The sequence below is a fragment of the Oryzias latipes genome, chromosome 20, assembly GCF_002234675.1.
Source record: "Oryzias latipes chromosome 20, ASM223467v1".
Classification (NCBI taxonomy): domain Eukaryota; kingdom Metazoa; phylum Chordata; class Actinopteri; order Beloniformes; family Adrianichthyidae; genus Oryzias; species Oryzias latipes.
Window position 1 is genome coordinate 14,307,056 of NC_019878.2, and position 543,344 is coordinate 14,850,399.

General features: G+C 38.8%; 9 protein-coding genes and 1 long non-coding RNA gene across 20 annotated transcripts; 5 read left to right on the top strand and 5 right to left on the bottom strand.

Annotated features, from left to right (window-relative positions):
• The first annotated feature begins 17,745 nt into the window (after positions 1-17,745).
• Positions 17,746-18,110, top strand: LOC105357282. Its single transcript, XR_911281.2, has 2 exons — positions 17,746-17,786; positions 17,875-18,110. It is a non-coding gene; the product is annotated as an uncharacterized LOC105357282 (long non-coding RNA).
• Positions 18,111-26,546: 8,436 nt separating this feature from the next.
• Positions 26,547-391,356, top strand: cntnap2 (contactin associated protein like 2). Of its 4 annotated transcripts, none has more exons than XM_020712697.1 (27): positions 26,547-26,767; positions 148,533-148,643; positions 164,381-164,574; positions 187,993-188,140; positions 193,094-193,146; positions 193,269-193,419; positions 193,841-194,025; positions 197,082-197,225; positions 199,549-199,813; positions 219,125-219,274; positions 229,106-229,268; positions 233,838-233,944; positions 238,571-238,690; positions 239,637-239,752; positions 241,618-241,702; positions 329,499-329,655; positions 332,758-332,885; positions 343,917-344,087; positions 351,100-351,318; positions 353,596-353,625; positions 355,593-355,829; positions 358,834-359,067; positions 360,322-360,455; positions 372,474-372,567; positions 383,296-383,574; positions 388,940-389,011; positions 389,218-391,356. In XM_020712697.1, the coding sequence occupies exons 1-27, from the start codon at positions 26,668-26,670 to the stop codon at positions 389,415-389,417; spliced, it is 4,047 nt and encodes a 1,348-aa protein (XP_020568356.1). In that variant the 5' UTR covers positions 26,547-26,667; the 3' UTR covers positions 389,418-391,356. The 4 variants fall into 4 exon arrangements, with proteins under 4 accessions (XP_020568356.1, XP_011487139.1, XP_020568354.1 ...); XM_011488837.3 differs by having other exon boundaries at positions 199,552-199,813; XM_020712695.2 differs by lacking the exon at positions 353,596-353,625.
• A 680-nt stretch (positions 391,357-392,036) lies between these two features.
• LOC101166755 (lipocalin) lies at positions 392,037-393,544 on the bottom strand. Its single transcript, XM_004080993.2, has 6 exons — positions 393,223-393,544; positions 392,959-393,098; positions 392,781-392,860; positions 392,582-392,695; positions 392,400-392,501; positions 392,037-392,319 (listed from the first exon to the last, which is right to left on the bottom strand). Exons 1-6 carry the CDS (start codon positions 393,316-393,318, stop codon positions 392,300-392,302), a joined length of 552 nt encoding a protein of 183 aa, XP_004081041.1. The 5' UTR covers positions 393,319-393,544; the 3' UTR covers positions 392,037-392,299.
• An 804-nt stretch (positions 393,545-394,348) lies between these two features.
• On the bottom strand, positions 394,349-399,324 carry c8g (complement C8 gamma chain). Of its 2 annotated transcripts, XM_004080994.4 has the most exons (7): positions 398,975-399,324; positions 397,020-397,165; positions 396,631-396,701; positions 396,448-396,555; positions 396,245-396,349; positions 396,114-396,149; positions 394,349-394,481 (listed from the first exon to the last, which is right to left on the bottom strand). In XM_004080994.4, the coding sequence occupies exons 1-7, from the start codon at positions 399,152-399,154 to the stop codon at positions 394,462-394,464; spliced, it is 666 nt and encodes a 221-aa protein (XP_004081042.1). In that variant the 5' UTR covers positions 399,155-399,324; the 3' UTR covers positions 394,349-394,461. The 2 variants fall into 2 exon arrangements, with proteins under 2 accessions (XP_004081042.1, XP_011487141.1); XM_011488839.3 differs by having other exon boundaries at positions 396,448-396,701; positions 398,975-399,307.
• Positions 399,325-399,372: 48 nt separating this feature from the next.
• Positions 399,373-401,979, bottom strand: msrb2 (methionine sulfoxide reductase B2). Its single transcript, XM_004080995.4, has 5 exons — positions 401,744-401,979; positions 401,366-401,463; positions 400,389-400,465; positions 400,150-400,297; positions 399,373-400,071 (listed from the first exon to the last, which is right to left on the bottom strand). The coding sequence occupies exons 1-5, from the start codon at positions 401,856-401,858 to the stop codon at positions 399,940-399,942; spliced, it is 570 nt and encodes a 189-aa protein (XP_004081043.1). The 5' UTR covers positions 401,859-401,979; the 3' UTR covers positions 399,373-399,939.
• A 7,885-nt stretch (positions 401,980-409,864) lies between these two features.
• Positions 409,865-434,068, top strand: pip4k2a (phosphatidylinositol-5-phosphate 4-kinase type 2 alpha). Of its 3 annotated transcripts, none has more exons than XM_020712688.2 (11): positions 409,865-410,891; positions 420,529-420,626; positions 420,757-420,853; positions 422,400-422,552; positions 422,796-422,942; positions 423,156-423,194; positions 426,450-426,563; positions 429,820-429,933; positions 430,022-430,262; positions 430,477-430,580; positions 430,718-434,068. In XM_020712688.2, the coding sequence occupies exons 1-11, from the start codon at positions 410,751-410,753 to the stop codon at positions 430,796-430,798; spliced, it is 1,329 nt and encodes a 442-aa protein (XP_020568347.1). In that variant the 5' UTR covers positions 409,865-410,750; the 3' UTR covers positions 430,799-434,068. The 3 variants fall into 3 exon arrangements, with proteins under 3 accessions (XP_020568347.1, XP_020568346.1, XP_004081045.1); XM_020712687.2 differs by having other exon boundaries at positions 409,866-410,891; positions 426,447-426,563; XM_004080997.4 differs by lacking the exon at positions 426,450-426,563 and having other exon boundaries at positions 409,867-410,891.
• Positions 434,069-443,247: 9,179 nt separating this feature from the next.
• Positions 443,248-449,498, top strand: spag6 (sperm associated antigen 6). Its single transcript, XM_011488840.2, has 11 exons — positions 443,248-443,638; positions 443,722-443,817; positions 443,891-444,057; positions 445,404-445,587; positions 445,712-445,917; positions 446,681-446,854; positions 446,969-447,121; positions 447,196-447,387; positions 447,459-447,575; positions 447,654-447,799; positions 449,297-449,498. Exons 1-11 carry the CDS (start codon positions 443,614-443,616, stop codon positions 449,358-449,360), a joined length of 1,524 nt encoding a protein of 507 aa, XP_011487142.1. The 5' UTR covers positions 443,248-443,613; the 3' UTR covers positions 449,361-449,498.
• Positions 449,499-454,303: 4,805 nt separating this feature from the next.
• LOC101164762 (polycomb complex protein BMI-1-A) lies at positions 454,304-464,743 on the bottom strand. Its single transcript, XM_023950433.1, has 18 exons — positions 464,524-464,743; positions 463,755-463,866; positions 463,351-463,414; positions 463,245-463,279; positions 462,729-462,789; positions 462,597-462,653; positions 462,457-462,510; positions 462,101-462,158; positions 460,701-460,814; positions 458,281-458,415; positions 458,098-458,194; positions 457,745-457,800; positions 457,305-457,352; positions 457,109-457,217; positions 456,716-456,758; positions 456,346-456,444; positions 456,132-456,212; positions 454,304-455,481 (listed from the first exon to the last, which is right to left on the bottom strand). The coding sequence occupies exons 1-18, from the start codon at positions 464,660-464,662 to the stop codon at positions 455,128-455,130; spliced, it is 1,716 nt and encodes a 571-aa protein (XP_023806201.1). The 5' UTR covers positions 464,663-464,743; the 3' UTR covers positions 454,304-455,127.
• Positions 464,744-483,332: 18,589 nt separating this feature from the next.
• Positions 483,333-524,757, bottom strand: mllt10 (MLLT10, histone lysine methyltransferase DOT1L cofactor). 5 transcript variants are annotated; one of them, XM_023949922.1, is made up of 21 exons: positions 524,368-524,757; positions 512,614-512,693; positions 511,709-511,763; positions 509,456-509,565; positions 509,224-509,327; positions 508,923-509,016; positions 504,929-505,018; positions 500,112-500,210; positions 499,580-499,916; positions 498,667-498,882; positions 498,079-498,558; positions 493,409-493,566; positions 490,463-490,580; positions 488,433-488,505; positions 487,244-487,437; positions 486,648-486,797; positions 486,518-486,573; positions 486,110-486,411; positions 485,893-485,916; positions 485,648-485,738; positions 483,333-485,491 (listed from the first exon to the last, which is right to left on the bottom strand). In XM_023949922.1, exons 1-21 carry the CDS (start codon positions 524,528-524,530, stop codon positions 485,207-485,209), a joined length of 3,279 nt encoding a protein of 1,092 aa, XP_023805690.1. In that variant the 5' UTR covers positions 524,531-524,757; the 3' UTR covers positions 483,333-485,206. The 5 variants fall into 5 exon arrangements, with proteins under 5 accessions (XP_023805690.1, XP_023805689.1, XP_023805693.1 ...); XM_023949921.1 differs by having other exon boundaries at positions 509,224-509,342; XM_023949925.1 differs by lacking the exon at positions 504,929-505,018.
• Positions 524,758-531,171: 6,414 nt separating this feature from the next.
• skida1 (SKI/DACH domain containing 1) lies at positions 531,172-537,437 on the top strand. Its single transcript, XM_023950335.1, has one exon. It carries the CDS (start codon positions 532,706-532,708, stop codon positions 535,079-535,081), a length of 2,376 nt encoding a protein of 791 aa, XP_023806103.1. The 5' UTR covers positions 531,172-532,705; the 3' UTR covers positions 535,082-537,437.
• Positions 537,438-543,344: the final 5,907 nt, after the last annotated feature.

Sequence of the window (543,344 nt, forward strand, 5' to 3'; positions counted from 1 at the left end):
GCACACAATGTCTTTAGAAGGGCAGTACTGCTTATGAAATATGTGCGCAAACTTTAAAAGCAATATTGAGGAGACAAAGATGTGTGGGTGTCTATGTGCTTGCTGGGGGAGGTTACAAGAAGAAGCAAGAGCAAGATAAGGGATTTTAAACTTGATGACTGCCGCAGCACAAGGGCAAAGGGGTAGGTGTCCATATTTAGAGGTAGCCATCAGCCAGCCAATCACCTTGGATTAGGAGGCGTCACAGTCATTCAGCCTCTGCTGAGGAGCAAAATCCCTCAACAAATTGTGCATGCGTGCACACATGCACACCCAGACTTGCTCCCCCACACTGTGATTAGTTTAGAGAAAAGACAAACTGAAGAAAAGCAACAGAAAGCTTCAGATTTGCTCCCTTAAACCCAAGTTATAAGTCTGTTTTTGGACTTTGCAGGGGGACTTGTAAAGATGAGGGGAATGAGAAATGAGAAAAAAGCAGCTAAGGGGAGAAAATAAATCAAGCATGAGCGAATCCTGGATAATGTTGAATCAGTCTATGTAGTCTGGGTGTGTGTGGTTAAGGTGAAAAACATGCATTTACTAGAGGCAACCACAGAATTTGTAGCTCGGATAATGGCTTTTGAGGCTAATGCCAATTATGGCAAGATAAGCCATGAACTAATTAAAAATGTTGATAGCAGTGTGTCAGAATTAACAAATGTACCAGAAAAAACTTCAGAGATATAACTAAAAAAACGTATTTCCGTTTTTCTGTTCCATTACAAAGAATAAACCAGAATAAAATGTGCTTAAAGCCAAACAAACCCACTACCATCGGTTCATTTTAATGTTTAAATTTACAGATGTAGGAGTCCCTCTCATTTATTATTCTGTCAAAGACCTAATACTATGAATTTTCTACCACTTTGCTTTATCATGTAAGAGACAAGTGTGACCAAAGGATGGCCTCAATCAGGTCTGATGACCAACTAATTCCATTTTGATTAGGCATGTCTTAGTGCTTCCGCCACACCTGCTTGGACACGCACCACCAACCCGCCCCAACGCAGGAAGCAAAGCGTTCCATCATTTACGAAAAGCCCAATAACCAAAGTGACCTGGCAACAGATTCCCAAAACATTCCATCAGTCAGCAGAGCATGTGCAGAAGATCGTTTTATGATACACTCATTAGTTAAACGGAGATGGGATTGGAGGAGTTTGAGGTCACCTGGGCTCTTGAGATGATAAAAGATGTAGGTAATGTGATCAGTCATTAGAATTTAATAGGTAGCAGCTCAGATGAAACCTGTTTTATTAAAAATTTTGCAAAAGACTTAAGTGAACAGAACGAGTCCACTGTTCAATTCAAAGTCGTGAGAGAAAAAGTATCTGAACTGAAATTTTCCCCTAGTAAAAATCTATAAAAATTATTGACCCTATTATTTAACTCTTTATAACAATTTGTATCATATTTGATACAGGCATTTCTAAGACCCCTATCTCATTAGCATGATTCAAACTTTTTTTTAAAACCCATTCTATGTTCTCTTGGTCCATGTTTTCTGGCCTGTAGGTCATCATCACTGCACTAGGCAGTAGAAGTGCTTTTTCTGCTCATTTCAAAATGGCTGCCACCATGAAACCCCTAAAATGCTTTTGGCTGGAAATTTTGTGGACAAAATAACTCATCTATTGTTATTTATTCTTTTCAGTGACTACTGCTGTATTAAAAAAAAGGAAAATATGTTGATAATTACCTTGTTTCAATACACTTACACCATATAAAAATTATTGGGTAAATAAGGGGGATTTTTCCCTAAAGACATAAAAATATTTTTACATTTTAAACTAGCATTATTGTGAGCAAAATCTGACCAAATCACCCAACTGATCATAATTGATGCTATTTATATTTAATGAAAAAAAAAACATTTTTTTGTGTGGAATTCATCAAAGGTTTTGAAACAAACATCTTAATTCCAAAAAACATATTTATTGTATTCTGCGTTTACAGAAAAAAAGTGATACATATCAGCATAAGATGGTGAGGACAGTAATTGATCAAAGCTTGATTTTCAATATCTAGTTGAAGAGCATGTTATGAATATAAAGAGATAAAGCTGATGAATCTTTTTCTTCCAGAACCTGACTGAGTATGACGCCAGTGTCCTTGTAGTCTTTAGAAATACGTGCATCGTCTCACAGACATTTTAAAGATCTTTTTCTCACCCACCTACTGGTTTTTCTTCTCCTGGCAGAGGAGGCTTGTTTTGTCACTGTTGCACCTTTTTGTTGCAAAGTGCACATCCTTTCTTAACAGTGAAACTAGCACACGTGAAAAAGTTACTGTATATCAAAGGAGTCTACTTCATTGAGTTGTGCAGTTTTGCACGTCACCCCTTACTTTTTTCATGATAATTTGATGACTTTAAACACTTGAATGATTCAAAGTCCGCATGTGGAAGTGACTGCACATCTGTCTCAGAAATGATTAAATACGTTTACTCACATGAGACGTGTTGTCACAGCAGCCACAGCTGAAACGAGTGTTTGATCAGTTACACTGACATCTGAGCGGATAAAGACGTGCTTATTGTAAAGTAAGACCACAAAATATACATTGCTGGTATATTTTATAAAAACAAACTGACAAGATTTTTTATCTTAACTTGACTTGAACATGCTATTCTATGGAAAACAAAAAATGAACGCACTGAATGCAGGTTCTTGAACGTTCATCATATACCAGGTATCCACTGTACGTACCTTTTAGTCTCAGAACTTATCCATGAGTTTGCTTGTAGCATGTTTACAATGACGTTGATGACACTAACCCCACCCCCTTTTTGCACAGCTTTCATTAAAATTTTAACATAAAGTTTTCAACATGTTTTTGGTTTTAAAATTTTGGGTTTAAAACGAGCATAACAAGAGCTATGACACATAATTGTGATTCCCCTTTCTAGAAATCCTTTGGACATTTTTTAATAGCTTTTGACTTTGTTGCTTTGTGTCATACGTTTTTTTTGTCTTTACACATTTGTCCTTTGTTATAAAACAAAAAACGTTGTGCAGTAAAAAATTGATAAAATTTTCAATTTTTTTAACAATTTCAGGTTTATAGTGGAATTAATGTATTATATAATGAAAGATTTCTTTTAAAAAGGGGAAGCTGGGCTTGTACTAAAAAGAGGTATTTCTACCAGTGCCACAAAACTGCTATGACGATAGTCTAACAGAGAAAACTGTAAAATAGGAAAAAAGCTTCAAAAATGTGGTTAAAGAATTTTGTTGGATTAAGAAAGTACTGCTGAAACCACAGCCAAATACTGAAGTGAAAAAAACATAAAAACGAGAAATGAGCTATGAAGTAAAATGCGTTTCTTTCATTGACTAATCTGGGGGTGAAGAGGTCAGAAGAAATTTCTAACACAATTCTAAGCAGAAAATCAGTATTTCAAAATTGCTCTGTTCTATTCTCCACTCTTTTTATTCCCACTTAGCCTTGTTTTGGGTCACAGACCTTGCAGGGCAGAGGCAATGGTACACCCTGAACATTTCGCCAGTCTATCATAGGACCACACACCCACTCATACTCACTCCTAGGGGATAATTTATAGCCACTAATCAACTTATGAAGCATGATTTTGGGAGAACGGCGGAGTGCCTGGAGAAAACTCATGCCTGCGCAGAGGGGAACACAAAAACTTCACACAGAAAGGATTCAGCTGGGATTTGAAGCAGGCTCTTCTTACCACCACACTACTCTGCAGCCTGTTGTTCATTTCTTATTAAATGTTGCTTGCCCACATTTTCAAGCTCTCAAAGCTCAAAGCTGAAATTTTTCATTTTTCTAATTCATACTTAGTCTGAATCCGAATTCTTCCTCTACCCCCTACGGCTTCTCCCTAGTCCCTACATTTAGCCTTCCAAACAGAGGGCTAACTGTTATGGAGAGTAGGAGAAAGGAGAGTTATAGAAAAATAGTGGGTGTGTCCGAATTCTTTCATTTCTTACTACATACAGTAGTGCACTATGTAGTGTGTTCGCCATTTTGTAGCGCTGTCCGAATCTACAATTCCAAAATCCAGTGCCCTAGAAATTTCCAAGTAGTCTTTGTGAAAAACCAGTGTGGATCGATGCTCACCAGATTGGTGATATAGCCCACAATACATTGCATTATAACAATTTTTGTGGGAAAAAAATGTATATACATGTATTTTGTGGGCGGCAGTGGCTCTGGCGGTTGAGCGGGTCGTCCAATGATCGAAGGGTCACCGGTTCGATCCCCACTCACCCCAGCCAACTGTCGTTGTGTCCTTGGGCAAGACACTTCACCCTCCTTGCCTCCAGTGTGACTCCACTGGTGTGTGAATGTGTATGAATGATACCGGTGATGGTCAGAGGGGACGTAGGCGCAAACTGGCAGCCACGCCTCTGTCAGTCTGCCCCAGGGCAGCTGTGGCCACATCAGTAGCTACCATCACCAAGAATGAATGAGGAGTAAATGAATAATGGACACAATGTAAGCGCTTTGAGTGACTTGAAAAGCGCAGATAAATCCAATCCATTATTATTAGTATTATTTTTTTTTAATAAACCTCCAACGTTTTCCTCATCAGAACACAGTGGCTTGATGAATAATAATTGTTTCAGTTTGTGAATTCTTGACGTCATTTTATTGGTTTAAAAAAAATCAGGTAGTGAGCATGGTGTCCAAAATCCAGGGCACTACACAGTCCTGCACTATATAGTATTTTAGTGGTTAGGGATTAGGGTGGGATTTCAGACACAGCTACTGTCCTCTGATTTGGACATCACTCCCACTCGAAGTCATCAATAGTCGATGGTCAACCACATGAGCGAGTATCCAGCACTCGGGAACAGCTTTAGTTTTAGAACTTTAAAAATTTGTGCTAAAACAAATTCATCACCCACATTTACATGTAAACTTCTGTGCTTCAGAGCACACCCATGTGAAGAAAAGCATTTCTTTCTCCTGGTTTCCCATAAAAACATTTATACATATATATATATATATATATATATATATATATATATATATATATATATATATATATATATATATATATATATATATATATACATATACATATATATATACATATACATATACATCTTTTGGACACCCCTTTCCCTCCAAATGTCCCTACAATTGGAGGGATAGGGATACGGATAAGCCGGAGGGCTAGGGGAAGAATTCAGATTCGGCCCAGGTCTACAACTTCCCTCCTTTTTAAATATATAATTATCTCTTTTGGTATACATTAACATTTAACAAAACTGTTTTTTTCCTGTTTTTTTTTTTCCAGGCTATTTAGTGGTTTATGAAATGCAAATGATGAGACATATATATCTACTCATGGCAGCAGATGGTAGTGAAAATGATGCATGCAAATTCCTATCATTTAGATCCATAAAGCAAAAGCATTCACAGCTTTAGAAATCTCGTCTTTATTCTCATTTCTGCCTTTGTTAGTCATAGAATCACACATATTTTTTTGTTTTCACAACCCCAGGTGAAATATTAACCCTTGAGACAGTAGGTTTGATTATTGATCCATGATTTAATGAAATGTTGTCGTCTTTAAATCCTAATACTGCTGGTTATTATGGTAAAAACAAAGCACTGTTTATTGTTAATGTTTTTACTCTAGTTGTTCTGTACAGAGCCTGTGAATGTGAGACAGGTTAATTCAAACTGAAAGACACTTAATGATGGAGTGGGTGAAGGGTGGGAGGAGGTCTACAAATGAATAGCAAACTTTGGAACTGAAAAGATAAGGTTCTGATCTCTATCAGTCCCATTACTCTATGCTCAGCCTTTCTCTTCCCATCCTCACTTCTTTTCTTTCCTTTCACTGATTCCTTTAGGCTCATTTAGTTAATTAAGGGCATGAAATGTTTCAGAAACCAATTATGCTTTGACATCATTAAAAGAAAAGAAAAAACATTCCTTGTAAGTGCAGATTGCAGCTGACTCTTGACTGCCAAGAAAAAGAACGCTTGTCTGACCTGCTGAAAGAAGAATTTGATTTCAGATTTAGCAGGATAGTGTAGCTGTCTTTTAACTGAGGCAGTAGGAAACCTTGACTGTTTCAGACACTGAAAATGCCAAGAGTTCAAATGATTTTAGTTTCAAATGCCTGTTTTCCTTTGCTTTACGAGGAAAAATTAAAAGCAACGACAGTTATGTTTTTCTATTGCACGTCTGTCGTTTTTTCCCTCCTGTTTGTTATTCCCCCTCACCTTTGATGCACAAGCAAAGACATCGGATGTCGGGGGAAGGCAGGGATGACTAAGGGATTTTACTCATCTGATAAACATTCTGCATAATTTTAGAAGGATTTGTACAACATGCATAGTGATTTGTATTGCATTGTTATTTATAAAGCGAGAACAGCAAGGAGAGTTTCATAGAAGTCCCCACTTCTGAGATTTATTTTGAGAGTATGCAAATAATTCCCGCAAGGTTTGACACGAAGGTCGTGAATTAGCATAAGTCAATTTTACTGTGCTTGGTATTGTTGCAGGATTCTGCTTCTCAGTACAGTACAGAGACAGACATTGAATAAAGACGAGGGCTGCAGGTGAAGGGTTTTTTTTCTGACAGAAATAAAGAATTCAATATGATTTGTGATCAATACGATTCAAGGTATGTGCCTTTTCGAAGTCTTGTTCTCTTCAACATTTAAAACATCCCCAAATAAACAAAACGAAATCCCATTGGAGGACAACAATATACCAAAGAATGTTATATCTATTTTTTTTTTTTTTTTTTTTTTTTTTTTTTTTTACCTTGTCCTGTCCAACAGCTGGGCAAACAGATGAGAGCTGAGGGCCTCTTGTGTTGGACATATTTTACTTTAACAAGAGGGGTTATTAATCTTCAGACAAACCAAAGGTATGTCTGAATAAACCCCTTTTGTAATTGAGGCCAAACTTTATTAATTTCAAACATGTTTGAAGATCTTTGGTGTTGGACCGGACGGAAAAGGAAAGAGGGGAAGAAGAGAGAGGGACGTTAGAAAGAGGGGGGGAAGGAGGGTGATAGTAGGAGGGGAAGGGGGATAAGACCATGAAGCAGCATAGAGCAACAAGTTTACTGGTTGTTAATCACCATGGTAAGGCTCAAATGCAGTACAAAAAGGGCGGAGCCTGTCCACACACACACCCAAGTGTCAAACACACCTGCTAGTTGCAAAAATGTCCATCTGTCGACATGTACACAAAACAGATAGTGCTCACACGCATACTTATGCCTTAAAACCAACTAGTGTGAAACATTTCAGTCATTCAGTCACGCAAACCGCCAGTGCAAAGGTGAGCCAACACCCGTGCTCAGGTGAGTGCTCATGTTCTTCTAATATGGATGGTGGAATGTGTAAAGAAGGAAGGAGAGCGCCCAGCCATCCCCACCCCAAGACCCCCACCGCAGCAGCAGCGGCAGCCGGAATCCCCCCCACGCCACACGGAAACCGGCAGGGAACAACCGCCGCCCGGGCGACCAAGCCCGCCACCCAGGCCAGGGCCAGCAGGACCGCCGCAAGGCCCCCCAGAGCCAGAGAGCAGGGAGGCACAGAGGGAAAGAGAGGGCCGCCCCAGCCCAACCAGGAGAACAGCCCCCCCGCCGCGCCGGGAGAGCCCAACGCAGGGCCCCACCGGAGAGGGACGCCCACAGCCCCAGATGAGCACCCCACCACCACCCAGGAGTTCCGGGCATCCCCCCGCCCCAACCCCAGGTACGAGCCAGGACCCCCCAAGGGAGACCCGCCCCGCACTCCAGGCAGCCATCCGCCCGGCCCACGGTTGGTCCAGGGAGGAGCAAGGCAGGGGCCCGCCGCCCCCGCCCAGGAGGGGGGAACCCCGGGGAAAAAAGAGGGCCCACAAGGGGTGTTGTAAATATGGCCCGACCAGGCTCGGCCACAGTTGGAAGTTAGGCGGGGCCCAGCGCTCAGGAGCAAGGACCAGAACCCACCCCCCAGGGACACCAACACCCCCGGCTCAGATGTAATGTGAACCCCCCCACCGCGCGGAGAGAGCACCGCCGGGCCCAGGAAGCCGGCACCCCGGGGACACGGCCGCCGCTGCAAAGGGGCCCGTACCCCCCACCAGGGAAGAGGCAGGGGACAGATGGTCCTAGGTCCCACCTTCCTTGCAAAATGTGTGTGCGTATATGTGTGTTTAAGAGGGTGTGTGTGTGCATGTGTGTGTGTTTATGTTGGGATGTATATATTGAGGGGGGAGGGGTGTGTGTACTAAGGGGGGTGCAGTTAAAATTGGCGGGTAGGGCACTAAGGGGACATCTCCTGATTACTCACAGTGATGTCCCCTCACCCTCCCCACCAAGGGGCCCTAAATGTCTAAGGTGCGGTTAAAATTGGCGGGTAGGGTGCTAGGAGGACATCTGCTGCTTGCTGGCAGTGATGTCCAAGCACCCCCCCTACCAAGGGCCCTACATGTCTAAGGTGCAAATAAAACCGAAAGAGGGGGGGGACCACTCCATACGGCAACCATAGGAGGGGGGGCCACTGCCTAGTAAACCCCCCCCCCCAAGGCTCATCGCAGGCTAATCCCCCCACCCCCTCACCCTATTATGAGGTTATATGAGGAAGGGGGTAAGTTGGGGACAGCTGGTAGACTGTCCCCCGGTGGTCAAACAGCTGTCCCCCGCCCCCCCCCCCAGCAAGGGGGCCAGGCCCACCCAGCCCAGGGGCCCCACCCCCGGAGGCGCCGACACCCCAGGCCCAGCACCACCCACCCCACACAGAGGGAGAGGAGCCAGAAAGCGCCGGCCCCCCCCGGAGCAAGCCCAGGCCCCCACCCCCAAACGCCGGCCCTAGAAGAGCTCTGGTCAGGCCTCGACGGGACCGAGGCAGCCAACCGGCCGGGGAAACCGCCGATGGCCTCAGCGGAGACCCCGACCTGTCAACCCCCCCTGCCCCGTACCAATAGTGCCCCCCCCCCCTCCCCCAGAATGCCCCCCCACAGGACAGGGCCGACAAGACCCCCCACCCCACCCCACCCCAGACCCCGCAGCCGAAGCGGATGACACCCAGAGCGCCCGGGGGCCCCAAGAGGGTTGTCCCGTCCCGCCCCAGAGCCAGGGAAGGGCTGATCCCAGCCCCAGGCGTAGATGGGAAGCCCATCCAGTGCCGCTGGGCCCCCCCCCCCGAGCAGCGCCCCCCGCCAACCCCCCCAGCACAGGCAAAGGGACCACCCCCCCAAGCCAAGCCAGAACATCCCCCCCCCCCCCCCCCACGCACCCCCACACCCAAGCCCAGAGGACCACGCAGCGCCCCAGCCCGCCCCACCCCGGCGCCGGACCCGACCCCCCGACCAACGGAGCCCCCACCACCCCCCGCCAGGCACCGGAGGCCCCGGCCCCCACCCCAGCCCACGGCAGAAGGGCAAGGAGCAGCGACGACCAGGCCCCCCCATCCCCTAAGTCATGGAGTCAGCTATGGGAGACCAGAGAGACCGAATTCTTTCAAAGTTACTTGAACCTTGGGCTGACATTTTTTCCAAGCTGATCTGATCAAGCAGCAGATTTCTGTGTTGACTTATATTTATATTTTTCTTGCTTTTCCAATTTGTTAAAATAGTTTTTTTAGCAATGCAAAGAGTTATGAAAATGATAGAGCCTAATCCTCCTTCTACATCGATGGCACTCATGTCACCAAGCACACAAAGTGACGGTGAAGCTGTGATTGAAACCTTAAGCCAGAATGATAAATCGGCACATACCTGCTGCCAGAGAGCCTGGACAGGAGTGCAGAACCACAGTGCATGCATGTAATTGTCGGGTAGATTACTGTCACAGTGCTGACAAATGTCTGAGTTGCTGAGACCCATCTTGAACATCCTCTGTCCAGTGTAGTAAATTCTGTGAAGGGTTTTAAAATGGATTAGCTGCAGATTTGGACTTTTTGTCAGTTTAAAGGTGTTTAGACAAAGTTCTGACCAAAAGCTTTCATCTGTGCTGATGCTCAAATCCGCATCCCATTTTGTTGTCGGAAGTGAAATGTTATTATCTAAATTACATAAAAGTTTGTATATTTTGGAGAGAGTTTTATTCATTGAGAAATTGATCAGAGTGGTAACTACATCTGGTAGCTTTAAATCGTTGTCTCTGTATTTAAATTTTTTAGTAATACTTGATTTAAGTTGCTGATATTCCAAGAAGTTATTTATTCCATGTTTGTCTTGAAGTTCCTGGGGAGTTATGAATCTTCTATCAATAATTACGTGCTCTAGTTGTTTTATGCCCCCTGCTTGCCAAGCTGGGAAGTGGATAATTTTTTTGTTTATGAGGATGTCTGGGTTGTTCCAGATGGGTGTCATTTTGCACGGTTGAATTGATGATTTTGATATTTTGAGAAATTCCCACCAGGCTGTTAAAGTGGCGTTTATATTAATAGTTTTGAAACAATCCTGTTTTTTAACTGTTTGGCTAATAAATGGAAGATCTGACAGGTTGATCTTTCCACATAACGCCTGTTCCAAGTCTAACCATGAGTTGGTTTCTGGATTATTTTTTAACCATTTTAAGATGTATTGTAATCTATTTGCAAGAAAGTATTTGTGGAAATTAGGTAATTCTAATCCTCCACAGCTTTTTGCAGATTTTAAAGTTTTTAGACTAATTCTTGCAGGTTTATTGTTCCATAAAAAGCTTGATATGGATGAGTCTAATGTTTTGAACCATTTTAGTGGCGGTTGTGTGGGAATCATTGAAAAGAGATAATTAACTTTGGGTAAGATTTTCATTTTTACCGTGGCTACCTTGCCCATAAGGGACAGAGGCAGGTTGGTCCAGCGTGTTAGATCGTCCTGTATGTTTTTCAGTAATGGGGTGTAGTTTAGCTGCACCAGTTCTGATAGTTTGGGGGAAAAATTGATACCTAGATATTTGATATTTCCTGATTTAACTGGTATTGTGAGTCTTTGCTCCGCATTATTGTTCAGTGGTAATAAAACAGACTTATTCCAATTAATGGAATAGTCTGATATAGAGGAGAATTCATTAATGATTGTTGCCGTTTCATTTACAGAATGTAAATTACTTAAAAACAGTAATATGTCATCTGCATAGAGACTAATTTTATGATGGCTGTGTTTAGTTTTGATTCCTTTAATGCTTTCATTCTGTCTTATTGCTGCAGCTAAAGGCTCAATGAATATAGCAAAAAGAGAAGGAGAGAGTGGGCAGCCCTGTCTGGTTCCTCTTCCGAGAAAAAACCTGTTTGAAGTCTGTTTATTAGTTCTAACTGATGCATTGGGGTTGTGATATAATATTTTGATCCATTTGATGAATGCTTCTCCAAAACCAAACTTATGGAGGGCGGCAATAAGGAACTTCCAGTTTACTCTGTCAAAAGCTTTTTCAGCATCCAGTGATAGTATGGACATTTCCTGGTTGTTAATGGTGGCAAAGTCTATTATATTAACTAGTCTACGGACATTATCATCCGAGTGTCTGCCTTTGATGAATCCAGTCTGGTCGAAGTCAATTATGTGAGGAGTGATTTTTTCTATTCTCTGTGCTAGTGCTTTGCAGATAATTTTTACGTCTGCATTGATTAGAGAAATAGGGCGGTAGCTTGAAGGACTATTGGGATCTTTGTCTGGTTTTAGAAGAAGAATTATGTTGGCTGAGTTCATGTTAGGTGGCATTGATTGGCTTTCATTGATAGATGTGACCGTTTCATAAAACGTTGGTGCCAGCTGTTCCCAGAATTCTTTATAAAACTCAGCAGGAAAGCCGTCAGGCCCTGGTGCTTTACCATTAGGCATAAGTAACAGAGCTTCATGAAGTTCAGACAACGAGAACGGAGAGTCTAAGTTTGTTATTTGATCCTCATTTAACCTGGGTAGGTTTACATTATTAAGAAATGAGTCAATACTTTGCTCTGACGGATTGATCTGTGGTGTGTACAAGTTTTTATAAAAGTTTTCAAATGCGTTATTAATTTTGACCGGGTCATGAGTGATATTTCCTGTTTGGTCCGTAATAGAGGTGATTGATGATTTTTCTCTATTAATTTTAAGCTGATTAGCCAGAAATTTGCCAGATTTATTAGAGTTTTCAAATCTTTCAAGTCGTAGCCTTTGTATTTGAAATTGTGTTTGTTTATTAATGATGTCATTTAACTGCAGCTTTAAATTTTTCAGATCTCCCAGAATGTGTTCCTGTGCAGAAGCAGCATAAGCAGTCTCCAGGGTTTGGATTTTATTTTCTAATTCTAATAAATCTGCTTTCTCTTTGCGTTTTTTGTGCGTTGAATAAGAAATGATTTTCCCTCTCATGACTGCCTTTGCCGTTTCCCACAGAATGCACGGTGAGATGTCTGGTGTATTGTTGAATTCTAGGAAGGTTGCCCATTCTTTTTTAAAGAATTCAAGAAATTCCTGGTCTTTTAACAGAGACGTATTAAACCTCCAGGTCGTACATGAGGGTGTGGATTTTTCCCTGGAAATATTTACAGAGACTGGTGCATGATCACTGATAATAATCGGATGAATGTTGGAACTTTTAATTTCTTTTAAAAGAGAGTTACTGATTAATAAATAGTCTAAACGGGAGTGTGAATAGTGAACTGGAGAAAAAAAGGTGAACCCTTTAGTGTTTGGATGACATGAGCGCCACGCGTCGCAGAGACCCAGATCATTCATGTACTGCTTTAGAATACTTGCAGACCTCCATGTGCGCTGGGCTGCTGCTGTGCTGAGTCTGTCAAGTTCAGGGTCCAGAACCAGATTGACGTCTCCTCCTATAATGATTGTGGAGTCAGAGTGAACTGAGAGTGAGGTGAAGAATCTGTGAAAGAAGGAAGAGTCGTCAACATTTGGACCATAGATGCTGGCTATGCAATAGTCCTTATTCTGAATGGATATATTAATAATTACAAATCTACCTTCTGGGTCAGTAACTGTATCCTTATGAGTAAATGTAACATTTTTATTAATCAAAACAGCAACTCCTCTTTGCTTGGAGTTATAACTAGAAGAATATATGACTGGAAATTTTGAGCTGCACAGGAGGTCCTGAGATTGTGTACATAAATGGGTCTCCTGCAGTAGAGCTATATCTGCTTTAAGATCATCCAGGTGAGATAACACTTTCAATCTCTTTGGCCCAGAGCCAAGCCCACGCACATTCCAGCTAACAATGTTAAGACTGTTCATAACTGTTCTGACCAAGAGAATGTAAGGCTAAATAGAGTGTGTGCCGGTCCATGTGCGCGTGCCCGCTGATCGATGAAGAAACACTGTGCGTTTGTGTGCGTGCGCGTTTCCTGACTGTGTGAGCTGCATGTTGCATGTGTCCTATGTGGGCTTATGTGAGGTGTTTGCGGGATGTCCGCGAGTGTGTGCTGGTTCGCGTGTGCTTGCCCGTGTGCGCGCTTGTCTGCGCGCGCGTGCCCTTCCGTGCATAAATAGAAACCAACTTACCGGGGGACGTGTTACCTTTGGATAATTTACATATGAGGAGGGGGGGAGAGAGGGGAAACTAAAAAGAAGAAAGAGGTAAAGAAAAACAGAAAGAAACAAACATAACAGGAAAAACAACAGAAACATGAGAGGGGAGAAAACTTAAACTGCTTCAGCGAGATGGAGGTGTGGATGATTGATGAGCCGGTTTCATTCATTCAACACGTTTAGCCGCTGTTTTTTCGGATGTCAGATCTTCAGCAAAGCCAGGGGGTGATCTCCGGGTCTCGGAAGAGCCTTCCATCTACAAAGAGTTTATCCACAGAAACCACGGCTCTAGACCCATTGGCAAGGTGTTTTTTCCTCAGAGGAAAAAGGATCTTTCGGCGCCGCAGGATCTCAACCGGAAACTGGTCATTGACACTAAAATGTGTCCCCCTCAGTTCCCGGCCGCGACCCTTCACCATCTCCTTTTGCTTGTAGTTGTTGTTGTTATATATAATGTTATATCTATTTTAAGTAAAAATACCCTTACAAGACCACTTAAGATGAAAGCTTTTGGAGCCAATTCTCATATTTTATTCAAATTCACTTTGATACATTTTCTTCCTGGAAAAGTAAAGAAATAGTTACTGCTAAGTAATCGTACTACACAATGTACACAAAATGTGTACACATCTAAATAATCGGTTGAATAAACATTTACACTATACTTGCACAAAAAAAGTCAATGGTATTTATTCTGCATGAAGCTTAAGTGGAGCAAACCACAGTAGAGGCACTTAAGCACACTTACCTTCAATTAGTGTGTAGTGTAAATCTTCGCTGTTGCCTCACAGTGTGAACTTCCTTTGCAACCACACTCAGACACACACACACACACACCTCACACGTGGTGACGGTGCTGAGAAGGCACGAGCCTGCATAGCCTAACATGGACAAATGCATAAACAAAAGAACAACATTCTGAATTCATGAAGTAATTTAACTTTTTTTGCTGTTGTTATTTACAAATACAAACTATAAAAGGTGTCTTTAGCAGACCAAATATCTTCTAAATAGTATTTGTTTCATTAGACTCCAAGTAGATCTGACAAAATTCTTCAAATTACTACAGGATCTAGATTACTGAGAGCCCTTAATTTTTATTTTCTGCTACTAGGTTTCTTAAATTGGTTTTAAATCATTTTTTGGGCTGATTTACTTTTTTTTTTGCAGAGGAATATCAGTGCCACTGAATATCTGCGATTTGGGAGAAAAAAGATTTATTGCTGCACCTTAAAGGCCTGACCCAACTGTCCAAATGGAAATGAAATAAAAAGAGGCAATGTGTGCTATGAATATACTGAACAACTGATTCTACCATATATTTGGTCCCACATAAAGCTGCTCTTTGACAGATCATCGTAAAGTAATTAAAAGTTATAGGTGGTTTACTTGTAAGCAAACATTCTTAGTTCTTTGTCTAAACTTCACTTAGTTTTTATCACATTGTGTATTCACGCCACACATTTTTTGTCACATACAAGTGATTTATTATCAAGCTTTGCTAATAACAAATAGCTATCAGTCCTCCCTTTGTTCCTGGTGGTTTGGATTAGCCTGACATTTGTAGCGATAAATAAATATGTGGGTTCCCAGTGAGGCTAATTGAGTGTGTGGATGACTAACCCATTAAGATGTTTTAATTATTTCAAAAGCTTATTATTTAGCCCTTTATACCTTTTGCCATTTAGATGGGCAAAGGTAATTTACCTGGAAATTTTAAAGTGACAACACAAGCAGACAATATCATAAGACATCTCAAAGCCAACATTCGAATATGACATTTCTTTTTATATATTTCACTCTATTATTTTCAAAAATAGTGAACAAAACACTTTACGAGAAGCCTTTGTATATTTATTTAACATACTAAAAATTTGAATTGTCTTAAGCATGCAGGTATGAAAAACCGAAAGAATAAGTGATGCCTGTAAGGGAAAAACAACTGCAACAGCCAGAGCAAAGACATAGAAGAGCAGCTGATGACTGACCATCTCATTTCTCAAACTTTGTGTTCCCCCTGTTGTAGTTGGACAAGCCAGGTCTCGATGGAAACAGTCCATTGGCATTTATTGATGTTTTCAGTGCAGGTGGGAGCAACAGAAGGAAAGCAGAAGTGTCTATCCACCTCTGAAGTACACTCTGCATGTTCAGTCAGCCAAAGACATCAAACTTTATCGAACTGTGCTGTATCATTCAGCAGCATTACAGTACTAAAAATAAACCCCAAACAACTAGAAAGCTTTTCGAGCTGAGGAGATAAAATGCCAGCGGCTGGCCAAACTGATGCTAAACCTGTTTCTGTCAAACTGAAGCATCCCAAAAAACATAGACCTGTGAAAATAATTATGAAAAGCAATGTCAGTTAGATACTAAAAAAAAAATTTCATTTATTATTGGATTTGCACTTACATATAATTATATATTCCACTTTACACATATCCTATTCTTCTTACAAGAAAAAAATAATGTACTTTAATGTCTCGTAGCAATATTTTCAGCATGCAAATCATAATTCCAAATTTCATATTTCATATTCTTCCAAATTTCATATATATTTCATATTCTTTCAAAGTAGCAGTTTAGACTTCAGAGGCTGAATGTCATGGTGCCTCTGTCGGCTCCTCCCCCTCCCCTCTCTGCTTGGCCACTGATTCATCCCAGCTGCGCCCACTCAACTCATCACCCTGCCAGACCTACTTAAGGAGCTCCTGGATCATCATTCATCGCCAGTTCGTTACCCCTGATGGTGTTAGTCTGGTCCTCTCATAGTTCTTGCTATGTTCCTCATGCTCCCGCCTTATGTACGTTTGCCTTGTCTCCAGGAACCTCATTCTCACGAGTGGACGTCTGAATCCATGATTACCCCAAGCAGAACTTCACCTGAAGTTGCCTACCTCTTCTCGGAGTTTCATCCAGCTGAGGAACGCTTCACGAGCCGTTGCCGAACCTCCAGCCACGTTACGAGCCGTTGCCGAACCAGGCACGCCCCAAGCCATCGCCGAACATCCAGCCTCGCCGCTCTCCTGCCGCAATATCAAACCAACCTCATTGGAGCAATAAAACAACATACTTACTTTCACTCACCTCCTGTCTTCCTTCTGGGTTCCAGCTTCTGGATCTGTCTAGCCTAGCTAGCCATGACACTGAATGAACATTGCATGGTTTCAAATTTGGTGCGTTTTTCTTAATTAAATGCACTATTAATGATTTGAAAACTACTTTCATTTTCAAAAAGAATATTGAAAGAACCTTTTAATATTGATTTCAATGAAAGAAAGTAATACATGCTATCGTCTTGTGACTTGAGAATATGATGATAAAAAGAAGCAATAGCTAATAGAGATTTTTGGGCTCAGTGCATTCTGGAATCTGGAATCAAATGAAAAAACAAAGAAAATTACATGCATCAAGCTACCCTCTTATTTCAAGGCCCTTGAAGAAAAAGCAATAATAATTAATTTATGATGCAGTCTCTCCATTCCATCTTGTGCTCTCTTTCTATCTTCTTCTGTCTTACCTTCTTTTGTTTTCATTTTTAGTGCTCCTCTGTTGTCTTCTGCCATTTCTTATTGGATATTTTTTGAATCACCCTCTGTTTCAAGTCATGTCAAATTTTGTTCAGATTGTTTCACTCCTTAAAAAAGCATTGCATAACCTTTGCTCTCAGAAGTTATCAATATTCTTTTATACAAGCCCATTATATAGTATGAAAAGAATTGCATACTAAAAATGCAAAACTGATTTTTGATTATCTAATCCTGAAATGTTTCATTAATATTAAGCCAAAGCTCTGACAAAAGTTGTAAGATTAATTTTTTTTCACAATATTCCAGAGTTAAAAGTCCTTCATATAATTCACTCTGTCGGATAAATTGGCTTACTATTTGTCGTTATAATTTTTGTAGTGTTTTTACAAAAAAATATATCAGTGAAATGAAAATGAAGCAAAAATATGTGCAGACAATCAAGTAGTTGCTGTCTCCAGCTAGGACTACAACTTTTGCAAGAAGATGATGTGCATTCTAGCACTGTCTGCTTTTGATTGGATAATATTAAGAATATGCCTTAGAAACACCCAAACTGGATTATAAATCTGTTTTGGGACACGTGTAAAGGATATCCAGAACAATATCTTATCCAGATCGCGAGCTCGATGATATGGTTCCTCTGTCAGACTCCTCCCCCTCTCCTCTCCGCTTGGCTGCTGATTCTCCCCACCTGCGACCACTTACCTCGTCATCTCATCCGCCTTCATAAGGAGCCACAGGATCATCAGTCTTCGCCAGTCCGTTGCCCCTGATGGTGCATAGTTGGTCCTCAAGTCAAGCTATTGTCTGTTTCGTTACGTCAAGTCTATGACTAAAAACTGTCTCTCTCTACTCACCTCCAGGAATCCAGTACCACGAGTGGTCGCCAGAATCAGTTTCCAGCCGGTCTCGCCAATCTGTCCTCTCCTGCGGACCCACCACGAGCCTCTGCCTCTTCAAGTATCCCATCCTCCACCAACATCTGCCTACGGAGAAATCCACCAGTGACGCCGCTAACTTCTGCCTCTAGTTTGGAACCGACATCCAGTCCTGCTCACGCTCTGTTTCCTGCTCCACGTATTAAACCTCTTACCTGCCACGCTTGCCTCCCGCTGTGTTTCTTCTGGGTTTCAGCATCTGGGTTCGAAAAGTGTTCTGTAGCCATGACACTCGATTCAGAAAACATGTAATAAATGTGTAGAAAAACATAATATTGTAACATATGTGTCAATTTAAAAAGATGGATATCTTTTTTTTTTTTTTTTTAAATGCTTGTAAATGTTGATATGTAAGTATCCTTAACTTTGAATATGTATGTGCATAATCATTAACAACAACAAAAATTGAGACAAATTACGAAAAAAAAATCTAATCTTGCTATATTTACTCACCACTTTTCATAAAATTTTGACCAAGAAAAATTCGTAGTCAGCGAAGCATCCTAAAGCAGTGAACTCTGTAAAATTTCAGGGGGGCATGTAAGAGTGACTCTGTGATGGACAGGCAAAGATGTAGCTTTTGATCGATGACAGCTGTTTGCTAAATGGCAATGCAAAGAACAAAACAGGCAAAGATTAATTATGTTATTTTGATGTTATTTTTTGCAGTTTTGGTAGTAAATTATACAACATAAACAGCATGAGTCTGTAAAAATTTAAATATGATAATATTTTTGCAGTGAGATCTTTAAGATTTCCAAAACCTTCTTTTTATCATCTCTCTGGCATAATTTTGTTTTTCCCTTTTGCTTCAGGAACCTTGTGATTTAAACATAGAGGGAATTAAAGTTATTCTTAATGCACCTTAAAGTGAAGATTTAGTCTTCTCACTGACATTAGTCTTCCTTAAACCTTTGAAAATAAAAGACACTGATTTATATTTATGTTATTGTTAGTATTGGAGTCAATTAAAGAGTTGTTGTTTTTAAGCAATTAAAACCAGAACAAAGAAAAAAAAAATTAAATATGAAATAATTTATTACTTTTAAAAGACGTTCACGTGGCTTCCTTACAAAATAAAAGACACCCTATGTCCCATAAGCCTAGTTTTCACTGAGCGGCACGGTACACTCTGGTATGTTGAGCGTTTCCATAATAAAATTGACCCATTAAACCATAGAATCATATCATTTTTGGGCCCCCCATTGGTTTTAGGTCCACAGAAACATGGAACGGACCGGTTAGGGCGGAACTCTTGAAATTTGATGATTGGCTGAAGGCGATTTCGAGAAACTAAAGCGCCAAAAAAGCGGATTTAATCCTCGTTCCCGCCCGAATATTCTCTCAAACAACATTTGATTCTTTGTATATATAAGGTACCAAAAGCCAAGCAGAAAAAAATGAGTTGCTGGATGACCTCCATTGTTGCTGGATGACCTCCATTGATGCTTCCAACTTTGAGTGGAAATGCTCACCTGAATAGCCTGGACCATTCGGAACCAAACCAGACAGTACTGCTCAGTGGAAAAGTGGCTGTAGGGTCATCTCAATGGAGCAAATGCAGTAGTGTAACATCAGCAGTGATTGAAAAACAAAAAGCAAAAGAAATGTTGGAGCACATCAGTAAAAAAATGTAAATCTAGCTAATCAAAATCAAATCAGAGCTAATTGGGGGACACTTAATGTATTTTTCATAGCATAAGGCACAAGAACAATCCTTGAATTTAAAAAAAAACATTGACAATCTGCCTTTTTTTTAGTTGTGCTTTCTGACTTCCAATTGGTTCTCTTTGATACACGGTGCTAAAAAATCAGTCAAAAAAATGTTAGTCTGAATTGTGATTTGCAGTCTTTCAACTGTTTGTGAATAAGTTGAATAAGGTTTGGGTTGGTTTACTTTTTTTAACTCTACGACTTTATTACTTTTTACTTTGCTGTTACTTTTTGGCTTTCTTTATCAGAGAGCCATGATGAAGGAGGGAAAGAGCCTTGTGGCTTCAGAGCTGCGGGTTGCAGACCCCTAGATTAGAAGAACGTTTGCATCATTTTTCCAACCCTCATATCCTCTGCCTTTCGGATTACTAACCAGTTGTAAAGGCTTTTGTTTTAGGGTTTTATTCTAAAACAAGATGGATTTGTGTTTTGTTGTTTTAAAATCATAATCTGTACATAATCTGTTGAATTTCCTTGCTTTTCAGAAAAGTTTCAAACACCAGTTTGAGACTTCTAGGCACAGCAGACATTTTTTCATGCTATTTGTGAGAGATGAAGGCAGCTTTTAGCAGATAACAGCAGTGAAGCAGCCATGCCAGCCATCCTGTCTGAAAGTCTATCCCATCTTCTAAATACTTTGCTGTAAAAAATAACTGTCCGTGAAAGATTCATTACCGCTGCAATCAACCTTTTTGTTCAAAATCTACCATCAGTCATCACGGCTGTTTTTTTTTTTTGTTTTTTTTTACAACCAGAATGATGTGTTGTAAATTACCATGCATGACACTGACAAGACCATTTTCAGTCCTTGTGGAGAAAGAAGACTGTCACACAGCAAAAAGCAAGATGAAGAGGGTGGATAAAGCAATCAACAGAAAGAAGAGGGAGGGAAAAGGAAGAGCAATAGAAACAGCCACCAAAGAAGTGCAAAAAAAATGCAAAAAATTCTTTGGTATACCAGGAGAAAATCACCCTTCAGAGTGTGGCAGGATAACTGCGCTCATTTTTCCCCCAAACCAACAAGTTCACCACTCTTGTTCAGACTGGCAGCTTCTTAGACACCCAGAAAATGACTTATTTTGACTTCAATGATACTGTGACTTTTCATTTGCTCCACCAGGCGGAAATCATTAGTTATCAGCGAAGCATCCTGCAGCAGTGAAATCTTTAAAATTTCAGATCATTTTACTCATACATTTCTGATAAGTGGTTAGTGTTCTGAAGATCCTGGATTTTCTTTACATGGTTCCACATGTTTGTAATCACAGGAATCCAAAAAAAATCTCTAAGATTTTGCCAGACTTTTTTTTTTTAATCAAAGGCCATCAACATATCCCCATGGCATTTTCCCCCATTATCTATAAATATGTCCTGTCTTGGAATGTGTGTACTCCGCTAAAAAATAGGCTTTTCACAATTGTATTTTTTTTTTCTACTTGTCCTGTCCAACAGCTAGGCAGGCAGATGAGAGCTGAGGGCCTCTTGTGTTGGACATATTTTACTTTAACAAGAGGGGTTATTAATCTTCAGACAAACCAAAGGTATGTCTGAATAAACCCCTTTTGTAATTGAGGCATAACTTTATTCATTTCAACCATGTTTGAAAATCTTTGGTGTTGGACCGGACGGAAAAGGAAAGAAGGGAAGAAGAGAGAGGGATGTTAGAGAGGGGGGGTTGATATTGAGAGGGGGGGGGGGGGGGGTAAGACCATGAAGCAGCATAGAGCAGACAGGTTTACTGGTTGTTTATCATTACGGTACGGTTCAAATGTAGTACAAAAAGGGCGGGGCCTGTTTGCACACACTTAAATGTTATCAACACACTTTTCACAATTGTTGAAGTGTCAAGTTTCTAATTTTACTAACTGCTAAAAAAGAAAAAAAAATAGTACCCAACTGATCCAATTCTATTTCCAGAAACAATAGAAACCTGTGAAATTAAACGAGTAAAAGATTCATCAGACTCTTTGAGACCACAGGAAACTCTGCATTACTCTTATGTTATGTCGTAGTACTGAATTTTCCTAATTTATTAAGAGAAAGTGCTGTGTGTGGAAGAGAATGTTGAAATTGATGCAACATTGTAAAGGTTTTTCTGTTAGAATTAGTTTGTTTTGGCCCCTATAAGTAAGACATACTGCACACAGGGAGACGGTTAGGTGGACAACACTAAATGAGGTGTGTCTGTCACTCTAATACAACTGCCTTCCTATCCTAAAATCTGTGAAGTGAAACACTGTGCATACAACATCAACTGACTTTTTCCAGAATATCCCTGACTTTTTGCGAGTAGTCCATGTTTATTCGTGTCCAACTGTCCAAAAGAATTGTTAAGAAATGTCTCTCTTTGAGAAAGAAATGAAGTCAAATGGAAATGATTGGCAATCAAAAAACATTTAGGGATTCAGAAAAATAGTCTGTTAGGTGTAAATGTGAGTGGTTGTTTGTTTTTGTCTCACCCTGTGATGAACTGGCAATATGTCCAGGGTGTATCTCACCTTCAGCAGCTGAGTGGATCTCATCAACTCTGTGACCCTGAACAGGAATAAGTGGATCTAGAAAATGAATGGATATAATTTAGGTTTGGGTTTAACTGAGCTAGGTCTCCATTGAACCATGTTAGCAGACTAACTGAATTATACTCACTGATCAGGTCATTCCATCAATGGATTTTTAATTTAATTAAATAATAATAATAATGCAATAATTTAGTGGCTATGATATGCTTTCTTTTCAGACATGCAGCATTTAACCGTAAAGGCTTGAAGACCCACTCCAATGAAAAATCATTGGTGTTTTTAACAAGTTCTTGTAGCATTTTTCTCATAATGGAGGACATTTATAAAAGAATATTAGATTAAAACTGTGTTTCTGAGTATTTCTGTATTCAAATCATGATGGATCAGGAGCAGATAAAACCTGCCGCTTATAAAAACATCTCATTTATGACACAGTAACTGATATGGGTGGGCCAAAGTCTCCCTGTTCTGCTCCATTCTGATGCATCTGCTTGAAGACAAATAGATCCATATACGTCTTTGTTTTCCTCGTCGGAGCTAGCATTTGGTTGACTGGATGGCACCAAATATTACTTGCGCTGTATGTTGTTTGCCAATGTTATCTTGGGGTTGTGAGCTAGCAGGAGAGAGTCTAAACAAAGGGATGATGGGATGTCAGCAGAGGATTACTTCCTTGTCAGCAGTCAGAGGCAAATTTCTGATTAACTCCTGCCGTACTCTTCAAAATATCTCTCACTAAAACGACACATATTTTTTGGTTTTGGCTGAAAACATTGTAATCAAAAGACCACTGCAAACAATTTTACAATAAATCAAAATAAAGTTGGAGTGCGACTTTAAATAATAATTGGGATGCGCTGCACTGTACTATGGACAAAAGCTCAACTCTCACAATCAGACAATCAGAACTAGGTCTTGACAAAACATTAGTACATATCTGGTGTATATGGGTTACATATTGATGCATAAGCCCAGTGAAACTTTGGGCTGCATCCTTTAAATTATGTTTTCTTCATTGTATTCATACTTAGTGTTTAGGTTAGATTTTTTTTCTTGTATCAGGTCACACCAGGTTTAGGTTTTCAGTCATTCACAGTTGTGTCTATTTTAGTCAATTATCTTTTTTACGAGTCTTTTTGATTTTCAATTTGTTTTCCTCAGATCACCTTTTTTAACGCCATTCTGGCTTCCATACAGTGACATAACTAAACAGTTTAGTTTAGTTATGTCGGAGTGCATTTTTCTTACGGATAGGGAGCATCTGTTTACTGTTTAGTCAGGTCATGCTTCATGTTAAGTTGCTTTTGTCACGTTTATTTGTTGGGTGATTGCGTCTCTGCTACTGACTATGTTCCTGGTTTTGGGTTCTTCACATCACCTTTTCCTGACGGTTCGGCACAGTGATGGGAGTGGGATCCTCATCAATGGAAACATAATCCTATTAAAACACCTTCATGTTAACAAATTTGTTTTGTGCTTTATGTAATATGCAATGTAAATTCTAACATCTGTTCACATGTACAAATATCTGCAGTTTGACTCATACCAGAGGAGACACAGTAAATTGTGTTTATAGCATGGATTAAGGTAAGCGCTGTTATGGTAATGAAGGTTAATTGCTTCAAGTGGTTATTCATGGGATTATTAGTCATCAAACACACTCAATCATTCTTCAGTGATGCAGACTTTAAAAAATATTGAGCAAAACAAAATATGTTGGTACATTTTGTGCCAAAATTTCAAGGACTGAGTAGTTTATAATACTGTTTTTCACAATACCTTTTAAGTTGGAGGCAAAAGAGTAGCAACTAAATCACAGAGAAAACTGCAAAAGAGAAACAAAATAGTTTAGTTGTGACAGTTTGAATTGTGCTTCTTGTTGCATTTTGTTTTTTTTCCGGTGCGGAGTATTTTGTAGATTAACATGTGGATCTTTTGGAACACTACTATTAGGAAAAAAAATCCTCAAAATATTAACTAAACCATGGCAGAAAGTCGCTAATATTGAAGCAGTTTCAGTTTTAGGTTTCATTGCAGTGGAAGACTGATAATTTTGAACGTAAAAAATACAAAATAAATGTCAAAATAAGATCTAATAAACCAAATAATTTGTACACAATGCTTAAAATTAGTTTTGGATCTAACTTAAAGGTTATGGTTTTGTTACAGGGGGCCCCAGTCCCTATAGCCCAGCTAAAATACAGGGTTGTGTCAGGAGGGGCATCCGGCGTAAAACTCTCTGTCAAATCAAGTGTGCAGATCACTGAAAGCTAAGTTGTTGTGATGACCCATTATGGGATGTGCCAACATCTTGATTTATTGATTAATTACAAATACATTGACAGACTAAGCTGAGATTAGTTTTAGCTATAGCCTACATTAAGTAGTGGTTATTAGATTTTCTACTTAGATGGTTAAAACTAAGGAGCACATTTGTAACTCTGGTTGTTGCTACTTGGCCTCAGGCATCCATTTAAACCACTGCAGAGTTTTCACATTGAATCCAAATGCGTCCCCAGAGGCTTTGAGATACACAGACTGTTGCTGGAGGCCTTTTATCCATACTCTTTGGGTCATCTCTAAACTTAAAGTTAAACCTTTCTGATGGATTCTAGGTTTGTCTGCGAGGATCCTTGGGAAGACACCAAAAGTATCAAAATCTACATTTTTTCAATTGTAATTTTATTTTGATGTTCAATTTCCATAGAGACTTGTACAAGTATTTCTTTTTTGAAACTCTTCTGCCCATATCTGATTGTTTTGGTCACACATGAATGATAAAGGTGTGTTTTGTGTAGTATTTTCTCTTTATGCCTGTTTTACTAGCTTGATGTTATGACATAAAAAAAACCCACTGAAAACTGGTTGTGCGGTTCTTGCTTAAGCTTACATACTGGTGTTGTTGCTTATAGATTGTGGTTTTATATGGGTGGCTGTGCTAATTGCAACCTTAAAGATGTTTTTTCTTGAAATTTTTGGTGTGATGTGTGACAGGATTGGATTTAGGGGACATGGTAATAATTTGTTTGAAATAATTACCGGTAAGTAAGAGTTGCCCTTGCAACTACGCATCCTTAGTTTTAGTAGTGTGAAGCTAACCAATACAGTACTCCTATTGTTACTGTACAAGTTTAACCCTTTAACTGCCTGCTTAAGGAAACAAAGCTTGTTTTGAAATAAACATTGATGTATACACATTCATTATCCAACGAATGCATTACCCAATAGATTTTTTTTCTTCTAATTTCTTATTTTGTTGAAATTCTGAGTTTTTCTTTATTCAAATTGTGGTTCAAGGGCAGACAAAAAGTGGTGTAGGTAAAAGCTTGTAGTTTTAACGTAGAAGCTACAATCTGCAGACCACAAGCTCCTTGTTCTGCTTTATTCCGATGAGTCCACTTCCAGACAAATAGATTCATGCACATCTTTGTTTTCCTCATCCCAGCTGGCATCTGTCACAAAACTGTACATCTGGATAGCACCAATATTGCTCGCCATTTTTGTTGCAGCGATAATGTTAGGTTGGGGTTGTGAGGCGGTGTAAGCTAACAGGGGAGCGCATAAAAAGATGGGTGACAGGAAGTGGGAGTGGTCTTACTCAGCGCCATTAGTCCCACCCACAAAATGACACAGAATTTTTTATTTTGCCCAAAGATTGTATACTCATAACTAAAAGACTTCTGGTAATGCTTTAAAAAAGATCACAATATGAACAGAGTATGACTTTAACATGTGGATTATATAAAAACCAAATTAAAAAATCGTTCATCATTGTAGTATTGATCTCAAGGAGACAATCCTTTATTTACATGCTCTTAAAAAGCTGGAGATTTCACCTGCAAACCATAAACATTTGACAATTCTTATTTACAGAGAAATGTCCATCTCAGTAAGCAGACTTTAGCATCTCAGAGAAACTGTGGCATGGAAAGTTCAGTGTATTTTTGTCACGGCTTAAGATGAGAAATAAAGAGCAGAGGTTGAGTATAGTACCACACATCCTCGTGGAAAAAAGGGGGCAGTGTCTGGCTGTGAGAGCGGAAACGTTCTGAGAGAGACCCACAGTGTGAGAAGTTCAGCACCATGGACAGGGCATCGGTGCTGGACAGCGGAAAACAATAGAACTTGACTCGTGTAAAGGGAACGCTGCCGTTCTAGTGTCTTTCAGGTGGAAACTCTGTTTTCCTTTATTCCTCATGTTTTGCCTTTTGTCATGTTGTTAAATCAGAGAGCGCAGTAGGGATAACTGCTTCCCGTTTGAAGCGCTGGTTATCCTGTTTTGCGGCGCAATCCTTACATCATCGAGTGGCAGAGGAGGCAGGCAGGCATTGAGGGCGGGAGGGAGGGAGGGAGCTGAAGAGTGAGAGTACTTGCACCGGGCTCCTCTCCCTCAGTCCTCAACTGCTTTGCGAGGCTGACGGACCTCACCGGCGTGATCGCCCCGCAGCTCAGCGCTCCAGCCCTCGCTCCCGCAGCAGCCGCGAAGATGCGCCACCGCCGTCCTGCCAAAAACCTAATGCTGCTGTGCTCCACGCTCTGGATTTTTTGCCATGTCAGCGGTGCGCGTGGAGCTTTATCAACAACCCGTAAGTTTTTTTTTTTTTTTCTGAACTCGTGCTCGGTGGTGATCGGATGAGACTTTGATGCGTGGGCAGCGTCAGAGTCTGTTTACCTGCTGCGGTGCTGGAGACAGCGTGCTCCGAGTGATGGGGAGAAGGGTTACCCTCTCAGTTGATGCGGTCCCGTGGAAAATCTGACCCAGTGATTTAGTGCAGAGATGTAATGACTGCGGGGGGTTGAGAATACATTAAGGCTGCATTAGTTGTTGGCACGGAGAGATGTGTCTGTGCACAACTTCAGTCCTCTTGCAAAAGTCCGTTATAAGAAGAACCCCTCCTTTTGGCCAACATATCTTTAACTTATCAGTCTGAATGGATTTGGGAGGATTATATTCATAAAAGAATATGCAATTCATGCTTTTTTGCACTTTTATCTAATTTTACTGTTTTTGTTGAGTAATTTTGGATTCCCGCTGAAGGGATGCTTTTTCTAAGATGCTGATGTTTTCTTTTTCAAAACTTGTTCAGAGGAAAAAAATACTTTATAGTTAATTAACTGTTCATGTGTAGAGGTCAGTTTCCAAACAGTGCAGTTTCTTCTCAAGATATATCATATCTGAAAATCTAATTATTTCAACATATATATCAACTAAAGCCATGTTCCCTTGTTAAGAGGATGCTGCTGTTTGAGAATGAGTTTCTGACGGTGGAGTATAAGACGCTTTTTCTGGTGATCTCCAGGGTTTTCTCCAGTCCTGCATGGATGTGTCTGGCTTGTGCATCATTTATCATTCTATCTGACAGGGGATGACACAGACTCTGATGCGCGTGCACATCCATACACAATTCAGCCTTGATTTTATTTCAGTTGAGTTGCAGGAGTTTTTCTTGTCTTAACAATAATAATGACTTTGCAGGGAATGAGGGACACTCATTTGTAAAACTAATTCTCAGATTCTCGCTTTTAAAGCATCCAACTTTTATTACATTTCCATCTGATCAGTGGTGAAAATAAACTTTAGTAAAAATCCAGCAGGTATAGAATTGTTAATTCTCGAAAAAAGAAATGTGCAATCAATGTGGGATTTTGAACCTGAAAATGAAAAAGAAAGAAAAGACACATTTGCATTTTGGTCAATGAAACAGAAAAAATGCAGGAACCCAAAAAAGGTTTAGTCATCGATTTCAGAACAGAGGAGGTGAAAGTAGTTCACCTAAAAGTCTTATTGAGAAAGAAAAAGGGTATTAGGACTTTCTTTTTGGTAACTGCACGTCTTTCATTTTGTATTCCTTTTTGCTGCCATGGTTTTATCATATATGATTTAATACATGATATTTCCTTTATTTTCTAAATATAAAAATACTTCAATTTTATCATTGCATGTGTGCATTTATTATGTTGCATTTTGACAATTGGAGAAAAAGACTTCTTTTTTTATTATGCATTAGTTTACATATTTTTCCATGTTCATTTAAAAGTCACGATCAGTAATCCAGGGATTTTCTTTTTTATTAAACGTTTGTCCTGCAGAATTGTTCATCTTTACTCTAAGTAAAGTCCAGTCTGGTCAGATCAAGTCAGTATAAATTATGCAGCTACACAGAGATAATATGGGGTAGAGATGCAAACATTTGACAGACAGGGAGGAGAGCCTTCTGGAGGCCAGAGGAGGATATTCAAGCTTTATGAAATGAGAAACAAATGACCAAAAGGGGAGTATAAGTTGAAGAAGGTCTGGCAAAAAAGGAGCTTTAGTAAAATCAGAGGAAGGGGATGAAAATGAGGCTGCAAACAGATTACTGAAATGCAATCATTTTTATCTGCAATATCACGCAGAGTATATGCTGATTATAACCATTTTACCTGAGACAAAAACTAACCTGGAAGGAAGACAAATGATGTGATCAGAGGGAATTAGTTCAGGTGGAAAAGACTGTTCAGATGGGTGCTTTCTTTTTTAACGATTAGGAGAAACGAGAGCCTTCTGTTGGATTCCCTTGAGAAAAGAATATGTGGTAGAGCAGGGCCTGCAACCTAAGGATTTTTATTCCCCTATAGTGGCTCTTCGGCTGATGAAAAATAAAATGATAATGGCCCTAACTTTTAAAAATTACTTAGTATTGATTTAATTTAGATCTGTTTGGTTTATACATTTATGGCTGAGGTACGGTGGCCCTGAAGTGCAAATCAAGTCAACCAATCACTCAAAGCAAAAACATAATACAGATCAGAACGGCAATTCAAAAAGCTAAACAAATAAAATTAAAAAATATTACATTTTAGAAACCAAAACAAAATTCGGTAACACTTTATATTAAGATTCCTTAACAAGCTCTGTTAACACATTAACAAGCATTATAAATGAATTTATAGGGTGTTAGTAAGACATTTATTAGTACAATAAGTCTAATAAGGTTTATTAAATTACTTGGTTAACACATTTACAAGCATTATTATTAGGATGTTTTCAAGATGCTAATGATGCATTTACTGATATTATAAGTGCTTAACAAATGTGTCAGTGTTAATAAGCTTAATAAGATTTATTAACAACCTTTGTTAACAAATTAAGAAGTATTATTATTGTTTGGGGTTCTAGTAAGATATTTATTAGCATTATAGATGTCTTGCAAATATCTGAAAGTGTTAATAAGACATATTAACATCTAAAGTCAGACCATTGTCTTCTAAATCCATATTACTAAACTGCTTATAAGCTTTACAAATGTATTAATTAACTTTGTTAATAGTTTATTAATTGTTTTGCAGCACCTCATCTAAAGTGTGGACGTTTTTTACCACAAACAACCACAGAGCATAAAGATTGTAAAAAGAACTTTATGACATTAAAACAGACTAAACATACACAAATCCCTCTGTAAAAGATATATAATAATTTAATTCAGACAAATAATTTTTTTTAAAAAACATATATACTGGTGTTGGATGACTCTAGCATCATAGCTAATAAGGATAAAGTATTAGCATCTATCCTGAGTGAAACATTCATTGCAAATCCCATCACCAGGAGAAAATTCTCTGCATTCAATGCCAACTGCATTCAACCACTGTTGCCTTGCTTCAAAGTCCACTAGAAAGTAAGTTGCACAAGCCAGTCATTTTTGAAGAACGAAGACAATAAACCTACAGGAGCCATGCTAAAGCTAACACGCTAACGACCGACCGGTACAGAATCAAAGATGGGCGGGGCTTTTTTCGTCACCTGCGTGAAAGCAAAGTCTAAGAGGCCATTCAATTGGCTGAAAGCGAGCATGCCTGTTTTGCTGATGAGTTTGATTGACAGATTCATTAGCCAATGGTGACATTGGTTAACCTGCCCATCTTTGATTCATAGATGGGCAGGTTAGCGTGTTAGCTTTAGCATGGCTCCTGTACGTTTATTGTCTTCGTTCTTCAAAAATGACTGGCTTGTGCAACTTACTTTCTAGTGGACTTTGAAGCAAGGCAACAGTGGTTGAATGCAGTTGGCATTGAATGCAGAGAATTGTCTGCTGGTGATGGGATTTGCAATGAATGTTTCACTCAGGATAGATGCTAATACTTTATCCTTATTAGCTATGATGCTAGAGTCATCCAACACCAGTATATATGTTTTAAAAAAAAATATTTGTCTGAATTAAATTATTATATATCTTTTACAGAACGATTTGTGTATGTTTAGTCTGTTTTAATGTCATAAAGTTCTTTTTACAATCTTTATGCTCTGTGGTTGTTTGTGCTAAAATACGTCCACACTTTAGATGAGGTGCTGCAAAACAATTAATAAACTATTAACAAAGTTAATTAATACATTTGTAAAGCTTATAAGTAGTTTAGTAATATGGATTTAGAAGACAATGGTCTGACTGTAGATGTTAATAAATCTTATTAACACTTTCAGATATTTGCAAGACATCTATAATGCTAATAAATATCTTACTAGCATCTGACACATTAATAAAGCCTATTAATTTGTTAAGTTAGTTAATAAAACTTATTAAACTTATGAACACTTCGGCTTGTGTCAGGCATCTATAATGCTAATAAATATCTTACTAGAACCCCAAACAATAATAATACTTCTTAATTTGTTAACAAAGGTTGTTAATTAAGCTTATTAACACTGACACATTTGTTATGCACCTATAATATCAATAAATGCATCATTAGCATCTTGAAAACATCCTAATAATAATGCTTGTAAATGTGTTAACTAAGTAATTTATTAACCTTATTAGACTTATTGTACTAATAAATGTCTTACTAACACCCTATAAATTCATTTATAATGCTTGTTAATGTGTTAACAAAGCTTGTTAAGGAATCTTAATATAAAGTGTTACCACAAAATTCCAAAAAAATTAAAAGAAATAAACATGAAACCTTTGGAAAAACAAAAGTAATTTCCAGAAATAAAAATGAAATCTTACAAAATGAGACAAAAGAAGAAACAGTAAAATAAATACAGTTTTTTACACCCCTGGTGACGTCACACTAAACCAACAGGCCTGCATGCTTTACCATTCCTCCAGAATGCACAGATTCTAAATACTCTCAAAATTTTTGTAAAAGGTTCGATCTTCTCTGCATGCGTATTTTATGAGTTTGCAAGTTCATATTTTATGCTGCACAACAATGTTTATTAGCTATACTGAAAAGAGTTTAGAAAATCATTTTGAAGGAAAAAAACATGTCAGCCCACTGAAGTAGACCTCAGAAAAGACTGTGAAAAGTAAAAAAAAAACAATTTTACATGTAAATTTATTACCTTTTCTCTGTATATTTCTGTTTTATTCATGCCAAAGAAATAGTATCTATACATTTTGGGTTTAAAAGAAATATAAATGCATAGCAATATAAAACAAATTCAAAGTATTGAAAAGACTTTGCACACTTTGATCTGTGCAACTTTTGGTTGCAGACCCCTTGAATATGGTGCAAATAGGGCAATCAAGAGGGTTTCCTGTTTATTCTTCATAATGTGTTCTAGTAAAATAGAAATTTCTCTGTTTTCTTGTTGGATCTGCAAGTTATGATTAGTCCCTTTTTTATTTAACATATCATTTAGTGCTTTTCCCTACATTTATCACATATACAGCCAACATTTTGTACATGTCTTTGTGTTCTTTTGGTCACCAGTACTTCATTTTTAACCAACTGCTGAACAAAAATACCAACAGTTTTTTTTTTATGTGGCCTTTCGAAGACCAAAGTTTTAGAAATGATTCAAGTGTAAAGTGATTGTGGAAATTCTGCAAGTGTTCCTTGTAAAGTCTTACATACATTGATTTGAAAATTGCGACTCTGTCAGCACCACTCAAACATTTCTAAAGTCAATGTTTAGTTGTTTGCGACTTTATACCACTTTTCTAAGAAATGCTAAATACCATTATTACACATTCAGAGAATACCTAAGGTACTTTTGATATTCATATTTTTTTTAATCAAAAGAAAAATATTTTCAAAAGTTTTTTTCGAGTTAAATGGACTTCTCTGATCTGTGGGCACAAAGACAGGAGCTTCTTCTCTTTACATGAGAGTCGTAAAAAGGTTCCTTGAAAATAATCTTGAGGATTACGCAAACCTTATAAGCACATCACTAATGAATAGAGGGTTGTGCTTGTCCTTGGAGTTTAGCCGGGCTGTCTTTTCAATTCACAAAACTAATTTTGGGTTTCGTTGGGATATGGTGTCAAGGCAAAAGTTTCATCTCCACTTGCTGTGATTCTTAATTTTTCAGATTTTTATGATCACAATGATTCACATGGTAGAGGAATATTTTCTTAGGCCTCCAAAATTCTGAATTGCTATGCTTGAAAACTGCAGTGGACACTGATATTTATCATGCTGGTTTTTATCAATACTGTTTCTTCCATTCTTTGTGTTTATGTATAAAGGAAATGATAGTTCCATATGTTAATTACACTGTCACGTAATAATATGAATGAGAGTCGGTTTGATACAGAATGAGATTAGTGAGCTTTCATCCTGTGATGCCTGCCAGGGCACTTGAAATAAACATCATTAAAAAAAGCCTCAAGCCTTGATTTTCTGCAAGATCTGTTCTTTCAGGGCTAAATTTTATAAGAATTAGTAACATTCTTGCAGTAAAGACAAACTTTGGTTAAACCACACCACAGAGAAATATCCAGTATGCCCTCACAATCTCTTCCCATAACCTTGCGTCTCTCCTATTCTACCAACAAATCATATTTGTTATATAATCAGTTGCTGATTAAAAAATTTAATTAAATTTGTAATTTTGTAAACACATTTACTGTTGCACAGGTAAACCTATTACCGTTCTTGTGCGCTTCTCAGATATGTCCCATTAGGGGGTGATGATAATGATTGGATTAAGACGGGAGGATGCTGACTGGCTGGCAGATACGAGGTGCTCCATATTTGGCGTGTTACTATGTTTTGACTGCTTGTGTGCATGTAATTGTGTTCACACCACACTAAGATGAGGGAATCAGAGCTAGGTCTACATTTTTTTAATTTTACAAAACCTTTTCTCTGCCCTCTTATTTTTGTTGTTGCTTTTTTTCAATTTTTAAAAAGAAAATAATATTTTCTTTACTCTGTAGTCTCATCTCAAAAATACAATAAAAAATAGGTTTTGCCAAACCTTAACCTCCGCGATGATTTATCTCTCCTCGCTGCTTTCCCCTCTCAGTTTCTCTCATCATTTCTATCCCCATGTATTTCTAATTATGTGGATCCTCACTCGGCTCTGCTCCCTTCTGCAGTTTTATCATCTGTTCCAAACCATTTTTTCCTCTCTGTGTCTGTCTTAGTTTATTTTTTATTCTTTATCTCTGTTCACATCCTGGCTCTTTCAACTCCTGATTAAAAATGTGCATGATTAAAAATAAAGTTAGTTGTGAATTTTGGGGACTAATTTGATGCATCTGTGGGTGTGTTTCTGTCCAGACTACAGACGACATGGTAGTGATAAAACACACAAAGAAACCCGTAATAATGAAGCTGCAGATTCGCCTCTCAAATGTCATCTTAATCTCAGATGCTTGTAGGCTGCATTTGTTATCTGGCGTGCCTCTTTCATGTCATGTTATCAGCATCATCTTACATTATATAAAAGTTCATGCTATCGCAGAAGACTTGTTTTTGTCGTTTTTTAAGCCTTTAGAAATCGGCATTGGACTTTAAATCACATAACTGCAGAGAAAAGTCCATGACAGTCAGCAATGCTGTATTGATCTTTCCCCACAAAGGTGCACTTTAGAGAATGGAGTACTGCTTCTCTTGAATCATAGTGGCATTAACTCTATGCTGGTGTCCAATCTCAGACTGGCAAAACAATCCCAGACTGGAAGATACTCACAGCCATGCTATATTGTGAGTGTGCTACTCTCCATCAGTGGTCCACGATCCTTTTTGAGGCCACGGACTGGTTTAATGACAGCCTGTATGAAGATGAAGTGGGGGTCTGGTATTTTTTTTGTACTCCTAGTTTCCCTTATTTTTATGTGTAAAGTTGATCTTCTGTAAAATGTCTGCAGCTGGTTTAAACTTTATTTGTAAACTAGATTTTGTGTTGGAACAGTTAAAATGTAATGAAGATTTTCCCTTAGCCCAGCTAAAAACTTTTAAGGTGCACGTGCATTCATCATTTGAGCAACTGTATTAGCAACATCCTTATAACATTAGACAGCCGGTTGCTGAATTTTATACATTATTAGTATGATGTGTAACAGTCACAATAATCCATATTTGGAGTACATTCTCCTGGTTTTTTGGTCTGTTAAATGCAGCTCTCTTTTATTTTGAAGTCATTGCCTTTTCTGTTCCTCACTGGATCTTTTCTGTAAAAAAAAACTTTCTAAATATGTTTGTTTTTGTTAATTTTGTTAGCTTGGAGGTTTTAATTTAACGGTCAGTGCAGCCGCTTCAAGAAAGTAGCGGATGTTTTTTGGACATGGGACTAAGTGACTTTACTTGAGTCAAGAATGAGTCCGTTCTGATGGAAAAATTTCAGTAGTTTTCCAAAATAGTGCCTTCAAAATTATAAAAAAGATTAAATAGAAATGAAAAAATGTAGGTCAACTTTTTTTGCCATTACCTACTGTCCCAGGGACTGCTGGGGACCCCTGCTCTATGTTATTTCTACATCTTCTCACCTGCTTCCTTTTTCTGACATGAATCTAAAGACATTTTAATTATTTATTTTTGTCACATTTTCAGATGGGTTATATCATCTGGTAATAGTGCTTTCAGATATGCATGTGTCTTTATCCTAAAATATTAAATCAATTTGTATTTTTGTTTGAAGTATCAAACTTGATGTTGCAGCTGGATGCCTCATGTAGGGCTGGTGCATGGGAAACCAGGGTTTGTATCCCAGGGTGTGCAATGAACTTCATCCAGTGTGGGTGCTTAAGTAAAACCCTTCATACTACTGCTTAACTATGTAGCCACAGAGGGGGCCAAGTCTGGGTCTCCATGTGTTGTCCCCCAGCCCAGAATAAAACAGAGTTGTGTCAGAAAGTCATTCGGCATAAAAAACTCTACTAAACCAGCTGTGCAAATCAGTGAAAGCTGATTTGCTGTGGGGATGTGCCAAAAGGTGAAGACCAAGCTTGATGTTGGTCTGACAATCTGTACTTCGATGCTTGTGCTGATCAGTCTGCTTCAAAGGTCTTTCTTAAAAGGGAAAACCCACCTTTGGGCGTATCACTCTTCCTCCACGAGAGCAAGGCCACGTTGATTCAAATGTGTACTGGCGAGCCATAGCATGATTCTCTTAATGATGTCTGCAGCATACCTTGTTCACGTGCTCCTTTATACTTGGAGGCGAACCCTATGTCCCTTGTACCCGGACTGGCTCTGCCTTCCTCAGGCTCTCATAGACACACTTATAGCCCAGGGCACTGCGTGTTGCTGAACTCGGCTCCATAAATTGAGAGGCAAACTGACATTGGTCAGAGCTGGACATTAATTGCATAATACTCCATTTGAGGCCCCAAATGTGCACTTCCATGCTTAATACTATGTGACATTGTTAGGGAAAGTGTGTGAACGGGTGAATGGAGAATGAGTCAAAGTTATTCCAGTGGAATGTGTTCTCGTTAGAACCTGTCAGATTCTGTCCAACTCAGTGGACGGAGGGCTCTGACTTGGCTGGCAAGATGGAGAGAAGTTGGGAGAAGGACAAAAAAGGGGGTGGGGGGTATACATCAGGAAAGCTACAAGAATGAGGAGAGACACCTCAAGTGTAGATAGTTATAGAGTGAAAATTTTCTCTGGCACCTTGTCATTTGCTATTATGGTGTTATTAACATCCATCGCTCAGCTGAAGTGCAGGCATTGCATTAGTGGTCTATTTTCTTTGAATGAACCAGACTCTCAGAACTGAAGTGATATATTTCGTGTTTAAACATTATGTGAATATATTTTTTTGGTGTTGCATTTTGTTCATCCTTCAGTTTTTGTCTTGTATTCCCCAAGGCACCAAACTGTAAACTCATAATGTCAAGGGTATGCCGAGAAAGATAACATAAAAGTAGAATCAAATAAAGAAAAGAAACACCGCTTAAATAAAAAAAAAAAAAGAACTGCTAATAAAACAAAGTGAAGCCATGCAAAATCAGTAAATAGTTCTCTGACTGGAGGCAAAACTTTACTGAGCTGTAAAAAGATAACTTTGCTAAGCCTGATGAAATCTCAGGAGCTCAACCTCTGCTGCAAGATTTGGTTTCAAAATCCACTGGGAGTTTCTGAACCTTAATAGTTAACCATGCACAGGATTTTGCACACTGGAGTGACTTTTTAACCTTTAAAACTTTGGATCTCACTAAAGCTTTCAGATCTACAAACATGGTGAAAATAGGTCTCATTCCATGATTCCCTGAAATCCATCTCTACAAAGGTTATACTGTTCTTGTATTTGACTGAGTTGAACTCAGATTTGACTAACGTTAAAGTTTAATAGTTCATTGACAAATTGTTTAAATCATTTTTATTATTTTCATTTTTCAGATTACAAACCAAAAATTAATAAACAGAGAATGAACTGTCTATTTTCGTTTATATTAAGTTGTGGGCGGGACTGTTGGCGCGGAGTAAGACCACCCACACTTCCCATCACCCAAGTCTTTGGACAAGGAAAACCTTATTTACTAAATATGTAATTAAAATGGCTTTACATTGATGAAACAAATAAAATGTATTGTTTGTTCTCTTCACATTCAGGATATCCACCTGTTCAGGTGCTAAAAGCTCTGTGCGTTGTGGTGGAGTTTGTCCAATCAAGTTCTGACAGGTTCAGTGAAATCTACCTGAGCCCTCCAAAAGCCGCAAAGCAAGCTTTCATGTGCTACAATCCAGCAGAAGCAGGTGTTATGACCAATCAGATCTCGTGTCCACGCAGCTAGAAAGGATCAGTGGTGTGTTAGTTAGATGTTGTTACTGCTCTGCAAGAAAGTGAGGTTTCATTTTCAAGTTGTGTGTTGTACATTGAGCTAAAATGTAACTTAAGACTGTTGTGTTGTAGTGGTATGTGCATTTATAATGTAACATGTGCTTGTGCATTGATTTTTCAGCTATAGTGATATGTTTAGGATATTGTTGGGCATATTCATGGATGTAGGATGAATGTGTCAATGCAAATACACCTCCACTGGTTTATCATGTACACCTCTTGTTATACTAAACTGGCAGATATCTGCATGCATGGCTAATTCTGTGGTTCTGTACTACAAAAAATAAAATAAAACATTGATTTAACCATGCAGGAGATTTCTGTATCTCCTAACGTTTCAGTAAACTCCTCATGTTTCTGTTAGTGACTGACTGATATAAGGGCTACATTGGTTTCAAACTTTGATTACTTATAAAGACTCACTCTCATAAAAAATGTGTTCTTTTGACAATTCCTCATGACTGAGGACATATGTAAAGAAAATTAAGCCTAAAATTTCATTTCTGTGAATTTTTTTATTCAAGTTGTTGTGAATCAAGAGCAGACAAAAACATGCAGCTTAAAAAAACACACAAACTTTTCAGTATTGAAGAGTCAACTAGTTTACATCAAATGAAAGGAAGATGTCTTTTTGAGAACACGGGGGACCGTAATGGTGTGCTGCTGATGCATTGCTTTTCAAATTGCCCTTTATTCATACATTTATTATTCAGTAATGCTACATTACATTGGGAGAACTGAGGTTTAATGAGTATTGAAGTTAATTACATTTACTAATTAGATTTTGCTCTTACAAAAACAAACTGCACAGAGTTGGAAAAAGTGACGTTATATGGTCGCTTTTTCAGGATAAACTGGGTTTTCAGCTGAAAGTTTAACTGATTGCTCTCCCTCTTTTGGTTTAACCTATATTCAGTTAACCCTTTGGTCAGCAAATGCCTGATGGGTAATGAATCCGGGGATTACACATAAAAATCCACAACCCAACATCTGTTCCGCTGTCTAACTTGTGGTCATACTGTCGCACGCACCAGTACTTGACTGGCTTTCATTTGCAATGTCTGCCACTCTTGCAGGACAGACAAACTGTGAGATGTGTTAATAATCGTTTGCATGTTCAATAAACTGTTGTGACGTTTAAAACCTAGGTCGCATACACAAAAATGCCAACGTGTGGCAAAGACATTGCTAAATTTTCAGCAAAATCAGAGGCAGCAGTTGCAGTTTTACAAACCATACCGTGGTTGTGAAGGTTTTAAGTAAAGGTATAAATTAAACACAGATCAAATGATTTTTTGACATTAGTCCTTGGCCGCCCGGCACTTTTGGAGGTCGCGCGGTGGCAGTCCAGTGACAGGTGGGTGGCAGGAAGGCAGCAGCACAATAGTTGACTGATAAGAGGTTCTCCAAGTTCCCCAAAATCATTTGATGATCGGCCGATTTCAGACTGTACCCTCCATTCATTCCCCTGCCCATGTGCTGCCGTCACACCGCCACCGTCCCATTGTTAGATTGTATGATAGTAGCGCGGGCACTCACCAAGGGCTGTTGAAATGGGCCCGGGTTTTAGCGATGACCAGACGTCAATCTGGTCATCCCGGCCCCCATGGGTCCTACTAAATCCTGTTGTGGTTGGACCGCTTGCACTTTTGATTTGGGCACTGGGGCTTGGCCCTTGCTGGGTTTCTTGGAGGCATGTTGTCTAAAAATTATAATGTGTGCCGCTTTTATATAACCATTCACACATTGTCCAATCAGAGCAGCTGCCACCCCCCTGTGGCCGCCCAATTTCGTAATGACGTCATCTCCGCCAGACGGAGGCCATCTACGTGTATGACCATGGTAATGATTAAAAAAAAATCTGCAGATGCCTCCCCAACGCGTGGTAGCAGTTGTATATGCGACTGTGGCATTAAGAGTACCTTTTTGTTTTGTGCACCATGTTTGAAATCCTCTCAGCACCATTTTAAGAAAAGGACATTTTACTGCGCCCAAGACAAATGTTGTTATTACTCACAGTCTTTGCATTCAATTTGTTTTTTAAGCCAGTTGGATAACCCATTTACAGGCCAAGATTAGGGGAATTAATCTTGGGGCTACATCCATTGAACCCACGCTCCTACTTTTTGCCTTTTTAAGAATAAGTAGAACATCTTACAAAGAGAATGGTAATATAGCCAGCTACAACTACAAAGTATTATGTCCATTTGTAGATGTGTGCAAAACAAAAAGTTATTTTCTGAAAGCACATGTGGAAGTCTGGAACATGTGCATCTCCCAAATGGTCAGGGTGAGTCTCACTGCTGTTGCGCTTGTCTTTATCTGACAAATAAAGAAGAGAGACAAAACAACAAGAGGAAAAATGTAATTTGGAAACCCAACAGGAGTTGTCTCCCTTGTTTAATGAGAACAGTATTCAGTTTAAGTCCCACCAGTCCCTCCGGCAGATGAAACTGAGTAGGAGATGGATTTTTCTGAGTGTGTGAACGTGTGACTGACTAAAAATTGCAGTAATTGGCATGACAGGCTTGGTCTCTTGCAGAGTTTTAAAACAGTTTTCCACAAATACTGAAAATCTCTTTTATTCTTTTTTTTTTTGCATTTGTTGACGTGATGCATGATTTTTTAAGTTCTGCTGATTTGATTTAAAGTTTTGCAGTTGGGATTTCCTCTTTAAACAGACATAAAATAGTGAACTATGTTGTATCGGGTCTCAGGTGAGACTTTTATCACCTGAGACCGGATTTAACCCATTTTTCGATGTTTGCTTTTCTGTTTTGTGCTTAGTTTTTGTGCAGATGAAATGATCAGAACGGGTACAAAGTTTAGGCCACAAAGTGTCTTTCTTATTCCTATCTCACATGGTCCACGAACTCCATCTGAGTAATGGCTCAGACGAACGGTGCATATGCAAGCAGCTCATTCATGGATGCTGCAGCCTGCTGTCACTGACTGAACATAACAGAAACCATGAGGTGCACCAGCTGCGGTTCAGCAAGACTACTCCCTCCAGGTGCAATATTGACAACAGTTTGTCCCAAAGACACCATATTTGTTGCTTGGAGATGAGAGGGTTTGGCGCAGCCTGAAAAGCTGCTAAATTTAATGCTTGGTTAGCAACAGTGAGATGAACTGAAGCATGAAATACACAGATATAATTGAGAGCAACGCCAGACACATCAACATAAATTGTATTTATTTTGACATTAATTTAAAACTAATCCCCAAATTCCTTAAATTGAAAACCTGCCCAAAAGTAAATTTTAGAGCAGCTGAATCTTCACGCTCTGTCCTAATAGTCTGCTCTGTAGAACACATGACTTGGCCTTCAAACATGATGTTGAGTGTATGAAACAGTCTCTATAGATGACAAACTGCCAATGTGCGAGTCAATGTGAATATTTAATCATATAGGAGAGAAGCTGTGAGGCTTTTTTGGTCAGAATTTTAGGAAATAAATGTGTCTTTAGATAATGGAGAGCATTAAAAGTAAAAAAAAAAAAAAAGTTCAGTATAAAGTAACCTTGAACCTTCATCGGGATCAAGGTGCCATTATGCTCTGAACTGAAATTCCATCTGTTTATTGAACAGAATGTCTCACAAAATATATTTGCTTTAGGTTCAAATTCAAATAAAATGTACTGATCTCAATGTCTTTTGGAAAACTTTATAAAAATGCATGGTAAATTAATTAGTATTAATTGTTAATATCTAGTTTGTCTTAAAGCAAAACTCAAATTGTAAATCCGGGGTGGACAAACTACAGTAGCCCGTTAAGCTATGCTGGCCCACCAAACTTGAATAAATTAGATTATTATTATATCTTTACTAATGTTTTATTTTCTCCTCTAATTCTGTTGTCTCCCTATATATGGTGCACTATAAAGACATTGATCTTTGTTTGGTGCAGAAAATTACTCTGCATCGATGTGGTGTTTTCTGACATCGTGTGTGCTTTCTGAGCAGGACCCTCATTTTTAAATCATTCCAACACCACACGAACACAGCGGTTCGTTTCCAGCAATTTCCCCCCCCCTGGTGACACAATTGACACTAAAATGACAACAAACGTCACACTTTCGACATGAAAACTCCATAAACTACTATCAGAATTTACTGTTTTAAAATAAATGTAATTATTTTCAATCCAAATTAAAGCATGTTTAATACGCACTTCATGTTATTTCTTTCTCTTGTGAGGAGGATTAGCTAAACACTCAACCCATTTGCACCTGGTCCGGCAATCCTGTCAAATTTTAAAACCCTTTATGGCCCAGAAACGTTTGTCCACCCATGGTATAAAGTATCATACTTTATATTTTTTTAACTGATTTAAAATTAATTTTCTCATGACGGGATTCAAAGGAATTTCTAGATCACAGGTCTGGACTTCTTCTTTAACTTTCTTAAGGCCCTGGCTCTGATGCTGCTGCATGAACTAACGACGCATGCTAAAATGTTCATAATATGACTCCAACAAAATGTGCACCATTTTGCTGCAAGCACTGTGAATTCAAATCTTTTTAAATCAAGTCTTTTCACGCATCTTTGGAAAAATTCACAGTGTACACCTTTTAACATCTTTCAATTTCTGGCTCAGGATGGAAATACGCCCATTAAGCTGACTACAGCTACAGCTACAGCTTACAAAGACTGACACAATATTTCCCAAGGACCAGGGTAAGTAAAGTGGAAATCCTGAATAACTCGGCTATACAAATTTTCACCACCGACTCCAGTCAGACTTGGACTTGCACCGTTGATCTGACTGAAATGGGTCAAGCAAAGGGCAAACGGAGGAGTTATGGAGTTCTGAAAAGAAATTGATAAACAAAATCTCCCAGCATAATTTGGAGAGAATTTCAGTCGGAAAAGACCATTTTTCTTCGGGACATAATGTGTACACAGATGAGACTGAGTAGAATTACATTTATTTTTCTGTCTCCACCTGCCTTGTCACAGTCTATTGATACTCTTCAGGAATCATTCCCATTAATCCTGACCTTTGGGCTGAACGTGAAAAGACTAATTAATAAATGCTGTGTGAGAATATTGACAATGAGCTTAGCTGAGAATGAATGAAATTTCCACGAGGACAAAGGCTTCAGGTCAGCCATTGAATGAGCGTCCTCAACCCTTTAACAACTTACTTGATTAATTTGGATTTTTTAATCCAGAAATATCCCAACAACTGCTTATACAAAATATCCCATTGGCATTCAGAGAGGTGCTTTGGAACTGACAGCTCTGAGGGACATTTTGTGAGTTTTACAACAAATTTAATAAACACACATCCTTCCTTGGGGCATCTCTGCATTGACATGACATAATGACGCCTAACGTGTAGAGGCATGGCACATGGCTGATAACAGATCAGTTTCATCTCTAATCTGTGTTTTGGATGAGCAGAGATGCTGCCTTAGAAAGTGACAGACAGAAAAAAAACACAGCTGGGCAGACATGAAACTTCAAATCTTTATCTACTCAGTCAACATGGTCATGTTTCAGCAGGATGAGCAACGAAAGCAGTGTTTAAGAACTCTGGTTCCATCAAGTGTACATGTCGGAAGGACGATGGATTAACCGAGATTTAAATGTCTCCTGTGTGCTTATGCATGTTTTTCTGCCTTGCTTTTATTTACTGTCATTTAAGCCTCTTTAATCCAAATTCTGCTTTCCATAAGTCTGTCTATCTTGAGTGAGTTGATACCAGGCCAGGATTTAGCCAGCCCCACAATGGATTGCAGGTATATTATCAGTGAGGACCATTGACTCTATAATAAATTACTGGACAAATCGTGTGTGATTTCACCCATAGAAAATGCCTTGCTTGAGGTTCCAACCAAATTCAATCAATTCAGTCACCATTTCTCCGCGATATGTCCTTTGCCATGTTGGAACCAGATATCCTCAGTAAGCTGTGATTGGCTTTTTCTACATTTCTATGGCAACCACTCTCTCCAATCATGGATGGATGGATGGATGGCTGGATGGATGGATCTGATTGGGTAGTTTATCAATAGATAACTTGCGATAGAGCAAAAATATCATGGAAAAAAAAATTGGATTAGCAAAAACCATGTTTATAAAAGGTAGTAAAATAATAGCCGTGTTTTTCCTCTATAGAAATCTATGGGATTTTGACTTTTCAAGACCAGCGGGTGGAACACAAGGGCGGAGGGTTTGTTCACAGTCCAGTTCTTATTTTACTGCGAATGGTGGGGACATGACTGTGCGTGCTGAAAGTTTGGAGGGGACATATCCTTCTAAGCACCTAAAATGCATATCCATCTAATCAGTTCACCGATCCATATTTTTGTTTTATAAGTTTTATGTTGAATGCTCTTCCTGACACTACCCTCTGCATTTACCAGGCTAGGGATAGGCACAGGCAGGACACTGGTTTGTGCCCTGTTGAGCCTGCTATCACCTTTTCTTTTTCTTTTTATATCTCTCTATTTATCCATCTGTCTGTCCATCCATCCTTATGTTTTTTTTAATTTACATACATTTTTTTGTTTTTTTTGTACTCTTTTTATTTTATTTTCATTTTTGGCTCATGCCTGTATCTCGGCTTGGTTGATCCCCCGCTGCTTTCCTATAACATCTCTGGAAGTCGGTCTGGAAAACTGAGACCTGGCTGCTGTCACTTTCAACATGTTTCAAGCCAAAACACAATAACAAACAGATATGAAAAACAGTGGGAGGTTTGTCTCACAAATGATCATCTGATCAAAGGGATCTGACAGACTTGATCAAGAAATACAGGCTCCATCAGGCCACATGGGACTCCTCACAGTTTCATCTCACCGTTTAGCTCTAGCAATCTTTGGATCAGTTTTCATCTGCATCTGAACCAATTAATGAGACATCTTTTAATTTATGTATTTATTTATTTATTTATTTGCCCTGTGACAGACTCGCACACAAGTGGTCAGGATAGGTTCTGGCAGTACCGTGACCCCCAAAGGAATAAAATGGTAGAAAATTAATGAATGAATTTATTTATTTTTGTTTCACAGCTTCTCCTGTCCACCTTGAGATGATTTGAATTTCTATGTCATACAGCAGATTTTAGTGTGGAAGAAACATTTTGTGTTTGTGTTGAAGTTCAGCCAATAACATGTACAAGCCTTGTACAACTGTCACTCTCATATGGATACAAGTCATAAAAAAAATGATCAGAGAAACGGTCCACATCACAATGACTGAAGTGCATCATTTTGACAGATTGACGAAGCTCTCAGAGTTACGGATCAGTTGTCAAGAACTTAAGAAACACAAAGAAACATTCATGCGCCATGCATGTGCACTTTCAGGGGGAAGGGGGGGGGGGGGGTATTTTACATACGAAAACCAATGCTATTTGGGATTTCTTGAAAGATACAGTTCAAAGTGCTGTTCTAAAAGCTCAGCCTGTGGTGTAATCTCTGCAAAGACTAATTGTCTTTATTAAATACTTTATATTTTGTCACCAGCTGGCATTCCAGAATAGCACAAATAAATTGTTTTTCTTTCTTTATTATTTTTTTAGGTCATTTTGTTAACAAAGCAATTTTATTTAATTTGATATAATTTATTAAACGAGAACAATTTGAAAATAATCTTGATTAACACAGCTTTCAGCAGGTTTCTCCTCTGAAAAACACAAAATCCAGACATACATCATACATAACAAGAAAAAAGACATAAAACCTTTTTTTTATCATTGCATAGATTTTGGATTGTTTTGTTCAGTTTTGCCTATACAACTTTTTCATGTGAAATCTCTCTTGCAAACAGTGCTTGATGATGTGGAGCAAGGTTGTTCCTCAGAGGTGCAAGGATGGTTTTAAAGCTGAAGGCATTATTTTGTTATACTGAAGAGCAGAATTCAATCAATTTGTTGTATACAATTGTTGTTTGCAGATGATTTACAGATCTAGCTAAGTGGTATAAATTCATAAGCATGTTTGATTTTTACATTGAGTGCAGATACGCCAGTATCTCTTGTCCTTGTTACCATATGCACTATGCAAACTTAAACAGTAAAGAGCATGGCCACATAATAGCCTAATAATACAACAATTAGTTGATCCAAAACTTGGTATCAAACTGCACAAAAGCCATTTTGTACTTTAACTTAATAGGGCCTATTAAAAGATATTATTAGGAATCAAACAAAGTTTCCACTTCATGTTTGTTTAAAAAAACATTAAACACCCCAAGGACAGGAGTGGTGGCAGAACATTTTTTAGAAGGGGGGGGGGGGGGGGGGGGGGGCAGAGACTTTGAAAAGGGTGGCAAATGAGAACATGTGATTTTGGTTTATTGTTAATTTCAAACTTCCATTTTAACTCTTACTTTTGCAATGTTTTAAGAAGCTTGTATTGATGATGTATAATCATTTTCAATATTGATACTAATATTGGCGTAAAATTTGGGGGCAAGTGAGGGGCCAAAGCTTTTTGCTGGAAGGGGGGATGCCCACATGACAATGACTATGTTACATTCATGGAAGGGGGCGAAATGACACAAGGTGTCATTAAGTTTACATTGTTTTAGACGCATAAAGATGAATCCTGTCAAACACAGCGGTTTTACTTATTTGAAACCTATCTGAGGAAATAATAACCTAAGAATAAATTACCAAAGATGACTACTTCACCAACCTGGTAAAGCTTTTTCGAAGCTCCAGTTGTTGTAAGAGAACAATATTTTTATTTTTATATTCATTTTTGCAGGCAAAATTAATGCCAAGATGCATTTCTGCCCTAATGTAAAGAAAATATCAGTAATGACCAAAGCCATTTTTTTCCTTATCTTATTGTGGAAGATATGGTCTAATAATTATATTATATGCCGTGTGCAAGTAAATATTTTGGATGAAAGTATATACTCCAGGATTTAAATTAGATCAGGAGTTTCCATGGTATTGATTTAAGGTTTAAAAAAATAGTAGTAAAAGAGAGAAGAGAAAATAAGGGCACCAGGAAAGTTGTGTCAAGTCAGCAGACTGAGTCAGCTTTTTAAGAAGCTGACAGAACACACTGTACCTGTAATGGGATCCAAAGTCATTAACAACTCACATGTTAAGGTTGGTGGTACCTGGTGCTGTGAAAGTGAGCTGATGCAGGGTTATGGGGGTCTATGGGTAATGGTAAGTTAAAGTAATTTCATCACTTCTGGGGATAATTCTGGATGTAAAAATGAGTGTGGACACAAATCACAGACTTGTTTCTTTGAATATTGTTTTGAAAACTAAAATTATAATAATAATAAACTTGCTATTTGAGCTGACAGCACTGCTGCGTATGTGCAAGAATGAAAGCAAGACAACTGGTTGCAACAAGTAAACAAAAATGCTAAAGTGGCCCTAATGGACAGGAACAACTGAAAATAAGATTGAGGTATTTCTGAAAAGTCAAACATCATCAAGTTGGGATGTACTGCTTTAAGGCTACGTTCACACCGTAGGCTGAAACGACTCAATTCCGATTTTTTTTGCCCCTATGCGACCTGTATCTGATCTTTTCATGACAGTCTGAATGACACAGATCCGATCTTTTCAGATGCAACCCAGGCCACTTGGGTATGTGGTCCTGAATCCGATACGTATCCGATCTTTTGAAATGCGACCGCCGTCTGACCAGCCAGGCCACATGAATCCGACCCGTGTGTCATTGATACGCTACAAAAGTCATCATTCTGCGTTGAAGTAGGCGTGACGAGAACATAAACATCAACCATGACGGACAATGCCGCTGAGACCAGTCAGTGGAAGGGAAGCGAGGTCACCGATTGGATTCATATTTGGGGTGACAGCTCTATTCGGGCCACACTCAAGGGCTCTTATCGCAACCGGGCGGTTTTTGAAAACATTTCCAGCGAAATGGCCGAGCGTGGTGTTGAACCTTTCCCCGCGATGACTTTTTTCCCCTTTCCGACCGTGGTCAGAAGCGCAGCGGACCCAAGGCGGATCCTCCTTTGAGGGTTCACTTCCCCGTTCGGACCCTCAGATTCTCCAGAGCCAGTTAATAAAGAGTCAATTATAGCATTTATTCTGGGGGTAGCCTTCTTTTACTACCGTTCTCCTTCCTCCCTAACACACAACATGAACATGAATGCGCCCTCATTCCCTACCTCGCTGCATGCGCTCTCTCCTACACACACACACGCGCGTGTGGCCCCAGCACATAAACATCCCCATTCCACAACAGTGAGTACAGACGATCCTGGCTCCAGTGCCTTCTTAAAATGAGAAGATTGTTATTGTGCTGGCTCCATTGTGAAAATAAATGTAATAATGCAAAAAGAGCTCCGCTGTTGACAACACTGTTGTTGACATCCATTGTTAACGTTAGCTACTTTCGCAAACAACGAGTGACGTTGTTCACCGTTGAGTACTCTTCTACGCATGCGGGTCACTTCTGGGTCATTTTACCTTCACACAGGAGATCACAAAAGTTTGCATTTAATTGGAAATGTGAACGGCCTTGGAATTGAGCATTAAGCCCTGCAGTGTGAATGTAGCCTAATTTACAAGATGTAAGCACCTCTTTTGTTGAAAAATTTGGCATTAGAAATAGGGGATATACATTGCCCTTAACCAACCAACATCCATCCATCCATCCATCCATCCATCCATCCATCCATCCATCCATCCATCCATCCATCCAATACAAAATAGATCAAAAGAAACAATAAAACACAAACACAAAATGGAAGGAAATTCTGTAGCAAATACTTTTTTAAATATTCTTTTCTAACAAATTCAAACAAACGATTTTGTGTAGTGCATAAATTCAACTGAATAGGGAAAGAAGCTTAACTGAATGCACACAGCGTGTGAGGTCAACGTTATGCAAAGTGCGTTTGAGAAAATGGAGAATAGAAGTGGTCCAGCAGACACCAGCATAAGCAGACATTCTGCTGTAGATTGCACTTCTCCACACAGCTAATTAGAACTGATAGTTCTTTTTCTTCTTCTTTGTACTATCATTCACCTACAATGTTACACTCCTGCCAAACATGTCATTCAGCATTCCTTCTATACGAAACATTCCTTCAAGGTTTTATTTGTCAACGTTAAAAAATATTTATTTGGTATAAATCTGTTGTCACACTAATGTTTAAGACCATTTTGTGGTCATCAGCCCCTTTTTGGCACTAGTTACACATTTAAAAAGATAAGTAACAGATTTTGTTTTATCCATTGATTTTTTTTCTTTTAAATCAACAGAATCACTGTGATCCTTAATTTGTGCTGCATTTATGAAAAAAAATCAATCCTATTCCTTTAAATTGACCTTGATTTCGCTTGTTCCCCATCTCTTAGAAGCTTTTTTTTGTTTTCCAATATTTTTCCACCCACTGCAGACACTAAAACCAACTTCACTCCAGATGCACACAAAGCCCACCTCCCTAAAGACAAACTGTATAGTTACTCCATCAAGTACAGAGACATCTGCTGCAGGTTCACTCAGAGCATTTGACAGCAGAAGAAAGCAGGCGAGGAGATGAAAAACAATGAGACCAAGACTATCTATAGCTGCTCTATACAGACAGTCATGACAACCTCCAGCAGAAAAAAAGAAAAAAAAATACATGTGTTAATCCATCCATCCATCCATGCAGGTTTGACCAAAAACTGCTTTTTTTAGTATGTTTTAGGATTAATCTAACTGAGACAAGATCCTTAAAAAAATTAAAGACCTACTTCAAGGAAAATCTTTTTTTTGGCATTTTTCCTCATAATGTGAGTATTTTTATTCAAATCATTGTGCATCAATTGAATCAGGAGCAGACAAAAAATGGCAGCTGATAAAGCTTGAAGTTGTTAAGTAGAAAATACAATGGGCCATACAATCCATATAGGTCTTCATTTTCCTCGTCTGAGCTGGCATCTGGCTCTAAACTGTACAGCTGGATAGCTCCAATATTACTCGTCATTTTTGTTGCACCGGTAATGTTAGGGTTGTAGTTGTGAGGGGCTGTAAGCTAGCAGGAGAGAGTGTAAACAAAGGAATGTCGTAAAATGAGGTCAGGCTCACTCTGCGCCAGCAGTTCCTCCCACATCATAGACACGAATTTCAAATGAACCACCGCTGCTCTGCAGAAACTATGTGCTAGAAAACAGCACAGATTTTTTCAATTTTTGGCTGAAAATAGCATAGTCATAAATAAAAGACCATTGAAAATACTTTTCAAATAGATTAAAATATTATCAGAGTGGAACTGTAACCCTTGTGCTATCCTAGGCACTTTACCATTGGGAGTTGGGTCATCTAGACCCACCAGACAGTGCTCTGAACCTTTTTTCTTTAATGATTTGTGAACCTCACTGGTGTCCATGGATTACATGAAATCTTTCCACCTTTATCCACCTTTGTCATGGTAGGGAGAACACGTCAATGTAAGGGTGGGGTCATCTACGATAGCACAAGGGTTAAGAACAGTATAGTCCTTTTTGTAAAACAATAATCTCCCTTTCAAGTTATGCATCTAACATGTTTGAAAGCATATTAGATGAAACCGATCATTAGTTCTGCTAGTGCCTCCCTGTTTAATCAGATAATTCTGGTCATGAATGATGCACTTAGCTGGTTGTTGGGTATATTGGAATATGGATTATTGCTCAAAAGTCAAGCACTTGCATGCATGTTCTTTGGTAATAATTGGGCAGAAAAAAGCCAACAGAACTAATCAGACCACAGAAACGTCTGTCAAGTGTTCATGTCCCGCCTCTCATTTATCTTCTGCTGGTCAATAGTTCTTCTCTGTGTGTAAAACTCCTTCAGGTCACATTTGCAGAAGTCGACCATCTAGAGGGAAAATGCCTTACACCCAGTGCTTTGGGAGTTTATTGATTATGAAGGTTTCCAATAGCCTTGCCATTTAAAGCTGTAAATTGATTCAGTGAATTTAGCACTAAAAGAGTAAATGATTTGGGGTTTTCTTGACAACCTTTACAAACTAAACCGTTAAACCATCTCACTGACTGCATGTAATCTGTCCAGGTAAAATAATTTTTTTTGTGATTCTGTCAGTTTTTTAATGTTTTCTACTTATTTTTTACCCAGCAATGATATAAGATCTGTCTCTAGAAGTCAATCATTGTAATTAAAGCAACAGGAACACAAGTACAAGTTTTAATTTTTTTAGCATTTCCTATTGGTCCTTTGTGAGAAATCTTTAAAATAGTTCATTTTTGCAATAATAAAAAAAAAGAAATAAATATATGTGAAAAAAGAAGTTTAATGAAAAACTACATCAAGGATGAAAATAACTCTTTAACAAAGTTGTATCTCCTGTTTTGATCGAAAGTTATGGGGAAACTAAAGAGGGAAAACTGAAAGGTTATAATGACAAAAAGGATCAATAGAAAATCATTTTCCCAAAGGGATACGCTGCAGATGATAAAAGAACTGTCTGGCTAAAAGAATTACAATGTTGTTTTTGCTGGTTTTGATGGTACCTACATTTTGTTTTTCATCTTATAAAACGAGCAGAATTTTACAAATTTCACAAGCAGCTTTATCTTTAGATTTTTGCTTCTTAAAGAAAAACTTTTCACACAACTTTACTAACATGTTTTTATTTGGTAAAAGTAGAGGGATCTTTGTTCTATTGAAAGAAAAAAATCATCAACAGTTTCAGCTCTGGGGACTTTTCTGTTTTTAAACCCAAAGCTCTTCAGAAAGTCCAGCTCATTAAACCACCTGCGAAAAGAAGAAAGAGCAGAAATGTTTATGTGCCGTTGGGCTTTAAGGGATTCATATATATTTACCTGTAGACATCAGAGTTTGGCTTTTTTTTCCACTTAGGAATATTTTGTATGGGCTTTTAATGTCCGTTATGTGCCCATTTGTATTAATGCATTAATAAGTTATTAACTACTTTTCATGTAAAGTCACAGAGGCATTTTAAATGATGAATCTGGAAAACTACATGGGGAAGGAATTGCCATTTATTATTACAATAATAATTTTGGAGATCGAATCATTCCTGGATGGACTAATATTTGGGATTTTAGTTGCATAACTTTATCTTTTTTTTGATGGAAGAGTTTCTTCCATCATTTCCACATCAGCTAGTAGTTCATATTGCTGTAGGACTGGTGAAGTGTTTATTTGGATGATGGATGGAAACACATGGTGAGTCCAGCTGGCTTATCAGTAGTGTGTAGAGCTACAGATCTACTTTTAATGCTAAACCGGCTGGAGCACTAAAAACCTTCCAAGTTCATAACATTGGCAGAAAGTTCCAGACTCCTTCATGATTGAAAGCGACCGCGTTCAGTGTGCAGCATCAGAAATACTGCAAGAGACTGAATTATTCAGGAAGCAGACTCATTTCTGATGTAAATGTAATTTACAGACATATATTTCAATTGTATATTCCCAATTACAAGCAAAAGGAAAGCCAAGATGTTTAAGTTTAAATTCCCACTGAGAAACTTTCACAGACCAAAACAAAAACAATGGATTATTCAGGGTTGTAAAATCACATCATTGCTTCACGACTACAGCTCCTGCTGCTGTACAACATGTGCCCATCTATGTAACCTATTGGTTGTCATTTTCATTTGTCTTCTCCCATAAATCATTTTTGATGTTTGCAGGTTCTTTTAAATTCTGCTATTTCCTGATGTCTTGTCCTGTCTTCTTAAATCAACTCTAATTGTTTTTTGCTCTCTCCCGTCACTCTTGTCAGAACTGTAAGTCCAAAATTCTCCACCGAACTTCAAATGTGTCTGCATCTGTGCATGCATAACGGCTTAGAAAACACTAGGCTTAAACACTCTGGTCTGTGTGTTTTCTCTTGGTTTCTTGTTCTCCGAAAAGCGGACATTCTGCAACAATACTATAAGTTCTCCTTCTCGTGTAATCTTGCTTCTCAAAGTGAGTAAAGTGACAGCCACCCATTTATTATTGATGTTTATGTATCAATGCTGTAATTCCCAGTTTAAAACCGAACTGTACTTTGCACCATTAATTGAATCATAGGAAAAGTGAATCGTTACATCCCAACTGCATACATTTGCATATGATACACTATAAGTGTCAAATACATGTGTTGTGCTAAATGTATTTGATTTATTATTGTTTAATTACATCACACCAGGCATAACAAAAGCTTGGGATGCAAGCTTGGTTTGGTTTGGTTCAATGGTGTTACACACGATTTGGTTTTAAAGCTGAGGATGCATTCCTAGTAAAAGCCAACAGATTTTTTTTCCATTGCTACTTGCTAACAAATTAATAAACAGATTTTTCTGAATGATTAATTCTTTGTTGTTATTTTGTAATACACACATCATGCTTTGAGCCAAAACAAAACTGTGACCCAAAAATCAAGTTTTGAACCAAATCATGGGGAAAGTGAATCGTTCCATCCCTAAGAGATATATAATTTTTTTTTTTTTTTTTACACTCAGAGTGCCACATTTAATCTTAAGCGAAGTGTTGCATTGGCACTTAGACTGTCAGACCAAGGTTGATGTGTGTGTTAGTGTGTGTGTTTTAGTGTATGTGTGTGTTACTATGATGATTTCATGAGAGTAAGACAGAGTGAGCCCTGATTGAAGCTTGGAGAAACATTAAGCCAAAGCTTTCTTTTTCTCTGTCTCCGTCTCCACCGCTCTCTTTGGCATTCTGTCACTCACTGGCTGCCTCATCTGTCTCATCACTTAGATGCTGTCTCTGTATCTTTCCTTCTCTTATCTGGCTCTTTTATCTATCTCCTCTTGAAGCTCACAATATCAGTCTCTTCCACGCTCATCTTCCAGCTGGAAAAGCGCTCATTTGATATCTGTGTTGGTTTTGTCTTGATAATTACTAAGAAAAATCACAAATTACTGATAATATAAATCTCCAAGGGAGGCTGTTTATGCAGGTGAAAGATATCCTTTATACAATCTGTATAAAGTATGACTAAAGTAAGTTTAACATTTCAATATAAAATAAAAACATTATTCTATATAATAGTTGCTATTTCATTTAGATTTCTGGTTGAAGAGTGTTAAAGTAATATTAAAATATTCTTAAAAAAATAGTTGTCTGTAATTATTGGATGTGAAGGCTTTTCAGTTGTAAAGGTTATTTTTCTTATTATGCTAATTAAAAAATTCCCTTTTGAATTGGTGACAAAATGAGCATGCTAGTAGTGAAAGTGAGCTGTGAAGGAAAAGAAAAACGCCTCTTAAGCATAAGTAAAATGTTTGTAGATAAAAACTGCATAAATCTACTGGAGCAATCAACATACTTTTGTCACTACTGTAATCTTTTTTCTCTTAAAAAGAAAAAGGTGGATATTGCTACCGACTTTTTCCTAGTTTGTACATCCTGGCACATTAAAATATGTTGTGAATTCAGTGGCTTTATTGATCTGTTAAGGTTACAAGTAAACATTCAGCTGATAAACTTTAGACAACCTTCATGTAATCATCTGCACCTCGAAGATAACATTTAGAATTCCTTCACTGAATTTGAACAGAGCACTTCTGTTGAATGTCAGCCATGCTGACACAAACTGTCACTGACAATACTTGACAACTTATCTTACATTTTCTTCCCTTTAAAAATGATAACTGAGATTTATAAAACTTACATTTTTTAAGATGAGAAAATGTAAAACCTATTTAAATCATCAGAAAAACGACAACAACAAGGTTTTTGTAACATTGGTGCCAATATTTGTTGATTTTCAAGGGTTTTTCTTCTTTAAGACGAGTCCCACTGCAATCATCTTTTGATCTACTGTAAACGCTTTCCCAGTGGTCTTTTATTTATGATTGTGCCGCTCATAGTCAAAATGAAAAAATTAAACAAAAAAAGTGGGAAATTCTTTTGGACATAGACTCCATAGTAGTTCATTCATCATTTATCTGAGCTACGCAACCACGCCCACCCTTCCCCTTCCCATTGCTAAGAACTCAAAGCAGAGAGCTTGTGTCCCTCCCAGCGTAATTTCTATGGCACAAATGCTTTTTTTGGACCTTTATTTTCTTAATGTATGTCCTTCATCATCAGAAAAATGCCACAAGAACACATTCAAAACACCAAAAACACCATTTTCATCAGAGTGTTTCTTTAAATCCTTTCTGGAAATGCATTTCTGTCCAACAATGTGCCTTCTAGGATTGCTGCATTTGGCTGAATCAAAGCAGACATCCAATACTATTAACTGAATAATTAAAAATAATCAGTGAACATTGATGACAGGTAGTGACTTTCATTTGATTTGGAGCACATTTACATTTAAAGTCCCTTGTGCCCTTTGTTTTGCTCTTGACATCCCGAAAGAGTCTGACCTTGATTTCATTTAGTCACAAAGTGCTGAACTGGTCTGACTCCTAAAGATGGTTATTTGTTAGCTATGATTTTTTTTTCCCCCCCTAGTTCTATTTGCACATTGTGAGCATTTATATATTTTTTTAAGCAGGGCTTGAAACGGTTCTGCTTTTCAGAATGTTTCTTTGAAAGCATTTTGTTGATTCACAGCAACATGCAGAAAAGATGAAAATGCAATACTTAATAGCTAAATCTTTCCTGTAAGTAACTGATGGAATAATAATGACAGAGAGGCTTCACTATGGAGCTGCTTTAAAGTCGTCTGTCCAAACACTTTTGAGTCTCTGTGTGAGTGCTTGTAATTAAAGAGCTGTCTTTAGAAATGTCCCTCAACTTGGAGGTAAATGTCTCAAATGAATGCTGTCTTTTTGTTTCAATTTAATATAACTATAGTTAAAAAAGTAAATAAATAAAATAAGTGCATGCTTGCGTTTTGCTCATTATCCCTATATATTCATATCATATTTGATTTATTGTTTTTCATTTTTTTTAATTATTACTTGCTATATTAATTGCTGATTGTGATTTCTTTATAACACAGTTATACCAATGTTAAAAAATGTGTAGATCAAATTCAAGACCAGTCGGTAGATAAGATGCTTTTTACCGGAACGCTTATGACAATATGTTTTACAACTTAAACTAACATTGTTGTGAAGACAAACTAACCAAATGACCCAACAAAGAGTAACTGATATGTCTCACAATAATTTTTTTTTTGTGAACTTTATTAAGGGTTTAGAAAACATCTTAATTCCAAAACACTGAATTTTCTTTTAATTCTTTGATGTAGTGGGCTTTACAGGGTTAACCACAGTCTAAGTTATCAAATACAATTATTCATTTTTCTTCAACCAAATTTATAATCAAAACCTTAAAATGTTCTTGAAATAATTTGTTTTTGTACATTTTTCCAAGCAAACATTTGAATTTGAGCTCTTGAACACTTTTTGCCCTGCTGTCCTCTCTTGTGTTGCTTGTTGGTCTGAGAGCTGACGTCCACAGAGAGTTCAAGTCCTTTTGAACTTCGCTGCAGGAAACCAACAAGTCTCAAAACCCGCCTAGGAGACAGGGCGAACAGCTGTAACCCCACTTCAAAAATGGCTCCAAATCTTTTTTTCTCTGAGAACATTTTGTGCACCTGTTTTTGTTTGTGTATTGTTTATGTGCGCCTGTCCTTTCCATACTGTTGGAATATTGCTTTGTGGCTAATGGACAGGGTGCTTGACAAGGGAGTCCTTTTCTGAGCCCCTGCTGTAGTCACTCCAAGCTAAATGGACTCCTGTTGTTAACAGGTTTCCAGTGTTGCTGTGAGGCTCACGAAGCAGGGGTCAGCCAAAGAGCGCTTTTACTTTTACTTTCCTGTTGTGGCTTAGTCTTCCTTCCTTTGCAAACTCTAAAATTATTCATCTTTCCTCTATTTGTATCATTTCTGCCTTTCTTTCTTTTGTGTTTTAATTTTCTTAATTGAGCTCTTTCAGACATGGAGATTTTTTTATTTTATTTTATTTTAATTTTTTTGTAAGATTCTATGGTTTCTATGGTGAAACCCAGTAGTCATCCTCATCCTGACCCACTGAATGATGGGATTAAGCCCATCATCTGCATTCTGTCTGGATTTAAGTCCTCTCGCTCAAATATGCACAGACACACACTCAAACACACAGGGCCAGCTGTCGTCTCCCTCCCCCACAAGAGAATTTGCAGTCACATTATTAAAATGGGTAAGATGGGTTCACCTGTTAAAACTACTTCACAGGAATACTGTTTTGATTGTTTTATGTTTTTAATGGTTCACAGATTTGTATCAATCAGTAAACAACATGCATTTTATTCACTGATATTAAAATAACAGCATGTTTTATTATTCACAGCTCAAAAGAACCAACTCCAATGGAAATTATGTTTTGAACATGTTCTTGTGGCATTTACAGACATATACCAAGAAAATAATTATTTCGGAGTTTCTCTTTATTCAAATCACACATAATCAGGAGCAGACGAAAAAAAACCGTAGGAAAAAGCTTGTAGATATGACGTAAAAGCTACAATTGACTAATTGAAAAGTAAAAAAAAAAAAATTAAGTGAATTTTTTGGTTACACTTGAAAAACAGTCAACTCATGATTAAAGAACAAAGTAAAACGGCACACAAGACCTTGTGTTTATTTTTTTATATTTTTTATTTATCTATTTCAGATTTTAGTTTACAATGTTCCACTGCTCAGCAAGAATTAGAACCATCAAGGTTTTCGTGTTAAGGCTGGAGGTCAGGGGATGTGCGGTGGTGAATAAATGCACACATGCAGAGTGTGCATGAAAACGTGGAGAAGAGGTTTTGGGAAATCCAAGTTAGAAGCACACAAAGACTGAGCAAAGAAATTGTGGGGTCTTTTGTGTGAAGAAGAAAATGTGAAGGAGAAGCTGAAGGTGAAGCAAGAACAAAGGAATCTATGTGAAAATAAAGAAGGATCACCTGGCAATGATTTCTTGCCTTTATGCACAAATTAACAATCATGTTTCACTCTATTTTTGAATGTCTTTGCATTGGCAAATTAAATAGCATTAGCTGCTTTCATAGAACTGTTATTTGGTAATTCTGCAAAGAGGCACCTCTTTTTTGCCCGCTTTTCCCTGAGGGTTGACCCGGGAGCATTAAGGTTAACCGGTGGGAAAACCTTAGGCAGCTGAGACATGAACAGGAATTTGTTGAGAACCTGCAGCCTTCAATCTGTTATGATAGAAAGAGCTGACAGGCTTTATAACTGCAGTCCTGACAATAAACTTGCTTTATGCTGGGATTCAACACCTGACTGTTCCATACATGTGTTACATTTGTGATCATGTGGAGCAGAAGGAACACACACAAGGATAATTGTAATTACAAAAGTTTCCTTGGGTTATTACTTCAACTGAGGTTTTGGGTTACCGTATTTCTTTGGGATATACTTTTGGGTTAGGAGCAATACTTACTTTTTGGGGTTAAAGTGGTTTCATATTAACCTTAATTTGTGGGTTTTTTTCCAGAAAGGTCCCCCCAATTATTTAAAAAATAAAATAAAATAAACTTCGTTTTTGAACCTGTGTTAAATACAACCCAATTTAGGTCAGTTTTAACTATGGAGTTTTTAATGTGTATAGCTCCCAGTTAGAAAATATTATTCCTCCAAAACTTTAATTAGTCAACAGTTAGTGGCATCTTTTTTTTCTGTTCTTTAGTAATTCTCTGTCCCCTTTGTGTATTACTGTCTGTTGTAATCTTATGCTGTGTTATCTTTTACATTTTTGTCTTCAACGTGTTTGATTTTAAAATGTATTTTTAGCTCTCTTTTTATTGTAAAGCACTTTGGCACCCTGATAGCGTTGTAATATGGACATGACATTTAAAATGTATATGTACATTTTTTTCCAAAAAAGTAGCATTTTCTGTGCACAAATGAGCATTTCGTGCGCACAAATTAATTAATCGTAATTAAATGCTGACTTGTGTACACAAGATATTAATTTGTACACACAATATGCTAAATGGTGCACACAAAATCTTAATTTGAGAAAACAATTACCGTAATTTCCGGACTACAAGCCGCTACTTTTTTCCTGCGCTTCCAGCCCTGCCGCTTATTCATTGACGCATCTAATTTATGGATTTAATTAGCGGCCGCCATGTACGTACTTTCGGACTCAGTGAATAGTTTGAATTCTCTATCTAACACCAAGCACAAGGCATTTATTTTCAACACACCTCTAAGCAGCCAAACAGCATGGACTTGACTTCAGGTCTTAGACACTTCAGTCATGGTTCAACAAAATGAAACACGCATCCCAGAATCCTTTGGTGCCATTAGACCCAACGTGCACCAGATCGCCGTTACAATATGATGAAGCTTTCAAGTTAAAAGCAATCGTTAAAAGCAGCGTAAATAAGTCCACCGTCACCAACGGGTTTGGAAAAGCCGGTCAGCTGCGTGATGGAGAGAACAGCGCATGGAGTGAATTTACACTCCATTTACGGTTTCTAAGGAAACCGTAAAAGCGGAATTTTGCTTTGAAAAGCTCACAGCCTCCGTGTGAGCTGGAGACATCTTCTCCTGCTGATTGATCTGCGGGACCGATGGCAGTCTGAAGGCTCCCACACGTAACAACGCACCCGCCCCTCATACACAAAACGTACAGTAATAAGTCCGATTGCTTTGCACAGAAACGATTTGCTCCATCCACCGGCGCAACGGGGACTAAGTGCTCCTCCTTGAAGCCGCCCTGGCCAGAACTGTCGGAGTAGATAGGAAGGGGAGACAAGGAGCGCGCGGGGCGGGAGCGGAGCGCAGAGGCTTCTGAATTCTGACGCACGCGCCGCACTGAGGCAAGCGTATCACGCTGAGGCGCGCGCTTTTCAGTCGCCGCTGCTGTATTTTACCGGTGTGTTTTTTAACCAGCCCTGTTACTCCCATAACGCTGCCGCGACACAAGCGGAAGGAGAGCTTTACCCGTTCACCCCTCCATGCACTGCTGATATTTGCTCATTCTTAAACACGTACAACAGAATGGCGAGCCGGGCATTGGCCCCGCCTTTAGCCCCTAAGACTCATGGGAAATGTGGAATCGCGGATGTAAATTTCCTCATCATAACTGAGGGATGTAATGTTGATTATATGGTTACTGTTTGTAATTTTATGTATGATACCTAGATTGTCAATAAGTAAAAAAAAAATGAAATAAAAACACCATAACTGAGGAACTTGTGAACAGAATAAAGATCCATGCTGTTTGACAAATGTCGATACACTCAAATACATGAGCCAGAGGCAAAGCTGGCACCACCCACAATGTGCTAATGAATTGCACTCACTCTGGAATGCTGGCCGTGATCTGTCAGGATGACAATATCGCCTAACACATGCGCGGCTTGTACTCTGACGCGGCTTGTGTATGTATAAAACTAATTAAACACGTGAAAATGGGTGGGTGCGGCTTGTGATCGGGTGCGCTTTGTAGTCCGGAATTTACGGTAATTAAAATTTTTTAAAGGTCATTTGCAGGGCTCCGTACCATATAAACATTTATTCACTTTAATTCTTTACAAAAAATACAAAAAAACTAAAGTTAAAATAGAGATTATAAGTTGGTTTAACCGTATATATGGTATAATTGTCATATATTATTAATTAAATGTTTAACCTTTATTTTTGTGAATTTTTTATTTAGTAGCAAATGTTTCTCAAATATAGACTACCTACGTAAAACAAACAAAAAAAATGTGTTTTAACATATAGTAAGTATATGAACAGAAGATATAAGACATTATTGCATGCAGGGTACGCCACTGCGGTATCACGCGAGCAGTTGACCCAGCATTACAAACACCCCTCATTCCCCCTCTGGAGGTAGTTCAGAGACAGAAACAAATATTTCCCTGTTGCAGATCAGGCCGTTTTACACAGCACGGCACTATGAAGATGCATCAGTAGGCAAGCTGTGTGAAAGCACCTGCTATTTTCTTGAGAAACATTCTTGAAACTATTTTTCTTTTGGTTTTATTTATTAGTTTTATTAGTATAGTAGACTATTCTTTTGAAGCATAATTAGAATATCCATTATGTGAAAGCCCTTAAGAATCTTTTCATTGACACAGTTGGTTCCTGTCGGTGAGAGCTAAACCTGGCTAGTTGACCCATTTTAGAAACAAATTAGATCAGAACGTCATTATCAGGAACATATATATAATTTGTAGGATGTAGAATCCAAAAGCACAACAGTGATGTAGGGCTGCCAGCAGTTGAGGGTAGCCTTCCTTTGAATGCTCATATGTTTGACAGCTCAGAGGAAATATTCCTGATGTTCCATATCAAAGGGGGGGCTGATATACATGCTGTTTGCTAACAAAATTCTGCTGGCAAGAGAGGAAAAAAGCAACAGCAATAAAAGAAGACTAGAGTTGAAAATGAGGCACTTTGCTTCCTTTCCTTTCCTTGGAAGAACAGATTTTTTATGCCAAAAGCTTTAGAAACTATAATTGGTATCATTTATTCAAAAGTTCAGCGTTTCTGAAATCAGTTCATATCTTACTGGGCTTCAAAGCATTCTGAACAATAACTTGCAATACTTTAATTTTTCATTATAGTAGTAATAATTATATCATTTACTAGAAAAAACTTTGTAAATGAATATGCTTCAGTCAAAGGATAAATACTCCAGTTATAACTCAAGCTGAAATGCCTTTTGGTGATGATTAATAATTGATATTTAGATTTTATAAAAGAATAACATGGAGTCCCATTTCTTATTTTGTGGGCTGTGTTATGCATTTTGTTGTAATTTAACAATACAAGAAAGAAAGAAAAAAGACTTTCAATAAAAGCTGCACTTTTTTTCTCTCTACTTATTTGTTTTGCTCTCAGTAGCTCATTTGAAGTCAATAAAACGGTTTAATCATTAAACATCAGGCAAAAACAAGAATCAAATTTATATCCCCTACATTATAGATCCTAAAAAACTGGGTAGTGGATTGTCTGTGTAATAAGGCAAAAAGGTTCAGTTTTAGTGATGGACAGTAACACTTTTCCTCACTTACCCCTTTGACCATCTTAAAGGATTCCCACTCATTTTCACCCCCCACTCTGAAGCTGCCCCCCTTTCTGGACCTTCATCTCTTGAGCCACCCACAGACTGGGTGTAGTCCCCCAGCAGGTCCACACTCATCTGGACAAGATTAGTGACCTCTCCCTTCACACTCAGTGTGGTTCCAGACTCTTTTATTTATTTATTTTTTTGGATGTGTGTATGCAGTGTTTCCCAAATGTTATTTGACCCAAGCCTGTGCTCACTACACTTAAGTAACTTTCTTTTCAAAGAAACATGCTTGTCAAATCACAAGTTTATCCCAAAGCAGTATTGCTGCCTAAGTACTGAATCCATTTAATTTGACTTGCAGATCAAATTTGCAATGTTGTTGCTCTAATTGGTAGGTTGGTGGATGAGATAAAACTCACTTAACTTAGTTTAACCCAATTTGGCATTTTAAGCACATTGTTGTATTCCTTTCATTAGCATTCCTTTCTGACCACTTCAGTAACATTTTGGTGTGTCAAGAGTGACATGGGACAAGGTTCATCATGCAAAACGCATTTTCTTAATATAAGAAATCGTGTAAGTAAGCCATCACAAAAAGAAAGCGCACTGTTATGGAAGGTAAATAGCACTCCAGGATATAAAGCCGTTTTTTAAATGGAAAAATGACTGTTGCTTTAAAGTAAAAATTAAAACTTTGCACTGTACATTTGGTTTGTGGTATTCAGGAGTTTATGATGGTATTTGTTATGCTGATCTTTCGTTTTTGCAAATACACACGTGCCCCAGTCACTCAATATCTCCATGCTCTGTTTAGTCTGCAAAGTTATGACTTAAATTCAAACTTAACATGAATCCTTTGCATTTTGTGCAGTTACATCAGAGAAAAAACCAAAAGGTTAAATAGATTGCACTGTCATACAGCTAAATATGCAGTAAATGCTTTGTTAAATCCTTCATTTGTTTTGGCCACTGCTAAAGTTTTCAGGTTATAAAAATCCCATAAATAGTTCAGCAAACTTTATTCAAAGATGTAGCTGTTGCACTTTATTTATTTATTTGCAATGGGTAGTGAGTGTAAGCTGACTAATATTTACTATGTATCGTTTTTTTCTTTTTTTTTTCTTCTCATTTTCAAACATGGAGCAGGTTGCAGAGAAAAGCACCAGAGTTACTGGAGGACTGTTCATTAAATGGGACCTTTTATTCTACATTGTCAGCAAGGACACTTCATTTTCTATTTTTTTTCTCTCTGTTTGCTCTCATGTATAATTGTTTATAGATGAAGAGTTGACTAGATTGCACCTCATTGATTTTCCACTTTCTGTGTTATATAATTTGTTCTTTTTAACTTGCTGGTAATATTCTAATGAAGTTGGGGCAGCAATCCACAAACTGTTATGCACTCTATGAATGGCCATAAAAAAAGAAAAATCTAAAATAGTGTCTTGAAAATCAGCCAGTGGGATTTTTAAGCCATCAGTATCTGCAGTCAACTGGACAAAATAGATCAGGGCACCTGAAAAAAACTATTTAGACCATCATGCTTTATGCATATCCTGCTGCTGTGACACAGGCAACTGTGAGGAATTTGCATGTTCAGATCTTCAAGTCAGGGTGGCAGCAAACGTTCATGAAGGTTCTTATATTTAAAAAATGACCTATTAACAAGTGCTGCAAGGAGGCAAAGGGATCAGGGCAGGAAGAGTGAGAGGGAAAGCGGAAAAAAAGGATAGGTGCAGAGGTATAAATCATTGTAGTACAAGGTGTCAGATGAAGGACAAAAACATCTCTGCAGTCCCCAGGAGGCACAAACTGAAGAAGCCTGATGGGAGGAATCCAAGGGAGGAGAAGGCTGGAGAAGCTGTGCTTCACAAAAAAGGTGTTAAAAGCTTCATATTTTCCACATTTTGCTCTACAAAATGACAGGATAGTAAAGAACTATAATCAACAGCTGCCTATAGAACTGCAAACAAGAATGTCACTTATTCATTCAAATGTTAACTTGTCTGGTTATGAAGTGACCACAAACAATCACGATCACTAAGGAACAACTGGAAATAGTTTAAATGTGTCGCATGTCAGTCTCTATAATTAAGACCTTTTTAGAAAACAGGTTTCTCAACTGACCACATCAGCTCACCGTCATACAACTTTAATCTAACAGTAAAAGAAAAGGTAAAACTCAAATATGAAAAATGCATATACCTTACCGACCCCTAAGAATCCATATTGTTGTAAAGTTGTAAGAACCTCGCACAATGTCATGAAACGTCATGAAACAAAAGGAAGCCGTTTGTAACAATATTAACAAACAAAATGCAGGAGATATCAATAAAAAAAAAAAAGTATGCATGCTTGTGACAAGTCAAACTTCATTTCTAAGTCTACAAAATCACTGCAACTGTTGAACCACTTCCAGCTTTTGTTTACCACATGTTCTGCACTATGGGCACATATCTTTTCAGAGAACGACACTGCACCTTATAATCTGGAGCAATAATGCAATCCTGGTTGTGTTTAGTATTGTCAAAGCAATTATGTCAGTCTGTTTTTTTAATGAGTTGCAAAAAAGGTTGGGTGAATATGCTAACACAGCTAACGTGTAGTAGTGTTGAACTGTGTTGGGTTGGGTAGTCTAGTCACAGTAATGTTTCTTTGTGTTGCAAATGACGTCAGGAGTTACAGGTACTGTGAAGACGCCAACGCTTCTAACGTGGCTAACGTGGAGTGTTGACGACAACGTCTAGACTCACTGTAATTGTAACAATTGTGTCTTGAGTGGGACAACTCCACCAAATTCATTGTATGCATCATTTTGTCAACTCTAGAACCTGAATGGTTTGTCCGATGGGACTTGAACTCACCTCGTTGCATGCGGCGATGAGCATGTACACAGACCGCTGTGGGCCGTGACCAAGGAAAAACAAAGTGGACTGTTTTAATTTGGTGTCAAACAGACTCAATGACACCCAATCAACACTGGAACACGACGCTAACAGGAAACGTGACCCAATTGCATGACTGACTAACAGACTAACCTCCAACTCTTGTCTCGCCTAATAGTTCGGTCCACCTTATCTTCTTTCTTTTTCGGCTTTTCCCATCAGGGGTTGCCACAGCGAACAAGTCGCATGGTAAATTTGGCAATGTTTTTACGCCGGATGCCCTTCCTGACGCAACCTTCTCAAAGCAACCGGGCTTGGGACCGGCACAGAAGTAGAGAAGGGAACAGGGAGCAGCCCGAATTCGAACCCTGGTTTCACAGACGGAAACCAGCACCTTATATATGACATAATTTTTAAAACAGACCATTTATTGAGATTGCACCTTATCATCCGGCGCGCCCTAAAGTGTTGAAAGCTTTTTTGCTTGGTTTCATCCCATTGCTTTATCTCTTACCACCTCTTTCTTGCACTGTCTCTCACTTCCCCTCCATTTCTGCTCAAAGCCACAAGGCCTGAGTCAGCAGTCCCTGCTCCTTCTGAGTGTGTCTGATGTTGCTGAATGTCTGACAAGACGTGAATCGTATTGGTCAAAAAGATTCCTTGAGTTATCATGTGTATGATGATGTTGGACAGATCATTTGTGAATCTGTCTGTTTTTGTTTATTGCTGCAACTGAAGTGTTAGAGTGCAGAGGCTTGTTTGTTAATGTGTGAATTTTCCATTAGACTAGTGTGGAAGATTTTAGCCGGTGTCAGACGCTTTAGCCAAACCAACAGAAAACATTAAAGCTGCAAACAGTGTGAAATGGTCACCATCTTTACTGCCTACTAGTAGATACATTTTTTGTGTCACAATAATTTGACCCTTTATTCAACTCATGTTCACATTTGCTAAAGTTGGATTATTACATGGCCAGTTTACATAACATTATTGATGTCAGTGTCAGATGGGCTATCACTGTGTGGTTTTGTATTACTCAAACACAGTTGTGAGTCACAAGCTTGTGTTTTGTAACCAGAGTGGTATCTTGGTGTAGTAGTTTCTTCTCAAAAAACAAGTTTTGCAAATGTTAATTTGATCTTTTTTGCACCAAATTTGCAGACAAAGTATGCCGTAATGTTGTTGCTACCCAAAGGTAATTTAATTGTGTTGATATATATTTTTCTATCCTTTCGTTTTTATTTTCTGCACATAGTTTTTTTAAAATGTCTGCATATTCAATTATTGACTAGAGTTTGAATCGACTACAATGGGAACATCATGTAATGGGTATAGTCAATAGTTAAGTAGCTTGGAGGTGTTTATAGATGAACCTTGGCTCCTGAAAGCAGAAATGCTTTTGCTCAAAAGTTGGAATATATTAATTCTTTCTTCAATTCTAGTTAAAATGCCAAAGCAGAGAGTGTACCAAATTATATATTTAACTCATTAATTGTATTGTGTATGTTTAATTTCCTCTATTAATTTTAATTTAAACAATATTTTCTAAACACAAATGCATGAGGGCAGAAAGTGACTCATTTGCATGCATCTTTTCTTAAGTGACTTTCTTATACAAAAGGAAGTTTCTGGGGACTTTTCCCCAAATTATTTTTGAAAACCTGTAACACTGGCTCTTTAAAGCAGATTATAAGAGGACTTTTTTTTTAGCACATTGTTCTTAAACATACTATTTTTATTAATTTTGATCTAAACATTAGTTACTCCCAAGAAAAGGAAATTGTCATAATAATATTGCTAAACTCTTTTTTAGTCACTAAATGAAAGCTTAAACTCCTGTCTTTTGAAGTGGAGTTTAGGATAAGGGAAATATTTTTAAATATGCAAATCTCAATAGAATATAGTATCATCAAAAGGGGTTACTTTTTCCATTTAAGTGAAATTCTATGATTTGATTAGTCTATCATATTTCAATGACTTATTTTAATTTGACCACCACAATTTTCAGTTAATAAAAAGATTAGAATATTGTAATAGAAAAAAAAAGAATTGTTTTAGTGTTTTAGTGTGATTCTAATCAGACTATTAATTGAAAACACCTGTAGAGGTTAACCTAACCTGACCATGAGTGCTTTTATTTATTCACAAAGCAGGTCCAATGTTAGGTTTACCCAACAATTAGTTGTTTGAAAACTCATTTCATTTGACTAAATAGTTGTAGAAAACTGTGAAGAGATAATTGTGAGACACAAGACCCAACTCCTGGCAATGCAAGAGATTCGAAGATCACCATGAAGCAACAAACAGTTGACATCTTTTGTGGCAACTATCCACGCAAAAGAAGTCCTGAACAAATATGGAAAGTAAGAGATGTTTTAATTTTTTAATCACTGTTTTTTAGGTTTTTGGTATATCTATATTGAGGATAAGACCAGTCTTTCATAACAAATATAGCATAAATGTTCGATCTGCATTTGACCTAATGCTAAAACACATTGCTTCATTGACCAGAACTTAATGAACTTTGAGCATCGATTAGATCAAATTTAGTTTAAATGAAACTAAACTACTATCTTCTTTTAGCTTTTTTTTGTTTTTGTTGAAGCTTAATTTGTTCTAACTCCCTGTTCTGTGTTTATTAAGTGCAAACAAATCTTTAATACTTGGTGTTGGTTCTTAGTTTTGGTCAAAAAATGTTACACACTAAAATGATCCAATGAGCATTCATGCAGATGCTTACATGATAGTCTAGTGAGCTGCTATTTTAATTTTAGCAGAAATCAGAAAGTCATTTTGATAAAAAACCTTGCTGCTTCTCGTGCGATACACCCCTTTTTTGAAAAATTGTTTTTGACGCCTTTCAGAGTTTGTGTGATGATGACAAACTGTTGAGGAAAATTAAAGAACCGTAAGAGATGGAGAGCTGAATCCAAAGGATTTTGTTCTACAGGATAAACATAGTTGTCTTTGCTGGCTGTGGTTTCAGTCCCACGTTCCCAGATATATTTCCTGCTGTTTTTGTTTTTTAACTTTGCTCTATATTTTAGATATTTTATCTTAGTACTTTTTTATAATTATTTTTAGTGGGTATTTGTTCCAGCTTCCCAAAAATATTTGAAGATATATTTTTGAGCATGAACAGTGTTTCATTGGATTCTTTTGATTGTTTGTGTTCAAGTAAATGTCAACCACTCAAGAAACAACTGCTGAGCTAAATGCTAATGGACAAAAGTGTCTGGCATATCTTTCATAACAGCACACAGCATGAAGAGATGTGCTCATAAATATAGTGTAATCTCATGCTTTTAAAGATCATGACAAAAGAAAACGAGTTTCTGTCTTTTTGATTTTTTTTTTTTTTGTTTCGAAAACTTTTTTAGAACTGTGCATTCAGTGCCCTTTTTTTAAATCTTTGTGAGCATGTATGAAAAATCTTCCTGGGAGATCTGGACATACATGATGAGATAACACGCTTTGTGGCTTCACTTGCAGCAAGAGTGAATCATCGTTGTTGTTAATCTGAAACTGCCGTATTTGATACACTCTGGGGCACACGCTCGCCGTCAATGAATGGTCTATTTTCTAGATTGTACAAGAACGTCTGGCTGGACAAAAGGTTTGAAGGCTGGATAAAACTTAGAGACTGCCTTTACGAAGCCTTTAATATAGGTGAACGGTTGCTGTAGGACACAACAACGCCAGTTGCAGCAGCAGGAAAAAGAAAATTTTGCCTTGATGCTGTTTCCTCTTCATTAATCCGGTCACACCGCACACTTCCAACACCTCTTGTATTTGCTCGCACCTCCAACCCCCCATCCGCACTCAACCAATCAAATTCATCTCTCATACAGTGCACCAATCTAAACACAGAACACAACAGAATCACATAACATGGAACACATTAACAACTTAAACAATGCTGGTTGCTACAGTATCATATATATATGGCACCCAACTATAAGGTGCACTTAGCGAGACAAAAAGGGTCAGAGAATAGGTACGTAAATCACTTAGGCTCTATTAACAGCGTTAACGGTAAATCTAGAACTTGTTTGTAACTGGCTACACAGTAGCCATATTGACGTATTTACTTTAACTTCCAACTGCATTTGCAACACTTTAAAGAAACAGATTGATACTTATGCCATAATCTAGGTAAATACTCGATTCTGATTGGCTGCTGGGTGTGGACTCAAAAGTGGTTATCCACAGTGATAACAAACACCTAAAAAGAAGTTCAGGTTACATAGCTTAAATGTTCAAAAGAAGCAACACAGTGTGCGTTAATTTCTGAAAATGCACACTCCGTCGGCCATTGTTTCTTATGTAACTATTACTAGGCTTAATCCCAACCTTGTTAGAAACACGCAAAAAAAATCGTACACTTTAGCCGCGTTAACATTCTTTACAATAACACTACTACTTGTTTGGAACTCGTTTACAAAACAGATTTGATATTTTGACTGAACGTCGTGTTCCTCTTAAAATCACTTCGACACCAGTAACTAATATGAATTATCATAAGGAACTCAAAATAACAAAACTCACTGTTGCTTAAAAAAAATGAATACTGTTAAGTTTGGCTTAAAGTGTGGAAAATACTTTACCTTGGCAGTTGTCTAAAAATAGCTATTGCTTTGCATTTAGATTATGTTGGAAGTGTAACTAACTTTGAAATGCTTTCATTTTTAAATTCAACACTAAATTCAATAACTTTTTTTGTTAAACCTTTAGTAGTTCTTGGAATATATTTTAAATCAGGTCTGTACATGGTCAATTACATACTCAGTGCACTGAAGTGGTGAGGCAGAAAAGTGTAGTGAGCAGCTACCACGAGCAGTTTAGTATAAGCTCTGATGATAGTGCAGTACAGGGAGGAATGAGCACTCTGGGTCTTGTGGGAGGTTGAGCAAAGGGATGAAGCTGAGCTTTGTTTAGGGGTTTAGTGGCAGATCAGTTTAAAGTGTAGAAGGGAAAAGGGAGAGAAGAAGTTAGAAAAAAAAAAGAGCAAGCATTGAAAGCAGTGATGAAGGTTTACGTAGAAGTGAAGGAGCTTTTTGATGGTCTACTGAGCGACAAAAAGGTTACATCTCCTGGCCTTGAGAGGACGATGAAGAGCTAAAAACAAAGAAAGCACTACTGATGTTCAGTGTGGCTGAAGAGTGCTCTTTTGGTTCAGGAAGTGCCTCTGAAGTTCAAATGTGTTTCCACTTGGGTGAAGTTAGACTGCAAACGTATGATTTGAAGTTTTTCGATTTATTCTTACATCCTTCATAATGTTGGATGTTTTAAAGATCAGTTACATTAAGAAGTAGAAAAAGATTGTCAGGTAAAAATATTTATGCAAATATGGCTATACCATGTTTGTTAAAGCTTTACTCAAATTAAAATCTGCTTTAAGTTTGCCACATTCTGGTAGTTTTTTTATTTATTTTGTAAAAATGTTATCAGTTATTTAAACGTTTTTATGTTGTTAATTTTAGATCCTGTTTTTTTCTAATACTTTTCTAATACTTATACTATATCTATGAACTACCATCATCATAGTTGCATAGTCAGCTTAGTCAAACTACTAAATCATTTTTCTTCAATTGAGCTATTAGGCTGGCTGCTACTTGCACAGCATGGCTTCAGAAATTGGGTAAATTAATTGATGCTGTCACTTACAGAAAGTGGTATGGCTTAATTTGGATGTATGTAAGCATGATAGGGGAAGAAACGCATCAGTTAGTGATAGAAGATTTAGTGCACATTTGTTGAGAAATGATTGTTCATTAATCAAATTCTACAGAGCTACTAATATTTAGTCTAAGGTTCAGTAAATTAGTATTTATTAAAAAATGACTTATTTATAGCATTATTTGATATAATTTGAGCTTATTCCTTTAGTTATTGAATATTTATAATATTAGTGAACACTATTGAGTTTGTAATGAAACTTTATTGGGACTTTTTGTGTGCTGTCACTGGGATGGGCCACAGAAAATATTCAGTTGTTCATCACATTGGAGACAAAAAAACCTTTCACTCTACGGTAAGCATATGTCAATTTTTTTTTTAGAAAGTAAAAAAAAAGCAAAAATAGAAAAATTTAATATTTGAAGCAAAAACAAAAACCTACTTGATTAAATGTATAGTGCCAGCTAATTTGGCTTACCACAACATTGTTTGTCAGGTAATATAGGTATGTTTATAAAATGAGCCATATATATAAAAGCTCATTTTAAACAAATGTGTAAGAGAAGCAAACTAAATCACAGAACTCTAATGTTTGTTTTATACCTTTGTTCTAAAAAAAAAACTGTAAATTTTTTTCTAAAAATGTTTAGCCTAAGTTTGCCTAAATTATTTAGTGATTTGTAGACAATAGACACAAAAAAGAATATATAATTATTATAACTATTTTTGACAGTTCTAATCTTGGCAATATAATATTCAGTTTTGATTATTTGTAAACTTCATGTACGTCTTTCAACTGTGCCTGTATGTTTAATTGCATCACGTTCAATATTCAAAAAGTCAGTCTGCGGCAGCCACAGGAGTCTGGATCAAACTAAGCAAGTATAAACATTGTCTGAAGAGCTGACAAATATTTGAACAGATTAACACAAACCCTCTTGCTTTCACCTATGCTTTCGTTTCCTTTCATATCTTTAAGCGCAAAAATAGCAGAGACACAGTGGCTTTACAAAATGCGATTGTGATCAACGGCTAATGAAGGCCCTCTTGCTTGAATGTCACAAATTAGCTTCAGTTCAGACATCAAAATGAGACTAATGATGAAACTCAAATTTTCATTTAACACTCAAAATGGATTTTTAAAAAGCCTTTAAGCACCAAAGCTGCTGTTTTTTTTAACATCTAAATTATGAAACGGCAGGTGAATGCATTCATAATAAGAACCACATTCATGATTTTTTTTGTTTCGTCTCAGGTAATCACTCATGAATTATAGCATTTGTCAACAAAAAAAGGAACCCTTTTTGCTCCGCTTGTAAAATCCCGTTAAGCCCACTACATCAAAGTATTGACCAAAGAAAATTAATTTTTCTTGCAGTTAAGATGTTTTTAAAACCTTTAATAAATCCACAAAAAGTGTTTGCAATATCATTTTACATCAGATATAAATACGGTGTAACTAAGCTATAAATATTTAATTATCAACATATTTTGGATCATGCTAATGATATTGGGGGTCTCAGAAATGTGTGTATTGAATGTGATATGACTTCTAATCAAGTTTTGAAATAACTGCTATCCAGTAAACCGTTTGCACAGTTTTATGTTAGCTGAAGGCCAGTAAAATTACTCATTAGTCTGTTTTGCAGCATTCCTCTTTGGCGAGTGTGCTCCAGTTTGACTGACAGTCCATGCAGCCTTGTAGTTTGGATGTCAAAGTAAGGCTACCTCTGTCATGAGCATGCATCTGTGAGAGGTAGAGTGGGAAGTCCCACAGGAACCCATCACTTCCATCTCTGCTTTCAGCCTCCAGCAAAACATGTGAAAACACGCTTAAAGTGAAAAGCAAACCACACACAAACAATGCTTAAAATACATAAAACGAAATGCACTCTTCTACCTAAACCTCAAAGACACATTGCGTAAACACATTGCGCCACAAGGTGTCTTCAGAAATAATAAAGTTGAGATTTTTTATCTCATTAAGTTCTTCATTTTTTTTTTTTTTGCCAAGACAGCCTTTTGTAGATAACATGTAAACCTCCGCCAAAACATTTTGAGAATTTCATAAATTACTCTGCTGCTTTGTTACCTGTATGTTTTTTGTTTTTTTTTTAATGTGCAACAACAGTCTGTCAGTAGACACACTGCTATGCAGTCTGTGCCATGTACCTTGGCCAAATTTGTGTCTACCTCACAAAAGATTTATGTGTATACAGAGTTGGCTGTCAAACTCAAACCTGTGTTTGGAATTTCAATCAACTTTGACCTGACAGTCTTTGCCATGGCACTGACTTTCACTGCGCCGGTGGAAGACTTGGAAACAAAACAATTAGTTTGTGTGTCTCTGTGTGTGTCTGTCAATATTTAGAGGGCTTTCAAATGGGCCTTATCTCCACCTCAGAGTCAGACTGTGTGTAGATAACGGAGATTTATCTATTTATTCATGAAGATTTGTCATCAAATGGACCATCTGAGGGGACATGTACTGCAGGATTTGGCTTTTTGTGGATGTCTGTGCATTCTCTCCTGTTTGTGCTTGTCAGCCATATAGTCCACTATTCTGTGTGATAGTGTTCCCCCAGAGGGTTTGTTTCTGCTGCTCTATTGGCTTGCACAGCTGAATGTTGGCAGTTTGTCATTTAAAATAACCATACTGCACATTTAGCTGAACAACCATCACATCCAAACCAGATTATTATTGATGCCCACAGATGTGGCAAAACCTAAAAAAAAGCTGATATTGTGTATCACCGAACAGATTTAGTCTGACTATTTTCCCTCATTGAAAGTTAGATTTGCCCATGATTAGATTTTTTCTCAGCGCTTAACCACAAAGCACTTATTACGTGTGAACAGCATGATATTCCATCACTTTTTGTGCTTGGCCGCGCGTAAATACATGCGTATAACATCAGCCATAAAAAAAAAAACCAACAGACTGTTTCAACTAAAACTAACTCCCAACCTTGCTAGTAACACGTACTACAACAAAAATAAATGAATAAAAAGACAGTCCAGCACTGCTCCATGTTAGCCGCGTTAATGAATTTACAGCAACATCCAACCAAGCATTTTGACAGAGCGCCGCAAAACTCTCACAATTGCTTCAACATCAGTAAGCAGAACCAGAAATAATCCATGTATAAGGTGCTTCAGATTTTAAGGCCAACTGTCATGTTGAAAAGAAAAAAAAAGAAGACTTTTAAGTGTGCCTTATTGTGGCGAAATCTCTGTAGGTGTGATGCCTCCACTCTGAATCATGCATCTGACTTTTGAGCATTGGAAGGGGAATTGGAGCATAAATAGAATAGAAAGACGTTAAAGAGATTGTCTTTGTAGGATGTAAAGGATTGTAACTGCTTAGCTACACCATAGGCAAAAATAGTCCAGAGGGCATGCATGTCAAATTACTTTGAAAGTATGCTTATTCTCTTTTTTTTTAAAGCAATGTCATATTCTGCTTTATTTATATTTCTGTTATGAGAATCTTAATTTCTTTTCTTAAGAATATTTAAAGGTAAAATAAATGAAAAGGTTGTTGGTAGTTTGGTCTGAACGCTTTTGTAAAATAATCTACATTGCAGGATCATAAGAATTTAAATAGTTCATTTACTCAAATTAGAAAATAATGTCAGTGTTTTGAATATCATCTAATACATACCACATCTTTAAAAAAGACCTTCATGTTGTCCTATTGAGAATAAAAGTCCTCGCAACTGTAAAGTGTCAAAATGCCACATGCACAAACAAGTAAACAAGCAGAGCAGAGCAAGCACAAACTTTATGATTCTGCACACATAAAATGGATTTATATATTGAGTTATGATACCCTTGTGTTTCATCCGATCCTTGGCAATTTCAAATCTTATTCCCAGCAGTACTGAAAAGCACAAATTCAGATTTATTATTTCCCCTGATCGCAGTGCTACAAACCCCTCTTTTACTTTGTTACATCCACATTTTATGGGCTGTCATGACTGGAACTTATTTAGGCATAAATTCAGCTCGGAAATAATTATATTTTTTCACTACAATAGTCTGGCGACAATAGACCTTTTAACCCCCCTTTTGCCCTGGTCTTTTTAACATTTGTTCTGTCTCTTTTTTAACAGTTCACCTCTTAGCTTTGGTGCAGTTGGCAGTTGCTCAAAATGACATATCTAATAATTTATGGTAAAAAAAAGGTAGGGCAAAAAAATAAAACTAACTGCCCTACGTCTTTCAAACTTTTCTTGCACTGTTTTTCATTCTTTTAATTTTGCTTTATTAAGCTAGTTCTGGTCTTTATGAAGGATATTATAAAATAGGTCAAAACCAAAGGATTTTGATAAACACATTTTTTAAGATAAGAGAAAAGAACTAATTAATGAAATTTTAAAGATCTAGATACATTCAGTGAAACTACTAAGGATTTGTTTGCAAAGCTCCAGCACAGATATTTAGTTTAATTAGATGGGGATATGCCAGAGGCTGCACAACAAAAAAACAATGACTTTGAACAAAACCATGTTGGGGGGGGGGGGGGGGGGGGTAGTAGGAGTCAGTTTCCTTCTTTATCTTAAAATTGGGTAAAAAAAGTCTCTTGATCATACAAAACCAAAAAAAAAAAAAAAACATTTTTAAAGAAAGTAATACCATGTCTGTTTGCAGAAGATAATTTAATCAGCCCCACCCTTACCCCTTCACTCCCGTCATGAGTCAAATTTAGGTTCAGCTGGATGCGAGCAGCCATCGCCTCAAAATACCTCTCCGAGGTGCAGAACAAACACATCTGGCTTGGTTACAAATATTTTTCTTTGCTAGAAAGGCAAACATTTATTTTTTTCTGGTGCTCAAATTCTTTCAAACAATAATTCCATTTTCTTCTTCAATTCTGTTAACAACGTTATTTTATGTTTTTGAACACCTTTCATGTATTTTCTTTTATGCATTTCAATTTTTACACCACTCACAAACTAATAGCTTGCCATTGCTTTTTATTATAAGTGTATAAAACTGCTAATTGCATCATGATTTTAATGTTTGAAACCTGTTGTGCTGTTATTGATTAAATAAAATGATAGCCTGGGCCACTGCACTTCCTTCTGTTATTATCTTATTATCTAAGAACTTATTTTGCAATGTTGACAACAGCTCTTTGAACTACAGATTCTGTTTTGTATGAGGTTAGATTTGTTGTCTGTACCTAAAAAGATTTTGCACTAGTAATGATAGATTTGTGTATTGGTACAAATGTTTCGTTTTTGAAAAAAAGAAAGTGTCGTTCTGTGAAAAGATTTTTGCCAGAAAAAAACTGTCCATCTGTAAAAAGGTTTTGTTTCTGGAGTAAGAAAATTGTGGGTCTGGACAATTAAAAAATTCCCTCAAAAGAGCTTTTTGTGCACACAAGATATTAATTTGTGTTTACACAATATGAATTTGGGCTCACAATATACTAATGAGTGTGCATAGTTTAGCATTTCATGAGCAAAATTTAGCATTTTTGTGCACAAGTTACCATATTGCAAGCACAAAATATTTGTATTTTGTCTGCACAAATGAGCATTTTGTGCTCACAAAATGCTATTTTTGCTCACTAAATGCTAACTAGAGGGAACAATTTACTATTCTTTTATTCAATGTCATGTCCAGGGCTCCGTAGTAAAAATAGCGTGTGTCTGTAAAAAGGTCTTGTACTTGTACTTGTAAAAAATAAAATGTCAGTCCTCAAAAAAATGTTGTGCCTGTAATAAGAAATTTGTGCTTTTTTGAAAAACAAAAAGTGTTTCATATAGAAATATCGTCTGTCCGTAAAAATGCTTTGTCCGTGTGTAAAACATCACATGCACATATGAGCACACCAGTTGATCTACAAAGACAAAACCCAAGTTACAAGTACAATTCTTTTTCTTCTCAATAAATCAACCAATCAGCAGCCTTTTACAATCACCATTCGGTGCGCAGCTTGGACTACCCAATCCAAGTATGTGTCTCTAGAGTTGCAAAACATTTTTTCAGACACACAAATCACTTATAACAAGTATAAAACTTTTTTACAGAGAGACAACACTTTTTCAACAAATCTAATCTCATGCCTCTGCTTCTACTCACACACAATAGATACATGTGAGTGATTGTTTGGGTGCATGAGGTTGTGGAGAATTTTTTTATTTTTATTTTTTTTACTGTCCCCCTGAGAAAGCAAACCTATAATGCAAACTACTGAACAATGGAGACATGCTTTAAAGCTGCTGTGAGTACTTTGGGGTTAAAGCTGTGCCTGTAGAGCTAAACTGTGGTGGATTACTGTTAAGGTTAGACTCATGGAAATCGATATTTAGTAACGAAAGCGTGCTTGTTTGGGGGTGTGTTGATTGCCACTTCTCCTCATTAAAGGTGAACCGAGGCAAAGCCCGGATGTTTTTGGAGTTGTAATTGATGACTGGAGCTCAGTGGGATCCAAGGTTTAATTCCTGAGTGTTAACGAACGATAAATCACCTGTCATACGCACACGCTCACACAAACACTCTTCAAAGGATACATAAATCAAAGACTAAGGGCCTGCCACTGCCTGCTTTACCACAATGACAATATCACACCACCTCTTCTCCCTCCCCCTGTTTTTCTTTCTCAATGTTTCTTTCAGTTCTCCTTAATCCCCATCTACTTGTACCAGCAGCGGTGACACTGTTTGGGCACACATCTCAAAGCTCGTCCCCTCAGTTTAGTCCCACATTGACTGCAATTACAATATCACAGCGCAGCTCAACTCTCCCCCACTCTGACTTTCTGTCCTCCTCTCAATCCCTTTCAAGCCTACCCTGAACAACAGATGGTCATCTCATCCCACAGATATAGTGGGATAGAAGGAAAACTGATGGGGGTGGAAAGAGTGAAAGTGGAACAACCCGCTAAATGTGTGAAATGGATGAAAGCAGATAAGTGAGTTCAAACGTCAAACTTTCCTTGACTTTATAAGAAAACTGGACGGAGTGACCCCTCCCCCCTCACATTCCAAACAGGAAGTACCCGCTGGCTCCAAGAAGCCAAAATCCCATAGACTTCTATTGAGAATAAACAGTTATTACTCAATCAAAATCACCGTTCTGGCTCTGCTACATGTTCTTTATTTTTTTCATTTCATTTATTCAAGTAATGAACTGGCCAATCAGATAGCTTAATGTTGGCCCGCACGTCAAGTATGCAAAATATTTGGTTGACAGATTCACCCAAGCTCACTTTTAGTTGAAGGGGTGTGGACTTCCAACAAGCTCACTTGTAACTGGTGACAGAAGTTGCCATAGAAACATTGACTCGCATAGGTGGTTTGGCAGAAATTCATGTACTCCAGACACAACCCTGTCTTTTATTTGGGCTGGGGACTGGCAGAGAGGGGACAGAGACTTGTAGCCACCCATTGTGGCTACATAGTTAGGCAGTAGCGCGAAGGGTCTTGCCCAATTAAGGACCCACATTGGATAAACACTAATTTATGGTGTGCCAGTTGGTTTCATTAAATATTGACAACTGAACTGACTTAATTTGGTTAGAATCAGAAGTAAGCCATTGTCTATATGTGACATCACACTTGCTCGGTACAGTTTTCCTATACAATCAATGGTTTCCACCCACCAAACCCCATCAGAACCTACAAAAAAATAAATAAAAGGCAAAAACAAACAAACAAAAACACAAATGCATGGATCCTTCCTCCTGACGGCACCGGGTCAAATCTTTTTTCAGGGCCTCATTCACATGAGTTGCTAATAAGAGATTTATAATGGACTCCGGAAGGAAGGAGGGCGACTTGAGTGATACATCGAGAAGAGGGGTATAAGACGAGTCAGAGGCGTGGTGGCAGACAGTAGCACGTAGTGTAGGAGGAGATGGGGGTGACATAAGGTGAATTACAGCAGCACTGGAGAGGGGAAACCAGGCCAAGCTTCTGTCAGTCTTGATTTTACTGCCTAGCAGGATTTCTGACCCCACATCCTTCTCCTTCCTTTGGCTGCCCACCATCTCCCGTTAAAATGATATTCATGGCCTATTGTGGTCACTACATAATTGAGCCACTAGCTCTGGTGCAGAGATGAGAGGGGAGGAATGAGGGTAGCAGAAAAGGGCAGGGAAAAGATAACGTGAGGTAGCGGTTGCCCATTACTGAAGCAGCACAAAACAGAAGAGGGGACACGCATACCCATGCACGCACCCCCCCATTCCATGTTTGCATATTTTTAGCGTTTTTTGCATTTTGTTGCCAAAGGGAGATAACACTAACCTTTGTTATGGGTTCATTTTTTTTGTCACAAGCGGGGTATTAGTGGAACAGTATGGAAGAACAACCCAGTCATTAATTCCAAAAGGTTTTAGAATATGTGGGAAAAAGGAAGCCTGGATTCAAGGTTGCAAAGATTAGAGGCAGTGGTAAATTAGAAGCTAAGCGTAATGCTCATGGGTGAATGCATGACTCCACATCACTCTGCGTAGCTATCTAGTCTGTGTGCCTCATTATAAAAGAGGTAATACTCTGAATAGGAAGCAAAAACTTCAGCTCAGCAAGAAACCTTCAAATCTGTATATTAGATGGAAAAGAGCATACAGTCATGTGATGAAAAGTTTTATGGTTTCAGCTTGAGAATTTATAAAATATTGGCTGCTTTTTTTTAACTTGCAGAAAAACAGTCACATTTTTGCCATGATTTATTCCAACTTGTGATGTATTTCTGATATATTTACACCAGGCACGTGATGCATTCAAGAATGTGCTGAAGGCGTGTTCATAAAAATGCTGTTAGCATGTGGAGTTCACAGTAGACTGTCGCTATTTGATACTAGCGGATGGTGCAAAATGCCGACACGGTGCAAATCTCATGAATTTCGCTCCAGAGTTTTTCTTTCAAAGCTCTATGTGAAAGACTTAGTGTCATAGAATTCTGGCTGTGCACAGACTGCAATTATTGTCTTTTTTATGATTGATTTATACAAAGGGTTGGCACTTCCATGAATTAAAAGGGCGCTGCCCAAACGTCACTACCAAATCAGAGTCCCTGATTCTGGTTCCTGGTTCTACCTTTCAACAGGGGATCGATGGCTACGCGTTTTATGTAGAGCCCAAAAACTGACCTAAAACGCAAGAGTTTTGAACACAGTTGCCCCAAATGTGCATTTACATGCATTTAGATTAATCTTCCATTGGATGTGGTCACTTGATTGAGCATTGCGGAGGTGTTAATCAGTGACGTGCGGTCAAAGTGAGGCACAGCCTCACTTGTCATGATCGTGATAAAATAGAAAAAGGTAAATTAAGGAAATATTATTTTCCACAGATCTGTGTTAAAGACACATTTTCAGTCAACTCAACATGTTTTCCACAGTTTCTGAGGTTAAAATGGCCAAATTTGAGTGTTGCGCAATCACAGACGGAGCGGAAACTCCGGGTGAGGCTCTGAAGCGCTGTGCCTCATGTCTGACGGCAGGGCTCAATGTTAACAGAGACATGCGGTGGTAGCCCTGCTGTAGGTCATTTTCACAGACAACATTTGATAACACTGATTAAAGCTCCAGAATTTGAAGTTGAAAAAATACCAGAAATAGTTACTGAGGGTCAAATATGTGCTGAACACATCTTCATACTTTAATTTCTTTACAGTACATATGAATAATTTATACACAGGAAGAGTGTTCTATCTGTCTATAAAAGAAATAGTCTCTGGAGGACAAATATTTTCTTGTTTATATCTTATAAGCTGTTAGCTGCTGTTGGACAAATGGTGAAATATCTAGTTCTTTCATTGTAAATCTGACTCCAGAGGTGCCAATGCCTCACCAGCCATCAACTTCACCGCACGTCACTGGTGTGAATGCAGCATCTAGCACCACCGTTGTTTGTCAAATGATCACAAAATTGTCCTCCCTTAATGAGAGAGTGCATTGTTTCAAGCTACATCCATGCCATGAATCCAAACTCTGACTTTGATCTTTTAAAAGCACTAGTAAAGAATTGGAGTTACATTAAAAAATTACTTTTGATAAGCAGATGACCTCTCTTGTCAACACACATTTTTATTTGGTTTGCCTTTTTTATGTTTTACTTAACTTCAATAAAGCTGGTAATATTTTTACCAGCTCAAGATCCACTCTTCCTCCTCTTTTTTCAATGGCTGACAGAAATGTTTCAATTTTGATTTTGAATCATACATTTTTTTTTAAAGATACATTCCTGGTCTTTCCACAAATGAGCATTTAATGAAGCAAGCGTTTCACTTACTGTAACTCCATCAGACCACAGGGATGCTTTGGAAAAACAGCCAGTGGACATGCCCAGATCCAGATGCAAATGTTTCTGAGTTTTGCTGTTGTTGGTTGGGGACTGAGTACATGAAACCCCCATTGAGCAGTCATCCACTCATGAAATTTGGTTTTTATCATGTTTTTTATGGCTTTTAACTTTCATTTGTAGTAGAAATATCTAATTTATTTCCGCTCCTGAGTTTTGTGTTTTAAGTTCCACATGTTGTTAATGTCCTCCTGCTGCTTTGCTAGTTCTTTGTTTTTCTCCTCCTTTGAGTGCAATGCAGTATGAAGTAATGATTGATTCATTATACATTTTTGGATTAATTACATTGATTTAATGGAATTTATTGTATTCTCAATTACATATTCCTTAATTTGTTGTATCATTATTGAATTATGCATTGCTTTCTTTTTACATGCCATTATGCTAAAAATACTCAAATGCATTAGTATTTCCAGACTTCCTGGCTGTCAGAATGAAGCCTGTAATAAAGTACATTGAGCTGGCATTTCCTTTCAATTAAGAGAATAGCAAGAGTTTTCCACAATTGATACATATTGACATTTTATCCCATAAGATCCCAGACACGTTTTTTCTTAAAAATAAAATGAATATTTGACAATAAACCAAGTGGACCACAGAATCCATTTGTGATATTCTTCTGTTAGACTGATGTCACCATGGGTTCCTATGGGTTAAATTTGTTGAGTCATGTTTTGGTAGATGTTCAGCTTAAGAATAAAATCCATTTCAAAAATGTTACAGTCACTTCAGGAAATCTATATTTACAGATTTTGCTGACAGCAGTGTTATGTTAAAACATAATTGTTTATGAACTCTACTGGAAACGTCATTCTAACTGCTCCTGTCCACAATGGTTCAGATCTGAAGACAATTGATTTAACTACAGCTGTTGTCAGTTTGGAAGTTGCTGCAGTCTGGATGCCTTTGAAGCTAAATCTATAGAGACTAATTACATGAAGCTGAGATTGGTTATTGACATTTCACTGCACCTAATGATATTTGAAAAAAATTGTTACTGTGTTTGTGTTTGATGAATCAGAGGATCTACATTTTCTTTTTGCTTTCATTTATAAGGCAAACACTTTTTTCAGGAAAATACGTTTACAGTTTACAGAAATGCTGGAGGTTTTTTTTATCCATCCTTTGAGATGGACAGTTTTCAAGTGAAACAGGCAAGGTTTAATTTGCTGCTTGGGTACCCAAACTCAGAGACTCTGCTTACCACCTAAGTTGCAAACCCAACACACCCACAGCGGCACATACACATGCATACTACTTTACATACATTATCAGCACTTTGGGATATCATTCAAAGTGGCAGTTGAGTCCCACTGCCACTCAGATGAATGCATTTGTGCATTTGTTTTATTATCACATTTTGGCACACTTCATTTTAAGGAAGTAAGCACACAAAAATTAGGAATGAGTGGCAATAAAATACACAAAAATAGAAAAGAATAGAGGACACAGCACCAGAGAATATTTTTGGTTTCACTATTGTCTTAACCCATGTACTGTAAAATATCTAGAATCAAATTTTAGAAGCAAACTTTATTTACATCTTGACAATATTTTCTAATGAAAACAACTAATTTGAGTTAATAATAATAATAATACATTTTATTTTATTTTATTTTAGTACAAAGTATGTAAAAACATAAATGTACAACAATAAAATTCCAGAACACAAAATAAGTTAACAGTTAAAAACAGCAATTTAAATATTATGAGCTAAAAGAATGACGGAAAATGTGAGTATTGAGGTGTTTGGAAAACTGAGAGAGTGAGTCCATATTTTGTAGATGAGAGGGGAGGTGGAGGGAGATTTAAATGAGCAATGATCATTTCCTTGAGTAAAACTTTGACTGATGTCTCTCAATTATGTTTTTTCTCCATAATTCTATCTTTTACTTAATAACAGACGCAAACATTTGAAGAAATAAAATTGTACTATTTCTTCTTATTAGTTTGATAAAATATGAGGTCTGAAAGTCCCACACCAGTCATCTTTTTATCTTTTGTTTTTTAAAGTGTTCCCACTGGTCTTTTAATTAAGATTGCGCCATTTTTAGCCAGAAGAACCTGTGTCATTTTAGAACATAGTATCTCCATAGCGGCAGTAGTTCATTGGAAATTCGCCTATGAGTTGTGGGCGGGACTGTTGCCACAGAGTAAACCCATCCCCTTTGCGTCACCGATCTGTTCACACTCCCGCTAGCTCACAGCTCCTCTCAACCCCAAGGTATTAATAATTATAATAATAATTGATTGGATTTATCTGCGCTTTTCCAGATGCTCAAAGCACTTACAATCTGTATCCATCATTCATTCACACTTGGTGATGGTAAGCTTCTGATGTAGCCACAGCTGCCCTGCAGCAGACTGACAGAGGCGTGGCTTCCAGTACCATCTCTGGGATACTGGAGGCAGGGAGGGTGAAGTGTCTTGCCCAAGGACATAACATCAGTTAGCTGGAGGGAGTGGGGATCGAGCCGCCGATTCCTTCGATCAATGGCCGACCATCTGAGCCACAGGGGTGCAAGAAAAATGGCGAGCAACATTGGGGCTATCCTGTCACAGTTTGTACCCAAATGCCAGCTTGGATGAGGAAAAATAAATGTATTTATTAATCTGTTTACAAGTGGATGCATCAGAATGGAGCAGTGCAGGGAGCTGTTGTGTTTTCTAAATAACAGAAAAACTCTTTTTCCAACAGAGTTTCTTTTCTGTGCTCCAGACTTGCAACAATTTGAAGGAAGAAATACTCATTTAAAGACAATTACATTCAAAATTGTATATCTATGTCCTTCACCATGAGAAAAAAAATCCACAAGAACATGTTAAAAACATGACTGTCATTGGAGTAGGTCTTTAACTAGTTTGGCGTTCATTAAATTATTTAATTTTTTTTAATTTTAATAATCAGATCGACACAAATTTTCCAGTTTACCGTCTGATTCGTCAGTTTTGTGTAAACAGTTTTAGTGTTGTTGAACACACAGCTCTCATGCTTTTAATTCCAGCTGTTAAGTCTCTATGGTGACTCAATTAAATCTGCTGCAGCTGATAATACTCCTTTGAGCAGCTGCTGAGACTCGGTTATGCACATGACTGTGGATGGTTCCGATCCCTGCAGCATTCAAAACATTTTTGATACCATCACCACAGAGAGGTCTTTGGTTGCTCTCACAAGGTTTCTTCTCATCCCCTTCTGTGATACTTTTCTCCCATAATTAAATTCAAACCTCCCATATCCACCCTCATCGATTTGACTTCCTCTTGTACACATTTCCCTATCCTTCCCACAGTGGCTCTGGGTGGTGGTCAGCATTTGAAAACAGCGCACTGTCAGCACAGAGGCAGTTGCTGTGACGCCCGGTTAGAATTCACACTGCAGTAGTCTGGATAAGCAGCAAAGATCAACATCTCAGACAGTTTTAGTATGCGGGTTTGCTGTTAAGCTTCTTAACCCAGGCATGGGAGTATGCTGCCATAGAATGCCAATGTAGCTTAGGCCATTTTAATGATTTAAACATCTGCAAAACCACACAGAAGGTTAATATTATCTGCGAGCGACTTTCCCTCTGCAGGACTGCTGGGGGGGAAAAAATCTTATTTGGAGCATTGTTATAGCATGGACAATGCATTATTTAAATTCACAAGGAAAGTTTTTTTTCTGGTTTGCTATGGAGAACTAAAGCATGTTCAAAGAAAATTTTAAATTCTTTAATAAATTTGGAAATTTCCCCGTCTTTATATTTGGTCATTTATTCTCATGCATTAACAATGTGTTGTGTAAATGGCACAGGGTCACAATTCCAAAGCTGGGAAAGAAAACATTTGAGGTCTAGAAGAAGAAAAAAAATGAGAGTACAGGTGATTTGTGTGTCTGAGCACACTAAGCTCCTTCAGGGCCAGAAAGGCAAAGTTGAAGGGCTAATTGCAGACAGAACATAATTGGTTTATGGGAGAGAACAGATGCTAAGACTGAAACTCAGAGATAAAGAAATATTCTGTGAAGATAAAAGGGGGAGACTTAGACATGAGATGACAAGATTCAGATGGACAGATGGGAAAGTTGAGTAAGAGATACAGAGAAAGGCTTAGCGATTGAGAGAAAAAGATAGAGAGAGGGTTATGAGTTTAAGAGAAAGTCTACTTTAAGGGGAAACTTAGACTGCTAAATAGAAGAGGTCACTTCAAAAACACAAAACTGTGCACAGTACCCTGTAGTTTTTCAGGAAATATGTATATTATTCGTTTTTTATTATTCTTTGTGTTTTATTATTTTTTTCTTACATGATTCACAATTATTCATTATCCAGGATTCCTACTGTGTTTGAGGGCACAGGGGCTTCATTGCCACAAGACAATGGGGATTCTTGGCATCCCTTTGCAGGGGGCTTGCATCATGTCTCGCTTCTTGTAACCTGGGTTCTTTGCTGCATCCAACTCACAGCAGGGATGAAGCACTGATGAAGACATCCTGAACTTAAAGGTGCTTGAACATTGAACAGGAAACTGCATTTAATGAATGCAGCATAGACTTTCAAAACTTGGAAAATTAATTGGAAAATTCAATTTTGTGACTTCAAGTTTTTCACAGCTTTATCTCCTAAGGAAAAAAAATGTATTCATTTAAATGAACAAATTCTGAGAAGTGACAACTCCCAATTTTGAAGAAAAAAAAAACGTATTCCAGTTTTCGCATTTTTTTTAAATAATAAAACTAATCATTGGTGTATTTTTAGATCTCTACAGCCTCTGTATCAAATTAATACCAGCTCCGTTAATCAAACTTAGATGATGCCAAAATATTAATGACAAAAGCTTGCTGCAGTGAAAACAACAACAACAAATTTAAAAGCTTTATGTTGCGAGACATAGAATGCTTAAGGCATAAATATAATTAGTGTGTTCAGTCAAGCCTGTATGTGTCCTTAAACCTTAACACTTTAGATTAATATCATTCACAAAGTTATGTGGGCCCAAAAAGACAAAAAAAAAAAAAGACACACATTTTCACCAAATGTTGCCATCTTCAAACCTTGTCTGTATCTAAACAAAAAAAATGTATTGTTTCATTTTAGTTTAATTTAATTTAGCTTATCTATTCACACTTAATAATATAATTGTAACAAAGAACATTCATACAAAAGAAAATATTTGATTGATACCCATTTAGACGTCTGTATACATTTGCACCTAAAAAACAAAGGAAAATCTCAAGGAGTCAAGTAAGTGACATGTAAGATGGGCCAATATACCAAAAATATGCATTTGGTTCAATATGAGAAGTGAAACGTTCTCTGATTAAGAGGGACAATCAATGACATATACACAACTTTACAAATATTTTGGAATCAAATTGATGTTTGTACCTAGAAATCAACATTATTTCAGATGTTTTTTATTGCATGCTGTTGAGGTTCCATGCAATCACCAAATATATTCAAGAGCTTTGCAGCAGAAAATAAAGAGAACTGAAACTCAGTTTCCCAAATGGAAAATGAAATGATAAGCCCTGCCTGGCATTGTGGGAATGAAATTGATCTTCATTTACGAAAGGTAATGATTAAAATGATTTCTCAATTCGAAATATTCAAAATTTTTCAGTTGAATAGGTTTGAGACACGGCATGACTATGTTGCTATAAAGGCTTTTTGTAGGAGTATTTTCTGTTGGGAAATGTTCTTCAGTGTTACAATGGAAAATGTACAAATAAAAGTAACTTAAGGGTAAACAACGTTTTTATTCTTTCTATTATTCCCATGGTTTTAGTGAATTTATTCCAGTTTGCAACAATTTTACCCCTCCAAAGAAGTGTGACGTCAGTTCTAGTTACTGTAGTTAGAAATACAATTTGCAAGAAAAGAAAAACAAAGACAAAAACTATAAAATAAATAAATAAAGTAGAACTAAAATAACAGGCAAAAAACAAACAACTTAAGGATGGATGGATGGACTGATGGACAAATTGACAAACATGCAGTATAAACTATTGTCCTGCTTGTGCCTGTCCCAAGCCGGGTACATGCAGAATGAAGTGAGGGGAAGAGCATTCAATTTAAAACTTAAAAGACACATCAGTCAGATCAAAGGAGAAAAATCTATACATAGATAAATGTACTGATATGACGATAGCCAGCGTGGTTTTTTGAGCATTTTAGGGGTTGGAAGGGTTATGACACCCAAACTCTCAGCCGATCCAGATTTGCCCCCCACCCCCTGGTTTTCTACCTGGACCCTGGGCTGGTTAAATCCGGACCTGGCTTTTCTTAATGTTTCAGTGGAAAAAGAAAATATCCAAAAACAAATATGACTGTTTTACCCCTTGAACTTCTCTTTTTGATCTCACTTTCGAACAAGATTTGGAAGGCTTTGCAGTGAGGCCAGTGTAAGCTACAAAAAGTGCGGAAACAAGTTCAAGAGAAAACAGTGGAGCAGCCATTCCGATAAACCTTCCAAATTTTTTCTCCCCTTTAAAGCATTTGAAGTTAACTTCCACACCCACAGCATCAAGAGAATTTAATCAATCTCCTAAGTTTCTCCCAAGAGCAAAGAGGTCAAGATGAGAGAGGGATCTTAGGTGGACAAAGGGCTGAAATAAGGATTGGAAACTGTATGTGGGATGCATAACAGCAATCTAAAGGAAGTTCACTACATCTAAGCAGAGAGGGCAAGGGAGGCATGGGAGTCTTTTGAAGTCTTAGTCGCAGCAGTAATTTGCCAGCAATTCAAACCATTAGGCCCTTTCCCTATCATATCCGACACAAAAGAACATGGCCCCTTCAAATTACAATGCAATACTTTCATCCCAACTGTTCCTGCATTAATGTTGTTCTCTTACTAATGAAGGGGAATTTCAATCATGACCAAGGCCATTAATCCAACAAAGTAGGGTTGAAAGCCTGCGTCTCAGGAGTACACTGATGTAAATACACATTCTCACTAACTTAGCAAGTACACAGACACACTTGATCTTAACCACACTTTTCAAGTGCACTCTTAGAAATATACATTTCAGTTTTTAAGCCACAGTCATGCACAACAAAGTAGCATATTCTGCTTGGATAGAGTAAATTTGGCAAATTATGAGAGATTTTAGCTCACATGTTATTGAATCTTGTGGTGGTACTAGTCAAAATATTTGTCATCATAGCATGTTTAAGACAAATCTAACAATAAACAAGTCTTCCTTAACTTTTCCACTCTTATTATGTAAATGGTAAATTGTCCATAAGTTCATAATGTTATAAATTCTTATATACAAAAGCTGACACATGACTGGATGAACTGTGACAACTTAAACCCCCCTCCCTGTCAATGTTGCGTTACTAGAAATGATAGAATTAATATGCAAGGGGTCAAAAATAAGTGAATCTAACAGTTGTATTATTATTGTTTTTATGCCATTTAGAAATGTTGCTTTTGTTATTTTCGCAATGGCTAAAAAAGCTTATATTGATGATGTTTTTTTTAAATCTTTGTCAATAATCATACTGATATTGACTCAAAAATTAAAGGGGGCAAATAGGGGGCAAAGCTTTTTGTTGCCCCCCTGGGTCCCCATAGCTCCGCCCCTGATGTGGTGACTTTTTATTTAGCAAAATATCAACAAAACATCATCATTTCAAACCGCACCTCATAAAAATAAGTAGACATGGGTGACTCATGGAGGAAAATAGTGCATTGTGGGTATCTTTTTACAGTAATGTGTCAGAAGTAAGAACTTAAAAATGGACCATTGTTTTCTGAAATGTGGTTTACTTTTGGAGTGCATTGAGCATCTGCAGCTCTCTCTGTTGTTAAAATGAAGGCAAAAGATGTCCTCTTTCGCACAAACAGGCTTGTCTGAACAGTCATTAGGTCTAGCAACTTCAATATTTGAAAGTTTTGAGTCATTCATTTTAATTAAACCAGCTCAGCCACAACAAGAGACATTCCATGTCACTGAGCAACTTGGACAGAAAAAACTTGTGTTTTCTTCGGGGATATTAAGGGACTATCAATTTCCCTGCTGTCAGTCAGAAAATAGTGTCTTCAGTGTCAGTCTATTCACAATACATTTAACTCCCAACTCTGCTTGCAACACGTTAGCATGGTTCTGCAACACAATTCTCATTTCCCTCATTTTTCTGCCTCTTGCTAAAGGTTTTTTATTTTCTTTATGTGCAAGGTCACTCTATGGGCAATCCTTCTAAGACTTAATAAAATCCAACAATTCCCCTAGTAGACTGCAGTACTTAAATGTCGATGGGAAGAGTTTGCATGCATGTGGGTTAGATGGATACAATCTGAGTATATGTCCAAATAAGTAACACATTGAAAGGACAAACACACTTTGTGTAAAGTGAACTGAACCTTGACTCATTTGCCAATTTTCTGACCATCTCCCTATCTGTCTTTCTTTTTGTCTCTTTCTGTGTTTTGCTCCTTTAGCCTTGTGGGCGTGCATATATAATGTGTAGTCTGGATGGCCTACAGCAATTGTAGATGCAAAGTGAAAGGCAGAAAAACAGAGTTTCTACATCATCCGTCTTGGCTGAATCACTGTTTCATTATTTCTGGCTCTTGTTTGCAATAATTTGGTGACATACAAACAGATGTGAGAAGACGAGAAAGAAAGGGACAGATGTGAAGAGACGTGAACACAGGAAATCGAGTGAATCAGGTAACAGAGAAAGCCAAAGAAAGATTATAAAGCAGAATGGCAGAAAAAAATTGCAGTTCAAAGGATGATGTTGAACAGAGAGACTACAAAGAGTGAATGATTGCAGTAAACTGATCTTGTCATATCTGCTTTAGCAAAAGGGAAACTGATATCTATGTGAGGGAGGCAGATAGATGAAATACGGTGAATATTAAACAGGTTGCAGGACTTTCTTGTGTGTTTTCTTTTTTAAAGATTTTTTGTTGTTGTTTGTTTTGCTTTTTTAATGGGGTATGCTCAATTTACACTCTCTTGTAATGTAAGGAAAGAGGATGGTTTGTGCAGCAGTTGCTCTGTGCATGCATGTTTTGTCTGCAATGAGGCTTGCAACAAGAGAAAACTGCTCAGAAAAACAATTTATTTAAGCTAAAATCATTCTGAAATAAGGAAAGCAATTTACTATTTAAACAAAAACGTAGTTTTTAAATATACAGGAATGCAGTTTGCTTTTTGGCAGGTCTTAAATCTTGTAAAGTTAGTTCTGTTGTCGCCTAGAATCCATAGAAATGTCCCTTGTTCTATTACGTAAAAGACTGACCACACTCTTGACCTGTATGGATCAGAGTGAGATAGGAACATCTCACACCAAACTAGTCTCAATTTACAATCAATTCCTCTGTTCAACACACAGCTGGGGATCAATGCCAGTATGCCGACAGAACGTCCTTTTGCATGGATACTGTCCTTCCTGCTGCTTTGTTTTGCTAAATCTCTATCCTTGTTTGTCTAGTGACTCTGTCACTTGTATTGATATTCTCCGCCCATAAATGTGCGTTTTTATTACTTTTTCAAGAGAAAAATCTTTTGTTTCCTTTTTCTTGGGCTACAATTACCCAAAAAGGTTGTATCTTACTGTTCCAGAGGGCGTGATTGGCAAAAGACAATAGTCGTGAGATGTTGTTATATGTGTATAGAAAATATTTAATTTAAGTAAAACCACTAGGGGACTTTTTTTTTTCTAAAAAAGGAGAACATTCATCCAATGAAGCAACACAGGATTCAAGACAAGTAAAACAGAGAAGTGACTTGGCATTGGTCAGCGTGTCATCACATCACAAATAATGTTTCGTTTTAAGAGAGTGTTTTTAAGATTTCTGCTTTACCAAGCCAATCCGACAACAAGTAAAAGCAACAAGCTCATTTCAGAACATTCTTGAAGCGGTAAACTCAGATTAATGTAAGAGGATCTCAAATTACTTAAAGGTTAGAAAAATAAAATGAAAAACAACAGAACAAAACATAAGCAAAAATGTAGAATACTAGTGCTGCCTCTATAGCAAAAGCAAACCCTGCTTCCCTCTCCTTCATGACTCACATACAATACATCATTTGACCCCATTTTAAGTTGCTCCAATAACTAAAAGAAATCCTTATTAATGGGTTAATGGATGGAGGGATAACAAAGTGGGAGTAAATGATCACTTGGATCCCTGTTTCGGCTGGCATGGAGCTGCATACTCATTTTTTGTGTCTGCAAAAACCTGGAAATGAGAAACCGGCATGATGTGACCTGAACTTTAAACAAGATGGCAAAATTTCTAAAACGAATGTTTTAGAGTTTTACTATATGAGAATGAGATACTGTTTAACTGTAATTCACTGTAATTAATAAAAGCCAGCAGAGGGGGACCTAACCAGGAATCATTGAAATAAATTAGCAATTATTTACAAAAACAAAAAAGAGTATTTGAAAATTACCACTTTAGTGACACATTGTACAGCAAGCATATATTCAATGTATTCTGTTACGATCTTAAAACAACATTATTTTGAAGTGTTATGAACTATTATCATAGCTCGGAGAGAAATAAGAAGTAAGAGTAAAAACATTAAAATCTTGGAAGGAGAAAAAAATGGATCAAGCATTTCAGTCAAAACCTGTAGGAAAAGGTAGGCTACACTGAAAGGCTGTTTAATTAACTGTCAACTTTAGTCACAGTCATCTTGTGAACGCCTCCTCTTTCATGTAGAATGATAGACGGAAGTCATGAGTATGAACCTCAGTCGCTCTGCTCTGCTCTGCATGACATTCATTCAAACTGTTTAAAATGTTTCTAAATAGTAACAGAAAAGCCGGGATTGCAGAAAGATTTTAATTTGGATTTTAATTTGAAGGGTCAGGTGGAACACAATAAGATATTTTATTGATTGATAATCACAAATGCTTATATAGGTAAAGTGATGAAGAGGAAACCAAACAATATTCGTCTCTGGATTTGAAGCCATTTAGCAGCAAATTCCAAGAAGCGAAGCAGTGATCCAAGTCATGGGTTCATAAATGACAATTCATCACAAAATAAAAGTGCTATATTTTCATCTATTTATAATTTGATTAAAAACACAGCTGGCAGAAGCCATGTGTCCCCAGATGAGCCCTCTTTTGTTTTTTACAGATGTGTTTAAGGAAACATGACAACTTTCAGCACTTCCAAACAACTGCTATGCTTGTAGAATGGTGCCAAGTATTCCCACTTCATAAAAGCATTTTAAACAACCAATATCACACTTTCATATTCACTTCTCCAACACACCATTTCACCCGGCTGTCAGCAGAATCTGGAAGCAAACAAAAGAACAGAAGCGCTGCTGTTGCACAGCCAGTAGTCTGCATTATTTAGAGAGGAACAGAAGAAATATTTGATTACTTACCTCCATTTTGAGACCTCCTTCAAATAAGTTGTGAAGTAACATTAAAGTAAACAGAATTCCACAGTCTTTACAGATGCAACAACAATTAACACTGCGAGTAGTAATATGGAGATTTTAAAAAGGATTTAGAGATGGGAAAGTTGGTCCCATTTTTGTAAATATTTTCAATCTTTTCACACTCAGACAAGTATAATGTTCTGTTTTAATTAACTTATTAAATAATTAATTAATAAAACATTTTTGTTCACAATTCACTGTAATAACCTAAAAAAAAATTTGGGGAAGAAATATTAATGTTAATTTCCCATTAAAACATGGAAATTTGAGCCACTTTTTGGTTTTAAATGTAGGGAATCACGTGATCAGAAATGTATTGTATTCTCGTTAATGCGATCGGCACTATGTATTTAAAGCTAAATATTTCAAATAATTTCAAATAAATGTCCTAGTAGAAGTCTGCATGTCATGAATGGATCACATTTTATAGCTGTAAACGCTGCAAAATATGGCACTAACTGGTTTGTCTTAACGTAAACAACAACCTACAAAGGCATTTAAAAATATACCTTTTTTTTCTTTTTAACGAGAATTAAACAGAGAGAAGACAGGTGCCAATGGAGCATCTACAAAGTGCAATCTGTCAAAAACTGAAACTAATTCATGGTTACATTGATATGAGCTAGTCATGAGTTTCCATCCTCATATTCATGTCACAAAAACAATTTTGGAAGAAAGCCATTGTTTTAAAAATTTTACGCATTTTTAATAGAATCAGATCTGATCAAAAAAGCACTGAAGATACGAAAACCATTACTGCCTATTTTTACTAGTAAATAGTTACGGTAACTAATTTTTCAAGTTGATAGTTGCACTATTTTAATTGATTGTTCAAGCTACTTCACAGAAGTGCTCTTTTAAATGATTAAATAAGGTGAATAGAATAACAAAAAGGGGATCTGTTTATTTTATTTGTTCTTAGTTTTTTTTTTAAATGTGTAAAAATTTCTGGATCAGTCCAGTATTGGCAGATACTCAAATTCAAATGACTTGGAACTGGATTGGGGCCAAACAAACCTGATTGGGACATCCCAGTTAAAAGTACAGAATAGCTGCTGGAAACAGTGAAACGCAATGTTCCCTGTGTGTTACACCTGTCTTATAAAGACGAAAGCCTGAAACATAAAGATGTGGTTTGCTTGTAATAAGAAACATAAACTGAAGTAAAAAAGCATTCCTTTAAATAAATTGATTGAAAGAAAACTGAAAGAAGGAGGCAGACTTTATTGCTCGAGTGTAGTTTCACGTCATTCCTTTAGTCATTTCACATTTGACTGTGGCGGTCTAAGCCTTCATTTGCATTGATTGATTTTTTCCACTCAAATCGAGTGCGGTCACCGGATTAGATTTAGCTGCCATTACACGAAGCCCCCAGTGTTACTGCATTCCCATTATCCCGTTGCTTTCATGCACGCAAACCTGTGTGCATGCATGTGAAGAAAACTCACACGCAGCATTTGCTTCTGGACTACGTGATCAAAGTGCCTTTGATCAAACTGTGCCCACAAACCACCGCTGTCACTCCAAAATGTGAACTGTTGCCCCGAATCATGCCCTAACCCTCACACAAACACATGCACAGTTGTTAATATGCATGCAAAGCTCCTATCTCTTTCTGTTTAACTAGTGCACACAAGCACTCATTCAGACTCCTAGCTGGTGCATCATTTCCAGCTTCAAACACCGGCGGTGTGACATTTTCTTCAGAGCTCCACTGTACATAACACAGCTTTCTTTCCCATGTGAGTTTCACATCTTCAGAAGTGAAAACCAGCTTTCTTTTCTTCCCAAACTCCAAACTTGGGTCTCTTGCTCCCTCTCTCATTACCGGCTCCCCCTCTGGACTGCCTGGGGTCTTTTTCTACACTGTTGCAGTGTGTATGCATGCAAATATGTGTGGTGCGCAAATATGCCAGCTTGCCACAACACCTAGAGCATGTGCACATCATCATATTCAGGAGCATGTGCTGCATGGCTGCGTTGCAACAAGCCACTTATACTCTGGGAAGAAAATCTCCCGCTGTGTTTTTTCACAAGGACAAATGAAGCTTACCTTTATTAAGTTCATTACTTATGCTGTTAGCACAGCAGCTCCTTTGCTCCATGAACATTGCAGCTTGATTTGTGGACCCAGGTGAATTTGTGTAGATCATGACTATGCATACAGTTGACATGTCTCCCTCTTTGCCCTTTTGTCTTTATTCTGATGGATGTTGGCTTTAAAGATGGACGCAAGAGACTAAAGATGTCCTTTTGATGCAGGGTAGCAGTAGCAGGTTTGAAGTTGTATGATCATAGTTTTAGAGGAAAGGAATCAAAGCCTCTGATTCTTTCAGATAACCGAATGTGTGTTAAGTTTTGATGTTGACGATCAATAGTCTCACCACCTGCAAAAAGTACCGTACAGATTATTAGAATCTGATGCAATAAGAAAAAAACATATTTAGAAGTGATTTAAAATAAAGCCTAGATGCCTTATGCGAAATAAAAACGTTGTAGATAGACTTTAAAAAAGCAATAAAGTGTATAGAATGCAAGCATTTATGACAAACCGATAATATGTTTAGGGGTGTCAAATGATTTAGGTAATTGTGATTATTACAGACAAATTAGTGCATTTTTTATCACCTTAATCTAATTTTTTATTTATTACTATTGTCTTTACATGCATAAACGTTTAATTTAAACTCAGATGGAAACGTGTCTTGCATCGCTCTCGTCAGTCGCTGCTGTGACATCATCAGTGTGTTGTTTCCGGTTCTTCACAGAATTAATCCAAAACAAAGCCTTAGCACCACAGGTATTGTCTATTATGTAAAGAATACAGCCCAATGAGGTGTTTATTAGCATAAATGAATGGGTTACGGAGAGGGCTGATCGTGTCGGACGGTAAACTGTGGAATAAAGGATGTCAGGATATCTGTTATGGTATTAATAAGAAAGTTGTGGTAAATATTTTTTGGATGGCTTAAAAGTGCCCCCACTATTTTTTGTTTTTGATGTGGTTAATTAAGCCCTCTTCACACTGAGTGTATGGTCCAGTCCGGTATTTTGAGCAATTATAAATCGAACCGTACCATTTTTGGACTCTCTTTGGTTGCAGGTCCATAGAAAAATGGACAGACTCTGCCTCATTGCTCAGTGGAAACAAGGCTTTAGAACACTTATTTCCTGCACAATTGTTTGAGATAGAAAATAGTACCTATTAGTGGTGTAAAGGTAAAGGTTAGAAGTCTATTATAATAGGAAAACTGCATAAAGCCACTTTTTTATTGTATTTTGCGTCCCAAATGTGAATGAAAATGCCTCAAAATGAGGTCTACTTACAGCAAATATTTGGTTAGATTCATAATAGATTAATTACAGAGAACTATTATGTGTATATGCGTGCTTATGTATGTGTTTGTGTTGGTTAAATACTTAAGATGTATCATAGTTTGTATTTTCTTTGTTTTCATTTGTTTGTTCTTAACTCTACTTTGTCACCCTTTTTGTCATTGTTGTTGTTTAATCTAAAAGGAGAAACCCCTCAAAAACGAGATGTGGCATCTCAAGGGACTAATCCTCACACTGCTTATTAAATATTTAAATAAATAATCACAGGTCATGTTTAATATATCGCACACAAACAAAAGTAATCGCACGACAGCACTAATTATATTAACCCTCTGTAGTTAGATGCAAATGAAGGTGCTTGAGATTACGATGTACATCAGACACAGCCGTATGCTATGGATTTGTTCTTTTACTGACATTGTAGAAATGAATTCAGAGGGTAAATGAGCAGGTGATCGGGTTACCAGAGTCCATGGTGGAAATCATTAAGCCTTTCCTTCACACACTCCTACTGGAAGTGAGACAGGCTGTGTCACATCATGGGGCAGACTCAAGACGTGTAATGTGGGTGACTTTGCTCAGCATGTTGGAGAAATCTGGCCCTGGCACCAGAAAGTGAAAGCTTCAACCCGAGGATAAACTGATATATTTCCCTGAGGATCTACACTATATATACAAACTTTTTGTATGCTTCATTCTAACACAATTACTGTTTGGAACAATCCTTGTGGTAAAAATAGATTTCTGTATCAAACTGCTTGATATTATTAAATCTTCATCAATCCATCTGAAACCTGAACTAAATACAAACCGAGTGGCCAAATGGGCTGCGCAGCAGAGTGGTGATTAGCCTGTCATCTCACAGCATCCATTTTACAAACTTGAGTGGTTTCAACACGAAATATGCAGGTGGTGCATATATACATCTATATTTTTCTGGTTTATCTTTTAAACCCACCTTGACCTCACTAAGGTCACGTAGTGTGCTTTCTTTGGATGATGGCAGGGCAAACCTTGGACAGTTTGTTTGTCCATCACAAGCTCTCTCCCACACTTCCCAGTCCAAAGAAATTGCCCTTGAGAGGTGAGTGTGCGTGGTTTCTTGTCCCTGTGATGAACTGGGGACTTATCCAGAGCGTACTTTGTCTTTCATCTCATGACATCTTGGGTCAACCCCAGCAGACCCCCGTGGCTTTGAAAAAGATGAAGTAGTCAGTGGGTTTAACCAATTAAAACAACAAGCAAACAAACTCAGAAGCACTCATTTATTACTGCTGCATCTTTTTGACTGTGGAACAACACTTTGATGCGTTGTTTGCTGAAAAAAACCCTCAATGTGTAGTTCTTACAGAGTTTTAGTGCTCTCCCTTTCCTTCATGCTGTTTCTCGAGTCTTCTACAGCACTATATATTTTTCCTGATTGTTCAAAAAGGACAATCGCTACAGGCAGTGATGTGCTTTCACCTGGGATTTAGGATTTAGATGACTGACAAGCTATGCTGACAAATACGCATTTTCTTTTACAGTATTTCTTTAGAATATCACAGTTTATCTTTCACTATTTTGCAGTTCTTTTCTTTGAATACTTTTTTTTAACTTTTTGTTTTACATGTTGCACTGCGTCCTGATTAACTGTTGACCTTGTCAATCCGTCTTCTCCGTGACGCGCCTTCTGTACACTATGCATTCGACTTTCTAAATCTACATACACTGTAAATATATAATTGCATGCAGATCTTTGTTTTCATTCTTTAATACTCAATCTTATTTTTCTAAAGTTAACTAGGGAGTTTAAACAAGAGACAAGGAAAATGAAGACGTACACGGATCTATTTTTCTGCAAGTGGATGCATAGGAATGGAGTGGAGTAGGGAGCTTGTTGGTTCACCAACTGCAGCACCTACTTATTATGTCTGCCCCTGCTTCACAATGTTTTGAATAAAGAAATATTCAGAAATGCAATTTTAAGCTTCATTTTCCATCATCAGAAAAATGCCACAAGAACTTTTTTAAAACACAATATTTTATCAAGTGGGTCTAGAAGGAGTCGCGTCACTGTTAGGACCAGAAAAAATTTATTTGGTCTTCAAGATTATAAGAAATTCAGTGTTGTGTTTTTTCATACATTTCTTTGTGACAGACGAGATTAGTTTGGATCATTAATTTTGGATAAGAGTTCCTGCTAATAGTAAGACTTTTTTGATCCATGCGGACCCTCTGGCTGGACATCCCCTCTTAGATGGTATCGCACTTTTCAAATGGGTCCCTCACATATCGATGACATTTCCACCGCAGACGACTGGAATTTCCAAAGCGACACAACCCATCTATTGCTCTTTTATTTTCACCCTCTTATCTTCTTTTCTTGCATTCACTACACTTTTTTCTTTTCCCACCCTTGCCCTTTTCTCAGCTTTTGCTCTGGGCTACTTCCTGTTATCAGTCTCTCCAGCATCTTTTTTGTCCGTCTTTTCTCTCCTCCCACTATTTGCCTTTTGCTTTTTTCTTGCTATTACCACTCATCTTTAACATTTATGTCTCACTTAATAGATTTATTTCTCCTTGGAGCTTTGTCTCGTCTACAAAGGTTTCTGTGTTTTTTATTTTTTGTTTTTGTGTGTTTTCTGAGCTGATCTCCTTCTTTCTATCACTGGTTCTTTGCTATGATCCATTTTTGTTTTTGTTTTTTAAATCTTTTTCAATTTCTCTATTGACTGTCTATTTTATTCTTTTTCTTTGTTTTCCCCTCGGCAACTCTGCTTTGTTTAGTATCCAGCAGACAAGGCTGGTGACATGGGTGAGCGGGAGCATATTTAAAATGTCACTGGCAAAGTGACAAAAGGTCATATGGAAAATAAGAGACTCCCGGCTCAGTTTGGTCTGACTGCTAAACAGCCTTATGTGGCCTTTTGTGGGTTCCTGTTTTTTGAACTCATTAGAACATTTTCTTGTTTAAACCACCACGATAGGAGCAGCAGTCATTATGCAGACGAAGGCCTGGTCCTAATGAGGCAGAACATAGGTTCTAGGGTCTTTGTTGGGGTCAAGGCTAATATGTCAATAGAGATTAAGTTAAGGTTAGGGTTTGGCTTCGGTTGTACGAAATGACTTCAGGTCAGCACAGTGTCCTAATGAGGGTCTGCATCACACATCGGTATGCATGTCTGCAACCCCCAAGGACTATGGAAATCCTTTTATGAAAGATAAAACATACTTGAAATGCAGGGTTCTGTCTGTCTGCATTTGTGCTACTTGCGCAAGAACCCAGAAAAACATGTCCGGCTTACAGTTCTGTTATTGTACATACATGGGGTGTTTTCACGCTCCACGTGCCAAACATGTAGCCATTGAATGCACGTTTTGTGTTAAATCATTTGAACTTTGACTGGTTCAATTAGTTTAAAGTCAAATCCAAGTCTCTGACCAGTTAGGGACTTGGATTTGACAGTGACATATGGTTGGCATCCCTTTTTAATTCAAGGAAGTGCCAACCGTTTGAAAATTGATCATAGAGGAGAAATCAATAATTGCGTTTTGTGTCAGGCTGGAATTCTATGACACAAAATCTTTCATACGTCGGAACAGAGATGTGAAAGAAAAAGCCTGGAGCTAGATCTGTGAGTTTTACTCTGCCTTGACATTTTGCACCAAAGCCTCTTCCAACTGTAGTTGGTGTACATGCGATTTAGTCAACGGTAGAAAAATAGAGGAACGCCTTCACTGCTTGTCCAGTGTGAACACCAAGGGCTTAAATGCAAACTTTATAAGCCACGTGTAGCTCATTCTTGGAGGTGACATGCCAGGTGTGTAGTTATCTTAAACAAGCAGAAAAAGGAATATTCCAAGCCTGTTATGCAAAAAATATATATCTAAAATAGGAGATGATAGAGGATAGAAAGATAAGAACTCAAGGAATTAAGAAAATACAGTAATTCAGCTTGCAGTAAACTGGGAGTTAGTTTACATATTGATTTCTTTTGAATTTGGAAAGTTGTGTTTGTCACTTTTCATCTTCCTTAGTTGCTTATTTTTTTCTTGCTCCTTGCAGGTAGGAAAGAGGAATGTCTGGAGTGACTCATTTCATATTTTTCTCCCATTTTTTCAAAGCACTTTATGCAGCAATTAAAGCTGTCATTTGGTAGTATTTTCTTTTCTCACCGGCACTTGATGTTCTGCATCTTCTGTCTCATTTGCAGTATGAGGGGAAGATGCTCCTCTGTCTTGTCTGCCTTTATCTGCAGGCCTAACCTTCTCTTTATCACTCTGAATGAAGTGCTACAATAATCCATCTCTAGGGGACAGGGACCGATCTATAATGCATGTGAGCACTCTGTGTGTGGCCTTTGATGGTGAATGCTTTCCATTGACTCTCCAAGCTAGGCACTGTCAGCACCATCCTGTTTTCCTCCTTCCCCTTCTTTCTTCCTGTTTTTACCCTTGTCATTCAATTAATATTTATCACCTGTTCAAAACAAGTAAAGGCTTTTAAACAGCAAGGTGTTTGCAAATGATAAGTAGACATGTGGATACATAAATGAACAAGTAGAATGATATAAAGATTGGCAGATGGATAGCCAGCTATAAGTGGTTGCTGTTGATAGATGGATGGATGGATGGATAGATGGACACATGAATGAATGGTTGCACTTTAGGGACCATAGATGTCTGTTTATGGACAGACATGGAAAAAGAGGAATGTCAGCAGTGTGTCAGCGACTTTGATGAGTTGACAGCAAAGCTGACACAGCATTGGGAACAAGAGACCCCACTCATGCGCGTCTTTACCCCCTTGTTCGCTCTCGTCCCATCCAACTACCTTCACTAACTGTATACCCTCTGTCAAACGGAACTTCTGTTTCCAAGGACACAGACTAAAGAAAGACAGTCAGTATCTTTAAGAAACTACAGGACACACAACACTCACTGCAGTTCTAAAAATGCCATCCTGAATGACCCTTTGATTTAAAGTGGTCACATTTCTTTACATGACAAGAAATTCTGGGATATAACAAATATAAAACTTTATAAGAAAAGTATTTTTAAGCTCAAAAACAGAGTGACGTGCATTTTTATCTAAGAAGCACTGCGTTTGCACCTTGACGCCATTTATTAATTTATGTGGATGCAGCTTTTTTTTCTCTACTGGTCATCTATGTTCAAAAAATAACTTTTAACAATAACGTAATAATAAGAAGTCAAACAAATCTGTTATCTTTGTGGTTGTCATTGTAAATTACAATCATATTAAAATTGCACAGTTTAAAGTCAAAAACTCAATTTGGATCAAATTGGATCTACATTTCCTTACATACACTTTTTACATCAGGAGTTTTTCCAGAGTTTGGAGAATTTCAAATTAGAAAAATAATCAATTGGATTAAAAGATTAGCTAGATTAGCTCTATTTTTGTTCGAGATAAATAATTTTAATTAAAATCATGGACTCAGATTATCTTACATTTTGAAGTATAAACTTGGTTTCAGGTTCTGCATCAGTCTCACCCATGACTGTTTCTGTTTTGTAAGTGAACATGTTTCGTCCTAAATTTACCGCATTGAAAGACTGAATTATGAATGCTTACTGCAAAATGCTGTTTCTCTAATTGGTCCCAAAGAAAGAAATGGCAGTGCTCCTCTGTTTGATCCCTGAATCAGTTGTGAGTTTTTCTACATTGGTGGGTCAATCGCTGTGACAAAGTACATGCTTTGATATTTCTTCCACTTCTACAGATCAGAGGAGGCTTCATTGCCTTTTTGTACAGATAGCAATCCACACCGGCCGCCGGATAGCACAGCTGATCTGTCACTTACTGTTTTAAGGGGCAAAGCTTTAGCATTTTCTTACTGAAAGACAAGTTCCAGGAGAAACTGACCCTTCTGCCCTTCCATCTCTAAAGCATTTTGCCAAATATCTCAGTTTCTGCAAGACTCCTTAAAACCTGAGGGCATACTAGATAGTCTTGGAAGGAAAAAAAAAACTGGACATATCCAGAGAAAATTCCCCATCCTCCATAAATAGGGTCTAAAAATATTTAGTGCTGAAAAATTCAGTGAAGAGCAAAAGAAGTGTCTGAATAAATTAGGAACCAAGCGCTCAATCTTCAATTATGTCAGGGCCCAACAATTTGATTCCATAATTAGCTGTTAAAAACTCAATTTTTTTAGATCAAAGAACAATAACCACCTAATATTTATTTGCTTTATTTCAATGTTAGGATAAATGATGCACATTGTTTTAAACAACAGTATGAGCTAAAAAATAAAGTCCCATTGAAATTATTTTAATCTGTATTTAGACTGGACACATTTATTCATAAAGATGGACAAATTTTCAGTCTGAATACATCCAAGCAGAAACCTGGTCATGTGTGTCTTTGATCATTCATTTACATGTGTGTGTTTCGGGGGTGTGACAACATACTGTGCATGTGTGACTGAGAGGAATCTGTTACTTTTCTTTTCATCAGGAAGTCAATTAGATTGCGGCTTATTTCCATGGTAACACAATGCTCTGCAGAAGTCTCAAGAATTTTACAATGAAAGAAATCAATGTTGCAACTTTAAGAAATGTAGACAAAAAAAGCTATTGGGAATTACACATCTCTTTTTACAACTTACTTATTTTGCCAAAGTAAGCAACAACCATAGCTTAATGGAGCACAATATATGGAAGCGATTATGTAGCATAAATAAAAAGCAAAGTCAAAACCAGAAATGCTTTTTCATTTTCAAAATGAAGCTGCATTTTTTGACTCAAAAATATAATGAAAAAGCAATACTTCAAAATGCTTTTTCATTTCCTTCCTCAACACAGCTTATTCTGTCACTTAATTAAAATTAAAATGAAAATGGTATTTGACATTTCATTTTCAAGACGTTCCATGGTAAATGTGTAGCATAATTAATTTAGAAATGTCTAATTTGACCATTAAAATGGATTAATAGAAATGCTTTTTAATTTTCAAAATGAAGCTGCATTTTTTGACTCAAAATTAAAAAGAAAAAGCAATATTTCAAAATGCTTTTTCATTTTATACTTCAACACAGCTTATTCTGTCACTTAATTAAAATGATAAATAAAATGGTATTTGACATTTCATTTTCAAAAAGGTCCCTGGTAAATGTGTACCAAAATTCATTTAGAAATGTCTCATTTGACAATTAAAATGGATTAACAGAAATGCTTTTTAATTTTCAAAATGTAGCTGCATTTTTTGACTCAAAATTAAAAAGAAAAAGCAATATTTCAAAATGCTTTTTCATTTTATACTTAAAACCGCTTATTCTGTGTCATAATTAAAATGAAAATGCAAAGAGGGGATTGCATTTGCATTTTAACATCCACCCCGCACAAGTTGTCACAATATTCAATTCGAAAAAGCATTAGCAGAGGGGAGGCGGGGCGATGACGTCACTGCTTTCTCTGTGTGTCTGGCTGCTGACTGACGCACACACGCGCACCAAGAGCAGACTGTTAGCGGCAGAGACGAGGGTTTTGTGATGGTTGTGAACTTCTGATGAGTTTCCACAGCTTCTCAGGACTACATAGCTGCATGTCCGCCTTCTGCGGTCCTCCTCCTGACGCACCGCGGACAAGCTTTGTTCTGCGGACCGCCAGCTGCCTTCGCACAGCGGAGCGCGAAGCTCCCGATGATCGCTAAAGGCGGAAATGCTGCTGCGATCTGAGAAACCATCATAAGAATTTGTGTTTCCAGTGGTGTCCAGAACAAAATAAAGACTGATGTAATTCACAGATATTTACACCTTGATCTGCAGCTTCGCGGTGAATTTGCTGTTTGATGACAGCTGGAGCTCCATCAACAGATAGCAGATTTCTCGATGCTAAACGTTGCCGGTTGGACCAAAAACACTCACTCAGCGCGAAGCTGCAGGAGAGTATCTTCATAATGTGCTTTTATTACAGTAATGCTAATATTTTACGGCCTGCTCCGCTCGATTATATGTTTTTAAATCCGTGCTGTCAGACGACGCTAAAGTTGGCTTACGATTCACAGCTTCTGATTATCGAGGGAGCTGAAGGAACATTCTGCTGCATTTTTCACATTAAGATCACCTAAAACCGGGTCCTGTTCAAAAACCACTGGACCTGGCCTGCTCAAACCTAGATTCCTGGATCTTAATAAATCAAACAGCAAATTCACCGCAAAGCTGCAGATCAAGGTGTAAATATCTGTGAATTACATCAGTCTTTATTTTGTTCTGGACACCACTGGAAACACAAATTCATATGATGGTTTCTCAGATCGCAGCAGCATTTCCGCCTTCAGCGATCATCGGGAGCTTCGCGCTCCGCTGTGCGAAGGCAGCTGGCGGTCCGAAGAAAAAAGCTTGTCCGCGGTGCGTCGGGAGGAGGACCGCAGAAGGCGGACATGCAGTTACTTAGTCCTGAGAAGCTGTGGAAACTCATCAGAAGTTCACAACCATCACAAAACCCTCGTCTCTGCTGCTAACACAGTCTGCTCTTGGTGCGCGTGTGTGCGTCAGTCAGCAGCCGGACACACAGAAAAAGCAGTGACGTCATCGCCCCGCCTCCCCTCTGCTAATGCTTTTTCTAAATGAATATTGTGACAACTTGTGCGGGGTGGATGTTAAAATGCAAATGCAATCCCCTCTTTGCATTTTCGTTTGAATTATGACACAGAATGAGCGGTTTCAAGTATAAAATGAAAAAGCATTTTGAAATATTGCTTTTTCTTTTTAATTTTGAGTCAAAAAATGCAGCTACATTTTGAAAATTAAAAAGCATTTCTATTAATCCATTTTAATGGTCAAATTAGACATTTCTAAATTAATTATGCTACACATTTACCAGAGAACTGTTTGAAAATGAAATGTCAAATACCATTTTCATTTTAATTTTAATTAAGTGACAGAATAAGCTGTGTTGAGGAAGGAAATGAAAAAGCATTTTGGTGGATTGCTTTTTCATTATATTTTTGAGTCAAAAAATGCAGCTTCATTTTGAAAATGAAAAAGCATTTCTGGTTTTGACTTTGCTTTTTATTTATGCTACATAATCGCTTCCATAACAATATACCCAATCCCAACATTCAGTCATAATCAAAACCAATTCATTCACAATTCAATAAGTAAAGGGTTAATTCTAAATATTCAACGATAACATCAAGCATCTGCATTCCAATGAAATTATCTTTTTAACTTTTGAGGAGATCAAGCACTTCTATTTAAATGCACTGTGCTGCTTTTCATTAAGTGATAGTGGCGCACATTTAAAAGCCTTTTCCCCACCTTGCTGTGCATTTTTAGAACCGTTACTGAGATAAAATTCTGTGAGGCAAGGCTGCATTTTTTATTTTATTTTTTTTATTTTATTTTTTATTGTGCATTTTAAAGTACAAGATGGAAGAACAGCTTGTTTGGCTGAAAGAAAAACAAATATGACAGTGGAGTTACAGTTTGTGCTCCAAAAGGTCTTCTTTGCCTATTTGGGTGCTCCCTTCACGGCGAAACATCACCTCCATTTAACCCGATCTTCCTTACTCCCACGGACTACCCTCATGTCCTCCTTCACTTCATTGATGAACTGCTTTGATCTTCCTCATGGCATTCTTTCACCAACATAACCACTGTCCCTTCTTTGAATGTGTCCCAAACTGCTTCCCTGCTTTATCTCCGCAACATCAAACATGAGCTACTCCTCTGATGGTTTCACTCCTGATCTGATCTTATCTATCAAATAAGACCTTAACATCTTCAGCTCTGCTGCCTGTCTCTAAAACAACAACACATTCTGTTCATAGTTTTATCTCAAATGCCCTTTTCTGACACAACCCTCTGCATTAATCAGGACTTGGGACTGGCACACAAAAACCATGTTGATTGTACTCGTTTGTGGTTTGCATTACTAGGAGGTCTTTCTGACACAAAAAGAAAGGAAACAGAATGAAGTTGACGGTTTTACATTAGAAATAATAAACAGAATCCGAAGTCTGCGATATTTTGCGAAAATGCACTCAAAGCACGTCACCATCTCCCAGCACAGACATAAAGGTAAAATTCACTAGTCTCTGTTCAGCTTCTGCTGAAGACTCTGCGTACATCTGCAAAAAAAACAAACCTGGTTTGATCCTTGATTTTTAATCTGTTGTCCAAAAAAATTAAAAAAAAATATACAAGGAAGTCATAGCTGCTGTTACTTTGCTGCAACAGGAGATTTCTGAACCAGAATGAACAATTAGCTGTGTGTTGTTATCTGACAGATGTTTTTTTTTTTACTAAAATTGCTGGTTAAAGTTATAAGGAACTAAGAAATAGGCTCCTGATTAAAAGAGCAATCTCAACTTTTAAATTCTGGAAGAAAAAAAAAAGTAAAGAAAAAAAAGGCATTGTAAGTTAGACGATAAAACCAACTGTTAACTTAAAACGTTGGTCTCCAAGTCATCATTAGAGCCTGCAGATTCTTAAATATTTACATTTTGAGGGCTTAAAACCATCTAATGAGAGACTATAAAGAGTTAACATGGTTAATCTGTAGTGCTTCAGAGTCTACATTGATTTCAAATGTGTTTAAACAGTTTAAGACCATTTTAAAAAAATGATCAAAGAACAAATTGTGTTGCGGAGGACAAATGTCTCTTTCCAATAGAGGAATCATTGTTTCCCAAAGTTTTGAGGGTGTATTTTATTAATTTTAGAAACGCACAGATGCATTTTAAATTAATTGTTTTTTACTCTCCATACCCTGAGTGTAGCAAATTTGTTAGTCATTTAAAAATATCTAAATTACTTTTCATCCAAAAATTCTTTCTTTGTTTTTCGGGAAGATGTCGATAAGGCATTTAATTTGTTTTATTTTCATTTGAAAAGCTGTCTTACATAATATTTCTTTTATAATGCATGATGAAAAGTTTGTTTTTGGTAAATTGAATGTGCAATATTTTGTTCTAAATTGTGTTTCTTTTTTCTTTCTTTGCATGCTTCCTTAATGGCAAACCTCTAACTGCAATCACAGGTAAGTTTGCGTTCTTTTGAATCTGATGTATGTGTGCAGGTGTTTCTGGAGTGATCATTTATGGTTTGAATTGCTGTGACTGTAATATGAAGATGTGCCTTTGTAAATGAAAGCACTGTAATGAATTTGTAACAACAAGGTTTTTATCTTTGGACAAGCATTCCGTCCTTGATTGTGTTGCTTGGCTTATATTAGGACGGTATGAATTCAGCTTCTTTACAAACACATAATCAATCTTGACTAAATGGCATGGGTCTACCTTGCTTCTGAGATGAGCAATTGATTTCAAATTAACCTGTTAGTTTCCTATACTTTCTTTATGAACTTAAATGTGAGCTTACATATTCTCCCCATCTATATCTCACGGTTCTGCTAAGCTACATATCTATTGTCAACAAGGGATTAATCACCACTGGATGACCATGTATTCCGTGCACATCACACAACTAATACTAAAGCAGACAAAACCAAAAGAACCAATACATAAAACATAACAACACGCATACTTGGAGGTCTGCGTGTAAACATGGGCCTCTTTAGAGTATTCATAATGCAAACTTTTAACCATGACATGCACTTTGTGTCTTGCATAACTGTCTGGTGTTGAGTGTGAAGCTGCCCTCCACCTGAACCTCCATCGTGAATCTGGCAGCAGAGTGCTGCAGCTAATGGAGGCATTCCTTAATTTCAATTTAGTAAAATAATCTGCTGTAACGGCAATTTGCTAAGTGTCCAAACTCATAAAAGGTTTATGAAAGACTGCATAAAATACTTTTAATTGATAGTTCCATTATACTTCAGAGACGCATACTGTATCTGGGTTAATGAAGACAGCAAGCTTTGTCTTTTTCCTTTTTTCTTTTTGCTACTTTGGCCACCTTAAACACACGCGTGTACATTTGCATAGATGTGTGAGAATGTTTGAGGCTTTGGCAGTCCTGTTGTTCTTCAGTACTAGAGACCATGAAGTACTATGGTGATGGTACTTACAGCACGAACTGCATTGTAGAGGCAGCTGAACCTGAAGTAGCTACAGAAGAGCACACCATGTATGAAAGATAGTATTTCTGTATGAACAATTTACAAGTGACAAGGTTGTGCATACCTGGTTATTCAAAATTACAAGGCAGGTGAGTCGAAACTTTAAGAAACGTCTTCCACAACTGAAGAACAAAACAGATTTTAGCTTTTCAACTGGTCCGTTTTTCCCACCTAACTCTGTGACCATCACCTGTTTAAAGTACTGTTTCTCCATCACTCAGTCCTCTTATCATCCACTGCCAACACTCTCTTTCACAGATGCCTCTCAAAATATATTGAAACAAGGTTCATCTTTCAAGTGGCTGACTAAAAGTTATTGAACTTTTTTCTACTGCAATTTAAGCCTATTCTGTTGTTAGAGGAGTACCTGCATTTCAATTTTGTACTACCATGTTTAAATCCCACTCTGATCATCTTTGATCTATTTTAAAAGCGTTCCCAGTGGTCTTTTAATTTTAATTATGCCATTTTTAGATTAAATGAAAAACCTCTGTGTTTTTCTATGACATAGTTTCTGCGGTACATTAGAAATTTGCCTCTGAGATGTGAGTGAGACTATTGGTGCGGAGCAAGCCCGTCCCCATTTCCCATCAGCTATCTGTTTACCCACTGTCCAGCTAGCTTACTGCCCTCCATACCCTCATCCTAGTTTTACCGGTGTGACAAAAAAAAAACAGGCAATACTGGAGCTATCCAGCCGTACAGTTATGAGTCAGGTGACGGCTCACACGAGGAAAACAAAGACTTATACAGATCTATTTGTCTGCAAATTGATGCAGCTGAATGGAGCAGAAAAGGGAGCTTGTGGCCAGCTGATAGTATTTATGACATAAATACTTATCATCCACTGATGATAAGTATTTATGACATCACGATTATAACTGTTTACAAAGAAATTTTGTCTGCTCCAGATACACAAATACTTGAATGAAGAAATTCTGAGAAATGTTACTCTTAATTTTATCATGAGAATCATCATTTTACCACATCATTTATTATTTTATCATGAGAAACATGCCACAAGAACATGTAAAAAAAAAGCGCAAAAACATGATTCAGAGTGTTTCTTTAAAAAGAATAAAACTCCCACTTTTGTGGAGAAAAAGCATAATGGTAATCAATAAGTACAAAAATGATAGTATAAACTTACAAACGACTTTGTAATTAATATAGAAGTATTGACAACCAAAGTAATTTATTAGTAAGGTAATTTGGATAAAGCTTAAAGCCTAATAGCTGAAGAGTTAATCCTGTGCCAGCGTTTTCTCAGCAAGTGAGTTGTGTACTTGTTAAAAAAGACGTAAATACAAATTTCTGTTTATTTTAATTCTTTTATACTTAATATTCTTTAGTAAGACTTTTTTTAGTGGATTTTGGCAACAGTTTGCCTTAAAATGGTTTGTTGCTAATTATTTGTCTCCATCCAGGAGATGTTTAATTTTTTATTCCCCTCCCATTTTACCTAGGTTTCTAGTTTATTTAAACAAGGGGAAAATTGGAAAAAATAAATATTCCCTCACTGGATACAAAAGACGAAATATTGTGCCTGCTTTATTTATTTTTTTCATTCTTGGCTTGAAAGGAAAAAAAAAAATCATTCCTTGTCTACAGTGGCCTTCACCAGGCAAGCTGCAACAGTTACGAGCCAAGAATTTAATCCTTGAGAAATGTGCATATTGATATAATGTGGCTCTAAAATTGTGGCCTCTTTTCTGCTTTTTGTCTCGTTTGCACAATATATTGCAAGTCATTTCTAAACAGGTACGAATCTAAATCCAAGAACTATATTTTTTTTTGTGAAGCCCTTTTCACACGTGTATACATTCCCTGCTACTTTGCCCAGCTCAGTCAAGAGCTGAATTAAAACAACCACAAAATTTGTTCTTAAGAAGAGATGCTTATAAAGATTTTCCTCCAACCCACAACTGGGAAAATGGAAGCTAAAAGACTTCAGCCTCTTCAGACTTTTAAGGTGAGAAGGAAAAGTTGTCTCTAAAACTGGTCTTTTCTAACTATAATGACGAACATGAATCCACCATTTGAGCAACTTCATTAGCAGAATCTGTGTAGCATTAGATGGCCCTGTGCTGAATGCATTACTATTATGATATGTGGTACAATTGTCACAATAAATCCATATTTGGAGTAAAGACTCTGTTAAATGCAGATTTATTTTATTTGGAAGTCTTCTGTTTCCTCACTGGTTCTTTTTAGCAAAAAAACGAAGAAAAAAAAAACTGACTGAACAGTCAAAAAAGACTGGACATAAGCAGCAGGGATGGCTTTACAAAGCAAAACCAGGCATCACATGTATCCATTCTAGATTAATTTGTTTCTATTCAATCTATTGGGCTTTGCAGTTGCATTTGGAATTGCTTATCATTCAATATTTCTGTATTGTCTGCATTGATGCAACTGGTCATGTATCTGTAAACATTTCTAGGACAATCGAATGCTAATTCTTATGTCCGGTTTACAGACTTTCAAAGGTTGTTTTTGTTATGGCATAGCCAGCCGTACAACTTGCAGCCAAGTACAGGTTTATGTCAATCAAGATTGACCCTCAGGTCCAGAAGACTAATTTGAAGTATGCAAATTCTTAAAAATAGTTGTAAATAATGTTTTCCTGTTTCCCAAATGAAAAATAAAGTCTGCTGATCCAAATGAGAAAACATAAGGATGATATGGAAAGTTTGACTTGTGAAAGCAAGTGTGAGCAGTGTGGGCATAATGAATGTCATGGCATTTCTCGCAGCTTTCATGCATTCTTACATTTCAAGCCAGCAACATATATACTCCAAAAAATGTTTTTTGTTAAGACCTCAAAATCCCCCCACCCATCCATCATCTGGGTTTTAGATCACAGGGGGCGTTTGTCGTTCACTTGTACATATACACTTGCTAAGATTTGGGGACACTTTATTTTTCCAAAATGACTATTGCTAAAACACTAAAAACATAGACACACTGAGAAAAGACATGTACGGACGCAGCACTGATCCAGCTGTATTCATCATCACCTTCTTCATACAAACAAATTGACAAAATAAGATAAAAAACAGACTAAAGACAAAAAAAAGTGATCAAACTAAATAGATTGACTTGTTTTTTTTAAATAAAATTTATAATTTATATGACTCCTTTTCCTTCACCTGTTCTGTAGATTAACCTATGCTGCTAACATCCATATTTCCACCCCTATTATGTCAGTTTTTTTTCTCTTTGAATTTAAATGTAGCCTTTATTTCCCCTCTTCGGTTTCTTGTACACTTAAAAGTTCCGATAAACTGCAAATGAGAGCAAAATCCAAGAGCAGACATTGGAATGACAAGATTAATGAGACAACTGCTGTGACATCAGGCCATTATCTCATCTTATATTCATACGAACTGAAGTGGCCTTTTGCGGGACATGACCACGTTCAGCGTTTTCTCCTGCTGTCTGAGTTTTCCATTTTCTTCTTTCTACCGTCCGTCATTTCCCAACAAGGTGATGTGTCTAATGAAGGACAAACATGGCCCAAACAACAGGATGACTATCACCAGCTGTACTCCCATCTCTCAGACTGTCTGTTGATATGTCTGCTTCTGTTTCTTTTTCCTCTTCCAGTTCATTGTTTCAGTCTGCCATCCCTTCTCTCACCTCCTCATCTCTGATTCCACCTTCCACCAGCTGTTGGTGTCTTCTAATAGCTGTCATGTTAAAATGCAAAGGGCCAGGAGACATTTCTTCTCGCACCTTGCAAATGTGACTCATTAAAGTGGAGGTTGAAAACAGGGCAGGGAAGGTGACACAATTCTGAATCACGCTGCTCCATTTCTCCTACCTTCCTAATAAGCTGCTGACAGGTTGATGCCCAAAATGTCCCTAGTAGGTGGGCATAAATGTATAATGGAATTAAAGGAGGCTTGATGGTGACAAGCTCACGGTGTTGCACTGTAGACTAAACTTGGAATAAGATATTGAATCTGTTAAATAACTTATTGAAAATAGAATCAAGACTGAGGGACAGGAATGATTTAAATTAAACAAATCTGACTTGTGAAATTAAGATTGCACAAAACTTGAATAAAAGGGTTCACAGAAAAAGTTAAATAACCTCTATGCACAGTGGAAGTTAGGAAACAGCCATTCAGGAAGTCATTATGGAGGAGCTGGACTGCAAATCTGTGGACAAAATTACCCGAAAGGGCTACTCTTAGACAGTCGTTCAGTTATGCTCCATTGGATTTGGCAGCACCTTAACATACATGTGTTCAGCAGGCAAAGGCACCACAATGTCAATGTTCTCTTCAAGAAGTAAACAATGCATCAGCACCCAATTAGGATTGAGATGTGAAAGGTTTCATTTCGGTTTACTTTAGAAGACCACCCACCAGCAAATTGCAGCAAGTGATGATTAGAATAAATACATGGTCTTAAGCTATGTTCACACTGCCTTCAGCAACGCACATTCAAGCAGCCACTTTCAATGAAAAGTCTAACTAAAAGTGTGACTCGTGTCATTTTCGGGCTCTATGTACAAAAAGCAGGTCCGATAAACGTACAACAGGTTTGAACTTTGACCAATCAGGGACTCGGATTTGGTGATAACGTTGGAATGGCGACCTTTTTCATTTATGAAATTGACAATCATTGAAAAAATTGGTCATAGAGGAGAAATTAATCATTTTAGTTTGTGTCGGCTGGAATTCTATGACGCCAAGTCTTTCATATATCAGAATAGAGCTGTGAAAGAAAAATATTTTAACTGCTTCGACTTGACTTTTTGCCAAGCTTCCCCCAACTGTAGGTGGCAGACATGCGCAAGTAAAAACTAGAAAAAGAAGCGTAAACCCGTTCCTCTTTGTCCATTGGCAACACCATGGGCTAAACACGTGTGTTTGAATGCGTTAAACATGCATTCAAACACACGTGTCACATGCCCAGTGTGTACCATTACACTTGTCTCAGTCATACTGTGTGCTCAATGATAACTGCACACCACTATCCAAATCTTACCACAAATAATTCTGTCTTAAAACAGACACTGCCATATCACTGTAGTTGTTTAAACATCTTGTCTGAATTAAAGTCCTATTCAATTGAAGGCAGGAAGGTTGTGCAGATTTTACTGGAAATATTTTTGCTTTTATAAAACCTTTTTTTTTAATGCAAAACAGTTAAGGAAGAACCAAAGGAGCACTCAGGGTTTCGAGATTTTTAACCAGCTACCATATTTACTGACTAAAATACTCTCCAGTCTGTATTTAAAAGCTTTGGAAATATTATTCAAATCTGGATGGTTTGCAGATAAAACAGACTAAAAAACATTGTGCTTCCATCTAGTGACTAACTTCAAAACAGATTTTTTTTTTTATATGTTGAAATATCCCTGTAAATATATATATTTTTAGAAAAGCACAAATATTTTAAACAACTGTTATTTTCCTGATAAGCTATTAAGGGCAATAAATATGCAACAGCACAAAGTCTTTGACCATTAAATTGTGAAAATGTGCTTCAGCACATGTTAGCCGGATTGTACCTGTTTCTGCAAAACATATTTATTTTATTTTAAGTCACCAAAATGTTCTGAGCATGGCTGTGAGTAGAGCTCTCTGCACCCTTCCAGGGTTTTTGAAATGTGAAGAACAAATTTCACACAGTCAGATTGTCACAGGGCTGCTTCAGAGAAGGTGCTTTAAAATGACCCTGAATGACCTTGATGAACGGAATAATGTTTCTTTGATGAAGAGTTTGGATTGTGATATTGATATACAAGTGATATTGCATTGTTATCCTACAGTTAACATCCATTAGACATGTTTAAAGATGAATTACGTAATAAATACACGGTGGTGTTTTTGCACACTGTTACTGTTTCTGCATCAGGTGAGCATTTTCTCTGGTACCAGTGATGAATCCGATCCATCACAGTGATGTTTAACAACCACTGAAATTTTAACTGTTGTCATTGCATCATTTTACATCTGGGGTAAGATCTTTATATTAAATATAGTTTGCATGAAAACATAGTCTGATGAAACATTTTTTCTAGTCTTCTTTCCAAAGTAAACAACAACATCTGGGATTTGCAAAACTTTTCTTTCAGTCTCTGTACCTTGTTCAGTGACTGAGCCCTTTGAATTCAAAAGTACAAGTTGCTATTGTGGGGCAGCTGTCAGACATTTAATGGTACGATTCAACCTTGTGAGTACACATTATCCCTGAAAATTGCAAGGATTGTGTTCTTTGGTTGGATTTCAGTTATGTCTTCTTGGTCTTTGTCTTGTTTTGTTTTCAGGTTCAGAGTTTTCTCCATGTTGGTCAAACCTGTTTATCAGGTTGATAGTCATGCCTGGCTGTCTTCATTGTAGTTAATTATATTCAGTGTCTTTAAGTGTCTGGCTATTAGTTCATTCTGGTCAGGTCATCTGCTTCATTACACTTCTCATTTCTCTTTTTTTTTTTCTCTCTTGTACATCTGCTATTATATTGCATCATCCAGGAATACAACAAATACATATGCAAATATGAACATAACTGGAGTGTGGCACAAATGATTCTGTAAAGTTTTGGAGATATAAAGAATGAATACACAAGCAGAACACACAATGACGCAAACTGGCACGAACTGCACGACACAGACAAAGATGATTTAGATATTGAACCTGGAGTTATTGTTGGTTTGAGTTGTTAGCAGTGCCATCTTGAAAAAAACACTTTTATTAAAAAAAGAATATCTAGAAATATTGCAATGAAAAGAAAGGCAGTTTTATTTGCTGTGATCAGAAAATGTTTTCTTTGTTTCAAACTCTCAAGCTCTTACGTTGATCTCAGTAGGTGCAGGAATGCATAATTGTTATTCCTGTAGATCTGTAAAAAAGGAGCAAAAATAGTGCAACATGCACATTAGATAAAACAGGTTTAAACTGATTTGTAATGTATGACAGTCATCGCTCATATTTCCAAATGGTATATTTATGGATTTTTTATTATTAGTTGCCACAGTGACATTCTTCTTGAAAAAACAAATCTAAAATATAAGCAGCAGCCGCTCATCCAGACATTCGGATAGTTTCTCAATCCATGGCCAAGGTCACTAAAGTATGCATGGAAATGGGGTAGGATTAATGGCCAGACTTAAACCAAGTAAAACACCTCTAAGTCAAATTCCACCAAGTATTTGTGGTCTTTTCTCTCTAAGTCGTGTGTCTTAGTGTGCTTTTAAATAGTTCATGAAAAAGCAAAGACATTTCTGAAAAGGAGATCAGAGCCTGCATTAATTTAAGATCAACATGCTTTTCATAACATCCCATGAATTAGTCAAATGAGCTAAACTGTGGAACTGGTTTATCTCAGTGTCTCAGTATGAACTTTAGAACAGATCCAAACATTTGCTCCTAGGTGTCTGTATACCTTCTTAAAGTAAGGAAAGTCTAGAGTTCTGCATTTCTTTTTTTAATTTTTTTTTAATATATTCTTGTGACATTTTGTCACGATGGAGGCCATGTATATGTGTATAAGCTAAATATTGTGTTTCTAAATATTTCTTTATTCAAATTGTTGTGAATCAGAAGCAAATGCCAGCGTGCAGTTGTGACATGGAAGCTTCTACGGCAAGCCACAAGTTTGAATAGGGAACTTTCTACATGGATCTTGTAGAAAAATAGACCCATGTAAGTCTTTGTTTTCCTCGTCCGAGCTGCAATCTGGCTCAAAACTGTACGGCTGGACAGCTCTTATATTGCTCACTATTTTTCTCACACCTGTACTGTTAGGTTGGGGTTGTGAGAGACTGTAAGCTAGTGAGAGAGCATGTAAACAAAGGAATGATGGGAAGTCATGGCAGGCTTACTCCATTCCACACAGTCCCGCTCACAATTTTTAGAAGATAACACTGTTTTTTTTTGTTTGCACTATCATAATTAAAAAAACCACGGGGAATGCTTTTCCAATACATCAAAGATGATTGGAGGGGGTCTTTAATAAAATTGTAAATTGGCATTATGTATTCATTCTTCTGTAAGACCTGAGGAGGAAACAAACAGTTTTGCCCATTTTTTCAGGAACGGGTATCATATTTAGGTGGTGAAGCATTAAAAATTGGTCTCACTCACCAGTTGATCTACATTATTTCCTGTTGCTATGTTCACGCTTTTTTGTAAGCCTTAGAAGCACTGACAAAGTGGAAGGCCTACTTTTGCCCTATTGTTTCTTCCAAATCACCCATCCTCCTATGCTCACATGTAAACCTATAACTGACTGTTTGGCAAACATACATACCCATTCAGAAATGAGCATGTTGGTCCATCAAGACACTGAAAGTGAAACATTAAAAGCATCTCAAACACTCATGGGTTGTTGCATCTTCCTGAAAAATGCTTGTTGAATTGACTGAAAAGCAGAAGCATCACCCTGTAGCCATAGTATGAAATGCACAGTCCATTCTGCAAGGTTACAGAGAGAGGCCCCCTTCCGTAACACACCAGCTCATAGCAGCATAAAGCTTGAAAGCAGACAAATATGGCAGCATGGGTTTTTTCTTAAGTGACATCTGGACAAAACACCAGGCTTCCTGAACAACATGTTGCATAATGGACCAAAGGGAAGGTAGTTAAACATAGCAAATGACAGGACTATTTCTTTATTTTTGCAAAAGCTATATACCAGCTGTCAAGCAACGTAGTGGCACAGTCTGATTTGGACTTATTTTGGAGTCTGATATTCTGAGCAACATGTGTAATACAGTTTATTGTGCAATACATTGCACCTTAGGACACCAATTATTCTAGTTCTGTAAAAACTTCTAAATTAGTGAAAGCGTTTTGTAGAAACTGGTTTAGATATAAAGAGAAAGATCCCAAGGCCACCAATTACTAAAGACGCCACATTCAGTGGGATTACGTTACAGTGGACGTTAACGTGGTAACTCATGTTAATTGATTCAGCAAATGTACAGAGCTCACCAACTTTCTGCAAGGTCAGTCACGACAAACCTCCACACTCCATGAAACCTTTCTCTCCAGAACACAGACAGCCTCAGGGGATGAAGAACAAAGTACAATGGAAAGTGTATGATGCAGTGATGTCAACCATGTCGCTTCAAAACTTAAGAGCTCTCTTGAGTGACCAATCACGCTTCTCCATCTGGCAATGCAGATGAGTCTGGGTTTGGTGCTTGCCTAGAGAATGGTACCTGTCTGACTGCATGCCTATAGGGGTGCTATTCAAAGTTTATACTTTTAGCATACTAATGGATTTTAACAAAGGTCTTGCTCCCAACTTGATAGAAATGGTTTAGGTTTATTTTTCAACACACCAATGCACAAAGCAAAACCCATAAACAAATGATTGAGCATGGTGTGGTAGAGCTCAATTAACCAGCACTGAGCCCAGTGGAACTGATTTGGGATTAATCAGTTTCAAACCTAATAAATGCACATGTAGAAAAAAAAAAAGACAAAAGGTCTGGCATTCATAAAAACAAGCCCTTACACTTAGTGGAAAGAATTCCCAAAGATGTTGAAGCTTTTATACTCTCAAGGTGTTGGTCAATGAAATACAAATGGGATGCCACTTAGGTTCAAGGAAAAGGGTTTTCATTTTCATAATTTCCTTCAAAAGATAAACGAAAACAGGATTTACTGAAGGTGGATATATCATTTTGAAAATACTTTATTTGGATTGATTTGATGCATGCATAACTTCCGTCTTTATTTGTTTGAAAAAACTGATAAGAAAATGGTAATTTCACAAGAGTATCCTCATTTTTTGAAATTCTATTTTTGTGGGTTTTATGAGCTGGAACTCCAATTTATGCAAAAAACAAACAAACATATAAATACTTAAAATCAATTCAACATTCAACCCTAAATCTACTGTACATTCTACGAAAGTTTTTTTCCTTTTCTCTTTTTTTATGGAGTTATGTACAGTAAATGAACACACTTTTTCCCAGACATTCTAATTTTTTGGGAAATATACTGGATGTTTGATAGCATAGTGCATCTACCCACATAAATCAAGAAATCAAGAGGGAAGGTGCTCAAAGACAGACGAAAATAAAACACAAACTAGCTGCAGTTACATGTGCAAAATGTCTTTGATCGGATCAAAGATCGGAATAGAATTGAACTGTGTGCATGTGCCTGGGCGCCTTTCTTCTTTCAAGCGTTTACATACGCCACACTTTCGATGACTATTATTGACATGCGTAGAATTATCTAAAATACTGGAAACGGCAGTAGTAGAAGGAATAATGAGTTCCATTGTAAACAGACAAAGCTGTAGGAAAGAGCGAGATGATCTTCTAAACATGCTTTTATTGTTGCTATGATTATTAAGTGCCTGTTCGCTCATAATTTTCTAAATATGTGCAGCCAGTGCTTTACTCTTGGCAGCATGGACCCGGAAGAAGGGTTAGGATTAGGCTAATACGTGTCAACAACATGTAGTTTTGGATGAACTTAAAATGTATGCGGTCAATCTTAGCTGCACATAAACATCTGCCTTTTTTTTGTCTTGACTAGATTGGAAACACAAATTCCCACGTTTATCTGCATGGTTTCTCAGGACTGTGTGGAGCAGCATTTCTAGATTCAAAAACTGCCTCCACCAGCTTACACGTCGCCCCAAATCCGCTTCTCTGCTCAGAGACACAATTCTCCCGGGAGACATGCTTCGAAGCCTCCCCCAGAGTGCACACCGTAACAAAGCAGTCTCTGTTGCTCGCAAACAGAAAGCTACGAGTCCGGCTGCTCTTATTAGACACATGGTTCGCTCGCGTGGAGCAGCCAGTTCTGATGCGCTCCAAAGCCCCCTAATGAGCTCCACACCGTCTACGCATGACGGTGTGCAAAGACAGAGCAGTAGTGTCCCACAATCGGAATAACTTGTTTACATGCACTACAATCAGATCAACAATCCGCATAACCCAAACATCTCTTTCGGAAGGAAATATTGATGCAAATCAGTTTGATCGGGGCAGAGTATCCCAAACAGCGTGCCTACATAACGCATTTTTATACTGATCGGGCGTTTATTCCGATTACTTTTGTCCATTTAACCGCAGCTATTGATGTAACGTGTAGAATAAGTGAAAAACAGAGAATTTTAGCCGAAACTTCCCCAGACAAACTTAATTTCTCTTATATTGCCTTCTCTTCTTAACTCCAATGAGACATTGATCTTAAGACCTGTTGTAACTCAACTCTTTTGATGCATAATAAAGTTCGACAGGAAAACAGGAAATAGCCAAAAAGATTACTTTTATACCCAGATTGTCAATACTTTTTGTACTGGAACTTTACCTTGACCTTTTAGGTGCAAATTTCAGATTTATGTGTGGGGGGAAAAAAAATCAGTTGCAATCAAAGATAGAGAAAAAAAACCTTCAGGCTCATAGTGGAACTTTTAGAATAAAAGACTTCAATAGAATGTATAAAACACATAGATTTATTTTACAACACATGCACTCATGTCTTGCGTGGGTTCGACATGTGTCGGAACATTCGCTTTGATCTTACATTTTTTTCTGTTGTTATTTCCTTTTTTTTGGTGAGGCATTTACTGCACTCCCGTGTGTGTACACATGCTTGTGCTGATGCGAGCTGCAGTAATAGAAGCTGTCCTGCAGCACAAAGTCTGGTGTGTGCAGCCGGAAAGCTGTCATAAACAATCTGCTGCAACGTCAGTTAAACAGCAAGCGTGGGAGAATTGGGTACTCTGTAGGCTACAACCAACTCTGCTCTCTCTAAATAGACCAACCCATCTGGCTAATGCAGTGATATTAGAATGAGCAATGCATTTTCCATGTGAAACTGCAGTTCTTGTGTGACAACAGGTTGGTGAGGATTAGAGGGACGCTAACTGGTAAATCTGAGAGGCGTTTTGGCTTTGTCGGTAATAGGTACTAACATCAACACTAACAACAACAGGTAAACTAGAGGGTTTTATTATTAGCACTATTACAGGAAATCGTGTTTATTAAAATATTATTAGACTTCCAACATAATTAATATGGGGCTACATATTTGTTGAAGAAATTGACTTACAAAAGCTGGGATCTAATAACAAGGATCTAATTCAAAGGGTCTATAAAATTTATTGGGGTAAAAGGCCACCAAGTTTTATAAAATAAAAAGGTGACAGTCCTTTGCACAACAAATATCACTTTTACGTTAAAATCCTAACAAAGTTTCTTAAAAATCCAATGGCAACTTCAATTTGCCGGACAAAGATTTAGTTTGGCTCCTTTCTATTGTTTTATCATAATCTACACTCAGCTAAGAACAAGAAACTGAGACTACAGTTCACACAGGCTAACGAAGATTGGAAAAAAACGTTGCCTGGTCTGATGAGTCTCCATTTATGCAGCTGACCCTCAGATGGTAGGGTCAGAATTTGGCGTCAACAACATGAAAGTGTGGATCCATACTGCCTTTGTATAAACGGTTCAGGCTGGTGGTGGTGGTGTAATGGTGTGGGGAAAATTTTCTTGGCACATGTTGGGCCCATTTGTACCAGCTGAGTATTGGTTACAAAGCCACAGCTCAAGGGTATTGTTGCTGACCCTTTCCGTCCTTTTATGACCACAGTGTACCATCTTCTGATGGCTACTTCCAGCAGCATAAGGTGCCATGTCATAAAGCTGGAATCCTCTCAGACTGGTTTCTTGAACATTACAATGAGTTCACTGGACTCAAATGTCCTCCACAATCACCAGATCTCAACCCAATGGAGCACCTTTGGGAAGTGTTGGAACGGGATATTGGTATTATGGATGTGAAGCCGACAAATCTGCAGCAACTACGGGATGCTATCATGCCAACATTTCTCAAACACTTTGAGAAATGTTTCTAGTTGAATCCAAACCACCAAACTTTAAGGCAGTTCTTAAGGCAAAAAGGGATCCAGCCTAATACTAGCAAGGTGTACCTAATAAAGTGTACTGTATGTGTGCCAATGTAGGCTAAAAATAAATTAGCTTTTAAATAATAAAAATCTAAAGAAAATGGGGCAACTATCCCAGACTTCCTGTATTAGTAGATAAATGTTTTCCTACAGTGGACTCAAAAAAACATATTTTAAGTCCGCCTTAATTGAGGGAAAACATTTCCTTTACTTGCCGCTATTGTTTTCTTTTTGGTAATTATTACATGATTGTAAAATACTCATCAACCTAATATTTAATGAGCCATTTACTTCATGATCAAAAAAGAAAAATCAACTCTTATTTGTGCCTGTCATGCCTTGTCAGACCCACTTGAAGTCAAAGTGTTATCCACTTTCCGTCATTATTGTTGAAGCTAAACGAAATTCGCCACAGCTTATTTGCAGGAAGAGTGGAGAGAGGCTGTAAATAGAAATAGTGCTGTGCTTTACTAACTTGAGAAAAGTTTTTATTGGAAAGCAGGAGAAAACAACAGTTGCTTTCAGTTATTAGGTTTTTTTTTTCTCATTTGCAAATTAATTTTTTACATTATGGGTGAGAAAAAGAACCTTTTTGTTATTCCTACACACCATAAGCAAACGTTTTTTTAGCCATTACTTTGTTACAAAATAATTTTATTGAAAAATTAAGTTTGGTTTTGTGATTATTTGTAATTTACAACTCTGGAAAATACGGTAATTAATAGCCTAAAAATAAAAATCTTTATTTATGTTTTACACTTTTTTATATGTTTGTCTTTTTAAGCCTAAACTTAAAACATTTTTTTGCTCTTCCTTGTACACATAAGTGGCTTTCTGTCTACTCCAATTGGAAATCGTATTAATTGTGCACCCTGAGGAGATAAACTATTCAGGGAACACTGACTGGATCTGTACTGGATCTGGATCTTAACTTGTCAATTAAACGTGAAAATAGTTCTGATGTTGCAACTTGAATTGTTATTGATTACTTTTTTTCAACTCAAAGGAACCAAAATGTTGTTTCTTCTTTAGTCAAAGCTCTTTCTTTGTCTTTTCTTAACATCATTTCACCTTTCATCTTTGATCTTTTACAAGCTGCTTAAAATGTATATTTCTTTTTTATAATACTTTACTGTCGCTTTGGAAAAGATTAGCTTATTTGTAAATAATAAACATTTTTATCATTTTGAAGACAAAAAAAACGATAAATCCTTATTTAGCTACCCTGAGTGTTTTGTCACAAAGGTGGGGTTAATAACAACGAACTAGCGTTAGTAATGTAAAAGCAATACATGTTTTAAAACATTCTTCTGCTTTTTTTCTGCTCAGGCTGGAGGTCTTAAAACTTTCAGCAAAGACTATACTCCCATGTCAGATGTTTATTACTTGGATGTGATTCAAATCTACTGTAAAAAATGGAGAAATGCTCACAGCAGACATTAAAATGAACTATAATGAGTCATTTCTCTAAAGTCTCTAAAGATTTATAATACTCATTATTATGCAGAATTACTGTTAGAGATTTAGAAACTTGAATGAAAACAATCCAAAATAATATATATATATATATTCCTGCTGCCTGATTCACACAACACCTGAGCCCTTCAGTCCCCCCTACAGATGTGTCTGAAGGTTTTTTTTTACTTACAAGTCAAGGGAAAAGGAAGTGAGGTTGACTGACCTTACAGTGTAGCATCTGCAGTAATACTGCTTTGTTGCAGTGACGACAGAGCTGAGGCCGGAAGCGACAATTGACCAACCTACATTCTTACGCTCTAAACTCTGGCATAGCTTATAATAGCTTCACAGCGAGTAGCATGTTCTTCATTCCTCCATTATTTGCCTTATTCTGTTGTCAGGCCTGCATTGATTAAAGTGTTGAACAAGACATAACATATCAAAAAAATTGGTTAAAAAAAAATAAATAAATAAAAAACTGATCTTAATCCTAAAGTGATTTTGTTAACTTTTTTGGAGCTAGGGGCATTCCCATTCAACACATATTTTGCATTCTTTGTGGACTTACAGCTCTTGGGGAATATTTTTGAAGCTAGATTTTGTCAGTACAGTATTCCCTTGCTACAGTGCAACTGACCTTTCACAGTTTTGCTGTTTCGCATATTTGTTTAGTCCAACTTTGAATCCATTTTTATTTCTTTATATCACGTAGTGTTCTTAGACCATTTTCTCCTGTCCAGAATGCGTTCAGTTGGCTAAATTTACATAAATCTTCAATCACAAGCAGATCTTTGCTTTTTATTCTACTGGACGTATTTTTCCATAAAAATCTAAACTTTGAGAGTTTAGATTTTCAGAAAAAATTGAGAAAGTGTTCACGTCTGTCTTAGAAAAGTGTCAAAAGTGTGTAGTGAGGAGTTTTGAGGCCGTAAAATATCTATGAAATAAATATAATAAAGCCAAAACTAAAATATAATAAAAAAATAAGGTTGACTACTTCGCATATTTTATCATATCATAGGCTAGTTTTAGAACATAAGTCCTGTGATAAATGAGATAGCACTGTCATCCCTCTGTGGCGGCATCTGACAATTTAGTTTTACCAATGACAAAACATACAACATTTCAGTAACATTCTCAAAGATTTCCAGTTTATCAAAAAATAAACCCTAATGCAACATGCTACCCTGCTGGAAACACTCTATAATCCCCCAGTAGATCATATTTAACTTTTTGTTTACCAGGTTGAGAAATTATAAATAATAATGATAATAAAATTAAAATAAATACAAATACAAATAGCAATCAATGAGACAATAAGAAATAAACACAGACATATTATATTGGTAGTAATGGAAATAAAAAATCTAGTCTTAATTATAGGTTTGAGGAGCAAAGAATATGACAAAGAAAGGTTTAGCGCTACCGCCTTGACCACAAGGGAAGACAGAAATTAATTTAAAGCCAAGCCTGATAAAAAAGTTTAATTCAGTTTATAAATTATATTGAAAAGGGAAAGCATTTTGTCTGCAGCATCATTGTTGCAGGTGCAAAGTGCTTTGCTAAACACTAAATTAAAGTATTTTGTCTTTTTGTCTCTACTCTACAGTATAATTGTACACTTCTTTTGGTTGGCTCAATTATGTTTTATATTGTATACAGCAAACATTTGCACTCATGCTCATTAAAAAAGAATGAGTTGGCTTCTCTGACTTTTTTAAATCAGCAGAGATTATTGACCTCATTTTTCCAAGTTTAGCTCAGGGGTCAGACTGAAGTTTGTCAGCATTAGTCTGCTCATTCTGTAGCTACAGGGACACATTTCCTCAGTAGTCTTAACCCTGTAAAGCCCAATCCATCAAATAACTGACAGAAAATTAACAATTTGTGGAATTAAAATGTTTTTTAAAACATTTTAGGAAAATCACAAAAAAATAGTGCAATTTCATTTTTTAAGTAATGTTTATTGTATTAGTTATGATGTGTTGGATATTTTGGTATGTGTGTTGTTCCCAACAATCTTAGTGTAGGATGCAAAAATGTGAACATGAGTGTTTTGGAGAAGGAAAAAAGCACCTTGTTTAGCCACTGTCTTAAATTTGATCCACACATTTTTAAAAAGCTGTAACTACAGTATAAAAAACTCTTTATCAACAAATTTAGCGTTTTTCGATACACCAAGTTGTCATTTAAAGAAAAAAAAAAGAAAGCTGAGTTATTCACACCCTCAAATATATTAGTATGTCCAGATTGATCAGATCAGATATAATCAAATGCTATGACAATGTTTCCATAACTTTCATTAACTTAAATACATTTCATTGTGTCACAAACCCCCTATTGGTTGTTGGATTGTCTTGACTTTTTGTGTTTTTGTTGTTTTACCACGCAAAGAGAAAGGGATCTTGTAAGTATTTAAGATTTTAGTGCTTTCCCTGTAACTTAAAACTCAAGAATCAAAAACGGAGATTGTTCAGCAGGAAAAGTCCAAATTGTCTCCTTAAACTTTGATCCAGCTCCAGTTGTCTTATAGGGGGTGGAACTTTGTTTCTGACTTCCAAGTTCCTGCACAGCTTTAATATTTTACAACCTCCAGACACAGTGCTTTTGAACTTTCAGAAAAAGCTGGTCTGTTCATATAAGAGAGGGTGGCATCTGACTGGAACTGCAGTTTTGCGTCTCACTGTACCATATAGGTGTCAAGGACTTTGTGGCATTAAACCTTTTAAGAGCCTGATGGTATTTCTATCACAAATGGCAACTCTGAGCTGAAATGTCATGTGGGTTTCTGCAGAAGGTGAAGAGGCTTGTCTATGAGAGACATCTTTTTCTTCAACTTGACTGATTTAGACACTTCACTGACTCTTTTGTGCCTCCTTCAGTCTGTCTTTTTAACTGACAAAAATGATATTTGATCACAAAAAGGACACTTTATAGTTAAATGGTGGCTATGGGTTTACGTATTTGTTTACATCACTCTTATAGAAGGCAGGATGCTCATTTCTGGCACTACAAAGAATAATATCAGTGGTTTTACTGACAACTGTTATCTGCAGCTATATGCAAAGGAGGTCTGCTAAAAGATTGAATAAAAATTCCTTCATTCATTCATTCGTTTTCTTCCGTTTGCCCCTTTCGGGGTCACGGGGCTGCCGGAGCCTTTCCCGGCCACTTATGGGCGAAGGCAGGGGACACCCTGGAGAGGTCGCCAGTCCGTCGCAGGCGATGGACTGTTTTCATTCCCTTATACTGGACCCATTTTCCCATGAAGGTGCTCTTAACTACAGTTTTTCATAATGCTACCACAACTCATCAAGCACTGCAACTTCAAAGTCTATTAAAACATTTGGTTCAAGGTCAGTAAGCACAGAATATGGCACCTAAGATGCACTTTATGTTGAGGTAACCTAAGGATTTTAGCTGTACCTCATGGTCTGAGAAATATGGTAACTTAAGTTCTTTTTTGTGTGTAAAAATTATACTAAAAGAAGTTTTCAATAGAGGTCAAAGGTTGTCTCTTTTCTTTCCTCTCCTTATTGCCTAGCACTCAGCATTTCCTGATGCTGAGATCTGAACCAACCTCACCCTCTGCATTACCACTGCAGCACCATCAATCACACTCATGCACGCACACTCACACACACTGACTCACACTGAGCCTTTCAGAGTGAAGACAAAGATGGCTCTGTGATAGACAGAGGAGGTGTGTGTTAGTAACACTTGAATATGCTCATACAGAGAGGCATTACACTTTCAGTTTGTGAAACTGAGAAAAAGTATTTATCGGATGGGGACTTCTGAAGGTATAAAACACTTTCAGGTTGAGGGCATCAGAAATGTTCCAGCTGTTTAATGCGTTTGTGAAATGTGTTGTGTTGGTCATGCTCTGGGGTCATGGTCACCAACTGAAAGTCTGTAGATTTCTAGGCTGTAACAGGGTGAATGTGGGAGCAGGACTTTTCCGGAAGGAAACAAATACCATGTCTTAGTTTACCAGTTGCTCAGCTGCACTAATGGAGTGCATTTAAAACGCCTTGAAGGCAATGAATACGTTTCCTTTGTCTCAGAAAAGTGCTGTTCTTCACTTCACCTAATCAGCGTGCTTTATTAAAAAAATTCAAGTAGTTTTAAAGCCAGAACAAATGATAGTGTTTTTGAGATTCCACACCATGAAAAAGCATTAAGTAAAACCCTCCAAAAACCCAGACATTTATTGCATTTGCATGTCTTTAATACTTGTTGGTGGAAAGCATGGCTCATTTAAAATAAATGACTTTCAGTTAGTAGATATTTAGAGCTTTTACTTCAGACCCCTAACCGTGTAACAAAGAGTTTCATTTCATGCCTTTTCCATTTTACTTATACAGAGAAATTGTTTTCTTTTACATGATAAGTTTCTAATGAAAAGTCAAAACTTTCTTGACATCATTGCCAGTAACATCATTGCTGTGAAAAATTAAAATATCTCACAATACCTTGGCCAGAGAATGACAGACACATCTTTATTAACAAGTGTACTGTGGATACTCTAGTACTTTTAGGTTGACTCTACCTTTGTTCACAAGTCACATTCATTATTTATTGGAAATTATTTCTTAGATTTGATTTTGATTTTTTTTCTATTAAAGTGCATGGTTATTTTGTAAATGAAAAGGTTGACAAGATAAGATTCACTTTTACTTGGCAGAGCTACGGTGGCCCTGAAGTGCAAATCAGGCCAAGAAATCACCCGATGCAAAAGGATGTTAAAGATCAGAACAATAATTAAAAAAACAAAATTAATATAAAAAAAACAGCATTGCATTTTGGAAATAAAAGAAAAAAAATCCTGAAAACAATGAAACAACAACTAAAAATTATTGTTTCAGAAAACAAAAGCAATTTCCAGAAATCACATTGAAATGTTAAAAAATGAAACACAACAAGAATGGAAAACATAGATATTATGGGATGTCGCTGATTAGATGACAATGTTTGATTATTGACGTTTAAGTTTTTTTCCAAATGCTGCACATATCAATAAAAGTTGTTTTTTTTTCCTTTAAGTTCAGAGCATATCCAGTATCGCTTCATTTCAAATAACTTTTGGTTGAAATGATGGACAAATGTCATCATCCAATCAGCGATGTCCCATAGTGCCCACCTTTTCTGGTTTCTTCTTTTGCTGCATTTTTTGACTATTTCATTTTTACTTTTGTTTCTGTTTTTCTTTCTTATGTAAACTGGAAAAGGTGGATACCAGGGAATATTGCTAATTGGATGCTGACGTTTGTCCCTCATTTCAACCAAAGGTTAATTGGCATGTAGTGATATTGGATATGCTTTGAACTATTAATAAAACTTTTATTAGTATGCAGAAATTGGAGACACACTAAACAAAAAAAACGTAAACGTCAAAAATTACATGTCATCATCCAATTAATGATTTCCCATAGTTCCTACCTTTTCCGGTTTCTTTTTGTGTTAAATTTTTTATTACTTTATTTTGATTTCTGGAAATTACTTTGTTTTTCCAAAATGTTTTTTTTTCTTTAAAATTCTGGATTTTTTTTAAATTTCTAAAATGCAATGCTGTTTTTGTATTTGTTTTCCTTTTTTAATTGTCGTGATCTTACATGTGTTTTTGCGTTGAGTTATGTGTTGGCAAAAAAAAAAAGAAATTAGAAAAAAAGGTTCTTGCTTACTTATCTTAATCTTGAAAAATTGAGTAATTTTATTCACAAAAGAGTCTGAATTTCTTAGAACTGCATCACACTCTGCAATCTAAAAATTGCTTGGTCATGATGTCTTTACACATGCAGTCCTGCATGTCTGAATGGGAATACTTAAAGCATTTCAGTGTTTCTGTACCATTCTCTTCCAAATTGACACATTTTAAATTCTGTATGCAGTTACCTTTGGGTTGCTGTTAGTCCTTAGGTTTTTAAAAGCCTTTCAATGCTGCTTTGGGATTAAAAACTGGGTTTTGGAATGAGCATGGAGTTCTTTTTTTTTTAGTGATAACTTCCTCTCTGATTTGTCCAAGTTTTTAAGTGTCATTTGCAGTAATTATGTTTTCATTGTTTTTATAACAGACTTAAATCAATGACTTCTCCTTTTTTCTGGAAATTTCTGTCTTTTTTTCTATACTTTGGCCTTAAATCTAGAGAATGTTAATCACACCTTGGAACTGAACATAATGACTAGGACAGAAGAGACAGATGGAGAGGGATGAGACGGCCACTGATGGTCGAAAAAATGATACTGTAGTGTGAAAAAGTGCAAAGAAAATCAAGAACCTTCGGAGTGTAGGGAAGAAGAAAGCACGGAGGAGGATGAACAGATATTAGCTGAGTGTCCATTGACATTATGACATTGCACAAATTGGATTTGCGATAGTAAATTCACCTACTGGAAACACAGCAATTAAAAAAAACAACTTTCGTTTGTCAAAAAAAAAAATGTTTGTGCTTGGAGGCAGTGGTTTTTCAGGCTAAGTCAATGGAAACACTTTTTTCGAATAAAATGAGTCATGTGACCTCAGGTAGCCAGTTTGTAAACAGCAATGACAATTCGCTTCTTAGTAGGAACTGGCTGCTTAGGGCTCTGCACAGCGGGCGCCACAAGAGTTCCCACAGTATTACCGAGCTCATTAAAAGTTGAGCGTGTCATGCAGAATTGTTGGATCTTCTGTAAAATCACCAACCACAATTTCCCAAAATCGCTTCATCCATATCTGCTCCCACGTGTAAGGAGCTTGCCGCCCCATTGCCTGAATAAGACGTCTTCTTTGATAGATGATGAACGCCAGAACCATGGCAGAAATTTGAATGTATCTGCTGAAAATCAAAGTATTGTTTATATCTGTCCGCATGTTTTTGAATGACTTATCGTGTGAGTTGGTTTGTGTTTATTCGCATAACTATGATTTAATAGAAACAGTGCAATTGCAAAATTGTGTTTTTTGACATTTCTAGAATTTCAATAAAGTTTTGTGCGTATGTGTAGGCCTAATGGAAAAACAACCTTTGAAAAACAAGTTAAACTTGTCGGAATAGAAAAAAATGAACAAATTAAAAACCTGCAAGGCTTTCCAAAAGTACCCTAGCAGTGCTGTGTTTTACACACAAATTTAGCCAATTTTTAATCCTCTCCAATAGCTGCAAAAAGAGTAATCTCATCTGAGAACAGTGGATATTGTTAATGTCCCCTGCTCCAAGAAGATCAGTTAATACATGATAAGCAAACATGGTGAGCTCTTTATTGCTGCAGCACCAACACAACTATACCTCCATAAGCCTCATTTTGCATTTTGTTTGGGCATGAGCGATCCTAATTCCCATTAACGCTGCCAGGTATTACTGACACAGAGAAAAATGTAAATCCCTGTTAGCAAACCCCTAGCTACTGCAGAGGCTTAGCACACTTTGGGGCTTCCATTAGCTTGCCTGCAAAGCTCCGCACACACCAATACTCACAAACAAGTGTGTTTTGTCACCAGCAAACACTCACTCAACCCGGTTATTCGTATTAACCTCTGGAAACCCCTGTTTGGCTGAAAGCAAGAATCCTAATTTGTCAGCCTGTCATGGGTCTTTGAACTGAAGGTCACCAGGAGCTGGTACCTGTAATTACTGCTGTACTGCTGACTAAAATGTGGGCACATGCGTGTTATTTAAGCAACTTTGTTAGTCAGAATAAACAATGAGGCTTAAGGTGCTCAGATGTGTTTATATTGGCAAAAGGATTGTATGCCCATGTCGACTTTGTACAGCCTTTGCTTGATTGTCATACAGAGTAAATTATGCATATGAGTTTAAACATGTTTTTACATTTTGTTGTTGATTTATGATTTTGTTTTTGCCTCACACTTTGCTGTGACACACTCTTAACTGCATGTACTGCAAGGATTTCCTTTTGTACGTTTTTTAAATTTTTTATAGATTTTTTTATTTTCCAGTAATAATTGGTTTAATAATGACAAGAACAATAATATTAATAATAATACCTATGATGGTTAAAAAGAAAATGCAGATAAAAAGAGTATAATCTTTCAAATGACTACGTATGCCACTTTTAAATGTAAAAGTAGAACTTTACAATGCTTTTAAGCATGGAAAAATAGTATAAAAACTTTACTATTTGACACATCCGTTTTTATAATAGTACACAGCAATAGCACACTGGTTAACCTTTTAACACTGGAGCTTTAGCTAACTCTTTTGCGATGGATTTTAAAGCTGAGAAAAGTATCAGGATGAGCATGTTTACATTGATTGTGTATACACATCACCACTTTAAACTGTTGCAAATCAGCACAATTCTGCTTTTCTCCGCTTCTGAATTTGTTGGAATTAATTGCATTAACGGTTGAGGAGCTACGGTAGTTTAAAGAGTGTTATTTCCTGTTGCTGGGGACAGCTCTGGTGTTAAAAGGGTTAAAACAATCATGCCGTCTTCAACTGTTCCTTTTGGCTTAGAGCATTTCCCACAGACTTAATTAAATCTGTATGCACTTCTCTAAAGTGAGCCATTGTTTTGGAAAAACTAGGGCAATTTTGCATCCATTTTATTTCAGCAAAAACACAGGGACCACATTTTCCTGTCCATGAAGCAGATATAAGTGCAGTACCCAAAGAAAGTTCAGATCAGGTTTTTACAAACTTGACGGCTTGTAGTTGGATTGAGAAAAAAAAAAATATGCTTGGCAGATCCCTAATGGAAACTGCTGCTATTTAAATAAATGTGAATCAGCAGATTTTAATTTGATACCAAAGAAATCTAAAGTTAGCGGTACTATCAGAGTATGTTTGTCTCCAAATATGAATTGATATTAAAAAAAGTATATTTTTAAGTGCAATGAGAACTCTTGTATTTTTTTATTATGCAACTTTAAAAAAACATTTCAGTTCATGAAACGAAAACCCAGTTCATATACTTTTGATCTAAATGCTATTTTATTTACCTGCATCTTGTCAAAATATTAATTTGTCACCTTGGAGAAGAAGCAGGACAGTATGTTTAAATGTACACCAACATGTATGTCTTTCTGCCAACGGTTAAGAAAAGACTGATTGGGTTTTTCTGAAACATGCTCATGTAACCATTATTATGCAATATCCCACTTTTTTATGGACTGTGCATCATGGTAAAGATTATATGGAGACTGCCATCATTTCTTATTTGTTGCAAAGTTGATCATTAGAGGCCAGGTTTAAAAAAAAAAAAAAAACATATTTAAAAATGTCTTTGTGTAATTGTTTAGACATGGCACATTCACTTGGTATTTTAATGGGCAGGGAAAATGATCCAATCCAGTACGAGCAGCAAAACGGCTCTCCTTGATGTCCTCATTAAAGCAGGAGCAGTGCTTTGCTGAGTGTGGGAAACTGTTTCCCAACATCGACATACTCTGGTATTTTTATAACATGACCTCATAGCACTGGGATTTAACACTTTTATGTAGCGTCATCTTTTGGAATTTGTGACTAATAACAAATAAAGTCATGTAACTAAGAAGTTATTTTATTTCATACTGCAAATAAACAACCTCCTCTACCAGGCAATATCTTCTTACTTTTGGTGCAGAAGAAAGTTTCCAGTTAATAGCTTAGTCAGTTAAGCAACATGCTTTTGTATTCACAGGGCTGTTAACACATATTCAAAAATTAGAGCAAAAACTGCAAAGTGACAGTTATAAAACAGTTCAATAATTAAGGGTGTATTCAGACTGGAAAAATCCTTTGTTCCGGATCGAGTCCTGAACCTTGCGTTTGGTCTGTATTCAGACTGGCATCAAGCAGACCATTCTATTTTGGACCAGAGTTTGTTAACAAAACCACATTACTAAAGATCTCTTCTGTCATTGGCCAGCAACTACAAGGGCGGGTCAAAACAACAATTCTCTCTCTTGTGGTTTACAATTCTTATTGAGACAGTTAACTTATTAAAACTTTATACGTCGACTATAGATTTTTAACGTTGGGAACGACAGTTTTTACTTGTTACTTTGGTACAGCAGTGGCCTGCTGAAGACGTGCCGTGTGTGCCTTAACTTAGAGGATGCTAGCAACTGCAGTGATGAGGAAATGTCAGGCATAAATGTACACTGCTAAGAGCTTACACCCTAAATTCACACCACCAAAAAGTATAAAAGAGAAAAGCTTAGATAATAGATCTTCAGCGTACCTTGAGTTCAAGATTGTTCCTTATTCAGAATAGGCTCAATGATATCAGTTTCTTTGCAAACGTCCCCAAAATGCAGTGAGAGGTTAACAATATAAATGAGTTGTGGAAATGAACTGTAGCACAGATCTAGTGGGTAAAACATTAGCAGGGTATGTTCATGAATTCAGACTTGAGATGGTTTCTTGGATTTTTTATTTTCTCACTAAAAGTGTGAAGTGTGTCAGCTCTGTGTCTCTCTGGCTACAGAGTAGTTTGTGCTGTGGAGTTAATCAGATGTTTTTCATCCAGAATCCTACCGTTAAAAAGAACTCATATCCACATTTATCGGATATGAGTTCTGTAAGAAATGGAGCTGGATGATTTGTTTTGTTTTGTTTTACATGTTTATTGCATGTAAATGGGGCATGGGAGTTGTTACGGTAGTTTGAATATTTTTTGAAAAATGCATTTCCCTTGTTCTTTTCAAAGTCTCATTTAACACGTTTAATGTTTTTTTGTCGTATCTTGTAATAAAGCTGGAGCTTTGACTTGCACCATTTCTATTCACCCACTCTTATGTCCCATGACGAAATCCGTTTTTCTCCACGGTGCAGTCTGCCTACAACCATTCTAACCTTAACAGGAGCAACATTGTCCAAAAACGTGTACCTGTATTTTCCTGAGTATAAATCACTCCAGAGTATAAGTTACAGTAGTAAAAAATGCATAATAAAGAAGAAGGAAACATCCATAAGTAGCTTTGAAGTATAAGTCTTTTGGGAGGAAAGCAACGTTTCTGAACAAATCTACCAAGACTGGCGTAATGCTGCGTTAACACAGACCGCGATTCACGTTAAATTGGTGTCTGCTGCCTCTTTTGACGTGCAACAAATCTGATGCTCAATGCTTGTCCAAAAATGTGTTCAGAAACTGGACGCTGCCGTCGCACCTGGGAGAGGCTACCGTATAGGTTTTAGCCTCATCGCTACATGGAAGCATTGACCCGCTAAGGGTCAACTGGTTGTTAGTGGGTAAAAAAAAAAATATTTGAGCCAATTTTTTTTTTTTTTTTAATCACATAAAAGTAGCTCTTGAGTATAAGTCACACCCCTGTCCAAACTATGCAAAAACAATGCAACTTATCCTCCAAAAACTACAGTAAGACACTAGAAGTATATGAATCAAACAGATAATCAACATTAGATTTAGAGCTCTTATCAAACCTAGTATTCTCCATAGACAGTATTTTTGTGGTATTATTTATGTCTACTTAGTACAACTGCAGTTCCCACAGGTAGTGTGGGAGGTAGACAGACCAAAGAGATGAGCAAAATTCTTGTAAAAATCAACATTAACCACAATTATTGTCATCCTTAGCAATTGGCAGTTAAAGAGGTCCTCTATTGTTGCTAGACCAAAAGCAAAAAAATATATATTTTAGTAATTTACACGTATATATTGATTTGAAAACTACCCACAGGGCACACCTGTTAGCTTTGAGTGATGAATGCTGTTCAGAAATAGGGTGGTGGTGTTTACAGTGTGACAGTTATTCCACTAACGGTATATTATGAAACAAACTCTGCCACCTTGCTGCCTGTCATTTCCTTACTGAAGTTCAAACAACAATGCTCCAAATATAAAGTTTGTATCATGATTTTTTCATAGAGTCCCAATCTCCATATAGATGTTTTAAAAAAATGGAACAATCCATTAACAGAATGCAAAATCTTGCTAAAGTTTTTTTTAGCCTCAAGCCAATATATCAATCTGTTTTCACGCTGAGACCAGCATGTCTGTGCTTTCCATGTCTGCTGTCACCCACCAACCCTTTATCTGCGAGACAAACGGAATAGATTAGTCACCACTGGATGCAAGGATATTAGGAAAAACAAGTGCATGCTCGTGTCAGTTTAGCACACATCTCAACACACACTTTTGTTTGCCCTCTTTCATCCACTCATTTCCGTCCTCATTTTTTTCTGCCAGTCACAACATATTGTTTCTCAACATGGTAGGGTTTAGGGCTGACAAAGGGGAGGAAGGCAGTGGAGGGTGGGATATTATGGGCTGCAGTTGCCAAACTGGCAGCAAATCATCTTTATGAACACGCAGGAGGGTAGAGAGCAATGCTTACTATTTTCCACCAACTTTTTTGAAAGGGCATTGCTAGGGCCTATCCAAGCCATGTCAGTAATCAAAGATTAATCATCAGCAGGGAAAGACTATTAAAAAAAAAACTTAATCTGTAACTGTAAACTTTTTTTGTCTATCTTAACTTTGATAATTTTTATAACTACACAGTTATATAAAAAATAATGTTTTGGCAAATATAAAATGCATTTGGAAACATATATGACACTATAATGAAGCATTATATGTAATGATTCTGATAAGGACAACCCAAATCCAAAAAAGCAGGGAGTAACACTTTTAATGGAGCTTAATATGTTTACCAAACTGAATCTGTACCAAAGAGATTTCTTACAATGGGGAATTTTGAGAGGTTTCCCAAATAGATAGAATTTCACTTCTCTTGTTGTGAGTGTATTTAACTGTCGCTGCAGCATTAGAGCTTCTTGGGATGGAATAGAGAGGCAGGTTCTTAAGCACAGAGATTTATTTCATCCAGAGATTAGGTCCAATTTTCTCTATTTGATGATTCAGGACATATAAAAGGTTACAAACAATAAATCCATCTTTTATCTTTTGCAAAGCATATGTGATACATTATCCTAAAGCAGTGTTTTTCAACCTTTTTTGAGCCACGGCACACTTTAACTTTGACAAAAATCCCGCGGCACACCAGCATCCAAAAAAAAAAAAAAAAAGGAGAAACTCATTGTCTGTATTGATCTACAGCCCCTCCGCAATCTCATACATTTTTGTGATGATTGTGGCAGAAAAAGCTGGAAGTTGCAGCTGTTTTTTTTCTAAAAGATGTAATAAAAGTTAAGTTAAAAGATTTAAAAACTGTTTAATGTGTGTTCGCTGAGGTTTCAAAACGTTCGACAAGGAAGACTCATTGTGCGCTGAAACACTGTCACGTTAACCCAATGCATCATGGGAGATGTAGTGCCAGCAGTCGCCGAAGTCAGACAGACTAGCGTCTCTGAGCTTCATTGTTTTGTTCACTTGTTCCACGGTCTGACACCGGATCCCGCGGAAAGCTAGACCGCTATATACGAGCTTTAGCTGGTATTTTTGTTAGAACCGAGCGACTTTATGAGCAGAATCAGAACAAGGAAGTGAGGACTTTAACTACTTTTGATTGGTCAGACTGATGACGTATGATTAAGCCTCCAAGAATGATTGGTGGAGACAGTTAAAGGGGCGTGACTTTTCCGAAAACAGAGCTGAAGCTGCGGCTAAATCGCGGTACTGTCATTCTTATCAAAATGTCTTTAATAGAATCAAATAAACTCAAAGAAAAAAGTATTTTACCATCCTTCATATTCCTAGCTACTCAGTGTTTTTATCAGGGCCTGTTTGGATGAACAAAGAGCTGATATCCTGGAGATGGTAAATGTTTTTAGATCAGTTAATGAGGGCAATTTCCCACGGCACACCTGACCATCACTGGTTGAAAAACACTGCTCTAAAGGGCAGAATCATTGGTTGAGTCAAAAAACAGGTCAGAATCACAATTATTATAGAACAGCTTAAAAATTCTGGTTAAAAATAGAAACAATGTCACAGAAGTATAGATTATTACTCTATTCATTATTGATGTTATCTCCATGTAATAGTGACACAAACAATTAGGCAAAATGATACCATGGCTTTCTATAAATAAACAATATCTACATATTGAAGAGGTATTTCTGCGAAAAGACTCTTTTTAAAAATTGATCAATTTCCTGAAAGAAGTTTTTTTTTTTTTTTTTTAAGTAGATAAGCATGTGGTATTTCATTAGGGATCTGTTTTGTCAGTCAACCATCTTCAGAGAGATTCCTTTATTCCACCAAGTAGAGGGTGGATGGCTCCACATTCATTAACTTTTTCATTCAGGCCTTCAATAACAATAGTTTCATTTCAATCCTTATGTGACAGGTTTTCTTAAGGCAGAAGTATTTCTGTTTCAGGAAGAATTTGTTCTTTTCTTTGAGCTCCTTTGATACCAAAAAGCACTAAGCACTGAGACAAATGACTGGCCTAGTACAGCCTGTGCATAATGGTATTTTAATGATGTCTGAAATGGAGGCTATTCCCACCTGAGGAACAAAGTGAAATAATTAATAAGACTCCATTGTTGTGAATATTGTAAACAGACGCATCCATTTAACTAAATCACAATTGGCAGCAAAAGTCTTCAGTCTGTTTTTTTATTCACATCTTGTCATAGCAGCAAAAAAGTTTATTTTTGCCAAAGAACCTTCTATGTTACCAATGGACATCAAAGACTAATACCTGCTGAGCTGTGTATTATGAAGTTTTAAAACTCATGAATAATCAAATGCAAATTAGGAACAGTGAATATTAAAAGAGCCAAACAAAAAGAGTTCTGGCATCATTGTTCGTTTCAGTATATTTTTGGCAACTGTTGATGCAAAAACTTTTAAAGTTTTAGTACTGGATTTTTTTTTTTCCTTATGTCATATGTCTTTAAAAAAAATCTAATTTTTAGTATACGATTTGAGTAAAATAATGTTATCTAAATACAAAATAATTGAAATTTTAGCATTTTTCCCTCCCTTAAAGATATTTTACCTTTATCTTAATACATTTTGTTCTTTAACTCTACGACAGAGTATTAGGGCCACCATGAAAGGAAAATAAATACAAGAATTAAGTTGCAAAAGTGTGAGAAAAAAGTCAACATTTTTTTAGAATAAAGTCATGAGAAGAAAGGCGTAATTTTACTAAGAAAAAGCCAGTTTTTCTAAAATAAAGTTGGTGGTGTAAGCCTCCATCCACATTACATGCGGACTAAATCCATCAATATTTCCATTTAGTGTGATACCATACACCTTTAGTTTATCATAGGTATGCGACTTAATACAATTGGACCTCCGGAAATCCATTCCTTGTAGGCCAAAAATCATCTTCCGAAGTGACAAGGTTTCCTGCAGATTCTTTTTTATGTCTTTATACTTACAATAGATCAATGTTCACTCACTTAAAGACTTAATATTTCATTATTTCTGAAACCAATGGTAAAGTAAGCACTTAAAATGTGCTCTGTCTCTCATACTGAATCACAATATTGATTATTTTTGTTGTTGTTTATGATTTTTATTAGTCGACAGCCTATTGCCTTATAAATTTATGACTTTAATCTTGTAAATCATCAATTTACAAATTGAAATTATAACTTTATTCTCATAAAATATTGACTTTTTTACTTACAAATCTACAATTTTATTCCCATTAATATTTTACTTTTTTCATATTTTTATTTTATGTATTTATTTTTATGGTGGCCCCAATAGACTATTGCATTAACCCTAACACGTCTCTTATAAAAACGTTACAGTAAAACTGAAATGGGGAATGTTTTCTTACTTTTTTTCATTTATTAAGTACTTTCTAAAAACATTTTAGGAATGTCAAACTCTTTACCACAGATGTATTTTATTAGCAGGCCATCCGTGGTGCATAGGTAGGTCGGTCAACCTCTGATCAGACGATTGGAGCTTTGATTCCCGCCATGTGTTGAAGTGTCCTTGGGCAAGACACTGAACCCCACATCGTCTCTGGTGGTTATGGGTTGGCGGCAGCGTTTGTTTGTTTGTGAATGGGACTGTGACTTGAAAGTGCTTTGGGCCTTCGAGGAAGGTAGAAAAGCGCTATAATATACGCCATTTACCATTTAGTAAATTCTGCAGTTATCATTGCAGTTTTCATGTATGGCATTCATGCTACTGTGTAATTGATCAATAAGTCAAAGTGATAAGTGTTAAATTGTTTTTTTTAATTTAAAAAAATTATAATTTTATTATTTTCTTATCTTAAAACAAGATGAGTCTCTGACGTTTATATATGTCATATATATAATTTTTATAATATCATATAGATTGCCCCATGTCAAATAATTACAGTGGCACTCATTAGGAGAAACAAAAATACATTATGTGCTGTTCATCAGTATACAACATGTTTTTATCACATCACAAACTGTTGAAGGACTTTTTATCTTGCAACCTTTAGGCATTTGAGGTTCACATATAAAGACACATAAGGGTTTAATCTAATTTAACCATGGGTGTGTGGTTACAGCTTTCAGTCACCTTAAGTGAATGTACCTCTGTGTGGAACAATCAGCTTAACCGTTTGGCACTTGAGAGGCGTCCCTTCATTATAAACTCAAAGGCAAACATTTCTCTGAGGTTTTCGTGTGGGTTACATTTTCACATAAATACATTTCAATTTTCTGTCATAGACCAAGTCTTAATCTTTCATTTCTCTAAGCTCTCGCTCAACCAAACACACTGGCATGCACACTAACCCACATTCTCTTGCAGTTTGGGTGTATCAGTGTGACACAGAAAGTCATGCTTCATGCGGTTCTGAGTAGATCAGTTCTGGTCCAGAGTTCTGAGCCAGACAGGTATAACTGATCTGGCCAAGGGTGCATTCCAGAGAAAAATGTCTGGTGAAAGCTCAACAATGATCAAAGCCCAAGGTTCTCTGCCCCAGAAACAAAGTGACTTAAACTCAGTTACCGTGGTAACTTTGTCCTTGATAGCATTATAGAGATGATAGATTCAGTCCTGAAAAAAAAAAAAAAGATGCTTTTCACTGTTTTTTATGAACAGTTTCTATCAACAAAACTAGATTTTTGTGGAACATATTTTTACAATTTAACGTAAATTGTCTTTCAATCAAAAACTAACGCTGCCTTTCTTCTCAGAATCATACTCTACAAAAAATTGTAATTTTCATGCACTTGTGCCTGGCTCAATACCAAATCAATCATAATCATGTATGTTTCTTTAATAATCTACAGCACAAATGCTGTATCTCTCTGCATAGGTAATATATCTTTAGGTTGAGTTATTTAATAACTTCGATCATTTTCTGACAGAATAATAAAATACAACCTTTGTTTCACCTTTTGCAGCCTTCAGTTATCCAAGAGGTAACCCAGATACTGTACTGCTTTGCTGTAACTGGACTAAACCAAATGCTGGCAATGCTCCCTCCATATGTCAGTTCCAGGTACCCATCAGTAAATACAGTGTGAGAATGCAGCTACCAGTTCAGGAGCGTTTGGAAAGCAGCCAGGAGCAAGATGAATGGAAATGTCAGAAATTGGTGCAAACTGCTCAGTAGGACACCTTGAATAAATTCAGTGTAGAAACATTTCATAACCAACTAGGCACCACAATTTGTCCACTTTTGTAAATCTTTAATAGAGCAAAAGAGGGCACTGCATCATGGAAAGTCATGTCAATTTTTATGATTTAGGTGTTGTCGGAAAGCACGTTTTGTCATCTTTCTTGAGTCATTGGAGCTTCCTGCTGCTTTACAGCATGAGACAACTAACACTGTTCACAGCACACATGGGATAAATCTGCAAGTGGTGGATTTTTTTCAAACTCTCTGTTTAACGTGAGTAAACAACAAACCAAATATTCATATATCAGTTAGTGAATCCAGTTAGTACCACAGAGTATAACCTCCATTCAGGAGCAGCGGCAGGTGAACTGCCCACTCAGCCACTGCCCACTTACTGGCTGTCACTGCTGTGCCAAAGATGTCAAAGGAACTCAGTGCACCGTCGATAAACCCCGTCCTCTGGAGGGGGATGTTTCCCACAAGAGGGGGGGTGAGTTAATGCAACAGTTGCAATGACACCTTTGTCTTGTTTGTCTGGTACTTGGGGCAGGTTTACATGTCAGAAAGATCCTTGTGAGTACCAGGTATATACAACAATGGCTGGATTTTTGTCAAACTTGTTCACAGTTCCTTGACATTGCTCATAATATTTCAAAAAAGTTTTTTTTTTAAATAATTTGGATTTGTTTTTGTTTCTTTTTTTTGTTCTTCACTCTCTTTCTGGGACCTTCTTACCTCTACGAACTACTAAGAATCACAAGATTTTTATTTGAAAGGTACAACAGAAGTTTTTACTTTTGAAACGCGGACCTGTTTCCCATTTTTCCTGCTTTTTGCCACCAAATGGACACGTATACAGACTGGAACTACAACTCTTGCGTAGCGCTTGCATTGCAATGCTACCGTCAAACGCAAACATGATGATGGTGATGTAAACATTCCCATTGATTAAGGAAAAATCCATTTTTTGGAGCCAAAGAAATAGAGATGCACTGCAGACTAACCACTGTGTATCAGGCTTTAGTCCTCCCGAGGCTTCTCAAACATTTAGTATCAAACACCGCTGCTATAACTGAATGATATGACATTTTTGATTAGTGTAGAAATTGCAGTGCCAGCGTGTCCAAAAGGCATACTGCTGATATATCTCACATTCTAGTTGCTACAATGTTAACTGAGTCATATAAATAGTAGGATGATATAATTCCTGTTTTTTTTTCAGATAGACAAGCAACTGGAATGTTTCAAAGCTAATCATTATTGGCAATCATGACAGTTAAAAAGCAGCCTTTGACCTTCTTGAATGTTTGTTAAAGCAACTGTTCTTTTTCGACTCAATCAATACTTCCAGTGAGTGGCTCACTGACAGTAATCACCAAAATACAATACTGGGTTCTCAAGCTTTGATTTTATTTATTTTTTTATATTTGGCTGCTTTTGTTGCATTTATTGATGAAAGTACAACCCACATGTCATGGGCTTTGAGCACTTCTTATTGTACAAATGAAAAGATTTTTGTAGTATGATTTTGATTGTCTTGTAAGCATTGATCCATCCATAACATCTCAATAGACACTTGGTACGTTCTCGGATTCTAAATCTGATGATGAATATTGTCTGTAGGAAAAGAGAATAGAAATCTTAATAAAAGGAGAAAAATAGTTGGCCTCCTTGCATTTAAGACAAACATTTTTGTGAAAAGTTTATTTTTAGGACATTTTTGATGTATGAGATGAGAAGACGAAAAGAAGGCAAATAGAATTCCAAACAGAGCCAGAATAAAAGGGAAAATCAAATGTACTTATGTGGTGCTTTTCATGCCTTGGTGACAGCTTAGAGTCAGTGCAAGCCACATTTATGCAGGATTTTTGTCTGTGGAGTGCATCTCCTTTTCTAAACTCTAAAGTGTTTCATTTTTCCACCACGCTGACACACAAATGAGTAGTCATGTGGAGCAATGTTAGGCTCCCTACTCAGAGATGCCTCAATGTGTAGAAAGTCAAGGACAGAGAACAAGCTGCCAACCTGCAAATTAATAGAACTTTTATTCCTTCTGATTTAACAATGCAGCTATAACAAATATATTTTTTAAAAGAAAAGAAAAAGATAAAAAAAACAAATGCACAAATTCTCACTTTGGTGAAAAGAAGAAATGGGAAATGCAAGTATAGCAATATACGGTAGGAGCAGTTTGAAAAAGACTCAATTCACACCAGCAGATTCTTCCTTCAAAAGAATAATAACTGCAGCTTTTATGTTGTACAACATTTACAATTGAAGTGTTTGTTAAACATGATGAAAGAAAGTGGCTCAAAAGTTGTTTACCTTGTATTTACTGCTCAATATCTGTCGTTTCAGAAAGATTTACAATAAATTCACTAAAGTCATAACTTTTATGAATTCAAAGACAAACCACTGTCAGAAATATATATGATAGAAGCTTAGAAGAAGTTTAGACTACGTTTTAAATTTGAGAAAACATAAGATAAAAAAATATTGTATATATATAAAAAAAAAAAAAAAAAAAAAAAAAAAAAAAAATATTGGGAGCCAGTTTAGCTCGTGCTGGTTTGCGGCGCCTTCCATTCGTGAAACCCGGGTTCGACTCCGGTCTGCTCCCTGTTCCCTTCTCTACCTCTGCCGGTTCCAAGCCCGGTTTGAGAAGGTTGCGTCAGGAAGGGCATCCGGCGTAAAACATTGCCAAGTTTACCATGCGACTTGTTCGCTGTGGCGACCCCTGATGGGAGAAGCCGAAAGTGGAAGAAGATAAGATAAAAAAATATTGAATCTCCCTTTTTGTTGAACTCGGGATGTATAAGCCCCTTTTCTTAATGTTGTTTTTAGTAAAATAAAAATTTCATTCCAATTTTCTTGGAGCAAATCTCATATTTAGAGAAATTTGCACTTTTCCACCATGTTAAATGGTCATTTCTATTCCCACTGTGACAGAATGGGAATTAAAACCGAATAGGCTTCCTACTCTGAAGCCTGGATGATTAGAATTCACTGCCACAGCCATCCGCTATTTCATGCCACAGGACTGTGGGAGCACAAAGGTACATAAACGAGATTTTGTTCAGACTGTAACAGCAAGCGGGATGTTTGATCCACAATGAGAATCAACTAAATGATCTCAAAACATTAATATGTTGACAGAATGTACCATTGGAAAAAAAGTTTAGTTTTTTATTAAAGAAGAAGCAGGTATTTTAACAATGGTTGTCTAAAAGCCAGAAAATAGGTTAGATCTTTTTAAAAAAAATACTGTTGAGACCTACTAAGCATAATAAACAGAATAGGTTAAAAAAATCCTTTATTTCATAAAAAATGTGAGCTTAGGGCTGCTCCATCAGTCTTTCTGTTCTTTTTTTGTTGTGAAAGTTTTAGAAGCTTCTGAACCTCAAGGTCACTCAAGGTTGAGGAGTTTAGCTTCAAACTTTGAAAAAAATTTTTTTAGAATTACATATTCTCTCCTTTGTTTATGTTCAAATGTTCATGGCCACGCTGAGTGTACACTATTATTTGTTTTGCACAATGGATGGGTGGACCTTTCAGATACTACTATTTAAAAGTAGGCTAATTGAAAAAAGACAAAAAATGTATATAAAAAATGACTGGATCATTGGACTTGATGCTCTGATTCTATGGGTACACCAACCTTTAGCAATAACTGAAGTGTTTACCCCACATGCCCACGTGCTCTTCCTTTTTTTATTGTTATTTATATTTCCTCAAGGTAGAATTTTGTAATAAACCCAAAATATAAATTTGAAAATGACAATTAAAAAAACTCACCCAAATGTTTCTGTCCATTTGAGAAGAAATTACTATTTTTTTAACCTTGTTAAAATATTGTAAAAAGATAACTTTTTTAGGAGGCACCAACACCTATATTTTCCAACTCATAGGGAAGAAAATGGTCAAATATGTGTAACATCAGCCTCATTTGATAGCTGAGAACCTCAGCACATAACACAAGCTTTTATTTTGAAGGAATTCCTGTGCCCTCTCATTACACCTAAGCCCAGGAAGATTGTATAAGTAAATGTCAGTTGCATGGCCATTGCATCAGTGACACCTGGCTGTTATGTAACAGTCTGTACAGTAGGAATGAAACTGAAGGGATGTTTTTTTTTTTACAAGCTGGTGTCAATTTTGCCTTTATTAATGAAAAGATGGCATTTCTGCTATTTGCACTAGGATCTATCTTATGAGGCCTGTGAATCAGTTGCTCCTCATCAGTAATCAGAAACAATATGAGTACTTTATGGATTTTTTTTGGTTGCTGATAGTGCATAAAAGCAGCTACCTCTAATGCCAATTGGAAGGACCTTTTTCTGTGCAGAGGAGCATCTGTTAATGAGGGGTCTGAATGTCCCTGTGGGGCCCACTGGGGAGCTGCTTACTGGCACTTCCAGGTGTTCAAATCAACATGCAAATACAGTTGCTTGCTAATTAGCAACTTGGCACTTCAGCAGCTTTCTAACATGTTTTCAGCAAATTTACAAAATAAGATGCAAACAGATTTTGATGTAAAGTATGTTTTATGAAAGTTACAGTATGTTGCCTCTCCTGTGGTGACAAACACCGCAGTTTAGACTTTTGAACTGTTTTGGGAACAGCTTTGAATGGACAAACTATTCCCAAAAAGCAATTTAGGTTTCGAAGGAACAATTTGATTTAAGGTAAAGTGACTTGGAATGTGAATTTAAGCAAAAACAGAAAACTGATCGCAATGTTTTTCCAAAGCCACATCTAAAACGACTAAAGGAAGGTTACTTTGACACTATGCAAAGACTCATCTCCATGCAGGTGCCAGCCCCTTCCACTGTGTTCATAACCCAGGTCCAAAAAAAGATCCAAAGTCAACTAGACCAAAATGTAGCTGAGAGGCCAGATTTGACAGCACCACGCCAAAACCACACACGTGTATTTGTCTTACAGTCATTTATAAAAAAAAGTTTGTGTTTTGCAGGTGTATTTTAATGACATATTTCAACTGACTAGCATTGTTTAAAAAAAATGTGGAAAGTGAGACTTTCCTGACAAGCCCTGCATTTCTTTTATAGATGGTGGTTTTAAAAACATGCAGTATCTTGGGCTTCCATGCTCTGTGCTTTCATAGTGTCAGGGCGATTTCCCAAACTGGCCTATGTGGCAGCTACAATGCTTTTTGAAGCAGGCCAAGCCTGTCAGTTCTCCATGTTGTTGTGCCGTATCCTGGGTTCCAGCCAGTAGTTTCATTGCTTCAATCTGCGATTTTGTATGCCAGCTAATCTTTAGGTTGTCATGAATTTCATCCTGGATGTAATAGATCGTATACATCCAACTCCGTTTCAGCACTAGAGACGTGTAGTGATGTAAAACCCTGTAAATAAGCTGGCCAAACGCTGTCTGTTCATGGCGATGATCCCAACTGGTGGCAGCCTGCTGGCAGTTCTCCTGTTCGTTTGATTTGTTCTGCATGCTGGTTATTTACCTACCACTGCCTGGAAATGTCATCAAGGCGACTTTGGTAGAGAGCCATTTTCCTTTGCTCTCATCTTCCATCTACTTTTTTCTTGCTACCCTCTCTTGTTGGCTCAATCTCTTTCACTTCTCATATCATCCTGTCATGCATAAAAGTATCACTCCACAGGGGAATAGGCTGACATTTCTGGTTGTATGTTGTATTCATGTGATTGCCCTAACGCAGCTCAGCACACAGAACCATTCTTTGTTCATGTAACGGTCAATAGCTGTGATCTCTCACTTGGTCATGAGTTGCAGTTATCATCATACATGTTTTTTTTTAACGAATTTCCACATGACTTTGTGAATATATGCATGTGTATGTGGATTGTCTCTACCCTATGTACCAGAAGGCCTTAGTGCGGTGCTGCAGCTGTTACATTGGGGTATATTAGTTAATACCAAATAGATAGATTTTATTTCATATCTTAAAGAATAATAATAATAAAACAAGGGATAGACAGGAGCTACCATTTCTAAAGCCACCTTCAGGTACAGTCATCCTCAGCAACGCATGTACAAGCGACTTCTTTCAGTAATAAGCCTAAATAAACACGCACGTATGTACATTTTGGGTTTCTGCTTTCAGAAATCTCACATACATGCGCCTCTACACAAGTTCCTTCAGTTGTTCTCAGGATCTACGTTCAAATCAAGAGGCTATTGAGCGTGCATTGAAAGCTAAACCAGGTTGAACTTTAATCATTCTGGGACTCTGATTTGGTATTGATGCATATTTCTGTATAAAGTTGTGAAAGAAAAAGCCGAAAGCAATATTAACGAGATTTGGACCGCTTCGACATTTCACACCAAGCCTCTTCCAACTGTGGGTGGCGGACATGCGGTTGTAAACAGTATGAAAAAAAAGTAGAAGAACACCATGTCGTCACATCCCCGGTGTGAACGTAGCTTAAGACACAAACACCACCTGATTAACTAACACAGGTGATCCTAAACAAAACACAATAAAAAAGTTCTGGTACAATAAAAATGTAAACATAGACCAACCTAAACTTTGACAATGAGTTCACAGAGCTGCTAGTTGTTTCTTGTTTTGTTTTTTTGTTTTTTTCTCAAATCTTGTCATAATAAAAGGGAAGGCCAGACTTCTGTCATACATTTTCTGTCTTACACATTTTGAACCATTATCATTTTGAGAAATACATTTTAAATAGTTAATGAAGTCCCTCAATACAATTACATAGTCAAATGAGTGAGTCATTGCTGTCGTTCAGCTTTTGGGATATCCCTTCAGGACGTGCCACAGCCAATCAGCTTTCACCAATTCCCACAGGTGGTTTGGCAGAGATTTTTCCACTGGATGCCCATCCTGACTCAACAGAATTCTGGCATTTTAGACTTATTACACCTTTATGTCAGGCGGGGGTTTCACATTGAGCCTTTGTTCACTGCCAAAGATGTCCCAATAAGAGCATTTATTAAGCCAGTAAAAAATGTATAGGGAAATCAGAACAAATACTTAAGGAGGAAAAGCAGAGATGTGCTGCACAGCCAGAAACACAAATAAGATAAGCTGGCAGCTTAACTCGCCATCTAGTTAAAGAGCTGCAGGTGTCTCAGATCAGTTGGTGTTAACTGATGAGGCTGTGAGGATTTAAGCCTGTGCTGCTAATGTAAAAGCTGCCCAGTCTGCATGAGAGCAGGACTGTGGATGGCATATATTTACAGAATTTACATTATAACCAATCTAGTCATCTGAAAATGATGGAAAAAGTGATTCAGGGAGCCGAAGAGATTATTTATACACATGAATTGGCTGCCACAGAGTGCACAATTTCACCCCACAAACAATCTTAGATACAAACTAAAGAGCCCTTTGAGCAGCAGTCTGATAATCCCTCCATCAATAGATGTAATAATTCGTTCTACTCACTGCAGAAATAAAAGTTGGGACCCACTGCATGAATTTACTTTACAGCAAAGTCAAGATCAAAGCTTAAACATGCTCCATATTGGGCTTTTATTTTGCACAAAAAAAAAATAAAAACCTGATGTAAATATGGCACTAGTCCCGCGTTGTAGCCTCCAAGCAGTTTGCATCATTTCACTCACAATCACATGTTCACTTTGAGAAGTTTGGGTTACCGTTTCACAATGAAGGAGAGCATCCAAACAGAGACAAGGGCTAAAGGAACAAAAAAAAAAAAACTTTCATGTGACAATAAAAATAAGGCTGCTGCTGAGGCATGACATTTCAAACCACACTGACAAGCTACAAACGAGACAGAATTAACACAGGCAAGAGTGATGAGAATTCAGTAATGGGTGGCAGGACCTCCAATCGGAAAGGATAAAAAAAACAAAAATAATTTTATGAGCTTCATGATTGTTTTTCTGTAGAAGAATTGAGTTCTGCTTTTTCCAGTTGTGAATTCCATGGGAGTTTGTCCACATTTGCATATTGTTTTATGTCTCCAACTCGTTGCGACTAAAACCTGAAATCAGTTTTACCTTGCGGCTTTACTGACAAAGCATGATCCGTTCCCTTTTACAAGTGTGTGTGATCTCCTGTGCAACCTCATGTAGAGTACAAAATCTGGCCTTGAACTACGAAAAAATTGTTGATACGAAAGCAGCCTACATTTGTGGCTGAATATGAAGAAAATGAAGCATAACTGCCTTTGACTAATTCATAACGTTAACATGTTTCAGGGGATCAGTATAGAGAGGCAAATATGAATGGGTGTATGGGTCTAGAGATGTAGATGAGTTTTAATGAACATTAAAACACAGAGGATCTTCCTTTCATTATTGTGATTCATTATGTGTGGTACTTGAGCATGATGCTGTCGTCTTTTTAATTTCGTGATTAGATGCTGCAGCATGAAAACTGCACCTCAGGCAAAAAGGAAATGTGTAGAAGTTCATTACAAGATGTATTCACATATTCCTCACCTTAACACCTTTTTGGAGAGAACGGTGGTCTTCCTTTACAAAACTTGTTTCTTTAAACTTCCACTCTGATCACCTTTTGATCTATTTTAAAGACGTTCCCTGTGGTTTTTAACTGTGATTATGTTGTTTTTTAGCCTAAATCAAAACTATTGTGTCATCTTCTAGTGTAGTTTGGGCAAGACTGCACGTATAAAGCCTGCCCCACATCCCATTATGTATCTGTTACACCCAAACCAAACATACTGGTGCAACAAAAATGTCGAGCAATGTTGAAGCTATTCAGCCATGCTGTCTTGGGCCAGATACAAGCTCGTATGAGGAAAACAGAGACGTACATGGATCTAGTCGTCTACGAGTGGATGCATCAAAATGGAGTGAAGCAGGGAGCTTGTGGCATGTCGACTAGCTTCTATGATACAACGACAACTGCTTTTTTCCTTTTATAATTTCAATAGAAAGTACTCAGAAACACAATTTTAAGCTTAACTTTCTTTATACTTGTCCTCCATTATAAGAAAAATGCCACAAAAACATGTTAAAAACACAAAATAATTACATTTTCACTGGGATAGGTGTTTATTGAGAAGAAAAAAAAGGAAAATTAATTAAACCACACTGTTTGGACAAGATTTTCTATTTTAGGATATTTTCTGAAAGAATCTAGGTAAAATCCAGACTTGCTTCAGCCTGCAGGGAAGTTGCAAAACCTTTGTCAAACCAGAAAAAGACACACAAGTACGCATCATTGGGCTTCGATGATGCATTTTTTTTCCCTCATGCCTGCTCTCCGAGGGTCCACCTATACTGAAACGTCCAGTAAGTCAGCAGAATAAGATGCTGGTTTTGACTTTCATCCAATGTGGTGTACACACACTTACACTGTGGGACATGACAGAGACGTATTGACTGCCTCTTTATGGTCTGACAGACCATTCACAATTTCCCTGCATGAAACCTAATGTACTGGAAGGGGCGTCCGCATTGATAAGTGAGTGAAAAAGACAAACAGAGGAATACAGAGAGTCACACCTGATGATTGCATGCATGTGAAGGATATTTATTAGCTTTGTTTCCAGGCCATTCCTATTTTTCGGTTGACGTTAGTGCTTCTGGGTGGTCTTTTAAATGAGTTTGCCCTTAGCAGCACTACAGTGCTGGTGTTTGTGGCTGTTCTCCTCATGATTATTCTATGTCACTGGCTTCACTTTTCATCCAGCAGGAGATGAGTGGGTGGAGAAGGGGGGTGGGGGGGGGTACATGATGGTAAAGGGCCCTTGGGTTTACCAGTGAGCATAATAAATTTTTGGGTTGCCTTGTGGTTTCAGTGTAGCTGACCTGATTTATTTCTTAACCCACAGAAAGTGTGTCACCCTTGAATAATCATATTTTCGCACTTTCTTTGGGACATTTGTGCTAAAAACAAAAACGTAAGTTTGTGATTTTAGACACATTGCAAAAACACTAATGTTTCTTTTTTTTCTCCTCTTTTCTCCCCACCTTCTTTACATTCTTGTCTGTCTCCTTGCTTCCTATCTTTATCTCACTCTCATCTATCTCCGTCTTCACATTCATTCACTCCCCACAGTGAAGTGTGATGAGACTCTAGCCTTTCCTCTGCCTCACACAGCCTTCACCAGCTCATCTGTCTTCTCAAATGGATACGCACCTGGATATGCCAAGCTCAACAGGAGAGGAGGTACACTTGCACTCCCAAACAGAATCTCCCACATGTCCCCTCAACTAACATATAAATGAATGCTCTGAAACGATCGGTGCCAACCCCTACTGTAGACAAAGAATGGAATGATTGCGGATATCTGGTACACGTGTGCTCGCATCCTTATAAATTATTTTACAGATGGCAAACTGTGAGATAAATGTCCTGGCCTTCATGCAGTGACACACATCACACTTCTGTTCCCAGCTCTACGTCCCCCCGCCCTTCCTCCAGTTTTCCTCCCATTCTTTCTCTAGCTTTAATCATTATCTCAGTGACTCAGACTCAAACTCATTTCCACATCAGTCCACAGCCAGGAGAGATAAGGACAGACAATTACACCTCTCTATGTTCATACAATTATTAATTCATGCTTTCCAATCTATTATCAGCACCACAAAGCTGACAGCATGGAGCACAAAGTTAGCAAATGCACACAATGTGTGTTTAATCATCTTAATCTTATTAATGCTAAGAGTCCACAGGAGTGGTCCTTCCTTATTAATGACACCTACTGATTGGAGATGAAAAGTTTAAGGTTAATGAACATTTTCTCTGATAAATTTCACTGATAAGTTGCCAGTTGCAGTCTCTTTCTGCCTGCATCAGGCTTCAGTTGGCATCTGTTTTTTTTTTTTTTAATTTGTCTTCAATTTCGAAAAGAAAAGGTCAAGGGATAATACATTTTTTTCACATTTAAATGGTCCTACGTGACAAAAATGTCTGCAGAGAATAAAGATTCAATACAACCAAGTTGTTGATTTGTAAACACTTTTTTTGATAATTTACTACAGTGTTTATTTGTTTATCATGGTTACGTTCTCAAAAAAAAAAAAAAAAAGTGTTTTGTGAAATGTGCATAGTAGTATTACAGATGTTTTAAGGTAGGAAAACACCTCATTACACACTTTACACACTTTTCTCAGACAGACATGCAGGAATATGAGTGTGCATGGCTGTGTGATTGTGGTCCTGTGACAGACTGGGGACCTGTTCATGACGTCCCCAGCCTTCACCCACAATTGGCCGGGATTTGCTACGGCAGCCCCGTGACCAGGGAACATGAATGAATGAACGAATATGACCATTTTCACACTTTCTGTCTTTTCTTTAAACTCTCAAAGATCAAACCTTTTCTAAAAAAAAACAAAAACAAAAAAACAAAACAAAAAAAAAGTCAAGTATTACAGAATGAAACCAACTCACAATCAAAGAATTATGTTGATTTGGCAAAATGAACACATTCTGAACAGGAGACATGACACAAAGCAGATTGAGAATTTTTGTAATACCCATTATGTAGAGGAGTAGTTTTTAACAGAGGTCTGCCAAATTTAATTTTGCTGTAAGACAATTCTAAAATGTCTCTTTTCAAAGATTTCACATATTAGAAACAACTGTTAATCCGCAACATTTTAATGTAATCGTTGTCGGTAAAATATCTATTCTAGATAGAATCAATGTCAAAAACAACATTTTTTTAATCAGATAATGACTTTGACCTGTTTGTCCTAATAGTACATAGAACTGTATCTAAAAAGAAAGCTAATTTGATGTTTATTCAATATTCTATCAATTCTTTTTAGTTTTTGCTATGGTTCTGTCTCAGCCAGCATTCATGGAACACAACATTACAGCTCTGCATGACCTCAGCAGCGCCTACAGGAAAACTTTGTTCTACACGCTATCACGGTTGTCAGTCTGTGAGTTTTATAACAAGCAGACTCTAAAACCGACAGCCACAAGTCACAGACTAACAAAAAGATGAAATTAATTGATTTTACTCGGCTGTAAAACAACTGGAAGCCCAGTCCTGTTGTGTTGGGCTGACTCCAGCCAAGCACATGGAACAAGCTTGATTAGCCATGAAAGCAGCGCTTTTCAAAAACTGTGCTCTGCCACCGCGTGCAGGTTACAATGCAATGCTATCTCTTAGTATTCAGTCATGTGAGTTACCAGCTGGACAACTGCAATGAGGATTTCAGTTTACATTCGTTTTTTGAAGACATAAAAAATGTGTTAGAAAAAAGTTCTAACATTGTGAGTGGAAATTACGACAAAGTCAGATATGCCAAAGTTATTATGTATAATAGGCCCTTCATGTGCGGAAATGATAGCTAAAGTATTTGTTGGTTTAGAGCACGTCTACATAAAATTAATAAAATCACTAGCTTGCTGTGTCAGAACAGAACACCTGAGAGTTGTTGCTTTTTGGGGAATGTTCTTATTAAAATAGGTAAGAACTTTGTGTGTAAAAATTCACAGAAGAAAATGAAAAAGGGGATCAGAAGCGCCAAATGAGGAAAAGGAAAGGTACAAAATAAAAGCAAGAGCACATTCACTTTTGAATACTGTAGCCTACAGTTTTATTTAGAAGTAAAATCTCAAATATTATAGTTTTTGCTTTTTTCGGTCCTTCTTTATAAGCTCTAGGAAGTTACAAATAGTTCGTACAAAACTGTTACAAATTGCAAACTACAGTATGTTGTCTCCGTAAAGGATGCACAAGATCAAAAGGCACACAGCCAATGAAATGTTCAAACTTATGTGGCGCACCGTAGCACATTAGTGAGACAAAAGTTAGTCGGTCAGAGTTTAACTGTGTTCACAGTAATTCTAGAACTTGTTTGGAACGCGCTACACGTTACAAGTGTTAGTGTTTTTCATATACGTAAATGTACCCATTAAATGCATTTTAAAAGAAGAAATGGAAAGATCCATGTGTCTCTGCATTATAGCGCCCAAAAATAGTTTGAAAATTACGTTTTGAAAAATGTCATGGGTTGTTGAGGTTTAGATGTCAGCCAAATGAGCATGTCCTCACCAACCAAAGTACCTATTTCACTAAATGCAAAACTGATAAAAATAGCCAATAACCACTTGTTTTTTTCTGCAAACATGATCATTTGCCTATTTAGTTTCACTTAAATAAAGGAAATATTTCTTTTTTAACTTGTCCTGTCCAACAGCTGGGCAGGCAGATGAGAACTGAGGGCCTCTTGTGTTGGACATTTCAGGAAAAACAAAAATAAAAAAAATAAAAATAAAGGAAATATGACCCACCTGTAAGTCAAGGGACTGAATGATCTCATGAACCCAGACACGGAGATGTGTAACCACGCTTTTGTAGAGTTTTTTAAAATAAATACATTCGATCATCTGTGTCTTCCATGCATTGTGAACGAAATGTATTACAGACACTGCTCCATGTAGCGATCAAGCTAATAACATTTACGGCATCTCCTGCCACACGCGTTTGGTTGATCAAGCTTAGACATCGAGCAGCAAATTCACTGCGTGTCGAAAGAGGGCTGGCCAGGAAAATAATTTAGTTATAAAGAATTCTGTCAGTGAGGATGTAAGTCAAACATAAATAAACATTGTAAATAAACCCAAACAGGAACAAGCTTCTGCTAACTTCTTGACTTTAATGGTATTTCAGAGAGATCACATAATCACTTCATTCCAAAAATGTTACTTTGGGCATCATACATTAAATTTTTCTTCTTTTTGAAAGACATTTTTATTTTTCTTCTCACTTACACTTTTCCACTCCTGTCTGATATGTTAATCTGCCATATTTGTCTTGTGCTTTCTTTCCTTTTTCTTGTTGCAACAGGAAGAACACTGTGTTCCTCCCTGTAGATGAGTGCACTTTCCCCTGCTTTAATCTACTCCTAATCTACATCCTCATCCCACTGTTGCTCCCTTCTACTACTTTTTTTTCTTTTACTTTTATTGTTACAAGGCCCTGCATATCTCAAGGATGTCAGCCGGAGAGAAAAATAGGCCATTCTCCCTTGGAACCTTTTGTTGTATGTGTAAAAAAGCTTATCAGGGAGGCAGGGAGGAACTACATTTTATCATAAATCATTACTCTCTGTTGGGATTCCAGTCACTCTACAGTACTTTGCACATCACACAGTTGAAGACGCCTCATAATGCTCAATTGAAATACTCAAACAAAAGTTCAAAGTAAAAGTTGAGATAAATCTTAAAAATATATGAGAAAAGAGAAGCTTGTTCAACATTGAAATGGAAAGTGACTAATTTGACAGAAATATCCTAATTTTTAGTCTCACATTCCACATCTTCATACACTAAAAAATCCTAACTACCGTATTTTCCGGACTATAAGTGGCCCTTTTTTTCATAGTTTGGCAAGGGGTGCGACTTATACTCCGCAGCGACTTATATTAGAAATAAATTGAAATAAATACATTGTTAACCCTCCTGTTATGTTCATTTGTGAGGAACAGAGATGATGTTACTGGGTCAATTTGATGTATGAGGTATGTTAAGTGTTAAGAGTATGTTAAGTGACTCAGAGAATCAGCAAACCTTTTTTACAGTAAGATCTTGAAGGCTAAGAACATAATATTCTATTTTCCAATGATTTCATAGATTCAGAAATGCAATAAAAATGACAACTGTTTCTACAAATACAGGATGAAAAAACAGAGTATTAGTTGGCCAATGATGCTTCATGAAAAGAATAAATAAATAAGTTTGAGAAAAAATTACTGTGAAATTATGAGATAAACAGTCTGCTATGATTGTGTCATATAAGGTTGTGAAAGTTAAAATGCGACTTATAGTCCAGTGCGACTTATCTGTGTTTTTTTCTACTTTATAATGCATTTTTGGGCTGGTGCGACTTATACTCCGGTGCGACTTATAGTCCGGAAAATACGGTATTTTCTTTAAGTATATCATTCGTTTGTACTGTCCACCACATAAGACTTATGGTTGGTTTATGATTGTGGTTTGTAAGAGCATGCAAAAATATTTGCATAAAAAAAGTGAAGAATGGTTTAGAAACAGTGTTTTTTAAACATCAGCTGTAACCATGGAAGCAGGAAAGTGTACCTACATTTTTATCAAAGCACAGATGTGACCAAGCATGAGATTGGGCTCCTAATCACAAACATGTGACCGCTGATCCTTCGATTTAATTTCCCTTCATCCCTTCTCTGTTCCCATCTCCTCCATCTGTATTCCTGTCCTCCATCATGCCCTAGCATTCCCTTGCACACTATATCATTTTCCTTCCACACTTCCTATTTTCCTGCAGTAACTATAATTCAGTACTGTATTTTCTCAGCTCCAACCCTTTTTTCCCTCTTATATTTGGTTTTTTTTCTTTTTAAATGTCATTAATTTGTCAAATTCTTACAAAAGGGACCAACAGTTTCATTCTGTCCCTCTTTAACTAAACAAAGGATGCCAGAGTAGATGAAAAGCCACAAGTAGTGGGTTGCCATTCAGGTTTTCCTTCCTTCCTTTTTGTGTTGCTTTTCACTGAGGCATATTAAAAAAAGCTTTTGATGTTTTATTCCAGCCGTTGCAGTCAGCCATCGATAATGGCAGTCGTCCCCCTAATTAAATTACTCCATCTCCCTTTTCTCCATGACAGAAAGATGAAGTATTAGTAGAGGGCAAACCAGCTGTTTTCTCTCCACTCAATTTTTCCAGCAGCATAAAGTCTTATCTAATTAAAATGTTTGGGAGAGGAAGGGGGGTTTGTTAATGAGGTTGCAGAAAGTAAAAAGTTTCAAAAAATACTTGCATGAGCAAGTAAAATTTTGCACAAGCTGGAGAATGAGAATAAAATGAGTGAGAGCCATGAAAGGAAATACATCAACTCCTTTTGCAAACACCCACCTATGCATTCTCTGACAATACCTGTCATGGCTGTCGGCATCATTGGCAGTTTGTTTTTTACAGTCCACAGGTGGATTAATGTGATTTAATATCCTATTTGTACCTCACATGCCTGCGATATTGTAAGGATTCTGTGGTTCAGTTTGGAGTTGTTGTTCTTGGTCATGTTTTTGGTTTCCTTTTTGTCAGTCACACCAGTTTCCGGTTCATGATCCACAGCTGTCTTTATTTCAGTTAATTGCCCTTAGCCTATTTAACGGGTTTCTGTTCATCCTCGTCAGGTCATCTGCTCTTTTCCACTTTGTCACCTTTTTGTTGCTCCCCCTGGTTTAGTCATATTTCAGCTTGTTTATTAAATGTTTTCTTTTCTGTCATCAAGCCTGGTCTTCTGCATTTTGGGTCCTCCTCCACCAGTTCCTGACAGATATAAGTTTAAGTTAATTCTGCAACCGCTTTATAAACGTGTCTTTTTCAGAATTACACAAGAATCGCCATAGATCTAATCTCTGAGTGTTTTTTTTTTCCAGATGACTCTCATGTTTGTTGTGATAAATCTAATGCTAATAAACGCTGACTAAAATAGAAATTATACAGCACTGTGCACAACACAGCTTCAAAAAAACAATACTGTCACCGTTTCAGGATACAACCAAAAAAGAGAAAGTAAATAACTACAGAAATGCCTAGAATAACGCTAAAACATGAAAGTAAAGGGAACACATTCACTAAAACCACTGGCCATTTCATTGTCCACAACTTTTGTTTTTCTTGCAACACATTTTGTTTTAATTGCCTAAGGGGTCCAGGTTTGAGCACAATTTTGCAACTGATATACCAATTTTAATTACGCAAAACCAATTTCTGTTTGGGCAAGACAATTCTTTTGGGGCAAAAATATTTATGGATGACCTGAAAAATGACTCTGATCGGGTAATATAGACCACAATGCATTGCGTTTAACTGTTGTTCAAAAATGTATTTAAGTGTAGATTTTTAGTTAACCATCAACGTTGTCATCTTCAGAACACATAGTCGTCGTAAAATGCTCGTATTGCTCGTATTGACGTCATATTTGGTGTTTAAAAAAAAAAGTACTTCTGTCAGAGTTGCTTTTAAAATCCAGGGTTCTATACTCCTGCAATATATCGTTTTTTTTATTTTTTTAAGGATTAGGGAGGGAATTCGGACATACCCAAAATTATTTGAAACTTGTAAAAAAAACAGATCATGTACCTCTCAAAATCACTTGGACATCAGTAAACTCAACCAGAATTAATCCATATATAAGGGGCTCAGGATTATAGGGCGCACAGGTGTTTTTCTAACATTTTCACAACACTTTAATTGTAGCAACAAGTTGCAAAATAATAGGTCAAAGCTGCTGTATACTTTAAGGGTCATGGATGATGTAAAACCTTTAAGTGTTTTTCAAATATTTCTACATAGACTCTTCGTCTTTCCATGTTAATAATCTATGCATAATGTAGACTGAATATATCTATGCTTTGGTTAATAGGAAATCCAGATTTTTCTGATGTCGTCTCCAAACCAACATAGGAAAATGCCCTCCTTTCAGACATTTACCAACTCTTTTCAGATGAAACATTTTGCCTGAACCAAAGTGCTGCTTGCAAAGTACTGACTTGCCCTCTATAGCACATGTGATTTATCAGATGCCCCCTTCAAACCTGGGTGGTCTATTTAAACTGCAAAATTCCAATCTCTCCCTCTGTTATTTCTCCACTGCAGGCTACATTCATTTTCTGTTTTCTTTCCCCCCACCAGGCCAGCTTTCACCTGTTGGCTGCAGAGCAGAAGGTCACTCATTACTCCTGTATCATACTGAGATAACAACTTCAAACAGGAGTTGGGGCAGAACCTTGGGGGCCAGAATTCAATGATGTTACTTTAAAAAAAAATTTCCCTTAGCTTCAATTTATTTAACTGAATTTGTTTGACCTTTTTTTTCTGGGAAATCTCATTAAGGTTAAAACCAATTTGTCTAGTTGGGTTTGAGTTGATCTACTGAGTATTTCATGGAAAAAAGGAACAAAGAAGTTAACAGAGTTCTTTGGTACGTTTTTTTCTCTGAGACAAATGGTGAACAAATGGATTCCAGCTGAAGTAAACCACAAAGACCTTCGATATAGAGTCTTTTGATCCACAGTTTTTACTAAAACCCTTTTCTTGATTCAACTCAGATGTGTGAGATATGATAGAAAAACAGCTAAATTGCACACAGTTTGAAGGAAAAAAAACAGATTTTTAGGTACCGTGGGGCAACAGTTTTTATTCTTTTTCATTAACTTCCCTTTTTTTGTATTTTTTTTTTTACAGCTGTTGGCATTCTGTAAATGTTTTTTTCGTACCATCGATTTTCATAAATTTTAAAGCTCTGCTTTTGTAAATTTTAGGTAAAGAGAAATAGACAGAATGCATTACTGAGATGCCGCATATGTTCACAGTTCCATGATATGAATGCATACTTGTGTAAAAATGACTTTTGAATGCTATAATAATACTTCTTTATTGAGCAGAGACTTCAAACATTACATTGATATGACCTCCAGTCAGCTATTGGTCACAGAGCTGCTTGCCATGAAAAATGTTTCGGCCAACCACCAACCACTTTTTACAGTACTTTAGTTGTAACAACAAGGATGCAAAATAAGCTTTTGGAAATATTAGAACAGTTCTTTGAAGGTCCATATTTTTATTAGAAAGGTTAAAAAAACACACACACAGTATGATAATTATGAATGTGATTCATGAAACCCTTCAGGGCTTCTAAAAGCTGAGAGAACAGACACCATAGACGCATTACTGCTTTTGTCTGGCTTGCTTTAAAGTGTTTTATTCACTCTCCTATTCGTTGATAGCACTTATTCTCCCTTCTTTGAGTTTGATCCCCTGATCTTTGTCTCAGGTTTCTTGTTTTTCTCCTTTTCTTTTGTCTCTGCCTCAAAGGTGGTGCCTTGACCTTCTCTGCTTCCCTGTTCTCTCACCTATCCTCCCTCTGCTTCTTCTGTCCTCCCCGAACATCTGTGTGCGAGACAAGCGAGAGAACAGTGACAATCCCCTGACAGACATCGCCTCCACGATCTCTACCTTTTCTTCTCCTCTCTATTTTTGCTATTTTGGCTGAAGCTACAGTTCACTCAATCTCACTCTCTCACCTTTCATTCCCCTCCCGCTAGACCTTCATACTTACTCTGTCAACTCCAGTTTTTGCCTTCATTTTTTTACTTTCACTGCATTTCTGTTCTTCTCCGACACACACACACACACACACATACACCTATATATATGTACAGTATATATATATATACACCATGGTCCAGGTGAATTCTCAATTCTAATTGGCTGCTGGGTGTGGATTAAGTAAGGATTAATGGCCAACAAAGTTTGCATTATCATAAATTAACGCACGCTGTGGAAGCCTGAGTTCTGCGAAGTGTGTTAATTCTGATAACACCTTACCATGGTCACTTAAAAGAAATACATATTTAATCAGTTTTTAGTACTTTATTCTTGTATTATCTTCGGTTTGGATCGCTTTTTTCACAAAATGCGGATTATTTGTTACGTGGTGCAGGGCGTTGTTATGATAACGTGACAGCGCACCGCTGTGACCACCGATCTCGACCGCAGTGGCAAAGGAAAGCAATATGTATGCTGGTCGTCAACGATAGTTTAAAGTTCAGAGAGAAAGTTCATCGCTTACCGCTTGTTTTTTTTCAGATGATGAAGCAAAAGTTTGTGTAACCCTTGTGCTATCTTAGATGACCCAACCCTTGCATTGACATGTTCTTCCTACCATGACAAAGGTGGATGAAGGTGGAAATATTATATATATTCCAGTGAAAGTGAATATCACAAATCATTGAAGAAAAAAGGTTCAGAGCACTGTCTAGTGGGTCTAGATGACCCAACTCCCAATGTTAAAGTGCCTAGGAAAGTACAAGGGTTAAAGAAGCCAGCACAGTGAACTTTTTTTTTGTTAAGTTATCACTTTTAATTCACACCCAGCTGCCAATCAGAATCGAGAATTCACCCGCACCTTGGTATAATTTCTGATAACGGGCACCTCATTGGGTATTACATATTATACATACATAATAAGTGTTAGTTATAGAAGAAAAATCAGATTAATGCAACAAAGAAAACAAAAGGCTGTAATTTGACTGTGAATAACTATTTGCGATTAACACGATGGTTTGTCACCCCTTGACACCTCCTTAACGCTATATTCTTCTCAACCGGATGCATAAATTCCGCCAACACATAAACATCCAGCTTTACTAAATATTAATAAGATCTCTTTTGCTGTAAGTGTCTCTTTCGTTTTTTCTGAACTGTAAAGTACGAAGTGCTGGTTACAGCGCAAATGTGCCAAGGTCAAGTCAAATGCAAGGTAAATGTTGGAGTCAGTGATTGATTATGGAAGGGAAAAGCCTAGTTCATCAAAATGGTGACCATCAGCATTGGGAAGTTTTCATTTAGTGCTGATTTCCCAGAGGGAAAAGTGGAGTAGCTCAGGTGTAGAAGTTTGATGTGTTATGACAAAGACCAGTTAAAGTCTAGTGTTTTTCTCTCAGTAAAGTGCATTTTTTGGTTTGGGTGTCTGCTGACCTGGCATCAGTGGTGTGAGTCTGGTCACTGAAGCAGTGAAGCTGCAGAGCAGGGAATGTGGTTGATTTGAAATAAGATCCTCACGAGCAAGCACAGACTTTTCCGCATGGGTACCTTTGAATTGATATTTAGGAATTTGCATGCACTAGCTAAGAATGTAGATTTAAAGACCCACTGAGATTATCTTTCGATCTATTGTAAACACGTTCCCAGTGGTCTTTTAATTATGATTATGTTGCTTTAGCTGACATAAAATGATCTGTTCTTTTCAAGGACATAGTTTCTGACGAGCAGCAGTAGTTCATTAGAAATTTGCCCTATGAGTTGTAGACGGAATTGTTGGCATGGAGTAGGCCTTCCCTTACTTCCCGTCATCCATCTGTTTACACTCTGCTTGCTTATAGCCCCTCACAACACCAACCTCACATTAGTAGTGGTGTAACAAAAAAGAGCCAGATACCAGATTGGATGAAGAAAATGAAGAAATACATGTACCTTTTTATCTGTAAGTAGATGCATCAGAATTGAGCAGAGCGGGGAGCTTGTGGCCTGCTGTTGTAGCTTCTATGTCACTTTTACAGGCTTTTTTCAAAGGGCTTTTCCGTCTGCTCCTGATTCAGGACAATTTAAATCAAGAAATGGTTATAAATCAGGAGATTTAAACATAGTTTTAAACTTATTGTTCTTTATATATATCAATCATCAAAAAAAATATGAAATCACCAAAAACAAAACTTTTTCTTGATGTGAGCTAAGCAGCATGTGCAATGTGTGCAGTGTATTGTTGTTTGTTGAAATTTTAAAATTCTTTGTATATTCTTTAAATTGCTAATGCTAGAAATTGCTAATGCAAGAAAACAGCCTATTTCTTATTTTTCAATTGTCATTGTCTTTCCCCATCCATTAGGGGATGGAAGATGTGTTAGAAGTTGGGGGTTGTGTAGGTACGGGTAGGGGGGCCCTATTTTTATTTTTATTTATTTTTCGTGCTTGTTTATTTTAATCTTCATGCATGTTTTCATATTATTTATTTTGTCTTCTTTTAATGTAAAGCACTTTGTGTTATTCTTTTTATATGAAAAGTGCTTTATAAATAAAGTTTGATTGATTGATGAAATGAAATGCTTTTTTCACTTGAGGTTTTTTACCCTAGATTTTCTCTACTTTTTTCTCTGCTCAGAAACATTAATTTCACACTTCCCTTCATTTTTTGAGTATCTTTCCGTGTCATTTGAGCTTGTCTGCAGTCTGATTGTTGCTGACCCAGTTCTCCTTCCATATTAAGAGTTGAGTTTATCTCTTTTCTTCAAATTTCTCAACCTTTTTGGTCTTAAATACATTGCTTTTGGTGGCATTGCTGTTCTACCTCTTTTTACAACTACACACATATCATCTCCAGCATCCCCAGTATCACACTGCAAAATCCTCTTTGTTCCCTTTTTTTCTTCACATTACCCACCTCCCTTGTTTCCCTTTTCCCGCCGTGTCCTCTCTCTTGCCACCTCCCCACTGAATGAACCTTTCTTGTCATTCATCCCGACACCTCATCCTCCTATCTTACAGAAAAAGGGTCACATTGCCTCGGTCATTGTCTGCTTATCTCAAGTTTTTTATCTTTTTTTCCCCCTGCTGTCTGTTTACTTATCACTTACATCCTACCCCCCAGATCCACCCCCACCCCTCTGCTGCCCTCATACCCTTCCCCATTTTGATAGCTTTCTATCCCCCTCAAGGGAACTGCTGCGCTTCAACGGGTTTTTGAGGTATTGACGTTTCCACTGATACGAGCCTGGCTATCTGTCAAGTCTGGAGCTGAGTGTAATGGCTCTGTAATTGGATAAGATACAGGATTTTTCTCAGGGGGTGGGGTTACTCTGGAAACTGTGGCAGCCTCTATTTTACCATGTGATCAACACGTGCCTTTTCCTCTGAACCTTTATGGTCTTTCTCGCCTCTACTTTTTTATGGACTTGGTCCTCCATCAGTTTCATTTTGTTGATGAGTCTCATGCCATCAGTTTCATTTTTCCAAGTTAGGTTTTCACAGAGAGATGAAACAAGCAGCTTCCACACAGCTAGTTTCCACCTTAAATCTACCAAATGATCATTAGAAATGTTCTCTGCATAAACGTCAGCTGTCTCATCTATAGCTACGTTCACATTGGGGTTGTGATGTGAGTTCAAGAATGGGCTAAACGCATGTTCTTGAACCTGTTTTAGCATATGGTGTTCCCAGGGAGGGGCTTCTTCTTCTTCTTTTTACTATAGTGCATGTTTGTCAACTAGTTGAAAGAGGCTTGGTGCGAAATTTTGAAGTGGTGCAAATTTTGTAAATTTTACTCCAGATTTTTTCTTTCACAGCTCTATTCCGACATACTGTATGGGAGACTTGGTTTCGTATCATTCCGGCAGGGGCACAAACTGCAAATATTCATTTCTCTTTCATGATCAATTTTCGAATAGTTGGTACTTCTGTGAGTAGAATCCATTCCAATCCAATCCACTTTGTTTATTTAGCACTTTCCCAAACGGGCAGTTTCCACAGTGCTGTGAGCAAAAACCAAACAAAAGATTAACAAACAAAATAAAAACAAAGTACACCAGTAAAATAAATAAAAATTTAAAAAAATAAAAAACACAGATAAAAAGACATATAAAAACACAGAGGACCACACAACTCATGCAGTGTTAAAATCTATAGAATAAAAATGTGTTTTAAGACGGGACTTAAAACACTCCACAGAGGGCGCTGTTCTAACATGCGATGGCAGAGCCTTCCACAGCTTAGGGCCGACAACAGAGAATGCTCTGTCTCCCCTTAATATCTGTTTATCAGATTTAAAATCACTGTCCACTATGATGCCAAGGTTGGTGGCTGTGTGCCTCACGTAATGCTGAATGGGCTCAAAGTCAAGATTGGCTTTGGGTCTAAATATCATGACCTCTGTTTTTTCCTCATTAAGTTTTAAAAGGTTTTGGGCCAACCAATCTTTGACGTCCCCCAGACAGTTAAGTAAGGGCATCAGGGGGCTGCTTCCATTATTTTTAACAATGGGGATGTACAGTTGACAGTCATCTGCATAAAAATGATATGACAAGCCATGTTTCTTAAAAATTTTAGCTAAAGGAAGCAGGTATAAAGAGCATAGGTCCTTAAATTGAACCCTGGGGAACTCCAAAAGGAGTGGAGTAGAGGACGAAGTGAAGTCCCCCAGCCTAACTGTAAAGGACCGCCCTGACATGTAAGATTTAAACCAGTTTAGGGCGGTCCCCCCCTAATACCCACACAATCTTCAAGGTGGTTTAAGAGTTGCATGATCCACTGTGTCAAAAGCAGCAGTCAAGTCTAAAAGTACTAAAATAGAATTACCAGAGTCTGTGATTAAATAAAGATCATTAAAAACTTTCAAAAGAGCAGACTCTGTGCTATGAAATGCCTTGTAAGGCTGACTGAAAAGTGTCTAAAATCCCACTATCATCCAAAAAGAGATTGCAGCTGTGCCATTACACACTTTTCCAAAATTTTATATACAAATGGCAGCTTTGAAATTGGTTGATAGTTGGCCAAGCATGTTGGATCCAGACCCGCCTTATTAAGTAAGGGTTCAACAACAGCTTTTTTGCAGAAGGTTGGGACAAGACCTGATGACAGGTTGCTATTGATGATTTCCATGACTGAAGTGCTAAGAGTGGCCCAACTTGTTTAAAAAAGTGAGGTGGGACTGGATCCAGAGCAGATTTTAAGAAGGAATTGCATGAGGAAATATTAGCCCTTTTAGCAGCTACCTTAAAAAGAATAAAAAACGTTCACACGTTTCATTTGTCATCTGTAGTGTGGAAGATGGATTCAGGTTACAAACAGAACCAATAGATTTAAAAAGAATGTGGGGCTTGTTTACATTTTCTAAAACCAAGTTGGATAAATAATTTGTTTTTACATCTCCGAATATGTCACAACCAGTGATTGGTTAAAGTTCAACTGGTTTAACTTTTAATGCAGGTTCAATGGATGCGCGTTTTGCATGTAGAGCCCAAAAACGGACTCATAACTTTCATAGCGACATGTGAATGCGAGAGTTTTGAACGCGGAAGCATTCAAAACATGGTGTCTGCGTATACATGTGTTAACACTGACTTTTCATTTGCAAGGTCACTTGAACATGCGTTTCAAATGGAGGTGTGAGCATAACTTTAGTTGTGCAGTATGTGTATGTGTCCAGGTGCATCGGTGTGTGTGCTGCACATCAGTGCAAAAACATGCCCCACCTTCAACACTTGGTTTGGAACAGCTTTCTTGTGTCACATTAACTGACTGCTGTAACACTGTAGCTGAAGTATCCCACTGCTCCCTTCATTTGTATTTTATTTTGGGTTAAAGAAATCCTTCATTCTATTTCTGTTTCTTTTCCTAAAGCATTTTATATACTCTGGTTTTCTCAATGCCTCTCAACCCAAGGTTCACCTAACACTTTCTAGAAGGGTTTCTGTTCCTTTCCTGGTACATGATGCGGTGGATGCAGCTTAAAAGGGACATGGATGTATTCATTTGATGAGCACCACAGAGATTTAAAACTTTAGACTTAAATAGAAATAAAAAAAAAATGATTTAATTTAAAATAATTTTCATCAATGTGTACAAAAAAAAGTAAAGTTTCCATCTATAAAAAATATTTCTATTTTGTTGTATATGCCAAAAACATGCAGGGGGGGGACATAGATCTTTTTTATTATTCTAAAACATATTAATAACTAAAAGGTTCATTATTTACTTTATAAAAACGGACATATTAAGGCTTAAAATTCAAACATGTGTCCCTACAGAGTGAAATAACAGTTTTAGACTCAACGATGCACCTGTTAAACCCAATTTGAGCAGAAAACTCAGAGCATATTTCCGTATAAATAGAAAAACCTGACAGCTGCTCTTATATTTACCTTGTGTCCTGGCATTAGGTATAGTTTGTGATGAAAAAAATATCTTTTTGCCACTAATTGTAGTTTCCAGAGCTGACAACTGACAGTTTCTGTGGTTGACACGCAAGCACTTGGAAAATGTCACATAGTGTCTTACATACCAACTTTATAATGAATACAATCCTGAAAAGTCATACATACTAATGCAATCACCCCTAAGTTGAGTCTAAACTGGATTGGGATACAAATTTAAATTGAAAAGAATAGAAAATGCAGATCAGTCCTGTGAAGAGTCAGCAGGGTCTTTCTAGATGAAAACCTATTTGTACAAAAGTATTTCTTAATGACCATACTTGTCCTATAGCTAAAATAAGGATCACTCTGTTGACCCTTAATAATAAGGTGTACCATCCCTTACACACATGTATTCTCTTGATGAATTATCAAAGCAGTTCTGTGCTGCCCCTTTTTTTCCACATTCATTTTAAAATGTTACTCCCTCTACAGGTGCTGGTGGATGGTCACCTCTGGACAGTGACCATTATCAGTGGCTACAGGTGGACCTCGGTTCCAGAAAGCAGGTTAGCGCCATAGCAACACAGGGTCGCTACAGCAGTTCTGATTGGACGACACGGTACCGCCTTCTCTACAGTGACACAGGAAGGAACTGGAAACCGTACCATCAAGATGGCAACATTTGGGTGAATATATACCTGTCTATTTTAAGGCCCACATATGTGTTTGTTATGGTGACAATTGAAATGTATGCGACTGCTTCAGGTTGACCAAAAAAAAGAATAAAGACTTCAAAATATTACATTCTTGAAGTTTTTTTAGAATTTTCATAATGGCCTTAGGTGGGTTTCCCCGATCGGCACAAATTTCCTGTCTGGTTTCTATTGTGAGAGTAAAAAGGTTTTGTTTATTCTGACTGATCCTGAGTTGGCCATCATGCAGAGGTGAAGTGGGTGACCTCCGATCAGAAGATTGGAATTTCCCGCCTTGAGCCTTCCATTGCTCCTGGTGGTTTTGGGTTGGTGCCAGTGTTAAGCAGCAGAGCCACCATAAATGTGCCTGTGTGTGTGTGTGTGTGAATGGGGCTGTGACTGTGAAGCTTTTTCTTTTCCTACTGTTTACGAGTGCATGTCAGCCACCCAATGTTGTAAGAGGCTTGGTGTTGAAGTGGAAATTTTTCAAATCTTGTTCCAGACTTTTTCTTTCACAGCTCTAATGGAGTATATGTCAAACTTAGTGTTTGGTCTGCACAATAAATCTCAAATGTAACGTTATCGCAATATTAAGCTGTGCAGTACGCATATCCCAAAAGACGGCGAATATGCAAAAAATGGTAACCTTAAATGTGCGAAAACAATCTTAATCCACCTTAAAGTATTTAACAAATCAAATAAATCCCTTTATTCATGAGACCACGCCTTCACATTGTTGATCAGATGGAGCTCTTTTATGTTAGATTTTGGCCTCCTATGTAGACTAGGGTTAACTCTTATTTAAATTAAACTGTTGCAGTGAAATGGAAATTATGTTTTTGGCTATTTTGCCATTTTTTCATGTATCGCAAGGTTATCGTCATCGCAATATTGATCACTAATATCGCATATCAGTTTTCCTCACATCGTGCAGCCGTACTTAGTGTCAAATAATTCCATCTGGGAATAAGCCAAATTAATGATTCCTTCATGAGTTAAAAGGGATGTTATTTATACGTCACTACCAAATCTAAGTAACTGCTGGTCAAAGTTTGACCTGGATTTGACTTTCAATGCTCAAATCCATGTTCAGTGTATGCATGTTTTGTATGTAAAGCCCAAAAACGGATGAACGCAAGAGTTTTGAATGCAGAAGCCTAAACGCGTGTACATATACTTTTCCTTGAAAGTGGCTGCTTGAACGCGTGTTGTAGAGGATGGTGTGAACGTAGCTTAAAGTGCTTTGGGTCTTTAAGGAAAGTTGAAAAAAGGCGCTATACACCCTTTACCCCTTTATCTACACATGAGAAGTGACAAGGTTGTGTCTAAGAAACAAAAACTAATGTTGCTGTATGGAAAAATTTCTGCAAAATGTGTTATTTTAGAAATTTTTTAAAAGCAAATAAACAAAGGCTGAATTATTAGAAAAGGCTTGTTTGGATCAGAAAAGAAAAATAACTTTTCCTTAATTCTTTCAACAGTTTCTTTAAAGATGTTAAATTCAACACATGAAAGCATAATTTCATACAAATCGTTTTCTTTGCTGTTAGTGCAAATATTTGCATTCCATGGTTGGTCTTTTGATCTGCATTATGCATTCACCATCCCCTATGTCACACCAGAAAAAATGCAAATGCTTTTAAGTTTGCATCTACAAAAATAAAGATGCAGGATTTAAAATGTTTAAATGCAATACAGAGGTGGTTTACCCACGAGCTATAGAATTTGCGTCAGTGTATCTTTGCTGTATTTTTTCCAAAACATTTTTTTCTTTAGGCCATGGTAATTTTTAAATGCTTTAATTTTTTTTTCAAGATATCTGCATCTAAAAAAATAAGATACTTATTGATAAAACAAATGTCTAGCACTGTTTCTCATTTGTTTAGGGCTGAATCAGAACCAGGTCATAGGGAAAAGGTTTTACTTCACAAGATAAAAAGTACATTTGGTTGAATTACTTTATTTTTCTTGCAAAAATAAAACATTTTTCCTCCAATGCGACCCCTTTCCCTGGACTCACAAGTAAATGGAAGCAGAAAGCCTCATCTTCAGTGTTTCACAGCGTGGAGCGCATAAATATTCATCAGGAAATTAGCTCTTCTTTAACAAATATTATTCTGAGTAAAGGTTCTATTCCAGCCCTGATCAAAGGGGGCACTGAACTTCATTCCTGAAAATGGCTGCATTTAGACGCCTTCTCTGGCTATATTTTCTACATCTTTTATCCCAACCAACCCTTCTCCATCTCTGCCCCGTTAGCGGGCACTTGAGTGCGTAATCTGGCAATCCATGATCATTAGCTAATAGCAAAATGGGAAAGTGCATTCACTGTTGCTAAGTAGAAAAAAGCTACAGGTGATAACAAATGAATGCAATGGCAAAAGTAGCACTGTAATAAAAACCAAATTGAAAATAAAAAATTCTCTGAATAGGAATATGAATAAAAAAGAAATGTGCATTTCTTCTTCTGTACATTTTGCTGTGACTCCTGTGTTTTTTCTGTTTTTGGGTTTGTGTTTTTTTCCCAGTTGTATTTGAATTATTATGCAAACTCTTATTTTATTTTCCGAATTATAAGGGACACACAGTGCGCCTATTTCTGTTTGTGCTCACTGATGTTTAAGCAATTTTGAAAGGCAAATGGCACTCTGTCAAAATGTATGGTTGTGTGTTATTGTGAATAGGCTTACATGTAGCAGTGTCAGATTTTTTTTTTTTTTTTACGTGTTACTTTTTGGTCGGGAGTTAGCATAGCCATATTTAACATTTGTTTTGGTGGAAATATTGTGTGATGTGTTGCAAGCAAAAATGGAAGTTACATGTATCGTGAATAGACTGGTGTGGCTAACGCTTCTTCTTCTTTTGTTTTTGGCTTTTTCCTTCAGGGGTCGCCTCTGACTTTAACTCGAAAACCTCTAACATGTGCTGTCTCAGTTGTACCTTTTCCTGATTGGTTTATGTTTTGCTAACTTAACGTGTGTTACACAAGTTCTATTGTTCTATTGTTACTGTGAGTGCAGTTGTTAAAGTCTGTCTGACTGAGGGACTTATCTCTGACGCTTGTATCGCTTAATGTGTCTTGTAGTTCAGTGTGCCTTGAGACATATTTAATTGATAAATAGACAATTCATAGACCGTGTGCCTTATAATCTGATGCGCCCTGTGATACAAAAAAGACAGTAGTAATTTCTTTATTTTTATTTGTTGCAGATAGAAAAACTGTTTTATTTTTTTTATTTGACAAGCTTTATGGTCAATTCTAGAAGATAATTTATGAAAACATGGGGGTCCAAAGACTCAAGACAGAATTGTATGTGTTTAAATTACCTTTATTCCAGTGGAGAATAACAATTTCACTCAGCTTTTCTGCACAGGGAGATTGAACAGATCCGAATTTCAGTACAAAGTGGCTAACACCTGTACTGTTATAGAAATATTTAGTCATCAACATTACAACTGAAAGTGTGATCCATATGCATTACTGATGCTCATAAAGAAAAATAAAGAAACACTTTCCCTTCTCCCTGTGTTCCTATCCTCTTTTTAAGCAGTAAATCTTGATGTTTGCAGTAAAATTCTCTGAGTGTGGTGAGCCAGCAAGACTCCAATCATAACATCGACCACCTGCCGGAGCTTTCCATCAAACTCCTTTCTGCATTAAGCATGGTTTTTTTTTAGACAAGATAGAAGTTTGCCATCGTGATGTCACAAACTCTGTCCAAGTTGGAATATTTGTGCAAGACTTTCTTAAGTGGTAACCAACTGTGATTGAAATGCTGCACTTCACAATCCATCACATCTCACCTCATCATTTCTACAAAAATGACTGATATGAATTGAAAACTCGGGCTAAACTGCTTTGAAATAAATTTTACCATATATTTAGCTTCTACCAGAATTTTTAAAATGATGTTAAATGCTGCAAAAGATTCACATTTCACCCTTAAGTTAACGGTTTAACTAGAAAGTTAAACAGTTAAAGTTTTTATTTAATTTTATTGACTACTTTTGACTCTTTGAAATACATGAAAAGTCATACTACGACAGTTTAGAGACAAAAAATAACTCCAATTTGACATTTTGCACTCTTTGTGGGTACATTTTTTTTACACTTACACATCTATAGTAATCAAAAAAGGTAAACCTTTTTACTCTTCATAATTAAGGTTTTAACATACATTTATCCTGTGTGGTTTACTTAATCCAATATGCAAATATTCATGTGTGGCCAATGATTTTAGAGCACAGATGAACATCGATGGTTTTGAAAGCTCATTTGTCTGGAGCTTCCCTCCCAATGTAAATGTTAGTGGATAACAAAGTAATTAAACTGAAATTTGCAATTTGTGTCAGCTTTATCAAAGAAAAAAGCTGGTCATCAGCGCTTTCCTTTGAGAATAAAATGCATATTCTATTAAACAAGCTGTAGAATATTGCAGTCAGTACTTTGAATAAAATTTACAAAAGCCAAAGAAAAGGTAGTACTTTCAAGTCTCACTCTGATCATCTTTTGAGCTTTTTTAAAAATATTTCCTGTGGTCTTGTAATCATAATTATGGAGTTTTTAAGTAAAATCCAAAAACCTGTGTCGTTCATAGGACATATTTTCGGCAGACAGGCAGAAGGTCATTTGAAATGGGCGAGACCGTTGCTGCGGAGCACCCCCTCTTCTCCCTGTTGCTGGGAGCTCTCTGTTTTTTTTAGAAGAAGTTATGATTTTTTCAGCAGTGTAGACATTGCCATTACGTACAGATTATTGAAATTTAGCTTTTTATTTATTTGATGAGGAAAAGATAAGGATTTTAAGAATTCCAGCCAACTTTCAATCATAACGGCAGCAAAGTACACAAACACAGGGAATTTATTTTTCTAAGTGATGTGGGGAATGTATATTACAATCTGTCTTTTTTCAGTAGTAGTTTTGGAATTTAGTGACATGTATGGATCTTTTACTGTTAAAAGTAGATTAAGTTGTTGTTTTTGTGGGCTGCCTCATAATTGCTTGGTAGTTATTATTCATACTGAAGCACTTTCCCATTGCCATTAACTGTGATTCATTGCTCCTAATTTTTTAGCGAATACTATGAAACTCATTCATCTCGCCTTTGGGTTCTAAGCCATAGCTGACTTTTTTTCTCTCTAAGTCACCCTCATACATTACACATATTGCTGTCTCATTAATTCACAATGTTATTTAAAATATTGCTTATGTAAACACATAAAGAGCCAATCTTTAGATGTTGGACATATCCCAGCAAAAGTAGCAGATGAATTTGTTTCTCTTTTTATTTTCTGACTTGGAGAAGACTGTGAGGAAGCAGCAGTCTAGAAGAATGTGCGCACCCACAGAAGTGCACATCTACTGTCACTGAGGCTCGCTGATGATTAAGATCAGCCTGGGCACAGCTTTAAACCTTTTTTGTGAGTGGTATTGCTGTGTGTAAGAGGTGATAATATTGAAGCAATCAGTGTTATTGATCAAAGGATGGGTGGGGATGGTGGTGCACATAAGCCAACTTAATGTTTCTCACTCGCGCGCACACAAACTCACACACACAGGCAACATTAGACCCTGTTTCAACCCATCCAATCACGTTCGGCTCAATCCCATTCACCCCTGGATGAGGCTCACGCTGCGATCCCCAGGGAGAAAATCACCCATCCTGCACTTTTATGCATGAAGGTTCTTTTCAGGAACCTTTTGCCACCAATCACCACCTACTGTTGCTTTTCACTGATGACTTAACTATTTCTCTGCCAGGCTGGGCGGCTGACATTTAGTCAAAGTGAGACCAGACTAACTGTTATGACTGTGACTCACCATAAAGGGTAACAGCGGAAATCTCTGCACCAGCCGTATTGGTTTTGTGAAGAAAAACATATTTAGTTGCTCACTAATGTGCCACAGAGGAGACTGTAAGACACTGATGAATGAATGTGATAATTAAAATACCAAGTGCTGCACAGGAGACCATCACTACCTGCAACTTGAATTAATTAAGGACAGAAGTAATCCACTCAAAACAAGGGAATTTGTAGAGTTTTTGTTCAGCTTTTATATATTATCTATTGTAGTGCATGCAGGGAATGCTCCAAAAGAGCATAATCATATTTTTCTTATAACAAACTGTTCATGACAGCAATGGCTTAAATAAGATTGATTCCCATTCCCAAACTGTGCATTTAAATTAGAGATGTGATGGACTAATGACAGGTAAAAAACACATTAACTATATTATGGAAAACCTTAAGCATTAAGATTAATATGTTAAAATAACACTCAGAGACACTCACACCTCAAAGAGCATTAACCCTTACATATCTTGGATTAAGGAACTTTTCTGATATCGACACATCTTTAATTTTTTTTGAATGAAGTCTCTAGTTCTACAAAAAGATCTCATAAGAAAACAAGTTGAGTCAAACTGCTGTGCTCCCAACAAACTAAATGTGGGTAACTCAACAACAGGTCTGCTGGAACATATCTCAGACACAGATGATTGCAGATGGAATTATGAACATCAAAACCATTTAAGTACTGCTATCTGTCTGTAAACAAAACAACAACTTTTTTTTCTGATTCCTGTTTAGGATGTAATGAAAAAATCACATGTTAAAACCAACTTAGTTTTGAGTGGAATTACAACAAATTTGGATTTTCACAAAGAAATGTCTCGTTTTGTCATTGTTAGAATCAAGATAGCATAACACCTATTATGTTGGAATATCTACAGATAAAAATTGGTTAGAGATGTTGTTCAAAGGGGATTTAAAATGTGATAAAGATAAAGCTTTGAGAGAGGAAACGCTTCACACAGCCCGAGAGGGTTTAAGAGCAGATTTGTCTCTTATAGGCTAAAATTTAGGCCTAATGAGGCTGTCCCAAATACTTGTAAGAACAAATAAACACAAACTTGTGTTTATTGTTTGTCAGGTTCTATTTGAAACCTGTGTTTTAGAGGAAAGAACCAACTTTACATTAAGGAAATGCATTCAAGTGTGATATTATATTATTTATATTAAAACTATTGCACAGCGGTATTTACTTTATCATAGTGACGTTTACATGAGGCTCTAATTCTCCTTACCAACCATCTTAACAACATGGAAGTACAAATTGGATGTGACCATATCACTTAATCCTTTTACAGTGATGTAAAAGGATGATATAGGAGCATGTCTATGCGGTAGCAACAGTACACATGTGGGTGGTATAGGCACATATGTAGGCAGGACAGGGTAAAAGGGTTAAGGGTTTACTTCAGACCCACCAACCCTTTGGTGTACTTGAAAGCTGCTCTTGAAGGAGTTTTGTTAACTTACTTAGAATCAATACAAAATGTGTTTTCCAAATTATTTTCAAACATATGGGTTTTTCCCTTAGAGAAAAAATCAAGCTAGTAGGAAAAAAAATTCCTTTTAAGAATTTTGATTTTGCTAAAAGAAAATAAACTGACTTTTATCTATAACTAGAATTGTAATTCCGTCAAAAGAATTATGTCTGCTGAAATCAATGCTTTCATCAATCACACAAAAGATGCTGCTAATAGTATGATGACATCACAGCACGTGTTCAGAATTCTTGTTCATGTGTACAAGTTTCTAAGACCATTTTTCACTTTATGTAAGAAACACACATTCATTGAACGCACCTTAAAAGTTAAACCAAACTGAAATTTGATAAATTAGGGACTCTGATTTGGTAGTGATGATGACCCTCTTTAAAGTGCCAACCATTTGATCCACTGATCATGGAACCACTGATCATGGAAGTGAAATTAATAATTGTGGTTTGTGCCCAGTGCTGGCATCATGTACCAACAATCCAGTGTGATGCTGAAAGCACGTTCAGGAACGCATGCGTGCCCGCTGTGAACGTAGCATTTGATTTGTCATTCAGGAGTAAGAAGTGGTGAAGTGGGAAATTCTCTATAAATTGACAACAGGAGCTAGATTATTTACAAGTAATACAAGACCACATAGACAACATACTGACCAAATTTTGGTTCTCTAGGTACAGTGGTTTTAGAAATATATGGCTAACCACAATGGTACCTGGCAGCACCATCTATGGCGCTGCAAGGTACCATTACTGATAAAGAAACCATAGTTTTAAACTTAATTACATTAAGTTGTTTTGTTAAGGAGTTTTAGCATTGCAAAGATGGCAACCACACACCCCTCATTTGCATAATGTTTTTGTTTTTTCTTGTGGAAACAGTGAGGAATTGCGCACAATAATGATACCATCTAATTTGTAGTTCTTCAAATGGAGAAATAAAGTACAAACAGATACTTGAGAAAACAGGGTTACAGTATAGTGGCTAGAGAACAAAGAGTGGTTTACAATAATCCCAAATGTCTGAAAACAATTTAGAAGGAAGTGGAGTGCTCTGCAAGGCTTAAGCACTGGGGGGGTTGTGGCCCATGTCTCTGATATTGCAGAATTAATAATACCTTACAGACTACTGATCATGTCACAGACTACACACAGACTACACATCACTACCAAATCAGAGTCCCTAATTTATCAAAGTCAGGTTTTAACCATAGTAACACATGATGTAACATCATCAAAACCCAGTTTGTTATTCACAAAAGCAGTGTAGAAGAAGTGCGACAAAAAAGGTACGAAATACAATTAAATAAACAACAAACTGATTACTTTTAGCAATCAGACAAATTTAAAATACAACATTGTAAAAAACTGCCGTGATGTCCAGCCTATGATGCCCTGTGATGCCCTTTAACAGCTGAGATAGGCTCCATCATCTCTACGACCTGCAATGAGAAGGTAACAAAGATGGATGGCTACTAACTAAGAAAGAACAAAATCACAACAACAAAGAACTGTTAATAGTGGTTGGAATGCATGTCATTTAGTAAAGCTGCAATTGTTTATTGCTGAACTTGAAATGTGTGACACATTCCTGTCTTTATGCCATGCAGTATTTGGCCAGGCCTGCTTGTTGGAATGTGGCACAGGGATCCTGTTTATTCATATAAAAGCCTGTGACATAAATTAAACACAATAAGTACTATTTGAAGCATTGTTAGTTTTCCTTTGTTCAAGCACATCAGCAAATTTTTCAACACAAGAACCTTTTAACAAACTACAAACAAATTTAGAGCTTGCTAATTAGCAACCTCTTCCAAAGCAACAGCAGGAAAACCTCACATCTTGTAATTAGCCTCACATTTTCACTTTTTAGCAATTTAGTTTTTGTCTTGAGTAAACTTTGCAGTGGAAAAAAAAAATGTAAAATTGCTTTGACTCAAGTGTGATATTAGCGAATACAATGGAAGGTCATTCTTTGTTATCAATGATTGTGTAGAAAGTACTGTGTTAATGTTTTTGCAATGGTGAATAAGTTTTTGGCTACTAATGATCTATTTCCTTATTTTTATAGAGGAAATCATTTCATGAAAAAAATACTGAAATTGTATTAGTGGAGGCGATGGGAAAGGAATCTGATGGAAATGACCTACAACTCTTTCAAAGTATATAGTTTTAAACAATGCAATGCATGCTTCCACTGACTGGCTTGTGTTACGCTTACAGTCTCTGATCTCATTGACGTTATTGGATTTGAACGTCAGCCTCTTTAATTTTCTTATCTTCACATAAAAAAGTTACTAAAATTAATTATTGTTCAAGAGTGAATGCTTAAGATAATGAGTTTGGAGAGATAAAAGTAGACTTCCAATGAGCAATAAAAGTTCTCTTTTTATCTTTCGAGTTTTCTTTTAACATTCTGTCAAAAGATGAAAGAAAATTTTTGATCAAAAATTAACGTGAAATACCTCAACAGTTCAAGAAGAAAAATAAGAAATTTGGTTTGGTACAGGGGGAGATTCACTTCATTGCATGAAATGCTAACTGAAAGCTAAATCTAAAAAAAAAAAACAGGCAAATGAGAACACGATTAAGATGTCTGAACAGATTGCACAGCACCACCTGGGTAACAACCAGCTCTCAGCACTGTGGTGTGTAGGAGTAACCTTTAGTTTGGTTTTATAATCATAAAAGCTGGACACCTTTCAATCTCTGAGTCAGCCAAAGTCTTTCAGTACAAAATTGATGGCAAATATGAAGCCATATGTCTAAGAGCTGAGGCTCAACTGATAGATGTTATGGAAACGTGGACTTTCAACACCCTCCACAGATTTTCAGTTGGATAGCTATGCCACTCCAGAACCTTCATATGGATCAGCTGTCTTGTCCCCTTTGCAGAAAAGCAGGCCCATGGGCCAGTTGTTCAAAGGTAAACTGATCGGATTTTGGTGATCGGATTGGGTCAAATCTTGAAAATGGGTTGTTCAAAAGGGAAAGAAGGAACCTGAAATCAGATTAGATCACAGAATCCAATCCTAGTGTCAGAGGGGTGGGGGTGAAGCCCCAAAGCAATCAAAAATTTTAGGGATCTGCTGGGGAGTTTGCTAGTTGCTCCAGAGACAGCCAAAGCCCTGATAGTTAAAAGGTTTTAATAAAAACAGTCTAAAACCAGAAATGGTAAAAAAACTAAAAAACAAAAATGACATAAAACACATGTAAAGCCAACACATCAGGAGAACAGCGGTAGTAATTGTCCATATCATGCCATTGTCCAAGTGTCCGCCTTGATGTTCGTCCCACACCCAAGTCCTTCACACGAGCAGGCCTGCACTCCAAGCCACCAGTTCACATGCAATAAAAACAAGGCAAATCCACAAATAGTTTTAAAAACACAAAAACAGTCATGCAAAGGAGTTAAAAGTCAATCCATATAAAACCCAATTAAAATCCACTGGTGACTGAGCTACAGGCTGCTCATAGAAGCTCAGTGTGTAGCTGGCACACTTAACTTTAGGAGGGGTGAAGCCTGTTCACCCCTCTGTGTCTCCAAATGGCAGTGTGAGATCTTCCTGAGGGTGTGCTGCCTCCCTTCTCCTCCACGCGAGCGATTTACTGGTCCGCGCCCCGATGAAGACCTGTGGCCAGTGTTCTGCCGCCTCCGCGTCCTGAATTGCGCACCTCCGGCTCCAAGCCTTCCTCCTGCCTGCACCTTGCAGGTTGCACCCAAATGTCACGGACCTCGCGTCTCTGGCTCCAGCAGCAGGCCAAACTCAAACGATACAGGCTCCAACAGTCCTCCTGCTGCAGGCTGTGCCCAAGTGTCAGGAACCCCACGCACCGCCTCCAACAGTCCTCCTCTTCTTCCGCTGGCCACGCACTGGTGCTCTATAAGAGAATGACAGCCTCCCTGCTCTGTATGTGACCACGCCCTCCCACACAGGTGTCCTTCATCCACCATCAGCAATCTGTGCAAGCAGTCACAAACTACCTGCTGACACTAGTTCTAATCTGGATCAAACCTTCAGTTTGTGTTGTTCAAAACTTGTCAGTAGGATTTGGATAACTTTGATCCAAAAAAACTGGATTATCCTGATCCCAACAGGGGGTAGGATTTAAAGGTGGATTCCAGGAGGGAAATGTAGAAAAACTATAAAATTGGTCAAATAATACATTTGTTTCATTTAGTGTTTATACTTTTATTTATATTTTGCACTTGACTTGTGTAACCGTTGTAACAGTGATGAAGTAGATACAGTAGACATAGGCTACCAGTTAAGCTATTCAGTAAAGTAAAAACAACCAAAGCAGAACTGCAGATCCGCCTCCTAAAAGCAGAGCTTGAGAATGCGGGTCTCTCCTCCTCAGATTAAAAAACTCCCTGAACATTCTTTATTTTGTTAACTATTGGACATTTAGCCATTTCATTTAAGACGTTCAAAATATCCACAATGTATTTGTTAATGTATATTTGTTTTTTTATTTTATGGGACTCAGATGAGGAGTCATAAAAGAAATTATGAATGGAAGTGGATGTTTGTGATTTTTGTGTTTTGTCTCAGAATAACAAACTCTTACAGTGACCCCATGTTGGCTCTTCTACCTGTTCTTTACATAGCTGGTAGCCCGTGTTGTGATATGTTGTCCCATTTAGAGCACAGGTAATCTGGATTTGGTAATCTTTAGAACTGTGCATCTGGATCAGGGTGATCCAGTCCAATGTTGCTTTAAAAAACCGGCATAAAAGTAAGATGGATTACCTGATCCTGCATGGGAAAAAATGTGATTTCCAAATTCGGATCATTTTGATCCAGATTAAACTTTTTGAACAACTGGCCCCATAGGATTTCCACCATCATGCTTCAAAGTGGGTATGGTGTTCAATTTTGGTTTCATCTGACCTCATAACATTTTATTCCAATCCTCCTCCACACCATTCATGACTAACCTGGACAAGTTTTGGCCCTTTTAGAGCATCCCTGGAATTGATTCCATGACAATGTATTGTGTTACTGATAGTAACTTTTATTACTGTGATGAAGAAGTAGCAGTCTGTCTGTTTAAGGCAAGACAGATAACTTTTATACAGATTCCTAATTCAAACAGGTAGCATTAAGACATTCATTAAGAATGAGTGGTACATAGAAAAAAAAAAGTCCTAAAAAAGAAGTTACAGGTATGAGTAAACTTTTTTTAGGTGCAAATAATGTATTTTCTGCATCATTGCAGAAATGAATTTTTTAATCAAATAATGCAATATGATTCTCTTACAAGCTCTGACTAGATATTTAATATACACTGCATATGAATCGTATGCATGCTTTTTGTTATAACCTAGAAGTGAATCAATTTAAGAAGTCATGCATTCAATTTTTTTCTCCACTTTTAATGTCACCCCAAAGCCAGAAAATACAAAAAATGTGTAGTAGATCTGCAGGTGCTACAGCCCACAAACAGGTTCTTGTATTTTTGAGGTTTTAAGTGAAGGCAAACGTGCAAGCATCACTCTATCAGTGCCAGTCCCTGGTGAGCAGAGGGGAGCGAAGGTGCCAAATGTTCACAGCTTGAAAAATGGGCTTTTAAACTCTATTCTTTTCCTTTTTCTCAGAGTTTGCATGAATTTATGGTGAAAATTACTTGCCTCCGACCTTGGTCGCTCAGTTCAGGTGGTCAGTGAAAAACAAAATTAGCACAGTGCTCAATATTTACAAAAGTATTTAAGACCCACTCTAATGAAAATCATGTTTTTGGTGTTTTTTTGTGGCATTTTTCACATGATGGACATATAAAGAAAATACAACATATATATATATATATATATATATATATATATATATATATATATATATATATATATATATATATATATATATATATATATATATATATATATATATATATAAAGAAATATAAAGAAATATAAAGAAAATTAGGCCAAAAATTGTATTTCTGAGTATTTGTATATTCAAATCATTGTGAATCGGGTACAGACAAAAACATATAGTTTGAAAAAAACTTGTACTTGTGATGTAGTAGTTTGACAGGCCATGTGCTTCAGATGCAAGAGTAAGAAACGAAAAAAGATTTATAAGCAAAGATGTAATGTTAGTAAGATAACGAGTTTAAACCAGCCAACAAACATAAAAAGAAAACAAAAAATTAATGAACAAAATCCAAGTCTCTCTTTTAGCACAGTTTGAAAATAAAGACAAATGGTCAGTTTTTTTTTTTTTTTTTTTTCATTTTTAAGATATCGTCCACATATTGTAGAAATTACTCAAATTAGTAAGACAAGACACGACAAAAATAATCACTGGTTAGTTGTGCCATGATTAGACCAAAAGGTGAGGAATTAAGTCTGAATCTCAAACAGATAGTGATGGATTAACTCCAACAGGAATTCCCTCTCATGTGTAACTGTTGTGTGGACAATGTTTTAGTTTGAAAAAAGAAAATTCCAAATTCTGCCATTTGCTAAAAATAAACACTACAGATTCAATTATAAATGGTTGTTTCTCATTTGCTGTGTTGGATAAACTTGATTACAATGCAGTTCTCATTTTTGTGTATTTTGTTTGTTGGAATGCTGCAGGCAGATGTCCCGCCATTCATTAATGCATTTAGTCTTTAGGTTTAATAAGTCTGGCTTGTGGTTAGTTGAGCAGACTAGTTGTGACACTAATTTTAGCCACTTAACCAGCACTACATAAATGAAACGGCTATCTTCTGCATACAATGGTGGTGACGTGGAAGTTCAAACCAAAATCAATCTAAATGTCCAAAGAAAATGAGAATGACAGCAGAGGGATTATGAGCAGGACAGCCACATACTGTTTCCACCTGCTGTTGTTATAATGTGAGGTGAAGAAGAGGGGAGAGATTTAATTAGTGACTAATACATTTGCGCAACCTGCAGCTAAATTGCACTACATTAAGACATTGTATTGCATGAATTCTTAGTGATACTGCACAATTAGGTCTCCTTCTTTAGTTTTATCACAGTCACTTTCACATTTGGAAATTGCTTTGCTTAATATCCTCGGTCCCAAAACAAAAACAAACCTTGCCATTAAGTAAAAACTCTCTCTTGAGGTTTAAATAGAGCACAAACTTAAAGTGTTATTAAATAACATATTTATAGGCCAAAGTTCTATAAATGACTTTAATTAATTATCCCTCTTCTGTATTTGTAATTTGGATGGACAAATGCTCTCTATAAGTTGTTGTCTTGGCAAAACCACCCAAGCCGCTCACAGGGAAAAGCAGAAACACACATTTCTCTGTGGCCCTTCTGTTTTTTCCAAAACACTTGTCAGAAAAAAAACAAAAGACCAGACCAGGCTGAACTGATTTCCCCAGCCTGCTCAGGGGAAACACACATATATACAATAGCCCTGACTCTGAACTAATCTAACAAAGCGTCCAACAGCAACTAGCAACTGCCAGAAAAATAGCGTGCACTTGTTGTTTCTCAGTATCCTGAGATCTGTCCAGAGGAAAAGCCTGTCTCTGGCCATCAAAACTGAGACACTCAAACACAGACGCCCATCCGCCTAAAGAGAGATATTCACTGAAACACACAAAAAGACCCTCCTAGACAGAGAGAGCAGATTCACATCCAGGAAATGAAAAACATCATGCCAGAAAGAGTAATTAAATGATTGTGTGGAAGAAATGAAGAAGAGCTGTTGACACTCAAATGGTTGTTGTAAATATATGTGTGTGTGTTTGTGTATGTAGTTGTGTGGGTGTGTTTCTGTGTGTGTTTTCAGGTTTCTCAAGGTGTGTGTGCAAAGGAACAGTTATATGTTGTTGACCCAATGAAAGAAGTCTGTTTTCAGTGAGTCTAAGCACACAGCAGAGGTTTTTTTTTTTTTGTTGACCGGCTGTGCTGAAGTGATTGGTATCTTCTTTGTTGAATGGGAGAAGGCTTTGCCTTTTTCACGCTGATTGGTGTTTTTAACATGGTCTTGTAGCATGTTTCTCATGACGGAGGACATATTTAAAGAAAATTACGCTAAAAATTGCATTTATGAGTATTTCTTCATTCAAATTGTTATGAATCAGAGGCTGACAAAAAGTCAGCTGGATAAAGCATGTAGCAGTGACTCTATTCTGATTCATCCGCTTGTAAACAAACAGATCCATGTACATCTTTCTTTTACTAGTCAAAGATGGCATCTGACTCAGAACTCTATGGCTGGATAGCTCCAATATTGCTTACCATTCTCGTTGCACTGGTTGGTTAGCATTGTGATAGGCTGTAAGCTAGCGTGAGAGCATGTACGCAGATGGATGTCTGGAAGAAGGGGCAGGCTTACTCCACGCCAACGGCCCTGCCTACAACTCAGAGGCAAATGTCCAATGACTTACTGCCGCTCTGCAGAAACTTTGTCCTAAAAACAACATAGGTGTTTGGGATTTTAGGGTAAAAACAGCTGAATCCTAATTAAAATACCACTGGGAACGCTTTTAAAATAGGTCAAAAGATGATTGGAGTGGGACTTTAGCCATGCAGGGGAAAAAATCATTAGTGGAATTTCCACAAATACTGGATCTATTCCTATACAAACAGTCAAATCGGAAATTTGCCACAGGCACTTTGAAGCTTTTCATAGAAATTACACAAGCTTTTGATTAAAGAAAAATGTGCCAAACTTCTTAAAACACCAGATACGCATGCACAAACCGCAACACAAGCTGTGACTGCTACACAATGCATGCAATGACACATACATTTTCAATTACTCATGGTTTGCTGGTTAATGATTGGACTTTGGAGTAGGGGGAATTACATGTTTGACTTGGCAGACTTTTGCAAGGTGTTAAGCATCCAAGGCATTTTCCTCACTTCCATCCTCCTCTCTCCTGCTTCCTGCCCTCCACTCTGCATGGTAATGTTTTTGAATTAAGCTGTTCATTCAGCCAAGCACAGATAAGTGCAGAATAGCAGCATGAACCTTAATAGAGATTGTCCTTTTTAATGTAATGAGGGGGTGGATACCAAAAAAGGTACCTTGTTTCGTCTCTTTCATGCACTGACAAGGGCATGGTAAGTTTTGTGTGGGGTTGAAAGTATAAAGAGGTGTTATTTTTTCCTTTAACGAAGAGCTTTAGAAAAGGTTCAATTCCCATTTTCTCTGTTATTTTATTCTGTTATCATTCTGTTTCCAGTCATAAAATAAGCTTAACACTGACAGTGTTGCTTCAGTATAGCAACATGTTGCATATATGGTAGGAACAATATGAGTATCTGCAATGTTTGTGTCTGAATATTTTTATTTCAAAAGCTCAAATGTTGCAAAAAGCATTTCAAAGCCAGAATAAAAAAGAAATAGCCCTTTTATATAAAGTAAATCTGACAGGAAAAAAACAAGATTTACAGCTCGAGAAACAAAGCTGTGAAATTTACAGACCTTCTTACGGTGGTTACAAATGTCAGTTCCCTTGCCCGAAGTGTATTCATCTCATTTCGATGGAGACACTTTCAGTAGAAGATCTTTCTTGCAGATGATAGTTTGAAGGCTTTGCAAATTATAAATCTTGCTTAGCTGCTCCTTTGAGCTAAAAAAGCAGCTGTAATCCTGAAAGAGATAACACACATTATCTGTCAGAGTGTCAAGAAAATGGGTCATCGCTTTATCACACAGTTGGACTGATATTTTTAAGATGGTAAGTTGAAGTAGTGCTGAGTAAAACACAGGATCCCACATTACCTATGACAAATTATCATCGTTTCTATGCTGGAATAAACACGGTAGAAATATGAGATAAAATTGATAATAAGTAGTTGATGCTACAGAGTTGTGTGAGTTATCTAAGAGGCCAAAGCACTACTGTTATTTCAAGTGGTGTTGCTCCTATAATATATATAAACTTAGCATGCTAATGTAATGCTTAGCACTGTTAGCTCACAGTAACAAGATTTGCATATTTTCCTCATATGCATGTATGGGTTTTCTCTAGGCACTCTTGCTTCCTCCCGTAGATCAAAAACATGCAACATAGGATAATTTGTGACCCTAAATTGGCCCTTAAGTGTGAGCGTGTATGAGTGTGTGTGGTTGTCTGTCTCTGTCTGGCCCTGCAATGGAATTGCAAAGTGTCCAGGGTGTACCTAGTCTTTGACCTAGTAGTATCTTGGTAGGAAGAAGCAGATTTATAAAAAATCCATGGATTGAGAGTCAGGTTGCAGGCTATGAGGAAAACTTGCAATGTCTGATATTAGTGATCAATATTGCTATGATGAAAAGACTTGCGATACTTGAAAAAATAGAAAATACCAAAGACAACGAATACATAATTTCCATTTCACTACATTACATTTCAACAGTTTTTTTTGAAAAAAAGTCAACATAACAAAACAGCTGGATAGCTCCAATATTGCTTGCCATTTTTGTTGCACCGGTGTAGGTACCATAACCGTTCGGCCTGGAACTTCCGTTCGGGGTCCTCGGACTAATGCTGATGTCACTGTCAATGTGATTGGCTGTACGTTGGTCCGATGACGTGTCAGATAGTGATTGGTCTTGAAAAATTACGATACTACCATAGAAGAAAATATAATGAAGACTGTTGTAAACAAACAGAGCTCCGACATAGAGCGAGATTGTCTTCTAAACGTGCCTTTATTATTGTTATGATTATCATTGAATGCATGTTAGCTTATAGTTTTCTTAATCCGTGCGCCCAGTGCTTTATTATTGTCAGAACGGACCTGGAAGAACAACATTTAGCCGTGCCAACAACATTTTCTGCCACGGCTGAACTTAAACTGGAATAAGAAGCGGTTTGTGGCAACATTTCTTTATAAATAACAAAGAATATTGTCAGACACATGTTATGAGGGAAAATAACTTGGGAACGTGAAATGAAAATTGTAGATCCCGAGCAGATCTCGAAGCTACATAGTTTGTCCAAGTGGGGTTACCGTAGTTTGACGTTACCTTCAATCGAAAGGACCCCAAACGGAAGTTCCAGGCCGAACGGTTATGGTACCTACACCGGTAATGTTAGTTTGGGGTCGTGAGAGGCTGTAAGCGGGAGAGACTGTAAACAAAGGGATGATGGTAAATGAGAGCATGCTTACTCTTCACCTATGGTCGTACCCACAACTCGGAGGTAAATTTCTATTGGACATCTGTCCCTCTGCAGAAACTATGTCCAGGGAAACAACACAGGGTTTTTTTATGATTTTGACTAAAAACGGCTTAATCATAATTAAAAGACCATTGATAGCGCTTTTACAATAACTCAGAGGGTGATTGAAGTGGGACTTTAAGAACAATGTAATTAATATGCGCTTGAGGTTTTTAAAAACGTAATGGTTTCTTTGTCAATGCATGTGTAAACAAATTTAAGGTAGTCATTTATCGGGATTTGCACCGTCTTTTGCAAAACACGTATTGCAGAAGCCGATATTGCAATGTCAATAAATCTTCTGTTTATTTTCCAAGCCTAATTGGCTGTTAACCCCAGACGCACCTAGTTCACCTCTGGTGGTGACAGGAGGTAAAAAGGCTTGACTGCTCAATTTTCCGTTTATAAATGTCAAAAGTTTGGACAAAAAACAAAGTATGATGTAGAAAATTGTAAAATTGTTTGAAAAGTATATTTTGATTAGTCATAGTAATTTGGAGCACACAAAAAATGTCAGTGAGTATAAAGAGTTGATAGTAAAATAGTGAATTTTAACAGTTTTACAGCAGTTTTTCATATCAGTATTAATATAAATATTACTTTAACAATACCAACGTTTATTATATGTTTATTTTGACTTTAAAAAATTCACCAAATCACAAAAAATATCAATTTCACAAGTCTGTAATTTCCAGCTCCTTTTTTATATAAAGGTTTTGGCAACCTTAGGAGCAAGTTTGCAGCAATAGAATGATACAGAACTCTTGAGGAGGATCCTCACATAATTTAAAGTTGAAAACGCCAAAGGTATGAAAGCATAAATAACTTTTTTTTCATCGTTATCGGCTGCTTTTGTTGACTTGTAATTGAACTAGCTGTAGCCTTACAGCAATAGAAAGTAGAAGAATTAATTTGAAGACTTTTTATTTTATTTTAGATTTTGTATTTCCTAGCTAAAATGTCTGTTGTTAATAATTCTGGGTGGATTATATATTATTGTTTTGATGAGAATGGTCACAACATACTGTATTAGTTGAAATACCTTCCAACATTTTGGTATGTTATTTGACATGTTTAGACTTAAATTTGGTTTCACAACACACAGAGTAATGAGTGATTGTTGCACACTGCCTACAGCCTTCTGTGCTACCACTGAGCATGTCACTTTACTTTTACTTCCAGGAAGTGAGGACCTGCAGAGAACAGAAGGTGCAGTTGAAGGAGTCTGAAGGGCTCCCTTAAGACTCATGTGGAGCTCTGAAAATTTGAAGCTGAACATTAATAAAACACTGTTTGCGTCTTCAGTTTACCTCTCCTGGATAAATAAAGATTACAAATGAAAGTGAGCTACAGTGGAAGTTCAGTGGCACTAAGCTGATCTCTTGACCATCTACTCCTTTGCAGATAGCACATCTGTGTGGATGCATGCTTGGGTCAGGGGAGAGTAAGCTCAAAGCCAACAGTCTAAACAGGCTTTTTGTCCCCCACACCACTCATCTTCTGCTTTTCCCGCTCTACGCCTTATCTGGAATAGCACATGGCAGCGTAGTGTCTTTCTCTGGTCTAGTTACCTGCTATGTTATTAATGATGCTTCTCTCCAATGGTTTGCACCAACTGCTCTGTGCATATGTGTCGAGATGAAAAGCACAGGGTTGTGGTGTGCAGGTTTATTTCACAAGCAGGGAAAGCAGAGAATTTGTAGTTGTTTAGGAGCCCTGTTGTGCTGTGCTCTTGGGCAGTGAGAGGTTCTTTCCATAACATGGCAGAGGAGTTCATGCCGAACGAGCTGATACTGAACAGGAAGAGTGAAGGAGACAGGAAGTAACATGATAAGAAATGATAACTTTCCCAAGGGTTATATTATCTGATAGGTTTCCGTCGTGAAAATATTTCCCCTCATTTTCCACAACTCAAAAGGTTATGTACCTGCTGTTTACATATTCACCTATCACTCACAAACATCATAAGCAAAACCCAAACAATGTCATACACAAATCAGAGGACAAGATTGAAAACACCGTCAGGAGATTTGATTCAGCAGTCTTTCATTGAGATGTGACATCCAATCCACTTGTAGCAATCATGCATGAAACAACTCATGAAAACAGCTCCTGATGCTGAGCCATGATAAATGGAAAACTCTGCATACGTCCAATTCAAGTTCCAGAACTGCCATTTTTGTAGAAAATATACAAATGATGTGATTTTGGTCATATAAATAACTTCAAATAGTAATAAGGTAAGGGAAGTATTAAAGATTCAAGAAAAATAAGGTTCCACTATAAACAAAAAATTGGACTTCTGATTGATAAAATAGCTTTAATCAGGGCACAAGAAACTTGTAAAACATGAAATAAGATGTATCCAGAGTCAAAGAGTTGCACGTGGTCATGTTTTATTTTCTATTATGGACTCAGCTTGTAACAATACACGCAAACTATAAGTGAAACGACTTCAATGGAGTTGGTAAAAATATTCTAAGGGTGTAACACTTCATTTTAACAACGATTTGATTCTAATCATAATTTGTGCTTGCTGAAATGATTCATTGTCAATATTGGTTCATTTAGAACAATCCGATTCACTAACCTAAAATTGATCCAGGACTTCTTTAGCCTAAACTCTACCAGTGTGACTCAAAGATAAATTCACGGGTACTGAAAAGTGCAGGTGAACTTTTCAAGAGTAAATTAAATATGAGTAAAACAAACAAATCATCAAGAATTAATGGCAAATCGATTCATATTTTAGTTTCCTAAAGTTCCGCCCACTGTTGTTTTCCCACATAAAAACAATCCAAAGGGAACATTATCAGAACATTTTACCACGCAGAATGGTCACATGTGGCAAAATTCAAAGTGTTTCCACACATTGGCCTGTAATGATTGTTTGATCACTTTTTATTACATGTGGGTTGTCTGCTGTGATGGCATTTAGTTGTTTTAAGTAAAAAAAAACAAAAAAAACAACCATGTCCCAATCCAAATCATAGGATTTTATAATGTATAAGTCAATTCAATTTCATCCGATTAAAACCTTGCCTTAGACAGATCTTCCAAAAAGCTAAATTTTCAAAAAAACACTTACGTTAAGTCACAAGGGCTGTCTGCAGAATCTGATAATTAACAAGTCAGTAAGATGCCAAAGTCTGATTCTTTACAAATTGTGACACTTTTTTATATGTATTTAACAGAATAAATATAACATTTTTAAGACAAGTTAATATCAATTTGTAAATTGTGAGTGTTGTAAATTTCTGCAGTGTTATAAGATATTTTTTGCAACCTTGAAACTTGTAAAAAATCTAGTTTAATTAAATTGTAGTGAGAGTTATCACTTTTTAAATTAAAACTCCCACTAGGGATTGGCTTAAATACAAAAAAGGTGCTAATTAAAGTCAGTTTTTGGCCTAAACTATTGTTTTTTTAGGAACAGCATTTTTCAGTCTGAGCAACTGTTTTGTCTTATGTAGTTCAGCATTTATCTTTCTTGTCTTATTGTAATGTAGTTTACTGATAATTGTGGAAAAAAGCACAAACCCTTCAAAACAGTGACACAATTTTTTCAGACTTCACTGTAGAACAGCGCAGATCAAGTGTTTGTCTTCTCTTATCTTCCACTTAAAGAGCTCCCACACAGGCAAATGTTAATACTATTGATTTTATTCCACTGGTTTGCAAGCAACATGTCATTATCCTGGGACTGGACCATTTCTACTTTCTAGCTTTACAACGTAGTATTGGGGCCACCATTACAATAGATAAACTTTCAAGAAAAAAAAAATCCTAAAATTATGAGGGAAAAAAGTCATAATTTTACCAGAATAAAGTCATAATAGTATGAAAATAAAAGTAAAAAATAAATAAAGTCGTAATATATAATAAAAATAATGTCGTAAAGTTTTAAAACAAAAAGAAAATAAAATGTCTTAATTGTACAAGACTAAAGTTGTAGAATTGTGAAGAAATGAGGAAGTATCTATAATTTTAACAACAAAAACAAAAAAAAAGAACCAATTTCAACTTTAGCATTGTTTTCACAAATAAGAAAATACAAAGTATTTTAGTGTGTCAACGTTATTTTATCATAAGGACTGGGACACTGAAAATAATTTACAGGACACTGGGCCTTACACCAATTTTAAAAAAGTATGACCTTTATTCTTTTTTCCATAATTGTACAACTTTATTATCTTAAAATTATGACTTTTTTCCCCATAATTGTATGACTTTGTAGGGTACCTTTCAGCATATCCCTGCAGAGGTCACCACAGTGAATTAGCTTTCAGTGGATTCCTGCTGCATTCCCATCTTCCTGTGTTTCATCTGGGCTGGGGACCGGCACAGTGGGGCCTATACCTGAGCCCCCTTGTAACTACCGGTACATAGTTAAGAATTATTTTCTTAATCTATCTTGCCTGTATAAATAAAAGTTAAATATAATTAAAAAAGTAAAAATAGACAAAAAGGTCTTGCTCAAGGAGCCACACCGGCTGAAGTTCATTGCGTCCCTTGGCAAATGAACCCTGGTTCATCCATGTGCCAGTCCTACACACAGCCAACTGAGCCATCCCGTCACAATTTTATAAATTGATCTTCATAAATGTATTATTTTTCATGGTTTGTCACTGTTGTTAGTTATACTCATGTCCCAATAATCTACTGGCAGTTAGATTTCAGAAAACATTTAAAATGATATGTATAGAGGTTTCTTGCATGTGCTGTAAACGACTGCTTCTCTCTCAGATTCTGAGCAGTGAGGCTTTGGTGTGTAAGATAGATGCAGCTTCCTCATGGTTTTGAATGTTTTGTGAATATTCACCTTTAGGGTAGGAAGTGGAGAGTGAAAAAGACTATTTCTACTTCTCTAATCTCCTTGTCTGACGGCAGGTTTTGGGCTTTGATGTGTTTCATTCTTGTATGTCTGTTTGTGTTCACAGGCTTTTTCTGGAAACTCCAACTCAGAGAGTGTAGTTCGCCACGAGCTGCAGCAGGGAATCGTGGCTCGCTTCCTTAGGCTTATCCCGCTTGCCTGGAGCGAAGAGGGGCGCATCGGTCTTCGTATAGAAATCTACGGATGCTCCTACTGTGAGTGGAAGCGAACATGCTGACACGCTTTGTCTTTGCACACATCTTCACTTCGTCTGTCTCTCCTGAATTCCTCAGTCACAGATATCAGACATATCTGACGGACCCCGGAGAAAAGATACCTTTTTTTCATTTGCATATTAAGAGAGTCATTGCCACTTGTGTCAATCACTGATAAACAACACAGAGGCAGGATATATTCCACAAACAGCACAGCCACACACACACATACACCCACAACCTGAACATACCACCACATTATAATTTATTTAATTCTAACGTTTCAATTCCACAGACATGTCAAGACTCTAATGAGAGTTTTTAAAGCTCTATTTAAGTCACAGTGGGGATTTCTGTCTCATGAGGGAAACCTTTTTGTTGTTATGGAGTCAAATACAGTGAGAAAAACCTGACAGGACTTTGGCACAAACTCGAAACCCTCTCATCCAATGTCTCTTGCTGTCTGACAAATGGATCATCAAGGGAACCAACTCTCCTGCAATCTTTTTGCTTTCATCCTATTAAAGGCTGCCAAATTGATTTTGATAACAATTTCAATTAGGGCACTGCATAAATTACTGCTTCAAGTGATACACACATTTTTCATTCTTGAGATGTGATTGAACTGTGTTGACATGTTTGTGTGTGTGTGTAAACACAAGAGCACTCGTTGTGTTCGAGTCAGTTTTCTAGCTCTTTGATTATGTCACTCTTGTTTCATTTTCTATTGATAATAAAAAGGACACAATGGCTCTCATCCCAACACAACGGAAGACATAACTGTGTGCTCTGACACGCACGTGTTCAAAAGTTTTAGACATTTTGTAAACGAAGAATACATTCAAAAGTGCAACTCCTGATCAAATATTTTCATCCATCAACAAAATGCAGTAAATGAACAAAGGCAGACCACTACGTCTTCAGGTCTTATTCTCTGGTGTTTCTGTGCGCCACTTCAAAAGACCTTGAACATTCCAAAATCCTGTCTGCTTTCAAATCTTTGACTGGGACAGACCCTGCTCATACAGTATGGCCACCTTAACCCTTGTGCTATCTTATGGGGTCCAGATGACCCCACCCTTACATTGACGTGTTATCCCTACCATCACAAAGGTGGATAAAGCTGAAGAGAATTTCATGTAATCCATGGACACCAGTGAAGATCACAAATCATTGAAGAAAAAAGGTTGAGCGCACTGTCTTGTGGGGTCCAATGTTAAAGTGCCTTGGATAGCACAAGGGTTAAGGGAAACTATTAAAATGAAACATGTGTGATAAGTGCATTGTGAAGTATTTGTACGGCTAAAGTAAGTTGCACACGTTCTTGATGTACAGGTGATGCGGTCGTAGGGTGCCTACATGCCACACTCAAGTTGTTGGTAAGGTGCGTGAATTGGACCTTACTAACAGTGCGTGAATGCTAATCGTGAATGGTAATGGTAACGGTAACCTAACTCAAAACAGGATTGTTGGTTAGGTAAATGAGATATGTGTGTCCTTTAGAAAGGTCTCTATTGCACATGGGAAACAGTAAATGTATATTACAAAAAAGTAATGTTCACTTGTTGACATTTAAATATTGATCAGAAATAATTATTTCCATCTTATTACAGCTGATTTGTTCAATAATGATAACAAGGCGTTTTTACTAGTCTGTTGATAAAAATGTTACATTATCTCAACTACCCAACCTAAAGTTTGAGTTGCCAAAAATAACTGTAGTGTAGTGAAGAGATTGAACAGAACTTCAGCTTCTAAATTATTACTCTTCTGTTTCCTATTATTCACTTAAATTTCTGTTTTATCTACAACTGTATATTTTGCTCTCATGTTTTTATTTTTTAAATGCATTTACATATTTTTTTTTTCTGTTGTCTAGTTTTTTTATTTTTTAAAATACATGTTCTGCTTACCTCTAAAACAAGAAATAGTGATCTTAAAGGGTATTTTTTTTATTAAAGGTTAAAAGAACAAATTAATCAATAAAACAATTTTTAACCTTTTTTGTGCCACGATATATATATTTTTGTATATAAAGAGTGCAATAGACATTACATAGAATTAAATTTTCTGCCACTGATTTAATCTCAGCATAAATGTGTCTGTGTGAAGTCCGGTCCTAAATAAAAGTTATATTATCAATGGGATTAGTTATTTGCATGACGGATTAGAGCTTTTAAACTTGAAATGTGCATGACAAAAAATTAGGAAAATATTACTTGATTTTTCAAAGTAATCCACTTATTTGCAAAGTAGCTTAAATCTGTTCCTGATTTGTTTCCTGTCTGCTCACCACTTACATTTGATAATTAGTAAAAACAGTTTTTCAAAACAACTAATAATAAAATACACAAAACTAGAAGATTTCTGCAAAATAGAAGACTGAAATAACTAACAGCAACCATTTGTTTACTTCAGTGCTGTTTAAAGGATTTATCTGTTTCTTTTCAATAGTGTTTGTCTAGACATCTATTAGCCAAGGCATATAAAAAATTGGTTAATATATTCTTACAGCTGCAGTTTTTTCTTTCTTTCTAAATGCCTGCAGTGTTTCCTTATGGTCCCTCTGTCCCTCTGTATTAGTGTTTCTCTTTTTTGTAGCTATAACCAGAAAATGTAATGTCAGTGCATACCCATTCTCTAATGCTGAACTCCTTGGTTCTGTCAGAATCGACCCCCTTGTAAATGTTTTTTTTCTACCTTTCAAACAAAAGATGAAAGAGAAGAATAGTGTTGCGCTATGACAAAGAACATTAGATGAAAGTGGTAAGCACAAAGGAGAAGTCGTGGGAGGAGACGGAGGCAGATAAAGAAAGATGTTATGTTCCTGGCGTAATCATCAAATATGTTGGTTGTAGATGATAATTCTAGGTTTCAAAATATATGATAATTAGATGCAATGCCATATTATGACTCATCCAGAGGATGAGGATGCTTGTCTATGTACACTCATGTATACGTCTGTGCCAAAGCTTCAGGCTATGAAACAGTCGTGATCCACCATACTTGGTAATCTACATGCTCATTTCCATTTTGATTAACATCAGAGAAATCTATTATTGCATAGATAAGACAGGATATGGTACAGCTTAATTCTAATGTAAAGAGTAGTTGGACAAAAACATAAAGTATGTCATGTTTTTTTTTAATTAACCTCAGTTTCATGCAGACTATGCAAAAATGGCAGACTTATTACAGATTACTTCAACCCAGGGTCTATTTATGCCAACAGATAAAATCTGTTGTCAAGATGATGCATCACTATCACCATCTGCCAAGTCCAAGAAATGGACTGGAATCAGACACAATTGGCATTCATAAGAGCATTACAGTAGGTTTAATACTTGTATTATTAATCATCTTTGGTAAAAGTGATGACAACCTCTGGAAAGTATTAAGTAACATTTAAAGTTAGTTGGTGTCAATCTGATTTTAAAAAAATATCCCATATGACAAAAAAGAAAGCTTATAATAGGCAGGTAGTACTGCAGATGAGCTACGTGGCTGTTAATTGGATTCTTGAAACTTTTAGCACTGGTTGCCATGGTTACTTTAAAGTTAACAAGCTGTATGCATGCAACTTAAGTGCATCTTTGATTCACATTCCGGTGCAAAAGCCATATTTGATGACATTTTGTGGACTGAAATCCCTTGGTTGAAATGAAGTTATGATTATTATAAAAATTATCACTATCAAGTCTGAACCAAAAACCATAAAACCATGGAAATAAATGTGTAAATGAATATGCTGAGATTTTTAACCATTGATTTAACACACATGCAAATAAAGTATGGGGTATCTCTTGCATTTCTAACCACGGAACATAAAGATTTATGTCTTGGCTGGCCTGGAGATGCATTGATACCTTAGAATAATCTGGGAGAGGTGTCTGGAAAGGGGAAGGTGTAAGGAACCTTTCTGTAGGTAACCAGACCAGATATGTGAGGCAGATGATTAGATTACAAAAATCACTACAAATATTGGTAACACTTTATATGGTCTCATACTTTATAAGACAATGGTATGACTTTAGATGATAATGAATCTTATTAACACTTTCAGGTATTTGCAAGATATCTACTGTATAATGCTGATAAATATCTTACTAGCATTTAACACATTAGTAAAACCTAATAGTTTGTTAAGTTAATTATTAACACTTATATAACACTGATGTGTGAGACATCTATAATGCTAATAAATGTCTTACTAAAACCCCAAACAATTTTAATACTTCTTAATTTGTTAACAAAGGTTGTTAATAAATATTATTAAGCTTATTGTAACACTGACACATTTGTTGGGAATCTATACTGCCAATAAATGTATCATTAGCATCTTAAAAAACATCCTAATAAAACTAGGAACGCTGACTGTCACGTCAAAATAAAACCCGACTTTGCTTGACAAATGTTTGTTGTTTTTTTTGGTGGTATCCGTTTATTTCAAAGACAGGAGTGATGGACAGGGATATTAGAAGGAATTAGGGAAAAACCATCCCTATCATCTGTGAGATGTTTATCATGACTGTCAACAAAAATGAGCTTTAGATTTAGAACCAGTGTGAGCACATATTTGTTCAAGTTGAGTTGATGTTTTTCAAGCTATGAAGCTTTTAGGTTGAGTTCCTTCCAATAACTTTTCCATTTATTATATTCTCTCATGCCGTCTTAACCAACTCTTTAAATGTTTCAATGGCTTGTAAAGAGAGTTCTCAACAATGACACATTTGTCCTGTTATGACATATAAATTAGATTCATAATATACTCAACGTATACACGACATGCAAAGTTATAAAACTGTGTAACTACATTTGAAACAAAGAAAAAAGAGGATAACTTTCTGGCTATTTAAATATGAACATCACATATGGAATACTCTATTTTACAATTAAAATTTGTATCTGTTCATTAAACTCATGCTAATCACGTGTGTTGTTGGTCTCTCACAGGGGCGGATGTTATTAACTTTGATGGCCAAGGTGTAATTTCATACCGATTTAAGGTACAGTGTTTTTTATTTATTGCAATTTTTTTACTTGTTTTTAAATTCATGCAGTCACAATAAAGTGATGTCAGATTTTCCCTAGATGCTTTGCCTTTGACAAACATGCTTTGACTGTGCAGGTGAAGAAGATGAAGATCATTAAGGATGTGATAGCACTGAGATTTAAGACATCAGAAAGTGAGGGTGTGATTCTTCACGGGGAGGGCCAACAAGGAGACTACATCACTCTGGAGCTCCGGAAGGCTAAGCTGCTATTGCAGATAAACCTTGGTAAGTTTCAGATCCAAATCCCAAAAAAGATTCTGACTCAAAGACACAAAACCTGGTGCCCAACCACAAATTACTTTACAACAGTTTATGGCAAAAACTCTGAGATAAACACAGTGTGATATAGTACATGATATCCCACAAGATGTGAGGAAAAAAATTGAGATGAAACCAAAAGGCTTCTAATAGTTTGACTAAGAATCAAGCTGCATCATCACAACAGAAGAACACCAAGGAATATCCCTAAAGGCATACATTTTGCATTCATGCCTCTAGGTAAGAGAAAAGATAAGTAGAAACAACAGAAAAGAACATAAACTGCCAGCATGCAGGGAAAAAGGGGAATATTGCAAAGTCCATGAACTGAAGAGCATGGGTATAGCAGCCTTTAAGTAATGTGGTTGTGTGTGTGTGTTTATAAAAGGTAGTAACCAGTATGGTTCCATCCTGGGCCATACCTCCGTAACTACCGGCAGCCTCTTGGATGACAATCACTGGCACTCAGTGGTGATTGAACGCTATCGTCGCAACGTCAACTTCACATTGGACAGACACACTCAGCATTTCAGGACCAACGGAGAGTTTGACTATCTTGATTTGGACTATGAGGTAAGGAACAAGCTGCACAAAGAAACACAGGTTATTTGATGAGAATCACAATCTCCCGATGCAGTTTTTTGCAAATGTTGCTAGTGCCACCGCATTACCTCAGTCCTACATACACCTTGGTCTTTCAAAGGCAAATCATTTCGACGTATCTGTTGAAAATCCCATTAGTCTGGCTCAAGGATTCATTAGCCCTATTGATCAGAAGTCACAAGTTTTCTTCAATTATTTAAGAAATAGCAGGTCATGCGAGAAGGAAATACATCAAATGTCCGTCGACGTTCACGTATTCAATCTTATGCATGTGGCATATCATCAGCCCAGAGTAATGGCCCTTAATGTACAAGTGGGCACTTTATAAAAAAGAGGGGAACAGCTTCCTACCCTATAATAGCTGTTAATCATCCATGGCACCAGCCATTACGTGCCTTGCTTATCTTGCAAATATTCACTTGTGCAGAGAATACAGAGTATTGTGGAGAACTGACACCTTCACAGCCTGTGACCATTCAAAAATAGACACATCATGACTAAAGTGCATTTTTATTGATTGAAAGGAGTTTTGTTCTTTAAAATAAAATAAAAATGTTTTTCAGAGATCAGACAGTGCTTGCTTGTTCAGAGTTACAGACACCCACAATGCTTTTTATTGGTGTTTTTAAACTTTTAAATAGAGGTGAGCTCCAGGCTTCTAAAAAGCTGTGGGAAAATTTTGATTCAAGAGCTTTTAGCTGTGCTGGAGTCAAGTGCATTATAGTGTAATTGCTAATGTGAGCAACTTTTAACCTTCACAGCCAGCTGGGAGTCCTAACAAAGTTTCCAAAGTATTTCTAACATGTAGAAAAAAGTGATTATTTTGTTTAGTTTTGGAGGAGCCTTTTTTCGGATCAGTGGTCCTGTTCTTCCATCAAGCTTCATCTTCCTCGCTAGTTTGTCTGCATTGAAAGACTCTTACAGTACAATCCTGCAAACAGGAAATTAAATATTGGTTTTTTTTCTATGTGCTGTGGCATTAATCTATATTACCTACGTAATTAACATCAGCAAATAATAGAATGCATGGAGTTCTGCCAATCATGCTAAAACAGGAAATTGCAGAATGCATGTGAACACAAGAGTGGATCTACACATGGCCATTGAGTCTACATGCATGCATGTTTTTTTTTGTGTCAGTACACCCGTGTGTTTCTTCGTGTACTTTGCCAAGATTTGCTGACAAAGCGGATCTTTTCCAGTGTTAAGTAGAAAGCTGAGAAATGGGGCAGGACAAAGCACAGACCAATTAAAACTGAAGTGGCTGAATTAAGGGATCTTCAAGGAAATCTATACAACCGGGCGTAATGCACCAGGAGGTTTTGTGTGCATGTTCATATGACACTGTGTTTGGGTGATGTGTCTGTGCAGCATCCTGCTTGGTAATGGAATTGCCAGTCTCCTCACAGAATGCAAAATTGCAACCAGCTTTTAGTCAAAGCTCACTCTGGTCCATTTAGTGTGCACTGTCCATTTTATGCATGTGTTTGTGAGGCCCGAAGCCAGTGTGCCTCCAGCTTCCATTTAAGCCTGTAGACTAAATATCCGGGTGCATCAGAGTCAACCCTCGGCAGTAATTACTGAGACTACTGGAGCATCACCAAAAACACATAAACAACAGAGACATCAACACAAAAGTACACATGGTTTGAGACGTCAACTGGCAGCAGTACCTTCCTCCATCATCGCTGCTCACTTCAAAACTCAGATCTGACAGAGAGAGAACATATGACACATTATTTACATTTTTATCAGTCTTTTGTCCATTTTCATCTTTCGTCCTCCAGAGCCACTGTCCTTTAAATCTTCTCTTTGCCATTATTTTACACACCAAATAAAGACATGAAAGGAATTTTTCTTTTTTAGAAATTTTATGTACCATTTGATAGATCCATTCCATAGCTTCGATGGAGACATATTTGGGTTTTTGTCCTGAAGCAAGTTTGTTTGCAGATTGAATGATTCACAGACATTCCAGGTTAATTCTTGACAGTAAATTACAGAAAATCTGAATCATGTTTGAATATTTCAAATAAACTAAAATAAGCTCAAATAGAAAATACATTTTTACTTAACTCCAATTTTTTTGTCATCAGTACCCACTTCTTCACTCAAAATCTTTATTAAGCACAACATTTAGGACTGGGGTTATCATTTAAACCTTAGTGAGTGTGAAGCAATCAAGTTCTCACCAAATAAAGGGTGAGATTTTCTTTGAAAAATCCTGTTCATGTATTTTTATCATAGTGAAACTGGATTTGTAAGAATACAGTTTTCAACATGTCTTGGAATCCTAGTTTTAGGACTTACTTGTAAAAGGTTAACACTTAACCTTTATATGGACCTGATTGCATGCCTAAATATGTAATTAGTAATAGGACACATGCAAATTGACATCAGCAAACAGTCATTAAAAAACTTGGTCTACAGGTTTGTTTGTTTTTTTTTCCTTTTTGATGAATGTATGTACACTGAATTACCTTAAAACCTTTGCAGGTCTGATCTTGGCAAACAAACAGTCATAGAATTAGCTTTGCTACTATAGAAACAAATATGTCTGCAAATTACTTGTTTCCTTTTTTTACAATCACAGATGCAAAAACTGCCAAATACACTAAATAAATTAGATGCATGCTGGGAAATATATACTTAACTATTTGTGTTATTGCAATATCTTATGAATGGATAATTGCCATTATCAGAAAAGGAAATCAAATGATCCTGTGTACATGGGCCTTTAGAAAATTTGATGACTAAACAGACCAGATGATTAGATATTCGTTGTATATGTAGACGCGCTCTGTGGGAAAGTTTTGGGCCTTACTGCAGTGAAACTTCCATATGGTTCCTCAAAGTGGCATTCTTCTGCAACCCTTGGATCTTAACCCAGTAAATCAAAATTTTTATGTTCATTGAATAAACAGAAATTGCTAATTGAATATAAAATTAATGAATGGCTAACTAGATCGACTTAATGTGTTGTTTTTCTGTCTTCTATCTCCTCTTTGACCTCTGTCTCCCCGTAGCTGACCTTTGGAGGGATGCCTTACAGTGGAAAGCCAGTAGGAGGTGGGAGAAAGAACTTTAAAGGCTGCATGGAGAGCATAAACTACAATGGAGACAACATTACAGACTTGGCTCGCAGAAAGAAGCTGGACACCTCCAGCTTTGTAAGGAAAACATTCAAACACTCTTGCACAGTTAGAGCGACAAAGTAAAGTATATATGAAGCACTAAGTTAAAAAAAGCAGCAACATGTGAAGGCAACAGAATTTTTTGATATGTTCATTGTGACACTAATTTAACTGAAATCTGTGTGTGTGAAGAAAATTATTCACAGAAGCCAAATGGTTTAACAGATTCATAATTAATCAGACACATCTGACCCATCAGTGACCCCTCTGTGTGTTTACTTGCTGCCTTTACAGGCATTCCTTACATTTCAGTGTGACTACAAACACAGAATTTTACTTTTATTATTTCTTTTAACTCATCTCTGTATCATTCGTAGCATTTTAAATGGACTCCACTCTATTCGTGAATTGCATGTCTCTCCAAATGAATGCTAGATTTCCCTTCCTCCCAAGTTATTAGCTTCCTGACTTCTAAACTAGATGCTAGAAACAATTTATTGACTCACAATCTTGCAGAAAGGTGGGACATTTTCATTATTATGAGTTTATTGGTAAAATACATGACCTAAGTCAAAAAATACTTTGTTCAAAATTTCAAGCAGAGTGAATGTTTCATTCCCATTACTTAGGACAAAAATTACTGAAAGGACACAAGAAAATACGTGAACAAAGGGTCAGTTTGTAGCCAGTTGCTAAAAGTAGGTAAAAATAAAATAGCTGTTTAAGAGCTTTCTCTTTTAGTTTACAAAAATAAATGTTTATCACTCATTTTCTTCTACAGAAAATCAGATTGCCATTTTCTCTGGTAATAGTGAAGAGCTAATAAGTACTTCAAAATACATTATAGCAGCATTATTTTGCTCTGAGAAAATCAATTATCATGCTAGTTTTTGGTTCACATTTTTTGGCAACTGTTTAATGCCTGGTCTTTTTAAAACATGAAAAAGTCCAAATTTTAACATTTTAAAAAAGCGATAAAGTTTGTTTTGTTTTTTACTCCAAGTCTATACAGTTCCCCACTTAGTTTAATGATATTCAGTCTTTGTTCTTTCTTTTTCCCTTTTCTCGTCAAAACTAAAATTGTCTTGCCAAAAACCTTTAACTAAGAAATGAAAAGAATTCATTGAACTTTGTTTTCCTGAACGGCAGTTTAAGGAGAATAGACGCATTTTTACCAAAAGTCATCTCAATTGAGATCAAGTGGGCTGCCAACCGTGGGCTCAGCCGTGCTGCTGTCTGTACACAGCCAGTGCCACGTCTTAGTTCACTGATGAGCTGATTAAACAAATGGGGTCACTAATCAAGTTTATTAACGCTGCACCTCTAATTCACTTTGACTCAAACAGGCATTTCATTCTAATCAAAATTAATCCTATCAGATTACAAAAAGCCAAACACACAAACAGAATCGGGAATAATGTGTCTTATAAGGCTGCTTAATTTGGTGTCCTTAGTTGTAATTTGATTTAGAGCTGTGGTTGGAGAAACTCAATAGTATTAGGTTTTAATACCCACATTGGTGTTTGCTTTTGCTCTAGGATGAAAAATTCATCCAGGATGATGTTTGACCCACTTATAAAGAGAGCTTGAGCCATATATAGATTTTTCTGTGATATTTTTGAGAATTTTTCAGTCTTCAAATCCAGCCCCAGCCATTAACACCTTGGCAGTCTTCATTTTTCTCAAAGGGGGCGTTGTTATAGCAAGTAAAGGGAGGGGTTTGTCGTCACAACATGATTAAGTAATAAAAGACATGTTATATTCTTTTTATCCTCAACAATTCCAGGAGTTAATTGTTTTGTGAAGTACCCTAACCTATAAATCAGCAAGATTTACATTTTAAATAACCACTACAATCAAAAATAAAGTTTTTAACATGTTTTTGTAGCATTTCTCTCATGATGGAGGACATACATAAAGAAAATAAAGCTTACAATTTAATTTCTGAGTATTTATTTATTCAAATCTTTGTAATAAAAAAGCAGATAAAAAAACTGCAGCTTGAAAAAGCTTACACTTGTCAAGTATAAAGTACAATTAGCGGTCTACAAACTCCCTGCTTCACTCCATTCTGATGCATCCACTTAAAGACATATCGGGACGTCTCCATTTTTTTTTGTCCGACATGGGATCTGGCTCAAAACTGTACAACAAAGGTTCTTACAATAGATCAAAAGATAACTCGAGTGGGACTTTTATAATTTATAATTTTTACACATTTGAACATCGAAAAAAACATCCCAAATCTATTGTCTTTTGTTAATTTATCTAATGCAGCCTCTATCTGTATTTACACACAAGTTAAACTGCTTGATTATATCTGTCTCGTTTGGTCTTTGTTTTTCCATCTCTGTCCCAGCAGCGCAACCTGTCATTCTCCTGCGTGGAGACCCACACCTTTCCAGTCTTTTTCAATTCCTCCAGCTTCCTGCAGCTGCCTGGTCGAGCCAGTCACAACATGGTGTCTGTGGGTTTCCAGTTTCGTACATGGAACCCCGATGGCCTTCTCCTCTTCAGCAATCTGGATGAAGGAACGCTGGAGATCTCTTTACTGGACGGCAAAATTGTTGTTTACATCAACACATCAAATGCAGCCAGAAACTACCAAGTTGATCTGTCATCTGGTGAGTTTGTCTCTTTGTTGGTGTTTTTGTTAGATACATTAAATATTTTTTTACATACAAAAAAAGTATGTTTTTTTATTCATAGAGCTTAAAACTTTTTATAGGTGCTCTATTTTCTGCAAAATATTAAAATCTGTTTCCATTGAAACAAATGTTCTATAATAATAAAGGGCTAGTTCTTGACAAGCGAGGTTGCTTTTAAATATAATATATGGGGCAGCCATAGTGCAGAGGTAGGATGGTCGACCTCTGATCTGAAGATTGCAGGTTCGGTTTCCATCCATGTGTCAAAGTGTCCTTGGGCAAGACATTGAACCCCACTTTGCCTCTGGTGCTCTGCTCCATACAAGTGGCATCCACTCGTATACGACTACATCCATGTCTGTCTTTGTTGTCCTTTTCCAAGCTGGCATCTGGCTCCAAACTCTACGGCTGGACAGCTCAAATGTTGTTCGCCATTTTTGTTGCACTGCTAATGTTAGGTTGGGGGGTTGTAAGCTAGCAGGAGAGAGCGTAAAAACATGGATGATGGGATGTGGGGGCAGGCTTACTCCACGCCAACAGTTCCGCCCACAACCCCGAGGCAAATTTCTGATGAACTCCAGCCGCTCTGCAGAAACTGTCCTAGAAAATTTCAGATTTTGGGATTTAGCTATAAATGTCATAATTACAATTATAAGACCACTGAGAATGTTTTTACAAAAGATCAAAAGATGATTGGAGTGGGACTTTAAACATTTTTACTTTTCAGCATTTAAAAAATGCTTTAATTACTACAGAGGTTTGAATTTTAAATTTTAACTTTTCCTGCTGTCACTCATTGTCTGTACGTTTTTGTTTGGATGTTGATTAATCTTGTTCTATTTGTCTTTCTATCTTGTGCACAGTTCTGCATTGTTGTGAGTGTAGCAAACTATGCCACCCCCCCAGCTCAGTGCAAACTCATATTGACGTGCCACTTAGTAAAGAAAAAAAGGTTGAAAGAATTTAGAAGAAACATCTGACTCGTGTCGCTCTCATCATAGAACGGCTCTAAGAGACGTTTATGCAGAGCAGTTCAATGATTTGCTGCTCCTAGCAGCGTCTCATCTTTGAGCCACCGGAATTTAATTTTAAGCGATGACTGCAGCAATGAGGGCATGACTGTACTTTGACTGATCTCCATCTGGATTAGCTTTATTACGTTTTTTTTTTTTTTGTTGTTGTTCTTTTATTAATCTGGGTTTTGTTTCTTTTAACCGAGAGCAAATGTCAGAGCCTACAAAACCTAAGTAACAAAGTAACAAGGGTTTCTCTTGACCAGTGCTTTTAATCATTACTGAAATTTGAACTATAATTCATTACTTTACTCCATTACTGACAAAATTAATTAAATTACAGTAATCCGTTACTTTGTAATCTGTAGCCCCAAACTCTGCCTACTGTCTTGTGTTTGGCTCATCCACAGAGGTGATGACATTTGGTCAGCTTTAAGGCATCTTCCCTAGGATTTTATTCAGTCTTGTAATTTTGGCAAGGCCCTTGTCTTTTGTACCGCGGGTCACTGCTTCGTTTCTGTGAGCCGTTATAGCTCTGAGTCGAAGACTTAATTAAAGACTAGCAAATGAAGTTTGTCAGTATTCCCTTTTTGGTTGGGAGTGAATGTAGTTTTCATTTTTTGTTCTTTAATTTAAAAAACCCTTTTTAACCACTTTCTTTCTAAGCATCTTGTCTTTCTTTTTTTCCCCATCTTTTACTTTCCCTACACAACCTCATTTATTCCGTCCACTTTTGCTTTAATAGGCCATTATGCCCAGTGGTGGGGTTTATTACAGACTTACCCTCTAGGCTAATTGGGTCTGAGCTGCGATTACATCAGTATTACTAGAATACATGGGCACACAAACATTACACAGGCAAACACACGCTGCCTTCTTTGATGCTTTTATTAGTATCTCTTAAACAGAATGCCTTACTGGCTTCTTGCTTCAGTGACACAGTGGGAGCTCAGGAGACTTATAATAAAATGTTTAGTCGCTCTTAATGGTATTTTTACAGATTCACACTTTGAGGTGTAGAGCAAAAAAAAAAAAAAAACAACACACACAACACAATCCATTCTCCTTTTCCCTGTGGGGATAAGCACTTTATGAAGCAAATGGTAAGTCTAACATGCGTAATCATCCATGTGCTGGAAGGTAAAAGTCTGATTTATTCAAAATCCTTATCACACTTGCAGAGACCGCTACTGCAGTAGTGCTACATTTTGAAGCAAGTGAATTTTCACACAGTCCAGCTTTCACCCCCACCTGGAGAACTAAGATAGTCTTTGGTGGCTTTCAATTCACATTAATTCAGTCCAAATGACTTTATCGTCCCAGTGGAGTAATTAAACGAGGGCATAGATGCAACTCACTCAAAAGACAGACTTGACACGCGCAAAAAAAATGAAGTCAACAAAAATGTGTTTTTCGAGTTTCTAAAGTGCACTTGTGCACGTTATTTGCTTACAGTCATTGCAGTGGTTGAAGTTTTCCTGATTCTTAGGTTATGGTCACACCGCCCTCGGCTACGCGCATTCAAGTGTCCATTTCCAATGAAAGGTTTCAGCATTCAAAACTCTCATGTTCACTTCTAGCTAAGTACATTTCTACAACCATTTTTGAGCTGTACGGCCACTTGTGAAGATGACAATGATACACTCCATGTTGAACTTTGACCAATCGGGGACTTGGATTTGGTATTGATGTATGGATGGCCTCCCTCTTAGTTCATGGAAATTCTGACCGTTTGAAAATTGATTGTGGAGCAGAAATTAATTGTGGTTTATGCTCAGCTAGAATTATATTCAAATTCTATTTTATTTATTTAGCACTTTTCCTGTTACAGATAAGCACAAAGTGCTTTGCATGAATACATATATGAATAAGAATATTAGTAAAAAATAGCTACTATAGTTGGAAAAAACAGAAAACAAATACACATTCCAAACATTCCATAAAATTAAACTAAAACAGGAAATGTAGCTAAATGCAAAGCTAAAAGATCAGTTTTCGCTTAAAAACCTCCAGAGTGGATGAAGCCTTTCCATAGGCAAGGCCCACATTGCTGAAATGTGTTCACCCTGGATCTTTGTTCTGACTTTTGGGACCACCTGCAGACCTGCACCTCGGGACCACAGGGTTCTGAAAGGGTAATAAACTAAAAGTAATTCTGATGAAAATGAAAGTCCAATTCCATTTAGACTTTTATAGACTAATAAAAGAATCTTAACATCATTCCTGACATCCTTAACATCGAGGCTGACTGTGCAATAAACAAAGGTCAGTAAACTGGAGAATGGTTTTATCCTTTGATACAGATTGCTGAGGGCAAGATGTTTTACACAGAACTAGAAACTTGTGGTGAATGAAAGTAAGGTTTAAGAGGTTTTGCCAAATCCCACATAGTTTGTCCACTTAGGCCTCCAGGACTCTGAAACTGCTCTGTTCAGGGTTAGTATCTCCAGCTGTCACCTCATCTGCCCCTGGAGATGTATAGATGAGAGAGGGAGTCTTTGTCTATGTGGGAGGATATGTCTGCGGCTCTATTACAGAAGTGCAGAGAGAGAGAGACTGTTGTGGTCTGATAGGAAATCCTTAGATCCAAAGAGGATTTGACATCTGCAAAGCTTCTCCAGAGCTGAGCTGAATGGAAAACTCTCCTCCATGGGTTTGGGATGTTTTTCATCACTGACCCCACATTCTGATCTGTGCTGTCACCAAGTTTACGTCCTAATTCGTTATGTCTATGAAGTTTGACATCTTTATGAGGCAGGCTTAGAATTTGTGTTCTCATTGAATGTCTTCCTTTTTGCTGGCATGACATGCTTCACATTTTCTTGGGTGTTTTTTAGGCATATTTATCATGTTGTGCCCATATGTAATGAAAGCACTGAATGGCTGAAATACATCAAAAGGCTTTGATCCACAAAACATGTCAGTTTCATTCTAAAATACTCACATTTTTTTTGTTTATGAATATTTTGATTATTTTTTAATCTTAATGAATTACAAATGCCAAGAAGTTCTCCAAGGAAAGATGAAAATGTTAATTAGATTTTACCTCTACTTGTTTTTCAATGAAGTAAATGTAACAATCCACGAGAATATCCCATTTGTGGTTAATTTTGAAAATAATTTAGCAACTTATTACCTTTCTACTTAGCAATATCCTTTTGGCGTAGATCTATAGATGCCAAAATTTTTATATGGTTTATTTATAATTTATTTTAACGTTCTATAGCTCTTCGTGTGTTACTTCCTCATTGCATATGTTTAACTTTAATAACTAATATTTTGCAGACCTTGCATGTATTAACGGGCCCCTTGTCATCTTTTAGAGTAAGCCTATGGTGTGTATGAATACTAATGCATTAGTAATATGCACTCTTATGGGGGTTGACGGTGATGCAGGTTTTTGGGTTGTCTGGGTCATACAAGGCAGCACAGTTCCCATGAGGCTTGTGAGGCCACTTCAAGGTACAACATGTAAATGGAATGTACGATTGTCGTTCGTGTGGTAAGTATTTGTAAGGATAATTTATGTTACACACACGTATGAGGTACAGGTGATGCAGACGTGTTGTGTCAGTGTTTGGTACAACCGGTCACCCTCAGCATGCCCATAGAAAAAAACACATGAATATTTTTGCTCTACTGGCTCATCTAGCAGTCTAGTATTTAACAAATTTGTGCATGCCTCCCCATAAAGGTTTGCCCATTTTTCAACAAAGCACACAGCCTGTATCCACCTGTAAAGGCAGTTGTAACTAATAGCATTTTGTGGTAGAAGCGCCAGATTTGGCTTGGATGTGCTGTACCATAGGATCCCTGCCCTTAGAAAAGGGATGTTAGACACGAAAAAAACCCAAAATGGTGGCCATTTGTAAAGATGGCCATCATTCACACAATTGTTACAAAAGTAATTAACGTCCCCCCCCCCCCCCCCCATCTCAGAAATATGGACTGTTCATGCACAACCTTGAGGGGTATCAACAATATAATATTATATGTTTATTGTACTTTTTTAAATACTGGATTTTCTTCTTGCCTACTTGCTTTTCTGAAAAATTGCATCTTAAGGTACATCCATGCCAAATTTGGTGCTTGTACCACAAAATGCACAATTATTTTATAGCCGGCTCCACTATCACGCTTGAGATAAGGTTAGGGTCTGGCAATAATTGGTTAAGTTCAAAGTAATAGTTGGGGGCTGGTTTTAAGCTGTGCAAAAATGTTAGTTTTCTGTGTTACATCCTAATAAGAATAACAAAATGTTGTGAATGTGTATAAGTACGGAGCCCCTAAAGGGCCATTGATAGGAAAAAAAATGGAGGAAAAATATTTTTTTTGAAGTAAAAAAAAAAAAAAAAAAAAACTAACTGGTGCGCACCAGTTAGTTTCAGGTGCGCACCAGTTAGTTTCAGGTGCGCACCAGTTAGTATCAGAAGATATCAGATAGTTGACCTACTTGCTCATTGTGCACCAAGTAGCTACAGTTGTCTTGAGAATGGCTAAAGTTGAGGATATGGACCTTGTAAACTTTCTGAAAACAAGAAATATTACTGACAATGTCATAATGTCACCTGAAACTAATTGGTGCGCACCTGAAACTAACTGGTGCGCACCTGATACTAACTGGTGCGCACCTGAAACTAACTGGTGCGCACCTGAAACTAACTGGTGCGCACCTGAAACTAACTGGTGCGCACCTGAAACTAACTGGTGCGCACCTGAAACTAACTGGTGCGCACCTGAAACTAACTGGTGCGCACCTGAAACTAACTGGTGCGCACCTAAAACTAACTGGTGCGCACATGATACTAACTGGTGCGCTCCAATAATTTATTTTTTTTCCTTTTTACTTCAAAAAAAAATATTTTACTCCCGAAAAAATTTTTTTTACTTCAAAAAAAAAAATTTTTCCTCCAGTTTTTTTTTTTTTTCATCAATGGCCCTTTAGGGGCTCCGTATATAAGGGTATTAGTTCATGGATGCATTTCTTTTCACCTCTGCGAATCCGGCTTAAACTAATAAGATCAGTTGCTCGCAGATAGTGAATTACTATCAGTCACACATGAGGTTCCTCGCACTGTCCAAACAGGAAACAAATGGCATTAAAATAATGGAAAAGCCTGCGGCACAAATTTAAGGGGGAGAGCACAACACAACTACCCCAAATTATAATATGATATTGTTTCATTCCCCTTGAGTGTTTGTGTGTGTGCCTCTGAGTTTATGAGGATACGTTTTCGTATGAATATGTGGGATTTTTGTAGGCAAAAAGTATATTTTCACAAGCTGTGTGGAGGGCAAACTGCCATCTGCAAAGATGCGCAACGCTTTTCAAATTACCTCTGAGGCACCAATACTTAGGAGAGCAGGAGATGGGAGAATAAATTCGTAAATGCCTGAGGGCCCCATAAATTTATAGAAGAGAGCATACATTTTTAGTGTATACAAAGAATCAATATTTAACCAAAATGACAGAAAGATGTGGTAAAAATTATTGGAAACTGAGTGGAGGAGATAAAGTAAAGGATGTGGAGAACATCAAAAATGTTTATGAAACTGGAATGTCACTAATCTAATATGCTCATTGAAACTGCTTAAAAATTGCATTTTGGGTATGCAGAAGCCCAAAATGTGCATTGCGTTAGACTTTTCATAGGAAGCTATCGCTCGAACACATGTTCAAGCATAACAAAAGTTGGTTTTGTAAACACTCTGTATCTGGAGCTCTCATTTTCTTTGCTGTATGGAGCCTTGTTCTTTATCTGCATATTGAGCTTTTTTTCCCCAAGCTTTTAATTTTTTTATTTTTAGACCATGTTATCAGCCTGGACGAACAACAGTTATGAAAAGAGATGATGAGAGGCATTGTGAAGTCTTGGAGTGTTATGAGTGGCATCTCTGGGGTTCAGATCCAGTTCATACAGTTGCACATGGTATGTGCTGCAGCTGAAAGGTTGTACTTTAAATCTTACGATTACCATGGTATCCAGTTGAACCCATTTCAGCTTTTATCCCATAGGAAAAATTAAAAAAAAGATTCTGTTTAACATGTCAAATAACTCATGATTGCACCCACTTTTCAGCAACAGATCTGATTTGGTACGATGGGAAAGTGTTAAAGTAGGGATTTTTATTTTTATTACAGATGGGCTGCAGAGTGGTTAAAAGATTAGCTTACCACTGAGGTGAATCTTTATTGATTGCATTTATTTGACCACAGATTTTCACATGGATTCTGTCTAACTAACCAGAGTCCAAACCTAATAAAAACCTGGGATGCAGCTGATCAGCTCAACCAGTCTGCACTAGCATGGCAGCCCGCACTTGAGTCCTGCTGTGTGGGGATTACTCTGATCAAAAACAGTAAGTCATGTTTCTTTGGCAGCTGCGCTGATCAGGCGGTGGTCCAACACAGCATTTTTTTGGCCATGAAGATTTGTTGAACTGCAGTAGTTCATTGATGGTTTAAAAACTGACACATTCATGCTAACTTGTGTTGATAAATGTTCTATATGAGGGGCTGTCATGACATCCTGGTCATCCTGCTGTCTTGTTCCAACAGACCTGCAAATGAACATTACACAGCAAACCACAAAACAGTCTATCTTGAGAAATCTGGATTGTTTTCCTCCTTCTTTTCAGCTGTCCTTTACCATTTGCGCTTTTATTTTATCAGTGACAGGCAGCTGGCATGGGCATAGTTTGAGCCTGTGCAAGCTTTGTGTGCGACAGTAAGAGACGGTGCCATTGTGTATTCACACAAGAGTCAGCAGTGGTTTCTGCAGGCATATGTGTGTGATTATCTAGCTTCCCTATCACTGGATTCTGGATCCGTAAAAGCTTTACTGTTTAAAGCTATTGCGGGTGATATAAAACAGATGAAAAGACATGAGCTTGCATACTATGTATTTCCTATTCCATTCTGTAGGTCATAAAAAAGACCCAAACAAGCACAATTGTTAGAAGAGATCACTTGGGGAAAAGATACTAAAAGTAGAGCCCATTGCTTTTGTGTTTTTATTTTACCATGGCTCCAGCATTTGTTCTGACGTTTGATGGAAAGAAGGAAGTAATTCATAAAGTAATTCCACCATAAACCACTGGATGCAGGTTGCAGAAGAGGAAATTAACTTATTAATAATCATGTCACAAAGTCATGTCAGAAAAGTCATACTCCACGCCTGACCCCTCGGTCCACGCCTGACCCCTCCACGCCTGACCCCTCGGTCGACTCCACGCCTGACCCCTCGGTCGACTCCACGCTTGACCCCTCGGTTGACTCCACGCCTGACCCCATGCCTGACCCGCCGGCTGACTTCATGCCTGACCTGCCGGATGCACCCCGACCCGTCCCGGCTTCCAAGGGGGTGCCTGACACACACTGGCCCGACCCGCCGGAGCTCGACGAATGGCCCGACCCGCTGGAGCTCGACGACTGGCCCGACCCACCGGAGCTCGACAACTGGCCCGACCCGCCGGCTCACTCCATGCCTGACCCACCGGCTCACTCCATGCCTGACCCGCCGGCTCACTCCATGCCTGATCCGCCAGCTGACTGCTGGCAGAACTCAGGCTTAACCACTCTCGCCCCAGACTTTATGCCAGACCCGCCTAGTCTTCCACGTCGGACTGCGCGGCCTCCCGGCCGTCTTCCAGACCTGCCTCGCCGGACTGCACGGCCTCCTGGCCATCCTCCTGACCTGCCTTGCCGGACTACGCGGCCTCCCGGCCGTCCTCTGGACATATCGTCTCGGCCTGGCTGGTGTGCGCAGCACAGCCTCCTAGGACTCTGTTGTCCGTCAAAGTTCGTCTCACGGGCCCCCTCCTCCTTGGTTGACTTTTGGAACCTCGGTGCGGTTCCTTGATGGGGGGGTACTGTCATGGTTTGGGTTTCTTTCTATTGGTTTTTGCTTTCCGTCTTGTTTTAGTCATGTTTGAGTTCTGTTTCCTGTTTTATTTTGAAAGGTTTCCTGTTTTTTTCATGTTCTTGAGTTTTACTTCTTTGGTCCCAATCTGCCCTGATCATGTTCACCTGTGTCTTGTCAGTCCTGTCTGTATATAAGTCTAAATAAGTTCTCTAATTTGATGCTTTATTTAACTATCATGACGATCGCTTTTCTTTACCGCTGCAGTCGAGGTCTGTGCGCGTTGTCACGTTACCGTGACAATACGCCTCACCACGTAACAAATAGCAAACCGATCTTCACCAAACAAATAACAAAAATTGAGTACTAAAAAGTGATTTTATATTTATTTCTCTTTTAAGTGACCATGGTATACGTGGGTTAATGGTCTTTGAAGTGTGCATTATTAGATTGATGGACTTCGCGGAAGTCAGGCTTCCACGGTGTGTGTTAATTTCTGATAATGCACACTTCGTTGGCCATTTTTCCCCTACTTATTCATCACCTGTAATTTATTAATCTATTTTAATTTAGCCTAATATTTCATTTTGAGGTATTTTTATTTAAAATTGTGACATTGGGCCACAGTAAAAGATCAAAATACAACAAAAATACAAGAACAAATCATCGGGTCCAGGGAGCTCTAGTTTAACACATAAAAAAGTAGCTAAACCTTTCTGAGCAATCCAGAAAATATTTACCACAAACCTCTTATTAAAACTATAATACATATAATGCATATTTTCACATACTTTAATGTCCGAGGCGTCCAGCCCTACACATACCCCAATAATTTATGACAACAAACACCTCGTTGGGCTTTTCCCAATAGATAATAGTGGTGGCGTTGTTTTGGGTTAATTCTACAAAGAACTACAAAGTCGCACATTGAAGACGTCACAGTAGTAACCGGTGTATACTGCGTGGTGGGTACAAGGATATAAAGACATGCACTGAGAGCGATGTAGTGTAAAACACGTTTTCAGAGTTTAAATAAAAGGTTTATACAAGTAAACAGCTGAACCCTTTTTTTTAGACTGTTTTTATAGAATAAAAATGAAACAAATGTGTCTGTAATCCATTAATTAAGATTAAAAAGATAATTTGACATCTCTAATATATTGCTTTATTTTCCTTTTTTAGACATCTGCTTGTGTGTCTTAATTTTATTACACCTCAATATCATTTTTTGGGGGCTGATTGACAGGTGGAGGAATTTTGCCCCACCTAAATGTTGTTTTTAAGACACTGTTGGTTTGAGCAAGGCAAACTTCTGTCAACAAACCTATCCACTTCAGGTTACATTTTTGTTTAATGGCGAATTCCTTTTCTAGTGGTTTGCAACCTCCTTAGAAGGCCGAAAGTGCTTTGCAGTCACAGTCCCATTCACCTATTCCACTGCAGAACACTGGGGCCAACCCATAACCACCAGGAACAATGTGCGGTTCAGTGTCTTACCCAAAGACACTTTGACACATGAAGAAACCACTGCAATCTTCCAATCAGAGGTTGACCACTCTACCTCTACACTACAGCCGCCCAAAGTGGGTGACATCAGACATTATCCATCCAGTTTCATACGTCTATTCATTAAAACTGACAAAACAGATAACCTTCATGTTTAGGGTCATATTCTCTCCCACAAAGCACTTAAATTTTCAATTTGTCAAAGGTTGAGGCAACATTGCAGCGTGTACTGAATGTGTGCAGACATTTGTCTGTCTGCGATTAACCAGAAATGCCCTGTACATGACCACAGTCTTCACACTTAGCAAGGGACCATTTTGAGTCTTAATTTATTTGCCAATTGCCTTGATCCAACACACATGCACCCATGCGCACACACAGTTTCACCCCTCTGATGAAGATTGATTACTGCCAACTCCCTGCTGATGTGAAAGCCGGGCTTGGAAATGTAAAAAAAAGACATTCTCGGAAAAAAACAAACAACGTGAAGTGGGTGTTGAATGTGATGAGGATTCGAACTGACACTACCATCACATGAACAACAGAAGCTTGCAGATGTTCTTACACATACTTCAATTTTATTGACTCAAAAAGGATCCCAAGTTATGTGTATTGACTGGCAAGCAGATCCATGACTACAAGCTCTCTGCAGAGTGATTTGCAGGTGACTGTACCTTGAACTTTGCTGCATTGTCCTTACTATTGATCTATTACAGTCAGTGAAGCAGTGAACTAAACCCAATTGAAAAAGATGGAAACTGTACAGCAGATGGGCACAAAAAGGAGATAAGTACAGAGGCACTTACAAGAGAGTAAAAAGTGAAATCCAGAGAAATAAAGATAGAAGAATGATGCCAAGGCAAAGATGGAAGACTGACTTGAACAATTAGTGTCAGTAAGACTAGGAGAAGAGAAGATCATGAGAGTGAGCCGGCTTCTCTTCCAGCTTCAGTAGTAAGGCCCCCTTTCCAAAACATCGCTCATATTTAATGGAGCACTGCTACAAGGGAAGGAAGCAAAAAGACAGTGCATAAGTCATACACACACCTAGCACACACTCACAGCCTACAAGGACTTGTGGCGACAACCCAACACATTTCACATGCAGGAGCCTTGAGCATCGAAGATCCCAAGACAGGGCAGAGAAAAAGAATGGAAAAAAGGGAAAAAAAACTTAAATGTTGAGGGGTTGACATACAAAAGTGTCAGTAAGGAAAAATATAAGTGAGGCAGGTAGAAAGAAGGATCTTTCACTGCTATTTTCATATGAACCACAGTAAAATATGATGTGACAGAATAAAAGTTAAAAAGAGACATAAGAAAAAATAACCTCTTGCCAACAATATTACACCCAAATTTTAATTTTGGGGTTAATATTTAGCATTTTAATGCAGTTTCTTTTAACGAAGAGATAAAAATCTAAACAATCTAAATTGGTTAAAAAAAAAAAAAAACAAGATGGCGCCAGCGTTTGGTTTAGTTTGTTTATTGCGTTTTTACTATTTTTAATCAGTTACCATAATGTATCTACTCTTCTGGTCTACAATCGCAAAGTACTCTTAAACATTGCACAATATTATGAGTCTCTGTCAAAATGGACTTACAAGGACAAGACGTTGGAATCACCGCTGTTGGACATACCAGCGTTCCTGCGTCGCACTCCATTCAACCTTCCACGAAGGTAATGGTCAAGGAGGCGAGGAAAGCGAAGTGGTGTTCTGGTGAAGATCAAGGCTCTCCGGAGGACGTCTAAAGGAAATATCCGATGATGTGGACATGATTGCAAGTTTTTGCGCTGGATCCTTCCTGTTCCCACAACCACCTCCATCTAAAGACTCAGCTCCACCAGCATTACAGCAACCATCTCCATCTAAGGACTCACCTGCACCAGCACCACAACAACTACCGCCAGCTAAGGACCCAGCTGCAGAACCACAACAACAACCACCAGATTTGGCCCCAGAAATTCCACCATCTGACCAGCTGTGGGCGCCCCCTGCTACATCTACTCCCAGTGAAGAATCACTTTCCTTTTCGTCCCCCCCACTTTCACCCATGGCCCTACCTAGCCATTTTGATAGCCTCATTAAGTCAGGAATTAAGATGGCTCCCCTAACACCTGTGAGCCTCACACCACACAGGAGCTCTCCTACCCCTCCAGCGCCCCCTCCTTATCCTTCACCCAAAGTCCCTCCAACACGGCCTTCATCCAAACCCCCTCCAACACGCCCCCTCCGTCGTTCACCCAAATCCCGTCCAGCTCCCACTCCTCCCGGTCCATCACCCAAACTACCCTCTACTCGACCTCTCCTGCGCGCCTCTAGAGGTGCTATTCCCCGGAGCTAGGATGAAACGGGCCCCCAGTGTCCTAGGAAAGGTTATGTCAAACTGGGGCCCTGTGATGAACAGCTTCCTTCTGGTGCTATACCTGTAGTTGCACCACGTAGAATGCAAAAAAGGGCAGTTAGATTGTCCAATCAAAGAAATCTAGTTCACATCCCTTGCAAGAAGGTTTTGACCAGTCCCAAGGAAACTAAGCTCAAACTTGCTGCACTCAATGTCAGATCTTTATGCAACAAATCATTTTTAATCAATAATCTTATCTCTTCTTTTAATCTTGATTTTATGTTATTAACTGAAACATGGCTTGACAAAAACACAGGAAACATAGTTCTAGTCGAATCAACTCCCCCCAACTACAAACATGAATCGGAAATACGAGAAAATAAAAAGGGTGGAGGCGTTTCTGCACTGTTTAGAGATAATATTGCAACCCGCAGACTATCATTTGGTGTGTTTTCATCATTTGAGTATGTGTCCTTTAAGATTGAGCTAAAACAAACTCCTCCCTTACTCTGCATAGTTATGTACAAACCTCCTCAGCACAGCCAAAGTTTTATTGATGATTTCACTGAAATGCTCTCAGTTGTGTGCACAGACTTTGATGGTCTAGTCATTACAGGTGATTTTAATGTTCATGTTGATAATGTCAATGACAGAAATGCAAAAGAGCTCAATGCTGTCCTTGAAACCTTTGGTCTAATTCAGCATGTGAGTTGCCCCACCCACAGCAGAGGGCACACTCTGGACCTGCTCATCACAAGGGGGGTTATTATTTACAATGTCAGTGTGGTTGATGTCGCCCTCTCTGATCATTTCTGTGTATTCTTTGACCTGTCTGTTGCTCCCAAACCACCGCCTGGCCCTGCAGTTGTCCAGGGGAGACAAACAAATGAGAGCACTAGGGCACAGTTTGTAGAAATGATAAACCCTGAAAACGTCTCTGGTGCCAATGTTGATGAAATGCTGAATTCTGTTACTTCTAGCATCTTGAATGTTCTGGATGCCATTGCCCCTATGAAAGTTAAATTGAGAAAACATAGACAGAAAGCTCCCTGGAGGAATGATGATCTAGTCAGGGCACAGAAACAACAGTGCCGCAGAGCCGAGCGAAAGTGGCGCAAGTCAAAACTCGAGGTTCATTATGGAATATATAAGGCGGAGTTGTACGCTTACAACCAGATCTTATGCAGAACAAGGGAAAGGTACTTCTCTGAAATAATTGGAAGTTGCAGCAGCAACTCTCGTATCCTGTTCACAACAGTTAACAGATTAACTAACCTTCCAACCCAGCTACCAATAGAACTGGTTTGTACACCCAAATATAATGAGTTTGCTGTATTTTTCAATGACAAGGTTCAGGGCATTAAAAAAGCCATCAACTCCACAACACATATAACTATCCAACGGCCACCTACTCACTCTAAGCTGACTCACTTTGTACCTGTCACTGACCAAATTGTCCAAGAGACCATCACCCGTCTGAGCTCGTCTACATGCTGCCTTGATGTGTTACCCACTAGATTTCTAAAGTCTGTCTTGAACAGTGTGTTGCCATCAATTACTCAAATAGTTAACATGTCTCTTCAATCTGGAATATTTCCAGAGGCCTTAAAAACTGCAGTCATTAAACCCCTCCTGAAAAAGAGCGGTCTTGATCCCACTGTACTGAATAATTACAGACCTATCTCTAATCTGCCATTTTAGGAAAAGTCCTTGAAAAAGTTGTCTACCAACAGCTCACTGACTTTCTCTTATTAAACAATTCGTTTGATGTTTTCCAGTCAGGTTTTAGACCCCATCATAGCACAGAAACTGCTCTTATCAAGGTAACCAATGACATCCGCCTGAACACTGATGATGGAAAAGTCTCTGTCTTAATCCTGCTAGACCTGAGCGCTGCCTTTGATACTGTTGATCATGGGATCCTTTTGCACAGACTCCAAGACTGGGTTGGCATCTCTGGATCTGCCCTAAGTTGGCTCAAGTCTTATCTGGAAGACAGGAAATATTTTGTTGAAATTGGGAGTTGTGTCTCAGACTACATGGGCTTGAATTGTGGTGTGCCCCAGGGATCGATCCTGAGACCCCTTCTGTTCAACCTCTACATGCTGCCACTAGGGCAGTTAATACGCAGTAATAACATTTCTTATCACAACTATGCAGATGATACTCAGATCTATGTGTCACTGACAACAGGTGAATATGGGCCGGTGGATTCACTCAGCCACTGCCTCCAACAGATCAGTGCGTGGATGCAGAACAACTTTCTCCAGCTAAACTCAGACAAGACCGAAGTTATTGTTTTTGGCCCACAGAAACAAAGAGAAATTGTCAGCAGCTACCTTCATTCTCTGTCTCTTAAACCCTCAAATCAAGTCAGAAATCTAGGGGTAATCATGGACTCTGACCTGAACTTTAACAGCCATATCAAGTCAGTAACATCAGCGGCATTTTACCACCTGAAAAACATTGCCAAAATCAAAAACATAATCTCAAAGCGAGACCTGGAGATACTTATTCATGCATTTGTCTCCAGTAGGTTAGACTACTGTAACGGCCTGCTCACCGGCCTCTCCAAACGAGCTGTAAAACAGCTTCAGTACATCCAGAATGCTGCTGCTCGAGTCCTGACCAAAACCAGGAAGTATGATCACATTAGTCCTGTGCTCAGGTCTTTGCACTGGCTCCCTGTACCTCAAAGAATAGACTTCAAAGCAGCTCTGCTTGTGTACAAGTCTCTCCATGGCCACGCACCAAAGTACATCTCTGACATGTTAGTGCCATATGAACCATCTCGTACTCTGAGGACCTCAGGGGCCGGCCTCCTGTTGATACCCAGAGTCAGAACTAAACAAGAGGAATCAGCGTTTCAATATTCTGCAGCTAAAATCTGGAACAGCCTCCCTGAAGGCGTAAGACAGGCCTCTTCTGTGTTCATGTTCAAATCTAGACTTAAAACATTTCTGTTTAGCCGTGTATATGACTGAAAGGTCCTATCTGCACTTTTCTTTCCTTCCTTTCTTTTTAAATCTTTTTTTTTCTTTTCTTTTAAAGTAAATTTTATGTTGATTATTTATATGATGTATTGTGATTTTAATGCATTTTTCTGTTTTGTGAAGCACCTTGAATTACTTTGTGTACGAATTGTGCTATACAAATAAACTTGCCTTGCCTTGCCTTGCCTTGCCTTTGGCCAGGGGCATCAGCTGACCAAGCGCACCTGCCTGTGGCGGCTCCATGGTTGCATAGATTTCGGCATTCTTCGGCCGCTGAATCGGGCTTTGTCTACAGCCACAGACGAGCTGATGCACTCATCAATGCTAGATCCATAGCCAACAAAAATTTTATCCTGAACGACTTCTTTACGTCCCGAGAGCTGGATTTTATGTTCCTGAGGGAGACGTGGCTTCAGCCTGGTTAATTTACTCCTTTCTCTGAACTTTTACCTCCTGATTGTGGATTCTTCAGCTCCCTGAGAAGTACAGGCAGAGGCGGAGGAGTCGCAGTCGTGTTCCAGTCCAGGTTTTCTTGTCGGCAGCTCCCAGCTGACCGCTTCTCCGGGTTCTCCAGCTTTGATGTCCAGCTTGTGGAGATCAGATGTGGATCCCCGGTCCTCTGTGTGGTGGTCTACCGACCACCTAGATTTAACAGTGACTTCCTGCATGACTTTGGAGATCTTTTGTCAGCGATTATTTTAGATTACGATCGTATTTTAATTGTTGGTGACTTTAACATTCATGTGTGTTGTGAGTCCAAGCCACTAACAAAATATTTTATCGACTTGACTGGCTCTTTTAGTCTGAACCAGTTAGTGCAGTCTTCAAAACATGCGGAAGGACACACACTGGACTTGATTTTAACTCTTGGGTTACGTGCAGAGGTTAAAGAAGTTTGTGAAGCCAGGATTTCTGATCATTTATCTGTTTTATTCGAGATCGAGCTTTTAAAGCCTGTACCCGGTTTGCCCGCCTCTGCGCGCCCCCGTCGCCTGATCAATGCACAGACAGCATCGCACTTTTTAGCTGGTCTTAACGACTGTAAATCTCTTTTAGATACACACCAGCATGAAAATGTTGATCTGCTTTTGAACTATTTTAACTCTGTGTGTCAATATTTTAGACGCTATTGCACCCTTTAAAACGAAGCGCTGTAATTCAGCACAAGAGCAGTGGCTCAACGAATACACCCGGACACTCAGGTGCGCCCTCCGGCGGGCTGAGAGGAGATGGAAGAAGGACAGGCTCCACATTTCTTTGGAGATTTTAAAAAACTGCTTATCTGAGTATCAGGCAGCCGTCAAAAGCGCCAAGGCACCGTTTATTTCTAATTATGTGGTTGGCGAATATCATTAAGCTCCAAATTCTTTTTAACTCTTTGAACTCTCTTTTAAATCCTTACGACTCATCACCCATGACTCCTTCTTCTGCACTCTGTGAAAGATTCTTAAGATATTTTATTAGTAAGTGCTGCCAGGCTTTTATCTGTATCCTGCACCCCTCAACCTGTTATTGTATCTGCACTATCTGCTGTTTTACATCATTTTGAGCCTGTGACTCTCTCAGAAATTTCTGAGATAGTTCAGCACCTGAGACCCTCTTATTGTCCAGGGGACAGTATTCCCCCCAGACTGCTGAAGAAAGTATTCAGTTCTATCGGTCCCTGGGTAGTCAGTTTTATTAATACTTCTCTTCTTTCAGGTTGTGTTCTAGCTGCCTTTAAACATGCTGTGGTGCAACCACTTCTTAAAAAGACCAGTTGAATCCCTCTGTTCTCTCAAACTTTAGGCCCATATCCAAGCTGCCTTTTCTGTCAAAAATTTTAGAGAAGGTGGTTTATCTTCAGCTACAGGACCATCTAGAGTTTTATGGCATCTTTGACAAATTCCAAACTGGTTTTAGAGCACATCACAGCACGGAAACGTCTCTACTCAGGGTATGCAATGATTTGATTTTAACTATCGTTTCTGGAGCTTCTGCTGTTTTACTCCTTCTTGACCTTTTCGCTGCATTTGACACAATGAATCACGATAATTTACTCTCACGATTAGAGCACTCCGTTGGTGTGAAAGGCACAGCGCTTCAGTGGGTTAAGTCCTACTTATCCAATAGGAGTTTTTCTGTCCAACTGGGACCATTCTCATTCACAAAGATCCCACTTAGACATGGGGTACCTCAAGGCTCAATTGTAGGCCCTATTCTATTTTCTTTTTACCTGCTTCCACTGGGCTCCTTCTTTGAAAAACACCATGTGTCTTATCACTGTTATGCAGATGATATCCAGATTTATCTACCCTTAAAATCTGGAGGAGTCCAGTGTGTAGAGAACCTACAAAGGTGTTTGGAGGAAGTTAAAGCTTGGATGAACCTAAACTTCCTCTGCTTAAATGAAAGTAAAACCGAGGTCCTTCTGTTTGGGAAAGCGGAGCTCCTGACAGAATGCAGCAGTGCCATTGGGTCATTAGACTCTAACCGGCATTTTATTAGGAATCTTGGGGTTACTTTAAATTGTAGTTTTAATTTTGACAAAGGAGTTAGTGCAGTAGTCCAGTCCAGCTTTTATCATCTTAGATTAATCAGTAAAGTGACGCCATATCTCCCCCATGACACCCTGGAAAGGGTTGTTCAAGCTTTCATCTTCTCCAGACTGGACTACTGTAACTCCCTTTATTCCGGGATGGACCAGTCTCTCCTCCGTCGTCTTCAGCTGGTCTAGAATACAGCTGCCCGACTACAAACGGGGACCAGACGGCGTGATCACATTACACCAATACTGCACTCTCTGCACTGGCTGCCTGTTTCTTTTAGAATTGATTTTAAAATCTTACTCTTGGTTTTTAAATGTTTACATGGTCTGGCACCTCCTTATCTTTCTGAGCTCCTGCAGAGCCATCGTTCTCGTAGAGCTCTGAAATCTGTAGACCAGATGCTCTTAGTTGTTCCAAGGACTCGACTTGTGACCAAGGGGAACAGAGCGTTTTCAGTGGCTGCTCCTAAACTCTGGAATCGTCTCCCCCTGTCAGTGAGATCTGCCAGATCCGTAAATGATTTTAAATCTCTTCTAAAAACTCATCTTTTTACATTAGCTTTTAACATCAGAGAGAATAATAATTAGGCAGCTTTTTTGTTTTATTGATTTTGATTTTATTTATTTTATTTGATTTTATTGTTATCGTTTTAATGTGCTTCTTTGAATTTTACCTATGGTTTTAGTGTATTTATACTTGTGCAGCACTTTGGATGTCTGGAAGATGTTAAAGCGCTATGTAAATAAAGATTGATTGATTGATTGATTGATTGATTGCTTGATTGATTGATTGATTGATTGATTGATTGATTGATTGATTGATTGATTGATTGATTGATTGATTGATTGATTGATTGATTGATTGATTGATTGATTGATTGATTGATTGATTGATTGATTGATTGATTGATTGATTAAATTCAGTCCTATGTTTACTTCAGACATTTTATTTCACTTTACATGTGTGCCAAAAAAAGGAGTTTTTCATTTTTTCAGAATATTGAATCCATCTTTATTCTCTTGAACAACCCCCTCTCTAGGTTCAGGTCTTAATGATGGCCAGTGGCACGCAGTACGCTTGGTTGCCAAGGAGAACTTTGCCATGTTGACTGTAGATGGTGAGGAAACGTCTGCGGTGCGTTCCACTTCCCCTCTTAGCATCAACACAGGAGGAACGTACCACTTAGGAGGTAAGGCTCACTTCATAATTGTCAATGTAAACATATTACTTTACCTGCATTTACCATTTTTAAAAGCATGTTCACTATGGTTGCCAACTAGTAAATTACAACTACTGATGTGACCGTTTTCTCCTGTTGACTTGGTTTCAGTAAGCAAAAATATCACAACTTCATTTAAATCAGTAAGAAAAAAGTGTATATCTTCCTTTTGTTTTATTTATATATTTATTTTTATTAATCACTAGAATTATATTGTTCTCCTATACTTTTGTTTTATTTAATATGACAGAAACACATGGAAGAATAAAGAAAGAGGCGAGAAAACATTACAAAAATTGACTTTTTCTACTTTTTCATGATTGGATTCACAAAGTGGGCTGCCTTTTTTTATTAATATTATTATTTTTCTATTAAAATGCAGAGCCCCGAGGAGCATTTATAGGTAGATCAGAGTTCATTGATTTGCTTGCACCAGAGATTGGTTGTGATTTATCCTTTCCCAAACAGAAGAGACTACTAATCTCATGGTCATGGCAGCCCACTTTAAAATGTTATTGGTTGTTAAATGACATATGCACTAGTTGCATATATCCTCTAAATAGAAAGAAACTGTACCACTGAACTTCTTAGTTTGTATTTTGACTGTATTTTCTGTTATTTCATTTTTTTTACTCACCATCCTCACCATGTCTTGATAAACTGAACAAGATATTTTTGTTTGCAATGATAAGATTTCCTTTACTCTTGTGTCCTGCTGTGCTTGAACATTAAGTGTACCAATATCTTTTTGATTAAAAAAAACCCAAAACAAACAGGTAGTGATACCTTTGGTCACTGCAGCAATGTCCCTGTTCTGTGTTTTCCATTTATGCCAACACAATTTCATCAAAATGCAAACTACCATTCATAGAGGCAATGGTAAAACTTTGCAGCCAATCATTAAATCATTGTTTTCCACAATTTCAGATCCAAGTTTTGTCCCCACATAATAAAGAAAAAAACATACAATAGTCCATCTAGTTTAGAGTAGAAGTCACACTTTTTGGAAAAAAGTGTAATGCTTCCAAACACATCTACCAAGCTTGGCTTGATGCTGCATTGACACCAAACAAGATTCAAGTCAAATTTGTGTCTGCTGCCTCTTTTGATGTGCGCCAAATATGATGCACAATGCTTGTCCGAAAATGTGTTCATAAACTAGATGCCATGGTCACGTGTGGGAAGAGCTACTATCAAGTTTTTAGCTTCATCACCACAAGGAAGCATTGACTGTATATCTCATTTATAATGGATGGAAGACACGAATCACGTTGAGAAATGTTTGTAGCAATAATGTCATGATAGATGTAACTTGTTTATTGGAAAATCGCTAATAATCAGTCAGTGTTGGTAAAGGAAGACCTCCATTGCAATATATCAAAGTTACTTTATATTGGAGTAGACTATATTGGTTATGAGACAATTGCATGAGAAAAAAACCAAATGAGTTTTAAGGCATATCTAAATTTTATATTCAATTAGAGGTATTAGGAGCTGAATGTCGAGAATGAATTTGGAGAGCAATATTTTAGAAAAAAAGGTCAATTTAGATTAAGAAAAGAGAGCAAAGGAAGAATGACGCCATGGAAATGACAAGTTAAGACGGAAAAAAGAAGGGAGCCATTGAAAATTCAGAATAGTGGACCAAAAACTGCATCTCTACTATTTGGATGCACTCTCTAAAGGAGACAATCAATTATTTACTTCTGAAAGCACACTAAGTAGCTGGAGATTTTCAGGATTGAGAAGTGTCAGAGTTGCAAATGGTTTCATCGTGACTTGCTTCAGTCAGCTACTTGTACCAGTAAACTGTCAAACACAATGATCAGTTGATCCCTGGATATGAAATCAATAGTACTGCAAGAAGCTGAATTGTTGAGGGACATTTACATCAGACCTGCGGATCCTGGCTATCCAAGAGCATCATGGACTTTCAGAAAGTGCATGTCTTGTCTGACAGATGGTTCGCTGTGCTTGTCAAGGTAAAATGTAAAAAAAATATCTGGGTGTTTTCTGTTGGCTAGACTTGGACAGCTGTATGACTAAGGTACCTACCTTTCATGTGGATGACTGCATAAAGAGGGGGAAGTACACTGAGTTTCTCCTAAACCGTAACACCTCATTTCAAGCCTGCTCTTGGAGTTGGATGATTAGATTTTGTGACAGTTAGCTGATTGTATAAATGATCTACACACATTAATGCATCACTTGCCATGCAGCAAAGTTCGCCTCAGTGCAGTAACAGTTCCAATGTTAATCAGATTGTAAGTTACAAAGCGGCAAATTTCAAAAATTTGTATTGATGTAAGGACATTTGTATCATATGGAAGCCAAAAAAAATACACTGCCCTATTTATTTATTTTTGACAGTTTTCTCGTGTTAAGTAGATCCACTGTCTTATTATCACGAGAACACCCGAAACAGGTTGAATGACAGAACCCAGGGCTGACGAGCATCTCTACCTGCCAAACACCAAAAGAACTTATCAATTTATAATTGAATGATTTAACTGTGTTTGACAGTTTTTCTGACAAACTGACAAAATGACAAAAGTATATTGTGTCGGACTGAGTTGGGCTGCTTGGCTTTTGCTAATGTCCGGAGCTCAGTGAACACACCACACAGAGAGGCTTGTCGGCCCTGGGTTCTGTCATTCAACCTGTTGTGGGGGTTTTAAGGAGATAAAGGGGAGGTTCTGAAATTCTTCTCTTAGGGGACTTTCCTGTGATGGATTATTTAGAAATCTTTCAGATTTAGTCTTTCAAAGTGCATCTCAAAGTTCTAACAGCCAGAACATAAAAAATATATATTTTTTATTCTACTGAAAAGGTGTCAGAGACTGTGAAGTAAGGTGGCCCTGAAGCGAAAATCACATCAAATAGTCATTAAACTTAAAAACATATTAAAGATCATAAACAAATAATAAACATTTTTGTAATCCAAACAACCTCCCAGAAGCTAAAAGTTGATTACCTAAAACAAAACAATGAACAAAATGACACAAAATAAATAAGAAAACAAAATACATTTCCAAAAATCAGAAAGGAATGTTAGTTGAAAACAAAACTATGGGACATCCTTGATTGGACAAGGACATTTGTTCACTGTTTTAGGCACAAGTTATTGGCTTGGAAATATCTTTCGACATAAAAGTTTGCTTTGTGTTTCTGGCCAGAGCCACTGCAACTCTTCACCACAGTTCAGGCAAAACATCATCCTGCTTTCCCTCTTTTTGAAATCTCAAACATCATCAACCAACCAGTGATGTCCTATGGTACCTACCTTTCCAGTTTCTTATTTGGTTTCAATTTTCCACATGTCATTTTGCTTTGTGGAAATTACTTTTGTTTTCCAAAAACAATTTGTTGTTTTTTTCTTTTGGTTTCTGGAACTTTGTTTGGATTTCTAAAAGGTAATTTTATGTTTTTGCGTTGAGTAATTTGTTAATGTAATTTGCACTTCAAGGTCACTGTAGTAAAGAGAACTTCAGCTGCAGAAACTTGAGAAACATTTAATACCAAAAACAATTAACCTTCATTTTGGTTAACATGTTTCTAGTCCTCATTTCTCACTGGAGTTATGTCCTTGCAATAAGTGAAATCCGCCAAGTAGTCTGTTTATTTTTTTTGTTTTTTACTAATTTGGTAGATGTTTAAAGACTGTAAACCTATAACTGCTGTAAACCCATCATCCATGTGTTTACACTCTCTCCCAATAGCTTAGTTACATCCCTTTCACAACCTCAAGCTAGCAAAGCAACAAAAATGGCGAGCAATATTGGAGCTATCCAGCTGTACAGTTTTGAGCCAGATGCCAGCTCAGACGGGGAAAATGAACACCTTAAAGAAGCTACTTGTCTGCAAGTAGATTCATCAGAATTGGAGTCTAGAGTATGCGCGGGGTTTAATCTGCTCCTGATCTATCACAATTTGATTAAAGAAATTCTCAGAAATGCAATTTTGATCCAAAATTCTTTCATATTTGTCCTCTATTAAGAGAAAAATGCTTCAAGAACATGCTAAAAACAACCAAAGCAGGACTTTCATTGGAGTGGGTCTATAAACACTTCAATACAGGGATGAGAAATATGCCACTTTCTATATTTACTTTAGTTTCGTTTTTTGTTGTTTTTTGATATTTTAAACGTGTTTTTTAGTTTTGATTTTTAAAGGAAACATTTGTTCAGTACTTTTGGAATTTATAAAATTCTATTCAGGACTGACGGAGAGTTTGAAATCTGCTAGATTAGTTTTACATGCATTTGTAGGAAAATAATTAACTGACTCACACTTGGACCAGTGGTGTTTATTTTAACTTGCCAATGATGATTACAGCAAACCCTTATATAGTGATACAATTGATGACCTCAGAAGATTTTCGCATACATTCATGCAAATTGGCTTGCAAAAGTACCTACAGTACACACACACACTTTTCCAACTATAGGAAATATATAGGAAATGTTTCTTTTTTTTGTTTTACCCCAATGACTGAGCTATGTTTGCAGGCGGATTTAGCAACAGCTCTGACTCGTTCATTTTACATGACATAATGAATGCCGTGGAGCAGGGAGCCTGGTGGTAAACACAAGTTTGACGACTGCAGGGGATACAAAACTGCTGATTATTACTATGGCATGAAGTACAAAGCGATATTTAGGACACTGATTCACAGGCTAGGAAAGACATTTTCAGAGAAACATTCCTGGAGCAGTTGCAACTAATCGTATTTCAAGACTCAAACTCTCAATCAAGCATCTTCCGTTCACAGACGAGGCATGTAAGCCATAACAGGTTGTTCTATGGCCAAATGCCCTGCTTTGGTCTACATGAATAGACTGATTTGCATAAATCTCATTCAATAATCAGAATTCATGACCCAGATTTCTCATTCAATGCTTTACCTCCCCATTAAAACGGCTTTACGAGGAGAGCCTCAAGTCATGTAGATTTGTGTGGAGGTTAGTGTGGGCAATTTATGTGAACAAAATGTGTGGTTCCTGTTTTGGAGGGAGTCAGATTTGGTGAGATTTACACATACACAACGAGATGTGTGCTTTCCCTTCAGGCAGAATATCTGGCAAATTTATTCAAAACAGTCCATCCCATCCGAGGTTAATTTGCCTCTCAGAACAGAGTTAACAGAATAATATGCCGCACGTATACAAAAGACAGTTTAGCCCTTAGCCTGCCCTCAATTATTCTCTCTAATCGCTAAAACTTGATAAGTTTAGGAGGCCAAGCAAATTAAGCTTTCCTGGAGCCCTCAGGATAAACAACATTTCATGATCCTCGCTCTATCACTGTGTCACAACCAGCAAAGAGACCTCAATCAGGAACATTATATCTTTATATCTCAATTTCAAAGGCAACGATTTGTTAGTTTCAGGTTTTGCCGTCAGAAAGGTGACAGGTAGTTTCAAATAGCTGCTGGTGATTCCTTCATGAATGAGGCTCATCCCTGGCTTGCCACAGCATTTAAGTCATTATCATCTTCATCAACTTAAAAGCTCAAAGTCCCACTCTGCTCTACCTCTACATGGGAAAAAGAAGGACTTAAAGTCCCACTCCAATCATCATTTGATCTATTTTCAAAATGTTCCCAGTGGTCAGGACTGTTGGCGTGGCGTAAGCCTTCCCCCATTTCCCATCATCACTTTGTTTTACATTTTTTCTTACAGTCCCTCACATCCTTAACCTAACATAACTGGTGCAGCAAAAATGGTGAGCATTACTGAAGCCATGTTTTTAGTCCAGATGACAGGTCGGACGAGCAAAATGAAGATGTACCTGGGTCTATTGGTCTATAAGTGGAGCCAGCATAATGGAGCTTGTGGTTAACCATTGTAGGTTCTATTCCATGTCTACAGGCTCTTTCAAACTACATTTTTTTGTCTGCTCCTGATTTCCATTGATTTGAAACAATAAATACCCAAAAAGGTAATTATAAGCTTAATTTTCTTCATACATGTCCTCCATCATTAGAAAAATGCCAACAAGAACATGTAAAGAACATTTTTTTCATCAAAGTGGATCTTCATAGGGCATCTGGAACATGCCCATGAGTTCCATGTCTTGATTTTCTCACTTTTGTATGTCTTTGTTTTAATTTTTTCCTGTTTTTTTTTATTTCTTACAATGTCATCTGACCCCATTGTTAAGCCCTCATTCACTCTACCATTTCTGCATAAAACCTCTTCAACCAGGTCACCCACTTCTTTTGCCTCGTCCTTCTTTTTCTCTTCCTTTCACATCATCTCTGCTTCTCTCTTCCCCTCAAACGCTTTTTTTCCTTTTTTTTTTTTTTTGAAGCAATCTCCTGAACTCAAAGCCTATTTTACGGAGAGTAGTTTCTACCTCCTGACGTTATACTTACAGAAATTAGTAAGTGACTGACATAAGGCATCCACAAATTGAATTGCTCAAGAGGCAAGACAGATTGTCTCTCACACAAGCACGGAGATGCACATACACAAGGCTATAAAGTCATGCTCTTTCTTCAGCAGGGAGCTAGATAAATGGCTGTAATAATGAGGAAATAGTCCATTTTGGGACACTGCGCCATGAAGCATTCTGCTGTTTGCAAAGCAGATACGGAAAGAAAACGAAAAATATATATATTTTTTTTATCAGTCTTCATTTCTTTTAAATCAAGTGTGCCCTGATTATGTCATTCAGAAAAAAAGTATTTGTGTTATTCTAAGGTGTGCAATTTGAAAAAAAAGGAAAAAGCAAAGTATGTTTTAATAACATAATGTTTAAATTAGAGATGTCATGTATGGAATATGATTTAACTAACAGTACTTAAAACATGTTCATCATACTTCTGCCAATCCGTAAATGAACAAGAAAAGATGACAACTGAATATGACAGTTTTTCTTTTAATCTGTGCTTTCACATTGTCTTAACAGTTGATTCAATATTGTTTTTCACATAATTCATTGAAATACAATAATTTTATTTAAAATTAATACATTAAGAAATTGGAATTCTGTTAACTATAAATATATTTTGATATAATCTCACTCCAAAAACGGAATCCGTAAAAAGCCCTAGTTTAAAGAAAAATACTTGTTTTTGTCTTGCAAGAAATTTCATTTTATCAAGAAAGTTTTTCAATCCCAAAATAATCTTAGTTTCATGTCTTAGTGGTTAGAATTTTTTTCTTTACTCATTGTTTTTGCTTAATTAAAGGAAATCTGCTAATGGGTAAAAATATTTGACTTTTTTTTAATGGTCCTGTTGTTGCAGTTTAACATAAAACTGCTGATTCAAAAAATGTATTAAATTCTTGTTTGAGCTGTCGTTTTAGTGCAGTAAATTTAAAATAAATGACACCTTCCTAATCCAAATATCAGTTTAAATAATCAGACATTGATTTTGGCAACAGTGTCCAGTGTCTTCTGGAAATACTAGAGAGTTTTATCCTGTGAGTAACTGCTTAATAATTCAAAGCAGAAAATTTTGGCCGATGTCCATAGTGGCTCTGCAGGAAACATGCCTTTGAATGGGCTGCTGCCTGTGCTGCACCCAGACAGAGGAGGAAAGCTGGTGCCGGGCATTATAAGAGGCTTTCTGGACACAACAGAGGAGCTTTAAAAAATTGCTCCAGATAGACCTCGGGGGATTATTGCTGCTGTTCCAGGTCTAAAGAGAGTTATGTTGTGTGTGCACTTCAAATTAAAAGTACTGAATTAAAAAAAAAAAAAATATCAACTGAGATTTACCCGTGGAAGATGTGGAAATGGGTTTTGACCAATTTCATTCGTAATCTTGAATTTTAGCATGATCCCATTCTGATTCATTTTTTTTAATTCAACTATTTGTTACTGTTAGGCTTCCTTTTTTTTCTTCTTTTAAGTTTATTTGCAACCGTGAAAAAATAACACAGACCCAGATACACTAAAATCTGTTTATAAATCTAACAGCTCCAGTGGCAAAATACAAATTATGTTCTCTTAAATTTGCACTAAAATAATAAAACAAGTGCAAAACTAACATTTTTAAAACAAAACAAAACACAAACAATAAACAGGAAAAAGTCCAAAAAACAAGTTACAATCTGCCGTAGAGAAATAAATACAATGTAAGACCAGCATTTGTAAAATATTTAGGGTACCATCATTTCTGTGGATCTTTACTGAATAAATATAAATAAAAAAAATCTATATCTGTCAAAAGACTTCATTCCTCCATCCATTTTCAGTCCAGGGTTAAATTGAATTCTGTTTTATTTATATAGCCCATATTACAACACATTTGTCTCAAAAGGCTTGACTAATTGTTCAAAACATAAAATCAGTTATAAAATATAATAGCTGATTGCTAAACTAAACTAAACTAAACAGACTCAGCTAAACTGGGCATCCCTTCCCTTAGACCCTCCTTCTCGGTAAGGACTAATTCAAAGTAGGGTTATTGAGAGGCATGGGGATGTCCGTTTTTCTTTTTCTTTTCTTTTAATATTATAATCGAAGGTTTCATAGTTTCACAGTTCAACCAATTTACATTTAGTTATCATTTATTTTTTGTGAAGATGGGGTTATCTGAAAACCAATAGATGTGAACCTAAAGAATCACTCTGTAAGTACACAAATGGGCCTTTTGTTATTTTCCATGCGTTTTGCACAAACACACAGAGACACAAATCCTGAGGCCCCCACTGTGCAGCTGCACCCACAGCAATCAGCCTTTCTGATGCTTCAGCCTTGAGGCTGATGGGCAAGCTGGAGAGCATGACAGCATATAACATCACAATGATGGAGATGTCATTGACTGAGGTTTTATGACTTACTTGCATGTGTGTGAGTGGCTTTATTTATTTATTTAATTATTGGGGGGAGGGGTCTTATCTTTATCTTGAGGGACTGTCTGTATGCTGTTGATGTAGACAGCAGAAAGTGTTTGCACACACCTCCCTAACATTATATTAAAAAATTATTGGTTCTATTTAACTAGTGTAAATCATGATGAAGTGTGTGGACCAAAAACAGTCCATATGCATACTGTCTTGTCCTTCCCTTGTCCCCTAAGCAGTCAAGGCCCACTGGTCCATATAAGCAGCCCATAGAATGTTGTATCTCATAACACATTGTAAGTTGTGTATGTGCTTTGGCCCACAGAAGCCTCAGAACATGTATTATGGGTAATGGACCTTGTGAAAAAGCTGTAAAACAAGAAGACTAGTGAAGGGTTCATGTTTGTAAAACCAGCTAATCCACCTCTGTGGCTTAGTGGTAGAGTGTCTTCCTTGAAACTGAGAGGTTGTGGGTTCATATCATATGAAATCAAAGACTGTGAAAGGATCACCCAATGTTCCTCTGCTTGAAACTTAGTATTATGGATACTGATTTCAGCTCCCATAGTGTTGAATGCAAAATAACATTTTTTTTAAAAATTGCCCATCCAGGTGATAATTGATAAGAGAAATAATTCTATGATGTTTCTTTTAATAGATCGTGTTGATTCTATACTGTGTGCGTCTCTCTCCATATAGGTCCTTTTTAAAAATCTATAATGCACAGGAGAGGAGTAAAGCCACTAGTGGCAAAAGGAAAATTACTAATACAGATGAATGCATTTTTGATTGTTGGATATAGACTATTGTGTTCAAACTTTAAATTAAATCTCTCATCTACATTTTTCATCTTTTGAAAGTATGATTTTAATTCTACTTACATCTATTATTCTGACTTCTATCTCTAACAAAAGCCAAGTCAGATTTTAATTTAAAATATTTTAATTTATGTATCCGTTTATTTTAATACCACTATTCATAATTTTTTTTATTTCACTTTCAGGCTACTTTTTGCAGACACTGTTCCCGCCATCCCAGCATTCCTTTCAGGGGTGTATGCAAGCAATCCTGGTGGATGACCAACCGGCTGATTTGCACGCTGTGGAGAAAGGCACTGTGGGAGCTTTTGAGAATGTCAGCCTGGACATGTGTGCAATTATAGACAGGTAAGGCTGATAAGTGCTGCATGCCTGTGCACACACTCAATGTCGTATGCTGGAAACAGAAGTAATGAGAGCCATAAATAATGTGGTTTACTCTTAAGTAAAACAATTGCAGTGCACTGGCAAAAAAATCCTTTTTTAAAAGTACAAATATAAAATACAATTTGTCTTTCTGTTATTATAAGTCCTATTTTATGCACTACAACAGTCCAACTGTCATCAATTTGGACCATAACAATGTGAAAGACTAGAATTGCACATTTTAAAATGCATTTGTCTGAATAATTACATGTAATTTTATGTTTACTTTTAAACTTTAGTCCTGCTCTTGGTAAATACATCTGTACACTGTCAGGAGTGAAAATAAAACTTAGTTTCCCTATTTCAAGCTGAAACAAGACCACTGATAATTCACTAATAAAACTTCTACTGAAAAATATGTAATTTGTGTCAGTTGCTTTTAATAAAAAGTTTTCAAGATCAAACGACTCCAGATTCCAAAGATGTATTGTTGCATCAAACTCAAAAGTTATTGAGTCAGTTTTATCTAATATCAAGTGGAATAAGATATTAATTCTTGAAACTAGACAAAACTACTTGGTGAGGTTTTATGTTTTTTTACAATCTTTTCTTTTTTTTACACTTTGAACACTCTCAACAGTCTTAATTAAGCATCCAAAATAACCCACACAGCTCTTTAAACTATTGGCGAATACAACTGACTTGGAGATTCTGTGCCATACGTCTCATTGTTGGCTCACTTGCAGCATTCATTACGACTTGTTGACATTTCAATTTATTTTCTTGTCAGGGACTTGACAAACATATGGAAATAAATTTGCAATACATAGAATCATCCATGCCATAAGCTCAATCTGAGCATTTGCTCGAATCAAGCAGATGCATTTGTCCAAAATACAAAAACCATATGGGCAGGCCGAGTTAACAATTAAAGACCACATGGCTTCTTTGATGCTTGTGACTTTAGAGCCTGTTGTACAAAAGCTACTTTTCTTTATTTCTTCTTACTTAATCAGATTTGTAGTTTATCAATAAAAAGAAACAGCAAATTAAACAGATGATTAAACAGCTTCTTCCAATAGATGAGCTAGTATCAGGTAGCGACAGACCAGTCTGAACACTGTATGCTAAAAGTCAAAAATGTGTTGCTGTTGGGTTTTTTTTAGTCAAATTACGCCCAACTTTTTTGCCCTTCCAATTTTATTTTGTTTTCTTTCAACGTTTTTTGAAAGCGCATCACATTTATGGTGAGTGGTGTGTTTTTAGCATTAGTCTACTTTACTACAGGGGTAGGCTATCCATCTGAGTATCGACAGTATCGGCACCAAGGTGAAGTATTAATACTAGCGGGAAGAGATTGATACTTTTTATAATTTCGTCACAGTTTTTCCTTAAAACCTACAGTAAAGAGTTTGGATTTACTTACTGAGTTCATGGAACCGCAGCGTCTATCTGTCTGCAGTATTGCTAGATTGGGTAAAAAAAACAGCCCAATTTGAGTAAGTACCAGCCCAATTTGTGCAGGAAACTGCCCAATCTGGCAACATTGTCTTCTCTCATTGCTGCTCACACCTTGCCCCTCTCCTCCTTGTTTTATTGGAGAGTGGAGTCATTAAAAAGCCACATATTTGCTTGCAATGGCATGATTTTTTTCTGTTGTTTATAGTTCTATATTCATTATAGTGTTGTTTTTGTTTACTTTTGTCACTAGTGACTTTGATATTTTATTAATGCCTTTATTATTTTTTTAAGAATTTGTGTTGCTGTTTTATTTACATTTTTGTTACATTTTTTGCTATTTTTTTATATTTTGCACTATTTACTATTTTCTTCTTCTTATGGAATATTGCCATTATTAATATACATGTTCTATGTTTGATGTATATGTTCAGTTCAGCTTGTTGTAAGTATATAATTAACATTTTTATTTGCCGAAAGTCTCTGTCTTGTGTTCTATTATGCACCTAATTAACAAAGAAGTTGTATTTCTAAATAGTTCAATAATCAAACTTTTTTTTTAAGTTACAGCTTTGGTATAGATATCGGCTATACTACCCCTGTAATTACTTGTTATCAAATCTACACCAAAATTCCCAGATTCGCCCACCTCTACTTTATGACTCATCAATTGTAAACTGCTAGGATTATGTGACACAGGATCATTACTAGCAATGTGGATATGTTGCTTATATCTCCAAACAAAAATCTGTTTCAAATTACCACACCTAAAATCATAAAACCTATTTTATTAATACATGCTTGTGATATATTTTAGATTTTCTAACAGCCCCTTTTTTTCCCTGCACAACTAGAAGGACCAAATTAAGCTACAAACGTTTACTGTCAGCAGTCAGATTTTTGGCACAGTTCCTTAGAAAGTCCTGAAGATTCCATTGCATCATCGCAGCTTCCAGTATTGCTCAACTTGACTCCTTTAAATGAAGCATATCCCCGAAGTACCTGAGGTGGGCCTTCTCTGCAGTGGAAGATGAATGGGAGAGGTATTACCATCTAACTAATCAGAATGTCTTTGAAGGTGGTTCAATAGCCCTGTCTGACCTCCTTTTGATCAATGCCTTTCCATTGTGGCCTTCTGCTCAGGCTGAGATAATGGACGCCACAAAAAATCCCTGAAAAAAAACCTAGACATTCCTTCCAGTAAACATGCATGGCTCAGTACGTGCAACTTTCCTTTTTTCTCTCTGTAATGTGTTTTACCAAAACATTCAGTGAAGACATAATGCCACACAAATTTTACAAATATAACAATCTTTGCATTCCCTATTTATTCTCATACAAAACTGAACGACTGTGAAATGCTTTTTTTCCAGTTTGATTGCTTTGATGTTTTGTGTTATTATGGGAGTCTTCTTGTCATTGTTGTACCCACAGTTACGAGAAAGCTGTGGGTATATTCTGCAGCTTAAGAAGCTCCTACAGATTTACCTTTATAGTCATCTGAAGCCCAGTGCTGTGGTCGAACATCAGCATTAGAGATGGCATCAACACAGTCATCCTCTTGTCTAGTCACAGAGATAGAACACATCTGCACTATTTAACGGCCTGATTCTCAGCATGCTTTTGGAAGTAAGCATTATGATAGGATCCCTGCGGCTCGTATGCGCCACTGTTTGTTTTTCTTTTGGCTCAGCTGGGCTTTCGGTTCGTCTTCATAACTGCCTCATTCACGAACAGTGGTTCAGGATATTTTAATTATACTGTTTGTGCTTAAAGACGTTTGCACAAGGGCCTCTGGGTCCATTTCCTCCAGGACTGTTAAAACGACTAAATTACAGAACTTTTGAATTCTCTGGATTTGTTTACTTTCACTTTCTCTCCTCATTTAAGCAAAAACAGAAACCTGAAACTTGAGAGAAATAATTATTTAAAACTTTATTCTATTGTCCTAATTCTCTAATCACAATAGCATAGGTGCTTAGACAAATATTTAGTGTCATTGAAATTGTCTTAACAGAAAAACATTCAATTCAAATCAAAAGTCTACATGCTATGGTCATACCAGGCATGTGATGCACATCTAAGAACACAATGAACGCGGGTTTTAGCATACGGTGTTCAAATTGCACTGTCACTGCCTGATAATAGTGCATGTTCTCACAGTTGGACAAGGCTTGGTGTGAAAAGTCAAAATGATGCAAATCTCTCGAATCTTGCTCCAGGCTTTTTCTTTCACAGCTCTAAATATTTGAAAGACTTGGCGTCATGTATGTACCCGGGTGCAAACCGAAATAAGTTAATTTCTCCTTCATGATCAAATTTCAAACTGTTTGGCACTTCTGGGAATTAAAAAAGAACGTAATCCATATGTCACTCGTATAGCCAAATTCCTGACTAGTTCTACCAAGTTGAACTTTCAACGTGCATTTAATGGCTGTGTGTTTTGTACGTAGAGCCAGAAAACAGACTTAAAAACTTGTGTAGTGATGCTACTGTTTACTAGCACATCTCCGCCACCTACAGTGGAAAGAGGTTCAATGCAAGTTTCAAAGCGGCGCAAATCTTTGAATCTTGCTTCAGGCTTTTTCTTTCACAGCTCTATTTGAATTATATTAAAAACAGGATGTCATATTATCACGGCCAGGCACACACCGCAATCACAAATCTTTCCCCCATGAAGTTCACAAAGGTTGGCACTTCCCTGTGGACGCAATCCACACGTTACGACCCAATCCAGATCCCTAATTGGTCAAAGTTCAGCTGTTCAACATTCAAGAGGTTGAACTTTTAGCGTGCGTTCACTTAAATGTGAAAGTTTCCAACGCAGAAGCCGGAAAAGCAAGTTTGCGGGCGTTCACATTGAAAGTCGCTGCCTGAATGCCAGTTGCCACGGCTGGCAACTGGCATTCAGGCTTGAGTTAATTAAATCCTAAATGAAGTTGTAAAAAAAACATCAATATTTACACATGTGAGACTTTTTCCAATGCATATCACCTGATGAATGTAATAAGAATGTCATTCTGTGCATGCTGTGAACAATGGTTGTGTGGCAACTGTTTTGTTTGAGACTGTTTGTAATGTCCTCCTCTGCAGATGCATGCCTAATCACTGTGAACATGGAGGTCGGTGCAAGCAGACCTGGGAGAGCTTCAGTTGTACCTGTGATGGAACAGGATACAGTGGAGCTACCTGCCACACTTGTAAGTTTGTGAATGTGTGAGAAACTTGGCCAACCTTCTTTTATTATTGTTTTTTTTTTCCTCCTCTCATCTCTTCAGCGCCACTACTATGTCTCTCTTGTGTGCTCATATTTGATTCGGCCTTCTGCTCTTTGCCTTTGATTGATTAAGCCTCTTCACAATTCTCTATGTGGAGACAGTTGAACTTTTGAAGTGTTCAAACGCCAGGCTTGTCCTATCACACTGTGTTTTGTTCCCGTCAGAGAAAAAGGAATCTGGCTCCCAAAGCACCAGCACACAAAAAAAAGAAGCGAGTCAGTGTAATCTTTTTTAAGGCTTAAAAGTTTGAGAATGTCATCTCTCCTCCCACAAGTCACAAATGTTGCTCCCTTTTTAAAGAGAGAAAGTGAAAAAGCTCAAGCTACACTGTGGGTTTAAAAGATAAGTTTGTATCCAAGAAGTATGACAAAGTGATTGCAATGAGTAATTTTTCTGCACATCAAAAGATTAGCTGACAACAAATAGATAGAAGGTAATAAACACAATTAAAATTTAAAATACAAGACAGTACTGTTAAAATGTGTTTTTCCCATAATTCCCTGCTTTTATTGTAAAAATGTATATTCAAATCTTTAAATCAGTGTTTTCTTGCTTTATTCATCTTCGCAACAAAAAATATTTTATGTGCATTAAAATGCCAATATTAAGAGGTTATGCAAAGTATGGGCAAATTTGTTGAATGCAAACTTTGCAATAGCTATGAATAACAAAAGACTGCTGAAAACGTGCATGTGATTTTAAATACATGCTCCAGTTTAAAAAAAAGCAAAGAAAGGCCAAATCTGAGGGCCAGCCAATAAAATGTGGGCAGAGGGATTGGATGAGGGATTTTCGGCGTGAAACTTCTAACAGTTGGCATGCTGGAGCTGGTGAGTGGCCAGTTGCTGGCCATGGATTTATCATGTGGCTTAGAAACAAGACATATCCATAAAATATCATGGATTCAGGGGTTTCCTGGAAAAAAGAGCCATAAACCAAAAAAAGGGGGATTAGCCTTCCACTGAGAGAAATGGCTTGTTGAAAGACTTCTTGGCTGTTGATGTTCTGTATAATTTTATCCTCCATGGTTACATTATTGACCCCTAAAGTGACATCTCACATAAAAGTATATTGAAAACTGTAAATCAATATTTTTTGCCCAAAAACCAGTTTTAAAAGAGTAATGGAATAATTAAGTTTTGAGTATAATACAAACCAATAGGCACTCGTTGTTAAAGTTAAAGTACCATTAGCTGTCACACACCTAGGTGTGTGAAATTTGCTCTCCGCATTTGACCCATCCCCTGAGGGAGTGCTCGGGAACCCCCAATCCAACTATTTAACCCTTGTGCTATCTTGGATGACCCCACCCTTACATTGACGTGTTCTTCCTACCATGAGAAAGGTGGATAAAGGTAGAAAGACTTCATGTAATCCATGGACACCAGTGAGGTTTACAAATCATTGAAGAAAAAAGGTTCAGCGCACTGAGCGCACTTTCTCTCCATGTGCTTTGAGTTTTTGTACAATATTAGCTACACCTGGCTTGTCCTGACATGTTTTGTTTTGTTCTACTTCTTGAATATGTGGTAAAGGATCTCATTTATCCAGGTGGTGTTGTGTTGAAGTTGAGTCATAGCAACTGCTCTTAAAATCTTCTTGAATTCATTTTTTGATTTGCAAATATTTTCTCCATGAGGCAAGATTATACCCATCTGAAGAAATCTAAAACTCCATTGGAAATTTGGGTTCTTCCCTTATGGAGTGAAGCAGTTTATGTAGGTTTGGGTGAAACCCAATAGTGAAATCATGTTTGTTACCCTTGTTCCTGTGGATGGTTGGTCCTCTGGGAGTGCAGTTGGCTCAGACCGATCAAAGCTAATAACTAATGACAGTGGTTGCACCCCTAGTTCCTCCCTGGCTTTCAACGCCTCATTACATGCTCAAACAAGTCTCTGGTTCTTGGACAAACCAGCCATCATCCACCCAAGAGTCTCACTTGACTAAAGAGGGCTTCATTAGTGGAACGTGGACTGAAATGTATACAACAGTATACACCACTACCCCTTCCTTGGGTGCCTTCACCTCTCTATATTCCACTGCATTCCATAGATATTGTATTTTTTTGGCACCCTCGCACACCAAGATTCCTGGCCAAAAACTAGCTGCCCTTTGGCCAAAGAGTCCTTTTGCAGATTTTGGTCATGGGGTTTTTTCCATTATCTTTCTGCTTCCTGTGACCAACCCTTAGCCACCACATAGAAAACCCACAACCAAGCCTGGGAGTCTTGTTTCTTGTCCAAGCATTAAAAATAGTGGTGACTCACCAGTTGAGTAATGCATGGTAGTGTTGTAAGCATACAGCAGTTGTGGCAGGCAGGAGTGTAAATATTGCTTGTGGGAATTGGGCAAAGTATACAGCAAGTCATGTGATTAAACTGCTCAGACAGCCCATTAAAGCTGGATGGTATGAGTTAGTTTCCAATTTCTCAATGGCGCACAATGAGCACAATTAGAGAATGAGAACACCTTCAAAGCTCTGACCCTGGTTGAAAGGGTCTGGCCTGGCACCCCAAACTTGTAAAACCATACCGTGACTAACACCTGAGCAATAGTTGAGGCACCGTGGTCACATCTGGTGACGGCAAGAGCGTATTAACCAACACATCCATCATCATAAGAAAATTATCCTATCCACTACCAGTGGTTTCCAAAGTGGTAAAATCTTTAGCAGGATCAAGTTACTTTGGCCATCTGGTACTGGTCACGTTGAATACACCAGTCTTTCAGTTTGGTAGCCAGTAGATGGCAGATGTACTTTACTGAAGCTGGATACGTTTTAAAATCTATCCTGTTGGAAATGAGCAATTCCTTTTGTTTCATTAATGTCATCAAACTGATCATGTATCATTGCTTCATTAGGCTTTAACTTTGTTGGTGAGCTGCTCGATAAAATAACTATAAATAAAGCTGTTTTTGATGATGTTTCTATCTTAGAAAGTTAACTTTACAACATCAGTCCTTTCAGTAGGGAAAATAGCCAGTATCATATAAAGAATAATCCAAAACAAAAACAACCAATGATCCAGCTGTCAGGAAACAAACACATGGTGAAGAGAAATAGAAGACACGACAAATCAAACAAAGAGAGAGTTTCTTTCAAAAGTCCTTGTTAAGGCTCTCGTGTCACTCAAGAAAAGTTTTGCTCCAAGTTACATTTTCATTTCTCTTTGAAGAGCAATTCTTCCATCTGTCACATCACAGCCTTTCAGTGTGGAGATCAACACAAACCTAACATCAACATGTTGCAGTGTGCGGGACAAGTCATTTCTTCTTGACAGGCAATGAATAGATGTAACATAGTAGCTGAAGCAACCATTTGAAATAGAAAATAATTTAGTTTTTTTAACACTTCAAGAAATTCTACTAATTTTTAATTATAACACAATAATTTATTAAATGCAGGATCTCTCACATCTACTGGATCCATAAACAAAATCATCAATAAGTATTGTGCTGTTTACACAAAGGGGGAGTCAGAGAGGTGGAAATTTCAAAAGACTGCAAAAAAGGAAAAAGAAAAAAAACTTGCAGAGTTCAAAAAGGTTTGGGACTAAAATTTTCTGGAAACAACCACTCACAATTTTATTCGGATACCTATCATACAATGGCAAGTTTCTCACCCAAAACAATTACAGACCTGTTGGTTGGATGCAGTAGATCTATTTGTAATCAAACTGAAGTTACCTTGTAAGATACCAATAGTGTTTCCTGAACACGGGTCCAGGAATTACTACAAGTCCAGAACCAAGTATCAGTTTTCAGCTTCACATTGTCACGCCTCTGCCACTGCTAATGTATTACCTAGATCAAGAGAACACGTGAACATACTCACAGAACCATGTTACTGTGTGTATTTGAAGTTGGACAGGTTTTCTTTATAAAGACATCATGTACTGTGTTTTTCCGGTGCTTGGGCTTTCAGATTTTTTAGGAGCGTTCCATGCTTGCCTGACCTAACACTCTACTTATCTGTGTGCTGACCTGATGAATTGGGCAGAGGTGGGAATGAATCATTTGCCTCCAAACTTCTGTGTCTTTTTAAGGTTTTTAGCAACTGAGGAGTTCATTTCCAACCAAAGAATATTCCATACCATCAACCTACTCTGATTTATCTGCTGTCATTTCTCCATCAGCCTTTGGCTTGTATCATGAATCAACACCAAAACTTCTCACACAAGAGAATCAATATACTTTAAAGATAAGACTGCAAATGTAACAAAATATGTCTCCATGACAATCAGCGATGGGTTGGAAAAGTGAAGCTTGGCGAAATTATAATTAACTGATTAAGGTTTTGGCTTAAAATCACCCCTTAGCAGTTCTGGGTACACATTGTCTTCTTTTTTATTTTTATTTTTTAGTCTTTTTTGGACCACTCTCATAAAAAATATCAGCAAATTGTTTTAGGAAAAGTAATTCCCTAAAAGTGTTTTATATATAATTTTTTTTTTCGGTGTTTTGGCACTTTAAAAAACTTTTCATCTGGTTTATTGATATTCTTCCTTTACCATGGCTTATGTTTACCTCTCTTGTCCTATGCTTTAGCTGTCTACGAGCCTTCATGTGAGGCCTACAAACATATAGGCAAGTCCTCTGACTCTTACTGGATTGACCCTGATGGCAGTGGACCACTTGGCCCCTTCAAAGTCAATTGTAATATGACAGGTGGGTGATGTAGTAATCTCTGTCAATATTTTCTTTTCTTTTTTTTGATTTGAAGTTATTTTTACCCATTTTCTTACTCAGTGTAAAACGAATGACCTGTGAAGAGAAATACAAACTTTGCACTCATTCTTAACCTCAGACAGCAGCAGCCGTAACCTACTATCCTCTGGGTTTCCATGGCAACAAACTCACATCCACTGACATTTAGGGAGCAGCCAACAGATGCTCAGACATCAACACTGACACAAAGAACGTATATAAAACAAAGCTGTTATGCAAATGTTAGAGTGTTTATGCATTCCAAGTGACACTTGTGTCATTCAACTACCCACATGCAATCTTCTGAACACACACACATAAACACACACACAGTGGAATAAATAGATAGTGTGGAACGGTGGAACAAGCAGTCAGAGCAGAGGCAAGACTTTTAATGAAATGTCACTGCACCCCACTGGCTAGCCCCTTAGTCACGCTTAATGGCATGCACACACACCTTAGAAATGTTAAGAGCCTTCCTTCTCTACACACATGCACACCCCTCAGAGACCTGAACACACTTGCACACAAACATGCCCTGAATGACAGTTCAAATGAACAAGGAAATGTCTGAGTGACTGGTCCGTAGCATAACACCACACAAGAGTCTATTAAACCTCCAGGACTGTGACTCAGATTAAACGGGAAACATTTTGTTTACACAACAGCTAAACATGTGTGTGTTAATACAACAGCATGATTATAAATCACTTTAAGGCAGCAATTCAACCCCACCAGGTTTCGTGTTTGTAGTTTATTTGTTTTCACACTTTAAACTTTATATTGTAATTCAGTCATAAATAAAGTGTATTAAACCAAAAATAGTGTTTATGTAATGATTTTTTACTTTTCCTTAATTAAGCTTTTCTACACTTACTCACAGATGTTTTGTACTTTTTATGCTCAGAAGACAATGTGTGGACAACAGTGGTGCACAACCTTGCACCAAAGACTGCAATCACCGGCTCCAGTAGAGAGAGGCGCACTGTTCTGCAGGTCAACTACAGTGCCTCCATGGAACAGGTCAGACACATGGTCATGCCTTCTACACATACAGTTCCTACAACATGACATCTTTTTAAGTGCAGCATCAACTTTAAGTTTGAACGATCCTTGATTTACATTTCAGAAAAAGTATCAAAGAATTATATTTCCTATTTATGATTGATTGATTGATTGATTGATTGATTGATTTCTTTGATTTACATTTACATTTTTTCCCTTTCACAGTGTTGAAGTTTTTAACAATGTATGGTTTTTAAGTGGTTTTATATGTTACCAATCATGTTATTAGCATGCGTGTTAAAATTCAGATATAGATATACAATAATAAATACAGTGTTTAAGTACAACATCTAAATGAATGGTATAAATAAGAGGTGTAACAATTAATCGATGCATCGATTTATATTCCTACAATCCAACCAGATTGATCTGTCTGAGGCAAGTTGCTTATTAAATAGACCAACATTGTCATTATTTATTTATTTTTTTTAAATGAAAGGAATCGATTATATCGATCTTGGAAAATAAAATTTAGATTGAGACATGATAGGTTTAATTAACTAAAACGAAAAAAGTGCCATCACAGCAGACAAGCCACATATCATGGCATCAAAAAAGGATCAAGCCATCATTACAGTCCAAAGTGTGGAAACATGTTGAATTTTCCAAAGACATGTGACCATACAGTGTGGAAGAATTTTCTAATAATGTTCTGTTTGTGTTAGTTTTATCTGAGAAAACAATAGTGGGCTGAACATTATGAAACTAAAATGTGAATGTATTTTCCATTCATTCTTATTTACGTACTATTTTGTGCACATATTTAATTTACACATAATTAATATGTATGAAACACAAGGAATCTGGAAAACTTCACCTGCACTGTTCAGTACCCAGGTGTTTATCTCTGAGTCACACTGGTTGAATGTTTGGCTAAAGATCAGAGTTTTGTTGTTCAAAATGAATCAATATCGACTATGGACTGCATTGGCAACACAAATTATGCTATGAATGGAATTGTTGCTAAAACAAATTGTTACACCACTAGAATAAATAACAACCTTTGTAAAGACTGGTTGAATAAAGTCTTTCTTTGGAGGTAGACTTGCAAACAGGAGAATTGCTTTTAATAAGCAAACATTACGTTGGTGGATTTGATCTCTGCTGGAATGATTTTAAGCAGCTTCTGTGTAGATCCCTAACTAATTAAAACAGTAATAAAAGTCTGACAATCAAGGTTGTCTCCGACGTTACGTAATGAGCAAGAAACTTAAAACCATGAATAAAAGTTGTTATAATCCAATTCCGATTGGATGATTTCAGTAATGCCAGATTAATTCAAGTGCATTTTATTAATAGCCTATACAAGTGACCATGTTTCCTGTGTGGTATCAGCTGTTTTAAAAACCTGCACCAAGAGTGCAAACTTGCCGAAGTATCAGTCCTTGAGATGTTTAATAAAAAATAGCATAATGATAATTTAAGCTTATGTCTCCATGCCTTGTCAACTGCAGTCCTTCTACATAAAGCTCAGACTGACTGTATCTGCTTTCCCATATCACAGAGTCGATACCCTAATCTTTCTAGTGAGAGGATATAGATTGTGGCTGTCACTCTGAATCTGAAGCAAATTTAACTTTACAGGTTTTATTCCTGGAATGTGTAATTTTCTGCTATGCAACATTACATAGTTTCAGTAACATGTCAGGTTTAAATATTTTTTAGCTCAGTTTTCAGACCCTACAGTTAAAGGAAGCAAAATCAAACCAACATTTTTGTTTTGTTTCTCTTTTTCTTTTTTTTTTGTCTTTTCATATTGTCTATAAAACAAATGTGTCTGGATGAATAAGACGAGGTGAAAATCCACTTGCTTGTGTTTTCAGGTGACAGCGATCACCACCAGTGCAGAATACTGTGAACAGCAAATTGCCTACAGCTGTCGCATGTCCAGACTGCTCAACACTCCAGGTAAAGTCACGATGGCATCTTTATTCACCACTGTCTCAAACTCGAGGAGACAGCATTGATAAAGATATACAGGACGATTGCTTTTTTCCTAGAGTCCAGCAAAACATTTAGTTTTGGAGAAAAGCAGAATCTCTAACAGTTAAAAAAAAAGTGAAGAAAATAGAACACCAAATGATTCTGTATGACTAAATGACACAAAAATATCAATATTAGTGGAATCTTAGTAACTTAACTCATCTTTATTTTATCTTTAGTAAGTAAGTAAGTGGCCTTCATTGAAATACGCCCTTGAAGTCTAAAAACAGGAATACACCATTAGGCCTTCACTTAGTATCAGTCAGAAGAATTACTGTTTTTTTTTACAACTGCATTTTAGAAGTGAATTTTTTGTCTTTCGCCAACTGAGCTCATAAACTACACATGATTTCCAGAAAGAATGTGATTACCTTGAATTTGTTGGTTTTTTGGGGGGGAATTAGCCTAAATTCCCCCAGCTTGCATACACAAGCTGCACCTGTCTACAAGCCACATGTTGAAGCCACACAATTAGTATGTCACTAATTATCCTACCCCGAACGCTGTGTGACTACATACAGTCTGACAGAAGGTGAAGTTCACAGCATTTTAGCCTATGCAATTGAACACACCCACGAACAGCCAAACAGCATGGATGTCACTTCTGCTCACAGGCCCCTCAGTCATGGTGAGGAACTTTACACCCACGATTCCCCACTTCCCATGAGTCTTAGGGGCTTAAGACGGGGCTAACCCCCAGGTCACCACACTGTGTTGTAGATTGAGGATGTATATGTGCTGAAACCGCGCGTGTGTCTAAAAAGGGGCAGGAAGTGCGTGCAGCGGAAGGAGGGGAGAGCGCGAGTGCAGTGCAAAAGGGAGCGAGAGCAGCGAATGTGTGTTGGGGGGGGGGGGGGGGGGGGTTATGTTTGTTATACAGAGTGAAAGAGAACTGTAATAAATGAAGGTTTCCCCAGAAGAAGATGAACGATTCTTTATTAACCCACTCTGGAGGCTCTGAGGGGAAAACAACCGAAGGAAAGGTTCAACACATGATATGTTTACAAAGAAAGACGGTACACAGAAAGAATTTTTAAAGTTTTAATAATATACCTGAGCTTTTCTTTCCAAACAGTGCCTGTGACACGGCAGTAACACAGCAGCAATATTGGAAGTAACAGGGCTGGTTAAAAAAAACATACCGGTAAAAGTCACTGAAAAACATACCGGTGAAAGTCACTGAGAGGAGTAGTAACTTATAAGCGCCTCTGCGGCATGTGCAGAGGCACAGAGACAAGCGTTGCGCAGCGCATGGGCCAGAAGTTTCCTTCCACTACAGTTACACACCATAACACACCGCTAACAGGGTTGGTTTAAAAAACATGAATGTAAAAGTCACTGAGAGCTTTCTTCATCTTCCTCCTGTGCACTGAAACCATGGAAGTCTTCCTTCTCAGTGTGGGATTGGAATAGCGTCAGACATTCTTGGCCACACACTCTCTCAGTCTCTCTTTCGTTGTTGTCAGTGTCACTCTGAGGCAAATTCACTCCTGAGCTTGCACTGTCCTCTCCGTCAAGCAGCAGACCGGCTTTTCCAAACCCGTTGGTGTTGGTGGATTTTTTCACACTGCTTTTAACAATTGCTTTTAACTTGAAAGCTGCGTCATATTGTAATGGCGGTCGCGTGCACGGTGGGTCTAATGGCACCAAAGGATTGTGGGATGCGGCCAAAGTAGGGCTGAGCATGGGTATTTCTTTTCGTTGCATCATGACTGAGGGGTCTAAGAGCAGGAGTAACTTGCATGCTGTTTGGCAGCTTGTGGGGGTGTATAAATTAAATGGAACTGTTGTCAGAAAGGGGATTATACATTTGGCTACCTCTTTGAGACTGCTTGAGGCAGCAATATGTACATCAATTTCTCCACGTCCCACACTTACCTTATCATTGAATAAACCGCAGGGTCGAAAGCGTGTGACAAAGTAGCGGCTTATAGTCCAGAAAATACAGTAGGTATTTCTACCAACTTGTGAATTAGGTTGATTGCGTGTGGTTTGTCTCTGAAAAGAAGCAATCGATTTTTTGCTGTGACTTAAAAACTGCAGCAGGGGTTTTAACACATATTTTGTCAAGAAAAAGAAACATCTTCCTGTTGTGTAGTTTTAGAATCAAGTAGGCATGTATAAAAGTCTATGTGGTCCTCTCTCCATGCTTATTCTCACCTACAGAGATGAGAGCTTTTCATGAGACTAATACGTTTACTGTAATTGACCTCCTTTCAATTGTGTATTTTCCTGCACAGGAACACACACACAAGTATCAATTTTTTTGCACATGAACCAGCACACTGGAACCCACCTTGGGACAAACGTTGAAAACAGGAGCCTTTTTGCAATTTAAGTGATTGATATGGGAGTGAGACAGAAGAGCACAAGATTTACTAGACCTTTGTGTATAAATTTATTTATATTACTGTATTTATGAGATCCACGAACTATAGCTACATAAAATATTTGGGATTTGACATTTTAAAAAGGACTGGAATGCTAATACACGTTATTTTAAATCACTTGTCTGACTGATGATATAAGTAAGAACAAAGGATCACGTATGAAACGAGTGTGTGTGCTTTTTACTGAGCTAAAACATCGGAAATCACGTCTTCATTCAGGGTTCTTAAGCTCGGTCAAAGATTCTCCCGCAGCTTCTCTCCTGCTTTGTCCGAAAGCTGTCTGTGTGACAGCCGCTTCCGTGGTGTTTTTGCATCTATGTGACCCACTTTGAAGGGTCACTGTCCCGCAAAAATCCAAAAGGGAAAAATAAAACATGAAATAAAATCAGGGGACCTTATTTATTATTATTATTGTCGCTATGAAAATAATAAAAATATCAATTCGGTAAAGTTTGAAACAAATACACAGATTCAGATTTTCAGCCTCAATAACTCTTCTGATAAAAGTTCAAATGTGAGAGTGAATTACAAATGCATTTAAAAAAAAAAGGTAGTTTTTTTTTCTGCCTTTTGATGAAAAGTGTTCTCTTCCAGCTGTAAATGCAGACACGGCAGCAAGACGTCAGCAAAGGGACCGTCTACAAAATGCAAACTCTGAGCAAAGACCATTCTGTAAAAATCAATATTTTTTAAAAAAATGAAAAAAAGTCTACATTTACATGAGCTGGTAATGAAGACGCGTCAGCGTATTCATGCCACAATCAATATTTTGTGAAAAAAGACATTCTTTTTTTTGTATAAATATTTTTTTCAAAATATAATAACGATATGAATCATAATAAAGGTGCTCATTAGTTCTGAAGATATTGAAGCTATTGTCACCAAACCTTCTGTACTGGTGACAGTAGCTTCAGTTATCGTCAGAGCTATTGAGCATTTTGGACCATACATGATCCATATTTATATAAATACAATTCCTATAAATAAAAAAAGTAATTTTCTGTCATGATCTTTGTTGTCATGTGATGTATTGTAAGTTAAAGTGTTGTGAGTTGTTCTGTTGTGTTGTGAGTTGTTGTTTTGTGAGTTAAAGTGTTGTGTAGTGAGTTATTGTTTTGTGAGTTATTGTTTTGAGTTAAAGTGTTGTGTTGTGAGTTATTGTATACTGAGTTATTGTTCTGTGAGTTGTTGTGAGTTAAAGTGTTGTGTAGTGAGTTATTGTGTTGTGAGTGAAAGTGTTGTGTTGTGAGTTATTGTGTTAGGAGTTAAAGTTTTCTGTTGTGAGTTATTGTTTTGTAAGTTATTGTGTTGTGAGTTAAAGTGTTGTGAGTTGTTTTGTGAGTTATTGTTCTGTGAGTTATTGTGTTGTGAGTTAAAGTGTTGTGTTGTGAGTTATTGTGTTGTGAGTTAAAATGAGTTTTTTTTTTTAGTGTTGTGACAAACTGGTGTGTGTTATTTTGTGTTGTGACCCTTTAGGGGCACCGTTCAGCAAGACCTTCATTAACCAGTTTACTCCTCATTTATTGCCTTGCAAGTTAGGGAAATTCAATTACCCGTCTGAAATGACAGAGAAAGTAGGAGGAAAAACATTTACCCAAAAATGTGCTTCATAAATTACATGTCAGTTCTCATCAAATTACATTGTCAACAGCGTTCCCACTACCATGCATGCACACATGTCCACACATGCAACTTTGACCAAATCTCATCTATTAGACATGGCTTGGCATTTTGAAGCTAGAGAAATCATTAAATACAAATTAGATTTTTCTAGTGAGAGTCCCAATTTAAAACTCGGAAAGTTTCAGTTCTGTGCTAGTCTTTACTCACTTGTTCCCATGATCTTTGACCACTTCACCCACTCATCCTGGGCAAAAAAAATCTGTAAACACATGAAAACACCAGTGCAGTTTCCCTTACTATTATTACTTCTTCCAATGCTTTTCCCTCATTTTTTGTGCATTGACAGGCCTAATTTTCTACTCAGCTTTTTTTTTTTTTTTTACTTATTCAATATTTGTTCTATTTTACTTCCATCTTTTTATTTTTTGCTGTTCCAGTTTTGCATTTTCCGTTCTACTTATCTGCTGCTTCTTCCTCTCACCTGCTGGAATTCTCTTTTTGTAAATGTTGTAATCCCTGATTTTTAGCAAACATTTTAGACAAACGGATATGTGGAGAACAGCATTTAGCATTTACAAGTGCATTGCGGACTGGGAAACCATCCAGAGTGTACCCGACCTTTGCCCCAACAGTGGGTACGATAGGCACTTGATTGGTGGGTTTGAAAAAAATGGATGGATGGATGGATGGATGGATGGATGGATGGATGGATGGATGGATGGATGGATGGATGGATGGATGGATGGATGGATGGATATCTACCTGTTGCACAGACACTTCACCAACAGATTACGACAAAGAAATAAAAAGGTATTTGTAATTATCTCACTACAATTAAGTACAAAAACGTAGAGGGAGCCACTAGCAGGCGGACACACTGTCTTCTTAATACATATGCAAATGCAGCAAAAATTAAGAATATTATGTTAAATGGGCTATTTATTTTCTTCTTGTAAATGGTTTCATGTTTTTTAAGGAACATGCCTTTTTGGAATCAGCAGGCCAGCTGTGTATGTAGGTTAAAAAAATGTCCTAAATCTCCTCTTTCAGCGCCAAACAGCTTATCTTGCTGGTGTTATTGACTCTTGTTTGAGCTTCTGGTACCTCCAGCTGCTGCCAATTAGGTGAACTGGCAGCATCTCTGAGCATGGGTTCTGCTGCGGCGGTTAGTTCCCACTTCAAGAATCAGCATGTCACATTTGATTGATCCGTATGAGGCTTGTCTGATAGGAAAACGTTAGTGTGTCTGAGTCTGAAACTCTTCTCCAAACAGAAATGCCACATTCCCAGGAATGTTAGAGGTGGCAGGGATCCTAAAAAGACAACACCCCAACAAGACTGTTTGCTTTCAAGGTGTGTGTGTGTGGGGGGTTGTGATATGTCCAATCCAGGACAAACTGCACACAGTCAAACTCTGACCTCACAAAGCTGTCAGGATGTCTATCCCTTCCTCGCCAGGCTGTTTGTGCAGCAAGAGACTTGAACATATGGGGGTACATATTGTTTTCCAATGAGAATGAGATTTTTGCTTGCTAAAAATAAACTGATGTCCCCAATCAAGTTTATACCCCTGCAATACTATCTCTGGATAGGATGTCACCTTGCAGCTGATGTAACTAAATAGAAGAGAAATGCAAAAACCCAGCAATCATTAAGAGCTTTAAAACCCACAACTGCATTTCCTGAGCTCCAACAGCAGTCCTGCTTAATGTGACACAGATTAGATGATAACCCAGATATGCACACACACACATGGAGTCATTATTTATTATTGACATGTGCACACACAAACACAAAGATAAAGAAAAATAGAATAAAAAGAGTTTTTGTTAACTTGTGAAGATTCATGTCTGTCTTTTTCTGACTGTCTGTCAAGCAACTAAAAGAAATATTGGAGGCATTCAGGAATAATAAGGGAAGAACTTTTCTATCTAACAAATGATTTCAGTTTAGCTCTGTGTGGTATAAACAAATTTAGAGTCATCTTTAATTTTCATAGTCTAATTAATATAGGTATACATTAATTTATCGTAATTTTTCTTAGCAAATTCCTTGAGGCTGGAATTGCTACCTACTCTAGAAATCGATTCAACTACTTAAATGAAATTTGAAATTTAGAAATCTTTATATATTGATCTGTTTTATAACTTTGTTTCTTAGCTGCTAAAAAAATGTAAGCATCTTTTTCTTTTTTTCTAGTCTGTAAATGTTTGTTTCACAGGAAAAAAATAATAGAAACATAGTACCCATTTCACACTTGAGCTGCACGTTCTGTAAAGAAAGTGACTCCACCAAATCACAGCCTATGATCTCTTAAGTTAAGTATTACACGAAACAAGTTTGTACAAAGAACAAAATATTAGAGGTTAGCCCTGAGTATATGAGATATAAACAAGGACAGAGTTAAGAACATAGGAGAAGATGAAAGCAAAACGAGTGACAAGAAATGAGAAATGAGCGCAGTTCAGGATAATGAGGCTCTGTGTATGCGTGGCGTTGTCACACTACATTTATTGGGCACCTCAGGTCTCACTTGCCTCAAAAGTAATTGCTAAGTCAGCCCCAGTCATATTCCACACGCATACACAAATTCCCTCACACTTGCATTGAACCTAATGACTATTTCCTCGGCACTGTCATGCCACTTGTTTATTTATTCTCTCATGTGTTGCTTCTGTTCATCATTAACCTTTGCGAAAGCAGCAGCATTAGGCAATGACTTCCTTTCCCCTTTGCTCTGGCTTTTATTTCTGCAAAAATAAAAGGTCCTGAAAATGACGCACTGCTGTAAAATGGAATCAAGGCTCTAAAAGTGCCTCACCATGTTGAGTTAAAAAAAGCTACCTTTTGTTTTTAGGCTGTAGCTCCCTCACAGAGTGCTCATTAAAGGCCTACGCTAATGATAATTGTGTTTTTAACATGTTACTGTTGCATTTTTCTCATAATGAAGGACATATAGAAGGAAAATTAAGCTCAAAATAGCATTTCTGAGTATTTCTTAATTCAGGTTGTTGTGAATCAGGAGCAGAGGAAAAAATGCTGTTAGAAAAACATTGTAGCACTGACATAAGTGGTACAATTGGCGCGTCACAAGCTTCCTGCCCCGCTCCCTCCGCATCGGAGGTTGATGCATTATCAACCGGCAGACAAATAGGTCCATGTACAGTGCATTGCAAAAGTATTCGCGCACCCTTGAACTTTTCAACCTTTTGCCACATTTCAGGCTTCATAAAAATATAAAACTGTATTTTTTGGTGAAGAATCAACAACACGTGGGACACAATCATGAAGTGGAACAAAATGTATTGGATATTTCAAACTTTTTGTCAAATAAATAAGTTAGCGCGAGAGCATGTTAACAAATTAATGATGGGAAAAGAGATGGGCTTACTCCGCAACAACTGTTCCACCCGCAACTCAGAGCTGAATTTTGTAATGAACGTCTGCCGCTGTAGACATAGAGACACACGTTTTATAATTTTGGCTAAAAAATAAATACAATTAGAAATGCTTTTACAATTGATCAAAAGATGATTGATCTTTTTACTGGTTTATATATGCTTTTTATATTACCTGAAAATACTTTGGTCAACATGTTTGGTATGTCTTTGATATTGTGTCTGTTTTAAGCAGCCTTGTTTTCTTTACATCCCATAATATCAGCCAGTTGTACCCTGTTCACTGCTCTTTCTTTATAACTCAGCTAATGTTCTGGTTACAATTTCATTAATTTGTAAGGCACTTAAGGCCAGAAGCAAAGAAAGTTGTTGAAAGAGAACAAGTCATGCTTAAGTAAAAGACAAGAAAAGGGATAGCTATTACTCAGGTCCTTAGGCTTCTCTCACACGCTCCCCCCACCTTTTTTTTTTCTTTCTGCCTTCCAGCCTCCTGTAGATTGACTCATCATTAGCATGAAACAAGCACCTATACCGTTTCATTGTTTAAGAAGAGTTAAGAGTCTTTGCCTGTCCTCAAGGTTGCATGTACTTTTTATGCCCCTTCCCATTAATGTCAGAGATAGGTGGAGCTTATAGCATAAGGATGAAAAATTCTAGGTTTATCTGATTTTATACAGTATATCACTGCAAATTAGCAATTTTCAAGCCTTTGAATAGGTTACTGGCGCTGAGAAGAATTAGCAGCTGTGTGATAGTAAGCATTGACTGCATAGGAGAACTGCGAGTGAGTGTTTCAGCTTTTTGGGACCAGCAGGAACTTTCTATTTAACCCCTGGCACAGGGGACCAAGACCTGGCCCCCCTTGTGGCTCCATAGTCAGGCAGTAGCATGAAGGGTCTTGCCCAAGGATCCACACTTAACAAAACTCAATACACCCCCTGGAAATCGAACCTTGATTTCTCCTGTGCCAGCCCTGCACTCCATCATCTGCCAATGTTTGTAGGCAGTAATATTTAAAAAAAATATACATATATATATAAAAAGTGTATATATATATATATATATATATATATAGAGATGTATCTGTTGTAGCCACTCCTCCAGCTTGGGGGTTACCGCCCCGAGTGCTCCAATTACCACAGGCACCACTGTCACCTTCACTTTCCATGCTTTCTCCAGTTCTTCTCTGAGTCCCTGGTATTTCTCCAGTTTCTCATGTTCCTTCTTCCTGATGTTCCCATCGCTTGGCACTGCCACATCCACCACAACGGCTTTCCTCTGTTCTTTATCCACCGCTACAATGTTTGGCTGGTTCGCCATTACCATCCTATCAGTCTGGATCTGGAAGTCCCACAGGATCTTTGCCCTCTCATTCTCTACCACCTTCGGAGGTAGGCGCTCCATGTATGCTTTACCTGCCAGCATCTTACATCCTGCAGTTATGTGCTGGATTGTTTCAGGCGCCTCTTTGCACAGCCTACACCTTGGGTCTTGTCTGGTGTGGTAGATCTGAGCCTCCATCGCTCTGGTGCTCAGGGCTTGTTCCTGAGCTGCCAGGATGAGCACTTCAGTGCTGTCCTGCAGGCCAGCCCTTTCTGGCCATTCTAGCCATAGTCAGTTGGGGCCTTGAGCTTGATGTACTCATGCATCTTGGATGTTTCATCCTGGATAGTGGCTTCTACGCTCACTAGTCCTCGGCCTCCTTCCTTGCGGCTAGCATACAGTCTCAGGGTGCTGGATTTGGGATGGAACCCTCCATGCATGGTGAGAATCTTTCGTGTTTTAACATCCGTGGTCTGTATCTCTTCCTTTGGCCATCTTATTATTCTTGCAGGGTGTCTGATAACTGGCAGTGCGTAGCTGTTTATTGCCCGGGTCTTATTTTTGCCATTGAGCTGGCTTCTCAGGATTTGCCTTACTCGTTGGAGGTATTTAGCTGTTGCAGCTTTCCTTGTTGCCTGCTCCAGGTTGCCATTTGCCTGCGGAATTCCAAGGTACTTGTAACTGTCCTCGATGTCTGCTATTGTTCCGTCTGGGAGTGAGACCCCTCCTGTGTTGACTACCTTGCCTCTCTTTGTCACCATCCAGCTGCATTTCTCGAGCCCGAATGACATCCCAATGTCAGTACTGTAGATCCTGGTGGTGTGGATCAGGGAGTCAATGTCACGCTCGCTCTTAGCATATAGCTTGATATCATACATGTAGAAGAGGTGACTGATGTTGGCCCCATTTTTGAGTCGGTATCCATAGCCAGTCTTGTTGATTATTTGGCTGAGGGGGTTCAGACATATGCAGAACAGTAGTGGGGACAGAGCATCACCTTGGTATATCCCACATTTGATGGACACTTGTGCAAGTGAACTCCATTTTTTATTTAAAATGTAAATCTGACATACATGGATTATTATGGGACATTGTTTTTTGAATAATAAAATCCAACATTGCTTCATATAAAATAACTTTCAGTTCAAATGATGGACAAATGTCATCATCCATTCAGCGTTGTCCTTACATCTTACGGTTTCTGAAATGTTTTCATTTTTCTGTATTTCATTTAGTTTTCTGAAATGTTTTCATTTTTCATATTTCATTTAGTTTTCTGGGAATGAATTTTGTTTTCTGAAATGTTTTTTCATTTTTGGTTTTCTAAGTTTTGGTTTCTGAAATTTTGTTTTGTTTTCAAAGTTTTAATACTGCTTTCTAACTTTTGTTTAAAAATTTTTTATTGACATTGTGATCTTAAAAACGTTATTATATCAAGTGATTTGTTGAATGATTTGCACTTCAGGGCCACTGTAACCCTGTTTAGCCAAGTCTCTACGTGCATAAATGCATTAAGCTGCTACCATATGCTCTTCACCAAGGACACGTCTGCCGAGAGCTGTTCCTAGGATCAGTAAAGGGCACAAACCCACTCCCCTAGGTTAAGGTGGCGGTTCACAGAGGGAAACAATTTCTACAATTAAATCTGATTTACAGTCAACTAAAATGTATTTGTATAATTTTTCTCATTTTTTTCTTGGCTGCTTCTAAAAAAAAAAACTTCTTATTTCTTAGTTACATGCCTTAGAAGGGACAAGGGGCAGTGTCTATCAAAAATTTTCTCCCAGCCCAAATCCCAAACTCTAGCCAAGGTAACAAACTCAAGCCCACACTAAAGCTTCAGAGACAAAGTTTATGTTAAAACATTTTTCTTTTTTCCAATTAACTTAAAACTAATTTAACCTATAACCCACCCCCCCCTTTAACAACAACATAAAGTTTATGTTCCTACAGTTTCTAACCCTTTGTAGTTTCTAACCTTTTTATAATTTTATAGAATCAAAGTTTCTGTTGAAACTTAGTTCTTTCTTTCCAATTAACCTACAACTAATATTTTTTTTATAAGCCTATAACTAATGTCACCCTATAATACCCTAATTTGAAAACGTTCCTACTACTAATGTGTGGAAATGCTTTTACAGCAAGCATCCCTCTGGATCAAACACTGTTTGACGGAAAGGCCTCGCAAGAAACTTTGCCACTGAGCAGAAGAACTTGACCACTTTAGAGTCTTCCGTTAACATGTGTTTTTCAAAGACGTGGAGAAATACTTCCTCTGAAACCGGATCTTGTAAATTAAATCCTTTCAGCAGAAAGTATTCTGGCTGACATACCCTTTTTCTCAGCTCCTTCATTGCTTTTTTACACAGTCTGTCAATATTGACTGTTTTGGTTTTGAAATTGTAACTTTTACAGAGTTCCCACAGCCTGTCATGTAATTTTTGGTACAAAGCTGTGAAGTTTTCTTGGGAACAGTCGGTGTGTGCTCTGAAAAAAACCATAGGAATGATTTTTGTCAGAAACTGGTTCAGCAGTAATTCGCATTTCTCTTCATTCTTTTCCTGCTGCTCATCAACCTGTATCCCAAGATCATGCGTGGGGAAGTCCTCAACTTTAGGTGTTTCTGGATTTTTCACAGTCACCTTTCTTAGAGTCACTTTTTCCCGGGAGACTCTGTGTGAAGAAGTCCTTTGCCTTGAACTGACTCTAGGGGGTTTTGCGACCTTGCTTTTGATCTGTTTCCAAGGACTTGGCATTTTTACCATGTAACGTCGGAAACGCAGGGCCACAAAATCTCCAAAGACAGGATCTTTTCTTTCCAAAAGGGTTGTACAGAAAACTTGAAGTTGAAGCTGAAGATTGCACAAGTCTGAGTAAAGTACCCAATGCAAGCCTTTAAACTTGTCCTCAGTGATGTGCCAGTGAATCTCCTCTGCTTCCTTCCAAAGTCTGTCAAAGAGCCACTTGTGGTGGGTTCTGAAGTTTGAGTCAAGGAAGGACATTCTTTCTTTTTGAAGAATTAAATTAATTAAATCCTCCAGCAGCTTTTCTAGAAGAACTTTGCTCCTTTTTATGATTTGACAAAGTTCTTCCTCCCTTATTTGGTCGTACTTTGAACCGCTGCTTACACTTGACTCATTCTTGTCCACGGCTGTTTCTTTGAAAGCTGTGCCTTTCTTTTGGGGCTTGTGTTTCTCTGCTGTCTGTTGGATAACACTGTCATCCGTTTCCGTAGTAGAAACATCTTTTTCTGTCCAAGCCACTTTTGGTACAGCTCTCCTTTTGCGCCTTACTTTTTTCTTTTTACGTGGACTTAATTTCGGGCTCTCACTTGTACTTCCTAGAGAGCTCGAAATGTAAAACGTTCCCCTTTTTCTTGATGACGGCACCCTGTGTTCAGTCTGTATTTCCGTCATGCTTGCTACCCACCTTCAGTCATAGATTCAATCGACCGTCTATATGTAGACAATGGAATGACAATGGAACGACTTCAAATGACATCTTAATATGTCATCTAAATATAAAAGATGTCATAATCCCTCAGTTTCTGACAACATGAAGTCATCTGACATCATCTGACATCATAAGATGATCATCATCATCTGATGCCAGACACTGACATATCAGATATGACATCATATGACATCATATGTCATTTTTGGTCATTCATTTTGAGTAATGACATCATCACCTATTTGTGACTAATTTGTGATACTTATTTTTCTGCCTCTTTTACATTATATAAAGAAAAAAAAAATAAGAGTAAAATATAGACATGATTAAAAATAAAAAAGGTACTGAAACTAAACAAGTATTCGCCATTTACCATTTAAAGTACCCAATTGTAGCCTTGGTCACAACTGCCCTTAGATTGCCTGGAGATTGGGGCACAGAGAGATTAGACCAACTGTTTTATATGGAGTCCTGAACTGCTCATATTTAAACAAATAAATATGACCTAGTGAAAATACACAATCAACCAATAAATCTCTCATAAATATATAAAAAGATCATGAAATTGTGAAAAACCTGCACACTGATTTTAAATTAGCCATTATTGTAGATATTTCATTTTGGTTTAAAAACCTGTTCATTATTTTAAAACAGCATTTTAAAATATTAATTTTAATCATGTTACACAATATTATAAGTCTGTCTTTTTTCAGAAGCTCTGATTTCAAAATCAATGTTTTCCAAATTATCTTTGTTTTTATTTTATGTTGCTGTTTTTCAGAATGACTTATTTCATAATAACCTATTTCAGCAGAATTTTCAGGACTCCATAGTTAAACAAAAAAGAAAGGAAGTTTGATTTGTCCTATTTGACCTTGAGAAGACTTGAAATTAATGCAGAGAAGTCGGATCAACAATCTGCATAACCCACCTCTCTCGATCGGAAAGAAATTTTGATTCTAATGAGTCTGATCGGGGCAGAGTATTTTGAAGGGCCGTATTTACATGACATTTTTTTTTTGATCAGGCGTTTATTCGAATTATATTTACTATGTTACATCCCTCCCCAAGGGAGGGACAAAATAGGTAACATAATTAAAAAATATTAAAAATATACACGTTCTAACTGTTTTTGAATTTTTCACTACTGTATTACTTTTGAAAGACTAACATATAAAATACAATAGTTTTACATAACATTGAAACTTAATTTTGAAATTTTGTTTTACAGACATGCACTGTGAACGAAGAAAATACAAAATCACCATGCAACAGAAGAGCAATCGCAATATGAAGTTGTGTGTGCGTGTGTGTACATCTACACAACACAAGAGTGACCAGTCATCACACTGTGCTTTGTGAAAATTAATTTTGCACATTTCGCACGGGTCATGCTTGTCTTGACCTAGATCCTGTCTCCGGCTCGACTCGCGCCCCTGGCCGTCCCCCCAACTCCATCTGGATGAAGCTGGACTTTACATATGTAGTTGTAGGGTTAGATAAACTATTTCCTCTTTATGAGTTCTGGTACATCGCCAGTCCATACTGGGGGAGTATCCCTCCTTCATGTGTACACCCCTGAGGTTTCTTAGTTTTTTCCAGAATCTAAGGGAAGGGATGACCGTTTAGTTTAGTTTGTTTAGTTAGTTCAATTTAGTTTTTTCTTATTGAATTCTATGTAGTCATGATCCTTTTGATTTTATGTTTTACATTTTCAATTACCGATACGAAGCCCATCGAGACGATTGTTGTTGTGAATTTGGGCAACACAAATAAAATTGAATTGAAATGAATTGACATGGTCACATGAGTCACTGCCATCCTAGTGTGCCCTGTCTTTCACCATTCTTTGATATGAATGCCTTTATGGAAGCAATTCTGTAGCATTAATAAAAAGCAAAGTCAAAACCAGAAATGCTTTTTCATTTTCAAAATGAAGCTGCATTTTTTGACTCAAAAATAAAATGAAAAATTAATCCACCAAAATGCTTTTTCTTTTCCTTCCTCAACACAGCTTATTCTGTCACTTAATTAAAATGATAATGAAAATCGTATTTGACATTTCATTTTCAAGACGTTCTCTGGTAAATGTGTAGCATAATTCATTTAGAAATGTCTAATTTGACATTTAAAATGGATTAATAGAAATGCTTTTTAATGTTCAAAATGAAGCTGCATCAAATGACTCAAAATTTAAAAGAAAAAGCAATACTTCAAAATGCTTTTTCATTTCCTTCCTCAACACAGCTTTTTCTGTCACTTAATTAAAATGATAAAGAAAATGGTATTTGACGTTTCATTTTAAAAAAGGTCCACGGTAAATGTGTAGCAAAATTCATTTAGAAATGTCCAATTTGACAATTAAAATGGATTAACAGAAATGCTTTTTAATTTTCAAAATGAAGCTGCATTAAATGACTCAAAATTCAAATGAAAAAGCAATATTTCAAAATGCTTTTTCATTTTATACTTAAAACCGCTTATTCTGTGTCATAATTAAAACGAAAATGCAAAGAGGGGATCGCATTTGCATTTTAACATCCACCCTGGGAAACTTGTAGCAATATTCATTTCTTAAAAGCATTAGCAGAGGGGAGGCGGGGCGATGACGTCACTGCTTTCTCCGTGTGTACGGCCGCTGTCGCTGAGAGACCTGGTGTGTCTGTGTTCGCATTGAGATCACCTAAAACCGGGTCCTGTTCACAAACCGCTGGACCTGGACTGCTCAAACCTGGATTCCTGGATCTTAATGCGAGAAATGCAGCAGAATGTTCCTTTAGCTCCCTCGCGAATCAGAAGCTGTGAATCGCAACCCAACTTCTTCAGCATCGTCTGACCGCACGGATTTAAAAACATATGATCGAGCAGAGCAGGCCCTTAATAATAATCATGACAGTAATAAAAGCACATTATGAAGATAGTCTCCTGCAGATCCGCGCTGAGTGAGTGTTTTTGGTCCAACCAGCAACGTTTAGCATGGAGAAATCTGCTATCTGTTGATGGGGCTCCAGCTGTCATCAAACAGCAAATTCAGCGCGAAGCTGCAAATAAATGTGTAAATATGTGGGAATTCCATCAGTGTTTATTTTGTTCCGGACACCACTGGAAACACAAATTCATATTGTAGCGACCCGGGGGTTAGCCCCGCCTTCAGCCCCTAAGGCTCATGGGAAGTGGGGAGCTTAGGTGAAACCTTGAGTCAGAGGGCTGGAAGCTGAAGTGACCCTCCATGCTGTTTGGGCTGTATGTGTGCTGGAATAAACAGGCTTGTCGCTTAAAAGCTACTATTGCCTCTCTCTACGTTTCTTGCAATCTGAGACTGTCCGGGGTCGTGCGGTGTATGGGGCACGGACAGCTCTCCATTAAAACCTCTTCATGAGCAGTTGGCTTTCGCTACCCCACTAAAGTGATGGTCCGGCTGGATCGTTACATTGGTGTCAGAAGTGGGATCCTCAGCCACTGCTACTCCACAGAGAGCCACACCATGGAGAGCTACGCCGCGGGGACGGACGCCATTCTGGAGGCAGTTCGGGAGAAGGGAGGAGAGAAGGCAACATCAACTCCTTGATGGATCGAGCACCCACCGTCATCTGCAGCCTGGCCTTGCCCGACGCCAGCGCTAGACTATCTGGACCAGACTGTGATGACGGTGCGCAGCCCAGCTGAACCTTCACGACGCAATGGCTCAACAACGCTGGAACCACACCTGGCTCAGGTCAACCTGGCGACCAGCAATGAGGGCTAGACGCCGAAGGGGACTTCTCACACACCCAGGCCTGGCGTTAGAGGGCGCTACACTGCTGGACCTCCCACCTGCGGAGCTGCGAGACCTGTCAGCGCGGACAGCAGAGCTTCGCTTTGGGGAGGAGGGTTTGACGAAGCAGACCCTACAGCAGCCGTAGTGATGAAGACGATAGCCTGGGATGCCTGTGGACCTTCTGCTGCTGGTGTGCAGCTCTTCACTTGGAGAGAGTCTACTCCCCCATGGTGACGTGCACCCTGATGGTGGTGCTTCCACAGAGGCGGGGACTGGTTCTCCTGGCTGGGCACATGCTTGCATGGAACTGTGTCAGTTGCAGATGTGCTAACCCAGCCAGTTAAGAGGAGGACTGTACACGGTGGCGGTCGAAACCCAGGATTGTGCGAAGGAGTCTCCAGCCAGTGTGTTCCTGTGTTTTGCTAATTGTGTTGTGTTGTTCAATTCTGCAGTTATATGAGGGTTGTGGGGACACTAACCCTCTTAGGTGGGGGCAGTGTAGCGACCTGGGGGTTAGCCCTGCCTTCAGCCCCTAAGGCTCATGGGAAGTGGGGAGCTTAGGTGAAACCTTGAGTCAGAGGGCTGGAAGCTGAAGTGACCCTCCATGCTGTTTGGGCTGTATGTGTGCTGGAATAAACAGGCTTGTCGCTTAAAAGCTACTATTGCCTCTCTCTACGTTTCTTGCAATCTGAGACTGTCCGGGGTCGTGCGGTGTATGGGGCACGGACAGCTCTCCATTAAAACCTCTTCATGAGCAGTTGGCTTTCGCTACCCCACTAAAGTGATGGTCCGGCTGGATCGTTATAATATGAAGGTTTCTCAGATCGCAGCAGCATTTCCGCCTTCAGCGATCGTCGGGAGCTTCGCGCTCCGCTTGCGAAGGCAGCTGGCGGTCCGAAGACAAAAGCTTGTCCGCGGTGCGTCAGGAGGAAGACCGCAGAAGGCGGACATGCTGCTATGTAGTCCTGAGAAGCTGTGTAAACTCATCAGAAGTTCACAACCAACTCAAAGCCGTCTTCTCTGCCGCTAACACAGTCTGCTCCTGGTGCGTGTGTGTGTGTCAGCGGCCGTACACACGGAGAAAGCAGTGACGTCATCGCCCCGCCTCCCCTCTGCTAATGCTTTTAAGAAATGAATATTGCTACAAGTTTCCCAGGGTGGATGTTAAAATGCAAATGCAATCCCCTCTTTGCATTTTCGTTTTAATTATGACACAGAATAAGCGGTTTTAATTATAAGATGAAAAAGCATTTTGAAATATTGCTTTTTCATTTGAATTTTGAGTCATTTGATGCACTTACATTTTGAAAATTAAAAAGCATTTCTGTTAATCCATTTTAATTGTCAAATTAGACATTTCTAAATGAATTTTGCTACACATTTACCTTGGACCTTTTTTAAAATGAAATGTCAAATACCATTTTCTTTATCATTTTAATTAAGTGACAGAAAAAGCTGGGTTGAAGTATAAAATGATAAAGCACTTTGGTATATTGCTTTTTCTTTTAAATTTTGAGTCAAAAAATGCAGCTTCATTTTGAAAATTAAAAAGCATTTCTATTAATCTATTTTAAACGTCAAATTAAACATTTCTAAATGAATTATGCTACACATTTACAAGAGAACGTCTTGAAAATGAAATGTCAAATACCATTTTAATTTTATTTAAGTGACAGAATAAGCTGTGTTGAGGAAGGAAAAGAAAAAGCATTTTGGTGGATTGCTTTTTCATTATATTTTTGAGTCAAAAAATGCAGCTTCATTTTGAAAATGAAAAAGCATTTCTGGTTTTGACTTTGCTTTTTATTAATGCTACAGAATTGCTTCCATATGCCTTGCTTGGAGGAACAGGAATAGCAATTCCCTCATCTGGTTCAAAATCAGAATCATTAGAATCAGAATTTAGCTTAAGATAGTCTTCTTCTGATCATGATCAGTGATGACTATCAGACCATCCTGGACTGTCATCGTTCTGCTTTGGTTGCTCATTTTGTAAAGGTCTGCCTGACAGAGTGTAATGTTGGAAGGACTCCCATGCAGAGAATCTTTTATATCTTTTGCCCCTCCCCTGTTGAGTGTCCACTCAATGTGGGTTGAGTTTCCCGCGAGAACATAAATGGTTCCTGTCAAAAGTCATAACAACTATGCACCTGTGTGTGTGTGTTTGTGTGTGTGTGTGTGTGTGTGTCTATGTGTGTGATTGGGTTGAAATATGACTCACAGCTGCAAATAAAGGAAAACTAAAAAATAATAAGACATCCTTGTACCTCCAGTTTGACTACCGGGTCAAATTGACCCAAGCAGTATCTATGTTATATAAACATGCGGGGGGGGGGGGGGGTTGCATACACGGGAGATGAACCATTTTCATAATATATGTTGATTACGCTAATTAAGGCAAGCAGAAGAAGTTTGATGCTGAAAAAATACTTTTAACTATTTTTCCTAGATGTTCAAACTTTAAAACGGGTCAATTTGACCCGTAACATAACAGGAGGGTTAAGAAAAACGAGTGAATTATCTAATAATTGAACCACTTCCTGTTAGAGGTAAGTAACACCATTTCACTAAGTTTTTGAAAGAATAATTGGTTATGGAGTTAGTAATTATATATTCATACTGCTTGTTTGGATTTTCATGGGTTCAGACATTTTTTAATTAATAAAACATGCATTGGGTCAAATTGACCCAGGAACATCATCTCTGTTCCTCACAAATGAACATAACAGGAGGGTTATGGAACCAATTTAAAATCTGGTTTGTTTAAACAGGTCATCCAAAACCTCGACCTAAATCTGATGAGGGGGGTTATTGGATTTTTGTGATGGGCATGTATCTTTATGTATTATGTATTTTGTCTTTCAGTGTCATATAAGCCCGTGTGGGCTGGGCACATTAGTGCATGACACTTAAATAAATAAATAAATCAAACATCTAGTGCGTACCACCCGGAGTCTTAGGGCGCACTAGAGCGTTGGCATCAAACTCTAAAAGCCATGCTTCGGAAATTTTGTTTAGAGTTAAAGAAAAATTGGGTTGAGGGAGCCCCTTTTGTTTTGTTTGCTTCATGTGAGTCTGTTCAAGAGTCACTTGGATTCAGCCCTGCTGAATTAGTTTTTGGCCACAATCCCAGAGGTCCACTTCGAGCTCTAAAAGAAAAAGTACTGTATCCAGTGGAGGACAAAAGAAAAAGTGTGCATGTCAACGTTTGTGAGTTTATTGATCGGTTATGCTGTGCCAACAAACTCGCCTTTGAGTGTTTGGTCCTCTCCCAACTTAAAATGAAACAAAGACATGACCGTGTCACTGTGAAGCGGGAGTTTCAACCAGGTGACAAGGCGCTTCCTTTACTTCCGGTTTTGGGTTCATCTTTGTCTGACAAGTATAATGGTCGACTTGAAGTACAACAAGTGTTGAAAAATAACTATTACCTCCTGGGCAGTTCTGACAAGCAGCGTAAAGCTCGCATTTGTCACATGTTGAAGCCATATCACTCGCGTGAAGTTTCAGAGCCCACTGTGACCCCGACTCCACAGGTTTCTGCAGCAGTAACTGTACAGCCAGATAAGCCTGAAGAACCTGAGGAGGATGACGGTCTGCGCATTTCTCATTCACCTCTTTGCTGTGCTAGACTGCCTAACTCTGAGATGCTCCAAGAGCTTCCAGCCAAACTTGACCATCTGGAGGAGGCCCAGAAACATGACGTTTTGGCCTGTGTTTCACAATACACATGCCTTTTTAGTGATGTGCCAACTTCAACTACAGTTCTTAAACACGATATTACCGTGAAAACAAATAAACCAATAAAACAACATCTGTACCGTGTTGATCCTGAAAAGAGAACTCTTATGAAACGGGAAACTGACTATTTAGTGACAAATGGTCTTGCTAAGCCTAGTGTCAGTCCCTGGAGCTCTCCATGTTTGGTTGAAAAGAAACCTGATTGAACCTCTCGGTTCATCACAGATTTCAGAAAAGTCAACTCGGTCACAGTTCTCGATTCCTATCCTCTTCCTAGGATGGATGACTGTATTGACAATATTGGCAATGTGAACTTTGTAACTAAGCTTGATCTTCTGAAAGGATATTGGCAAGTCCCTTTGACAGAGCGTGCCTCAGAAATTTCAGCCTTCGTTACTCCTGACACGTTCATACAATATACAGTTATGCCATTTGGTTTGTGTAACGCGCCAGCCACTTTTCAGCGTTTGATGAATATTGTCCTTGCTGGTCTCCAAAATTGCAGTGCCTATCATGATGACGTAGTCGTCTACTTCTCAACCTGGGAGGTGCATGTTGAGATGCTGCACACAGTATTTTCCCGTTTGGAAAACGCATCACTCACATTAAACCCAGCAAAATGCGAATTTGGACAGGCTACGATGACTTATCTGAGGAGACAAGTAGGGCAGGGGAAAGTTCGAACCCTTGGAAACAAAGGTTGAAGCAATTTTAAGCTTCCCTACTCCTACCACCCGTCGTGACTTGCGTTGGTTCCTTGGTATGGTAAGATACTACAGGAACTTTTGTAGTAATTTTTCAACTGTCGCCTGCCCCCCTTCCCAATTTGGTGAGTCCAAAGGTAAGATTTTCTTGGAGCCCCGAATGCCAGCATGCTTTTGACAGAGTGAAGTCTTTATTATGTCATGCACCTGTTCTAGCTCTACCAGATTCCTCGCTGCCTTTTGTGCTGGAAGTCGATGCCAGCCAAAAGGGTGTTTGGCGCAGTTCTTCTGCAGGAGGATGCAGATGGCGTTGAACATCCGGTCTGTTACTTTTCGAAAAAGTTTAACAAACAGCAGCAAAACTATTCCACTATAGAACAGGAGACTTTGGCGTTGTTGCTCTCACTTCAACACTTTGATGTGTATGTTGGATCTAGTTCTCTGCCAGTTGTTGTTCGCACTGACCATAAACCACTTGTTTTTCTATCTCTTATGTACAATCACAACCAGCGTCTCATGCGTTGGGCTTTGTTGGTGCGGGACTACAACCTTCAAATCCATCACAAAAAAGGTACAGAGAACCTATTAGCAGACGCACTGTCCAGGTCCGGGTGATTCCGGTTTTCCATCTTTTGGTAATGTCACATACACACACTTGAATTTGTTTGGTGGTTCTGGTTACAAACCCTTAGATTGTGGGTTTGAAACTTAAGGGGAGGGATGTTACGGCCCCAGGCCTTTTGGTGTGTATATGTGTGTGTGTTGTGTTTGTTTGTGTGTGGGTGTGTGTCCTTTGCAGAAGCCTCCACCACACCAGTTGACTTCACCTCCTGCAGGAGATGATTAACGGCCTCCTTCCCTCCTCCAATCACCAGGGTGGGCGGCAAGCATAAAAGCCTCAAGCATCCCCTGTTCCAGGGGCAGCTGAATTCCTGGGAGGAATCTGTTTAATCAGCTGGCCCCTGTTGTTGGACTTGGCATTAGAGCCTGAGGAAATGGCCTAGTTTTACCCTCTCCTTGTGATCTTTGTTTTTACATTATGCTTTATGCTTTGTATCTTGGTGACGTCCATCTAGTTTAAGTTCCACGTTGGTTTTGTTATATATTGCATTAGTGCCTGAGCATTTGAGTTTGTTATCTTCGTTTTACTTTTGCAGCTGTCATTTAAATAAACGGCTGCACTGACAGCCTTTAACCCTTACCGGCTTAATCTGTTTGAAAGATTTTAGGTAAACCAAAAGTAGAGAAGAACTTGGTAAGTGCTTTAATGACAGAACGAGTGGTTATTTTTTGCAGCGGTACAGCCTCAGGAAAACGTGTGGCTGCGCACATTATGGTGAGCAGGAAGTGGTTACCGTTTTGGGTGCGAGGCAATGGGCCAATGCAGTCCACAACGACGCGATCAAAAGGATTTTCAATAATGGGAATTGGTTGTAATTGCGCAGGAGGGATTTTGTGGTTTGGCTTTCCAGCTATCTGACAGACATGGCAACTTAGACAAAAGCGTACGACATCTTGTTTAACACCAGGCCAGAAAAAATGTTTTAACAGAAGTCAATAGGTTTTTGTCACACCAAGATGACCGGACCACTTGCTTTTGTGTCAATGATAGTACTTGCGCGCGATAATTTAAAGGCACAACGGTTTGGTTTACAGTTTGCCAGGGTGCAGGTTCAGCAGCAGCGGGAGACCATTTCCTCATAAGAACGTCGTTATCCAGAATATAACCTGACTTGTCTTTGGCAAGTTGCTTATCACTCACCAACATGGAGAATAATGTGCGCAGGGTTGGATCAGCTCTCTGCTCGGCACACAGCGTGCGTGTAATGGGGAGCACGGGCTTTGAACGCTCCAAATCAGATGAATTATCCGCGGGAGCTACTACCTGAGATGGAGGAAGACAAACAGAATTATCTCTGTTCTGAGAGTGTTCATCTCCTAAAAAGGTTGACATGAGAATGCTGTCACAGAGGTCAATGTCTGCATTTTTACGGGACTGCGCTCGCGTCACAGCACAAGCTGGGTACAACTTGCGCTCAGTTTTGTTTGGTACATCATGGCCATGAAAATTTGCAAGGGGTTTTGTAAGATTTCGAGATGCGGCACAATTTTACCGCCGGCTACATCGTTTCCCAGTAAAATAGCTACCCCTTTCATGGGCAATGCATGACAAACAGCCATAGGGAAAATGCCAGATATTAATTCAGACCTCAAATGGACTCTATATACCGGCCGTGGAGTGTACTTCATGCCAGTTCCACGAAGTATGACGTCATAGTCACAAGTCATCCATAGTCATCCACTTTGGATGCCGTGCACCAGCGGTCCAAAAGAACACACTTTTACCGAGCAAACTCCACATGAGTTTGAGACAAAGATTTTTTCTGCTGTCGGAACTTCTGGCGGTAGGCTTCAGGCACTAATCCACAGGCCTGTTAAACAGATGATTTAACCTTATCATAATTTAAACTGTCTTTAAGAGGGAGCGACGCCACAACCTCTTGAGCTTTTCCACACCTTTTACACTGGAGCAGTAATGGCCAAACATCACAGGGCCAATTTAACGTGCCAGCAATGCGCACAAAAGACGCAAAATACGACTCCACTTCACTCTCCCGAAAAACGGGCACAAGTGGAATTAGCTTACTTAAGTCAAGCAGACTGGTGGAGGATCCAAGGAGGGGAGGGTTTGCGGTGTCAACTGAGATTACTGGAAGCTGAGCCTTCGCCTCCAACTCCAGCTGACTGATCCTGACAGCTGTCTCAGCCTCAATCTCCAGTAGCTTAATTTCCAGGTTCATCTGGCGGATTTGCGCCATTTCCTGAGCGTGAAGTTGCAGATGGGCGAGCCGGACTTTCAGTCGCGCCTCATCCCGCGACCCACCACTGCCTGGAGAGGGCAGATCGTAGCGTGGGAGGCTGAAGTATGGTTTTCCCCGTTTTAGCCTCTTATCGCTCTCTAGCACGGGAGATGTCTCCGCGTGCACACGGTCACCCATGCGCGGGCCGCCGCTGTCACGCTCGGGGCCACCTTTCCCCGAGGCGCCGTCTGCGGACAACAAACGCACCTCAGTGACAGGCAGACAAACCACGCCCATTCTTATCAGATCACCCACCAAGAGATCCTTAAGAGCCTGCTTGATGAAAGGTTTTGAAAATGAATAGCCAAAATCACTGGCAATTTGCTCCAGATCGCACTTTCGGCACGTATTTAACAGAGACAAGGATGGATGAGCAATGAAATGCTCAAGACTAAAGCCAGTCGTCATGTATGCATACATGTTTACATGTATGCATACGTGGCACAAACAGTACCCCAACAAGGACATGTCAGCACCCCTGCGCAGCCGCCAAATATACAAACTGCAACGCAAACAGCCATGTATACCCTATAAAGATCCCGGACAAGCCCCCACTTATGTTACATCTCACCCCAGGGGAGGGAGAAAATAGGTAACATAAAGTCATAATAATAAGCTGGTAAGGGTTAAAGGCTGTCAGTGCAGCCATTTATTTAAATGACAGCTGCAAAAGTAAAATGAAGGTAAAAAACTCAAGCGCACACTAAAGTTGCTGAGACAAAGTTTATGTTAAAACATTTTTCTTTTTTCAATTAACTTAAAACTAATTTAACCTACAACCCAACCCCCTCTTTAACAACATAGAGTTTATGTTCCTATAGTTTCTAACCTTTTCATAGTTTCATAGAATCAAAGTTTCTGTTGAAACTTAGTTCTTTTTTTCCAATTAACCTACAACTAATTTTTTTTATAAGCCTATAACTAATGTAACCCTATAATACCCTAATTTGAAAACGTTCCTACTACTAAGGTGTGGAAATGCTTTTACAGCAAGCATCCCTCTGGATCAAACACTGTTTGACGGAAAGGCCTCGCAAGAAACTTTGCCACTGAGCAGAAGAACTTGACCACTTTAGAGTCTTCCGTTAACATGTGTTTTTCAAAGACGTGGAGAAATACTTCCTCTGAAACCGGATCTTGTAAATTAAATCCTTTCAGCAGAAAGTATTCTGGCTGACATACCCTTTTTCTCAGCTCCTTCATTGCTTTTTTACACAGTCTGTCAATATTGACTGTTTTGGTTTTGAAATTGTAACTTTTACAGAGTTCCCACAGCCTGTCATGTAATTTTTGGTACAAAGCTGTGAAGTTTTCTTGGGAACAGTCGGTGTGTGCTCTGAAAAAAACCATAGGAATGATTTTTGTCAGAAACTGGTTCAGCAGTAATTCGCATTTCTCTTCATTCTTTTCCTGCTGCTCATCAACCTGTATCCCAAGATCATGCGTGGGGAAGTCCTCAACTTTAGGTGTTTCTGGATTTTTCACAGTCACCTTTCTTAGAGTCACTTTTTCCCGGGAGACTCTGTGTGAAGAAGTCCTTTGCCTTGAACTGACTCTAGGGGGTTTTGCGACCTTGCTTTTGATCTGTTTCCAAGGACTTGGCATTTTTACCATGTAACGTCGGAAACGCAGGGCCACAAAATCTCCAAAGACAGGATCTTTTCTTTCCAAAAGGGTTGTACAGAAAACTTGAAGTTGAAGCTGAAGATTGCACAAGTCTGAGTAAAGTACCCAATGCAAGCCTTTAAACTTGTCCTCAGTGATGTGCCAGTGAATCTCCTCTGCTTCCTTCCAAAGTCTGTCAAAGAGCCACTTGTGGTGGGTTCTGAAGTTTGAGTCAAGGAAGGACATTCTTTCTTTTTGAAGAATTAAATTAATTAAATCCTCCAGCAGCTTTTCTAGAAGAACTTTGCTCCTTTTTATGATTTGACAAAGTTCTTCCTCCCTTATTTGGTCGTACTTTGAACCGCTGCTTACACTTGACTCATTCTTGTCCACGGCTGTTTCTTTGAAAGCTGTGCCTTTCTTTTGGGGCTTGTGTTTCTCTACTGTCTGTTGGATAACACTGTCATCCGTTTCCGTAGTAGAAACATCTTTTTCTGTCCAAGCCACTTTTGGTACAGCTCTCCTTTTGCGCCTTACTTTTTTCTTTTTACGTGGACTTAATTTCGGGCTCTCACTTGTACTTCCTAGAGAGCTCGAAATGTAAAACGTTCCCCTTTTTCTTGATGACGGCACCCTGTGTTCAGTCTGTATTTCCGTCATGCTTGCTACCCACCTTCAGTCATAGATTCAATCGACCGTCTATATGTAGACAATGGAATGACAATGGAACGACTTCAAATGACATCTTAATGTGTCATTTAAATATAAAAGATGTCATAATACCTCAGTTTCTGACAAGATGAAGTCATCTGACATCATCAGATGATCATCATCATCTGATGCCAGACACTGACATATCAGATATGACATCATATGACATCATATGTCATCTTTGTTCATTCATTTTGAGTAATGACATCACCCATTTGTGACTCATTTTTGATACTTATTTTTCTGAACCTTTTACATTATATAAAGAAAGGAAAAAATAAGAGTAAAATATAGACATGATTAAAAATAAAAAAGGTACTGAAACTAAACAAATATTCGCCATTTACCATTTAAAGTACCCAATTGTAGCCTTGGTCACAACTGCCCTTAGATTGCCTGGAGATTGGGGCACAGAGAGATTAGACCAACTGTTTTATATGGAGTCCTGAACTGCGCATAATTAAATAAATAAATATGACCTAGTGAAAATACACAACCAATAAATCTCTCATAAATATATAGAAAGATCATGAAATTGTGAAAAACCTGCACACTGATTTTAAATTAGCCATTATTCCAGATATTTCATTTTGGTTTAAAAACCTGTTCATTATTTTAAAACAGCATTTTAAAATATTCATTTTAATCATGTTGAATCATATTGTAAGTCTGTCTTTTTTCAGAAGCTCGGATTTCAAAATCAATGTTTTCCAAAGTATCTTTGTTTTTATTTTATGTTGCTGTTTTTCAGAATGACTTATTTCATAATAACCTTTTTCAGCAGAATTTTCAGGACTCCATAGTTAAACAACAAAGAAAGGAAGTTTGATTTGTCCTATTTGACCTTGAGAGGACATGAAATTAATGCAGAGAAGTTGGATCAACAATCTGCATAACCCACCTCTCTCGATCGGAAAGAAATTTTGATCCTAATGAGTCTGATCGGGGCAAAGTATTTTGAAGGGCGTATTTACATGACGCATTTTTATTTTGATCAGGCGTTTATTCCTATTATATTTACTACTTGTTTGCTACTGTGTTTGTCAGTTTACTGCATGGTAACTTTGAACCGGACAAAAATGCATTTACAAATTAACAGAGTAGAATTAAAGTAATGTTTACTTAGTATGTTTAAAACAAGTAAGGCATGTTTCTAAATAAGTTGCTCAGGCTGAGAAAAATTAGTAGTTGTGTGATAGTAAGCATTGACTTCTTAAGAGAACTGCAAGTGAATGTGACGTCACTCAAAGGGGTTTCAGCTTATTGGGACCAGCAGGCACTTTCTATTTAAAACACGAAAGTTTGGGGAATTACTCAGTCCCGTTCACACATTTAGTCAATGGCAGTTGTTCACCTTTCTGTGTATTCCTTCAGGGATGATCACAGGTGGTTTGGCAGAGATTTTTAAGCTAGAGGATCTGGAAAACCACATCAATGAGGAATCGCATCAAACACTTGTACAACTCCAAACATGTTACCGTTTTGGGTGCGAGGCAATGGGCCAACGCAGTCCACAACGACGCCATCAAAAGGATTTTCAATTATGGGAATTGGTTGTGACTGCGCAGGAGGGATTTTGTGGTTTGGCTTTCCAGCCATCTGACAGAAAATGGCAACTTAGACAAAAGCGTACGACATCCTGTTTAACACCAGGCCAGAAAAAATGTTTTAATAGAAGTCGATAGGTTTTTGTCACCCCAAGATGATCGGACCACTGGCTTTCGTGTGCCAATGATAGTACTTGCGCACGATAATTTAAAGGCACAACGATTTGGTTTACAGTTTGCCAGGGTGCAGGTTCAGCAGCAGAGGGAGACCACTTCCTCATAAGAACGTCATTATCCAGAAAATAACCGGACTTGTCTTTGGCAAGTTGCTCATCACTCACCACCATGGAGAAACATGTGCGTAGGGTTGGATCAGCTCTCTGCTCGGCGCACAGCGTGCGTGTAATGGGGAGCACGGGCTTTGAACGCTCCAAATCAGATGAATTATCCACGGGAGCTTCTACCTGTGCTGGAGGGAGACAAACAGAATTATCTCTGTTCTGAGAGTGTTCATCTCCTGAAAAGGTTGACATGAGAATGCTGTCACAGAGGTCAATATCTGCATTTTTACGGGACTGCGCTCGCGTCACAGCACAAGCTGGGTACAACTTGCGCTCAGTTTTGTTTGGTACATTATGGCCATGAAAATTTGCAAGGGGTTTTGTAAGATTTCGAGATGCGGCACAATTTTACCGCCGGCTACATCGTTTCCCAGTAAAATAGCTACCCCTTTCATGGGCAATGCATGACAAACAGCCATAGGGAAAATGCCAGATATTAATTCAGACCTCAAATGGACTCTATATACCGGCCGTGGAGTGTACTTCATGCCAGTTCCACGAAGTATGACGTCATAGTCACAAGACATCCATAGTCATCCACTTTGGATGCCGTGCACCAGCGATCCAAAAGAAAACACACTTTTCCCGATCAAACTCCACATGAGTTTGAGACAAAGATTTTTTCTGCTGTCGGAACTTCTGGCGGTAGGCTTCAGGCACTAATCCACAGGCCTGTAAAACAGATGATTTAACCTTATCATAATTTAAACTGTCTTTAAGAGGGAGCGACGCCACAACCTCTTGAGCTTTTCCACACCTTTTACACTGGAGCAGTAATGGCCAAACATCACAGGGCCAATTTAACGTGCCAGCAATGCGCACAAAAGACGCAAAATACGACTCCACTTCACTCTCCCGAAAAACGGGCACAAGTGGAATTAGCTTACTTAAGTCAAGCAGACTGGTGGAGGATCCAAGGAGGGGAGGGTTTGCGGTGTCAACTGAGATTACTGGAAGCTGAGCCTTCGCCTCCAACTCCAGCTGACAGATCCTGACAGCTGTCTCAGCCTCAATCTCCAGTCGCTTAATCTCCAGCTTCATCTGTCGGGTTTGCGCCCTTTCCTGAGCGTGAAGTTGCAGATGGGCAAGCCAGACTTTCAGTCGCGCCTCATCCTGCGACCCTCCGCTGCCTGGAGAGAGCGGGTCGTAGCGTGGGAGGCTGAAGTATGGTTTTCCCCGTTCTAGCCTCTTATCGCTCTCTAGCACGGAAGATGTCTCCGCGTGCACACGGTCACCCATGTGCGGGCCGCCGCTGTCACGCTCGGGGCCACCTCTCCCCGAGGCGCCGTCTGCGGACAACACAGTCACCTCAGTGACAGGCAGACAAACCACGCCCATTCTCATCAGATCACCCACCAAGAGATCCTTAAGAGCCTGCTAATATAATAGGTTTTGAAAATAACACGCCAAAATCAATAGCAATTTGCTCCAGATCGCACTTTCGGCACGTATTTAACAGAGACAAGGATGGATGAGCAATGAAATGCTCAAGACTAAAGCCAGTCGTCATGGTTTTCACCCCTTTACATGTATGCATACGTGGCACAAACAGTACCCCAACAAGGACATGTCAGCACCCCTGCGCAGCCGCCAAATATACAAACTGCAACGCAAACAGCCATGTATACCCTATAAAGATCCCGGACAAGCCCCCACTTATGTTACATCTCACCCCAGGGGAGGGAGAAAATAGGTAACATAAAGTCATAATAATAAGCTGGTAAGGGTTAAAGGCTGTCAGTGCAGCCGTTTATTTAAATGACAGCTGCAAAAGTAAAATGAAGGTAAAAAACTCAAGCGCACACTAAAGTTGCTGAGACAAAGTTTATGTTAAAACATTTTTCTTTTTTCAATTAACTTAAAACTAATTTAACCTACAACCCAACCCCCTCTTTAACAACATAGAGTTTATGTTCCTACAGTTTCTAACCCTTTATAGTTTCTAACCTTTTCATAGTTTCATAGAATCAAAGTTTCTGTTGAAACTTAGTTCTTTTTTTCCAATTAACCTACAACTAATTTTTTTTATAAGCCTATAACTAATGTAACCCTATAATACCCTAATTTGAAAACGTTCCTACTACTAAGGTGTGGAAATGCTTTTACAGCAAGCATCCCTCTGGATCAAACACTGTTTGACGGAAAGGCCTCGCAAGAAACTTTGCCACTGAGCAGAAGAACTTGACCACTTTAGAGTCTTCCGTTAACATGTGTTTTTCAAAGACGTGGAGAAATACTTCCTCTGAAACCGGATCTTGTAAATTAAATCCTTTCAGCAGAAAGTATTCTGGCTGACATACCCTTTTTCTCAGCTCCTTCATTGCTTTTTTACACAGTCTGTCAATATTGACTGTTTTGGTTTTGAAATTGTAACTTTTACAGAGTTCCCACAGCCTGTCATGTAATTTTTGGTACAAAGCTGTGAAGTTTTCTTGGGAACAGTCGGTGTGTGCTCTGAAAAAAACCATAGGAATGATTTTTGTCAGAAACTGGTTCAGCAGTAATTCGCATTTCTCTTCATTCTTTTCCTGCTGCTCATCAACCTGTATCCCAAGATCATGCGTGGGGAAGTCCTCAACTTTAGGTGTTTCTGGATTTTTCACAGTCACCTTTCTTAGAGTCACTTTTTCCCGGGAGACTCTGTGTGAAGAAGTCCTTTGCCTTGAACTGACTCTAGGGGGTTTTGCGACCTTGCTTTTGATCTGTTTCCAAGGACTTGGCATTTTTACCATGTAACGTCGGAAACGCAGGGCCACAAAATCTCCAAAGACAGGATCTTTTCTTTCCAAAAGGGTTGTACAGAAAACTTGAAGTTGAAGCTGAAGATTGCACAAGTCTGAGTAAAGTACCCAATGCAAGCCTTTAAACTTGTCCTCAGTGATGTGCCAGTGAATCTCCTCTGCTTCCTTCCAAAGTCTGTCAAAGAGCCACTTGTGGTGGGTTCTGAAGTTTGAGTCAAGGAAGGACATTCTTTCTTTTTGAAGAATTAAATTAATTAAATCCTCCAGCAGCTTTTCTAGAAGAACTTTGCTCCTTTTTATGATTTGACAAAGTTCTTCCTCCCTTATTTGGTCGTACTTTGAACCGCTGCTTACACTTGACTCATTCTTGTCCACGGCTGTTTCTTTGAAAGCTGTGCCTTTCTTTTGGGGCTTGTGTTTCTCTACTGTCTGTTGGATAACACTGTCATCCGTTTCCGTAGTAGAAACATCTTTTTCTGTCCAAGCCACTTTTGGTACAGCTCTCCTTTTGCGCCTTACTTTTTTCTTTTTACGTGGACTTAATTTCGGGCTCTCACTTGTACTTCCTAGAGAGCTCGAAATGTAAAACGTTCCCCTTTTTCTTGATGACGGCACCCTGTGTTCAGTCTGTATTTCCGTCATGCTTGCTACCCACCTTCATTCATAGATTCAATCGACCGTCTATATGTAGACAATGGAATGACAATGGAACGACTTCAAATGACATCTTAATGTGTCATTTAAATATAAAAGATGTCATAATACCTCAGTTTCTGACAAGATGAAGTCATCTGACATCATCAGATGATCATCATCATCTGATGCCAGACACTGACATATCAGATATGACATCATATGACATCATATGTCATCTTTGTTCATTCATTTTGAGTAATGACATCACCCATTTGTGACTCATTTTTGATACTTATTTTTCTGAACCTTTTACATTATATAAAGAAAGGAAAAAATAAGAGTAAAATATAGACATGATTAAAAATAAAAAAGGTACTGAAACTAAACAAATATTCGCCATTTACCATTTAACACTAGAACGTCCGTAGGGCAGCCATTTGGCTTTTCTACCTACAATGTCCAAGGGACAGCCAAGTGGCTGGATTAGTTAAAATTTACATGCCCAAAGAGCAGCCTTCAACATAGTTTGCACATGAACAGCACAGCCATTGGTTGTTCTTTTGGCATGCAAAAAGGACAAGCCAAGTGGCTGTGCAAGTTTTCACTATTTCCCCTCACCTCTGTCACTTCTAGTAAGAGGTCACCACAGTTTGGGTTTTCTTTTTTGGCTGAGATTTATCGTTCATGCACAAGAGACACTTCTTTACCGACATAATACTGAAAAGTTCAAGCAAAGAAATCATCTGGTCAAAGTCATATCTTCAACCCAATACTTGTCTGCGCATACTTGGTACTGCCCCAAAATCTCCTTTCTGCATTTGCCACATGGTATACTTGTAGCAATCAACATAGCGCACTCTGGCATTGTTCTTGTACTGACTATTCATCTGGCATATTGCCCGTTTCCTTTTGCCAGGTATGGGAGCTTGTCACCAAACACGGTAGTCCTTTTTCGCCTTCTCAGCTCCCTCATGTACCTTTGCAAGGTTTTTTACTGATTCTGGATGCTCCCAGTGAATTTTGCCTGGTTGAAAGTTTGATGCAGTTGGCAACAACAAACCCACAAACATTGGAGATTGCAGGAAACCTGTCAGTCCCAACTTGTTCCATGCGCGTGCCCTTGACATCAAAGTGTAAATGCCGCACGATATCTTTGAAGTGGTTTCTGACCATAGTTTTTTTAGATCAGTGGATTTCCCATTTTCGCCAACCATCTTCAATCTTGCGTTTTGCATGGATGGAAGTTTTATCCCCCCCTCACAAGGAGGATGGCAATGAACCCCATTAGTTCAGGGAGGGCCATGAACCAGCTGTCATCTTCTGTCTGACGTTCATGCTGAACAACACAGTCCCGAATAGTCTGAAGGATGTTCAGAGTGAGGAAACACAGGAAACTCTGTAAGCGAGTAGACACCGTACTTCTGACCAAAGCAGTTGGCTCTTCCTCAGCAGTGTAACATTCAATTGGGCTGTGATGGAGAGGCCTCCCAACCTTCTCTGAATGCCACATCATGCCATCTTTTGCTTTTTCTGTTGGCACAGTGTGTCTCCTCTCTGTCGTCCTCTATTTTCTGATGGCAATGAAATCTCCTCATCTGTGATCTGATTTCTGAGATCTGAGCAAGGAAAACCTTCAGCAATGTAAAGATATATGTTGTTTTCACTTGTTTATTTTAATTTTTTTTGTTTTTTGTTGAATTCTAGTTGAAACTATAAATTCCAAAACATGTCAAATAGGCCTCCTTTGCCTCCCCAGTCCAAGAAACATGTGGTTAAATTAAATGACTAAATTTCTCATAGGTGTGTATGTGAGTGTGCCTGGTTATTTATCTATGTGGCCCTGCAATGGACTGGTGACCCATCCAGGGTGTACCCCTCCCCAGTTGCTTGTGACTAGCTGGGATGTGCTCCAGCAGACCCCTGTGATCCTGACCAAGATGAGCAGGCACAGAAAATAAATGGATAGACAACTGCTAGAATCAGCAAATGAGAACAAGATGTTCATGAAATCTTATCAAAAAAATATCAGTCTGAGTCCTGCTAAAGGACTATCTCTTCTCCCTCAGAGTCAAATGGGTTGACTTGCTCCAGGATCATTTTCAATGTCTGCTCAGGGTAGTAAAAATAAGGCATCTTGGTTTTTCAGTTGACACACTGGGAGTCAAAGTTTGTCAAAGCTTGGAGGCTCTTTTGAAGCAGAAAAACCTCCCCCACCCTGATCAGAGTAAAGAATGTGGTTAGCTAGGACATGTCTTCATCCAGATGATCGGGTAGTTGGTGCTGCATTTACAAATGAAAGGTGGCTAATTGAAGGCTGTTGAATTAGTCATTTCGAGCCACCCAGCCATTTGGCTGTGCTCTGGACGCTGCAGGGGGAGTGAAAAATCCTGGGCGTTCTAGTGTTAAAGTACCCAATTGTAGCCTTGGTCACAACTGCCCTTAGATTGCCTGGAGATTGGGGCACAGAGAGATTAGACCAACTGTTTTATATGGAGTCCTGAACTGCGCATAATTAAATAAATAAATATGACCTAGTGAAAATACACAACCAATAAATCTCTCATAAATATATAGAAAGATCATGAAATTGTGAAAAACCTGCAAATTGATTTTAAATTAGCCATTATTCCAGATATTTCATTTTGGTTTAAAAACCTGTTCATTATTTTAAAACAGCATTTTAAAATATTCATTTTAATCATGTTGAATCATATTGTAAGTCTGTCTTTTTTCAGAAGCTCGGATTTCAAAATCAATGTTTTCCAAAGTATCTTTGTTTTTATTTTATGTTGCTGTTTTTCAGAATGACTTATTTCATAATAACCTTTTTCAGCAGAATTTTCAGGACTCCATAGTTAAACAACAAAGAAAGGAAGTTTGATTTGTCCTATTTGACCTTGAGAGGACATGAAATTAATGCAGAGAAGTCGGATCAACAATCTGCATAACCCACCTCTCTCGATCGGAAAGAAATTTTGATCCTAATGAGTCTGATCGGGGCAAAGTATTTTGAAGGGCGTATTTACATGACGCATTTTTATTTTGATCAGGCGTTTATTCTTATTATATTTACTACTTGTTTGCTACTGTGTTTGTCAGTTTACTGCATGGTAACTTTGAACCGGACAAAAATGCATTTACAAATTAACAGAGTAGAATTAAAGTAATGTTTACTTAGTATGTTTAAAACAAGTAAGGCATGTTTCTAAATAAGTTGCTCAGGCTGAGAAAAATTAGTAGTTGTGTGATAGTAAGCATTGACTTCTTAAGAGAACTGCAAGTGAATGTGACGTCACTCAAAGGGGTTTCAGCTTATTGGGACCAGCAGGCACTTTCTATTTAAAACACGAAAGTTTGGGGAATTACTCAGTCCCGTTCACACATTTAGTCAATGGCAGTTGTTCACCTTTCTGTGTATTCCTTCAGGGATGATCACAGGTGGTTTGGCAGATTTTTAAGCCAGAGGATCTGGAAAACCACATCAATGAGGAATCGCATCAAACACTTGTACAACTCCAAACATGTTACCGTTTTGGGTGCGAGGCAATGGGCCAACGCAGTCCACAACGACGCCATCAAAAGGATTTTCAATTATGGGAATTGGTTGTGACTGCGCAGGAGGGATTTTGTGGTTTGGCTTTCCAGCCATCTGACAGAAAATGGCAACTTAGACAAAAGCGTACGACATCCTGTTTAACACCAGGCCAGAAAAAATGTTTTAATAGAAGTCGATAGGTTTTTGTCACCCCAAGATGATCGGACCACTGGCTTTCGTGTGCCAATGATAGTACTTGCGCACGATAATTTAAAGGCACAACGATTTGGTTTACAGTTTGCCAGGGTGCAGGTTCAGCAGCAGAGGGAGACCACTTCCTCATAAAAACGTCATTATCTAGAAAATAACCGGACTTGTCTTTGGCAAGTTGCTCATCACTCACCACCATGGAGAAACATGTGCGCAGGGTTGGATCAGCTCTCTGCTCGGCGCACAGCGTGCGTGTAATGGGGAGCACGGGCTTTGAACGCTCCAAATCAGATGAATTATCCACGGGAGCTTCTACCTGTGCTGGAGGGAGACAAACAGAATTATCTCTGTTCTGAGAGTGTTCATCTCCTGAAAAGGTTGACATGAGAATGCTGTCACAGAGGTCAATGTCTGCATTTTTACGGGACTGCGCTCGCGTCACAGCACAAGCTGGGTACAACTTGCGCTCAGTTTTGTTTGGTACATTATGGCCATGAAAATTTGCAAGGGGTTTTGTAAGATTTCGAGATGCGGCACAATTTTACCGCCGGCTACATCGTTTCCCAGTAAAATAGCTACCCCTTTCATGGGCAATGCATGACAAACAGCCATAGGGAAAATGCCAGATATTAATTCAGACCTCAAATGGACTCTATATACCGGCCGTGGAGTGTACTTCATGCCAGTTCCACGAAGTATGACGTCATAGTCACAAGACATCCATAGTCATCCACTTTGGATGCCGTGCACCAGCGGTCCAAAAGAAAACACACTTTTCCCGATCAAACTCCACATGAGTTTGAGACAAAGATTTTTTCTGCTGTCGGAACTTCTGGCGGTAGGCTTCAGGCACTAATCCACAGGCCTGTAAAACAGATGATTTAACCTTATCATAATTTAAACTGTCTTTAAGAGGGAGCGACGCCACAACCTCTTGAGCTTTTCCACACCTTTTACACTGGAGCAGTAATGGCCAAACATCACAGGGCCAATTTAACGTGCCAGCAATGCGCACAAAAGACGCAAAATACGACTCCACTTCACTCTCCCGAAAAACGGGCACAAGTGGAATTAGCTTACTTAAGTCAAGCAGACTGGTGGAGGATCCAAGGAGGGGAGGGTTTGCGGTGTCAACTGAGATTACTGGAAGCTGAGCCTTCGCCTCCAACTCCAGCTGACAGATCCTGACAGCTGTCTCAGCCTCAATCTCCAGTCGCTTAATCTCCAGCTTCATCTGTCGGGTTTGCGCCCTTTCCTGAGCGTGAAGTTGCAGATGGGCAAGCCAGACTTTCAGTCGCGCCTCATCCTGCGACCCTCCGCTGCCTGGAGAGAGCGGGTCGTAGCGTGGGAGGCTGAAGTATGGTTTTCCCCGTTCTAGCCTCTTATCGCTCTCTAGCACGGAAGATGTCTCCGCGTGCACACGGTCACCCATGTGCGGGCCGCCGCTGTCACGCTCGGGGCCACCTCTCCCCGAGGCGCCGTCTGCGGACAACACAGTCACCTCAGTGACAGGCAGACAAACCACGCCCATTCTCATCAGATCACCCACCAAGAGATCCTTAAGAGCCTGCTAATATAATAGGTTTTGAAAATAACACGCCAAAATCAATAGCAATTTGCTCCAGATCGCACTTTCGGCACGTATTTAACAGAGACAAGGATGGATGAGCAATGAAATGCTCAAGACTAAAGCCAGTCGTCATGGTTTTCACCCCTTTACATGTATGCATACGTGGCACAAACAGTACCCCAACAAGGACATGTCAGCACCCCTGCGCAGCCGCCAAATATACAAACTGCAACGCAAACAGCCATGTATACCCTATAAAGATCCCGGACAAGCCCCCACTTATGTTACATCTCACCCCAGGGGAGGGAGAAAATAGGTAACATAAAGTCATAATAATAAGCTGGTAAGGGTTAAAGGCTGTCAGTGCAGCCGTTTATTTAAATGACAGCTGCAAAAGTAAAATGAAGGTAAAAAACTCAAGCGCACACTAAAGTTGCTGAGACAAAGTTTATGTTAAAACATTTTTCTTTTTTCAATTAACTTAAAACTAATTTAACCTACAACCCAACCCCCTCTTTAACAACATAGAGTTTATGTTCCTACAGTTTCTAACCCTTTATAGTTTCTAACCTTTTCATAGTTTCATAGAATCAAAGTTTCTGTTGAAACTTAGTTCTTTTTTTCCAATTAACCTACAACTAATTTTTTTTATAAGCCTATAACTAATGTAACCCTATAATACCCTAATTTGAAAACGTTCCTACTACTAAGGTGTGGAAATGCTTTTACAGCAAGCATCCCTCTGGATCAAACACTGTTTGACGGAAAGGCCTCGCAAGAAACTTTGCCACTGAGCAGAAGAACTTGACCACTTTAGAGTCTTCCGTTAACATGTGTTTTTCAAAGACGTGGAGAAATACTTCCTCTGAAACCGGATCTTGTAAATTAAATCCTTTCAGCAGAAAGTATTCTGGCTGACATACCCTTTTTCTCAGCTCCTTCATTGCTTTTTTACACAGTCTGTCAATATTGACTGTTTTGGTTTTGAAATTGTAACTTTTACAGAGTTCCCACAGCCTGTCATGTAATTTTTGGTACAAAGCTGTGAAGTTTTCTTGGGAACAGTCGGTGTGTGCTCTGAAAAAAACCATAGGAATGATTTTTGTCAGAAACTGGTTCAGCAGTAATTCGCATTTCTCTTCATTCTTTTCCTGCTGCTCATCAACCTGTATCCCAAGATCATGCGTGGGGAAGTCCTCAACTTTAGGTGTTTCTGGATTTTTCACAGTCACCTTTCTTAGAGTCACTTTTTCCCGGGAGACTCTGTGTGAAGAAGTCCTTTGCCTTGAACTGACTCTAGGGGGTTTTGCGACCTTGCTTTTGATCTGTTTCCAAGGACTTGGCATTTTTACCATGTAACGTCGGAAACGCAGGGCCACAAAATCTCCAAAGACAGGATCTTTTCTTTCCAAAAGGGTTGTACAGAAAACTTGAAGTTGAAGCTGAAGATTGCACAAGTCTGAGTAAAGTACCCAATGCAAGCCTTTAAACTTGTCCTCAGTGATGTGCCAGTGAATCTCCTCTGCTTCCTTCCAAAGTCTGTCAAAGAGCCACTTGTGGTGGGTTCTGAAGTTTGAGTCAAGGAAGGACATTCTTTCTTTTTGAAGAATTAAATTAATTAAATCCTCCAGCAGCTTTTCTAGAAGAACTTTGCTCCTTTTTATGATTTGACAAAGTTCTTCCTCCCTTATTTGGTCGTACTTTGAACCGCTGCTTACACTTGACTCATTCTTGTCCACGGCTGTTTCTTTGAAAGCTGTGCCTTTCTTTTGGGGCTTGTGTTTCTCTACTGTCTGTTGGATAACACTGTCATCCGTTTCCGTAGTAGAAACATCTTTTTCTGTCCAAGCCACTTTTGGTACAGCTCTCCTTTTGCGCCTTACTTTTTTCTTTTTACGTGGACTTAATTTCGGGCTCTCACTTGTACTTCCTAGAGAGCTCGAAATGTAAAACGTTCCCCTTTTTCTTGATGACGGCACCCTGTGTTCATTCTGTATTTCCGTCATGCTTGCTACCCACCTTCAGTCATAGATTCAATCGACCGTCTATATGTAGACAATGGAATGACAATGGAACGACTTCAAATGACATCTTAATGTGTCATCTAAATATAAAAGATGTCATAATACCTCAGTTTCTGACAAGATGAAGTCATCTGACATCATCAGATGATCATCATCATCTGATGCCAGACACTGACATATCAGATATGACATCATATGACATCATATGTCATCTTTGTTCATTCATTTTGAGTAATGACATCATCACCCATTTGTGACTCATTTTTGATACTTATTTTTCTGAACCTTTTACATTATATAAAGAAAGGAAAAAATAAGAGTAAAATATAGACATGATTAAAAATAAAAAAGGTACTGAAACTAAACAAGTATTCGCCATTCACCATTTAAAGTACCCAATTGTAGCCTTGGTCACAACTGCCCTAACATTGCCTGGAGATTGGGGCACAGAGAGATTAGACCAACTGTTTTATATGGAGTCCTGAACTGCGCATAATTAAATAAATAAATATGACCTAGTGAAAATACACAACCAATAAATCTCTCATAAATATATAGAAAGATCATGAAATTGTGAAAAACCTGCACACTGATTTTAAATTAGCCATTATTCCAGATATTTCATTTTGGTTTAAAAACCTGTTCATTATTTTAAAACAGCTGTTGAACCTTTCGCTGCGCGATGACTTCTCCTTTCTTTTCTCTCGTCTTTCCGACCGTGGTCAGAAGCGCAGGGGAGATTTCCTCCAGGGCCGAAGGGAATTCTCCTTCGGGGTTCACTTCCCGTTCGAAACCCTCAACCTCCAGAGCGCATTAAGAATTACTCCAAAACAGTTATTCTGGGAACGACACCTTCTCTTTATTAAACTAAGTGCTCCGTCCTCCGAACTCACAATATATTTTCACGCACACACCTCCGCTCCGTGCTCACACCCCCATCTGCACCTGCACTCGCCCCTCCCCTTCTCTCTCCTGGCTTGCACCCCGCTCAGCGCACACACACACTGCAACACAGCATTTTAAAATATTCATTTTAATCATGTTGAATCATAGTATAAGTCTGTCTTTTTTCAGAAGCTCGGATTTCAAAATCAATGTTTTCCAAAGTATCTTTGTTTTTATTTTATGTTGCTGTTTTTCAGAATGACTTATTTCATAATAACCTTTTTCAGCAGAATTTTCAGGACTCCATAGTTAAACAACAAAGAAAGGAAGTTTGATTTGTCCTATTTGACCTTGAGAGGACATGAAATTAATGCAGAGAAGTCGGATCAACAATCTGCATAACCCACCTCTCTCGATCGGAAAGAAATTTTGATCCTAATGAGTCTGATCGGGGCAAAGTATTTTGAAGGGCGTATTTACATGACGCATTTTTATTTTGATCAGGCGTTTATTCTTATTATATTTACTACTTGTTTGCTACTGTGTTTGTCAGTTTACTGCATGGTAACTTTGAACCGGACAAAAATGCATTTACAAATTAACAGAGTAGAATTAAAGTAATGTTTACTTAGTATGTTTAAAACAAGTAAGGCATGTTTCTAAATAAGTTGCTCAGGCTGAGAAAAATTAGTAGTTGTGTGATAGTAAGCATTGACTTCTTAAGAGAACTGCAAGTGAATGTGACGTCACTCAAAGGGGTTTCAGCTTATTGGGACCAGCAGGCACTTTCTATTTAAAACACGAAAGTTTGGGGAATTACTCAGTCCCGTTCACACATTTAGTCAATGGCAGTTGTTCACCTTTCTGTGTATTCCTTCAGGGATGATCACAGGTGGTTTGGCAGATTTTTAAGCCAGAGGATCTGGAAAACCACATCAATGAGGAATCGCATCAAACACTTGTACAACTCCAAACATGTTACCGTTTTGGGTGCGAGGCAATGGGCCAACGCAGTCCACAACGACGCCATCAAAAGGATTTTCAATTATGGGAATTGGTTGTGACTGCGCAGGAGGGATTTTGTGGTTTGGCTTTCCAGCCATCTGACAGAAAATGGCAACTTAGACAAAAGCGTACGACATCCTGTTTAACACCAGGCCAGAAAAAATGTTTTAATAGAAGTCGATAGGTTTTTGTCACCCCAAGATGATCGGACCACTGGCTTTCGTGTGCCAATGATAGTACTTGCGCACGATAATTTAAAGGCACAACGATTTGGTTTACAGTTTGCCAGGGTGCAGGTTCAGCAGCAGAGGGAGACCACTTCCTCATAAAAACGTCATTATCTAGAAAATAACCGGACTTGTCTTTGGCAAGTTGCTCATCACTCACCACCATGGAGAAACATGTGCGCAGGGTTGGATCAGCTCTCTGCTCGGCGCACAGCGTGCGTGTAATGGGGAGCACGGGCTTTGAACGCTCCAAATCAGATGAATTATCCGCGGGAGCTTCTACCTGTGCTGGAGGGAGACAAACAGAATTATCTCTGTTCTGAGAGTGTTCATCTCCTGAAAAGGTTGACATGAGAATGCTGTCACAGAGGTCAATGTCTGCATTTTTACGGGACTGCGTTCGCGGCACAGCACAAGCTGGGTACAACTTGCGCTCAGTTTTTTTTGGTACATCATGGCCATGAAAATTTGCAAGGGGCTTTGTAAGATTTCGAGATGCGGCACAATTTTACCGCCGGCTACATCGTTTCCCAGTAAAATAGCTACCCCTTTCATGGGCAATGCATGACAAACAGCCATAGGGAAAATGCCAGATATTAATTCAGACCTCAAATGGACTCTATATACCGGCCGTGGAGTGTACTTCATGCCAGTTCCACGAAGTATGACGTCATAGTCACAAGTCATCCATAGTCATCCACTTTGGATGCCGTGCACCAGCGGTCCAAAAGAAAACACACTTTTCCCGATCAAACTCCACATGAGTTTGAGACAAAGATTTTTTCTGCTGTCGGAACTTCTGGCGGTAGGCTTCAGGCACTAATCCACAGGCCTGTAAAACAGATGATTTAACCTTATCATAATTTAAACTGTCTTTAAGAGGGAGCGACGCCACAACCTCTTGAGCTTTTCCACACCTTTTACACTGGAGCAGTAATGGCCAAACATCACAGGGCCAATTTAACGTGCCAGCAATGCGCTCAAAAGAAGCAAAATACGACGCCACTTCACTCTCCCGAAAAGCGGGCACAAGTGGAATTAGCTTACTTAAGTCAAGCAGACTGGTGGAGGATCCAAGGAGGGGAGGGTTTGCGGTGTCAACTGAGATTACTGGAAGCTGAGCCTTTGCCTCCAACTCCAGCTGACAGATCCTGACAGCTGTCTCAGCCTCAATCTCCAGTCGCTTAATCTCCAGCTTCATCTGGCGGGTTTGCGCCCTTTCCTGAGCGTGAAGTTGCAGTTGGGCGAGCCAGACTTTCAGTCGCGCCTCATCCCGCGACCCACCACTGCCTGGAGAGTGCGGATCGTAGCGTGGGAGGCTGAAGGATGTTTTTTCCCGTTCTAGCCTCTCATCGCTCTCTAGCACGGGAGATGTCTCCGCGTGCACACGGTCACCCATGTGCGGGCTACCGCTGTCACGCTCGGGGCCACCTCTCCCCGAGGCGCCGTCTGCGGACAACACAGGCACCTCAGTGACAGGCAGACAAACCCCGCCAATTCTTATCAGATCACCCACCAAGAGATCTTTAAGAGCCTGCTTTATAATAGGTTTTGAAAATGAAAAGCCAAAATCACTGGCAATTTGCTCCAGATCGCACTTTCGGCACGTATTTAACAGAGACAAAGATGGATGAGCACTGAAATGCTCAAGACTAAAGTCAGTCGCAATGGTTTTCACCCCTTTACATGTATGCATACGTGGCACAAACAGAACCACAACAAAGACATGTCAGCACCCCTGCGCAGCCGCCAAATATACAAACTGCAACCCCACTGCCCCCACTTATGTTACATCTCACCCCAGGGGAGGGAGAAAATAGGTAACATAAAGTCATAATAATAAGCTGGTAAGGGTTAAAGGCTGTCAGTGCAGCCGTTTATTTAAATGACAGCTGCAAAAGTAAAATGAAGGTAAAAAACTCAAGCGCACACTAAAGTTGCAGAGACAAAGTTTATGTTAAAACTTTTTTCAATTAACTTAAAACTAATTTAACCTACAACCCAACCCCCCCTTTAACAACATAAAGTTTATGTTCCTACAGTTTCTAACCCTTTATAGTTTCGAACCTTTTCATAGTTTTATAGAATCAAAGTTTCTGTTGAAACTTAGTTCTTTTTTGCCAATTAACCTACAACTATTTTTATTTTTTTTTTATAAGCCTATAACTAATGTAACCCTATAATACCCTAATTTGAAAACGTTCCTACTACTAAGGTGTGGAAATGCTTTTACAGCAAGCATCCCTCTGGATCAAACACTGTTTGACGGAAAGGCCTCGCAAGAAACTTTGCCACTGAGCAGAAGAACTTGACCACTTTAGAGTCTTCCGTTAACATGTGTTTTTCAAAGACGTGGAGAAATACTTCCTCTGAAACCGGATCTTGTAAATTAAATCCTTTCAGCAGAAAGTATTCTGGCTGACATACCCTTTTTCTCAGCTCCTTCATTGCTTTTTTACACAGTCTGTCAATATTGACTGTTTTGGTTTTGAAATTGTAACTTTTACAGAGTTCCCACAGCCTGTCATGTAATTTTTGGTACAAAGCTGTAAAGTTTTCTTGGGAACAGTCGGTGTGTGCTCTGAAAAAAACCATAGGAATGATTTTTGTCAGAAACTGGTTCAGCAGTAATTCACATTTCTCTTCATTCTTTTCCTGCTGCTCATCAACCTGTATCCCAAGATCACGCGTGGGGAGGTCCTCAACTTTAGGTGTTTCTGGATTTTTCACAGTCACCTTTCTTAGAGTCACTTTTTCCCGGGAGACTCTGTGTGAAGAAGTCCTTTGCCTTGAACTGACTCTAGGGGGTTTTGCGACCTTGCTTTTGATCTGTTTCCAAGGACTTGGCATTTTTACCATGTAACGTCGGAAACGCAGGGCCACAAAATCTCCAAAGACAGGATCTTTTCTTTCCAAAAGGGTTGTACAGAAAACTTGAAGTTGAAGCTGAAGATTGCACAAGTCTGAGTAAAGTACCCAATGCAAGCCTTTAAACTTGTCCTCAGTGATGTGCCAGTGAATCTCCTCTGCTTCCTTCCAAAGTCTGTCAAAGAGCCACTTGTGGTGGGTTCTGAAGTTTGAGTCAAGGAAGGACATTCTTTCTTTTTGAAGAATTAAATTAATTAAATCCTCCAGCAGCTTTTCTAGAAGAACTTTGCTCCTTTTTATGATTTGACAAAGTTCTTCCTCCCTTATTTGGTCGTACTTTGAACCGCTGCCTACACTTGACTCATTCTTGTCCACGGCTGTTTCTTTGAAAGCTGTGCCTTTCTTTTGAGGCTTGTGTTTCTCTACTGTCTGTTGGATAACACTGTCATCCGTTTCCGTAGTAGAAACATCTTTTTCTGTCCAAGCCACTTTTGGTACAGCTCTCCTTTTGCGCCTTACTTTTTTCTTTTTACGTGGACTTAATTTCGGGCTCTCACTTGTACTTCCTAGAGAGCTCGAAATGTAAAACGTTCCCCTTTTTCTTGATGACGGCACCCTGTGTTCAGTCTGTATTTCCGTCATGCTTGCTACCCACCTTCAGTCATAGATTCAATCGACCGTCTATATGTAGACAATGGAATGACAATGGAACGACTTCAAATGACATCTTAATGTGTCATCTAAATATAGAAGATGATGTCATAATACCTCAAATTATGACATTAGGATGTTTTCTAATATCATCTAATGCCAAACCTGTAAAAGTCAGTTCTGACATTTACATACGTGATGTCATCTGACATCATCTGATGCCAGACACTGACATATGACATCATATATGACATCATATGTCATCTTTGTTGATTCATTTTGAGTAATGACATCATCACCTGTTTGTGACTTATTTTCTATACTTATTGTTCTGCCCTTTTACATTATTTGAAGAAAGGAAAAAAATCTGAGTAAAAAATATACATGATTAAAAATAACAAAGGTGCTGAATGTAAACATATTTTTAGATACATTTATGCAATACAGCGTATAGGTATATTGTGGTTTACATCAAAGCATTCAGTTTAAAATAACACAGACACTGGCAAGTGTGTGTCTGTTTGTGACTCTGAACCCCATATTGCTCCTGGTGGTTGTAGTTTGGCGCGAGTGTTCAGCAGCAGAGCCCACATCAGTGTGTGTGCATGAGGGAATGGGCATGCTTTGGGCCTTCTAAGAAGATAGTAAAGCGCTTTATAAGTATTCGCCATTTACCATTTAAAGCACCCAATTAAAGCCTTGGTCACAACTACCCTTAGATGCCCTGGAGATTGGGGCAGAGAGAGGTTAGAAAACTGGACACACATCACAGGGAGGAAGTTTGATTTATCTTACATGACCTTGAGAGGACATGAAATGAATGCAGAGAAGTTGGAAAGTGGTTTATTTCAAGCAATCAGTACAAAAAAAGATGACAGTGGACTGTTGGGATCCACGTGTTTCTCATATTCACTTCCTGGTCTGTTTTCCTCTGCCGGTCCCGCCTCTGGCACAGCTGTAACCCGGTCTACCTCATTAAGGCTCCAGTTTAGAAGCCTTACCTTTTGCTTTTACCGGCTGCCAGATTGTCCCCTTAGCCCAAAAATGTTGAACATAACCCCACAGTATTATACCGCCAGGACTGGATTCTGATCTAAAATTGGGTATTTCAGAGAAACTTGATCCTGAAGATTAGGATGTGGTGATCCAGTCCTATCTTTAATACATGTTAAAGGCCTCTGTCGGGTATTGCAAAACAATTAATTGAATTCTGGATCAGTTTGATCCTAAAAAAGGGGAATTATTCTGATCCCAGTTGAGAGAGGGATCTGAGGCTGATCCTGTGCCTGTTTCTTCTTTTTAGATGTGTTTATCCCCCCCCCCCCCCCCAGGAGAAAGTGAATCTAGAAAACCCATACTAAAACTAAATTCTCAATTTTAAAACGCTACATAAAAATGTGTTTTAGAAATGTAATTGCTTACTTCCTGTTTGATAATAATAATACATAATAATAATAATAGTTCTTTTTTTTTTTTGGGGGGGGGGGTGATAAATCTAAAGATTCTCATTAAGATAAGAATATCAACAATGTAAACAGAAAGCAACAACAGAAAAGCAACTTAACTGTAGAACATTCAAACACAAAGGTAAAATACAGAATCATGTTTTAAAATATTTTGTGAGTTTCTCTGCGGATTTGTTGATCATTTCACATTTTTTGTAGACATTTTAGTGTTTAAAAGAATGCAAACAATGTGAAAGAGAAAACATACAATACCACTGAAACACTGAGCTCAGTAAAAACTCATACACTCACATTTAGGCTAGACCAGGGGTCGGTAACCTGCCGCTCCCTGTGGTTTTGTAAAATAATTATTATGTTTAAATATTGTAGTGGTGCCTTTAACACCATGGGGATATGCGAGAGGGCAGGACAAAGAGGGCAGCTTGAATGCGCGGAGGGGGCGTGTCTTCTACTGTGAACGCAGACCAGAGTCAGTTATGGGATGGAAAGTTCTTCTAAATAGACAGTACAGGTTGATTGAAGTTGAATGAGAAGTGAACAAAAGCATCGTCATGTAGAACGTCTCCGGGTCATCTGTTGACCAGCGGTTGTATTTTTGTGAGCATGTCTAAGCCAGGAGCGAGCTGCCTGTTCCTGGAGAGGCTCTCCTGTGCTGACGACTACAGTCGGCAAGCAGTAAACAGGAAAGGTTCATAAAAAAAACAAAAAACTAGCAGGTTTAGTATTGAGTTTTTAAAAATAATCTGGATATAGGCATTTTCTAAGTCAAGCTTTATGTGGCTATCAACCTGTGTCACTACCACGGCTCCCTCCGGCGTGAAATCCCAATAACGCTCCGACCCTGGTAGGACAACAATGGAGAATTTTCAAGAAAATTGAAGTTTCTGAAGAAAACAGTACGTTTAATGGCACCTGAGCAGATTTGTTTGCTTTCAACAACTTTACCAGTATGAATAATAGGTAATAAGGAATTAGCAGACAACAAAGTCTCAAATGTGGCAAGATATTCAGAATAAACACGCTTTAAAAACGAGTGAAATTATACCATTCACTGGAAACACTGGGTTTCCAAAGGGTGTTGCGGCTCTCTGTGTTTTATTTTCTGTGGAAAACTGGTCAAAATGTCCGTTTGAGTGGTAGAGGTTGCCGACAAGTAAAGCATGTGTCTTGCTAACTGAAGCCAGCTCGACTGAGCAGAAGCTCCAATAAGTTCTTTTTTTTTTCAAGCTCTAATCGAAACAAAATTCTCATGATGAATATTTATTTACAAAATATGATGATTTATCCGATTGTAAAAGTGATCATCATAGAGCGCAAAATTACTCATGTTTTGAAATACTGGGCCCACTGAGTCCAGTTCAGCTATTTGGATATTTTGGCTCCAGGGATAACTTGCTCCCGTTGTAGCTGCTCACTCAGTTTCATTTTTGTTATCTCATACAATGGTGCTTGCTTCACATGCAGCCGCACCTCTCCATGATTGTTCCCCCCACTATGTCATTATATTGTTTACACAGGCCTGAAAACAGGGAAGAACCAAGCAGGGCAAGAGTAGGGGCTGACAGGTTTGAAGTTGGGTCCTCGCACACATAGGAGTGCACATGGGCCTATTCAAGGAACAGGTAATTTGTGTGATCTTTGCGTGCAACCTGGTAGGTGAAAATTAAAAAATTAGACATTCAGAGAGTAGTTTGTGTGGGTTTCCTACAGGCATCTCACATGTAACATGCAAGAGTTAGCGCAAACAGCGCTTGAATATGAAACAGAGAAAAACAACGTGTCATGTTCCAGCATGTCAGCATAATAGAGGAAACCCTTTTTGAGTTGCCAGTTACTTGTAGAAGTCCTTCCTCCTTCCTCTTTGTAACTTCTTTATTGAAGCTGACACCACAGAAATAGTCTCCAGCTTTATCAGTGTTTCTTGTCCACATAGATTTCATTCAACAGGTATGTTTTCATTTGTTTTAAACAAGGGAATTACTTCTCATTCCAGACATTTGTCACAGGAACAGTTTGCTGCTGCCAAGGGAATTTGAGCATGTTGTCAAGCTTGATCTTCGTCAAAATATAGATGAAAGGCCAACAAAATAGTTCTTCCTTTGATTCTGCATTATTTATCTGATTCACATACATTTGCAGTCAAAATTTTTAATCTGCATGATGAAGAAAGAGCCACTTCTGGTAGATTTTAAACTTTAAAAGGGTGAAGGACATTCTTTCTTTTCGAAGAATTAAATCATCCACCAGCTTTTCTATTAGAACTTTGCTCCTTTTTATGATTTGACAGAGTTCTTCCTCCCTCATCTGGTCGTATTTTGAACCGCTGCTTACACTTGACTCATTTTTGTCCACGACTGTTTCTCTGAGAGCTGTGCCTTTTGGGGCTTGTGTTCCTCTACTGTCTGTTGGATAACACTGTCATCCGTTTCCGTTGTAGAAAAATCATTTTCTATCTAAGCCATTTTTGGTACAGCTCTCCTTTTGTGCCTGACATTTTTCATTTTACGTGGACTTGATTTGGGGCTCTCAGTTGGACTTGTGTCCTTTGAACTTTCTGGAGAGCTCGAAATGTAAAACGTCCCCCTTGCCCTTGATGACTGCACCCTGTGGTCAGTCTGTCTGTCGTCCCGTCGTCCTTGCCAGCGACATTCCCTCGAAGGACTTTCAAAATAGTTTAGACTTAAATCTTCACAAAACGATTGACAACTATGTGCTTAACCGTAATCCATTGATTTCCACAAGTCCTTATAAAACCTAGAGAATAGGAACTTGTGTGTTCGCCTGCAGCGGAAGCGGCCCCTAGCCCCAGGCACTAGGCCGTGCACAACCCCAATGACCCCACCTGGAGCACTAACACACCCCGCTCAGCCTCCCATGGGAATCACAGCTTCGACCTCCTCAGGCGCGCAGCGGGGAGTGTCCTGACCCCACCCCCCCACCCCCCCACCCCCCACCCCCACCAACGTGTGGCATGGCAGAAAAAAAAGCCCTGCAACGGGTGACCAGTCTGCAGACTACCACCAAGATCCACAAAACCAGATGCAGGAAACAAGCCTCCCGCATCCCAAGATCCCACTCAACCCCCCAGACCCTCCTCCCTTCCCGTTCCCCCCAGAAAGAGGTCGCGTAGCACAAAGAGCAGGACCACAAGACCGAAGAACCGTCTCTTTCCAGAAGAAGTAATACTGCTGATCCCTGGAAGATCATCGGGCGTGTGAGACAATGCACATGCACACTAACATCCATACCAACGCAGCATTGTTACCCACTTATTGTTAACCACTCACCTAATTTCTAGAGGCTATGTCGCTGAGCAAGCACTCCTGGTGTTGGTTGCCAGGAAGTGTTTGTTTATAACGCAAGTTTGAAACTGAGGCAACGCCTAGTCAGCTTTTATAAGACCCAACCGGGATCAGTGGGCGGAAACAACGTCACCAAACAAGTGCGTGGGAAAAACAAATTATTCATTTAATAATTCAATATTACTGTGTGTGTGATTTTGGGATGGAGGGATTTATTCCTGAATAATGGGAATTATTATATGTATTTTCTTTATAAATGGTTCGCAGAAATGGCCAGAATGTGGGGAAGAAAATGCCTTATGAGGAAAGATTGGGAATTCAGCCCAATGGGAGGGGCTTAAACCATATAAGAGGGAGAGGTTGGTTGCAGTGTGGGCAATGAGGAATGACAGGAATGTGCTACCATCCTGTGTATTCTGATGTATATGTGTATATATGGAATTAGTAAATTCACTGAGAATCATTACATTTGGGAATTGTTGAACAAATAAACCCGCCTCAATTGAAACACGACTTCCTGGATTTGTGGAACACCCATCCTTATCACTGATGCACACTTCGTCGGCCATTAACCCTTACTTGTTGACTTGTTATTTGTGTTTGTGTGTGTTTTAACTGTTTAACAAAACTCACATTGAGAAATATGTTCAAAATTTAGCTACTAAAAGCATCAGCTCTTGCATCTGTGGACTTTGAATAAGATGTTGTTTGTGAGACTTTTGTATGGTGCACTCATCTACATTTAGGAAGTGTTCCTGTCTAAACCCCCTAGAGGTTTAATCTAAAAAGCAGAGTATTTCATCTTCAGTCTTCAAACCCACAGTGCAATTGATTTGGATTAGGATCAAAGAACAGCAATATCATCATGCAAAAGCAACAGAACCTGAGCAGACTTTATACTTTTAAAATGAAAGCAGGCTTGTTTGATATCATAAGCATTATAATAGATTGAAATGTCAGGCTTTTTGACTGTACTGTCAAGATGTCCTGTGCCAAAGCAATGTTGGCAAGAAAAACAAAAGAGCGTGAGATGTGGAGTCAGATGGATGCTGTGATACTCATTAACCCATTAGAGGAAGAAACAGCTGGACACCCACAACCATCTGCAGCACGTCTGCTCTCTAAACAAGGCGGCTTAACATGATTTCACAAACTCTCAGTGCTCATACAAAAGCTCCCACACACTGAAGCTCGGTCTCTCATTTCCACACACACTTGGATCTATGTGCACTTTCCTCTCCCTGTCACACATGCACACACAGACACTGAACCTTCTTGCCCTCACAAGTTCTTAATTTTCCAGCTGTGTAGGCAATGGGCAGTGGGCAGTTTGTCCCCCTGACAAGGGTCACTGACCCAGGGGAGAGAGCTCTCTTTCTCTCTGCTGAATGCTTCGATGACTCAAGCACATTCAGTGAGATAAACACTCGAAGAGGGGGAGCAGATGGAGGAAGCAAGAGGCAGAATCTTTGGGTGGGAGGGAGTGAGAAATAAGTGGAGATAGGTGGGGCTGAGGGAGGGCAGCAGAGAATGGGTAAATGGGACAGAGTGATGAGGAGACACAGGTGAATGAGAGGAGGAAGGGACGGATGGAGACAGGTCAGGCAAGCAGCTTGAAGGGTGTAGGTGAGGATGAGAGCAGGGGATCGAGGTGTTGGGGGAGTGTAGTGAACCACAGCATGATGGATTACGATGTTAGCGGATAAGACGGGTGTTGAGAAGGGGCATGCTTGGCTTGTCAAGAGCAGCTTTTGTCAGAAAGCAAGATACATGCATGCTCGTAGTCGGACCAGGAGAAAAGATGTGCATGCAGTAGAGACAGAACAAAAAAGGAAAGTGGACTGCAACATTCACAAAGCACAGGGAGGGTACGAAGGATAACTTATACATCTGACACAATAAAGGGATCTTAAGATTTCAACCTGCCTTTCATCACACAGAAAGAACACACCATGCAGCTCCACTTAAATCTGCTTCTGTCCCCTCTGTCTCACTAAGAAAACCTGAACACACACTCTTGAAACCCAGTCAGGGTGTTAGCATATACTCCTTAAGCTCTCAGCAACTTCTCTTTAGCCAAGTTATGCCTAAGTCATGACTGTCCTTACATGTGGAAACTGGCTATCTGCGGCGGGTGAAAAATGGCGAACCTGTACATCGCACGGAGGGGGCCTGCACGAAATTTTAAGATCATAGACCTCCCAGTGAGTCTGTAAGATGTAAATGTTGATACACATTTTTTCTATGGGCTTGCTGCAGGCATCAGATTGTAGTGAACACTTAGGGGGGAGTAGGTAAGATGCAAGCATGTCAAACAGAATTTTTTTGACCCCTTGAACCCTGAGCAGGGAGCTCAATAGTGTTGTTTACGTGAGTGTGTGCTCCATGCACATCCCTTGCACGCAGCCTGGCTGTGTGAAATTATGAAATCAGACAACCAAAGCATAATTTGTGTGAGCGTCCTCTGGGCACTTGTGTGTCTCCTGTAGACCTCGTGCATGTAGTATTGCACGTAAGGCACCAGTGCGCACTCAATACTAACACTGGAGTGCTGCGTAAAGGGCACCATATAACAGCATCATAAGTGCGTGTAACTTACAATATTCTTACAAATAATTCACAAAACACTTACCAAACACACAAAAATAGAACATTCAATTTTCATGAGGTGGCCGCACGAGCCTTAAGGGAACTGCAAGAAACTTGGGCTCCTCTGATAATGTAGTCCCTGTCTACAACCCTCTATTGGGCACTTACACCTTGTTTAATGGCATCCATCTATTTTCTAAACCCACTCAATCCGTCTTATGGTTATAGGATTGCTGGAGCCTTTCCCATCAACTGTTGGGCAAAGACAGAGTACACCCAAAACAGGTCACCTGTTGGTCACTGGGGTACACAACCATACACTCACACCTAGAGAATTCAGAATAATAACCTATAAAGCATGTTTTTGGACTTGAATTCTACACCTTAAGAAAAAACACTCATTCATGGGGAGAATATGCAAACTCAGAAAGGACACAACCGGGATTTGAATCAGAGACTTCTCATTTGGCTGGAGTACTAACCACTACGCCACCATGCAGGCCTCTGTTAAATGCAGGAACAAAAAAATAATGAATTAAGGAACTGACTTCTTCAAAATCTTACATATCCACATAGAATAAATGGTAAATTGACCTTTGACTCTAATTGTGAAAAGATAAATTGAAGTGAAAAAGAAAACAAGTGGAGGAATATTTTAATGAAGCTTGCAAAAAATTAGAGTGCACTTTGGATGTGAGTGCCGAACTTCTGTTAAGGTTTTTTTTTTATGAATCTTGGATCACAGCCTTTATGCATCAAGAGTAAAGAACAGAAATAGTGCAGTAGATGACAGGTCTTTTAAATCTACATTTTGCTTCATGCATACACAATTTCAGAATTTGTAACGTTCATAAGAATGCAGATGAGGAACAGCTCAACACGTTAAAAAAAAGGAACCAATACTATAAAGTGTCTTGCTACAGCTGAGATTTATTCTGGAAAGACTTGCATGTAGTTAGCTTTTAAAACTGAAACCACCATCCACTCTGATATCCGTTTAATTTACTGTCATTTTTTAGACCTGTTCACAACAAACACCACTCTCTAAGGAAAATACGTAACCCTTCCATTTGAGCATTTGACACATTTGACAGAACCACTGATGATGTTTCTGCCTTTTAAACAAGAAGAAACATCGAAAGAATCAGACCCAGGGGGTGAGGAGACAGAGAAGCAGAATGACAGAAATTGGTTGTGTTGGTTAAGCCTATAACCACAGAAAAGAAACACGAAGCTCTGGAAAAAGGTCCATGCATAATTTGTAACTGTCCAAACTCCTACTAGTCCAAGCACACTCTGTCTGCACCCAAGGCAATGTTCAGCCAGTAGCCTCTGTGATTAAAAAACACAGATTTTACTAACTTTGTTAAGAATGTCTTAGCATTTCTTCTTCTAGGTTTTTTGCTAGACCTGTTTTCAAGTTTGAGTGTCAAAAAGGTAATTGCTTTGGGTCTAACAGAAATGATAATAGACCAGAATAAAAAAAAGCAACCGTTTCTTTTTCCAGCTTGCAAACCCTTTCAATTTTAAATTATGCAAAGCATACTTGGGTCGAAATCATCAGAACTGTGTTTGCCAGCTCAGACTAATCCTATCTAATTACAAAGAAAAAAAGGTTTGATGTGTTTCTTGATTTTCTTTTCTCCTGTTGGTCCAAGCCCCCCCACCCTCCCACCCCCCGGCTCACCAGTGCAGTTCACACACCAGTCGGAACACTTAAGCGTCTGAAGTCCAAACTACTTCCTTAGCGAATAAAACAAAGGCAGGCCAGACTGTCTTTGAATTCATAGCAATAACAGCGTCAGGAAGCAAACACGGGCAAAAACCTAAATGAGCAATTCAGGGGACTTAATCCAGGCAAATTTGTTCTTGCTTGCAAATAAAAGGGCTCCCTGAGTTCTTATACGCTCTTTTGCACATGCAGATAGATGTGCTATGGTCCCAGAGTTCCAAGGCTGAGTCAATCACACAGTAGCAGCTGATTCTGGTGGAATTCATGCAGCCTCTGAGTTTGGGATAAACAGCACACCAGTCAGACGTGACGTGATGAACCGTTTTCTGAAAAAAATGTTTATTTTTATATTTTAGGTTTGTAGCTTCTAAACCAAGCTGAAACTGTGCGGCCATCAGTGGGTTAATTGTGAAGGGAGCATCGGGTTACAGAGAGACACTTGGAGACCTAAATAGCTATGTGTTTACCGCTGCCTTTTTGTCTCTGGCAATCATTTCAGCGAATAAAATTTACAGCTACACTGATTATCTGTTTTTTGTTGCTCTGCCACAGAGAACAGTTTGCAACCTAAAGGATTAATTATCATCAAAATAAAAAAGGAACTGATTTGGCAGATTTTACCAAATATTCATTATGTTAGCTACTCACAAATTGCTGTGGTTTCGATGGGACGCTCCCGCTGTGGCATCAGCAAGCAGCACATTTTTTCCCCACTGAGAGTGGGACTGCAACTGTGTCACTGCTGTGAAAGGGAAAGTTATTAACCACATGACTCAAATTGAATGGTAGCTAAACATCAAACCAAATTACAGTTGGCTCTTTTGGGGTTGATCAGATAAATAAATGAAGAAGTTGATAAGTTATGTGTGACGCTGAAAAAATATTACTGAATAATGTGCATTGTCTCACACGCCCCATGAAAAACCTTTCCATTCCCTTTTAATTGATTAACCATGTTTAGTCCAGAAAAAACTCTGATTTCACCTCAAATTACTCCTTTAAAAGCTTAAAAGTTTTAAGTTAAACCTTAAAAGGTGTTTCTGTCTTCCATGAAATACATGACTATTTTAAAATTTATGCATGCTTGGGCAGGCATCACCAGTCAATGCAAAACCTATTTGGGTATTGTAGATGGCCCAGTCACTGCATGTTCTTACCTCAGAGACATCATAGAACCCATCAGAACACCCCCAACTTTCTATTCATGGTTGATGACGCTCCACAACATTGTGCCAGAATTCTCACAGCTCGTTTCCGTGAGGCAAGGAGTTATGTTCATTTATGTTCATATCACACTCATTGTTTTACAACTAATATTAACCCAAAATATGCATTTTCTTCGTCTTAGGGAACTGTTTGAGCATTTAACAGACCTAAAGATTTGAGGTCTCCATAAAAATAAGTAAGATTGCTCATCAAATAGGCCTTCAGCCCAGAGCAAAGTAATTTTACGTCACATTTATTTGAATTTACATTGGCAGTATGAAATCACATGTGCAGCTTGACAGCTCTGTAGAATACATCCATAAATTTTCCTCTTGTTTGCCAGTTATTGTCCGTGCTAAAAAGCTCTTTTTTGTGCTGATGACCTTTTTCAGCCATTCCATCACTTTAATCCGAAGTCTCTTCTGTCAGTCTCTGGGAAAGACTCACTTGCACATCAGTGAATGATGTGGGGGTTCAGTACTTCTACTTTTGTGCAATGAAGTCCAACACTTCACCCCTTTTGTTGTCTGATTGCTGTTTTGCTTTTATTTTGACATTGTAGAATTCCAGTGATACAATTTGAAATAAAAAAATTTTTTCCTTTAAATTATTTTACTTAACTTTAGCAATTCGGAATAAATACAATAAAAACATTAAGAAAAGTATTAATCAATAGTTTCATAATAAACATTCAAAGTATGGCTTATATATTTAATATATGATTCATTCATGGATAATAGATGATTTACAAAAGTAATACATGCTTCAATAAAAGTGAGGTCCTGCTGTGTTTGCTTTTAGTCTGGTTTGTTTCCCTCTGGAGCCACTAGAACAGTTCACTATCCATTTGTGCCTCGCTCTCTGCGCCATTACAGAAGCACATTATTGGAGCTCCAGCCTCCTGAGTAGAAGATGATCCTGAGGTTATTTTCTTTATATGTTTTTGCTTTAAGTTGTAACGCAAGTAAAGATCTTCTCCTCACCAGGAGTGCAGGGTCCATTTTTTGTGACTTGTGGAGTGGAAAATAGCACGCCATCAAAACACTGAGAAATAATGCAACCAGACACTCCTGTCATGTTGCTCTTCATCCGTTCTGCTTCCATGTGAAGCCATTTTTATTCTCCTTGTTGTCAGCAACATTGCATGCTTACAACAGGCAACACAACAGGACTTGACATTGTCACTAAGCTTTCATCCACTTCAGGCGGTGCTGAGGATGTTTATGCCCGTTCATACTTTTAAAGTCAACCGAAAACAGAAAAAGGTAGACTGGAAATAGTGTAGAACAAGATGGGTTGAGTGGAAGGAAACGATAATAATACCACTCAGAGTAAAAAACAAGAAAATATATAGCAGAGAGATGCTAGTCAAACTCTCCAGTGATGATTTGATGATTGATGCCTCCTGCTGAGGACCTCTGAAGGTAAAATAAATGCTGTCAATGTTTCATGCAACATCTACTGACTGCCTCCTACATTCAAGTCTGGAATTATCATAATCCATTTGCAAGGCCCACACTACGTGGTCTGTAAACTGAGATTAGATTCGCAACATGATATCAAGAAAGGTCTGCGCATGCAAATGTTGACAGGATTTTAAAAGAAAGTTTAATGTTGTTGGCCTTTAAAGGACATGACATCATGGTGCAGCTTCAAGAGAAGATCACACCGAAGCACGGACTTGCAAATCTGAAGAAAAAAACGAATTTGCAACAAATTCCATTCAGAGGAAAGAAATGTTTAACTATAATCCAACAAAATAAATCTTTATATTATGATAGTAGTTGCATTAAGGTCACATTTATCCCATGGTGTACCCACTGGACAAGCAATGTCCTAGAACTCCAGCTGGCACAAACCACAATACATAATTTCTTCTCCATAATCAATTTTCAAACGGTTGAAAAGTCTCTGATTAGTAAAAGTTAGACCTGGTTTAATTTGCAAAACGCGTTAAATTGACATTTGTTTTGGACGTAAAGCTGAGGCTTTCGTGTGTAGCTACGCGTGAAAACAAGAGTTTTGTCAGTATTTCTCGTGTAATCTTAAGAAATTACTACTGGAAAAGCAGCAAAGTCAGCATTAGGTATTCTAAATAGCATGATATGGTCTGAGTCAAATTTAATTGTATAATTTTATTTCATTTTTATTGTGTAACCATTAGTCATCGTAATGTTTAATGTGTGAGTGTGTAATTGGATGACTAAGCTGTGACATGGTTTGAGTTAGATTTTATCATATCATTTTATGATGTAATTAGTAGTTAGTGCAAATGCTTAATGTTCGAGTGGCTATTTGATGACTGTTTACATTGTATTGTATGTTCACCTGTTCAGGAACTACAGATGGAAACTAGCTTTAGCTATAATCTGGTGTAAAGCATCGTTAATGTTTTTGCACATTGTGTCATGACGTCGTGGACGTGGCAGACCCAGTTGCTGAAACCCGGAAGTAAACTCTCGACCAGAAATAGTTTGTAAAGAGTATTTAATTCTCCAGGGGCTTTACAGAGTCTCCAAGGGAGCGTAGCTTGAGAAATCTTTGGATGACGCTTTGACGTCCCAGGAGCGCGGCGGACCGTGGAACCTGAGGAGCGTAATGTGGGGGAGCCGAGGACGGCGTGACCAACTTGAGGTGGAGCAGGACGCCGAGGACGGCGGGATCGATGTGGAGCGAGGCGTGGGCGCCGAGGACGGCGGGACCAGCGTGGAACGTGGAGAGGAGCTCAACCGCGGGAACCAGCATGACCAGTGGGAGATGAACCTGAAGGTGAGTACAAGCGAGGTTAGTAACAACGTGACTTGACAAGGTTTAGAGAATACTAAAGGGCCAGACATAAGCACCGGAGTAAGTATAACAAACTGGCGCTGGATACTGGAGAAGACAACCCTTATGAAGGCAGGCAGGAGATGAGGAGATGCAGGACAGCTGGTTCCAATCAGCAGAGCAGGAGCAGGAGTGCTGGGAGGGGGAGGTGGCTGACACAGCCACCATGACAGTACCCCCCCCTCAACGACCGCCTCCAGGCGGTCCAGGACGGCGATCCGGGTGGGCCCGGAAGAAGTCGTCCAGGAGGGAACGGTCCAGAATCAGGGAGCGCGAGATCCATGAACGCTCCTCCGGACCGTACCCCTCCCAGTCCACCAGGTACTGGAAGCCGCGACCCCGGCGGCGGATGTCCAGGATCCGACTAACGGTGAAAGCAGGAGCGCCGTCGATGACCCGGGCGGGAGGCGGGGAAGCGGATGGCGGGCAAAGTGGACTTTCCTGAAAGGGCTTGATGTTCGAGATATGGAACGAGGGATGTACCTTTAAAGCCGCCGGGAGCCGCAGTCTGACACAGGTTGGGTTAATGATTCTCTCAATAGTATATGGACCAATATAACGGGGCGCCAGTTTACGAGAGGTAGATTGCAGGGGTATATTCTTGGAGGAAAGCCAGACTTTTTGACCGGGTTGGTAGTCGGGACCCGCTCTCCTGCGACGGTTGGCGATCCGACAATTACTGTCCCGTGTACGCAGGAGAGCGGCCTTGGCCTGGCGCCAAACGCGTTGAACGCGTTGGAGGTGGTGTTGCACAGAAGGGACGGCCAAATCCAGTTCATGAGAGGGGAACAGAGGTGGAGAGTAACCGAGAGAGGCTTCGAAAGGTGACATACCGGTGGCAGCGGAGGGATGGTTATTATGTGCGTACTCAATCCAAACGAGGAACTTGGACCAACTGGACGGGTTCTGGGCCGCCAGACAACGGAGTGCGGCCTCCAACTCCTGATTCGCACGTTCAGCTTGGCCGTTAGATTGGGGGTGGTATCCTGAGGTCAGGCTTACCGTGGCGCCAAGAGCAGAGCAAAAAGAACGCCAAACCTGGGACACGAACTGGGGTCCCCGGTCTGAAACAATGTCTGTGGGTATCCCGTGATGCCTGAAGACCTGGTGAACTAGAACGTCAGCCATTTCGGTGGCCGTTGGAAGTTTAGGTAGGGGAATGAACTGAACGGCTTTGGAAAAACGATCGATTACGGTGAGAATAACTGTATTACCTTGGGAAGGAGGTAACCCAGTGACGAAGTCTAATGCGAGGTGGGACCAAGGGCGCCCGGCGATGGGCAGAGGGTGGAGGAGGCCGGCGGGAGGTGAATTGGAGGACTTAGATCTGGCACACACCGTACAGGCGGCGACGAACTCCCTGGTATCCTGCTCCATGGAAGGCCAGAAAAACCTGCGTTTAATGAGATTTAGAGTCCTTTGGACACCCCCATGGCAGGATACCCGGGACGCGTGCCCCCACACCAGGACATCGGAACGGAGTGAGGAGGGAACATACAGAGTGTTAGCGGGGGGAGGAGGATGGTCGGGTTCTTCACCTTGGGCCTGCTGGACACGAGTCTCGATATCCCAGGTGAGGTTACCAATGACACATGTGGGGGGTATGATGGGAACCGCCTCATGATGATCGTGGGCGCTGAATATTCGCGAGAGGGCATCAGGTTTTACATTGCGACTACCGGGACGATATGTGATGGTGAAAGTGAAGCGATCGAAGAAAAGACACCAACGGGCCTGACGAGAGTTAAGGCGTTTAGCTGTACGGAGATAAGCTAGGTTTTTATGGTCGGTCCATACAATGAAGGGATGCTCAGCCCCCTCAAGCCAATGACGCCACTCCTCCAGCGCGAGCTTAATGGCAAGGAGTTCGCGGTTGCCCACGTCATAATTTTGTTCCGCGGGGGAAAGTTTACGCGAGAAAAAGGCGCATGGCTTGAGTTTGCCTGTGGTGTCTTCACGTTGAGAAAGGACGGCTCCGACCCCAGAATCGGAGGCGTCAACCTCCACGATAAATTGACGTCGCGGGTCGGGTTGTATTAGAATAGGAGCAGTGACGAACATTCTCTTTAGGGTCTCAAAGGCATTTTGAGCCTCTGGGCTCCAAATGAACGGTTGATTGATGGACGTGAGTCTGGTGAGAGGGGCGGCGAGACTGCTATAGTTCCGAATGAACCTTCGATAAAAATTAGCGAAACCAAGGAAACGTTGCAATTGTTTACGTGAGCTGGGAGTCTCCCATTCAGCGACTGCAGAGACCTTTGCCGGATCAGGACGGATGTTGCCGGCTTCAATAATAAAACCGAGAAAGGAAACGGTGGAGACATGAAATTCACACTTCTCGGCTTTAACAAAAAGTCGGTTCTCTAGGAGACGTTCGAGAACCTGGCGTACGTGGAAGGTGTGGAGTTCAGAATTAGGTGAATAAATGAGAATGTCGTCGAGATAGACAAAAACAAATCTATTAAGAAAGTCACGGAGGACGTCATTGACTAGGTGTTGGAAGACTGCTGGGGCGTTAGTGAGCCCAAAGGGCATCACCAAATACTCAAAATGCCCAAGCGGGGTGTTAAACGCAGTCTTCCATTCGTCCCCCTCCTTCATGCGAACCAGGTGATACGCGTTACGGAGATCCAATTTCGAAAACACACGCGCTTCCTGAACAGAGTCTAAGGCGGAGCTGATGAGTGGCAGGGAGTATTTGTTTTTAACAGTGATTTGGTTTAACTCACGGTAGTCGATGCAAGGGCGCAGGGTCTTGTCTTTCTTCTGGACGAAGAAAAACCCTGCGCCGACGGGAGAGGATGAGGGGCGAATATGACCTGAGGCGAGAGACTCGTGAATGTATTTCTCCATAGCGAGCTTTTCTGGACCGGACAGATTAAATAAATGGCCCTTGGGAAGGGTGGCGCCCTTTAGTAGCTCGATGGAGCAGTCGTAAGGTCGGTGAGCGGGTAAGGCACCCGCCTTACTTTTGCTAAAAACAGCCTTGAGGTCGTGATAACAAGGGGGTACCTTGGAGAGGTCGATTTCTTCTGGAGTGGAATAATGATCAGGGGGAACCGCGGGGATGGCGGAGCGGAGGCAGTTGGCGAGACAGTGAGTGCTCCAGTTGGTGATGTGATGGTTCACCCAGTCGAACTGAGGGTTGTGACGGCGTAGCCATGGAAATCCTAGAATGACAGGAGACTGAAGAGATTGCATGATATAGAATTGGGCGACTTCATGGTGATTGCCGGAGGTGATGAGATGTACCGGCTTGGTGCGGTGGGTGATGCGTGTGAGTAGCTGGCCACCCAGGCCTGCCGCTTTGACAGGGTGATCCAGCGGTTCAATGGGGAGACTGAGCTTGGACACCAGTAGACAGTCAATAAAACTCTGTTCAGCTCCAGAGTCGATGAGAGCTCGACATTCATGTGTGCGAGATTGATGAAGTAATTTGACAGGTACATAAAGGAAATTACTTTCCTGATTAGCAGTAGGTGAAGCCTCCCGCGGCCTGTCTTCTAACGGGGGGGCTCTTGAGTTTAACCGCAGCGTGCATTGTTGTACATGGTGACCAGATTGACCACAATAAAAACAGGTACCCTCCTCCTTGCGTCTGCGTCGCTCCTCAGGGGTGAGTTGGGAATGACCGATCTGCATCGGTTCCTCTAAGGAGCGGCTGATGTTTTCTCGTGGGTGGAAGGAAGATGGTTCTGACCTGGGAAGCTGAGGGGCAGAGTTAGTAGTGGTCTTCTTTTCAGAACGAGTACGTTCAACCTGTCGTTCCCGAAGCCGCACATCCGAACGTAGGGCCGCAGTGACCAGCTCCTCGAAGGTGCGAGCCTCGGGCTGTAAACATAGATGGTCTTTGATTTGGTCGTTCAACGACTGGTAAAAAATCCCTTTAAGGGCAATGTCCGGCCAACCAGCCTCTACCGCTAGGATACGAAAGTCAATGAGGTGATCACTTACAGATCGGCTGTATTGTTTTAACCCCAGAAGGCGGCGAGTAGCCTCCTCTGCTTTGCGGGGTTGGTCGAAGACCAGGCGAAACTCCCTGATGAAGCGTTCAAAAAGCATTTGGAAAATGGGGTTAGCTGATAAATAGGCTTGGGCCCATTGAAGGGCCTTACCTCGTAAGGAGTTAACTATCAGCGTTATTTTACAGTGGTCTGCGTGGTAGTACCGCGGGGCCTGCTGAAAAATTAACTGACACTGCAGCAAAAAGCCACCACAAGCGCTTACATCACCATGGAAGGGCTCTGGTTGCAGACGAAAGTTTTCCTGGGTCCATAACGTGGTGGCTTGGTGGGAGCTCCCGGCTGCGGAGGCTGAGGAAGTTGAGCTGGAGTTAGTTGACTGCTGGCTGGTTAGTTCAACCAGAGCTTGAGAGATGCTATCCAAGCGGTGAAACAGATCTTGCTGTGCAGATGCCATCTGGTGGAGAGTTTCAGCTTGACGGCTGAGGGCTGCGCCTTGATGCGTGACGGCGAGGCGGAGTCCCTCCGGGTCAGCTGGGTCTGGGCGTTGGCCAGTTTGTTCTGTCATGACGTCGTGGACGTGGCAGACCCAGTTGCTGAAACCCGGAAGTAAACTCTCGACCAGAAATAGTTTGTAAAGAGTATTTAATTCTCCAGGGGCTTTACAGAGTCTCCAAGGGAGCGTAGCTTGAGAAATCTTTGGATGACGCTTTGACGTCCCAGGAGCGCGGCGGACCGTGGAACCTGAGGAGCGTAATGTGGGGGAGCCGAGGACGGCGTGACCAACTTGAGGTGGAGCAGGACGCCGAGGACGGCGGGATCGATGTGGAGCGAGGCGTGGGCGCCGAGGACGGCGGGACCAGCGTGGAACGTGGAGAGGAGCTCAACCGCGGGAACCAGCATGACCAGTGGGAGATGAACCTGAAGGTGAGTACAAGCGAGGTTAGTAACAACGTGACTTGACAAGGTTTAGAGAATACTAAAGGGCCAGACATAAGCACCGGAGTAAGTATAACAAACTGGCGCTGGATACTGGAGAAGACAACCCTTATGAAGGCAGGCAGGAGATGAGGAGATGCAGGACAGCTGGTTCCAATCAGCAGAGCAGGAGCAGGAGTGCTGGGAGGGGGAGGTGGCTGACACAGCCACCATGACACATTGTCCCTTTCAAACAAACTAATAAACAAACAAGCTAAACGTTTTTACGTAGACTTTTCGTTGGAAGTGGCCACTTGAATGCGCAGTGCAGAGGGGAATGTGAACGTACCTTCAGAGTGGCAAAATGGGAGCTGAATGTTTGAGTGGGCAAATATCATCCAACCCTAAAGAGCTGGAGATCATCTTCAAAAGGAGAGGAACAAAATTGTTTCTGAATATCAGGCAATAGAATCAACATGCATACTGTTTCGTGTATCAGGGATTGTATATAAAAACTCTTAAAAACCTATTTTAATGCAGATCTTAGAAAAAAAATGTCTTTTGATGTGGATGTGTTTGTGTGTGCATCAGCATGTGTGGTTCCCTAACAGTTCAGTGTCTCTGTTACTGTAAAAAGGGTGCTCTATTATGGCTCCCAGCATGCCTTGGGCCATCCTCTCCTGTGTAAATGTGTGTATCATCTGTCATTTAGCCTTTTGTCCTGTCTGTGGCTGTAAGCGACCTACTGTTTCCTCGTCACTTCAGTGTTTCTGGAGCAAAAACACAGACCCCACAATTTGCAATAAAAAGAAAAACTTTTTTACTCAGCCTGCTTTTGTTGTAGCATCAACACATCATAAACTAGTTATGTTATTCTGGGCTGTTTAAATGCTTTCACTATCCGTCTTTTACGAAAGAGGGTAAGACAGTGCGCATAAATTAGAAAGGATGATGTTCCATCTATTTGGACATGCATAACTTTACTGTAACAGAAAAGTACATTCCTTCAAGCCTTTCTTTGGGAAATTATGCTATGGTTTATTAAAAAAGAACCTGTCAGTAAAAATGTTAATCTCTTTAAAGTAGACTTTTCCAGTAATTTTTATCTGTTTAAAAGTCATCACTCTCCGTTTCTTAAAGCCCTTCTGTGTTAGAAATTAGCTTTATCTGAGCAGAGACGAACATTTTGTGCTTTATGTAATCAGATGTCCTGGAAGTCATTATTAGCTTGGAGTGATTGAACTGGCTTTGACCATCCCCTAACTTTTTTAGGACAACTTGATTAAAGATTCCCTCTTTTTCTTCCAGGGCATGATGGCATAACTGCATAGTGTGCCGTTGGAGAGTTGTGATGAATTGCAAAAGGCAGGGAATCGAAATCCTGCACTCTCTTACCATTTCCCCTGGTGGTTAGCTTTGGTTGCTGGTGGGGTTGAGTTTCTGTGGAGCTTTGAGAAGGAGGATGCCGACAGAGAAGAAAATCAGGCCCACGTCGTCACCCTCAAGGCCCAATGCTTCATCTCAATAAGCTCTAGAACAGTTGGAAATAGCATTTGGGATTTGGGCTTTATGTGAGTGTGTACAGCATGATGGTGCAAGCACGTGTAAGAGACTTTGCCCTTACAAAAAGAGGGGTTTGAGCCGAAGTGAGAGGTCACGTTTCTTGAAGCCACATGGACTTCAGGAAGATAAAAGTACAAATGAAAAAGAGAGGTAAGAGTGGAAGCCCCTAAAATTACAAAAAGCATCTTCAATTAGGCGGAGAAATGTGGAAAGAGAAGGGAAAGTCGAAGAGATGAAAAGGAAAAATACATTAGTTTGATTGGCATTCTTTGTTTGTCTCCATCAAGAAATTGACATGCGTACAGTGAGGTTGCTTTCCATTAGGGTGGAATCAAGTGCAATTTTAACCAACAAATACAGAAAAACGTGTATTTGATAGATTCTTTTTCAATTAGCAAAATTCAATTTCTGTGTTTTTTTTGCTTTGCATTTTGAATGCAACAAAGTGGAAATAATGGGTAAATCCCCTGGCACATTTACTCTTCTTTGTATTGGAGGTAAACAGGGGAAGATCAAGTCAAAGTGACTGATCTGCAGAGACATCAAAGAATCTCATGCAAAAACAACTTGAGGGCGTCTGGCTTGGTAATAATCATTCTAGTTCATATGTACTGGTAGTCACATTCCCGGTAAAGGAACTCATTCGTTTTGCAGCTATTTTTACAAAGTCTCACCTTTCTCCTTTTAAAAGTAATTTAAATACATTACGCATTACTGCTTATCAAAGTGAAATAGTATTCACTTATACTATTTTTTTTGCCTCTGCTTCAAACATGGGGCTAATTGCTCCTAAACTGTCACTGCAACTCATTTAAGGGTCAAATTGATTTCCTTCCTGAATAACTTGAAAACTGAAATGACTTAAGCAAACTCGAAATCATTGAGCTATAATTAAATGCCTTTCAGTCATAAATAAATGCCACTTAACCGTATTACAGCGGTGGTCAAACTCAAATCATCTGACATTTAATGGCGATTTAATACATTGAGGAGTATTAAATGTGTTACTGCTGCTTCACTACCAAAAAGACAATTTATTTAAAAAAAGTATTTTTTCTACATTTTTGTTTATACAGAAAAATAGTCAGAAGCCATTTCAGTTACTGCACATTAACAAATAAAATCTAATGCCTATTTTAAGGACTCTGCTGAATACATTAACAGCTCTTGTGACGTTTTCCTTCTCTCCCTAAACCTGCGCAACTTCCATTTATGGTTACATTACTTAGTACTCGCTTACAAAAAGCACACACAGACATGTACACACACAAAAAAAATCATGTCATTAAAAGACCCAAGTTCATGAAAATTGTGGGGGTTTTTTTGTATTTTAAATATGTTCTTGTGGTATTTTTCACTTGATGGAGGACATATATCAAGAAAATTAAGCTTAAAATTGCATTTCTGAGTATTTTATTTATTTAAATAGTTGTGAATAAGCTTGTAACAGTGATGTAGATGCTCCCTGTTCTGCTCCATACTGATGCATCCAGACAAATAGATCCATGTATGTCTTCATTTTCCTAACAAGAGCTAGAATCTGGCTCAGAACTGTACGGCTGGATAGCTCCTATGTTGCTCGCCTCTTTTGTTGCACCGGTAATGTTATGTTGGGGTTGCAAGGCCCCATAAACTCTCCGTAGAGCGTGCAAACAAGTGGATGATGGGAAGTAGAGAAAGGCCTTCTCCACATCAAGTGAACATATCTACTTTTCTTGCCTGTCAAACTAATTATATTCTTCAAAAATGTCAATAAAGTGAAGATTGTTAGGTTTTTAGTTTTTTTTCGTTTTTGTTATCCTTATGTCTTTGTGCGACCGTCTAAGTAATCTCAATTGATTTCTAAACCGATAAAAACAAAAAAGGTTTTTGACATAAGTTATGTAGTCCTAATGGCTTCTCTTTTTAGATTGCCTCTTCAAATGATTCTTTTTAATGAAAAGCGTCTTTCTTTTCTTCATGGCTGCCAAATTTTACAAATAATCTCATTATAGAACAGTTTAGCTTCATCAGTGTCAGCATCGGGTGCGCTGATGCTGCTCTCATTACTGCATTCAGTTTGTTGTGCCTGCATGCATTCATGCACTTGATTAAACAACATTAGATAGAAATCTTACAATGGCAACACTCCTTAACACTCCTCTGAGACTTCTGCACAGTGAACCAAACCCGTGGACAAGATTTACATGGAAATAAATAACCAAGCAATGACTTCCAGGACTCATAACAGGGACTTTTCATTTAGAAATGTCAAAGCTTCCGGACAGAAAAGGACTTCACTTTAGCACCCAGTGATCATGTTCCAACCAGAGTTCATTCTCAACCACTCATCTTTTATTTCCTTCAAGCGCCCCCTGGAATTACATTTTCATTTGGCACAGGCACCTTGATGCATTGCTGTAATCCACCAAGAGGGTGAATTGAATCTCGCTCAAGGGAAAAGCTGAAGGTGTCCCCAACTTCATAAAACCATGACTGCAGAGTAAATGGGTCTTATCAGTGCACTCCGGTTCTCACACTTCTCTACAGGAATTTTAATAGTGATCTCTTTAATTACATGGCTTTGTGACACTAGAAGATGTGTCAAGATAATTAACGGCAAGAGATTTAAAAATAAGAGTAAAACGAAGGATATCACACCATGAGCCTGTGAGTGAGAAGGTGTTTCTTGGTTGCAGATGATAATAGGAGCATCAAACACAGAAAGGAAACATCATGTCTTAAAAAGTGTCAAACAGCAAGTCAGTTGATAACTGGAAAAAAAACTCACCTGACAGCCTTATTTCACCCAGATAGTACATTTAACATGTTATTGAAGTTTTTATCCAGTCTTTTTCTCTGCCTTTTTATTATTATTATTATTATTTTAGGTAAAACTAGTGTCATTTGGTTAATCGACAGAACAAATCATGCTCCTCTGCCCTCTCCACCCCATTTCAAAGGTGCTCAATTGGGTTGAGATCTGGTTACCGTGGAGGCAATTTGAGTCCAATGAACTCATTGTCATATTCAAGAAACCAGGCTGAGATGATTCCACTTTTATGACATGGCACCTTATCCTGCTGAAAGTAGCCATCAGAAGATGGTACACTGTGGTCATAAAAGTTCAGCTACAATAATCAGGTAGGCTGTGGCATTGTACCTATGCTCAGTTGGTACTAAGGGGCCCAAAGTGTGCCAAGAAAAAAATCACCCACACCATTACACCACCAGCAGCCGGAACGGTTGATCCAAGGCAGGATGGGTCCAAGCTTTCATGTTGTTGACACTAAATTCTGACCCTACCATCCAAATGTCACTTCAGAATTGGAGACTCATCAGACCAGGCAATGTTTTCCAATCTTCTATTGTCCAATTTTGATGAGTCTGTGTGAATTGCAGCCTCAGTTTCCTGTTCTTAGCTGATTGGAGTGACACCCAAATTGTCTACTGCTGTAGCCCATCTGCCTCACGGTTGGACGTGTTGTGCGTTCAGAGATGCTCTTCTGCATACAGTACATACCAAACGTTTCGACAACGAAACGTTTGGTCTGTACTGTACTTCGATTGTAACCAGTGGTTATTTGAGTTACTTTTGCCTTTTTTATTAGCTGGAACCAGCCTGGCCATCCTCCTCTGACCAAAGAACTGCCAATCAGAGGATATTTTCTTTTTGACAAACCATTCTCTGTAAACCCTAGAGATGGTTGTCGGTGAAAATCCCAGTAGATCAGCAGTTTCTGAAATACTCAGACAAGCCAGTCTGGCACCAACAACAAGGCAACATTCAAAGTCACTTAAATCATCTTTCTTTTCCATTCTGGTGCTTTCTTTGAACTGCACCGGATCGTCTTGACCATGTCTACATGCCTAAATGCATTGAGTTGATGCCATGTGATTGGGTGATGAGAAATTTGAGTTAACAAGCAGTTGGAAAAGTGTGCCTAATAAAGTGGCCGGTATATGTTTTTATTTATCCTCTGGTTTGCTGCTTCATGCATTTTTTTTACCAGCATCAATCACCTGTTTAAATTGATGCACATGCAGCTTTGTGGCCATGCATGTTGCATGAGCCTGCCAGTGTATAGGCATTGTCCCTTGAGGAGAGTGGGGACATTAGTAAGACCACTAAAGCAGACTTGTTCATTTTATCAACTGTCTTCCTGATTACATTCTGCCCTGGGGTATGCTCCCTCCATCAAACAGGTCAAAGCATAATTACAATAGGATAGATTAGTGTTCTATTTTCCTCACTCAGAAACTACTGCAAAGGCCTTCAACCTAAAATTTACATTCTGTGAGGAGAAAGTACCCTTTTTAGATTAAAAGATGTTGTGAAGTCAAGAGAAAAGTATATCTTTGTAGGAAAAATTGAAGGATTAATTTAGCGTTTCGTCAGAGTTTGATTAATTTATTTTCTGTTCTTGATAAAGCCTACTTTTTGCCCGTGAAAATGCCAGCTTTGCCCTGCAGCAAATAGAAAGGTTACTCAGTTGGCGATGTAAAGGTTAAAGCCTTTGTTTTTTGTTCTAAAGCAGCCATCAAAGACTTGTGTCAGAAAGTTTTTGCTGCATGTTCAAATTAGAGTGTAAACTAGTGGGAGCTTCTTTGGGTTATGTCAAACACATGTCAATTTTTTTCTTTCAATTTATTACACAGTTGGTGGAGCAGAGAAGCACAAAGACTACTCGCAAAGAGGGAAATATTAGGAAAGCTATGAGAACTGCCGGCAGCATAATCTCATGCTGAAGTTGGCCCACATGCCCCTCATTAAAAATGAACAAATCCCCTACTGGTGATTGCCTCTATTGATGAAAACGTTGAACTTTGGACGGATAGGCACTGTCAGGGTCTTCATGATGCACCCGTGGGGATTTACCCCCTTGAAATTTAGATGGACAGATTTATGTGACATTTCTAAACTCAATATTCAATTATGAACGATGCCCTCTTTCACCGGATGCTGACAGTGAGCCCTGATAAGTGTCCGACAACTCCAACAAATGATGAAGGGCTGTCTCAGAATGATTGAAGTGCATTCAGCTTTTGCTCTCCTCTGCAGTGAAACAAGACAAGCAAAAAGGCAGATCAGTCGTTTTGGCAGTTATTAGCTAGAGCACAATCTCTGGCACACACAAACACATGGGCTCACAGCTAGGATCATTTGAGGAAAGAAACTTTAATAACAATTCTTACACTTTCAACAGACAAATAAATAATATTTTGAACAGCAGTTGTTGCTGTGGACCACTTCTTCAAACAAAAGTATATCTTATGTCTGATTTGTTCTGAAATTTTCTTTAATTGTTCTGTTTTTTTAGAATCTTAAAATTACATCTAAATTGTATATTTTTATATTATTATTAGTAAGAAATATATACATATAAATGCTAAGGCCTTAAAAAATACAATTTGCTTTACAAACTAAGTTTCACAGAGGACTCAAAGTAAAACTCAAAACTTTTCCAAATTAAAATTGTCGAGGCATGTGAAAGCCAAAAAAACATGACAAATTCAATACAGTAAGTATTTAGACCAGTAGCGGTTTTAGGTACAGGCAGCATGGGCAGTTGCCCGGGGCGCCAGTTCAACAGGGGCTCCGTCTCAGCCCTTGGAGAAAATTAAATCTGCGCCATTATAGTTTTCTGTTATATTTTATATCACAGTGTTTGGAACAGCCTGAAACCAGTGGATTGAGAACCGCCACTTGTTTTGTGTTACAGGTGCATGCGCTAAATTGGCTAACACGTAGCGTGTTATAAACAAGTTCTAGAGTTACTTTGAACCCAGTTTATAAAGTCTGACCGACGTACAGCCTCATCTCTGAATCCTTTGTCTCACTAAATGTGCCTTATGGTTCTATACGCCTTATATTTGAGAAGTTCAAAAAGAGATCATTCATTGATGATGCGCCTTAAAATCTGGTACGCCCTATAGTGTAGAAAATACAGTTAGTAGATTTTTTAAGGTGTAAAATAAATTAATATAACAAATTATTATTGATAAAAAGAGTCACACAAGGGTAATATTAGAAGTGATAAGTCAAAAACTGTTGAGTATTTAAGCATAAGTTTTAGATTTTCAGCTTCTTTCCTGAAGTATTTTACCATATGAGGACCTTTAAACATCATCTTCAACCAATGTCAGTTGAGATAATAATTATGAGTCAAAGGATGCTCAAATTAATTTGAGGTGTTTCATCATACATATTACATGAAAATGATTGAATCCAATTAACACATTTTCACCTAAAGTGAAGAAGCTTTCAGTGGCAACATTGACGAGTTTCCCGTTGATCTCGCAGACACACCGTGCGCTGAAGCTGTCAAACCTGACCAAAGCACATACGCTGCCACCAGCCTAGACAGCAAACAAGGAGATTGGACTCCAAGCCGAAAACTTGTCTAATTATGGAACATGGCACATCATTAAGACTCTGTAATGAGCTCCCTGACGCCAGGTGCAGCCTCACCTGTCAACCATGTCCTCATTACTAAAATTATCAACATGTTTACCAGGACATCATGGACAGTTTGTTAGGTAAAAAGATGCAGGTGGGTAATGCTTACCGTAGTTAGCTGCTAAAGTGTACTCTCACACTTTTAAATTGCTTCTTAATGTTGTGATTTTATTTGAAATAAAGCTCAACCTAATAGAGGCAAAACATGTTCTAATTATTTATTTTTCAAGTAATATCCTGCATTTTCAAGTGACTTTCTGTTTTTTTAATGCAACTACCAGAAATGTGTCGGATAAAAGAAATTAATAAGCATCGCTTGCTCAAGAGTTGAAATCCCCAAACAACCACAATATTGTATGCATGGGTGTACGGGCAATCCATTCATTTTCTACTTTCTCCTGCTTAGAACTCCAAGACAGCTTGAAACTATACCAGGAAGAATAACTCATTCATTTTATATGTCTTCAAATGCATTATTAAATATTTATGATCAGCTTAATCTTCAGTTTGTACGAGGATGACACAATCGCAGTTTCAGCAGTATTTTATCGCTTATATGCAGATTAATGCAGCAAAGTCTGCCACAATCCATAGGGAACCCTCGTAAAAAAGAGACTTAAACTTAGATGCTGTGTTCATCAAAATGCATGTGCATCCCAACAGAAACAGATGAATCACAGGTGTACGGTTTCATAAATGTGGCCTTGATGTAAGACTGCAAAGACACTCGTACTAAAGTGTTGTAAATAGGGAGAATTGTAAGTACGATAGACTTTTCTTGACTTATTTCTTTTTGTGGGTAGGTTTTATGTTTGCCTTTGATTGTTTATTGTGTTTCTGCAGTTGATGTTGAAGGAGACCCAGCAAAACACATTTTAGTTTATGATCTAACAGCACTTTTCCTTTGGTGCTCATGACAAAACACCTTTTGAAATACTTACTCCAAGGAAAATTGTGTTTTTAACATGTCTTTATGGCATTTTTCTCATGATGGTGGACTTATATAAGGAAAATTGCCGTCCCAAAAGCTTGTAGCTGTGATGTTGAAGCAACAGTGGCAGGCCACATGCTCCCTGCTCCGCACCATTCTGATGCAGACTTGTAGACAAATAGCTCCTTGTGCGTCTCTGTTTTCTTTGTCCAAGCTGGCGTCTGGCTCAAAACTGTACGGTTCAATAGCCACCATATTGCTCATATATTATTGCTCATATTGCGAAGGCAGGGGACACCCTGAACAGGTCGCCAGTCTGTCGCAGGGTCACTGGGAGCACTTCTAAAATAAAATTTAAAATAGATCAAAAGATGAACAGAGTGGGACTTTAATTCTTGTTAGCAGAGAACTTTCCTATAACTCTAAAATGTTCACTTTTTGGAGCTGACCAATCAGGTTTCTGGTACCCCCACCTCCTACCAGGAGAAATTAAAGACCACACCAAAAAGGCAAACCTGTGCTCTTAGTCTTTGTCTTTAGTTCTGACTTTCAATGCAAGATGAAAACAGTCAATATAATTATGAAAAATGCATGTCCAGTGAATGAAAGAAAATTTGAACTGTGAACAAATAAATAAATAAAAGTGGAAGCCTCAGCGGCAGCTTCAGTCAACCTTTACCAAAATCGATATCTCGAGCCGGGATGTAGACAGCAGGATAAAGAAGGAAAGCAGGGAGGACCATGATGGAGGAATGGGAAGAGAGGAATACCAAAGGGGAGTGAAGAGTAAACAGCTAAAACCAGACAAAGCTGAAAACAGAGATTAGGTGTGTAAGAGAGGAATTTAAAGGTTGCCAGCTCTTTGTGTTCTCAGGCAGAAACCCAGAGGGTTAGTGACGTGCCTGCTGAGGTCAGTCTCTTCCCCTTCGAATCGACTGCAAACAAAGACGAGGGCAGGAATAAAGCAAAGAAGAAGAGTGTAGCAAGGAGGACGATAACAAAAGGGTCAAGGGTTATCCATTATGTCCTTTGACAGCCACTGTATACCTCTGAAATGTCTGTTGTCAAAAACCACAACTTTTTCAATGCACACAAGAAGTCCTTAAGCTGATATGAGGCTAACGTAAGGGCGTATGAATTTTTGCTTTCCAAGGCCAAAATCTTTCATTTATTTCAAATTTCTGCAATACTGGCACGGATAAAGCAACCAAGCTAAAGGTAATGCCCTTTTTATGTTTATTTTTGGAGCCATTGTCTCTTCATCTGACTTCTCAGGTCTTCGTTCTTCACTTTAACATTTTTCTCTGCATGTGACTTTGATTATGCCACTTGAGGGTAAAGTAAAAAGGGAAAATGATATGAAATACTAGTCGTTTGGATTGCAGCACAGCTGCAAAAAATGAATTTGAATTTTCTTTAAAAAAATGTTTTCAAGGATAAAAGCCTGACATCCATTTATACTTTTGACGAGAGTGTTGCAGTGATGAACACGGCAACAAGTTGTCAGCAGGATGCACAATCCCTTTATGAGGAACACAAAACCAAGTCAGGAAGCCTTTATCTGACAATTGATAGACTGAAGAGTGTTTCCATTGTTTTATGTGTGAACAAGAAATATCATTTGCGTCGCACGTGCATGCGGATTTTCATTGAAATGCAGCCACTGCTGCCAATGTGCCTCTCCTTACTTTGCTTTAATGTGAAAGGTCTTTACTCATTTTAATTAATTTTTCCCAAGTGGGTGATTGACCGGGAGATTTTTTTTAAGCTTCCTGCAAATGCCAAAACACAGGTGCTCACAGAAACATAATGAAGCATGTGATTTGAGGACAGGGTGACTTGAGCTTTTCCTGCAAGGTTTTAGTTTGCTTCACAATTTTTCTCATCTACATAATCCTAATCTTCTTAGGTTTGTGTTTACCAGGCAAATGCCACCACTGAATATGGTGAAGAACGTTTTTTATAAATATTTCCATTCTCTTTCGATAATATCTCTTCTTCAAGTGAGACTGGGGAGAGGGCACACCACATTTCTAACCCACTTCTACCTAGCTACATATTCATACTTACACTACTCACATAAATTACGGATATTGTGACAAACTCTGGATGTTGTGTTCACAGTGTTTGTTTCGCTTCACAGATTTTCAGGTAGGGAGACATTTGTATTGGGGGTGTAGACATCCCTCATGTTGTGTTTCCCACAAAATGGTCTCACTGTGCACAGTGTGTCTCACTTATTGAGGCCAAAACCAAAAATCTTTAAAATTAGAACATTTTCCATGTGACATCAATTTCAACATTCTGTGGCCCAGTCACTGCATGTTCTTACCTCAGAGAGATCTTAGAAGCCAACATCATTCCCAAATTCCTTTAACACCCCCACCCCCCCCCCCACCCCCACCCCAAATTTCTGTTCATGGATGATAATGCTCCACCATATCAGGCCAGAATTGTCCCTGCTCAACTTTAGAGATACCATATGAGTGCTTCATATGGTCTTCCCTGACTTGAACCCCAAAGAGCACATCTGGGACCAGCTGAAGCAGAGACTTGATGATGGTACCCCAGCCCCAAGTAACCTGGTTGAACTGCACTTGTGGAAGAGTGGAGTGCATTGCCTCAGAACAACATCCTGAGGCTAGTAAGATGCACGAGATGCTGCTGTCAAGCCGCCATTGAGGCAAATACTGGAAATATCTGCTCAATTTTGGTTATTTGGGTCTATTTTTATTGTTCTTTTAATTTTGGGGGGTTATAAATATCAAATTAATAAAAACTTGTGTTTTTTCTCATTAGTTATTAGTAATAAAAAGGGAACTTGTATTTATTTCATTAAAGTTCAGAGTGGAGAGCACAAGCGTTTATGTAAATAACAATATCCCTAACTTATTGAGTAGTATATTTAATTTTTTTTTAATATCTATGTGTTGACTTTAGGAGACATGTGAAGGTATACATGAGTGAGCAAGGATGTAAATTTTACCTTAGAAAAATAAAGAAAATACTGGAGTGACCTATTAACAAATGTGATTTTTTTTTTACTCAACTTGCAAAATGTAGTGAACAATCCAAGGTTTCTGTGTTATCATTTACCTTGCATAAATTTTTCTCTCCTCAGCTGTCAGTTTCCTCAAAGCTCTCAAAGTTTCAACCACAATGATTTATTGCTGACGGGCTGTGAAGCTTTACGCTCTCATGCCCATTTTTCTCAAAAAACATCTCTGTCACACATAATTCTTCACCTCACCTTTCTTACTTGACATGTTCTCATCATGGGATTTTCCCTTCTTTTTTTTCTTCTGTTTTTCCCCTGCCTGTCTGGCCCTTCACTGTCATTTTCAAGCGTCTTCCAAACTTTCCCTCTCTGATTTATTTTACCCCTGCCCATCACGTACCCCAGCCTGCACGCTTCGCTCTGTGGAGTTGTTTATGCCCTGTTCATCCTCCTCTGTAATTATGAGCGTTGTTCACTGTATCCCCATCCATATGACGAGCCTGACAGATATGCAAGGAAATGGATCGTGGGAGTTAAAAAGTCAAGTGAAAAACGAGTATGCTCTGATAGAGGCCATTTTCTTGGTAGCACATCTGCCTCTGTCGGCCTTGACCTGTGGGAGACGCAGCACTAAATGTGACTTACAGCCGCAAATGTGCAGACACACGCAAATACTGATTGAGATTACCCCACGGTAATGATGATTATGGTTGTTTATAGCTTTCAGCCCACACTTTTGTCAGCTACAACGGCAGCAGTGGATGTGTGGGGGTATTTTACCCCCAGTGCAGAAGAGTTGGGGAAAAGTAGTTGTTGTGGCCTTTATCAGGCCAAAAAGTCAATTAGAGGCCAAGCTATAGATATGAATTTACCCTTCCCTTCTTTTCTCTTTCCAATGTGTTTTTCATTTAATGGATGATGTTGTTGGTGATGACCTCCGAAGAGTTGTAGATGGGAGGTATAGGCAGAGGGAGTGAATTTACCAGAGCATAATGATGTGCTGAACAGTGGGCGCGAGGAGGAGGCTCGTCATCTGAACTGTCAGGGAGGTGGATCCCATTAGGGGGAAGCTGTTGAAATAACTCATTATCCTTCTCCAGTCTGTCTGCTGCATCTTCTGATGCAGACAACAGAGACGTCTCAGCTTTTATAGCTGGTACTACTGACAGCAGCATGCTCCCATTGTTCCCTTTTAACTCAGCAGTATGACATTCAGAGGATCTGGATCATGCACCAGATTGTCAGGACCTTAGTGTAGAAACCAAACTTGCAGTCAACTTGGAGGCTTTAGGCAAACTGGAGTTCTCAATCCTGGGAAAGTAAGTGTTGGATTTGGTTTTTATCAGAATCTGGGCTGAAATTTAGGCTAAAAATGCTAATGTTTTAACTCTTTTGCAATCCACACGCAAAAAGATTATAACCTCCTGCCCTCCTCTCTATTACAACTTTGAAATTAAAGACATACTTTAAGCAGGCTCCATGTCAAATGCTCACATGTGTTTCAACCCCACATAGAGATTTTCTATAATTCTGGAAAAGAACTAAGTGAGAGCATGTGTGAATACAGCAGGTAGTCCGCCAGAGCAATTATGACAATTAAGTTTGCATGCTCATTACTGATCCTGCTTCATTATGTAACCTGCTGCTCTGTATGATTTCTGCTCATATTACAGCTGGGCCATCAATGTACTTTAATGACGAGAAACGCAGCCACGATAGCCAGAGGTAGCCTTAGTTTTCAAGGGTTTCATGCTTTCACCCAAAAAGTTTTGGCATCATATTCAAATAGATTTTGACTTTAGGACCTTAATCTTTTGTCCTCTAGCATCAAAATCCATATGTGCTGTAGTATGATGGCAACCCTTTGGTATCTGACTGTAATATGCTTGGTAATTTCATTATTTTTATATTGTAAAAGTTTTGTCAAGGGGTTTATCAAAAGCCCCATGGTGTATCTCTAGTTGGTAATTCTTGTCAAGGTATTTTATGAGAATGATATTTTCTTTATTGTCACAAAAAACAGGAATCTGGAAAGAGCTGACTGAGGTGTCAAATTTCCTGAACATTTGAACAGAATTTTTTGGGGCATATCCATTTTGAATAGTTCTTGAAAAGATCATGATCTTTGCAAGAACCTTGTTCTTTTAATCAGTTATGGCATCTTCACTTCTAATTGGCAAAAGCTGGAGTCTAACACAACTTTTTTGTATTTTACACACACTTTAGGATAAGGTTGAACACTTGGTAGTTGGATGGATGGTGGGCTCCTGCCCCAGGAGCTCATCAGCTATAGTCGTGACCCTTGGTCAAAATTAACTCCCTCCGTGGGTTACTTGGCACTCCCTTAGAGATAGGGTGAGTCACATGAGTCACCTGAAGAGGGCTATAAAGGAGCCAGTTAAGGTGGCTCTGGCATCTGATCCAGATGCCTTCATGGGTGTGTGTCTGTGTGTGTGGGGTGGGGGGGGTTCTGGGCATGTCCCATTGGACTTAGGCCCTGGGGAAGACCCAGGATACGCTGAAGAGACTAAGGTTTCTCATCTGGGCTGGGAACACCTCGGGGTCTCAGCAGAGGAGCTAGAGCAGGGGTCGGGAACCTTTTTGGCCAAGAGAGCCATAAACGCCACATATTTTGAAATGTAATTTCGAAAGAGCCATACAATAATGTAGTGTCCCTTCCCCACACTGAGGCACGGAGACTTAACCTCTTTTAAAGTTCTTTATTCCAATTACTGCAGACCGCAACAAAGGCCGTTCAATTAATTCAGCAACTCCTGAATCTCTCCCGCCGAGACGAGAGCGCGTCTCCCAACTTTATATTCCCCTACTCCCGCTCCAGCCCTCCCATTTCCCTTATTCGGCCCATAGCTGAACCCCATTGGTCCAAACTACCTAACAACAGGCTGAGCGACAGAACTGAGGGCCAATCAGATCTCTGCTTGACGCGTTCAATGAACTCCAGAACTTTTAACGCGGCCCAACAGCCATCCAACTCAGTCCGCGACAATTTGTTTAAAACTAAATATACAAATGAATGTGTGCATTTGATTTAATTTCAACATTTTTAAAGTACAATAAGTCTGTGGATTCTTTTTAATAACATTGTTATTCTGTTGCTAATAAATGATGAGTATTTCTCGTGGTAGTTTTGCTGATGGTCTAGTCTGGTTGATACGTGGTGAGTTTCTGCTTCATGCAGGCGTTGAGACTTTAAACGTGATCGTAGGTCTGAATGTTCTGTAGATGTGAGAAAGACTGCTCACATGCAGACGGGGAGCCAAACATATACTCACACGCTGCAGTGAGTGACAGGCAGCGGGTTTTACGTTTTTATAATCCCTGCGCGATTCACCTGCTGTCCCCACAACCCCTCACCCCCACCCTCTGCTTTCTCCCTCACACATCCCGTCCCCGCATCTGCGCGCTCTTTCTCAGAGACGGGAGCGCGCAGTTTTAGGCACGGCAATTCACAGGTTTCCAGCTGGTACAAACTCTGTGAAATAATAGATAATAGTAACTTATAGCGCTGGCGCAGATTTCTCTCTCTAAGCACCGCTACTACTGCGCGCCTCTGGCATCGCATCGCGCCCGAGAAGGACTGGTCTAATGAAAAAAAAAACTATAATTAAAGATTTGTCTGCGAGCCACATGTGACCATCAAAAGAGCCATATATGGCTCGCGAGCCATAGGTTCCCGACCCCTGAGCTAGAGGAAGTGCCTGGCTGGCTGGTTGGTTTGGACGTGCATGTTACATTAAAATAGAACCAAATCCCACAAACTACAGATTTAAGTTTTGATTGGATTTTACATCAAATTTAAGGCTGTCTTGAAATAGGATTTACGAAGGTCCCTAATATCACAAGAATGAGAAGTTCCATTCAAGATGAATAGAGTTAGTTATAATAATTGCTTAGTAGCTGTAATTGCTCATCTTTAAGCTCTTCTTTTCTCTATTTAGATCCCCCTTTCCTTTACACTCTCTGAACAATAATTCAGATTTACTAGAACTTGCTAATCAAAGCCGTTCAGCATTAAGGTATGCACTGTAGCTCCCTGATCAAACTGGAAAGGATAGACATTAAAGTGAGCGTGTGTTTCAAATATAACTTCAGATCAGGATCGGCGCAAGGGGAATTTGCAATTAGCATGGATTAAAGGGCAGATTATAGCGGAACTAATATGAACATAAAGAGATTAGATGCCAGGAACGACTTATGGAGACATGAGATAGATGGGCGGATACAAAGCGTGGAAAAAGAAAAGGCCACTGAGACCAACAGATATGAGAATATCAGGAAAATGTGTGCAATGTAGATTGGCGAGAGGGAGGAAAAGAGCAGGTTGGTAAAGCAAGAGATCCAACAGTGCAAAAAGAAGGTAGAAGGACATATTAGGTGGAGAGATAAAGAGGGGGCCTCTGAGACGGGATATGATAAAATAAGAGAGGGGTGAGGAGTACAAAGAAGAAAAGGGGTCTATATATATGTGATCTCTAGAGATGGAGAAAGTCAGGGAAGGCAGATGCTAGTGGTTCTCAAACTAATTTGAAGGATAGGTAGTTCAGGGGAAAAGAGGGATTGATACAAAGGGAAGTGACAAGGGGATTGGCAGTCGGTGAAACCTCTTAAAGGGAATAGAAAGCAAAATACACAGTCACATGCACTTTCTGAGATAAACAAAAGAAGCGGGTCAAAGAAAGAGGAACACAATTATCCTCTGCATCTAACTCACACAAACCCACACTGCATGATCCACAGTTCTCACCAAACATCTCAAGGCATGGCTGTTGTGCTTTTCTGTTGCCGCTCAACAAAACAAGGGATACTAAAAAGGATGTGAGGCTAGAGACCGGCCTGTGGAGAGTCGAGACATCAGGGTCTCTCCACAACAAACAGACATTCAAACAAACAAGGACAACAAAGACCACAAAACAACACTGTCTCTACAAAGATGAATTGATCTGTTGCTTTGTGTGAGACCTTTCCAAGACTGAAGATGTGCGTGTGTTATCCTTGTCGAAAACCGTTGGGAGAATCAGAAGGGGTTTTGGTGTGGAAAGTGACATGCCCCTTCTTTGTTGTGTACTGATATTTTTGTCTGTTCGTCTTCTTGAAAGGCTTTGTTGTTGTTTGCAAAAAGACTTATTCATTTCATTTTCACTTATGTTGGAGCTGTTTACATATCTTACTAAATGCCATTTCATAGAAGGTTATCATCAGTGCAGGCTAGCATCTTTGACTTAACATACTATGTTTTTCTTTTAAAAAACATTTTGAATGGGTGCAAAAAAAAACAACCTAATAGACACTTTAATTTGGGATTATTAATGGCATTAACACCGGATTTGTCACCAGCGACACCTAAATAACACCATCATTCTTTGACAGTTTACACGATCAGCATAAATAATGGCTTCCTTTCAAAATAAAAGACATGCACTGTACCATGTAGGATCATCTCAATGCAATAAATTTTATGATAGATAATGTAATGTCAGCAGTGGGGAAAAATATTCAAAATTTGTTTTGCTGTTGGTGGTGCATCTCATCCACAGGAATGTATAAATCAGTACTAAGTGACTCCTGCCATATTTTTCATACCATGTGTTCAAAAATAGGAACATCTGTTTTTTATCCGGCACCACATGTATGAGTTTGGGTTGTACTTACTGATCCCCAATTGTTTTTCTGTCGTACACTGTCCTCCAAAATCTGTCTACATGTTTTAGTATGACTTTGACAACCTACGAAGGATTGATGGATTGTTGGTGCATTACAGCCGCCATCGTCAGGAGCCTCTTACTATGCCTCAACTATTTATGAAGAAAAAAGTTAGGTTTCTGACTGTTTTGTTGTGCTTGATGCACCTTGAAAATGTAACTTCTTTAAATTTAAAAACCTTTTTTAACTTTTCTTTAACTAGAAAGCTACAGTCGAAAAGCAAAAGATTCACATGTGGCTCATAAGTTTGCGAACCCCTGTTCTAGTAGCTTTATGTGGTCTAAAATCTTTTGTTGGAGCACAGTGGAAACAATTTTTTTTTTTTTTTTAACTTGTTCTGTCCAACAGCTGAGCAAACAGATTAGAGCTGAAGGCTTTTTGTGTTGGACAGGTTTTACTATCACAAAAAGAGGTTATATAGCTTCAAGAAACTAGAGTGTAGATTTGTATAAACCCCTTTTTGTCGTATTATTTTTTATTTATTTGTTACATTTAGTGTGTGTGGGGAGGGAGAGGGGAAGAATGTGAGGGGAGGGTGGAAGAGAGTAAAAGGAAGAAAGGTGAAAAGGTGGGGGATACAAGCACTGATTTGACTAAATTATTAATTTAAGCTGTAACAATTATACCAGATCTGCTGGAAAGACGAATGTTACATCAAAGGTGAAAATCTGACACTAAGATGAGCGAAAAAAAAACTGTCCATCAATACACTGTAGGTAAGGAGGAGGGATGAAGCAGACAGGGAGCAGTGTGGCAGTGTGCACGTGCACGTGGGGGTGGAGATACATGCATGCTGCCGACGTGAACCGTGTGTTCATAAAGGGAGCCAGATCCTACCCAGCCAGACCAGCCAGACCAGGAGAGGGGAGGAGAGCCCCCCAGGCCAGAAGCCCCCCCAGCATCCGGACCCAGGCAGCCCGGGAGGGGAGGAGGAGGGGACCGCCCACCCCACCAGCCAGGCACAGAGAGGGCCCCCCTACAGGGGCCCCCCCAATGCCCAGAGGCACAAGCGAACCCAGTGTCCGGCCCCCAGGCCACAAGACAGGAGCGCTTAGCCGTACCAGGCGGCAGCCATGGGGGCCACCGGGCGCCGGACACCGAGACAAAGGCCAGGGACGAAGCCAGGGCCCCCGGAACCCATGAGCCGGCCACCACCCGACCGGCGCCCCGTCCCCGCAAGCCAGCCCAGGCACGCGACCCTAGCAACCCAGGGATCGCCACGCACCCACAGCCACAGCCACCCCCCTAAAACCCTACGCACTACAACCCCCCCCCCCCCATAATATCTGACCCCCCCCTCCCCAACCCTCTCAGTGCCCTCCCCTCTCTGTGATGGGGAGGGAAAGCCCCAGAGGGTCCCAGCGAGCCAGCCCCCAGGTCGGTCCTACCCATGCACTCACACACACATACTCACAATCATCTGGTTACCCTCCCTACCCCCGCCGCCAAGCGAGGGAAACAATTTAACTAACGTTTTTCCTTTGTTTATTTTAAAAAATACCCTAAAAAAACAAAGACACACTAAGGTTGGCATTGGTCTCTCCCTCTAATACTTTATTTCAACTTGGGGGACTGTGAGTTTTCAGAAAACCCAGCAGGCTCCCCGGATATCAGAGGAAAAAAAATAGGCTAGGTGTAAGTGTCCACGTGTTTTGTTGAAATAACAAAAAGATCAAAGCAAGCACTACTGTGTAGTGGTCCCTGAGGATAGAGGAGGAACACAACACCAGGCTATATCAATCTGTTATGGCCGCCTTCCCTTTTCCCATGAACATTATTTGCACATTTGTTGCAGGAATGGGCAATGAAACGATGGAAGTATGCTGATGAATGCTGATGGTTAAGACCAGAAAGATGAGGCAACAACAGCATCTTAACATGGAGCTCTCAATGCGTAGTTTGAGAACACAGGGATAAAAATATCTCACCCAATAATTTTCAACCAACTAAATAACATTCAATGCAATTTCCTTTTATCAAATTGTATTAAACTGCATAAACACCCGAAACGTTTAGACGCCATCAACCCCCTTAAAAGTGAATGGTTATGAATCTTTTTCACCTGCTCAGTTAGACCTTTTTAAAGATATTATTTAGTTAAATAAAAACATTTTTTAATGTTGATCGTCAATATCCTAATCCAATGGGGCTGACAGTTAATGTGTTCCTGCTTATAAATCCCCATCTTTTATGTAAGCAAACCCAAAATCCATTCATCTGCTAGGCACAAAGAAACGTTCACACACAAAAATAAGCTGCTCACCCTCATCTTGGCAATGCCCTCTCCCTACGGATCTCTGTTTGAACTCTGTGCCAGTATCATTCAATCTCTCCTCCCTCATATCTTCATCCTTCCATGCTGTCATGCTCCCATCTCTTCCCTCCATCTCCCTGTTTCTACTCCTAAGTTGTTTGACTTGGCAGAGCAGACCTAATCGCAGAGGAGACATCATTTGGCTCAATGATTTGCTCCCATTCCACCTGATGCCCTGCTGATACTCCTGCAACCCTTTTTTTTACCTCTTCTCTTAAGAAATGCAAATGGTCAAATGTGTCTGTTTTCTCTAATTGGCATACTTTATGTTTAAGCCTTCAACATTCACTGCCAAATGAATACTCTGTGTGGGGATTAGAGATGGGTTTTGGCTTGGGAGGAGCACGGTACATGTTTTTGGTGTTTGCCCCCTTTTCCTTCACATCTTTCAAAGCATGCTCTGAAACACGTTAATGCAAAAGGGCAAACAATTTTTTTTAAATAATAACACAGATGTCTGAGTCATTGGAATCAGGCAGTGTACAGACATTTACGGTGTCCAGCCCCCTGGTACAAGGTAGGGGTAATGTCCAATTGAGGCCATGTGGACCGAGCAGTTTAGCTGCTTGATGTTTCCGCATTTGCCAGCAACAAGGAGATGATCAAAACTACTACACTGCACACATTTTTTGTTATAATTCCCCAACCTTTTGTACTGATAAAAAAGTGCTTTTGCTCCACACTTTTCTGTTTAAATCAGTTTAAAGATATTAAAGTCATTGGCAGAAATTGCTTGTCTCTTTCTGTCTAGGGAACTTCCAGCCAGACTTTAAATTAATAAAAAACCTTTAACTAAATTTTATGACTGATGCAGGAATAATGGTGAATTATTAGTATTTAGAAAGCCAATTCACACTCATCGCCATACTTTGAATCTATTCAGCCAACTTGTAGCATTTGGTAGTCAATAATCCTGAAAAATACAACTTTAGGTGACATTTATCATTATGCAGGAAATTTTGTGATTGAAGTGGGTTGTGCTGCCGTCTGTATGGACTGCTGCAGGGCTAAGAAGCCCCATGCAGTGACCTAGAAGCACCTCAAAAGAATCTATTTTTTCTGCTTTGCCATTCATCTGCCGCTCAGCCGTGCCAGTAAGTTAGCACAAAAATCAGAATTTCTTTAAACTTCAAAATAAAAGCATCACCAGCACTGTGTGGCTCAAACATGATTTTTTTTTCCCCACACGATTTAGAGAATGACTGCAAAGCAAGAAGTCAGTGGTTTTTCAACATTGTATGTGAAGAATATATTAAATTAACGTTTTCAACTAATGTTTTTGATTGTGATTTAATATTTGTGTTTTTTTAACCCAAATTAACACTTTGGTTTATATATTTAAAAACATTCAATTAAACTGATTTAACAAAATATTTCAATATACTTTCTTAGAATACAGTTTGTTCATTTATCGCTTGTATGCTGAAGATATCCTCCTCTGCTGTTGTATTCATAAAAATATTTCAGCAAAATAAATAAAATAAAGCAATGCGTTATTATAGCCCTGCGACAGACTGGCGACCTATTCAGGGTGTACCCTGCCCTCCCCCACCTGTGGCCGGGTTAAGCTCAAGCTGCCCGTGATGCCATAAAGGATAAAACGAGTTCAGAAAATGGAGGGATGCACAAAAATGACAGTTAAACACTCAGAAGCAGTCAAACAGTCCACATGAAGCTCTGAAATCTTAGGATGAGATTTTCAGTTTTCGGATGGACACCTAAAACAAAACATTAGACAGTTGTTTTTTTGTTGGACGCACATCATCCATGTCCTTTCTGCCTTACAATGGCCTCCAGCCAATTTTCAAATTGATTTTAAAGTTATTTTATTAGTTTTTCCATGTTTGCATGGACAAAGACCAACTCACCTGCTGTGGGTTAAACTCCTATTCTCATCTGTTTGACCCAAAGACCTTCAAATCAGAAGTAAAACCAGGGACGACCTTAACTTTTCCTGTAGTTGTGCCCCACCCCCTCCCCAGCCCTCGATTTGTGGCATACACACAATCTGTTTCTGTGCTTTATTTAATTCAGTTTTTATACCATTTGAGAGTAATACATATCATTTATTTTTTTCTTTAACCAAAAGCGGATTAGAAATTCCTCTCTGAGTTGTGGGCAGGACCACCGGCATGGATTAAGCCCACCCACACTTCCCATCATTCTATTGTTACACTCTTTCCCGCCATCTTACAACCCCTCACAACCCCAACCTAACATACCTGGTACATCAAAAATGGCGAGCAACACTGGTGCTTCCTAGCTGTACCGCCAATGGCAGATCTAATGTGACAACCATAATCTTTTTCAAACAGCATTTTCTTTGTTTGCTCCTGATTCACAATGATTTGAATAAAGAGACAACTAAAAAAGTACAATTCTAAGCTTATTTGTTTTTATATGTCCTCCATAATGACAAAAATGCCACAAGAACATGTTAAAAACAGCAAAAAACAAGCTTTGCATTGGAATGGGTCTTAATTGTTTAAATTATAGGGTCAATTTTCTCTAAACAAACTGATTTATCAGAACATTTAAAAAGGTCAAATTTGACCTGAAATTCATCTTCTTCTAATGGAGAGTGCACTGAAATACCTCCACTAATACTTGTTTCCTTTTATAAAATAACCACCAGGTTTTGTTGGAACACATTAAGATCTGGTATGTGCTGCTGTCTTCATGAATGCCTTCAAATTCCCTCGAAATCTGACTTATGCAATTACCCATACTCATCATCCTCTTGTAACTTTTTGCCGCTGATTGAGGAATTTATATAAATGTATGTGTTTTTCGTGGGCTTTGCAACAAGTAAACAAACTTTGACCTGCATGATCTGCAACATTTTCTTCACATCGGTAAACCTTAACTTGTGGAGTTCCCCTGTCTCTTCTGTGGGTAAATGTTTACACTGAGGTTCAAATGTCTCTTAACTTTATTGACACCATTTCTGACAACTTGACAGTTCTTGCAGTACCTAGTCTACACGGGTGCCCAAAACCAACTGAGCTCACTCTGCAAAAACTGCAGTGTTGCTGCTCAAATATCTTTCTTTTTTTTCTCTCAGTTACAGAGACTTTCCTTCCACACACTCCTAGAGTAAATCTTATGCCTAGGTGGTCTGGGTTTGGAGGATGTAAACACAAGATGAAAAAACTCAAAGAATTCCAACAGTTTGTCATATTACAGTCACAAATCCCAGCACATTTATCTTTGTGTTGTGTTTAATATTTTTAGGGAAACATACTTAGTGACATATATGCATTTTTAGGGACATATGCAAGCTCATTGTTTACTGTTTATTTGCCAGTCTGTTTTTTCCTTAACCTTTAGGTTAAGGACCCAACACAAACCCTTAAATAGTAAAAATGCAAGAACAATTTCTACTTCTGTCCACGATAGGCTGACAAATTAAACTACAACTCTTTGTGTGTGTATTTGTTTATTGTTTTTTACTGACCTTAATTTGGTTGTTTTTAATATGTGAGAAAAAAGTCTGTGCTTGTTAGTTCAATTGGAATCTGTTATTTCATATTTTCCTCTGACTGACTGCAAGTGTTGGATGTAATATCATTAAAAATGTTCAATATAATCAGAAATTAATAAATAATGCATGATTAATCGCTTGTTAATATTTTGGATGGTTTTTTGTTGGGTATGGTGGTTTTTAGATGACGTTTGGGCTGGAAAACCACGACTTTTTGGCAACACGGGCAAATATTAAATGATGATTCAAAACAGTATTTTGTTTAAAAAGTGGTTAAATGAAGAAATATGAGCGGCCGTAAAAAGAGGATAAGGCAAAGAGAAAACAACGAATGTGTTGCCATTCTTCCAAAAGTGCTGGAAGACATAAAATAGGAAGAACAACAACAGAATTAAAAAAAACTCTAAAAGAATGTTAAAAAGTTGAAGAAAAGGAGAGGAAATGTAAAGGAAGAGAAAAAAAATGGTAACTTTGAAAATATTTCTTAATTTTTTACATTGATTCTTTATGTTTTTCATTATTTTCTCTTTTTCAAATATTTTTGTATTGCTTTCATTAGCAAAACCTGACCAATTAAAGAAAAGACTGAAAATCTAGGAATTGAGGGATTAACATATTAGTGCATTTAATGAATTTAATATTTTACCAATTAAAATGAATGTTTATAATATAAAATACACTTCTTTAACATTTAGATTTTGTCAGTTTTTAAATTGTTATAAAAATGTTTGGATTCTTGACATTGACATTGTCTAAAAAAACATACCAGTAAGGAAGTTGTTTGACGTTTTACCCTATAGGTAAGGATTGACAAAAAAATGTTATACAACTGCTGCAGAGGGCCCCATGTTATTGTTCACGTGAGGTCTCAAACTGCTAAGTCCGCCACTGCTCCCCATCGTGCGGTTGCAGTTGTATTTGCGACAAGCTAAGCTAAACCAAAGCTTGATTCTTTTATTATATACTTTTATTAACTAATAACAGAAACATGCATGTCTAAAGAAAGATTACTATGAAGTATTTGGAGGCAGCACTGATTATCCCACTGCTTGAGGAGACATGAGTCTCATAGTCATCAGGGCAATAAATTCTTAGGATCACAAACACCCACACAGACCCTTATAATATACAATATATAAACACACAAGCACATTTGCAGTTTCTTCCACAAACAGTCTCATATTACATCATATGAAACCCATCAATACAATTGTGCTGCATCAAATCTCTGCTTCAATCCTCTATTCTGAGAGGACAAAAAAGGAAAAATGTGGCCCAAGAGAGGTCATTGTTCTGATAGAATTTGACAAAGTGATATTGACAGCGTGGCTTATTTTCCAGGAATACAGCTCAATATTGTTTCCTCCGTTCTCGATGTCAAATATTGCCAGCCACCAATAAATTTTAACTTATCTCTCTTTTTAGTTCCTCTCCATGCTGGAATACATTATCCCAGTAAAGAAAACAATATAATAAATCTTATTGAAAAGCAGTGAGCCTTCACCTCTAATCTATTCATTAAAACACGCAACAGCCCACACACAGAAATCAACGTCCATCAACATGTTTAGCTGTTTGGCTATCAGCCGATTCCCTCATAGGAATGTATATGCACAAGTCAAATGACAAGATGAATAGAAATGCAGATGCAAAGACGCAATCTCTGACTGAGGAACAAAAAGTGTGAGATGGTTAGGCAATTAACCCGGTAAAACCTACTACATGAAAGAAAACATTACATTTTTTTTAGATAAGACATTTGGTTTTTTTAAACAATTGATGAAATCTACAAAAAGGTTGCAATATTATTATTTTTGCGTACGTTTTTGCTCACAACAATGTTATTTTAAGATACAAAAATGTTGACATAAATGTTACGTGAAAAAACTCACCTTATTTACCCACTGTCTCAAATTTGATCCACACATTTTTAATATAGTGTACCTGTATCATAAAGAATTACATATCCATAAATTTAGCATTCTTTCAATATAGAAAGTAGTACTTACAGAAACAATAACAAAACTTTTCTCACTCTAAGTGTTATTGAGATTTCATCGAAGAAGCCATTTTGAAATGAGCAAAAGAAAAAGCTCTTCTACTGCAGTGGAATGATGATGAACCTCAGGGGAGAAATCATGTCAAATATGACACCAATAATTTTCTTTGGTTAAATGACATTTACAGTGTAGCTGGCTGTCAGTGTGCAACACAAACTTAATCACAAGATGAACAATACATAGTCTATGTTTTGGTTGCATTTAAGAAGAATTGGTAAAGTGTATTGTCATCTGTGTCCATATTTTGAGTCTGTAGGTCTGTGTTCACAAGAAATGTAATGAATGTGAAAGCTGCAATACTTTAGAGACATACTTCCTGAGAGGAGGGTTTCTTCTTTGCAAAAATAACTTACATGTTTGCTTCTGGGCTTTTTGTTTGTTTGTTTGTTTCTTCTGACTCCCAGATGGGACCCCTTTCACATGGTGGGTGGGTCGAGGAAGTGAGAAGCATTTATACTGGGGAGGCTCGGGCCCCGGCATCAAGAAATGTGCCTGTGGTATCGACCGAAACTGCACCGACCCTAAATACGACTGCAACTGTGATGCTGACTCCAGACAATGGTAAGCCAGCTTTGCACATCAGTCAAAACCAATCAGTCTTTTACTTTGCTTTGACTGTCAACATAAACTGTAATTGTCATTTCTTATCTTTTGTTGATGTTGTTGTTGTTTACTTGTATATTTGATGCAAGCCAGTTATTTTATCCTTCAAAAAGAGGGAGAACATCATCTCCATGACAACAGCCTGTTGTTATTCAATATGGTTGTCCAGAATAATGAGAAGCCATTCTCTGCATCCTTAAGGGTTAAATCATTTCTTTCCAGCAACAACATATGATCACATCTGTGATATAAATAGTATAAAAAAAACTGTTCCGGTTAGCTATTCTAGAAATGCAGATTTTAATGGGGTTTTTTCCGTCATATGTCCAAAGTTTTCTGACTTAATGTGTCTTTCTTATCTGTGTGTTTACGTCTACTTCTTCTCTTACATTTTTCACGTTCCTCATCGCGCTTTTGTTCATAGTTCATTAAGTCTGCAGGCCTTACATCAGTCTTGTCCATGCCAGTGATTTTTTTTTTTTTTTTATATATTATAACTTATGTTTTTGCTGAAGGAGATTCCTTCAGGATGAAAAAGACACAAGATCTTTAAGAGAAGCGTGCCACAGATTTCGGACCAGTAACTGGCTATTTTGAAAGAGAAGTTGAAAGCAAAAGTTTTGTTTGTTAACTCCTGGATAAATAAGGCTTTCGTTGTTTTTGGCTGCAAAAGAGTGATGACAAAGGAAAAAAAGAGTCCCTAAGTGTTGAGTAAAAGAAAAATGACAGCTGTGGCCTCTTTCCACCTAAGCTCATTAAAAATAAATTATAAATTGTATTTTAAGAAATTATTTTACATATATCTTTATGACTTCACTTACTACACATAGTTTTTCATAATTGTATTGTATTTTAGGACTAGAAGACAAAAGTCAAGAGGCAATAAGTCTAACATGCAGTCCAAATACATAAACAAAAAACAATACAGGACAATCTTAGATATCTTAATCTTAATATTCACTAGTTTTGTCATTTCAAATACCAATATTAATAGTATTATGACATGCAAAGTGAGGGAAAAAACTCATTTTTATGCGTCCATTTAAACTCCATACAAAAGTTCCTCAATTTCTTCAAAACAATTTATTTTAAATAACTAAATTAAAATTAAAAAAAGAAAACCAAATAAAATCTAGTGTGAGCCAACGCTTCCATCCTCCACTCCTTACTGCCATTTAATTCATTTTTTTTTCTGTGACCCAATCGTTGCGTCATGATGCTTCCTGAAGGGAGATGATCTTTTTTTTTAATAACCTAATGTTAATTATGTAGAAATGCAGCTAAATGTAATGGATGTTTAGTTTCAGTCAGGTGCAGGGCAGAGATAAGACTGCTGTTCTGCAAACACCTTAGGAAACAGTAACACATTGCCTGATTGATACTTTAAATGTGATCAATAAACATTGCATTTTATATCAGAGCTAGAGAAACTTATTTTGTGTGTCATGCACCACAATAAACTGCTGGAATCCATCACTCCTCTCTATTAGTAACAAGTCCTGCAGCCTCCTTAGCTTGTTTAATGAGGATGAAGAGTCATCGGGTTAACTCGTCCACAGATTTCCTCTGAATTTTTAAGAAGCATTTTTAGAAAGACAAAATGTGTCGTAATGGCAGGGCCTGATGGGGTATCTAACTTCAAATATTGAAGTGACTAAAGGATGAATGCTCCCCATCAATTACATGTTTACTTAATGGCAACGTTTGACTCTGAAACCAGCAGTCTGTGTTTCAAAGCCCTTTTAGCCAGCTGATTGATATTCTCATTTATATCAGTTGCATGTCTGTGTGGGGATGCTGCAGGTTTGTGAGGGATCACTGTGTGTAAACAAGAAGAGGTGATTTTTCTGCTCTCTTGTCTCCCTCCTCATCTCTTAAAGCAATTATATTAATAGCTATTTCACTCTCATTCTCATTCACCAGGCTAATATTGTTTTTTTTTTGTTTCGTCTATAGTGAAATATTATCGTAATAACAGTTTCCAGTCATCGCCCATGATTTCAGGGCTCACACACATACACCAGAGGATATGCGCAAACTTTCACCCACATGCATTATGCAAATACGCTCATAAATAAAATATCAAAGTTTAATTTGAAAATGCTATTGAAAGGCACTTAGCACTAATGGAGTCATGTGTACAATTTTGAGTGCAGTATTGTTAAAATTTATTTAAGGCTTTCGAAGGTGCTGTTTAAAAAATAGATCAATTTAAGTACTCACGTGTCGATATACCCAATTTAATTATCATAACTTTGCTAATTGCAGGTTTCAGTTCTTCCGAAAACAAAGTTTTGATTCAATTTAGACTTTATAGAGATGCAATAATAACTATTATGTATAAGTCATGATTGTTATCACTATAAACTGCATGTTAATGTAAAAAAATCAGAACATTTAAATTTTGTGTTTTGGGGTAAAGAATAAAATAGATGTTACACCCAGATGTGTGTGCTCATTTGCATAATGTTTGGGTCACAATAAAAACATCTGCTTCATTTGTCCCTGAGCATCTGAGTATTAAACTTCATTTCAGGTAATGGGGACCACATGCTCCATTTTTGTTGACTCTTTTTTTTTACAAAGAAAAATACAATAAAACTAGGAAAGGACGGCACTTGAAGGCCAATGGACAAAGGTTTAATGGAAGTTTCTTTGCACTGCAAGGTATTCATGTTCTCCAGCAGATAAACACACGTATGCCTTTTGACACACATTGAAAGACCTAAAGATGAACAGAAAAGTCATGATAGACTGATGTGTTTTGGCGAAATACTGGTGTTGCCCAACTGCAGTGCCCATAAATCATTTATCCTGCCTGCGAGTAAAAAAGTAATCTTAAATCCAGGGTTTCACATCCAAAATCATTCATCAGACTTGGCTATAGAAGAAACTTATTATTTTATTGTGTTGTTTTATTTCCTTCATTTTGACTTACAGAAAGAAGCATGACTCTAACTTAAAGGAGGGAACTGTAAAAAAAAATGGACAAAGGAGACATTTGAGGTGAAAGGATGATGTGAACTTTCTTCTTCTTTTCTCTTACACCTCATCCTGCAGGAGAGAAGACTCTGGTCTCTTGGTATACAAAGAGCACTTGCCTGTCAGCCAAGTTGCTGTGGGTGACACAAACAGACCAGGGTCTGAGGCCAAGCTCACTGTCGGGCCACTACGTTGCCATGGAGACAGTAAGTAATGTGTGCCCTGTCGTGGAGAGTTTTAACACAAGACAACAATAAATACGTGTCCGAAGAAAAAAAAGCTGCATCATTGTGAAAGCGGTATAGTTGGAAGAAAAGTGCTCGAATTGGCTGTATTTTCGTTCTAGTTGTGCACTTAAACATGACTGTTTAATGTTTCCACAGACCATGAGTTGGTGGTCGTTTTAGGAAAACAATGATTGACTTGTTAATGCAAAAATGGAAATGTTTTGTGACTCAGCACCACTTCTGTGATAATTTCTCAATGTAAACTATGGTCAGGCAAAGCAGAAATGGTTTTTAGAAAGTCCCTGTGGGCTCTAGGAGAATGCCGAACAAATTTTCCGTGCCTTTCACAGGGGCCAAACCAGCCACTGCTTTGGAATTTTTTTTTGCGAATAAACTAATTTGAAGAAAAAAACTGTAGTAAAATAAGCTTACAAGGAGTATTTTTATTTAGAGGGCAGTTATTTATTTTATGGCCACTTATTTGACAATAAGCATTTGCACTGCTACATCTGTTTTGTTGGACAAAGGTGATCTACATACAGCTGCGTTCACACCAAACGTGTTTTGCGACGTCCAGTGTCAATGTTAGGTCAATGTACAGATGTGATCAGAGGTCCCGTGGAGCATCAGTCTGGCAGCTGGACGATCTGGGCGGCGCATCGAAAGTTCAGTATCTGAACTTAGGAAAAGAAGACACGTCAACCAATTAGTAACTCAGCTTTGCCCGTGATGTGTTGATGATGCGATCAGCAGGTGGAATCCAAAACCAACATGGAGAAGAATCTGATCAGTTTGCTTCTCAACTTTGTAATGTATTTCTTTTTTCCATCGGGACAACAGCAAAAAGATTCTCTAATTTTATTCTTATTTTTTCCCTCCTCTGACCAATAGGGGATAGCAAATCCTCAAACTGGGTCACAAAGACAGAAGTACCACTGCAAGCGGCAGTCGTTCAGACGCAGCTCCTGCAGTAGATGATGACCCTTACCTTACTAGGAGAGTCTCTGAATGATTTCTGAACCCAGAGATGGAGAAGTGAACATCATCGACATCTTTCATGCATTGTAAATGATGTTTACAACCAAAGTATATTGTGATGAGGCTGACAACTTTTAGTATGTAGCTCCTCCCACACATGTCTGGAGCATCAAGGTCATGAACACATTTTTAAACACACGTTCAACAGCGACTTTGACGAAATAGAGGCATCGGCTGCAAATTTGACGTGCGAATAGCATTTGATGTGGGCATGTTAAAGCAGCAGGGTTTAGCTTGAATTCTGGAAAAAGTGAAAGTTTCTAAAGCAGAGCTAAATCATGCCAGGCTTATAGGGGTCAGTGAGATCCTGGAGCAAACTTTAGTCTTGCACAGGAAGAGGAAAAGTAGCAGGAGCATTTATGGATTAGCTGCCAACATAAAATCGACCTTTGAATGAGTCGCGCGGACTTCAGTAACAGTGGCCTAATTGGGTTGGAATAAGAGTGCTAATGACCTTCTACAAGTCATCTACAGAGAGGAGTGGCTTTATTTTCAAATGGATTCTCAGCTGGTCGTAGAGGCATAATGTCATAACCTTTGTGAAAGGCTCATGAAATACTGAATGAAGAGCGAGCATCTTCAGGGTCTTGAAAAGAACTCCCATTAAAACTCCCCGTTTTACATCATCCTGAACAAAAGACAGTTCTTTTGTTCAATGTGAATAAAGGGCCTAATGATATTCCAGCAGAAACTATTGCAGCTGAATTAAAATATGCTGTTCATCACATTTTATCATCTCATCTTTCTTTACACTGGTATTTTTTTTCTCCTGTCTCCTAATATTCAGGGAAAAGGGAATAAAATAACTGAGAACATATTTCATTTTCCTGGAAGAAGCCAGTCAGCAGTAAAATACTTCAAAAGATACATCCTTTCGTTTCAGAGTTAGTGAAATGATGCAGAACAACATATGAAGAGGTAGAGTCCTCTGCCCTGTGACCTCATACCCTCAATCTTTTTCTCAGCGTAAAAAAAGAAATATCGCATTATTCATAAAATCAAACCACTCTGAACTGTCATCGCTACAAAGAGATTCAGACTTCCACAGGAGAAAAGCAGAGCTGCTTGTAAAAGTGACAAGAAACAGTTTAAATCTGTGACTGTGCATCAACGGAAATAATATCAGGAAACCATTAAAATAACAAAACCTGTGATGTCAAGTAATTAGCCAATTCATTTTGTTTGAACACATATTTATCGGTGGCTTAAACAATGTTATATAACAGTCAATCATTTAAAACGCTATTTTTGTGATATTTTTTGTACTTTGAAGTCTTTTTTTCTTTCCAAATATGTATCTGCTGTCTGTGAATGCATCAAAGTCAGCCACCCACACTTGACATCCCAGAGTCTCCAGACATTGAAAGCTAGTGACAGAACTAACCTGTAGAAACCCCACACAGTCATTAGATTGCCTCTTTTGTCCACCTTTACACAGCCTTGATGGACTGCACTGTTGTATTGTACTTACATTCTTTTTTTTGCAGAGAATGTGTGGGAGAAAGCAAAATATAAAAATGGGATGGCGTCCAATCGATGCTCCTCAGCCATGCACTCTTACACACATTTAGAGATACTGTTTGCTTCAAATGTCAAAGTTTATAACACTCCTAGAGGTAAAAGAGAAAAAAAAACAAAAGAAATCGGAAAAATGTGGAATGTTTTATTGCTGTAAAAATAACCTGCACATATAGAAACCACAAGAGGGATTTATGGGTTCAATAATGCACTGTCCTAGCAGGATACTCAAGACTCAAGTTAGACGAACACTTAAATCTTATTTGTGTTTTTCTTTTTTTTATTCAGTGTGATGCTCTGTTTGTAGGGGTCCACCATTTCAATAATACTTTTTTCTTGAAACCCTCATGTCTTTGTATTTGTATCTGTTCAATCAAGCCCCGCTTTCTCTTGTTTCTGAGGGAAACATTTTCAGATACAGTAGAAAACACAAACGTGCCCCGACCAGGACGCAGTTCTTCTTCTGTTCTTGTAATCAGCGCCAGCACAGAACAGCTTTGGGTCAGATGAAACTGTCACAAAGATCACTTCTATATAACTCGTGATTTTGACTGTTTCACCCAAATCTGAACTATCAAATATTTCTATGTTGACATTTACACCTGCAAAAAAGTTTTCCCTAAAACCATGAAGGGAGCAGCCCCATTAAAAAAGGTCATCCAGATCTTCAGTAACTGTTTGCTATGTGAAGATCATTTGTGTCAACTCGACAATAACACAGTGACTGTCAGCTTGTCAAGAAAGTCCATTGTCCTCCCTCAGAAAAACACACTGTGGAGGTTTTGTCTGTTTGACACGTCTGCTTTGTTTCACATCGACTGCTGCTGCTTTGTGTTTTTGGTTTTAGGCACAAAAAGTGCTGCCAGAAATTAATTGTTTTTTTGGCTTAATTTTCTTTTTTTTACATTCAGGCATTACCTGAACTCAAAACTCCCTGGAAGTGAAATAAAGGCCAAAGTTAAACATCCTTATTCCAGCTTTGTTATTGGACAAAAGCCAGTGCTTCTGATAATAACACAATCCAGATTTTGCTTCCAGACATAAAAAATTGGACTACAAATGTGTGATTTTCTCAATTAAAAGGACTTTGTCTTCAAAAGTTGTTTTTTTATCAGTACATTGTTAGTTTCAGCAATGAAACTGAAAGGATTTTTGTGAATTCTACTATCGTACATGGAGGAAGCACAAACATGGGTCTTCAGAACAAGGCGATGAGTTCATTACAATAATAATACTTCACAAAGTACTCCATCCACGGCTCATTTTTCTGACAAAAGGGAATAATAGAAGGAGCTGTACCTCCAGAGAGAGACAATGCTGGATTTCCAACTAGGAAGAATTCAAATGTACAGCACTGCAGATAAGCTTCTTCGCTTGAATTTTTCATTCATTTCTGTCTCCATCATTCCATCCTTCCACTCATTCAGCAGGAAGTGACCTGGTTCTGTCAAGGATGCTGAACATGACAGAACACCTGCCCTTCCTCCTCTCTGGTGTCACACTGATTATGGTCCCCTTCATCAACAACCTGGTGCCCCTCTCACTAATGTCTCTCCATAACAAAGATTCATCACATACAAACAAAACGTGATTTAATGACCCACAACCTCACATCTGTTGGTGTGTTTGGGGGTGGGCCAGTCATGAAGGGTGGCAAACACAATTACTTGAGATGGATCTGTCTTTAACTTAAATGGAGCCATCTTCCTTTTGTCTCGCTATGTTATCCCTACACGAGCATGTGATACAGCTCACCCTCTTTTATAATGGGTGACCATATTAACAAAGTTTAAAATGAAGTCAACTTTGAGCTATGTTTCCCGTAGTACTGGCTAAGACACTGGAACATGGAGCATGCATTATACATTGGTCCATTAAGGCATATTAAATGTATATTAAAATTGTTACACGTGAGTAGATCCTCCATGTATGATTGATGCTTTTCCTACCATGCATGGAGCTCCTCTCATTAAGAAGAAAGACGACTGGCTGTCATATAATGGGTTTTTTACACAAATGACTGATATCTTGTACTGAAGTTTCCAGGAAGGTGTTCTGCACATGTGCACACATCTCTTGTGTTTGGCAGTAGCAAGTGTAACTTTGTGTTCAAAGAATAAAGCTTCTATGGTAGTGAGTATTGTGTGTTAGGCAATAAGAGTCCGTTTTCATGGCTACTTCAATGCCATATAGACAATTTATTTAATTTATTGATGTTAACAGGGTTTCGGCAGTGATGTTAAATGATTCTGTTTCTTTTTGACTATTTACATTAACACATTTTCTATGTTCACACGTTTACCTGTCATATTTACAAAAGTATTTTAGATGTCACTTTTGGTTAATACTTTTGTTGCCTGCAGTTTTATAATCTTTTTGGTCCAGTAAACACAAATGGTCAAAAAAAGACCCTGTAACTTTATGTACCAGTGAATCTCTTTTTTTATGTATTTTGCTATATTGTTTGAGTTTTTTTATTATATAAAGTAGGAAAAAAATTCAATTCAAAGGTGTTAATATGATTACAAAAAGTAAATTCATGTGCATAAATATTTCAGTATTCTTACATGATGTTACTTTTGTTTTTGCGGTAATATCAAAAAATATTAATGTGTTTTAAATACAAAAACACAAATGCCCTTTAAAAAATCCTCATAACTGATTAATTTTATTCAAGTTATCACATGGGAATCTGAAGTTCCAACTGCCATTTTGAAATGTTCTGCCTCTTAAACAAAAATCTCTGTAGAGAACTACAGGCTACCTGCTTTATGAAACATAAATATTATTGCCTCGCTAATTTAATATCAGCACTTGATTGGAAAGATATTGTTCATTGTCACAACTTATTTGCGTTTGAGCCTCATTCATCAAGGCGCTAAGCTAATGACAAACTTCTCTGACCTCGCCAAGTTGACTTTATCACAGCTGTCTCCAAGACAAGGAATTGTGGGAAAGATCTATGATGCTCCACTGTCAGCGATGCCACAGGACCTAATGTAAATCCTATAATTGCAGTCAATAACTGCCCTGCATGTCCCATGAGCATGCATTAATCTCAGCAGAACGGGTTCCAGGTATTATTTGCCGCTTAGGAAAAAAAATAACTCCAAAAAGTCCACAGGCTGAATTCATTGATTTCCCCCGACGATTAAAGCCTCATTAACTGATGTTCGTCATAACTCTGGTCATGCTATTTTTGTCTCTTATTTTAGTTTAATGGCACTAGATGTATGGAGCATTTTCAAAGAATATCTTGAACTTGTCACACTTTAAGAAGACCTTTGTCTCAACAATGAAGCCTGATTGAACGCCAGCCATCTAACAATGCACAATTTCGTTGAAGCATTCAATCTCACATGTCAATCTGATTACAGAGAAATGACACATATACAAGAAAGAGTTACAGATATGTTCTTACATCTACCAACTACTTGGAAATAATTAGAAAGAAATAATTAACGGGTTTTTGTTTCTCTTTCATTCATATCTTTTCTTCATTTGCACAGCTCTAATGGTTTATTGCTATAATGTCTGACAAGCAACTTAATTACTTTGTGAGATTGATAAAGACTTTGTGGGTCTCAAATGACAGACACAAACTAATTACTTGAATATTCCAGTGCTGCATTTTTCCCGCGAATAGCAAACCTAGACCATGAAGTGACAGGCCACAGATGGCCCCGTCGCACCGATGAGATGAAAAATGGGTCTCGGTGGAAACGCGTGAGAAATAAATGTGTTCTTGATGTGGCCGCGTTTAACTCGCTCCGGAACTCCAGACAGGCTCAAGTGTTTTGAACAGTCCTATCTGAGCGGTGCCTTCAGGGACACTTAGTGCAAATTAGGTCATTTTAGTCATTCACAAACGATGTTGCAGAGACAAATAGGAAATCGTGATGTGTGAAAAACTTTAATTAGTTGTAATTTGTTTGTTTTCTTGAAAAAAAACTAAGGTTTGAGATCAGATGACATTCTGTTTTCATGTGTTTTGCCTCCTCTGGTTTTCAGCCATGTACATTGTTTGTACTTGTAATGTGATTCTGTGCACTATATAGTACTCGTCTTTGTTTGTGTGCCTGCAAATGTCTGAGTTAATGACCTGCGGCGGTGCAGTCAGTCATCCTTACCATCTGTTGGTGCTGGCATGTGACCCATCTGGTCAACCGGAGAAAGATGAATCATCCAGTTGGCTTTCAGACCCAGACTTCACCTCGAACTCTATCTCACATCATGTCAGCCTCCACAGTTCAGCAGGCTTCTTTTTTATCATGTCCCTTTGTGCCAGTGCAGAGGTCAGCAGCTGTTCGGTTAAATGACACTGAAGATTCAGGAATCTGGTTCAACAAAGCTGTTAAAGGACGGACCAATGGGACTGTATGAAATTGTGGAGCCAGATAAGGACAGTTTGGAAGTCATGTTCACCAAAGATAGTTGACTTTTTATGCTACGGTCACAAATACAACTGGCACCTTGTGATAGGGAGGCATCGGCAGAGTCTTGATGATTTCATGCTGCGGTTCGATTTTTTGAAAATCATTGGCGTGGTCATGAATGTAGACGGTGGCCATCAGGCGTCAGTCAGTCGTCAGGCGGGGATGACACCGTTACAAAATTGAGTGACAGATGTGCGGCCACTGGGCAGTGGCAGCTGAATTCTCTGATTGGACGATGTATAAATGTCTCAGGATGGTGGCCGTCAATACCAGTGCCACCAGTCACCAGCCCCCCGGTAGCCCGGGGGTATTTTAAAAAGTGGGCCGTTCTGCCTGTCACATGACTGTAACAGAGCGACCTCAAAACGTGGGCGGCCATTGACCTGTGTCAAGTTTCAGAGAAAAACTGTCCGGTCACTATAAAATCTTAACTTTTTCGTAAAACCTACCTGCCCATCACGCAGCATGTAAAAGTGCAACTGCCTTCTCCCGATTACCTGCCAAATTTGCTGAAAAACTTGTATTTACATGTAGGTCAATATGCTGTGGCATTTTGGAATATGTGAACATAGCATTTGCCATTGTAGGCTATTTCTCTGGCACCTTTTGTGATATTTTTCAAAATGTCATTGTAGCATCTTGGATTTTTGCATTAATTGTTGCCATATTGTGTGCACTGAGTCACCAACAATTAATGGTCTATTTACAAACTTATGTCATGAATGAGACAAACAAATGTTACTGTGTCTACACTAACTCCCAATCTTATTTGTAAAAAAAAAAAAAAACAGTCAAACACCTACAGTATATGTTAGCTACATTGGCGTATTTACAATAAGGCTTGATTAATTGATTGACGATTTTTAATTGCTTTGGTTGCAAGGCCATCAGATCAAGCATTCAATCTCAATAGCTGGGAAATGTGCCACCCGCTGATGCCGTCAACTGAGACTGGAACTATACCCCAATAGTGCAATCGCGTCATTTAACCTGAATTCCTTCCGAGCAATTAGAGTACGTGTTGCCGGAGCAAACTCTGTATAGAAAAATGTCTTTTTAACACTGCTGATGATGAAAATTTAAATGACGACGTTAGGTACTTCCTAACTTGTTTGATTAAAAATAAACACTGGAGACTTGAAAAGTATAAACGCCACTCAGAAGTTCAGCAGTTATCGCGGACAGTCACAGCAAAAACAACCTCCTAGACCGCACGATTCTGGATACGATTGATGTATTGGCTGACCGCTGATATACCGGACTTTACACCCAACCAAACATTTTGACAGAACACAGCGTACCTCTTAGAACTGCTTCGGCATCATTAAGCACAACCAGAGTAAACCATATGTAATGCACTGTCATTTTGTGAAGAAAATGGTAATTAGTTCCAGGTAAACTAAACCATAGGCACTTTAGTTTTAGCTTTGGCATGACTTATTCGAGCTAAAAAAATTGTAGAAGTGCTAATATAGAATATATTTTCATAAAATAGTTTATTTAGTCTTTTTGTTGATGAAATTACCTATTAAAAGAATATATTGTTTTTTTAAAAGACACAAATCCATTGATGAATCCTTTTCATGGATTTTTCTTGTTCTTGTGCCTTGCAAACACAGAACTTCCACACAAACAAGGAATAATGATTAATGAGTTAGTAATGGTTTTTTAAAGAGTTTAAAAGATTTGTCAGATGAATCTTTCCTTATGGGAATGATAAATTTGCAGCAAAGGATTGCCAAACTGTTACATCTGTCAGTCTGGCAAAAGGGCAAACAGAGGATTATGATTTGGCTTCCATTTTTATTCCACAACTCTGTTTTCTCTCCAAATGTGGGTCTCTGTCAGCTCTTCAGTCCTTTATTCTCCTTTGGTTCCTACAACACAGACTTGCCTGCAAGCCATATTTTTTTCAAGTCTGCTTCTTACTTCTTTGTTGGCCTCCTCTCTGCTTTCATGCTTCAAACTCTTGTTTTTCTTTTGTTTTTTAATTATATGTTAGCCTGACAGCATTTTTCATGTCATGTAGATATTTAAATGTATTTCTGAGTGAAATCTTCTTTTTTTGTAAATATGTTTATACAATAACTCCTCTCTTTTTTTGTGACTTGATTTTATGCGCCGTTATCACCTTGTATACAAGCACTTGTGCATGTTATTTGTGTCACAATATATGTGGTTTGTGTTTTCTTTCTTCAGTGGCACATTATATTGAGACAAACATAATTATTTGCCTCTGTGCCCTCACTAGACGCCCTCCTGTTAGTTCTGAATTAGCTCTGTCTGGTAATTGGCTTTGCCTCTGATGGAGAAATGAATAGTATTTCAACTTCCAACACACTAATCACAAAGGCGGCATCAGTGGGTTGTGTTTCTGTGTGAGTCTGTGTGTTTGTGCTTGGTTGTTGAGTGCCCTTGCCCCTGGTGATGGGATGTGAGGCAGGAAGAAGAGGAGAGGAGCTCCACCCTGTCAGTGGAGGACGTTTATCACACAGAACCAGGAGACACACGCAAACCCTGCTGGATGCCTGCACTCACAAACACATGCAATGCATTTACACGCATTGGAAATGACTTTTAAAACCAGAACTGTCAGTTAAAAATACCTTTTTACTTAACTAAAAAAAAAGATAAGCTTGTGTGTTTTCTGTATAAGGTTATAAGCTGGGATATTTCTTACATAAAAATCCAACTCTGATCATCTTTTAATATATCTTCAAAGCATCAATGGTGGTCTCTTAATTATGATTATTCCATTTTTAGCCAAAATAAAAAATTTGTCATTTTTCAGGACATAGTTTCTGCAGGGCAACAGTATTTCATTAGAAATTTGCCTCTTGAGTTGTGGGGAGGACTGTTGGCTCCCTCCCATCATCCATCTGTTTATGTGGTTTCCTGCTAGCTTATAGCCCCTCATGACCCCAACCTAACATTACAGCTGGTGAACTAACCGTCTACAAGCAGGGAATTTGTGGCCTGCTTTACTACAAACTTTTTTTTAATTTTATTTTTTCACCTGCTCCTTGTTCACAATGATTTGAATAAATAAATACTCATTAATGCAATTTTAAGCTTCATTTTCATCACACGTCCTCCATCATAAGAAAAATTCTACAAGAACATGTTAAAAACATCAAAACATGATTTTCATTGAAATGGCTCTTAAACAAAGAAAGATGATTAAATGGATTCAAAAGCCTTTAAATTGCTTATGTGTGACAAAAACACAAATTCTTTTTCTTTTTTGTACACAGCTGTTTCCAGGTGTTGCTCCAAAACCAATCTTCAGAGACATCGAATATCTCCTCCAGCTGATCCAACATTGGGTTTCCCTCCCCACGCCATAAGCCCATCTCGCTTTCCTCTCATCTGCCCTCTGCACGACATTCTTCCCTCATTTTCCATCTTTGCGTCTGTGTTCCAGCCTCTCCCCTGCGCCTGACGGCTCCCTCCATCTTCTCTCCTCATTTTACCCTGCACTCTTTGTCTTCTTTAAGCTGTGAGGGCAAGACAGAGGTGTGGGGAGGGAGAGGGGACAGCGGACAAGTCTCTGTTTCAGCCACAGTCTGATAGTTCATCAGCAGCTGTTTAGCGTGCTGCTCCTCCGTCTTCATTAGCTGACCTCGAGTTCGCTTTCTTTCAAAAGTTATTATAAAAAAGTCCGGCATCATTTTATCTACACCAGCGCCTTCTTTCATTTAGAAAAGAGCTTAATTTTTTTATGACTGACAGTTGAATCTTATTAAAACTATAGACTATGGGGGGAAAATTGAATTACAGGGGGTGAAATTATTTTCACAGAGGGTTATATCAAACAATTGGCATAAGATAATAATACCTAGTGGAGGGATGACTACTAAAGAAATGGAAATATATATTGGAAAAAGAAACTGTTTTTATATTAAATCTATCCTGGAGCAAATCAGACTTATTAAATGTTAGCCACAGTGTTAATGGAGCAAGTTTGAAAAAGCTGCTGCTCATCTTGCTAACAGTTTTGTTTTTATTTTTTTTACAGACAACTACTGGAACGCTGCATCATTCACCACACCATCCTCCTACCTGCACTTTGCCACCTTTCAGGGTGAGACCAGCGCTGACATCTCCTTTTACTTCAAGACAAGTGCCCCATACGGAGTCTTTCTGGAAAACTTGGGCAACACTGACTTCATCCGTCTGGAGTTGAAATGTAAGATGCTTTTGAGAGCCTGCGTGATGCAGTCCTTTCTTTTTATTTGCCTTTTCACCCTTTTTACTCTAACACAGACCCTTTTTATAGCTGAGTTGAAGCTTTAATCCTGCGGTCTGTCTGATAGGCTTGCAGGCAGTGTCACGCACACACAATCGCAAAAATGGCCCGATCAGCCACGTGCACGCACACCTCCAACTAGCATTTGCCCGTTCCTGATTATAGCACACACTACGCGTGATTGCTGAAGAGAGCAATCATTTATTTAAGGTAATTGGTTTGTGCAATAATTATGTCCATTATGAACCTCTGTTTAACCAAATCACCCGTTTTCAGAGTCCTTCCTCACACAACGCAGTCTTAACTGCTTTCTTTTTTTTGGTCTCCTTTTCAGAAATGCGTTTCTCTGAATAGATGCATTTAAATCTCTTTAGCCTACCCCCCTCCTAAACGTGCACACATGCTAACGTATACCGCCAGGGATTCGGAGATGACAGGGAATTGGAGGTGAAATCTTTTCATTTCAGTGTTCAAAGGGTACTCCACACACTAACAAGAAAGTACCTTCCTCAACAGAAAGATTCAGTAGTTTCACATCAGCTCTTTTACCCCCCTCAGTATACAAATACACTCAGATTCCACAAAACAGGGAAAAGGAAAACCTTTAGAGCAGAATTCAGATGTCTTTCTTGCACTTTACTTTAGGGAACACAGAGAACACATCTTCGCATGAAGATTGTAAAAGTTCCACCTCCAATCTTCTTTTTGTTTATTTTAAAAGAGTTTCAGTTGTCTTTTATGCCATTTATTTCCTAAAGACAAACATGGATCTGGTCGTCTACGACTGGATGCCCCCAGCTCTAGAATGGGGCAGTTTTTGACTTGCTGTAGTAGCTTCTAAGTCATACCTTCAAGCTTTTTCAAACAATATTTTTGCATCTGCTCCTGAATCACAACAATTTTAATAAAGAAATACTCAGAAATGTAATGTTAAGCTTCATTTTTACATGTCCTCAATCAGGAGAAAAATGCTATGAGAGCATGTTAAAAACATAAAAAACACCATTTTCATTGGACTGGGTCTTTAACTCATAAGACACCATTTTTTTCTTAAATATAAAATTATGTGTATTTTATGACAAACCAAGTGGACCTCAGAATCCATTTCTGACATTTTTCTTATAGGTTAAATCAAAGCTAATAAGTATTATATAATATTTTTCAGTGATCTATCAGAACTTTAATTCTTTGGTTAAACTTTTAAGAATTTTTCCTCATCAAAAATGCATCTCCAGGGCTACAAGTACATCCTGTTTATTTTCAAAAATATTTATTCGTAAAGGTCTCTGGATGATTAAATACATTTGCGTTTTGATATGCCAAAGCTTTAAACTCTTCCAGAACTTTGAACAGATGAGAAATTATAGAAAAATCCTGGACTTGTCCAATTATTTCATCACTTCTGCCTGCAACTGGATGTAAACTATAAATAAGTCATATATATTTAGCGCCATGCTCAGAAAATGTAATATGTTTTGGAGCGCTTTTGAGGGCTAAGTCGACCTAGTTAGCAGTTTTTAGATGGCAGAGTCATGAAAACCAGGACTGGAGAAGCTGCAGCAGAGCCCTGCACAGTAAACTCTGCACAGACCTGTCAGAGGCTTTAATGTTGCAGCAGATCTGTATGTTACCCTCAACACACAAAGCTTTCCGTTTATTCTGCTCGAAGCTCAAATAGAAACTTGTCAAATATCTGATCTTCAGTTGGATGAGACGGCGACAGAGGCGGGGAAAAGCAAACATTTAAACACCAAACAATTAAACCGATTTCACAGCCTCCGAGTCTTCTCTTGTGATTGACACCTCGTGTTTTCTGTGATCTGTTCCAGGGGCTCAAATTAATTTCCCTGCTGTCACAGCAGAACCGTTCTCATCAAGACTTTTAAAACCTCCTCAAATTAATCGCAGGGCTGCATTGTGAAGGGGACTGCTGGCACAGCATGGCTGTCGATTGTGACTAATTGCTTCTCATTGTGATTTAAGGGGATTTTGAATGTTTGGCGTTCGAGGCTCTTGCTGACCACTTCCTCCTGGTTTGTCTGCCTCTCTGTTTTGAGGCCGCTCAATAGATGCAAAGTTAAGCGAGGAGTTTTGATTCTAAGCTCTCTGAAAGCATTATGGTGACTGACATTATGTCAGCCAGTGGTATTTTAGCAGCAAAAACCGCAGAAGATTTTAGTTTTAACCTCTCTTCTCCAGTCAAGTACAAGCTTTCGCACGCAGTTATTTATTTTGTTCTGTACATGCAAATACCACAAGAAATTGCTGCGAGGTTTTTGGTGTTTGTTTGTCAGATTAGCACACAAAAGATAGAGACAGCAAGAATTTCGGCTGTCACAGCTGCAGACTGTGAGAGTGTGCATGTCTCTCCCAAGGCTTTCAAAGGGCTCCCACATCGATTTCCTCTCTCCTCTCATTTGCTATCATCTTGCATTTTGCCCCGCAGCACAAGTTTAGACGCACAATCACAAAATGCCTGGCATGGACACATGAGCACACACATAATCTTTTGCCCTCTTGCTGGCACAATCAAGTAGGGGCATAAAATAACAGCATTGCATTAGGCGAGAATAGAACAGCTTTCCGAGGAGTTCAGGGCACCGAGACGCACGCTCACTGATGCACTTGTGAAAACTGGAAGGAAAAAAATTGACAATGTTGTTCTCATCAAGCTCAAAGTCACATCCCTTTTGAAACTTTAGAGCAAGAAATAAATAAAGACATTTTTTAAGGATCCAGCACTACTTTAAAACTGTCTAAACTAGACTTAACAGCAAAGCGGATGAATGGAAAAGACTTTAAATGTGGCTTAAGGGAATGAGTTTGCTGTTTGCTGCTGCATATGACGTGTGGAGAGGCTGCATCCTTAGTTGAACTGCTTGGTAAAATAATAATTTTTTTGGTATAGACACCAAATTTGGCATGGATGTTCCTTAGGATACACTCTTTCAGAACGTTTTCCGTGAGAAAAACCAAGATTTTAATATATTTATAATTTATGTGTATATTTATATATAAAGTATTTTGTAGGTACTGCTAAAGTTAAAAGACTGAATTTGTGCATTAATGGCATAATGCTGAGACTGGGGCAAGCAGAAATTGCCTTTTTTTTAACAATAAAGAGTATGGAAACCATTTGTAAAGTCACACTTCAATCATCTTTTGATCTATTTTCAAAGCATTCCCAGTGATTATGTTGTTTTTGGGTAAAATCAAAAAAACTGTGTCGTTTTCTAGTACACCGTTTTTGCAGAGCATCAGGAGTTCATCAGAAACTTGCCGATTTGTGGAACCATCGGCCCAGATGTAAGCCTCTTCTTATATCCCAACATCCCCATGTTTACACTCTCTCCCGCTAGCTTACAGCCCCTCACAACCCCACGCTAAAATTAGCTGGGCAACAAAAATGGCGAGCAATATTGGACCTATTCAGCCATTCACTTTTAAGCCAGATTCTAGCTCAGACGAGGAAAATGAAAACATACATGTATCTAGCAGTCTACAAGTAGATGTATCAGATTGAGCCGAGCAGGGAGACCTTGGCCCGCCCATTTTAGTTGCTACGTCACAGCTATAAGCTTTAGTGAGCCAATGGGATTTCTTCATCTGCTTCTGATATACCACGATTTAAAGAAATACTTGGAAATGCAGTTTTAATCTTAAATTCTTTAAAATATGTCTTCCATTATGAGGAAAATGCTACAACAACATGTTAACAACACCAGAAACACAATTTTTATTGGAGTGGGTGTCTAAGAATGGCTGCCAATTTGGATTTTTTTTTTCTGGTGCTTGTACCACAAAATGCGCAATTTGTCTGAAATATCAACTTAACCGGCTCCACTACATCCAAGTCTGACTCTGTCCCATACCCGGAGGTTATTTTGTATTTAGGCTAATTTTACAACAGAAAAAAAAGTAATTTTCGGCTAGCAAAATCATATTAATTTTCTTTTTCTTTTCTTTTTTTCTTTTGGTTATCAAAATTTTTTTATTTGTTTTTTCAGATGCCTATCTGAAACCAGAACGTTATTTTTTTTATGTTTATGTGTTTTTATATACTTTTGCCTACTGATGTTGTTTTTTTTCAATGTTCTTGACACAGTATGCATTTTTTTATATAAAGATTTATTTTAGAAGCATTTTTTAATGCAATTTAATGCCCAACTTTTAAGAAAGTCAAGTTTTCCCAGAGCTTTCACTAGTTGGGTGTTGAACTGGGAGTCTGGCTTGTGCTTGAATAGAAATTCCCCCTTAAAGGGTACAGTCTGTTCCAGATGCCCCGTGTTCATAAGTGTGCAGTGAAAGGCTAACAAAGCAAATGAAACTGACAACAAAGAATTGGCAAGTATAACAGAAAAGAGATCGAAGAGATAATACACTGCCAGCCGTCTGAAAATAGATGAAGAACAGCCAAATTGAACCTCACGTTGGACGAGCACACATATGCGCTCAAGCACACGCAGTGATCTTTCACACAAAGGCATTCACAGTCTCTTTCACTATTTATCATCATTTGGTTGTGCTGTGCCGCCGCACAATTTAGAGCTTGACTCTCCTGGCCTCTGAATGAAAAGATAAATACAAAACCAAACAGTGAAAATAAAAAAGCCACGCACAGTCTTCTCAGGGCCATCAAACCAGTACGTGTTCACACAGCAATGCAAATGTGCACTCACACACATTTACACCTGTGACATCTACCTTGGCTGTGCAAATAGACGTGGAAAGCGTCTGTGCTCTGAGGGCAATTCAGGGTTTTTTTTGCCTGCCCACGGGCAGAAACTTGCAAAACAAACTTCTTGCTTTATACTTAATAGAAAAAAGCACAAAAATGTCAATAAAGCCAGAAACAAATGGACACTATTCAATGTTATTGTGTAGCTAAGGCACTGTTTTCAATGTCATTGGTGATAGACTGTTTAAAGCCTGGCAGACTAAATCCAGACATCATTGTTTGTGTCCTGAAGGCTGAGAAAAGGGCTTAAATGTGCTTTCATGCATAAAAGCAAATAGCTTTATTCATAAAATACAGTGGTGGACAAAATTGTTGGTACCGCTCAGTTAAAGAAAGAAAGTCCACAATGCTCACTGAAATTTGTGGCCACGAATTGGTGTTTTTGTGTGCACAATTTCGGATTTTATTAGTATTTTCTGGGCCCAAATTAGTAAATTGTGGGCTTAAATTAGCATTTTGTTGGCAAATGTAGCCTTTTGTAGCAACAGATTTGCATTCAGTTTTTATTATCATCTATTCCTACTACTAATTTGTGCTCGCAAAATGCTAATCTGTACCCACAAAATGCTAAGTGCCCCCCCCCCCAATTCCTAATAAAATGCTAACTTGTGGCCACAAAATGCTAATTGGCACCCACATATTACTGATACATGCTCATTTGTGGCTGCAAAATATTAAAGTGTGGCCATAAATTATTAATTTGAGGGAAGTTTTTTTTATGTCATATCCAGGGCTCCATAGAAACCTTTATTGAATGAGAAAACAAAACAAAAAAAGAAGTTTGATCAAGAAAGACAAGTGAACCAACTATGACATGAGATTCAAAGGTTTAATTTCCTGTATTGCAGAGTAACTTAAAGGAAATCTTGTTCAAAACTTCAACAAATATTTGAAAAACTATCTGCCATTATGTCGAAACCAACAAATTCATTAAAAAGCTTGGCGTGACAGTAATATAATTCTAGATTAGTCAAAAAATGCACTGGCAAAGAAGTGTAATAACAGAGTAAGCGACAAAGCAAGTGACAAAATGAAGAAGAAAGCGCAGAACAGCTGAACAGAAATAAAGGAGCTAAGTTTGTAATGTAATAACCAAGGACATGAAAAATAGCTGCATAAAACAGATATAATTGGACAAAAGTTGTATGAATAGAGAAAAAGGAACATGGCATATTGATTGGGCAAAACAAAAGAAGAAAGTTCATTTCCCCATTGAACACAACTTGGAATTATCTGCAGAAACAAAGTGACTAATGAAGCTGCAATAAACTAGCAGAATATAGCTCTATTTATCATCACTATAGCTGCTGCAGTCTGGTTCCTGTAACAATGATGTGGAATCATCCTGAGTGCCCAGCTTTTCCACAACAGGCTAAAGCGTGATCAAGTATTCAAGGGAAGTTAGACTCTAATTTAAGCTTTGTCCACTGGCAAAAAATGTGCTTTTTCCATTTTTCCATTGTAAAGCTTTGGCGAGCAATCAAAGAAACGCAAGCTAAAAATTTCTTGCAGCTGCAAAAAATGAAAGACGCCCAACTCGGCTGTGTTGCTACAATTCAAAGTGCGTCTTTGTGCGTCTGGCTTTTGGAGGCTATTTATTTAACCGTGGCAGGCTGAGAAACAGTTGGAAATGAGAAGTAACATTTGCACATTTGTTTTCTGTCATGACACATTACATACATAAGGGGAAAAGCCCTCCAACTGTGACTTTGCTGTGGCTGTGGAGGATGCTAAAGTCAATCAAACAAGTACACAGTGAGTCAGAAATATCAATGAAGGCTGAGTTCTGTTATGGCCGTGAAAAGGAATAACACTGCCCCCTGTTGGTCTGTACACAGACCAAATCCCAAGTAAAATAGATTTTTTAGGACTTCCAGAACACAGCTCTATCAAGCACATGACATCTAGCAATTTCACTAAAATGAAAGACAAAGAGAAATTACAAAGTAAAGTGAGACTCATTGTGTTTGTCTATTTTTCTCATTTTTTTATTCAAAAACAAATCAGGGGAGATCTGTGCTCAGCACAAAATTGATTGCCTGTGGGATTAGTCATGTCTAAACTGTATTTCAACATTTAAATCAACACTGGCTAAATGAATGGATATTAACCATTGTAATAAAAGCTAAATTTAGTGCAGACAATAATGGAACATAATTTTAGAGGTCTTAAAAGGAGATATCTACAGGTGTTTCTGCTTCTGTTTTCCCTCAGCCCCGGAGACAGTCTCCTTCTCCTTTGACGTCGGAAATGGACCCGTGGACCTAACGGTCCATTCAGCTGCACCTCTCAACGACGACCAGTGGCATCAGGTGATGGCGGAGCGTAATGTCAAAGAGGCAGTGCTCCTGCTGGATCAGACTTACAGGACGTCCCGGCCGGCTCCTGCTCAGGGTCACACACGCCTGGAGCTTTTTAGCCAGCTCTACGTGGGTAAGACACACACAACATCCTGAAAGGGAACGCTGACTTCTGCACACACATTCAGTTACAATTTGAACATTTAGTGTTGACTTTGTGAAGGACAAGCACCCAGAAAGACAAACTGTAATTACTCAACCTTACATGAGGAATGCAGATTACTGGATTCAACTATTGACTATACCAGTATTCTATATAACTGTATTTTTATTTATGATGTTTTATGATGTCTGACTATCCCAGAAATAAACAACACTCACCAGAAATAACAACAATATCTCTAAAGCTGTGTTCACGCTGAACGTGAGTCCCACATCAGAGGGATCCAGGGACGTTTTGATCAGTGGTTGACCGTCATACCTAAGTACAAAAAAGACGCATCGCATTAACCAAACAGAGACATCTTTGGCCCATGATGTGTTTCTGATGCGATCAGCGAGTCCAAAACCATCGGATTCTTCTCCATGCTCCTATTTGCATCGAGACAATAATAAAAAAGGCCCATTAATTCTATTCTTTTTTTTTTATTTTATTTTCCCTTCTCGGACTAATGCCAGACAGCAAATTATCAATCTCACATATTTTAACAGAGACGGAAGTACCGCTGAAAGCAACAATCATTCATACGCAGCTACTGCAGCAGGAGTAAAGCTCACCGTACTGGGAGAATCTGTGAATGGTCTTATGAACTCAGACATGGAGACGTGTTTACTGATGCTTTTGTAGTGCTCTTCAAAATAATTCATCCCAATGCCTCTGTATTTCATGCATTGTAAATAAGATATTAAGTTAATGCTTTCATAAAGCGATTAGGCAAAAAACTAATGAGGGTAGCTCCTGCCAAACGCGGCTGGACTGTCAAGTTTATGAACATATTTTTGCACAAGCGTCAAGCAGCAAATTTGGGAGACAATGGATGCGAATTTGACACACGAATCAAGTTTGGTGTGAACGCAGAAGTCCATAGATTAGGAAAATTGAATTATTCCAGGACACCTAAATTATGGTGTTGCATTTAATGACCCAGCTTTTATTCTATTAAAAATGAGTCTCTTCCTAGTACAGTATGTCTTTGGTTTAAGATTTCACAAAGAACATAACTGCTCAACCCTTCCTTGAAAATGAATCTGTCATCACACAGAAGAATTATGCCTTAATGGTGTGGGAACAAAAAAAAAATCTGGTTTGTTCCTTCTGGCTTTCTACACCTCGCCTCAAGCCTATCAGAAGTTCAAATGCTGTAATATCTCTTCGGTTTTCTCCATATGATTCCACTTCTGTTTCATTTTGCCTTTTGTGCTGAGCTGTCAGTGCTCCACAGACCAAACTCTGAAGCTTGGATAGTTCTAGGGATTTATGGATAGAGGGAAAAGTGCTGAGGTGGATATCATACTTCCTATAATCTCATGGAAAAAGTTTTGCCAAAAGCTGATTGTTGCAAATTCCAATCAGCCATCCCTGATGTACGGTAATAGCCTTAAACCTTCATATCCCTATATCTCATATAATCCCATAATTTCATTGCAGCTGCTAATTTGATTTTACCTCATCATGCACTGATTATTTTCTGACAATTCATTAAAATGAAAAAATGTCAAAATAAAAGTTTTAAAAGATTAATTCACAATACCTTTTCATGTTTGGCCCCTTATGTTAGGATATTGTGACACTCGCAGGAATCCTGCCAGGTCCAACCTCTCGATAAAGATCTTCATGTTTGATCAAAGTATTTAGAAGGAGCCAAAGCGGTCCAACAAGATTTTATCTGGAATACCTTGATATGGCTTTTCAATGGAGCACATTTAACCCAGTATCAGATTTTTTTTCTATTGATGTTACACTTTAAAGGTGACAAGCAGGAAAAAAATTCACCAGTTTGACAAGAGCTAACTTTTGCTTTCTTTGATTTTTAACTGTGTATCATCTCCTTTACTACCTCTCAATCAATAGGCTCCTTGTCAAGTGTTTGATTGCTTTAGTGTTTACTTCAGGGTGGCTCATTTGCCCTAATTGCCTTGAATGTAAATGTTAAACCATCAGCCTGCCTTCATTTACTTCACACTCTTAACTTTCAGCGTCTTAGTTCACTTCAAACATGCACAAAGCCATAAATCTCACTACCATCTGTTCTTGGATTTCCCACCATCACGCCAATGGTTGTTTTAACTTTATTTTTATTAATTAGTTCATGTTTTGGTTTGCATGCTTTGTTCTCTTGTGATTCTGTTGTCTTTCTTTTGCATTCCGTGCTTGTTGCTCGTTTCTGCATGTCTGCGACTCGTGTTCCAGCGAAACCAGCATCGCTCACCTGCCAAGACAGTAGGTAACATTCAGTTGAAGGAAAAAAAGACGCTTTTTGTGTTCATAATCTATCAGAAATGCTTAAACACAAAGGAAAGTCACATTCTGGTCACAGTTTGAGGCTAAACTAAATAGCCGAAGATCAGTAAAAGAAATATATATAACGTATCCAACTTAAATGAATTACTTCAATTGGTAACAAGTAATTGAGTTAAATTCATTCAACCTATATATATATATATATATATATATATATATATATATCATCATATATATCATTTACTACCAAGGAGTTTCTATCTGTCTGATGAATTTAAATGCTGATTATTGTGCTGCAAACCATAATATCTCCACCTTTTGCCCTTTCCAGTTAGAAGAAGGTCAGCCAATTTTAATAGATCCTAGCTGCTGATGTTGTCAAAATGTCCTCAATTTTTTGTCTTCTGATCAGTTTGTTTTATATTCCCTTAGCTAATGCATTTCTTTTTATGTTTGTTTATGTGCTCTTGAGTCTGTATGCTACTGTTGTTTTTAATAATCTTCTTACAGGGAGCAACTTATGTAGTAACCTCACGAAAGCTCCAATTATCACAGAAAGCTTTAGAAACTGACCCGATATTACTATGAGCTTTGCAAGTGAAGAGATCATTAAACTACAATATTCATAATAGGGTATCATTAGTAGAACCATTGGCTCTGATTAAATATATTTAAATTTTCTACTAATTAATTTTTTTAATATATATTTTTCTGGATTTATCACACTTTTATGTTGTGCCCTGCTCCAATAATTTCCAGCAGGATGATCTATGCCTGTGATAAGGCAGTTCTTTCTCCAGTCACTCCTTGTCAAGCTTTATTACGGAACATTTATGAGCTGTGCAGAAGCGGTTTGCACCTGTGTGTCATTATGTGTTGGTGTCTACGTGCCTGCCTTGGTCTCTGCAGGCATTAAAGCCTGCTGTCCGTTTAATCAGAGACTGAATTAGTCCTGCGTAAACAGGTGGCAGAAACCTCCAGTCAATCAGTGGGACAAAATAGATTAATTAAGAGGTCTACTAAGAATCAATTTCTTTATGTGGCTGAAAAGCACATAAAGCAGGCGAAAGACCTCCTGCATCCTGATTTATGAATTACTATTTATGTGGAACCTTATTATGTTTGCAAAGGTGGTTTAGTCTTTTACTTACTTTTTAGTTGAAGCATAAGGATGTGCTACAATTTCCTTTCAGATTTGGTTAAGTGAAGAGCTCTGTGAACCACAGTAAGAGACCACAGAGGTTGTACCTTCCAAAATGTCCCCTGACGTCGGTTGATGATGTGAATTTTTGTACGCTGCAGCCTTATCTGTCCCCCATCAGGCCGATGTTAGGCGCCTTCAGATCCATAGCTGTAGGTGTATGTTTATGAGTGTGTTTATTGCTTTACTCATTCCAGTGCACATTCATCTACTCAACACCCTCCACCTTGTCCAAGTTAATGGGTAGTTAGACTGTAATGGTGCAAGACCAGAATGACAATGGAAGCACTTTGCAAAAATGGCTATCGACACCCCAAGGCTAACCATTAATGTGCATATTGACTGTTTTAAATCAGGTAGGATGTGTGTGGTACGTTTTAGATGTTTGTCCATAACATGTAGTTTACATGGATTCATGCACCCATTAGCATTTGTTTGCTTGTGAGATCTTCATTAAGGAACTGTGTTCATTAGGCTGCTCTAATTAGCAAAGAAGTCAAACATCTTGAAGGTTGTTTCAAGTGCGCTGCTGCAGTCGGAACGATTAGCACATCACTGGCTTCCTTTAGGCATCAGGATATTAACATTTCTGAAAAAGATTTAAAAAGAGGGTATTTTTGCATTCAGAATGGCTTCTTTGAGGCTGGCTCCTCTTTTTTTCCCATTCCACTTGTCTCTTCCTGCAGTTGTTCTTTATGAAATACTATATGTTAGCTCTTTATTGTCTGAATCACCTACTCCTTAGGTGCTGCAGGGGGACAAAGAGGGTTCCTGGGTTGTATCAGAGCCCTCCGAATGAACGGCATTACTCTCGACTTGGAGGAAAGGGCCAAGGTTACGCCCGGGGTCGAGCCTGGTTGTCAAGGCCACTGTACCAGCTTTGGGATGTATTGCCGGAATGGAGGAAAATGCATGGAGAGGTATAACGGCTATTTGTGCGACTGCACTGCAACTGCCTACGACGGCCCATTCTGCACAAGAGGTAAGAGGTGTTTAAAAATAATTTTCAGTGAAAAACAAAGGCTACACTTCCAGGATTATAAACACCTCTCTATATTGTGTGTTGATGCCATTTACGATGACAGTCTTTAACCCAACCTTCCAATGAAAGTCACAAACCATTGAGAAAGATTTTTACCACCCTGTTTGTGAGTGATTTTATTATTCGGAGTCTCAATAGGCAATGCCTTATTCCAACAGCACAGTAATACTGCTGGAACATTTGTGCCTCAACAGGCGTCATTGCCAAACAGGCCACTGTGACTTTTATGCTGTGCTTTGCGATTGCCTGGAGTCGTCATTTCAAACTGTTTGGGTTCACGATAAAAGACACCAAACGAGTGGTGTTGTGCTTAACCACCAATTCTTCCTGAACAAAGGCAGCTCTTGCTGAATACTGATACAGTGAGAAAAGCACAACTGAGGGTTCAAACAAAAGAAAAAAATAAAGTGAAAGTGACTCCAGCTAGAAGTTAACAGCTTTTTGAAAATCACTGACAAGGATTGTTGCTGCAGTTCTGTTTGTGCACTATTGCATATTGCTAAAATATGATGTTTGTTTCACTGGGTTTCATTATAAACCCTATTAAAGTTTGACTTCCCAGAACAAGTTTTCATAAAATACTCCAGGGGGAAAAAGCAGCAACACTGTCAGAGGCGTTCTGCTTGCTCCCAGTCAGAGCTGATCTGCGACACGTGAATTAATTTGTTTCCTAAAGTTGAATGGTGTTTTTCCCTGGTGCTCTTGGCAGGAGGGTGACAAGATGACAGAACAGCAGAGTGTGTATCTTTGTGTAAAAGCTTGTGTGTGCCTGTTTGCATCTGAGAGTGGAAATGTGGGTTGATGTGCTGGTGTAAGACATAAAAAGACCTCCTAGAAATCCTGTCACAACCAATCAGGCATTTCCGGATTTGAAGAACAAAGATTAGCCTATACTGTGTGATGAGCGCAGATTTTATTCATGTGTGCATCCCAGAAACGGTGGAAGGGGGAGAGCACACCCTTGTGTCTGATTGTTTTTTTGTGTATGCCATGTGACTTTCCTTTTCATTGTTTGTCCCTCCTTTGATTTTTTTCATCATCCTCTTCTATCCGCACACTTGCATTCTTTTGTTGCGCCTCCCTCCTGGCAATTGCTTTGTCTTTTCCCCTCCTTTAAATTTTTTTTTTTTTTTCTCTTACGCATATGTGGGTTTTTTTTGCACTTTTTCGTTTTTTTCTCCTCTTCCAGATCTGTCCCCCTTCTCAATCCATAATCCACCCCTCTTTCCTCATCCTCCCTGCAAGTGAAAAATGCATGAAGTTTGCCGTAACTGCATAGTGCATTTCCATTGTATCTATATTTACACTCTGCTCATGGGAGCCTGCAGTGCTTTTATTATACTCTCATTTTGTTTGCCTATCTGCCCTTCAGAGGTCACATGGCGGCAGTGCACATGTGAACACATGCAAAAGAATATATATATATATATATATATATATGTATTACTTGTGCAGTCAGGAGGAAATCATAGAGTAAAATAAACATAAATGTGAATGAAGAGCTGCAGTTTTCCTTTTGATACTTCTGGAAAACTGCTTTACCACTAAAGTTGTAGGGTCTCTTTCTATTGAACAGGGCAGAGGCAGATACTCAAACCTCACAGTTCTGAATAAAAAGTTTTCGATAGTTTTTTTTTTTCCAAAACACCTCAACTTTTTATTTGGAAATTAAGGAAAAGCTCATTTTCGCACAACTTTATCTTTGAAGTTACAGCAAGCCAAATATCAAAGTACCGTCTACCTGCATGGGTATGTTGGCAAGAATTGATTAAACAGACTCCGGGGCCACATATGGCTCTTTTATCCGTTCATTGTGAATGTCTGGTCTAAGACATATAAAAAAATGTTTTAAATGATAAAAGGTAACAATTTTTCGACAACAAGGTGCATCAGGCAAAACAAAACAGTGAGATAAGTCAAACTTTATTAAACTCATTCACAAACAGTGAGGCTCCTGACTACAGTACCCATAATGCACCAACAAGCCATGAAGTGGTGTGGCTTTGTAAGTTACCAAAGTCAGACTAAAACATTTAAACAGACTTTTGAGCTCTGTGTACCACAGAAAATCGAATGGAGATCAGTAAGCACAACCAGAATTCATACATAAAGGATGCCTGATTATAAGGCAAAAAAAAAAAATTCCTTTTTCTTTTTTAAATATAATACTTTGTTAGATTTTGTTTTTTGCACTGTAATGGTGACTGCTCCATTCAATAGATGTGAATGGCTCTTTAAGTGTTGAAGGTTGCAGACTTCTGAGTTAAACTATAAAAGACACAACAGTTGGAATATTTGCAGTTAAAAATCACTAATTATTAAGTCCTTCCACTGCAAGCTTATCAAACATCCGGAAATTAACCCAAAAAAAAAACACTAACCCCATTGTTTCCACATTCCGAAACCATTTTCTTTATTTCATGCATGTTATTCCTTCATCTCCTCTATAACTGACATGCATAGTCTGTAAATACATACACACTCACACATAAACAAGGAGCATAACAAAGGTTGGTTGTAGGGGGAAAAAAAGCTTATATCTTCTCAAGATTTGATTATGAGAATCAATAAGCCCCCTGGAAAGATTGAAATATGCTATTAAGATTCTTAATATACTGGTAAATGGTGTATTGTTTGGCTTCAGATGCTGAAGAACAGCAATTTAACACCTACTTTAGTACACTTTCTGAACGCAGTCACATCTGTGTGTGTGCTTCTCTCCTCCCGGTCATATTTTATGCTTACCCATTTGTGACTCTGCATGTGTGGGGTTGGAAGTGGCTCCCTGCAGCTTGCTTATGATTCAAGGTGCCTTTCCTTCTTCCTTGAATTCCCTCCTTGCTGGTTTTTATAGGTGCAGACCCAGGTGCAGTGGTGTGCTTTGAATGTTTTCCGCTCATTCCTTTCTGTTATTTAGATTTGTTTGCTTTGTTGTTTCACCCAGACATCGGGGGGTTCTTTGAGGCTGGAACACTTGTGAAGTACAACTTCCTGCCTGAAGTGGTTGCAGGGGCCAGTAAGGATTCAAAGGCTCTAACAAAGCAGTTAACGCCACATGAGGTCGATCTCACCAAGGAGGAACTGGCATTCAGTTTTAGTACATCCAGCGCCCCGGCTGTCCTCGTGTACATCAGCTCAAAGACGCAGGATTACATGGCTGTGGTGCTGAAGCAGAACGGTAAGAGCTGCACAGGTATGTCAATACTCGTGTATATTTCTAAAATATTACTGAATAGCTGCACTGAAAGCCTGAAGAAAATACTTATTTCACAAAGTTTTGATGGCAATATTAACCCTTTTACTTCAGAGCTTCAGCGACCAGCAAAAACCAGGTTATGTTTGAGGCTTAGGAAGCGGATAACCTCAGCTTTCTGTTCCAAAAATGGAGGTATGTTTCAGGGTATGTCAAGTTGCCATAGCAACTCATTCTCTAAACATAACCTGGTCTGGAGCAGGTTTAGTTGAAGGTTAGTTGGTTTCAGAGAGGTGAAGGAGTCCATTTGAAGATGACTTCTTGAATGAAAAACCTCTGATACTTTTTCCACCGTGAGAGGGTGATAAGACCACGTATCGATGTTGTAAAGATAAACTTTTGACATTGATCTAACTTAATAATTTACTTCAGTTAACTGTAACTGTGGTCCTGCTGTTAGATTGGCAGTGCAAGGAATTGTGGGATATCATTCCCTTTGCCTGTCTGGACGGATTTGGGTTTAAGTGTGGGTTTTTGACCAAATGTGTTTAGTTGTAGCTGTTTTTCTGTGTATTGCCTAGTTATTTGTCCTGTTATGTTTAATTCTTTCTGCACCATGAGTGAGAGGGAGGAAGAAGATGATGAGATTATTAAGCACCACTAGTGCTTAAACATGTTGCAAGAACTGAAGTTAAGTCAGATTCATGATATTGTTACCAATTGAAGTTATTCATTCAAGTTTGATACGTTTTATATATAAACATATATATATGTATAAATATGCGTCACAATGAAAATAGAAATGAGATAGAACCTCATGCATTTACTTTGTACGTTTTTTTTCTCCAAGAAGAAACTCTTTCTTTTGATGATGCAGCCGTGCTACTTTTTTGATGGACGTATAATCTTCATATGGCGTCATTAAAATCTCCCACTCCGTCTCACTGGAGTATAGCGCTCTCTTTTTTTCTCTACGTGTTTCATGGTGACTCCAGAAATCGGCGATCCATTGATCATGCCTTTATGTATTTTCTGTGCATGCGCATTAACCCAGGGTTACCAAGTCGAGCGTAATTACGCCAACTCATATCCGGTCTTTTACCCAGAGTAAGCAAGTTTAGGCGGATTTCAGCCAGAGTTCAGGGTTAAAGTCAGGATGGTTTAAACATTCCTTCTGGAATACCCCCCTGGTGTTAAAGGGTTAAAACTTGACCAAGAAAAATAATTTTGCGTCTTCAGGTTCACTGCAGGTGCGTTACAGCCTCGGAGGTCTAAAAGAGCCGTTTTCGATAGAGGTGGATCAGCGTAACCTGGCCAACGGACAGCCGCACAGCCTCAACATGTCCCGCCACAACCGCAGCATCAGCATTCAGGTACAGCCCAAACACACTCACAGAGACAAATAACCTCTCCTGCACATATGTTGGTGAAGGATCTCTTTCCTCCAGGTGAAGTCTTATAGTTGAGTCTTAGTGCCTGGTCTTAAAGTCTTCTTTCTTGAAAACAAACTCTTTTTCCTTCTTGCTTTTGCCATTCATCCAAGAGCGTTCATCAGTCTGAGAGATGCAGAATTCATTATTTTCATTCAATAGTCAAAGTACTGTCAGATTCTTGACAGAGCAGACAGAGGGTTGGAAAGAGGAATCAGCGAAACAATACAAGTACATGCTGAAAACTGCTTACGAGGCTGACCTGTCATTAGTTCCAAAGACAGCCAAAACTCCAGTACGACCACATCCAGTAACTCAATGGGGGATTACAAGAGGAGGGGCATTTCACTCTTTCTCTTCTTTATGTCCCTTTAATGAGCCAACCATTTGCAGGTATGTGGGAGGTTACAAGTGTGGACTGAATCCTGACCCACTCAGACTGATAAGCAACTTGGATGAGCTGCAAAAGGTTTCAAGGAAGAAGATCTTAAGTGACAGTGCTATGACTCAACTTCAAGTCTCTTGTAAAGAGTTCAAGCTTTTAGTCCATGTTCAGAGCAAGACTAAAAGTTTCCATTTAGGATCATACTCTGGATTGTCATCTGGCAGCATGTACACAAACACACCTGTGCAGTCTGCACAACCTCCCAGCCTGAGCCAGTGTTACTCTGAGGATTTTCAATCCATCAGAGTGTCCTCTTCTGTCCTTTGCAGTGATGAAGCTGCTTGTCTCTTTACACTGTTAATCTACTTCCACCAGAAAGCCTAAGTATAGTAACGGAGAATTCATCGATCTGTGTGTTTGCTGACTGCGTGCTGCTGTGTCATTGAAAGATAATTTATTTGTGCTTACATGCAGATATTGAAACGCTTGTGTGGTCATAACTTAGAAGGGACTTGCTGTAACTTGAGTTTGTATGAGATGCAGTTGTGGATATAAATGATCCAGTTGGTGTGTGAGCTTTTTTTTGCTCTTGGCTTTTGTGCAGTTTAACAGCCTCGTGGAGATCGATACGAGATTGCAGCAGTCAGCAGCTGTCGAGGGTGGAGAGGAGATTTAGCCAAACTAAATTTGCAGGGTTTTCAATAAATTTGCCAACGTTTCACAGAGAGCAAACCAAAAGTAGGCCATTTAAACAAATAGCATCCCATTGCTTTAAAATTTAAATGAGAAAATATCACCCTTTTACTTTTTGAGCAAAATATATAAAACATTCACATTCTTCTTTTTCTTGATTTACTCGTATATCGCTCCTCCTTCAATGTATTTTCCATCTAATTGTCCAGATCAGCTCTTTCTACTCAGTAACAAACTCTATTACAACCAGAGAAGTAACGCGTTTCTTCAGTGACTTTTTGTTAAAATTCTTCTCCTTGGAATAGTTTTAAAGTACCATGCTTTTTACTTTTACTTGAGTAGATTAAAAATGAAAAACTAGTACTGTGACTCAATTTTTCTATTATTACATTAAAAGGAAAAAACAGTTCACTTTAGAGATGCATGATAATGGGGGAAACAAGTTAATATAAATCTGTTGTCAATGTAAATCCTGCCAACATAGTTGACTACACAACTATAATAAATGCACTAATCAAATACTGCACTGTTGTATACTGGCATACTGGTAAAGAAGCAGTTCTACATGGCAATGTTACAAGTAATACTTTTATTTAGCACTTAAAATTGATCATAAATGAAAGAAAAGATTTTAAAGCAAATCTTAAGTGAAAAACATTTTGTTTAGATATTATATACCGGTAGTGATTATTGCTCCTATTCTTCATAAATATTGGCATTTTGGATTGATATATTGTGCATTACAAATGTATTCTAGACATCAGTAAAAAAGGCCTTGTGGTTATTTCTACTTCAAAGCTGCAGGTTAATTTTTTCTGAAATGTTCTAATAAGGGCATGGGATGGTCAAAAGACATAAAAAAGTTTCACTCATCCAGATGCGCAAAAACTGATTGGACTTTGACTTGAAATAAATGTTTAAATATCCATTATTGTAATTGGCATTCCTAACCAGAGAATTTGTTATCAGGCTTAGGCATTTTGCAAATTAATACAGTAAGATGAGATGAAGTGATGATGGGTTTTAGTGCTGAAATCTAAAAACTAAATGGATAATGTCCCCCACGCATGCTTGTAAAATATTCATCGAATGATTTGGTTGTAGGTATGACTGATCATTGCAATACTCTAACAGACAAACAAAATTTGTGAACAAGAGAAAAATGACTCAACAGGGTGACAGCAAATGTTTCTTTAGTTGTCTTTTCAAAAACAAAAGCTAACAAAAGATTCTGCTTTGAGAGATAATCCAGAAAAATATTAATAATCAATATTTAAGGTTCTTGCAACGGCGTGATTCTGACCCAAGTGTTTAAATTTTTTTAATTCTTTCTAAGTCTCATTTGCAATTTTGGATGTTCGTCTTGGAGCAAAGGCTGCCTCTCCCCCTCAAATTGTTTTAGTGTGGATAATGACATCAACGAAAGAATTTCAGACAGCATGTTTGTAATGTCAGTTGTTGCTCTGGGCATCTCTTGCATATTTTGCATGCGGTCACATGCCTGGCACAGATGCCATCTTCCCCCTGAGCGGATTACAGTTTGAACAAACCAACAAGGGTTCTTTTAGCATATGGAAAATCATTCGCAAGGATGAACCAGGCACAGAAATACCCAACATTCATTCTGGGATGTTTTGGTTGAATTCTTTTAATATGCTTATCATGTAAAGATAATAAAGATATCGTACTATAATCTTTGTACTGTCAGTTCAGCAGTAAGGTTAAGATTAAATAAATAGAGCTCAAAATAGACCTCCAGTTTTGGAAAAAAGTATTTCTTGTTGAACATTGCTTTTAAAGGATATGAATCTATTGACTATAACTTTAAATATAATCATGCAGCTCTGCTGTTGAAGTGGGACGTTAAGTTTTTCATTACTTTGGAAACAATACAAGTCAATCTCTGCTTTGCAATTTAATAAGAATATTTAATACAACAAATCACAGCACTCCTGCAAAGGTGCAATCCTTATACACTCAGTTCCACAACAGTGATTCCTTAGATTTCTCTTTCACACACACGGCGCATGTGGTAGCTTCCCCAACAATGCTCCTATTTATCCTGGAATCTCATTAGAAGCACTCTCACTCTGCAGAGAAAAATTCAGACAGCAAGAAAATTAAACCGAAGCAATCAATAAAAAAACATACTTATTTTCTGAGCAAATAACACCTGTCAGTTGCTGATAAATCCACTGGGTGCACTTGGAAATAACACAACCCCTGTTATTGCCACCAAAAGTGATTAAAGTAACTGTGGGATTCTTTGTTCATCCCTTGTACACAAACGCACACCACAAATCTGCCACTCCTCTCACATTAAAACCTTTGATGTTCATTTTTTTAACGGTATTTCATCAAGTGTGCATTCACAGTTTCGGAATTGAGCTGTAGTCTAAATAATAATCATCTAAGGAGTTCATCATAGATTTAACAGTCAAACATGGAACGATGTGGAGACTAACAATAGTGGCCATAATGCACCCAGTTGGTTGTCAGAAATAAGCTAATTAGCCCAGGGAGGTGCAGAGGAAAGATAAAGAGATAATTATAAATAGCGCAAGAAAAGTAGAGCCGGAAGGTTTGCTAAGAAGAGATTATTTATATGAGAGAAACTTTTTTATGTTTCCTCACCACCTTAGGGCGCCTGTCAACCATGAGCATCAACACACAAACAAACAAACTCAGAGGTTTCTGCATCTTTGGGTTTGATTTACAGAGACGTTACACGATTAACATGATCTGCATTAATACCAAAGCACCGAGCACCATTTTAATCTGTGATGCACTCAAGCTTTGGGTTTTATGTTTTATGAAGGAGCCCTCTTTCCTTCAGGGTTGATTCCACATAATCTGCCAGCGCAGACTTGAGCGACATGATTAATGCTCATCCTCTCCATTTTCTCAAGTTAAATCAACCTTTGAAACACAAAGATAACATGTTATCCATTCGTCCTTTTTCCTGCTTCATCCCGCTCAGGGTCACCAGGAACTGCACCTTATCTCAGGTCTCATCCAGCAAAGAGGCCGGGATGGATTAGCAGTCACTCATGGGGTCACAAACGGACAAACAGCCTTGTATTGGACTGCCTTATACATATTATCCTACAAGTCACTGTTTATTTAACATATCCATCATTTTGAATGCTGGAGAAAGCAAGAGAAAAACCTCTGCAGACACACAGAGTGCATGAAAAATGACCAAGGTTTCAAAAAACACTCATATTTTTTGTGTTGAAACGGACTTCTATAATTTCTATTTAAAGTCACTGCGAGAAAGAGAAACACTGTAAAAGGACAACCATCCATCCAGCCATTAGACTCCACTTGAATGAGATTCAGGCAGAATGTCAGCAAGGACACCCAGACCTCCCAGCTCCCAGCCAGCAATTCCATCTCTTTTTGGAAGACACATTCCCAGGCACAGCTGAGAGATAATCTCTCCAGCGTGTCCTTGCTCTGCCGCAGGGTCTTCCTCCCGTTTGGACGCGTCTGTAACGCCTCATTAGAAAGGTGTCCAGGCGACATTCTGTCCACGCCACCTTAAACGGCTTCTCTAGATTTGAAGGAGCAGCAGCTCTACTCTGAGTTCCTGCGGGAGGGATGAGCTTCAAACCTTATCTGAGGGAGACCCCAGCCTCCATGTGAAGGAATCTCATTTCCGCTGCTTGTATCTGTGATTTTATCTGTTTCCTCTCAACCCATTGGGAGAAGAGGCAGTCCAGCATAGAAATATATGAGACAGAGTTAAAGCAGATACATTTATACAGCCTGCTGTATTTATGACAAAATTAAATGAGACTTCCCATAACCCGATTTCAAAATGGCGAGCGTGTGAAAGCACAGCAGCTGCTAGGTTTGTGCATGAAATCTGTCACACGGCGGGTTTTAATAAAGGGTGGGTTCCCGATTGGTTTGTAAATAAATACTCAGGACATTTCAGCCATCGTTACCAGCTTAGCTCTTAGTCACAACTGCTCTTACAGGTGGATACTGGCTGTCTGTGGCCAAAAAACGTTCAAACCTGTACAAGGCATGTGGCCTGCAGGAAATATCAAAGTTGTAGATCGACCTTCAAGTTAAAATGTTCATGCTCACATTTTTTGATGGGCATGCTACGATCGTAGCAAACACTGAAATTTGTATTTTTATAATTTTTTTACTTTATTGCAAGTGCATTTAGTTGCATGCTCCTTGCCCACCCCTTGCAGGCTTTTTGCGTAAAGTTAGAATTTAGGGAATCAGACAATTATAGCATAAATTGGAAGTCTTACAGGTGTCCTACAGGCACTTACATATCATCTGCACACTCCGTGCGTACAGCATTTGCACGCACCTTTTGCCTTAGTCACATGCACACGTGAAGAGTTGTTCGGGCCAGTGGAGGGTTGTGGAAGGGAGGGGCTGCACAGTCAGAGGAGAGTAGGTGCAGTTTCCTTGAGGCTCGTTCGGCCACCTCAAGGGACGTCATGAAAACGGAGCGTACCATTATGTGTGTGTGTATTTGTGTGTGGGAAATTTTTGTAAAAATAATGTAAGTAACACACTCTTATGACGTACCGATAATGCTGTTGCACGTTCCCCTTTACCCAGCACTCCTGTAAGGTGTGTGCACTGGCCCTTTACAGGCTGTGCACGTGATTTGTAGGGTGCCAATAGGATGACCTCACAAACTATACTAATTGTCTGATTTTCTTATTTCTAACAGCCAGACTGCACACAAAAAGCATGCAAGGAGCACAAACCGGCATACTTCCCTGTAACCCTTGTGCTATTCTAGGCACTTTAACATTGGGAGTTGGGTCATCTAGACCCACTAGGCAGTGCTCTGAACCTTTTTTCTTCAATGATTTGTGAACCTCACTGGTGTCCATGGATTACATAAAATCTTTCCACCTTTATCCACTTTTGTCATGGTAGGGAGAACACGTCAATGCAAGGGTGGGGTCATCTAAGATAGCACAAGGGTTAAGTGTTCTGTAACTTACAGTACAAAAATGTGCATGAATATTTTCGCCATACAGTCTCACCAAGCGGTCTGCGACCTTGATATTTCCGGCTAGTCATCTGCGTGACCTATGCAGGTTTACCCCATATTTTTACCCGCAGACAGCCCATATCCACCCAGTTGTGACTAAGGCATTACTAAAGAGTGTGCTTACTGTATGATAGCACCACTTACGTTCTCCTTACAATAACTTCACGATGCACTTACTTGCACGACATAGTACATTCCATTTTCATGACATCCCTTTGGGTTGTCGTACGAGCGTCAAGGGAACTGCTAGGCACACCTGAGCTCCTCTTAAGATCTGCCCGCCCCCTCTCTACAACCCTTTAAGGGTCCGGACAACCCAAATACCTGCAGCACAACCCCTCACACGGGTGTGGCTAAGGCATTAGTGACTTTGTCTGTGACTTTTTAAATACTTTAGCGGCTTGATAAAAAGCCTTTGACGCCTACACGTCGAGGGAGTCCCCAACACTGCAGCTTAAGCGATTTGCCTCGGGGCAAATCTTGTTCTGCGTCCACGCCTGGCAGCTGGCACAGAGGAGAAGGAGCCGGGGCATGTCTGACCTATTTTCCATCTGCGATAGAGATGTCAGTCAAAAACTAAACGGGCAGTCAAATGTCCTGTCTAAAGAAATAACAAGTGTGAATAGTATCAGTCAAGCAGACACAACAAGTCAGTGGAAGAGGTGACAGCATGACAAAAGGACACGAGGAAGCAGTTACAACTCCGAACGTCTGGGGGGTATTCCAGAAAACAAGGTTATGCTAGCTCCCACGGTAAGTTTGAGGCTAAGGAAGTTGATAACCTCAGCTTTCGGTTCCAGAAATGGAGGTATGTTTCAGAGTAGGTCAAGTTGCCATGGCAACTCATGCTCTGAACATAACCTGGTCTGGAGCAGGTTTAGTTGAAGGTTACTTTGTTTACAGAGAGGTGAAGCAGCATGCCATGTCCATTTGAAGATGATTTAGTGACTGAAATAGCTCAGATACTTTTTCCACATTGAGAGGGTAATAAGACCATGTATGGATATTGGAAAAGACTATAGAGATTATATAGCACCCCTACAGTAAAAACGCATATTGACAAAGTTGGAAAATTCCTAAATTAATCAAAGCACTGAGCACACACTCTTTTGTTCTTTTTATTGTTATAAAAATGAGGATCTGCCGGCTCAAACTTAGACATATGCGAGTTCAAGAATTTTAATTCATGACGATGGAAAAAAGATTACTTGAATTGGAGAAATATGACATTTAGTTAAATAAATATGTAAATTTGAGTTGTATTAACAACTATTGATTTTTATAGATGTCAGAAATTAGGCTGAATAAATTTAACTCAATTACTTGTTAACAATAGAAGTTATTCATTTAAGTTGGCAAAATTGGATAAGTTATAAATATATATATATATATATATATATATATATATATATATATATATATATATATATATATATATATACATATCCGTCACATGAAAATGGAAATAAGATCAGAAACTCGTGCGTTTACTTATTAACCCAGGTTAATAAGTAAACGCACGACTTTCTGACATTAACCCAGGTTTACCAAGTCGAGCGTAATTACGCCAACTCATATCCGGTCTTTTGGAACCGACATACCCCGAGTAAGCAAGTTCAGGCGGATTTCAGGCAGAGTTCAGGGTTAAAGTCAGGCTAGTTTAAACATGCTTCATGGAATACCCCCCTGATCTGTGACGGCTCTTCCGAAAACACTCCGATAGTAAGTTTATAATACTAAAAAATAATTCACTAATAATTTTGCAAAAAATTGGGATGTTTTTGCTTTAAAATAATGCTTCAGTTGTGCTTTTTACCCTGGAATCCTACCTAAAGTTAATATTTTTTTAAACTTTTCTGAAAGATCCACTTCAATCATCTTTTGATCCACTGTAAAAGCGTTCCCATTGGTCTTTTAACTGTCCTGTTTAGAATGATTTGAATAAATAAATACTAAGAATTCCAATTTTAGGCTTCATTTCCTTTACATATGTCCCTTCATCATGAGAAAAATACCACAAGAAAATGTTAAAAACACCAACATGTCAGAGGGGGGCTTTGATGAATTAAGTGCAGATTTTGAAGAAGTTCTGATTGTAAATTATAATTATTATTTTTTTCTACATGGAAGAGAAAGAATGATAGTTGGACCCTGATGCTTTTATGTTGGCTGACACAAAAAGAACTAGAGGTAGATGTAATATGCCAGAGCTTTGCTGGAAGGCTTCCAAATGGATCACATTTAATTTCCTGAGTAAAATGAACAGGAAAGTGTTTACCTCAGGTTACAGAGGTCCTCATTCTTTGCAAATCTTTGCAGAATTTGTACAAACAGCCCTACAGTTAGATGATAAGAACTTCTGAGGAAGAACCAGGAGAAAGAAAATCCTGAAAATTAAAGTTATAAAATCCTCTTTGGTGTCTTTTGATCTTTAAGATCAACTCTTTGGCATGTGAGCACAAACACATGCAAGAATGCACACGTGTACGGTTCTAAGCGTGCTTAGTTTAAACAGAACCTGAGATCTTGCTATGCTACCTTGATATCAAAGGCACACCACAGTGAGATTAAAAAGATCTCACAGCCTATGAGATGAAAGTGAGGGTTCCCTTTAGGCGTCTGCTCTCCTCCGTCAGTGACTGCTCTAGTTAGTTCAGTGATATGAACTGTGATGAAGAGGAGGGGAAATCCTGCGGTGTACTTTACACAGATATAGCACCTTTACAAGGGCACCAAAAATAAATAAAGGAATCACTTTGCATACATTTATTCTGTGTTTGGTCTGTCATGGGAATTTAATGGAAAAACAGAGTCAGGGTCAGAATGGTTCTGATGAAGGAAGTATACATGAAGGCAGCAAACAGGCAGATGAAAGGAATTCAGAAAATGTTTGTGAGCAAAATAAACAGCTGAAGGCTAAGATTTGGCGGGGAAACAAAAAGCTAAAATGTAAAGACATGAAAGAGAAAGTGAACTTGGCGCTGGAAAAAAAAAAGTTACCATGAGGTAGACCAGAAAAACAGATGATGCAAAAAGATTCAGTTCCTGTTAAAAACAAAAGAATAACCTGCTCCACCTTTGGTGTGTTGCAGCTTAACGCCATCACCTCATAATCAAATCAGACCAAAACAACCTATGATGAAATCTTTAGCTGTGAAGCTTTAGACCCTCAAACTAAAGAAGAAATAAAGTCAAACTGACGTGATTTCATCATCATGTCTGCTGTTTCAGCCACAAACGTGAAGGATCCTGTCTGAGACTGTTCTACTGCCCCCTCCCACATTCACCCTCCATTCTTCATCAATCACAGTCAGCACAATTAGATTAAACTATTAAACTCATTTTTTGGATTCCTGAAGCTGCAAAGAATCATTGGATATTGTTTTGGTATTTTTTCCATTAAAGATTTTTCAGGTGATCCCTAAACTAAGTTAAATAATAAAAGCATTACAGGAAATGATTTTTATTGTGTTTTAGGATAAACCTTTTGAACGGTAGAAATCGGAGATATGGACTTGAATCCTTCCCACACTGTGACTTCAGACTTTACTACACTTTTAATGATGTTTAGTTCTTTTACTTCATGTAAATACATCACTGTTACATCTGACATGTAGCAGGATTTTTTTTTCTTACTTTAATTGTTTTCAGTAATCTATAGTATGTTTATCTGTGAAGATGCCTTTGACTGCCCTCTACTGGTTGTGAACTGTAAGAGCATCCCAGCCAAACAGTAACTAAATAAAATAAAATATGTATTTCCATTGGGTTCTGATTGTGAAACAAAAAAGGGAGCTGAAATGAACATTTGTGGCAGTACTGTACACATTCGTGTCAGTCTTGTCTCCAAATTGGAGTCAGAAGGAAAATGCATAAACTTGAATGTAAAATGAAAAAATCTGAACTGTTAACAAAAATACATAAATCCATACATTTTGTCAAAAGCATGAGCCAAGAAAGAGAAAGCGCGACACTTAGTCATGTAAAATAATTATTTATAATTAAATTTTGTTTAAATACGGATTATTCCCTGATAATCTTCCCTTATAGCTTCAAATAGTTTTGCTTTGAATGGATGTCAGTATTTTCATAGATAATTGACAGAATTTGGTCACATAAGGTTCAGATTTTGACACATCTAAACAGTTCTCCTTGCTCGATTAGCCAATATATCTCCTTTAATAAAAGCAAAGAACCATGAAAGGCGAACCCACTGGATTTGTCTCTGAGAGGAGACCTTTGGAAAAAGAAAAGTTAAAAAATACAATATAATTGAGTCTTCTGAGAACAAGAAAGATAACAAAATTTGGAGGAATTTTAATAGAGACTGTGACACATTAATAAAATCTCAGCCGAGACAGTTATTCAGCATAATGATGGAACAAGAACAGGAAAAAACGATGCAACTTTAGAGTCTGTCACCATCCGCTCATCTGACTTTGCCTGTTTTTTCTGTTTTTTTAGTTTCTACAAAAATCCATTTCTTCTTTTGAAAGAATGAAGCTCTTTTCTTCTTTTAGACACAGAAACTCATTTCTGAGGGGGAAATTATTACCACCAACAGCAGTGTCTGCAGCCTCTGAGCTAATTAGCAACTGCTCTGCAACAGCATTAATTATCCTGCAAGGATATTAAAGTCCCATCTCCCTTCCCTCCATCACCCTTTCTGTTCTCACGCCTCCACTGATGGCTGTCTACTCAAAAATGTTTACGGTTCAATAGTTTGAAGCTCTGTGAAACTTTGGAACTGTATTTGTTTATTAAAATGGGTTTTTTGCAGAATAAAAAGTCATTTTTTGCCAGTTTATCTGTCAGATTTTGACATAATCTTTCAAACCTTTATTATTTAGTCAAAAGGGAAACAAAGTTAAATGCATAAAATGCTAATTATATGGACTTTGTCAGCCTGTTTAACAAAAATGACGACTGAATTTTACAATTCCAGGTAGTATTTTAAGTTTTTTATGTACACCAAGCAGAGACTGTTAAACTTTAGAGACATTTTTGACAAATTGAAGTCTTTGTTGTGTGGGTTGTAAGTTTTTTCCACTTAAAACTCTGTCAGGTGAACTTGATTATATTCAATGTATTTCTTGTTCTTGTAGCCTCTTTCCTTCCGTTCTAAAAAGGTCTTGCATTTTGCCAGGCCACGGTTGTAAACAAGAATGTTGTTCCTAATCTGTCCTGCCTGGATAAATAAAGCATAAATAAGTAAACCTGTATAATGAGGGAGATTTTGCTGCACATGTTCACTGATGTGGACACAACCTTTCATTAGGATCCCCTTTGGATCACAAAGTGGGAAATTAAAGGCCTTGTTTTGTTATCTGACACATTATTTTATGCAAATTGGTTAATTTGCTGTCTATTTTCTAGCAGAATTATCACCAAAAATTCCCCAAACTAAAGAAATGTATTAAGAAGGGGGAAAATCTCTTCCTTTACTTTGTTTATTTTGTGTGTTTATGTGTTTTTACACTTCTTTTGTTGAAAAATACTCTGTATTTTTTCTATTTCTCATTTTTCCCCCCCTGGGATGGCCTAATCCCTGTTTCTATTGCCTTTCCCTGGAATTTTACATGAGAAAACCACACGGGGGAGCTGTTGAGCTACAACTAAATTTCTTTCTATAGGCTTTAAACAGCAATAAATTAGCATCTTAAAATCTTCGTACATTTGTCTTTATGTGGCGATGCAGGAATTAACTTTTCAAAATGCTGTGTGCTCAGGAGGATTAAAGTTCACATGTAGTAAAATGCACAATGTTTTATACAGCATAATAACAACAAAAAACCCTCATTACCTCACACTCTTGTGTTTTGCTCTTGTGTGTTTTTGCCTCCAGTTGGATCATTACCCTCCTGTCAGTTACACACTCCCAGATGCCTCAGACACACAGTTCAACCTGGTGAAGACTCTGTTCTTAGGCAAAGTCTTTGGTAAGTGCGTCACCTTATTTACCTTTTAAATATTGCTTTGAAGATTCTTTTTTTTCATTCACTTTGACATGTAGCCATTAATTTAAACATTTGATATGTTAGTTTAACAATTATTCCTAATTTTATTCATTACATCTCTCCACGATTTAAGGCAATGATGATTTTTATGATGAAAGTATTTGTGGAATTCTGTAAATAAAATTTAAAAAATGTGTTTAAAAAAAGAATTGAAAAAACAAGTACATTTATTGCAAATATAAATATATTTGTTTTTTCTGTTTTTTGTTTGTTTTACTTTTTGTTTTGTTTTTTAATAAAAAAATAGACTGTAATTTGTAGTATGTCCGCTAAGAGGCGCTAAAACGCTGCGAAAGGTTTTACAGAGATGGTTGATCTTTCAGAAATGATGATACAGACACGTAACATGTCATATTATTTCAGAAAGTAAATCATTTGAAATATGTTGGTTATTTAGTTTAATATTTTACATTTTTACAAGAAAAAAGAAAGTTTTTTGTCATAGTCTGATCACCAAAAGAGCCTGAAAAATGTTGCTGTATAATGTGTTTATTTTTGCTGTTGAAAACTGCAACAAAAGTACCTGTTATTGTTCATCTGCACGACTAGTAGTTACATCTTGTTTTTCAACACATTTATTATCTTTTATCTTCAGCTACTAAAAAAATTAGTAAGATTGAAGGAATGGTTGACTTCACTTATACCAGGCAGAACTTTTGAAAAGTGTACACTCAATCACAGGAAACGACCCTACAGATACACACTAAACCACATCGTGGAGAAGAGCAGGAGGAACAAACACTGACATTCACAACTCTCATCCGTTTCTGTGTTGGGAACACAAAGACAAGCCAGGCTGTCAGACAGCTTCTCTTTCTGGATTTGCTGGAGAAAGAGAGCCAGTGTTTACTGAAACACAAGCACACTCTGATCTGAGCGACGTCTCCTCTGTCTCCCACAGCCTCATTGTTGTGGGATGGGATTAGCTGGATTACATCACAAAGGAAGTCATCGAATAAGAAGATTTTGAACAGAGAAAAAAGCCGCTAAACATTTACCTGATTACACTAACTTCACATAGAGAACAAATATTCTTTCACGTTCATAAAAATCAGACTTTTACTTGATAAATGGTATTGATTAGCGATTTCTCTTAGGTTGCCAGAGTTGCATGGGTTTGCTGTTGGAAGGTACTATTCTGAAGTCGTATCGATCCAAAAGAGATGAGATGATTCAGCACTGGACTCTGCGGTTTTGACTGTAACTTTGTGCATCGTGTAACTGAATGCCGTGCAAATCAATGAAAGTGGATCCCTTCATTTGTGCTAAAATTAGCTGAGAAGTGTGTGCAATTCTTTTTTTTTTTTTGGTCTTTGTTGGGGGAAAAGAATTGTTGTCGCAAAATGCAAATCCAAAGAATATGAATTTGTTTTTCTTTAAATGCAAAAGTTGTAAGGAAAAAGATGGAATATGATGTAAACAGTCGTGACAAAGTGGCGTTTGTCTGCATGTGGGTGTGTTGAGTATTCTGTTTGATGTACAGCGAGTGCGCCTGGATCTCTGCATCCCAGTGGAACAGATAGAAGAGTCATACATCAGCCTGAGCAGCAGGCCCGCCCCCCCCCTTCCCCATTCTTAGTGCCATAAATCTGTGTGTGTATGTGCAAGTGTGCAAGCGCCTATCAAAGAGAATAGATTCAGAGCCATAGGCAGAGACAGAATGGTAGAAATAACACCACTGTGATTGCACTATTAGAGACGAATGATTGTAGCCCTGGGGGGGGGGGGGGGGGGGGGAATAAATGACATGAGTATCAGCAGCACAGTGAAACTTAAATATCCTTTCTATTTTTTTTAAATCTCCACAGTCTCCCTTTCCTTTTCTGTTTAACACTTGGTCAAAATGTGTTGAAACAATGATCCCTGCAGATGCAAGTTTGTTTTTTTACAGACTTTTCTTTTTTCCATATAGACCTTTTCCAAAATCATCCTATTTATCAATTTTTATCACATATTTCTATGTGTAGTACACCATTTGACTTTCTTTTGGATTTATTTACAATTACTTCAAAGAAATTTTTAGGGAGACATTTCAACATTTCAAAAACCCATGACTTAAACCTACAGATCCATGAATGTTCTCTTAAAATATTAGGAAAATATTTTTGTCATTGTGTTAACGTAAATATTGTCACTAAGGAAAAATACCACATCATTCACTTCTAACAATTTAAAAATAAAATGTATTTTTTAAATATCCAGTCTTCTAGGTTAATAGAAATAAATGAACAGCAATGGTCAAAAGAAAGATCTAAAAATTAAACAAAGCAAATTTGTTAAACTTTTTTAGTGCGGACCAATATACTGTAATAAGGCAAACGTCTGCAGAAAATATGGTGCAACGTTCTGTGCTGCTGATGAATATCAATGCAGAAATGTTGACTTTCTTCCGGGTTTGTGGCATTAAAAACCAACTTCATGTTTATGGAGTTTTTAACCAATATTTTAGTTTTTTCTTTTTTTTTTTTTTTTTTTCTAACTTGTCCTGTCCAACAGCTAGGCAGACAGATGAGAGCTGAGGGCCTCTTGGGTTGGACATATTTTACTTTAACAAGAGGGGTTATTAATCTTCAGACAAACCAAAGGTATGTCTGAATAAACCCCTTTTGTAATTGAGGCCAAACTTTATTAATTTCAAACATGTCTGAAAATCTTTGGTGTTGGACCGGACGGAAAAGGAAAGAGGGGAAGAAGAAAGAGGGACGTTAGAGAGAGGGGGGGTAGGGGGTGATAATAGGAGGGGAAGGGGGATAAGACCATGAAGCAGCATAAAGCAACAAGTTTACTGGTTGTTAATCATTATGGTAAGGTTCAAATGTAAAAAAAAAACAAAAAAAAAAAAAAAAGGGCGGAGCCTGTCCACACACACACTCAAATGTTATAAACACACCTGTTAGTTGCAAAAATGTCCACCTGTCGACATGTACACAAAACAGATAGTGTTCACACGCATACTTATGCCTTAAAACCAACTAGTGTGAAATATTTCAGTCATTCAGTCTGTTGAGCTGACACCTGTGCTCAGGTGAGTGTTTATGTTCTTCTAAAATGGATGGTGGAACGTGAAAAGAAGGAGGGAGAGTGCCCAGCCATCCCCACCCCAAGACCCCCACCGCACCAGCAGCGGCAGCCGGATTCCCCCCAACACCACACGGGAACCGGCAGGGAACAACCGCCGCCCGGGCGACCAAGCCCGCCACCCAGGCCAGGGCCAGCAGGGCCGCCGCAAGGCCCCCAGAGCCAGAGAGCAGGGAGGCACGGAGGGAAAGAGGGCGCCGCCCCAGCCCAACCAGGAGAGCAGCCCCCCCGCCGCGCCGGGAGAACCCAACGCAGGGCCCCACCGGAGAAGGACGCCCACAGCCCCAGACGAGCACCCCACCACCACCCAGGAGTTCCGGGCATCCCCCCGCCCCAACCCCAGGTACGGGCCAGGACCCCCCAAGGGAGACCCACTCCGCACTCCAGGCAGCCATCCGCCCGGCCAACGGTTGGTCCAGGGAGGAGCGAGGCAGGGGCCCGCCGCCCCCGCCCAGGAGGGGGGAACCCCGGGGAAAAAAGAGGGCCCACAAGGGGTGTTGTAAATATGGCCCGACCAGGCTCGGCCACAGTTGGAAATTTGGCGGGGCCCAGCACTCAGGAGCAAGGACCAGAACCCACCCCCCAGGGACACGAACACCCCCGGCTCAGATGTAATGTGAACCCCCCCACCGCGCGGAGAGAGCACCGCCGGGCCCAGGAAGCCAGCACCCCGGGGACACAGCCGCCGTTGCAAAGGGGCCCGTACCCCCCACCAGGGAAGAGGCAGGGGACAGATGGTCCTAGGTCCCACCTTCCTTGCAAAATGTGTGTGCGTGTATGTGTGTTTGAGAGAGTGTGTGTGTGCATGTGTGTGTGTTTATGTTGGGATGTATATATTGAGGGGGGAGGGGTGTGTGTACTAAGGGGGGTGCGGTTAAAATTGGCGGGTAGGGCACTAAGGGGACGTCTCCTGATTACTCACAGTGACGTCCCCTCACCCTCCCCACCAAGGGGCCCTAAATGTCTAAGGTGCGGTTAAAATTGGCGGGTAGGGTGCTAGGAGGACATCCGCTGCTTGCTGGCAGTGATGTCCAAGCACCCCCCCTACCAAGGGCCCTACATGTCTAAGGTGCAAATAAAACCGAAAGAGGGGGGGCCCACTCCATACGGCAACCACAGGAGGGGGGTCACTGCCTAGTAAACCCCCCCCCCCAAGGCTCATCGCAGGCTAAGCCCCCCACCCCCTCACCCTATTATGAGGTTATATGAGGAAGGGGGTAAGTTGGGGACAGATGATAGACTGTCCCCCGGTGGTCAAACAGCCGTCCCCCGCCCCCCCCCCCCCCCCAGCAAGGGGGCCAGGCCCACCCAGCCCCGGGGCCCCACCCCCGGAGGCGCAGACACCCCAGGCCCAGCACCACCACCCCCACACAGAGAGAGGGGAGCCAGAAAGCGCCGGCCCCCCCCGGAGCAAGCCCAGGCCCCCACCCCCAAACGCCGGCCCTAGAAGAGCTCTGGTCAGGCCTCGACGGGACCGAGGCAGCCAACCGGCCGGGGAAACCGCCGATGGCCTCAGCGGAGACCCCGACCCGTCAACCCCCCCTGCCCCGTACCAATAGTGCCCCCCCCCCTCCCCCAGAATGCCCCCCCACAGGACAGGGCCGACAAGACCCCCACCCCACCCCACCCCCAGACCCCGCAGCCGAAGCGGATGACACCCAGAGCGACCGGGGGCCCCAAGAGGGTTGTCCCGTCCCGCCCCAGAGCCAGGGAAGGGCCGATCCCAGCCCCAGGTGTAGACGGGAAGCCCATCCAGCGCCGCTGGGCCCCCCCCCCCGAGCAGCGCCCCCCGCCAACCCCCCCCAGCACAGGCAAAGGGACCACCCCCCCAAGCCAAGCCAGACCACCACCCCACCCCCCCCACCACGCACCCCCACACCCAAGCCCAGAGGACCACGCAGCGCCCCATAGTTTTTTCTTTTTGATGTTGGATGACATTAATTGAGAAAATGAGGCTTAAAATTGCATATCTTAATATTTCTTTATTCAAATCATTGTGAATCAGGAGCAGATGAAAAAATGCCATTGGAAAAAGCTTTGAACTTTAAGGAGTGTGGAGACACAGTTCCAAGTTACCCGAACAAATCAACCATTTTTTTCAGAAAAGGCCCTGCATGATCTCACTTTTGAATCGGCTGCTTTTCAACAAAACAACTAGAAAGAATATGAGTCAAGTTTGGAGAAGTTGTATTCCTCTCCCAATTTTACCTTTTAATTAAGATCATCTTAACATCACACCATGGAAAACTCAGAGAGAAATCAGTCAGTCACATTAAGTCAGAGTAAAAAAATCAGTGTTGAAGTTGGCGTCCTAAGAGAAAGTAACAGATAACTGTCGAAGAGAAGAAATTCTCTTCATTGAACATGTCAGAAAAGTTTTGGTGCTTAAAGTTGTATCTTTTAAAAGTACAGGATTGTTGGACAATTATTGTTTGAAAAGCCTAGACCAGGACTCTGCTACCCTAAAAAAGCCATTTGGTCGAGTTTCAGCTACAAAGTCCCACTTCACCATTCACAAAAATACATTTTATGTTTTTGTTGCCATGAAACCTTTCATTTATTTATAATATTTGTAATACTTTAATTGTAACAGTACAATACTTGTTTCTATGTTAAACAAATTTGACTTCAGAGAGCCGCCCATGCAAGTTCCCTTTCAAAATAAAACAAGATCCTCCTGCTGCAGCAGATTAGCTTGAATTAAAAATGGAAGAAACATGGCATTATCTATCACTGTTTTTTGTGGCCATCATCATTTGTCTCTTTTTTCTATCATGTACAAACAATTCTACACATATAAACGCAATTATAGACTTTGAGAACTCTGAACAGAAACTAAACACTGCTGGTATTGTGCAGCGGAAATTATGTGCTTTATGCTTATCAGAATAATAAACCACTCTGACAAAAGATTAAATATTTGGCCATTATTTTGTTCAGTCATCTGCTTGTTAAAAATCTAAACATAAATGGCAAAACTTAATTAAATATAACAAATTAACCAAAACTTCAAACCTATGATTTCTTCAAATTGTTAGCATTTTTTCTTTAAAGTCAAAGAGTGTGTGGCTCCGGAGCCTCAGGTTGAAGGCCCCTGAGTTCGACAAGGGCCAAGGTGAAAGCAAGTTACGCTTAGTGCTAGATATCATAGTAAAATGAGCATCTTTCTGTTTTAATACCAATTCTTTACTTTAATTTCCAAATTTCCAGTTGAAACTTGAGGTCATGAGATTAGTAGGTAATGGTAATAATCATGACATATTTTTAGTATTTCATCTACATTTTTTTTAATTGTTAAAAGTTTGTTTGTTTTTTATCATTTAAACTTATACAAGCATCTCGAGTAAATTATTTGATGGCACACTAGTGCATAAATTAATCATTTGACTGCTCTGCTTTGTTTGATTTTGGGGTGTGTTTTTTTCCTGAGCAGATCATTTTCTAAACTCAATCTTTTTTTGTTTTTTTCTATTGTGATCTCTGCAGTCACAAGACCAGATGACTCAGATTAAAGCTTTAATAAACGCTTTTGTCTGCTTCCCATCATTTGATTTCAGATTAGATTTGATCCCATCATCCCCTTTGTGATTTCACAATAAAACGCCAGATTTTCTCTTGTGAATATCTGAAAGGACGTGCTGTCATATGTGGGTATTTTTCTTTAATCCTGATCCCTGCTTCAAAAGCTCCAGGTTCCTGGTTTTGTCTCGCTGCTGTGTCAGAGTGGGGGTGGGACTGCACTGCAGAGAAAATGGGAGGAATAGAGGAAGGTTGGAGAACATAAAAAAGGGAGAGAGATGCTCGTCATTGGGATGCTGTTTCCAGAGATCCACACTGCAGAGAGGAAGGTGTGACAGAAGAGAAGAGGGAGGAGAGGAGGATTTGTCTGAAACTGTGTTTACAGAAATCAAAAAAACCTTCATGTAGGTAACTATAGTTTCATGCATGTGTGTTCATTTGTGAGTGATCTGCATTGGTGTCAAGGTTGCAGCAAGTGTGACTCACTAGTGAAAAATGCATGTTGAATTGACTCATATTTGATGCTATGCTGAGATATTTTCTGATGGGGTTGAAAGTAGAATCTGCAGAAACAAGTAAAACTGTGTTTGTGCTGAGATTTGTTTCCTTCCCTGCTGGTTTGCATCTGTTTTCTGGATTTTATCCTAGTATTGAAATAACTTTGAATGGAGATGCTGCTGCTAGTTTATATATATATATATATATATATATATATATATATATATATATATATATATATAAACAGCTATTTTTCTTCTTTTTTAACCATTAATTGTATGCATTTAACTTTATTTAATTGTCAAAGGGCTCAAAAGAGTTCCAAACTAATACAATGAAAGTAGTTTTAGTTCATGTTTAGCTTCTGCTGCACTCAACCTTTGCATTGAAGGAGGATTTTTACATCAGGAGGTTAAAACTGCTTCTCAGCTGGCAGGGCCTCCAAAGAGTCAGTATGTGTGTCTTCGCCTGGCCCCCTCCTCAGTCATTTTAACGTGTTTCTGTCTGCATGCCACAACATTGCTTTCCCTTTAGAAAAAGTGGTGTGGCTAGAATTGGATTGATATTCACTTCACACATCGCAAATGCTTCACTTTCATTACCTCAAACGACCCCCCTTTTTCCCCTCACCCCCCCCCCCATCAACTTCCATTTGTTGCCATGGAAACTGTCTGATCTCTTCTTTTGAACATGCCCTATCCACAGACACTTCTGTCACTCCTTCCTTCCTCTTTCCCTTTCATCCGCCACTCACCTTTTCTCATGTTAGCAGGAAGAGCGGCCACACCCTCTCCCCCAGTTTCCAGTGAATGCAATCCACCCCTACACCCCTAACTGCCGGTTCTTTTCTCCTCAGCACCCCCATTTTGAATTATTCATGTGGCGTCTCTCCATCGGTGGCACATTATCTGTTCGTGCGTGCTCTGTCCAGCCTGATTACAAACGGTTTATATTAGGTTTTAAATTGAGGACGATTTTATTGTTGGAGTCAAATCTCAAATGGAAAAGTCTGGATTTTTCCAATGCACTTCAGTGCTCAGGGAGGTGGTTTTTGTGTTTGCTGTGTTTTATTGATTAGTCTAGAAATTCCACCCACTAGGGTGTGTAATAAAACAGATTATGAACCATTTGTGGTATCTGGCTGTGGTAGAGCGGGATTCCTCATTGGGTTTTATGCAGCAGTGGGCAACAAAGGTTATGACAACTCAGCAGTTTTATCAAATTGTTGTTTTTTTTTTGTCAAAACTGTGTAATTTTTCATATTTAATTTTTAGCACAGACCTCTACAGCTGTAGACTTAATCAAAGTTCCAGCATTTTTCCAACAATCTGCTATGAACTCAGCTTTGGCTGCAAAGCAGCCTGTCATATTGGAAACATGGAGCTTGTTCACGCAAAAGCCAATAAGCACGAGTTCAGGCACACAAAGGAGACACACAGCCTCATATTCTGCTCTAATAAACCTTCCACTATCAGTAATCTGTTCTCTGTGTTTGCTGTGATCCCGTCAGGCCCTTCTGTCCCTCCTTCACCGACATGTTTGGGGCTCGGCCCCTGCACACCGCTGCATGCAAGCACATTCACCCAAAGCTATTAGTCATCATCAACTTCAAACAGACACATTTTTCTACAGAACAGACAGTTTGCCCACGTACGAAGGAAATAGCAATATTGTGTGTTGAAAAATAGCTTTAGAGTTTAAATCAAGAATATTTTTTAGCAAATAAGTGGGGGGAAAATATGCTTTTATAGCCAAGCCAATAATGCAGCACTCACAAACACACTCATAGATTCATTAGTGATTAAACTAAGCAAAATGAAATAAAGAGACAGAATGTGATCATAAAGCATGTCCAGCATGCCAGACTTCTATCATCCACTATAATTTAATATGTCTGTGAATAAGCTCATGCATACACAGAGAGCAACACAAACAGAGTTCTTTTTTTCTGTTGCAAACTATTTTAGGGTGCGGTGCAGATTTAAAACCAAAAGGGTTTTGTTCACAGTGAGACTTTCAGGTTTGTGCAGCTTTTATTTTCCAATGCATTGTTTAAGTCAAGGATTCTTTCTGGAAAATATTGCAAATCTTTGAGCATTTGGGGCTTTTTCTGTGGTTGGAAAACGTCACTGGAACTCTTTTTAAAGTAGTTGTGCACAAACTGGGATTATGATTTAAGATCATTCTGTTCTAAAATTCCTGCTAATGTCTGAAAGGTCAAATATTTGTTCCCTGTTAATGCCCAAAATAATTTTTTTGCCTTTTAAACCAGCCAACTCATCCACCTGTCCTGAAGATTTGCCATTTTCCCCTGAAGTGGAAGATCAGGTTATTTAAGTGAATTTAAAAATGTCAAGTGCAACCTCCTTAACCCGATCAATTAAAGCAGAAGTTGATACAGTCATACCATTTATCAATTCTGTGATAGCTCTGTTAAGCTTTATTTGTGTTAATTATTTGTCCATATATCAGAAAAACATAGAGCCACGAGTGTTCATGACATCAAACTTTGTTATAGCATTTTGAACTTTCACAATAAAAGTGTAAATCACTAAAAGACATGCATAAATATATGTAACCCACTTCGGGCAGGATCCACACCTCTCTACCCCGAAGACTCTGCGTTGTGTTATGTGTTGTTGATTAGGGGTACCCAGTGAGGCAGGAATCGGACACACGGTGATCAAGGTTGTGGCTCAGACCGCACCGTTTATTTGGTGTTGATGCTGGCAATTCCACCTTCCAAACCATAAATGAACACTGTCTCTCAGTTAAGGTCACTCACAAAACCGTAGATGCAAATTTAAAATAAGGCATTAAAAAGAACTAAAAAAGAGCTAAGTGGTGTGTTTCATTAGCTGCTAAGCATAGAAATAAAGTGCATAGATAACTACATAGCAAACAATAAAAAGCTGACAAGCTCATATTAAACAATGAAATAAACTCCAATATAACCTTTTCAGGTGGCAACTGAATATCTCAACACAAATATCTTTTTGCATAAACCTCATGACAATTGCTTACGGTCAACTAGGATGCAGAGGGTGCAATCTACAGTGCTTACCCTCCAAACCATAAATGAACACTGAGTGAATTCGCACCACAGAGTAATACAGACGTCCAAATACGGTGTCCCGTGAGGGATAAAATAGAAAACAACCCAGAGAGCTCATCCAGCACTCATTTAGGCTACTGCTTTACATATACTATTGCTGATTATTATGAATGTATATCAATAGTTGGGTTTTTTGCTCATAAATATCATATATTTTGTGTGGATTAGATTTAATATTTTTTGTTTATTTATATTAAGAGACTGTGCATCAAATAATAAAATAAATGTTTGTATCTTTGACTTTAAAACCTTATTTTTTATTTTCTGTATGTTTCAATTTCTTATTTTCTTTGCATTAAAATAAATTAAGATTTTAACTTATTCCCTTCAATCTAAAAATTATAAACTGACCAAACAGCAGAATCTGATGTAATTTTGTGGCTTTTGATTTGTAATTTAATTTGTTTAACTTTTATTTTTTTAATTTTATGTCTCCTCAGAAACTGGATTTGTAGATCCAGTCATCATCGAGCGTTACAACACTCCGGGTTTTATCGGGTGTTTGTCGCGGGTGCAGTTCAACAGAGCAGCCCCTCTCAAGTCTGCACTGAGAGCAGCAACCCAGGCCGCTGCAACAGCCGGTCAACAAGACACGCAATCAGCAGCCCCCTTCTCTGTGTCCTACCAGGGCAAACTGGTGGAGTCCAACTGTGGGGCATCACCTCTCACCATCCCACCAATGTCTGCTGCAACAGATCCCTGGCATCTGGACAACACAGGTGAGAGCTTGCACCATCGTCTACCTCACTGCTCACCCACTGTGTAAGAAAAAACAAAAATCCCCATAGTGAAATGACGTTTATGCTGTGACCCTTTTAGTCCATGTTATCCATTACTACACAATGGCTGAAAGAATAAAAAGAAAAAAAAGATCCAATTGTTATTTCTAAACTATGCCATGACATTAAACCATAAACATTTTATTCATAATTGTGCAGGAAAATATGCACTAACTTACGTTAAATGTATATAGGGTTTTTAAAACCATTTTTATCTCTGTAACAATTGTATTTTTATAGGGAACCTCATGCTTTCACTATTTGATTTTATTTTCTGCAATTGTTGAAAGTCAATCTCAAAAGTTTTTGTACTGTCGTTTCAGTTTGCTTTTAAATAAATGTTTATATTTATACAAGGATTATATTTATGTATTATATTTATATGAATATAGTGGCTAAAACTGTTGACTTGTTGTACAACAGTTAGATTTTTTTTTTACTTTTTGAGGAATTGTGTTTATTTTCAAAGAAAAAACCTGGGAACCCATTGAAATTCAAAATGCAGAAATCTCTACATTAGATAAAAAGACAGAACAAAAATAAAACACCCTCAGTCTATTTACGGTAAGTAAACTATCTGTATATCTGGACAAAACGGAAATTTTAGTTATCGGCCCTGAAGCCAAGAGGGAGAAACAGTTTCTGAAGCTACAGGAACTTTCATTAAGTCATTCAGAAACAGTCAGAAACCTGGGTGTTATCTTCGACTCTAAGCTAACTTTTATCCCCCATATAAAACAGGTGGTTAAAACTGGTTTTTATCATCTCAAAAATCTGGCTAGGGTCCGCCCACTACTCTCTCTTGCTAATATGGAGATGCTAATGCATGCTTTTATCATGAGTAAAGTTGATTACTGTAACGCCCTGCTTTCTGGTCTTCCAAAAACCAACATTAGGAACCTTCAGCTTCTCCAGAACTCTGCTGCACGAGTTCTTACAAAGACCAGGAGGCGAGCTCACATCACCCCAATTTTGAAATCCCTGCATTGGCTCCCCATATGCTTCAGGATTGATTTTAAGATACTTTTAACAGTTTTTAAATGTCTTAACGGTCTTGCGCCTTCTTATTTATCAGATATTTTAGTAAGATATGAACCCTCGCGGACCCTGAGATCCTCTGGCACTGGTCTGTTAACCATTCCAACTGTAAAAACTGAAACCTATGGAGAAGCTGCATTTCAGCACTATGGTCCCCGTTTATGGAACAGTCTGCCGGAGGACCTGAGAGCCGCAGAGAACATTAATGCTTTTAAGAAAAGGCTCAAGACCCATCTTTTTAACCTGGCTTTTAGCTAATTTTTTACTACTTTTATGTATTTATTCAGTTATTTATTTATATGTACTTTTTATTTTATTTATCTATCCATTTTATCTTGTTTTATGAACTTGAATCTGATTTTAACGCGTTATTTTAATTTACCTTATTTTAATGTTTTATTGTTTTTATCAATATGTTTACTTGTTTATTCTCATTTTTATTTCCGGTGCTTCCTCAGCTGGAGCCCCTCCCTCTGGGTCGGCTGCTGTTCAGCCACTGCGGCTCTAGATGGGGACCTGCATCACCACTTAGCTGTGGTGGAGCGGTCCCCGCCTGTGAAGCTGCATTTGGCTGTCTATGCGGCTGTTCACGGAGGGGGAGGTTCCAATTATTAGCGTTTCCAGCATCCTGTTTTTGTGCTCAGCCTATTTCTCATTGTCCTTTGCCATCACTTAGGGGGTGGGAGGTGTGAAAGGAGTGGGGGGTTAGGTACGGGGAGGGGGGCCCTATTTATTTATTTATTTTTATTTTATTTATTTTTAAATGGTCAATGCTTGTTTTTATATTTTGTTGTGTTTTAATGTAAAGCACTTTGTGTTATATTTATATATGAAAAGTGCTTTATAAATAAAGTTTGATTTGATTTGATTTGATATATGTAGTCTACATTGAAAGTGTAGACTTCTTTGAGTTTACTTTTTATTTACTATACATATAAGCTATTGTAAATTTAAAATGTTCCAATTTGGTCTGAAGAAGTATTCAGTTAGTATACTTCCTACACTACACATACTTCTGTAATATATATTATATAACCTTTATAATATACTTATGCTGTATGCTTCATAAACAAAACTTCAAGGGTACTACTTTTTGCTAAGAGCAACATTAGTTTGTCATTTACCAAAATGAAATATTTCAACTGAGTTTCACCTCTTTCATTATTTATCTATTACTTTCATTTAGTGAATGTTTAGTCAAATCAATCAGAGCGTTCATCACCTGTCGTTGTCAGATGACTGATGGATTTTTGTTTTCCTCTGCTTCTCTTTATTGATAGTGTACCGGTGTAATTAAATGCAGGCAGCTGACAGACCATTAACGAGTCTGAGTGCACCAAATGTTCTATGTCTTCTTGTTTCTGAAAAAAGGAATTATCTGAGATCAAAACAACACTTTCCTTTTTTTTAATCTCAATCTTTTATTTTATGACTGAAAGGAATCATCTATGCTTCAAAAGCAGTGAAATCAGAGGAATTTTTCAGATGAAATAAGCATAAAACAGAAAACATTTCTGTTTTTTATATCATAATTTTTCAAAAGTAGTTGTGCTTTTATGATAGTGATCTTTTTATGCAAAAATGTGGATGAAACCAAGAGCTGTAAACTCCCGTTGATGTTTTCAATTTTATCTTAAAGGGGTTCATTTTGGTTCACCCTGCAGATCAATCACCGGTGTGATATTAAAATTCACATGTATGCAGATGATTCCGTTATTTACATACATGGAGAGAACACTAAAGAAAAGGCTACCAGAAGATCCCTTTCAATAGACAAAACGGCTTTAAAGTTGTCTTGTTAGACATCAAATATTGGGGATAATAAATCTCTTAGTTTTTCTCAAACAAACCATGACATGAATGTCAATGTTTTTATGAGAATAATATTATAATACAAACATGTGTTTCTTTTTTTTAAATGAGGAATACAACGGCATTTCTACTATATATGAAAAAGTTTGTTTTTTTATCTTTTGGAAAAAAAAGTCAGTATTCACAGATCACTGTGAATTATTCAAAACCAAAGCAGCATATGACCAACTGGTTTCTCAAATCAATGAAAGAGTTGAAGAAACTTCTATAAGAACTAAAAATCTACAAATATTTTGAGTATTTATCACAGAAATGTCTTTAAAAATACAGATTCCAGCATTACCCGTGAGGAATTGTCCTATTAATGCAATCTTTTAAACTTTTTCTGGTTTAATTTACTTTAAATATGCAATGCATTTCCGCTGTACAGGTGTTTTGTACTGTTTTATGTGATGGACTTTTAATGGAATTTAGCTCAAAGCTATGATCTGGAGTAAAGCATGTTTTCCTCTGATTGGTGCTGATTTGCATCTTTTTTTAAGTCAAAGTTAAAGTCTTTGCATTTAAGTTAATGCCAAGTCAAGCTTTATGTCTTTAGCTGTAGTTTCAAGTCAGTACTGTGACTATTTTACTGGCATTACTAAAACAAACAGGCATTTCTCTATTCTCAAAAATAAATTGAATCTGACAAAAGTAACATTATTTTAAAAATTCTACGAAGTTTATCTAATGAAGGTCAGGCATCTCTTTTCAACCATACTTAAACAGAATTATTTACAAAAATAAAATCATGAAACAGGCCTGGACAAAAATGATGGTACCTCTAGAAAAGACTGAAAATAATGTGAGCAAAGGGATATGTTAATCCAAGATGTGTTCACTAATTAGCATCATAGGTGTCTACAATCAGTAATCAGTCAGTGGGCCTATGAAGGGCTACAGGCAGCAACTGTGCTGTTTGGTGTCATGGTGTGTACCACAGTCAATATGGACCAGAGGAAGCAAAGGGAAATGTTGTCTCATCATGACATTAGAAAGAAAATTATAGACAAGCATGTTAAAGGAAAAGGCTATAAGATCATCCCCAAGCAGCTTGTTGTTCCTGTGACTACAGTTGCGCATATTATTTAGAAATTTAATATCCATGAGACTGTAGTCCATCTCCCTGGTCGGGGACGCAAGGGGAGAATTTATGAAAAATCAAAGAAGGATCACAACAAAAGAGCCCAGAAAAACCTCTAAGATTAACTTTTAAGGTCTAGGGCCATCGGTGTCAGATTGCACCATCCATCATTTGACCCAAAGTTTACTTGATGGAAGACAACCAAGTAGGACACGATTGTTGAAAACAAATCATAAAAAAGCCAGACTGGAATTTGCCAAACTACATGTTGACAAGCCACAAAGCTACTGGAAGAATGTCCTGTAGAAAGATGAGACAAAAATTGAGCTTTTTGGAAAGTCACATCAGCTCTATGTCCAGACAGAATAATGAAGCGTATCGAGAAAAGAACACGGTCCCTACCGAGGAGGTTCTGTTATGTTCTGGGGCTGCTTTGCTGCATCTGGCACAGGGTGTCTTGAATCTGTGCAGGGTACAATGAAATCCCAAGACAATCAAGAGATTCTAGAGAGAAAAGAGCTGGCCTGCGTCAGAAAACTGCATCTCAGTTGCCGGTCATGGGTCTTGCAACAGGACAACGACCCAAAACACACAGCTAAAAACATCCATGGATGGCTCAGAGGAAAACATTCGACTATTCTAAAGTGGCCTTCTATGAGCCCTGAACTGAATCCCATTGAGCATCTTCAGAAGAACCTGAAACATGACATCTGGAAAATCCTTCAAACCTGAGAAAACTGGAGCAGTTTGCTCATGAGGAGTGGGCCAAAATACCTGTCAACAGGTGCAGAAGTCCCATTACAGTTATAGGAAATCTTTGATTGCAGTGATTGCCTCAAAAGGTTGTGCAACAAAGTATTAAGTTAAAGGTATTATCATTTTTGTCCAGGCGTGCTTCGTGATTTTATTTTTGTAAATAATTCTGTTGAAGAATGGTTGAAAAGCAATGTCTGACTGTCATTGGTTCAATTTCATTACATTTTAATGTATTATTACTTTTGTCAGCTTCAACTTATTTCTGTGATCCTTGTGAGCTTTTGTTTCATTTACAGACGGGTACCAACAGTTTTATCCACATGTGTAGGATTTACCAAATAAAAACAATTCATTAGTTCTTGAGGTCGGAGTCTCAAGTCAAGTCTCAAGTATCTGCATTTAAGAATTTCGTGGAACTCAAGTCTAAGTCCCTTTCCTCCTTTCAGTAGATTTCATCAATAAATGATCATGTATATGGAAATGCTCTGAAAATGTATGTCTAAATGAAACTTTTTTGAGGTATTTTTTCTTGTTTTTATTTTACGAAAATTGAAATGTTGTCTGGCTTTCTTGTAGATGCCCTGTTTCCCTTTAACGAAGAAAGAGTCATTCCTGATGGAGTCAACAGAGACTCTGCCATCATTGGAGGTATCAAATACTGTTGTGTTGTTGTTTACCGCATGGGGCTTAATAGCCAACATAACACGGGGAACTTTTATTTTGATTTTGTAACATAACTGATGAAAACTACACTTTCAAACTGATAGAGGTACTATTTCTATGACAATACTGAGAGGCAGGGTTTAGTAAAGGCAGTAAAAACCCTAACATATTTTGTCCGTCGTGTGCTGCAGGAATAATTGCAGTAGTGATCTTCACCATCTTGTGCACGCTGGTGTTCCTGATCCGCTACATGTTCCGCCACAAAGGCACCTACCACACCAACGAGGCCAAGGGCAGCGGGGAGTCCGCCGCAGAATCGGCCGACACGGCCATCATCGGTACCGACAACCCGGAAACCATCGACGAATCAAAAAAGGAGTGGTTCATCTAACGAGCAGTGATGGGACTCTGCAGAGAGGAAGCTGCTTAGCTCGTCAGACATGGAGGGGGTTCAATCAAGAGACCGCTCACTGGAAAGAAAGATCGCCGGCTTTTCAGTAGGACTCCCAGAAGCAATGAAAAGTTGGAAACTCGTGTACGGATTTTTTTTGTTTTGTTTTGTTTTTTATATTCAGAATAATAGAAAAAAAAGGGGGACACTTATTCAATAAAGCACAGCTGTTAGTGACTCGTATACACTAACCAGCTTGTCCTTCTTTGTATCGTGCTTGGGAGTTTTCAGGAGTCCTTTGAATACTGTACATGACAAAAATATTACACTTGCTGGTTGGTGTGATAGCAAAGATTTATTGCCAGTCCCTAATGCATTTTGATTTTCTATTTTAACAAAAATATTATATAAAATGATCAAATCTACAAGCCAAACTTCTTTTTTCAAGCTACAGTTGCACCATTTGTCAACATTCATATTCATACCACTTATACTGTGGTGATGCAGAAATGACTGTTGATGCCAAAAGTTTATTTGTATATATTTAATATTTTGTGTTGCTGGGTTTTTTTCTTTAAAGATTTATTTAGAGTCCAAACACCTATAAGAAATGTCATATGTTTATTGCAGCTGTCTATTATAGTATTAATTTGTGATATGCAGAGTTTTATGTTTAGATCTCCTGACAGTGGGTTATATAGGAGATTCTCTCCACGCAGACAGGGAGGAGTTTCTCAAAGAATGATGGGAAACTGTGACACTTTGGGGTCATTTTTGCTCATCGCCATGGCAGCTGTTTTCATTCTCTTTATTTTTAACGGGAAAAAAAGGCGAGAATCTTTATTTATTGTTTCTTTGCCAAACACAGAAGTCTTACGACCGATTTTTGAATATTTCATGTTTGGTTTTTGTGCTGTTTGCGGACAGACATGTCTATGGTATACATCAGTGTGTGTATGTCAAATTTGGGTGAAAAGCAAAGGCCAGAGGAACGTCATATGGGTGATGCTCTTGCTTCAATGCATTGGAGGCCCTGAAGCAGCATGAATCTAAAAAATAATCTGTGAACATCCTAACCGTCCCAGGGACAAGGTGAAAGTAATTGGCTTAAAAGTCCACAGTGCCTTTAGGATCATGTCTCCTTTCCCCACACTGCTTAACTGAAACTTGACTGCTGCTGCTTCATGAAGTCCTTTCAGGTGTTCTCTTGCTGCCTGACTAACACGGTGCTGTTTTCCTTGAATGCCAATCCAAACTTGACTTAACAATTCAGAATGATCTGTTTTGGGGAGGGAAAGCAGCAGACGGCCCTCGAACCACAGAACAGACTGGGGGTTGAAGGTGGCGGGCGGATGTGGTTTTGTAAGAGCTGAGCCTCACAACAAGCAGGATGTTTCCTCCTACCCTCTGTGACGCACACACACAGATGCAAACACTCATGTTTTATCCAGCATGACTCAACATCTCTTGGTCCATTTCAAGAGAGACGTGTCCACATCATTCTATTTCTGCTCCACTGTTGCACTGCTGTCCTGCATAAACAGCCATATTCCAACGAAACCATGCTTCTCCTTATGTTTACATTGTGTTACACTTCAAACAAGCTGCCAATTATACTTTTTGTGGTGACTTTTCTATATCAGTTTAGTCAAACAGCCCCCCAATTTAACATGAGGAGATTCCGTCCATTGTTATCATCGCCAGTCATATCAGAGATGTTGGGGCGGCTGATGAGTTCAGCCTGCCCTCTACTGAGGCCTCAAAGACCATTCACCCTGTCTAGAATCAGACCCATTTAGACCAACATGTTAGCCTGATTTCTTTTTTTACATATATATCTATCTGGGCTCATAAACAGGTATTGATAGAAATTGTTTATCTGCAATGACCATAACCCCTTTTTGTTCCTGAGTTCAATAAAGAGTGTTTGATCTATAAAGTTTGTCTTTTGAACACATTACTTCCATCATCATGTACAGTTTACAAAATTAGGTATCTAAAAAAGGGTCAATCCAGATGTAGATAATATTAAGTGGTCAAACTGACTTTACACTATAGACAATGTCATTTTTCTTAATCTTCCATCTTTTAGCATAACTCACAAAGAAAGTCCATATTAAATCAATTTGATTCATAATTAAAAGGAATTTTTTTTTTAATTCACGTGGGTTTTTCATAGACTGCCCTCTTGTGGCCATAAAATGTAGGACACCTAAATACATTTTAGCCAAGTAACAAAATTGATAATCAAATATACTAAAACAACACACAACTCAGCAGTGTCTCTATTTTTGAAAAAAAAAATAAACTAAAAAAGTAATCTCTTAAAAAGTAGTCTCCTAGATCTTGGGCGTGAAAAGAGAAGATTTATTTTTTGCTTTTTAAAAAGCTTACAGTTCTTTTTTTTTTTTTTTTTGATCCACTGATTTTATAAAAAAATTTTAAAACCTTTATTTACCCAGGAATTGTCCCATTGAGATTAAGAATCTCTTCTTCAAGGGAGTCCTGGCTGATGGGATTAAATATCTCGATTTATAGAAAAAATTGCTTTTGAAAATGTCCACTTCCTCTTTAAGATTGTATATTTCTTGGTAAATAAGGTTACAGCACACTCAAAAACATTGTTTTAATCATTTAATTTATAGTTTTTGATGATTTTATAAAAGGAGAAACACTCTACAAAGAATTTCAGCAGTTACAAAAAGACCTTCTTTTCTGTTTACTGGTTTGAGTTTATTTTGCATGATTCTATTGAGCTGAGGAGAAAAGCAAATCTCTGAGTCTTTGGTTTGCAGAAGTGATCATAGTTTGTGAGGAGCTTGGTGAAGCAGCAAACACCACAGTGAGGGGACTTCTCTGGAGAGCAGAACGCGTGCCATCCTCTAGGCTTCAGGGCATTCCTCTGTAAAGGCAAAAAGAAGAAGATGAATTAAAACAAAAATACCAGAAGACCAAAGCCTAAATGAGTGCGTGAAAACATACCATTCTTTGGGAGGATAGCGATGTTGTCAGCCAAGATCCCAGTGTCCAGAGAGAACTGAGTGAACTTTTGCTGCAGGACTTCACTGACCTCAGGAGTGCGACCTGCAGACAACGATCAGCTCTCAGCATTATTTACAAACTATTTTTCTAAAAAACATATGTATATCATTTTAGGAACTTACTGTAAAGCTTGTTGAGAATCTCAGATGTCCCCTCCTTCGTCTTGATGGTGTGAATCACAGCGTAGTCATCATACACAACATCCACAAAACGCATGTCGTTGTCATTGTTCCAAGCTGAAAAAAATAAAAAATAAAGGTGCAAACATACATTTAATTTCCTGTTTCCCCTTTCCTGCATGCTTTTGCGGTTCACACTCACCCTGGCTGTGGAAGGTGAAGCGTCCGGGAGTGTCGGTTTTCTTGGCCAGGTGGGTCATTCTCCAGCAGGTCCCATCAGCACTGAGCAAACACACAAAGAAGGGGAAAAAAAAGTGTTCAGACTCAAGTGTCACTTCTCTATAAGGGAAGCACTGCAGTATTAGATATTGGCATCTTACTTCAGATTGGCGTAAGACATATCCAGGTCTCCTCCTTCAGTTGGCACAAGCATAGAAGTTCCCATCTTCATAGAGTCTTTGTGATTGACAAACCACTGAGCGTTGGTGGCAAATCCAGTCATGAACCACTTCCCTGCAATCTGAGAAGACAACAGAGCATAGCTGAGAACGATTTTCAGATCCTCACCTCTGACCACATTGGAGTACTAAGAAGCAATATAAAGGAATTCATTTCTAATTCTATTTTTTTTTTAGGTCTCTTACCTTCTCCAGACTGAAATCACTAACAGGCATGACTTCTGCACATGCAGCCAGAGTGCATGCCAGCGCAGCCAAAACTTGCAGCAGTGTGTTCCTCATGGCTTCAATTGTGTCGTCTTCGCCAACACAATCGGGAGTGTCAAAGCAAAGTAAGGGGGTCCAGCAAGCGGAGTCCTCTTATATCTTTCGGATTCCTCCTCCTCCTGTCTCCTCCTCTGTTTTCTGGTCCATTCAAAACCCGCGGATCTTTCCCAAAGGAATGCAAATCACTTCTCTTACACAACTGGCACGTGTGGATGGAGAAGGGAAAGGTGAGGGGCGAAGAATGGACTTCTTTCAGGTCCCCCCTCCCCTTTCTAAACTCTTTTTATTACAGAAACCGAGGGATGATTGAATTTTCATGACAGCTGTTTGGCAAAAGCTCACAAGTTCTGCACAAAGTACAACAAAAAAAAGTATCTGCTCGACTTTTTTAAAAATGTTCACCTTTACTCAAAATCCCAGTGACTTTATGAACTGCATGCACACACAAAAAACTCCCAGGATGGAACAATTCTTTCCTGTAAAAGTCATCTGAAGCAACAGGACTTTTACAAATATTTGTTTATTTGCGGAAACTAACTTTTAGAAATATTTGTTTATTTGCCGAAACTAATCGATCGTGACTCAATTGTTCATTTTGGTCAATGTTCTGAATCTGAGCACTCTTTGTGAGAAGGCAAGACACGCTCTGACTTGCAATAAGCAGGTTATGCAACACATGCACGCACGCGCACACACACACACACACACACACTCCAAGAAGGGCGAGGTGGAGTCAGAAAGAGCCGGGGGTAGATTTGGTAACTTCATTTTATAACAAATTCTTTGAAAGCATGTTCACATCTGGGGTTTATTATCTGCAGCCCCAACACCACATCATTTTTTATATAACCAAACTAACTGCAAAATGAGCTTATATGTGAATTATTTACATCTTGTTCATGTCAATTCACACAATTTGATAGATTTCTTCATGTACTTTGAGACAGACTGGCAACCGGTCCTGGGTGTACCCCACCAACACTAGGGTCCGGCAACCCCCTGATGCAGAAAGGGATATAGCGGGTTAAGAAAATGGATGGATGGATAAATGTTCTCATGTAAACTTTATTTTTCACACATTAGAATATGTATTTCCTTCTTTGTTTGCAATTCATTTCAAACTAAAATCAGGAAAATCCACGGTGGAGCCCATCTTCTTCAGCATGTAGGAATGCAATCTGTTAAAAAAAAAATAGAAAGGAGCCATGAGGATGACACTGGGGTTTTTGCAGATGCAGGAAGAGGAGGTTGAATAACATGTTGTTGTCAAAGTTTCGTAAACTTTTTGTTACATAAGTTGAGCTGTGAAAACACACAGCTTGCAAGAGAGAACACGAAAACCTTTTGGAGAGCTTTCACTTTTTAAGTCATAAAACAAGTCTCGGGCATGATTTGGTTTGAAAACGAAGCCAAAATTGTGTCCAACATTTTTATTATGAAAATGAATAACAGGTTCTGGAATTATTTTTTTCTTTTTTACAAATAAAAAAAAACTGCATCTAGGCTCTTCAACTGAGGCTGTGAACGTAAAAATAATTTATATACAATACCATCAAGAACTAGATTAACTGAAATTAACAATCGAAAGTAAAATTACAGATTGAAGTTGCAAGACAAAAAATGGATGGTTTCCCCCCGAATGCACACGAAATTGTATTTATATTTGTGAAAGTGTCTCTATCTATTATGCAGACAGTAACTAGAAGAACAGAAGACATCGAGTCTGGACATGCATGAGTGAGTCCTGGAATGAGAATTTAAGATGCATTTTGACACAACGTCAAGACATTTTCTCCACAATGTGTGATCTTAAGTCTTCCCAAAATGCTGAAACACACCAAAATTGTCATGGTGTGCCTTTGGTAACACTTGATGTGTAAATCATTATGTAAATACATGTGAGTTAATCAAAGCAGGCTCCTCCCACCAAAGCTGATTCCTGAATCTTTTGTTTCCCAGAGTTCTCAACCTTCTCAACCCTTTCTTCATTTTAAAGTTGGACAATAGTTTTTGCAACCTGTGTTGATTGACCATTGTTGTATTGTGATGGGTCTTCAATACTCAACATGTGCATTGTAACAGGTAATGATGGACTTTTTTTTTGTAAATCTCTGTTTGCTGGTTTGTCAGTTAATGCCTCACAACAGCAAAGAATGACAATTTTGAAAATGAATTTCATGTTTAAAAACTGTTGCTCTTTGCCATTGCCTTTAAAGTCCCACTCTGATCATATTTTGATCTATTTTCAAAGTGTTCCCAGTGGTCTCTTAATTATGATTATACCAGTTTTCGTCAAATTTTTTTTTAAAAGCATTGTTTTCTAGGACATGGTTTCTGCAGAGCGGCAGTAATTCATTAGAAATTCACCTTTGAGTTGTGGGCGGTACTGTTCTTGTCATCCATCTTCTACATCTACACACTCTCCCGCTAGCTTACAGCCCCTCACAACCCCAACCTATCAGTACCAGCAGTGCAACAAAAATAGCGAGCAATATTGAAGCGATCCAGCTGTTCAGTTTTGATCCAGATTCCAGCCCAGACGAGGAAAACGAAAACGCTTACAAGTGGATGCATCAGAATGAGTGGAGCAGAAAGTTTATGGCCCGGCTATACAGTAGTAGTGTCTATCCCTGAACTACAAGCTTGAACAACTACTTAAGCTCAATTTTCTTTCTATATGTCCTCCTTTATTAGAAAAATGCCACAAGAGTAAGATTAAAAATGCAAAACAACATGTTTTTTCATTGTAGCTGGTCTTTAGGTCAAAGTAAGATCAGTACACTAGATTCTTAAAAATGACTACAGCTTACTGATAACGTGGTCCTGATCCACTTCACCACAGTGACCTGGAGGGGAATACGCAACAATAATGCAAACACAATCTTCCAACATGAAATGCTTTAAAACGACGAGATATGTTTGGATTTGAACTCAAACCTACTGTAATCGGGGAAGGAAAAGTGATAGGCCAGCCCAAAGCCCTGCTTTTCAGCGAGCTGCTCAAATTTGGTCAACATGGGCTCTGAAAGCGTTTCCACAGACCTGCCTGCATACAGAGAAACAGACAAGACAAAGAGGAAGTACATTAAGATTGTTTACTGCACTCAAATGATGGTAAAACGTTCAAAAGCTGGTTAAACTCACTGTACAGCTTTACTGTGACCTGGCCCTGTTTGTGGTAGTATATGACAGCATACGAGGTGTAGTCTGTTTCCCCGATCACTATTTCAGTGTTCCGTTCAGGACGATCTCCTGGCAGGAACAACAGAATTTCTCTCCAAGAACTTGCAGTGTCATTCAGTAAAAAGCTTACAGATGAAAGCTGACCTTTGAGTGTCAAACGTCCAGCAACTGGAGACAGATGGTACTCTTGTTTTATCTCCCAACACTGATGGTTACTGACAACAAGAGCTTTTTTCATTATTTAATTTTTCTAGTTATTTAAACAGTCAGGAGCAAATCTGATTCCGCTTTGCACACATGATCAACACCAAAGAAATTACAGTATATGCTTTGCCATTTATGTTGCCAGATCATATTAAAAATATAGACTTTAAAGAAAATGGAGGAGGAGGATGACAGACTTAGCTGTCCTTTCTTTGTTGCTGTCTTTAGAAGTGAAAAAAATACAAATGTTTTATGATCCATTAACACTAAGCTATGCCTCCATCTGGTGGCAGGTAAAAGAACTGCAGCATATTTTCAGGAATACTTACTGTCGTGTTTTGGTGCTAACAGACAGAATTTGGTCTGAAGCAGAGGAGCGCGTGAGGGTCATGACAGTTGGCTGCACATTGGTTCCATGCTTTAACAGGTAGGGGCATTTGGAGGAAGCAATGAGGAGATACCATGTTCCTGTCATCTGCAAAACAAGACCATGAATACTGAAGAAAAAGGGCTTTAATTTTTGTTTCTCACATGGATGAAAATGGCCTCATCTACTTCAGTGGTCCCCAACCTTTCTGTCACCGCGGACCGGTACAACGCAAGACACGTTTACCGCGGACCGGTGGGGGGGTGAGGTGCAATGCAAGGCACGTTTACCGCTGCCTGTCAAAGGCAGATTGCCCTTTTTTAGCGGGTGCAGGTTCCTCTTGTTTGGTGTCGCGACTTTGACTTGCGTTAAGTGTGACGGATGTAACAGAGAGAATCCGGTCAATTTTCAAAATTAAACGTTTTTTCGAAAAAAAACAATAAAATTGAAATATTTTTTTCTTTCTGTGCGTCCCGGTGCCAAATGTCCCGCGGCCCGGTGGTTGGGGACCACTGATCTACTTCATTATTTCTCTATTTTGACAATGATTGTGTTTGAAAAAATAATTTATTAAGAAAATTGCAGTGGAGCACGGGTTCATCCTTGGTTTGTGCCTAAATTTACCCCCTTTTGTTCATTTAAGACCCACTCCAATTAAAATCACATTTTTGGTGTTTTCAACATGTTCTTGTGGTATTTTTCTCATGATGATAGACATACATCATAATTAAAAGAGCACTAGAAACACTTTTACAACAGATCTAAAGATGATCGGAGTGTGACTTCAAAAGGCACTGAAATCTTTCAGATATTGTGTTTCTGTTAACCCCTGCTACTTCAATTGATTTTTCAGCTACACGTTAGCAATACTTAAACAGGGTTCAAATCTGGAAAATTCTGGCTATGATTTGTTTGCTCCAGTTCCTCCACACAATATTGAAACAGTTGCTCAGGCAAACACAGCCCACACAGTTATCAATAGTAATGTCCAAAACTTTGCTGATGGGTTACAAAAACTCTGAAGATGTTTTTTTTTTCATAAGTAAAATATGAGCCTAAAGGAGGATCAATTTCCAAAAACTAAACTCTCAGAAAACCTCAAAAGCATGGAAGGTGTTGAAGTGGTTTTCTGCTCAATGCTATCCTGAAAGCAGCTTTTTATGCACATTACTATTACCCCTTTGGGAAGTATTCTACTTTTCACTCTTCTGTTCTGTCTGAGAGTTCGACAGGCTGTTTACAAAGCAGTGAGGATCTAAAACAAGGTCAGTGAGCAAAGGTCAGCTAACGGCACCAAACCTTTTACTGTGGAGCAACAGAAATGCAGCAATCAAAAAGTTTATATCATCCAAACATATTTTGTATGTTTTTGATTTATTTTGCCTTAAGTGCATTTCTTGACGCTAAACAAAAATCTGTCATATTTAGTTTGTGAAAATGAATCTTAAAAAACTGTAAATGGTGTTCAGTTCTACTTTAACTTCAAACAAACTCAACAATGTTTGAAAAGTGATCACTTTTCACTGAATTATAATCCAAAAAAGCCTATTGATGTGACCAAACCCAGCATGCTGCTCTATAAATAATTCCTATTTGAAGAAAAAAAATTAAGTCTTTATCTTTACTTTTGTTTGGAATTTTTAACAATTCTCATATTTAAATGTGTCTAACAATACTTTTTATTTAATCATCTTTACATAAAACTGCTATATTTTTATTGTAAATGTGCTTAAGAACAGCTTACAATGCCCTCCTTTTGAGTAAGTTTTGAACATTAGAAAACTAATATAAAAGAAATAAAACGTACTACATGTAATCAATTTTTATTGCAAAACATTGCAATATGATTTTACATTTTACACTTCTTCTGGCTTTACTGGCTGCAGGGTTTGATGACTTTACTTGGCTGACTGTTACCTGTTGTATATCAATGTTCGAAGCTGGTGGGTTCTCGTCCACCGGGTTGACCTTCTGCTTCTTGGGTCTTCTTTGAGGTCGAGGTCGACTCTTGGCTCCTCCCACTGTCTCAGCAGGACTCCAGAGGCAGGAACAGATCAACATCCCCAGTAGCAGCGTGCAACAACTGATCTTCACCATTCTACAGACGGTAGCAGTGGTTTCCTCAACAGACTGCCTTTTTGTTGGATCTCTTTGGTCAACCTGTTTTCCCGAACACTATTCTTCTACTTTCTGTCCCTCTCTGTCTCTTTCTGCCCCTTATCTGCTTCTTCCAGCTTCCAGCACAGTCCCAGAGACAGATCAGACAAAGGGCAGAGGAGAAACAGCATAAACAAATGACGGGTCCAGTCAGTTAAATTTTAACCTAATTTATTGCAAATATGAAGCAATTTTGCCACGTGTGTTTCTAAGCATTTGCATTGAATACTTTGTAATAGCACTTTTTCCTTTAAAAAGCAACTTTAAAAAACGCAATTTTGACAAATTCTCTGTAATTTTCCCTAAGAAAAGTATCATTGCGTTTTCAGTGCAACAAGAAAACCAGAGATGCATAAATGTAAGAATAAAAATGTGTTTTAATTAATATCAGAGATACTGAAACAATTTATATTTGTTCAGAAATAGCTAGTCATCTATTGATGTGTTAATAAAAGCTTCTTGTCTTACTTACTTTTTGTCCTAATTATTCTCTAATTTACATAAAAGAATCAGTAAAGGCACTCTCTTTCATTCTTTCATCTTTCATTCATGAATCTGATGTTTTTAATCCACATTTCTAAGCAAAACATAGAACTTTTTTTCCATTCAACAGAAGTGGAAGTTTAGAAAGCAAACCTTTCTGCGTATTTTATTTCTAGTAGTGCTTAGGTCTCATTGTTGCATCAATACTCTGGTTAAATGCTAAAAGCAGCAGGTCAAGTCCATCATTTCTGCTCGTGCGGGTCCGGTACGCCGTTTTCTCTGGGTTTAAATGTCAGAGCCACACTGTTGATGCAGAACCGCTGACCTGTGGGGTCAGGCCCGTCATCGAACACATGGCCAAGGTGGGCATCACACTGTAACAAACACACCAGCCAATCAAAAACCACAAAAGTGATTTAAACCCTCATGCAACTAAATGATTGTCAACTCACATTTTTGCACAGAACTTCTGTCCCAGCACTGCCAAGGCTGTTGTCAGGGCGACGAATGATAGACGCATGGCTTTCATCCCGCTCCCATGTCCCATGAGCCTCTTTGAATGCAGGCCAACCAGTACCCGAGTCATACTTTGCCTCTGAACTGTAGAGATAAAAATAGAAAGTGAGATCTCCACCATTAGTATCTACTTCAGAACTTTCTGGAAACTACATCCATTATTTCTGATAGAAACCTGAAAAGTGGGACATCACAGCAGACACAATGGTACATCCCCACTTCGTAATGGTTGAGGTAGATGCCACTAAAGGGCTGCAAAACAAAGACAAAGGGAAACAAAATGCAAGGAGAAGAAGACATCTGGGCTCTTTATGAGCTTTCTACAAGTCTTAAAGTCAACAACTTAACTTACACTGAACCCTCAGTTTGCTCTGGTGTCAATGTTGGGCAGCAGAGCTGCCATCAGTGTGTCAATTACCATATCAATGGCGAGCAATGAACATCACCCAGTGAGGGCCCTTAGGCAAGGCCCTTAACGCTACTGCCTCCCAAGCACAGTTAGGCTGCAGCTTACCACTCCCCCAGGGGATGGGTCAAAATGCAGAGAAGAATTTCCCCATTGTGTAAAGTATAAATTATTATTATTAATTATTTTTATTAATTACCGGTATGTACCTATACAGTTGGAAGAGGCTCACTGTGAAATGCCAAAGCGGTGCAAATCTTGCTCCAGGCTTTTTCTTTCACAGCTCTCTTCCAATATATGAAAGACTTGGAGTCATAGAATTCCAGTCAGGCACAAATTGCAATTATTACTTTCTCCCTCAATTTTTAAAAGGTTGGTATTTCTGTGTTTTTTAAAGGACTCCACCCATATGTCACTGAGTCCCTGATTGGTCAAAGTTCAACTGGTTTAACTTTCAATGCGCGTTTTGTATGCAGAGCCCTAAAACAGATGTAGGAACTTGTGTAGTGACGCGCTAATGTGAGAGTTTTGAACGTGGAACCCTGAAACGCATATACATAGACTTTTCAATGGAAATGGTTACGTCAATGCGTGTTGAAGAGGGAGGTCAGCATAAAGCAAAAAGCTATATAAGTGCACTCCATTTACCATGTTAAAGATGGACTGAAACTAACAGGTGATGCTGAGACAATAGTAATGTTGGGAATAGTTACGTTTTCCTGTTAAAATCTATTTATTTTACTCACCTCTTCAGTACCTTTCTCTCTGGTTACTACATACTGTTCCGGGGTCAGTTTCTCCTTCCAGTCTGTAGTCTCACTATAACGTGTGAGAGACTGCAAAGCTGCACAAAGCAGAGGTCACCTTGAGTCTGACTGAACAATCACCAGCTCTCATGGAAACAGACTTTTTCACTCATGGAGCTGCAGGTTTGAAAGACTTTGTGTGGATTATAGTTGGTGCTGCTTTTAAGGTACATGAGAAACCAAATGATTTTCTGTTTCAAGAAAAGGAGACCTGGCCATCTGACCAGGTAAGAAGGAACTAAAGATAAAACGGCAGAAGTAGCACCAAGGCAGCGGCGGCTCTCAGGACAGAACAAGAACAGTGCAGATTAGCAGTACCTGGAGACGTGCACACTGCGCGCGCGCACGGAGGAAACCTCCTCGGTGTCGCGGCAGATCGGACTCCTGCGTGTCGGGAAACAGCGACGAGGAGACGGCCGATGAAACGAGACATGTTTGCTTCCTCGGTGTCAAGTGTGTCCAGAGTCAAGTGCGGCACCAATCGCTGTGGAGCTGTGCGCTCCCGCTGCGTGGGGATTGCTCATGCTGCGGCGAGTCCGCGCCGGTCCTCCGGGTCAAAAATCACACTTGCTGCTATGCAGGTCAAAGGCGTCGCCTTTTTATAGCTGTAAATGTGCAAAGAGCAGCATGTCGTAAGTGTAAGGCTGCTTTATGAGGAGGAAGTCACAAGAAGAGGGCTGTGCGTAAAGTGAAATAAGAGCACCCCAAAGAAACAAAAACAATGATTATCCTGAAACAACCATTCAAAGAACCTCTTTAGTTCGTAAACTACCACTGATTGTTAGAAATGACTGGTTCTGTGCGGAGTTTTGGTATATAATTTAAAACTGCTGCAGCTAAAAGTTAATCTGAAAAAATGGCCCTGCAGTGCAGACAGCCAATGAGAGGAGGGATGCACCACTACACCGTGGATTTAAGCACCATCAGATTCCTTAGCTATTTTATTTAGTATTTTGGAATGTTTTATCAAAGTAAATAGACTGGAAAACAAAAGAATGGAAAGAAAAAAAAGAAATATTAAAAACTGCATTCACACAGTTTTTAATCAGAACAAATGTAATATTATTATTATTATTATTGGTAAATTGATGTGTGATTTTACATTTCAAGAAATGTGAAGGTTTGGAACTCATTTGTCAGCCAAACAACCACTTTCCCCCCTGATGTTCCTGTACATTGACTGTGCTGCATTGATCTGCCCCCTGGCCAGGGCAACTATGCTCTTTCCCAACATTCAGTCTGTGTTTGAGGGGTGGTTTTTAGTCTCCTTTACTAACAACAGGCATCAACAGTGCTAGTTTGTGGTGGAAGATCAAGCTGAACCCTCTCTTGACGATTCTCCATATTCCTTTTCTGTAACAGTCAATTAAAGATTTATTACAAAGAAAATACAAAAATAATAGATACTTTTTCTGTGCATGCAGTGAAAACGATATTTGTGGTTGGACATAAAGGTAACTCTTCTTATCCTCTTTCTCTATAAAAAAAATCTCCACCTTTTCTTCAAGGGATCATTGCTGCTTTTTAAAATCTATTTGGTTGTCTAATGTCTCCACAGAAGTTGGAACAAACATATATTTTAAAGTATTTATTTGAGACTGTAAAAAGCTAAAGAAAGTGTTGACCAAAAGTCTGTATTGTTCAAAAGAATAGACAAAGAATAGGATTATCCATTCATGGTGTTACAACTATTTAAGCATGCATGACATGTAGTGTAAGCAAGGTCCTGCTGGAAAAAAAGGAAAGGGGAAAAGTGGTTCATTTGAGGTACCTTCAGGGGGCTCTGCTCTCTTTTGAAGGCTTTTGTGAATGTTTTCTGAGGGGTTATAAAATGTGAGTTGATGTGTTTTTTTCGTGATGCCTTTTTTGTGAATGCACTGCATTTCTCTGTGCGTTTGTTTTTGCGTAATTGTAAATAATTGAGCTCAAATTGAGCTCAAAAGTCTTAAAGTCTAAGGTCTGAGTGTGTTGCTGAAAAGGGGGGATCGCTCAGGGACCCCTGCCTCAATGGGGCACACAAAAGAGGAGAAAGGTATGAGAAGATAAGAAAAAAAGTCCAAATGTTTACACACACAAACAGTTTCAACCACTTAAAAAAGAGTTCTAAGATTTAAAAGTAACAATATGATGGAGTTACATATGATTCTCAAGGAAATAGACCATTTTAACAAACAAGCATTGAATTTAATTTCTAAACATTTAGGAAGAATTCTAAAAAAGGAAAACTGAAATTCCAAACAATATTTTCAACTGTGACATGTTTCTCTTTATAAATATAGGCTTACATTTAGATCAATCTTTATTCAAAAAGTCTTTTGGGTTGAGTAGACAATTCCTTGTGGAGCAAACACCAAGAAACCTATATGAGGCCTCAAAAAAGTTTAAAATAGAAAATCTAGAATTTTATCATCTGTTTTCTATGAAAGTAGAGGAAAGTGCCCAAAGCTTTAGTATTAAGAATTTATAAACTGTTAAATTTAGTTCCTTAGAATATACTGAAGTGCACCTAGACATTGCTATATTGTTTATTTGATTGAAGAATACAAAAAATTGACTTAAATTGGTAAATAAAAGTTGTAAAGAGCTTTATATATCAACCTCTGAAAAAGGAGTCACACTTTAAACTTTCACAATAAAAGCCCCATGTTAAATCATTAGTAATAATTCAAGTATGGCCCAAGATTCTAATGTTTCAAAAAAAAATTTTTTACAAAAGAGTTCAATAAGCATTCACCGTGTACTTATAAAGATCCTGATGTTATTCTCACACGCCTCCCTGGAGTTCCTGTCAATCAGCGACAGATAACAACCTTTAAGGTCAGTTGAGGGCAAATGTTCAGGCAGGCTGTATTTAACAGATAAGCTAAAGTAAAGCAGGCTGATCATGGCCAACCTGCTGTGACTGATTGCACTGTTTACTGGCTCATCTGCAACTTTATTTAACTACAAAAAATATATGAGGACAAAAAATACACAAATAGTGATCATCTAAAAACTAATTTGCCGTGTTTTGCCCTGTACTCCCATCTGCTGGTCAAGGTACACTTCTCTTGAAATTGGCTTAAAAATACTTTTTGATAGTTTTTCTGTTCCTGTTTGTCATCTGTTTTGCTTAAATGTCTAAATTACTGGATTATGCACCAACTGCATGACGAATTTAAAATTAAGGAATTGACAAATATGAGAAGGATTTGTGTGGAGGAAGAAATGGAAGATAAGACGTTGAAGAAATATTTGAAAACTTTTAAAAATTTGCTAAATTATTTGAAGTCTATATTTTGCCAAATGTGTTGTAATTAATTCAAATGTAGGAGAACAACTGTTAAGTATTGTTTTCTTTTTGTTTTTTACTTTAATATGTCAGTTTTATTTAGGATTGTGTTTTTAATCCTAACTTTTCACAGAAATCTCATAGTTTTTTCTTAAAATAATTTTGTCACAGAGGCTGCAGTGTAGTGATGGTGAAAAAATCATCCATGCATTTGTTATGTCTAGGCTGGATTACTATAACTCTTTGTTAGCAGCGTGTCCTGAAAGTTCCTTAAGAAGTCTGTAACTTTTTCACAATGCAGCAGCTAGATTGTTAGCAGGAACTAGCAGAAGAGATCACATCACTCCTGTGTTAGCTTCACTTCACTGGCTCCCAGTTGATTCTAGAATCAAGTTCAAAATCCTCCTGCTTACCTATAAGGCCTTACATGGTATGGCCCCATCCTATATCAAAGACCTTACAGTGCCTTACCATCCAAACAGAACACTCCGCTCACAATGTGCAATGTTTGTGGTTCCTAGAATTTGTAAAAGTACGGTTGGAGGTAGAGCCTTTAGCCACCAAGCCCCTGTTTTATGGAATAAGCTCCCAGCTCATGTAAGAGAGGCAGACACAGTTTCAACATTCAAAATTAGACTTAAAACATTCCTCTTTGGACAAGCTTATTGTCAGACTAGCTAATCAGAGAATATTTAACTTACTATTAACATGTTTGAAATAAACTTAATAACAATAACAATTGTTAGTAGGCTGCTAGAATTTAAAAGCTGGGGAAAGCATTGCACTGGGGTTCTGTCCTCTACTTATCTGCTTCTCCTCTCCTCCATTCTTGATCATTATTTATCATTTAGTTCTCCATGCCTCTGTTTGATGCAGTGTGGTTCATGTATTGTCCCTCTTTCCCACTCCCCAGGAGGGGAGTGGGAGTTATTCCAGATTCCAGTTGGCTCGTCTGTGCCCCTGTACCTGACCCTGTACCTCATTTCTGGCTCACCTCTGCTCCTGCTCCTACATTTGACCAGGGATCCTGCCTCTGGCTTGTCTCACGCCCCCAGCCGCCCCCCAACTCCATCTGGATGAAACCCATCTGCTGGACTATTTAAACATGTAGTTGTAGAGTAAGATAAGTTAATTCTTCTCTAAGAGTTCTGGTACATCGCCTCTCCATCCTGGGGAGGATCCCTCTTTTATGTGGATACCCCTGAGGTTTCTTCTTTTTTCCAGAATCCGTTTAGGAGATTTTCCTTACTGTGAAAGGAGAGTCTAAGGGCAGGGATGTCCGTTTAGTTTAGCCTGTTTTGTTAGATCAGTTTAGAATTTTCCTTTCGAATTCTATGTATTTATGATTCTTACGATTTTTTGTTTACTTTACAATTACCGGTAAGAAGCCCGTTGAGACCAATGTTGTTGTGAAATTGGGGCTTAATGAATGAAATTGAAAATTTAATTGAATTATTTAGCATTTTCTCTGCACAGCAAGAAGGCGCTGGTTCGAATTCTGGGTCCTTTCTGTGTCAAGTTTGCATGTTGTCTTTGTGCGTAACCCTTGTGCTATCCTAGGCACTTTAACATTGGGAGTTGGGTCATCTAGACCCACTAGACAGTGCTCTGAACTTTTTTTCTTCAATGATTTGTGATCTTCACTGGTGTCCATGGATTACATGAAATCTCTCCACCTTTATCCACCTTTTTCATGGTAGGAAGAACATGTCAATGTAAGGGTGGGGTCATCTAAGAAAGCACAAAGGATACATGGGTTTTACCTGGCCATTATTATTCCCTCAGTCATGCTTCATTTGTTAATTAGCGAATCTTTAAATGCTCCTTCAATGTGAGTGTGTTTGGTTTTCTGTCTCTATGTGGGCAGTAGTGGACTCGCAAACTGATCACGGTGTACCCCACCTTCATCTGACAACTGCCGGATAGGCTCCAGCAACCCTGAATGAACACTCCAATCAAAAGTTAATGGATGGTGATTTTGCTTAAATGGAACAAAAACAACAAATATTTTTTTAAATTTATTTTAGAAATATTAAAGCTATTCATTTCAATATTTTACACACAGAAAAAAATTTAACATGGCTGAAAAATGCATTTTTCTTTTTTTTTTATTAGTTCCTGTTGGCCAAAGGTCAAGCTGTAACTTTTTACATGAGTATAATAGTGAGTAATAAGAAGAAAAAAAACTTTATTGTTGCAGCAAAGGTTATTTATTGACAGGATGAACCGTCTATGTGCCACTGACAGGCCATTGAGATGGCTGCAATGGAAGACTGTGACTGCGTCTGCAGTCTCTCTCAGCACTGACCTCCCATTGCTCAGAAATTGTTCCAGGGAAAGTGTAACACCTGAAACACTGAGACGCCAGGGTCACACATGTCAGTGTCGATTTTATAATGCTCTTGTGACTGTGTACCCAAGTGCCACAAGAGGTATTTGCAAGCCAAGAGGAAACTGAAGGCAGCCACAGCCTAATAAATAGATGTGAAGCAAAAGCAGCCTGTCACTCTACACTTGCAAATGTTTAAAAAAAACATTGAAAATAACATATTTATTTAATAAATAATAAATAATGTAGTCTTTTTGTTCTTTGGTGAGAAACAAACACAAGTATTCACCTCCAATCTCTAAATTTAAATATTTTTGTCATATTGAGATTCTTTTAATTAATAAAATCACATCTAATGCTTTATTTTAGGGTCGATTTTGCATTAGCATTAAATTGGTGCAAAAGGAAAAAAATAAGGTTTATTTTGACTGTAATTTTTGTAGCAAACTCTTGACATATTTTAGATTCATTCTAAAAAGCAAATGGTCAATACACTGCTATAGTGTTTAATTCATTATTGCACTCACCTATGTTCAAGACTATGGAAGTTTTGCATTTAAACAGTCTATTTTTGAGACCAGGGATCTGCAACCTAGAGCCACATTTGGCTCTTTTGTCTAAAAAAAATTTGAACAATTGTAATTTTAAAAAGTAAGGATTACTTAATGATTTAATTTTAGTTGTTCACATTTATGAATTTATGACTGAGATGCTTCTATAACAGTAAAAGAATGGTGTACCGGTAAAGTTTTTTTCTCCACTGCATAAATCAAGCAGTTTTACGTGTTCAACTGTTCAATTTCGAATACTGAACTAAACTTTGGTAAAATATTTATATTTATCTTCCTAACCCTTGTGCTATCCTAGGCACTTTACCATTGGGAGTTGGGTCATCTATACCCACTAGACAGTGCACTGAACCTTTTTTCTTCAATGATTTGCGATCTTTACTGGTGTCCATGGATTACATGAAATCCTCTTCACCTTTATCCACCTTTGTCATGGTAGGGAGAACACGTAGGGTTGGGGTCATAGGATAGCACAAGGGTTAATTGGACAAAGTTAAGACCACATGTACTGCTAAATAAGTTTAGTTGCTCCCCAGAGAGGAGTTGCTACAATTACTTATTTGTACATGTTTTACAAATTTTTAATAAACCATTGAAGTCCTGTTGTTTATTTTCAGGCAAACAGTAGTGGTATGTGGGTAAAAGTTGCCATTGGATTACATTTGCTGCAGAAACATGATCTTATGTTGCATGGGGTGTCTATTTCATTTTTACAAAAAACATGTATTTTCTGTTGTTTTTTTGCACCAAATTAATAGTTTTTTTTTTTTTACATTTAGCATTTTCAATTCAAATTCAGTTCAATTTCATTTATATAGTCCAATATTTACGACAATAGTCATCTCAGTGGGCTTAAAAGTAGCATAAATACAAAGCAGAGCTATATTTTCCTAAAGGGTGGAGTAAGGCGTTTCAGCTTTGACTGGGTTCTGGTTTAAAATCGGCCAGAATGTCTCTTTTACTGCTGAAGGTTGCAGACCCCTGGATTAGACTGAGGAGCCTGAAGAAAGTTCAAAGAAATTTTGTTCCTGTCTCCTAACAACAGGGGGAGACACTGAACAAAGAAAGTCACCTTAGTGAAAGATGGCACATCTTACTATGGAAAACTAGTGAATCCCCCCCCCCAAAAAAAACCCTTAGCAGTCTTAGCAGTTACATAAGTCTTTAATCTTGCATAACATGATTGGGGCAAATGTTAAAGATTACAAGGACTTCCCACCAAATAGAAAAAGATTGAAGCTATAAACGTGTCACAGTGAGGAATGACTTATTCAACAAATGAGGTCCACGCAGCATCAGCACTTTGAGGCCTCCTTGCTTTTAGAGAGCTACTGACACAGCAATATGTCAGCGAGCACCAGAAAAACCAAATGACCTCTGCAGACATTAACTCTGCAGGTTTGAATGCCGGTCACACACTTGACTCATTTTGGCTCACGTGACAAAATGAGGTGTCAGGCCTGAGCTCTGATGATCTATCACAACTACAAGAGCAAAAACGAAAGAAAAAAAAACACTAATTGAAATATCATTTTAAACCTTAAAGACCCACTCTGATGAAAATTGTGTTTTTAATATGCTCTTGTAGCATTTTCTCAAAATATATAAATATGGAAAATTAATGCATTTCTGAGTGTTTCTTTATTCAAATCATTGTGAATCAGGAGCAGACAGAAAAATGCTATTGGAAAACCTTGTAGCTGTGACTTAGAAGCTACTATGGCAGGCAGGCCACAAGCTCCCTTCTCTGCTCAATTCTGATGGATTCCATCTTCATTCTCCTCGTCTGAGCTGGTATCTGGCTCAAAACTATACGGTTGGATAGCTCCCATAATGCTCGACATTTTTATCGCACCGGTAATGTTAGGCTGGGCGTGTGAGGGGCTGTAAGCTAGCGGGAGAGAGTGTAAACAAAGGAATGATGGGATATGAGAGCAGGCTTACCTCCTGCCAACAGTCCCACCCATAACTCAGAGACGGTTTTCTTGTGAACTGCTGCCGCTCTGCAAACACTATGTCCTAGAAAATGACACATAAAAAAAATTCTGAAAAAGGCATAATGGTAATTAAAAGACCACTTTTTAAAGAATAAATCAAAAGATGATTAGAGTCGGATTTTAACACGATTTACAGTAGTGAATATAGATAAAAAGTAAGAACAAATGTAGTAATTGCTATCGCAAAAGCCAAGTCAAGTGATTTAACAGGTCCGATGGCAGGAGGATGGGGCGGGGAGTTGCAGCGAATCAGAGCTCCGTACTGCAATGCTCCTGCTGTCACTCCCCATCGGCCGAGCTGTCAGTTGACAGCCCCACACATGAACATCAATGCTGCTCAAGTGGAGTTGACCACCCGCTGACGTTATCTCGTCCTTCGCTCATTTCCCTCCCCCCCTCTCCTCCTCTTCCCTATCTTCAAAACGAAACAAGAACATTTTAGGATATACCTCTGTCATCTCTACGGACTGACCACAAACGCATAGGAGGAGAAGGAGGAGGACTGGGCTGCATGCTAGTAGCTAGCAGCTGGCTAGTAGCTTTAGTTAGCTTGCAGAGCAGCAGTGGCTCGCGGGCTGCCGGAGTCCTGCCCTGCTTAGAGCCGTTGTTTGATGACCGATGGTCGGTTGAGCTTATGCTAGCTGGGAGTGCAGAGCAAGCAATAGGTGTTTCGTTTAATTTATGTTTTGTCTTGCTAAATTGTGTCGAGACCTGATAGTTTATTTGTTAGTATAATAGAAGAACTTTCTGCGTTTATTATTACGTTTCTTAGTTTTAGGAAATTTATCGTGAGCTAGCTAGCTGCAGGCTAATCGGTTTTGCTAATGCCAGCTCAGTGCTAGCTTGACTTGCAGGGGTGCGGAGCGCTCCAGACCAGTCAAGGAAGGAAGAGCGGCGATGTGGGCTGTGATAGCCTATAGATGAATTTTTATTTAGTCCTATTCGGAGTTCTCAACTTTGGGCTGTATTTTCAGATGCGTTTTGTGAGGGGCTAAGACTAGAGACGGAGCGGCTACGACCACTTTGGCTTGCAAACTGATTAAATGAGTAGTATTGATATTGCTGAATCGTGAGCTCTTGGCCGCCGTGCCAGTTTTTAGGAGAAGACACTTCCAGCATCGTCACGCCGACTGCAATACCCAGCCATTGTGCTTCAAACATGGCTTCAGCCAGCAGCATCGCCGCATCTATTGCGAGTAAAACGAAGACCAAGAAAAAGCACTTTGTTGCTCAGAAAGTGAAGCTCTTCCGTGCCAGCGATCCCCTGCTCAGCGTGCTTATGTGGGGAGTAAACCACTCGGTGAGTCAGATCGTCATCTTTAACACTGATACATACGTGTTTGTCACAACCTTTTGACGCACGAGATGAAATCGCTGCTGTAGTCAAAAGGTAAATCAGCCTGTGGGTTATTGTTATCATTGGACCTGAACAGGATTATGCCTGTCCATCACTAAGATCATACCGCAACAATGTGGCTGCAAGTGTGTCCTGATCTTATAGTTAGTCCTAGTTCAACCATTTTCTTGCTTTTTGTTTTGAAATGGGCTTGTGCGCCTGAAACTGTTGGTGTTTTGAGCAGCTAACTCATCTCTGGCTTCCTGTTGTGCAAATGTAAGACAAGCTCATATGGCTGTATGTCATGCAAGGCAGCTTATCTCTGCTTCCTGTCTTTTCCTTTGCCAAATATCTGCTATGAAGAAACATTTTTCTATTGTAAAAAATAAAAAAGGTAGGCTTTGAACACAAGTAATCTTATAATGTCAGCGGCATCATATAAATTAACCTTTACTAGTTAAACCGTACAATAGAGCTGGCAAAAGTGAACATTTGAATACTTACTGATTTATTTATGTACATAATTGATTTGATTTGTTTGGGGGGTTGGCAAAGATGAATTTCTCCTTTATAGTGCTATCAATTGTTTTGATTCTGTGGTAAATATAGTGCTTAAGTTTGGAATATTCAACCTCTGACTAGCTTTATGTATTGGCACACGCGAAGCAAGTCTTGAAGCGTTAGAAATCTAAAGGTGTAATTCCTTACCCAAGCTGTTGTCTGTAGTTGGATTACAGTCAGCTGGTTGTGGGTTTAAGCTGGTGGTTTAGGCAGAGTAAGATAAAGAAGAGATTTACCTATAAGTACAGCTTTTGCTGTTGTCATTAATATTTTCCTCTTTAAATTTCTTGAGCTCCAGGGACAGATCAAGATTGATACCCTGTGATATGACAGTTGTACTTAAGAAAAATGCCTGACACTGTTTTTAAAGTGAAAAAAAAACGTGTTGGATTGTGTTCATCAGGACTCTATCCATGCTAAACCAGTCCCTACACACAATTAAGAGAAACACAAAAAATAATTACATCAACGGAAACTCAGATATAATTTAGAATGATAGGAAATTCCATAGAGTTTCGAATTCCAGCATTGAGAAATATCTACTTTTTTATCAGTCAATCCTTCATCTTCCATCCAAAGGGCCCTGCTGTGTCTGCACACAGTGAGAACACTGGGAAAACAAAGGGACTAAAAGGCTACTGGTGGCTCACCATAAAAAGCATCTTGGCATACAGCATCATTGTGTGGATTGCTGGCTGCTCGGTAGCAGGCACAAAGCCCCTCCAGTCATCAACAAAACACACACACAGTTAACTGCTCTCTTCCCTTTATGGGGGACACAGCTATAACCAATACCTGTTTAGAACCAAAAGGATTATACAACACTTAAAAAAAGTAGCACCCTTATTTAAACTATTGCTAACAGGCAAGCATTACAGATCACCAAAAGAATAAAATATTTTATCCAAAATGTCCAAAATTTCTTTTGGACAATTCATACTAGATCAGGGATGTTGCACTTCAGGCGTTGGGGGTCAGTATCCTGCTGCTTTTTGTTTTTGTTTTTTTAAATAAATATCTGCCTTTAACAACTGTTGTTTACCCAGATCATGTGTGTTTTGTTAATTTAAAGCCACAAAGTCAAGGTTTGTAGGAAATTAAGGACATCAACCCCTTTAGACCTGATATCACTTTGACTCCTGTGAATGTGATAGAATGACACCATGGATGTGTGAAAACATTTAGGGGCAATACCACATATACGTTAAAGGCCTCATATTTTTATTAGTTTGTTTTAAAGAGAGTGTGCTATGATAATCTTTATTTAAAGTTTAACATAAATCATTAAGATTTTCCAGGATAAAAAATAAATCTTCATCATCTGCTGGAAATAAAACTGTCAGAAAACTCAAGACAGGCATTTAAAAAGTCTGTAAATTTTTAAAAGTCTGATCAAAATGAGGCTCAGGCTACGTTCACACTGCAGGCTGAAACGACCCAATTCCGAATTTTTTGCCCCTAAGTGGCCCAATTCCGATCTTTTCATGACAGTCTGAATGACACAGATCCGATCTTTTCAATTGCGACCCAGGCCCCGTGGGTTTGCCGTCCTGAATCCGAATTGTAGCCGTTCTTTTCAATTGCGACCGCCGTCTGACCGGCCAGGCGACTTGATTCCGAATCGTACGTCATCGACACGCAACAAACGTCATCATTTTGCGTTAAAGTAGGCGGGAACGAGAACGTAAACATCAACCATGGTGGACGATGCTGCTGAGATCAGTCAGTGGAAGGGAAGCGAGATCCCCGATTGGATTAATATTTGGGCTGATCGCTCTTTACAGGCCAAACTCCAGGGCTCTTATTGCAACTGGGCGGTTTTTGAAAATTTTTCCAGCTAAATGGCAGAGCGTGGTGTTGAACCTTTACAGCTATAACTTTTTTTTCTTTCTCTCCTTCCGACCGTCACCGTGCTCAGAAGCGCAGGGGACCCGAGGCGATCCTCCTCCTCCTCCCTGTTCTGATCCTTAGATTCTCCAGAACGGGTTGATAAAGAGTCCATAGCATTTATTTTGGGGGAAACCTTCTTCTATTACCGTCCTCCGTAACACACAACATGAATGCGCGCCCACACTGCCCCCCCCCCCCCCCCCCTATTCTCTATCGCGGCACGCGCTTGCACACACGCGGGCGCGCGGGCCCAACACATACACATTTCCATTCCACAACAGTGGGTACAGACGATCCCGACTCCATTGCCTTCTTAAAATGAGAAGATTGTAATTGTGCTGCTCCTTCGTGAAAATAAATTTAATATTACAAAAAGAGCTCCGCTTTTGACAACACTGTTGTTGACATCTGCTCCGCAAACAAGTGACGTCGTTCACCGTTGAGTATTCTTCTGGCTTCTGCGCATGCGGGTCTCGTTTGGGTCGTGTCACGGTCACACTGGAGATCACAAAAGTTCGGATTTACTTGGAAATGTGAACGGTCTAGCAAACAATTCGGATTTTTTCAAAAAATCCGAATTGAGCATTAAGCCCTGCAGTGTGAACGTAGCCTCTGTTGGTCTTCTATCTTTACTAGGGCAAGTTAATGTCGAGCACTTACTAACTGGTTTAAGGAGTTCAGTTTTGTCTTTTAGGTATTAAGATGGGGCTTGAACTGCCACTTTAATATATTCAACTCTGCAATAACATAATCAGTGCTATAATTAGCTAATGACATTACAAAAGCTAACCATGACCTTCTGTCTATTCTTCCATTTAACAACCCACAGACAATGTTTTTTTGTAGCTACTGCTGATATCAGTGAGAACTTAAACAAGCTTTAAAGAGAAAGAGCAGAAGTGTTAGCCTAAGGCACAAAAAAAGGGAATGTGATGGTAGAACACTAGGTGTGTCATATGCAGCATTAGGGAATAGTTTGAACATGTATATCTCTTAATATGTTAATGTTCTTACATCACAAGCTGCTCACAGAAAAGACTGACGGTGTGTGTACAGAAGGGTCAGAGCAGCAGTGAGAAGTCAACAATAATTTAGTTATTATACTGGTGTAATGTTGTCTGATACCATTTAGCAAAAATTCAGTATTTTTTTAGAGCTTTACCCAGATACATTCACCTTTTTTAATGATTAATGTTAAACTCATTGTCACCCATAGGTGAAATTTGTTCTTCCCATTAAAAACTGTAAAAAAAAAATCAATATCCTTTATGGCCATGTGAAAATAAAAATATGTTATAGGGGTGTATTTCTTTATAAAGATAATGCAAAACAAATAGCAATACATTGTCTGGTCATTGAAAACATGATTCAAAATACACGTTTTTCCATTTTGCTTCATTTTTTGTTGTGAAGTTGAAGATCATAGCATAGGTTTCATTTGCTAACAACTGTCTGTTAGAAAGGCATTAGTATGTGGAGCAAGAAATAACAGTAATACCTTTTCTTAAGCAAGGAAAATGTACAAATTGAAAGGCATAAAAAAACATTTATTTTTTCTTTAATTAGGACAGAATTGAAGAGCACAGCTTCAACTGAAAGTTGTTTCTTTTGTCTAAACTATGTCATTAATGAATTGTTGATTTGATTGATGTTGGATTGTTTTGGGGTTTTAATCCCTATAAATCTGTTAGATGATGTGGCAGAGGGATTCTAGTTTGTTTTGTTTTTTTAACCGAATTTATGGGGAAATTTGTGCAGATAAAAGTAAATGTAAACTGACTTAAAGAGTAAATAAACTAAGAAAACGGTATTTTGTTGTTTTTTTGTTCATCAGTAGAATTTTTTATTAACTGGCCCATTTTAGATTGAATTCATTATGAACTTTCTTTCAGATAGCTTAGTTGCCTGCTGTTCTCATTCTTTCCTTTCTTTTTGTATCCTTTTAAGCTGTTTGATTCATGACAATTGTGTTTGTTCATTGTATAAGTGAGACATTCTATAAATATCTCTAGAAAGCTCTACAACAAAGATTTGTGCTTAATTATGGGTTAAGAAAATGGAGAGGTTGGGACTGTACAAGTAAAACCCTTGGAATCAGACAGAAACAAGAACTTAGGAAATAGTTTTGTGGTTCTGTTCAGGTACAGACTAGCAAAAATATTCTTTGAGTTCTTGGTGTTTCTTGTGACCATTTTTTAAGTTCATAGAAGATAACGGAACTTTCCTAATATCTATTTAAGTTATTTTTAGTTGGGTCTTTTAATTGTTTCCTTGGATAAATGTTTGTAGTTTATTGCAAGAGTAATCTAAAATTTTGCAAAATAAAAGCGTTTTAATATTTAAATCAGTTTACTAAACCTCCTTAAAATTCTACTTTAGAGCCATGTTAAGTTAGTATCATTAAATTGTCAAGAAAAGTTTTTTTGTCTGTTTATTAACATCAGATAAGATTTTTGTTGCTATTGCAATTTCATAAATTATTTTTTACCACCTACACCTTTTAACACAATAAACAAAGTTTAGACTAAATAAGTATCCTTTTCTAGGATGGCATACAGAAAAATAAGTATAATGGTTTAAGTATTTCCATTGTAATCAAAATAAGAGTAGTCACAGTCATGAATAACACAGTTTTATTTGGGGAAACACATATTGTAATTTACTTAAACAAATGTTGACAATCAGAATAAAACTTTGTGGTTAAAATGTAATAAAAATGTATCTATACAAAACATTTAATGTGTTTGAAACTCAAATAGAAGTCTCATAAGCATACCAGAAAAAATTCATATAAAACAACTGGATAGTTTAACCCTCAAAAAGTTAAACACGCTTCAATTCAGCAAACTGGTTCATTAGTCAAAAGCAGTTGTGTTTTTTAATGTTTGGTAACTTCCAGTAAGGGTAACTCTTTGTTGTTATTCCCAGTAAACTGTAGATTCGCTTTAAACAATGTCTTGTGCAAACCACAAGCTGTGGGCTTTCGGTTTATCTCTGCACATCTTTACTAAAAGCTTGCAATTCTCAGTTGGCAGGCAGAACTCAGCAGAACATCAAGAACTTTGCACAAATAGCACTACAGGTAAGCTTCCTGTGGTATAAAACAGTTAAAGATGCAGAAATTAAACAGCATATCCTTATGGTGAAAAGAGACGGGTAGGACAGGTTGTTGCAACACTGCTGATATGTTGGAGTTTGTTGCAGGTGCCCCACTGCATTCTGCAGAACTGTTTATATCTGAAGTTACCATAAACTACCTCTTTAATGCAGGCTTTGGGCTGATATTGATCTTTTTCTGATATCACCGTGCATCTGCCATTTAGACTAGAACCATTGTAGTGTAAAACTGATGTTATACTGTTTGGGTATTTCTTTAAATTAACTGCTTCATATTTCAACAAAAATTACCTGGGAAAAAAAATATTTTCGTGAGCTTTATTTTAAAAATAACATAACATTGCAATGTGTTTATTATAGAAACAGTTTAAGAGTAACCTTGCATAACTTTGACATTACAGATTTTTTAGATTGATTGCACATCCTATTTTAATTGCAAATTGTATACAATAAAGAAGTCATAGAATATAAAGATTGCCTGAACTTTTATATGCTTTCAAGTGTTTGCTTCATTTCTGTACCATCTGATTGTATGCCTAATTAGTTCAAATCAAAATTGTTTAAAATATGGTGCTTGTATTCCTTCATATTTCAAGAGAGACTCAACTTTTTAGTTTACAGGAACAAACCTTGCCACTCTAACGGAGAGCATGCTCTGTCATGAACTTCCTGTCCAACAGAGGAACAGCCCACACTTGCTTCATGCTGAGTTGAGAAAATAATCTTCTTCACTATGTAAACTTAAAGGAAGTGGTGGTGTAAAATGGGTCTGCGTGTTTCATGGCAGCAGGGAAGATTTGGCAATACATGCACGTGCCAAAAGAACCATAACACTTTACATATATAAGTTTAGAAGGTACTACCGTGGAAAATATAGTCAATGAAGCACCACACATTAACCTTCTCTCTCTCTCAACTACCATAACATCTACATTTTGTTCCATATTGCCCTGTGTTTCTTTTATAAAGAAATCTTTTTTTTCCCTTTCTCAAGGATGGATTTCAGTTACAGAAAACATTTCTGTGATTTGTAAAACACTGACTGTAACTTGCTTCTCTTATCTTCATTGAAGCTGGAACATTTTGTATGAGTTATCTGTAAATTATCTGCAGACATTCTCGTTTCATGTCTATGAGTTAGCTTAGGTCTGGTTAACTGGTAAAAGGCAAAAGTTGCCATGGTATTATTACCGGTAGTCTACTTTTGATCAAATATTCTCCTTGTTTTTAAAACATTCATGAAATCACAAAGGGCAGTTACAGCAATCATTGACTTTTTTTTTACAGAGGCTGAGTTAACTTGCTGAGTTTGGAGTTGTTTAGTGTATTAAAAGCTGATTTTTTTTGACACATTTTATCACATTATTCCTGTCACTATAATTTAAATCTTCCATTTTTTTTCTTTTGACATTGTAGTTTATATTTTATAACAAAGGCAATGGAATTTAGGATGCTTGAAGCATAGGAGCAAAAAATGATAAACAGTTGGCTGTATTTGTTGCTTATGTGTACTTATTGAATAGGAAAACAACATCCAGTGTGACTCGTAGCATTTTTAAAGTTGGGTCGTTTACATTCTGCCTTTAATACTTACCAACATTTCTGGTTCATGAGACTCATAGTCCAAAAAAAAAAGAAATTAAAAAAAAAGTAAGAATTTACTCTGAACTGGTAGAAGTTAGTACCTCCTTGAAAGAGGATGCAAAGTATTGATTTTCCTTTACCAGAAACAAGGATTTAAAACAAATTAGTAAAATAAGAAATAAAAATGATCTCAAAACATACAAATAGAAAAAACACATCTTCTGTTTACCTTTGTTTATCATTAATTTGTTTGTTTGGTTTGTGTAGCTACACCCTAGAAGTTTTAATTGGAAACATGAAAATGGAAAAAAGAATCCCTCCCCCCTTGTACATTTGTATTTGTGTGTGTATGTGGTGATTCTGAGCCACCCGGATAGAGTGATGTTAATGACTCTTTGTGGAGAAGAACCAGCTATTAAAAGAACATTGAGAGAGTTTTGTGAACACCCCAAACATTAACGGCTAGAAAGCTTTTGGGATGAGGATGTCGTTGAGGTCCAAGTAATCTCGTCATACTTCTGCTTCCTTTCTGCACGTGATCTGTCACACGGACAGAATTGGAAGGAGCAGAGGAAACAAGCTAGCATAATTATAAATGACAGCACGACAAAATAGCAGCTCTCAAGCTAAACGGAGATGAAAGATGCTCATGTAATTCCGACGAGTTACAAGATTATGTCAGAAATGAAACTTAAAGTTTTCCCTTTTTTTAATGCACAATGTTAAGCCACACAAAATTTCAAATGTCAAACTACTAACAAGGAAGCATCAGTTAGTTAAATGAATTATAAGGGTTTAAATTTGACAGATGTCATTGTGTCAGGGCTAATAGTTTGGTTGTAAAAAAAAACGTGCGCTAAAGTTTTGTCCAGAATTTTGATCTAGAAGAAAACGCTTTTTTTTAATCGTCCCTTTAGTTAAAAAAAAATGTCTGAGGATTGGAGCACAATGGGTGCAGCTTTATTAAAAGCATTGCAAGGCAAATGCTAGGCTATTAATAGATCATAAATGGGGCAACCTGCCAGCACACTTGTCTGTTGGTAGCAACAAACAAGCATACACACATGCCGGCACACACACACACCTTATGCTTCTCCGGCTGAGTCATAGCAAATGACAGATCTATGCTATGCAGGAGTGTGAAGCACGGCCAGCTTCAAGTGAAAATTCCTTCAATGTGTACTGTAGGTGTTTTTTAGAAATTACAGTTGTTTTGTGACAGGTTTTAAAAAATCATAGAAAGTTCTCTTTTGTTAAACCATAATTCTAAATGTGCAAACACTTACAATCAATGTGTCTTCAGTCAAATGTGAGTCAACAGCATTATGGCTCATGTGTTTACATATGACTTTTTAGAAACCACACATTAGCAGCTGCTTTCAATCCACCCCAATTTGGGTTTCATGTGCTTCAACAAACAAACTAGAAGAAGAAAAAAGCGCAGAGTGTTGAAAGCATTGCATTGGGTCTCTGCCTGAATAAAAAAAAAAGTTTGTTCTCAATAACTTGGCACTTAAAACCTTGATCACTAATCTACCAACACAACGCTGACTAGAAGGTATTGGAGATATCTTTTCAGTTTCTTGTTTCAAAACAAGTAACTACATTTACTACAGCTACTTGTTTCAAAGCAAATAAATAATTAATAATTGATCATCAAAATGGGTATTACTGCTAAAATACTGAATTGATCCCATTCTCATTCCTGAGCTCACAAGTCAGCGTTGAATGTAACTTAAGAATTTATTAAACTTGTTAAAATATATTCTACAAATTTTCATCCAAACCAAATAGTTTGTTTTTAAAAACACGTTTTAAGTAACTAAGTTTAACAAAATGAAAGTGGAACATTCTTTAATAAAAACTGTAATCCATTAACGTAAAATGATCTAAATCTGTTCTTATTCCACACAAAAAGGAAGAAATTCATTAAAGAATTAGGGATTTTATTATTTGTTTTCATTTTTTCAATAAAAAAGAGACTTTCAGTTTTAATTCAGGCTCAGTTTCAAGCAGCACTTATTGAAATCAAATCAGTCATAACATTGGAATTGCTGATTTGATCATTTTAGGTGTTAAAATATCCACCTTTGTTTGGTTTAAAACACTAGTAAAATCCGTTTGTTTAACCAATTTAAACCAGTTTATATTTTATGTTTTAAATTTTACATATTTTTTCAGCGTTTTCAAAGCATTTACTTCGTAGTCGTATTAAATTTTTTTGTATTACCCCGTTAAGTCTTTATTTCTGACTTTGCTCATCTCTTAAGAAAAGTGTTTACAATCTTTATATGTGGAAAAATGGGATGTTTTCTATTTCTACCAGTGGTTGTTGGTTGGTTGGATAGTGTGTCTAAAACTTCAATTAGCTGAAATGATCCTTGCCGGTATTGTTTCATGAAAGGAGTTACTAACAAATCCTTTTTCTTGTTTGCTTTTTTGTACGCAGATAAACGAGTTAAGCCATATTCAGATTCCCATTATGCTCATGCCAGATGATTTCAAGGCTTATTCCAAGATTAAAGTGGACAACCATCTATTTAACAAGTAAGATCTTTTTTATCATATAGCAAGCCTTTTGAATAAGTTTGGGGTTTTATTTCCAAAAAAGTGCAGCCTCATTCCCAACCACACGTTAACGAAAATGTTTTTCTGTGTCCTGATTTTTGTTGTCTAGGGAGAACATGCCCAGCCATTTTAAGTTCAAGGAGTACTGTCCACTGGTGTTTCGTAACCTCCGGGAGCGGTTTGGTATTGATGATCAGGAATTCTCGGTAATGACAACAATGCATATTTTTTTTACTTCACCCATATGCCATTTCTCTCATTAGTTTCACTTCTTTGCAAAGTCTCCTTTTGTTTACCTAATAACCAGTATAAACTTTCTGTTTCTGCAGCATTTTTTCCTGTTTTCACATCAGTCACACACCATTTCTTAATTTGCAGTTTTTTTCCCATTATGGCCGCCTTTAAAATGTGACATTTTTCCATAGTTTTACTTTTCTTCTTTTTACATCTTTTGTCAGGCTCTTTGTTCTTTGTTTTTCCATGCTTTGCCAGCAATTCCACAGTTTCGAATGCAGTTAGTGAGTTGGCAGTATTTGGAGGTCATTGTATCCCAGAGCAGTGCAGCTGTCCTTTTTATGTTTACATTAAGGTTCTGTTGGCTGCAGGGAGTGGGCAGTGGGGGACGTTAACAAACTGATCATTCTGAAGCCATATTTGCTCGACTAGATTGCTGTGGGGGAAAATAAATCACCATCCTGAAAGTTTGCCTGTTTATGTCTTTCTTTTTGTTCCTCATCTGCTCTTTAACAAGCTTTCTGTTTTTGTTTTGGGTATAAAAATGTTGTTTTTTATGTCATTCAACAGCAGCTATTAGCTATAATCTGTTCTAATCCTATGACAAGCTTCATTTGACCAAATGACGATACAGTAGACGTACTATTTCCTCCTACTGTTACAGTGAGTGTAAACAGGAGATTTTTTGTTATGGTTTTGGATTGAGGCAAAAGGGTTTTTCTTTTTTTTAGTAATGTCATAAATAAGGTGCAATATTTAAAACATTTTCTTTTGTTTTTTTACTTTACTGAACCAGCAACAAGTTTTAAAACTGTAAATAATAATTCTTAAAGACCCACTCTGATCATATTTTAAACTATTGTAAAAGCGTTCCCAGCGGTCTTTCAATTACGATTCAGATTTTTTTAGGCAAAATCAAAAAACCTGCAAAGCGGCAGTAGTTCGTTAGATGTTCCCAACCCAACATTACTGGTGCAACAAAATGTTGGAGCTATCCAGCCTTCCACTTTTGAACCACATGCCAGGTCAGGTGAGGAAATCAAAGGCGTACATGGATCTAGTCGTCTACAAGTGGATGATGCATCGGAATGGAGCGAATGTGGCCTGCCCAGCAATTTTTTTTCCCGTCTGCTCCTGATTTACGATTTGAATAAATAAGTAAAATTTTAAGCTGAATTTTCTTTCTACATGTCCTCCAGCATGAGAAAAATGCCACAAGACCATTTTAAAATACCAAAAACATAATTTTCTTCAGAGTGGGTCTTTGGAGAACAGGAAGTTGAGTTCATGGTAAATACTGGATCAGTTTTATTTTGCTGTAGCAAACACAAAGTTAAGGTCCTCAATGTTTAGACTGCACAGCTACAAGTAGGAATCCATAGAGAAGTTCGGCCGTGCTGTATCTTCATCAAACTGCAGTGTAACAACTGTGGAAATTTCACAGCGTTCATTGTACCATGACAGGACTTTTGAGGGTTTTTGTTTTTCTGTAGTCTTAGTTTTCCTCTCTGTCTGCAGAACTCTCTGACACGCAGCGCTCCTTTGAACAGTGACGCTCAGGGCCGCAGCGGCGCCCGTTTTCATACGTCTTACGACAAACGCTACGTCATCAAGACTATTAGCAGCGAAGATGTGGCAGAAATGCACAACATTTTAAAGAAATACCACCAGGTAAAAACAAGATTGAAATGGCTCCACCAGAATGAAGTTTCAATGGTAATGTGGACTGCCAAATGTCATTTCGTAACAATTGTTTGCATTTAGACGACTGTTCTTTGAACATTCAAATGTATTTGTTTGATGTAGTTAAATGACCTAAGCGAAGGAAGAACACCTTATTTCCCCCAAATTTAAACTTTAAAAACCTAACCCTCTGTTTTGTTTTGTTTTGTTTTGTTTTGTTTTGTTTATTAGTTCATTGTGGAATGCCATGGCAACACACTGTTGCCTCAGTTTCTGGGGATGTACCGACTCACCGTGGATGGAGATGAGACCTACATGATTGTTACACGCAATGTCTTCTCCCACCGCCTGTCTGTTTACAAGAAATACGATCTCAAGGTACGTAGGGTTACAAAAACTATTTAAAAAAAAACCTTTAATCACGAGAAGAGAAGAAACGATTTAGCTTAAGTGCAACATCTCTTTGCTCCCTCTAAGAATGGTTTGTGGCAAGATATAGGTTTAATTTTGTTTTTGTCTTAAACTGTTGTTTGCATGTTTATTTTGAAATGCCAAAGAAATAAAACCTTTTAAATTATTTCTATTTTACAGGGTTCCACTGTAGCAAGAGAGGCCAGCGACAAAGAGAAGGTACTGTCCCCCGCCACTGCGAGCCGCAGTCAGCTGCTGTACATATTTACACATATTTAAGCGTCTTCACTGACTAATCTGTGCATTCTTAAAAAGTAACAACATAAAGTAGGAAACTTCTGGTAAAAATCTCTCTTTGATTCTATAGCTGCTCATTTCCCTTTCAGTGCCAGTGTGCTGAAATAGTTTTGATCAAATCCCTGTGCTTTATTTCTGGTGTTTTTATACCTTTCAGGTAACTTCTTTGATTTCAGTCAGTGTGTGGTATTAAAAGAGTTCTAATCCTGATCTGCTTGATCAGCACTCTGTGTGATTAAACAAACCATTACATTTATTGAAGTGTCTGTCTTTCAGACCAGTTTCATCATGTCCTAATTCAATCAGAAACTTTGAATAAACTCAAAATCCCAAAGCCATGTGGACTGTTAGACGGAAAGAGGCCTGTATTTAAAAAAACAGACACAGCTTCTAGCAGGTTCACTGTCACGACCCAAATGGACCAACACAAAGTTTGGTTTTGCTTTGTTTCCTTTTGGGAAACAATGACAGATGAAAAGATCCATCCCCTTAAGTCAGGACCCACCTCGTGACCTCTATCCCTTTCTAACCACTGCACGCTAGTTTTGTCCCCCTCTTTCCCTGCTTCTGCCGTTCCATTAGTATCCCTGCTTGCTGGCTGTGTGTGACGGGTTGAGTGTGTGTTTTAAGTTTGTTGTGGCTTTGATAACTCGTCTTCTTGTATAATTGGTGATGTTATGAGTCTGAATGGTGTATTTACGTGTGTGTTTTTGCGCGTCTGTTTGTGTAATATTTGAAAATAAGAAACATTTCTTGATGTTGGAGATGAAAATGAGACTTTTAAATCTTTTTGAGGGTTTTTGGCGTTAGTCATTTCACAGCTTCTTCCACCAATAATTTTAACCTTATTGCAATTATTTCCAATTTTGCTTCTTCTTTTTTTGGCAGTTAAGCAACTTTGAGTATCAGCATTGAATGTTTTTCACCTAACCTCTTGTGGTTTTAGTTATATTACAGTTCTAAGTTCTGAAATAATGTTTATTATATTTATTTATTTTCATTATATGTCTGGAAAATGTTGCTCGGTGAATGTTTTTTTTCTGTGAGACTGTCCCTGTAGTGGCTGTTAGAGCCGTCTGCTGCGTCGGTCTGACATGCCAGGCGTCAAGCAGTAAGACATCAGGGAAACCCCCCTGAACTAATTTTAGAAATCAGCAGATAAAGCAAAAAGCAAAACTTTATTAAAGCCAGAGCAGCTGGGAATTCAGCACACATGTGAGTCTGCCGTTAGGATGGGTTTTTGTGTGCAGCACAGCTGTCAACACACTTGCTTCTTCCAAATGCAATTGAGAAACAGCAGAAGAGTTTTTCTTAGAAAAAAGGTTTTTCTTTAACCTCAAGGTTTGGCACTCTTTTAAACAAAGTGTGACAAACTGTCGCTAATTTTTATTCCTCTGAAAAGGCTTTTTGTCAGAAAGAGTAACCATCATAATTGAAGTTTATCGAGCAGTTGTCTCAGCCTTTCCACTTCTAAAGGATTACTGTCTTGAAAAGCTTTAGTTACGACGATGAAGGTGTGCGATTACACTTTCAGAAGTGGGTTGGATTGTTCTCTCGTGTTAGCTTCCAAACAAAAACAACACAAGCGAGTTTTTCATCCTACTGCATGGCTGGCCTCCTTTTAATGCATGCGTCTGCATGGAATGCAATTAATTGTGCATCCCTTGAAGAACTACATTCTTTCTAATGTCTTTACATGTGGACGAAAACCAACCTCTTTCATTTGCACCTTCTTTATCTGTTCTGGGATTTATAGCTTTAAACATTAGAGGGCTTGAACTAAATTTGTTTCTTTAATAATCTCATCACGTCACATCAGCTAATGTTTGTTGTCTTTCTTGGCTGTGATGGGAGCTATATTGTTGACATGTTGTGGATTCTAACCCACTGAATTTTAATGTGGAAAATGTAAAGATTGTGTTTTCTTGGTTCATAGAAGAGCACTTGTTTCTTCTCAGAAACTCTCAGCACCAGTTTTTATTCTGTCCTCTTATCAGCTCAGCGTTGAGCACGCAAGGCTTTCATGTAGCAATACGACTGGAGTAAGGTGTGAGTTTACCTGTTAGCTCATCTCCTTTGATGTAGGAATGAAATCCCTAGATTTAACCCCAGATCTGATAAAGCACAGAACAAAGTTTATTCATTTCAACGTCATTTTTGTTTGTTTGTTTGCTTTGCTTGCTTTTGCCAGAACCCACCAGCAGCAAAAGCGCAAGAAAAACCTGCTGCAATTTCTTTTACTTCTTGCATCCTTCAGTGGCAGTTGCTATCCAAATAGCACCATCAAACCCTTTCAAAACAATCTGTATACACTCTAGTTCAACTTTGCTTCTATGGCAGCATTATTTCTTACCAAAAAGTATTTTAAATAGAGGAGGAAACTGTAAAGGGGATAAAAATAGCTCAAAATAACTATTATTATCTTGGTTGAAAAATCGTTCGATTAGTGTCTATAAGCTCTGTTTAAATCATTTCTTTGGTGAGCAATCTAAGGAAGACCACAGCTCTGTACATTCATAGTTGAAGCTCAAATTAAATCTTAATTGATGATTTTACTGTCTCATTTGAAATTTAGATTTACGTTCATCAGATGTTATCTGAAACCGTTGCTTTGCTGCTTTAAACATATGAAATAATTATTAGAAAATGGACTCGTCTGAAACCAATCACAACATTTGTATGCGTGCAGCTCAATTACATTTGCGCTAAGGGCGCGGCATGGCACATCATGTATCATTGCTTTGGTGGTGTGTTACTTCCTGTTTTGAGTGGTTTTTATGACACAGCATTCATATGATCATACAAGGCATATTCCTCAATCTGGGACAGTTTTTGAGCCTTGAATGAGTGAATGTTATAAGGTTGTCATTAAAAATGTAGGAACTCCTCTTAAGTAAATTGGGGCTCAGTTTAACAAAAATCAGCAAATATAGTATGCCAGTGCTTCTATAACAATAAATATATTTGTGAACCCTCTCTTTCTTTATGCACTCAGACACACTGAAGACTACAAATCTTCCGCGTTTTACCCTTTCCAGTCCTTTACCCCTTTAAACACTTGTGTTCTGTTAAACTTGAACCTTTACCTCCAACTTGCTTCCTCCATTCTTCTCTTTCTTCTCTCCTCTCCTCTCCTCCACCCCTACATCCCTTCCTCACTCCCCCCTTTTCTAGCAGCCAACCCAACCAGAGGATGCGCCCCCTCGGCCCAAATCTGGTAATGTTCAGCAAAGGCTGCAAACACTGCGGATTGCCACGCGCTTTTACTGTGCCATGAAACACGTAAGAGATGTAAGAGAACCAGGGCTCAAATACTAGGCATGATCTATTATAAACGTATTTCATTGTACTACATATCCACAGTGGTACAGAAAAGTGTTCGCCTGTTTTGCATTCCTCAGGTTGTTCCATTTAAAAAGATGAGAGAGGTCTGTGATGTTCGTCATAGATACACTTCAAGTGTTAGAGACGGAAGGCAAAAAATAAAACAGGAGATCAAATTGTATAATTTTAAGGTCTGTTTTTGTGTATTAGTGCAGAAAACAAGTATTTAACTCTTCTAAACAAGCAAGAATTCTGTCCCTCACGGAACTGTTACTTCCTTAAGAAGTTCTATCCTCCACTTGTTACCTGTATGAATGGTTCCTGTTTGAACAGGTCATCTGTTTAAAAGTCACCTGTCCACACCGTTTGACAGTCAGACTGCAATCCCCCACCAAGACTAAAACCAAAAGCTGTCTAAGTCCTTAGAAGTATGGAGGTGGAAGCATCATGCTGTGGAGCTGCTTCTCTTCAAATGATCTTCATTAAGGAATGGGTGAATGAGGCCATGTATGGTGAGATTTTGTGCAAAGAAGCTCCTTCCATCAGTGAGACGTGAGACATGGCCGGATCTCCCGGTTGGACCATGATGCCGACCACGCCCGGGCAACAAAGGCGTGGCAACATTGAAAATCCTTCAATGGCCTAGCCAGTTCCTGTACCTCATTCTAATAGAAAATCTGAAAACAGCCCAAAGACATCTACAGCTCCAGTGAAAACCTGGTGAAGACCTGCAGGAAACGTTATTATACACTTGTTATCTGCCCTTTTATCCTATAGTGTGATTTCCTGGATTCTTTTTTAAATTCTCGTCTCTCACAGTCAAGGTGTTACTAGGATGAATATTGCAAACCTCTCTCATCTTTTTAGGTGGAACAACTCGTAGAATCAGTGACTGACAGACACTTTTTTGCCGCACCGTATATTCTGTATGTTTTTGTATATATACATATTTATAAATATTTTTCGGCTGCACATTCTCATTCTTTGTGTTCTCCAGGCTTATACTTTGTTAATTTAAACCCATATTTTGCACACATTTCATCCATTTTCAGTCATCTTTTCCTCATACGGTTGAGTTATGCAGCACTTCCAACTTAGCTGCACCATTTACCGCTTCTGAAATACTGAGTGGAACAAACGTCTTCCATTAGGAGATCATCTTTACATTCCTGTAATGTTTTATTGGTCACAATATTTCCTGCAAATCATACGTTTTAATATTTCATCTTCTAGAAGAGATTAAATTGACCGAATATCATTGTTGTTGTGACAATAGGTCAAAAGTGCAATGATTGAGGCTGTGCAGCGTGCCGTCTGTCACGGCACAACAGTCATAATGCTTTCAGTTCTCAGTGTAGGGAGTGGTGGTTTCAATTTTCTATTCACAAATGTTTTAACACAAAGCAAAGAGCGACTCTGTTGCTGCATTTATGAACTGACGTGTTTTCACATTTTCTTTTCAAGTCTTTAGTTGAAATAAACACCGAGAAGGCAAAGTCTTCACTTCCATAAAATCATCACAATAGATCAAGAGCAACTTTCTTTAGCGTCGTGAAGATCTAGTCCAGGGGTCTGCGACCACATGGGGCTCTTTTACCCCTCCATATTGGCTCTGTGGTAAATGAAAAATACAGTTACCCTTTAAATAAAAAAAACTTCAAAGTAAAAAAAAAAAAGGTTAAGTAAACTAATTCAAACTTTATTAAACTCATTTACAAACAGTTGAAGAACAGTCCCTATCACAAGTCAAACTAACAATCAATTTGAGGTCATAAGCACCACCAGAATTAAGGCGCGCCAGATTGTAAAATGGATATTCTATTTTTTAACAAATTCAAGGATTTTAGGTGCACCTTGTGGTTTGAAAAGGACAGTAAGGGTCCCTTAATTACCTCTGATTTAATTTAATTTTGTTAGATTTACACGTTTCTGGCTGAGATGCCCCGTTTTCTTTTTTCAATCACTGTTGGCATTACCTACTACTACATTTGCTGCATTGAGATGATCCTATGTGATTCAAGGTGTCTTTTATTTTGAAAGGAAGTTATGTGAATCGCTTATTTCATCTTTAGAAAAAAAAAAGGCTGTTTTCGTGTCTGTTTTATTTATGCCAATACCAACAATTCATTTACATATTATTATTTTATTATTATAGTAGTAACATTAACATTAATGCAAATCAGTCTAAATAGAGAAATCAAAACAATTCTTTGTGGCTCCTACTGGGTTGTTGTTGGTGAAAAATTGACCCGAATGACTCTTCAAGGGTTAAAGGTCGCAGACCCCTGATCTAATCCGAAAAACCCACAATTAGTAATTAACCCCCTAAATTATTCAACAAACTGTTGTGTTTTTTTTGTTATTGGTTTATGGAAAAGGATCTCAAACATGTTTCGGATTGGACAGGCTTCCTGTTATAAACTTCTGCTTTTCTGCTTGCAGTTCACTCTTTAAGAGTCTGTACATTATATTCAGTTTGCCTGCTGTAATCCAACACTCTGGTGAGGGTTCTGCTATCAATTGATTTAGACCTATTTGGCTGCGTAGAAAAAAGTCACAATGGGTGCACAGAAAGATGGAAGACATTCGTTTTTTTTCACTCTGCCATCAACACATCTTCCTTTTTCATGTCATCAGTTTCATGATCAGTTGAGCAAGTTGTGCATTCCATATTTATGATCAACCGGAGGTCCGTGCGTCTATATATGCGTTCTCAAGTGTTCCATTTTTTTGTGTGTGTGATGGGTTTGTTTTCTCTTTATGTCGAGATCTTTTGTGTGTGTGTGTGTGTGTATGTGGGTGTGTGTGTGTTCTGTTTGTGCGCATTTCAGAGGTTATGTGTCGCCGCTCAGTTCCTGCTGCCGTAGTGTCATTGTAGTAGCTAAACTGCTGCTCTTGCCGTGTTACCTCATTTCCTGCTCTCTTTTTTTTCCTCAGTGACTTAGCATAAGGCCCCCCCTCCTCCCCACATTAACACTTCTCCCTCCTACAGGCTGCTCGCGGTTCTGCAGCCGCAGCTTTAAGGCGAATCCTATAGATTGGCATTTTGTCCTTGCAAAATACACTGGCTTCACTTAATTGTAGTAAATTTCAAAAGCATTTTCTAGAACAGATAAGCTGGTCTTTTGAGTTTATCCACTAAACTCTGTCTGCTACCAGTTCAAGCTAATCTTGTAGTTTTTCTTTTGTAATTCGGTTGCTAATCTCTAATGCTAATGGGCAGGCTAAGGAGCTGCCCACCTACAAGGACAATGACTTCATCAATGATGGACAGAAGATCTACATTGATGGGGAGAACAAGAAAATGTTCCTGGAGAAGCTTAGAAAGGATGTGGAGGTATGTGGGAGATGTCTCACTTATGAGGAATGCTTGTTCCCTAAAACTTGTTGTTGATGGTTCTCTTCTGACCTTTCACCTTCTTCAGTTCCTGGCTCAGCTAAAGCTCATGGACTACAGTCTGTTGGTGGGGATTCATGACGTTGAGCGAGCAGAGCAGGAGGAGGTGGACAGCGAGGATAACGAGGCGGAGGATGACGGAGAGAGTGACGGAGGGGGAGTCGGGACACCCCCCGACAGTCCCAGCAACACTCTGGACAGCACCAAGCCTCTGTCGCCGGGAGAGTTTGATCCCTCCATCGACGTCTATGCCATCAAAAGCAATGATGGTGAGTGACCCCCTGCATAGAGGATTTGGATTTATGACACCTGTCCCTCTGACTGCCATGGTTAAAAATAAGAGGAAAGAGCTCCCCCTACTGGCGGATGCTTGAAGGTTCTAATGAGATCAAATCACGTGAACCTGAATAGAATTCAGACTTTAATTTCTTTAGTGTTGCTTTGAGGTGCAGAATGTATTTCTCCTTTTGCTTTCAAATACAGGTGCTCCCAGAAAAGAGGTTTACTTCATGGCTATTATAGACATCCTTCAGCATTATGATGCCAAGAAGAAAGCTGCTCACGCCGCCAAGACTGTCAAACATGGGGTACGTCTCTGCACGCAGACACTTCTGTTCAAAGGCAGCATCAAGCCTTTTAATAATTCAGTGTACAGGTTATGGATGGAAATCATTTCTGTGTCATTTTGGGAGGCAGATATTGGATTTCTGTGTTTAATCTGCAGGCCGGAGCAGAGATCTCCACGGTGAACCCAGAACAGTACTCCAAGAGGTTCTATGATTTCATCGCCACCATCCTGTCTTAGCCTCCTGAGCAACATAGAGGCACAGATGCACATGGGAAAGGGAGGGCAGGTGGAGAGTGGGGTGGAGGAGAGATGGAGAGGAGAACCATAGAGGCAGAGTTGTAATAAGGTGCTGTGATGGCTTCGGATCACTCTCCCTCATCCATCCTCCTCATTCCTCGCTTCTCTCTGTTTCAGTGGGGTGCCGCACTGCAGCTAAACAAAACATTGTTTGTTTACATTCTTTGTTTGGTTCTATTTGTGTTACTTTGGATGGTAAGGTTCTTCAAAGCTTGTCCAAGTCATTACATTTTATATACAAGCAGTTGTTGTTGTTTTTGTTGTTGTTTTTTTGCTTTAAATGTGGGAATTTGGAATTTTTCCCTTTTTGTTATTGTTCCTAACACAAAACGGAGTTCTTCATTTTTGCTTGTTTTGAATGTTTCTCATTGTTGTGATGTTCATTGGAATGTTGGCGAGGCTGTGACGTCTCTACGGAGCGAGCACAGGCCCAACGCAGGCTTTCAAACGGAGAAGGCCTGGAAGGAGTTGAACCTTTCCTGATGCAAATCGCTTCTTTGCAGGAAGTAGGAAGCAGTCTTCCAACACGCCAAGAGCCCACACGCATTCCCCAAAAGAACATGCAAGCACTCAGCCAAACAAATCTTCTCCCTGAACACCCTCAATTCCGCTTTAATGTGTTCTTTTTTCCTGCTTTTTTTTTTAATTTGATTTCCACAGTACTTTGCTGAATTACAGTGTTTGTTTACACCTCAGTGGTTTCTCTGTGTTGATATGCAGTGACTTATATTTGGTTAAAGGGAAGGACATTTGTCCGTAAAAGGAGGGGACCAATCTGATTGGCTGTCGTCTCTCCTGTTACTGAAAATTACCGATGGAAAAAAAATCCAGCTTTCTGCTCCTGCAGCAGAGAGTCAGTCATCAGAGTGTCTTCACAGTGGGTGTCGCAACTTTCCGTCTCCGACTGCACCTTATGATTCCAATCCGAACTGATGCACTTTTCATTATTGTTAGGAGCTATTTTTCTGTTACATCCTGCAGATGTGAGACAGACAAACAGAAGAAACAAACCGTGTCCGGTCTTCCTCCGTGTCCCACCCTTTTTTCTGCTTCTTAAGGGTAGGAAGGCATTTACGGCGTCGAGGGAAGACAAAGTTGTGCAGAGTTAGAAAAAGCAGCTGGTCTCGTCCTTTAAGAAGCACTCTGTGGGCTGGTAGCGCTTGGATTTGGGGACCAATCTTTAGCTTGTCTTTGCAGGGCGCGCATACGGCAGTTTACCTCCAGCATTGCACCAACACACACCCACTGTTGACGAGGGGTGTGCGTGTTTCAGTATTTAGAAGTTGGAATGGGGAGGGGGGCCTTCAGTAAAGTAGCTAAAGATTTCTTGTTCATTAATTAATGCCAGTTGTAAGGCTTCTATTTGTTTGCTATTTTTTTAAAGTGAGTTGTCTGTGTTATACTTTGTGTTTTTTTTTTTGTTTTTTGTATATTTTGCACAAGAAGAAAGGAACCAAATGTTACGAATACGACCCCAGTTACTCAACATGGTCTTAACAAGGGAAATGCAATATACCTGTGTGAACGTGAGAACGTTGTTTTTGTGTGGATCACCTTTGGATAACCAGCTAAAACAAACAAAAACCTGGTCTTTGTTGACTCTTCTAACCTGTGCAAAAACCCTCCATCACAATGTTTGTTTGGATTCAATTTTACATTTCTATTTTTACATTGAATTTTAGTCCTATAAAAATTGTTATCCTGTTAAATATCAATATAAGCGATCCCTTTGGAATGAGTGCTGATGCTGTGGTGATGAAGAATGCTGTTTAAATGTTTGCAATTTACATTGAAAATGTGTTTGTTTTTAATGCATGGCACAAAATTAAGCCCCGCCCTCTCACACGCGTGTTGTCCTGTGTATCCCTCCACTTTAACCACATGTATAGGATGTTTGGCAGTAAATAGTCCCTCCCTTGCTTTTGAGAATTGTTTTGCATTGTATACACTGTGCAAGATGTGTGCCTTTTTACTCCAAATTATTTAATTTTATATTTTAACTTTTTTTTTTTTAAACAAATTTAAAAGGTTATTCAAGTAATACTTTGGTGTATTATTTTCTGCTCTTATTTTCCAGTCTCTTTTTTTTGTTTGTTTGTGTTTTGAGCACTTGTGTATTTGCTGTTGTTTCTCCGTCAGGTCAATAAATTGTTTCAAGCATTGTGTTTCTAAGATGCAAAGTGAGTCTTTGAATGTTGTGTTTTGCTTTGGTTTCATGGTTGTTGTGTGTGCATCCATCCTCTGCTGCTTCCTTAAGAACGTGTGTGTGTGTGTGTGTGTTTGTGTTGTGGCTGTGGTCCGTCAGCATGTTCTCCATTTACCATTAAAACACAAGAAGCGGTGATTTGACTCTTCATCTGCTTCCAGCCGTTGTGGTTTTTTTTTGCTCTGATGCTGCTTTGGTGTGATGTTCTTTCCTGAGTCGACTGTCTTCTCCCTCTGTTGTTGTCAGGGAGGCTTTCAGCAGCTGTGAGGGGTCAGGGGTCAGCTGGTGTTTTACTGTGAAGGACTGTCTGTAGTTCAAACTGTACCTTGGGTTGTGTCCTTAAAAAAAAGGAGGAATGAGGGAACACTGGTGTCTTCTTTTCTGCCTTTTGCTTTCTTGTTTGGTTTTGATCCCAAAGACCTCGCTGTGAGCACACAGAGTGAGTTTTTAGGAGTTCAGTTCTGTCCTCAAGCTGGATCTGGACATCTTGGGTCATTTCCTTCTCTTGTGACTTTCGGCAAACTGACTTCTTTCAGTACCCCCCCCCCCCCCCCCCCCCCCCCGAACCAGCTTACCTGCTGCCACTGTGTGTCAAAAGCACGTCGGCAGTCCCAGCGTCCCCACGTTTGTGTTTGTGTTGAAGCTGAATCTGTTGTAATAGATGGAGTAAAGTGTGCAGTAAATGTCACGGAAACGATTTGGTTTCTCGTGCTGAAGGGAATCCGAGACGAAAGACCAGTCGTGAGACGGACTAAAAAATGGACCAACTTCTGGGAGGAAAGCTCAGAAACGGCATCCGGCTTGTTTGCCGTCCTCTCCTGCAGATCTGCTTTGGCGTGGGCCGGCTCACCGCTGGTGTGAGTTGAACTGATGACCGCTTCCCTTCAGCAGCAGAGGCCAAACTGATCTGTGTGTGTTTGTTGTTCTTCACATTTAATGATATTAAGAAAACGCTCCATCCATAAGTTCACTCAGACCAATTAAAGCACTTGTTCTGCTTAAAAGTGTTTGTTTTTTTCTGATCCAAACCTTTTTTATAATCATATATTTATTACAATTTATTTATTACAATTTATTTGGAGTTTAACTGCTCTGGATGTGTGATTTAGCTTCGCTGGAAGAAAATCAAACATTTTCCTGCTCTTTTTTTTTTTTTTTAAGTGAGAACAGCTCATAAAAATTATTGAATTTCTTTTCAATGAAAATTAGAAAGTCTACTTGTTCACAGCCAAGAAAGAACATTAATGAAAAGCAAGGAAAAATAAATAAAACATGACTGATCATCTAAACATCCTTAAGAAAAGCATCCAGAACCTGAACAGCAACATGAATGATGTAAATGTTACTTACCTCTCTTAGTTTACTTTCCTTAATTACACAGAAATGGGGACATTTCTGCCACTAAATCTCAGCCAAAGGACCAAAGTCAGTATGGATGGATGGAGTTGGCCAGAGTTCTCCTCCACATGTGATGTCAGCCCCGTTCTCTGATGCACCATCTGGTTCTAATCCTTGATCTAACACGACTCCTTTGACCTCTGAGTCCCCTCCAGCAACTCGGTTACAAACAATGTTGAAACAATCCTCAAATACTGTTCAAGCCAGGGAGAGGGGGAGTTTAGACCAACAAGTGAAACAGGTTGGATATTTATTACTGATGTACTGGTAGCGTCATGCTGCCTGGCAACACCCAAATTTTGTATCCTTACCAAAGACTGTTATGGACTGATCCCATAGAAAATGTCTTACTTCCAGCTCCAACCAAATGAAGTCAATTCAGTCGATGTTTAATCACAATATAGATGCCGCCACGTTGAAGCCAGATGTCATCAGTAAGCAGCCATAGACTCAAATCGATTTGACTTAAAGTTTCTGCGGCAACCACTGTCGCCAATCAGGAGTGAGCTTGTCAGAAGGCCACACCCCAACCACCTGAAAGCAAATGTTTTGAATGTTCGATGTGGGGCTAGGAGTCCGAGTAGGAATGGTTATTCTGACAAATATAATGACAATAACTATAGCTATTTATTGCTCATTAAAAGTCTAGGAGATTTTGGCTTTGGAAATGTGCTAATTTGGAAATCCACTTGTGTTCACATGCAAGGCAAGCTTTGGAGTAGGTATGGGAAAGGGTTATTGTCGTCAAAACGGTGAGCTTGTGACCTCTCAACCAATGGCATAGAGTTCCAGCCTGTGTGCCGATCGCCTTAGCTGTGCATAACTGAGGGAATTACTAGCAAAAGCAATCACTCTAGCAATCGTCCACTTTCAGGGTCTAGGACAAGACCGCACCTCAACCATTAGCAGATGCATCCACTGAGAGTAGTTTTTGTTAAAATCATAAGCTCAGTTATGGGTTTAAATGTAAAACAAACTTTTACTTTGCCAACATCAATGTTGTCAGATAGACTCTTTGAATACTTTCCCACTCCAAATATTAAACTAAGCCCCCCATTCATGGACTTGCTGAATCAGGCACCTCAGCAAGAATACTGCCAAGAATGAGATCATCACTCTGACCATTAATCACTTGTGTTTGCACAATCAGTGCAAACCATAAACCATAAACCAACCATAAACCTCCAACAGATGACAAATACAAATGCCAGTGGGCTCCAACATGGGATTTTTCCAAGTAGAACACAGTATCAACCCTGGAGGGGTAGTGAAGCTACAAGCAACTGATTCCCTGTCAATCAAAGCTGTGATGGGTATTTGGCCAACTCGGTGTCACATTTTCATAAAACAGTTCAACATAAGTTTTTGAGATTTGGTTATTTTGGAAGCCTGGCCTGTGCCTAATGACTATACTTCCTCACTCAGGCTCTGATAAGAGACACTGTATCATCAGCAATAGTCACAAGGGATAACCCTCCAAACATAGGACAGTTGGTTATCCTTCCTTTGAGCTGCCAGTTCATTTCCATTAAGCTCAATGGCTGAGCTGGCAGTGTGTGATCAGCTGAGTAGTAAATGAAACCCAAATGATTTGCTCTGCAGTGGCAATGGCTTGTTTATTCTCCATCACCACAAATTGCAGAGCCAATATTCACTTTGGCTTTCGACATCAGGTTCTGACAAGCATGTCCGAGAAAGGCATATAAAACTGTATTTTTTTCTTACTAGAGCACAGAAATAGCGTGCTAAAGCGTATGTCAGAAACGTTTTTTATCACATTCCAAAACGTGTCAGGAAGGCCGTAGCGGACGCATCTAAATTATTCTAAAACAGTCGTATTAACGGCGTTTTGAATGAGTATTATGATATTTTTTACAAATGTCTTTCCTGATGTTTTATTAGTTATTTAGCCTTGCCACAGTAATAAGACAGGTCTGGTCCTGTCATTTGCAACCGGATATAAGCAGCTCAGTATCAGTTCAAGCTGGTTCAGGGAATTATCTGTGGTGTTTAGTGGAATGGCAGGAAAACTGGCTTGTCTTTTAGTGCATACTTTATTGCAGCCAAAATTTTGGCTTTTGTTTTTTTGCTTGTTTTTTCCGGGGTTTTATTTATTTAATTTATTACAATACAACAATTAGAAAAATTTCTATTTTGTTTTATGTTGGCCTTTAATCTAATGCTTTTCTTTGAGTTGTTTTTCTCGCTTTTTATACTTTTAAATGGAATTTTCTAACCTGGATAGTGCGTGATTTGCCTTAAATAAGTAAAATTAAAGCTCATTTGTATGTTACATCAACATTTCACTTTTTTTATCCTTCTTCATTTTGCAGTTTTTTTTTTCGACGAAAACCTGTTTATTTGTGTTTCTGTTAACATTAAAAATAACTGGTGAGACGCCTCGCCTTAATGGAGCTCATGTCTGGATAAAAAAAGTATTTTAAAGTCATGATTGTAAATGTGATGGCCTTTCTCTCCGGATATTTGATCATAAACGATCATGTTTATAGTCTAAAGCTCGAACCCAGTTTGTGGGTCGTTTCGGAACACGCTCACAGCGACGCAAAGAGTGAGTGTGCAGTATATGTGGCGCATGGGGGCGCCGGCCTACAGAGGGCGCCAAACCGAAGTTTGGAAAGTTACTTCCAGTTCGTATTTTTTCATTTTCACCGCTGTCAGTAACAGACGCACATCATTACTGATTGGGCTCCCCCGCCGCACCCGCTCCTCCTTCACTCGGGTCTTGTACAGACAGCGCGCTCCAGCACTTCTCTGCGAGTACGTGCGCGCTCTCGCGAAGACGTGCGCTGGAGCGCGCTGTTGATTCTTTTGATTTGAATCGTGTAGTCATCTGATGACAGCGCACTAAAGGTTGAAAAGGCAAAAGAAAAAAACAATCGAGGGGCTCAAAACAGAAAATGCAAGAGATGTAGAGGGAATGAAGAAAAGTTTCTCTAAATGGCGGAGAGACAGCAGGTACGTCATCAGTGATAAAAAAAACAGGCTTGTAAACATTCAGACTAAACTACCAGTAAAATGGTTACAAGAGTCTTCCAACTATACTGAGCAGGATTTACAGTATCACTAATAATGAAGAGAATAAAGGAGCTTGTATGTAATGATTTTGTCTCAGATCGACATAAATTACTTCTTTAGATGGACCAAAATACGGAAAAAGTTTTCATCCTATCACTGTAAAAGTACTAAATAATGATAAAAGCTGCTCCTATATGAAGAAGTAGGGAGTAGCATGTGTGATGTGGGTTAGATGGGGCTTTTCATTCTTTTTATACTGTTAAAAGTCTGGATAATTGTTGTTTTTTGAGTGACTATATATTTAATTTACAGCCTTTTGCTTCAAATATCACTTTGGCTGAACGACATTTTGGATTTTAGTTGAACATTTGGAGATGTTTAACAACAAGAAATAAATATATGCTATTCTATCCCACCACTAACTGATATACTAAAAAATATATAATTTGAAATAAAAAAATCCATTTTTACTTATAATTTAGTCACCATATTCTTTTAAAATCTTCCCAACACAATGTTTATATCATGCAGCTGAGGATGGAGAGAAAGACGAGAAGAGAGAGAGAGAATCAGGGCAGATGGAGAAAAGAAACAGGTTGGTGTTATGGTGGGCGTTTAGGGCAAAGCCAGTTAATACCAAGTCAGTCATTTTTATTTAGTATTCTTCATTTTAAAAAATGTGGATTAGCAAGATGTTTAATTGATTTAAAACACTAAATAACGCTTGCTTGGCCATATGATTTAGTGGAGAAGAACAAAGGCAAGAGATGAAGGAGACAGTGATGACTTCAGGTAGGAATAATTAAACCATTGAAACCACAAAAACCCAGAGGCTCATTCTGGTTCGAAGTTGCTGACCATCTTTTCACTGTGGCCTTCTGGGAAAATAAGTGCAGGCATACATGACAAGTCAGTCACAACAGAGAAGAACGGAGAGGTTCAGATGACGATGATAACGATAGAGAGAAAGAAAGGCGATCAGCTGATGACGAAGAGGGAGAAGAAGAGAGAGGTGCAGAGGAGGGGGCTGGGGCATTCCTTCCTTGGAAGAACCTTTCTGAATGGCCTAGATTTATACATTTAAACAATTAAAGTGGTATGGGGGTGTTTAGATAGCTTTAGGAAGGGTGGATGGGGCGTTTTATAATGTGCATTGATGCCTATGTGTGTGTGTGTGTGTGTGGGGGGGGGGGGTATAATGTGACCGCATGCGGGTATGCGGATGGTTGCGTCCCTGCACGCTCAGAGCTGCTCACGACAACATCGAACCTCTCCGACGCAACGAGCGACTTCATGATGGTGAAGTTTCGAGCCCAGCTCATGCAATGCGTGGAACACCCTGGCAGACAATGAACAAAGAGCCGCTCGCCATGTGCGCCGCAGCTGCTGCGCGCACACGCCCCCAGCTCGGGTGCAGTGAACAGACGCGGCCGCCAGGGGGCAGAATGAGCTCTGGAGCCGCAGCAGAGCTACTGTTTTCAGTTGCGTCTCCTCTGCACCCCGATGTTTGTCTGTCGGCAAAGAAGTATTGCGGTAAATAAACAAATAAATAAGAGGGAGGACTCTCACAAAAATCCATCTGTACAAAACAGCAAAACCCAGTCATACAACATTCACAGTGGGCATGGACTAAGACACATAAAATACTAGGTATATGCCCTTATATATGGAAGCGATTCTGTAGCATAATTAAAAATAAAAGTCAAAACCAGAAATGCTTTTTCATTTTCAAAATGAAGCTGTATTTTTTGACTCAAAATCAAAATGAAAAAGCAATCCACCAAAATGCTTTTTCATTTTCTTCTTCAACACTGCTTCTTCTGTCACTTAATTAAAATGATAATGAAAATGGTATTTGACATTTCATTTTCAAAAAGTTCTCTGGTAAATTTGTAGCAAAATTCATTTAGAAATGTCTAATTTGACAATTAAAATGGATTAACAGAAATGATTTTTCGTTTTCAAAATGTAACTGCATCAAATGACTCAAAATTAAAATGAAAAATCGAGACTTCAAAACGCTTTTTCATTTTCTACTTAAAAAATGCTTATTCTGTGTCATAATTAAAAAAAAATGCAAAGAGGGGATTGCATTTTCATTTTAACATCCACCCTGCGAATAGTGTCGCATAATTCAATTCGAATAAGCATTTCCAGCGGGGAGGCGGGGCGATGACGTCAGTGCTTTTTCCGTGTGACCGACTGCTAAGAGACACATGCTACGAGCAATTAAGATAATTTCTGTTAATCCATTTTAATTGTCAAATTAACATTTCTAAATGAATGTTGCTACAAATTTACCAGAGAAATTTTTGAAAATGAAATGTCAAATAAAATTTTCATTATCATTTTAATTAAGTGACAGAATAAGCGGTGTTAAATAGGAAAATGAAAAAGCATTTTGGTGGATTGCTTTTTTCATTTTAATTTTGAGTCAAAAAATGCAGAATTTTTAAGTTCAAATGTTTTATCTTTTCAATCTTTTTCAAAATTAAAAAGCATTTCTGGTTTTGACCTTTATTTTTAATTACGCTACAGAATCACTTCCATACTTATGAACAGGTATAGTTTGGAGTAGTGCCTGTAAATCGCACTTTCTGTGACGCAACTGTCTTGAGAAAGGGATAAGGAATCTATGTCATGATGGCGCTTTTATGTCAGTTATTGAACTGAAAGAGACTTTCAATATGGTTGTTGGAAGAGATATTTGGAAATATCTACAACTCAGAAACAGTCTAAAATCTGCCTGTTGTCTACAACTAGTACAAAAACAGAACATGACTCAAGAGTGGCTGAACTCAACTGTAATCTAAACACAGCATCTGTGTTTTATTAGAAAAAAAAACTACTAAGCAATCAGAACAAACTTTCTGACAGCTTGAGATTGGTTTGGCAAAGATATCAGGCATTTCTGAAGAAGCATGGCATAATTATACACAGTGGTTGGGCCACACGAGAAACCAGAAGTAAACGTATTCATTTTAAAATAGTTCACCGGTATTACTATACTGGGTCTGTTGCAAGACAATAACTGTTGGAAATGTGGAAACGACACTGGTACTTATCTTCACGGTATGTTCTGGTATTACATTTTAAGCACAAAAATATTTCTCCACCTTTTAAACAGCTTTCACCCACTGTCAACTGTTTTAATCTTTTTTTTCCTGCAGGTACCTACAGCAACGATGACAGCAATGCATCTCTGATATTTGATCATTTCCTTTTTTTATCTTTTGGTACAATTGTTTTCTGTTTAAATTGAAGTCATGTCACTCTTAAGAATTATGTATATAGATAATATGGGTAAAAGGTTTTTTAACATTAGGAAAAGATGAACTATTTGTTTTTGTAGAAAAGACTGGAATTTTAGTAGATGGATTTATTAATAGCTGCATTGAACACAATAGCAGCTGTGGAGAACAGACAAGTTCTTTTATTCTTTTAAAGAAATTAAATTTTAGGCTAAAAACAGTTTGCTTATATAAGAAATTTGTCACTATATTATCATTCTTTTAGTTGCTTCTCCATATTTCTTTTATAATTAATCATTATAATTTTAATAATTAATTTAAAAATAATTAAAAGTTTTATTGTATACATTGGAGAGAAAACTGTTCTGGTTTATGATCTTTTGTTTTACTGTTGTAAACGTTTTTGGATTCTGCAAAATCACAAAGATATTTTATTCTCGTATATTCTATAAAAATGTATTTTTTTTATTTCCCTGAATGTATATATATGTTGTTGTTGTTTCATGTATTTATTTGACGCTAGGTGTTAAACTTTAAGAATGGCTACTGTGAATGTGTTTTAAAGTAGGTCAGGGCAAACAGTCGGGGCTCCGTCCACGTCTTCGTCGCTGCCGAGCCCCGGTACGCCTGCGCAGTCGCCGCACCCCGCTCACGTTCCCAACAACGTGAACGGGAACGCCGCTGCCGCCACACCTCACACCCCGACCCGGCCCTTCGCGCAGTACGGCGGAGGCGGCAGCGGCGGCAAACCGAGGAAGGTTTCCCTGATCGGCTCGTCGACTTCCTCCGGATGACGGGAGGCTCTGGACCGAACCCCGAACACCATTTGCCGCTCAGCTAACCCCGTTTCCATGCCCATGTAGTTCCGTCGTGTAGACGACGCTTTCTCTCTTTCTCGCGCCAGTCGTTCTTTTTAAATATTACGTCATCGCGTGTACGTCGAAACTAGTGGATTGGACGGCATTTCAAAATAAAAGCACTGAGCTGTGTTTTTAACCTGAAAGAAAAAGAGAAGGAACAGAGATTTGGGGAGAAGAAGGACACAAGTGTCCTGTTGAATAAAAGCTACGTCTTTATTTTACAAAAGTGACTGACTGTTTTACGTCTTTCTAATAATGAAACGTGTTTATCTAAAAGAGCTTTCTTTAAAAGAGCTGTTTGTGCCACACACAGAGAAATCCGTCAAATAAACAATTACAAATAAAAAGTTGATTTATCTTGGAAGGAAAATTCTCAATTGGAGCAGAAAAAAAAGCCTTTTATTGAAGAGAAAACCTTACGTCTTTGGAGGAACCGGATCCCTCATCCATTTCCACATTTGGAGTGTGCCTGGTAATCCAGTATATATTAATATAGTATATATGTATATATTCAATCAGCGAGGACGTTCCCCTCCTGTTCCCATTTGTTTCTATGGGAAAGAAACAATGACACAAATAAAACATTTGAACTTAAAACTTTACACGTGTGTAGAATTTTGATCAATCCAGCATCTGATTTTTGACTGGACAAAATTAGTAAAGTTAAACCATAAAAATAAATATGACACCTTAGTCACAACTTTTCTTCATTTAAGATTTAATTTCTTATCTGTGACAAAACATTTTATAGTTCAGGAGTTTTTTTTCTGTAGAAAGACTTTTAGTAGACTAGCTCTATATTTAAACTTAAACATAAATAATTGTAATAGTTTTCTATCAGTGGATAAAAAAGAATCAGGCACCTCAGTTTACATTAGTGGATGGAGATGGAAAAGTAAAGCTCAAATTCTTTAAATTAATTTCTTTAGGAGGGTGACAAAAAAAACATTGTCAGACTTCATTTATCTTTTTATCTTTGTATCTAATTAAATATCAGCTATTATTTAGTAGCACAATTTTTATTTTCTGACATTCCTTTTTACTTTATATTAATGTAGTTGATTTCATTTTGCTGCATATCTGAACGTTTTATGTTTAAATGTGTATTTGAGGGTTTGACCAAATTCATTTGCTAAAACCTAAAGCTATGTGTTTATTTATTTGTTTGTTTATTTAGCAGTGAAAGTCAGAAGGAAGAGTTAAGCCATTTTGGTTTCTTTTAATCACAGAAATCCTTCCATTTAAAAGTAATTTTTCTTAGGACTCCAGGTTTTCGTCCACATTAGACATTTTTGATGCTTTTGTCATTTTAGATTTAACTGTTTTTGGTTACATTTTGGTTTAAAATTACTTTTAAAATGGATATTTATTCAAAGGCTGAGAGAGGCCTAAATGACCGAGAATGAATTTAAAGTTGGAGGAGTGAAGCAGGAAAATTTGATACAACCATAGTCTATTGAAAATGACATTTCTCCCCCAGTATTTTATTCCTTTTTTTGTTTTTAATAAATATTATTATTAATATATATTCCGCGCAATAATCTCCGTTATATTATTAACGTGAGCGAGTTTTTAATGTTTTTTTATCTCTGCAATGCGCATAAACAGTCCAGAAGTCTTCTCTGTCTTTCAGAAGCTGATGGCCTTTCTAACGGAGACGTTTATACAGAATCCGCCGCTTCATCGCAGGTTCCCGCCGTGGCGGCGATGGCGGCTTGAGTGACACGTCAGCGTTTAGCGGGAACGAGAACAGCGAGAGCTCTCACTCTGAATCATAATCCGTCAACCGTGGACTGGCATGCGCGGGCACGCCGCCAGAGGGAGCCGTCTTTTCTGTTTAACGATCTTCGTTGCAGACACACCAAAGCTGTTATCTTCCGGTGTGTTGCCGGGGCAACAGTACCCACAACAACAGCTCGGGCGCAACAATCATTTCAGTTACAGAGAGGTCGTCTTGTTTGTGCAAACTGCATCTTAAAATCAAAATATTTGAAAGAAGTCACGATGAGCCAACGTCAGATCATTCAAGGTGAGCTCCTTTTGCAGTTGGCTTCACAGAAAAGATGAAGAACTCTTTTATTTAGACATTTTGATTTGCTTTTTATTGTGCAGTCTTTGAGCAGTACCAGAAATCCAGAATGCAGTTTGTCCAAACCATCTCTGATTTGGCAGCCAGACCGCAGAATATAGAAATCCTTCACAATGCAGGTAGAGAATTTTTTACTGATGCTGGATTTCAGACATTGTCAACGCAGTTCTCACCTGCCCATTTGTCCTGCAGGTGTGATGTCCTTACTGCGTCCTCTGCTGCTAGATGTGGTACCAGGCGTCCAGCACACAGCGGCTTTGGCTCTGGGCCGCCTGGCGGACAGCAGCAACAGCCTGGCCGAGGCTGTGGTGAAGGAGAACATCCTCCCTGACGTGGTCCAGTCTGTGACCTCCCATAATGTGAGCATCTTCTAATCCTCTCTTTTTTTTTTTATGAGCCGTCATGTGATCCCAGCATCATTCCATGATCACTATCTGTCTGCACGCCGGGCCTGAGGGCGCCAGCCCCCTAAATGTGATCATATGGGGTTTCCTTGGCTGCATGTATTTTTTCTAAGTTTGTTTTAGTGTTAATATGTGCTGTTTATAACAGAGCTATGGTAACATAGTAATTTCTCCTTAGTGGGATCAATAAAGTTTTATTCAAATCTGCTTGATTCTATTTTGGAGGTTCAAAATAAATAGGATGTATTCAAATTTACGTCCATCAAAGTAAAAAAAAAAAAAAGAAGTAAATCTAACTGATTTAATTTTTCACTCATATTTTCAAATTATATTTTACAATGAAACCAAAAACTTTAAAATTACAGTTTACTTTTTTAAACAACATCGTTTTTATTTTATTGTTGTTAAAGCTGGATTTCCCCTAAATTAAGATATCAGTTCAGTTAGCGGTTTTTGCTACTGCACACTAAAAACTCCATAGTTAAAAACAACCCAAGTTTGGTTGTTTTTAACCCAACTCCGAGGTTAAAAGGGGATTAACTGTTTGATGGGTTATTTTAACTGAGGAACAAAAATCGTGAATTGGATTAAATAATAATTATTAACACAAAAATTGGTAGTGGTCCAAAAACTAAACCATAACCATAATACAACTGGGGAGAAGAAATAACCCAAGTGTTTTAAGAGTGTGTATTTCTTGAGCCGATGTGGTTGTCTGATCTTTATTTCCTAAAATGGTTTGTTTTTCCTTCAAACATCCATTAGAAAAGGCTGAAAACAGAATGCTTTCTAGTGTTCATCCACTATAAACAAACTCCTTGGGTGCATTTCCAAAGCGTTTTGTTTTGGCTTCTCTCTGCAAACACCAGTCTTTTCCTTCTTCCTCCTCTGCAGCCTCTTCTTCAGCTTTGTGCTTTGTTCAGCGTGCACCATGTGCTTTGGCTTCAAATCCCCTCTTCAGATTGCTCCAGACCTTTTTTTAGTGCTGTCAGAAATCCTGACTGCTTAATGAGGTTCTGCAACACACTATTAGTGAAAAAATAATAATAATAATTCTGTTATTATCTCTTTTGTTCCACTTCAAATTTTTGCTGCTAACTTCCAATATTTCATCAAAAATGGTGAGTTTACAATTGCAATGATCAAGTTTTTTCCCCCACAGAATTTACTTTTGGTGATTTTTTTTTTATTACAGTGCAAAACTTTCTTTCACATGAATCCAGAACTAAAACGTAAAATGCCAAAGTTTCGGACAGAGCTGTGAGCAGCGGTTCTTTTGTCTTTGGTGTGTTTGTGTGCAGAGGTTCCAAAAGAAGGCTGCAGCGTTTGTGCTCCGTGCCGTTTCCAAACACTCCCCTGAGCTGTCCCAGGCTGTGGTGGACTGTGGGGGGGTGGATGCTTTGGTCCAATGCTTGATGGAGTTTGACCCCGGGGTTAAGGAGGCCGCCGCCTGGTCTCTGGGCTGCACAGCACGGCACAATGCAAGTAGGATCACAATTCATGGCATCTTTCTTTAGAGTTTTTTTTTTTTGGTAAATACATTTTCATTTAAAATATTTCAATTGTTTTCTTTTTCTGCTGATGTTCTCCTCTTTTTGCTCACCTGCAGCTTTGTCACAGACGGTTGTGAATGCTGGAGCTGTCCCCCTCCTGGTGTTGTGTCTGCTGGAGCCAGAGATGGCCCTCAAACGCATAGCAGCCTCCACCCTGAGTGACATCTGCAAACACACGCCGGAGCTAGCCCACGCCGTGGTAGACGCCGGCGCCATCCCACACTTGGCACAGCTGATCCTCAGTCGCGACACCAAACTTAAGGTGGTTTTTCTCTGCATGTAAATTTTAAATATTTAGTTTTCTTTTTTTGTCATAAAAAATACACTCAAATAAAATATCTAAAATAGTTGAATGTCTATCTTAATGTCAGCTTCTTTTGATTTGAAAAAATACCTAAATGATAAGTGTGGAAGTGTGTTCATAGTTCAATATTTCAATAGTCGTGACTCAACTTAAAGTGCACAAAATTAAAAAACAACTTTATTTTTTAAAAATCTAAAAAAAAATGTTAATTATTATTTCACCCAAGTTTCATGAGATATAAATGCAAATTTTGTTCAAATGTGTGTTGAAAAAGGCAGGGTAGATATTTTTAATTAATATCTTTTCCTATGAGACACTTTTATTTTAAGTTTGCAAGTTTTCTATTTGTAAGGAAAGCATAAAATGAGCTAAAAAAGCAGAAAAAAGAACATTAATTTTTCACTAAAAATATGAAGTTAAAATAATTTATTTCTTTCAGTTTCTGGAAAAATTTGTTTTGATGTTTTAACACACGAGAATTATAAGTTAACCTCTTGACACCTGAATTTATTTCCAAATATGAAAAAAAAAACTCGTTTTTGCTTTCAAATGCTAAATTAAGGCCAATTTGGAGCTTTAGTTGTTTGATGCAAATTTGTACCAGTTGGTATCAAGGAATTAAATGCAAAGACATGGAGCATTACTTAAGCTATACAAAACAAGAAAAGAATATATTAAAAAATATATTTAAAATAAGAAAACCTGCTTTTTTCCCCTCCAGAGGCAGGTGTTCTCCGCTCTTAGCCAGATTGCGAAGCATTCAGCCGACCTGTCAGAGATGGTGGCCGAGGTTGGCGTGTTTCCCGCAGCCATGACCTGCCTCAAAGATCCGGATGAGTACGTGCGGAAGAACGTGACCACTCTGATGAGAGAGATGGCGAAGCAAACAGCAGAGGTACTGGATGCTCCCACCTCACAAATCAAGAATGCCTCTTTCTACTGTTCTTTTTGGAGATCATCATCTTGAATTGACTGAATTTGGGTCCTAAACTCTGACTGATGTTTCTAGCTGTCTCAGCTGGTGGTAAACTGCGGTGGCTTGGGGGCGGTGATTGACTACCTGAACGACTGCAGTGGAAGCCTGCGGTTGCCGGGGATCATGATGCTGGGATATGTGGCATCTCACAGCGAAAGTCTCGCCATGGCTGTCATTCTTTCCAAGGTATGCCTTTTGTAAAGCTTTGGATCCTTCAGCAGCTGGAGGAAGTCAGCCCACTCTGTTTTTGTGTCCTGCAGGGGGTGTCACAGTTAGCTGTGTGTCTGTCTGAGGAGCCAGAGGATCACATTAAAGCTGCCACCGTCTGGTCTATTGGTCAGATCGGACAGCACACCCCTGATCACGCCAAGGCGGTGGCCACGGCAAACCTGCTGCCTAAAATTCTCAAGCTCTACACGGATGCCAGCAGCTCCGAGGACCTGCAGGCCAAGGTAAGGAATGCAGCACACTTAGGTGATGTTTCACTCTCACAGAGGATTAAAAGAGCAATGTGACGTTTCAGAGCAAGAAAGCTCTGAAGAGCATTTTGCAGAAGTGCACCCACCTGCCGGCTCTGGAGCCACTCCTCTACGACGCTCCGAGCAAAATCCTCAAACACGTCATGTGTCAGTTCAGCAAGGTCAGGAATGAGGAGGTCCACAGCTGCTCCAAAAAAAGTTTCTGGTTGTCTCTGGTCTAATTCTTCCTGCCTCCAAAGGTGCTGCCTCACGACAGTAAGGCCCGGCGTCTGTTTGTCACCAGCGGGGGGCTGAAGAAAGTGCAGGAGATCCAGGCTGAGCCCGGCTCTGTTCTGCAGGAGCACATCAACGCCATCAACAGCTGTTTCCCTGAAGAGATAGTCAGGTGCAGAAAAGCATTTAAACCAGGGGTGTCAAACCCATTTTGGTTCGGGGGCCACATTCAACCGGTCTGATCTCAAGTGGGCCAGACCAGTAACATAAAAGCAAAATAACAGTTTTGTTTTTTTCTCAGTTGGAAAAAATGCCTCAGCCAACATGGTAGCCTAATGATTTATTATTACACATTCATTCACAGAGGCCAAAAGGTCAATAGCTTTTTGGGAACAAGACTTCTGCAGCCTCCAGCATTTTTAAATAAGTTCACCATCTGAAAATAGTTTGGATGTATACTCTAACTTGTCTGCAATAAGATGTCTGTCGCTCCATCACTGAAGGTTATTTTGTCAGTCCAGCTAATCTTCTCTTTTCCTAACTACAATTGGTGACATTTTTCTTTATGGTTAGTCTCATCGTGGTGCTGAATGTTATATTGTTTGAGCACTGCAACCTGTTGATGAGATACCAAGCATGCAGGTTTTGCATTCAGCTCTGTGAACAAATAATTCCTGGAAAGCTCAGCACTTCACTTCAACCATTTTTTTCTTATTGACAACATTTTGGTCATTATTGTGTCACTACTGATCATTCTCATAACAATGTAACAGCAGTGAGAATCTAAGAAGAACCAAACTACATCTTACCCAGGCGCAGAGCTGTTAGGATTCACTTTTGGCACGTGCAGAGAAATGCTGTTTCACCTGTTCTGCGTTTCCTTTGCTTCCCCTAGTGGCGGAATTGCGCATTATTTTCTGGAAAAAAAATCATGAGTCGCCACAGGAATGGACTAAATGTTTTTTTAAAACATCCTTAATTTTTTCAACTCTTCATGACTGGGACATATTGAACCATCTGGTGGGCCGTATGTTTGACACCTCTGATTTAAACCTTTCTACTGAGTTGCATGTAATATCTCAGGGGGAGCATTTTGTTTAAAACCTGGAGCATTTTTTCTAATTTTTTTCTACTGTACAATTTACTCTAACTACTAATTCCTTTTTAGTAACCTGTTTATGTAAATTGTATATACATATGATTATATTACACCATAATTTCACAATAGTCTTGAAACTGTCCACAAAACTCAAATTTAGTCTTTTTTTTGCAGCAATAATCACTAAAATTCATTTCTTTATGTTTTCAAGTGAAAGATCCAACATGTAGAAACAAAATAAAAATCTACAAATCCACATAGAAAACACAGACGAGGTCAGAACAATATGAAAAATGTCAGGACTCCATTACACTGTACACATTGTTTTAAGGATTTATTCCAAGGAGTATCACAATAAAGTGTCATATCTTTTTTATGTTTTTTAAACCAATATTTCAAACCTAAATACCTTTTGAAAACTCCCACATTAAATTTAGAATGAAAACAATGCTATGGGGGGGGTCATTTTCATATCTGCGTCATTGTAAACAGCTGATGTGAGTTTCATGGGGACTTGTGAGGATGAAGTAAGTCAGAACGACAAAATCACTTTTTTGTGTTTCATTACAGGTACCACTCCCCTGGCTACTCTGAGGTCCTTTTGGAGCGTTTAGAGAACTACCAACCAACCTGAAAGACATGCCTATTTAACATTAAACTGTGCAGCAACACAAAACCCTGTTATCAGATAGTTATTGGGAGTCTGTACCTTAAAAGTCCATTTCTGTCTTCATGTGATTCAATAAACTGCCTCTGAAGAGGTCAAAGGTCAGCTTCCAACCACACCAGGTGGATAGAAATACAAAATCTAACTGGATTCCTGATGATATTCACACACTGATCTAGAGTTTTAAGTTTATTAGACTGATTGGAGGGTTTTTCAAACTCTGGTCGCTCCTCATGACACCATGTATCTCTCCTGCGGCTCATTCTGCCCCCTGGCGGCCGCGTCTGTTCACTGCACCTGAGCTGGAGGCGTGTGTGCGCAGCAGCTGCAGCGCACATGGTGAGCGGCTCTTTGTTTACTGTCCTCCAGGGTGTCGCTTCTTGTTCCGCGCATTGTATGAGCCGGACTCGAACGCTCACCATCATGAAGTCGCTCGTTGTGTCGGACAGTTTCGATTCTCTCGAGCAGCTCTGAGAGGAGCAGCGTGTGCCGAAAAGACCAGACTGGGTTCGAGCTTCAAACCGTGAACACGATCGATTATGAACAAACATCCGGAGAGAAAGGCAATCACATTTACAATAAAGACTTTAACCCTTTTGCAATCCTAGGCACTTTAACATTGGGAGTTGGGTCATCTAGACCCACTAGACAGTGCGCTGAACCTTTTTTCTTCAATGATTTGTGATCTTCACTGGTTTCCATTACATGAAATCCTCTGCATCTTTATCCACCTTTGTCATGGTAGGAATAACACGTCAATATAAGGGTGGGGTCATAGACTAGCTCAAGGGTTAAAAGACCTTTTTCTATCAGGCTTGAGCTCAAGTGATGCGAGGCGTCTCAACGTTATTATATTTTAATGTTGAAATCAGAAGGGGAAAATTATGCTAAATGTTAATATAACATTTTGATAGAAAGCCATTTATTCTTTTTTTGTTCTTTTGTTTTAGTAAAAATGGAATGAGCCCCAAAATTCATGTGTTAAATCCAAATCACCGGATTTGAAAAAACAATGAAACAATTACGTTCAAATAACTGCATTATATTGAAGGTCTAAATAATACAGAAAATTATGGTTACTAATTGCTGTCATTTCATAAATTCAAAAGCTAAAATAATATAAAACTGAAATGTATTTTGGAATCTCTTTCTTTGTGTGTGTAACAGTGTGGATGTGAATTTCTTACTACAGGAGACTGATTTCTATGTGGGCTCTCGGGCGCCCCCTCTTGGGCTTTAGCTGTAGTAGCAGAATCTGTTCAGTGACAGACATACCAGAGGTTTGTCGTTTTGTGAAGAACTCCGTATTGTTATTTATTTTAAGTTTGTTTTTTTTAAGGGGAAAAACAATATACTATGTTATATCTTGTATGATATTCTTTGTGTTTGTTTGATGATTTAACCCTCGTGCTATCCTATGACCCCATCCTTACATTGACGTGTTCTCCCTACCATGACAATAAAGGTAGAGAGGATTTCATGTAATCCATAGACACCAGGCAGGTTCACAAATCATTGAAGAAAAAAAGTTCAGCGCACTGCTATGAGGGGTCTAGATGACCCCACTCCCAATGTTAAAGAACCTAGGATAGCACAAGGGTTAATATATTTCAGTCCAGCAAACTTTTTTAAATTAAAGCGACGTTTTCTCTATATGTTATAAAGAATATGGAGTTAAAGATAAACCAGCAAAATGTTACATAAAGAGCACATGTTTGTAAGGAGAGTGATGATTTATTTCTGATTTTTTTTTATTTACTTACAATAAGTTAAAGTGCCCAGGATAGCACAAAGGTTAAAATCACAAAACCAACCCAGTTTCAGTCAAATAAGTCGGCGTTTATATCTAATGTATTTTTTTTGGTTACCATGAAGCTAAATCATGCGTCCACAACTCATTTACACTTTAAATTAAATTTGATAAATATTTAAAGGGAAAAACACACAACAGTGTTGCTTTTTATAAGGTAAAATATGTCGTTTTTGAAAATAACAACAAAGGTTCGGATCAGACAAACATTTCACCTAAAAAGGGGGGCTTTTATCAATTGGCGGAAATGACCTTCTCTTCTGAAATGAAACTTTTGCCTGTTTGCCGTTATTATCTCGGGAGGAAAATGGAAACGGAGAAGAAAAAGAAGAGAAAACGTTCTTTTCTCTGCCGAGGAACCGGACAACTCATCCATTTCCACATTTGGAGTCTACTTGTAAATCAAGGCGCACTTGATGATTCAGTGTCTGTAATGTGCGTTGCATTATTTAGAAAAAAAAACCATTAAAAGCCCCGCCCATATTTAAAAGACAAACTGAGAAAAAGACAGATAGATTATTGCGCAAACTAGAAAAAAAGGAATAAAACCACTAAAAAAGGAAAAAATGTCCTTCAAGCTGAAACACTAATTCCGTATAGGTAATTAATTTATCGCAGCATTCTACGTTCAACCAATTGTGCTTCACTTTTTAAAGTAATCTAATCTAAGGCCAATAAGTTACCAAAAACAGTCGAATCAAAAAAGACAAGACACTAAAAACATCCTGGAATTGTAAGAAAGGTGACTTAATTTTGTGAATTTCTGTGACTCAAAGATGTGCAAACATCTTTTTCTCTCTTCTCACTTTCACCCAAGAGCTAAATAAAGCAACAAATAAATAAGCATGAACTTTTAGCAAAAAAAAAAAAAAAAGTCAAACCATCAAATTGACATTAAAACTGTTCGCGCAGTTTACAGCTATAAGACCAATCAAATGAACGGTGCAAAAAATTATGGGATGTTAGAAAATAAAAATTCTTCCACTAAAAGAAAAGCTATGTGTAAATAATTTAAAAAAAATACAAAAAAATCAAAATGAATATATATATATATTTTTTATGTGAAAGGTAAAGTACAAATTCTTCACATTTGAAATTGATATCAAACTTTATCTTTCACATAGAATTTTTTTTGAGGCCTTTTCCATGAAGCCAGAACAATAATTTTAAACATCACTGATTTTTGAGAGTCACTAAACATTTACAGAAAAAAAATGACACGATCAAAAGTGTTATGCATTAATGTAAATTAAAATGTGTTCTATAACCACGTAAAGTAGGATGTTCAACAGTGTTTTTAAGACATTCACATGTTTTTCTTAAAATCCTGCTTCATGTCAGTTCCATCAGACACGTTAAGACAATTAACTAGATATATATAAAAAGCCCAAGGAGATTCATAGGGTCAGATTTATGTTTTACAAGCATTTAGATCCTCTGACATGCAATAAAATACAATAACTTTAAGGCTTCATTTAATCCTTTTTTGAAAACAGTTTTTTTATTATTATTTTCAAACATTCTTTTTTGGAAAACAAAATTTTAAAAAATAAAAAACAAAAGTTTAGATTAGATTTTCTTTTTAAATCAATTAAACAATAAAAACTGAAGAAATCTATTTTATTGACACCCCCCCCCCCCAAAAAAAAAAAAAATGGAATTTGGATTTCTGATTTACAAAAAAAAAACGCATTGGAACAGATGGATGAATAGACCGGGAAATTACAACTTCTTGTCTTATTTTTAAAATATTTGTATTGATCTGAAATAAACAGGAAAGCTCAGTGACCATGGGATGTCTTCTTCCTAGACCTTCTCTGTCCTCTTCCATTTCCTTCTGTTTCCTCTGTGTGACTGTTTTTATCTTGAACTCTCATCTACCACTTCTTTCCTTAGCTTTCAAAGTTCTTCTCTGGAACATTTTTTTCATTGACATGATTTATTTTTCCTTCTTCACTCCAAAATTGGCAGTTTGTGACCAATATTTCCTTTAACACAAAAATGTAAAAAATCATTGTAACCCTTGTGCTATCCTTGGCACTTTAATGTTGGGATTTGGGTCATCTAGACCCACTAGACAGTGTTCTGAACCTTTTTTCTTCAATGATTTGCGATCTTCACTGGTGTCCATGGATTACATGAAATCTTTCCACCTTTATCCACTTTTTTCATGGAATTACACGTCAATGTAAGGGTGGGGTCATCTAAGATAGCACAAGGGTTAATTGCATGGTTGTAAATAAATGTGCAGATAAATACCACCTAAAAGGCATTTTTTCCCTTTACCATGTGAACAGAGCATATTATAGTAGCAGTAAACAGTTATTGTTGGATTTGTGAACTCTGTCAGACACAAAAGCCATAAGAGTTGACAAAATTGCATGATTCCCTATTTGCAGAGTTGAATTCCACTATGGGTTGTTAAAAAAGTTAAAAACAGGGACGGCGTTGACATGCTCTAACGTTAAAAATATTAATATATTTTTCCTCAAAAAATCAAAAGAAGTCAAACGTATTAGACCACGTGGTACTGCTGAATTCATCACATTTATGAGAATTAAAATAGTTTTCAATCAGACAGATTTGAGAGGTTAATTCTTAGAGAAAATTCTCTTTCATTTTCACAATATATATTGTTTTATACATTTTAAACCCTTACACATTTAAACTGAAGTTTTCACAATTAAATTACATGGGGTGTCTAACAACTTGTCAAAAGCTAAAATATCTCCAAAAAGTAATTATCTAAGCTAAAACACAAAACCAATATTCACGTTTGCTTTAGATCTTAGTGTATCAATAATTTTTATCTATTTTTTTAAATTATAAATAAAACTGTTCCCATGTTGGACATTAAAACTAGTCATAGGTTTACAAAAAAAAACTTCCTATAATTTTTTTTTTACAAACTTCTCACATATGAAAAAATAAAATGCAAGCAGATAAAATTGAATAAACCCAGCCATTTCATTTGCACAAAATAGATTTTAACTGCAATTGTGACTCTGGTGACCATTACTTCTACAGTTTAATTTCCATGGATTTTTCTTTGTCATCAAAATTTAGCAGCTAGATTTGACAAACTGATCAAACGTCTCCATACGTGTAAAATGTTTTATTTAGATGTTTTATACTGTGCAACAGTAACAATACAATAAGTTGTCCATACAATCCAGCGATACAAAGACAAAAACCAGAAACATCAAAACATGTCATTGAGCGTGAAATGAAGCTGAGCCCAAGTCTTTCCCATAGAAACAAAGGGGAACAGGAGAGGAACGTCCTCGCTGATTGAATATACATGTCTGGATTTGCAGGCAGACTCCAAATGTGGAAATGGATGAGTGATCCGGTTCCTCCACAGAGATAAGGAAGTTTTCTCTTCAGTAAAAGTTTTTTTTTCTCCTCCGTTTGAGCATTTTCCTTCCAAGATAAGAGCAAACGGGCCGCAGCTCTTTAAAAAAAGACTGCAAAGAAAAAACTGTGTGGCGCAACCCGCTCATTCAGAAGTGTCACCATGGAGCATGCATGTTCAAATGAACTTCAAAATATCCCAAAGCACATGAAAAACATAATCATGAGAAACACGTTTCATTATTAGAAAGACGCAAAACAGGACACCTTCAGTCACTTTTGTAAATAAAGACGTAGCTTTTATTCAACAGGACACTTGTGTCTTTCTTCTCCCCAAAATCTCTGTTCCTTCTCTTTTTCTTTCATTTTAAAAACACAGGTCAGTGCTTTTATTTTGAAATGCCGTCCAATCCACTAGTTTTAGACGTACACGCGATGACGTAATATTTAAAAACAACGAATGGAGCGAGAAAGAGAGAAAGCGTCGTCTACACAACGGAACTACATGGGCATGGAAACAGGGTTAGCTGAGCGGCAAATGGCGTTCGGGGTTCGGTCCAGAGCCTCCCGTCATCCGGAGGAAGTCGACGAGCCGATCAGGGAAACCTTCCTCGGTTTGCCGCCGCTGCCGCCTCCGCCGTACTGTGCGAAGGGCCGGGTCGGGGTGTGAGGTGCGGCGGCAGCGGCGTTCCCGTTCACGTTGTTGGGAACGTGAGCGGGGTGCGGCGACTGCGCAGGCGTACCGGGGCTCGGCAGCGACGAAGACGTGGACGGAGCCCCGACCGGACTCCCGGCTTTGTCGCTGGCGGAGTCGCTCTCCGCGGCGGATCTGTTGATGCTGTTCTGGCCGTCCTGCTGAGCGTGCTTCACCTTCATCTTCTTACAGTTGGGTCGGACTCGGTACTTGAGGGGAAGCGGGCCGTTCTGCCGGGGGAAAAGAAAGAAGACGCCATGAAAACCGACCGTTTGCCCTGACCTACTTTAATGTTGGCCATTTGACATGATCAAAATAACAACTATTTAATGAAAATTTATAAATAAAATGCTTTTTTTAACGGTAAAATTTACACCTAGGGGAAAAAAATAAAAGCAATATTCTTAGATAATTAAATAACTAACTAACTAAATAAATAAATAGTAATATTTCAATAAACAACTAGGCTACCTAATATGATGACATTTTTTAGTATCACTATCTTTGACAGTCAAATATTAACGAAATATTAAAAAAAAAAATTTAATGCACGTTTGCTTACATACAATTTGCAGCATCTTTACTTGCAGCCCAAAACTAAAATAAAAATGTGCAAAAATTGAAAAGTTATTAAAAAAACAAATGGATAAAAGTTCAAAGCTATTAGTCAAAAGATAAAATCAAATGATTAAAAAAAAAAACCAATCAATTTTCATACAAATTGCACAAAGTCCTCAAAAAAAGAAACTGATTTTTGTCTAAAAAAACATTTTTAATTTATATACTATTTTTCCTCTCCAGCTGACTATTAATAAATCCATGTATTTAAATCCTAGTCTTTTATATAAAAAGGAATCATACGTCAAAAAAAACCTCTTACCCTTCTCCACGTGTAGATATACGCTATATCCATTAATGTGTAATAATCCTTAAGAGGCTCGTCTTCATACATGACTTCAACCTAAACAGAAAAAAAAAAAACTTTTTACAGCTAAAGAAAAAAGAAAATGATCAAATGTTTGAACACTGATTTTATTTACTTTGTTTTATCAGAACTAAAAATAGAAAGACACGAAAAGGGTCAAAACACAGACCTGGTAGGTGTTTGGGATGTCCATTTTACTGCGCAAAAACTTCCTCAGATGCATAACTGTCATCGCTGCTGGACACTGCAGGTACCTTCTGTTAGTCACCTATGCATGAAATAAAGTACATTCCAAAAGGAAAAATTATAATGACATAACATTCACTTATATAAGCTCAGATTCAGTATGTTTATTTAAAAAAAAAGTTATTCATCTTTATCAAAATAATTTGTTCACCTTAAAATAAAGTACTTTTTGTGTGTAACATTTAAAAAAAAAAAGATTGCACTCAATCTGTCATTTGTTGATTTCAGAATAAAGTTCACCTATAAGTGAGAGTTAACTGAGAAGTTTTGGAGTATAAGACGAGGTGAGATACCTGATCCCTGCACTGCTTGTCATCAGCTCCACCTCCTGCACATCTGCACATCAGAACACACCAGTCATCCTTTATGACCAGAGATCTCCACTTCCAGTTTAGTTGTGAAATGATTTCAGCACAAAATATTCCTGATAAGTTAATATAAATTTAAAAAATGAAGAAGCATCTTTTGTCTGTGTGGATTGATGGAGACAACGTAAATAGCAAAACATGATGAATTAATTAAATTACTGTGGCGATTAAGTACCCAGAAATTATACAGAAAAATATTTTATATAATTAAACCTTTTGACACCAGACCTGATGGATTTTAATTGTCATTTCTGATCAAGTTTACTATTAAAAAATCAGTTAAAATTATGTTAGAATTCTTTCAAAATAAAAGCTCACCTGCTCTGATCAAAGAACTCAATAGAGAGGCTGATGATTTCATCATCTGTTATTATTCTCTTGTCTTCATCTGCCACCTCCCCCCGATCTTCATGTGACCCATTCGAGGCTTTGGAAAGGAACGAAAGCAGGTGAATGATCCGACGGTTGTTCAGAAACGACTCATCTGACAGACCGAGAACGCATTCTGACTCACCATCCACGGGGTGCTCCGCATAGAAATCTCTCCTCCTCTTCATTTCATCTGAGGAGGTTCAGAGAGGCGACAGTTCACTTTCGGTTCTCAAAAACAGTTTTGCTGAGGTTAACGTGTAACACAACGGACACAGCAAACACTGGAAAACTGATGTGCAATATTTACATATAGTTAAGGGTAAAAATATGTATGCTGAAATGGAAAACCAAAACACATCGGAAAAAATAAAAATTCCCGAATTAATCATAAAGTTACCACAAAATTTGAAAAATGTATATCGTGGATCAAAAGCATGATATTCTTAATTTATATATTCCAATTTATTTTCTTAAATCAGCTTTTAAAGTCAGAACTCTCTCTGACCAAGAATGATCAGAAGTTAGACACCAATCTGCTTGATAAAAGAACTCAACTGTAAATTCGACCCAAAAAGATCTTACTTTTAAAGAGTCCTGGCACCAGTTTGTACACAATGTCCTGTAAAGTTTTGTCCGATCTGCAAAGAGGAAGAAAAACTATTGAAAAATGAAGAAACACACACATAGAGGAGCTTTTCTGCAACAAAAATAGCTACATTTTTTAATGCATAATGTAAATAGATTTGTGAAAAGTAGAACAAATTTGTCCATATAAGTGAGTGTTTCTTTAGTTTTTTTTTTGTTTTTTTCTGAAACCATCCTGCATGGAGGAGTGAGAGTCCACACAGGTATTATAAGAAATAATATAAATATGGTTTTTAGGAGTTAAAGATCACAATTGAAGCAAAACAAACGCAGACATATACAGTCCTCACCTAATGTTGAGCAGAGGCTTGGTTTTATGCACTTGCACGTCACAGATGGGACAGTATTTGCTGGTTTCCAGGTAGCGCACGATGCACATTTTGCAAACTGCAAAAAGTGGAAAATATTTTTCCCCTGACAGACGAAAGATTTCCACTGATTTATCAGATATAAAATCAAGAAAAAGTTCTCACATGAGTGGAGGCATTCAATGATGGTGGTTGCATCTATGAAGTATCCTCCGCAGAGGACGCAGATGAGGTGAGGATTGAGCTCAGTGATCTTTATCCTGGTCGTGCGGTGCATGTTGGGGGAATGAACAAATAATTCTGTGGGAAAAGAAGAAAGGGAGAGGAAAAATGGTGACGGTTTAAAAAAAAATGCGCTGTGTTGGAGGGAACTCGCTGCCTTTTGCTCTAAAGCAACATAATCTAAGCCAGAAATCCCGGAGGCTGCGGGAGGGAGGCGGGTTCATCATAAATCTGTCACCTGCGCAATGAGCTCTCAATTAAATCACTGGAGGAGTTGATTGCTTGGAGGCGAAAAAAGGTGTCTCATCTTCAGATTTTTGGAATGAATTATTTAAAATTTATCTTAAAAATCTAATTATTTCGACGTCAAAAGTATTTACCCAAAGATGCGCGAACTGCAGAGCCGCGCGCTCATCATGTCAGGTGTGCCACCAGGGCTGTGTTGGATTGTTTCTATGGAAACACGTTTTTTTTCTTTATTGCTTTTATAGCTGATCGCCAGTGAATACAACGAGACAGGAACCAAAAGAAGAGCGCCCGGTGAGCGCCGGGAAGGAAACAGCGAGCACGTCTCCGTCCCCTCCGCGCGCACAGCCAGTCAGCCACTGGACTGCAGGCTGCCGACATCACAGGCTGCCATTTTGTGTAGAGAAAAAAAAGATCGCGTTGGCTCAAGGGGCTCTCCTTCATAAACGGAAAGAGCGACACACAACAGGTCGGCGGATGTTTGTGGACCGCAGCGGGGAGTGGATGAGGTGAAGCTGGAGGCAGACCGGGGCGTTTGTGCTCTTCGCTTTGCGCCGTTTTATCATCATTTTTCACAGCGTGCAGCAGCAACATGGCCAGACAGCCACTGCGCAAAATGAGACGCAAACTTGTACTGATTGCTTTATTTCTGCGCATCATGAACTCATCTGTATGTGCGTGGGTCCAAAGTATTATTTTCTTTTATGTTTTTAAAAAATGCCGTTAGGCTTTCGGACGAATCTGCAGCCTTGGTGCATAATCTATTTAAACAGCACTATTTTTGCGCCAGTTTGTGCGGGCAAATAAAAATACAAAAACATCTACCGAAATATGTAGGAAAAAAAAAGAGTTTAGATCTCCATAAAAAGCGACCTTCTGTTAGCCTGCATGACAGCAAAACCGACTGTCGGTACAGAACCCGAATCCAGCTGCTTCCAGCGCTATCATCGCACGAGCAAAAAAAACAAACAAACAAAACACCTCCACTCATAAGTGGTACCTCACTTGCGTATCCAGAGACTTTTTTTGCGCTATGAATTGAAAGGTGTGTGTTTAAGCCACTCATGTCTGCCAGTGGACCCATGAGCAAAGGAAGCAACAGAAGTCAAAAAAGTGCGTAACAAACGAATATTGTTGTTGAGAAGCAGCAGCGCCAAACAGCCGCAGGGGCTGCGTTTAGTGGTTGAAAACAGTGGATGACAGAGAAACTCATGGGCATTCAATAAAACAAAATCAAATCTGAATTCATGGCTCTGGTAATGACCTAAAATCGTATTCTTCCCTGAAACATCCAGTAAACAAAAAGAAAACAAACGCAGAGAAAGGCTGAGACGGAAAGGGGAAAAACACGTTTAGAGTCTTGGAGGATAAACCAACATCCTGGTTTAATAGGACTGTTTTGAAGGATGTCAAACCAGCAAAACTGAAAAAGATTAGATTGATCTGAACCCAACAAGTCACGTCCTTTCCAGGGAAAATTGGGATTTCACCTCATTAGACAAACCCGACACTTCAGTCTGTTCATTGTCACAAAAAACCTGTAAACTATAGCTAGCCCAACTTAATTTTTTCAAACAAGCTTGCTTTTCCCTGATTGAAATAGTTCACTGACTGGTGAGTTTAATTAAATAAATAAAAATTAAAAAAAAAAAATCAAGCATTTTGCGTTTTCAACAAACCAACAAATCAAATCATTGCCTAAACACTCCAAAAGCCTTATTTTTCGTGATCCAACTTTTACCAAGTTGAAAATATTTAAGCCCAAACGAAAAGAAAGCTCTGCCTCCTCGTCCCCTTCGTGGGAGCTTCCCAAATTAAGTTAATAGATTTCTAATCCATCCACTTTCTCCAAAAAACAACCATAGGTCCACTTCACAACACCCCTGCCATCCCAATTCTATAAATTGAACCCGCTGCGTGGAGGAACGGGCTCTGGGCGACCGTTTAGAGCACTTGCTGGCGTTAATATCGCAGCCAAGCAGCCTCGATTCCCCCAGATCCTCCACTTTACACAAATCCAAACGACGCAGCGCAAAGCCCAACCGCGACTAGCCTTTACAGTCAGAATGCTGAGGGTTCATTCGAGCAGAGGGGAGCACGCGTGGGTCTGACCGTACGATCGTAGCCGTGAGTGGAAGATGTTTTGCAGAAAAAGAAAGTGGTGCGCAGACACGGTCGGAGCTCCACGTCGGTGATCGCCGCAGCCACCTCTGAAAGCCCCGCATCCACCGCTGGATCGGAGCGGAAAACGCAGCAGAACAAAGCCCGAAGCGTCTGCGTAAGATCGTCACGACATCCGAGACTTACCTGAAGGCTCGGGGGGGAAATCGGTGGGTCTTGATGCGGACAGACAATGAAAGTTGGGAGACGATCAGCAGAAAATGAATAGGAGCCGAGCCGCCATCTTGAAGCAGGCTGCAGACGCTGTCAGTGGCGGAGAGCGCACGGCGGACCGGAGCGCATTTCAGATGTGCGAATAAAGAACTCGTTTCCTCGATGCTTGCGCCACGCGTGCGTATCCGATCTCCCGAAGACCCCGACTCTGCCGCTTCGGCTCGGCTTTCAGCTCGCCAGAGATAACTTTGCCTCCAAAATATCCGCTTTGCCCCCCAGTGAAACGCACCAGTGTGTGTGTGCTCTGTGGAAACTGACACCGTCCCCAAAATGGCTTGTAGTTCGACCGCCCCGCTTTGGTCACGTGGTTTCGTCACTTAAGGGTGACCGGGAATTACTGTCGGTGGACGAATTTTCCCCAATTCTACTGCGCAACGGCATAAAAAGCAGAAAAATCCTACATTTGATGGTAAATGTCACGTTTAAAAGCAGTGCATTCTATCGGTTTGAGCCGAAATGACGCGAAACACTTCGACTCGTGACGCACGGTATTAAAATAACCCGCAATCCACGTTCAGGGACTTTAAACACGCAAACAAACCGGCACGTTTGTTGGAGGCTCTGCAGCTGGCACCAGAGGGGCTTATAATGGTGCGCACTCGCCTTTCTGATGTTAAAAATAACAGCAGAACACGCGCGTCCGTGCCGCTGATGCCGTCCAAAGCTTCACTCCCCCCTGACGACAGCTGCCTTAATAAGGTCTGCTGATAGCCGCTCGGTTAGAAGACGTTTGGGTGACAAATGGCTCTGGAATGGAACCCATTCGAATTCTGACATCTACAGAAGAAAAAGGAAAATACTCCACAATATCCTCTTAATGGATTGCAGTCTTTACCTTGTAAGTAAAGACTCGCAGCCTCTTCTGATGGGATTTTGGAGTGTCATCCGTGGTCGCCTTTCCAGTAAAGTCTCAAATTACTTAAAAGGCTGCTATGCGCCTTTCACTGATAAAAATAGGAAAATAATTTCACCCAACTGTGACTGAAACACAATATCCATGCTTTGTTTTTACTTATAAGCTTCAATCAAGACACCCAATAAACAAAAGAACCAAATATTTTTATTGGGGGAAAAAAGTCATTTTACAAATATTCATAAGTGATGAAGATGAAGGAGCAGCGTCACACCTGGCTGGCTTTCTCCACGCTCTTGGCAGCATCCTTCAGCTTTCCAACTAAATCCTGAAACCGCGCAAAAGCCGCTGATCAGAGACCAAACAGGAAATTAGGAAGTACTTTCATATTTTGCGGCCACGTTTTCAACCTGAACATGTCAACATCTTCGAAATATTTTTCCAAAATAATTTCAAATCAACTTTCTGTCAGTAAAATGTTTTTTACTTTGCGTCTGCGGTAAATACATTTGCGCACATTTACATTCCACTGCACAAAAAGCGCAAAGAAGATGCGTTTGGTTTGAAGATATTGCAGATTTTCCCATGTTTAATTTCATGTCTTCATCCTTGAGTTCTGTCTTTACCTGCAGCTGCTCTGCTGTGCAGCTAAAATCGACATCTTCAGAAGCTCCTCCAGTCTGGCAAAAGAATAGACAGCGGGGTTTGCGCACGGGCACGTGCAGTAAAACAGCACTAACGCAGAGAGACGAACCGGCAGCTATACCTCAGTGCTCAATGATATCAAGTAGAAGGGCTCGTTGACCTTGTCCAGCTGTCCGTTCTGGTGAGGAAACGGCGTTTTAAAATAACAATAAATAAATCATGCAGCACCTTTATTACAAATCCAAATCTATACCTTCATCTGATACTGCAGGCGCCATGAGACGTCTTTAATGTGAGCTGGACCTCTGCCTATGCTGGAAGACATGAAAAAAAAGGAAAAGGGTGGCCCAAAAATGGAATTTGAGACTTTTCTTCTACTTTTTTCATCTTTGTATTTGAATAAAAATATTTCCTTCAGATTACAAAAAGGCACATTCTGACTTTTAATAGCTTATTTATTCAATTTTTAAGTTTGAAACTTCCAAAAATACTCAAAGAACATTTTGCTCTCAGGATGTCAAGAGATGTATTAAACTAAACCACAAATCATTGGAGAAAATGTTTTTTTTTTTTTTTTTTTTTTAATTTAACACTGACATTCTGACATACCAATAAAGCTGCCAATTTGGCTCTGTTGAGCAAAAATGTTCTCCAAAGTCAAATTTGACCTTTTATGGACTCCGATTGTTGAGACACACAAGCAGAGCAAAGGAGTTTCCTTCATCTGCATGAAAACTTTTTTTTTTTTTTTTATATCTTCTATGTTTACCTGGATAAAATAAGCTCCAAGTCCTTCTTGTGTTTCTGGGAAAACAGGAGTAAACTGGTTATCCAGGATCGATGACATGAACGTGTTTTTCTTTAATTCTACAAACCTGAAACGTGGTATAGAATGTTTCTACTCTTTCTGTGTTGAATGTGAGCTCCTCCAGGCTGAAGCTGCAAATGAAACAAGAAAACTGTTGAAGGATAAATGCTCTTCAAAGGGATGCAAAATAAATCAACAAAAATTAGGTTTTGGTAAGCCAAAGGAGGAAAAGGTAAAAAGTATTTTTAAAAGGTTGCGTAAATGCGTAAAACTCACATCTGGCAGCACAGATCCCACATGCAGAAAGGAAGCTGCTTTTTCTGATAAAACTATTTGGATCTCATGAATCGCTTTTGTGAGATTCCACAGCATGATCTTTTTTTGCTTGGTGTTGTGTGCCGGGGGCTCAGTTGTGGTTCATTATGGGCTGTCAGTGGCAGAGAGACAAGCGGGCTGCCTGCTGTCTCCTACCTTATGGTGGATTTGTCCGCGTTGTGTTTGACTGCTTCCAGGATGAAGGTGGTGGCGGCGGCGTGGATCTGCTTCAACAGGATTTTGTCCAGGTGCTTCAGTTCAGGCAGATCTGTATAAAAAATAATAATAATAATAAAAAGATAGATAGATGCTGCGATCCAGACGCGGGTTTCCTGGATTGACGCGCGGAATGGAAATCAATGCTGATTTGCATGTGAATGGGCCCCTCAGCTGCATCAGCCGGGGGCCCTTTGTTTGTTTGCCATGTGGACGCTCCACTTTCTAAACAATTCTGACACGAAAATGAGCTGGAATGCTGCAGAAGCTGGAGGACGGAAGGTCCGGGGACACAGTCGGAGCGACCAACAAAGTCCGACATGGATGGTTCTGCAGAACCGAAGTCCAAACCCGCCCGGAGCTGCGATCCGGGCTCTAAAAACGAACAGACAGATGACCAAGAGCAACCAGAACCCCCAACGCAGCCGAACATGATACCGTTTCTGAGCCGATTGGTTCTGAAGTGACAACAGCGCGTTCATGCGGCGCTGACGCCGCGGAAGTCGGAAGGACAGCCTTTCGCGCGGCGCCAGCTCGATTCCTTCACCACTGTCCGGCAGAAACGGCGAATCCGTGTCAGGATCCGCGGGAAAGATCCAAACACACCGACACGGATCCGTTTAGCGTCCATCCGAACGGATACCGGAAGCAGCGGCGGAGACAAAAGCCGAAGTGACGAGGCGAGGTGGTGGTGAAGACGGAGGCTCACCGAGCACCGCGGGATCTCCGCGCGAGAACAGCAGACTCCTAAAACACGCGTCCACCACAACCGGGAAGCTGCACCGGTCCAGAACCGTCTGGTCGCCCAGAGACTGCAGTCCTCTCTGCACAGACTCAGACAACTCCATTTTGCAGAGAGCGAACCACGTGACGCATCAGCTGATCAGGCGCGTGCAGCAAAACGAGAAGCAAGGAGAGAGAGAGCTGCAGCTGCAGAACTCCGCAGAAGCTCCTGGCTGAAGGCGTCGGTTTGAGCTCCGACTGCAAGGGAAAGGCAAACAAAACAGGTGGTAAAGGAGAGAGTTCAGGAGAAGGTCAGCCTCCTCCTTTTGATGACCTGAAAACAGCAATAAAACATCCACATGTGGAATGTTCTCACCATAAACATTTTAAAAATATGTTTCAGCTCCTGCGTTAAGGCGTCTGCAGATCGCATCCCTCTTTCTGCAGCTCGGTTGCTGTGCTTGTGTTTTTTGTTAATCTGGTCAAATTCAACCAGAAACATCAAAACAAACAAAAAAACATCTAAAATTAAAATGATCCGAATATGCATGCCTTCATTATTAATGGAACGGAAAAAAATGATCTTCAGTCCCACTTTTGAGGTGTCAAATGTTATCAATCAAAAATTTATATCTTCCTCCAGAGAAAGAAAGGTCGATTTTTTTTTATCCACCAAAAACTACAACTCCCAAAGACCCATCCCTTCACATTTGGTGTCCCTGAAGAGCCCCAAGTGTCCATAAATGAGTTAATTCAACACTATGCAGTGGTTTGTAGATATGAATGAATGTCCTCCAATGAGGACAAATGTACATTGGTGATCAGGAGGTAGAGAAAAGAATATTCTCCAGACATAAACAAAATTACCCAACGGCCCGAAGTACATGATTTAAAACCAAATAAATGCGCAAATCTTTGCGCATTTTTCTGAAGCAAGCGCTCAGGCTGGAACGGTGTTTGTTTGGCTGTCCATCCATTCTGTCTGTGCGCTTGTTTGCATTTAGGGGACTTCCCTCCAAGATATATTTCTATTAGTTAACCTGTCAAAAAAATGACTTATATCCTAAAATTACGAGGCAGTGTGGAGCAGGAACGCCGCAGAGAGGAATTCCCCCATCTTCTGAACAGAAATTCAACTACAGCAGCAGGTCAATGCGTTGGAGTTGAATTTGCATGAGCGCCTGCAGGAAAACGTCTTCCTTATGAAGCCTGGCATGTTAGTTTGCGCGTCCTCCTTCTGGTGCACTCTTCTCGCCTCGGCTCGTGATAGAAGAGGGATGACTGCAGTCTCAGGCGTGGCCACACACGCTGCAGCTATCGGACTGACCTCTGACTCCTCGCTCTGTCCAAAGTCCGGTCTGGCTCCGGGTTGGGAAACAGATTATAAATAATGTCGGTCCGGGCTGTTGGGTTATTTAATTTTTTCATTTCAGTATCACATCTGGAGTTGCGCGTTTTAAATGTTATAAGATGGAGAAGCCCCGAAAGAAAGGACTGGGGGCTTCGAAGTCTGTTCATCTAAAAACTCAAATGTCAGGTATTTATTTATTAACTATGTCATTATGTTACCAAATCTTTTTTTGGTAAGTTCTAGTTAAATAAAATGTTGGTTTTCCTGCGGCTGGCAAACGGTTCAAGTAAACACGCGAAATCACTTCTTAATCAACAAAATGTATCCCTAAAACTTTCAGGAAAAATAACTGTTTCCAGAAACGTGTTTAATCTGGAAATGACCGATGCAAACATTAAGATTTAAACATAAAAATACAATTTAAAAAGTTTAATAATAACAATAATAATAATAAATAAACGGATGATTTGCTGTTGATTGATGCTGAAGACCTTTCCAGAAAGGGAAGGTTTGAATCCAGACAGGTCTGGATTCCAAGTTATATCAATTTATAGACTTTGACAAACTTTTTAGAAATACATTTTAAGAGAATTATTTTGGAAAAATCAGTTTAACATCATCTGCAGTCTTATGTAAGCTTTCCACAGCTCCACAGTCTCACACTTTGTTGTATCTATGGTCACCTTCCCCACAGAATGAAGCCTTGTTCTCCTCATCACCGAGCAGTTAGTATCCGTCACGGATGTGTACTAAACTGGTTCAAAAACATAAGAAAACTCTTACATTTCTGTTAAAAATAAGTTTGTCTGGTTGAACCTTGGTTGATCTCCAAACGTTAAATGCTGAAATCTGCTTCAAATTAAATATTAAGAAATGTAAGCTTTTTTCATACTAATTGTTGCCCCCAAAAAGTGCTATTTGCGACACGGAAGTGCATGCTCAGAAGGATTGCTGCATTTTACTTTTATCAAATAGATTTTTAAGAGTTAATTGTGGAAAAAAAAAAACGACCAACATTGCAATTATTGATATTGAACTTTGGGAATTAGAGATCAGATGTAAAAAATAAATAAATCTTTGTCAAGAGAAATGAAGGTTTTATTGGTGTAAAAATTGTGGAAATAAGAAAGGAAGATGAATAGTTATCCAATTAAGCCAACAAAACATGTTTTTGAAGTAAATTGTGGATGAAGACCTCTCACAGGGGTAAACATCTTTATAAAAAGTTACTTTTAAGTAAATGTAACTTCGTAAGTTTCACTCAATATCCATCTCTCATTGAAAAACAGATGCAGTCATCCACCAGAGGGAATGGATGACTACATTTCCCTGAAGGAATAAAAAAAAACCTTATCAGGAAATACTAAAAACAATATGTATCTGCCTTTTTTAAACAAATCCTGAAAAAGATAAATCACTCATCATGTTTAATTTTGACTTCAGTAACGTTTATGATGAAGATGCTTATGCTCATTCCTAAATAAATGAAGTCACGCAAGTAATAGAAGAAAAAAAGACACTTTACGTGTGCTTGTCGTGTTTAATGGTGTAATTTATGAGGCATGCCCACGCAGCCAGATTCTCCTTTAAGAGAAACTTAATTAAGCATGGAAAAAGCATGAAACCACAACTCTCCAGCAGCCGGCCCCGGGGTCAGGACCTCTGTGTATCGGTGAGACCCCATAGGAGAACAAAAATGAAATCCCAGTGCTTTGTCTCTTACTGAAACGTTTCATATTAACCACTCAAAGCGATGAAAAGTCGTTGCATGCGTCCAGGAAAAGGAGAAAAGTTTTGCGTTCTCTGATGCTCTGCGGGGGCGCACACCCTCGCGCGCTTTGGTTTGCTCGCACCTACCTAGTGAAACACTTGACCAGCTCACGTGTTCATACCTCTAGCAGCTGGCTGCTTACAGGTGTGTGCGTGGGAGTAGGTGGGTGGGGGGTTCCTCCAAACTAGAACGGAGGTTATACGCGGACTGATTCTGCCCCCTGTTGGAAAAAGAAAACATCTTCTCCGAGGCTGCGCGTTTCGACTGTCAATCATCCTGGAGTTAGCAAAGAAATAAACAATCGATCGAGTTCTGCTGCTGTGACCAATTTAGATCTGAGTCCAAACGATGCAGAAACACATATCTGTGTTAGGTACCCCAGACATCCCCCACTCATTAGTCGCGTTACACATGGAGCTAATCCAATTATGGTCCTGCAGCCCACGTGAGTTCTCCTGTTTATTGGATCACTCCGATCCATCATCTAAAGAAAGAAAAACATGATGTGCTGTTGTTAATGGTGATGAGATCGTTCATCTCCCAACACTTTAGAATCTCCACCGGGGTCAGGACCGCGTCAGTCTTGCTCAAGGACACTTCAGCAAGGCGTAAATGCGCGTCGGCGCAACATGGAGCGATGTGCGCAAAAACGTGGTTATGACGCACGGTTTCCCTTCTGTTTATTTTTCTCCTTTCAGCGACCTTGATGGGGGAGGAGGGTAGGGTTGGGTGGGTGGGGGTCCGGGCGCCCCCGCCGCCGCTGGGTGGCAGTGGTGTGGTGTGGTGCATCTCCGTCTCCTGAGTGGAGCGGAAGGGAACAAAGAAGGGAGGGTAGAAAGAAGAGTCTGTGTTGGTGGTGACGGTGGTGGTGGGGTTAATGTGCAAAATTTAAATACTTCACATTTGCCTCTGCCAGAGCGCGCATTCACACCCAGCACCATCACCCACCTTTCCGGACGCAGGGTGCCTGAAGCGTCATACCGGGGCGGAAAGGGGGAGACATGATGAGGGGGGCTCAAATACAAAACGGTTCTAGATTTCTCAAGAGCAGAAACAGATATAAAGTGCCCAATTTGTTTGCTTATCCCTCTGGACGCATCACAACAACGTCAGCCTCAGGAGCGCATTTTTGATTCCACCGCTTTAAATTCCACCTTTGTGCTGAGGACATTTAGCGCAAAAAAATCCCAGATTTAACATCCTTAACTTATCTTTGTGTTGAAAATAAAGCTATAGAAAATCAAATTGGAAGAAAAATAGACTAAATTTGACAGATAAAATGGAAATCATTATGAAGCAAACAGCTACAAACGATCCGAAAAAACGCATCAATTAAAATCTATACTTTTGAAAATATATAACACATTTGTATTTATTCTTTTTTAATTAAAACGATAAAAGCAAAAACTAGGAGTTTATTGTATGGTATTATTTTTTTAAACGATGTGTTATTCACGACAGGGGCAGCTGTTCCTGCTCCTCCTGCCGGTGAAAAGCAGCTTCCTGCCGGCCGCTGCAGCTGCTGCTGCCCGCCGTCAGGAGCACACATCCCGCTTAACTCCACCCCGACCAACCGCAGTGGAGGGAGTCGTAGTCGCCGTTACATCGCTGCTCGAAAGCAAAACATTCCCTTATGGGACGACTGAAAGAGGAGTGTTCTCGCTTTTGAGGGGATTCTCTTCTCGCTGTGGACCGCCATGTTTATCCGTGGACGCGCAGACTGGAGACGACATGATGCGTGGATAATTTACGGTCCAACATTTTTCTTAGACGTTCCAATCAATTATACTTTATTTAAAACTATTTGAAAACATTCAGCTTTCAAATACATACTTTGTTAAAAAGTAGCAATATAATTACACTTAACAAAATATTCTGGACATTTTTTTTATTAGTCAAACCTGTTGATTTTCTGATTTTAGTTTGAAAATCTTTATTGGTTTTTCATTTGAATTACAGAGCAGAACTGGATTTTCCAGAGCTGTAACTTTGATTAAGAGTTTGTTTAAGGCTCAGGCTGCTTAAAGACTCATTTGAGTCAGTCAATGTGATAAAACCTCAATCAGAACAGGGGATCCTGGATCAAAGAGTGCTAAGTGAGTAATTGAACTTTGTGGTTGCAAAGGTTATAGTCTTGGTTAACATGTCAGAAAGTCCTGTGGTTCTCTCAGTATTCCCCAGCTCCCATTGCTTCAATGAGTGTGTGTGTTTCCTGAAAGCAAAAGAAAACTTGTTAAATGTTTGTAAAAATAAAATCTATTTTTGCAGTTTAGCTTTATTATTGACCCAATAATAAAATCTTTAAATCCTGACACCTGCATGTCTTTTAATTTAAAAAGTAATAAAATATGTTATAAAAAAATAAAATAAAATAAAATAAAGGGTTTCATTAAAAACAACACTGAAAAGATTGACAGGTTTAATGTAAGTTATTTTTATGTTAACTCACAGAGGAAACACACTTGTCCTGTTTGCTATTTTGCATTTTTCCCATTGTTACATATTTCCTAGATTATAAAAAAAAACGTTTAAGTTAATTTATTCAAAGACTTTTTCAGAAAAAATTAAAGGATTCAGTCATCGACTGGAAAACAGGAAAGGGAAAGTGTTCCTCACAGGGGCAGATGCTATGCAGTTAAAAAAAGGCAAAAGATGGAGCTGAGGCTCTTTGTCACGGGGGTGGGGTGGGGGGGGGGGGGTCTCAGCTGAGCATCAGTTTTCATGCAAACACTCTTAAAAAAAAGTCAGTCTCAAATTCACATAGTGACTTAAAACCTGATTACTGGACATTACAGTTTCAGTTTTGCAGAAACAACAACTACCAAGCACGACAGTGAAAAACAAGAAACTTCATTATTTTCCTTTTTCTTTTTTTTTTTAAACATGAATGCTAATTGAGGACGGCAATCATTCATTGTTTGGTGATACAAAATGTAGCTGATGTGGGCAGAAATGTGCTCTCGGAGAGGCCACCATTGGTTTTTGTGGAATGAATACAATGTCGGACACAAAAGGAGCACAGCAGAAAGAAAAGTGTCAATCTCCACCTGACTCAGAGCCCATTATAGGGTGAGAGAAGAGGCAGAGATGTGTGTTGGAGAAGGCGGGAGATGAGGGGGAAGACACCCAAAGGTGCATAAAGCACACACATCCATTCACTGTCATGATTAGTAGCTATTATCAACAGCTACAACTGGTTGCCAGTCAGACTGAATTATTCTGCAGTGAATCGACACGCAGGCAGTTGACCAATGACTGTTTCCTTAAAGCAGAGCACTAAACAGCCTCTGTCTGATTTCATTTCCTACCTTTTCTTTCATTCCTCTCATTGATTGGCTCCTGTGCTTTCAACTAGAACCTTTCTTTATCATTCCCACCCTGCTTTCCGTCTCTCTGCTGCAGCATCCAGCTTGGGTGTGTTTGTGTTTTTTAGCAAGGCTGCCACAAAATCAAATTATTTTCTTTGAATGTATATGCGTGTGTTCGGAGGTCACAGGGCAGGACAGAGCAAGCAGCAGTCTCATCCAATACTAACGTTCATTGATAGGAAAATCAATGGTGCATTGATCCAAGACTTGGCTGGCAGAGGGGAGGGAGGCAAGTGGGAAGACTGTTGGAGGAGGAAGAATGAACAGCAGAGGAGAGAAGAGAATAAAGAAGATGGGGTGAATAAAGAGGGAAAATAGGAGGTCATGCCTCTGTCTGCATGTGTCGCATATAAGCTCTGGTGGCTACTGCTGCTGCTGCTGCTATAGGGGGGATGTGGGAACAACCTGTTGTGGCCTTCTGCTCTCCGTCCTCACAGAAACGCTCTTGAGAGTGGAAGAACAAGCTTCAAATGGAACCCGAGAGTGGAGGAGGAGAAAGAGGAGAAGAGGAGGGAGAAAATCAATTTTCCCAGAGAGAGGCAGGCTGGTCTAATGGTGGTCTAAAAGAGGAGGAGGAGAGGACATATTTTCCTCTGATTACCTCCTGTAGCCTGTCAGACAAACCTTCAAAGCCCACACTGCCATGGCGGCCTCGCTCATCCGACCTTTCGTTCAAGCAGTGAAGTTTGGTTGCTTCTTTCTCTCAGTTCCTCTCACTTTGAGGGGAAAGAAGATGCGAAACATTGTAGGGTGACCTTAAAAAACTAATATCTTTTATTAGCGGGAAAAAAATCATTGCTTTGGAAAAGTGGAGGAAAATTACAACCTAAAGCAATTGTTTATTCCTATCTGTTGTTCTTTTGTAAAAGTTACATCTCCATGAGGAAACATGGGTTGCAGTAAATTTATAAAGGTTTCCATTGAGCTAAGATGAATCATTTCAATGTTAAAAAAAGACTTTATCTTTTGAATTTCTCCATCAAATGGAGGGAGTTATGTGGAGTGCCCTTGTGCTTGTGCGTCTCCCCTCAGACGGCCCCCTGACAAGACTGAAATGTTCAATTTCCTGCAACAGGTTAGATTTGGATGAACTACAGAGCAAAGAGGAGATTTGCTGCCATGCAGAAATCGCAGGATGTAATTTGTTTTCAGTAAATTATTTTTTTTAAAAGAAGAAAGTTTGTAATGAGAACTGGAGTGAGGTGTTAAAGCGTTGGTGAAGAATACGTCAAAGAAACATCTGCATTTTTCCTTATAACCTAACAAGCTGAATTTAGCAAACAACAGAATATAAGGACTGTTTTGATGACCGTCTATCAATTTCTGATTCATTTTGATATTTTTAGTTTGGTAAAGTGACATTAATATTCTCTTAAAAACTTGAACTGTGAGCATTTTGCTGAAGAAAGCAGTTTTTAAAAGATGCACTGTTGGACTTATTGTATCTTCCAAAGCATCCCCACATCCTAAAACTCCTCCTTCAATTTCATAATGCACTCAGCTGTCAAGGATCAAATGCCAGCACCCCCCCCCCACACACACACACACCTTTTTTTGTGTCCAATTATGGTTCCACCCAGGTTCAAAATTTCCAGCATTCAGGAAGCTAAATCCAATTCTGCTTCTAAAGAGCGATTCACCAGTTAGGGACCGACCTTGGGGAGTATTACCATATTTGATTTACAGTCTGAATGTTACTCCAGTTCTGGCTGGTTTCAGAGGAGGATGCATGAGTGGTTTACCAGTTATTCACATATTTAAAGTAAACTATTTAAAGTTGGCTATTTACTGTGGTTCGGCCCGTGTCGCCTTCCAGCTGGTGGTTTAGCCCACACACTCAAGTGTGTTTGGGGAGGACAGTGAGCCTCACATATACTGTGAGACTGAATATTAAAGGTGAACCCAGGTAATGTCAAAAAAATAACAATTTCTGCAACATAACAATGGAAAAACAAACCAAAAAATAAAAGCTGCCATCCTACTGACTTGATGCTTTTTTCCCCCCCAAAATCTTTCTGCAGAGAAGTAGCAGGGCAGTACGGCAACAGCATTGTGGATCTTCAGCTGTAGCATTCATGGAATGCAGGTCTACAAAGTCACATTCAGTTTGCATGAAGAGAAGAGCAAACAAATTGTTTTCAAGAGCGTGAACTTCAGTAGAGGCGGAAAAGAACAAAAGAGAGGGATAATTGTGGCTCCAAAACCTCAAAATCCCCCCTTCAAGTGCTGCTGTATCTTGGGGTTGTTTTGTGGCACGCTCTAAAACATGTGACTGACTGTTCAGTCAGCTGTTAAACAACACTTCAATTAACTTTTCCTTTTCTTGGGAACACTTGCTGTACAAATGAATTGTTTACTTCCCAGAGAGAGGAAGCTGGCACAACGGCTCAGAAAGGTCTGAAAGGCTCTTAAACGTAGCTGAAGGAGAGCTTGTGTCTGTCTATCTCCCTGTCTGTCCGTCACTCCCTCCCTGCCTGCCTCGTTGGCTCTTTGTGTTTTTCTCCATCTCGGCCTGCGAGGTGAAAGTGGCTTCCATGGTAACGACACACTCTGTTTATGCCACGACATCTCACTTCATCACAAGCTGTTGATGGCTTTGATTTGCATGCGTGCCCGCATGAGTGCGTTTGTTCCCCCCACCAGTTCTGTGAAATACTCCTTAAAACACACAGCATGCAGATGTTTGTGTGACTTGTGGGTGAACACACCAATTTACAAAGATTTTCAATCAAATAAAGAGAAATTAGGAGATAGGGCTTTTTCATTTTTTCTGTTTTTAAATGCATGTCTTCTTTCCTTTCATATTCACAAAAAGTGTCAAAATATATACTTTAAAACAAGTTTTCTTGATGAAATGTGATCACATGTTCTGCATAAACGATGCATAGTCATGCATTTCTCATTTATGACGTCTAGCTTGAATGGGTGATTTTAGCTGTAAATATGTGAAAATGTAAATTTAATTTCCTTGTTTTTCTGCCAGTTGGTACTGCACACTTAACCATTTAAATAAGCAGCAGAAACAATGATTATGTCTCCTTTTCACCAAAACCAGTCGCCCCCAATTAGTGGACTCGGGGTGTGCGTGTCTGTGGGAGAGAAGGGGGTGAGAGGCGAGGAGGGAGGCAGGGCCCGGCAAGCCAGACCCCCTGCAGGGCGGAAAGACGGAGTGGGGGGAGAGAGAATGGATTCCATACCAGGAAATCCATTAGGCAGGGAACGGTGCAGAGCTGGCAGCACAGAGTGGCCGGCATGTTTTTAAAAATTCCTCATTAGATATAATTTCTAAATTACAATCAGCATGGGCAGAATGAGAAGGCAAAGATCTGACCACCTCATCAGGGTAATCAGGGTAATAGCATGATCCTGCATGGGTGTGTGCTGCAGCAGAGGGGCGGATGGAAAGCAAAGGCGAGTGGAGGAGGACGGAGGGGGTTCGAATCCTGCTGGACACTGACTTTCAGTCGCTTTGCTTCCCAAAATGCATTCACAACTGCTGGGATGTGGGGGGCTGGAGGAGTGCAACAAAGGTGGATCTTCTCCTTCTTCCACATCTGTACGAATTGAAGAAGGAGAAAAAAAGGGAAACCTAAAGGAGGAAGAAGAGGGACAAAAACGAGGGGAGCAAAGGAGGGAGGCAAGGGGCCACTGCGAGGGAGAGAAAGAGGTGGGGAAATGGCAGGAAAGGAGGAGGGAGGAAGGAGAAGAGGTTAATTTGCACATATTAGAGAGGGCAGGATTTTTCATTAAAAAGAGATTGAAGTTGATATATGCCTGTGCGCTCCTGACACACTGTACACTCTGATTGTGTTAAGTCCTTGACAGAACAAAGGACTGCCCCCCTCACTCTCTCTGTCTCACCTTCTTCATCCATCTTCAGCAGCCATTGCTGCCTCTCTGCAGCCCTGCATCATGCATAGCTGTGTCATGGTGAACAGAAGCGCACATCACCTCACCCCCCACTTTAATGGGTGTGCTTTTTTATGAGGAAAATAAGAATTCAGTCGGGGGAAAAAGGTTTTCATGCATTCTTCTCTGCACCCCGACATCTGTTTGGGCTTCTGCTGGTGCAGACGAGAAGCTGCAGCCTTTTGATTCCTGTTTCCTGTAATTGAAGGAGATTTTTGACAAAAAGCTTCAGACGGAGACAATAATCGTTCAGATGGAGGCATTTCAGCAAAGGTAGCTGTCAAGGTTGAACAAGATTACTTTGCTTTTGGAGTTACAGGACGGTTAAAGATGTAACAACTGACAATTCATGGGATAATAAGATAACCTGTGTGGTTAAAAAAATCAAAAAAGATACGGAAAAAATCCCACCATGATCCAGTCATGATTTGGAATTTTTGATAGATTGACAGTCTCTCATTGTAAAGAAACAAACAAATATAAAGAAACCAATTTAAAAAAAAAGATATGAAAATAGGCACAAAATAAAAGCAGATATCTTATAAATCTGTTGTTCAAATGGAAGAATAAAAAATATATTTATTATGTATATATATACATATATATATACACAAATGGAAAGAACATTTTATTTTATTTTTTAGTTCTAACAAAATTACCTCTGTGAGACTGAAAACATCTGGAATGCCTTATCATTCAAAGACCAGGTTGAGTAATTTTACTTACCATACTCTTCTTTCTATTTTTAGCTTTTTTTTTAAAAGGATGAAAACTCCTGGATGAACTTTTTAAATAATTATTATTATTATTTTGTTTGTATTATTTATTTAAACAACAAAAAGTAGTCCAATTTAGTTTTTAGGAGTTTGAACATCTCTTTGCAGTTTGATGTTTGGGGCTCAAGTGAGCATACACATGCAGAAGTCATCCGGGATAAACTCAATCTAGTGACATTTCAGTCGGACCTGGCTGTACACCTGTGGTTTTAAAGTCCAGTCTTGGTCCTTCATGCTCATTTTCCTTTCCTTGTGTTGGGCAAACAGGACAAAGGTTCCTCCTTGTGGTTGCCGTGCAGCTGAGCAGATGTGTGTCATAGACAGCGCAAACAGGAAGCGCATTTGTAAGAGCTTTTGTGTTTTCTGATCTGCTGTTTGCAACAAATTTGAGTAGTAAAAGTCTCTCCTTTCTTGCAGCTTTTTTCCTTTTATTTTGCTGTCCTCAGGCCACATCTGTCATTCCACGCTGGAGGGTTATACCTGATCTTTGACCTTAGTTAGCACAGCCCTTGAGATCTGGTTCACACAAACACACACACACACACCTAGTGTGGCTACCTTTGTGAGGACATAAGGCGTTCTCTGACTCCACGTCAATGTGAATCGCCAAATCTAAACTCAACTCTGGGTCCCAAAACTGGCAACCCACAAACAGGCCTCTAAAGACATATCAAAAAACCAAGAACTCACAAATTTCCTCTTTTCATAGACCCAAACCCGTCCTCTGTTACTTGAGCTTAAACAGACACAGGCGAGCCAGCACACAGAGAGAAAAGGAAATATTGATTGGTGATGGAAGGAGCAGCGTTGGCCCGATAAGAAGGCCAGATTTGATGTTTGTTCTGGCACCAGAGAGGTGGAGTGAGATTAAATCACAATGAGCAGCCTGCTCCGTCCTTGGCTTCGTCCCCACTCGAGGCTTTACAAGAGTTTAGGGGTTGAGCTTAAAGAATGACGGGTGAGGGATGGTGGACAAGGGGCGCCGGGCCTGCCTAAATCCACTGTGATAAGAGCCATTGATTAACACGGGCAGTAATGTTATTCAAGGCTGTTTTCCTACACGGTCCAAGGTATGCAGAAGAACAACAAATGCTACCCTTTGTGCTCCTCTCCTCTGTTCCTTGTGCGTTGTTGTGAACTGATTGACAACCATCAATATGTGTCTATTCTTCACTTTGACAGAGCTTCGCCATGGTTCATTTTATTCCTACCGAAATTTTCTTAGGTAAATACTCAAACCACCTTGTAGGCACAAATGTTAAGAACATAAACACCAGTTTACAGGGAGGATAGGTGCAGCTGCATGAGCTGTTAGTCAAACAACACAGGAGGCTGAAGCAGCAAAAGCTCCAGAGTGCATTGAACTGAGCATGGATGCTGATAAATGCACATTTTTAATTGCAGTAGGGGGAGTTTCCCGACTTTTAAAAAGGCATCCATTAGCCATAATGTATGACATGGTGATAAATACACCTGTAGGGAACTCAAACACAGCCGAGACAGATCCCCGTAAACCTGGAGTTTTTGAAACAACTGTTCAAATAATCCAACTTGAATTCTGGGTTGACCCAACAGTCCCTTCTACATGTGATCGAAGCTCGAATTCAGATCCCTCCTTTTGCAAAAGGTGCGCCCCTGCATATGCAGGGCTGCATACGCAGGCCGGTCGGTGTGCGCACCGTCTCGAGGGCTGGGAGATTATGTCGACAAAAGGTGCACCTGGTGCTTTAGATTGAGTTTCTCTCCTCCCCTTCCTCCCTTCAATCCCTCTTTCATCCCCCTCTCCTCTTTTTCTCTGGCCATTTCCAACATTACCCTGGGACTTTTAAAAGATTAGACCACAGCTTTCATAATTGGGCCACTAATGCGTGTTAAGAGTTTAAAATAAGAAAGACTAATGGAAAACACAATTTTTCAAAAGAAATAAAAAAACATGCACTGGGAATACAGTTTTTAGTCATTTTAGACTCTTATTATTTTATATAGAGTGTCAAAGCAGATTATTAAGGCTTGTTTTCTACATTACAGTGATCTAATGGACTTCTGTGCAGAGAGCGATTAAATGATATGATCAGGTTCTCTGTTAGGCTCCAGTCTCATAAAAATATTTCTATTAAAAAAAAGCTTTTCTGCTGATTTATGGTCTCCAAACTTGAAATCTTCCCAGTCAATAATGCAAATGCATTTAATTTTATTTATGCATTCATTACTGTTCAATTTATTATATTTGTCTTAACTTTACCTACCTGAAGGGTCAATCAGATGCGTCATGAATGAATTTCACTAACATTAGCAAAGCAGTTAATTCTAAAAAAGCTGCGTTTCAACTTTCCAATCCCATTCAGAACAGAGTAAATTATCATTATCATTATCATGAATTTCTCCTTTTTTAAAATAACTTGTACCATATTTGATACTCAAAGCAAACTTTTTGACTTCACTATCGAAGCGCACCAAAAAATCTAAACAACTGTTAAAGAAGTTACCACTAGGGGGCTTGTTACACAACCAAGGAAGCCCCCTATTCAGTGTTTGGTAAAAAAAAAAAAAATCCAATAGTGAAGCAGAAATGATCAAACTTTTTAAAAAAAATAATCATACACTGAATTAAATGTTTTGAAAACATGTTTTTTTGCTTTTGTCAATTGTTTTCATATTCATAACAACTGTGCTGCTTATGAATTTTAACAAAAGAGTTCTAATTGACATGGTTACATTTTCACTGGGTGGGTTAAAAAAATCCTGTCAGGCTTGTCTGCTAATTTTTTGTCCATTTATGATAATAGAGTGGTTTAGTAATGTCATAAGCGCTCAAATTAAAAAAAATAAATAAATAAATAAAACAATGAGTCACATGACCACTTCTTAAAGTCAGGTGGTGTTAAAAATTTAATTTGATCAGAAGTGTACTCTGTTGGTGGATTTGTAACATCAAATACTATGAACTGCTACATAACATTGGAATTTCCATCAGTTGTATTTACAAATACATGCTTTTTAGCATTAAATAATGGTGTTTTTGTAGCATGTTCACTTTATGTTAAAGATGAAAGATGTTCTGGGGGTTAATGAATATTTTCAAAGGATTAACTTCAAGATCCGACAAGCAAAAAATGTGATTTTATTTCCAATCATTTGCCTGATTGAATCTTTTACTGACAAAACCAAGGTAATAAGCTACCTCTCAGTCTTTTTTGTTTTCTTTAGGGCACCAATAGCCTTCATGTGCAGCAGGGTTATGCACAAAAGCTGTTTTTAAGGTTAGTCCAATGTGCACAAGAGCTACTACAGCTGCAGCAACAAGTAAGCCCCCCTCCTTTTTTTTTTTTACCTGTTTGGAACCAAAACACACACACACAAAGATCTGCAGCACACACAAGCCATACTCCCAGCCTCACCAAGGGTCTCCAGCCTGCATAATACATGAAGTTTGCTGAAAGGTGGAGGAACAAGAGAAGGACGTGGGTCGCTCTCTCCCTCTCTCCCGCTCCCACACAAACACTGGCCCGCACCATTATGCAGCCTGGGTCAAAACCACTTAACAGCTGTTGCTGCTGGAGAAATCCCAGCTCTCTTTACATGCCTGTTGTTCACTCATTTATCCTGATTGTGGGCCATCTCTTCTATCTCTGCTGCACAGATTTCTGCACTAAAAATTAGCTTCACGTCCCCTCTGGGAACTCTTCCTAGATGTCAATTGTTGTGACTTTGAGCAAGGCATTTGTCAAATGATTAGGGCAGGTGCAAAACCCTCCTGGTTTGTGAAGATTTTCCCTCAAATCCAGCAGTTAATAGTAAAATCCACAGATAGAAAATAGAATCAAGAAGATTTTGTTTCTTGAATATGCCGCTTTTTTACACTGATTGAAAACAAAAATTTCCCACTAAACAAGTACAAAATAGATTGAACTACACCATTCTTTATGTAATTATCAGAACTCGTGGAACTCTCTGGTTGTCTCTATCCAAGGACCGGAATTATTTAACACTGTGGACCCCTCCACAGCCAACCATTTGAAAGTAATTATCAGTAATGATCTGCCGGTGACTGATCTATTTTTACCTGATGATCAAACCAGATCTCATCACAGATCTATATCCCTTGACATTCATTATAACCCTGGAAGATTACATTAATCTCTGCCAGCACCACCTGTCTTTGTAATAGTGTTTCATTCCTCGCCCCAGAGCCCATTCAGAGTGAAGGTAAATGCTGGGGAAATACATCTTCATATATATTTTAAACCTTTTTTTTCCCACTTGGATTATATTTTAAAGTTGAGTTTAGGTTTTAGTTTTACGAAATATGTCCTTAAACTCCTTAATAGGAGAGTGAACACAAACTGTCAGAAAGTTAAATGTAAAAATTAATAGATTTTTTTGGAGAAAAGAAAATCTGCGGGGCATTTGTTGGCAAAAAGAAATTCTAAACTTTAAATTTTTTTATGACATTAAACATTTTAAATTTAAAAAACAAATGTGTGTGTGTTTTTTGGTTTAATTGACTTCATACATAAAGCTGATGTGTTCAAAACAACAAAATAGAGATCACTGCTTCATTTTTTTTAAATTGTTTTAAACATTTTAGAAAGCAGCTAATCATTCTATTCTATGTATACCTTTAATTGGCTTTGTTTTAGACTTAAGTAGATTATTTTTTTATCTCGAGTTGAAGTGAATTTACAATTATTACCTTTAATATAAGCTTTTTGCAGATTTATAGAGACAACTGGAGATCACCAATATTGAACAGGAAGTGGACATGTCACCTAAAAATAATCTGGACTATTTAATCTCTATTTTCTATTGGTGTAGCGCTAGTTTAAATAAGGTTTTAAAAAGGAGGTTTTCACGATATTTACAGACATTTTTCTTCTGAACATGCTCCTAGTTTATTGAACATCAGATGTGGATGTTTTGATTGTCTTTTGAGTGGCGATTTCACAGGGAGACGCAGCCGCGCTTCGCCGACAGGAGCTGCACCGCGGAGGAATGAGGATCTGCATTTCCTCCGCGGAGGAGCTGCATTTCCCCTTTCAAAGGGGAAAAGCAGGCAACAAAGACGCTTTTCTTCCCCTAAATCCACCCCCATTGCCTGCTTTGACGCTGTGTTTTATTTATTTTTGTTACGAATCACAACCGCTTTAAATATTTAGCTGTTTTTGTGACAAAGAGAGACACCCGAAAGCAGCGGCAGCCCAACAAATCTCGAGCCGGGCGGCGCTTCCATCCGCGCGGCAGGCGAGTGAAGGGTGTCCCGGTGATTTCCCGACATGCTCTGAACACAAAGTCGGCGCGCGGAGACGAAGCTTCTGGAACTTCTTTTCGTCCCCGCTCCAAAATGTTTTATTTAAAACAAAACAAAAATAGCCTTTATATATAAAATATAGAACAACCTTTATTAAATATACACATTTATTAAAATTAAGTAGCCCCCCCCTCCCACAAACTGTAAAAAAAAAATTTAATTTAATTTTTCAAATATTTTCAATATTGTTTATCTGAAAAAACTTAATCTGGCTGATAGTTGTTTTTCATACGAAACAGAAAATAAATAGACAAATGTCTACAGATTTTGATTTTCTTTTATCTTGTCAAAAAAGGTATAAAAATAGTGTTAAAGTGTGTTGCATTAGTCTGTTTGCCAATAAGCTTCACATATCTGTTGTGGGTCACTTATTGAAATAATAAGAGCTGTTTGTGAATGAAGAGGGATGAGGCTAAATCCTGCTGTTTCTCTTTGCCACCATTATAATACAAGAAGAGTGACCTGTGGGAGGCACACACACACACTCACACACACTCACACACACTTAAACTCTGGGAATCTCCTCAGCTGCCCCCCTCATACCCTTCCCTTCCTTCTTTTTCCTGCACTGACAGCCCTAAACACCTCTGCTCTCCGGATCTGGTTCCACTGGGCACCGGATCAGGGCCCCTGGCAGCTGACTGCAAGTTTCTGGCCAGGATTAAGCCTCCTAACGGCAGGCACTCTGTGATGATTTACACAGCATTACTGTACACAGCGGCGGCTGCTTCCTTCTGCTAATGGTTTATTACACCAGAGCCCCTCTCAGCTTTATTGCTCAGCCTCTTTGAGGGGAAGGTGTAATTAAATAATTTAACAGAATCACAAAACATATGTTAAGACCTGCGCAGGAATTACTGGTGGCACTTGTTTCCTGGTTCTCTTTTCATTTCTGCTGGGCTGCCATGGGAAAGATGATGGGAACTAATAGACTGCAGTTACTGTGCAAAATGTCCTGTGACACTCTGAAAGCAGGACTTTCTGCTTTTTTTTAATAATCTAAGAGGTATTTATAGGAAATAATACTATTTGTTATTATTTTTACAGAAACTTTTTGTAATGTAGTAAAGTAAAATAGTACTATAACTTCAAACTTTTTGATTAGAAGTTATTCTGAAAACAAATAAAATAAATAACGTTTCCTCGGCTGGCCTGATAATTTTGTTGTCCTGCCTCAACTTTGTGGTCAGGCTTCTGGCTGGTCAGTGCAGAGGGGGCCTCCATCAGCTGGTAATGCTTTCCCACCCCCGCGGAGGGGTCTGTGGGGAAAAGTGGGGGGTTGATCGATGATGGACACAGCAGCTCTGCCCTCGGTGTGAGAGGGGAGGCAGCTCTGGTGGTAGGGGGGTCGAAATAGAAGGTCCGATGTGGTGGAGAAAGGGGGGGGGGGGGGTTATACAGCCTGCTTTTGATTGACAGGGTGAGGGGAAAGGGGGGGGGGGTTACTCAATGCAGGTTAGACTGTTTGTGTGTGTGTGTGTGTGTGTGTGTGTGTGTGTGAATTTGTGTGTGTGCGCACGCACGTGGAGCAGGAGGATAGCGAGCTTTTAATTACAACGGTGGAGGAAGATGTAGCAGAATTGTGCCCCCCACTTCCACAGCGCGAGCGCACACGCACAGCTCCAGCAGCTGTAAGTTATCAGCTTTGGTTCCTGTGTGTGTACATTTATTAGGAAAATCTTCAGGAAAAAAAGGAATATATATAAATATATATTACACTCCATCTATAATCCTCCAGGTTTTTTTTTATATACAAATATATATTTGATATATTATACATTTTTAGACTTTAAATTTCCTCCACTGACATTATAATCAGCTCATCATTAAATGTAAAGATTGTTAAATTGTGAATTTTACAATTCTTAAAACCTTCTGCAATGCCTGCAAATTTAGTTTTTCTGCTAATTGAAAATTTTCTCTCATTTTTACTGTAAATCGTACATTTCTTCAATTTTGTTACCATTTTGAAAATATGCAAATTGAAGAATAAGCTAATGTTAACATTTATTTTTTGAATTGTCATTCTTTGCTTTAACTTTTGTTTTTTTGCATGTCAGTGTTTTTTAGGAATAAACCCAGCATTACAAAATTTGTTTGATGCATCAAACCACTCGTTTCAAAATTACATTAATTTAGCATCTACACGTTAGCACACATGTAACTGAATTTGCTTTCATGGCTGGAAATAAATTCAGGCATCGAGGGGAATGTTTAAGAATTGCAGCAGAATTTTGAGTTCATGACAAACAATAAAATAAACTCATGACACAAAGACTTCTTTTGTTATTTAATCCAAGTTTTTTTTTTTGTTTTGCAATACATTGTCAGACCCACTCCCCCCTCAAAAAAAACGAAACAACAAATCAACTTATTTTTTACATCTGTACAAAATTGATCCAAACAGATGTGCACAGATGTAAACATGGTGCTCAGAGTATAAAACCATCCAGAAAATGGTGCATAATTTTAAAAAAAGGAAGAAAAAAAACACACAATGTCCCTGCACATATAAAAATAAATTAATACTTTTGCTGTCCAGTCATTGTCCATCTTAATCGTCTGGTCCTAAAGATTCACACACACAATCTGAGGTGTTTGCTTTCCTTTACATGGCCAATCACAATCACTTATTTACACCAACGGCCAATGGGAAAGCTTTATGTACACTTTAAGAGGTAAAACCGGCGCCACCGAAGGCCCCTGAAACACTTCCTCCTCTCCAACAAACAGCTATATACACCCCACCCCCCAAAGTAGCTTTCAAACACAAACTGAAGGAATTAGTTTACAGCAAGAAGAGACTGTTGGGAGGGGAAAGAGACAAAACTGTACACAGTAGTACAAAATGTGAAGTCACAAAACGAACGGGCTGTAAAATATATTATCTTGTGCCCAACACACACACACACACACAAAACCCTCCAGATAAATAAAAAGCACAACTTTGATATTACAGAATGCAGCAGAATAAAACTTCCTAAATTATTAAAGAGACAGCAGCCCAGATGGAGCGAGTGTTTTTTTCTTCTTCTTGTGACTTTGCAGTAGCAATGCAGCGTTTTACCAGTGGCTTTGTGGAAAAAGTTGGCAGAGACGTAAAGATAACAAAACAAACAAACAAAAAAAACTCCTTGGGCCTCAGGCACTTGGGTTTGGACCCTGATTGGCCAGTCCTGACTGTGGTGAGTCTGCAAATGGCCGCTGCCGCCGGTCTTTTAGGTCCTGCTCAAGAGGTAGATGCAGCAGGGGGCTGAGTCAGGAAGATGAAATGTACAAACCCCGCTAGACTGGTTTGAGTGGGGATTAATGGATCCCTCTGCAGATTCAAACAGTCGTTTTGTTTTTTAAAGTTGAAGGCATTTCACATTCCGGATTGAGCCCCCTGTATCTGGCCCAGATAAGAACAGTCGAACTCGAGGCTTCTGAGGTGACCGCGGCTCGCTGACGTGAGAGGATTGCAGACAGACTGAGACGTGGGGGAGAGGCTGCAGTGAGAACATGTGGAATTTTTTCACAACACTGACCCAGAGTTCCTCCTGGGACTACAGCGAGACAGATGTCAAACATTCATCTGCTACTGCTCACTGCTATTCTCAGGAACTGTTTTTCTGGGTTTGAGCATGAGCTGCTGTCATTTTTCTCTTTTCTGGTTAACCTTGTAGTTGCGGCTGCGCCTGCGTGAGTGTTGAGAGAGCAGCTCTGGTTGGCTGAAGCCCCTGAGAGAAAACAGCAGAGGAGACCGAACCGTCGTGGGAAGAAGAGCAGAGGAGGAACACATGACAGACATACTTTCTGGTAATTCAACTTGATTGTTCATTTACCGGAAAATTAAACAGAATCATACAATGCTCAGGTGCTAAACAATTATATACTATTAGGAAAATTAAATTAAAAACATATAATCAGACAAAAAGTAAAAAACAAAAGCAGCACTACAGAGATAAAGAACAATATCTAAAGTTTTAAAGGAATAAATAGTGTGAGTTGAGACAAAATGAACCGAAAAAGTGGCAAAAACAAAGGAAGCTGAAATGACTGCTTTTCCTTTTCAGCAGTTTTCACTATAAAACAAACAAACGATCTGCTCAGATTTCTCTCAAGGTTGACCAACAGGCTGATCTCAAACTCTGCATAATTACTGAATAAAAAAAAAAACACCTCCAAAACAAAAGAGCATATGCCGTCATGTCTTCTCCTGCCCCGCAACGCCCACGGCTTTCTCGGCTAGCCGAGGCTTCTGCGCCCCTGAGCCGTGCGTGTCGGTGTGTGTGTGCTGCAGCGCCAGGAAGGGGTTGGCAGTGATGGCGCCTTGGCCTTGGCTGGCGGTGCCGGGCAGCAGGTTGTTGATGGGGATCTGAGCGGAGGAGAGGGAGATGGAGGGAATCTGGGCAGAGGAGGAGAGGGACTGCAGCTGCTGGAGGTCCTGCTGCTGCTGCATCAGTTGGTAGAGCAACACCTGCTGCTGATCCTGCGAGGTTGGAGGGAAAAGAGAAGAGGAGGGGGAGGAACAAAGATAGAGGAAGAGGGAACCACCCCACCAAAATAAAGGGGAATAATTGTGAATCACAGAGGAGACTTGTGGTAGTAAATGTTGCGAGCGTTCAGGTGTCTGTTAGGGTCTTACCCCTGAAGGTTGGGAGGCCAGCAGCTGCTGGAGCTGCTGCTGCTGCAGGAGGAGCCTCTGCTGCTCCGACAGTAGGCCGAGCCGCGCCGTGCTGACCAGACAAAACAACAATAAACAAACACGAAACATCATCTGAGCTCTGAATGACAAAAAGCTCATGGAGCCAGTCTAACAGGACTGAGAAAACCGGAATCAAATCAGCCAAACATGCATTTCTAAACTGTGATCTGCTGCAGACCTCTCACCTGTTCTTACTAGTGGCTGAGCTGCTACAATCCAGCACGCAAGCAAGAAGACACAAAAGCAGAGGACCTGTTAGGTTTCCTGAAGGTACATATTCTGCTGCTTTAAGAGGCTTATATACCCTGTTGTGGACTTTGATTTTATGATCATCCTGGGACTCTAGCAGCTGTCAATTATGTGAGGCGGGCCTCGCCGGTGCTGACGGCAGCTGTTCCGTACCTGCTATTGACGGGCAGAGTGACGCCTGCAGCTGCTCCTGTAGTGTGTGTGTGGGGGCTGGCGGTCCCTGCCGGCGTCTGGATCACACCGTTTAGTGCTCCAACGATCCCCCCGATGCCCAGCACGTTTCCCGCCCCCAGAGCGCCGATAAGGCCCGTCACGCCACTCAGCCCGGCTGTGCTGGCCCCCACTGTCGCAACCCCATTGAGAGCCGGCTGAGGAGGGCTCTGGGAGACGGAGGGAGGGGTGGAAAGGGAGGAGGTGGAGCCATTGCTGCTGTGGCCTCCGCATGAAGCACCGTCCTACAGTGCAGACAGAGACATAAAGGAAAAAAGAAAATCAGAAATAAAAACGTAGATCAAGACTCTGATTAGCTAACTATAATCCATTGATAGATTTCATCCTGACCTGAGCTGCTACAGGTAAAGACGAGTCACTGACTCCAGCCTGGGTACCTCTGACCTCTGCAGCACAAACATCAGCAGGTTAGAAGAAAGCGGCGAGGACATACGTTCGAGTCTGAAGCAGGTGGCTGTACCAGAGGAAGCAGTCGAAGGGGTGAAAGGCACGGATAGTTGAGCGCTGAGAAGCTGCAGCCTCTCTTTCTTCATGGTGAGGGTTTTGATCTGCTCCTCCAGACGCCTGTTCTCCTCCTGCAGCTGATGGAGCGACTTCAACATTCCCACTACTGACAGGGAGAGAGGAGGGGAGAAACGTTCTGTCACCGCGCATCAGGAAAGAGCCCGGAAATGGGTCAACAATGCAGAAACTGAAAATGCGTTTTTGAGAGGAAATGTGTCAAAACAAACAAGAAGCAGATTTAGCTTCTACAGCCTCATGTTCAAAAAATGAGGTTTCAGGGGTCAGAGGTCAGCTACAGCTTGTGTAGTTATGCAGGACAAAAAAGAAGGACTTGTAGGCCTAACATTGGTCCTTTTAACAGCTAAGCTCTTTTTCCCTTTATTGATCACTGACAGGAAGTTCAAATAACTGCTAGAGAAAGATGGTAGTTGGAAAGAGCCGGGGGACTACATAAAAATTGAAATCTGTGGACATGAATTTAGGGAGATTGCCTTATTTCACTAAAAGAGCAACAAAATCATGACTAAACAAAAATGGAGTGTGCCCCCTCACCGTCTCCTTGGGCTCCCTGCTGCAGCAGGAAGCTCTGCCCTTCGTTCCACTGCCTTTCCAGGAGCTGCTCGATACTGGTGGCCACCGGGGGCAGCGTCTCCCCGACGCCTCCCCCAGACCCTAGCAACCCAACCCCCGGCCCTGGCAACGACCCCAAAGAGTCATAGCGGATCTGCAGGCCACCAATGGGAGAGCTGAATGAAGGGAAAGAGAGCATGGGTAGAAAATGGAGAGATGAAGAGGTCAATGGGGAGATTAACGACCCAACATAAACGTCAGACAAACATAGACACTGCTGGCTATAAAACTACATCAATTTGTTGTTACAGTGGCCTCTAATGAAAAGGGGCCAGGCTTTCTGTCTGCAAGTGTGAGTCAAAAAAAAAAAAAAAAAAAAAAGGTTGGGAGAGGGAGGAAGAAGGAGGACACCAACGGGGAGAGGCAGACAGAAAGGGAAGTCTTGATGCGATAAATCTCGATGTGTGCTGAGACAATCTGTTGAGTGTGAAAGAGCGAGGAATGAGTGACAGTCCAGAGCGCTCGAATAGACACGCGAAGTGGAGGAAAATTTACTTATCAAATTAAACCAAATTTAAACCCTTCACCCCAAAAATACGATTTTTTAACAGATAGATTTTTGTCTTTAAAGTAAAAAGTAAGCTTTAAAATGTTATTAGTACTTCAAAGCACAGTGATAGATTTCATGTCATGCAATGTCGGAAGTATTTTAACATCATGAAACAAGCCACATGGACATTTAAAGCATCACCAACCTTGTCAACAGAAACCACTCATTCCACAAAGTGCCAGAAACAAATAAATACTCGTCTGTTTGACAGATATTTCCACCCGGAAAGATCCATGTAAATACTCCCAGATGGAGAAGATGGAGTTAATCATCACGCTTTTCATCCGTATGAAATTTAAGCCAAAAAATAAAGATGTATATATATTTTAAAAAAAGATAGCTACCACTTTCGAAAATACTAGTTATCGCTGGCTGGGAGAACAAGAATTGCCTGTAGGGGTAAAAGCGAAAGACGAAGGAGTGTGTGAGGGGAGGAAGAGAGAGGATACGAGGGGCCAGCGGAGGGAAAAGCAGCAAAAGGAGGGGTGGTGGCGGGGGCAGACAGGAATGTAAATGGAGAGTGCAGGGTGGGAGGGCATCTGATCGAGTGTGTGCATTCACCGCGGGGTGGTCTTGGGAGAAGCTCTTACGGAAAAGCCCTGAGATCCGCCACTGCCGTCTCCCACCTCCTGATCTGCAAACCATGAAGACAGAAAATCAGCAGAATATCTCAGAGCATCATTTCCTTTCTGTTCCGCATTGTTTTATTTTTGTAACAAGCAAATGTGATGTTTGCACATCTCTGATGGCAGACAAAACACCCATTAAAATCTCAAAACGCTGACCTTGACTGAAATACCTTTTACGTAAACTTGGATCAATCCTCAAATTACACACTGGAAAAAAAAGTGCTTCATTGTTGAAAATGACAAAGAAAAAAGCTTTTAAAATGAGCACATCTTTATGAGAGAGCACGCTTCATGGTTACAAAGGTTCATGGCAAAATGCTCCAAATTATTGGTCCTCGAAAGATGTGGAAGAATCTCTGCAAATATAAAAATTGTAACTACAACTTCAGGTGTGTCAATTCTTCATTAAAGAATTTTGCGACAATGAAAAATGTATTTGAAAGCAAAAATGAGTTTCCTTACTCTGAACAACACTAGAAAAATTAGTTGAAACAAAAACTTTAGAGGGCGTCCGCAAACAAGACGGGTCGTGGAGAGCTTTGGTGTGATACAGATCTATCCAAACTATATTAAAGGTATCTTGATGCTTCTGTTTCTATAACCACTTCCGTTCTTTGTAGCTTTTCGTAGAGAAACCCATCATTCAAACTCATGCGTCTCCTCCTCTCTACCTTCTGTGAGAGCCTCCATCTCTCCTCCCTCTGGGCCTCTGGCCAGACGTTCCTTTTCATTTTCCTCAGTGAGAGTAATGAATCACACATGCACCGACACTTCTGCATTTACACACTCACTCCAACTCCCCTCTACTTAAGACAGTCAATACCAGCTTTTACCCCCACCAGGTCACCTCCCTGGTTTCTAGCGCTCTTCTGTTTCAGACTCCTCTATTTTCTTTCTATCGCCTTTCCGTCTTGGCACCTCCCTCCAGACACTCCAAAGTAATGAGAGATGGATGCCAAAGTAAACAAGCTTTTTGCAAACAAACACACCTTTCACATTTGGAGCCGCATGATTCTTATTTGCTGACAAACGGACCATGCAGTTATGCTGACAGCTACGGGCCACGTTTAAGCAAGTTTACAAAATCAATCCATTTTTATTTAACAAATCTAGAAATCAGTAACTGTTCAAATAAACTACTTATGTTTGGGGGGGGGGGGGGCATTTTGTACAGATCTAGTGGAAGATGTGGTTTGACGTCCACCTGCGTCTGGTCACTGCAGTCGGTTCTCAGTTTTCAAAGGCTTGGTTCAAACTGACGTTTCATTACAACAAAAGCCCCTTTGAACACTACAAGCCTAAATCTATCCATGTAAATGAAACATTCAATGTACATCTACCTCTGATGTGAAAAGCAAAACCAGAAAAACCCTGAACTGAAAGGAACTCAAGACTTTTACAAAAGAAAATGGTTCAAAGCTTCACAGGGATTGATTCAACATCTGTTATTTTAAGATTAGTCCTTTCGTCTTTATAAACAACTGTAATGAAAATTTAGATTTATCCATGATGAAACATATTCACAAAATACATTTAAACTTGAGTACTTATTTATTGTACTTATACTGAAGTAGAGTTGTGTGCAGAAAAGCAACAGAGCTGTAGAAGCAGAGCTCAGTGGGAGGGGCTTAAGACTATCACTGACCCTTGACCTCTGCGGGATCACAGGTCATGCCTCAGGCATTATCCTCTCTGTTGCACACATACATGCACACACACAAACTAACAGAAAAAGAGGCAGAACGTGTTTTCTAAATCTCATATTTATTATGTTGCTCGTGTGTTTCGATGAACAAATGAACTAATTATTGTTAACACTGTCATGCCTGAATTTTTTTTCCAGTTAAATAAAAAAATATTCCTAATTTTCCATTTGAGGTGTTCATAAATGAAGTGGATTCCTCAGTTACCAAATGACTGAGCATCGATAAATGTTGAGACGTAGAGCAAATGCTGCCTTACCTGCTGGTGTTGCCTCAGACTGAGCGATGAGAGCTGCCATGCTGGAGTTTGGGTTCAGTCTGTTACCAAACATGTGAGGAGGAGCCAGGTTAAAGACCGATCCTGGCAGCCCGCTCACCTGAGGATGAAGGAGCACACAGAAGGAAAGCAGCATTACCTGAAAGTAGCAGCTCATTCGGGGATTCTGAATTTGAGAGAACCAAGAAATAAAAGGCCAAAAGAAAAAGGTTTTGGCAAAATGAGATTTTTTTTTTTTTTTGCAAAACTAAATATAAAACCTTGTATTTAATTCACAAAAATTAAATAAAACATTAAAATGAATAGAATTCTGTAGATAAAATAATTTTACACAATTAATACTTTTGCGGTAAAAATATTGTAAAATAAAATAAAATAATACATTTGATTTTCAGCCCTCTATCTTTATAAAATATTGAACAGCAAAATGAATTTAAATCAATGGAATATAACATTTAAATAGAATACTGAAATAATAATACATTACTGAAAAGGGTGAAAATCAGAACCGAGTTTTTTTTTACCTGTAACATATTTTTAAAACAAAAAAATAATGCAAAAACACTGAAATAAAACCCCAAATGTGGCTTGTGTTCTGTTTGTATCCACAAATATTTTAATAAAATGATTCAATTTTAATTAAAAAAAATAAACACTCTTTCACATTTAATATGTCACTAAATTTCCCTGCAAATACATTTTTTGTAAATACCTACATCTGAACATGTATTTTTTAAATAAACCTATAAATATCTACCCCCCCCCCCCCCTCACACACACACAGAGGGATCAGAGTCTGCTGCCGACATGCTGACAAAGTGTTTCTGATGCATAGCATTTAATCCAATTAAGGCATTTCCCAAATATGGGCAGTGGTGTGAAGGGTGGGGTGGAGTGAGCAGGAGGACAGTGCGGGTGCAGCACCAGGAGGGGAATGTGCTCCATCTAAAAGAACAAAATGGCTGATTGTTGAATGCAAAATAAGTGTTTTTCTGCAAAACATGTGACGAAGCATGAAAAGGCTTTGGCTCAGAGAGCAGGGAAAGATCATGAAATCTGTGGAATCAATTTTACTCTGAAAATATTCATTAGAAATCATTATAAATACCTAAATTTAAATACTTTGAAGCTGAAAATACATTCATATTTACTGTGTAAAAAATTTACGTTTTCCTAGACACACTCGTTTATTCTAGTATTAAACAAATTCAGCAATTATCAAACGTCCACCTTACAAAATAATAGCATGTAGAAAATGTGAATAAAAAGAGCATAATTCTACTCCTAATCAATTTTAAAAGGGGGAATCTCTCCATTCATCTCCCCATGAACTGAAATGACTTCACATTTCTCCCCTCACTGGAATGACCCTGCCCCTTTTCCCATCGCCATTCATTTTTCATTGACATTCTTTCTTCATTGGTCGCTCTCTGTCCTGGCTGATGGCCAATGACAGTCGGCAATGAGTCCATGAGTGGACTGAAACAGCAAGCGTACGCTCAAACCCACACACAAAGGTCTGTTGTTAGCATCATTCTACAGTTGTGCGATTCCTGCAGACCAGCAAATCAAAGTCAGTGTGTTACACATTACACTTTACAAATTTACCCATTTATCCCCCCCCCCCTTTTTTTGGGGGAAAAAAGTGGCCTGTTTTCTTCTGTTTACAGACCCCCCCCCCCCCCCACCACCACCACCACCACCACCTCACATCTCCATGAACATGAAATGAACAAACATATACAGCTGGACTCCAGGCATGAGTCTAAAGCTCCGACACACCGAAAACAAACACAATCACACTTCCCGCCATCTGTGCCCCCCCCCCCCCCCATCTCTAATGTGGAGCTTGTCAGATGTCATTACATCACAGGACAACAAAGTGGGGTGGAGGGGTGACGGAGGACAGAAAAAAAAGGTTGCAGCTGAAAAAGTGTAGGTGAGAAAAAAGCAAATAAAAGTCATGACTGAGAAAATAAAATCTGAACAGAGGGCTATGTAGAAAAGAGTTTCGCACGCATGAGAGTGGAGGGGGGGAATCTGTTGTCTTTATCAGGGTTTAAATTGATCAGATTGGACTTAATTGCCTGGAAACTAAATGCTAGCTTAAAAAAAGTTAGCATCTGCTACTGATGCAGAACAATGTGTCTTTAAGGATTAAATCCTTTCAGATTGATTGATTATTTTTCTTTAATACGAATAAAGTCTGCAGCAATTCCTGTCTCATACTTTTACCATTTTGTATGTAAACAATTTCAACAGCTGTAATAAGTGTGATGATGTTTTAAAGCAGCCTTAATTTCAAACGTTATGATTCTCCTTTTTCTTCCCTCTAATTTCTTTTTTCAAATATGTTTGATTTTGGCAACTAGAAATCATAAATAGTACTTAAGGAAACAAAAGAATTCCCGAGTGTGGCTATATTTTTTTTATAGAATTGCAAAAACTATTTTTCAAATTTGTGATTGAACCTTATATTTGACTGAATATGAATATAATCTGACACTGTTAACATCCCTTAGGATTCCAGCACACTTCAATAAGTCAACATTCATCAAGCTTAATTAGAACTGAATTAATGTGGAAAATTTTAAAGTCTGAAAAGTGTTCAAAAATGGGTAAAAGAAAAAATGTTAGTATTCATATTTTGAGCTTTTCACAGATCCATATGACTGTACAGGTGCAGCCAACCGTCAGCCATAAAGTCCCTTTCAAAACACACTCCACACAAGGTCAGAATAGACATTTCACAAATAATTAAGGAATGATAATAGTGCCAAAAGATTTAGTGCGGAAGACATTTAACTGGAGTGCCTGGGCTTATTTGTGTTTTCATATTTTAGCGGCACTTGAGCTCAAAGATGTGCGAAGGGATGTTGAATACCGAGAGGAAAAGGCTGTTGAATAGGCGGTTTGCGTTTGACTCACGTGTGTGGAGGCTGTGCTGTTAAGTGGTGCGGTAGCTGTGAATGGAGAGGGCGGGGCAAGGGAAGGAGTGGGCTGTTGTTGCTGTGACAACTCCGAGCCTGCTCCGCCCATGGTAACAACTCCGCTCCCTGACGATGAGCCATCTCCAGAGAAGACACCTGTAAGGAAATACAGCGAGAGCTATTATTACTTGTAAAGAACAATCATATTAGTAACTGTAGCTTTTACTTATTAAAATTATGAAACAGTTTCCACTTCTAGGACAAATTTGGATCAAATCTGTAAAAGTTCCAGATTATGGCCTCATTCTTTATCCTGTTCACTCCTAAAACTCAAAACATTAGCATTGTGCTAAAAAATGATCCGCTAACAAACAAAACCTACATTTAAAGAACTTTTTCATCCACTTAAAGTATTTATTAGGTTGATAAAATTTAATAAATTATATATACAACCCAACAATTATTGCATAAATATAAAAAACATTAAAATTAAATTTAAAAAGTTAAACAAAAAAGACATACAGGACACAACTCTTTGCGTCTAATATTTATATAGAAATTGAGAGGTTTTATTTGTTGTGCTTTACAAATGTAACCTTTAATAACCTTTAATTAAAATGCTATTTCAATTCATCTATAAATATTTTTTCTGGATACATTTTCCATCATTGCCCTTGCACACGTCTACCTCCCCTTTCAACCCCTTGTGCCTGCCCACTGAGGATAAGCCCTGCCCCTGCCCCCCTTTGACCCCAGTAGAGGAGGGGAGGGGAGGGCCCCCTCAGTCCCACAAAAGCCTGAATGGCTCAGGGCAGCGAGCATTCACTGGGGGAACAAGAGATCTTTGTGCCAGAAGGAGAGGGGAGGAAGGAGGGAGCCATCCATAGATACAAGCGCTACATGGGCTGACATGCTATTAATAACGCTTTGCAATATGCAGCAGAAAAATTGATACCCAAAGTGGGGCAGCACAGGCTCAGGGGGCATGTGGTCCAACACAGGCTTCAGCAGCTGGATTAGGGGCCCAACCAACACTTTTTGGGATAAGAAACACACAAAGCATTGCAGTGGTGACTAGGGGGGGCGAATGCCCATCAATATATTATTAAATTTGATTAATTTAAAGTACATTTATTGTATATAAGCTGTTGACTACATTTGCTAAAAAGCTGCAGTTTAAAATGTTCTTATTTCATGTAATAATTATTTTTAACAAAATTACATCAACAAATGAGTTCATTAGTTTACATACTATTCTTTTCAGTTAAATATACTTAAAAATAAACATTACTCTAAATGACAACAAGGATGGTATTGTTTTTGCTTTTTTTTTTTAATAAAAGTTGTGTTTGTGTGTGTTTACTCCCTCAATATAAAAGCAGAAGACACAACAGCAGTGCTTTTGAAACCAGGTAGTACTTAGAAAACCTTTTATATTCCATAATAAAAAAAATTCAAGAAAAAAAAAAGCATCTACCGGTAAATGTGTCTGTGGCACACAAGTTCGGGCTTGTAAACCTGAAACCTATTTGCTTGATCAACAATTTTCGCCCCTTGAGCACAACGGCTCTCATTACTTCTACTTCTCAAGCTCAAAAAGAACAACCAAAAAAACGGTAAAGCTGTTATCAGAAAAATCCTTCATATCTATTTTCAAGGGCTGAATGTACTCCCAAAAACATGAATGCTATCATAAATCATCATTACCTGTTAGAAAGGTAATTCTTTTGTGTTTAGAAAGACTATTTGTGTTGAAGTGAAACGATACTCATGTTGACAGCAGGTAGTTAAAATTATGCCTTTTAAACAAAGCACATTAAAAACCACAAAATACCATAAAAGATTTAGTTTTTTCAGGGGTTTTTTCTACCAGTAAAGATAAAGATTCTTTACAGTTAAAATAACATCAGTCAATGAAGGGGGTTTGTGATGTGACTGGGAAAAAAAACACATTTTAGTGCAAACATTTTTGAGCTAAAATCCACAAATCTTTAAAGAAAAAAATCTACAATTCTCTTAACTTTTTAAAAATACACCGTTTTATTTAAATACATGCTGTAGCTGTTTAAGTGTATGAATGCAGTTAGCTTTGATTTAAATGCATGTTTAATAGTTTGGGGGTTTCTCTCCCCGCCAAACCCAAACTCAGACAAAAAAAAAAGCTTTTAAAAAATTATTTTTATCTTATTTTATTCATTGATGTTTAAATATTTTTGTCTTTTAGCTGATAAATCAAGTGTGTGTAATTACGGACTTGCAGATTCTTTTTATCCAAAAATATTAGCATAATACGCTTAAACGGATATTCAAATGAATGACCATTTACAGTATAATTTATCTCTTTTTCTTGACTTTCCTCCATATCTGCTTTGCATTAGTGACACCATGCTGCTGGAACCTATAATTTAATATGATAATGCCATCATATAAATTACTCAACAAACCCAACAATAGAAGGAGCATCTTTCTTTTCCTTATCATTTTTCACGTCTTTCAATACTTGGACTCCAGCTGGCCTGAATAAATCCTCTCCAAGTCAGCATCGTTCCTCCCCCCACCCATCAAACCTACCACGCTCAACTAGCCGTCCCATCGGTGACCCCGGCGCCATCAAACATTAACCTAGCCAAAATCTGACCCTCTGTTTCTCCCATCCCACCGACTCATATCTATCAGGCTAACTATCTATCCATCAGCACAGCGGAGTCAGCAGACAGGATGGGGGGGCAGATAAACTCCAGGATCCTTCCTATTGCTGCCCCGCTGACGTTAACCCTTTGCTAAATATTTACAGTAGGGTGGGGAACACATGATTCTGTCTCACAGACACATGTATGAATCACACACAACCACCACGGTTTGCCCTACATGATTTCAACAGCACCCCCGCATCGGTGAGAAGCACAAACGCAACCGACACATTTGTCTACAACAGCAAAAAAAAAGAAAAACTTTCAGAACTGCTTTAAAAGTACATCCTCACTGAAGTTCAAGAAGAAAACCACTGACAGTTTCTGTGATTTATTTAACTTTTAAATGTTTTTGAAAGAAAGATGGCTCAATCTAGTTTTTTTTTTTTTGTAGTTCCTTCATTTATTTGGTAAATTGAGCAAAATGTGGAAAAAATTAGACTCAATTTAGAAATATCGCTAAAGCCTATATCAACAGTTTAAGGTTCAGTATTTTTCCCCCACAATTTTGTACTTATTAAAACATGTAAACAATAAGAGACAACAGTTAAACCTTAAAAAGATTTCACTAATTTTGAATCACTGAAACATTGAATCAAACAAACGTAATCTTTCTTCAAGACTGATTATTTTTCTGTTACCAAATCAAAGTTTAAACTAATTAAGATTTTTTAATTAGAAAAATGCTAAAAATTTTAAACAAGTGCTCTGTTCAAACATTAGTCTTATGCTAATATGACTTGCCTCACAAAAAAAAAATTAAAATAGGCAATATACATTTAAAGAAAAGGCAAAAAAAATCTGCTGTCATTAAAAAACATTTCATGTTAGAAAATTATACAACCTTCTTCTTTAACTTGCAAATGCATGCATCAATTGCTCTACTACTAAAATGTATTTTTATTTATTTATACATTTACGCCAACAGGCCGAAGCCCATTGATCAACTAAATAACTAAAATCAAAGAATGTTCATACAAATATATATGAAATTTGTTGTCGTATTTATATTTTTATTTTATATTTGAGCATAACTACTCAAGATTAGTGTTTAAAATGAAATAAATCAAGAGGAATATACTGTTTATCACCAATAATGGAGTTATACGTTTAGTGCATCTGCAGTATTCATTTACAGCACAATATGTTCATGCACATCACGCATATTTCTATTTAATGTTTACATAAGCCTGCACTTGGTGCTGTCCAAACAACACGGCATATTTGTCTAATAAGCTGTGATTTAAAGACGGGGCAAAGTGGTAGCAAAGAGAGCTGTTGAAAGATGGAGGAAGGAACAAAGAAGTGATGATTCTGGAAGAGAGAAAGAAAAAGAAGAGACATGTGGGGAAGTGTGGACTGTGCTGAGCCACCTTCATCAGCAGAGAGGAACTCCAAAGCATAAATAAAGACAGTTGCCAAGCAACTGAACACGCTAGGGAAAGGGAAGAATCACAGACGACTTCCACGTGTGAGAAAAAGGAAAATACAACACACACAGAAAAACCAGCATATAGACTGATAGACCGCAATAAAAACCCTTTCTATGCGAGTGTTAATATTTCCAAATACAGGAGCCGTTTCTACTCGCGTTCTTTTTAATTTGATAGCATTCAGGGACTAATGAGATGACTGAGAGGAACAGTAAATACAGCACTGGCACACACAAGATTTTCCTGTTTTCTAAAAGGTGCTCTGAGATGAATTTCAAAATGAATTGCTTCAATTTAAATAAAATAAATTGAAACCCTCCATACAATTAGTTATTACATTTCATAACTTGCTGTCAATCTCTTAAATAAAGCCAATATGTTGCTCATTAGCCAAGAGAGAATTTTCATCTATTCTTGACTTTTTTTCATTTTGATTTTTAAACAGACGTTTGGGAAAGTTAACTTTTGTGTTCAACTTTGTGTTTTGTAAGACTAAAGACACGAAAAAAGCTGAAGTCTTCCGTGCATTTCTGCATCCTCCTCACCTGAGACAGTAGAGGTGGAGCTGCTGTTGCTTTGCAGGCCTCCGTTCCTGAGGAGTGACGAGGATTTCTGAATCCCGCCACCGACGCCCATGACCCCCAGCCCCCGTTCTGCTCCTCCTCCAATTCCCACTCCTAATCCACTGCTGGAAACTAAACCTGGCCGGCCTGAGAGCGTGGAGCAGGCAGAGACGGCAACGGAGGCGGTGGAGGAGGAGGTGCTGGTCGATGACGAGGTGGGGAGAGTTAGGGATGGTGCTGGCTCAGTGGGCTTCACGTCTGTGGTAAAGCAGGGTCCAAATCTGTTTCTCCAATTGCCTTTCTTTTTCTTTTTCACCCCATCTTCTGTCCCTCCGGTAGGGGCTCCGCCAATACCAAGTCCAGTGCTGGAAGGCTGGGCCCGTTTGAAGCCGGTGGACCCAACCAGGCTTGCTGTCTCACCTGCTGTGTGACTGTGGGAATTCTCATACAGCTTCCCGCCCACTGCGAGGAGACCAAACAAACTCAGTGATATATGTCATTACTTCATGTGTAAAAAACAAACGGAAAATTTGATTAAAAAAAAAAAAAAATCACATAAAATGGTCTCGCCTGCAGAAGCTGTTGTGGGAGACATGAGAGAACCAAACAGGGTTGCTGTTCCTTCAGAAGCTCCGCCCTCTGAGCTCGGTTTGACAAGGCAGCTGCTGAAGGTCGGTGGAGATGAAAAAGTAGTTCCACCACTGGGACGCAGCGATGAATCTGTGAAACTTATGAAGTCGGAAGAAGGTGCAGAGGGGGTTTTGCTGGCACTGGTCAAAAGGAGGCCTAAAAGCGAGAACAGACGAGTAGAAAATGTAAAGAACGACAGAATAAAATAAAGAAGTACAAAACGGAACAAAGAAGTGGAAACAAAAACATGTGACATTGACAAATGGACTACAACAGAACAGATTTCAAGATAACCATAATATCCAAAAAAAACATTTAATCAACTCTTGCTCAATCTAATAAACAGTACGTCTTTCTTGATCATCCAATCCTCTTGTTTATCAGCGGAAGTTTTTTGTAACTTTCCTCCCTTTCTTCCCCCAGACAGCTGCAAAATATCGCTGCCAGACACAGACGCACACCTGACACAAGTCTCAAGGTTTTGATAGTATAAAACAGGCCTTTCAATGAGAACAGTGACTGCTTAACTTCCCCACATGCTCTCCCCGCCGGCGTTTGTGTGATTGCAGACAGGGCCCCAGATAACAGGAGGCAAAGGCCAGTCGAGACGAAACAGTGTTATCACACACACACAGAAAAGTCTGGTGCCTGAGCAAATGACACAGCACTTTGACGCACACCCACAAGACACACAAATCCCCCACTTATGTAGACTTTAATTACAAAGCGGACTGTGGAGTTGGGCTCCATTGGCAGTATTGTTTTGTGGGTGGACAGAGTGATAACAGAGGACGATTTGTCTTTGGGCTTGTATGATTTTAACAGATTAAACCATTTGCTGTCATCAATTCACCTTGATGGAAAGGGCCGGTGGAAGCAGACACAGACGTAGAGGAGGTTGCCATAGTGACCACAGTAGAGGGAAGGGGCTTCCCTGAGGAGGTGAGGGACTTGCGCCCGACCCTGGATCCCACCGCATGACCCGCGCCACTGTTCTTCTTGTTCTTCACCTCAGACGCGGACTTGCCCGGATCAGCAGCCAAACCATCCTTGGTATTGTTGCTGGAGTGAGAGGAGGACACTTCCTGAAAGTTGGCGTTGGTGAACCGGGCGGCGCTGTCATCCAATCTCTTCTGTGAAGATGCTGGTAGGGAGTTGACAGCTCCTGCCGAACTTCCGCTGTTGTAGGTCTGGAGGAGGATGAGAAAGGAGGGTGAAGGTGAGCTTTCAGATTGAAAAGGGAGTACAGGAACCATAAGAACCTCCGGAAAAAAAGGGGGAGGCAAACTAGATAAACAACAGGGCTTGAGAAAAGCAGGCTGAAAAACACAACATTAGGAGGTGGAGGAAAGAGGTGTAAAGGACCGTGTGCAAAGTGGCCTCACCTTTTCTGGGACCATGATGTTTGGTAGGACGAGCGAGGGTGACATGTCCATTGCAGACTTTTTGTGTTTCGGTTTGTGTCTGTCGCGCTCCTTGTGTTTCTGAACATGTGGAGTGAAAAACAAGAAAAAAAAATTCAAATAAAAATGCTTAGAGTGAGTGAGGGGGGGGAAAAAGGGAAACTAAAAATTACAACCAAAGCCAGTAAATGAAAAAAACTGAAAGCCTGTTCTGTGATCTTTGAATGAAAATGGCTACTAAAACGTGAAAATGATGAGAAAGTATGTTGTGACTTATTAGGATATCAGAATAAAAGAGAAGAGCATGTGCTTATGTGACTGAAAGGAAATAGAAAAAAGAAGGAATGTGGCATTTCAAAGGCTCAATCTGAGATTAAAGCCTGAAGATCCACAAAACAAGAGCGAGATAGAAGCAAGATAAAAAGAGGCAGGAAAAAAACAGGAATTTAGCATGCTGCTGTACAAAAAACTGAGTGCATCTGAGTGCCGTGTATTGAAGCGTTCAGGCTCTTGTAGTTTTATCAATCATATCGCTTCTCATGGACCATCAAAGCTCAATTTACACCCTCGCCCCCACAGCCAAGCCTCCCTCATACCCAAGGTGGCGACTGGGTGTCAGTGCGTTGACACCTCACGCGCACACGCCCCACACGTGGATTTGCAGACAGGTGCACACGGTCTAATTGCACACTTGCATGCATGCAGCCGCACACCCACTCTTGAAAATAGGAGTCGAAAATATGTAATGATCCTAACAGACGACACGGGACTCAACATGCTGGTGAGGCTCAGTGTCACGACAATTATAAAACAGCCCGAACCCCTCCCCAGCTTTCCCCCTAGCTTTTGTTGAGAAGTGATCATGAGGAGGCTTGTGACAGTTTAGCCAGACTTCCTCTGTGAGTGGCAGTTAACAGACACCACCCGCCACATCAGGAGACGGCAACTTCTGTGTCCTCTTTGTACACTGGTTTCCACTAATCTTGGCTTTACAGGCGTCAAAAACAAGTTTACAACTTAAACTTAGTTTTTAACCATGGATTTCCTCTTTTTTTGTCTTGCCTTCTTCCCATTTTAGGACATTACTAACTAGAGCTTTTGTGTTCATTTATGTTAGGATGTCTGTAAGAATGTTTTTTTGGCTTTAACGTTAAATTTTATTTTCCACCTTAAAGGATTCAGTTTTTAAAAGGACCATAAGTCTTTTTTTAGCTCTGTCAAAAGTGACACAATCAACAGATATTTGCTTTTTGTTAAATAGATTAGTTACACAAACAAAATTCAATTGAATACTTCTCTTTTGGAGACGGAAAAAGAAACTCAATATTAGTTGTTTCCGAAAAGGCTCACAGAATTGTACAAATAAAGCAAATTACCCCAAAGCTTCTGTTGGAACAAAAGGATAAGAGAGAGAAGAGAGTGACAGACGGAGAGGTGAAGTCTTTGTTTTTCATTAACATTCCAGAGGAAGGTGTTGATGGACAAAGGCTGAGCTGAGAGGCTCAGGTGGCAGCCACACACACAAAAAGCCAGAACCCACAGATGTGGGCGTGGGAAACATAACATGCACACTAAGTAAATGTGACACGGTCTTATCAATCAGGTCAATTGATTCTACAGCCAAAGGGAAAAAAAAAACCTTTAAGAGTTTTCCTCCCTTTTTATCTCCTCTGCAGGTCACCACTGGTGTGATCATTTGATCAGGGGGTTTGGGAGTGGAGGCAGACGATGACAAAGCCATGCATCAGCATACCTGCTTAAAAAACAATTCAAAACTCCTTCACATCCATGTTTCTCTGGAGACCGCAAAAGGGTCCTTAGATTAAAATAAAATAGAAGTAGATGTAAAGCAAAACAACAAACAAAGATCTAATGAGATGAGCAAAAACAACAAAAATGCCCCCTGTGTTGTGTCTTAATGGACCAAGGTGATTTGAACCTACATTCTTAAAAAAAGAAGGGAAAGGGGACATTTTTCACAGAGTTGGATATGAATAAAATCTCTGTGCAGGAAGAAGTAATTAATCACCACCTTTCTTCACATCTAGAAACCCCTAACATGTGAAGCCTACATTTGATCGCTGATGAGGCAGATAATAAAGGTTAGGGATAAAACAAGCAAAAGTAAATGTTAGTAATCAGTGCTTAAGTCAACCACATGCCGAGTTTGTAAAATTAATAAAACTATTAATAATATTAAGATGAAAAGACAAAGTATTATCTACTCGGGATTTGACAGATCTCCAATTAAACGGTTCCCAGTTCATCTCGTGAGCCTGGGGGGGACAGGGGGACTGAGATAAAGACGGAGAAAGAGAAGCAGGCGGGTGGGGGGAGATGTGTGGAAAGGGAGGAACAGGAAGTAAAAGAAAAAAATAATCTGCCCTGGTCTGGCAGGAATTCCCTTGTGCAGTTTCCTGCAGGACTTCTGATTAGCCATTGTGTGTATGTATATATGGATGTGTTTCCTGCAGGCCTTTTTCTAGGCAGCCATTGTGTGAGGGGAGGGGGGAGAGGATTCAAGCCCCTGATATGAGTTGAATGCAGGTTTGAACACAAGGTGGGCATACATCTGGGCCTGAAAACCATACACAAAAAAGGGTGTAGGCTGACTAACATGCAATCTGAAACCACAGATTTCAGACAAGAATTGAGAAACAAGGCAGTTTTGCAAAAAGGGTCTGAATATATAAATTCAACCAGAATGTATTAACCAAAGCTACAGCAGAGACGGTAAATGTCACATGGATAAATTAGCACATTCTCCATATTATGGTACTGAATAATCAACACTCAGACCAAGAGTATATAAAATGCACCCCTTGTCTAATTTTAGGTTAAAAAAATATATAGTACAAATGAAAAGCTATCTTTAACAAAAATCTACAAAAAAAATACAAAAAACACAATCTGCATTAATGTTGGGTCTCACAGCAAAATGAAGCATCTTCTTAGGAAAGGAGCATTTCAAGGCCTAAAAGCCTTTGTTTGATGTAGACACTGCTCGCAATGAATATTTAAGCCTTCAGCTTATCCATCCACACACACACATCCAGACTCAAAACCAAAAGGTTAAATCAAATTTCGCTCCATTTATATCAAGCTGAATTTGTTCTGGCATCAATGCAAGTCTGAACAAAGGAGAATGCACTTGCTGATTTACATGGTCTGTAGCAAAAATGGCCTTGGATGGAAGAAATACACATGGCTGCATGCAAATATGCATAATAAATGTATGTTTCTAATAGAATGAAGGATTTTTAAAACACAGTCTGAGCAAGACATGGTGTTGGTACATTTAGGGTTGGTAAATAACCGACAGTTACCAGAAGACCTTTGATTCTTTGTGAACATTTGAACTTCATTCTTCCTGAATTTTATTGTGTTGTATGATAAAACGTCTTTAAATAATTTCTGAACATATCAGAAGTTTCATTGAAATGCAGGCAAATGTGTAAAAACTCAGTTGGTCTTTGTTCTGTGTTGTGAAAAGGAACATGGCACTCAGAAAAGTGGAACCGATCCTTTGAAACCTGCTGTAAATTCAGATTTCACACAGCTTGTGATTACATGTTCAGTTAACAAGCATCACTTATTAAGTCACACTCATGTAGCATTCATTAAAGGGGGCAATCACTGGTGGGCTGCAGTCGTACTAGCATCAAAAAGCCATTAAAAAACTGTGGGGTCCATGACATAAATGTAGCAATCAGACATAAAAATAGGACTTAATGAAAAAAAGCATTTTTTTTCCGACAAAAATATTTCTTCTTTAAATATTCAATCCATAAATACATAGATAATAAGACCAAGACTACATTTTTAAGAAAGTGAGAGGGATGACAGTGAAAATCATCCTGTTCCTACTAAAATGCCTATGATAAATTGGTTTATCACAACATTTCTGTTCTCAATTTCAATTTCTAAATTGCCAAAAATTATAACATTAAAGCAAATAAGAGATGGATACTATTTATTTAAAGAAAAAAAGCCCGGCAGTCAAATTCAGCCTCGTAACAGTCTGTGATCCCCAAGAATGTTCATTTTTATGAAGAAAAACAAAGTTAAGCACCTCCTCTCTCTAATTAATCTCTAAAAATGCTTCAATGTGTTTTTTAATTGGGGAAGAAGTCGTCATCAATGGGCTTCACCCAGAAACACACAGGAAACTAAATTGACTTGAAATTGAGATTTTTTGGTTGCTTTCTCCTACAAAAGAAGTTCTGCGTAATACAAAAATAAAAGAAAGCCATGTGTTTGCTATTGTCTGCAAGCATAAATATAAATTTCTGTCTAGCATATTTTTCCAAAACCTTCTTAATTTGCCATTGTATTTATGGCTCACAATGAAACACGGTCAAATAGTTTTAGCTTATCAATGTGAATTCATGCCTATACCTTTTGCCATAGCTATAATAAATGTATAGCCATGTAATTTTACTGAATGCCACATTTCTTCACACCCTTATCAATCTATTGTCAAAATGACCTCAATCTGGCCTGAAACCTGAGGATTCCACTTATTAGAGCTTCCGGTTTATTTTATGGCAACTTTGCCACAAAAAAATTAAACCTCTCATTTTTCAATTTCAATTCAAACAACCTTTATGATGCCATCATTTTAGATGGATAATGATCTTTATTTACATACCCAGCCCTCTAACAGCTATTACAGGTGGCTTTAGAGTGAGCTTGCATGTTGCTGCTCTGGTTGAGCTTGTGGCAGTGTAATGTCTCTGGTGGAGTCAAAGTCATGGGTGGGAGGCTTACGGAGGGGTAAGAGCTGAAGGCTGGCTTACCTTCTTGTCCTGGTCTGGGGGTCTATCCATACTCTGAGAGGAAGAGTCACTTAAGCTTTGAGACCTACTACCACGGCCCCTGCTCCTTCGCTAAAAAGTAAAGAGGAACTCCAAGTTACTTGATGGAGAAAAAGCTCAAATGTGACCAAGAAGTGCTAAAATAATAAAAATGTTTTAAAAAAAAGGCAGACTAAACTAAAGGGTAACCAAAAATAAAGAGCTTTGCTTATAATGTATTTGAAAAAGTGCTCACCCAAAGAAAAAAGAAAAAACAGTGTCAGTAGGTACCAAAAAAATGTAAAAAAAAAAAAAAAAAAAAAAAAAAAAAAAAAAAAAAAGAAATCCCAAATGTTTCTAACGCAAAAATCAAGAGGGAAAAAATGAAAGGTCTTTGTATTTGTTCAAAAGGTAAAATCCTGAGCAAAATTTGATGTTTGTGGGCAGTTTGACCATCAGGCAAGCTTGCATTCATTCAAAGCATCTGTTGCCATAGTGACAAAATAATACATCCTCCAATTGCAGTAAAGTTATTGTCCAGCATTGATCAAACTTGCATTGAACTAAGACAATGTTCCAAAAACTTCCTGCATCCTTGGCTGCACTAGACATGCATAGAAAACGTACATCAACAACAATCTTTTTTCATCTCAACTGTGGGACTTCAAGCAGACACATTAATTACTATTAAATATAAAAAATGTAGAATCCTTCTTTCTTTAAAAAAAAAACAACAAGATTATCACTCAACAATTGAGAGATCTGAACTGAACCATCACTTAATCTCACCAACACCCATAAAGCCAGCTAATGACAGACAGTTAAGGAAGTTGTCAATCAGAAACAACACTTCACTAAGTCCACCTGTAATGAAAAACAACACTGGAGAAAAACATACCACACATCTGTAGCAAATGTTACTTCCAGCAGAGGTATAAAATCAATACTGAGTTTGGAATTAATTTAATAAAAGAAATCCAATAAATCCAGCCAAACACCACACGCTGATAAACACTCATTCGGCTAACAACATCGCCTTTTAGTCATCAAGTCTCTCTCTTGCATTCTTGTCATCCATACCGTGCCAATCTTGTCTCATTATATCCCAGCATCCAAAGCAATTCATACCTGATTGATGTAATCAATGTGACAGCAGGAGTCTTTCCATCAGTGTAACATGGCAAAAACATGTGGTTGCAGCTCTATTTGTGAAAATTAAAACACACACAAACACCCTTTATGCTATATAACCAGGTGTGCACAAAAAATGGACAATATGTTCTCTGTTTTACTTGTTTGCTTGGAGTTCAAGAAAACCAGTGTAACAAGAAGTTTTCAACTTGAGTCTGACTGGTAATCCTGTCAGACTATGTTTGTTGATTCATGTTGTGTGAATTTTGTGAAACAAGTAGCTACATCTGTGTAAAGACCCACCTTCGAACAGCTTTATTGTAAAAGCATTCCTAGTGGTCTTTAAATTATGATTATGCATTTTTTCACTCAATAAAAAATAACCTGTGTTGGTTTCTAGGACAGTCTCTGCAGAGCAGAAGGAGTTTGTTAGAAATTCACCTTTGAGTTGTGGGCGGGACAATTGGCGCAGAGCAACCCTGCCCCTCCTTCCTGCCTTCCATAACTGAGATTTCCTGCTACCTTACAGTGCCTCCAGCACCCAACCTAACAGTAACGGTGCAACATAAATGGCGAGCAACATTGGAGCAATCCAGCCGGACAGTTTTGAGCCAGATGCCAGCTCGTACAAGGAAAATGTATATAGTCGACTTAAAGTGGATTTATCGGAATGGAGCCGAGTAGGGAGCTTGTGGTCTATCTAGGGTTGTGCCGATGGACGATATCATCGTCCATCGTGATGGGTGACTGACATCCCGATGGAGAGACCACCATCGTGATGCCACGCCCCCGCCACGTTGCGCGTCGACACCATAAGCCGCGGTTACATGTACAAAATATCTTGATGGGATCAATGGTCGGATTAGAATCCAAACGTGTACATGGTTCCAGAAAAATGTTTTTAGAATATAAAAACGTTCACTAAGGTCACACTTTCCGTCGGAATAAATCATTCGCACATGCGCAGTAGGGTTTGAAAAACGGAAGGATATAAACTCCGCCGAGCGGCTTTTTTTTTTCAAACTTTATTGTATGTAACAATTCAATACAAAACAATGTTAAATAGCGCCGAGCGGCTATATACATTGACATGTCAGCTCGGTAAAATACAAGATGATCTTCTAAACGTGCTTTTAATAATGTTACGGTTATTATGAAACACCTGTTCGCTCATCATTTGAATTTTAATCCGTGTGGTCAGTGCTTTTTCTGAACGAAGCCAGGATTAGTATGCTAACACGGGCTAACAACATTAGCTTTGGATGGTGCTGCTTGCTGGCTGCACGTAAACATGTAAGAATAACATCAGCCTTTATTTAGTCGGGACACGACTGGAAACACAAATCCGCGTGATTGTTTGAATGTTTTCTAAGGACTGAGCGACATTTCTGCTTTGAAGCTCAAACCGCTGTGTGTCTGCTGACGATCCGAGCTGTGCACAGACACACACTTTTAGACCCGGTTCTGAGTTCGGTTGCTTGTACCCCTAGAGCTGCGGGACGGATCGCAGTCTTAAATCTCCCACACATACCGCTCATGTACCCCCCCCTTCCCATCAAACACAAAGCTGTAAATCCGCACTCCCCCGGAAGTGCGGGAGCGGACTACTTCTCTTCTATTTTGTTTGTTACTTTTTTTGTTAAAGTCACTTCCCTCAGTTTATACTGGATCATCGCGGATTGGGAAATAAAATGAAAAAAGCAAAAAAACGAATAGCAGTTATATAAGAACGAAAAATGTAAAAATACCCCCCCCCCCCCCCCCCGACGATGTCATCGTCCATCCCGATGGTTGACAGCAAACATCGTCAACGGCCAATTTAAGGGACATCGCCCAACCCTAGGTCTATCCATTGTATTCTCTATGTCATAACTATAAACTTTTTCAAATGGTAATTTTTTCATCTGTTCCTGATTCAAAAGGATTGAATAAAGAAATAAGATTTTTTTCAGCTTAATTTTATTATAAATATCCTTCATCATCAGGAAAATGCCACAAGAACATGTTAGAGGAAAATTCTGTTTTCGATATTTCTGAGTGGGTCTTTAAAAAGATATCTAACTAAAAATAAAACAATCATTTATTCATGTTACATTTACATTATAACTTCTACATCCTGTAGAAATTGTAAACGTCTATTTCTAATCCTGCAAAAACAGCTGACCTACAAAAGTAGGATAATGTCAAGAAGAGTAGAGTACTTAGGGGAAAACACAATGTTTAAAATGGAGAGAGGAAAAAAGTAAGTTGGAAAGAAGTTCAAAGAGAAAAGGAAGATGGTAAAGAATTGGCAAGACGGATCCTCAATTCCAACAAGAAAGTAGTGTTTGAAAAGACCTGCTAACAAAGCCTTGAAGCTTCCATAGCTGGAGAACTGAAAAAGAAAAGCAACAGATACAGATGAAGCCATGAAGTGAAAAAATATGAGAAGTTTGTGAAGAAAAACAAAAGAGTGCTATGAAAGAAACAAAAATGTGTTTTACAGACAAAAAATGAAATAAGAAATAGAAAACCTAAAGAAGTGCTTCAGACCAAACCACTGTCTGTGTAACTTTTATAAAGGTATTTGCACACAGTTACAGAAGTAATATGCATCTCCATAATATATGCATGCAAGTATATATAATCCCATGCAACAAACCTAATACTATAACTGCCACAGCCTTTAGCAATCTAATTAATGATGTATTTAATCTGAATAGTCAGGCTTTAGATTAAAAAGATGAAAAAGTTCCCACCCATGTTAGAAAACAGTCTTTTGTGCCGAATTAAGTTGTAATCTGATGTGTTAAGTTGCGGGTTAGTATATTTAAAAGAGGTGCCATCATTAGGATTCCAAAAAATGAAAAGCCAAGATCACACTTACCAATTTGCTGTGATGGTACTTGCAGTAGCCACAGTATTTAACATTATCTGCATCATTGCCTTGTTCTTCACATAGCAACCCAGCAAACTGGGCACTGGGGTGACCGGGGCAAAAAAGAGAGAGAAACCATTCAAACTCATATTCTTAGAATGGACCAGACAAGAAACAAGTAACAATGGTTGCCAATCTGCAAATCTAACAAAAAAAATTAACAGTTACAAGAACATTTAAAGTAACAACAGATGTCAGAATAGGAAAAAGTGTATGTATAATTAATACGTTTGAACTGGCTGTGCCTTACCATGTGACATGAAATGCTTGTCGGCAGCCGTGTTTGTTGCATGTCATGCAGGCTCCCGTAGCTGCTTTACTCTCTCGACCCTGTTCTTCACAGATGTAACACGTCTGTGCACAAAAAGACTTGTGTAATTACAAAAAAAAAAAAAAAAAAGTGTCACACTAAATTTAACAACTACACAAACTACAACTCTTCAAAGGTTTAAATCAAGTCTGCATATTGTTTTTTTTTTTACCTTGTTGTAGCGCTCATGAGGTACAGACTGGAGAACTATGGGTTCCATAGTAGACACATTAGCAAACTCCACCTCCGGTATGTAGAGAGCACAAACCACATGGGCCCAGCCTGTTCAGATCCACAGAGAAAAAAAAAAAAAAGCTTGTCAGCTTTTGTACATGTGTGAAATGAAATGTTAGCAGCCAGCAGTGACACTGAGATCTAAAATGGTTCACTAAAGCCCACTTTGACCATATTTCTTAACCATTTTAAGAACAGTCGAAACTGCAATGTTTTACACCAAAAAATGGACAAAACATTAAATCAAGAGGCTTTTTTAAAGCAGTGGGAGGCTTTAGTTAAGAGTTATGAAGATAAAATAATGACTTTTGGCCAGTGAACCCATCTACATGCACTCCAAATATCTGATCAATGTTGGATTTCTCAAGATTTACAGTGATGAGATGAACCAAATTATTTATCCAAAACAAATCCCATGGCAAGATATCAAATCTGGAGGATTTCTTTCTTAAAGGTGGATATTTACCAGAATGTATCCACAATTATTCAACTTATTTAATAGTTTTTTTCCATCTGTACAGTATAAACAATACAAGGGAACTGGAAGTGTCAAAAGACGTGGATCTAGGGTATCATAATGTATCCAAGGCAACCCGTTTCTCCTTGTGGAATACAAACAGTCAATGTGTTGACTATTTGGAAACATATTAGTTGCTACACTCTCCAAAATAAATAAGATGATGGACATGTAGAGGCAGATTTGCTGATGCTAGCATTTCTGAAACATTTGTGGGCATGTAAAAGAGCTTGCTGACATTTATTTAAATGTTTTTTTAACTGATTCCCAACTTTCAAGTTTAAATGTTTTTGTTCCATTTACATATAAAAGCTAAACTGTCAAAAAAAGTGAAATCTCGGCTGTTTCAAACAGTAAACTGGTCGTTTCTGTGTAAACATCTGTTTATTGAGCTCTAACAAACACATTCACAAACACACACAGCTTTTTACACACTGCCTTTTTACAAAGACAACAAAGCCTGTCAACAACGACAGCAGGGCACGGTGGAGTGACAACAGAATTGACGATGAGTTAAAGAGGACCTAGAGGAGGTGAACAAGAGGTCAAATGGAGGTGGGAGTCTCCTGCCACACTGGAGGTGTCTGTTTTTCCCCCCACAGAAGAAGTAAAGGGCAGGCTTAAACTTACAGTTGAACCCATGACCTGCCTTTGACCTGGGGACCAAGACAAGGAGAGGCGGCAAAGGGTGGAACCGAAGGGTGTAAAATGTAGGCATGTTGTTGTTGTTTTGAAGTCCCACCAAGAAACTGGAAGACGCCAATAAAGTAGGACTATAAAAGTGGCTTGATCTATTTTTTTCTCCATTTTAGGGATTTACAAGTTTAGTCCCAACAATAAAGACAGATGAGTTGTTAGAGCCAAAGAGTACAGCGTATAAATTTACCTGGTTTGTTAATGTGATTTATTTTATTCAGTAAATGAACACTAAATTGAAAAAAAATAAACCCTTATACTATAATGAAAACTTATAACGCATATAGCTTCTATATCGGTTTCTACCCTATTGTTTATAATACAACTTTTACTGTAAAACAACTAATTAAATGTTAACTTATCTGCTTGTCCAGCCTATTTAATTTGGTACCTCCCTCTGGAAACTTTATTGTTCTTTAATCAAACAAAAATAAATAAATCAACAAGTAAGAGCTGACAAGAGCAGAAAAACACAAACAGAAAGAGGTGGTGAGAAAAAAAATGGGAGGAAATCAAGAAAAAACAGAGCGGGGTCATGGGAAGGGTAAAATAAAGGGGAAAGTAGTAAAACGGTGTGTGTTAGCGTTGTCCTGATGCCTCCCTGCAGGCCTGGACACAATCCCACAGCTGTGCCTCTCTTTGACCGACTCAAACACACACTCACTTACTTGCACACCGAATATTTACAGTCTCTACCAAACTGACCTCTCAATGAACCCAGAGAGGAGACTCCTCACAGGCCATGCACTATACCAATCCTGTCCCGCCCCCTCATAAACATACACACACACAAACACGCTCTCATAAAACATGGACAGGCAAGGACGGTACAGCGAGGCAGCACACACAACAAACACCAACATAACTCTCCCAGCACGCTCACAGCCCTTAAACTTGCTGGTGACATGCAATTAATGACAGCGTACACAAGAGGCTAACCACACATGCGGGTGTTTGCGAAGCCAAGATTGAATCTACCTCCATTGTCTGTCCTCTTGAGGGCTCCATCTTTGTGAGGACAGAGCTCACATCTCTGTAGGTAAAAAGAAAAACTTCTCAGTTCATAAACTTTAAAAACCTTAAGGTGATGAGACGACACAGTGGGAAAGTCTCAGCACTTTTAGGTCTTTTCTTATGAATCTGTTGATGCAGAAAGGTTTGAATGTTGGCTTGTCATTTGTTACTTAGATCACTTTACTGGAAGACTGTAAAGTCAGTTTGATGGGACGTGAACTCCTGTAAGGATAAGCAAATGTTTTGTACTTCACACTTTTATGATCAAGTCTTGATTCAACTTTGACGATCAAAAGTGATTGTTTCTCTAAAATGAAAGCTGGCATTTGTTTTAATAATCCTTGAATAAACAACCCCTGAATGTAGACAATTCAAAACAGTAAATTGCAGACTTAACAGCTGATAATTGAAAGACCAGAAGATCAGAAGAATCTATCAGCTACTTTTTTAAATTTAAAGTAAATTTTGAAGTTTTATTAATTAACAATCATAAGTTTGAATGGGAAAACTCCTTTTTTAACATCCTGTCATACATACAATAAAAATAAGAAGATTAATAATCTTTTTGAAGGGTAATAGTATAAAAAAAAGGAAACTTCCTTTCACACCGCATCTTGAAAAGTGAGTGCACATTCACACTTAACACATAGTTTCACTTTCAGGTAAAAACATTAGTGTGAACATCACTTACACCTCTAACGTTTACTTTTGTTTAAAAAAACGGAATGATTTCTTTAAAAAAAAACATTTAAAGAAAAGCTCCAGTAAATGGGCTTTCCAGATGTGTATTATTATTTTAAGTGGTTTGTTTATTTGTTATTCCATTAGATAAGTCATAAATAATGGACGTTAAAAGGAGTAAGACTCACCACACGAGCTGCTCTCTCCTGAGACTCACACTTTCTGCAAAACCATGGACCAGTAGGCACCTGAACGATGCCATAGCAAGCTAGGGAGAGGCGGAAGAAAGTGGAAACATGAAAGCTTAGTCAAAGAAAACTTTCAACAGTAAAATCCAACTGTTACAAGTAACTACAAATGAGCCCTTACAACCTCTGGTCACATCACTATACATTGCATTATTAAACAATCTGATCAGCCTGTGATGATTTAAATAAACATAGACCGATGGCTGTAACAGAGCATTGTATCCGTTTTTAATGTATATCACAGCTCTGAACCCAACTTTAGAGCTGTGAAAAAACAACTTAAGACAGAATTGTCATACTTTACTGTGCAACACTACTATTGATAAGCTGACACCACAGATCAGTTGGATCAATTGGGTGATCTTTCCAAATTCCCACTCCTGTCATTGCTACTTTATAGGTGAATCTACAGATAAGAAAATTTTATTGATGAGCTGAAAAATAAAAAGTAGATAGTGACTAAAATGATGCGAGGTGTCAATAAAAAGAATGAGATGTTTAAGATCTCATTGGTGGTGCTACTCATGTAGCACCACTGTTTTCTTCCAAACCACTGATGTTCAGCAAAAACCTAAAAAGAAATCTATGAAACATACATGCTTCGCACCACTTTTTAACATTTTTTTTTACTATGAAATTATATGAAACAACAGCCAGACAAAAAAAACAATAATAAGTTACTTTTACACCAAGGTAATCTCATGAAAATAGAAGGAAAAGGCTGATGGATTTCATACTTCTGTTTAGCTTGGTTTGATTTTAAACACAGGAGTTTCAGGAGCAAAACAAAGACTGAAGCAGACCAAAGCACCACTGAGAGGAGTGTTTTCTAAAAAAAGACCACCGGCAAAGAGGCGCAAAGAAGAAGCCTGCTAGTACAGCTAGTCCTCTAATGCTTACATTCTATTCAAACATGTAGTTGTAGCGTTACATACGCTAATTTTTCTGTAAGAATTCTGATACATCGCCTGTCTGTCCTGGGAGAGGTTGTTTTTTTTTTATACGGGATACGTTTTTTAGGGTGTTTTCCCTTACCGAGAAGGAGGGTGTAAGGCAGGGGTAGGCAACCTTTTTTACTCAAAGAGCCATTTGGGACCGCCCCTAATAAAAAAGAAAGCACCCGGAGCCACAACCCGTTTTGACATCATTATATATATTATGCATGTATATATTATTCAAAGGTGCTCATTACGTCGATCGCGATCGACCGGTCGATCTTCAATGACATGAGTGTAGATCGCGGGCCAGAAAAGATTTTTTTTTTAAAAAGTACTTCCTTAAAATCCACCAGCCAATCAAAATCCTCACTGAGAATTACGGGACTTGATTGACATGTAGATTGGCCAATCGGACATCGTCTGAAGCATATGTCGCTGCAAATATACATTATGTTCTTTAAAAGATGATACCGCGGCCGCGTGTGGGAGGAGCTACTGGTTCTGGTCTGATCGCTGCAGGGAGCGATGTGTTTGTCAATGCATGGTAGACACTGAGAATATGGAGAGATCAGGTTTATTATTTTGAAGAGTTCTACTTGGTAATCATGTTTCCATGTTTGGGTTTATATAATCATCCCAGAGAAAGTCTCTGCTTCAACTCATGCAGTGAAAGCTGCGTCTCAATCTGACGCCCGTGTTTGCATCTCTCTGACAGAGTTTGAAGCTAAAACCCCTCCTCCGCCTCTCCACCTGATTTTCCTCTAGACCTGTTCATAACCTCTGCAGCTGAGAGTTGTTTCCCCCGCGCTCCTCAGTGTGTCCTACACAGAGAGCGCAAAATACGGTCATAGCAGGATGACATGATAGTCGGGACGCTCCAGCGCAGCACAAGGATGAAAGAGTAGGATGCAGCTTTCAGCGGGGATAGAGCGGGTTAAGCAAATGAATGGAAGAAGGCGGCCCGCTGCAGAAATATTCAATATTGTGCACATTTTATTATTAGTCTGAACTATCTTTTATTTAGAAAAATCTTTTATTTTATCAGTCCAGTACGAAAAAAAAAAACATCAACAAAAGCTGTGTTGGGCGTTTTTTGGCTGGGTCTGGCGGTTTTCAGATGACTTTTGGGCTGGAAAACTGTGACTATCTGGCAAAACTGGCGCGAACTCTGTCATCAGCGAGTTGGTCTCTGCCCCGCAGCACGTCAAGTTCCCGGCAGAAGATCGGAGTGTTTATTGAAGCCGCCCCGCGTGCCTCTCCCTGCCATCATCTCTGCAGGTCTCGCCCGATAAATACGAGCTCATTAGGAAGCTGTTTTTTACGTGGCACGTGCTTCGTGCGGAGTCAGCAGCGCCTTTGAAATGCCATGAAAAATGAACAAACATAAAAAATAAAAAATAAAATTTAATTATTATAAAATACTCATTATTTTCCAAAGTCACAGGGAGCCACAACAGAAGGATGAAAGAGCCACATGTGGCTCCGGAGCCATGGGTTGCCGACCCCTGGTCTAAGGGCAGGGATGCCCAGTTTAGCTTAGTCTGCTCAGTTAGTTTATCAATTACCTATTGAATTTCATGACTGATTTCATGTTCTTTTGAAATTACCAGTATGAAACCCATTCAAATGACTATGGTTGTAATTTTGGGTTATATAAATAAAATTGAATTGAATTAAGAAGGAGCAACTCCTTAATACACATCTTGAGGCATTTTCTAAGTCAGAATACCATCTCTGTATGGGTTCTGTGAGAAAACCGCAGCACCAAGACAACTCAATTCAGGATCAGACGGCTCTGCAGAGCAAGGAAATAAATAAAAACTCAGTTTAACCTCTTAAGACCTGAGCTAATATTTGATCTAACCCTCTACACATGTGGTCACAGTCACGCAGAATTACCTACTGTGGTAACATAACCCCAAATGTGGCACGTGGACGCCACGTCTTAAGAGGGACGTTTAAAAATTTTCATTTAGCAATGATAAATTAAAGAACTTTTATATTTGAAAAAAAAAATACTATGATCATTTAAAACTAATGGTATACTTAGAGAGTACTTTAGTGCCATCTTAAAAGGCCCAAAGCACTTTACAGTCACAATCCTATTCACTCATGCAAACACACACTAATGGAGGCTCTGCTGCTGAACACTGGCGCCAACCTATAACCACCAGGAGCAATGTGGGGCTCAGTGTCTTGCCCAAAGACACTTCAACACACGGCAGAAACCGAACCTGCAATCTTCCAATCAGAGGTCGATGGCACTACATTTGCATCACAGCTCCCGTAGTAATGATGAACTGACAGACTTAAGGCCCGTACACACCGGGACGAATATTCGCCAGGCGTTATTCGCCAGCGTTTTTCGCCACGTCTTTTGTGTTCACACCCAGGCGATTTTCGCTGACGATGAGTGGAGTGAACATGCAATTTCCTTCCCTGACATTAGATGGCGCTTAATGTAAAACAGAAATACTCCTGTACACAAGGTGGCGCTGCGCAACTTTACGCTTCTTAAAGTCGCTTTTCACTCAGAAGAAGAGAGTAAGTATTTACGCGCTTGTCAGAATCATACAAAGAAAACATGAATATTTCAAGCACCAGTAGCTCCAACTGGTGCTTGGTTCGGGGATATTTTAGAATGTCCGTCATTATTTCTTCACGGCAGTGTAGACGCTACTTGGCGTCTATCTTCTTCGCTGGTATGTGTGCTCAGCAAGGCAGTTTTGTGTTTGAGCGCCCCCAAGTTGTGTTTTACTGTAACTTCAGAAGCTCCAGACACGTGAGCAAAAGCGCCATTCTCATTGGTCGAGTAGATTTCGACGCGACGCGTCGAAAAAAAAAAACGAACCCGAGGCGTTTTTTTTTTTTTGACGCTTTAACGCCTGGCGTTTTTTCGCGTCCGTGTGCACACTCTCGTTGGTGCCCTTTGTTTATTCACGAGGCGTTAAACGTCGGCGAAAATCGCCGGCGAAATTCGTCCCGGTGTGAACAGGCCTTTAAGCAGGACTAAAAGGACTAATAGAAAAAAACTGAATACATTTCTGTTGTACTAGTCCATAACTATCATTTCATTAGGGAATTGTTTATTAAACATCCATTAAGGATCACACATTTAGAAAGGGTGTTTAAACAGTTTGGCAATATTTATGATTTAAATTCAGGAAAGCAGGGTTAAATGAAATGAACTTTTATGTCCTACAGTTGAAACAATTTCACAGGAGCCGTACACACATCTATACCGATTTGTTTTTGTTTGAGAAAATCAAAAAATTGAAAATTTCTGATTTTTCTACATGTTATAAATTGACCTATTATGCATTTGTTTTTTCACATTTGTTTTTGATGGTAATGTTTATTAACAAGGGTCCCTCTAATTTAGTTTTATTGTAAAAATTTCTTTAGATGTCACTATATGGAATCTTCACAAATCATAAAGTCATGTCTCTAGTATTCTCAGCAGGATAACTTGAGCCTGATTGAGTTTGCTTGGTGATCTACTTTTCCCACAGGACCTGGACTAGGGTGGCATTTTATAAAAGAGAAGAAAAAAAAACAATAAACTTGTCCTAAATAAGTTTTAAGAAATCAAACATAACACAAATAGGCAACTTTGTTATCCTGAATATTTATTCACTGTAAAAAAAAGTTTCATTTTTTTCTTTTTACACTAGGTTTCAAGTATAACCTAATTTAATGCAAGTTTTCTTTAACTTTTCCCATAGAGTCAAAGTAAATGATAATAAAAATCAGATTCCAGCTTCAGCCTTGGAAAGGTTGGTCTGTTCAAATATTACTTAACAATGAATCGGTCAAGGGTGAAAGATAGCTGGGAGCTTTGGTCTAGAGCAGGGCTTCTCAACACTAGTGTGCCGCGGCACACTGGTGTGCCGTGGGAGGTGGTCAGGTGTGCCGTGGGAAATTGCCCTCATTAACTGATCTAAAAACATTTACCATATCCAGGATATCAGCTTTGTTCATCCAAACAGGCCCTGATATTGTTAGGAATATGAAAGATCGTAAAATACTTTTTTCTTTGTGTTTATTTGATTGTAGTAAAGACATTTTGATTAGAATGACAGTACCGCAATTTAGCCGTAGTGTCAGCTGTTTTCGGAAAAGTCCCGCCCCTTTAACTGTCTCCACTAGGGCTGCACGATATGAGGAAAACTCGCAATATGCGATATTTAAGATTAATATTGCGATAACGGTTTAATTTGCGGTATACAAACAAATAACAAAATAAACAAAACCTCATTCCCATTTAATTGCAACAGTTTAAAAATTATACTCCAAATGACCCTAGTTGACATAGGAGACAAGCATCTAACATAATAGGCCTCCATCCAATTGGTCAACAAGGTGAAGGCGTCCATCCGATTGATCAAATGCATAAAGTGATTTATATGATTGATTAAATGCTTAAAGCTGCCTTAAGGTTGTATTAACACATTTAAGGTTCACGATTTATTGCGATTTTCACTGTCTTTTGCGATATGCATATTGCAGAGCTGGATATTGCGATAACGATAATTTTGCGGTATATCCTGCAGGCCTAGTCTCCACCAATCATTCTTGGAGGCTTAATCACACGTCATCAGTCTGACCAATCAGAAGTAGTTAAAGTCCTCACTTCCTTGTTCAGATTCTGCTCATAAGGTCGCTTAGTTCCAACAAAAATACCAGCTAAAGCTCGTCTTTAGCGGTGTAGCTTTCCACAGAATCCGGTATCAGACTGTGGAACAAGTGAACAAAAAAATGAAGCTCAGAGACATGAGTCTGTTTGCGTTCGGCGGCTGTGTGCACTACATCTCCTATGATGCATTGGGTTAAAGTGACAGCGTCTCAGCGCACAATGAGTCTTTCTTTGACGTCTTGAAACCACAACAAACACACATCAAACAGTTTTTAAATCTTTTAACTTAATTTTTATTACATTTTTTAGAAAAAACAAGCTGCAGCTTCCAGCTTTTTCTGCCACAATTATCACAAAAGTGCACGTTAGATTGCAGAGGGGCTGTAGATCAATACAGACTATGAGTTTCCCTTTTTTTTTTTTTGGTGTGCCGCGGGATTTTTGACAAGGTTTAAGTGTGCTGTGGCTCAAAGGTTGAAAAAACACTGGTCTAGAGCAGGGGTTCTCAAAGTGCGGCCCTGGGGCCAATGGCGGTCCATGGGAAGATTTCTTGTGACCCTCAATAATAGAGAGCCAGAGCAGGTTACTTTGAGGAAAAACGTGTTGGCGAGAAGAAAAGGCTCTTCGAAGCTACGTGGACAAATGCTTACTTAGTCGTACCCCATGGGCTAGGAAAAAGTCCTGTGCCTTTTTTGCAAGCAGGTAAATGCAATGCTCAAAGAATTCAATATAAATCATCACGATGTTGCAAATTGATTACTTATTGTCTTCAGAAATTTTTTTCACATAATTTCAGAAAAAACTAACACGAATAACAGAAATTGGATCTCACGTGCAAGCAAATTAGTAGCCCTGCACCCTTGAACCCATTTTACACCGGAACTTTAGCACGAATGTTGACATTGTTTTGACTACTGGAACTCTTCAACTGTTGATGCAAATAATGTAATTCCAACGGATTCTGAAGCGGAAAATAGCAGTTTGCGCTTAGATGCAACACTGTGAAGTGCTTACATAATAATTGTAAATATGCTGATTGTGTAACATAGAAAAGTGGCTTTACGCCATTATGCAACACTTTAAGTAATTAATGTGTTGCATTTAAGTGTAAAGCTGATAAGAAAAGCCGTTTTTCTCTGCAACAGAATCAGCTGATTCAGGTTAATCGTGTGAACAATCGAGAAGTTACGGTGTGTCAAACAACGTGTTATTTAGGTGTCACTGGTGACATCTTAGATGTTAAAAGGTTAAAAACTCAGTTCTTTATATTGGTCATTGATAAACAGTATGGTTTAAGGCAGATTTTCTTAATTCTGGTCCTTAAGTGACATATGCACCATAGGGTTGTGCCGATGGACAATACCATCGTCCATCGTGATGGGTGACTGACATCACGATGGAGAGACACCACTGTGATGCCACGCCCCCGCCACGCTGCGAGTCGACACCATAAGAAGCGGTTACATGTGCAAAATATATTGATAAGGATTATTGGTCGGATTAATATCCAACCGTGTAGATGGGCCCAGAAAAACTTTTTCAGATTATAAAAAAAGTTCACATGGGTCACACTTTCGGTCGGAATAAATCATTCACACATGCGCAGAAGTGTTTTTAAAAAAACGGAAGAGAAACTTAGTTCCGCCTAGCGGCTGCATACATAGTTACGTCAGCTCGGTATTATACAAGATGATCTCCCTTAACGTGCTTTTATTAATGTTACAGTTATGATGAAGCGCCTGTTCGCTCATCATTTTAATCCGTGTGTTCAGTGCTTTTCTTGTTGAAAAACGGAGCCGGAAGCCAGGATTAGCAGTATGCTAACAAGGGCTAACAACATTAGCATGAACATAAAATCCATAAGTGAAACGCTGCAATCTGCATCTTGGCTGCACGTAATAAGTGGGAAAAACATCAGCCTTTATTTTGTCAGGACACAACTGGAAACACAAATCCATGTGATTGTTTGAACGGTTTCTAAGGACTGAGCGGCCTTTCTGCTTCGATGCTTACACACTGCGTTAGCTAGCGATCCGAGCTCTGCCCCGACACACTTTTACCGGGAGACCCGGTTCTCCTAAATTCCGGTTGCTCGTTCACGTAGAGCTGCGGGACGGATCACAGTCCTAAGTCTCCCACAAGTAACAAAGCATCCTTACTTCCCCTAAAACACAAAACTGTAAGTCCGTCTGCTCTGCTAGACACACGGTCGCTCGCTCCACCGGTCCACTCAATTGCAGGACTGGACCACTTCTTTCTTATTTTGTTTATTTTATTTTTTTTAAAAGTCACTTCCCTCAGTTTAGACTGGATCATCGCGGATGAGTCATTATTTGGGAAATAAAATAAAGTAATAAAGTAAAATAACGAATAGCAATTTTATAAGAAGGAAAAATTAAAAATAATTAATACTAATTTTAGTAAATAAACATGCTCACAATGGACATGTACCAGTGTGTAAACACACAATACAGATATTTTACTCTGCTGCCAAAATACTTATTTAATTCAAAAATAAGTTAACATAAAAAATGTAAGCAGACTGTCATATTGTTAAACAGCACAAAACCTCAAAACAGGTTTGAAAAGATATGCATCCCTAACCCAGTGTGTTTGATTCGCAATATTTAAAGAATCTGCTGTGATGAAGAAAGGTAAACGAGTAAACCATAGCAATCTAGTTAGCCCAAGCAGACAGCCTCATGGGGAGCTGATTGCCTGCTGACTGGCTGCCCTCATAAATTCTTATCAGCACCAAAGCAAAGCTAACTTGCATACCTACAATACAGTAAGGGGCATCAATTAATCCTCCTATCGGCCACTAGATCTGTCACGACTTACGTTCAGTGCCGAACTATTACATTCTTGAATCCACTGCCCAGTATTAAGAGCACAAGTGTGCAAGGTAGACCAGCAGTGAGTGTCTGCAGAGCACAAGGGTAATCACAGCTACCAAAATGGCATGTACTTTTGTGGTGCTTTTCTACTTTGATTTAAAGCCCAAAGTCAGTTACAGTAACATTCACCCATGCACACACTGATGGCAGTTCCGCTACAGAAAACTGGTGCCAATGTATAACCACCAGGACCAATGTGGGGTTCTGGTATCTTGCCCAAGGAAACCAAAAACATGTGGGAGTGCAAGGTGGGAGCCAAACCTGCAATCTTCTGATCAGAGGTCGACTGCTCTACCCCTCCACCATGGCCTCTGATCGGAAGATCATAGGTTCGGTTCCTGCCCCGCCCGCCCATGTGTTGGCCAGTGTTATAAGTGTGTGAATGTGTGTGTGCATGGGTGAATGGGATTGTGACTCTAAAGTGGGCCCAAAAGGTAAGGTAGAAAAGCCCCATTGAAGTTTATGCCATTAACAATTAAATGCAATGGAGAGCGGAGTCAAAAGCAAAAGCTCTGTGGTCGAGAGGCCAACGTTTAAAGACACGCCATCTATGTTTACAGTGTGGAGATATTTGGATTTTGATGTTAAATACATGACTGGGAAACAAAAAAATGTGTGCTCTGTTCAGCTTTGCTACAAGTTCAACATGAGCAGCATCTCCAGCATCAGCATCCAGCTGTGATGCTGTGCAAAAGTGGGACAGTCAAGCAGGAAACACTAGGCCTGTCCATTGTTACCTTCTATGAGTACAAAAACCCTAACACTATAGAGATGTTTATTGTTATAGAGTTTTTTTTAATCATTATATTCATGTTTTTTTGAAGTATTGAAGTCTGAGGCACTTCAACATTGAAGCAAAAATTTTAATGTTTACAGTAAGTTATGCACATGAATTTCTCTAAATGTTTTAGTTTCTTTTGTCTCATAGCAAAATTTAAAGATTTTATTTTTGTAAACCTTTTTTAGTACAATACACATGAAAGAACCCAAGAATGGAAATACAAATCAATCATGGGTAAATTGTATCGTTACAGCCAACTGGTGTGCTGTGATTCAGCCCTCAGATTTTCAAAGCTTTGTGAATCTGACAAACGTTTTTACCTTTAAAGATGAAACCAAAGCATCAGTGTTGCACAACCCTGTCATAAAGTGATCCACAATTACATACAGGTTTTATTTTGCAAAATATTACAGCGCTAACCTAGAAGGCCTACCTATACACATTCTGAGATTTTGTTTGATCTCGTCTGATCCCATAATCCACTGGAGTAAACGACCATAAATCCACACGAAAAAACACATTTAGTACACCAATTCAAGCTTAAAATTTTCATTTATCTGTATACTTCAATATATATCATAACAACTAAATATGTCTATATTCATTTAGACTAATTTGGCGCTAAATGTGATCATTCATAGTAATTCATACATGTAAAAGATTTTTTTGAATGCTAAATATGTACTCTCAAAGTAATGTCAAAGAAAAACTACAAAATTACAAACAATAACAAATTACCAGTTAGGATTATTAAACAAAAATGCAGAGAAAAATGCCACACAAAGAACAGTTTTGACATTTGCTATTCTCCAAGCTCATTTTTAGACACCAGGGATGCAACGATTCACTTTCCCTCCAATTCAGTTTAAACTTCAATTTTTGGGTCACTGTTCTTCTCTAGGGGTGTATTTTAACAATGATTCGATTCACATCATGACTTGTGGTTACAGATATGATTTGTTCGATCCAATTTACTGACTGAAAATCGATCCAGGACCTTTTTAACCAAAAGTTCAACCAGTGTGATTCAGACATAAATACCTGTCCTGAACAGTGCAGGTGAAGTTTCCAGATTCTTGTATTTCTTGCAAAATAATCAAGTGTAAACTAAATATGTGTACAAACAAAGAAGTAAACAAGAATGAATGAATTCTTGAATTTTTTATGAAGTTCAGCCCATTGTTGTATTTCCTCATAAAAATAATACAAACGGATCATTATTAGTGCATTTTACCACACTGGTCAAATGTCTTTATAAAATCCAAAGGGTTTCTACACACTGAACTAGAATGATGGTTTGATCATCTTTTGCTGCCATCATATGTGTGTGTATGTAGGTCGTTTTTACGAAATAGTAAAATAAACCTACCATGCTCCATTCCAAATGCCATTTTCAAATATTGATATATTGATTAATTTCATTTTGAAACAATTTTATAATGGTACTCAATTTGATTAAGAACTTAGATAATCTGATATATGATAGATTAATCTGGTTGGATCGTAGGAATAATAATCGATTTATTGATTAAGTTGATTATTTGTTACATACGTTTTTTTCCGGCATTACAAAACAACAATTTAAAAAAAATACACAAAAAACTATTTTAAAATGTGCTAATAAGCAATAACAATGAAGAAATATCATTTTCGTTGGTTTAAGCCTGGTGTAATGTAATAAAACAATCAATAATGATTGGAATGTAACGATTCACTTTTCCCCACAGTTTGATTCAATGGTGTAACGTGTGGTGGGGTTTTAAACTGAGAACTGAGGCATCCCTAATAGACACACATGATCATGACCATAAATTCAGGAATTTTATACTCCAAAAGCAAACAAGAGTGCTGTTTTACAACTGTGTGACCTCATGGATGTGTATCAACTCAAGTAGTTTCAGTCTACCACACTCACACATGGTCAGCTCTAACAAATGTAAACAGTAAACGTCACCAAGTGAGTCATCTTTGCTGAGCACAGCTAGGTTATCATTCAAAACTCACTCACTGTGATGCTGCTTTAACTATACACAAAAAATAAATATGCAAATGTTTCAGATAAATGTGCAAAATGTATATTTTAAAAAAAGTAGTCCGTTGCCAATGCCTGTACTTGCACATGCACATGCAAGCACAAAAACGAACTCTTAGCGTTCAGTTTTCATCTTGGGATTTCTTTCGTCTTCCAAAAAAATAGAATCAGTTCACAAAAATATACTGGAGCAAATTAACGCCTGTGTTTGAAAAAACAAAAAAACAAAAACGATTCAATATAGAGGCTGTCAGCTATCACCACAGCAGTTGAGCTATCGTCAACATGAGCGGAGTCTGACCTCGGCTTGGCCTTGGTAGGTGGCGGAGGAAGACGCTTCCTAACGAGACAACGTAACTAGCATCTAAGCTAAGTGCTAAGTCTCATCCGAAGCGTCGCATGGAGCTTACCTTGATGTACGGCGACATTGCAGCCGTGTCCGTCGCAGTAAACAAGGGGGTTTTCAGCCCAGCCTCGCTCGTCAGAACATACACAGCACCCTCCAATCATCTCCTTCATGTTACTCGTCGAGAGCTTGTCGTCCACCGTCAGACAACGCTCGCCTGCGACCATCCGATGAAAACGGACATGCGGAGGGATACATAAAGATAAACCAAAATCTTCGTCGAATACGTCCTTCGTTTCCGTGCAACGTCTCCTTAAGTCCCTCTCGGTCGAAATGTCATGTTTAATCGTATTCCCGTCTCTTTTCGACGGCGTATTTTCTTTCACCACAACATAGCCGTCACGGCGCGATGGAGCGAAGAGGGGGAACTTCGTTAGAGGACAGGAAGTGCGTAATGACGCATGCCAGCGTGCATGTGCGGCGTGTCACCAGACAGGAAGTAAAACACAAACGTGATTGGTCCTCAGTCAGAAACGTGTGTTTGAGATCCACATGGCTTCAAAGTTTGTAGTAATTTGGTAATACGTTACCAACCTCAGCAACACAACTGGAAACTGCACAGTGTGTACAAGTATAAGAAAAAACACCCACACTTTTTGGACTGTCACCAAGCAAATTCATTTTAGTAAAGGATGGAAAGAGTTCTTATGTGTACACAATCAAACAAAAACCAAGTTGTATCTTTAAAACCCCATGTAACATAACAATATAGGTTTATAAGGCTGAATAATCCATATATGGCCATATATTCTAAAATTGAAGATGTTAAATCAAAAGTTTAATGTTTTTGGGAACATATTAGTTACAGGGTTAAATACTTCATATAGTTTCAAAAAAAAAGTAACAGACATCAATGGCTGAAAAAATAATTTGTAACAAACAAAATCTTTCTCAAAAATTTAAATTCCTATCTGAAACCCAGAGTGAATCCAACTTTTTTGGTTCCTACATGGTCACGGGGAGTAGAATTGGAGGAGCAACCAAACTATTTTATATGTAATCATCATAACACCACACTGCCCCTCATTCAGAAAAAAACACAGTATTCTACCACAGAAAATAAAAGAAATTTAATTTAAAATTTCGATAAAGTATGTTATATTCAACTTCTGGCAGTGTTACCAAAAAGGTAATTTAAAAGTGATCCAGGGCTCATGTAATGCATTTAAATCCAGAGACAGCTTGATTGCTAGGTAAAGGAATACAACAATAACAAGAAATCTAAAATGTGTTACTGTTTGAGGTTAGTTTCACAACACTTCTTGTCTGATTACGTTACACAGGCATCAATGCTTATTTATCATTTTAACTTTTAAGGATTTTATCAAAAAAATGAAGGAAAGTAAAGAATATTCCATTTTTTCTGTTCTTTTTGTTTCTCTTTTGTCCTAACACAGATGCCCCTTAACTTTGTGGGTTTATTGTTCAATTCTGTCTTCTCAGAACACGACAGATCACAAAAGATGTTTTCTATCGATGAAACTGGTTCTGTTGGAGGTTTTCTTTTCATTCTTCTTTAGTTTTTTTCAACCTTTTCTTGCTGAGTACAACAGGATGACAGAGAAAGTTTACAGTGTAATTTGTTGGTCACTTAAATGCACAGTTTAAAACTTACAGTTAAGGGAAGATGGCTTTTTTGATGAATATGTAAAAATGTTAGAATTCAACAGTTTTACGTTATTCTAAATTAATTTAATTTAAAAATTTGTAGCAAATTTGACTTTGGTTGGTGTTTTTTGCTTTATTTGTGTAGCAACTTTTTACACAGAATGTAATATAGTCATGACTAAATAGTGTGTGTTTTTGCTGTAGTAGATGTATTAACCATTGTAAACTATTAATTTCTCTAAGTCGATCGCTTTATTATTTGCTTTTTACCAGGATGATTTTAAATCCAACATTTATGCAAAATATTCTTATTTTCACAACTGGAAAACAGTTTTTGTGTCATGCATGGCTACCCATGTGTGTTCCTGAATCTACTTTAAATCTAAAAACTTATAATAAAAACATATGCAAATCTTGTTTTTATGACTTAATTATTATTTTTATAATATATTATTTTTTAATAATAAGTATTATAAATTATTATTTACTTGATTGAAGGGATGTAGCAAGTGAAAAATCCTTGAAATGCTTCTTACAGAGGGGACTACCTTCGATTATTAGAAAATATTTCTCTATTAAAGCAACTTTGAAGAGGGACATATCAGCTGCATATCAGTGGACGGTTTTGTTTTGACAGCTCCCCAAGCTGTTGCCAAGGATGCCCCAGAACACACACCCATGCATGCACACACAAAAACAGCCACATGCTTTTCCAAAGCTCTCAGCTGCTGCTTGCATCACCGACTATTGCGAGCGAGCTCCTGCTCTCGGTTTCCAGAGAAACGTAATGACTTGCCAATAATGCGCAAGAGCACACGAGCGTCCTCCATGTAATATGGTGAGCGAGAGGTCCCTGGGAGTGCCTACCCATTGTTTGCTTTAATTTCAAATTGCTCAAATGCTCCAGTCGACACTGGGCCCTGCACTAAAAGTGGGTGAGGGGATGAGGAAAAGGAAAGAAAGTGAATTGTGTGTGGCAGGGTAAAACCTATTAGTGCAGGGGAGAACAAAGAGGAGGAAGGAGAGAGCGGTACTTGTAGAAGAGCCAACAAAGATACTGAAAACACTGAAAATGGCAAATAATTTTTTTTAAGTCAGAGTATGTGTGAATCATGTCAAAATGCTCATGAGGTTGTTAAAGAAGCTTTCAACAATGGAAAATCTCTTTGATTTAGGGTGTACTCTTGTCGAGTCCAGACAAAACTAAATATATATAAGATTTACAAAAAAAAGATTAGTCTGAAATTTGACAGATATTTGAGATACAGGCCAGGCTCTGGACATTAAGGTGATGACCCCCCCCCCCCCCCCCACCCCCATCCATTAAATTGCTTTGTTCAAACATTTATGTACAACATAAAGTCTCATCAAAATGATAAATAAAATATAATTTAAGAGCAGACAATTTGACAGTTTAATCGAAAAAATGAAGTCCACACAGTAAATCTCATGTGAGGTAATAAAAAAAAAATTAAAAAAATCATGTTGACAAAAACTAAATCTCCACAGTTGAAAACAACACAAATTGGGTAGTTTTTAACCAAACTCAATTAAGGAACTAACTTTTTGCTGGTTTGTTTTAATTCAGGAAAAATAAAAACTCAGGGGAAAAAACAAAATATGGGTTGAAATGAAACCACTATGAACCAAAAAACTTGTGTTGCTCTAAAAAATAACCCCAAAAATATACCTTAACATAATTAACCAAACGATTGGGTTGAAGTGAGAACCCAAGCGTTTTAAAAGTGATCTCTGCTCTGTAGATGAAGTGAAGAATATGTATAATTTCTCAGTTTTGATTATACGTTTTGCATAAAAATAAGTGAGACAACAGTTACCAATTGTCAATTGACCAATCTACTATTGCACAAATATTCTGCTCAACCTTTTTTTTTTATTTCAAATCAAAAGAGATGAAAAGACTAAGTCAAGAATTAATTTAAAAACCATATTAAAACTTACAGCGTTGCAGCATGCAAACTCTATGAAAACCTAGGAACTAAATAGGGAACTTATTACACCATATTTAAGTATTTAGTGTTGAATTTCCCACTTTTTTTCAAATGTTGCAACAAGAAAATATCTCTTTTGTTGTGTATGTTTAAGTGTTCGGTGGATTCACAATACAACAGAAGTTTCTCGTAGAAACATGGCTGTGTATAAATAAAGAACAAAAGCACACAAAAAACCAAAATATCTACATTTCCTCAAAATAGGAGATTTCTATGCCACCAGCAGGCAATTCTTGCTTATTGTATTTGAATTCTGCCAAAGTTCTTCATCTTGTTCCATTTTCTAAAATAAGATAAGGAGAGAATTTTTATGCTTGTGCGCATACAAATGTGTGTGTTTGTGTGTGTGTGGTGTGTCCAAGCAAAGCAAAACCCCACTGCAGTCTGACAGGAATGTTTTCACAGACTGAGCTCATAAACCTTAACAAATGAGCACTAATAGAACTTTTATTTTCAAACAATTGAAACAGATCTCATCAGTTTTACTTTGGAAGATTAACAGGGAAGATATTAACATAAAAAAACAACTCCAAAGCCCCTGCATACATCTATGAATTCATAAACTTTGTGCGCTGCAGGAGTTTGAATATGGCAGCAAGTTCTGCCTCATGTTTTTCATCTTTTGTGACCTTATGCCTCATTAAATTTGACTGAGCCTGATATTAATTTAAGAAGTAATTATGGGCTGTAAAGGACTTTATAGTTAGCTTTTGTAGGCAAGGGTTCTGTCTGGAAAGGGCTGTGATTCACCTATGTCATATATTTTTTTAAAGAACTATAGACATGTTGGGGGGAAAAATATTGGGAAACACAAAAAAACCTGCTCTTAATCAGAGCTGCTGGAGTGCTGCTGAGTAAAAAAAAAAAAGTTGCACACAACAAACAGTCATCGTTTTCCTGATTACAGCTCATCCAGACCCCTTGGTGTGGAGCTTAATCATGCTCTCTTCTTCAGAGCGCAGAGGCCGAGGCAAAAATACAAACACTTCCAACACAGTGGGGTGAAAGGTGAAGAGAGCCCTCCCCCACCACTGTCCGCACATACTTCAGGCTCAGATTGCATGTAAAACCGCATTCTCCCGTGGTAGTGGGGGGTGGAGAGGAATTCATTGTTTTGGCATGGGGCAGTGGGTTTGTGTCATAAAGAGCCTGTGCTCCTACAAGTGCCCGCGCCTCCTTGACCAAGTGTCTTCATAAAACTCGATGCAAAACAAATGACTTGGAGCTGCAGGAGAAGCAGCAGCGCGTTTGGTCTGATGGTGATGGCTGAACACAGATCATCTAAAACACCAGATTCGCATAATCTGCACCGCAAGCTCTTGGAAACCTGTTAATTTAAAGTCACTTCCATTCATTCATAATCATGAAACATTGGTGCAGTTCGTGATTTATTCCAAGTTCCGTCGATTCCAACTAGACAGAAGCAGAAATACTCAACACTACGCGTTCATTTCTTATGTACTTTTTATCAGATTTTTTTCTTTCCATTTATTTACATAATTCAGGTTAATAATACAGTTTTAACACTCAGATTATTCAGAAATGTCGTCCTTTTCATTGATGCATTCTGTCTGTTTGTTTTTTGTTCATTTGAAATCCCAACAGTTGATCTTCAGTTCTGCAGATATACCAGATACCCGCGCGTGCGTTGGGCTCCCTCAGATGTATTCAGGACCAACTTCATCAGGGCTACAATCTGGAGATCTTTCCCCGATCACACCAACCCTCTGCGGGCTCTTGAGAAATCCACACCGCTCTTGACGTCTCTCTGTCGGCCACTCGCTCTCATTTCCTCCTCACCGGTCCAGGCCGGAATCCAGACGCATAGAGGCGGAGGAAGAGGGGGGTAAATGCCCCTCTGTGCCATTTGGTGAGCTGAAGGAGCTCCCTGCTCAGGAAGAACTGAACATTCATTTGGATACTCTGATTTTTGTCTTTAATCTATACAATTATAGCAATGGTTTCCTATTTTTGACACAAATGTTGGAGCGCGCACTGGGCGCGCTTTCACAACTTCTATTGAAACTTAATTCCGCTTTTGACGCGCTACAAGGCAAATATTTTTAAATATATTTGTTTTTTGTAAATTCTGCAACCACAGACCAACCAGAAGAGGATGGATCATATTTTAAGATTCCAAACGCATGAATATATTACAAATAAATTTATATAGAAATAAATGAAAGAATAGAATCAGAGGGAAATGAACAAAAATAAAATTTTGTTAGAACACACAAATGCGGGTCATCCAGACAGCAAAGACACGCGGCGGTCAGGAGATTGGATGAATGGAGCCTTTAGGGTCTGTTCCTTCGTGCTGCATCCCTGCACAGAGGCTCCAGGACATGCAGCTATCCCCCAGAGGGATCTGCTGCTGCCCCCCCCCCCCCACCACCACCACCCCCACCCCACCCACCTCCCGGCCACACACTCCAAACTCCTCTCCTTTCTTTGGTTTTGGCTGTCATATGGCGTCAGCACGTGAAGGCGATTTCCCCCCTCGCTCCACGTGCAGGTCCTACATGACGCATGTGCGCATTTCGGAATGTGGGTTAAATGACTCCCGAGCTGGTAGCGCTGCACTGCAGCCCGTTTTCAGTCACAGTTGCAAACAGTTGCAAGAAGGCGCACAGTTTGCACAAACGAGGAGAGCTTTTGCTGTGACAGGCCCGTATACTTTTAGGTTTCTGGTGCGTAAAAGCTGTTTTCTAGTAAGGCCGGAAACTATAGTTGTTTTTTTCCAAACAAACAAACAAACAAAAAACACTTAAAATAAATATATTTGGATAATTTATGGCATTCTATTGCATTCTGATGTTCGACAAGAGCCAGTTTTTAAACGCCCTCTACTGCAACGGTGATTTAGCTCCGTGTCTCGCGCGCACACGGGCGCGACGTTTATACCTGCACAGTATCGTGCTCGGTGCATCATCAAAGTTTGGGACCTAGTATTCAAAACGTGGGCGCATCTGAAAATAATTACAAGCTGGCTTGACGTGGAAATGAGCATGCCCAGTCTTGAGTTTGACCTCAGCGCTGCCGATAAGGAACGGGCCACGGGGGATTCTCGTGTTTGATATAGTAACAAAGACGGTAAGCAAAGGCGAGGAAGAGTAGAAGGAGATGTTACTCAGGGGAGAAACACAATAGTAAATCCGAGCAGAATATTGTGGCTTTAACAATTAATCCAAATATAAATAACCCGGAAAACCCGCTGGGTGGGGGCTTCAGATGCATCACCTCCACACACACAAAAAGCCTGCATCGTGGAGTGGATAAGGTGCTGCAACACTAAGATCTCGTGTGTTCACGTGCGTAGAAATACAACAAATCCGCATTCGTCACCAAAAATTGACTGAAATCAAATCATCTCCTAATTACACTAACCATAACTAATCATAATTTTCTTCAGGAAAGCGGCTTGGATATGCAGACAAAAGATTTAAAGAACAAATGTTCTAATATTTTACTTTAAGGGGACCAAATCAGAAATTGACAGAAGCGCAATCCTGACTTCAGCGCGTCTGTCCTCCGCCCTCGCCGTTTGTTTTAGCAGGTCTAGATAATATGCAGCAATTTAACAACAATTTTGCTGCCTCAGCATGACTCCTAAATTCACATGACCATTACAAAAGAGTCATCGGGTTGTTAATTTTGCATAAACACGGGCGCGTTTACTAGAAAAAAAACTGTTTTTGGTTTTTAAAACAAATGCCAAAATTTATTTATTTTTTCTTGAAAACACCTTATATTCTTATCAATGCAAAAAGTAAAACAAATTCAAAAGATTATGGCCATTATCTAATATATTTGTTGGGAAAAGCAGCTTGGAGAAAAGCAAAGCGCTTTAGGAGGCACACGATAAAATAAAGGAAGTTTACAAGAATGTAGTTTATTTTTGCAGCGTGTCTTTTTTGGAATAAACAGCAAAGAGAGTATACACAAATATACTGTAGTAGTTTTCACTATATGCTTATTCTTTCTGTAATTCAGCAAAAAATCTGTTTTTTTTCCTCTTCTGCTCCCTCCAATGAAACAACAGCGTTCCCCCTTTAGTACTGAATTGTAAAGTACTGTAATGGTGGGGTGTGAGAGGGGGTGGGGATGGATTATCCATTTTTATTGCATCACCTGTCAGCGGCGTCCAATGGGCGTTGACTCCGCCAGCATTAATTGATGAAGGTGTCTCCTCACTGGCCCACCTCCCCTCCCTGGTCATTTCATTTGCAGCTCCGCCAGCAGCAAAGAAAGCAGCTGCATTTTAGCTTTCATTCTGTTTCTCCCTGTCTCTGATTCTGTATCTCTCCCAGTCTTTCTCCCTCCTCCTCCACCTCCCCACCCTCTCACTCCCTCTCTCCCTCCCTCGTCTTTGCTATTTTACCCATCTGGCCGAAGCAGTGGTGTACACTTACCCCCTCGTCCTGCTGCCGAACAGAGAGGGGAGTGGAGCCAGTGGAGGCAGGTATCACGGCGGTCCCGTCGCATTCCTCCACCATGCTGGATCGGGGCGAGAGGCGAGGAGATGATGCTGCCGGCTCATTATCTGACGGCACCGTTTAAATTTGCATGCCAAACTTTGCGTTTTCATGACGCAGCAGCAGCAGCAGAGGGGTGAATGGATTAAAGGTATGAGCAGGATGCCTTGAGTTCAAGAGCCCCTACCATTCACCGTTACATCTATAGGCTGATCTGAGAGGGACTACATGGCTTCATAGATGCATAATGGGAGACTTGGAGTGTGGCTTTGAGGAAATGCAAGGAGTGAGATTGGGATACCTGCTCATCCAAGGGAAACAGATGTTTGCTTTGTCTCAGGTCTTCACCGACCTTCTGAAGAACATCCCTCGGACCACGGTGCACAAGCGCATGGACCACCTGAAGGTGAAAAAGCACCATTGCGACCTGGAGGAGCTGCGGAAGCTCAAAGCAATAAACTCCATCGCCTTCCATGCTGCTAAATGCACTCTCATATCGCGGGAGGATGTGGAGGCTCTGTACTTCTCCTGCAAGACGGAGCGGGTGCTGAAGTCTACCAAAAGAAAAGCTGCGTGTTCCCCCGAGGACGAGGATGCGTCCACGGGGCTCATCCGTGCGGACACCGAACTGTGGAAAGAAAAAGTTTGGTTCAGTTTGCACGGAGTCCCGGAGACCATCACGCTTCACAACAAACCCGACCAGAGGAGAGAGCTGACTCCTTGCCTTAGCGACTCTAAACTACCTCAATTTTACCACAAAGCCCACGAGAAGGATTACCGTTCGGGACTGAAGTCTAATCACAAACACTTTCAAAACTACGAAACTGAAAAATTGTCAGGGAGCCGCGTAAATCAGAGCCAAAAGCATGCGTTTTTCCGGAGCGCAGTGAGCCGGCAGCCGGTGGTGTTTCAGTCCGCCATAGCGCACTCCAAGCTCTATCGCTCTGCCGGCGACTTGCTCCACAAAAGGAGGAGGAGGCGTGAGGGGGGCGGCGGCAGGGACGGCGCAAGACACTCGTGGGGCAGGAGCAGACACTCGCAAGTTCCCTCCGTGCTGCTTTTCCAACCGAAATCCTCCGCGTCCTTCAGCGCGTTCCACCTCAGTCCGGATTTCTACGTGGGCTCGCGGCCTCACCAGCATCACCACCACCACCATCATCATCACCACCACCACCACCATCTCGAGTCAAGCTTTCCGGAGAGTTACAGCAGCGACTCAGAATCCAGCACCTACTCTGACAGGGCCTGCCCGGACTCGGACTTTGGCTCCGGTTTCTCCACTAGCAGCAACTCAGGGAGCTCCGAGGAAGAAGAGGAGGAAGATGACACGCCGTCAGAAAGTTCAGAGGTCAGCTCAGAGGATGACAGCTCTTCTCAGTCCGACTCCAGCTCGGTTTCGAGCCGGGTTTCTATGCAGAGCATCCGCTTTAGATGCGCTCGGGTGGGTTCTCTCGCCAAAAATCAGAGTTCTGTTAAAGCCCCTTTGGTCCTGCAGCCCACCTTTCACTACAGCCAGCAGCTACAGGAGCAGCAGCAGCGCAAGACTCATCATGCTGATCCACAAATAAATCCCTTAAAAAGTAGTGAAACCAGACCGGAAACGAGACCCCTGCAGACCTGCGGATTAACCTGCACTGTTTTGGACAGCTTTACGGCAGAACCCACAAATGAAAGGTGCGAGTTGGATCCAAATCAACCTGCAGATGACCTGCTCCTGTCTTCAGCAGGACAGGAGCGGCGAAAGGCCTCCCACTCTTCCCGCAAGGCACTGGGGCATACCGCATGGTGCCTCCCGGGACTGAGCACCCAGTCCGACTCTAATAAGCCCCAAAAATGTGTCGACAAAACCAGCAGCGTGAAAGAACCATCTCCCAACAAAAAGATTAAGGTCGAGTTGGATGAATCCACCGTGGCCCCCCATTTGGACAGTGGCAGAACAGCTGGGACACCCCCCTTTAACCTCTGCAATGTGAAAGTTAAAGTGGAGGAAAACTGTGACGAATATGAATATCAGAGCCAGACCACTGTGGTCAAATGTAAAAGAGATAAGACAGAGGGGGGGAATGGTCAGAGTCCCGCCATCAAACAAGGAGACTTTTTTAAAAGCGGGATTAAAGTCACTGAGAAAAGCCCTGATGTGGCCCCCAGGTCCCCCTGCGGTCCTCAGGAATGCAGGAGTAAGCAGGATTCCCCTTGTCTCGAGGAGGGGGAGCTCAAGAACAAAAGCTGCCGGGCTCCGGTGCAGGGGAACAAGAAACTCAAAGGTTTGAGGACGCATTCGAAGCAGAACCTTCTCGGAGCCAACAGGGCAGCTTCTTCCTCCTCTTCCTCTTCTTCACCTCGTCTCGCGGGCTGTGACGAGACATCAACGGAGGATTTACCGAGCAGACGCAAACGCAGCACTGTTGTATCACCCGCAAAAACTGCTTTCAGCCTGATGGCAAATTTCCCAACTCCTCCGTCGCTGATCGTTGGCAGCGACGGGGATTTGTGTCCTGCTTACTCCCTGAACTCGCTGAGGGGCCCCGGGCCTCCCCCTCCGTCCCACCCCGTGTGGAGGTGGCGGCCAGGCGGCCAGGTTCTCCCTCCCCCACTGCACGCTCACAGAACTAGGAAATACTGAGGTGCTTATGAAAGAAAACTAAAGCCAGAGTGCACCCCGACCCGCGCTCTGCCTTACACGGAAGTGAGCGCAGAGTGCGAGCAAAATGCTGATTTTCCCTTTCCTCTACAAATGATTTTTAAATCTCAGAATGGATTTACACTCTGCTTTGTTTTGAAGTGGGATGAGGGAAAGCCTCACAATCCTGTTCGGAGCTTCTGAACGCCCAAGAGACTGCGAGACTGAGGATTCAAAAATGTTATTTAAAAAGCAACCTTTTTTTGCTTCCCAATTATTATTATTATTTTTATTTTATTTTATTTTTTACATTTTATTTAGGTTCTTCTCAATGTATTTTATGTTTGAGTTTCATAGGTTTGGGTTTAAATTGTAATATTATTAAAAAAAGCTTTTTAAAATCTACATTTTAATAGGCAGGCTCTGTTTGACTTAGAAAAAAAAAATGTTTTTTGAAGTGGGAAAAGCAAGAGTTCCCAATTTGTGCCACGTGATGGTCTATATTTTTTAATTGATTTTTTTTCTATGGCAGGCAGATAATTATTTATATAGAATATTTTCATCCATTTATTTTTCTTGCATGTCCTATGGTGCTCTGATTTTTTTTTATTTTAATTTTTTTCTGCTGTGTTTTGCTAACATGTTAGGGGCATAAAGACGCTGCTCCAGACGCAACAAAGGCCTTATGTACACAGACAATCAAACGCGGGAATCCGTGCCTCTCTGGATCCTTGTCTCCTCCACCACGTTCAGTTTGTGCCCTGGATGCGTTTGGAGCGCGTAAAATATTCAATACATTGCAGAAACTGTTATGCCCGAACTGTGATTTGCTGCGAGTGAGGGGAGGGTGAGGGGAGGGAGGGGGACAAAAACAGCACGGAAAGTGCGTAAAGAAACACCTCGTAACCACTTTGGGTTTTACAAAAACAATACCACAAAGCACAGGAGAAGAGCTCGCATGCTTTGCACTTTGATACTGTTTTGTTTCAGCTTTGAGGGGTTTTAATGTGAAATGTATCTGAGGCGGAAGCTTAAAGATGAGACTGTGTAGCCAAATGGATTTCATTCGATTATTTGTTGTTTTGCTTTATTTTGAGGTTCATCCATTTGTAAGCTGCTGACAACTTTAAAAAAAATGCTACTTTTTGTTTGGTCTCTACAGCATCCCATCCCACCGTCAGGTTTTCTGGAATGTCCCTATTTGTTCAATGCATCCTGAATGTAAAGCGGCCCTGACCTGCTCCATGTTGTCTTTATCTCCAGCTCCAGTGTACATACCTTTAAATGAAGGGGTCGGAGCTGCAACAACATTCAGGCATTTTGAGCGCCTACGTCATTGGCAGTGCAGGAGGCGCCCTGCTAATTGGCATGCTTTTCTGTCAGCCACAAAGAGAGGCCCCAGCTTATGGTGAGCCAGATCACAACAAACTCAAAAGCCCCTGAATGATGTCAGCCTCCTCACAAGCACAGAGAATTGTAGAAACTATTGGGTTTGGGATTGTTTAGAAACAAAAAAAAGAGAGAATGGGGGAAATTAAATGCTAAAAAAAGTGCATTTTACTCTGCTTTTATGGTGTGGGTACTTGTTGTTCATGTAATTGCAGCCCTAAATCACCGTGAGCCTTATTTTTGAGGCTGGAACTCAAACTTGAACTTATGTAGGGTTTTTCTCAGCCTCTGGACGCTGTGGCACAAGCTCCTTTTCAAGCAGGGTAGCAGTAAAACGGAGGGGGTTGCATAGGGAGACATGGGGGAGGGGGGGGGGTTGCTGTGTTGCCAGAGCGAAGCTTTCAACCTTTAATCCGCATGTCAAAAGCAAATGCAGCCCTGCATAGGAAGAAGGGGGAACAGCCAGAAACCAGAAGCTGCCAGACTCGGCCTCCCCGGTGCAGCAGCCCCATTCTCACCCGGAGCTCACAAAGCCCGGACCAGGGAGAGAGTGGTCTGCTGGGGAGGCCCTTGCATCCTTAAGACAAATGGTTCTCTGACAGTGACACTATCAATGCAAACAATCGCATGGTGCAGCATCTAAGAGGCTTCATGCTCCTCACCACTGTCCCCCCATCCACTCCCCCTCTGCCCGGCCCTCCTCATTAATTCATTTATTTCCCTTTTTTTGTAAACAATACTTGAGGTCAGGTTTTTGACATGGATTTTGAAGTCACTGGTTGTTTATATGAAACTGAATATTTATTTTTGTGAATTTTACTGCAGTTTTTCTTGTATATTGATGTGTATGTTGAACTTTGGAGAGTTGCATTCAAAGGTGAAACTTGAAGGGTGGATTTTTGTTGTGAAGCACTTTCCCTCTCTTTTCTGATAATGGGACACTCATTAAACGGGAATAAGTGTAACCATCTTTCCCCTTGGTGTTGTTTCGTGTGATCATTTTTGGGGAGTTGTGTGGGGTCATACAGTGCAAAGTACAAAATTAAAAGGGGTCTTCAGGTTGTTTTTTGGCTTGAGATGTAGAGATTAAAGCAAATGAGATATCACTTTGCATTTTGTAAGAAAATCCGTTGTTCTCTCATCAGTTCTTCGACGAAGAATTCCTGTTTTGGGAAAAATGTGTAGAAAAGGCTCAGAAGCATGCAAGAAAAGATAAACCGCCCCTTTGCAGCAACTGCAACACTGCACAGGAGCTGCAAGACAAGCCTGTGTTGTAAAACACATACTTATACAAAGTGATTAAAAAACGCAACTCGCAGGTGGCTGCAATGAGAGCCCCAAAGCCTCCCGATCACCATAACCGTTCAAGAATCGCGCGTGCAGCACCTCCGAAAGAGTTTTGACCTGATCTGTCCTTGCGCCCTCGCATGTTTGAGGCGATGTTTCGCAGGTTACTGAGATTCAGAGTCACAAAATCCAGGTCAAACCTCCATGATTGATAAGGGGAACCACGACTTGCAGAGCTGTTTGGCCCCCGTGCAGACCGGTGCAGCTGCGGGAGCCTTAAGGGGCCACACTGGGAGAAAAGACTGCTGGCGATTCAGGGGTCAATTCCTGCGCGGATTTAGAACCAACAGACTGTTACTTCTACAGAATATCAACAAAATTTGCTCCTTCTTTTTTTCCCCAAGAATAAGCCAATTATGGGTTTAATAAAAAAATAAAAATAGAAAAAGTAACTCAGAAATCTTTACTTGCACGTGCGCAAAGTTTGGAAAACAAGGGTGAGCCATGCAGGCTGTTGGAGACGCTTTGAATTTATCTAAGAGACACAGATGAGCTGCAGTCAAAATGTGTTTATGCGGAATTTTAAAATGGTCGACGAAAAAATCGATCTGGAATATTTTTCAAATATGGCAGCACAATAGAAAAAAATGACGAAGCAAAAATATTTTCCATTAATTGTATTTTTTTTAAAAAAGCTCCCCGTTTCTGTCCCTTAAATCACACGCACGCACACACATTCTGGAGTCTGCACGTTGCACAGCCCGCTCTCTGCCTCAGTAACCTGCCGCGTGCACGGTGGGGTGGGGATGGGGGAGGGCTGCTGCTGACCTACTGAAAGAAGAACATTTGTCCTTAGGGTCAAGCTGAAAAAGTGGCCACAAAGAATAAAAAATAAAAAACACTTAAAAATTACCCTAAGAAAAGCAGTTTCCTCTAAAGTTTTTTGTTGTTGTCAAAAATGAGATATTTATGGTTTTGGAAAGTGTTGCTAATCTAAACGGGGATTAGTCTTCACCCAACAATTAACTGCTGACACTGAAAAAAAACAACAACAAACAATTGTAGAATATGAGCCCCTTCTCACACCGCTATAGGTAAGGATCACATTCCTGACCATCATTAAATATTTTATTTTTATTTTAGAAGATTGGCTTTTTAAATTATATTGTATTTACTGTAACATATTCCCTCTGTGGAAACCACAGCTAAATCCACCATCTGGTCCCTGCACCTTAAACAAAATATACACGCCAGGATAAGCAATTATGGAATTAAAGGGAGAACTGCAATCATCTTCCTTAAATGAAAAAATGGAAGTAAAGCTACTGTTTTAGACTTAAATACGAGAAAAAGTTGAATTTGTTTAATTTTCAGCAAAGGTGAGAAGTTATTCCTAATAAATGTATCTAAGTGTAAACACACAGAGCGCTCTGACACACTTTTGGAGAAATTCGTGTGTTTCTTCGGTGCGTAATTTTACGCACTGGATCTGAATTCACAGGTCAAACCCAAACATCCGATTTTAAATGATGGACTTCTGTAATTAACACACAAATAGCATGGAGGGGTTGAAAAACAAATGCACTGGAAGTGGAACATGCGGGTGTGTGTAGAGCTGACATTCCCCTTTTAATTCCCAGTGTTGCGGCCACGAGTGCGAGAGAGTGGAGGAACGGACAAAGCTGCTCAGAGGGAGGAAAGACGCCGCTCCACTCCATGTTTCCAGGGAAAAGCAACCAATTTATTTTATGCACACATTTGTTATTTTAAATGAAGAGGTTGTGTTTTAAATTAGTTTAAAAATATATATTGTTACTACTAATTTGGAGACTTTGTAGTAATTTCTCCATGTCCATAAAATTCGGGGAGCCCAAACAGCAAATTTCCCCGCTGCTCACAGAGACATTTTCCTTTTTTTGTGTGTGTGTGTGTGTGGGGGGGGGGGGGGGGGGGGGGGGGTCATGCTCAGGGGAGAAGCTGCGCCAGAGGGCCTCTGCCCGGTCATGGAGCTCAACCTCATTTGTAAGGGCTTTTCTCAGCACGGAACAGAGCCAGATGCAGCCCCTTCCCGTCAGAGGAAGCGCGACGATGCCGCGCGACTTTCAACACACATTTCAATCAATTAAAGGCGTCATGACGTCACTCAGACGCAGGGATTTCCTATCCAAACTAGAACAAGAGATAGACTCCAACTTATCAAAAAGCAAGCTCTTTGTCGTTTTTCTGAAAGACTGAAGAAAATTATCATTTTTAACTTGTGTACAGTCAATAGGACAAGAATTTGATTTACTGTGCTCCAAACCATTATAGCAATAAGACTTTGGAGGGTATATGGGGTCATTGGCTCAGAAATTTAAATTATTTTCTTTCTTTCTCCATTAAGTTTGGACTGTAAACATAATGTACAGTTCAAATGTAAATTCTCTCTACTATTTATTTTTAAAAAATTGTATTTGAAATACATCTTTAACAATGCGTAACATGAGAAATTTCATAGCCCTCCCCTTGGAAATAAAATAAAAGTCTGTAAAGATTTATAAAATCAGCCTAACAATTGTTTCTTTCACCATAAACCAGCTAAATTGACCAACTTTTCAAACTAGACACTACTTTGGACTTTGAGTAATTTAAAATTTGTGATATAAAGTCCTGTCTAACAGACTGTTTTATGCCCTGAAACCTACAATCTGCTCTTTTTTTAAGTGACAGGTCAGATGAGAACATCTCACACTATGGAGGGATTTGAACAAGGCCACAAGCAGCAGCGACCTTTGACCTCTCATACCAGGGAGTCATCGAATGAGGAGCCGGGGCTCGGGGAGCTGGAAAAATAACACACCGACATGTTTGAACTGTCTGAGACGTGAACGCACAAAAAGATCTGAATTTTTCATAATAATTCTTAATCTGTATGTTGGCCAGTTTTAGCGCATTGATTAGTACGTCAGTGCCACTGCTCCCCGCCTATAAGCCGACGGCCGCTCTCACCTCCAAGCCTATTTGTCAAGCAGGAGGCTGATGAAAAAACACAGCTTTGTGGCTTGCCGCGGGGCAGGGGAGGCGCGAGACAAAATGTGTCAAAAGCAGGTTTGTGTGGAGCAGGAGCTTTTCTTTATGCCAAAGTGTAGTGTTTTTCTTTGATTGGAGTTCAGAAAAATGAGAAGACATTTTTTTGATGGTTGTCCATGAGCAGAAGAAGCAGCAAAGAAGCTGCTTCGGGCTCATCACCTTTATGATTCATTTTTAAGTAACTCTGGTCTATTTTGCACAAAATGTCCCAACAATGTAACCTATGAAGCATCAGAATATTTAAATTTAACACGTTCTTTTTGAGCCTCCTCTTCTAAGGTCCTCCTGCTGAAGTTGTAAAAAAAAAAATCTTCTCAAAGAAGAGAGTTTGAATGCTGCCTTTCTCCGGTCAGACATGTGACAGCTCTCTCTGTGATCCAGCTCTGATAAGATCTGTGTATTGCAGTGGATCCACGGTTATGATTTGGCCCGAATGAGGCTTGTTTGTAATGTAACCTGAGATCCTTCTCAAACCCCCCCAATCCCAGAGGAAAACAACACAGAGTGCTGTCCAAGCTTTTAAATAAGGATCTTTCACTTAAGCAGAATGAGGACTGGAGCACATGCAGGGCACTCTTTATGAATGCAGCTCTGAATAAAACCGATAAAGTCTGGCGTCCCAACAGACCTGTTGGCCTTGCTTTATTGTAATTACAGATCCATGAGTCACGTCGGGCATCATCATTGTGTCTTTCTTTATCAGTCGCTCATTTCCAAACTATTTTTTATCTGGATTGAAAATATCTCAGACTCCAAAATTTAATAATCAACTTATTTGGATTTGGCGGCGTGTCAGGTGGTCTGCTCGCTCCTCAAAGCTCCTGAAGTGCCTTCAGGGGGCCAGCACAAAGGTGAGAACCAGGTGGCGTTTTAAGGAAGGAGCTTCAGGAGAGCGAGAGGCCAGTTGATTGCTTTGCACTTTAATGAGTGACCCTGATTGAACAGCAGAAGATGCAATGTGCAGAACAGGGATCATGCTTGGCTGGATTTATTTTGTCCTTTTTTTCTGCTGGCATATTGTTTCTAAGCTTGAATCGGAATTTTCTCAAGTTTTTAGATGTTTTTGATGTATTTTTTCCTCATTTCAGGAAGCCAAACAGAGAAACCAAACTTTTACTGATGTTTTGAAAGACAATGAAAGTAATTAGTTTGTTGAAAATGATCAGGTTTGTACTTGTGGATTGATCAGAAAGCATTTATTTCCCCCTAAATCAGAGGGCTGGAGCGGATTGAAAAAGGGTTGAATTTTCTCCAGTGGTGCCACATAATTAGAATATTTTATCACCCACCATAAGCTAAGTATTTTTTTTCAACAGTATGATTAAACTCATGAGAGATGGTAACTCCATCAGACTTTTTTATTTTTATTTATGCTGAGTGTCCTTCCTCCTCGCAGCCTCCCGGTGCTCCGCGGGGCTACTTTCTTCGGCGGACTCGCGGCTGCAGGTTACATAACTCCTCGCTCTGACGCACAGCCGCGCAGCAACAAAGCGGAAAAGATTTCGATCAACTGATCGTTTATTGATCACACCGTGCAGGCGCAAGAAACCGAGCACGCACCCAACGAATGCGGGGGACTCGGGTGAAGAAGTGTGGCGGGCCCAAACGGGTGTCACGCATCCGTAAAGCTTTGTGGTGATGATGTTTGGAAGTGCTGCTCATGTGAGATCCTGGGAAACTTCGGGGGTCTTTAGATGATCTGCAAGGGGTTGAGCTGCGTATTTATTGAGCTCACCATCATTTATTTAACTCACTTCTAATTATCCGACATTTAAACATCTGCTATAAATTTACCTGTAACAAACAGCGACGATTTGTGGACTAAAACGGCTGGTTAAATCTAAAACTGAGCAAAGAAAGCCTGATCCAGGTTTTAGATCACTTGAATAATTTATTTGGAAGCATTTTCTGTAAAATCATAAACCTAAGGAACTCTGGGAGTTTAAACCAAATTAAAATCGACCCGAAAAATATTCACGCGCATTAAAAATCTCAACTAAGTAAATGTGAGACACTTCATTGCGCCTCTCTTCGGATCGTTGAGCTCTCAACGGTTCCAATGCTACGGTCTCAAAGCGCCCCCTGCTGGCGGCATGGAGAACTACACGCTTTCACTTAAAGGGGAGGTCTGAATATCACGAAGAGCTTTTAAGGTGGAACCGTGGAGTTTGCGATTCAGCGATGCACTCGCAGATTTGTTGACCTGTCCGGGTTCTGTCTGGTGTTTTGGCCCTTTCGAGGAAACACGAGACCAAATGTTTGGAAATAACCCGCTGAGAGGGACTGCATTGTCGCACTATATCAGCTCAACAGCAGATTTTCAAGCGAGATGCGAAAAAATGGCACAATGTGAACATTTATTTGAACCCTTGAAAGGTTTGACAACTGCAAACAAATAAACACGGACAGAAAGACGGACAAAACTATGCTGAGATGAAACTCTATGTAAGAAGGCACCCATTTTCATATTCCTTAAAATGTAATTTAGACTAAAAAAGAAACAGTATTTTTTTTACTAAAA

Bases quoted from the DNA above. Each gene is read 5' to 3' on its own strand.
- pip4k2a (XM_020712687.2), top strand. From the start codon at position 410,751: ATGGCTTCAGCCAGCAGCATCGCCGCATCTATTGCGAGTAAAACGAAG. The intron at 420,627-420,756 runs GTAAGATCTTTT...TTTGTTGTCTAG, and splicing joins GACAACCATCTATTTAACAA to GGAGAACATGCCCAGCCATT. The intron at 430,263-430,476 runs GTGAGTGACCCC...TTTCAAATACAG, and splicing joins TGCCATCAAAAGCAATGATG to GTGCTCCCAGAAAAGAGGTT.
- spag6 (XM_011488840.2), top strand. From the start codon at position 443,614: ATGAGCCAACGTCAGATCATTCAAG. The intron at 446,855-446,968 runs GTACTGGATGCT...TGATGTTTCTAG, and splicing joins TGGCGAAGCAAACAGCAGAG to CTGTCTCAGCTGGTGGTAAA. The intron at 447,388-447,458 runs GTAAGGAATGCA...GTGACGTTTCAG, and splicing joins CCGAGGACCTGCAGGCCAAG to AGCAAGAAAGCTCTGAAGAG.
- LOC101166755 (XM_004080993.2), bottom strand. From the start codon at position 393,318: ATGAGGAACACACTGCTGCAAGTTTTGGCTGCGCTGGCATGCACTCTG. The intron at 393,099-393,222 runs GTAAGAGACCTA...TTGTCTTCTCAG, and splicing joins GTGATTTCAGTCTGGAGAAG to ATTGCAGGGAAGTGGTTCAT. The intron at 392,320-392,399 runs GTATGTTTTCAC...TTGCCTTTACAG, and splicing joins CGCTATCCTCCCAAAGAATG to AGGAATGCCCTGAAGCCTAG.
- cntnap2 (XM_020712697.1), top strand. From the start codon at position 26,668: ATGCGCCACCGCCGTCCTGCCAAAAACCTAATGCTGCTGTGCTCCACG. The intron at 233,945-238,570 runs GTAAGTTTGTGA...CCTATGCTTTAG, and splicing joins TGGAGCTACCTGCCACACTT to CTGTCTACGAGCCTTCATGT. The intron at 344,088-351,099 runs GTAAGATGCTTT...GTTTTCCCTCAG, and splicing joins CATCCGTCTGGAGTTGAAAT to CCCCGGAGACAGTCTCCTTC.
- mllt10 (XM_023949921.1), bottom strand. From the start codon at position 524,530: ATGGTCGCAGGCGAGCGTTGTCTGACGGTGGACGACAAGCTCTCGACG. The intron at 509,343-509,455 runs GTAAAAAAAAAA...TAATTACACAAG, and splicing joins CTCATGAGCGCTACAACAAG to TCTTTTTGTGCACAGACGTG. The intron at 485,739-485,892 runs GTGAGAGGTCTG...TTGTCTGGTCAG, and splicing joins TCAGCCACTAGTAAGAACAG to CACGGCGCGGCTCGGCCTAC.
- msrb2 (XM_004080995.4), bottom strand. From the start codon at position 401,858: ATGTCTCGTTTCATCGGCCGTCTCCTCGTCGCTGTTTCCCGACACGCA. The intron at 400,298-400,388 runs GTTTCTATCAGA...TTATCTCTACAG, and splicing joins TGTGATGTCCCACTTTTCAG to TTCAGAGGCAAAGTATGACT. The intron at 400,072-400,149 runs GTGAGTTGACAA...TGTTTGTTACAG, and splicing joins CAGAAGTTCTGTGCAAAAAT to TGTGATGCCCACCTTGGCCA.
- LOC101164762 (XM_023950433.1), bottom strand. From the start codon at position 464,662: ATGGAGTTGTCTGAGTCTGTGCAGAGAGGACTGCAGTCTCTGGGCGAC. The intron at 463,280-463,350 runs GTTTGTAGAATT...CTGTTTTCCCAG, and splicing joins CATTCTATACCACGTTTCAG to AAACACAAGAAGGACTTGGA. The intron at 462,159-462,456 runs GTAAAGACAGAA...GCGCGGTTTCAG, and splicing joins GCACAGCAGAGCAGCTGCAG to GATTTAGTTGGAAAGCTGAA.
- c8g (XM_011488839.3), bottom strand. From the start codon at position 399,154: ATGGTGAAGATCAGTTGTTGCACGCTGCTACTGGGGATGTTGATCTGT. The intron at 397,166-398,974 runs GTAACAGTCAGC...CTTGTTTTGCAG, and splicing joins CGAACATTGATATACAACAG to ATGACAGGAACATGGTATCT. The intron at 396,702-397,019 runs GTAAGTATTCCT...TCTTGTTGTCAG, and splicing joins GTTAGCACCAAAACACGACA to TAACCATCAGTGTTGGGAGA.
- skida1 (XM_023950335.1), top strand. From the start codon at position 532,706: ATGGGAGACTTGGAGTGTGGCTTTGAGGAAATGCAAGGAGTGAGATTG.